At 44.6% G+C, this 576,716-nt stretch overlaps 1 protein-coding gene across 1 annotated transcript; it reads left to right on the top strand.

Moving 5' to 3' along the window:
• The first annotated feature begins 276,461 nt into the window (after positions 1 to 276,461).
• On the top strand, positions 276,462 to 576,163 carry VIPR2 (vasoactive intestinal peptide receptor 2). The gene is made up of 13 exons (XM_029588516.1): positions 276,462 to 276,810; positions 281,911 to 282,010; positions 353,321 to 353,428; positions 375,091 to 375,191; positions 444,491 to 444,588; positions 455,907 to 456,036; positions 474,320 to 474,470; positions 503,807 to 503,867; positions 525,178 to 525,247; positions 558,958 to 559,049; positions 568,309 to 568,438; positions 568,530 to 568,571; positions 575,522 to 576,163. The coding sequence occupies exons 1-13, from the start codon at positions 276,757 to 276,759 to the stop codon at positions 575,693 to 575,695; spliced, it is 1,311 nt and encodes a 436-aa protein (XP_029444376.1). The 5' UTR covers positions 276,462 to 276,756; the 3' UTR covers positions 575,696 to 576,163.
• The last annotated feature ends 553 nt before the right edge of the window (positions 576,164 to 576,716 follow it).

Genomic DNA, 576,716 nt, shown 5'->3' with positions numbered 1-576,716 from the left:
TAATATAATAATCCATTATGGTAAAAAATGTAACAAGGGGATATTGAAGTTGTAATTATTGTATTGGAAAAACTGTACTAAACCCCTGAGGAAGCTCAGAGAGAGCGAAACGATTGGGGTCCTATATTGTTGGGCATGTATTTTAATGTGGTATGAATGGTGAAAGTGAATGTGGGGGATCTGGGAGTTTTAATAATTTGGTGGTGCATCATTTCACACATGAAAGTTTTTTGTATAAGACAAGTATGAATAAAAGATTGAAATAATGCAAAAATAGTTTCCTTTATGTTTAAGAATAAATAGTACAGCATTATCAGGAACAGCATCACAGAACAATGAATGACTGCATTAGAAAAATGCTTAGCTCTGATAGGTTGGCAAAGAGATGAGAATGCAACCTATCTGACCCACTCTGTGACAGGGCTGTGAGGTCACTTATGACTCACAGGAAAGGACTGGTTTTTGCTATGGATACTCCCACATGGCCTTCTCCTATTTCAAACGGTCACTAAGAAATCACTGCGAACCAAAAGAATGAAACTAATATGATATATTTTATTCATGGGGATCACCATGCGTTTCACGAACCCATGAATCAAACGAACAGGGACTAATGCGTTGCGGATTGCACATTCATTGAAAACAAATGTACATCCCTACTAGATCCCTCTGGGTCTTCATCCTGTATGCTTCCCAGTTGATCCAAACCCCTCACCCTGTAATGTAAGCCCTAAAATGTGATTTCTGCTCATCAAGAGCAGCAATAAATATACTCATCTAACAAGCCACTGTGTACTATCTATTGGCCTCTAAGTGGAACACATTTTAGCACATTTGGGTTAAAACTGCAGCCTTGGCCAGAGGTGGAATGGATAGGTGACCACCATTAGCTATGTGATGGAAGCTGCACATTGGTAGACAACAGTGAAACTCCTAGATATGAGTTAGGTGTACTTACCTCTGGCCCTCTCCTGACTCATGTGTATCTGCTCCAGTCACTACCCTCTAATCAGCACAGCTACCAGACCTTCATCTTGAGGTCTTCTGCCTGTTGATTAAGGAAGCTATGATGATATAGCATTAGATTACATATCTCACTTAAGGGTCATCCACTATTGCTCACTGGTTGATCTCCAGAGGTGAGTGGGGAAGAGAAAGATATGGAAGAGGCAGCCAGGGGACCCATTTCTGGCAGGTGGATGACTTCCCCCCTCCTGAACCCTCTGTAAACACTCAGGCAGGGCAAACTATTTTAGTGCACAGTCACGTTTAATGGCAAAAAGGGTTTCAGGCCTTAGGGGGTTTCTCTTGGTATTGAAAAAAGTGGAATTGGATCAGACAGCAATCAACATGGACCCCAACCTTTACAATCTGGGGTACTGATATGCAGACAAAAGGGAAAAAGCATAGGATGCTTCCATGGCCAAGTCAAAAAGCAAAGCAATTCAAGCAGCATTGTTTGAATTTTCAAGAAGGCTCCTCACCAACTAAAAATGTTGCTAGCAGTAATTTTTTATATATGTAAGGAACTGCGTATGTGTGAGCCCCTCTTGCCGTGATGCAGCCTAGTAGGTAGAATCCTGAAAGCCATGGCTGCAGCAGGTGAGTGAGTCTTGGCATGGGCCAGACTATGACTGAGTCCAAAAGCCTATACAAAGATCAGGCTGTGGCTGAAGCCAGGCAAGGACAAAACTGATGGCTTGAGACAAGGTTGATGGCTTGAAACAAGGTTTATGGTTTGAGACAAGGCTGAGGCTGAAGTGGAGCTAAAGAGTGCAGCAGAGCCACTGGCAAAGACTGAAGCAAAGCTGAAAAGATGGAAAGAGGCTGGAGGGCTTGAGCAAGACAGAAGGCTGGAACCAGGAAGAGCAGGAACTAGGAGACCTTCTTACTGAGGAAATGAATCCCAGACCAGGCAGGCTAAGTAGTATTGAGTGTGTGACATCATGATTGTGATGGCTACCTGCCTCTCCTGCTAACGTGTGCTGAATTGTATGCACCGATGCGCACTCACTCCCTAAGCGTCTCTTTGCCGGTTCCTAGTATTAACGGCGGCTCCCTGCCACAAGGCGAACGTCCACTGCCGAGGAGTCTGAGATTGCAGCTGGATTCTAACAATAGGTTTGTCAGTTGCTTAGTTTTTGATTGTAAATATTACTACCCTAATCATAAGACTTCCCTTAAGAGAAACTTGGGGGTAACCTGCATGGAGCAGCAGATATCACCATAAGAAGCTTGCTGGACAGACTGGGTGGACCATTTGGTCCATTTCTGCCGTCATTACTATGTTACTATGTTTATAAAAAATAGCTCACCAGATAGAAAGCCTGAAAGTGAATTCACTGTAACAATATTAAATGAATAAATAAGAAAATAAGGATACTTCAGCAGAATTTAAACAGTTTTATTTTAAAATAAGCTGGTAGAATTCTTCTTTTCTCTCTTTAAATCACTATGAATGAATTATAGTTAGCATATATTTATTTTTTATTTGTGTTTATTTATTTATATTCCACTTTTCAGCACTTCAGAGGATTACATTCAGGTACTGTGGTTATTTCTCTGTCCACAGAGGGCTCACAGTCTAAGGCCTGGATTTATCAAAATGCACTAAATATCACATGCAATAGGAAAAGGGGCATCTTTTATGGTAATAGGCTGTTTATCACAAAGGGGCGTAGTTGTGCACTCTCGGGTAGATTTTCAAACAGCGCAATTTGGCGTACTTTTGTTGGCGCATCAGGCGCAAACAAAAGTACGCTGGATTTTAGTAGATACGCGCGTATCCGCTAAAATCCTGGATCGGCGCGCGCAAGGCTACCGATTCCGTATAGCCGGCGCGCGCCGAGCCGCGCAGCCTACCTCCGTTCCCTCCGAGGCCGCTCCGAAATCGGAGCGGCCTCGGAGGGAACTTTCTTTTGCCCTCCCCTCACCTTCCCCTCCCTTCCCCTACCTAACCCACCCCCCCCGGCCCTGTCTAAACCCCCCCTTACCTTTGTCGGGGGATTTACGCCTCCCAGAGGGAGGCGTAAATCACCGCGCGCCAGCGGGCCGCTAGCGTGCCGGGACACGACCTGGGGGCGGGTCCGGAGGGCGCGGCCACGCCCCCGGACCGCCCCGGGCCGTAACCACGCCCCCGGACCCGCCCCCGAAACGCTACATCCCGCCCCGAAAACGCCGCGCGGATCGGGCCCGCCCCGACACGCCCCCCTCAGAAAACCCCGGGACTTACGCGAGTCCCGGGGCTCTGCGTGTGCCGGTAGGCCTATGTAAAATAGGCGCACCGGCTCGCAGGGCCCTGCTCGCGTAAATCCGGGCGGATTTACGCGAGCAGGGCTCTTAAAATCCGCCCCTCTGCGCACAAATGTACGTGAATAACAAAGGGGTGTGTCAGGGGCATATCGGGGCGGTTACCTGACTTACACATGTAAGACGTATTTTATACTCGATACGCACAGATCCACCGGCGCGCGCAGCCAAAATCACGCGCATATATTTACTACTGCTTGCCTGTGTGCACAAGCGACAAGTGAAGTGTCCACGGCTGCTGGCTCTCATCGCTCAGGGACCCTACATTCTGGAGAAGGGCAGAAGGTGGAAGGAAGAGATTGTGGGGGACTAACTGGTGGTAACTGGGAAACTACAAACGATTTCCCTAGGCACTATTGTTGTGTGTATAACGATAGCAGACTGCCTCAGGAGCTTATAAACTCAGCAGCTATTCCTTGGTTATTCCTTTTCTACACATGTTTATAATAGTGATATGGGTCCTGTGATCTATACGGCTCAGAAGAGAAAGAGAGAGGAGGAGGAGGAGGAGGAGAAGAATGCTGAGACAGAGGCGGTACTCTTTACATAGAGTTTACAGGACAATTTCTGGATCTGTCTGAGGAGGACGTAATGCAACGTTTCAGATTTAATAAGGAGACCATACTGTACCTCTGCCAAATATTAGAGGCTGACGTGCAACCTCTCAGCCAAAGGGGCTATGCCTTGCCTATACACATCAAGGTGACTACAGGCCTGGCTTTTTTGGCTACTGGCACCTTCCAAACGCCGCTTGCCGTGACTTTTGGAATCACTCAGTCTGCCACATCAAGGTGTCTGGAGCAGGTCCTGGCTGCCTTGCTTCGACACACATACCACTTTATCTCCTTCCCCTTCAGAAGAGAGGAACAGCAAGAAACCATGAGAGACTTTTACCAAATAGCATGCTTCCCCTTAGTCTTGGAGCTATTGATTGCACTCACGTGGCCCTAAGGGCACCAGGAGGAGATGAGGCCATCTTTCACAACCGCAAGGGTTTCCACTCACTAAACATGCAAGTGGTATGCAATGCCAAGGGCCTCATCACCAATGTGGTGCACCGCTTTCCTGGATCCACTCACGACGCCTACATTCTCTCTCAATCCAGAATCTATCAACACTTCCAGCTGCGACACATCACTGGGGGATGGCTCCTAGGTAGTACGCTAATCAACTGCTCACATGAGCCCCCACCTATATTAGTAGAACCCTTATATTTAGGGTGCCACAGTAGGCATCCTGTTTGTAAGCCCTGTGAGCTGTACCCCAATGAAGCACAGAAGGAATGTAATCTTGATGTTCTCTCTTATGCAACAGGTGACTGAGGCTATCCACTGAAAACCTGGCTCATGATTCCCATGGCCACCCCCAACACTGCAGCTGAGACTCGCTACAACAGGGCACACCGTAAGACCAGGGCTGTCATAGAGAGTATGGAGGCCCATAAGGTGGAGGGTTATGCATCCAGGGTCCCATGAAAGTCCATGGAGCCACTGGTGGCTGTGGCTGCACAGGAGGCAACCGCTGCAGCATCTTCCTCCACACCTCAGTTTGTTCCTCAGTAGCCTGGCAAAGGTCTCGGAAGCACGCCTGAATCCCCTGAGACTCCTCCCTGATGGTATCACGGAGGGCTTGTGAGTCCTCCCTGATGGTATCACGGAGGGAACTCACTTCCTGCTGCACCACATCATGCAGGCCAGAGATAGCGTCCAAGAAGCTGGTGCTCTGCTGTAACAAAAGTCTCTCAGCCTGACTGGCATCCAGGTCAGGTTTGGGCTGGTCCGACACACTGCTGTCCTGCCGCTGCTCAAATAGCAGTTCAGGCAGTGGGTCCTCCGGCTCCTCTCCCTGCCACTGCTGCTCCTCCTCCGCAGGCTGTTCTATGTGTTCACGGGCTCCCACTTCCTCCTCTTCTGATGAATCAGAGATCACCCACAGTCGCTGGTAGAGCCTTTGGGGTCATCTAGGTGCAGGTCCAGGTTGCTCATCATCTGGCTCCCCTAAAAAATATCATATAGACATTAGCCCACTGACAATAGGGGTGCTATCTAGTTTATTTATTTATTTATTTATTTAGAGTTTTTATATACCGGCAATCATGAAAACATATCTTGCTGGTTTACATCGAACAGGAGTGCATTATAAACAAAAAAAAACTAGAACTGTGGTGTCCGAAAGTACAGTTACATTAACAAGGGTAGCCGAACTTGGAGAAGGAAGAAGAGAGGAGAGAAAAGAGATGGTTAAACAATATACAATTTAAATATAGTATACAGAATAAATGTTATATACAAGAGGAGTGGAGTTTTAGGAGTCATTGGAATGTGTCATTGGGTTGTGTCCGGAAATGCTTGTTTGAATAACCAAGTCTTAAGTTTTTTCCTAAAAGTTGGGAGGCAGGGCTCCTGTCTGAGGTCTGTAGGAATGGAATTCCACAAAAGAGGGCCAACTGTGGAGGTTCCATAGTTGGCTCCATATGTGATACATGGTACAGTAGCTGTCCAGACTACTAATCCAGTGGTAGTTATTTTATGTATTTAAGGTTTTTCTATACCGATATTCGTTGTTGGACATCATATCGGTTTACAGTCAACATGGAGTCAGCAACATAGCTTTACAGTGTAACCCATATAACAGCTTTTTACAGAGTAACTATAATAACAGTTTAACGGTTTAACAAAAACAGCTAAGCAGAATATATTAGCTTCGTGCAGCAGTAACAGATTTATAATTTGACCAATGGGGCTTGCTAAATAATATAATAATAATAATGTACTTATATATCTAAAGTGACTGGTATAGATAATGTCATAATATCATTGGGAGTGTGGACTGGACAGTTTTCAGTAGGAATAAGCTAGGGTAAGGTGGACTTTAGTATTGTCCATGAGGAGAGCTACTGTGTGGTGAGGTGTTAAGGTATGTGAAGGGGACGAAGGTTATTGAGAGGGCAGGGAGTGGGGTGTTATAGGATGCAGGGTAGTGTAATAGGCTGCAGTGTGGTGTTCTTGAGATCATGAGTATGCTTGTGTGAAGAGCCAAGATTTTAGTTTTTGTTTAAATTTGTTCAGGCAGTGTTCTTGGCATAGGGTAGTGACATAGGACTCTGCATTCTAAGTAGGCCCACATCCTGCTTTACACTCCTGGGGGTATCATGTGTGGCATAGTGAAGCCTTCATCCACTAGGGATGTGAATCGTTTTTCAACGATTAAAATTATCGTCCGATAATGTTTATATCGTCTTAAATCATTATAGAACACGATACAATAGAAATTCTAACGATTTATCGTTAAAAATCGTTAAATCGTGTTAGTGCGCACTAACTCGAGTTAGTGCGCACTAACTCCCCGTTAGTGCGCACTAACTCGATTTAGTGCGCACTAACTGAAAATGATACAAATAAACACTTTCCAGGTCACTGAAGGTCAGTTAGGAATGAATATGTGTTCCTATTGGCTGGCTGCCCTCTTATCTATTGATGTTACCAAGGTTACCACTGAGGTGATGGTTGGGGGGATGGGAAATGGAACTGGAAACTAACGAACACCAACAGAAAATGAAACAAAGTGTTCACACTTCCCAGGTCAGTAAAGGTCACTTAGGAATGAATATGTATGTATGTATTCCTATTGGCTGGCTGTGCTCTTATCTATTGATGTTACCAATATGGTTGGGGGGATGTGAAATGGAAACAGTTGGAAGCTTGACAAAAAAAGTAATGTAATGATCAGCACTCACGTGACTAGAACTTGTTTGTTTATTATTTTTGTTAGCAGGCACCTGAAATGCTAGTGCATGTTGAATTTGCCAATCACTGTGCATTTTAGAAAGGTGGTCCTGGCTGGAACTGTACACAGTTCAAATATATGTAATTGATTGTTGGTAAGTGTATTTTTTAAGTAGCCACACTGTGAATGGTGTGTGGGTGAGGGGGGGGGGGGGGAGGATGGTGAAGTCTGAGACAGCTCCCTCCCTGCATTACTAGTGAGAGGCTGGCTTCACAGACAGGGGGGAGCTGCCTGACCCTCACTCCTGACTTCCCCCATGTCCCAGCTAGTGAATGGTGTGTGGGTGAGGGGGGGGGGGGGGGAGGATGGTGAAGTCTGAGACAGCTCCCTCCCTGCATTACTAGTGAGAGGCTGGCTTCACAGACAGGGGGGAGCTGCCTGACCCTCACTCCTGACTTCCCCCATGTCCCAGCTAGTGAATGGTGTGTGGGTGAGGGGGGGGAGGATGGTGAAGTCTGAGACAGCTCCCTCCCTGCATTACTAGTGAGAGGCTGGCTTCACAGACAGGGGGGAGCTGCCTGTCCCTCACTCCTGACTTCCCCCATGTCCCAGCTAGTGAATGGTGTGTGGGTGAGGGGGGGGGGGGGTGGTGGATGGTGAAGTCTGAGACAGCTCCCTCCCTGCATTACTAGTGAGAGGCTGGCTTCACAGACAGGGGGGAGCTGCCTGACCCTCACTCCTGACTTCCCCCATGTCCCAGCTAGTGAATGGTGTGTGGGTAAGGGGGGGGGGGGGAGGATGGTGAAGTCTGAGACAGCTCCCTCCCTGCATTACTAGTGAGAGGCTGGCTTCACAGACAGGGGGGAGCTGCCTGACCCTCACTCCTCCGGGGTATTGTGATCTTCCTGCACACAGTGCCCTATCCCTGATACCAGGGGTGTTGTGATCTTCCTGCATGCAGTGCCCTATCCCTATTAATACCAGGAGTGTTGTGATCTTCCTGCATGCAGTGCCCTATCCCTATTAATACCAGGAGTGTTGTGATCTTCCTGCATGCAGTGCCCTATCCCTGATATCGGGATGTGTGCAAGAAGATCACAACACCCCCGGTATCAGGAATAGGGCACTGTGTGCAGGAAGATCACAACACCCCCAGTATCAGGAATAGGGCACTGTGTGCAGGAAGATCACAACACCCCTGGTATTAGGGATAGGGCACTGTGTGCAGGAAGATCACAACACTCCTGGTATTAATAGGGATAGGGCACTGTGTGCAGGAAGATCACAATACCCCTGGTATCAGGATTAGGGCACAAGTTCTAGTCACATTGACTGATCACATTACTTGTTTTGTCAAGCTACCAACTGTTTCCATTTCCCATCCCCCATATACTGTCAGTAGGAAACTTGGTAACATGAATAAATAAGAGGGCAGCCAATAGGAATACATATTCATTCCTAAACTGACCTTAACTGACCTGAAAAGTGTCAAATTGTATCATTTTCAGTTAGTGCGCACTAACTCCCAGTTAGTGCGCACTAACTCCCGTTAGTGCGCACTAACTCGAGTTAGTGCGCACTAATCGGAAAAAACGATTTTTAACGATTTTTTAACTAAAAAATCGTGCCTAAGACGATTTTCTTGCCCTGCCACACGATTTCTATCGTTAAGACGATATGGAAAACGATTCACATCCCTATCATCCACACTATCCAGCACTTGCCCAACAACACCTTCTGGACACATAGAGGGTTGTCAGTGTGCTGCATGGAATTTGGTCAGTTACCAGGCCGAGTTAGGACTGAAAGCCCTGTCGTAGGAACAGCACCTTAACCAAAAACCTTATCAAGCCCCAATGTTGTCTGCATTGCAGGGACACATGACCAGTGCAACATGCTATGGACCCAGTGAATTGGGCATTCCTGCTGAAGGAAGGAGGACGGGAACTCATAGGGGAAGGGGAGGAAGGGGTTGAAGGGGAACATAGGGAATGGGGGAAGGGGGGAAGGGGGGAAGGGGGAAGGGGGGAGAGCAAGCACTCCTTAGCAAGGTGGAACATCCAATAATGAGCAGGTGACACTACCAACTGTAAGGGACAAACTGTTCTTATTCCTCTCATCGGTTCCCTTACAAAAACTGACACTGTCATTGCAGACAGTGTGGAAAGCTAGCATTATGTCACTGCTGTCCCATGTGGACCAGCAGATACTCAGATAGCCTACCTTGCCCCTAAGAAATAACATCCCCAGAGTCAAGATGGCCGCCATGCTGTGAGGTAGCGTAGGCAGCAGTTCCCGGTGCGACGAGATCCTTGGAAGGTTTTATTTCTTATGCGATATTATCTGAAATAGATGCCTCACACGAAAAGGAAGGCGCATGTGAGAGAGTCCCTGATGTCATCGGGACTGGATCCGCGGCAGCCGGGGATAGAAGCTGCCTTCGTAAAAACACCAACAACATTGCCTGGAGGTGGGGATGCTGGGGACGGTAAAGAGCAGTTACCGAGCCCCTTAGCCCATGAGATATCATTAAGCCTGGGTGCCCCAACGATTCCTGACCCTCCAATGGCAGTAGAAGTAGGAAGCCCTTCTTCTTTTCGAAGGGCCAAAACAGATACCAGCCTGAAGAACCCTGACTCTCAGAGAGGAGCGGAAGGATTAACCGCGGCCTCGGAGAACCTGGCGAGTTCAGGTTCCAGGAGCCAGGGCCAAGAGCCACAACAGCGCCAGGAACACCTAGGAGAAGGCCTTGACGAGGTAGGAACTGAAAATGAAGATTTCTCTGTTATCTGCTCCACTCCCATTGCTACACCATCTTTACAAGAAATAAAAAATATTCTGACTTCCATGCAATTGTCTATCAATAATTTGACTAAGACCGTTCAAGAGGCATTAACAAAGACAAAGAAAACTGAAGAAAAAGTGGAGAATGTGGAAAAACAGTTAAATATAATGGAAGGGAAAATGAAGGGCTTTGAGAAGGTTCAAACAAACTTGATAAAGTCAGAGGGAATACATGAAAACAAACTTGAGTTATTTGAAAACCAGATGAAGAGGGCGAACCTCAGAGTTTTGAATTTCCCAAAAATAAAAATGCTATCAGTATATGATATGTTTAAGAACTACCTGATAAATATTTTGAAGTATCCGGAGAATGCTATTCCAGCTATTTCCAAAACTTATTATATACCCCAGCAAATCTCCTCAGAACAGAATCCACCAGCACAAGAAGAACAAATGGATATTAATTTGAATTTGACAGACTTTTTAGAGAAATCCCAAGATATGGATATCAGTGTAAGATCCATTCTTTTAGTTCAGTTTGTATTTGTTTCAGAAAGAGATGTAGTTTTAAGATCCTACTTTAAGCATCAAAAGGCGAAGTACTATGGCTATCCTGTACAAATATTCCCTGACATTGCTAGGATTACTCAGATAAAGAGAAAAAAATTAATAGCAATGAGGGAGGAGGTAATTGCAAGAGGGGCGAAATTCATATTACGTTATCCCTGTAAGTGTATGCTTTTTCATAATGATTCTCGATATGTATTTAACGACCCTGAACAATTACGTCAATATTTAGATACGCATTCTCAGTCCTAATAGATCCTTGACAAGGAGTTGGATAAGAAAAGTCAGAATCCAGCATGGCTAGAGACTTTTATTTGTTCATTACTTTTGATACTGCTTTGAATTTGATTGGCTCCTCAGTTTACTTAAATAATTAGTCAATGTGGTATAGATTAGAATTATAACTATTTCCTATAGATTATAAAGGATTATATATATATATATATATAGAATATGATCTTGTAACCATCGTTATCTGATTGTTTCTTCCTGTATAAACCACATTGTATGATTGCTCTTTATTTTGTCAAAATATAATAAAAATACAATTAAAAAAAAAAAGAAATAACATCCCCAAGAGATTGTAAGACAGTCCCTATACTATAATGCCTTATTTGGCCTGCAGTATGACCACATATATAAAGCCTTGCCTTACACACACCTACAAGAGCAGTCTATTACCTAAGCTGGAGCAGTGCAACCCTCTATGCTGGCTTGGTACATACATCTGTATAGCAGCCCTGCCTGGAAACCTGGATACTGACTGTTCTACATACAATGGCCACTGTGTTGGTTATACAGGTTAACAGTAATCTGAACTTACATATAGTCAGAGAAGTAAGTTATGTTAGGTCTCAAACAGTACATCAGCACAGGTAGTAGAGATATATGAAGACATAAGCTGATATAATATGAGGAGCTACATGGATAGGATTACAGGGGGGTAGAAAAAGTTGTAGTTCTGTTTACCTTCCTGCCCTACACGGGGCATGGTGTCAAGCTGGCCAACTCCACCCACAGCTGCTTCAAAGATGCTACCGAGTATCAGCTGCTCAGAGGGAGAGAAGGTGATATGGCTCCAATCTCCTTCTGCAAGGCGCCTGGCCTGCTTGCGCTTCACGAGTCTCCTTAAGTCCCTCCACTTGTGCATGAGTTCAGCAATACTCCGATTGTGGTGGAACACAGAGTTGACAGCGTGCCTGATTAGTCTCCAGATCTGCTCCTTCCTGTATGCACCCACCGTACGAGACTGTGGACCATACAGCATATCTTGGTGCCGCATGACATGCTCCACAAGCATATCAACCTCCGCTGGCAAGAAGTTCGGCTTCCGAATCAGAACTGCATGTGCCTGAGACATGGTGAAGGTGGCCATTGAGTGGAGGCGCCCTCCCTTTATAGGCAGCCTAATTTATGCGTGCCCACCCCACCACCGCGTAATTTGGGTGCACAGCTGGCTCCCATTTACGTGATTACCAATTACGCGTGCCACCCCGGAAAATTGATGCGTAATTTGCTCGCACAAGAGGACATGCGCACGCCACCTACTGATTTCAATGGAGTTGTTCGCGCCACTCCTCGTCTATTTTTGGAGATGCGCGAGTGGCACCTAGTACTGTCAATTTAGATGTGCCTGCTTACTGCAATTAGGTTTGATCGCCCACATGTGTATCCTGTTGCACTTCCACCCGGGTAATTAGGACAATTCACCTAGAGTTAATCAGTTAGCCCTGCAGTTTAACGCCATGGGGAGGGTTTGATTTGGCTGCTGGGTGTGGGAAGGGGGTTGATTAGCACCTGGCCTGGATTGAGCTGTGTGACCCTGCAATCAAGCTCCTGCTGTGTTCAGACCTATGTCCACATACTGGTGTGTTGAATGCTGCTGATAGAGGAAATTAATTGAACTATGTAGGTAAGAATGGAGAGTCACCTATGGGCCGATACAGTAAAGCGCGGCCCGGCTTGCGCGCTTTTGAACACGAATTAGACGCGCGTTTAGACACGTAAGATGGACACGCGATTCAGTATATGTTCTAATGCATCCTTAGCGAGTGCTGAAAATGACGTGTTGCAATTAGTGCCCGCCGCATGTAGATGGTATGTTAATGGTGTTTAATGACCGGATTAGCTATTCCCCTCGATACAGTAACACGCGCCCAAAATAGCGCATCTTTAACCAGCACATTTTCTGTGTCTTTACCCTCTATTTTTACCGCCTACCCTGACCCTGGCATTAGTGTGGTGCTGTGCTCTTTATAGTCGTGTATATCCAACGGACAGCATTGGACAGCGTCATGGATTACATGTATATATTGGCTATGGCGATCTTTTTTCTACGGGTGAAAGCGAGATTAAGAAATGCTCTGCGAGTGAATTCTAGATGGCCTATTGGAGACAACAGCCAACAGCAGAACCTGGCACAAAGACCGGAGGAGGTATGTATATGTGTAGTTTTTGAATATCCAACGGTAGCATTTTTCTGACTGGACGACTGCGGCTCTGCAGGTCCAGCGGAGACATGGACGCCTATACGGATGCCGGGAGAAGGATGCTGCATCCGACCTTCTTCCGGCGTCTCAAATTAGGCATGCCTGCGGCTCTGAGGGTCCAGCAGAGACACGGACGCCTGTACAAACGCTGCATCCGACCTTCCTCCGGCATCTCGAATTAGGCTTCCCTGAGGCTCCACTTCTATTGTTTATGTATATTTGTTAAATGAATAATTGTTTATATATATTTGTTAAATGAATAATCAAGATGTATTAGGTTATGCTGATTTTCTTGTGTTGTTTTTCACACAGGCACAGCGGGACAGAGTCATCCGTGCACAGTACAGGGACATCAGAAGACCAGGATAGGCCATCGGCAGATCTGGACATATCATTCGTCCACAAACAACTATCTTTGGCATGTCGGAGCGAGATGTAGTCCGAACCTACCAGCTGAGCTCACGGGCAATCCTGTTCCTCTATGAAGATATGCGCTGCGACCTTGATCCCCTGGCCAGTCGCCACCATGCTGTGCCAGGGTTGACGAAACTTCTTGATGCCTTAAATGTTTTTGGTACCAGAAGTTTTCAAACCCCCATGAGTGTCATTGCGGGTATGACACAGCCCTCCTTCTCACGGCATCTGGCACAGGTCTTGAAGGCCATAATGAAGCAGATGAGGAAGTACATCATGTATCCTATCGATCCAGTGGAGCTGCAACAGTGAAGTTTCCTGGGAGCTGCCATGATGCCTACATTCTGGTACATTCATCTATGGGGACACATTTCCCAGAGGGGAAGTACAGTGAAGGCTGGCTACTTGGTAAGTGACATCAGCTACGGCCTGGGATTCTATATCTGGGATGTTCGGTAGACAATATGTGTGCATTTATATATGTGATGTGTTTAAGATGTGTTTAAGATGCTAAGTGCTGTAAAGTTGTTTTTGATGCATTCCTGATTATTCCCCCTATAGGTGATGGCAACCACGGCTGTAAGCCCTGGTTGCTAACTCCACTCCAGTCTCCACGCACTACGGCAGAAAAACGCTACAATGAGGCTCATGGCAGCACCAGAAACGTTATCGAGCGCACTTTTGGAGTTCTGAAAGGATGATTCAGATGACTGGATCACTCTGGGGGAGCCCTGCAGTACAGTGCAGAAAAGGTGGCGAACATCATTGTTGCCTGCTGTATGCTACACATTTGTCAGCGATTCGGTGTGCATGCAGAGGCAGCAGAAAACTTGCCGCCAGATCCACCTGTGGAACCGGCAGCTGAGGCGGACAACACCACAAGGGGGAGTGATGTCCAACGAAAGATCATCAAATCTTATTTCTCGTGTAAGTTCTTAACTGTTATACACTCATTTCTCCATACTGATGTGGTGCTTTTATTGTAGTATATAGTAGAGATGTGAATCGTGTCCTCAATTGTCTTAACGATCGATTTCGGCTGGGAGGGGGAGGGAATCGTATTGTTGCCGTTTGGGTGTTTGAAGTATCGTGAAAATCGTGAAAATCGTGAGCCGGCACACTAAAACCCCCTAAAACCCACCCCCGACCCTTTAAATTAAATCCCCCACCCTCCCGAACCCCCCCCCCAAATGCCTTAAATTACCTGGGGGTCCAGCGGCGGTCCGGAACGGCAGCGGTCCAGAACGGCCTCCTGCAATTGAATTGTGTTGTCTTCAGCCGGCGCCATTTTTCAAAATGGCAGCGCAAAATGGCGGCGGCCATAGACCAACACGATTCGACTGCAGGAGGTCGTTCCGGACCCCCGCTGGACTTTTGGCAAGTCTTGTGGGGGTCAGGAGGCCCCCCCAAGCTGGCCAAAAGTCCCTGGGGGTCCAGCGGGGGTCCGGAAAACGATCTCCTGCCGCGAATCGTTTTCCGTACGGAAAATGGCGCCGGCAGGAGATCGACTGCAGGAGGTCGTTCAGCGGCGGCAAGCAGAAAAGTTGATTTAAAATAATAGTGAAAAAAATAAAATTTAGTTGGAATTTTCCCTTGTCTTCTCTGTGTTTTCCATTGCATTATTTATAGTTCCTGAAGTATTAAATCAATAAATTGTGTTCCCATTTAAGCCTCAATAAATTGCTTCCTTGCCTTTTATTATTGCTTCTTACGTTATGTTATTTCAGCGTACATGGTGCTCCGGGAACCAGCAGAGACATGGATGTTGGGAGAAGGACGCTGAGCCAGGCTTTCTTCCGGCGTCTACAATTAGGCGTCCCTGCGGCTCCATCGCAGACATGGATGCCTGTATGGACACTGGGTGAAGGATGCCATGCCTGGCCTTCTTCCGGCGTCTACAATTAGGCGTCCCTGTGGCTCTGCGGGTCCATCGCAGACATGGACACCTGTATGGATGCCGGGTGAAGGATGCTGCGCCCAGCCTTCTTCCAGCGTCCACAATTAGGCATCCCTGCGGTTCCGGGCAGGACGCTTGCACATGGAACGGCATGCCCAGATGGACATTTTGTTAATGCTTTACAGCAAGGGCAAGATTACAACATGCTGCTTGGGAGGCTTCCCAACTTTATCAAGGGGGATTTCCTGCTCCTGGCCACCCTGATGGTCGGTGATGAAAGCCATCTAAACTTCCGTCCTGGGTGCCCGCGGGACCAGGACCGGGCCGACGAGGCCTGGAAGGTGCTCAGGGCGCAATACAATGCCCAGTCTTCATACCTGAGGGAGGTAAGTTCATAGGCCTATGTTGTGGTTGGCAAAGGTCTGGTCTATGTTGCTTGTAAGAATGACACAGCTTATACTTCTAGCTAGCAGGAAAAAAATCCAAGTTAAATTACATTTAGTATTTTGGGGTTGTTTTGTATTGCTGTGGGTGAGAAAAGAAAAACTGACACTTGACTTGTTTGGTCTGAATTGTTTTTGTACCTCAAAAGCAAAGTAAAAGTTTAATATCAACAGTGTGTTTCCTATTTCTGTTTTATTCTCGCTAGGTTGAGGCATTGAAAAAAAGGGCAAGGTGCATCAGGCGGGAGGAGCCCGACTACTTGTGGGTCCTGTGGAACCACCAAAGAACAGAGGAAGGTATGTGCTGTTAGCAATTGAAATGTCATGTTTACCATGCAAGCGGCAAGGTGTTCTTTAATAATGGCTATAAGAAATTTAACATTTGTACCATTCTGGATCTTTGCATGCGCAGCTGTGACACTTTTGCTATTTCTGTTTTCAGAGAGCACCACCGAGGGGTCCTCCAGCTCGGAATCAGGTCCTCCAGTAGAACAGCAAGGTGAGCCTCTTATAGCATCAGCCTTGTAAAAGTATATGGGTGTTTTATGCCATGTGGCATGCCGCTCACATTTGCATTTTTAAATGTCATGCTTATGGTAATGCTAGAGGTTAGGGTCCTGTTTAAAATGGCTATAAACAAGTTCTCCTTCCTACCCTTCAGGATGTTTGCGTGCGTGGCTGCAGTAACGCTTTCACTTTTTCTCTTTTCAGACACATCGGCAGAGGAGGAGGAGGAGGATATGCGGCAACCCCACCTAATTGAGCCACTCCCCCTTATTGAGCCCCCCTTATTGACCCCTCCTGTTATTGAGCCCCCCCATGTTTTTTTGCCACCCCCTTCTCTCCTGCCCCACCTGCCATGGGAGACAAGGAGGACATCATCATTAATATTGTCAACCCTGTCTCTCCTGGGCTTCCAGGGGCGGGTCGATGGCCAGAGGCCAGCGCAGCAGCCGGGGAAGGACCCTCAGCCCTTGAGGGGCACCTGGATGCTGTGCTGGCTCTCCTGGCACAGTTGATCCGCAGCCTGGAGGTCCAAGAGGGAATGGCAGTGCAGGCAGTGACCATCCTGCATGACCTGCACCATGGCCAGTGGGAGATCATTGAGCTCCTGCGCGCAATCCCTGCTCGTCATGGCGCGGGCTCCTGCTGGACGGGCACCATCTGATCAACGTCAATGACGATGATCCTCCTCTTCCCCCATAGTATGGTCCCTCCCCTTTCCTTCCTTCCTTGTTTTTGTTAAATTAATGTACATAGTTCAAATATTTTTTGGGATTTAAAATTTGTACGAGTTTCATTTCACTATTTATTTAGAATACTTATTGAATGAAACTATTGTGTGTTGTGAGGAGTGGCATGCCACATAAAAAAGAAACAGCAGTTTATGTACAAAAAAAATGTTTATTTAAAAATTATTGGTAAATGGAACGAAAAGCTGAGGCGACATCTCTAATGGCACCGATCAATTCTGTCATCATTGCCTTCAGCAAAATCATGTGAGAAGCCAGCCTACCATTGATATTGGCTCGGATCAACCTCATTTTCTGGAGAATCAAGTCATTGTGTTGATCCTGTCGAGAGGCGATTCCATTCATAAACTGCTCGCTTAGGCCGTCTATTCCGAATAATGCCTGTTCCAGGTCCTATGATATTTCCTGTGCCAGTGGAGCAGCAGCCTGTAGCGGAGATGGTTCTGATGCTAGAAATGGTTCCATGGCGACAGATGCCTCAGGTTGTGTTATAGATGGGTCCAGGGCTGCAGATGCCTCAGGTTGTTGGCTCTCAGGAGTCACATTGAACAGATTAAGTATGACCACTTCCTCTGTGGAGACGTGTTGGCTGGGGGAGTCCGCGTTCGACATGGGGAATACAAAATCGTCAGGCGTGGGAATGATTCGTCGCTAGTAATGTCACCATCGTTCATGCGATCTGTGGAGAAAGATGGAGAAAGAGGTTGCAGTTAGAGTTGACAGTTTACCCCTCAGCAACACAAAAGTCAACATCCAATGCAAACAAGATATATGTTTATGCCTACCTCGACTTGCCCCTGTGTCAGCGCCAAAGTGTGTGTGCATGCCGACGACGACCTCTGGCCTCACAGTACTGTGAACCAGCTCCTCCACAGGTGTCATCACTATATGACAAGGTGGCCCTCCATGGTCCTCTTTGCTGCTGCGTCAATTTTGGCAGCTTTTGCTTTTACCTCTTTTCTAGTGTCGCGCCACCGGTGCTGTACCTGTTTTATGTCCCTGGGTTTGACAGAAAGGGAGCTCACATCCTGGTCGATCTTCTCCCAAATCCGTTTCTTCATGGAGCAAGAAACCTTGGACTGGAAGAGAACTTTATATTTGTCACACAGTAACTCCTTTTCTTCATCCGTGAAGCGAGCGTTGCGGATTCACTTTTTGGATGGCTGGCTAGAACTTGTGCCTTCCTGCTCTTGATGTTCACCGTACTCTGCCTCAACCTGCGCAATAGTACGTTTTCCAGCCATGATAATGCCTGAATGGGAAAAAAAAAAGAAGAATTTGGATTAATGAATGGAGAGACAGCATGACGGAAATTGACAGAAGCAGAATTAATGAAAAAAATATTGAACCAGAAACAAGAGAGGCCCATGGACAGCATCAAGCAACAGCCTGAACTAGTGCCTTCCAGCGGTTGCCGATATCTGGACTCTGCCTCTTCCCGTGCAATGGAATGTTTTCCTGGCATGATTGCTTAAATAGGAGAAAAAAAACAGAGGAAAGGGATCAATGAATGGAGCGATAATAAAGAACAGAATGACCCTGAAAGAAGAGGAGCACATGCAGAGCATACAATAAAGAGTGAAAATCAACAAAAGAGAAGAGGAGCACATGCATAGCAAACAGTAAACAGTCAAAAATCAACAAAACAGAATAGGAGCACAGTAAACAGTCAAAATCAACAAAACAGAAGAGGAGCATATGCAGAGCATACAATAAAGATTGAAAATCGACAAAAGAGAAGAGGAGCACATGCATAGCATACAATAAAGAGTGAAAATCAACAAAAGAGAAGAGGAGCACATGCATAGGAAACAGTAAACAGTCAAAATCAACAAAACAGAATAGGAGCACAGTAAACAATCCAAATCTACAAAACAGAAGAGGAGCACATACATAGCATACAATAAAGAGTGAAAATCAACAAAACAGAAGAGGAGCACATGCAGAGCACCCGGACTTCCATCATCGGAGGCCCGCTACATTCCACGTCTGGGCTTTCAAGGCGCTCAAGGCAGCGGCCATGGACGGAAGGCAGTTCTTTCCGGACATCCATGATCGGAGGCCCCGCTGCCTTCCAACATCAATGGCTGCTGCCTTGAGCGCTGGGACGTGGCAAGTAGGGGCCTCCGATCATGGACGTTCCAGCCTCTTGCTGGACATCCATGATTGGAGGCCCCACTTCCTTCCAACGTCCATGGCCGGTGCCTTGAGCCCCTTGAGTGTCTTGAGCACCCGGACATGGAATGTAGCGGGGCCTCCGATCATGGATGTTTGGGTGCTCAGGGCAGCAGTCCCGGTGTCCATTCGGTGTCCATGCGGGATCTGTTGGAAAGAACCATCCAATAGTATGCCCTTACCTGCTGAAAGCGTTGCCGATCTTCTGAAAGATATCCAAAGGTACCGCTGTGACTGCTCTGTCCTGGCCCGAACCAAATACAAAGGGACTTTTTTACTTGGCGATGTGACTTATATACACGTCCAAGGTAGGATTATGACGCGGAGATGATGTCACAAAGGGGGAACAACGGGATAAGTTTCCAGATTGATGAAAAGTTTAGAATGAAACATTTCGTTACATTTTCAAAATGACATTTCCCGCTCCATAGAAATGACATGTATGGAAGCAGCACACCCTGGATACTGTATAGGTGCTGTATAACGTCCTATACAGTAAAATCGATTGCAAACGCCTACTGCTTGATAGGCACGCTTTTGGTGCTCTTTTGGCACCGCTTGGATTTGCGTCTAATTTGAATACTGAATCGAGCGGACTGTGAACCAAAATGTGAGTGCGTCAAATGAGCGGGCGCTAGACACTGCCGCACTTTTTTTTACGCATCGGTACTGTATCGGCATGCTACTGAAAGGTGGCATGTTTTAGTTTTGGGCTGGAGAGCGTGTGTGAAAAATAGGTTCCTCTGTGTAGCTGGTGCGTGTCTTTCAAGGGCCTACCTGCAATCCTTGAATTTTCCTGCATTTATCCTCTGCTTTTCACCTGCCTATGAAAGTGTGGACATCAAGGGTTGGTAGTAGTACATTTCTTTGTATTGGTAGTGTCTGGCCTCTGCAGATCATCACCCATCCAGAAGGCAGCTTAATTTGTGGTATGTGGTAAGCTCTTCACATCTGTACCTAACCTTTATGACCAAAATACCTATTTTTCCCTTGTTATACAAACTTGGGAGGCAGTGCTGCATCATTGCTACCATCAGTGCCTCCCTGCTGCCCCCAGCTGTTCAGAAATGAGTAGACAGTGTGTGGTTCTGCTATTCTGCTGCCTTTCTATATTTGTTGTATGTGCGTATAGCTGTACACGGGGTGAGTCTTCCTCCATGATGGTGACTGTGCCCGAGGTCCTTCTCTCACACCAGTTTTATTGCTCCTTCAACGTTGGGCATTCATTTGCCTTGCCCATACGGCCATATACCGTCCTCTCCCTCACCCCCTCCCTCCCTTCCCTCTCACCCCCTCATACCCTCCCTACCTTCCCCCTTCCCCCTCACCCCCTCCCTCCCTTCCCTCTCACCCCCTCACCCCCTCTCTCTCTTCCCCCTTCCCCCTCACCCCCTCCCTCCCCACAGCATGCCCTCACTTAGAATGAACACACCAGGTTGTTAGGGAAATAAGTTTGTATTTGCAATTATAAATCCTATGTACAGATATTGTAAAAAAAAAATTGAGGGAATGAGAACTGCTAGGGTCTAAACATATTTACTAAAATAAAAACCCCGGAAAGTTAGGGAAGCAGGGACAGGAGAGGATGGTCACGCATGATGGACCAGATTCACCAGGATCGATACAGCTGTGCCCAGCAGCTGTATCGCCCTGAGGATCTGGTCCGTCCGGCACTCCAACCTCTCCAGGTGGGCCGTGATGGCCACTAGGGCCCCACGTGCCCCCCTCACATAGGCCCAGAACTCCCTCTACGACAGAGGCTCATCATCGGGAGACCGTGCTCCCGATGATGAGCCTCTGCCCGGCCCATGTGTGGGGGGTCGTAGAGGCACCAGAGGGCCACCACGGCCTACCGGGGCCATGAAAGGCTGGCCCCTGGGTGCCCCCGTGTTCCTAACTCCCCGGGCAAAACGGGGAGGAGACACTACAGGGGGGGTTGGGAAGGCCCGGGCTGCACCTTGCCCTCAGGAGGTGGCAGGCTCCTGCAATGTCATCTGGTGCCGGGGGGGCGGGGAGAATGCTGCTCCCCCCCCCTGGAGTGGCTGCTGCTGGTTGGGGTGCTGGAGCTGGTCCCGTCTCCTCTTCCTCATGTGATGGAAAAGAAACAAACTGTTCAGACTAAGTAGTACATGTAACTCCAAGCACATGTCTTTAGGGCATGATCTTCTATGGGTGCTACATGGCCCACCTCTTCTACACACGCTGTGTAGCGGCGGTGTTGGAATGGACTGGGCACAGGGTGCTTTAGGATGCGGAGACAGCTCAATGGCTCCTACCATGCCACCCAGTTGGTACTGTGGTGAAATGGTTTGCTTGCTGGGAGCCTGCATCCACAACTGGTGGTAACTATAGTTGCTGACAAGTTTAGGTCTGGGGGTGCCATGGAGTTAGGGGAAGGTGGTTTGGAGGGGAAGAGATGTTACCTCAGAGGCTACTCATATATGGGAGCTGTTCCATACCCCAGCATTTCATAACAGGCACATGCATTGTCCCTGTCTGTGCCGGGTAGGTCACCCATCGTACAGTATAAGGGATGTCTACTTACCACCAGCCCCAGCACCCACCACATGCAGTCGCTCCAGCCACCTCCTCTTCTTGAGGCACAGCCAACGGGCCTTCTTCTTCAGATCCTCTATCTATGACAACAAATGGAGAGAATACCATGATCTGACTGTGCAGGTCCAGCACTCATGAATGTGACAATGACTGTTAGATAAACATTTCAGACCACAGAAGAGTATTGAATGAGATAGAGGTCCTACACAATGGCCCATCAGATTTTTTGTCAGTTTGTTCCTTCCTCCCAGTTCCAAAGTGCTGTAGTACAGTGGGTAACACTCCACGTGGGTGGGAGGCCCTGCCATTATATATGGCTTGGAGTCTCCTCCATGCCCTCCGCAGCACTGGGAAGTTTGTCAATTGCCTCCTCTGGGGGAACAGGCGCCGTTCCAGAGCAAGCACCAGGGACCCCAACAGCTCGATGTCCCTGGTGGTGAAGTTCGGCCTGCTCCCCCTGGCTGCCATGTTATCGAGTGTTTCGCATGTGGTGGCATGCCCACGCAGTCACGTACACACAGGGGGGCATGCCCATTGCACAGGGCGCGCAAGTGTATTTGCGCGCGAACATCTTTGGGCCGAAACTTGCTCAGATTTTGCATCGCGCGCCCTATGCAAAATTCAAGTACCCACCCATCTTAAAATCTACCCCAAAGTGTGCTATCTTAGTGCTTTGTAGAGGTATTAACATAAACTAGGGATGTGAATCGGGCTTTGGACGATTGAAAATATCGTCGGTATTTTCAAAATCGTCAGAAATCGGGGACTCCCCCAAAACGATAGGAAAACCCCACAATATTGTTCATGGGGGTTCTCTTATCATTTTGGGGGAGGGCGGGAAAAACGGCACACAAAAATAACCCCTAAACCCACCCCGACCCTTTAGAACTAATCCGTTAGCTTCCCCCACCCTCCCGACCCCCCAAAAACTTTTTACAGGTACCTGGTGGTCCAGTGGGGGTCCCGGGAGCGATCTCCCGCTCCTGGGCCGTCGGCTGCCACTAATCAAAATGGTGCCGATGGCTGGCCCCTGTCACATCGTAGGAGCACTGGATGGCCCACGCCATTTTTAAAGATGGTGCCGGCCATCCAGTGCTCCCTCCATGTGACAGGGGCCGGCCAATGGCACGGATACCCTGTCACATGGTAAGGGCAAAGGCCATCGGCGCCATTTTTATAAGTGGCAGCCGACGGCCTGAGAGCGGGAGATCGCTCTCTGGACCACCACTAGACCACCAGGTAATTTACAACGTTTTGGGGGGGTTGGAAGGGTGGGGGAAGCTAAGGGAGCTGTTTTGAAGTGTCAGGGTGGGTTTAGGGATTGTTTTTTGTGTGCCATTTTTCCTGCCCTCCCCCAAAACGATAAGAGAACCCCACGAACAATTTTGTGGGCTTTTCCTATCGGTTTCGGGGAGCCCCCGATTTCTGACGACTTTGAAAATATCGTACGATATTTTTAATCATCAGAAATATGATTCACATCCCTAGTGCACACACTTAATTGTGACTCCCCTAATGCAGTGGCTAGAGATCAGAGCCAGCTATTGCCAATTGAGAGCATAAGTCCAGACCTTCCAGGGAAGATGAGAAGCTTTGGTTGCTAGATAGTAGGTATGTGAATCGGGCTTCGGACGATTGAAAATATCGTCTATATTTTCAAAATCGTCAGAAATCGGGGGCTCCCCCAAAACGATAGGAAAACCCCACGATATTGATCGTGGGGGTTCCCTTATCGTTTTGGGGGAGGGCGGGAAAAACGGCACACAAAAATAACCCCTAAACCCACCTCGACCCTGTTGTAGTTCACGGGCTGTGGTAGTCAGATAGTGGACCCTTGGTCCGGGCTTCCAGGGGTGACAGTATGGCAGACCGGGAGGCGGAGTCAGATGCCTGGTAGGGCTTCACCCGGGACCCAGAATCCCCCGGGAGGAGCCCGTAGGGACCCAGGCCCTTGGGGCTTAGGCTGTGCAGGGGAAGTCCAGAGGCCGATCAGAGGGAGTCAGCCAGGTAGCCAGAAGAGAGCAGGTCCCGGGTCGGGTCAAGGCGGAGAAAGAGCAACAGAAGCGATCCGAGGCTGGGCCAACGCTCCGTGGACCAAGGTCAGGGCAGGCCGCCGAATGGAGAGAGTTCTGTAGCAAGGCGGGAACGGGGCCGGCAGCAGGCAGGCAGGCGAAGTGCTGAAGCAAACCGGGATCGAGGCAGGCAGCGAACAAGCAGGCAGAGTACTGAGGCAGACCGGTTTCGAGGCAGGCGGCAGACAGGCAGAGTACTAAAGCAGACCGGGGTCGAGGCAGGCGGCAGACGGGCAGGCAGTGTACGGAAGCAAACCGGGGTCGAGGCAGGCGGCAGTCAGGCAGACAGTGTACTGAAGCAAACCGGGGTCAAGGCAGGCGGCAGTCAGGCAGGCAGTGTACTGAAGCAAGCCGGGGTCGAGAATCAGGAAGTCAAACGAGAACGTCACTGAAGCAGGTACAGGAACGGAAGGTAACTAGTATTCAGAGAACCTCGTTGCAAGGCGTTTAGTAGGAGACTGGACGCCGGTTAAATGCGGTCCGGGGCGTGACGTCAGCAGAAGGGGCCGTCCCGAACTTCCGGGTGCTGGGTGCACATAAGGGCCTTCCTCGCGCGCGAGGCCAAACAGAGGGGCGGAGCTTCTGGTGGCCTGGATGGCGTTCTCCACGTGGCGAGACAGCGGCCTGGCGGCCTACTGGACCGGAGGCTCGGCGCGGTCCTCCGCGGACCAAGATGAAGGTAAGCGGACCCGACCCCGAACATGGGGGAGGTGGTCGGGACCACAACAGACCCTTTAAAAGTAACCCCTTAGCTTCCCCCACCCTCCCGACCCCCCAAAAACCTTTTTACAGGTACCTGGTGATCCAATGGGGGTCCTGGGAGCGATCTCCCACGATCTCCCGCTCTGGGCCGTCCTCCAGCTCCCGGGCCGTCGGCTGCCACTAATCAAAATGGTGCCGATGGCCCTTTGCCCTTACCATGTGACAGGGTATCCGTGCCATTGGCACCAGGCTTGCTAAGGTACTTCCCGGTGGTTCAAACTCATTTGGGAGCCTTTTTACTGGCTTCCCACCTGAATCCAACTATTTCTTAATTTTTTACTTTAATAGTTTTCTTTTTATTTAAATTTTAAAATTGAGTTTGGGCAGTATCACAGTGATGTCAGTGAGACTTAGGCCTGTCTCAGCAATGCACCAGGGACTTGCCTAAGGCCCCCAGAGCCTCTCAGTGTCACAAGATGCAGCGGCAGCATTCCCAGTGCTGCTGCTGCTGTCTCTGGCCAACCCTCGGTGGCACCAAAACAAAAAACCATCTCCGCAACCTCAACACTGAACGGGAGAGTTGGAGCAGCAGCGGCAGCCTCACCAGCCGCTTTCTCCAGCTTCTGCCTGTCACTGTCTCCTTTCTGCACTGCCGCCAGGAGTTCTTCAGGCATCTGTGGCCCCATTGACATCGCAGCTGACTGCTGCTTCATCTTCCCACGTGGCGCAGTGCCACCAGTAGAAGCAAGATGCCGCTCCCCTTCACGGCCCCCAAAAACAAAAAAATCAATTCAGATTCACCAAGTCCCAGTACACCATCAGGTCACCACTGCTCAGCAGCAGGATAGGGCAGATAAATATATATAGGTGAATTTTCAAAAGGTTACTCACGCAAAACTGCACACAAACGTGCATTTGTGGCCAGACGCGAGTAACCCAAATTTTAAAAAGCCACAAAGTATGAGTCTAACTGTATATACCCTTGTGTGCATAAAACATAAGAGGGCAGAAAGGGGTTGAGGGCCTAAATTTACGCGTAACTCTGTATTTTAAATTGGATGATCGTGGCTCACATCAGCTTGTTATTCGCATTAATTTACTGATACTCCTGATGAGGAGGAAGTCTGTAGATCTCGAGTTTTAGGGCTTTTAGGATAGGGTGAGGGGTCCAGGTCATTTAGTGGACTTGCAGGATGAAGAACCAGAGGAATCTGGAAGACCTCGATAGTAACTGGGCAAACTGGTGGACTAATTGGAAAACTGGGAATGTGCCTTGCGTGAGCATGTTTTAAAATCTGCTTACATACACACATGAAAGCCAGCGAAGTGTTATGGAAGATACATGAAGTAGGTTGGGTCGAGCGAGTGCTTAAAATTAGGAGCATACTTGCGCACGGTAGATGTATTTCAAATAGTATGTGCGCAACGGTGCGCACGATATAAAATTCTAGCGAAGATGTGCTCATGCACACATACAGGTGCATACGCGTGCACATGTACTCCTCATATTTTTTACTTTATTTACACCTTCAATCAGTCTGGGGAGGACCCACCCATCTCCCAAACTGCCTATGGATGCCTGACTTTTAAATTCAGCCCTGGGTACCACTTTGATGGAGTTCTGTCCAGCAGTTGAGAAAATGCTGTTACTGCTTGGACATTCCCAGTCAGGCTGAGCTCTAACAGACTGCTGCTGTTTCCTCCATGTGCTTTGATTTATACAGTGCCTGAAAGCAACACAGATATTGCCTCCCTCTTATCCCAATTATCACTGGCAGATCTAAACATCTCTACTTTGAACTGTTTTGATCCAGCTGTTCAAAGAATGCTGTGAGCCCTGACACCCATGGGGACAGATGCATCCCAGAAAGCTCCTGTCTAAGGAAGATACTCACATGGCAAATATCATACTTGCAAAGTTGTGCTGGACAAGATCAAGTTAAGACACACTGAGCAAAAGATTAAAGTATTCTGGTGTAGCCCTGGGAGAGGTACAGTACAGTTCTCAATTAACTTTCTTTAAAATAAGTTGGAAATGCATTCAGCATGAGGTGTGTCTGCTTAACTAAAAAAGAAAACAAGAAATATATGTCAGCCAAATGTGAAAGAAAGTTAAATAAGGGCTGTTTTGTAGGACTGCAGTGTTTCTGAAGGAAAGGAAAGTACTTCTCAGGATAATATTAGATTTTAATAAACTATATTCATATTTACAGTATACTATGGGGCTGTTGCAATATAGTGCGCTCAGCCGAGCGCACTGTATAACTCACAGTCGGATGCGGGATAAATAGGCACTAATCCAAATTCTGCAAGTACCTCTTGACCCTGCTTGACCCTGCTTCAGAACACCCCAAAACTACTCCTTTTTCGCGCCGGTAAATGTGAGCACAAAATAACAATGTATGCTTTCTTTTGATGTTTATAAAATAGCATGTACAGGAATACAGGCTACTTATGTGCAAGTATGCTAATTTTCCATATGTAACCATTTTGAAAAGTTATTCAGTAGGATATATCTGTAGTAACATAGGGGCTGATGCAATTATATGCGCTGAAAGCAGGTGCTGACTTTTCAGCGCCCACTTTTTTAACACATTTTGCATTACCTAACACCTATTGCATTAGGGGGTGGATTAGTGCCTATTTAACGCACGTCCGACGCAGAGTGATTGAGATAGCGCTCATCACATGCAAATGCATGTGAATGAGCCTATTACTCATTCACTCCGAATGCAAAAAGATAAACGTGCGTCTCAGGCGCACATTTATCGCTCAGATATTAACGCCTGTCTGGAGCAGGCGTTAACAGCCGAACACATTGAAAAGAAGTACAGAAAAGCAGAAAAAAATGCTTTTCTGTACTTCTTTTTTAAAGTAAAAAAAAAATTACTCGGCAGACCGCCGAGTTATGAAGACCGACGCCAGTAAACTTGGCGTCGGTTTTCATAAACTTCCATCTGCCAGTAATGAAAATGGCTGCCGATAAACGCCGTTTTCATTACTGGCAGACAGGCCGGTTATGAAAACCGAGGCCGAGTTTGCCGAGTTTACCCCCTTGTGGGCGCAAGGTGTGTGTTAAAAAAGTGGGCGCTGAAAAGTCAGCGCCAGCTTTTAGCGCATATAATTGCATCAGCCCCTATGTTAATACAGATATATCCTACTGAATAACTTTTCAAAATGGTTACGTATGGGAAATTAGCATACTTGCACATAAGTAGCCTGTATTCCTGTACATGCTATTTTATAAACATCAAAAGAAAGCATACATTGTTATTTTGTGCTCACATTTACCGGCGCAAAAAAGGAGTAGTTTTGGGGTGTTCTGAAGCAGGGTCAAGAGGTACTTGCAGAATTTGCTATTTAATAAGAGTTATTCGTGTATAAATTATCTAACTTATTTGTGCAGTTTTACACCTGCTAATTGACTAATGCAATTGCTATTCGACTTGTCTGTTGTCTGCAATTTTTGGAGGGCTAAGTGAACTGGTTGGGATTCAGCATGAAGTCCTAGACAGACTGGGTGAATTTGTTACGGTCCAGGGCCGTGCCCCGGTCCCTCCACCTACATCGGGGCTGGCCTGGGCTGCTGGAACCTCTCCCCAGCCGGCAAGGCCGGACCTGGCTCCTGCCACGGTGCTCCCTCCTCGAGGGAGACGCCGCCGATCCTCTGTGCCTGGCCCCACCCCCTAGGCACACACGCGCACAGGGGCTCAGTATTTAAAGGGGCCAGCGCAGGAAGACGGAGGACAGCCCAGAGATGACGTCACATGCTGCAGGGGTATTTAAACCCTGCATCTAGCCCTATGCCTTGCCTTGCAACAAGGTTCTCTCTTGTTTAAGAGTTGCTAGTTGCTGTTCTGACCTCGGCTTTCGTCCACTGGCTTCTGACCTCGGCTTTCGTCCACAGACTTCTGACTTCAGCTTTCATCCACTAGTTCCTGACTTCAGCTCTCGTCCAGGAGGTCTCGCCTAAGTCCAAATGGCTCAGGTCCTCATGAGCTCCTCTCGGGGGGACCACGGGCTTCCAGTGGTGAAGTTCCAGTTGGCCTCCTGGCTCCAGCTCTATTCTTTGGAAACCGACGCGCCGGAGACCGCTCGTAAGTCCAAGCGGTCCGGGTCCTCACGTGCTCCTCCCGGGCTCCTCCCGGGGGGACCTCGGGTCTCCAGTGGTGAAGATCTTCCTAGTCTCCTGCCTGTGCTGCCTCCCAGCTTCGACACCCACTGTGTACCTTCCACAGTGTGTCATCATCTGTCCTAGTCGGCTCAAGGGTCCACAAACTCAACAGTTTGCAAGGCCATGGACCTGGCATACGTGGCAGGCTTAAAGGCCATCCCTGGAATTGCCCAGCATCTGCAGCAACAGCAAGTCTGTCTTGATGCTCTGATGGTGACCGTAGAGAGACTGGCCAATCGGATTGATGGAACACCTGCACTTGTACCTCCTGCACCAGTTGCCATGGCCGATCCCGGACCGGCAACGCCCACACAGCTCCTGACATCTTCATGGTACTCGGGGGAAGGGAAGTACTGCCGCGGATTCCTCAATCAGTGCTACATCCGATTCAATCTGCTGCCTTCCCAGTTCTCTACGGATCAGATTAAAACCAGTTATATTATCTCTTTGCTAGATGGGAAACCCCTGGCCTGGGCCTCTCTGCTATGGGAGCGTAAAGACCCCCTTCTTGGGAATCTGGAACAGTTTGTCTCGGCCTTTCGACATATCTTCGACGAGCCTTCTCGTAGACACACCACCACCACTGAGCTACTCCAGCTATGCCAAGGCAATCAGTCTCTTGCTGAGTATGCGGTGGAATTACGTACCCTGGCAGCCAAGCTAGACTGGAGGGATGACAGCCTCCACGGCATATCTTGGAAGGTATCTCTTCAAGACTCCAAGACGAGCTAGCGGCAAGGGACCTTCTGGATGACCTGAATAGCCTGATTGATCTGGCTGGATGGGTGGACTGCCGAATCCAACGCCGTTTTCTGGAAGGGAGGTCCTGTCGTAAACCCAGTAACTCGGGGTCTACATTTCCCCAACCGGTTCCCTCCTCCTCTGCCTCTCCTGGAGACCAAGGCGTTAAGCCTATGCAATTGGGTCAAGGTCTGATCTCACAAGACGAGAGAAGACGGCGCCGCACTCAAGGCCTGTGCCTATATTGCGGCGGCAAGGGGCACTTCCTAGCCCGATGTGGTGAGTGGCCAGGAAATGCCAGAATCTAGGGATCATTGAGGAGCTGACCCTAGGTAATACAAGTTCCGCCTCTTCATGCACTGTACCGGTTACCCTCGTCTACCCCGGGGGTACTTTTGATACGCTGGCTTTGATAGACTCTGGAGCGGGAGGGAATTTCATCCTCGCAGACCTCGTCCAGCAGTTGCAGATTGGGGTCTAACCCCAAATTCCCCCATCTGGGTATCCTCGATTCATGGTACTCTCCTCCCGGGGAGTATTTCTACCTGCACCAAGCCCCTGATTCTTTGCACTGGTCTCCTACACATGGAAGAAATCTCTTTTCGTATACTGGAGAGGTCCATACTGGAGAGGTCTTATACTGGAGAGGTCCATGTTTCTGCCCTGGCTGCAGAAACATTCCCCATTTATACACTGGGATACTCTTCAGATCGCATCCTGGGGCCCGTCTTGTTTTGACTCCTGCCTGACAGGTATCCCTTGTCCCAGTGTGCCTCTCTTGACCAAGCCCATGGCACTCCCGCCACAGTAACAAGATTATGAAGACATCTTCTCTAAGGAGAAAGCTAAACTCCTCCCGGAACACCGGCCCTTTGACTGTGCCATAAACCTCATCCAGGGCACTACGCCTCCTAGGGACGGGTTTACCCCTTGTCGCTCCCGGAGACTCGAACCATGTCTGCATACATTCAGGAGAATTTGGAGAGAGGCTTCATTCGGCCCTCTAATTCCCCCGCCAGGGCCGGGTTCTTCTTTGTGGCCAAGAAGGATGGGTCACTACAACCCTGCATCGACTACCGCGGCCTCAACACTATCACACGGCGGGACAGGTACCCTTTGCCTCTGATTCCTGAGTTCCTAGACCGGCTTCAAGGGGCTAAGGTCTTTACCAAGCAGGACCTCTGGGGTGCATATAATTTGGTACGAATACGACCCGGTGAAGAATAGAAGACCGCATTCAATACTAGAGATGGGCACTATGAATATTTGGTCATGCCCTTTGGCTTATGCAATGCCCCTGCAGTCTTTCAGAACCTTATCAATGAAGTCTTGAGGGATATGTTGCATATCTCTGTCATAGTATACCTCGACGATGTATTGGTGTATTCGAAAGACTTGTACACGTACAAGTGCGGCAAGTGCTACAGAAACTTTGGGACAATCGTCTCTTTGCCAAGTTAGAGAAGTGTCAGTTCGAGCAGGAATCCTTGTCTTTCCTTGGATACATAGTCTCGTCCATGGACTTCCACATGGACCCTGATAAGGTGGCAGCCATTCGAGATTGGCCACAGCCAGTAGGGATCAAGGACCTACAACGCTTCCTGGGCTTTGCTAATTTCTATCGCCAATTTATACCCCATTACTCCCGGATGGTGGCACCGCTTACGGCCCTTACCAGGAAGGGTACTGATGCTAAGAACTGGTCCCCGATGGCAATAAGTGCCTTCCAGAAGCTGAAGGAAGCCTTTCTTCTGGATGTCTGTCTCCACCATCCAGATCCACAGCATCAGTTTATCGTAGAGGTAGATGCATATGATCCTGCGGTAGGGGCTGTCCTGAGCCAGTTATCTACTAAGGTCAAACCCCTACCATGTTCCTATTTTTCTTGAAAATTCTCTCCGGCGGAGAGAAATTACAGTATTGGTGATAAGGAGCTCCTGGCCATCAAGCTCGCGCTGGAGGGGGCCCAATACCCCGTGATCGTCTATACGGACTACAAGAACCCGGAATCCTTGTGCCGAGCCCAACGCCTCAATTCTCGACAAGCCCGATGGTCGCTTTTCTTTAGCTGGTTCAATTTCCTCCTCCGGTACAGGCCAGCCTCCAAGAATATTAGAGCAGATGCCCTCTCTCGCACGGTAGAAATGGAGGATAACCCTAATCCGCTTCGTTATATCCTCAATCTAGCTAAGGTCCTTCTTGCAGCTTCAGAGGTGGTCCCTATGGGTAAGACGGTCGTACCGGCTCACCTGCGCAAGAAGGTGTTGTCATGGGCTCATGACTCAATGACCGCAGTGCATGTGGGGGTCGCTCGGACCTTGGATATGCTGACCGAATATTACTGGTGGCCTCAGGTCAGGAGAGATGTTCATCTCTATGTCAGCTCCTGCTCGACCTGCGTTCAACAAAAGACACTGACTGGTCGCCCGTGGGGGCTCCTTCAACCATTGCCTATCCCCACCGAACCATGGACCCATTTGTTGACCAACTTCATCATGGACTTACCACCTTCGGAAGAGAAAACAGTGATATGGGTCATGATCGATAGGTTTTCGAAGATGGCCCACTTCGTCCCCCTCACTAAATTACCAACAGCACCCGAGCTCGCTAGTCTTTTCGCCCAGCACATCTTTCACCTACACGGACTTCCTCTCCATATAGCCTCCTACCGGGGCTCGCAGTTCACGGCTCAATGTTGGAGAGTACTCTGCAAGAGGTTTGGGGTCCAATTGGACTTCATGACCGCCTTTCACCCCCAAGGCAATGGCCAAGCAGAGTGCACAAACCGGACCTTGAAAACCTTCCTCCAAGCTTTTGTGGGAGACCTACAAGATGATTGGGTGGCCTTACTCCCGTGGGCAGATTTCTCCTACAACCACCACAGGCATTCGGCCACCGGTAGACCTCCCTTCCAGGTAGTCTATGGGAGATGTCTCCGACCTCCTTTGCCTTTGCCATTGGCAGTCCTATCTCCAGCCGTGCAACTCACAGGCCAACAGCTACACAGTCTCTGGGGCTCTACTCGGGAGAAACTTCAAAGTGTGGCAATCACGGCGAAGAGGTACGCGGACCGTCTGCGACGTCCAGCTCCAGAATTCCTTCCCAGGGACAAGGTATGGCTAAGTACCAAACACCTTCGCCTGTGGGTTCCTTCTATAAGCTTGGCTCCGAGGTACATTGGCCCGTTCCCAGTCATGAAACGGGTGGGTGCTGTCTCCTACCAGCTCTGCCTTCCCTCTATGCTCAGGGTTCATAACGTTTTTCATGTCTTGTTGCTCAAGCCGTTGGTCTTGTCCATCTTCCACAACAAGATCCCTGAACCTTCCCCTCCCGCAGCCCAGGAGAACACAGTCTACCAAGTAAAGGACATATTGGACGTATGGTTCCACCATCATAGATGGGAGTACCTCCTTTCATGGGAGGGCTATGGTCCCAAGGAGAATACGTGGGAACTGGCCTCTAACATCCTGGACAAGGGCCTTCTCCGCCAGTTCCACTTGGATCATCCTGCAAAGCCCAAGCCCCCGGGAAGGGGGCATAGGAGGGGGAGGTACTGTTACGGTCCCGGGCCGTACCCCGATCCCTCCACCTACCTCGGGGCCAGCCCGGGCCGTTGGAACCTCTCCCCGGCCGGCAAGGCCTGACCTGGCTCCTGCCACGGCGCTTCCTCCTCGAGGGAGACACCGCCGATCCTCTGTGCCTGGCCCCGCCACCTAGGCACACACGCAGGGGCTCAGTATTTAAAGGGGCCAGCGCGGGAAGATGGAGGACAGCCCAGAGATGATGTCACATGCTGCAGGGGTATTTAAACCCTGCATCTAGCCCTATGCCTTGCCTTGCAACAAGGTTCTCTCTTGTTTAAGAGTTGCTAGTTGCTATTCTGACCTCGGCTTTCATCCACTGCCTTCTGACCTCGGCTTTCGTCCACTGGCTTCTGACTGTGGCTTTTGTCCAGTGACTTCTGACTCCGGCTTTCGTCCAGTGTCTTCTGACTTCAGCTTTCGCCCACTAGTTCCTGACTTCGGCTCTCGTCCAGGAGGTCTCGCCTAAGTCCAAGCGGCTCGGGTCCTCACGAGCTCCTCTTGGGGGGACCGCGGGCTTCCAGTGGTGAAGTTCCAGTTGGCCTCCTGGCTCCCGCTCTACTTCTCTATTCTCTGGACTGACCCGCCGGAGACCGCTCGTAAGTCCAAGCAGCCCGGGTCCTCACTGGCTCCTCCCGGGGGGACCTCGGGTCTCCAGTGGTGAAGATCCTCCTAGTCTCCTGCCTGTGCCGCCTCTTGGCTTCGACACCCAATGTGTACCTTCCACAGTGCGTCATCATCTGTCCTAATTGGCTCAAGGGTCCACGAACTCAACAGAATTGGTAGAGGTATCGGCAAATTGGTGATTTCAAGTACTTTCTTATACTTTAAAATATATTTGCTTCCATATATAAAATAGGGTTTTATGCATACATGTTAGATTTTGTTTTATATATAAAATATATACCCGTATGTTTATAAAGTAAAGCATTTTCATTGCATTGTAATTATTCGCATGTAATTATTCGCATGTACTGAAACATACGTGTGTACTTTCAGAGGAGAACAGTTTGTAAAATGTTAGGATAAATCTCCATGAAGTCCATATTCAAATGCATTTAGCTGGATAACTATGAAGTCATCCAGCTAAATTTACATTTTGCCATTTATCTGGCTAATTTCTAGCTGGATAACTATTTGTCCAACTAGAATTTGGCCAAATATGTGAGGGGTGGTCCAGTAGGCATTTGCAGAGGGAAAAGGTATGTTGCTATTTGGTATTCGTTGTGCCGGGACCCAAATCCGTTGCATCCATTTTCATAGGGGGAAACCCGATTCATCCATTAGTTACATTCGGTATTCGTTTTCCATTAAAGTTGGAAAAAAAAAAACCATCCCAACCCTTTAAATTTAATTAACTATAACCCCCACCCTCCTGCACCCCCCCCCCCCCCAAAGACTTGCCAAATGTCCCTGGTGGTCCAGCGGAGGTCCTGGAGTGATCTCCTGCACTCGGGCCGTCGACTGACATAGTAAGGGCAAAAGCTATCCCTGCAAATGTGTAATTCAATTTTGTAATGAATGTTTTGTGTTCTTCCTGCGGAACAACTTAAATCTTTTATCAACTCCTTTCCTCCTGGGAGTTAGCAGGCCTGTATTTATCCTATAGATTTATCACTGCCATTACACGTTAATCTAGTTTACTATATATTTTTCTTTTCCTTTTCTCTCCTAATTATTTCTGCCCTTTCTTTTTTATTGCTTTTTCCTGTAAAGATGATTTATTATTGGATGTATTTCCTGTTTGCTATTATTGTTTTCCTTTATTTGAGATGTAATAACTAATCATTTCAATTTCTGAAAGTAAGGTGAATTCTTGCTTTAACTGATGAAATTAATAATAATAAAACAAAAAAAAAAAGTTTGCTTTGACCCTCCCAGAGGCCAAACTACAGTTTTGAAAAGTTTTTAAGTATTGGATTAAATTGTGGACTGAAGTCTATGTAAGTGACACAAAATAAATGTATCCAATGCACACTGTATTGTATAGTTGCAGGGAATGATCAGATGTTAAGCTATGGCTGAAGGCCTAAAATTCCTCTTTTTAGTTTTTTCTAAACAGTAACCCAAAAGTCTATACAGTACAGAAAAAAAATAGGACAATTAGCAACCCTAGACTCTCCTCTGGTGCAGAAACTGGAATCTCTTGGACTGGACTCTCAACTGGTGAGGAACCTGGAACTTCTGGGAACAGACTCTCTGGAGCAAAATCTGGAACTGCTGGGAGTGGGCTCACCTCTGGTGTGGCAGTCGGAGACTCTGAGATCAGACTCTCCTCTAGTGTGGATCCTGGAATTTCTAGTGCTGGAGCTGACTCAAAGCTAGGCTGAAGGCACGATGTAGGATCTTCTCCTGGCATTCTGATGGCTGCCAGGTGTAGATTCTGAAAGTTTGTCAGGGCCTCCACAGGATCTACTCTATCTATGATAACTTGAACCAAATTCACAGGAGCAGGAACCGTAGTTGTAGGGACAGCTGGCACTAGAATAGCTGGAGCCAGGGTTGTGAAGACTGCTAGTGCTAGATTAGCTGGAGCTGTGAAGACATCTGGCACTGGATTAGCTGGAGCGGGTACTTCAGAAATAGCTGGTGCTGGATTCTTCAGATTTGAGAATGGAGCTGAAGTAGCCAGGAACAGAGTTAAAATTGCTGAACTATCCAAGGCTGGAATGGTCTGGATCTAAGTTACTGGTGTTACAGAAGCCAAAGTTATCTGTGCAAAAACTGGATTCTTGTGTAAAGGAATTGTATTTTCTTGAACTGGAGTAGCTAGGAACATAGTTGGATTTGCTAGAGCAGCAGGGGCTGGAGTGCTCCGAAGCAGAGCTGCAGAAACTACTGGCACTGTAATCTGCAGAAACTACTGGCACTGTAATCTGTGATGCGAGGCATGGATCTGGAGTGTAACGAGCAATGCATGATCGGTATCAGAGTGTTACCCTTGGGTCATTTAAATCATTTCCTTGCATGCTACAAACTGGAGCACCCTAAGGGTCCACTCTTTTCGCTGTGTTATTTAACGTATATTTTTCCAATCTGTCAGGTCTTGTCCAACTTTGGTGTCAATTACAAAATATTTGCTGATGATATTTAGTTTTATTTTCCTGTCACTTCATCTATTCAAGTAATTTTGTCTAAAATCACTGACTGCCTCAAGACTATTAATGGCTAGTTAGTCACCAACAAACCAGCACTCAACTTGAACAAGACTGAGACTGTATTCCTAATTCATTTCCCTAATGTAAGGCAATTGCATATAATAACTTGTATAACTGCTCCTTTTTAACCTATCCGAATTATCAGAAAATAATTCTGCATTGTTTGTCTTAAATAGTGGATATTTTATTATTTATTTATTTATTTTATTTATTTAACATTTTTCTATACCGAACTTCATGACAAGCTTCATATCAGGCCGGTTTACATCAAACTTAGGGGTTAACTTAACAAAACCATATAACAAGAAGGCCGAGGCGCAGTTACAAAAAACAGGGAGAATGAACTTGGGGGCTAGGGTAGCCAGGAAGTAAAGGACAGAAAAAACTGGAGAATGAACACGAATGAATATACAATGGCTGGGTCGGGCATTTAGTCTGTTGAGCTAAATGAAGGAATTGTTGCAATGTTAGGCTTAAGGGAAGGCTTGGACGAAAAGCCAAGTCTTGAGTTTTTTTCGGAAGGTAGTCAGGAATTTCTTTAGAGCTAACACAGCAATTTTACTCTATAAACGTATTACTTGTCAGATGTTACAAGGATCACAGATTCAGACAGTATTACCAATAAAAAATATTTTGTTGTTATAAAATCAGTGAGGCCATTGATTTAGAGGATCCAAGATGGCCGCAGCAGCATAAGTCATATGAGATCCTGCTCACTTACCTTCATTTTCATCATGCCTCATAATGCCCGTAAGTAGAAAGCTAAGGAGAGAGCTAGTTCCGATGATTGCTAGTCCCATGGATGCTCACGTTACCCAGGGAGGGCTACAATCTGGAGCCACAGGGGATAGAGCCTGGGGAATCTAAACAGGTTTCTTCCCCCGGTTCAACCATCTCTCTTACCCCGATAGCTTTGCTCCAGCCAATCCTGCGGTCTCTCGGGTCACAGAGGCACTGCTGGCGCCGGCACATGTTGACGATGTCGCTGCTGTCTAGAGCCATACAGAGAGCACGCCTCCGTGGACAGAGGAGGCTGAAAGCAGGGCGATCTCTTCTGAGAACTGGCTACTCACCACTGGAGGATATTTGGCAATTGGAGATGCTGTTCTATTTCTTCTACATCTGCCATGGGTACTTCGGCTATTGCCAAGCAACTTTTTCCAGTAAGGCCACCTTATATATTTTAGGATGCTTTACAGCAGTGGTTCTCAACCTTTTTCCCATTGTGACACACCTGACAGACCACGCTCACATCTGTGATACACTGCTCATTACAATTCATGGCAGAAATAAAAAATAAAGGCCTAGTATTATTTTTATTGTTAAGACTGACACAAGGGAAAGATAAGTACTCTGTCTGAACAGAAATTGCATAAACATCCCTTACCAAAACAGCGCCAATTTCCAGCACTCAAACTTACAAGGCAAAACTGAAAATATTACACCAGGCCATAAAACTCCAATACTCCTCCTATTAGGAAAACGGACCAAGCCAGGCTGCTATAGAGTCCTACACAGAAACTACACGCCAGCAGGATACCTCACCTCAGTCACATGTTCAGATCCTCACCTAACAAAGAATAAAGAGACCATAAAGCATAAATAGAAACATGCCAATGAAAACTGAACTGCAAACCGCAACAAGCCAGAGATTCTGTATGCAGTGTAACAAAGGAAAAGGAGAAACATCACCAGTGTCATAAAACAAATCAAGAAATATAAAATCAATAGCAGTAAAACCAGCTGATGAAGGAAATATCCAATAATTAAAAACTCATACCAAAAATTTCTAGAGACCAATAAAATATTTCCAAATCACAGGCACAAAGACCCAATACTGGAAAATAATAATGATAAAAAAATGCTTTGCTCTGTATACTTGGGAACGTTTGATATCCAGGTGCCCTGAGATTGTTTTGAGTTAGCAGGAGGAGGGATGGTTTGCCTGCAACTTTCTCCTCTCTCTTAGTCACACACAACCTCTCTCTCTCACACTGGCTCTCAATCACACACATATACACATGCTTTTTCTCTCTCACTTATATACGCTCTTAATCACACATTTACACACATGCAGTCTTTTCACACATACACACACAGGCTTTCAATCACACACTTACATACATGCTGTGTCTTTCACTCACACAGATGGACTCTCATTCACACACTTATAAACATGCTCTCTCTTTCTCTCACTTACCCACAGGCTCTCGATCACATACTCTCTCAACTACACAGGCTCTCAGTCACATACAGACACACATGCTCTTAACTATACATATACATGATCTCTCTCACTTACACATACAGGTTCTCAGTCATACACTTACATTCATGCTATCTCTCTCACACACAAAGGATCTCAATCACACACACATACTCTCTTTTACACAAACAGGTTTTCAATCACACACTTACACATATAGGCTCTCAGTCACTCACTTACATACATGCTGTCTCTCTCTCTCACACACACACACACACGATCTCAAACACATATGCTTGCTCACTATCTCTCTCTCTCTCTCCCCCCACCTAACTAGTGGCACCAGCGGGGGTCCGGGAGCGATCTCCTGCCGCGAATCGTTTTCCGTACGGAAAATGGCGCCGGCCATACGCGTATGGCGGCGCCATTGTCCATACGGAAAATGGCGCCGGCAGGAGATCGACTGCAGGAGGTCGTTCAGCGAGGGTTCCGGACCCCCGCTGAACGACCTCCTGCAGTCGATCTCCTGCCGGCGCCATTTTCGGTACGGAAAACGATTCGCGGCAGGAAATCGCTCCCAGACCCCCGCTGGACCCCCAGGAACTTTCGGCCAGCTTGGGGGGCCTCCTGACCCCCACAAGACTTGCCAAAAGTCCAGCGGGGGTCCGGAACGACCTCCTGCGTCGAATCATTTTGGTCTATGGCCGCCGCCATTTTGCGGTGGCCATTTTGCAAAATGGCGCCGGCTGAAGACTACACGATTTAGCTACGGACCGCCGCTACGGAGGTAATTTAAGGCTACGGAGGTAATTTAAGCTACGGACCGCCGCTACGGACCCCCAGGTAATTTAAGGCATTTGGGGGGGGGGTTCGGGAGGGGGGGGGATTTAATTTAAAGGGTCGGGGTGGGTTTTAGGGGGTTTTAGTGTGCCGTGTTTTAGTGTGCCGCTGGACCCCCAGGTAATTTAAGGCATTTGGGGGGGGGGTTCGGGAGGGTGGGGGATTTCATTTAAAGGGTCGGGGGTGGGTTTTAGGGGGTTTTAGTGTGCCGGCTCACGATTTTAACGATTTTCACGATACTTTACACACCCAAACGGCAACAATACGATTCCCTCCCCCTCCCAGCCGAAATTGATCGTTAAGACGAACGAGGACACAATTCACATCTCTAGTCGATATAAAAGCCAAAGAACACTTAATTTTCTGTTCACTGTTACTTTCAATTTGCCATGTGTAAATCTGTTAGTATACATCCTAATAAATGTTCTGATTTCCAATGCCTATTGCTGGTCTTGTTTGTTACATCAGCAGATGAGGATGAAGCCATTGCTCTCATGACAGCATGCAGATGTTTCAAGAGTATTTTATTAGACTTCAATAAACAATTCCACTGGCTTGGAAGAAGTGATTTGGTTATTTAGGGATTGCATAAATTATATTTTACTGTAATATAAACCCAATAAAATAAGTGTTTACTTGTTTTATTATACAGCTCAAAGGAAACATAAGCAAGAGATAAAAAAAGCAATGTTCTGAAAGATTTCTAATAAAATGAAGCATAACATGTCACCAGTAACATCAATAGTAAATGAAATGATCCATCTATGTCAGGTGGAATGGAAAATAAAATCTAACCAAAATCTTTAAAATAGAAAATAACCATAATTTGATTGCATTTTTGTTGTAATTTCTTTAAACAACTCCATTTAACTAGACATCAGTTAAGAAAAATTGAAAGAAAGTGGTGTAAGGAGCAATGGGCCATTAATCTAGCAAATTTTAGAACAGCATTCAGTTATCAGAACTTAATAAATGATGCTAAGAAAAGTTATTACTCTTCTCTGATTCAGAAAGCTGGGAGCAATCCTAAGATTCAGTTCAATATTGTTAAAACTCTGACTACGAACGTCTTTGTCCACCGTCCATGTGACGATATATCCAGTCATATGAGTGGAGAGGGTTCGGTAATTATCGCTGAGCCCTGGACAATGAACCCCACTTCCTCCATGTCAAGTATTGACTGTACCATCTTTAATACCTGATACTAAAAAAAAAGTTTCACATCTCACCAAGTGGAGATTCCCCCAGGAAGGATATTCTCCTTGTGCCAGTTCTTGTTCTATTACCACAGGTATGACACAAATTGAAAGCTGGTGACATTTCGGATGACCCAGTCTAACATTTAATTACGAGATATTTAGCAGGTGGTTTGCAGAACCGAGAGCACCTTGGTGCGGACTGTGACCCAACTGTGTGACTTTTTCTCAGGAGTTTCATCTAAATTAAATTAATTTGAGAGCTGTATAGAGAGGGCTCCAGCAGCAAATTGGCAGCATCAAAGATCAGGCTGCGATGTTACATGCAACACAGGCATCTAGCATGAAAAACCAATTGCTTTTGCCTAATAAGCTGGAATCTTCAGAGAATGTAATATGATTAAAACATTTATGTCTCTTAAATTTCCCTAAAGCCAGGTTTTTTTCTCCTTCAGAATTGTTTAATAAGTATGTGTGTGAAGTTTACAGGTTGCTAAAGATAAAATAATTTCTCTTTCAAAATGTTATAACCTTCCTGATTTCAAGCAAGTAGCTAATGTGGAAGGGGAAACAGAATTACTTGTTTCTTTTAATAGCAATGATCTGTCTGGATTTCTACAGTGTTCCAGCGATAACATCTCAAATAGAGCTACTTTGCTTGTATCTTTTCTGCTTGAATCTGACAAAGATTTGGTTATTCGTCAATATTTTAAATACAAACAAGAACTGTTCTGTGACCAATTGGTGCAAATGTTTCTTCACGTTTCTAAGGCAACCCAATCAAGAAGGAAATCTTTTTTGTCTATGAGGCAACGTGTTATAGATATTGAGGGCAGAAAAGGATTTAGGATTTTGTCGCCCCTAGGCACTGTTGGTGCTGTCACTCTCTCCCCTCACTTCCCCTACCAGATAAGGGACAATAGAGCAGAAGGTCTAAAGCACAGCTTTCTTCACTGGGCTCTATCTGTTCAAGACTCACCTCCTCTCCCCCCCCCCCCTCCCCCTCCCCATATCCCTGAATGACAATAGCAAAAGGGCTGGATTTCTTTGCTCCCTGCTATGTGTTCTGCCCTCACCTCGCTCCTCCTGTTCCTGGTGGTGAACAGGAGGGGAGGAGCTGGAATAGGGAGTAGAGTATTTTTTCTTTGTTCTGTCCCTTTCAGCCTCACTCCTCCCCTCCTGTTCTTTGCACTGATAGGGGCTGGAGCAGGAAGCAAAATCTACTAAAACCACTACAGTCACTTCAAAATGCATCAGCAAAACTCCTTCTAGGGACAAAGAAATTCAAACACATCACATCCTCGCTGATAGTCCTGCACTGAAACATAGAAACATAGAAACATAGAAATGACGGCAGAAGAAGACCAAACGGCCCATCCAGTCTGCCCAGCAAGCCACGCAGTTCATCCATTTATTTATTTATTTATTTCCCCACCCTTTTTCTCCCTCCCACCCATCACTATTGGCTTCCAGCACCCTCCGGCCCCAACTCCCTTCCACCCCTCCACCATGCAGAGAGCAGCGCCGTATCCGCATCCCAGTGAACATCCAGCTCAATCAGGGGTAGCAACCGCCGCAACAAACAGGCCACAACAAGCAGGCCACACCCTTGCCCCATACTCTTACCCACCCCTGCTTTGTTTGTTTGTTTCTTGTTTTTGTTTTTTTTTGGAGATGGCAGCCCTCCGTGAAGGCGGAACACCAACCACTGGCCACTGGCATCCCGCTCCATGAATGCCTCTGTGGCTACTGCCGCTCCGTGCAGTGTTTTGCTGCCTGAAGGTGGAACCCCAACTACTGGCCACTGACTTCCTGTACAATCCAGAATTCATTATAAAGTGTTATCCCTAATTTTCAACATCATCAACAATATCGACCCATGCTTATTAGGAGTGACACTACAACACTATACACCACAGAGAGACCTAAGATCACAAAACAAAGGTCTCCTAATGGTGCCCTCCACTTAGAACACACACCTAACGCAAATAAGAGACTGAATGTTTGCAATAGCAGGCCCCAAGCTGTGGAATTCACTTCCAGAGTCATTACGTCAGATCGCAGAAAGAAAGAACGTCAAGCGTGAACTGAAATCATGGCTCTTCAGAAAAGCATATGATTTAGCGTAAACTACTATAATGCTGATATTTGCATTGACAGTACCTGAGATAATGCTAGTCAAACAAACAATATATAAAGAATGATATAAAGGCATTACTAGTAGGATTAGAATTTGTTTTCACTGTTATGTAGACCTAAAATGAATTAATATGAACTAAATTAGATAGGAACTACTATGATATCCTTGAAGATGTATAACTACAAACTAGAATATGTATTCACTGTGGTGTTGAATTAGAAGGGTGAACGTTAACACAAAGCATATGATCGCTGACCATGAATATGAATGCTAATACTATAAACCGTTGTGATCTTCTTTTGGAACAACGGTATATAAAAAGCCTAAATAAATATTCTTTGCTGATTGAGATTCAGCACAGTTGGATGGCAGCAAATTTTCAGCTGGTCTGCTGCCCCCCAGATTTTTGCCACTCTAGGCCCAGGTCTAGTGTGCCTATTGGCAAATCCAGGCCTGATTGGGGTTACATTTTACTTAAAGTTTCCATGTAAGTGCTTACTTTTCAAGGTATCAAATTTGTTTTCACTTGGGATGTTTTCTTTTGGATAAAACTCCCTTTCAGATGTAGTTGGGATTAAAAGGAAAGTGGAGTTTAATTTAAAAGCAATATGATTACACATCTGCAAGCATCTTACCTGCCTCCCTAAATATGGACTTGGAATGAGATTACAGATATTTTATTTCCTGAAGTGTTTTGAATATTTTGATCTGATTGCAATTGTTTTCTCTTAATGCTTGGACCTATGTTATATTAAAAAGCGTAATAATTATATTAAAAAGAACCCTCTTGATAATGTCCTCTAATGGACTTGTATCGATTAATGGTAATGCCTTTTTTGCAATTTGCTGCCTTAAAACTTGCTAAAATTTCTGCACCTTTTGATGTGATTTTTCAACCAAACCGCACTATTAATAATAGCATTGAAGCAAGATGAGAGATTTTTGAACCAGCATCTCCAGTATAATTCCTGGGATGAATAGTTCTAGCTATCTGCTGGATGCAAAGTACCTACCTTAAAATTGGAAAAAAAAGCGTAAAAAGTAGGCATCTTGTTGATGCCTACTTTTTACGCTTATGGTACTTTTTAAGCCTATGGTTAACCTGTCTTTACAAGAAGGCCATGTGCAGATTTGCTTAAGTGAGCTGTAGTCTGTCCTCTTCTAAAAAAAACCTTTGGCTTGACCAATCTGACCTTAGTAACTACAGGCTTATATCATCTTTACTGATCATGGCAAAGGTTTTGGACTCTCTTGTACTAAAATGTTTGGTAGATTTTGTCAGATCCTGCATCAATTTCAAAGTCTAGTTATATGAGTAAATATCCAGTTTCTGGTAGGGGGTGTTATTTTGACACAATGAAGCATCCAGGTCATCTGGCAGTCTAAATCTATTTTAGGTTAATAGTCCGAGTCCAGTACTTTATTCCACTTCTCACGTATGGTGGACCCAGCGATGATATCTGGTCTTCACAATTAAGTTTTGCCTTAATTGTGAATACAGAGAAACACACACAACACAAACATAGCAAAACGGTTTTAATTGATTAACCAAGAGTCCAGTCCTTAAAAGGTAGGCTGAAGCTTCAATAAGCTAGGTAATATTCAGGATGGGATTTCTTCACAGTGGTCCCATCTGGCAAAATCTTATCCTCATGGGCATACCTGCAAGCTCCACTGGGAAGTTCATATATTATTATACATTATGTAATGTTTATGAATATTATGGCCAGTATTCATATCTTTCACTCACATCTCATCTATTTTCTGGAACATAAGATGGTTCTGGGTATAATTGGCATATACTCTATCTTTGAGAAGCTGTTCTCCAATCTGTTCTCTTAGCCTTTGATCTCGCCAATGTTCCACAAAGTCCATGATGTTAAGTGAAACATAGGTTTATTGGGCTCCAAACAATTCACAAACCTTGTCTACTACTAACTGGTACATTTAAGACAGGTGGGTATGTTTGTGATTAGTGGGTGGATTGCTTGGGCTCACTCAGTGACCAGTCCTCCAGGCATCTGTTAGAGGTGTGGTAGAAAATTCAACCTTAGCAAGCAAGGACAGTTCACGTGACTCAGCCATGGATTCCCTTATCCGAGGACTGGATTGACCTCTTCCCCTGAAGGATGACAAACCTCAACAAGAGCATTGCTTTCCATTCCAGCTCTCTTCACTGATTTCAGGAGAGTAAGTATAGCTAAATCCAAATAATTCTGCACAATCTGAGGCAGTAGTGTTAATTGCGATGGATCTTTCCGGAGTGTTGGACTATCATCACTAGCTGGTGTCAATGAAGGCTCCAATTGATCCCAATTTTCTAAAGCCTCGCTCCATTGCTGAATTACTCCTGATAAAATGGCAGGTAGAGAAGTTTGAAGTTGTTTCAGCTCACATTCTACATTTGTCAAAGATAACTGTGACCCCTCCCTAGAGATCGAGATAAAGAGAATGGTGAACGGGATCAGCGCACTCTAGCTGCACCTGATAATTCTATTGTTGTAGGTCCAAAACCTGGTTCAGATAATGACTTCACCCCTTTATGGTTTAATGCTAACACCTGCCACAGCTGTGGTAACCTCTTCAAGTTTGGGTGATGCTGTACTTTCTGTATCCCCAGCCAAGGAGGCAGACACTTCAAAAGTACTTCCAAAGTAGCTGCAATATTCATAAAATCATGTGGGCTAATGAGTTCAGCCTGAATCCGTGGAGACTACTGGCCCCAAAGAATCTAGATGTATGAACTGACAAACCAACAGGCATAGCAATGGCTCCCTTGTAGATGGCAATGGCCCTCCTCCCTTTCAGTTACCCAATCTCCCTCCTGTACCTCCTCCTGACCCTTAAAAAGGAGCAGATGCATCCTTGCACCCGGCCCAGTTGGCGTCATTTTCCAAAATGGAACCAACCTTACCTTGCCCCAGCCCTGGGAAGGAAAAAGAGGCCCAGGGGAGGGGGTGAGTATGGGAAGAGGAGGCCAGATTTTATTTTGGATGGAGGGTTGTGGGCTGGGGCCAGAATTTGGTTATTTTGTGAACTTATTGGGGGGGGGGGGGGAGCCGTGGCCAGGACTTGGTTGTTTCATGAACTTTCAGGGGGGCATCACCGTGTGGGTTCTTTTTTTCATTTTTACACCTTGCGGGGAGTCAGAGCCACCTGAAGTGGGGCCCCTGGGTTAAGCTAGGAGTCAACCCTGACCTCCACTCAATCTTCCTTCTTTGCTGGGTTTTTTTTTTTTGGTTTGCCGCCACTTTAAATGTGAGGTGGGATATGGATCCCAGACCTCCCGCCTCACATTTACCACTTTTTCAAGAGGTGTAGGTATTTTATCGCAGCTGACCACATTCGCAGTCGGCCACCATAAAATATTTGTATAGGATTGCGTCTGCATGACCTTTATTGTATGTATTTGCTTTATTCATGCATGCAAATCTCATGTAAAAAGGTCATTGTAATAGGGGAGGGAACTTGGGCGGGAAGATGCAAAATATTGCATATATCGCATGATATATGCAATATAAAGCATGTTAGAGCATCACCACAGCTTGATGCATCTCCCTATAAGTCAGCAAAAATAAGTAATAGGAGATATAAACCTCCTGCACTTGAAAAGTTAATTTAAAATCTACACCCTAACATAGTGGCAGTGGTTTAAATACTGCTAGAGCACACCATCTGCAGCACCCACTTAGGGGAATCAAACCCAAACCTTTCTTCACTAAATCTCTTTGAACTTCCCTAGCTAGTGACTACATTCCTTCTGGTAAGGAAACCAGAGATTTTTTAACATACCAACACATGCAAGGTTGTAAAACAACTTTATTTGTATAATATAATATAAAAGATGGAAATGCTTGCCAATATGCTTCAGATGTCACAGCATTTACCCCTGAGCTGCCTCAGGAAACTATATGGCTGTAGCTTAGATCTTCTGCTCCATTTTAATCAATCGGGGGAGGGGAGGGGGGGGGGAGTGACAGCAACAACAGTGCCTAGGGGAGGCAAAAATGTTAATCTGTCACTGATTACAGGCCATTCAGTAGGATTTTACTGGGGAAGTCTGCAGCCAGAAAGAGTTTGTGTAAAGAAGGAATTTTTCTGTTTTTTTTCCACCAGGACACGAAAAGGGGAAATGGACTGGGGAGTCTGAAAGGAAAAATCTTCTACTTGGATTGTGCTCAAGTAACATGAGAAGAAACTGAGTGCTAATTTTTAGATGTACAACTTCTGGGAATTTTATGAACTGTTGCTGCAATTTTCTGTCTTTGCTAAAGTTCAGCTTTGGACTTTAAGTAAACTATTTTCTTGTTTTGGTACACAGTACTTCATGTGGACTTGTTTTTATTTTACTGGCCTTACAGGCAAATCCTGCTCCCCACAGGACAAATGCATGCAGATTCCAGATGATGCAGTAAGCGGGTTAGTCCTCCATAGTCTCCGAAAGTGACTCCCCTATGTAAGGGAGAGTTACATAAATGTAGCTCCCGTCTCGATCATGGCATAGGCACAGGGCTTACTGGGAGACTCACAGACCAGAGCAAGCCCCATGATCTCCTGGAGGTTCCCTCTCAGAGGGAATTTTTTTTCTTTACAAGGCCTTGAGGGATTCTTCTTATTGGGACTTTTCCACTCATCAGTCCAGTCAAAGCCAAATGAAATTATCACACTGACTCCAAGATTTGGAGTTCAGCAAATAAAAGTTCTGTTACTGGCACTGAAGATGGCCAACATAAAGTAACATAGGATATGATTGCAGTGGTCAATCCAGGCTGCCCAGCAAGTTGTTTAAGATAGTAACTGCAGTTCCATGCAGGTTATCCCCATGCAGAAATGTTACACCAAAAGTTACCGCTTTTCTTCATTTCCATTCTATAGTCATTAGGGATCTTCTGTTTATCCCATGCCCTTTTGAATTCCATTTCCATTCTTCTCTTCACCACCCCTTCCAGGAGTGCATTCCATGCATCTACCAGTCTTTCCATGAACAAATATTTCCTGACATTGTTCTTGAGTCAATCCCCTTGGAGTTTCAGATGATGACTCTTATAGCTTTCTTTCCATTGAAAAGGTTTGATTCTTGGGTATCATTATAAGAACATAAGAACATAAGAAATTGCCATGCTGGGTCAGACCAAGGGTTCATCAAGCCCAGCATCCTGTTTCCAACAGAGGCCAAACCAGGCCACAAGAACCTGGCAATTACCCAAATACTAAGAAGATCCCATGCTACTGATGCAATTAAGAGCAGTGGCTATTCCCTAAGTAAACTTGATTAATAGTCATTAATGGACTTCTCCTCCAAGAACTTATCCAAATCTTTTTTGAAACCAGATACACTAACTGCACTAACCACATCCTCTGGCAACAAATTCCAGAGCTTTATTGTGCGTTGAGTGAAAAATAATTTTCTCCGATTAGTCTTAAATGTGCTACTTGTAACTTCATGGAATGCCCCCTAGTCCTTCTGTTATTTGAAAGTTTAAATAACCGATTCACATCTACTCGTCCAAGACCTCTCATGATCTTAAACTTTATAGCTTTCTTTCCATCGAAAAAGGTTTGTTTCTTGGATATCATTTATAAATTTAAAGTAAATAAAAGTCTGTATCATATCTCTTCTTACTCTCCTCTCCTCCAGGATACATATATTTAGGTCCTCCAGTCTCACTTCATAAGTCTTTCAGTACAGACCCCACACCATTTTGGTTGCCTTTCTCTGGGCTTTTTTCATCCTATCTCTGTCCTTTCTGAGATACAATCTCTAGAACTGAATACAATACTTCAGGTGGGGCCTCATCAAAGATCTATACAGAGGCATTACTACCTCTTTATCCTGCTGGTTATGTCTCTCTTAATGCAGCCCAGTATCCTTCTGAATGTATCCACTGTCTTGTCACATTGCTTTGCTGCCTTCAGATTATCAGTCAAAATGACAGTGAGGTCTTTTCTCCCATTATATGCACATCAGTCTTTCATCCTATCACTTTCTGCTCCTTTGGATTATTGCATCCCAAATGAATGACTCTGTCCATGTTGGCATTAAATCCTAGCTGCAAAACCTTCAACCACTCTTTGTTTTCTTTTATAGTTTTTTATTCTATCTGCTTCTCATGGGGTGTCCACTCTGTTTCAGATCTTAGTGTTAGCTGCAAAAAATGATACACCTTACCTTCTAATCCTTCCGCAATGTCATTCACAAAGATGTTGAACAGAACAGATCCCAGAACTGACCCTTGAGGCCCACCACTTATTATCATTCTCTCTTCAGGTTAGGTTCCTTGTACCATTACTTGCTGTCATCTGCCAACCAATTTATAATCCATTAATTTTCCCACCACTGAGGTAAATCTAATTGGCCTATAGTTTCCAGCCTCCTCTCTGCTACCACTTTTATAAAGCAGGATAATAACCAACCTTCTCCAGTCTTGCAGCTCCACAGCCATCTCCAAGGATCTATTGAACAGGTCCTTCAGCAGACCTGCCAGCACCTCTCTGAACTCCCTAAGTATCCTGGGATGTAATTCATCCGGCCCCATGGCCGTGCCCTCTTTCAGTTTTGCTAGTACCACCCAAACATTCTTTTCTGTAAATGTGTTCCATTTACCCCACTCTCATTTGTACCCTTGCCAGCCAGTAATGGTCCTACTCCAAGGTCTTTTTTAATGAACTCCAAACTGATGTCCATGAGGATGGTGAAGAAATTTGGAGGGACTAAATATAGTCCTCATCCAGTTTTCTGTGCTGGAGGATTTAGTTATGTGAGGAACAACGTTTTTTATATCAGTTCATGCTTAGACTTTGCTATCTTTTCGGTCCATCTCTCTGTTTTATAATAGTGTTTGATGTATTTTCTCCGGATGTTTTTGAAAGTATCCCAGTTATTTCTGGGAAGGGGAGGAATGCGAGCCTGTCTGCACAAACTGCTGACCCAGCAAATATATGTTTGATCCCAATACCCATATTCGATCCAGATGTAGTTCCTTTAATAATGAAAGATAATCTCATGTTGATAAACTCCAGATCAATTTGTAAGAAATTTGTGCTTACTGTATGATTGACATTTTGAAAGACAGTGGCCCTGACATTCTTGGTGCAACTGAAATATAGTTGTTAGATACTGACATGGTCTGACTGAATCAGCTTTGCCATCCTCCCTCCTCCTGCCTATTCGGTGATATCTAAACCATGAGGAATAAAATGTGTAGGTAGAATGGTGATCATCTTTATGAAGATTCTTTCCCTATTGCCAGTTGATATTTTGTCCTTCAACCTTTCAAATTATTGATTCTACCCTCTAAGGCTATCAGAATTTAATTATGCTATTGAATACCTGGGCTACCTATGTTTAATAATTCCCCATTCCCCAAGGCACTGACTACCAGTAAGAATGATCTAAATTACCTCATTATAGGTGGTGACTTTAACCTCCATGTAGATGAATGCCTGCTTAATCCCAACTGGGCAAGCTTTTTAAATATCTCTGCTATGGATCTTGAACAAATGGTTCATGAATCAACTCACAAGTGTGGTCATAATCTTAACTTCTTTTTTATGGGTCAGACCTATTATAGTTCTTTGTCCTGAAGTCAAAAGAATGTGTTGATCCGATCACTTCTGTATAACATCTGAGGTCATGCTTGCGGATGGTCAGGTGGACAATTCCATGCCCTAAGTCTGCAATGAAGTGAGGAGAGGTTTTATTGATCCCAATAAGCAGTGCTCCTTTTGATCACTTTCGGCAAGTAATGGTACCTTAGATCATCTAGTTGATTCATGGCTGGATTCTCTAACTTTAGCCTTGATAAGGTGGCCCCTTTAAAAAAGATTTGAAGTTGCTGCCTGAAGGTTGCCCTATGGTTTTCTTGTGAGCTGTGGGTATTTAAACAGAAACTGCATAGACAGTAATGACTCTAGCACAAATTTCAATTGCCAGCTGATCATATCTATAATCAGCATTCTAGAGAAATATAGAATAGTAATAAATAGTGCCAAACACTAAACCTGCAGGCCAAAGCCAAGGGGGAAGTGGCTGGTTAGGTGGAAGATCCTGCCCTGCTTTGGCAGAGAACTACTTACGACTCCTGTAAGGGGATTCTCTTTATCTAGCCACCGGATCGTGACATTATTTCGGTTGATGTTAATTCGATAATATCTTCACTGAATGTGTCCAGAATACTGTTGAATGCATGTCCAACTGTAGTACTGAAGGCCTGAGGACATCAGTGACTCTATTGCTGAGATCATTAATATGTCTTTTTCTTCAGGCTGTTTACCCACTCAACTTAAATAGGCTGAGGTACATATTCAAAAGATAGTCGGCTATGGACGTTATCCAGGTAAACATAGCCAGCTAACTCAGCATGGATTTTCAGTGGTGCGACCTCACTGCTTAATATACCTGATTAACTTTTAGTTAGCCGGAGATGTTTATCTAGCTAACTTTAGACTTGCTCAATGGCTGGTCTAATTTATCTGGATAAGTCTAAGTATTGGTACTTATCTGACTAAGTACCTGATTCACTAAGAGTTTTTCCCATAGACACAAAATGGGAGAAAAACCTTAATGAATCTGGCCCTATGTTAACTAGAAAAGTAGCTCCTCCCAGTTATGCCTCCATATAATACTGTGGGGACCAGCCTAGGCTTAAGTAGGGTGCCAGATGACAGACCACTCTAGACTGCAGCCTTGCTTCACAGAATCCTTTTATTATTTACAAAAACACAAAAGCAGAAAAAAACCTGCTTACCTCGGCAGGGTTTAAACAATGAACAGTAGGAGGCAGACATAGGTAGACTTGGTATACTCTCTCCTACATCCAGCACCTCAGGGCCTCTTTATTCCCTCCTGGGCCTTCCCTCTTATCCCCCTGCAATGGGAAAAGCCCTGGGCCCAGGATTCCCTCCAAGGTTGTGCCTTAAAGTGGACCAGGCTAAATGCCTGGTTCTGGTCATAAAAACATAAGAACACAGGAACATAAGAATTGCCATAATAGGTCAGACCGAAGGTCCAGTAAATCCAGTACCTTGTTCCTAACAGTCACCAATCCAGGTCGCAAGTACCTAGCAAGATCCCAAACAGTAAATAATAGATCCTATGCTGCTATCATTTAATGATAAGTATTGGCTTTTAGGGATGGGTATTCAAGAGAGATGAAATAGGAAATTAGATTAAATTTCCTATTTCATTTCATTTCATTATCAAAGCAAAATGATTGAAAATCCAACAAAGTTTTGTTGGGTTTAAGATTTTGTTTTGAGAACAAAATGTATCTGTTGGTCCTAGGCCCAAGCCCGAAGCCAGGGCCTCACCTAAGGAATAGGCTGAGACCCAAAGTAAGGTCCTCAGCCTAATTCTGAGCATGATGCTTGAGCCTGGGCCTAGGCCTAGGCCTGAGGACGGAGCCTTGCCTAGGCATAGGCCATGGCCTAACACAGGAACCTCAGCCTGGGCCCGAGCGTAACTCCCAGATCTCAGCCCAAGCCCAAGCCTAACACTGGGGCCTTGACCGAGACCCCAAAAATGTTAAAAACTGGTCAGGGGATCCAGTGCCACATTCCAGGCCCAGGCCCAGCCCCAGGCCCAGTGCCCGCACCTTGGCCTGGGCCCAGGCATGACACCGCAACCTAGTCCAGAGTCTGGATCCTAGGCCTCAGCATTGGATTCCCCCCAGACCGGGTAAGTGGGAGCCAGGGAGGAACATGACCCCCAGCATTTTTTCTGGTAGGAGGCCTCCAGATGCTCCATTTCTTATTTTTATTCTGAAAATGAAATGAAAAAATGAAGCAAAAATTTTTCTTCTTTCCACCCCTAATGGCTATTCTCTAAAAGGTGAATTTTAAAAATTGCTTGCATTAAAAAGCTCATATATTTCAAGTATATGGGCCATGCATGAGCAACTCTTATTTTAAAACTGGAAAAATACGCGTGCATATACTACTCTTAAAAGGAACGTGGGGGTAATCTGCACAGAGCGGCAGTTACTACCCTTAAAAGGAACATGGGGGTAATCTGTACGGAGTGGCAGTTACTACTCTTAAAAGGAACATGGGGGTAATCTGCATGGAGCGGCAGTTACTACCCTTAAAAGTAATATGGGGGTAATCTGTACAGAGTGGCAGTTACTACTCTTAAAAGAAACATGGGGGTAATCTGTACGGAGTGGCAGTTACTACTCTTAAAAGGAACATGGGGGTAATCTGCATGGAGCGGCAGTTACTACCCTTAAAAGTAATATGGGGGTAATCTGTACAGAGTGGCAGTTACTACTCTTAAAAGGAACATGGGGGTAATCTGCATGGAGTGGCAGTTACTACCTTGGGAAGCTTGCTGGGCAGACTGGATGGACCATTTTGGTCTTTTTCTGCCATCGTTACTATGTTACTATATGTGCGCGAGCGCACAACAGAACTTGTGGAAAAAAAGGGGCTTACTTGGGGAGTATTGGGGTGTTTCATAGTGGGGCCAAAATTTACGTGCCTAAAACCCGATTTTAAAACCGGCAAACACAGTGCGCATTGGGCTGTTATCTGCACATATTTATTTCAGCATTTTATCAGGTGTAAGTCAGAATAAAACTTGTTATAGCAAAAACTGATTGGATGAGGGGGGTCTGGTTAAAGTGGGGTGTGCAGGCTGATGAACCAGAGGAGTTTGATGACCTAGAAATAGACTGGGCAAACTGGTAGACTAAGTGCCCAAACTGGTTATTTCCTTTACGCACGCATGTTTTAAAATGTGCTCACTTGCTCCTGTAAAAGCCGCCAAGTCCTAAGGAAAGATACGCAAATAACATTTCCTTATGTAACCATTTAAAATTGGCACCACACATATGTGTGCTAGGTGTACTTTATATTATACCTGCTCACTTCCGTGGATTTTAAAATTCCAGCCTATGAGTGCTTGCACCAATGCACCCACTTACACGTTTATATGGGCGCACTTGTGCTCATTTTAATGCCATTGTCCCTGATTACTTGGTTAATAACAGTTTATGGACTTCTCTTCCAATAACTTGTCAAAACCTTTTTTTTTAACCCAATTATGCTAACTGGATAAGTCAGAACTTGCCCGGCTATGTGGCACTGAATATTTTACCTTGTCTTGAAAAAGACATCACTAGTTCTTCTGCAGCTAGCTAACTTTAGACCTATATCTTAAGAACATAAGAAACTGCCATACCAGGTCAGATCAAGGGTCCATCAAGGCCAGCATCCTGTTTCCAACAGTGGCCAATCCAGGCTACAAGTACCTGGCAAGTATCCAAACACTAAGAAGATCCCATGCTATTGATGCCAGTAATAGCAGTGGCTATACCTGTAAGTCAGCTTGATTAATAGCAATTAATGGAATTCTCCTCTAAGAACTTATCCAAACCTTTTTTAAACCCAGCTACACTAACTGCACTAACCACATCCTCTGGCAACAAATTCCAAAGCTTAATTGTGCAGACCAGATGATTTGCTATTCTTTAGTTTGTCAATCTGGCCTACTACATCTTCCACTGCAAAGGGTGTGGGGCCTCCAAAAGCTGGGGCTTGGAAGTTCAAAACCTGGATCGCTCACTTTGACTTCTGGAGTCCTCTCCTGGGGGATGCTGGGAACAGTATGCAAATTAGCCTTCCGGTCCTCTTCTAATAAAAAGAGTGTGACGCCTCCAGAAAATGGGGCTTGGGAGTTTGAAGCCTAGATCACTCGCTGGGACCTCTGGTGTGTTCTCCTGGGAGATGCTGAGAACAGTATGCAGATGAGCCTTCCAGTCCTCGTCTACTGCAAAGGGTGCGGGGCCTACAGAAGCTGGAGCTTGGGTGTTTGAAACCTGGATCACTCACTGTGACCTCTGGCGTCCTCTCCTGGGGGATACTGGGAAAGTATTCAGATGAGCCTTCTGGTCCTCTTCTACTGCAAAGGGTACAGGGTCTCCGGAAGCTGGAGCTTGGGAGTTCGAAGCCTAGATCACTTGCTATGATCTCTGGAGTCCTCTCCTGGAAGAAGAGTCCTGTCTCTTATTTGACAAAAACCACTGAGGCAGTTTTAAAACAACTTGCTGATTATCTGGAAGACCACGTTCAGCTCAACCAGTATCAGTTTGGTGTCCATAAATTTCATAGTACAGAAATCCTTCATATTTCAAACCTTTATTCATTCAAATAGACTCTTATTTAATTCTTTTCTATACCGACATTCATGACGCCTGTCATATCACATCGGTTCACATCGAACAAGGGTAAATAAACATTAACTTAATCGTAGCTAGGAAGCTACTAATAGAGTTAAGAGAAGAGGTGAGTTACAATGAACGAGGGTTACTGAAACTTGGAGGATGGAAGAGAGTAAGGAGAGAGGAGAGATTTAACCAGCTGCACGCACAGATGAATTCACCAACCACCACAGGTAAAGAAGTCACACCACAGGTAAAGAGTCACACAGACTCTGCCCAAGATGTAGAGTATTTACTGGTTTTATTGGAAATATTGTCAGCATTTGATACTCTGAATCATCAGATTCTGTTGGCTTATTGGTAGGGATTGGGATAACAGAAACAGTTCTTTACTGGTTTTTCTCATATCTTGATAATAGAGCATACAGCAAATGAGGTATGGGCAAGAGGTATCTTCATGGTTTAATATTGCAATGGGTGTACCTCGAAGATCTGCCTTTCAGTGATGTTATTTAACATTTGTCTTGCCAATTTGTAAATTGTTAGCCATATGTGGTGTTATGTATCAAGTTTATGCAGACAACATTCAGGTCTTTGTTCCCAATATCAGTGCATAGCCTGATACACAAAATAAAGTGTCCATGCATGGGACAGTGGATGTATGGAAACTGGTTAGCTATTAACATAAAAACCCCAGAAGCTATAGTATTACTATTAAACAGATTCCCGAAGTCCGATAGACCTAAAGAAATTCACCATAATGGGCATCTGATTCCAGTTAGCACTCAAACCAGGAATCTTGGAGGCTTATTTGACTCTGATTTATCTTTCTGGGCCCATGCCAGTAATCTTAAATCTTCTTTTTATAAATGCATTTATTGCACAGACTCAAGCCATTATTTAATCCATCAGACTTTCGTAAGGTATTTCAATCACGTGTGTTTTCAGGTATTGACTACTCTAGTTCTGTTTCTCTTGGGCTTCCAGCAGGTACAATCAGGGCCCCACAGATTGTTAAGATCACTCATGTTCTCACAGGTGTTTCTCTTAGGGACCATATAACACGCGTCCTACAGACATTACCTTGGCTACCAATTGCTTTGCATATAAAATTTAAGATTACAACTATTGTTCATAGACCTTTGCATAATGAAGTCCCTTTATGTATAGGTTCCACAGTGAGGATTTATCATCTATTTCGTTTCCAATGCTTACGTGGTCAGGGCTTCTTGGAAGTCTCTTCCTCCAAGTTAGTGCACCTGACTGAGGCATGAGAGTGAGCATTCTTAGTTGCTGGGCCGGTGCTCTGAAACTCACTTTTAGCTTTGATGGGTAACATGGTATGTCATATGCAGTTTAAAAAATATCTCAAAGCTTATTTTTTAAACAAAAATTTGAATGCAAAATTGATTTATGCTTTTTAATACCTTTGTTGCAATCATTGTAACTAGAGTATTGCAGGTCTGCCAGTTTACTTTATTGTTTATATATTGGTATGCTGTTGATTAAATTTTGGATATTTTTATGTACCCCACCACAAATGGTAGAGTGTGCGGGTTATAAATGTTTTAATCTTAAATTTTAATCTTTCTCCACACATTGTTCCTTGTCTCTTTTCAATCTTATAATACCACCAATGGCCTTCCTTTTTTCTCTGCTATATCTGAAAAATATTTTCTCACCTCACTTTGTCTTTTCAGTAATCCTTTCTTCCCCTTGAGATTTTTCTCTTGATTTTTTTCCTCATCTCTTTTAGCTTTCTCCGATTTTCTTCCCTCTGTTCCTTTTTTTGAGTTCCTTAGTATTTTTGAATGCTGTTCTTTTTGTCTTCATTTTTTCAGCCACTTCTTTGGTGAACCATATTGATTTCCTTTTCTGTTTATTTACTTCTTGAATAAAGATGTGTTGCCTTTATTATAGCTCTTTTGAATTTGACACAATATTGTTCCACTTCACTCATTTTCTCCCACTGCTGTTCCACTTCACTCATTTTCTCTTAGTGTTCTAGCTCCTCCTCAAGGTATGTCTCAATTTTAACAAAATCCATATTTTGGAAATCCAGGACTCTGGTCTCTGTGTGTCTTCTTTTTTTCTTGGCTGCTATATAAAACCATACTTTGTGATAATCATTGGAGCTCAGGTGGGCACCTACCCAGATATTAAAGGTACTATCATTATTTGTAAGTACTGGGTCCTGAATCGCTCCTCCCCTCATGGATTCCATTATAATTTGTCTGAGCAGAGACCCTTGAAGGGCCTCCACAATCTCTCAACTTCTTACAAATTCTGCAGCAGGGATAAAATTTCTGACAAGCAACACATCTCTCTCTCTTTTGCCATCTTTCAAATGTCTTCAGCCAGATCTCTATCCAGTTCTTCTGTCTGAGTCAAAGGCCTGTAGACAACAGCAGTTTAAATGCAATTGCATCATCTTTTTAAAGACACCCACATTATTTTCTCCCCTGAATCTTTCCACAGTACTTGTCCAGAAACAGGTACATTTTCAAAGGGAGTTACACATGTAAATGTAACATACTATTCTAGCAATTTTCAAAAGCCATTTACCCTCATTAACTGCACTTAACATGGGTAAAACCTGTTGACAATTCAATGGCATATATTGTCTCAATTTTAAAAAGCCTATTTTTACAGGTAAAGTGCATTTACACATGTTAAACATAGTTTTAAATGAGTAAATGCTTTCAAAGATAGCTGTCCACTTTTCTCTCACTAGCTTCTGACACTTTGATGAGCCTCTCTGCCTGTACTCATATTTCACACAAGAACTTCATAGAATCTCTTTTGTGGTGTGTATTCTCTGTCTTTCAAAACCTCCCACTGAAGACAAAATTCTCCTAGGCACACACTGTTGGGAGATGGATGGGCATGAGTGTGAGCTCCTGTGCTGCGATGCAACCAACACAACCCCAGGGCTAGCTGTGGTCCACACTGCTGATGGGTGAACGCATCCAGGTATGGGCTAGGCTGAAGCTGAAGACTGGAGACTTGGGAGCAACTGAAGGCTCAAGTGGAGCTGAAGACTTGGAACAGGAACATTGTAGACTTGGAACAGGAACACTCGGAGACTCGGAAGAAGAACAAATGAACCAGAAGCAAGGACATCTAAGATGAGAACTAGCAACCCATTCTGGTCTCTGGGGTAGCCCTCAGGCCATTTTATGTCCTTTCAGACAATACTTTGAAGTGATTTGTGCATGAGGATAGTTGGAGGCTGAGAATTCTGAAGATGATTCTGGAGAAGTGGACAAGACTCTGAAGATGTAGATGAAACAAAGGCTGAAGGCTCTGTAGACTCTTGACAAGATGAAGGCTCAGGACTTGGAATAGATTGAAGACAAGGAATCCAGGCAAGATGAGAGACCAGGTGAAGACTGAAGACAATGATTCCTCCAACTGGAACAAGCTCTCAGAAGATCAGGAACAGGAATGCTGGAACTCGGAACAAGACTCAGGAACTAAGAAAGAGACTCCGAAGACAAACCAGCGGAAAAGACTTGGACAGGACTCTGAAGACTCAAACAGGACTTGGAACAGGCTGCAGACAAGGAGCACTGGAGCAGGAACAGAAGACCAGAACACAGAAACCAGGCAAGGACCAAGAACAGTATGACTATCGATGATCACACAAGGCAGGAAACCAGGAACATGACAATTCAAGAAAGACCTTGAAGATCACAGGAGACTGAAGACCTTGCGAAGGCAAAGGTTGAGCAGACTGAGGAGCTCTTTTATAGGGCTGGCAGGAAGGACATCATCAGGTGGGCCATGAGGCTTTGCCCACCACTGTCCCTTTAAATTGTGAAGTGAGGAGTGTGCCTAGGGAGAGATTGGCATGCACTGGAGTTGGCATTAATCAGGCCGTAAAGAACATGGCACCGTTGGTGGCATTCCTACACCACATGGAAGCATCGGCAGTTATTCCCACAGCTACATGGAAGTGTCGAAGGCAGCTACATGAAAGGTGTTGGCACTTGAATGCCAATGAACAGTGCCAGTGGCACTCCAGGCAACAGAGAACAAGTGTAGCAGCAGTATCTCTTCCTCCGTGGGATACGGCAGCAAGTCAGAGGTGGCAACGGCCGCAACTCAAGGCTGTGAAGACCAACAGCATCTCACTGCTGCATGGCTCATAGGTGGTAGCGACATTCAAGCATCATCAGGTGAGTGAGGCCACTCACAGGGCCCTCCCATGAGCAGTATTGCAACACATACTACACCAAAAATCTCATCAAGCCTAGATGACATATCCTTCTTCACCTCTCCTCTTGAAGTTTCTTCTGATCTGCACATACTACTTTCACCAGGAAGAAAATATTTCTGTTTCTCCTTATTTTTGGAATCTTCCCAGTGGAGAGATGGATCCCTGGACTCTAACTTCTGGATTCTTACTCTCCAGACTTCTCCAGCCCTTGGGTGACTAAGGCTGACTCTCAAGAACTTCCCAGACTCCTCCTGCATCACATGGGTGCAATAATTTTATTCAGACTCAAAAACCTTCCCATTGGAGAGTTGCACACCTCCTTAACACATCTACTTACCGTAATCTCACACAGGGACAGGGTCTGCTGAGACCACTGATTAACTTACTGGCACACTAGGTCTGTTGAGACCACTGCAGCTATTAAAGTTAAGGACAAAATCTACTAGTAAGGAGCAGAACCTGGATATTCCTTAAATAAAGAAGATGTATAAAGAGGGATAGATTTTAAAAAAGCGCGCCTTCGCGTACTTTTGTTGGCGCATCAGGCGCAAACAAAAGTACGCGAAGGCGCGCTTTTTTAAAATCTAAAATCCTGGATCGGCGCGCGCAAGGCGCCGATCCAGGCACCTTCGCGCCTTCGCGTACTTTTGTTGGCGCATCAGGCGCAAACAAAAGTACGCGAAGGCGCGCTTTTTTAAAATCTAAAATCCTGGATCGGCGCGCGCAAGGCTGCTGATTTCGTGTAGCCGGCGCGTGCCGAGCCGCGCAGCCTGCCGCCGTTCCCTCCGAGGCCGCTCCGAAATCGGAGCGGCCTCGGAGGGAACTCGCTTTCGCCCTCCCCTCACCTTCCCCTCCCTTCCTCTATCTAACCCACCCCCCCGGCCCTATCTAGACCCCCCCTACCTTTGTCGGGGGATTTACGCCTCCCGGAGGGAGAAGTAAATCCCCGCGCGCCAGCGGGCCGCTAGCGCGCCGAGATGCGACCTGGGGGCGGTTCCGGAGGGCACAGCCACGCCCCCGGACCGTCCCGGGCCAAAACCACGCCCCCGGGCCCGCCCCCGAAACGCCGCATCCCGCCCCCAAAACACCGCGCCGATCCAACACGCCCCCCGACACGCCCCCTCGAAAAACCCCGGGACTTACGCGAGTCCCGGGGCTCTGCGCGCGCCGGTAGGCCTATGGAACATAGGCGCACTGGCGCGCAAGGCCCTGCTCGCGTAAATCCGGGCGGATTTACGCGAGCAGGGCTCTTAAAATCCGCCCCAGAGCTTCTAAGCTCATATTCCTCTTTGCACTAAAGTGCATTAACTTTCTCATGACCATGTAGATGTGGGAAAATGAATGACAATGGGGTGGGGCAGTGGTGAAGGAAAGGGTAATGTCCCAGCTCTACATCAGTGTCACTATGCTAAGCTCTTTGGCAACCCATCCTATGCAAATAAAAAAGGCATTCTAGATGCTGATTGTTCCTCTCCTTTTATGACAAAATAACAAGCCTGCACAGACCCCCTAGTACAACAACAAAACTAGAAGTCTTCCTAAGCCCTCCAAGGTATCCCTGATCCCACCATATCCCTCTGCAGGCAGAAGGAGCGAGGTTTACCTCCTGCTGTCTTGCACAGTACTACCCAAATCACATGAACTCCCCACCACGTCATCCTTTGTCTACAAGTGAGAAGCAGAGATGAGCTTGCACAATTTTGACAATGATGGGCAAATCAGCGGAAGGTAAGCACCCCTCTCAGCAGCCAGCTGACCCTCACCCCCTCCCTCCCTCCCCCAAGAAAGAGAAATAGAAATCTGATATTAAATGATTGTAATAATTTGCATTGTGTTTTACCAGGTACCCGACTCTACCAGTTTTCTTGCCTGGCATGCCAACATCTTACAATTCAGTTTAATTTATAAATGTATAACCCACTTTCACTGCAAAGTTCAGTGTCTAAGAGAATGTGGCATAATACAAAATTAGTTAACTTATAGATCTATTCTTGGACAATTAAATCCTCAGATGACTATAAATGAACTTTTAGGATTGTTGTCAGCAAGTAATGGAACAATATGTATGGTGAAATCTGCCTTTTTAGAGTCTTGAACCTCTCCTGAATTTGATTAGTGCTAAGAGACACTATGCCTCCTTGAATTTTCATGTCATAAACCTGTCACAATAACAAAACATCATATATGGAAACTTGATAGTTTTAAATATTTTATAAAATGAGCGGGAATCTCATAAATTAATGAATATAATAACGATAGCTATTTAAAGCTTTGAGCAGTCTGCTACGTTGAGACTGTACCATTCAATTTTTTAATCATTGATTCCCGTTCATTATGTTGAGTGTGGGATACATTGGCGCTTAGATTTTTAAAGAGGATTTCCTTTCCCCTAATTTTTTGGAACGAGAGCAATCGCTCTTTCATACAAACACCACCGCTCTTAAAGATGATCGGAGCTGCCGCTCTATTTAGGAGCCGTCGCTCCACTTTACCCGAGCTGCCGCTCTACTTGAGAGTCACCGCTTCACTGTGCCCGAGCTGCTACTCTGCTAAGGAGTCACTGTTCCACTCTGCCCAACACGGCTCGTGTTTCGTAAAGATACTTCCTCGGGGGCCTGTGATAGATAACGTGATTGTCTGAAATAAACAAAGTACAACAGTGTCTCTCGTATGGCGATCATTATTTATCTAAGAAATGAAAGATAATAGATGTTCCTTTCGGTTACATACGGCCCTTGCGATACAGGGTTTTGTGTCCTCTTCTCCGGTACAGCGTTTCTCTCAAGGATCCACCATTTTCTCCATTTACCTGTTTGTTTTATAGGTTTAGCCTCACTTCAGTTACTACCAATCACAGACGTCCTAATGTGAACCAATGAGATACAAGTTGCGCTTCAAATGAGAGACAGCAATTCCACACAGTCATTCATGCCATAAGGTGTATAGGCAGATAATTTAAATATCCACCACTGTTCTCTATAATTAAAGTGGCGTTGAAGGTCTCCCCCTCGGTCATGACACTGCACTTGTTCTGAAATAGGCCATTGTAATTGGTCAAATGAATGATTGTGCTGAATGCAATGTTTAACAATAGGGGCCTCATATTTTTCAGTTTTCATAGCAATAAACCTGTCACAAGCAGATCTTTACTCGCTTTCCTTTGTTCCTTGGCACTTAACTCCATATGTTTTAAATGTAAAATGATTATTCATGCTCTTTCTCAATTTTTATCTTAAACTATTCATTAAGTGAAAACCCAGATTGTTATCCAAGATGTAATCATATCTATTTAAAGTCAGAGGCCAATCTGAAATGTTTGTCCAAAGTTTAGCTTTCTGACAGACATTTAATTGTTTGGTGTTTGAAAGGTCTGTGTATAACTGTTTCTTGGGAGATGCAGCTTCAGTCTGTTATGTGTTCTTTTTAAATTGAGCCTGTGGGCCTGATATTCAGCGCTACTTATATGACTAAGTTCGGATGTAGCCAGCTAAATGGTGCCGTTTGAATACTCGGTTATAGTCAATAGCTGCCACTTAGTTGGCTAAAAAGTTAGCTGGCTAAGTATAGGCAGAGCGGGGACGTTCCTGGGCAGAGACACTTGTCCAGTTGTCTTAAGCAGTTCAATGCCAATATTCACCATTATTCAGTTATGGCCTGATTTACAACGGTTTTTCTCTCATTCTGTGCCTAAGGGAAAAATGCTTAGTAAATGACGCCCTTAGTTAGCTAGATAAGTGTGGTACTGCTATTTGTTGTCTTAAATTTAGCAGGATAAACCTATCTAGAAAATAAGATAGTTAAGTATATTCATCGGCTCAGCCGTGCTGCTCAATATCTTGGCCAGGTTAGCTGGATAAGTTTAGCTGGCTAACTTGGGCCTAGATTCATAAAAAGCTATAAACAGAGCAAAAATAGCACCCAAGATAAAAAAGGGGCGTGGTTAGGCTAATTTTCCTGCTCCCACAACATACAGGTAATTTCTGCAAGCTGCAATAAATATTATTGCACCAGTGCTGATTAATCCATCGCAGGCAAATTACCAAAACGTGTTTTATTGCAAATGCCATGAGAGAGAGAGAGAGAGAAAGAGAGACCAATATGCAACTTTGCTAGTTATACCCAGGGCCGGTGCACAAGTATTAGGTTTCCTAGGCACCTGGCCCCCCCAATCGCTCCGCCCTCCTACCGGCTCGAATCAAACTAGTTTTACTCCAGCTAGTAGTCGAGTAGTAGTAGACGAGACAGCCTCTGCCACAGCGGTGATAGTGGCAGCTCAGCAGCTGCTGGCAGCGGCTGTCTCTTTTCTCTTGCTGCTGCGGCTGCTGGCCCTGGGACCCTGGCACCCTAGACCCCCACCTAGTGTTACGCGTGCCATCCATGGCAGACCCACGGCACGGCCCCCTCACCTTTTTACAGTGACTCCAGCCTCTGGTTCCTCCTCGCTTGCGGCGGTGGGCCATCAGCTCTGTCCTCGGGCCTCCTCCGGTGCCTCCAGCCCTGCCACAGTCCCTGGCATTCACGGTCCTGCTACCACTTCTTGTCGGGCCTCTCTGCATGGCCCGTGGAGAGACGCTGCTACTCACGCTGCGCCCCTCCCTAGGCGCGCGCGCATCATTGATCCTTAAGTAGGGACCGTGGTGGGAATCTAGCCGCGGCCCCGGATGATGATGTCAACTCAGCTACAGTATTTAATCTCAGGCTCCACTCCCTAGCATTGCCTTCACAACAGGTCTCCTCACTGGTCGAATACTCATTGCCTCCTAGAGATTCGTCTCATCTCTGCGTTCATGTTCCTTGTTGTTCCTGGTTCCTGTCTCCTTGTTCCTACCTTGCTTCATAATTCAGATTGACTACACGGATTTTGACTTTGCTTTGCCTGACCTTGCCAGTGAGTCTCTCCAAGCCTGGACCTCCGCTTCACCTGACCATGCCATTAACTCTCTCCAAGCCCAGACCTCTGCTTTGCCTGACCATGCCATTGACTCTCTCCAAGCCCGGACCTCTACTTTGTCTAACCACGCCATTGCCTACCTCCAGACCCAGACCTCTGCCTCGCCTGACTATGCTTTTGACTATCTCTGTGATCAGACCTCAGCCTTGCTTGCCACTGCCTTCGAATTGCCGCCAGCCCTGACTCAAGCCTGCTCTTTGATGCCTCTCCACCTTACTCCCTGTATGTGGTTCTTTCAGGCTTTGGCCTGCTCTTGCTCGAGTGCCCCCTGTCTGCCTCCGGTCTATTGGCGCCCGAGTTTCCAGGACATTATCCAATCCAAAGTAAGACTGTACCCTCTCTCATCTGCTGTCTCTGGGCTGAACCAACTCCTACTTCGACTACACCCAGAGGCCCATCTAAGTCCTGCCAGCCCCGGCACCCAAAGGCTCAACCTGCTGGGAATGAGGGTATAGGTGAAGCTCCAGCAGCTTCTGTCTATCAGCCCACTACACCTACCGACAGAGGGGACCCATAGGTCCTTACCTATGGGCTGCGTCACCCCCACCTCGGCCCAAGGGTCCACCTCCGGCGCACACCTTTTTTGCCTGGTGCTTCTGCCAGCCCTGTTTATCCTATTGTAAGAGGAAGCACTTTTAACTCGTGGTGGGTTTTGGGGCTGGGGTAGGTTTTGGGGGCAGTTTTTCATACACAGTCAGAGGTACAAGCAGCAAAGTTGACATCACTGAAGATTTTCTGTCATTTGGAGCGATGAAAGGTAAAAGAGGAGTTGATTTGTACAATGTACTCTCTACCTAGCTTGATGCACAGCTGCAATCAAGCTAGGTAGAGAGTACATTGTACAAATCAACTCCTCTTTTACCTTTCATCGCTCCAAATGACAGAAAATCTTCAGTGATGTCAACTTTGCTGCTTGTACCTCTGACTGTGTATGTAAAACTGCCCCCACCCAACCTACCCCACCCCAAGTTAAAAGTGCCCCCTCTAACAGTGGTATAAATAGCAAAGTTACATATTGGTCTCTCTCCCTCTCTCTTTCTCTCTCTCTTTCTGCGATAAAAAACTTTTCAGTTGGTAATGCACAGCTAAAGTGGGCAAAACGAACAGAAAAAAGGTGTAGTTATTTCCGGCGTTAAAACCCACCTTACTCTACCACATTTGCATATTAGCATTGCACTAATTTAATGCTAGCATTGAGGCCCTGATGCAAAATGATAAATGACCCTTATTAGGAAGCCGGATAGTGGCTGAATATTGGGCCCATGGTTTATTAATAGTTAGCTGGTAAAACTGGTTGTCTAAAAAAGCAAAGAATATTAGGAATGTGCACTTGTTTGTAAACATCAGGGAAGAAGCTATGAAAAGACAACAGTATAATCTTTTATAGCATATTGTTGCGATTTTATAATTACTGATTTTCTCCTTTTACTTGCTGTAGCTGGATGGGGATGAGAGAGAAGTTCAAGAAAAATACATTAACATCTAGAACAGGTTTATTGAGGCCTTCTGCAAGTATGTTGCTCCAGTCCAGGATTCCACAACTGGGATTCATTTGTTTTTTTTTTCGTATACACATTTAACAGAAAGCACAAATACATTCTAGCTTATCCTTGCAGGTTTAGGTATTAATTACAGAACTCTTCTCCTCATGATCAACAAGGGGATTTGGGTTCAATAGCAGCTTAAGTAGATTGAAAAGGCAAACTCACAGTTCAATCTGACCCAGGTTAGTTTGCACAATTAACACAGTAAATTCATTACTGTGCCTTATAGGCACGGATACATTTTTTAATAACATTATTTTTTTCTGTCTAAATTTAAATTTAATTAGTTGCCTAATTTCAAGCAGACTCATAGCAACATACAATACATAATAAAATCAGGCATTAATTCAGTCTAAGAACAAATACATTAAAAACTAAAAGCTAAATAAAATAAGATCATAAAGGAAATCCAAATACTCTAAAATCATAAAAAGAAAAAATACAGCTTGAATTTATCATCCCTCGTAAAAGCAATAGGAAAAAAACAAGTTTTGCATTTTGATTTGAAGCAGAGATAATCATCAATCATCATTTTCTTAGCCAGGGAATTCCAAAGGAGAAGTGCCAAACAGAAAAAAAGTCAAGTTTTATGTGCAGACAAGCTTAGTCTAAGAAAAAGTAGGCAGAGTCAACAAAATGTTGATTTGTGAATAACAGAACCCTGGTAGATTTGTATATAAAAGAAATAGCTTTCTGCTATGTAGCTGCTAAGCCAAAAATCATCCTATGGACCATAATTAGAATCTTAAATGAGATTCTAAAACCTAAAGGAAGCCAATGAAGTTTTTTTCAGTGCTGGTGTGACATATTGGGCATATATTTTTGACTGAACACAATCCAAGCTGAAGTGTTTTGCTAATAATGCACCTTGATAAATTGTTTTAAATCCATACCAGCATAAAAATTGTTACAATAGACTAGCCTCCAAAAATCAATTCCTGCACAATGTTGCCATATGTTTTTCTGATAAACAAGGGCATACATTCTGAATCAATCATAATTACCTTAAAGAAACTAAAAAGCTTGTTAATATGGGAGTACAATGAAAATCCTGCAGTCTTTGTAACATCCAAGGCATTTATGAGGCCTCTCCATGTCCTCACAACTCGGCCCTCAATCCTAAAATTGCTTGGAATGCCTTTCTGATGTCACAGCTTCCTTTAGAAGCCTGTAGACCAATCAGATCTAGTCTTGGAGCTGCAAACAATACACATGTGCAACAAATTCATTCTGTCTTTTTTCTTAAACTTTTAATTTGTATACTTTGAGGGCCAATGCAAGGGTATTAGGCACCCTAAGGGCCTCATTTACCAATATTGCATTGGTAACGCATTAAGGGGCATGTCCCATGCAAATGATGCTTTTTTGTGCAGTGGGGAAACATTGCGTGCGAAACCAACCAAAGAATCATCACACAGCATGAAAGTGTCCAGACAGCCTATATCCTGGAAAGGCATATGAGAGAGAGAGAGAGAGAGAGAGAGGAGAGAGAGAGAGAGAGAGAGAGAGAGAGAGAGAGAGAGAGAGAGAGAGAGAGAGAGAGAGAGAGAGAGAGAGAGAGACTTGCTATAGATCCTACTCCCTAGACAGGTATTTGTATCCCCATGGTAGGCCCACCTAGTAACTCGAGGTGGGGATTAGGTATGAGCGTAGGGGGTTGGGGGCCACTTTCACATTCAACATGAGACGTACGAACAGAACAGTGGTCTCTTGTGAAGATTTGATGACCTTCGGAGTGAGGAAACTCACTCCAAGAAGCGATTTGGGCAACATTCTCTCAACCTAGCTTGATGGACACTCTACCTGGGCAACAACAAGCTAGGTTGAGAGAACGTTGCCCAAATCTCTTCTTGGTGTGAGTTTCCTCACTCCGAAGGTCATCAAATCTTCACAAGAGACCACTGTTCTGTTCGTACGTCTCATGTTGAATGTGAAAGTGGCCCCCAACCCCCTACGCTCATACCTAATCCCCACCTCGAGTTACTAGGTGGGCCTACCATGGGGATACAAATACCTGTCTAGGGAGTAGGATCTATAGCAAGTCTCTCTCTCTCTCTCTCTCTCTCTCTCTCTCTCTCTCTCTCTCTCTCTCTCTCTCTCTCTCTCTCTCTCTCTCTCTCTCTCTCTCTCTCAAACATTGCAAGGGGTGACACAGCTTAACATAAAGCCATGTGATAGGGCTTTGCAAAAATGGTAAGCTCCTCCACCTTAGTGCATTTTGGTAAATTACAATACAATAAACCTCCCATTCCAAGCCAGCACTCAATAGTTACAACCCTTATTACAGCAGGCCCTAAAGCACTATCATAATGGCATGTGTGGTTATTTATGCCCTTCAGCTTCAGTCCCTGCAATGGTCAGAATGGGATGTATGACAGCCTAGCATCAGCTCCAATATATGAGGGAGACTTGGTACCCCACTATCCAATAAGGTCTGGGTACTCACACCTGTCCTTTGGATATGGATAGTGGGTTTGGGTTCCACAAGCCTCTCTGGTGCAGGGCTCCCCACCCAATGAGATGGATTCAGGGTGACTGGGAGGTATCGACATATAGGGCTCCAGGTTACTCTCTCCACTGAATCTTATATAGCTTCTCTGATTTCGGGAGTCCATGCCCCTCTCTGTGCAGCTGGGAGAGATCTACATTCTCTCTTGTGGTACCCTGGCTTCCCACACCTGTAAAACACACCACATTTCTTAATGCATCTTCCAGATGTGGGCACATTGTTCTGGATTGTTCATGTGGCTCCTCCCCCCCCCCCACTCTGTTTTCAGGGGAACAACTCTTGTTGGGGACCACTCTCCTTGTGGGGGCGCAGCTCTCATTGGGGAGTCAAGTCTTGTCTGCAGTGCCTCTAGCCTTGACTCCAAATCATGGATCCTAGCCTGGTATTCCCTTTCTGGAATCAAGGTGGATCCATGGTTCCCACCCATGCCCAATTCTTCCCAGGCAGCCTGGACCATAGCAAGGGATATTTGATGTTCCTGGAGAGTCTTAACCTCTGGTAATACTCTTGCCTCTAACTTGAGGTGGGGTCCCTCTCTGCTGAGGAGACCTAGAGAGCTCCTCCTAGAACCTCAGTCCTCCTATTCTCTGATCCTCCTCATCAGAACAGCAAAGGGGTGGGGATCCCTCCTCCTCTGCTAACCAAATTTTGATCACAGTCACATCTGAATATAAGTCCCCCTTGACAATCTGTTCAATTCGAGCCCTATCCATGACCTGAGCTGTGATTGCCATTCCTTACAGCTTTCATAGGACATGCTCTAGGCAGGCTGCATATTGAGAGAGCTTCTCTCCAGACCTCTGCATGATGGTTTGAAATGATAGAGGAGAGTTATTTGTCATCTATTCTATTCTACCATACATGTCTTCTAAAATACCAAAACAATCCTGGGCAGTACATCCACAGGCTTGCAAAGGGTCAGAGTCATTAATGCATCAAGTTCAGGGGTATGCAAACTTTCCATCACCCTCTTCATTTTCTCCTCCTCAGTGCATTGCCATTCCTTTAGTATCTGAAGGGCCAAGACCATCCAGCGGTCATATTTCTCCTCTCCAGGTGGGGTGGGCTCAACTGAGAATATCCTCAAACTCTTGTATGGGCTGGTATTATAGTGAGTCTATAGGCATTTTCAAGTACTATTCTCAAGGTACCAATCAGCATGTCAGGAAAATAGGCTGGCTGCCCCTTCTGGGTAGGATTCCCATGCCATTCTGTAGAGTTTTCCCTTCACTTATTAACAAAGTCTGTAGTTTGTCCAGCCAATTAACAGAAGGCTGGGATGGGATATCTACTAAGGATATGCATTCGTTTGCGACGAAATAGGAAATAGAGATGATATTTCCTATTTCGTTGAGGTTCAGGAGGGCGACGAAACGATAAGAAAACCCATGAATTTCGTGTGGTTTTCTTATCATATTGTTTTGGGGGGAGGGAGAAAGGGCACATTAAAAAAAACCCCGAAACCCACCCCGACCCTTCAAATTTAATTAATTGCAACTCCCCACCCGACCAACCCCCCCAAGACTTACTGAAAGTCCCTGGTGGTCCAGCGGGGGTCCTGGGAGTGATCTCCCTCTCTTGGCCCATCGGCTGCCAGTAATCAAAATGGCACCGATGGCCGTTTGTCCTTACCGTGTGACAGAGGCTAGGATGAGCTTCACCACTGGAAGCCTGCGGACCCTTCAGGTGGAGCCTCAGGCAGAGGTCAGTCCGGTTCCAGAGGTCAGATGAGGTCACAAGGCAGGCAGAGGTCAGGAGGCAGGCAGCAGACAGAGAGGTCATGGAACAGGGCAAGGTCAGTACCAGAGAGACAGTCCGAGGGTTCTACCTGGGAGACAGATGGACAGACGCAGGAACAGAAGGACGCTGGAACATTAGGATGCAGGAACAAGGCAGGAACAGTAGGATCCTGGAACAAGGCTGGAGGAAGACTGGAACAAGACTGGAAAAGGCTTAGTACGCAGTGACAATCTAGTTCACAATACAATGCTGACCCAATTGCCAAGGCAAGGAAGTGCAGGCAGCAAATTCCTTAAGTAGTTCCTTCAATTAGGATGCGCCGTGGAGCTAGGACCCACCCCTGGCCCTACATGCGGCCGGGCGGTCTGCACGCATGCACCTAGGGGCATGGCCAACACCACGGAAGATGCCGAACTCTGGCGTGAGGCCTGGTGCACAGTGGAAGGCCCGGAAACTGCCGCCACGGGATGCCAAGGCCTGGAGGAGCTCGTGGCTGCCACTGGGGAGGCCAACCCGGGATCTGCAGAGGAGCCAGAGAGGTGAGCAGGCCCATGCGCGGGCTGGATGCGGATGGGGCATGCAACAAATAAAGCCCCTGATGCAGCTCTGTCACATGAGCGAAACTCGGCCAGAGTCAGGTTTTACCGGTTACCACACATTGTATTAATAAAGAATCTCCTTTTACTGATCAACTACTTTTGATTGCTATTTCGCTACATTGCATCAGCTTCCGTTTTGTTACCATTGATATCTGGACCAGCCAAAATGCTAAACTTGCATATCTTTCATTGATGGCACATTTGTGACAGTGGGCAGATGAGGGGGTAGGCAGCAGATCTAGTTGGGAGGGGGAGTGGAGATCAGCAGGGTACAGGTGGTCTGTGCTGCACACCTAGGTAATAGGGATGTGAATCGTTTTTTGACGATTTAAAAAAATCGTCAGATATTTTTTAAATCGTCAAAAATCGTTAGAGTCATGATACAATAGAAATTCCCCAGATTTATCATGAAAAATCGTAAATCAGGGGAGGGCGGGAAAACCGGCACACCAAAACAACCCCTAAACCCACCCCAACCCTTTAAAACAAATCCCCCACCCTCCTGAACCCCTCCAAAATGTTTTAAATTACCTGTTGGTCCAGTGGGGGGGACCCGGCGCGATCTCCTGCTCTCGGGCCATTGGCGCCATTTTGGCTGCCACTAAAAAAATGGCGCCGATGGCCCGATAAAAAAAAAACCCACCCGACCCTTTAAATTGACCCCCTTAGCCTCCCCCACCCTACCGATCTCCCCCCCCCCCAAACCTTTTAAAATTACCTTGTGGTCCAGTGGGGGCACGGGGAGCAATCTCCCACTCTCGGGCCATCGGCTGCCACAAATAAAAATGGCGCCGATGGCCCTTTGCCCTTACCATGTGACAGGGAATCCGTGCCATTGGCCAGCCCCTGTCACATGGTAGGAGCACTGGATGGCCGGTGCCATCTTTGGCGCCGGCCAGCCAGTGCTCCTACCATGTGACAGGGGCCGGCCAATGGCACGGATACCCTGTCACATGGAAGGGCAAAGGGCCATCGGCGCCATCTTTATGATTGGCAGCCGATGGCCCGAGAACGGGAGATCGCTCCCGGGACCACCACTAGAGCACCAGGTAATTTAAAAATGTTTTGGGGGGATCAGGAGGGTGGGAGAAGCTAAGGGGTCAACTTTAAAGGGTCGGGTGGGGTTTTTTTAATCGGGCCATTGGCGCCATTTTTGAGTGGCAGTTAAAATGGCACCGATGGCCCGAGAATGGGAGATCGGTCCCCGCGCCCCCACTGGATCACCAGGTACTTGTAAAAAGTTTTGGGGGGGTTCGGGGGGTGGGGTGGGGGAAGGTAAGGGGTCAATTTTAAAGGGTCGGGCCTCACTAAAAAAAAATTAATGATGTGAATCGGAACCGATTCCAATTCACATCTTGAGCGATCAGATTTTTTTCTCCCTCCAGCCGAACCCGATCGTTAAGACGATCGGGCACACGATTCACATCTCTAGTGTTCACTACACCAGAACACAGCCCAAGCGTAACAGTATGCAGAAGCCATCCACATTTGGAGAGAGAGAAAGGACTCTGTATGCAGTCGGTGAGTCTCCACGGTTTTTTACCTGCACCTACTGTCAAACTCTAAATTATCGATCTTACCAGAACTGTTTAGCTTGTCAGCTTTCTGACCAGGAACACTGGGCTTGCAGCAGCTGCCTCAAAAAGGAATGTCTCAGTCTACCAGCAATGCTTAAATTGTTCTGCTCCTAGACCAGGATGGTGGACCTGCTCTTGTATTCTGTGCTTTTTGCCTCCAGGCAAACCCTGCCCCCGCTGCACAGCTAACGGACCATCTGTTTCTCTAGATACCTCAGCCAGCTCTTTTACACTATGTCCTGCTTCTGGCCCAACTAAGAATGTTTTCACCGTTGGCAGTTTGCAAACAGAGATTTCCAGCACATTATTTCATAAAACTTATAACCAAAAAGCAAGTCATATTTCAGAAAACCCTAAAACTCACCTGATAAAAAAGGCTTCTTTGACTTCCACGCCAGAGTCTCAGAAGCAGAGGGAACTAATTAAACGTAATAGAACTCTGCTTCCCACAGCTGCTCATCAGTCACGACTAACAAGCACCTTCCCAAGACGTTCTAAAACTGCCTGTGTCTTTACTAACCTGCAAGTCCACACTAGAGAACCAGGACACCATGATTTGGAGTTTAAGAATCAGTCCTCATTTACCATGTCCTCTACTGCTCAGTCTTCACCCTCCTTTCACACCAACATAACTACACCCATGACTGGTGAACAACGTACTACTGACTTCATTACTCTGCCATCTCTGAATGTCATACCTACTCCAAGAGGAGCCTGCTGCCTTATTGCCCTGGGAGGGTCTGAGTCTGCCTTGCTGCACCGAGAGGGGTCTGAGCCTGCCTTGCTGCCCCGGGAGCGGCTTGAGTCTGCCGTGTCACCCCGGGAGGGGTTGGAGACTGCCCTGCCACCCCAGGAGGAACTTGGACTTACTGCTGTGCCCCCGGAGGGGCTTGAGCCTGCCCTGCCGCCCCCGGAGGGGCTTGGACTTACCGCTTTGCCCCTGGAGGGGCTTGACCCTGCCTTGCCGCCCCCGGAGGGGCTTGAGCCTGTCCTCCCACCCCGAGAGGGGCTTGGACTTACCACTGTGCCCCGGGAGGGGCTTGAGTCTGCCGTACCACCCCGGGAGGAGTTGGAACCTGTCGTGCCACCCCAGGAGGGGTTTGGACTTACCGCTGTGCCCTTGGAAGGGCTTGAGACTGTTTTTCTACCCCAGGAGAAGTTTGACCCTGCCCTCCCACCCCAAGAAGGGTTTGAGCCTGCCGTGCCACCCTGGGAGGGGCTTGAATCTGCTGTGCCCCCCCCGGGAGGGGCTTGAGTCTGCCGTGTCACCCTGGGAGGGTTTGGAGCCTGCCCTGCCACCCCAGGAGGAACTTGGACTTACCGCTGTGCCCCCGGAGGGGCTTGAGCCTGTCCTCCCACCCTGAGAGGGGCTTGGACTTACCACTGTGCCCCGGGAGGGGCCTGAGCCTGCCGTGCCACACCAGGAGGGGTTGGAGCCTGCCGTGTCGCCCTGGGAGGGGTTGGAACCTGTTGTGCCACCCCAGGAGGGGTTGGGACTTACCGCTGCGCCCTTGGAAGGGCTTGAGACTGTTTTTCTACCCCAGGAGAAGTTTGACCCTGCCCTCCCGCCCCAAGAGGGGTTTGAGCCTGCCGTGTTGCCTCGGGAGGGGTTTGAGTCTGCACAGCTGCCACAGGAAGGGCATGGACTGGTTGCACTATCTCCGGAGGGGTCTGAGCCGGCCATACTGCCCCAGGAGGGGTCTGAGACTGTCTTTTTGCCCCAGGGGCGGTTTCACCCTGCCCACCCGCCCCTGAATGGATTTAGCATTGCTCTGCCATCCCAGGAAGGGGTTATATTCGCCACACCATCTCAGAAGCTCTTTGGATTTGCCATTATGCAGTGTTCCCTGCAGGGTTGGGATCCAGGAGGAGGAGGAGGCCTTAAAGGGGGGGTAGTGTTACGACCATGGCTGCTATGCAGCCGCCTCACCACCAGAGGTCCCCCACGAGCTTGCTCTCCTGACTGGTTCCCCCTGACTTCTCTATGTTCCACACTTTCCTTTATAACCCTGCTTAGCATTTCCATCGATGCTTCTGCATCGAGCTCTCTTGGGCTCCCTGCTCTAACCTTCCTTGCCTTGCTGTGCGTGTGGCCTTCGGGCCTTCTGCTCTGCCTGCCTTACTGTGTGTGTGGCCTTCGGGCCTTCTGCTCTACCTGCCTTGCCTTGCTGTGCGTGTGGCCTTCGGGCCTTCTGCTCTGCCTGCCTTACTGTGCATGTGGCCTTTGGCCCTTCTGCTCTGCCTGCCTTGCTTTACTGTGCGTGCGGCCTTCGGGCCCTCTGCCCTGCCGTGTGTGTGTGGCCTTCGGGCTCGCTGCCCTGCCGTGTGTGTGTGTGTGTGGCCTTTGGGCCTCAGCCCTGCCATGAGTGTGCGGCCTTCGGGCCCTCAGCCCTGCCGTATGTGTGTGGCCTTCGGGCCCTCTACCCTGCCGGTGTGTGTGGCCTTTGGCCCTCTGCCCTGCCGTGTGTGTGTGGCCTTCAGGCCCTCTACCCTGCCGTGTGTGTGTGGCCTTCGGGCTCGCTGCCCTACCGTGTGTGTGTGTGGCCTTCGGGCCCTCAGCCCTACCGTGTGTGTTTGTGGCTTTCGGGCCCTCAGCCCCGCCGTATGTGTGTGGCCTTCGGGCCCTCTACCCTGCTGCGTGTGTGTGGCCTTCGGGCCCTCTACCCTGCTGCGTGTGTGTGGCCTTCGGGCTCTCTACCCTGCCGTGTGTGTGTGGCCTTCAGGCCCTCAGCCCTGCCGTGTGTGTGTGGCCTTCAGGCCCTCAGCCCTGCCATGTGTGTGTGGCCTTCGGGTCCTCTGCCCTGCCGTGTGTGTGTAGCCTTCAGGCCCTCTGTCCTGCCATGTGTGTGTGGCCTTTTGGGCTCCCTGCTTGTCTGCCGCCTGCCCTGACCCAGTATGGAATTTGACACTCCTTCAGGCTTACTCTACTCCACTATCACCATCATCAGAGACTTTCCAGCCATCCCTATCTCTCTCCACCTGGAGTCTCTCCAGAAGGTGGTGTTCACTACACCAGAACACAGCCCAAGCGTAACACTCAGTTTTTCTCTCACCAACCTCGCTCATCAGCCTCTAACTCACTGAAGAACTAGGCATGCTCCAAAAGCCTATCCCCCCAAAAGGTGGGGTTATAGTAGGAGGAATAAAAAATATCAAAACCCCTCCTACTATCCTTTAGATAAAAAAGTCAGATAGAGATAATGTTAATGACTGACATAGCCCAGTCACAGATATCTTTAGAAAAAGGCTAATAAGACAAAATATAAATATTAATCATTCAACAAAAAGGATTGTTGGTTTTTTTCTATATCTTTTTTACTATTTGCACCCAAAATTAAAAAATGTGTTTAGGTGACGTATCTTTTTAGAGATGAAAGAAAAGTGTAGCACTTAGCAACACTGGCCTGGGACAACCTTTCCTCATTAGATTTCAGAAGCTAACAGGCACCAGGCCTCATTAGTACTTGGATGGTGTTGCACTGCATTGGAAGGGAGCGCTAGGGGGTGCTCCCCAGTGCAGGTGAGGAGTGTGTGCCCTTGCGGCGAGATGGTCCTCATCTGGGAAGGAGTGGTGACCAAGCCCCTGCCGACCTGCGCAGCCTCAATGAGACCAACCTCACAAGGTTGGCCTCTGAGTAGTCCTCAAACCACTCCAAGCCCTTTTGGACCTGCCGCAGGGAGCAGCAAAGGCGGCAGGCCAGACAGGAGGCAAGGGTGGCCTGAAACCAAAGTTGAAGACTCAGATGAAGATCAGATGAAGATCAGACTCAGACGAAGATCAGAAGAGTTAAAATCAAGATAAAACTCAGGACGAAGAAGACTCTGGATAAGGCGCTAACACCCACAACAAGGGAGGAGGCTGCAGTGGCCAGAATGGCCCTCAGGCTATCCACTGGAGCACTGCCCACCGGAGGCTAGGCGTAGCCAGAATCCAGAGCTTCAGATGAGAGATTAGATGAGCCTCCAAGGTGAGGATCCAGGATATCCGGGACGGACTCTCCATGAAGAGCAGCCAGGATGCATGAAGCGGATGTCTAGAAGACTCCAGACCTAGGAGGTGACAGACAAGAACATGGAGATCCTTGGCTCCGACAATGGAGAAGATCCACCAGTGCCTGGGGTGGTCGCGGACCACACTAGGAAGGATCAAGCAAAGCCTTGGACATCTGCACAGAACGGACTTCAAGACAACAGACTGGACAAAGGAACATCAGGAGTCAGGATGAAGGAGACATCAGGAACCGACAGACATCAGCAAGGACCAGAACAGACAATGAAGAAGGATCCAACAAAGAACACAGGAATGCCATGCAGGAGTGAGGAGTGCAAAGAAGTCCTAGAGAAGACCAGCTCCTGGAGGACAGTTCCGGAAGGAAATTGCTCCTTGTGAAGGCAATGGCTGAATGCTGGAGAAGCCCTTTTGTAGGGCTGGAGAAGACAACGCCCAGGGAGCAGCTTGCAGTTGGGGCCAGAGGGACCCCCACCCTACTGGCACTTTAAGTGGCTGAAGGAGGCATGGCCCCATGCCTAAAGAAGGCAGGAAGGGGAACCAGAAGGGCCAAGGACAGTGGCCCTGCTGAGAGAGGAGGAGCCGGAGCTGTGCTGTGCAGGCCCCAACATTGGAGGCGGCATCCTGCCACTGAAGAGGAAGTCCGGAGGTGGCTCCAGCCGCAAGAAGACCCTGGAGACTGCGGCCTCTGGGCCACGTCGAAGAGGATGACAACAGCAGCCTCCGGGCTGCAAGACAGGTCGAAGTCCGCGGCTCCCTGCCACGATGAAGAACTCCGGCATGACTCCTGCCGTGCCAGCAAGATGGCGGCGTTTGGCCGTGGAGGAAGACTGGTCAGGGGGCGGCTCCTGCCACATGGAGGATCCAGGGGTGGCTCCAGGCCACATGTGAGAACTCTAACGCAGGTCCTGCAGTGCTGGCATGCTGGCAGCATGGGCCGCAAAGGTAAGAGCCTGCAGGATGGGAAACCAATAGGGAAAGCTGAGTGATATAGATGTTTGATATTTGATTAGTTTAATGTTTAATTCAGTTGAGTTTGTTTGCAAAACCAAAATAAACATTAAGGGGGTAATTTTCAAAGGAGTTATGCATGTAAATGTGACATACTATCATAGCAATTGTCAAAAGCTATTTACTCGAGTAAAGTGCACTTACTTGAGTAAATCCTATGGACAATTCAATGGCATATATTGTAGCAATTTTGAAAAGCCCACTTACTTGAGTAAAGTGTATTTACTCGAGCAAAAACCAGTTTTGCTCGAGTAAATGCTTTTTAAAATCAGGCCCTAAGAGGTCAATCAATATTCAAACTGGTCGATTTTAAAAGCCCTATGCGCGTCAAAGCCAGGAGATATGCATGCGATTTTAAAACCAGCGTGGGTACGTGCAAATCTGGTACACGCAAAAACATGTTTCTCACCAAAAGGGGAGGGGCATGGGCGTAGTCTGGACTGAGCCTGGGTGGGACATGGATGGACCAGGTCTGTAGCATGAATCCAGCATGTAAGTATTTACATGCACAAGCGCACACCAGGGTCCCCTTCTGCGTAACTTTACTTCTGCTATGGACAGGTATAATTCATGTAACAAAATGAAATACACTAGTTAGTAGGGTTTTAAATGTCGGAGGTAATAGGGTGAAAGGGAGGCAAGTTAGCTAGGGGGTTTAATAGGTCATCTCCTTTATTGGGCGAACTGGGAGTGAACTGGGAAAAAGGCCTATTGCATTCTCATGTGTACCTACTACAATTCCCCCCACTTACATGCTCGAGACAGCTTTCATGCGCACATGCACATCAATATAAAATCATGCGCACATGCACATGTGGATAGCCGATCTTATAAAATGCACACATATATGCGAAAATGTTATAAAATCAGCACGTGCCGGCAACCTTCTGCACATGTGCATGGGTCTTAAATTTTATTTCAAAGACATTTAGGCCTGGATTCTCTAAGGTCGCAGACCTTAGAGAATCTGGAGGTAACGGGTGGCGGGGAGGCGAAGTGGGGGGGCAGTCCTGGGATAGCCGGCAGCGATCGCACCTCCGCGGTGCGATCGCTGCCGGCTTTTGTGCTGAGTAACTACACCATAAAAGGTGTAGTTATTCAGCGTGAAACTGGCGACGATAAGGAATCTTACCGTTTGCCGCCAGCGATGTGTCCGCAGCGTCGGCCCCGGTGCCGCCCCGACTCCGCCCTGAGCTAGCTATCGCACGCGAAAAGGGACTTTTCGCGTGCGATAGCGTTAGAGAATGACCCCCTTAGCTGGATAACTGGTAAATTATCCAGCTAAATGCCGACTTTGAATATCCCTAGCAGTAATAAGGATAAATTTTAGCTGAATAATTCATCTGGCTAAAATTTAGCTAAGATAAATAAAAGACACTCCATTCCAGAGGAAGCAAAGTTATCTGGCTATCTTAGCCAATATTCTAGGACTGCCTAAGAGCAATTCTAAGAAAAATTGAAAAGAATATTGCCACAGGCAAAAGAAAAAAAGAAAAACAGAATGGAGCTGGCTGCCTGATCACCCACTTCCACCCAAGTGAGGTCAAGCTTGGACCTTGAGGCCTTATCTCTCCAAGCCCCAACAAAGAAAATTTCAATGGTTAAAGTCTGCCGACTATTCTGCACCCCTTCCTCCTGCTCACAGCCTTCTGCCTTACCCCCTGCTCCTCCACCTGCCTTCCACTCCCCATCCTGTTCAGCCTACCTCTCCCATCCCAGCTGCCCCCCCCCCCTCCCCAAACTCCTAAACCCCTAAGTGTGACTGGGAGCTGGGAATTAGTGTCAGGCTCCCAGTGCATCCAGTGCTTCCCTGACACTACGTCTGAGCTTCCAGTCATGTTTTGGGGGGGGGGGGGGGGCGCCTGGGGTGGGAGGTGTAGCTTAGGCTTGACATGGGGATAGGGAGGAGGGGCAGAAGGAGGGGCCAGATGTATGTACATTTTAACAAGCTGGGGATGGGGGGGGGGGGGGCAATGGGTAGGAGGAGCAGCCCTGGATTTGGCAGTGGGCACCCATTATGCCTGTGTCTAGGGTGGCAAACATTTAGGAGCTGCAGGCTGGTTAAGATTTCTTGTCTTTCTGCTCTGCTGGACATTATTCAACTGAGTTCTTGGCTATCTTTACAAGGGGGTGGGGGTGGCACCAAAAATGCCTAGAGGCAGCAAAATCCTAAAAACCATCCCAGAGGAGGAGGGGATGCAGATCAGCCAGCAGGCCTTTCTCTTTGAAACTTTCTTTGGGATGGTTTGGGGAAGAGGGGGATCAGGCCACCAGGTGTCATATTAGGCTAAAAGGGCATAAAATTCATTACCTTTAGATGAGATAATGTTTTAATGAGAGTGATAATATTATAGGACATTTTGCAAATGGAGACATTAAATAACATTAAATAACTTCAAAATAAAACAGAACACATTGGGTAAGTATAATGTAGCTTGAGTCTAGTAAAAATAGTAATTCAGGAACTTTAAGTGATCATTAGATTTGGGGTGAGAACTGATTTTTTTAAACTGGGCTATAGAATGGAAGACGTATGCACTGTATTTTTTTGACATCTGAATTATTGCACATTGTATTTGAAAAGGCCCGTTAGATGCATAGGAAGATGCAGAGAGGCAGGCAAAGGAAAGAAAAAGAAAGGGGAATGAAAATATCCTAAGAAAAACTTTCATAGTGAAATGTGAGGCCTTGAAAAAATTACCCTAGCGGGTGCCACCAAAGCTATTGCTACACGTTCCCAAGAATGTGAACAGCTTTTGGTAAAAAGAATCAAAAAGAAGAGTAACTGCCAACAAGAGAGTAGGCCAGTTTACTATGTGTTGCCCCTGGCAAACATCAGTCCAGAGATGACTCGGGTTAATGCAAACCTAAGTTTTCTTTTCATGGCCTTGTAACATGCATTTCCTTTTCACATTTTATGGATTTACAACTGCTACATATCAAACTGCCAATGTCATTGATCTTTATCCATCTCATCTCTCAAGCTGTTGGATAGAGTGCATTTCTTAAAAAAAAAAGTAAGAATAAGGAATTGATGCAATTACAATTCTTACTACATTGGATGCATCGCATATGACACACACATAAATGCATAAAACATTTTCCCCCTTGCTAAATCTGAGGGAAATTTTCAAATGGATTTCAGAGTGTCAAATAGTGTTTTATGGCAACAGGTGGACTTTATTTATTTAAATATATATAGGCTGCATTATCCACAATTCTGTTATGCCTGTCGGTCGCAGACAGCTGCGACCGCGAGTACTCACTGCTTGCACCACGCTCCTGCCCTCCCCAGGTCTGCTCGCTGCGCGGGCCTTCCTACACCGCTGCATTCCTTGGGCCTCCTCATGGCGGCATGGACGCCGCTACTTCCTACTTCGATGTCGGGCCTTCCTAGGCGCACACCCGTGTCACAGGCTTTGGCGGGAACCTCCAGGGCACCCCTGATTGATAATGTCATCAGACTCCTGTACTTAAGCTCCACCTTTGCCCCCAGCAAGCCAACTTGGCAATAAGTTCAGTACAAGTCCTCTACACCTGCCTCGTGTTCCTGAGACACCGATACCTGCCTAGCACTTGGACCCTGTCTGGCACCCGCTCCTCGGGGGTCAGTGTGCGCTCCAACGGGGACCTGCTCCCCTGGCCTCCCCCATTCCTCGGGCTGGCTCCGTGCCTCTTGGGTCCTATCCAGCTACCAGCTTCTACCACTCTGGTCTCCCTTGGAACTACTGTGGCAACTACTGAACCTCTTGGCTGGCCTTCCCCGCTCCTCGGGGTTGCGCCTGTGTTCATCAGGACTGTTCACGCTCATCACTCTAGAGACTGCCTTGAGCTCCCCCGTTTCACGGGATCTGCTTCGGGGTATACAACTATTACCAGCTGTCCCACTCCTTGGGTCTGCTTCTCTACTGCTCAGCTGGCTCTCCTCCGACCTCCGGGTACCTGTCTCCGTGAGCTGTTGAGACCGGGCTCGGGCTGGCCTGCCATTGTGGATTGGCCTGCGCTCTCCTGTCTACGCCCACTATGCTGCAGCTCTGCCCCAGTGCTGTCTTCATGGAGGACCTTCTGCATGGCTATTCCTGCGCCCACCACTCTGCGGTCTGCCTGGTGCCTCTCTCTCTCCAGACCCTTACTCCAAGTAATATTTACAGTCTATCACCCTGCGGGGGTCACCTCCTGGTCTCTGGGGATCTTCCCACTATTGTGCTCAGAGCTTCCCGCTATTCATTTACCTCACCTCCTGACGGTGCAGACCTGTGGGGCTCCTCTCCACGGGCTGTATCAACTTGTACCTCGGGCCAAGGGTCCACACATACATACAAATCATAACAAATTCCAATCAGCATTCCTGGGCTGAGCAGAGACATTACTGGGGTAAGGGTTGGACTTATCTGAATACGATTTGTATTTTCAAAAGTATGCACATAAACTTTCCAGGAAAATGTCTGTGCACAGTTTAGCAGGTGTGAATGTGCATGGGAATTTTGGTGGAATAATTTTCCAAAGGGAAATTACTCACATACTTTTTCTTTGAAAATCGGTGTAACTTATGTTTGCATTTGCTAACTCACTTAGGCGGACTATTATAAAATTGCCTCCTACATGAACAATGTCATCCAGTTGGTGAAGTACAACATATGTACAATAGCATCAACCATATTTGGAAAGATATTATTGGAATAAAGATTTTGATCTCTATAAAAAAAAAGTCTCACCAAATTGCTTATATATCTTTGTAGTGAATTTTCAAAAGTTTTACACACATAAAATCAGAACATAAGACTTGCCATAGTGGTCAGACCAAGGGTCTATCAAGCCCAGCATCCTGTTTACAACAGTGACCAAGCCAGGTCACAAGTACCTGGCAGAATCCCAAGGGGTAGATAAATTGCAAGCTGCTTATCCCAAGAATAAGCAATGGATTTTTGTACACATGTAGATAGTATTTTGCAAAGGCCCGAAGTCTGCATGTACCAGCATTATCATGTGTAAAAGTAAAAAGAAAAAAATGGGGCAGTTTAAGAGCAGTCAGAGGAGGTGTTCGGATTTGCACACAAGTTGGAATTTATAAGCTGTATACATTTATATATTACCAAATCTGTTTATTGCCTTGGCCCGCTCTGCTGAAAGCAGAGAGAAGGTACTGTGTCTGGGCAGGGATGTACATCAGAGAGGCTGAGCACACTGGAGCAGATGTTCTTCTGCCTAAAGCAGCTGTCGTTCCCCATGTTTGGGCATTTGCGTGCAGGCAGCTGTCAGGACTTACCTGGCAGAGGCAGGAACCTGGTCTGCGGCACAACCCAGGAGTGTAGCTGAGGGCCAGAAGCAGAGCAGGAACCAGGAACATGCAGGAAAAGGCTAGGCAAACATGGAGCAAGCTCTGAGGACAGTTGAACCAGCAAAGGGGTGTCAGGCTAGGGGGATCCTCATTTTGGGACACACCTAATGCTGGTTTTTCTTGATAAGCCAAACTCCCTATGGTTTCACTGCAGGATCCCTTAGCTTTGAACATCCAGGGCTTCAGGTCCGGCTGCCCTGATAATCATGCACGTTTTCACCTGCTAACAGAGTCATGCAATGGAAATCACCCTTCTCTCTTGTCTGTGGTTTTTGGGTGGAAGAGCTGGGAGAAATAGTGGGGTGCAGGGTGAAGTGCTAGAGCAGGGGTCAGGAACCTTTTTGGCTGAGAGAGCCATAAACGCCACATATTTTAAAATGTAATTCCATGAGAGCCATACAATATATTTAAAACTAAATACAAGTAAATGTGTGCATTTTATTTAAGATCACACTTTTAAAGTACAATAAGTCTCTGAAAATATTACACCAGGCCTTAAGACACCAGTACATCTCCTATTAGGAAAACGGACCAAGTCAGGCTGCTATAGAGTCCTACACAGAAACTACACGCCCAGCAGAAAACCTCACCTGAATCACGTGCTGTCCCTCACCTAACATAGAATAAAGAGACCAAAACGCATAACAAGAAGCATGCAGAAAAAACTGAATTGGAAACTGCAACAAGCCAGAGTCTCTGTATGCAGTGTAACAAAGGAAAAAAGAAACATCACCCATCGTTATAAAACAAATCAAGAAATATAAAATCATCAGCAGTAAAACTGTACTAACAAAAAGAACATATTTCAAAACAGCTGATGAGTCGAATATCCAATAATTAAAAACTCATATAAAACATTTCCAGATACCAACAAAATATTTCAAAATAGCAGACACAAAGACCCAGTAATGAAAAATAATAAGGATACAAAAATGTTTTTGCTCTGCATACCTGGGAACTGATATCCAGGTGTCCTGAGATTGTTCTGAATTAGCAGGAGGTGGGGTGGTTTGCTTGGAACTTTCTCCTCTCTCAGTCACATACCAGCGCTCTCTCTCACACTGGCTCTCAATGACACACCTATACACACATGCTCTCAGTACTCACATATACACATGTTTTTTCTCTCTCACTTATATAGGCTCTTAATTACACATTTACACACATGCTGTCTATCTTTTCACACTTACACACACACAGGCTTTCAATCACATAAATACATGCTGTCTTTTTCTCTCACACACAGACTCTCATTCACATGCTTACAAACATGTCCTCTCTTTCTCTCATTTACACACAGGCTCTCAATCACATACTCACATGCTCCCTCACCTAAATCAGCTCTCAATCACACACAGACACACATGGTCTCTCTCTTACTTATACACACAGGCTCTTAATCATACATACACATGATTTCTCTCACACACAAAGGATCTCAATCATACACACATACTCTTTCACACAAACAGGTTTTCAATCACAAACTTACACATACAGGTTCCCAATGGTAAACTTACATTCATGCTCTCTCTCTCTCTCTCACAGGCAGGCTCTCATTCACAGCCATACTCTCTTTCACATATACAGGCTCTCAATCATTCACATACATGCAATCTCTCACTCACACACACACACACACACACACACACACACACAGGCCCCCAGGCTCTCAATCATTCACATACATGCAATCTCACACACACACAGGCCCCCAGGCTCTCAATCATTCACATACATGCAATCTCACACACACACAAAGGCCCCCGCGGCCCGGAAGAGGAAGTGGATATCGGGTGCCTGCGCGGCAAGAAGAGGCCACGCTAGTGCGCTCGGCATCGGCCCGAAGAAAAGAAGACTGCAGCACGGCTCGGAGGAAATGAAGAGGTTCAACCGCGGCCGATGGGACTCCGCCTCCGCGAGGGCTGAAAATGAAGAGGTTAGCGTTGGGAGGAGGCTGCTGCTGCCGCGAGTTCCCGGGGTGGAGGTGAGAGAGAGTGAATGAGCGAGCAAGCATGTGTGTTTGCTCGCTCATTCACTCTCTCTCTCCCCCACCCCGGGAACTCGCGGCAGGCAGCAGCCTCCTCCCAACGCTAACCTCTTCATTTCAGCCCTCGCGGAGGCGGAGTCCCATCGGCCTGCGGTTGAACCTCTTCATTTTCCTCCGAGCTGCGCTGCAGTCTTCTTTTCTTCGGGCCGATGCCGGAGCGCACTAGCGTGGCCTCTTCTTGCCGCGCACGCACCCGATACTCTCCACTTCCTCTTCCGGGCCGCGGGGGCGGGAAGGGAAGAAGAGAGCACGCCGGTGCCCGCTGACTCCAGCTGTCCTGCCACGTTCCGCCCGGGCTGACAGCATTTAAGCCCGGGTGGAGGAGGACCGGGGAGCAGCTGGGTCAGCGGGAAAGTGTGGGCGACACTTGTCTGCGAGCCAGATGCAGCCCTCAAAAGAGCCATATCTGGCTCGCGAGCCATGGGTTCCCGACCCCTGTGCTAGAGCATGCATGGTAAACTGGTGAAGGTGTAGGAAAAGGGTTGGAGGTATTGGCAAACCATTGACTCAAAGTATGCATACAGTTATTTTCATAAGAAGAGTACATGCATAGGGGCAAATCTTAAAACTTACACGAGGGCGCAGATTTGTTCGTGCAACCCGGCGCGAACAAATCTACGCTGATTTTATAACATGTGTGCGCTGCCGCTCACATGTTATGAAATCCAGGGTCGGCGCGCGCAGGGGGATGCACAATTGTGCAACCTGCGCACGCCGAGCCAAGCAGCGTGCCTCCATTCCCTCCAAGGCCCCTCCGATTTCGGAGGGGGCCTTGGAGGGAACTTGTTTTTTGTCTCCCCCCCCCACCTTTCCCTCCCTTCCCCTATCTAACCCACCCCCCAGCCCTAACTAAATCCCCCCCACCTTATTTTGTGGCGTTACGCCTGCCTCTGGCAGGTGTAACTTGTGCACGCCAATGGCTCCCTGCCCCGGCACAGGCCTCTGTGCCGGAAGCACTCAGCCCCACCCCCGGATCGCCTTCATGCCTCCAGCCCCACCCATGGACTGCTGCCATGCCCCCGGACATGCCCCCGCCACGCCCCTTATTCGAAGCCCCGGGACATACACACATCCCGGTGCTTGCGAGCACCACCGAGCCTATGCAAATGTTGAGCTTTGCTTCCCCAGAGGGGAGGAGCTGCTAGGAATTAGCAATCTATTATAGTTACTCCCCCAGAGGGGAGGGGCTAGCAATGTACTCAGCTCTTGAAGTGTGAGAGCTAAGCATTCTAATGTGAAATGGTGAATCCTTGGGCCGATGGCAGATGACAGCACCCTCAAGAGGATATCATGAGAGGGACCACCAACTAGGCTGGAGTATGGAGACAGACACAGATAGTTCTTTATTAGACAGGTAGTAGAACCACCAGAGGTGGCAATAGTGAGCTGATGTGCCCAGCAGGGCTGAAGTCCTTCAGATCCTGGAACTGCTATCTCCGGGTTTGCTGAGCTGTAAGAGAGACTCATAGATAGTGAGTAGACAGGGTATGCTGGATCCATAACCAGAAGTAGATGATACACTCACAAAGATTAATAAGAAGGCTCTGTAGCTGGAGAGAGTTAGGCCCTCGAGGAGCGACTACCTGGTTCCAGGGACAGCTCTGAGAGAATGATGGTAACTCACAGTTATCTAGGCAATAGAGGTTTCTAGGCAATAGAGAATAGTTAGTATATTCAGGAACAGGAGCCTCTGGGTGAGTACTGGTTCCTAAATGCAAACTGAAATAAGAACTCACAATATCTGTATATGAAATAACTTCTGAAATAGAAGAGAGTCTTCGGAGGGTTTTAGGAACATGTGCCCTCGAGGAGCGAGTACCGGTTCCTATCTGCAAGCTGTAATAACTCACGATCTCTGTAACTGCGATAGCATCTTAGACAGAAGAGAATCTTCAGAGTTCTAGGAACATGGGCCCTTGAGGAGCAAGTACCAGTTCCTATATGCAACTGGAATAGAAATTCACAATGTTCACGTCTGCGATTGCATCCAGGCAATAGGGAGTCTTCTGAGCGTTCAGGGACATAGGCCCTCATCGAGTGAGTACCGGATCCTGTCTTAACAATCTGAAAACAAGAGGAGAGAGCGGGGCCACCGAGGAGCGGGTATCCCTGGTAAGTTTGAGGAGGCAGAGCAGCGGAGAATGAAGTGGGTCAAGATGATCCCCGCAATCAATCCCTTTCTAACTTGATTCGTAAGCGTAAGCAAAGACCTTTTATGTTGTAATCGGATGACGTCACTACGGGGGGATGCCTCCAAGGTTCGCGCCCTTGCTGGTACAAACTCCGGAGCACGCGCGCGCGTGTCCTACATCATCAGGAACATGGTGGATCCGCAGCATCAGGCCAACCTGGGGACTCCGGGAAGAAACGGCGAGGAGAAGCCGCGGCAGCAACTATCCATCAGACCCGAAGGGAGTCGCCTCAGAGGTAGAGAGAGTGGAGCGAGGTCAATAGCAGGCACAAACGCAACAGTACCCGAGCCCTAGGGGAGCCCCGATGGCTTTCCCTGTTCCCTCCAAGGCCGCTCCGAAATCAGAACAGCCTCGGAGGGAACGTTTCTTCAGCCCCCTCCACCTTTCCCTCCCTTCCCCTACCTAACCTGCCCCCCAGCCCTATCTAAACCCCCCCTAACCTTTATTTTATAAGTTGTGCCTGCCTCTGGGCAGGCGTAGGTTGCGCGCACCGGTTGAGTGCCGGCGCGCGATCCCCCGGCCCAGCGGCCATATGGAGATCTCTGGCCATGCCCCTTCCCTGCGACTACCTCACCCCACCCCGCCCCACCTATTTTTTCAAGCCCTGGGACTTACACAAGTCCCAGGGCTTTACGCGTGCCACCGGATTTACGTGCGTAGGCTTTTAAAATCTGCCCCTTTGCTCCTCTTATTTGTCTGGGCAGCAAACTGGGACAAAACAATGCGTATATATTTGAAAATGCAAATGCATGTGTGTTGGCTACTCCCCCAACCTGAGCATAGCCCCAGGAATGTTGCGGAAGCTTGGGCATACTTTTTTTAGGACTGAGGGCAATTTCCAGACAGGCCAATCTACATGGGCAATTAGCTGTGAAAATTGTTCTCTGATTGTATACCATCTTCGTTTCATATACATGTAAACCAGTACGATAAGACCTGGTCTTGAGCATCGGTATATTAAAAGAATTTAAATAAAATAAATAAATGTTACAATGATGATGCAGTGCAAAAACCAATGCAAACCTATCACTACGTAGAGGAAAAATCACATTGCAAAATAGGTTTGTATCACTTGGTACATACTTCTCTTCAGTTTACATCAGCCTAAAGCTTGATACACTGACATGAGAGTGTTCATTTATTTGAATATTTTTTAAAGGGTTTGACCCAACACCAGACTGTGGAGGAGGATGAGGACAGCAGGATAGCTGGCATTTTACACTCATTAGAGGATCTTCTAAAAACACTAAACAGCACCTTCTTTCTCATTAGTCACTGTAGCAGCATTCTTTGGCATAACCATCTCAAGGACACACAGACTTAGAGCCAGAAAAGGAAGAAGGACCCAGCAAATCCATGACCTTGTAAAAACTGATCATACCTTTTAATATAAATCTGATGAGGTCACAACAGGAATAAGCAAACATCCTAAGAGATGATTTGTTCCACATTAGTCACAATGCATTAATGCTGGTGATTATAAAAACATGTGAGTAGCCTGAAAGGATGAATAACTTGGTCACATTTATTTATGCACATGAAAATTAAATAAGGGTATGGTGGGAATAAGAAATACAACATCCTAGCTAGCTAAGGCTGATTAAAAATAATGAATTTCCGTGTGCTCTCAGATAGCCTACTAATGAGCCATCGTTAGCATCTCCCTCATTACTAAGCATGAGCAGAACAAACCTCCAGCTAGCAAAAGAGAGGAGGTGTTCCTCCAAAGGACGATATGGGACTTATGCAGTCCACATTTCATCTGATTTGTGGCAAATCATTTAAGAAATTATTATTGTAATTATATCTTAATATATGGCAATTAATTTGAAGAAGCCAAGCTGTTAAAAATGAGTTGTTTTTAAAGGGAGGAAGCTATGTTAGTTCCTATGATTACTTTGGTGTACTGTTCATTTCTATGTTATCTATCTATTTATGTTAGGAATATATATACCCTAGTCTATATTTTCTAATAAGTTTACCTTTATTCAAACACATTTATTTTGAACACTGAATTGTATCTAAACATATTTATTATAAAGCCTAAATACCAATATCATACTCCTTAATTAAAAAAAAAAAAAAAAAACTACTCACATTCATGGAACCACTCAATCATGGTGTCCTTCACACGACCCATATACTTATCACATGCCAGCACTGAAGGCTGTTATCACAGTACTTATTCAAAAAAATGTCACACAGTCGATCTGTGTGTGTTGGCAATAGATGCTATCTAGCAAGAACAGTGCAAAATATTAAGAGAACGGCCGGAAGCAACTGATTTTTCGTAATAATGCAATTTCGAGAAAACAATTTCTGACAGCACAACTCTTCCAGCCTCAGAAAGAGTTAATTTCTCCTGAAGAAGCACCAAACACCTGGTGAAAGAAAGGCCTTTGTTGGGCGGAAGTAAAGAATTGCTAATTGGGCTGAGTAAAGATTTGGCAATAGAAGACTTGTTGGTTTATAAGTGTTTAGGGCTAATTGAAAAATTGCTGTTTCACAAAAAAGCATTTCTGCTTTTTCGGAGGATTTAAAAGGAATGAAAGCAAACCTTTGATAATGGCACTTTTGCTCTACAGGAGGACCGAAGGAAAGAGTTGCTGATTGGGCTGAGCAAAGATTTGAGGCCTCTGTACAAAGACACTTTCTCTGCTCTTTTTGAGGATATAAAATAGAAGTTAGCAAGCGTTTGTAAACGGGTGCTTGTATAGCATTATGGAGCCTTGAAAGAGTTTCTGAAGAGAGAAAAAAAAAAAGATAGCAAGTGCTTGAACATTTCTTTATTAGCACAATCATACTGGAGAAAATGCTTTGGAAACGTTCTCCAGTCTCGATGGAGATTTAAGTGGCCTCCATTTTTTTGAAAATAATAGGAAAAAAACATTGGAGCTTGGAGTTTAGAGATAACAATTTGAGCTAATATTAGCAATTGCTTTAAGTGTCTAAGCATATATATATTTTTTGTATATGTACTGTGATTACAGCTTTTTATTATGGGATGTGTGATAGGTATAGATAGGTGACGTGTGAGGGGCACCATGATTGAGAAGTGGGATGAATGTGAATGGATTTTTTTTTTTATTATTTTATGAACTTTTTTCATTACATAGACAATATATAAAATTATCAATGAACCAGACAGATCAGAAAAATTTTCCTATTACACAAATATGTTCCTAACACATATGACAAACATAATATTCTCCATTTAAGTTTACATCTGAAATCATATTTATGAAGATAAGAAAAATATATATCCTGTCTGACTTGTAAAAGGAAATATGGTACCTCACCGGGTTCTATTTGAGCACATTGTATATTAATAAAAATCAGGTAATAAGTGAACAATCATTTTAATTCTCCAGTTTTTGAGTGGGAACCCACATCCGTGGGAATCCTTGCATTGATAAAGGATCTCAATTGAATTGGTTCAAAAAATATAAACCTGTTATTATTCAATTTAACAACACATTTGCTAGGATACCTTATACAAAATCTGCACCAAAATCTCTTACTTCTTGGTACATTGCAAGAAATTTTTTCCTGCGCATCTGTGTTTCCCTGGCTATATCAGGGTATACCCATATTTTCCCACCTAAGAATGTTTTAGATCTATTGCGAAAGAAATGTTTGAGAAATGAATCTCTATCTGAGGGAAATAGAAAAGTAACCAGTAATGTTCCTCTAAATTCTATTTGAGTCTCCGAGGACTGTTCTAAAAAATCAGTTAAATTCCCATTCTCTGTTTTGTTAAAAGAGGGGCGAACCCTGTGTCTAATTACAGAATAAATACCAGCTTCAGACGGTAATAAAGAGAGAGGTTTATTAATACAGGTAATTATATAGAGGAAGGCGGATAATTCCTCTAGGAGCAGAAAAATACAGAAAGAATTTAGTACAAGCAAAGGTGTACAAGGTCTGTTTAAAATCTGCTCAGTGTTCTTCACATGTGCATCAGCTTATAAAGGGCCTGGGGTCTGCTGTTATCAGTCATCTGCATAATCCACACCCTTTACCTTTAATAGCCAATCGATATATATGTTAACATGTGTACAGCAGCTTGCTCTTACTATAGGCCACAGGCCTCTTCTTATCAGTTAGAATAACAAACTTAGTTCCATCCTTCCAGGAATGATGTCATCTGTGCTGGATGATTCTCTGGCAAGTTCAGTGATCAGTGCTTCATAGTGCTATAACTACATATGTGCAGGATATATGCAGTGCACTATTCTACAGTTTGAATTTGATTACTATTATCCTGTGATGTTGGTGTATGTTTCTTCCCCAAATTCACAAAATATATTTTTGCTACTGGTGGTATTGCTTCATTAGGAAACATTAAAATCTCTGTAGTATATTTCTTAAAAATATCTAAGGGAAGATGCAACTTCACACATGGGAAATTTACAATCCTTAAATTCTTATATCTGACCTCATTCTCAAGAATTTCAATTTTTCTATTATTTGATATTTCCCCCTGCATTATTTTTTCTTGAGTATCATGCAACTGTACTACTTGTTTTTCTATCACATTTATTTTTTCTACATTATCTTTTACAATTGGTTCTATTTGAGATATATGGTTTTTGTTCCAAGCATAGTATTCGCTAACATGGTAATAGAAGCTTCCAAAGATAACAATGCCTTCCATACCAGTTCCAGGGTAATTTCTTTTTTCTCCACCAATTGCAGGCCCAGGGATTGGAACCCAACCTCAACTCCCTGATCATGACCTCCCATGATCAGTTCCCCTCTGTCCTTAGTTGTTGGTACCTCCCTAGTCGAATCCGGATTTCCTCCACCCATTGTTCCAGCTGTCTGTGGCAACGGGATAGGCTTCTTTCCGGATTCTTCAATGGGTACATTAGGGGATCCTTTCCCATCTGACCCTTCTCCGATGGATATACTTCCAGCCACCAACTTTGGGAGGGCGGTTGTGTCAGGGACAAGATGTCGGTTTCCACTACGATTCGAGGGGACCACTGGAGCTCCGGGGCTCAATGATGTACAAATATCCAACATTGAGGACGTGTGCTCTAAGTCCACCAATGTAACGGATTGCCTGCTCGGAGTAGACGTGTTCACAGGAGAGAAGAAACCCGTTATATTAGATTGCAGGGACAGTGTTGGCGTAGTCGGAGTCTCCACACGAACTCTGCCCTTTCGCTTCGTATGAGGCATCAAATTGAATTGGAAAAAATACTAATAATACAACAAATTCCTCTACTCTAATTTACTCACGGTTTGGTACCTCTGGAGGAGAACATTTGGATCTTAATGAGGCATGGTTTCATCCCAATCTTAAGTCCCGTTCATGCAAAGCCCAGCTTAGACGAAGCCGAGCAGACAAAGCCGCGCACCTTTGTCACGTGCGGCTTCGTCAGCACGCCGGCGTCGACTGCGCGCCGCAGGAAGGTATTTTAAATACCTTTGTAGTTGGAGGAAGTGACGTCAACAACGTTTAAGGCAATGCAGGTTACAGTTCCAATTTTGAAATGGAAAAAATGCCGTCGAGGCTAGCTACCGCTAGACCCCCGGTAAGGTAAGGAAACTTCTCCCTGTTCTCCTCGGTAGATGAAAACGGAAGGCACTTTAAATACCTTCGTAGTTGGAGGAAGTGACGTCAACAGCGTTTAAGGAAATGCAGGTTACAGTTCCAATTTTGAAAAGGAAAAAATGCCATCGAGGCCAGCTACCGCTAGACCCCCAGTAAGGTAAGGAAACTTCTCCTTGGTAGATGAAAATGGAAGGCACTTTAAATACCTTCGTAGTTGGAGGAAGTGACGTCAACAGCATTTAAGGCAATGCAGGTTACAGTTCCAATTTTGAAAAGGAAAAATGCCGTCGAGGCCAGCTACCGCTAGACCCCCGGTAAGGTAAGGAAACTTCTCCCTGTTCTCCTCGATGGATTTTTATTAAGGATTGCGATGTTGGTATTTAGGGTTTATAATAAAAATGTTTAGATACAATTCAGTGTTCAACATAAATGTGTTTTGAGTAATGATAATATTATTAGAGAATATAGAGTTGGGTTCTGTCTAACTTCTTTTGTCCCCTACTTGTACATTTTGATAAGTGCCAGCAATAATATACTGTATACCCTAAAGAACATTTATGTTGCTATGTGATCATGTTTATGCTAGAATATATGTTATAGTTATATTATTGATATAGTTTTGTATTTTTAATTATGCTTAAAAATAATTTAACATATGACAGTAACACCCAGCACATGGTAGTTCTGATTTAAAGACAGTGGGTCAGATTTTAGTACCTACGTGCGGGCGTAGATTTGTGTGTGCAACCCTGCACGCAGAAATCTACGCCAGATTTTATAACGTGCACGCGCAGCCGCGCGCATGTTATAAAATCCGGGGTCGGCGCACGCAAGGGGGTGCACACTTATGCACCTTGGCACGCCGAGACCTAGGGGAACCCCGATGGCTTTCCCTGTTCCCTCCACCCCCTAGCCCTACCTAAAACCCCCCTGACCTTTATTTTGGAAGTTGCAACTGACTCTGGGCAGGCATAGGTTGCGTACACCGGTCGAGTGCCAGCATGTGATCCCCCAGCCTAGTGGCCCTACGAAGGCCTCTGGCCATACCCCGCCCCTTTTTTCAAGCCCCGGGACATACGCGCGTTGCCGGGCCTATGCAAAATAGGCTCAGCACAGCGTAAATCCAGCTGGATTTACGCGCCTAGGGCTTTTAAAATCTGCTCCACTGTGACATTGGCCTTGTGTATCTGTTTTTCTGACTGCTCTCTGTTGTGTAATAGACGGAACGGCCTCTGAAGGCCTTGCATTCTGTTGTGTAAGCGGCCTCGGAAGGCCTTGCATTCTGTTACCTAACGGGTGTTTTAGTGTGCCCTTGGGCCTCAGCCTGACCCCAGACGGATCCAGGACCGAACCGAGGGTAGGCGACGTGTCCCAGGATGGCAGAGACACTGTCTTACCCTCTGTCGGGCCTGCAAGCTCCCAGCACCAACAACACGATGATGTTGGTAGGAGAACGGTCCTCCGACCGTTCTGAGCCCTTTTGGACCTGCCGCTTGGATCGGCATGGAGCAGCAGGCCGGCCTGAGGATGAGGGCAGACGGAGGCCTTGAAACGATGACATGACACCAAGGTTGATGCAACGGCATCACATACGAGGGTTGAAGCGAAGACATGACACCAGGGCTGAAGACCTGACACCAGGGCTATTGAAGACATGACACCAAGGCTGATGCAATGGCATCAGAGACGAGACGAGGAACTTGACAACGTCCAGATGAGAAGCTGGGCAGGTAGACATTGGCACTGTCTCTCAGGGCACCCTACTCAGCCCATCTTCACGGGCAGACCCAATGGGATGGTCACAGACCACCCTGTCCCACTACGCACCCTAGACAGCCCAAGGAAGCTGGTCATGGACCACGAGGAGAGCAGGACAAGTGCAGGGAAGAATCCAGCCGAGACAGAACTTCGACGGAGCCAGATATCATCCGAAGCACCACAAAGGCTAGCAGGACAAGACGGCTCAGGAGCACAGGACACCAGTCCACTGCCAGCATCTCCCATGACGAAGCTGCGTCACCTGGAGATCCACGGCCAGCAGAACAGAAGGCTCTGGAGCAAGAACAAACACCAAGGAGGGCTAGAACACCAGGAAGCGATACACCAGGAGATGAGACACCAGGACACCTGGACGGGGACCTCAGGCAATGAAGACATGGCATGACGAGACGACTAGACGAGACGAGGAGCTCCACAAAGAAGACAGAAGACCTGACGGAGCTCTGGCAGGCAGGAGCCTCCAGGACTGAAGACACTCCGATGCAAGGCAACAAGGAAATGTAGGAACAGCCCTTTTATAGGGCTGTGGCAGGAAATAGTCACTAGGTGGGGCCCAGGGCATATCCGGCCATGGGCCCTTTAAATATAGAAGAGAGGCGCGGCCGCGTGCCTAGGAGAAGCAGGAACCAAGCTGTGCAGGACCATGGACAGCAGCCCTGCACCCATGTCAGCGTAAGAGAGGCAGGGCCGAGCTGGAAAGCAGGCCTCGATGTCGGCAGTGGCTCCTGCCACTGCAGGAGGCCCCGGGGGCGGCTCCAGCCACCAATCCAGACCCGGGCTTATGGCCTCCGGCCTCGAAGAGGACGGCAACGTTGGCGGCGGCTCCGTGCTGCGAAGACGGTAGGAAGACCGCGGCTCCTGCCGCGGTGAAGACAGCACAGGATGGGCGGCCTCTGGGCCGCAAAGGAGGGAAAGTCCGCAGCTCCGGCTGCACGGGAAGGCCTGATATCGGCGGCGTCTGGCCGCGTCAGGCACAATAGCATGGGGGGGAAAAGGTGAGTGCCTGCTCGCGGGGAGACCCGCGGGCAGTGTTCATAACACTCTCCAGATCAGGAAGACAGGTTAGTTCATGCAGGAAGTGGTTTGTCCCCTCAGCAGATATTCCTTTTGGCAATGCTGCATTATACAGAATGCAAAAAAGATACAATGATCTAATGAGGTTTAGTAGCTAGCGTCTGCATCAAAACTGTTACATTACCCTACAATCATGGTAAGGGTGTGCACAGAAAGATCTTTCAGTTTATTTATTTATTTTTATTCATTTTAGAGGAGAATTTCATTTTTTTTCCATTCCATTGTTTGTTTTATTTTGATTATTTAAATGAAATAAGCAAACAAAATGTAGGAACAAAAATCCAAACCCATTCCCCTGCCTGCCCAACATGTATTTTAAATTCCCTCAGCTTCTCCCCACCTCATATTCCCTGGACCTCCCCCTGTACTCCTTATCTTAGCCCATGTTCCCTTGGTCCCTGGTCGCTCCTGCCCCATCGGTGCCAGACTTCAAAATGGCGCAGGTTGATGGTGGCACTATGCTGAAGCACGACACCAGCAGAGCAGCAGCAGCAGCAGCTGAGGGTCACTCCTGCTCCATTTGGATTCTACATCCATGGACTAAGGTGGGCGGGGGAATGCTGGGGGAGGCTTTTGAAGTTTGAGATTGGGAAAGAGGAGGTAAGTAGAGCTGGTTGCTACTAAATGAAACAAAAGGAAAAACAAACAAAATTTCATTCAGTTTTTCTTTTGTTTCATTTCCACAACAAAACAAGCAAAACAGGAAATGTCCTTGACTTTTCCTATCTTATTTATTTATTTTATTTATTTAAGGTTTTTCTATACCTGCATTCATGAAAGCATTCACATCATGCCGGTTTACATGAAACAGGGGTGTGAAGAAACAACCAAGAACATAAATAAACGTGAAGAAGAGATGCAGTTACAATTAACAGGGGCTGATAACTGGGAGGTGAAAATAGAAAGAGAAAGAGGAGGTTAATTATATACAATAGTACAGTATATATACACAATCCGAAATATTTCAAATGAAATATTTCAAATGAAAGCATATCCTTAGTTAATGGTCTGTTATAACATGGCTTATTAAATCCTAATACTACTGGTCCTGTCCACACTGCTAAAAAATACATCCCCACTTCCAGCCACAGAGTGTAACTGGTTATAAGATACCTGTTCTTATTCAGGAACAGCCTGCTCTTTGTTTCATGTTTACAGTTAAATTCACTTATATGGTAGGACTTCTCAGTTCCTGACACAGATTCACTATGCTCTAAACCTCATGTGCTAAACATTTAGGAGGAAGATTAGGAGGAAGTTTTCAAATAGGTCTAATTGTTATTTTGTACCCACATAACTTGTAGATAATTTTTGAAGATATTTCTCTTTATTATTTATCATAGAACATCAAAATGATTTCCAAACTGAGGTTCCTGCAGCAAGCTCCAAACCTAGTCGTAGAATGATAGAGATGAGCTCGTTCAAAATAGCATTGCTGCAGGAGGCCACCGAGGTCTGTGGTTCCCAAAGCTGTCCTCAGGGTTCCCCAGTCAAAGGGATTTTTGGGATATCCAAGATGAAGATGCATGAAATATATTTCCATCCAATGAAGGTGGTGCTGGGATTGCTTGAGCTACCCCCGTCTAAACTGGGTTGCCCATGCTCAAAATGTGGTTGGAGGATGGTTGGATGTAGATTTCTTTTGAGAGGAGTGTATTGCTGGAGGATCCCGGTGAAGCCCCACAGCCTGCACAATTGGAAATTCAAGCGCAGGAACTCTGCTAAAGCCTTCACCGACCCGGGGGGCTCTGTCTTGACGAAGAAAAGAGAGGAAAAGCGATGGGTTTTTTGACTTTTAAGTGGGTTCGGTTTTGACCTGCTCCTCTTCTGGGAGGATTTTTTCCCTTGCCAGAGGAGAATGGGATTTTGGCTCCTGTGCTCTACGTCTAGTTACAGCAGAGTCATCAGCGGTCAGGGTTACTGCACTGCCCTTTGCCCAGGACAAGTGGAGTGTGGTGTCTCGGGAAATGTATTGGCCCGACAGTGGGGCTCGGCTATCCACACTCTGCATGTATCTACTTATTGATATAGCTAGAAAAGGGCAGGCATATGTGACTATACATGCTCTAAGAAAGGAGCTTCTACATGTTTAGGAACTGTTGCTTGTGTCTCTTGTTGCTGTGAGGTGCTGAGGCAGAGCCCAGATGCTGGTCTGGATCTGAAAATCAGGCAGTGGTGACTTTTCCATGGCACACCTGATCAGGTCTGGTTGGGAAATACTGATCTAACATGCATAAAGATTTAGCCAAAATACCAAGAAAATCCTGGTCACAGATTTCATTCATCCAGCAGAAAATCCCAACATCTGCTTTCTCCAGGAACAGTAAAATAAAATTGCTTCTATCATTCAAAAACCATTCTAAACACCCAGGATTTCAGAACTGTACAGAAAGTTTTAGTATGATTTAGCCATGCTGTGCTCTTTTAAACATCCTTGTGGTAAAGTGCAATGTAATAGTATCTCGGTTTCTGAGTGAAATTGACTTTGAACTTCTTCCAAATCAGCGTCAAGAATTCAAATAAGTGACAGGGATGACAAAAACAGAAACAGGCAATATCTATAGTGGTACATGCCATTTATTTCAAGTGACATACACCATACTGCAAATGGGCCATGATGGAGGATAAGCATCACTTCAGCTTCCTTGTTCTCCAGCTATCATTATCACTATCAAACCTGAGATCAACTATGGTCTAGGACATTACAGCAGTAAGCAATTTGGGCAGTCTGCATGAGCTACAGTATGGTCCTTATCTGATATTATGTTCTATGTTTCTGTCCTCATTATCATCAACAGGAAAGGATGAATAGGAAGGATCCCAACTATTATATAACTTTATCCTTTTATTTTTATTACATATTTAATTCCAGGATGCATGCTTTTTTTTTTTTTCATTTAGTTATTCCTGTCTGTTGCTGATTATTATATTGTTTAGCCTGCTTCCCAAAGGGAAGGATAATGAGATTCTTCTGTGGGAGAATCACCACATCACATTTTCAGGACATGTCAGAGGTCCAAGAGGATTCTGACAGGAGTATTTTTTTTTTGAGGGGTAGGGGCAGGATCAACAAATACTTAATGTGTGGATGCACATGCACAGGCAATTCTGGAAATAGGCTCTATTAGTTCTGTGTGGAAATTCTTGTTAATATTTTTAAGACAATTAAGTGATTGATTTCACATATTCTACATATCATTATTCAAACTAAAACCAAAACCAATTATGTTTGAGCAAAATCACAACCATAAACACAAGATGAACATTTTCATGACAAAAGTAATACTCTACCCATGTGGGCTCCACCCATCTTTGTAATTCATGCACAGGAAATGTCATCTTTTTCAATTTGCTTGACTGATTCTGATTTTTTATTATGTAAATCCTTTTTGTTTCTATGCACTGGCAAAGTTGTAACTGGACTAAGTTATTTTATGATTAAAAAACAAAAGACTATATCCTTGCACTGAATGAAATGAGCTACATATGGTATGAATGGAATGATGCCGGCATAAACAGAGCGAAAGAGAGAGAGAGAGAGAGAGTATGATAATGTGTGGGGTTATAAAACATGATATAATTAAATGTTCATCAAACTCCATTTACCATCTGTGCAAATCATAATTAGGATGATAAAGAGCTATTCAATATTTATCCTGAAAGGAATATAATTTAAAATGTTCTGTAAATCATTGCCTACACTACAATAAACAGGCAAGTGGTTGGAGCACTTACTGTATAAAATATAATGAAGGAAACTAAAACAATGTTTTTCAGCTCTTTGTTTTTTCACGCATACATGGAAAGCAGCACAGAGAGACGTGCAGTGTATGTGCAGGAGGTGTGTTTAAACCAGGGGATCTCAGCTTCAGTCATCAAGGGCTGTTGTAACTGGGTGGAAGCATGTTACACTGGGTTACAGCCATTACTGGTAATCCAAGTCAGATTTTCCTCTGAGTAGTCAGGCGTTTTACAAAGTTGTAGTGAAAAGTCCTAACACAGGCTGAATGACAGCATTATGCAAACCACTTGGAAGGATCCCCTGATTATGCAGAAGCCGAAGGTTGGTGCTGCAGACCTGTGTGTGTTGCAGGGCCAGCAGGAGGCTGCTCTCTCCTCATCAGCACACATGGGAGTTGGTTTGATGTCTTCTTTAATGGGCCTGACAGGAGGCTACTCTCGCTCCCTTCTCCTCTTTCTGGCCCAGCAGGAGGCTGTTTCCTCTTTTAACCCAGATCAGAGGAAGGTATTGCCAACGCCTGCTCTTCTGGGCCCAATGGGATGTGACCTTTATTTTCCCCTGCTGGGTCTTCAAGTAATGCTACTAATGCTCTCTTCACCCTGTGAAGGGTAAAGGAAAGGACGTTGGAGATGTTGGGCAGGAAGAGATGGAAGAGAGAGGGAGGGAGTGTGGGGGATGCTGAGCAGAAAGAGGTGGGAAACAGGGGGTCAGGGGTAGCTGGACAGAGGGGGAGAGGGATAGAAGGAGGCAGGGGAGAGAGGATGCACAGGGAAGAGGATACATAGGGAGAGATCAGGAAATCTGAGTAGGGATATGAGTGTGAGGGGATGATTGAAAGGGAGTAATTGGGAGAACTGAGGGATGATGGGGGCATGGAGGGGGAGCGATGGGGTTCATGAATCATAATATGTCAGTTTTGGGAATGTGCATTCCTTCTACTTTTGGTCTTTGCTTAGTGTAAGAGGAAATGTATTTCTGTTTATTCTTCTCCAGTTTTGCACTGCATACAGAGTGGCTTTTTGGGGATTCCAGTCCAGTTTATGACTCCACATATTTAATTGTGATCTTTTAGTCTGTATTTGGTGAAGGTTAGTTGTGTGTGTGTGACTGAAGTGAGGTAGTTTACTAGAATGTAAGAATTTATATCAGTTTTATTTGTTGTGTTTTCTTAATAGGACATGCATTGGGGTGCACTGCTGCCTTTTCATAGATAGGGCTATTGCTGATTGAGCCCTTGGAGTTAGTGCTGCTATAGTATGGCAGGTTTGCTACACATGTGCTGAGTGGCTTTTTTTTTTCATGGTTTGTATTGTACAATGTGCCTGGAGGTATAGGGAGTCTGTGTTGCCATTACTGAGATGACACCAGAATCAGAATATCTTTTCTGTACGGGGAGTTGTACAGGGAAATATCCTAGTTCTGTTCTGCAAACATTGTTGGGGATCAGATGGTTCCTATGCATGCAGAGTATATATTTATATTTATCCTCATGATAGTCCTGTGTTCATTGCATCACGCATGCGAAAATCACATGTCAAGAGTGTCCCAGCAGAAAAAAAGTTGAGAATCACAATCTAAGCAATACAATTCCTCATCTACAAACCATCACAGAGAAGGGTTTCAATGAGCCCTATCGCATTAATCTTTTTTGGAATGACAGAGCTGGCAGAAAAGGAGGCAAAGCAGCTCTGTATTTAAGAGCTACTATCAAAGCAACTGAATTGCAGGTAGCTTCGGGAAAGTGGGAAGCATTCTGGGCTATATTTGAAAAGGGCGATGGCATTTCTATTTACACCGGAGTGACCTATGATGTGTGGAGTGAGATGAAAAAACAAAAATCAGAAATGCTAAATGAATACTTTTCAGCTTCCATTGAAGATGGAGTTGCCCAGGTACACATCTGAGCAAGATAGATCTGATGCTATTTATAGAAAAGAGTGTTTGTCTGCAGCTAGCAAATCCAACTGTACAAAGCCACGGAGTAAGGTGGGATGCACCTTAGAATGCTAAAGGAGCTCAGAGAGATTCTGGCGGCTCCACCAAAGGACCCGTTCAACAATAGATCTATAAAATGGGCAAGATCCCACAAGACTGGAAAAAGTCAGATGTGGTCCCTCTTCATAAAAGTGGTGTCAGGGAGGAGGTTGGAAACTACAGGATGCTTAGTCTTACCTCAGTGGTGAGAAAATTGATGGAGACTCTACTGAAGCAAAGAATGGTGGATTATGTACCATCCAGTGCATTACTGGATCCAAGGCAGCATGGTTTTACCACAGGCAGATTGTGTCCATTTAATTTCATAGCTTTTTTTTTTTTTCTTTCAGTTGGGTGACTAGAGGATTCGATCAAGGAAATGTGCTGGATGTAGTTTATATGAATTTCAGCAAAGCTTTTAAAACTGTCCTGCATAGAAGATTCATTAACAAACTGGACAGCCAAGGGATGGGTCCCAAGGTGGTGGACTAGATTAGAAACTGGTTGAATGATAGATGACAGAGGGTAATGGCAAATGGAATTCGCTCAGAGGACAGAAAAGTGATTAGTCGAGAGCCTCAGGCACTGAAGCTGTTCAAAATCATTGTGAAGAGTTAGAAAGAAAAATGTACCTTTTTGTGGATGTTCCTGCTGCAGGGCACATCCATTTAGCACTTACTCGTGAAAGGGCCTTTTCTAGCACCAGTAGGGATGTGAATCGTTTTTCTAACGAATTGAAATATCGTACGATATTTCTAAATTCATTATATATCGGATAAAAAAAGAAACGATCACTTTTCCCCCGAATTTTCGTAAAAAATATTTTTTTGTTATTTTTTTGTTACTGCGCGCTAACATGAGTTAGGGGCGGATTTTAAGAGCCCTGCTCGCCGGTGAGCCTATTTTACATAGGCTCACCGGCGCGCGCAGAGCCCCGGGACTTGCGTAAGTCCTGGGGTTTTCTGAGGGGGGGCGTGTCGGGGGCGTGTCGGGGGCGGGCCCGAAGCGTGCTGCGTTTTCGGGGCGTGTCGGGAGCGTTCCGGGGGCGGGTCCGGGGGCGTGGTTACGGCCCGGGGCGGTCCGGGGGCGTGGCCGCGCCCTCCGGACCCGCCCCCAGGTTGCGTCCCGGCGCGCTAGCGGCCCACTGGCGCGCGGGGATTTACGTCTCCCTCCGGGAGGCGTAAATCCCCCGACAAAGGTAAGGGGGGGTTTAGACAGGGCCGGGCGGGTGGGTTAGGTAGGGGAAGGGAGGGGAAGGTGAGGGGAGGGAACGGGGGTAGGCTGCGCGGCTCGGCGCGCGCCGGCTATACAGAACTGATAGCCTTGCGCGCGCCGATCCAGGATTTTAGCGGATACGCGCGGCTACGCGCGTATCTACTAAAATCCCGCGTACTTTTGCTTGCACCTGATGCGCCAGCAAAAGTACGCCAAATCGCGAGGTTTGAAAATCTACCCCTTAGCGCGCAGTAACCCGAAAACCGATTTTTCACTAAAAAAAAAAACGGGGATCCGAGGGAAAATGAGATTTTCCCACGGCCAGACGAACCTGAAAGCAGGAACGATTGGGCACCTGATTCACATCCCTAATCACCAGTCCTAACATCTGGAATTCTCTGTCTCTCTGGCAATTCAGTCTATCACAGTTCCGAAGGAATTTAAAAAGGCCATAAAATCCCACCTATTCTTAGAGGCCCTTAGCTCCTAGAACTTCCCATTTCACGTATTCTGAATGGCAACTATTACTTATAACCTCCTATGATACCTTATTGTATTTTTTGCATTTTGTTATGTTCATTTTTTTATGTTCAAATATTTGCAATACATATTTTTGGACACTAGGAATTTGCAACCACATATTTTTGTTGTTGTTTCATTTGTATTCAGTCTGTTTTTTGCTTGAATTTCATTTTGTGGTATTGTTATCATTATTTTTTAGGTTTTTCATTTTCAGAAAATAGTTCAAGGTATTTGTAAACAGCATGCACTATTTTCTGTAATGAAAAACCTGAAAATATAAGGGTTTTCCCCGAGGATTGGGCATTCATTTTAGGGTAAAATGGCTGTCCTGGTTCAGATTACCATTTGTTTTTAAATGAATGCCCATCCCTAGTGTGCATTCCTGAGGAAGTAGATAGGAAGATTCGTGATCTAAGCAAGCTCGAGGAGTGGTTTTCAATTCCAAAAACATGCAGAGTCATTCATTTACAGTGCAGAAATCAAATGGAGAGAGATGCAATAGGTAGTGAAGAGCTGCTGTACCCTGACCAGCAGAGAGACCTTAGGGTGATAGTAACTAATGATTTCAGTATAGCCCTGGTCTAACCTTGAAGACTGTATGTATACTGTTAACTGTCCATTACCCATTAGCCAGATTGGGTAAATTGTTCTGCAGTATGGAATAACCATCTCTTTGACTATTCCTTTTACTAAGTGGGTGGAAAAATTACCTCTAGAGGGAGGAAATCTCTGGTTTATATTGTATAAATCTGAGTTCTGAGTAGGAGGGAGTAATTCTAGGAGTTCCTGAGATAGATTTCAGGAAGGAGCAGGACCCTTCCTGGTTCTGGGCATATCCCTTAAGGCCTACTAGTTCTGCCAATCCAGCAGGGCCTGTCTTTCACTAAGGATCCTGGTGTGCCAAAGAGTTGCTCCGAGGTGCTGAAACTAATCTCTTATCAATAGCCCTGTGGGAATACGCACATAGCAAGCTGCCAGAATAGTTTCCTCCCAGGAGAAAGTTGGAACTAATGAACTCAGAGCTACTAGTGAATAATACCTGGTTTTACCATAAGGTCATACTGAAGTTTTTCTTTTTTCATGTGTGTGGATTACTGGACTTGTTGAAATTCTAATAGCTGTGCTACTAAAGAGATGTGGGGCCTCTTTTCCCAAGGCTGTCTGTTTAAGATTTCTGCAGTTTGGATCCTGGGACTCACCTCCATTGTTTTCTGATTACTGCTACATTTTACTACTTGCAACCCCCAGAAGATACAATTTGATAAGTTGGAACCAAAAAGCTTTTCTGTGAGTCTCTTTATGAATCTAGGGCATAGGAGGATTGTCAGAGAAGAGGCATTCTTAAAAAAATGGCTGAAAGGAGTTTTGAAATTCTGAAGCCCTTAGGGGACCATCCTCCTGGAGAAGAGACTGAATAGAAAAGAAATGGGTGAATGGACCACTCCTAATAAATCCAGACAGTGATCTTCAGACTGAGAAGTAGAAGACTGAAAATGAAAAATGTGCAGGATAAAATAGGGAGAATAATTTTATAACAAGTTGAGAAACTTATGCATTTGCAAAGTGCATAAGTTACACCAAATTTCAAAGTATAATTTCACTTTGAAAATTAATAAATTCTTCCTAAGTAGGCACTCAAACTAACCGGCATACCTCTCCTTGCAGAACATAACTTGTGCAGGTTAATTTAATTTTAAATTAGATGTATACATATAAATCTCATCTCCACCCTCTCAGAATGCCTATTCTTTGTGTGCATAAAAATATGCATGAGGAGAGGGAGCAAGATGGCAACCGCACTTCTGCTGCCTTTTTCCTTTCTATTTTGTTTCTCTTTGTGATGATTATGCCTTCTAAGCTGAAAGGGAAAGTAAGGTCTTATCCTTCAGAGCTCTCTATTATTCCTGGGCAGCATTCTGTCTCGGAGTTTGTGGCTCCTGTGGTGATGGAGGGAAAGCAAAGTCCCGGTGTTGAGTCTAATGGAGGAGAGTTGGCCTCAGCAGGGTAGGAGATGTCTCTCAGCCCTCTAGATGCCCGTTTACCTCCAGCACAGCGCAATGTCTTCCAGTGTGGGGCAGAGGCATCTCTGCCTCCTGACATCACAAACAGCACCACTGAGAAGGGATCTCTTAGGAATAATAGTTGACACTCAAGCCAATGCAATACCATGCGTTGTGGCCAGGGCCGGTGCAAGGGGATTGGGCGCCTTAGGCCATTGGTGCCATTGGTTGGCCTCTGTCACATGGTAGAGGCTAAAGGCCACTGGCACCATTTTGCTTAGTGGCAGCCGAGGCCCTGGGAGTGGCAGATCACCCCCGGGCCTTCCGCTGGACCACAAGGGGGGCGTCGGGAGGGTGGCACCATGAGGCGGGGGCTGGCAGAATTTTGAAAGGGCACTTTTTGCCCTTTCAATATTCTGCCGCCTGCCGCTGTTCCCCCTAAATTGCGGCACCCTAGGCACAGGCCTAGCTCGCCTAGTGGTTCCTCCGGCCCTGGTTGCGGCATGTTAACATGCAATGGATGCTCGTTTTGAATACATGTCCATAATGTAATACGGGGATTAGCACATCCAAAATGCATGTCCAATTGAGAGCATAGTTAATAGTGCTCAGCATGATCCAAAAAATTTCCTGTGCGGCCAATGCGCCCATTGCAATGCGGCAAATTTTACAGCAGTTGTGCTCAAGGGCTCACTGTAAAAAGAACAATTCCTGCTTTCTGTGATTCCTTCTTTTAATTTTGTGGCAATACTCAGTAGGAGAAACCACAGAAAACAGATTGAGTAAATAAAAAAAATTCTTGAAAAAAAAAAATGTAGGCACCCAATACAGACACACAAGATAGATGGTCCAGGTATCTTGTGCCGGTGGTGGGGAAGAATGGACATGCATATTAAGCATCCATTTTCCCAGCTCACACTGACAGCCACCTCTCCTGTGCACCCAATGCCAAGGAGGTGCTAGGGAGTCAGGGACACAAAAAGGTTTCCCTAGCGCCTCCTTTTTAGCGTGACCCCTCATTTAAATAATGCATTGTATGCCAAGGAGGAGTGGCTGGGTACGTGTTAGGAGAGTGAGCGCTCGTGATTGAGTGTCTGTTTTACGCAAGCTGATATTGCATCGGCCTGACTGTGTTTTCCAACATGTGGAGACTTGCTAGAGTGGCATCTGGGAGTGGCGCAGAGTTGATTGATTGGTGGTGAGCGCTTGTTCCCTGCTCATCTCCTTACAAAACATTTTATTCCCCCAAAACCATTGGTGGTAACTTGACTCACTTTGGGACCTTGTGGCTAATTTCAGGATTGCTTTTTCTACCTGTTTGGCCAAAGTGGACTCTATTTTTAATAGACTGGATTAATTTCCGATTATGAAATTAAATAAAGTGAAGTATATGGTAAGATATCTTCATCGAAACAAGATGTTCCATCTTTGAAATCTGTTCAAGCATTCTTTTATCAAGGATCAGGAGGGTGGAATTTTATCAAGAATAGAGTGCTAGAGATGTGAATCAGAACCGGTATCGGTTGGGATTCTGGTTCCGATTCACATCGTGAAATTTTTATCTTGCAGTCCGATCGGGTTTTTTTTTTATCGGCTGCACCCGAGCCGATAACTAAAAAATACAGCCAATTCTTTAAAATGAGTTTGTTAGTATCCCCCTACCCTCCGGACCCCCCCCCCAAATTTTTTTTAAAATACCTGGTGGTCCAGAGGGGGTCCTGGGAGCATTCTCCCGCGCTCGGGCCGTCAGCTGCCAGTAAACAAAATGGCACCGATGGCCCTTTGCCCTTAGCATGTGACAGGGTATCCATGCCATTGGCCAGTCCCTGTCACATGGAAGTTGCAATGGACGGCCGGCGCCATCTTTCAAAATGACGTGGGCCATCCAGTGCACCTACCATGTGACAGGGGCCGACCAATGGCACCGATAGCCCCTGTCACATGGTAAGAGCAAAGGGCCATCGGCACCATTTTGATTAGTGGCAGCTGACAGCCCGAGCACAGAAGAATGCTCCCGGGACCCCCGCTGGACCACCAGGTATTTAAAAAATTTTTGGGGGGGGGGTCCGGAAGGTGAGGGGATACTAACAAACTAATTTTAAAGGATCAGGTTGTGTCCTTTCTTCCTGCCCCCCCCCCCCCCATAACGATAAGAAAACCCACTAAATTAATCGTGGGGTTTCCTATCGCTATCGGGGGGACCCCGATATCTGACGATATTGAAAATATCGGATGATATTTTCAATCGTCAGATAAACGATTCACATCCCTAGAATAGACTGCACCATTGAAATCTCAGCTTTCTTAACTTTCCCAGGGTGGTAGGTGAACCACCACGAGTTACTTTAAGAAGATATCTTCTTGAGACTTTGCAGATTCCATTGGATGCAATTCCCTCTTGTAATAAGATCAACTTTTTGCCTTCAGGTTCTAGACGACCCCTGAGAGAAATCTTAAATCTTTCACCTTGCTTGGAAACATCTACTTTTGAAATTTCAGAAAGAGCAACATTACTAGTATCTTCTTTCTCTCTGAATACGATCTTAGTTTTATTATGAAGAGTTACTTTAGAAATATTAATGTGCAGTTTATGGGTTTGTGTGTTAGGATTTTTCCTGACTTGTCTAGAGCTACTCAGGAAAGAAGAAAGGGTTTCTGACCTTGTGCCAAAAAGCCTGGCTTTAGATGCTACTTTTTTGCTGCAAGTTAATGAAAATGAAAGTTTCCCTTTTTCCTACCTGAACAATTGCAAACTGTTATCAATTCTAGGAAAGCCATTTTGTGCACGTGTCCAGATTGTGTCTCCCTGTCAGGAATCAGAATGAATATACCCTGGGCTTTTCATGCTCTTGCAGTTTCCAATGTTATGTTGTGTTCCTTCTTTTTTTCCTCCACTTATTTCTCCTTCCCCTTTATTGCGTGTAGACTAATGAGACGTGTACTTTTTTCTATTTTAAATGTTTCTCTTTTTGCAATTTAAAGTCATCGTGTTTCTGTGCAAAGTCGGTTCTTTATAAAATAATTCTAAACTCAATAAATATAAAATTTAAAAAGTATGCATGAATTTGAGTTTCATGCATACTTTATACTAGAGGTGTGAATCGTGGGCCAGATCGTCTTAACGATCAGATTCAGCTGAGGGGGGGGGGGGGGGGGAGGCCGAATCTGATCGTTAAGATATGTGACTTGGAATCGTTTCCGATTCCAATTCACATTGCTAATTTTTTTTTTATTGAAGCCCGCGCCACTAAAAAAAAACCCACCCGACCCTTTAAATCGACCCTCCCCTCCCGACCCCCCCCAAAACCTTTTAAAGTTACCTGGAGATCCAGGGGGGCCTCGGGGAGAGGAGAGATCCAGGGGGCCTCGGGGAAAGATTTCCCGTTCCCAGGCATCAGCTGTTCTAAAAAAAAAAAATGGCGCCGATGCCCCTTTGCCCCTACCATGTGACAGGGTATCCGTGCCATTGGCCGGCCCCTGTCACATGGTAGGAGCACTGGATGGCCGGCGCCATTTCCCCGAGGCCCCCCTGGATCTCTCCTCTCCCCGAGGCCCCCCTGGATCTCTCCCCGAGGCCCCCCTGGACCACCAGGTAACCACCAGGTCGGGAGGGGGGGGGTCGATTTAAAGGGTCGGGTGGTTTTTTTTTTTTTTTAGCGGCGCGGGCCTCCCTAAAAAAAAAATTAGCGATGGGTCGGGAGGGTGGGGGAGGCTAAGGGGGGGTCGATTTAAAGAGTCGAGTGGGTTGTTTTTTTTATCGGGCCATTGGTGCCATTTTAATTAGTGGCAACCAAAATGGCGCCGATGGCCCGAGAGTGGGAGATCGCACCGGGACCCCCCCCCCCCCCCACTGGACCACCAGGTAACTTAACATTTTGGGGGGGTTCGGGAGGATGGGGGAGGGTAAGGAATTGGTTTTAAAGGGTCGGGTGGGTTTAGGGGTTGTTTTGGTGTGCCGGTTTTCCCGCCCTCCCCCAAATAATTCCCGTGCCCTATTTAACGATACAATACAAATGCCCCTGACGATAAATCGGGGGCATTTGTATTGTATCGTGCACTCTAACAATTTAGGATGATTTTAAAATTATCTGACGATAATTTTAATCGTTCAAAAACGATTCACATCCCTACTTTATACACACAATTTTAGAACAAGCCTTTTATGTGTATAAACCCACATTTTGTACACACAAATAGCATTGAAAATTACGATTCCTAGGAATTTGAACACCTTATATGATCCTAATGTCCATGCTGTTTTGGACAAAATACAGAAACAATTGGACAATTGGGGCCCTTTACTGCTATCGCTGTTTGGGCGCTGTGCGTTAGTCAAAATGGTGATAGCCCCCAAAGTACTTTACGTTTTGCATATGATTCCTTGTTGGTTAAAGGCGGCGGACCTTAAGAGCTTTTATGCCGCTATTCAAACGTTTCTGTGGAAAGGGAGGGGGGCGCGCCTCAAGTATGCGACACTTGCGAGCTCCAGGGAGTGGGGGGGGGGGGGGTATGGGATGCCGGACGTCTGGCTATACAATGCTGCATGCCAGCTACGCTTCGTGGGAGAGTGGCTTACCGACACTTATCAATATTGTGAACCAGGCCTTTTGAAATGAATGGCTGCTCCCTGGTCCCCACTGAGTATTGTTCAAACAAGCGAGAGCACAAGCCGAGCGCCAACTTATCCCAGCTACTGCTCAACCCTTGTATGCGCACCTGGCAATGGCTATGCTTGCAGGGGGATAGGCCGGGGCTAGTCTCAATACTGATGCCATTGTTGGGAAATGCGAGTTTTATACCAGGACGGGACTGCAGTGCCTTGCATCAATTGTGGGCTCGCAAAGGTGTTGTCTATGCTTGTCATTTTTATGACCATGATGCTCATGTAATGTTACTTTATGTGCTACTTATCAGTTACCTAACAAACATTTTTTTGCATATTTGCAAACAAGGCACTACTTATTATCTCTGCAATGGACATTGGAGACATGGGCAGCGGAGTCCGTATTTGCTACTAAAGTGTTCGACACGGCTCTCCTGAAGAACACTATATCAGGATGGGTCACCTTCAGCCGGGCTTTGCAGGTGGATGATCGGTTGGACCATTTGGCAGCCAAATGGTCTAATGAGCTTGCCTTGCCACTTACCCCACAGTATATGCAGCAGTGTTTTAAAGCATTACATCGACAACTCACAGACGTTGGGCTACGTGAATTCCAGTTCAAGATCCTGCATCGCATTTACTGTACCAATCGTTTCCACATGGGCTGTACGGATTCCCCGCTTTGCATAAAATGCAGGACAGAAGAGGGCACACTTCTGCACCGGCTTTTTCATTGCTCTAAGCTGACTACTTTTTGGGGATCAGTGTCTGAGGTCATCCTAAAATGCACAGCTGGATCGGTGCCTGCATCTGAACAATTTTTGTTGTCTAGTCCACAGGCCTGTTCTGCTGAGGTCAGTCACTCGAAAGATAAATTTAGTAGAGTGGCTGGCTTATTGGCCTGTTGCACTATACTCTCAGATTGGGCGGCTCCGGACTTGTCTCCTTCCATCTCAGCCTGATTCCAAAGAATGGCTTCTACTCTTCAGCTTGAGCATTTGGACTATGTGATAGGCAAACGTAAACCTGATAAAGTGTACCAAGCTTGTTGGCAGGCCTGTGCTCGCCTATTGTCTGTGGCCCTGCAAGACGGATTACGGATTTGTGACTATGATTCGAGATGGATGTAATCTCTAGTCGCTGAGGATGGGGTGTCAGAGGGGAGAGGGAGGGAAGGGGGGATAATGGGGGTAATGTGAATGGTGTGTGATTGGGTTGAGGATGAATGGTTTGAGGTGTTGGAGCAATTTGGTGGGATGGGATGGGGGGACGAAAATTTAAATGTGTTGGGAATGAGCCACAGCTGATGGTTTACTGTTATTGAATACTTTATGATATGTCTTTGGCGTGATGGACATGGTTTTTGTCTGCTGAGATGTGGGCTATACTGGCTGTCACTGTTTGTTCCCAATAAAGAAAAATTATTTTGAAAAAAAAAAAAAAAAGGTTGAGTCTATAAAGATTTAAATTTTGTTTCCCACAGTCACAGAATGGAGAAAAGTCCTTTCTGAATAAGCTCTATATCACTCAAATGGACATTGGAATCAGAGTCATTATGTGCTCCATCCCTTATGATCCCCAACTGCAGTCCTGTTTTTAAATTTATTTTTTATTGCAAACATGTAATTGTACATTTTACACATTTAAATTAAACTCTTCCTTCTGACCCTCGTCCTGTCTCCTTTGGCAGTGGTTCATAAGAAGGTCCCTGGAAAGGATAGCGAATCTACAACCTGACCTTCTCGGCTGTTTCCTTTAAGAATGATTCCATCCCAATTTGGGATTTCTTAGTACAATATGCTTTTGCGCTCATCAGGAAGTATGGTTGGGACACCTTGAGGGCTAAAGTGGATACTACATCTGCATTTTCACTGTTGCCTGTGCATTCAGACAGCTTTTTCTTGCTAGGTTTTTTTCACTTTGAGGGTGCCTTCTATTAAGACAAGCACATGACTATGGGCTGTTCTAGCTCATGCACCTATTTCAAGATTTTTAATTCATTTGAACTCTAGGCAACCAAAGAGGAGGCCAACTCAAAGTCCGTTATCCATGAACTCGATAATATTTTTTTTCATTGGAAAAAGTGATACAGCAGATTGCGAATGTTTGTACCAATCCTTCTGTATGTTGTGTCACCAGTTTGGTAATCCTTTGGCCGATGTCAAATCACAAAGTCCTATGACTACCATTGCTTTCTTGGGAATTGAGCTGGACTCCTTGCTCATGGTGTCTAGGCTTCCCCTGGACAAGTTATCCAAATTATTCAATTTGGTGGCCGCAACTGTAGCAAGTAAGAAAGTAATGCTGAAACTCATGCAATTATTAATTGGAAACCTGAGTCATACCTATGGGAACAGTGTTTCTACACTGTCTGATCATGATAATGACAGGTCATAACCATAACTATCACCACCTGTGGGATTAACAAGGTCCTATGGGAGGATCTAACTAATTGGCAGTCTTTTCTATCAAGTTTAAATGGCATTTCTGCATGGCTATCTTCCCCATCAGGAGTGACAATTTTCAGTTCTACTCCAATGTATCAGGGGTATCAGTTTCAGAATTAACTTCAGGGGAATTTGCTGTGCAGGCCAGTGCCAGCAGAATGGGTCCAGCAGGAGGTTACAAGGATCATTATGTTCCTCAAACATTTTCCCATCATTGTCACCATGAATGCGTAGGGCTCTTCCCTCTGCTGCAAGCAAGTGGTGCTTTGGTGCAGCAATGAGACAGTGGTTCACGTAATTAAACAGCTACTCTGCCACTCTTGTGTCCAAATGGATACAACTGGATAACCAATACCTACACACCTGTGGTCCTTTGCAACCAAGCAGCATGTGAACTGTTGTGTTGATCCCTTGCTTTTTCAACTTGGAGTGCCTATGTGAGGGGATACAACAGAATAGCTCTTGGAGGAGATGGGAGTACCTACTGCATGCTAAATGGTAGGAGCATGGTACTATCACACCTGGCAGCACTGGAGGGTTTTTGTTTTTTTTCTTTTTACTAAGGTTCAGCTTGGGCTTGATAGTGTCCATTCTTTTATGGCTAACCAAAACGTTATTCATGCCCAAGCTACTCCAGCTCTGACAAGTCCTCCCAGAATTGCCTCTACAGAGTTTATTCCTGCGCTGCTTTCTCCCTGGCATTCTTTGGTGCCTTGCATGTCAGCCTCATGCAGGTCTCCAGAATCAACGGGATTAATCTACTCTGAAATCACAATACACAATGATAGAATGCTGATGTGCTTGTGGCAGCCAAAGATTAATCAGATGGCCCAGGCTTAAGTCATCACCTTGTAGCAGTAACGAGTTTGGTAACCTGCTCAGTCCAGATTATTCTTGTCTAAATGTCTGTTCAGCCACATAATGGTGGGTTATTTTTTGTTTACCTTAACTCTTCTCTTTTATGCTGATTTTAGTTTTCTGTTGTATTCAAACAGGCCTTAGCAGCCATTAGCCTACAGATGGGGTTCTACGGGCTCACTCCTTTTGCATCAGTACAGTTATTGCCGGGTTATCCAGGGTCACCATTTAGCCTATAGGCCAGTGATATTCCGCAACATATACATCTTATATTAGACATGACAAATGACTCTCCAACACCAGCCTGGTAATACAATATATTGGGACACATAACCTTGCTTATGTCTTGTTTATTTCTTTCATGCAGATGCCATCCAGTGATAACGAGTATTCTGGATTGTCAGCCATTTATTCATAACTCATGCATAGGAGTAGGTCATTCATAGCAGCTTCGGCCATGACCTTGGTAGATTGAGAAATCGGGTTTGTGTTGGAGTTATCTCCTACCCCATCTATGGAGCAGAGATCAAGTTGAAACCCATCCTGACTTGATTTCCATCTATCTGAGAGGTAATGATCTCGGAAAAATGCAGGGGCCTTACATTCTTAAATACCATCAGGGATGACCTGAAATCACTATCCATCGAATGGCATGACATTTGCATTGGGTGATCTTATATTATCTCTTGTCACTGAATGGCTGGAAGTCCTTGATGGGGAAGATACCACTCGAAGGGCAATATGCAGGTTGCTAAAACCATGTGCCTTTGGGGAGGTCTCCATCTTTGCTATGACATGCATTGTCTGGACCTTTTTGGCCTAGATGGGGTACACCTGTCAGACATGGGCAATAACCTGTTCCTGTAGGTGCATAGGAGACTAGTCTACTCCTTTGAGGGGTAGGTCACAGCCTTATATAAGGAAGAGCCTCCCTGCATGCCCACATCCTACAGGGCACTAGGATGCGCATGGAGTCCTCCCTATGGTGGGGTTGTCAAGCACAGTATTGGTGGATGGAGAGTTAACCTAGGGGATCAGTCAGAGAGTGCAAACTAAGTCATGGATAGGGTCAAGTTCTTGAGACAAGGAACAATTACCCTGGGTGCAACAGATGATAGGCCCAGGGATTTGGGCCACAGAGACACTCAGCGAGTCAGTCTATTCACAACAGGAAGGGAGGCGGTAGGCTTACTGTGTGGTGGCCTGCCTGCTTAGGCCCTCCTCTGGGACGGTGCGCTACAACAAGTCGCCACAAAACAGATACAGGGCCTTGAGCGACCATCAGGCGTGATTGCAAAAAGATCCAACGCACCTCCTGGCAGATAGGATAGGTTAGTCAGGGCTCAAATACCCTAATTTGATTTTCTTTTTATGTATCTAATAAATGGTTGTGACTATTAAAATCCATAATGCAATCTTGGTTCATCTGTATGTTATGTATTATTAATGGGAGGATGGCTAAACAGTGTCATGCCTGCCCAGTTATTAGACAAAATAGAAAATAAAATAAAAATAATTGTGGATTTGCTCTGCAGAGTATATTACTTTTGCTGTGAACTATACAAAGCCCCAGAGAGAAAACATCTTGAAACTGACATTTATCTGTCAAAGGTGGTACTTAGCTGGATAAGCCCTAGGGTTTTAAATTTCCCACTATTCTGCATGCCCACAAGAAATTCAGCTAAATGATTAGCCAGATAAAATGTATCTGGATAGCTTAGCAATGTTCCGAGATGGGCCAGACATCTGAAAAGGTCATCTGGATAATGCCAATATTCAGTATTATCTGGCTAAATTATTAGGTGATGTTTAGGACTACCTCAGATAAGTCCTAAAGTTATTTGGGTAACTTTACTCGGCTAACTTGAAGCTCAACTTGAACCTTACCTATTAAGTACAAATTGTAATAATAAAAAAACCAGCTAGTAGAAAGATCCCCCAAATAAGTTCAATAATGTCAGGCTAGCACCCTCTCCCAACCTCCCAATTTAATTAAAAACATGGACTGGGCAATAGCAGCATAAGGCCCTCTCCACCTGAGGTATTTAAATATCATAGTAACATAGTAATGACAGCAGATAAAAATCAAATGATCCATCTAGTCTGCCCAGCAATTTGCTTATAGTAATAACTTCCACTACATGCAGGTTACCCCATGTGTTCTGTTAAAAGTTAGTAACTGCTGTTCTGTTCAGGTTACCCTCATGTATTCTGCCGCTCTGAACAGGTTACCCTCATGAAGAAATGTTACACCATCCCTTTCTTCAAGCCTTTAGGGATCCACAATGTTTGTCCCATGCCCTTTTCAATTCATTAAATATTCTTGTCTTGTCTTCACCACCTCTTCTGGGAGGGCATTCCAGGCATCCACTACTCTCTCCATGAAGAACTATTTCCTGATATTGGTTCTGAGTTGTCCCCCCTGGTGTTTCATATTGTGACCCCTATTTCTACTGTTTCCTGTCCAATGGAAATGGTTTGAAGTTTGTGCATTGTTAATACCTGTCAGGTATCTGAAGGTTTGTATCATATCTCCCTTGCACCTCCTTTCCTCCAGAATACATATTTAGTTTCTTCAGCCTCTCCTCATAGGTCTTCTGAAACAGACCACACACCATTTTGACCACCTTCCTCTGGACCATTTCCATCCTATCCCTATTCTTTTTTAGATACGGTTTCTGCTGCAGATCTTAGCATCATCTATTTATTTATTTATCTGTAAAATTTATGAAGCGCTTTCCAGATCTTACAATAAGTTCTTCCAAAGCGATATAAGCAAAAATAAAAACAATAGAATCATAACAAAAATAACATTATAATAAAATAACTTAAAACAACAAACTATCAATGTTACTGCTGGTCTTAAAAAGTAGTCATAAATTATAAACTCTGAAGCTATCAACCAGTCATAATTCAAAGCTCAGAGATCATCAACCAGTTCTTCAATTTATAGTGAAAATGCATTAAGCAAGTTTCTTCCCTTGTTGGCAGTGGAAGATCATTCCACAACTTGAGAATTGTCATGGAAAATGACCTATTTTGTAATTTCACATTAAAAAATTTCTCAGAGCTGGAATTTGACAGTTTTGGGAGCACATATTTCTGGTTGATGATTTCCAGTGAAGCCTTAACATATGAGGAGGGCCTACCCCATCCAAGATCTTAAATGTGAGAATAAGTAATTTAAACTTGCATCGTAACCTCTCCAGAAGCCAATGCACTTTTGCTTGGAGAGGAACCGCTGATTCACATCTGGAGTGGCCCATCACAATTCTGGTGGCCATATTCTGTACTACCTGGAGCTTTCTAATCAAAGTGCCAGAAAGATCCCAGTATATGGCATTGCAATAATGCAACACAGTAATTATTAAAGCATACACCACAGATTTTAACGCCATGAAAGACAAAAATGATTTTAGTTTTCTCATTAACCGAGAGTGCCCATAAGCTATTTGAAGAACTGAATTAATGTGATTTTCCATTGACCAACAAGAGTCTAGTCTGACTCCTAAAGACTTCACTTCATCAACAGGACTCAAAATATTACCCACGATAGAAATCAAAATTTTCTCCAGTGTACTTCCTATCTGAGTATCTCAGTTTTCATGGAATTCAAAACCAAAATATTTTCTCTTAACCAAGTATTAACATGAGCATAATATTTTCTAAGTGGGAAATAGAGGTAGCTGCGTCCTGGACTAAGGGAAGAATAATTTGTACATTATTGGCATAAATAAAAGGTAAAAATCCAAACAAATGAATAATACCCCCCAAAGGTGACAGATAAATATTAAACAATGTTATGTGGTCAGGGCCTTCAAGGGACTCAGTGAATCCCTGGCCCTCACCTTTTTTTTTTTTTTTCCAGCTGTTTTGCTTTTTTTTATTCAGCTGTGGAGCTGGAGACAAACAGCAGTCTCTGGCTGCTGACAGGATGCATCCTGTCTTCTATAGCAGTGATTCTCAATCGGAGTGTCGTGACACATCACTGAGTTGCAAAACACAAGCTGGTGTGTCTTAATCTTTGTGGGCAGAATACAACACTTTCTGCTCCCCCGCTGATGTGGCTAATCTTCCTTCACCCTCCTCTGCTCCTGCAGAACACAGTGATCTTCCTCTCCAGCTGTGCTGTCAGCATTTTCAAGCCCCGGCGGAATGTGGACAGTAGAGCAAATAGCGGCAATGACCTCACCTACAGAACACCGTGAGGGGAGGGGCAGTGGAATGGATTCCCCTTATCAGTGCAGCCTGGAAGAGGAAGTTGAGTGGGCCCATATGGGAAAGAGAGGCCATGTGACTAAGTCAGAGAAAGAGGAGCAGCATGGGCTCTGGGCCTGCATCAGGACCGATTGAAGAGGAGAAGCAGTGTGGGCTGGAATTTTAAAGAGGATCAGCATCAGCCCCAGTGGCCCAAAGAAAAATTAAGCATCCTGTCAGCAGCAGGGACTGGGGGAGGACAGGCTGAGGCTGTTTCTACCCGCTGGTGCTTATGGGAAGAGAGAAACAACCTGTGTGTGTGTGTCTGTTTGAGTGAGACTGAGCATATGAGAGTGAGAGACAGCCTAAATGTGTGTGTCTGTCTGCCGTGTATGTATCTGAATGAGGCCAAACATGTGAAAATGAGAGACAGCCTGTGTGTGTGTGTATGGGTGAGACTGAGCATGAGAGACAGCCTGCATCTGTTTGTCTGAATGAGACTGAGCACATGAGTGTGACAGCTTGCATGAGTGGGTATCTGTAAGAAACTGAGCATGTGAGTGAGACAGCCTAACTGTTCCTGTATGAACATGTGAGAGCGACAGCCTGTATGTGTGTGTGAGTGTGATTGAGCATGAAGAGTGAGGGAGAGTGTCTGTGGATATATGAGAGAGAAAGGAGAAAATGTGTGTGCAACAACCTCCTTTCTTCTCTGCCTGTTAACCTCAACAATCTCAGGGCACCTGGAAATCAAAAGTTCCCAGGTAGGGAGAGCAGTTTTTGGGTTGTTTTTTGTAATCCTTATTATTTTTAATCATTGGATGTTTGTGTCTTGTGTCTGTTGTTTTGAAATATTTTATTAGTGTTTGGAACATTTTTGTGAGTTTTTAATTGTTGATGTTATATTATTCAGATTTTATGAAATATGTATTTTTGAAATTTGTATGATTTTATTACTATTGCTTTTATATTTCTTGATTTTATTGTTTGATATTTTCTGAATAATGGTGATTCTATTTTTCCATTGTTGTACTGCATACAGAGTCTGGCTTGTGGTTTCCATTTCAGTTTTTGTCTGCAAATTTGTATTTATACTTATGCTCTTTTTATTTTATATTTGATGAGGGTCCATCTGTATTCTGCATGAATGACCGAGGAAGGTATTCTGCCAGCATGTAGTTTCTATGTAGGGATCTATATCAGCCTGACTTGTTCTGTTTTACTAATAAGAGGTGTATTGGTGATTTAAAGTCTGGTGTAATATTTGCAGTGTTGCTTTTTCATAGGTAGGTTCAAGTGCAGGCAATTAGTGTTGTTTCGGTGTGGGAGGTTTACTATATTATAATTTTAATTCAGTTTACTCATGGCTTTCTGAGGTCTAAACCCACATACAACATGTGTTACAATAGGCCTAATACCATATTGGTTCTAAGTATCTTCTTTACTTTTTTTTGCAAGATTTTCTAGTTGACACCGCAGCAGTGCATGTAATTATAATATACACGTTGTTGTAAGTGATACCTCAGAAGGTAGAACTGTGAATATTGTTTTTCATGTAAAATCTGTTATTAGAAAAGGACCTAGGAGGAGCTGGGGGAAGAAGAGGACCTAGGATGATGTTGGAAAGAAGGGATGAAAGGATGTAGAGTTTTTTGGGTGGGATTAAAGAATTACAATATAAATTAAATTAAAGAAGGCTAATTATCATTTTGTGTTGCTTCTTTAATATGCAAAGTAATATAATACTAAATCTTTCCAGATTTATATGACAGACACACACCATCAGAAAAATCTCACTGGCCTCAGTCTCCCTTCTTGGGATATTAAATATCACTCTTTGGGATTAAGGGGCAGGGATGGTGGTGCTGGGGTCAAGGAAAATTAAGCAATTAAGTATGGAATTGGGGGAAGAAGGAGAGGGAAAAGAAAATGATTTTGCCAGGGGGAAGGGGAAGGAGGGAAGGGCATGTTGTGCATTTACTGAATTCCCTGCTTACAATGTCATCGCACGCCAATGATATTACAAATTTTCATTCTACAAACCTTTCCTTCTAACCGCTCACAATGTCGCTCATGAAGATATTGAACAGAACTGGTCCCAAAATTGATCCTTGAGGCACTCCACTTAACACTGTTCTCTCATCAAAGCAGGTTCCATTTACAATTACACATTGTTTCCTCTCAGTCAACCAGTTAGTAATCCAATCCACCACCTTGGTGCCCACACAGAAGCATCTCACTTTATTCATGAGCCTCCTATGCGGGACCATTTCAAAAGCTTAGTTGAAATTCAAGTAAATCACATTGAGTGTTCTTCCTTGATTCAGTTCTTTAGTCACCCAATCAAAACAGTCAATCAGATTTGTCTGGCAGGTCTTTCCCTTGGTGAATCCATGTTGCCTTGGGTCCAGCAACCCACTGGATTGTAAATAGTTCACTATCCTTTCCTTCAGCAAAATATCCATTAATTTTCCCACCACCGAGGTGTGGCTAACCAGCCTGTAATTTCCAGACTCCTCTCTGCTATCGCTCTTATGAAGCGGGACCACAGCAGCTCTTCTCCAATTACATGGTGCCACTCCTGTTTCCAATGATCCATTGAACAGGTCTTTCAGCGGACCTGCCAGCACATCTCTGAGCTCCCTTAGTATCCTAGGATGTTCCTCATTCTGTCCTATGGCCTTATCCACTTTCAGGTTTTCTATTCTCTTCTGTAAACAGGGTTGCATCTATGCCATTCACATCCATGGTCTTGTCAATCAACAATGGTCTTTCTCCAGGGTATTCTTTGGTGAACACCGAACTGAAATATGTAATATTTCTGTTATTTCTTTGACTTTCTCAATACATTTTATTATAGCACCTCTTCTAGTTCTTCCTCCAGGTACGACCCCATTTTGACAAAGTCCATATTTTTGAAATTTAACATGTGGATTCTCATGTGATCTCTCTGTATCCTATTTGTGATATCAAACCACACAGTCTGATGATCACTGGTGCCCAGGTGGCCATCTACCCAGTCATTGGAGACACTTTTCTCATTTATGAGCACTAGGTTGAGTATCACACTCTCCCTTGGGAATTCCATTACCAGTTTTTTGAGTAGAGCCCCTTGAAGGGCATCCACTATCTCTCTACTTCTTTCAGATTCAGCATTAGGGATACTCCAATCCACATCCAGATTAAAATCTACAACAAACAGAATGTCTCCCTTCTTTCCCACCTTCCCTACTTTCTTCTATAATTGCATTGACTATCTGATTTGAATGTCTGCCAGCTGAGGAATCTAGAAGGCATTTAACTGATGTGTCCCCATCAAAATGAGTTCCAAAATTGATTCCACTGATGACCAAGTCTTCCAGGAGAAGAAGCTTTCCTTTATGACATTTGATCTTGTTAAAGGGTTTCTGGGTGCATTGGGTGACTACTTCCAATTCTATTGCTGGGGCTTCATTTTCCAATATAAAAAAGGCATAATGTAATGTAACCATAGGAAGAGACCTAGGTTCTGCCAGACCCACTGTAATCCATTTATTCCTGGGTTTCTGAATCCTGGATGTCTGACTTCTCTATGGGAGTGGGGACAGATATACAGGATGCTGCATAGTTAGGGAAATTGGATGTCTCAGAGTAACGGGTTTCTACCAGAGTCTGCTGTAAATTATTTATTCTTGGGTTTCTTAATTTTCTGTGGGAATTGAGGAGATATTATGGATACTCCAAAGAGGGGGAGTTTCTGTGAAACCTGGACAATTCTCCTTTCAAATGTGTGGGTTCCTTTTTCACTGCAGACATCTTGTTGTGCTCAGGGGTGGACCCTTGGCCTGAGGCAGTGGAGAATAGGGATGTGAATCGTTTTTTGACGATTTAAAATATCGTCCGATATATTTTAAATCGTCAAAAATCGTTAGGGCCACGATACAATACCAATTCCCCCGATTTATCGTCAAAAAATCGTAAATCGGGGGAAGGGGGAGGGCAGGAAAACCGGCACACTAAAACCCCCTAAAACCCACCCCCGACCCTTTAAATTAAATCCCCCACCCTCCCGAACTCCCCCCAAATGCCTTAAATTACCTGGGGGTCCAGCGGCGGTCCGGAATGGCCTCCTGCAATTGAATCGTGTTGTCTTCAGCCGGCGCCATTCTGCGCCGCCATTTTGCAAAATGGCGGCGCAAAATGGCGGCGGCCATAGACCAACACGATTCGACTGCAGGAGGTCGTTCCGGACACCCGCTGGACTTTTGGCAAGTCTTGTGGGGGTCAGGAGGCCCCCCCAAGCTGGCCAAAAGTCCCTGGGGGTCCAGCAGGGGTCCGGGAGCGATTTCCTGCCACGAATCGTTTTCCGTACGGAAAATGGCACCGGCAGGAGATCGCTCCCGGACCCCTGCTGGACCCCCAGGGACTTTTGGCCAGCTTGGGGGGGCCTCCTGACCCCCACAAGACTTGCCAAAAGTCCAGCGGGGGTCCGGAACGACCTCCTGCAGTCCAATCGTGTTGGTCTATGGCCGCCGCCATTTTGCGCCGCCATTTTGCAAAATGGCAGCGCAGAATGGCGCCGGCTAAAGACAACACGATTCAATTGCAGGAGGCCGTTCCGGACCGCCGCTGGACCCCCAGGTAATTTAAGGCATTTGGGGGGGAGGGTTCGGGAGGGTGGGGGATTTAATTTAAAGGGTCGGGGGTGGGTTTTAGGGTGTTTTAGTGTGCCGGTTTTCCTGCCCTCCCCCTTCCCCCGATTTAGCTACGGACCGCCGCTGGACCCCCAGGTAATTTAAGGCATTTGGGGGGGGTTCGGGAGGGTGGGGGATTTAATTTAAAGGGTCGGGGGTGGGTTTTAGGGTGTTTTAGTTTGCCGGTTTTCCTGCCCTCCCCCTTCCCCCGATTTAGCTACGGACCGCCGCTGGACCCCCAGGTAATTTAAGGCATTTGGGGGGGGGGTTCGGGAGGGTGGGGGATTTAATTTAAAGGGTCGGGGGTGGGTTTTAGGGTGTTTTAGTTTGCCGGTTTTCCTGCCCTCCCCCTTCCCCCGATTTAGCTACGGACCGCCGCTGGACCCCCAGGTAATTTAAGGCATTTGGGGGGGGGGGGTTCGGGAGGGTGGGGGATTTAATTTAAAGGGTCGGGGGTGGGTTTTAGGGGGTTTTAGTGTGCCGGTTCACGATTTTAACGATTTTCACGATACTCTAAACACCCAAACGGCGACGATACGATTCCCTCCCCCTCCCAGCCGAAATCGATCGTTAAGACGATCGAGGACACGATTCACATCTCTAGTGGAGAACGGCCTCCTGGTAGGGACCAGGAAGCAACTGCCCCCAGGGGGCGAAGCACTGGAGGAGACAGAGGCTAGGATGAGCTTCACCACTGGAAGCCCGAGATCCCCCCCCGGGAGGAGCCCGTAGGGAACCAGGCTTGGACTTAGGTGGGCCTCTAGGGTCTCCTGGGAGAGTGGAAGTCCGGCGTGCCCACAGGCAGAAGGGGAGGGCAATCAAGTTTGAGACTGGAGGTCAGATGTAACAAGGAGGACCAGAAGAGCATAGGCGATGACAAGGCTAGGGACAGAGCCAGAACCTAGAGACGTGGTCCAACAGGCAAAGGTCAAAGTCTGAGAGTCAGTCCGAGGAGTAGTCAGCAAAGCAGAGGTCAGGTTCCGGAGGTCAGATGAGGTCACAGGCAGGCTGAGGTCAGAAGGCAGGCAAGCAGGTCGAGAAACAGACTGGAGTCAGAAGGCAGGCAGCAGACAGGCAAGTCGAGGAACAGACTGGAGTCAGAAGGCAGGCAGCAGACAGGCAGGTCAAGGAGAAGCCAAGTAAGACAGTCCGGAGGTACTACCTGGGTAGACGAACAGATGAACAGGAACAGATGGACGCTGGGATACTAGGAAGCAGGAACAAGGCAAGAACAGGACTGGAACAGAAGGATCCTGGAAAGAGACCTGGAACAAACTGGAGCAAGAACAAATGCAGTGACAATCTAGCACAAGCCGACCCAATTGCCAAGGTAAGGAAGTGCAAGCAATGACTTTCTTATAACAGGGAATCAATCAGGGTGCACCGCAGAGCTAGGACCTGCCCTTGGCCCTACAAGAGGCCAAGTGGTCAGTGCGCTTAGGGGCGTGGCCAACACAGCCAAGGACGCTGAGCTCCAGCGAGAGGCCTGGTGTGCAGTGGAAGGCCTGGCGATCGCCACCATGGGACGCCGGGGCCTGGAAGCACTAGCAGCTGCCGCTAGGCAGGCCGACCCGTGACCTGCCGTGGAACCATGAAGGTGAGCAGGCCCGTGCGCAGGGCGGGCGCTGACGGGATGCGTAACATATCTGAAAGCAAATTGGACAACCTTGAATTCTCCAAATGTAGACCTTAGGTCATAAGCACCAAAGATATTACTTTGAATAACAGGCATTCTGCTAATAATGACTAATATACAAGTTGTGAGATTGTACTTAGGTCTTACAGTATATTATTCACCTAACCTAAGTGGAAACACCCTAGGATGGGGGTGGTGTTGGTGGTACAGAATAAATAACTCTTGAAGATATCAACCCTTTTTTTTCCTTTAACAAACATGGTAGATTAAAACAAAACTAGCAAGGAGTCTTAAAATTCAATATTACTAGCAAAAATATAAAGACAGATTTCCAACCATGCAGAAAAAAAAAATGTCAGCAATAAAAGCACTTTGCACTATGGCTAACTTTAAATAAAATTCAAAGACTTATCTGAACAGCAAGGTGTGTGTCTGTGTCTCAGTAGAGTCACCTATGCACCTTATTTTGCTCTGATTAAGTTATTTTTGGTTGATAACCTCCTGCAATGAACAGAGTCACCAGTCCCAGAAGATACTAGCCTCCTCCTATTTTTTTTTTTTTTTAACAATACTAGCAAGGGTTCTTAAGATTCACTATTACTAGCAAAAATGTTCTACCAAACAGACTCTGGGGCCCTTCCTCCCCCATCCCCCCTCCTCCTGACCAACTAGCACCCCCCAACCACCTCGCTCCTAATTCCCCCTAGCCGCCAAGGCTAACTTGAGTGGTAAAGTGGTGAATGTATGAGTGTCAATGAAAGGAAAAATGGCAGGTGGGGGTATGTGTTTGGGGGCAGAGGGAGAAATATAAAATAAAAAAGGAAGAAATTCTCAGATCTGAATTTTCAGAGGAGAAAAATATTTATTTATTTAGAATGTCTTGTATTCCACCACTTCTACGATGTATGCAGGGCAGATCACCCTTAAACATTCACAAATTATCATCCATCACAAAATGCATCCTCAAACAAAACTGTTCTAAGCATTTTTCTAAATCTCTTAATGTCCACTTCCCCATAAATCTTAGCTGGTAAGCTATCCATAAGACTGGCCCGGCATAGGAAAAATGCCCTGGACTGACACTTACGGGTAGATTTTTAAAAATGCTGCGTGTGTAAATCCCAGGGGTTACATGCGTGGCCGGGCCTTGTGTGCACCGTGCACATTTTCAAAGGGGCCTGGCCACGTGCGTAGCCCCGTTATGCACCGAAGTGCTGGGCCCAGAGAAGGGGGCGGTCGGGTGAGCGGGGAGGGGAGGGCTGGAGACGGCTTGTCCCGTCTCCAGCCACCGCCGGCAGTCGGCCGGCACGCACGTTGCTTCTGCTTCAACGGAGCAGTAAACAACAAAACAAAAATAACGAAAGGTAGGAGAAAGGGTTTAGGGAGTGGTGAGGAGAGAGAGGAGAAGAGGCAGGATGGGTAGGGGGGTAGGGAAGTCCCTCCGCTCCTTAATTTGGAGCGGACTGGGAGGGAACTCGGGAGGCCCGATTGCATTGCCATGCGTAATCTTATACAATAGGGCCCCCCTGCGCTCGCCGCCCTGCTATGTGTGCATGGATTATAAAATCCCACACGCGCGTTGGGCCACGTGCCATGGGATTTTATGACATGCATGCGCGTTATAAAATCGGCATGTCCAAGTGTGCAAGCCATTGTAAAAATACAACTTTTTCCACTTGGAGGCTAACAACCACACAAAATAAAAATAAAAATCACGTCTACATCATCTATCTAGAGCCCAGCTTCGGACTTTGGATAATAACTGTCCCACATTTCTAGAAAGATCTTCCACATTTGAAGGATGAGCGGCTCGCTAATTTTCCAACTGCAAAGAGAATGAAATTGATTTTGGTAAAAGGAAAAGGAGTATGGTTCTGAATCTCTCCATACACTTAAGATAGCCTTTTTTCCCCTAAAAATAAAGCTTTCCTAATTAACAAATGCACACCCTTTCCCCTACAGTGTAAAGCAGAAACATCATCATTAACACGAGCTCAAATACACAGGGTTATCCCAGTCCTAATTAAGTTTCCAGGAAAGCTGGTGATCTTTTTCCAAAATTGTTATGTTAAGTAACAAGATCAAAAAGCATGTGAGAAGGAACCCAAGGAAATTTGACATTCCAGAAACTGATTTGAGGCTGCCATATAAGCTTTATATGCCCTCACAGGAGTAATATATGCATGCCACAAAAATTTAAAGGACATTTCCCACAAATATGCATTACTAGAGATAGTTCTAATCCTCTTGAAACAAGCCACAAGTTGATCTTGTGAGGGAGAAGAGGGAAAAATCCCTGCACTACAGATCAGCTGAAGATATACAGGAGTTTGTCTTATCTAGTTCCTGGAATGATTTATGAATTCTAGAAATTAATAGTTTTTCAACCTCTTCTATCTTGAAAAAGTTTCCAATTTCACTTGCATTGCTGGTGTAAGGAAGTTTCCATTTAATGAATGAACATAATGTCTCAGTTTGTAAATAAGGACAAATTTCATTCGGTATTCTATACAAATCTTCCAATTTCAGAAAAGATAATATTCCACCCTCAGATGTAATTACATGCTGATATGAGAATTTCCAACACAGCCCATTGAAAAAAGGTTCTTACCTGATCACATGTGGAAAAATCCTTGAATAGGCAATCGGAAGGATCCTTCAGAGTGACAAACTCAACATCTTAGAGATCCGTTTTCCATGACTGACGGATAGGAGCTATTAAACGTTGTTTGTCATATCTCTAGAAAGTTTACTGGTCTTGGCATGAAGTATGGCATGATAAAAGAAAGGGAGTGAGATTTCAGATTCCATAACTATATTAGAATAAGTGGAAGTTCCAAATAACCAGTCTTTTAGTATTCTAATCAGGGATACTTCATTATACATGTTAAGATCTGGAAGTGCTAAGCCTCCATGCTCCCAGTCCTTTTTTAAAAGCTGTATTGGAACTCTAGGCTCATACCCCTTACATAAAAATTTTTACTAATATATCCAGACATTTTGAATCCCTCCTAACAATCAGAGTGGAAGGTTTTGAAACACATACAACTACCTTAAACAGATGAATTGACTTAACAAAGAGAGGAATACCTTGCTACTGTTGAACTTTGAGTTTGGTATAATCCAATAATGGTATAGTATTTCTTTGTATAATAATTCCAAATCCTGGGGGATTACTGCTCCTAAATACCAAAGAGATTCTTGAGACCATTCAAAGGGGAATCATTATCCCAACCAATCTGTGATAGAAGAGGGAAATCCTATGGCCACTGATTTGGACGCATTTAATTTAAAGACCAAGATTACCAATCACTTCCATCAAGCCTCAAAGATTGGTAAGAAATAGCAGAAGATCATCTGCAAAAGCTGCTGCTTTTTTTTTTAAATTATAATTTATAGTTTATTAATACAACCATGTAAAACAATATATTAAATACAGTAGGTATAATTAGAACAGTCTAGTAGGTTGGTCTGTTGTGTTCGTAGCAGGATTTACATCACTTACAGGAGATCCATATTTTAAACCACCCCAGCCCCATTTTCATTTCCCCCAATATAATCCGCATCTTCAATTGTTTGTAGAAGGGATTCTATAGATAAGAACAATAAGGGGGAGAGAGGGGTATCCATAGAAACATAGAAATGGACGGCAGAAGAAGACCAAACGGTCCATCCAGTCTGCCCAGCAAGCTTCACACATTTTTTCTCTCATACTTATCTGTTTCTCTTAGCTCTTGGTTCTATTTCCCTTCCACCCCACCATAATGTAGAGAGCAGTGATGGAGCTGCATCCAAGTGTAATATCTAGCTTGATTTAGTTAGGGGTAGTAGGGTAGTAAGCGCCACAATAAGCAAGCTACACCTGCTTATTTGTTTTACCCAGACTATGTTATACAGCCCTTATTGGGTTGTTTTTCTTCTCCCCTGCCGTTGAAGCAGAGAGCTATGCTGGATATGCATGAAGTATCAGTTTTTCTTCTCTCCTGCCGTTGAAGCAGAGAGCCATGCTGGATATGCATCGAAAGTGAAGTATCAGGCACATTTGGTTTGGGGTAGTAACCGCCGTAAGAAGCCAGCTACTCCCCGCTTTGTGAGTGCGAATCCTTTTTTCTTCTCCCCTGCTGTTGAAGCTATGCTGGATATGCGTGAAGCATCAGTTTTTCTTTTCCCTGCTGTTAAAGCAGAGAGCTATGCTGGATATGCATCGAAAGTGAAGTATCAGGCACATTTGGTTTGGGGTAGTAACCACCGTAACAATCCAGCTACTCCCCGCTTTGTGAGTGTGAACCCTTTTTTCTTCTCCCCTGCCGTTGAAGCAGAGAACTATGCTGTATATGCATTGAAAGTGAAGTATCAGGCTTATTTGTTTGGGGTAGTAACCGCCGATAACAAGCCAGCTACTCCCCTCTTTGTGAGTGCAAATCCTTTTTTTTCCACATTTCCTCTTGCTGTGAAGCTTAGAGCGATGTTGGAGTCACAGTAAGCATGTGTATGTTTATTGAATAAGGGTATTGTCTCCAGGCAGTAGCCATCATTATGGCGAGTCACCCACTCTTCATTGGCGGCCTCTTGACTTTATGGATCCACAGTGTTTATCCCACGCCCCCTTTGAAGTCCTTCACAGTTCTGGTCTTCACCACTTCCTCCGGAAGGGCATTCCAGGCATCCACCACCCTCTCCGTGAAGAAATACTTCCTAACATTGGTTCTGAATCTTCCTCCCTGGAGCTTCAATCGTGACCCTGGTTCTTGCTGATTTTTTTCCTACGGAAAAGGTTTGTTGTTGTCTTTGGATCATTAAAACCTTTCAAGTATCTGAAAGTCTGTATCATATCACCTCTGCTCCTCTTCCTTTCCCTCCAGGGTGTACATATTTAGATTCTTCAATCTCTCTCGTAACGTCATCCGATGAACATCCTCCACCTTCCTGGTCAGCCCTTCTCTGTAACTCTTCCATCTTGTCTTTGTCTTTTTGTAGATACGATCCCTGACATATAGCTCTCGACAGAGTAAATTCCTTCAGCTTTTCCCCATTTGACTGAATCATTGCCTTAAGTCAGCATATAACAGTTGAATTACTTTGAAGCCTCCTATTTTTAATATAGATGTGATGTTCGGGAGGCCTCTGGAGCATCTTGTTCCCTTTCTCTGCACCAGGCATCTTCCTTCTGTGGGGGACCCCTGATTGTGCCTTGTTCTCATCTGGTAGTACAAAACATTTTGGGTCAAGGAGACTACAGGATTTTCATTGTTTGAAATGTTTATAGAACAATGAGGAATGTTTGTGAATCTGCAGTATTAAAATGCATTGGTAAGTTTGCCCCCCTTTTGGTGTGTTACTGGGACAGTTTAATGGGGGAAAAGTTGACAAATGGAGAAAAGGGCTGTTTTGTACTTGCTGACTATGTTCCCTGATGTGCGCATATATTGGCCTATGTTCATTTCAAGCTTTTCTTGTATCATGTACTATATATGTATCTTGGGAGGTCTTTTGAACTTGGTCTGTTAAATATTTTGTTTGGCTGGTTGGAAACTCTAGCAAATCTCTGTATATGTCTGTATATGTTATGTTATGTCTGGGGCCTTCGGGGACTCAGTCATGGTGTTTGTTACAATTAGGCCTCTCTTTCTCTTCAATAAATAATATTCTGAAAAAAAAAAAAAAGCAATAGGGAGACATGATTTGATGGGACGTATCCTGGGAAGGTATACATTCTGGATCAAATTGGCAGAATTGCCCTTTTAAGGTGAAGATTGGGAAGAGAGAAAGTTCCAGGATGGTGGGCTGGTGGGAACTAGGGACCTCTCCCACACTGAATGGATTCCTACAGAGGCTTTCTCCCTCCAAGGGAAAGGCCCGAGGCTGAGGTGAGGATGGGGAAAATAGCCTGGATAAGGAAGCAAAGGGGTGTCCCACAAGGAGGAGGAGGATGGACCGTGGAGGAAACTGGAGAAGAGCCCTCATACTGCTGAAAGGAGAGGCACAGGCCACAGTGCCCGGGGACTCGGGACCACTCTCCCGGCCCGCCCCCGAACCGTCACCACGCCCCCGGACCTGCCCCGGACCACCCCCTGACCCCGGACATGCCCCCTCCCACCCCTTTATGAAGCCCGGGACTTACACACATCCCGGGGCTTTGCGCGAGCCGGCAGCCTATGCAAATAGGCACACTGGCGCGCGAGTGCCCTGAGCGTAAATACGGAAGGATTTACGCGCGCAGGGCTTTTAAAATCTAGCCAATTGAATCACATTGGAATATTGAGCACAAACCTTGACAGTCTCCTGACACAGATCATGTTTCGGGAAGCCGCATTGGGGAGGGAGAAAATCTGATTGTGAGGGTTTAGAATGACAAATGAACCGTGTAACGTACATATTTATACGTAAGAATAAATATAAATAGCATAAATACGACTGGAAAATTTAAGCTTAATGAATGTGAATCCCTTGCATATTTTCTATTCCATTATTGATTTGGCTATCCACCTCTGTTGTTCGGGTCTCAGGACTGGCCCAAGGATACAGTTGGATAGAGCTGGGTCCCTGCCTCTTTCCAGCTGTGCCCAGACTCCCTTCTTTTTCTCTCAGCTTTACTTTTGCTCTCTTGTCTTTTGTCATTGAGCTGTGTTTGCAGCTTTATCACTTCTTTGTGGCCCTCATTCAGGTGCAGCCTGTATATTCCAATATTTTTATTTGTTAAAAGACAAAGTCACCAAATATCCTGAATGAGGGTAAATCTAATCCTTAAGTGCTCAGGAAGGGTAGGTTCCAGAATGGTCCACCTTTTTCATTTACAATGTTATTACTTTCCCCTCTTTTTTCTTGCTATAAAACTTAGACAAAAACTTTATAAAGATTAAAGGAATAGCAAAACATTTTCTTAGTACAGAAGTTAGAAACTCAACACAAATAATACAGATGTCAATTACCTCTTTTGATCGATAGTAAACTGAAAGAATGTGAATAAACATTGATTTTTATCCTTTTTTTGTCTGGTAAAAATTTATCACAGAAATGCTGTCATTTATATTTCTTTAGAATTGTAGTACTTTTCTGCAATATTATTGAATACATTCACTTTGACACTGCTTCCCTTTGTCACTTTTGCTATTGATATTGCTTTGATATGTGGACATTATAGAAGGAGAAAGTTTGTTGGCTTTCTTCTGATGCTTTTAGCTTTAGGAACATCATTTGTGCATCTACCGCAATATTTCTCCTGTCTTAACTGTTTGTCATTTTTGGAAACAGAGAAACAAAGAATATAATGGCAGATAAGACTACAGGGCCCATCTTGTATAATCATTTCTCTGTATGCTATTTAATACCACCTATTCTACTTGGTCTTTGTCGTCACACTGGTTTTCTGATTTCTAAGTACCCCCTGTACTTGTCCAATGTTTTTTTAAAGTCCACTATTAGTTTTTGCTGCCAACCCCTCCACTGGGAGGTTGTTGTCAATTATCCACCATCCTTTCTGTAAAGACTTGCTTTCCTTATGTTATTTGTTTGACTACCTCCTTAAGGCATCATATCATGATCCTTGCTCTATGAACCCCCTTTACATTTTAAGGGGGTCAGTTTTCAGAAAGGTATGTGGGGTTTATGCATCTAAACTGGAGCGTGAACTTGCATAAAATAGGCAATGCACACACAGTAGGGAAGTGCAGTTGTTTGAAACAAAAATGGAAAATGGGATGAATAAGGCCCATTTCGTTCTGTATCAAACAAAATTAATTTGACCACCAAACAAAAATTTTTTGCTCTCATTCATTTTCAGTAACAATTGCAATAGTGCCATGCTTATTTGCAATACTTTTCCTCAAAACAATGAGAATGAGAAAAAGCAAAAGTATTAAAACATCCAAAAACATAAATCATATAGAAATAACATGAGAAATGAAAATGAAAACATAAACAAAGTTTTGGCTGTGCGCATTGCTAATGAACAGCTAATAATGGGCCTGAATTTTTAAAAGGATTTACACAAATAAAGCCTGGTTTTATGCACATAGATCAGCCTTTGATAATTGTTTGTGGTTGCCTCGCATATCACTCAATTAGCATCAAATTTTTTTGTCAATACAACAGAATGGGACAACTTTTGCCTTTAAATATCCTAATACTGTTGTGTTTTTTGTAAGGATTCTCATTATATTTTTAGGTACCCTAATTATGAGACTTTCTTGCTAAATTTGCTAAACTTGAAGATTTACCATGCTGGGTCAGATGAAAGGTCCATCAAGCCCATTATCCTGTTTCCAACAGTGGCCAATCTAAGTCGCAAGTATTTGGCAGGATCTCAAAAGCTCAATAGATTCCATGCTACTTATCCCAGAGATAAGCAGTAGATTCTGACTTTTGCCTTTAAATTCCTAATACTGTTGTGTTATTTGTAAGGATTCTCATGTATTATCCTAATACTGTTGTGTATTTGAAAGGATTGCCTTTAAATATCCTAATACTGTTGTGTTATTTGTAAGGATTCTCCTACAAACATAGAAATGAAGACAGAAAAGGACCAATGGTCCATCCAGTCTGCCCAGCAAGTTTCCCATGGTAGTATCTGCTGCGCCTTGCAGGTTACCCCCTGTATTAGTCAGTTTTGCTGACATGGTTTATTGTGGACTTGGCTGTAGAAGCAGTCCTGTGTTTTTTCTTAATGTCCGTGCATCAGGGCCCCTTCTGTTAAGAGTAGTAACTGCTGCTCTGTGCAGGTTACCCCAACACTTATCAGTTACCCAGACAAAAAAGTAATTGAATGAATGCTGTCTAAATTCAATTCCCCTTTCTCCTGCCATTGATGCAGAGAGCAATGTTGGAGTTGCCATCAAAAGTTTCACGGCTTAGTGGTTAAGGGTAGTAACCGCCGCATCAGCAAGTTTCCCCTATGGATGCTTTCTTTGTTTTCTTAGGACTTGGCCATAGAAATAAAAAGCGGGAGTAGCTGGCTTGTTACGGCGGTTACTACACCAAACCAAATGTACCTGATACTTCACTCTCGACGCATATCCAGCATAGCTCTCTGCTTCAACGGCAGGGGAAAAGAAAAAACTGATACTTCACGGCATATCCAGCATAACTTCAACGGCAGGGGAGAAGGAAAAGGATTCACACTCACAAAGCGGGGAGTAGCTGGCTTGTTACGGCGGTTACTACCCCAAACCAAATGTTGCCTGATACTTCACGTTCGATGCATTATCCAGCATAGCTCCCTGCTTCAACGGCAGGGGAAGAAGATAAACAACCAATAAGGGCTGTATAACATAATCTGGGTAAAAACAAATGGGCATGGGTGTAGCTTGCTTATTGCGGCGGTTACTGCCCCTACTACCTCTAACTAATCAAGCTAGATATTCAATTGGATGCAGCTCCATCACCGCTCTCTGCATTAATGGTGGGGGTGCAAGGGAAATAGAACCAAGAGCTAAGAGAAACAGATAAGTATGAGAGAAAAAAATGTGTGAAGCTTGCTGGGCAGACTGGATGGGCCATTTGGTCTTCTTCTGCCGTCATTTCTATGTTTCTATAGAAATAGCCTAGCCTTGTGCCTTTTCCTTTATGTCTGCATAACAGTATCCTAGACAATGGAAGTCCAAGCCCTCGGTCTGTTGTCTGAATCCAATTCCCCTTTTCCTCCTGCCGTTCTAAGTAGGGAGCAATGTTTGCAATTTGCATTAAAATATAAACACAATATCACCTCTAATAAATCCTCTATTGATTTTTCTAAACACATTTCAAAAGGAGAAAATCCCTCAACATTGAAAAACAATCTGCAAAGTCCAAATTTTCATCCAGAAAATTTTTTAAGGGAGAAGAGGAAGGTTTCATACAATTTTATCATCACATCCAGCAATGTATGGAATACTTTTTCTATTTTTTAACGTGATTTAAATTTTTTAAAGTGAATTGTGAATTAAAACTCTTGAAATTTGTATCTACCCACAATGAGTTTTTTCAACTTCTTCAAACTTCTTCACAAAGCACCGAACAGTTCCAAAAACGCCGACACACAATTTTCTCATATACAGTCTTTCTGCAGGGAACTTCCCTATCACTTATCTGTACATGTTTTCAATCTCAAATCCATATCCATGTCCCAACAGGGCCTTGTTTCGAATCGTTGATTCTTCATCAGGGGACAGTTGTTCTAATCCGGGATTTGGAAATGTTCGGCGTTTTCACTCTCCTTAAACCGCCATGAAGTGATAGGGAATTCTCTAGTCACCCAATCAAAAAAATGAATCAGATTTGACTAACAGGACCCTTCCCCTGGTGAAACCATGCTGCCTTGGATCCAGCAACCCATCAGGTTGTAGTTAGTTCATTATCCTTTTCTTCAGCAGAATCTCCATTAATTTTCCCATCACCGATGTGAGGCTAAATGGCCTGTAGATTCCAGCCTCCTCTCTGCTACCACTCTTGAAAAGTGGGATCACAGCAGCTCTCTCCAATCTCATGGCATCACTCTCATTTCAAGGGATCTTATTGAAAAGGTAATTTTAGCGGAACCACCAGCAATCTCTGAGCTCCTTCAGTATCCTGGGATGTACCTCATCCAGTCCCTTAGCTTGTCCACTTTCAGTTTGCCTAGCTCTTTCAATACATTCTATTCCATAAACAGAGTTTGTCTACCCCCATCTACGATCTTATCTACCAGCAATGGTCCTTTTCCAAGGTCTTCTTTAGTAAACACTGATGTATTTGTTTAATATTTCTGCCAATCATTCATCTCTCTCCACACATTGTTCCTCGTCAACTTTCAATTTCAGTATACTACTTCAGACCTTCCTTCTTTCTCTGATATATCTGAAACATGTTTTCTCACCTCACTTAACTTCCTTTGGCAATCCTTTCTTCAACTTGACCCTTTGCTTCCTGATTTCTTTCTTCATCTCCCTGTTTCACCAGCATACACTATCTCTCTACTTCTAGTAGATTCTGCAAATGGGATATTCTAATCCACATCCAGCAGATTAAAATGCCCAACTAGCAACACTCCTCCCTTCTTTCCCATTTTTTGGATGTCTTTGACCAAATCTCTGTCAGTTCTTCTGTTTGAATGTAGACCACGCTGATGTAAATAGAAGCACCTTCTTTTTTTTTTTTTTAGGACAGCCCATAATGCTTCTTTCCTATCTCATGTCCCTTGCATTTCAATTGATTGGATATTGTTTCTGACATAAAGAGCTACTGCTCCTCCAGTTATAGCCAGGGATGGCTGATTCCCAGTCATGAGACACAGTGAACCACGTATCTGTAACAGTATTGATGTCCAAAACTGCTTCCATCAGTAGAACATGCAGGTCTGAGATTTTAATGCCCAGACTATGGGCATTTGTGCTCATAGCTTTCCAGATTCTCTCCTGGACATCTTTTCTGCCCTATTCAGCTAATTTTTGTTAATGTCTTCACCCACTCTTGGAGATATTGGGTGGGGTAACATTTCAATTTCCTTTCACCATCCCCTGTCCTCTAGTTTAAATGCCTTATGAATTGTGATTTGAATTTTTCACTTACGATCCTTTTACCTGCCACAGACAGATGTAAGTCATCTTTGACATATAGCTTCTTACTGTTCCATACTCGGCCCCAGTCCCCAATATAGCAAAACTTTCTTCCTTACCTCAGGTTTTGAGCCATGCATTGGAATCATTTATATGGCTTAGCCTCTTCTTTTCCTTTCTATGAACAGGTAACATTTCTGAAAAGGCAATAGTCTTCACCTTGTGCCTAATTTGCTTTCCCAGAGTCTGGAAATCTCTTTGTATGGCTTGGATGTTGTTTCTAGCAAGGTCATTGCTTCCAGGATGGATGATAAGGTCAACTTCAAAGTCCTTTGTTCATTGATTGCATTGATTATCTGATTAGCATTTCTACCAGCTGAGGATCCTGGAAAGCATTTAACTATAGTGTTCCCTTAAAAAGAGTTCCCCAAATTAATGCCTCTGATGACTGAGTCTCCCCACACAATGAGCTTCTTCAAATGATTTTTGGTTGTGTTATGGAATTTCTACATTGGGTTTCTACTTTCCTTTCTGATCCCACATCAATCTCCATTGCTAGAACTTCTTCATTTTCAATACAGAGAAGGCATTTTGTACTTATGTCACTTGAGAGAGTGGGTTGTTTCTGCATCACAGGTCTTATCCTACCAGAACCCACTGTAATCCGTTTATTCTTGGGTTTCTGGATGCTCTTTGAAGTGGAAGAAGGCATCTGAGCTGCACTATTGTGAAGAACGGTGTCTTTGAGCCAACTTTAAACCCTTTGTTTCTGGGTTTCTGAATCTTTGAAGCTGAGGGCTTTCTTGGAGGTTGCTAATCTTTTTTTTTATGGTAGATAATTCAGCTTTAAGGTGAGCTAATTCCATTTTAATTGTGGAAAGTTGTGAACAAATAGGGTGAGCACTAAGCTTCCAGATGGTTTGCTTCAACATAAGGCTCCCACAGTTGTTACATTGAATAATAGTCATCTTGTTCATTTGATTTGATAGAGAACTCCTTTTAATCTGATAAAAAAAAATAGCAAATTATTTTGTTACCAATTATGTACCCCAACAAAACTATATTAGAAGAGCAACATCTGTGTGGGTGTGTAGAGGGGTAGGGAAGGGTAGGGAGGGAGGGAGGGAGGGCTGTTAGCAGTTGAGAATATCAGTGACCAAAATATTCCTTGACATCGACTGAAAGTTAGTTTTTTTTTTAGATTTTGTTTTTTTTTCTCAAACCCAGAAAAACAGTCTAGATTCCACACTTTTTGGTATCAGTTAAATCTGCCCCCTCCAAAAACCAAGGCACACAATCATGCAATTATACACAACTTCTATACTTGGCTCTAATATCTTTTAAATAGTAAAAGTTCACTTAGCAATTCTGGAAGCCTTGTGAATCTAGGAATACCTGCAGACAGAAGACTCAGTTCTTCCTCAACACAGTAATCTTATGGCCAGGCAATTCAATTAGCCCAGCCCCCAACAGGTACAAAGACAAAAGTAAAGGGTTTATTTTTTTTCTCAAACCCAAAAAAGCAGTCTTGATTCCACATTTTCTGGATTCAATTAAATCTGTCCCCTACAAAAACCAAAGCACACAATTATGCAATTATATATACACAACTTCTATACTGGACTCTAATATTTTTTAAACAGTAAAAGTTCACTTAGCGCTTCTGGAAGCCTTGTGAATCCAGGAATGCTTCAAAACTTTTTAAAATACAAGCTATGCTAAAAGCTTTTGCCACATCCTCTGGCAACAAATTCCAGAGCTTAATATGCATTCAATAAAAAAAAATGTTCTCTTATTTGTTTTCAATGTATTACATGGTAACCTCATTGCATGCCTCCTAGTCTTTGTACTTTTTGAAAGAGAAAACAACCAATTCATGTTACCCATACCACTTCACTCATTATTATGTAGATCTCGGCGGATGAACCCTGCATTCTCAGTAGCTTATGTGCATTTTGTTTGTGAAGAAAGAGGTTTGGAATATAGAAAAAGTGTCCTGGGAACTGTGTGACCCTCTTCTTTCCATGCACCCACTGAGGGGGGGGGGGGGGGAAGAGATATTTATTTATTTATTTATTTGCAGCTTTTTTTATATATATATAATGCCTACAGCAGGCCTACAGCAGGCAAACTCTCTAAGCAGTTTTCAACAAAACTAAATACAGGCAATTTTAAAAACTGTACAAAGCATAATCGGGACACATCACACATTGAACATCATAACATCAAACTTTGGGAGAAAGCCAGCTGAAAGTAGTGTGTTTTCGATAGTTTCCTAATGATCTTACAGTCAGTGATATTTCCAACTGTCATGGGTAGTGCTCCACATGCTGGGGCCCAGTGATGGAGAAGGTTCTTGTTGCAGTTGGACACTGCTGGAGAGATAGTGGACCCTTGGGCCGGCCTACCCTAGGGAGACAGGGTAGGCCGGGGGGCGGAGCCCACAGCAGGAGGTGTTCACCCCAGGAACCAGGGACCCCCCGGGAGGAGCCCGTAGTGCACCGGGCCCCCGGGACTTGGAATTGAGACAGAAAGTCCAGGGACTGAGATAGGCTTAGACCGGGACCAGAGCAAGCAAGAAGGATAGGAAGTCCAAGGTACCCGGGAGGCAGGGGACCGGCTGTACAGGGCCGAGGGCCGGCTGAAGGCAGGGCAGCGGGCGGCTGCGGAGTCTGTAGCAAACCGGATGCTGAAGCAGGCTGTAGGCTGACGCGGAGTCGGAAGCAAACCGGAGTCGGGGCAGGCAGCAGGCTGAAGCGGAGTCAGAGGCAAACCGGAGTCGGAGGCAGGCAGCAGGGCAGAAGCGGAGTCAGAGGCAAACCGGAGTCGGGACAGGCAGCAGGCTGAAGCGGGAAGTCAGAAGCAAACCGGAGTCGGAGGCAGGCAGCAGGCAGAAGCAGAGTCAGAAGCAAACCGGAGTCTGAAGCAGGCAACGTGGAGACCAACAGGAACGCAACTAAGAACAACTATGGAGTTGTGAACCTCGTTGCAAGGCGATGAGAGAGAGTTTGAGCGCCAGTTATATCGGGACTTGGGCGTGACGTCAGCGGCACGGGCGGGGCCAGGCTTCCGGGAGCTGAGCGCTCAAGACGGACGTCCTTGTGTGCGTGCGAGACTGAAGGGAAGCAGGTACGTAATGGCGGCCGCCACGTGGAGTGAGCGAAGCCCCCGGGGGTCCGGAGCGGGCAGAATGCCGGTGATCCTGAAGCGGAGGTAGGCGGGTTTGGGCCTTAACCGGAGGGAAGCGGTAGAGACCGCAACAGTTCTAGCATGAATGGTTTGCAAGTGAGAACTTTTCACAGTGGGTCAACTGATCTGAGGGAATGCCGAGGAACATACTTGGTTAACTTACTGCTGAGGTAAGCTGGATCATATAAGTGAATAACTTTATAAACTAAGGTCATCAGTCAACTTAATCTGGGTTCTATATTTCACTGGGAGACAATGAAGCTGCTGAAGCACAGAAGAAATATGATCTCTGAGCGAAAGAGATTAAGCGTGTGGCAGCATTTTGAAAGCAGTTGAAGAGACCTCAACATATACTGTGCCAAGCCAGTGTATAGGGCATTGCAGTAGTCTCAGGTAGACATGATGAAAACCTGTGCTACAATTCTGAAGTTGGTTGCAGGCAGAATAAATTTCAGAGGACCAAACATCCGTAACTTGAAAAATGCTGACCTGACCTGACTACCACTCTGAATTGAGGTTTGAGAGACGAGGGCAGGATCTAAAAGAACACCCAGGTCCCAAATATTAGTAGCAAAAGTAAGAGTAAGGCCATCAACCGTGATGTTAGGAAAAAAATGCAAGGAGAGGGCTGTCTGCTTAACCACAGAAGCTCAGTCTTAGCTAGATTGAGAGTTAGGTCCTTGTTTCTTAAGCCAGCAATTTTACAGCATAAATATAGATGCTATACTCTCATATACAGTAGCTAGAAAATTGATAATAGGAAATATAGCTGAATATCATCAGTGATACGTGTTGTACCGTGCAGGTAATGGTGCTGGTTTTAGGTTGACAGTGGCCATTTTGAAAAGTTGGAGCTGTGGGGCAAGAGAAACTGGAAATTGTTCCAAACCTGGAAACCCACAACCCACTGGATGGGGGTGAGAACTGGATGGGGAGTTTGGAGGGGTCCTGGAGGACAGGAGTTTGGTGGTCAGGCGGAGGAGGAATTTTCATGTGGTTTTGTTTTTCCTGAGGTTTTTCTTTTTCTTTTATTCATTTTGTTGTGGGTGTATAAAATAAAATGAAATAAGAAACAAAATGAAAAAACTTCAAACAAAAATATTTCAAGTGCAGGTCCCTAATAATTGATGGTTCTGTGATGAAATGCCTTTAAAAGGCTTGAAAAAACATGCAAAAACTTTGGGTTTTTCATTGTCATATCTTATGGCTCAATCTGACCTTATGAAACATTGTAATGAAGTTCAGTTGTTGCTGACTAACAATGACTCCAGTGCTGAAATATTTAAAAAGTTAGAATTTTTTTGCCAAGTTATTTCTGATAATCCTGCCACCACCACCCTGATCTATTTAGTTGAGAACAACTGTATGGTATCTATCCCAACACATGCTATTTGCATTGTTTTAACCATCCTAGTAATTGCTGCAGCTGCAGAATGTAGCTTTTCCTGATTATCATCAATGAAGATATACCAGTCTTTTTCTGCCGTAATGTACTATTTTACTATGTTAAGGCAGACTTAGTGCACTGGTTGTTCTCCTCATTAAACAAGACACAATACTATATCTTCATTTTAAGAACTTATTTAGTAACAGAATGAGTAAGAGGGTGAACATTTAGATTGGCAAATCATATTTACTGGGAAAACTTTCTATATGCTAATGAAATGTTAATTCTTTTTAGACAGGTACTTTATGTACATTATATTCACCATTTGATCACTGATTCAACTGAGCACTAATTATCTGTCATTTATATCTGGAATAGTTTATTTCTTTCATGTTATGCGCCCAGCACCACGGTCGTCCCGCGCACGAGGCCTGCTCACCTTCTTGGTTCCACAGCAGGTCCCGGGATGACCTCCCTCGTGGTAGTTGCCAACACTGCCAGGCCCCGGCGTCCCACGGCGGCGGTCGCCGGGTCTTCCACTGCGTGCCAGGCCTCGCACCGAGGCTCAGCGTCTTCAGCCATGTTAGCATTGCCCCTACGCACACGCGCGGACCGCCCGGACTCATGTAGGGCGACGGGCAGTCTTAGCTCCGCGGTTGCGCCCTGATTGATCCCTCGATATAAGAAGTTCCTGTCCTTGCTTCCTTGTCTTGGCAATTGGGTCAGTTTACTCTATGCCTCTGCGTTTGTTCCTGTTCCGTCTTGTTCCTAGTCTTGTTCCAGGATCCTTCTGTTCCAGTTCTGTTCCTGACTTGTTCCTGCATCCTAGTTCCTGCGTCCTGCTTGTTCCTGTGTTCGTCTGTCCATCTACCCAGGTAGTACCCTCGGACTGTCCTTACTGGTACTGACCTCAGCTTGTTCCTGACCTGCCTGCCGCCTGCCTCAAGACCTCAGCCTGCCTTTGACCTATTCTGACCTCCGGTACCTGATCCCTGCTTTGCTGTCTAGGGAGTAGGATCTATAGCAAGGCTCTCTCTCACTCTCTCTCTCTCTCCTGAAATAAGCCTGCTTCCCGCTTTACATATGCTCGCCCCCTGAATTACAAATTTGCATTCGCAAATCCTGTTAGCGCGATTTGCGAATTTATCTCCCGCGGTAACTCCTTGGAAATGACCCCCCTTATTTTGTTAAAAATCTAACCGAAAGGTCTTACATTTTTAGGGGCAATACCATCACAAAGCTTCGACCGGCAAAAAATGCATTGCCAGGCCCCATAATATATAATCATCGGACCAGTATTTATGAACTACTCACTTTTTATACACATTTTTTTATGCATGTAAAAATTAGTTATTTATCTTGTGAAGCATGCAAACTTCCAATTCAAGGAATCAGGAAACTTTTCAAATTACACAGTCTTTCCAGTAAATCAACATTGCTACCACGCTGCCCCTCTTCCCAACATGGACCAGATTTCAAAGGACAAGCCTTCTTCTTCAGGGGATCATTCACACAGCAGCGTTCTTCAGCAAAACATACATTCCACAGCATCTGACATCACTTGAATGGCAACATAAATCTCCTGGAATAGCAGTCTCCAAATTGAATAGCAGTGTGAACTTTCCAGATTTTTATAGTTATCATCAGGCCTATATTCTGCAACAGGGCTATAATTGGATGTATGATTCCTTCCACTTAAAAATCAGGGGTAACACAGAGCAATGGTTACTTGACCCTTTTCCTTTCAAAGATCTCTCAGGGATGTCTCTCCCTCAATCCTTCAAGAAGAATCTCATTTTGAGTTCTACCTACAGAGGGTTTTCTGAGCTTGACCAACTACTGAAATCCTTTTCTAATAAATGTAATTATTCTAAATTCGCCTCCCTGTGGTGCCATTCTCTTATTAAAATAGATGGTAGGTAACTGTTTAAAGTGGATCAGGTGGTAAGTGTATGGAATTTGGGTTTTTTTCCTCTCTCTTAACAGACTATAAACTGATATCCTTTTTAGATTTGATAACTAATAATTCTCTACCCAAGTCTCAGTTCTATTCTTGGCTGCAACTCCAGGCTTGTCTGAATTCTGATGTTGTCTCCAAATTTTGTCTGCTTATCCCAGGCTATATATTCTATATTGAGATTTTAGACCTCTGGGACATATGGCCTCTAGACTACCAAGCTATTAAAGAGATGACATTTCCTACTTTGGTGAGTCTACAGAATTTGTGGCTCATTGATTCTGATTGTTCAGATGATGATGTTGAATGGCCAAATTTCTGAAATTCTTCACTGTATGTCTCACCATCTTCCAATTTGACACAATCCTCTTTTTTCGTTATACATAGAGCAATCTTGATAAGTCTTATATAGGGCTGGATTACTTTCTTCTATTTGCTGTTGGTCCTGTCAGTCTCCCAATGCTCCATTATCTCAGATTTTGTTTTGATGCCCTATAATCCAATAATTTTGGCAATATTTGGAAAATAATTTCTCAGATTTTACAATTACAGTGTCCACTCTCTTACCGTATAGTTATAATACGAGCAGAGGCCTTTCATTCTCATATTTCTGGTCCGCATAGCTAGTTATTGGATTTTTTTTCCCTAATAGTTACCATCAAGCTTATTTTCTCATTCTGGAAGAGTAATGATTTATTCAATGGGCATTATTGGTGAAAGACCATCTATAAGTATTGTAAATACGAAAAGGCAGTTGCTATTACGTTTCATTGTTTGACCTACTAGGCGGCAGTGTGGAAACCTTTAGATGATTATTTTCAGTCTTTTTCTCTACCTTAGTATCACAGCAACTAATGTATTTTTTCACAGATCACATACTACATTGAATCACCCTTTTGGATTTGAGCTACTGTATTTTTCCCACATTTTTGTAATGCTTCCCTTTTGTTGATGGTTTTCTTTTTTTCTTTTTGTATTTTTTATTGTTTCATTTATTTTTTTGTTATACTGAAAATAATAAAGAGATTTGAAAAAAAAAAAAAGAAATGCACATGTCAAATTGAGTTGACTTAGAAAATAGCCACTGCTATTACTAGCATTTAACATGGAATAGACTTAGTTTTTGGGTACTTGCCAGGTTCTTATGGCCTGAATTGGCCACTGTTGGAAACAGGATGCTGGGCTTGATGGACCCTTGGTCTGACCCAGTATGGCATGTTCTTAATGTAGAGGGCTTAGACATGAAATCCTGCTCAAAGATTTCAAACTGGTATTAAACCAGCAGCTAACTCCAAGTTAGCACTTAGCACTTAGCACTTAGCACTGATAACAAAGCACTGATAACAAAGTTCCAGCTCCTCTAAACACTGTTCTTCTGTGGCATTTTAACCCATATAAGAGGCAACATTTAAAGTTGGGGTATGGAGACTTTCAAATAATTTTCTTTGTTTAGCACCTTGCCTAATCTGAATACACCAGGTTTCACAGTCTTTATTACTAGGTTTAGGGACATTCCCAGAGAAAACCTTAATTTTATGATAAGTATTATTCAATTCTGCCGATTCCTTGGGAGTTTTTATCACATACTCCACTATAATCTTTGAAACATCTGCAGGAATGGAAATTGAGGAAGTAGAATATTGAGAAGAACTGGCTGGCACAGAATGTTGAATTAGTATCCTGGGAATTTTCTGCTGGCCTTTAGCTGAAATCTGCAGCACACCCTGAGGTGACCGATTCACATCAATTACTCCTTCCACTTGTGACCCCAAACCTTCAGTCATAAGAACAGATGCTCTCTTTCTCAGATCTTTAATATCAATTTTATGGCTGTCAGCTATATGAACTAACTCATCTTGAAAACGATCTGTTATGTCTGGGAGTTTGTCACTCACTAGTGAGTCAGTGCATGCCTTAGCGGCCTTAGGCTCAGTATTCTGTTCTGATAGTGTCTCACTCAGAACAGGTTTAACAGTCCACTGTCTGTCCAATTCCCCACCAATGCACAGCCCTTCTAAAATGAGTACAGAAAGGGGTTCTTCAAACTCACACAAAACCTGATCAGATGACTCAGCCCTTAAACATTGTCATTTTGTAACTGTACCTGCTGAGCTTAAAACATTTTTGACACTTGCCATAGATATTGCAAGGCCTACAGAACCCAAAATGACAGCTCTAGCAGGAATGCATTCATAATATGAATAATAATACTCTATTTTCACTATTGCATAAAAAAATAATTCTGTAATCACTTCACTAATGATGCTGAGTTACTCAGTCACAGGTCAAAAAGGGCTACAGCCCCACGTTGAAGCACCAATTTTATTTGTAACCTTGCAATATATATGTGACACGGGGTTCTTGTTGTAGGTTATAACTCCAGGGTTAATCATCTTCAGACTATGCGAGGTTAAGGCTGTAGAGACCTGCAGTTCAACTGACAGATCAGCACCAATAACGAAACTACACAACTCATTAGCATGTAACAGCATTAAAATTTGCTGAATGATTAGCAAACTTGATCAATCTGCTCACTCCACAAATACATGAATACTGTAGAGGCTTAGACATGAAATCCTGCTCAAAGATTTCAAACTGGTATTAAATTAGCAGCTAACTCCAATCTTCACACACACTGCTAACAAAGTCCCAGCTTGTGTCCTACTATGGAGCTGTTTGAATTTCGCAGGGCGGGAGATGCCATCAGCGTTTCTTCTGCTGCTAATAGCAGAACCCTCCTTACAACAGCCTCCAGCCAAAGGAGGCCTCCGTCTCCGGCAAATCAAATGACTCTAAGTCCTTCACAATATGGATCCTTAATAACATGTGGATAGAATACTTGCTCGACTTGTCCTCCTTCCCCCAGAAATACACAACACATGAACTGGCCGCAGTTTATTAACGCAAAACTAACCCGAGCCCTTACAAATCAACATGAACACAACCAACCTCAACTCCCCCCCACCCCTCCATTTTCCTCCCCTTTTGCTCCACCACCTTGTCCCCAATGGCGAAGAGTAACAGCAAACCCACCCCTACCCTGCCTACCCTACCCTGCCTCGTACCAGCGAGAGTAAGCTCCTACCGAGAACCAGACCCCATGGTTCATCGGTCCTCCCGTGTAGCGGTCCCCCCCCCCCCCCAGCTACACGAGGCCTGCACCACCGGCCCCCACCACCATAAACCCCTCCGCCTTACAAATTTCTCTTGGGCTCGGGTTTACCGCCACAGACAAGTTGATGTAATCAACTTGTTCCCCCAAACTGCGGCTTATTACCATTTCCTAATCTCGCTTTCCAGCCCTTCCTGTATGGAGTTGTTAAACAGGTCCATACCCACTTTCGACAAATGGACCCCATCCCCCGAAACAACCCAACCTCCATTGCCCAGGACCATGGGTGTCTAATCCAGAACCCCCCTTCCCACCCCATCCATTTCCCTAACTGTCGGTTCAACTTTTTCACTCCTGACTGCCAAATTGCCTCATCCTTATTACGCAAACGTAGGATTACATCCGACCATCCTATGCGCATTCTGGCCATCTAATCATTATCTGTGAAATGTCTTTCTTCATGCAGGTAACTCCCTCCATGATTTGGACCCAATATTGTTCCCCCCTAGATGTATGAGAAGAATATTTGGCGCCCCCCACATTTCTATCCTCTCATACAGGAAAGGCAGGAGTTCATCCCAACCCATACCCCTCTTACTAAACCATGCTAAATACCAACCCCTTTTTTCCAACTCCAGGCTCTCCCCGTAAGGATGCTTCAGTGCTCTTTTTTGTGCCCGATGTATGTATGAATGGCCCATGATCCAGGCACATCCTTCAAAGCGCCTCACCCCCTTTCGCTCTGCCTCATAAAACACAAGACGCTAGAGCTCCCCTCTCCTTCCCATGACCCCTGTGCATCTTTAAGGTCTGATGTATGATCGGAAAGCATTCAACTTCCAACAACCTAGCCCTTTAATTCCGTAATCGGAAAAACTTGCCTCCGCTGCAGTAGTGGCTGCACCTATACGAAATGAATGTGTACTGTACAAACGCTTGTCACCTCCACATTTGACTATGGTCGCACTCAACACCCTGCCAAATTGATACCGAGTCAACGGACTTCTGTCCTCGTGTAACAAGAATGACTCTCCCTGTCGCGGCCGCATTTCCTAGTACAACCATGCCAGCAACACTGGACACACTCTCTTGTCCTCATCCGGTACTAAACTAATAAATGCACCTTTGCCCTCCTGATCCATTTTGGATTTAGGAATAAACAATCTGACCTTGTCCGCATATACCTGCATGCACTGAACTGATAAGCCTATGTCTCTTTTACTACGCCTAGATAACGCTACCAATTCGCTTACCCTCATAGCTCCGAAGAATGCCCATGAAAACACGACCCTGAACAGTGTCACCCCATATCGGGACCAGCATATGTCCGTCAACCGTGCTGATAAGAGTGCCAAATCATCATACCGAATGGGCCATCTGCTGTCTCCCAACCTGCCTAAGCTGTGCTGCCAACCTCCTAACACCTTCCTCACCCTAAAGCTAGAGGGTTACCCCAACCACTCATTTTTTGAAAGAAAGAAAAAACCTGCCAATTGTGAACGAACTGTAGCTACGGAATACCCGAGCTTCTTAACTGAAATTATGAACTCCACTACCTCTTGCTCTGTCACTACGCCCTCACGCCACTCCCTAACTTCCAGAAAGCCCCTCACTGTTCTTGCTCCTTGAGTATACACTTCTATGTCGCCGGGGCTACTGAGCACCTTATCATCTCCCACTCCTCTTCATCACCCTGCCAGCTGCTAAGTCTCTGCTGTCCATCTCCAGGTTGCTGACACCCGTAACGTTCTGCAGGGACATTAGGAACATCGCATGCCTGAGTCCTCTTGCAAACTTTATTGATGTCGTCTATGAAAAAGTTCTGCCTGACCTCATTCTGTTATTGGATCTCCCTCCTTCTCTTTTCTGTTTTTATTTATTTATTTATTTATGTTATTTATTTATTTGTTTATTTATTTTTTGCACCCTAACCTGCTGCCTTTTCCTACCCTCTACCCTCCCCCCCTTTTTGACCGCCCCCCCCCCCCCCTTTCACCATATTACTGCGGACACTTTACTTGCTTCAATGCCTTATTGGCGGTAGGCTGCTATACCATCATGCATTTGAACACTGGGTGTGCACCATTACAGGACGAGCATGCATGCTGAAATTTGCATTCCGGGAACAAGCATGTGGCCCTGTTGAATCTCCAACGTACATTGGTAGTGGACGATAGAGATGTGAATCGGAACAGGAATCGGTTCGGATTCTGGTTCTGATTCACATGTGGGTTTTTTTTGCATCGGTCCCGATCACGGTTTTGTTTATCGGCTGCGCCCGAGCCGATAAACAAAAAACCCACCCCGACCCTTTAAAATGAACCCCTTAGCTTCCCCCATCCTCCTGACCCCCCCAAAAAACTTTTTACAGGTACCTGGTGGTCCAGTGGGGGTCCCAGGAGCGATCTCCCGCTCTAGGCCGTCCTCCCACTCCCAGGCCGTCGGCTGCCACTAATCAAAATGGCGCCAATGGCCCTTTTCCCTTACCATGTGACAGGGTATCCGTGCCATTGGCCGGACCCTGTCACATGGTAGGAGCACTGGATGGCCGGCGCCATCTTGTGCTCCTACCATGTGACAGGGGCTGACCAATGGCACCGGTAGCCCCTGTGACATAGTAAGGGCAAAGGCTATCGGCGCCATTTTGAATACTGGCAGCCGATGGTCTGAGTGCAGGAGGTCACTCCTGGACCCCTGCTGGACTTTTTGCAAGTCTTGTGGGGGTCAGGAGGGTCCCCCAAGACTTACCAAAAGCCCTTGGTGGTCCAGCGGGGGTCTGGGAGCAATCTCCTGCACTCGGGCCATCGGCTGCCAGTAATCAAAATGGCGCCGATAGCCTTTGCCCTTACTATGTCACAGGGGCTACCAAGGCTAATGGCACGAATACCCTGTCACATGATAAGGGCAAAGGGCCATCGGCGTCATTTTGATTAATGGCAGCTAACGGCCCGGGAGCGGGAGGACGGCCCGGAGTGGGAGACCGCTCCCGGGACCCCCACTGGACCACCAGGTACCTGTAAAAAGTTTTGGGGGCATCAGGAGGGTGGGGGAAGCTAAGGGGTTAGTTATAAAGGGTCGGGGTGGGTTTAGGGGTTATTTTTGTCTGCCATTTTTCCCGCCCTCCCCCAAAATGATAAGGGAACCCCACAATCAATATCGTGGGGTTTTCCTATCGTTTTGGGGGAGCCCCCGATTTCTGATGATTTTGAAAATATTGACGATATTTTCAATTGTCCGAAGCCCGATTCACATCCCTAGTGGACAACGTTATCCTGGGATCCGCTCTTTTAATCGTATTCCCCGCAACTTTCCCTGGATAAGCCCCTGCAACCCCTGTACTCCCTCCCTCATTCACACCATGTTAACTCCCTGCGTCAACCTCCCTGACCCTGCACTTTTGTTGGTCATTTGGGTTAGCCATAAATTGATATCCTGCATACCCCACGACATGAACTTATTCCCCGCCATTTTTTCCCTGAAGAGCTCATCATAGTTGAGCCATGCCCAACCCTCGTAATCCTTAAAGGCTCCCAGGATGCTGTCTCCATAAGACAGCAATGCCCCATATTGTTCGGGCTGGTAGTGACCCACCATGCTAGCCAATCTAAGGAAACCCCGTACCCAATTGACTATGTTTTTGGGAACCCTTATATCCTCCTTACTACTCGCCTTCTTTTTCTTCCCTTTCTTGTGCTGCCACTTCTCGCCCCTCCTGCCTTCTAGCAAGTGAAAAATATTGACATATCTCCTTCTTTTTATACGGCTGCGTAACTTCCGAGGGATCCCTTCCCGCAATTCCATTAAGGAAGTTAAAGCCGGATATCCCATGTCTTGGCATGGGCCCACCCCCGCTATTAGTCTGATCTTTGCCGAGTCACTACTGGCTGACGTGGAGGAGGTAGAGGAATCCGAGCTGGAGCGAGAGCTGACATCATAATTCCTTCTCCTCTTCCGTGCTAATTTCCTTGCTTTTTGTTTTGTAAAACCACCATCACCTTCATTACCTGCATCAGAGCCTTGCAGGCTGCCTCCAGACGACTCGGTAGCCCCGCTTCTAGCAAACTCCACTCGTTGCCTGCTGGGAAAGACCTCTCTTCCCTGTGTCTGCCCGTCCTTTGCTAGTGGAAAGATGTACTTGGTCCCTGCTCTTCAACTGCACCTGAAACAACAGACAGACCAGCGGCAGTCTCTGTCCTCCAGCTGGCTGGCTGTTGCATATCCCCTGAACCAGCATGGAAGCCCAAACCGAACCTCGCGCCCACGTTTCTCTCCATCCCGTCACCACTGCCCTGCATTAATGCAGATTGCCAACCCAGATCCCCCCCCCCCCCCAGAGGCCTGACCAACCCGTTCCTTTCCCCCCTCCCTCGAATACCTCCCTATGCTCCTGTACGCTATTCCCCGACCCACTCTTGCTCTCCTGTTCGCTATTATGGACTTTTTAATTGCAGCCCTGCTGTGCCGACACTCACCACAGACATGATGTCCAGGCTCCCCGCTCCTCTCTGACCATTCACCTGCTTGAAAGATGACCCGATGAGACCCTCTGCTGCGACCTCGCACCCTCGAACCGGATCTGACCCCGTCGTCCCCCTGTTGCTCACCGCGCTGACCGCTCATGCCTCTGGGCTGTGATCGCGTCGTTTCCCGCCCTGCGCCAGCCATAATGCCTTTCCTTCAATCTGGATGAAATAAAGAATAGATGCCTGTAGTCTAAAATCAATCCTTTATTGAAGTGGAGACACAAGGGTAGCCCGACTCTGGCCGAGTTTCGCCGTTTCAAACGGCTGCCTCAGGGGCTTACAACAATCTTCTTGAATTCATTAGTTATATATGAACTAAGAATGTAGGGTGATCATATAGAGAGCTGTGTGATCTCTTATACTGCTCCGTCTTGAAGCGTTCGCAAAAACGGATCTCCACTTGTAAAGACTTTACAAGTGGAGATCCGTTTTTGCGAACGCTTCAAGACGGAGCAGTATAAGAGATCACACAGCTCTCTATATGATCACCCTACATTCTTAGTTCATATATAACTAATGAATTCAAGAAGATTGTTGTAAGCCCCTGAGGCAGCCGTTTGAAACGGCGAAACTCGGCCAGAGTCGGGCTACCCTTGTGTCTCCACTTCAATAAAGGATTGATTTTAGACTACAGGCATCTATTCTTTATTTCATCCTGACGGCTATTATAGATCGCCTTCCTTTGTGCTTTCTGGGTCCTTTCCTTCAATCTGACCATTCCCGCAGGGATGTCTGCTTTGTGGATGCCGGACGCAGACAAGAACTCGCTTGCTCTTTCCGGTGCTCCTGTGACCCCACTTATGTAAGGCCCCGGCTGGGCCGAGGAGAATGGGGGCGAATGCGGCAGGCCCCTCTCCGCGCAGGGGGGGGGGGGGGGAGGGAGTCACTTTCCGAGACACTGAGGGAAATGTCCAGGCCTCTGTAGTCAGCCTCGGTAGGGTCTTCGCCCACCACCAACACTTCGTCATCAGATGCTGGCTTCGGGCCGCTTTCTCCTGAGCTGGCCACCTGGCTGGGAGGCGGCGGAGGATGGGGGGGGGGGGGGGTACCGAAGATGCCCGCCCTGGCGATTGCCCCGTGATGCTAGGGCGACCTGTAAGGCCCTTGCGTCCCCGCCTGGATGTCACTAATGCGGCCGGCTCGGGCCTACCAGCCCTCTCTTTGCCGCGCGGCATATCCCGTACCTCCGTTACCACAGTGGCCCTGCTCAAACTTAATTCAGCTACTAATTCTGCACCTGTTTTTCTTTTTTTAATTATCAGCAATCCGGCCCCCTGCCACAACAAGTCTTGCTGCCTACCTTCCCTCTCAGGCTGATAACCGTTACTCTGAGCGTCATCCTATTTTACAAAACCCTGTCACCTCATTGGGTAACTCTTGACCCTGCCTTGAACCATATCTTATTGGTCCATTTTCCCGCAGTCCCTGATATCTCCCACCCCCACCTAACTATCCTACCTCTCGCAGATTCTCCCCATGTTATCATCGCTGTGCAAGACAAGCTTGCCAAGCTCCCCTTTTATACACAGACAATTTCTTTACTTTCAGGGCAGAGCAGGGAACTTCCTCTGTCTTGCTGGGGAAACAGTGATCTGCCTGCAAAATGCCCCTTTCATATGCACATCTCTTTGATATCACATAATCAACATTTAAAGGTAATATTTTTTTCAAGGGCAAATACATTGCTTGTAGTAATTCAACTAATAACAATAGTTTGCACATTTTTAAATCCTAACACCTTAGGATTTAGGTAATATTATACAAGCAAAATAATGATGACATTCCAATACAAGGCTCCTGAATAATCATAGCTAACTTCAGCACAATTCACATGAATGCAGATATGAATGGTTTCTCACCTTAATTATAAACAGACAATTTCTTTAGTTTCAGGGCAGAGCAGGGAACTTCCTCTGTCTTGCTGAGGAAACCGTGATCTGCCTGCACCTGCCCTGAACTGACTATAGCTCTGCAGTGTGTTTACAGTCCTTAAAGAGACAGCACCCATTGGCAGTCCTTCAGTGTCACAAGTGATAATTTTTGATAGTGTCATTGTCTTCTTACTAAAGGTGGGTTTCATAGTCACTTGTGAAAAATTTGCAAAAGTCAAGAAAAGATAGTCTATTCTAAAATGAATGTCATATGCCCTAGAGATATGCGTGAAATCCATGTCCCCAGGATACAAACATCTCCAAACATCCACCAAATTTAGGGAGTCACATACATAAGAAATGCTTTTAGTTTGTGAGATAGTTGCCCCTAAATTGGGAGGAATTTTATCCATAGCTGGATCAGAAATAAAATTGAAATCTCCTCCTAATACAACAGGTAAATGAGAGTATTGCATAAGGAGATTAATCGAGTGGGAGGGGTAGGTCGGGTGAGGCCCATACCCCCAACCCTTTTCCCCATCCTCCTTCCCAACCTTCATCCTATGAAAACTCCCACTAAGTGAGAACATGGGGTAAATCAGTGTGATTCGGTGCCACCTTCCCCCTTAAGCACATGATAATTCAACCTCTGATCGATACCCTCATCTTATTAATCAACATATCAATGTGAATATCAAACCTTAAAAGTTCACATCGTAGTGAGCAGTATCACAGAAGGAATGTAAGTTATGTTGCCAGTTGCTGAAAGCTCCTTCAGGAGAGCTGACAAACATCCTGAAATAAAGCATTCAAAACCCCCTGAACTTATATCACGTCCAGCTCCATTTGTTCCAACAAAATTCTGCAGTAAACATATGCCTCTGGGCTGATAATCTAGCAACAATGTCCATCCTTCCCAGCTTGTGTCAATAGCCATGACTGTTCCAGGTAGCCATAACTACTGTCCCAAGAGAATAGAAGAAACACAGTAAACTGCAACATGTCTCCTAAGAAAATATACACAAGAAATAAATGGTGCATGAGGAAAAACATTGGCAAATAATATCTTTGTTTCCCAGAACACGGGGTACAGTTTGTAGAAATTTCCTTGCAGCATCTGCGAATTCAAAAACCCGTGCCAAATGCAAAGTCGGGCAGGGAATTGTAGAGTGAAGCATATTTGTTTTTGAATAAGAGCCGAGCGAATAGCATTGTATTCTTTTCGCTATTGGGATACTTTCCACAAGTAGTCTTGAAAAATGTGAATATATTGTGATTGATATGATTCTAATTTCTTCTGATAAGCCTGCATGATGGTTTGTTTATGTGCAAAGTTTAAAAGTTTTGCTATCACCGCTTGAGGTCATGATATATTAGCATTCCGTAGCCCCAAATGATGAGCTCTCTAAATAACTAAAGTTCCCTGCAGCTGGGATAGGTCCAAGGCCTTCAGAAGCCACATGGCCAAGATGTCTGCCAAATTACGTTCCTCTACAGACTCAAAAAAAACCACCCAAAACACAAGTTATTTCTCCTTGCATGATTTTCTAGATCATCCATCTTATCATCTTGTACCTCCAGCAGTTTTTCCATCTTTTTAATTTTGGTTTTCAAATGCCAAGGAGATCTTCCGCAGTATCTAAGTGGGGAGTTTTTTCGATCTGTTATCTGATCAGAAATTGCAGTTAGCTTCTCATTTAAAGCAGAAAACACCCCTGCTATTACCTCAGTCACCATCGATTCCTCCATCACAGATATGAGCAGCAGTGTCGCTTCCATCATGGCTGCCATTTTGGATGTTCCAGAACAAGGAGTTTCTTTTTCTTTTCTGCTGGTTTCAGTGGCACAGCCCCAGGAGATTGCTGCATATATCAATCTATCAACATATATGCTGTATAAATCTATATCTTGTGCATTCCTAGCACGTTCATGGCATCGGGTATCCAGGAGAAGTGGCTGTGTGCCAGTTAGGAAAATGGATGCTCAATTAATGTGATTCCTTTTCTCTAACCTGACTGCCGGCAATATGCTTTTTCCTGTGGTTCTTCCTTCTTAGTATAGGGACAATACTAAGTAGAGGGAACCACTGAAAAGCCATATTTTGGGCTTTTTTGTGGCTTTGTGTGTGGGATATTTTGGATGGCTCGGAGCGCATAAGACCCAATACCATTAAGTTTTCCATGTGATTTTTTGCATTGGGGGTAATGGCTAATAGCCTCATCTACATGCATTTACATGTGATGAGCGCTATTAGCTATGCGCTGGTTTGGATGCATGTTCTGGACGCGCTAATCCACTTATTACATCGGGTGTTAGCCTAGCGCGTCCAAAACACGCAACCAAGAGCTCGTTAGCCTGTGCGCTAGGCTCAGTGCATGATATAGAATCGACCTGTCAATGCAGTGCACTGCTCCTCAACATAGCAATTTACATCTGTAGTGATTACATGAATTGTCTTTCCCATGGACCTCGACTCCTTCAGTTGGTGATTCATAGCCAGGAAGCTGTTTTTCTACCAGTTATTGTTGTTTATGCTATATCATTATAATCAAAATTTAATATTATTATAGGCTGGTTTACTTCATTCTGCTTCACAAATCTATAACTTTTTTAAAGCAGCAGTTCAATGTAGCAAACTCAAATATTTATTTGCTTCCCTTCCCCTTTCTCCTCCCCCCTTGTTTGATGGTCATAATTCTTCTATTTTAGAGAGCTATATACTGCTAGACGATAGAAACACATTTATTCAAACATTTAACAAAGTATTTGCCTCTGTAGTTTGGTGTCGTATATGCCAAAAGTCAATGTCCTCCATGACAGCACATAAAAATAGAGCACAAGTGGTTACTGTATTTATCTATTTATTTAAAATATTTATAGCCCACTACTCCATAGTTTGAAGTAGGTTACAGAAATATAAATGATAAAACAAACATTACATAGTTAAAATAAACTTACATTGTACATTTTTCAGTTAAAATATGTTGAATCCTGCCACTAGGCCAGAAAAATAATCTGATTAGATGCAATATGGACCAGCACTAAAACATAGAAACTGTGCTTGTTATTGTCCTGTCTCCTGTAACTTTATTATACTACTGTTATCACGTAATTTTTCACAAATATTCTTTTAATTTTAAACACATTTTGTGTTTTACTTTGACAACATATGTACAAATTGTCATGCCAGTCAGCCTTCCTGAATCATAATCTCTCTCAAATCTCAACCCCTCTCCCCAGGAGTCTCTCCCTCAATGCCCCTCCTCCATTCATGATGTGCATGAGAGAGCACCTAGTGGAGAGGACAAGGGTTGAGATTTGAGAGACTGCTGAGGTGGGGAAGGGCATGAGGGGATGAGAGTTTCATCCACTATACCCCCTGCCACCCCTGACACAAACAGCCTCATTCTCACCACCCATTCAGACCCACTCCCAGCCCCAGCAGCTTCACACTCATCTCCCTCACTGTGGAGGTGGGACTCCCAGCCCCAGCAGCTTCACACTCATCCCCCTCACTGTGGAGGTGGGACTCCCAGCCCCAGCAGCTTCACACTCATCCCCCTCACTGTGGAGGTGGGACTCCCAGCCTCAGCAGCTTCACACTCATCCCCCTCACTGTGGAGGTGGGACTCCCAGCCCCAGCAGCTTCACACTCATCCCCCTCACTGTGGAGGTGGGACTCCCAGCCCCAGCAGCTTCACACTCATCCCCCTCACTGTGGAGGTGGGACTCCCAGCCCCAGCAGCTTCACACTCATCCCCCTCACTGTGGAGGTGGGACTCCCAGCCTCAGCAGCTTCACACTCATCCCCCTCACTGTGGAGGTGGGACTCCCAGCCCCAGCAGCTTCACACTCATCCCCCTCACTGTGGAGGTGGGACTCCCAGCCCCAGCAGCTTCACACTCATCCCCCTCACTGTGGAGGTGGGACTCCCAGCCCCAGCAGCTTCACACTCATCTCCCTCACTGTGGAGGTGGGACTCCCAGCCCCAGCAGCTTCACACTCATCCCCCACCTGACCCTCATCCCCATCAGCCTCACGCTCAGCCACCACCTGACCTGCATCTCTAGCATCCTCATACTGACCCCTGCACCACTAGCAGTCTCTTACTCCCTAGCAGTCTCTTTCTCCCAGGACACCCACCTACCTCATACTCACCCCCAAGACCTCCACCCCCAACAGCCTCATTTTTTCACTCCCTCCCCCCGCCCCACATCCAACTCCTCCCCAGCAGCCTCACACTCACCAGTAGTTACTGAGCAGAGAGAGAATCAGTGCCTTAGCTCTCAATGTAGAATTTGGTCCTGCCTGCTCTGGGTTCCAGGGTGTCTACAGGTCTGGGCCAGCTGCTGTCTTATCTTCTTCCTGGTACCCAGCTAAATGCTTCTGCTTTGACCACAGACTTTGTCAACTCCTCCTGCCTGTGGAGCTCAGCTGCTGCAGCCTTGCTCGGTTTTCTTCTCACCACCACTGAGCTTCCCATCTCTGCACAGTCGCAGACGCGTCCTCTTCCTGTTCCCCACTGATTCTTCCTTCTGGAGAAGAGATGGCTGAGGGGAGATATGATAGAGGTGTTTAAAATCATGAGAGGTCTAGAACGGGTAGATGTGAATCGGTTATTTACTCTTTCGTATAATAGAAAGACTAGGGGGCACTCCATGAAGTTAGCATGTGGCACATTTAAAACTAATCGGAGAAAGTTCTTTTTCACTCAACGCACAATTAAACTCTGGAATTTGTTGCCAGAGGATGTGGTTAGTGCAGTAAGTGTAGATGGGTTTTAAAAAAGGATTGGATAAGTTCTTGGAGGAGAAGTCCATTACCTGCTATTAATTAAATTGACTTAGAAAATTGCCACTGCTATTCCTCGCAACAGTAACATGGAATAGGCTTAGTTTTTGGGTACTTGCCAGGTTCTTATGGCCTGGATTGGCCACTATTGGAAACAGGATGCTGGGCTTGATGGACCTTTGGTCTGACCAAGTATGGTATGTACTTATGTTCTTATGCTGCTGAGCATCCCGCCTCAATGCAGTCACAGACTTGACCTCTAGCTGTTCCCAGCTAATTCTTTCTGCAGACGTGCTTATCCAGTCTTCTGCTACTGCTGAAGAAGCCTGTCATGGACTGGACCTGATTTTGCAAGATGGTGGTACCTGTGCACCACTATACACAGTGGGGCGGATTTTCAAAGGGTTATGTGTGTAACCCCGAAAACCCACTCCTGCATGCGCCAAGCCTATTTTGCATAGGCCTGGCAACACGCGCAAGCCCCGGGACGCGCGTATGTCCCAGGGCTTGAAAAAATGGGCGGGGAGTGAGCGGGCTGGGGACGGGACCGAGGCCTCTAGCACAGCGGTTGTGCCGGGGGCTCGCGTGCCGGTACTCAGCTGGCGCGCGCAACCTACGCCTGCAGGGAGGCAGGCGCACTTCGCCAACAAAGGTCAGAGGGGTTTTTAGATAGGGCTGGGGGGCGGGTTAGGTAGAGGAAGGGAGGAGAAGGTGGGGGGTGGAAGGATAGCTCCCTCCGAAGCCGCTCCGATTTCGGAGCGGCCTCAGAGGGAACAGGGAAAGCCAGCAGGGCTTCCCTAGGGCTCAGCGCGCATAAGGTGCATAAGTGTTCACCCCCTTGCGCGCACCAACCCTGGATTTTATAACATGCGCGCGTGGCTACGCGCGCATGTTATAAAATCGGGCGTAGATTTGTATGTGCTGGGTTGTTCGCACAAATCTACGCCTGCGCGTAGGTTTAAAAATCTGGCGCAATATGACAATGCCCCTGAAACTACAGAGCCTATAGACATAGAAATTTCTGTCTCCAGAGCCTGGATCCACCACTGGGAGTATATATTTGCTTCTTTGTTTCCATATGATTTAAAGCTGAAGTGAAACTGTTTTTGCTTTGTTGGCTACTTTATGTAGCTGCTTTGTGTTGCTACCTGAAAGATGCTCAAATTAAATCGCTTTCTGTAAACTTTTAACTACCCTGGCTGAGTCATCCTGTATTCTCACCCATCTCAGTCTCCTACACATATTTTCCAGTGCAAAGGAAATCTTAGAATAAATGGTCCTGAAATGAGGCTTGTAGGGTAGATTCATTAGTCACGTGTTAATGGATGCATGGAAAAATCCTAATGGAGATGGTAGGAAAAAAATAGAATCAGAATTTTAAAAGGTCATGAGAGAAGCACAGGGCTTCCTGAGCAGTGAAGAGATAAGGATTAAGCTTGAGATCAAGTAGAGTCTGCAATCCTTAGGGAAATGGGCAGAATAGATGGATCATGCTGTTTTGCTGTCATAGCGCATGTTTCTGTATTTTTTTCAGTTCTCTGCTGAAGCCAGTCATCAAGGTGCACATTCCTAATATTGTTCATAGAAAGGTCTAATAGGGAAGCACCCCTGAGTCCTCACCCACATTAGTCCCAAAACAGAGAACTAAATATGTTTTCTTTTAAGATTATGGAGGCAGCTGTGATGAAATAGATTTATACCTATCCATAGGCATACATGTCAACAAGGTTGACTTCACCTTAGATATGCTGAAATAGTGCGTTACATTAAAAATAATCCATTCAGCTCGTTTGAAAACAATTTTTTTTAAAAAAAGTTCATAAAAATGTTTTCTGGTTTTTATAAAGTTGGTGTTATGTACTTTCGGAAGATTAAAATCCTTTAAAACTTCCAAAGTTCCACAAAATAATTTTGACTGACTAGTTATGCAAAGCTAGCTGACATAACAGCTTTCTGAAAAGCTGTTAGAACATGAGCAAAAATACCCATTCTCTTAATATAATGGAGCAAGAATTATCCTAGAAAATATAATAGAAGAGTAAAATACTGCAGATAGATAATAGGTCCATCAACAGCACTTCTTTAGTCTTTAGCATTTATATGAACATCGGGGATGCTTTTTGCATGTAGTGTTATTTTGCTGCATTTGTAATTTACTTGCTGTTCGTGATAAATAGTTATCACCGGTGCCACTACATTACATAGAAAGAACAGACAAAAAAGAATTAATTTCATAATGGTCAGCAATTATGGGGTTATTACTGCATATTGAGCACCAATCTTCCTTATTTCCATTCTTCCATTAATACTTAGTTTAAGCAACATGAGGTGGAGAAAGACCATTATACTGAGAAATTTCGTTACTTTAGTATTGTCCTCATTCTACATTTCTTTACATTCATTTCATATATCATTCATTTGAGTTTCAGCCATATTTGAGTAGATATATTTTAGTTTTAATCCTCATTTAATTTGTCCTTGGATGACTTTGAAGATAATTCCTTGTGAGGCATTTGAGGTAGATTAATCACTCTAATAGCTATACATAGATGTAGATATAGTTTGTTTTTCCCTGAAACACCCCTGGCATGCACCTTTCTTACACATGCAAAGTTACTCATGGACCCTAAATTATACTAAGTTGAAGTTTTGATAGTAGCAAGTATTCATGTATGTGCTATTTTGTGCACACAAGTGCTAATTTTTCTGCATGCATTATTTGAAAATTCACCTGTAAGTATTCTGAGTCGCAATACATTTTTGTTGAACACCTCACCAGAGTGTCCATTCAGTGTCAGAGATGCCCCAAAGCAAGGACATCTGAAGCTGAGCAAACTCTCAAAGAGACACTGAGAGATTGTGCATTGATACCCAGTGCCGTGAGCCTGGACCGTGGATGTGTATCCTCCTTCCTGCCAGAACAAACCCTGGCACCCTGGGGCCAGTGAAATGTGTTTTGGTGTGAGAAAAAGGAGATTGGAAGTAAGAATAACCCTAGGGACAATTGTTTGCCCCTGAATTCCGGGAGGTCCTCAAAGAGGGGGGGATTACTTGTGATTTTATATCGGTTTGTATTGTATTTTTATGATTTTAGCTCTTGTGCATAAGTTAGTTTTATGTAGTTGTCAAATGTCATTGTTTTATGTTTTTGTTTAATTTGGAATCCACTTATAATAATTGTGCCATATAAGCATAATAAAAGAAATTATAAATACAAAATAAATACATCATATAAGGTCCACTAGTCAGTGAACAGTAAGATTCTTTCAATACTTCCTCCAGTGATGATTTTCTGCCAGGTCATGACAGGAAGCTGACTTAGAACCTTTTGTCACCAACCTGGAACCTTTTGGAACATTCTTCCTTTTTCCCATTGCAGTTGGAATGAAATATAGAAGCTCCTGCTGACTCCAACATGGTATCTTTTTTCCTAGAAAGGTACTACTGACTTCCTTTCATGTGAATAATGCACAACCCAAGAAACAGAGTATGTGGTTTCCAAATTAAAGTATATTTACTTCAGGAAAAATAGAAAATGAAAATATTTATGTGACAGGGCTTTGTCAGTCACTAACATTTGCTCCCAAATGATATTTTACAGCAATGGTCAGTGGGAGGGGCTTTTGATATTTAGGACTTCTCCCCTTGCCATAATCCCACCTTTTGGGGGGAAAGACTCAGAGGGATATAAAATCCCCTGGAGCATGCTCAGTGATTCAATGGGAAGGAGATACTAAGAAGTGAAAGGCGAAGGTAAGATGCTAAAGATCATCCCTGGATTTCAAGCATGATATTATGGCTGAGGGCTGGTGAACCCCCACAGGGGCAGTCCGGACTTCAGGACAGATGCAGACAGAGCTGGAAGATCTTTGGTCTACACCAGCTACCTCCCCCACAGATTGGGCCCTTGGGTTCTGGCAGCCGGCAGAACTTAGACTGTGTCTGAAGTTAAAGTACAGGCATGGTCTTGGAGTCTGAGGCAAGGCAAGGCGAGGCTGGAGTCTAAGACAGTGCAGGACTGGAGTTTGGAACAGGATGCAGGTAAGATTGGAACACTGGAACAGAGGGCGGGTAAGACTGGAACACACAGAACGGGACAAGGCAAGACAAGGACAGGACTAAACAGAAAAGAACAAGGAACACAAAAGCCCGAAGGTAACAGGCTAGAAAGCAGGCCTGAGAAGGCCACAAGGCCTAAAAGGCTACAGGGCAAGGCAAGAACAGAAGGCCAGAAAAAGGTCACTGGACAAGGCAAGAGCAGTAGGCCAGAAAAAGCCACAAGGCAAAGCAAAGCAAGACTGGAAGGCCCAAAGGCCAGAAAGTAGTCCAAGGCAAGACAGGGCCAAGGAGATTCAATGACAAAGGTCCTGAGCATAGCCAGAGGCAGGGTTAAATAGGCTGAGCCCTGCTGAATCATGGGATCACAGAGACTATGAATGGAGTGAGAGTAGGAGCAACTCCATGGGGACCTCTGGTGGATGGGAGGCTGTATAACAGGCAGGATCACAACACATGAGAGTGGTGGAGTAGGAGTTAGACTGTTGGATCTTTTCCTCATCCCTGCAGGTCTTGATCAATGGTTGAAGGTACTTGGATTTGAGAAGAGAGATATTTTTGGAAGAAGACTGATTCAGTCTGGAGGGAAAGGTATTCCCCCAGGATCCTGAAAGGCTGGAATCAATAATATTTTTGCCTGAGTGAACAGAGGAAGCAAGGGTGAGAAGAAGTTTCGACTCTTGGTTAAGGAACTCAAGAGACCAGAAGATTTAAGAGTTGGATTACAGTTTAAGAGTTTTTTAATCAGTTGGCTATTGTTAATATTTTTTGAGCTTGGGGTCTTTTTCCAGTGTCTGCCCAGTGCTTGCTGGAACCACACTCCAGTTACCCTACTCTTTAAGGGGAGGGGTTCTTCAATATGGATGGAAGTACAAGAGACAGGAGGATTGTATGAAAATCTGGAATGTACAAGAAGACAAAGGTTTTCATTACTTTAATATTTTCTATGCTCTTCTTGATTTTTTCAGTTTTGGCCTGGATCCTCATTTTAAAGTTAAAGTAAACTGTGATTTTGAAAACCACTCAGGATTCTTTTATTTTTTATATTTCCCTTTGCTGTATAGATGGACACTGGATTGACTGCTACTTAACCATTTTATTAATGTTTGCTTCCTTGCTCCTATTCTGGACCCTGGCACACTTGGTGGGCATCATCATCTAGCCATACTGTGAGTTGGTATATGTAAATATTGGTGACTATGTCAAGGGCCCAGAAAGATAGCTTCCCTCCCAGTGGACATGAACCCTGGAAACCATAGGACCGCTGGATGAGGTCTGCAGCCCAAACTGGAGACTGGCTATATTTGTGTAAGGGTACCCACAGTTTTCTTACCATGTGACAAAGATTACAGGAAGAATGTTGTGTAACACAGCCAGAATCCAATGGGTGGCAGTGTAGGGACTGGGGGGGGGGGGGTGAGGAAGGAAAAGAAGGCAACTGCCCCGGCTATCATGCCACAAGAAGCAATACTGTTGGGGCCCTGAGAGGTCACTTTCTGGTGGCAAGGTGGCTTGCACCATTGCTGCTCTGTGTCTCTCTACCTCAGGATTTAGCACAGCCATAGATGCATTGGATTGGGAAGGACCTCAGGGGCCATGGGCACCTCCCAAAAAATTTGGGCCATGCAACGATTCCTTCAACCTCCTACTCAGTGCTCTCCTCCTCCTATGTAAGCTAGGTCAACAACTCCTCCTCCTTCCTCCTCCCCTGCCCACTCCCCTCCCCTCCCCTCTTTCTACCTGAGTTACAGCTTGCTTGTGGCAGATGTTACATCTTAAATACAGTAGATAATTTCCACCACAAGCAAGCTTAAAAAGGGCCTAGAACATATGTAGGTCCTTTTTGATTGCTTGAGGATGTGGATCAACTTGAACCCACAGCACATGATTTGCTGGCCTCCTGACCATGTGCTACGTCTGGGAGTTGAAGCTGCCACTACTGCTTGGGTTGGAGCTCCCTTTGTCAGAAAATATGTTATTAAATATGAAAATGTGTTTATTTGTAATCAAGCATATTCAGTGTAGTCAGTAATATTAAGTCAGTATTGAGACATGATAATTGCTTTTCCTAGGTCCAGCATTAGAAAGAGGCCTCTTTAGGGGGAGGATGCTTTCCAAGTACAGACAGCTTTCCAATTAGACACCTGTGTCCTTGGAAAGCTCATAAAAAAAAAAATTGAAGAACTTTCATTTCTTATGTCTGCTCTGGTTTAGAAGGAAATGAGAGCTCTTCCTGACTAGCCCCGTCGGAAGGGGGGTAAGGAAGGCAACTTTAATGAGCTGGAAAGCCTTCTGGCTCCAGACCCCTCTGTTTCAGGAAGGGGGGCAAATTTGTTAACTTTTTGAAAGAGAAGGAGCAGACTAGCCCCTACCTGTTTTTTTTCTTTTTATTTAAACCACTGCTAACAAAGAGAAAGGGCAATGCAGGCGGAACTTTGACTGACTGCATGCATAAGAGAGACAGACAATAGCGGGCTAATATCTTCATGAGATCTGGTGAGAAATTTTACTTTTTCTGCATATGAGAACCCTTTCTAATTAAGTACTATTTTCTAGCAAGTATTAGCAAGATATGTATTAGAAATGCATTTATTTTTACTAGAGAAATGTCTTTAGTAGATGTTCATCTAATATCTATTGTGGCAGTCACTATTGTTGCATTTTTCACACTTCTAGCTTTGCACTGTGTGATTCAAATGAGATTTAAGCACTGTAATCCCTCATAAAATTATTCATATGCTTTATCACTTTTTTATCTGAAATAAAAGAAATTATTTTCATATACTCATTAGGGATGTGAATCATTTTTGAACGATTTTTGAATGATTAAAATTATCGTCAGGGTCGCTCGTATGACATAGTGAGGGCAAAGGTAGCACCGGCGCCATTTTAAAGATTGGCAATACGGCCCGCGTGCAGGAGGTCGCTCCCGGACCCCCGCTGGACTTTTGGCAAGTCTTGTGGGGGTCAGGAGGCCCCCCCAAGCTGGCCAAAAGTCCCTGGGGGTCCAGCGGGGGTCCAGGGGTGATCTCCCGCACGTGTGACGTCGGGAGCCAGGAAACAAAATGGCGCCGGCACTACCTTTGCCCTGTCACATGATAAGGACAAAGGGCCACCGGCACCATTTCTCAATGCAGCGGTGGCCAGAGAGCGGGAGGAGATCGCGTCGGGACCCCCCCACTGGACCTCAGGTAATTTAAAACATTTGGGGGGGGGGGGTTCGGGAGGGTGGGGGATTTGTTTTAAAGGTTCGGGTGGGTTTTAGGGTTTTTTTGGTGTGCCAGTTTTCCCGCCCTCCCCCGATTTATGATTTTTAACGATTTTTAGAAAAAAAACAACTCGATCAGATTTCCCTCCCCCCCAGCCAAAATTGATCGTTAAGACGATCGATTACACGATTCACACCTCTAATACTCATACTGGTTCATTTCTCTAAAGTTAGAATCTACATCTCTGTATAAACAATAAACTTCTTCCTATGGGCAGAAGAGTCATGTGAATCAGATAGGATTGGAGCAGAGTATATACCCTGTCACATTCAATGATACCTTCAACCATCCCAGCCTCCACAATGTTGCATTTGGCAGTCTGCGGGCTCTTCCCGTGGATCGCCACACTGACCCCCAGACTGGGTCATTCTTCTCCTCTAGTCATTGCCAGCCTGCCTCTTCCTCAATCAGTTGTTAGTTTGGATAGGTGTTTGCTCTGGTATTGTGACGATTCGTTTGTGATATATCTTTAATTTTTTTTAGAGGTTGGAATTAAAAGCTGAAAAAAATGATATTGAACTTTGAATGGAATTTGGTAATCTTATTGAGAGAATAAGACAGGTAAGGTTAGTAGATATATGGTGTTTTGGTTCCGTAGTGGAGTGGTTGTAATTGGTTTTGGAAGTATAGCTATACATATCTTTTATTGTTTTGATATAGGTGAAATACCTGTAGTTGTTAATAATGAGTCCCTGATGAAGGCCAGGTGAGGGTGAAACAAGGATCCTTTGTTGGATGGAGTATATGTGGACAGAGTGTTGGAGGGCAGTCTGCCCCGGATGCAAGCTATTCAGATATTTTGTGTATTGATGTAAAAAGTTTGTGGGTGCAGCATGCAAAGAATTAGCATGTAGCACATGTATCAGAAGATGTTTGGTCCCTGTGAAGGGAGAGGAAGCGGATAATTTATTTAAATTTCCCTTTGAAGAAAGAATTTGGACAACATTGGAAAGCTTGGGAAGAAAATCATCATTTAAATTACCTTGTATCATAAACAATTGATATGTATTGATTTTGCACTTTAATATGATGTATTGTAAGAGGAGTTACATTGTGTCATTATGTTTTTAGATTTTAATGATTGAATGCTTTGTGTGAATGAGATTAGTTAGTTTTAACTGTGTATATGTTTTACACCTTTGTGGAGGTTAATAAAAATTTCTGTATAATAGTGTATTTGAATTTAAAGAAGATTCTCTTAGTGTATGTTCTTGTCTTTCTCAAACACAGCAGGATGCTGTGGCGAGGAGAGGCAGAATGCTACTGAAGACCATTGCAGCGAGATGCCGCCAACACCCCTGGTCTCTGGTGTCCCTTTGGTGCAGACTTAAAGACCCAGCAGCGGGAAAGCCCGACAGGCACCTTCAGATGACATCAGGCTCTCTGGCCTATATAAGACCATGGCTGACATTCCTCCCTACTGTCTAGTAGCATGTCTTCAATTCCAGTGTCTTCATTTCCAGACGCATCTTCAGGTCCTATGTCTTCTGTCCAGTGTCTTTGTTCTTATGTTCTCGAGGTCAGTTTTCAGTTCCTTAGTTCTTCAGTGTGCCTTGCCTCCTGTCTTGCTCCTCATCTTCCTGCCCTGCCTATCCATCCCACCTTGCCCTTCAGACGGATACCTGGTACTGACCATTGCCTGTTTCTCGGGCTTGCCTGAATGCCACCTGCTACTGACCATTGCCTCCTTCTTGGACCTTCAGCACATCAACAGAGGCGCCCACCTAATACCTGCCAGCCATGGTACTCAAAGGTTCAACTCAACAGGAATGCAGGCTGATAAAGGCGAAGCTCCAGCTGGGCCTCTACATCATCCACCTGCCAATGTTGGGGACATGCAGGCTGTGCCAGCTCCATCTCAGCCCAAGGTCCACATCTCCAACATGCAGCACAGGTGTTCCGTGGCTGTTGTGTGTGATCGAGATCTTTGTTACTGCATAGGCCTTTGTTGAGTGCTGCCTGCCCCTTGGCCCCAATCTGCCTTCTGTGGTGTAGGAGGGAGGAAGCTGGATTGCCTCTGCTCGGTGCCACCCCTGCAGCTCACCTTCCAGATAAAGTAAGTGCCTGACCGGGAGAGCTGGGGAGAAAGAAATGGGGGTTAGCAAGAAGGGGGTGGGATAGGACTCAGGAGCAGAGAGCAGGGTTTTGTTTGGAAGGAGAGGTGGAGGCCTTAGGGAGAGGAGAAGGCTGGAAGCAAGACAGAGGATGGGGCTGAGGGGATAAAAGAGATGTTTGGTTATCGCTTTTGTGGGGAGGGAATTACATTGGGCCTGCCCCCTCTTTCTTTTTTTCAGCCCTCTCATCTCTTTCTGCCACCTGACTCTCCTGCTCCCCAGCCATTGGCATTGCCACTCTAGTTTCAAACATCAGATAGGGCAAGGGTTTGGGTTGTACCTGCCTGATCTGATGTGGTACAAAGCAGTCGCTCATAGTCATGGTAGGAGTTTGGGGGGGGGGGGTGCATTGCCTCCCCACTTCAATACAAGAAGACAAAGAATCTGGACCTGCTAGCACATTGCATCCCACTGGTGGCAGAATAATAGGCCTAGGAGGGCTGCTGGCATATACTTTCTCACTGGTAGCCAAGAGATAGGCCCAGTGCCTTTTTAGAACCCAGTTAGCATCTGCAAGCAGCGGTCCTGTTGTCATAATCTCCAGTAGTGCAATGGAGAAGTGTTTTTGGACTAGCACTCCGGTGGTGCAGTTGAGTGCCCTAGGAGACAGCAGTGTGAATCTGCCTTTGGAAGTCCAGTTGTGGACAAAGAGATGGAGCCTTACAATATACAATACAAATATGTTTCAGAAATCATATCAGGGTGTCTAATGAATGTATTATCTATGATTTCTAGGTGTAGATTGCAAAAACATTTAAGAAACACATAAATTCATATATTTAAATAAATCTATATCACAGTACCTGAAAGTAATCTCTGAAACGGCTAGTTGGTCTGAGCTAAGATGTTTTCCGTCACTACTCACCATTCAAAAATGTGGATTCTGTTTTCGCCTCAGTAACAGTAGCACAAACTCTCTCTCCATCACCAAACACTTTATGAAATAACACAAAACCCTTCAACCAAAACTCTCAGACGCTATAGCAAATCTGCCATACCAAAACAGTGCTAACTCTCAGAACTCAATCCACAAAACCCTATCTTTGAAAAGGCAACACTGCAGATATTACTCCATTCTCTGGAACAACAATACCCTTCCTATTGAGAAAACAGAACAAGCCTGACTGCTACTTATCCCTACACATAAACTATACTCAGAGACTGTAACTTTTAAACCGGTGAGTGGGCAGATCTGTGTGCGCGTTTGTTGGCCCGCACCCAGAGATGCAGCCATTTTAAAACATGCATGTGTATATGAGTACATGTTTTAAAACAACCTGATCATGCGCACACATGTGTGAAATTGTAAGTAGATGCTTGCCTCCGTTTGCAAATGCCGCTTCTACCTTGTAAGGGGGGGGGGGGGATTTTAAAAGATATGCTTGCTAAGGTCATTCCCAATTTTCCCAGTTTGATCCCAGTTCACCCAGGTAAGGGATAGAACTTACAAACCCCCCTTAGTTCAATAGCCTCCCTTCTCTCCTGTTACACCTGAATTTTTTAAAATCCAGTTGATTTGTCTGGAACGTTTTGTTTTACAACTTGCATGCCATCCATAGCAGAAGTAAACTTACTCGGCAAGGGACCCAGGTGTGCGTCAATGCGCATAAGTATTTACAAGCAAATTTCAAGCTTGAATCCAGGAACGCCCATGCCCCACTCCTTTTTTTTTAAACTTCATGCATGCAGCGGCAAGTACATGCGTATCCGGCTGGCTTTGAAAATCTGCTCAGTGCGCGCCAGCCCAACATATTCGTGCATCCCCTAAATTTGATGCACGTCGAGCTTTTAACATTCATCATATAGAACACCTCACCTGAGTCACAGAAACAGAACACAGACACTCAGCAAATAAGGAATAAGTGACTACTTATTAGAAACAGAAATATGGAGACAAAACTTGAATACTTGCACTGCTGTCCACTCTAGCCTTAGTGCCTCCCCTTATGTTCCCTACAGACAGGAGGAGAAGGGGGGTAACTGCAGGAGAGGTCCTGGATTAGACAGCAGTGTATTTCTTCTTTGTTGTGCTCTGTCCACCCCAGCTTCAACTCCTCCCTTCCTGTTCCTGCACTCTGCTTGGGAAGGGAGAGGCTGAAGCACTAAGCAGAACAGGTGTTGTCTGCTGCTAAGATAATAAAGTTGCCTTTCCTGCCACTTCTAAATTGCAGTGCACTAGACAATTGCCTAATTTGCTTAACGAAAAATTAGGCCCTGTTTTTGTCATGGTTGCATACAAACGCTATTCTCATATAGAAGTTTCAGTTTTATGGATAAGTGTGCACATGATGGTGTTCCTGCACTATTATTGAGGCTGTTTTCTTTAGCACCTTGGTCCCTTAAATTTTGTATATCACCAACCTTTGCAGAATTGAAGCCAAGCAATAAACAGAATATATGGGGTCTATGTACTGTATCTGACATTCATGTCACATAAATTTGAATATTAATTGCTTATCATACTCCTAAACAAACTCAGCCAATTCAGTTTGGATCCAGCAGGCTAAAGGTAATCATAAATTACTATACTTTATTGCTAGTTTGTCTCAATTTTATAGCCTCTAATGGCATCACAAACATAATTTGTTTACTCAGGTGGGAGGCAATAAACTCTGAGACTCTGTAAGCAGTCTTAACAAGATAATGTCTCTTGGCAACATAAACAAATTTCACCTTTTCTAAACAGGGTATACATTACTGGTGGCTTGCCCCTTATTGCTAGGTTCAGTTCTCCAGCTGGAACACTTTACTATTCCACTTCTGTCACTGAAAAACATATGGAAGGTGGTAGTCAAAACACTACATTTTGTATAAAATTTCTCTGCTATCATAATAAGGGGCTGGCAGGCCTGGCATGTCCTGGAGTATGTCTGGTGGGGCTAAAAGAGCATGGGCCGGAGGAATTGCTGCTCTGTTCGGGCTATGGGGCCTGATCTAAAATGGGCCGGTTGGAGGCCTGAAGTTGGCCCGGCATGATCCAAAGTAGGATGTTTGCTGCAGAAAGGGCCCAAGATGTGCCAGCAGCTATGTGAGAGTGAGGGAGACAATCTGTGCTGACGTGTAAACAAAGGCCCCTGAGGCAGCCACTAATTGTGGCGAAACTCGGCTGAGTCGGGCAATTTTACACAATATCACACGTCTCCTTTATTAAAGAATTGGAAAAGACTTCTCTGTGGCATCCACTTCTTTGTTGTTTCCTCACGGCTTTACTGGATCGCCTACCTTGTTGCTTTTTGGGGGTGGGCCGGGCCAAGTTTGGTGCAGCTGCTAGCCTCATATTGAGAGGAGGGACACAACAGTGATTAAATTATGTGCCACTGCGGGAGGGAGTACCCTGGGAAAAGAACCAAGGCATCGGGAGTCTTGCGAAAGCCCTCTGCACTTTGAATAAGTAAAGGCCGCATCCCGCTGATGTCACTGATGATGTTATTGGTCATCAAAGTCTCGGCCTGAAGTTGATATTTAAAGTATAAAAAAGCTGAATTAAATAAATTAAAAATTAAATAACATCCAATTTGAGGTAGGGAGGTCAAGAAGAGGCTCCTCATGAAGTTTTAACCCCAGGAAGTACTATGGTGATCCTGGCACCAAGTTATAAAACATCTTAAAAATATAAAATTAAAATTAAATAAGCTTGGGACAGATAAAAAGAGGTTGGAGACCAGTGTTAAGCCTCTGTATTATTTTAAAAATGAATTTTAAAGGAGAATTTCAACTTTTTTTTTTCCCCACAATATAGTTTTGAAGTAAAGATTACATAAAACACCTCAGGAATAATTGGAAAAAGGGAAGAAACATCAGATTAGGAACTAAAAAACCTTATTTGATTATTTTAGCTAAAAATATTGTAATTTTACAATTTATGTATTGATATTTCTAATTGATTTTTAATTGATTTTTATAGGTGTATATAGGGTTTTAAGTGATGTTCAACAACGTTTTCTGATATTTGATTGATGAAGAACAAATTTTAAATGGTTTTACGTTTAAAACTGAAGTTTTAAGTTATTTTAGACTCCATTCCATTTTGAGGTTTCTCGTGCTAAACCTGATAAAAGAAGATCCGTCAGTTCAGCATATCTTAAAAAACTCCAACATTCTGAAGCCTTTACTATAGAGACACTATAGCAGCAGAATGTTTACCAAGAGACAACATGTTAAGAGGCCAGTATATTTATTCATTATTAGGTCAAAGTACAGCAATTTTTAATTAAATAAATTTGAGGGTCATTTATTACCATAAAACACACCCCTTTTCCTATCACATGCAATATTTTTCCCATTTTGATAAATCCAGGCCTTTGTTAGAAGAAAATTCAAAAGTTAGTAAAAATTTCCTTACATCATAAATACCTGTAACAGTGGTTTTTTGAAGTGGGTTAAAGGGTGTTATATTTGTTATTTGGATAGGGCAGGAACTACTTTCATGATGATGACATCACTAAAGTAAGGATATTTACTGATAGTAAAGGGTTAGTGATAGTTACAGAACACTGAGGAGCTGCACTGGACATTGATCAGAGAGGGAATGTTTTAATCTTGTTCTTCTCTGAGGCCTAGTTGAAGTCATGAAACAGTGAGGGAACATATGATTATGAATGTGTGAATCAGTAGGTGTTCTTTTTGGAAAGGAATCCTGAAAATGTAAGAGAAAATTAGTCACTTAAAAATTAATACAGGTGATATGCAGTATCTTTAAATCAGCTTTTGTAGTTGGCTGATATGAAGGAGACCTGAGTGAAAGGAATAAAAATAAATTAACGGACGTGTTAACACTCAAGAAAATTTCCAAATTTGAAACTAGTGCCTGATGGAAATGTAAGCCTTATGTCAATAGGTTTGTCCTTAGAAATGGCCTAATTTTTCCATGAATGTAGCTTATTACCTCCCACAACAGAAGAGAGCACTAAAGTAATAAGAGAATAATTGTGGCCATATAAAATTAGCCAGTGTGATATTGAACTGCTTTAAATGTCATTTATCTCTCAGTTCCTTTATTTTAAATAGTTAGTTGCTACAGTATAAGAAGGCATGACATACACTGAGGGTGACACAGTAATTGCTGGAAAATAATTTGGTTTGAGAGTTTCTATTTTACTTATTAGAGACAGGATAGTAGGTGGAGTCTGGAATCCTGTGAAAACAATATGGTCATGATTAAATAAGTTCCTGTCTTTGATATTGTTGCGTCGTGCCTGTTCTCGCCCTCGCTCCACCCTCTCTACCTTTGTGGCGACTCCCTTCGGGTCTGACAGACAGATGCTGCCACAGCTTCTCCTCACCGCTTCTCCCTGGAATCCCCGGGCTGCCCTGACGCTACGGATCCGCCATGTTCCTGATGACGTATAGGCGCACGCGCGCGCTCCAGAGTTTGTACCGGCAAGGGCGTGAACCTCGGGGGGGTCCCCCCGTAGTGACATCATCTGCTTCCAACTTAAAAGGTCTTTGCTTGCAACTACGAATTGAGTTAGCAAGGACTTGAATCATACTCTTCTCAGATACGATTCTCCCAAGCTACTCTGCCTTCTTGTACTTACCAGAGGTACCCGCTCCTCGGGGGCCTTGCTCTCTCTTCTTGATTTCAGATTGCTAAGACAGGATCAGGTACTCAATCCTCGAGGGCCTACGTCCCTGAATGCTCAGAAGACTCCTTACTGCCTGGAAGCGATCGCAGACATGAACACTGTGAGTTCTATTGCAGAGAGGAACCGGTACTCGCTCCTCGAGGGCCTATGTTCCTATCTCTGAAAACTCTCTTCTGTCTAAGACGTTATTGCAGGTACGGAGATTGTGAGTTCTTATTCCAGACTGCATATAGGAACCAGTACTCGCCTACGGCTCTTGTTCCTGAATATACTGAAGGTTCTCTGTTGTATAGAAGCCATTACAGAGATCTACTATTGTGAGTGTATCATCTGCTACTGGTTATGTATCCTGCATACCCTGTCTACTCACTGCCTACAGTCTCTCTCTACAGCTCAGCAACCCAGAGACTGTAATTCCAGTATCTGAAGGACTTCAGCCCTGCCGGGCACATCAGCTCACTACTGCCACTTCTGGTGGTTCTACTTCCTGTCTAATAAAGAACTATCTGTGTTTGTCTCCATACTCCAGCCTAGCCGGTGGTCCTTCTCAGGATATCCTCCTGGGGGCGCTGTCATCTGCCATCGGCCTAGGGATTCACCAATTTACATTAAGTATTTATTCCTTACACTGCTGAGCAGTATCATACAACTGCCATTCTGTGGGAGCCAACCCACAACAGATCATTAACTCCGCCTATGGAGTATTACAAATTGCTAGCTCCTCCCCTTGGGGGAGCAGCATCGAACAGATTGCTAACTCCCATCCTTGGCGGGGTGATCCATAACAGACTGCTAACTCCCTAGCGGACTTATAACAGATTGCTACGCCTTCCTTTTGGCGGGGTGATTTATTACAGATTGCTAACTCCACCCCTCTGGGGAGCAGATCTGAACAGATAACAAGCCACAAAATCAAGCTTCAATTTCAAGACACTAAAACATCTCATCCTCGGGTACATAGAATCATTATACCCAGTACTCGCCAGCCACGCCCACAGCTGTGATTAGACAATAAAGTTCACTAGAGAAAAGAAAAGAGATCAGAACATAAGAACATAAGAACATGCCATGCTGGGTCAGACCAAGGGCCCATCAAGCCCAGCATCCTGTTTCCAACAGAGGCCAAACCAGGCCACAAGAATCTGGCAAGTACCCAAACACCAAGAAGAACCCATGCTACTGATGCAATTAATAGCAGTGGCTATTCCCTAAGTAAACTTGATTAATAGCAGTTAATGGACTTCTCCTCCAAGAACTTATCCAAACCTTTTTTGAACCCAAATACAGTAACTGCACTAACCACATCTTCTGGCAACAAATTCCAGAACTTAATTGTGTGTTGAGTGAAAAAGAATTTTCTCTGATTAGTCTTAAATGTGCTATTTGCTAACTTCATGGAATGCCCCCTAGTCCTTCTATTATCCGAAAGTGTAAATAACCAATTCACATCTACTCGTTCAAGACCTCTCATGATCTTAAAGACCTCTATCATATTAAGAACATAAGATAGGATAGAGAGACTGGGAAGTATACACATAATGGAAAGATGCACAAGAAATTATAGTAAAAAAAAATCACAGTAATACCTGCCTTTAGAAAAAGTCAGTCTCATTCTCTCTGGATATCTCTCTGAAGTAACTGAAATACAAGAAAGCACAAAGAATGAGTTCTTGAGTTTTAGAGTAAAATAATACAGAGTTGCGATAGTATTAAAAAAAATTCTGGAAAATGTAAATATCTGATATTAGTCAGTATTTTACCAAAGGAACCAGTTCCATAGTAATAACAGATCTGAAAAACAAAATTCACAGTTTGACATAAAGTGCTAATGTTTATTGAAAGTTTTTATGCGAATGCTATTGTTTGTTATATTGCATTGCTGAAATATTTAACCTGCAAGGTGATATAAGCTCATTGCTATTCATTTATTGATACTAAGAACACTGTCTTTATAAAATTGCCTGCCTTTTTGTCAGCTTGATTTCACTGGTATACACATTTTTAGAAGTCGTCTGCTTCAGCGATAAAATGTGCCATTTATTATTGATGTTGATGTGCTGAATTCAAATATGACAATTAAATCAACTAATTGTCTACTGTTTCCATGATATTTAAGTTTTTACATGTGTTTCCATATATTTTATGGTTGCATAATATTTCACCAGTCCTGTTTATGTTTAAAAATTAAATCAGCAAAAGGATTATAGAAAAAACATTTAGTATGAAACAAAAGGCCCAAAATTATTGAGGCCAATATTCATTAGGCAGTTTAGTAGACAATGTATCATTAAAATAAACTTGCCTTCTGAACAATCTGATTTCACTAATTAATTGTATGTCTTTCAGCAAAGCATTCCATAATGTAGTAGCTATGTATGAGAAAGCTGTATCACGAGTGGACTGTAACATATAATTTTTTAAAGGAGGTACTTTCAACAGGTTTGTGAATGCAATGTTCTGCCAGGAACATAGCTTTGAAAAAATCAACTAGATTACAGCAGTTAGAATTATACAGCAACTTGAATGCTATTAGCACCACTTCAAACTGCACTCTCTTAGATATCGGGAGCCAATGCAACCTTGTCAGCACAGGAATAATGTGCTTCATCCATCTTATCCCAGTTAAAATATGAGCCCCAGCAAGCTGCACCAATTGTAAAGCTTTTAGATGCTTCTTTGGGAGCCCAATGTATAAGCTATTACAATAATCCAGGTGGCAAAACATTAATAACTGCAAAACAGATCAAAATAGCTCTACAGTTAACATTGGTCTCAAAGGCATAACAATTTTTAGTTCATAAAAGGTTTTCTTTACTACTTGTTTGATATAAGATACCATAGACAATTTTGAGTTTATGACGACTCCAAGATTACGCGCCTGAGTGATAACCTCCAACGAATTCCCAGCATAAGAAAGCAATAATTGTACATCTGATAAGGGCTGTTTGCAGTGGCGTAGCGAGGGGGGGAGCCACTGAGCCAGGGGGACCGAGGCTCCCAGGCGCCAGGCTGTAAGGGGTACCAAGAGGACAGGAGTTCCTATTCTGTCCAAAGAAGAAAAGGTACTAAGGCCACTGGGGCCGCCTATCCTGCCCGCCAGCAGAAGAGGAGGAGGAGGCCCATGGCAGCCAGGAAAGCCCATTCCGCCTGGCAGCAAAGAAGGCCCCCACCGAAGCAAGGCAACCATGAGATCCCATCCCCATGGCAACAAAGTAGGCCCGCTGAAGAAAGACCACCACAAAGTAAGGCCACCACGCGACCCCATTCCCATAGTTGCAGAAGAAGGGGTTTGTCTTGGCGGTGAGGCCCGGTGCATGCATGTGAGAATGAAAGCCTGAATGTGGGTGCTTGTGCATGAGAATAGGAGCCTGGGTATTTTGTGTGTGTGTGTTTAAGAATGGGAGCCTGGGTATTTGTATGTCAGAATGGGAGCTTGGGGGGGGGGGGGGGTGTCAGAATGGGAGCCTGGGTATTTGTATGTCAGAATGGGAGCTTGGGGGGGGGGGTGTCAGAATGGGAGCCTGGGTATTTGTATGTCAGAATGGGAGCTTGGGGGGGGGGGTGTCAGAATGGGAGCCTGGGTATTTGTATGTCAGAATGGGAGCTTGGGGGGGGGTGTCAGAATGGGAGCCTGGGTATTTGTATGTCAGAATGGGAGCTTGGGGGGGGGGGGGGGTGTCAGAATGGGAGCCTGGGTATTTGTATGTCAGAATGGGAGCTTGGGGGGGGGGGGGTGTCAGAATGGGAGCCTGGGTATTTGTATGTCAGAATGGGAGCTTGGGGGGGGGGTGTCAGAATGGGAGCCTGGGTATTTGTATGTCAGAATGGGAGCTTGGGGGGGGTGTCAGAATGGGAGCCTGGGTATTTGTATGTCAGAATGGGAGCTTGGGGGGGGGGGGGTGTCAGAATGGGAGCCTGGGTATTTGTATGTCAGAATGGGAGCTTGGGGGGGGGGGGGTGTCAGAATGGGAGCCTGGGTATTTGTATGTCAGAATGGGGAGCTTGGGGGGGGGGGGGTGTCAGAATGGGAGCCTGGGTGTTTCTATGTGAGACTGGGAGCCTGGCTGTTTTGTGTTTGTGAGTGTGTGTGTGAGTGAGAGCTTGTATATGTAAGGGAGTTTGTGAGAGAAAGCACGAGCCTTTGTATGTGTGTGAGCAAGAGGAAGGGAAGAAGATAGGAGAGAGAAGAAACAGAAAGAGAAGAGTAACCCTGGAGAAAGAATTAGGAAAAGACTGACAAGGGGAAAGTGGAAAAAAAGAGACTGGGACCAACTGATTAGAAAAATTTAAAGATCAGACAGCAAAGTTAAAAATAAAAATTATTTTGAGATGTTAGCAATTGGAATATGCCATCTTTGGGTATGTGCATTTCTTATAATTTTGTGTTTTGCTCTTTTGCGTTCCACTGTTCAGAGTCTGATTTCTCATGCTTTCTATTTCGGTTTTGTTTGCATGTTTCTATTTCTAAATTGTAGTCCCTTATTTCTGTATTAGTTAAGGGTCGGTCTGTGTTCTTCCTGTGTGTGACTGAGGTGTAGTATTGTTGCTAGCGTGTAGTTTATTTAAAGGGCTTTGTAGTGTTTTGGCTTGTTCTGTTATCCCAGTTGGTGGTGTATTAATGTTCTAGGGCCTGGTATAATATTTGCATTGCTTCTTTGACTGATAATAGTAGGGTTTCTCTGCCATGCTTTTTCCTAAAGCTGTATGGCTGTGTATCCAAAATCTTATATGCATCTAAGTAGTCTTCAAACTGAAAGAACACAATTTTCCACTACTTTCTGTATGGTAGAAACATTTAACAGTAGATGATAATTGGTAATTACATCAAAGTCCAGCACTATAACTTTTTGCCTTTTATTTATTTATTTATTTCGCAGGGATTTGTGTTACTTCACAAAATGTTTAGTAGTGGAGGGAGTCTTTCTGTTTTTGTTTGGGTTTTTTTTTTTTTTTTTTTTGCTGAGGTGACTCCAGAATTTAAATATAGTTGTTTTTTCATGTTGGGTTGTAATATGAACTGTCGTAATTTTGCTCTGCACCCATTGTTATGATTATTGCTATTTTATTGTAGTTATGGTGATCTGAGGACCTTCGGAGTGAGGAAACTCACCCAAAGATGAGATTTGTGCAATGTTATCTTAACCTAGCTTGATGTTACCCAGGTAGAGAGTCCATCAAGCTAGGTTGAAAGAACATTGCCCAAATCTCATCTTTGAGTGAGTTTCCTCACTCCGAAGGTCATCAAATCTTCACAAGAGAGCACTATCCTGTTCGTATGTCTCACTTTGAATGTCAAAGTGGCCCCTAAACCCCTACACTAATACCTAAACCTCACCTCAAGTTACTAGGTGAGCCTCCCATAGAGATATAAATACCTATCTGGTGTGAGGACATTATGGCTTCTCTCTCTCCCTCCTACTAAAACACACATTTGAGAACAAAATGCAATTACAATTTAACACTACTGAAAAAGGTATAGCTAACACTGTGTGATAGGGCTTCACAAAACAGTAAGCCTCACTCCTCTTTTTCTGATTTACATCACACCATGCGTATGGTGCTATTGCATGCATTAAAGGCATTTTCGCATGTAATAAGCCCTTAACACAATCGAAAACGCCTTATAGCATTTTGATAAATGACCCTTTTGTTTTTTAAAGTAGGTTTAACAATGGCTTGCTTAATCATCATGGGAACTTTTCCTTGTGATAATGATTGGTTTACAATTTTTGTTATAATTGGTGTTATTAAGGTATTAACCTTTTTGAGGGTAGTAGCGGGAATTGGATCAAGAGGGTGAGTTGCTGGTTTCATCTTGATGATTAGTTGGTTTACTTCAAGTTTGGATACAGGTGTCAAAGGATATCTGTAATGTTTGAGTAATTTTATTTTCAAGATTATTAACTTGGTTATTGGTTTGGGATTTAGATTTTAGAATATTTATTTTTTGTAATAAGAAGTTTGCATTTTCATTACAAGATACTTTTGTAAAGTCGATAGGAGTTAGATGAAGTTGAAGATGGGTCTTTGATTAAGTTTCGTACTATTTCAAAGAGTAATTTAGAATTGAAGATAACATCATGTATTTGGTTTGTGTAGTATTGTTTTTTTGTATTGTTTATAAGTTCACAGTATTTCGATGAGTTTTTTGTAGTTTCTTAAATGTTCTGTAGAAGGAATTTTTCTCCATTTTTTCTCATATTTTCTGAGAAATTGTTTATTTCATTGTAGCTTCTCGTTATACCATGGTTTATTTGTTTTTGAATTAAGTTTTTTTTTTAATATGGATCTTGTTTTTTGTTCAGGTCAAAGATCATTGGCTATTTCATTCATGATTTTATGCCAAAGGTCTAATAGGGAAGAAGAGTTGTCTATATCCAATTCAGATTATTTGTTTTTGATGTGTTCTTCAATAATTTCAGGATCAATTTTTTTTTCAGTATTTGAGGGTTAAGTAATTATTTGTTGTGAGGTTTGAAGAATATTATCAGCTTTAATCAGTTGGTGGTCTGACCATGGAATGATTTTGTGAGATAAAGAAATTTGGCATTTCTTTTGATTTGTAAATATTAAGTCGAGAATGTGGCCAGCTTTGTGTATTTGGTTTATTTACAATTTGATTCCAGCCAATAGCTACCATTGTATCTAAGATTTCACATGCACTGGATTTTTGTGAGTTATCAACATGTAGGTTGAAGTCACCAGCAATTGTTGGTTCAGGGTTTGGAATGATTTAGTAAAGAGTTTGATTAATGATGAGCAGTCTTTTTGTAGAGTTCCAGGTGGACTGTATATCAGACCGATGTTATTTTTTGTGATTTAAGTATAACCACTTCATTAGGAGGGTTTATTTCTACTTTATAAGGTTTAAGTTCTTTTCTGCAAATTATTAGTAAACCTCCTCCTTTTCTTTTGAGCCTGGAAAAAGGAAAAATCTCATATTTTGGATTGTTAATTTGGTTTAGGTGAACATTGTCATATTCTTTCAGCCATGTTTCTGTGATGCAAAATATAGAGGGGTTTAGTTCTTCTAAGAGGTCGTTTATGAGAGGGATTTTTTTGTTAAGGATTTAACATTAAGTAAAAGTAGTGTTAGTATGAGACTTGGATAGAATTCATTAAGGGTTTTTAAAATTATATTTTATAGATTAGATTAATTTCATTTCTTCTGGAGATATTTTGTTTGTTTTTTTTAGGTCTGTGGTTTATTTTTATATGAATGTTTTCAATTGTTGAAGACATGTTAAATTAGAGGTTTTGAGTCTTAAGAATCTGTAAAAGTGGTGTTTCTGTAGTGTTAATAGAGGAAATAATTGTAAAAGTCTGAATTTAGAGATTTATTTTTTATTTATCTTTTTGTAACAGTATTTATTGTTCAGGCTTCACTTCAGGTGCACATGCCAAGGGCGTGCGCCAGCCGGTGCAAACACCTCTGGCACTTGTCAGCCATTTAAATGGCTGGTTCTTGTGGTGGGAGGGCATCAGGAGGTGGCAGGATAATTGGGGGAGGGAGGGATCTTCCTTTGCCTTCTCCCCAATGGTGTTTCTTCAAGAGAGGAGGAAGTTTTCTCACCTCACTGTTCTTTCAATGTGTTCTTTTTCTTATTTCTTTTTCTTGGGTGTTACTAGTGGTGAGTCTCAGTGATCAGTCCTTAGAGCAGTTCTTTTCAACATTTCTATGAGCGACATAGCAGAAGGATTGTCAGGAAAGGTTTGTCTTTTTTTGCCAATAACTTCAAAATATGCAATAGGGTGGAAAGCCAGGAAAGTATGGAAATATGATGAGGGATATAGTAGAGCTCAAGTAATGGTCTAGGGTCTGGCAGCTAAGATTTAAAGCTAAAAAATGCAGATTAATGCATTTAGGATGCAGAAACCAAAGAAGAGCTACAGTATTGAAGGTGAAATTCTTCTAAACATGAAAGAAGAGCAGAATCTGGGGATGATTCTATCTAATGATTTTACAGTGGCCAAACAGGTGGATAAAGCAATGGCAAAAGCCAGAAAGATGCTTGGTCGCATAGAGAGAGGAATGGTCAGCAGAAAAAGGGAAGTGATATTGCCCCTATATAGGTGAGATCTTATTTGGAATACTGTGTACAGTTCTGGGGATCATGCCTTCAAAAGGATATAAACAGGATGGAGTTGGTCCAAAGAGTGGCTACTAAAATGGTCAGTGGTCTTCATTCTAAAGCATATGGGGATAGACTTAAAGATCTAAACATGTACACCCTAGAGGAAAGGTGAGATAGGGGAGATAAGATAGAGACACTTAAATATCTAAAAGGTTTCCATTTACAGGAGGTGAGCCTCTTTCAACAGAAAGGAGGCTCTAGAAGAAGGGGTCATGGGATAAGAGTAAAAGGGGGTAGATTCAGGAGTAATCTTAGAAAATATTTATTTATAGAGAGGGTAGTGATGCATGGAATGGCCTCGCAGTGGATGTGATGGAGACAAAAATAGTATCTGAATTAAGAAAGCAAGGGATAAATACAGGAGATCTTTAAGGGAGTGACAGAAATTATAAAGCTATATTAATTGGGCAGATGAGAAGACTAGATTGGCCTTTCGGTCTTCTTCTGCCACCATGATTCTATGTTTCTATGACCTGTAGAAGGAATGGGTGAGCCGGTGGAGATATCGGCAAACTGGTGATTTTAAATACATGCACATGTTTTAAAATAAACAGACTTCTGCATATAAATCAAGATTTTATATAAGTTCTATTTATTTCATGTGTAAAATATATGCTCATATGTTAATAAAATAGGAAATGTACATGCTTTCTACGAGGGTAACTTTAAAACCTACTCAAAAAACAAGACACGTAAGTCTACTCAACAACAAGTTCACATATCAAAAAAATATGTGGCTAATATGTGGCTAAGGGGTGACAAATATCTGGCTAAGTAGCACTGCAGCAACTTATCTGGCTAAGTAGAGCTGTTTAAGACTTATCCAGCTATGTAAGATAGCTGGATAAGTAAAAGAAAAGCATTACATAGGCAGATAAGTTAGATAGATGGATAACTAGTGTTTGAAGATTTATCTGCATAAATAAGATAGCTGGATATATAGCACTTTTTAAGATGATTCTGGCAAATTCGTGATTTTGCTGCCACTTAGCAGGATATGTAAAAAATGATCTAGAGAAGTGGTGGACTTCTGCTATTCATGCATATTTGTATTCCTAAACTTAAACATTTACATGAGGAAATGTAACTTGTGTATTTTCCTTAGCAATTGTCTGCTTTTATATATGTAAATTATCAAATTTTATTACAGGTGCTCAAGTAGGAAATTACTAATTTTACCAATTAGTGCACCAGTTTGCCCAAGGTATTGCTAGTTCATCAAGATCCCCTGGACCTTCAGACTGTACTCCCTCTAGTTTTAACCAGACCCCTCAATCAGTCAATACTTGGCTATAAAGAATTTTATTCTGACTTACACCTGATAATTAGCAGGTGTAAATATGCACAGGTAACAGTCATATGCATGTCATGTTCACAGGTTTTAAAATAGCAATTTATACATGTAAATGTTGGCCACACCCCAGAATGTCCCTGGCTGCCCCTTCAGTGGTCGAGGGAATCAGGAGCCCCTGGACCATTGCAAATGAGACTCAGGCAGGGGTGTCCAACCTGGCTTCCACTGAAGGATGGCCCACGAAGGTGCCTAACACCTCAGGGAGCAATACCACTAGCCCTAACTATTTTTTTTTAAACTAACTGACTGCAGGATTGCACCTCTACCATCTGCTGGAGTCAGAGAAATACTGAGGGACTGCAGATGGCACTCTCGAGTATGTAGCAGTGCCCAAAGCTTTTGTTCTTGGACTCTATCTGCTGGTAGGGTTGCATAACCCACTGGTCTGGACTGATCTGGCTATTTTCAGGAAACAGTTATTAGCCAAGTAGACTTGGGAAAGCCAGTATTTATCCCTGGGAGTGAGATACAAGAAATAGTTCAACTATTTAGGAATCTGATGGATATTCGTGACATTGACTGGCTTTTGTCAGAGACAAAATGCTGGGATTGACACTTGTCCTGAACAGCATGACACTTATTATGCTCTTATTCCCTTTTCAATTCAAAAGTTTTCCTCACTTTTCCTCTCCCTGTGGTTGCCTACTCCAAGAGGCCCCTCTCCTGACAAATCTTACTTGTACCTGCCTGCCTACCAGAAGGAAAGACCAGTAAGGAGCAAATCCTTTTAAAAGGCTTTCTCCTATAAACAAACTCCTGGTCTTTCCTTATTAAATAGCTGCTAAACAAATTGTATCTTATTGGGATCCTGTAGGAAAGCATAAAAAAATAATGAAAAACTGTTTTTTTTTCACTCTTCTCGAAGTGAAAGGTTGGAAATTTATTCGGGGGGGGGGGGGGGGAGAGAGAGGAAAGGGGGTCACAGGACGAGGGTGCTAGGGGAGTAGACTCAGGAGTAAACTAAAGAAGAATTTCTCTACAGAAGAGGTGATGGATGCATGGAGCAGCCTCCCAGTAGAGTTGGTGGAGATGGGGACATTGAGTGCAGAAAGGCATGGGACAAGCACGGGGGATCTCTGAGAGAGTGGGAGGTATTGTAGAGCTGAGCAGTAGGTATGGATAGGGCAGACTGGATGGGCCATGTGGTCTTTTTCTGCCATCATGTTTCTATGATGCTATGATTTTATTCCTCTCATTCAAGAATACCTATAAAATACTAAACCATAGCACAAAGAGCATTTATAAATTGAAAAATGCTGCTCTCATTTCAACTTTAATAATATATTTTCTCCCCAAACAACCTCCATAAAAATCATTCACATCCAAAGGACATTAAGCAGGGAGGAAGGAAGAATTCAGATGAGTCAGTTCCACTTCAGGCTAAAAGATTTTATTTTGCAAAAGTGTAATAGTGAAAGGCTAGAACTGGAGACAATAACTGCAGATATAACTGAGGCAAAATTCTTTGCATATAAGCTTATGGAAACAGAACTGCATTTATGGACTTATAAAATACATTTAAATGTATTTATAGGTCTGTACCTCTCCTAATTTGGTCAGGTACAGTATTTGGCCTATTTCAATAAATTGCAGAGCTGAATTCCACTAGTCACATCAGTCTTAGACAAAACTATTTATTAGATCAATATAGGACTTATGTACATGGGCTTTCAAGAACACATCTTCAAATATGGCAGTAACTAGGACAGTCGTAACCTTCCTCCTCTCTCCCCTTGGAATACAGTTTTTCTCCTTTTGGGTGAAAATATCGACACTGACACTGCAGTTCAGATTTGAATAAATGGCTTCAGCTTTATTGGCAGACTGACAAGGAATCTAATGTAAGTATTCAGGTGCTGAGCCTCTGACCCTCATCCACCTCACTCATTACCTTTTCTCTAAAAGAGTTATCCATTGAGGTCAACATACACTCGATAAGTATTAACCCTAGGGCCATTAGTAGTGATGTTCTCAGTCAATGTTACCCAAGCAACCTTCTCCAGGTCCCAACCCAAAGGGAATGTCCTGTTCCTGCCTTAAGGCAGCATTCCCAGCAGCTTGCTATTCTGGGCCACTACTCAAGCAGCAGCTGGCTGCCACAAAGGGAGATTAAAAGGAGAGGCATTCATTCCCCCTCTCATTTTCACTCCTGTTTCCTTGTAAGCCATTTGTGATCCCTACTTGCCCTCTTTCAGTTACCTATTTCTTTTCTTTTTTTTTTAATTTGAGTATCCTATATATATATAGCTCCACCATCTGGAAGCCTAGAATAGTGTGTTCTTAGAGTATATAATCCCCTGCCACCATTTTAAGGTGTGGAATTTTGAGTTGACCCTTCCAGGAGCAGCAGGTCCATGGCTGTTTCCTGTGCTTTTTTTTTTTTTTTTTTAACAAGGAAAGCTTCTGGGATCTTTGGATTGAGATCTGGATTCATAAAAAGTGACAGAGAGCTTTCAACCTTTTGAATGATTGTATCTGAAACCGTGCAGACCATTTCTGGAAATCATGTCTGGAATTTTTTAGTTTATGGAGGTAGAAGTTTTTTCACTCTCCTCATCAAATATTTTGGTTTCCCTTTTTAACATTTTGTTCTTCTAACATGCCTGAGTATTCACTCAGAGCCTCAGTATATATAAACTAAAGGTGTTTTGTTTCTCAGCCAGAAATTATGGGTAGAAAAATATTTTTTTGTGATGTTTCCTGTTCTTGGTCAGAATAAGGGATGCTCTGGTTTTTCACGGAGATCCAAGATGGCGACGGTACGGAAGCACTAAACACCATGGAGATATTACCTCAGAGGATGTTCCTCAAATTAATCATTGAAAATGCCCCATTCAGCTAGGAAAAGGCGAGCGAGAAAGCTCACCCTGGGGCTGCTACGGAGACACCTTTGACTGGCCCAATGGATGCCCACGTCTTTCGAGGGGTCTTGACATTGGGAGTGGAGTCGCAAGGGCAGGGAACCATGGAAGAGGAGCGGAGTTCCCTGCCAGACTTCCCTGCCAGACTCAGACTGTCCCCGATGGTGAGAGAGGTGCCGGTAAACCCTGCCATGCTCAGAGTCCCGAATGTGAACCTAGTGGAGCCACCTGCCAAAGTTTCAGATGGACGGAGGCACCAGGCAGGGAGTTCATCCCTGGGAGGAGAGCGCATGGATGTGTGCCATTGAAGCACGATGAGTTGACCGGCAGCCCTGGCATGGGAGAGTTCAGTCTGAAAACATTTGGCTGTTCTTCAACACCTTCAAAGTTAAGTCTAAGTTTTTCCCTTGCAAGACTGACTCAAGTAACGCTTGAATTGCTTTAGGAGGCAATTGAGGGTCTGGGAAATATGATCATTAACCAACTTAAGCCTTTAACAGAGAGGCTGGAGGATCACGATAGCCGAATAAAAGTTTTGGAAAATACAGTTAAAGTATCCAGTCAGCAAATAACTGAGATCAAGACTGCTGTGAGCTCCAGTAAAATTATGTAGGACTCTTATGTTAAAGGTAATGCGATTTTGTTGAGAAAAATGGAAAATATTGAAGACACCCTGAAAGGAAGGAATCTCCGTTTTGTGAACTTTCCAAGAATAATACATATATCACCTAAAGATATGTTTAATAAATATTTAACGGAGATACTGAAAGTAAGGGAAGAAATTATAGCACCATTAGTACAGGTGTTTTATATACCTGTTGGAAAAACGTCACAAAGAGAATATCTTGACGGGGTAGAAAAGACAAAAGAGTAATATTCCAGAACCTCCAGAAGATCGAGGGGGAGAAATGGCTACACCCGGTTTGAATATTACCGAATTCCTAGAAACTTTACATGCAGCGCAAGCAACACCAGCAACTATGATAGTGACTTTTGCACTGGAACCGGATAAAGAATGGGGGTTAAACCTTTTTGTTAAACATCGGTTAGAATCCTTTATGAATATGCAGGTTAGGATTTTTCCTGACATATCTAAGATAACACAAAAGAAAAGGAAGCAATTCCTGTTGCTTAGACCCCAGGTTTTACAAACTGGGGCTTACTTTTTGTTAAAATTTCCTTGCAAATGTTATATTAAATATAAAGAGAAGTCCTACCTTTTCTATTCTCCTTCTCAATTGACGCAATTGTTGTGTGATAAAAGTAAAAGTTAAGAGAAGTATCGCTTAGTGTAATCTTTCTGAATTTCCAAATATGTATGGGATTGTTCTCTCTTTTATGCTATGACCCTATAGGTTGCTACCAACTAATTTCCTATTCTTTTTTATTCTTTACTTGTGTTGGTAATTGCCAACTTGGATCCTCTTTATTTTGGACTTAAAATGTAGAAGTGTATTTAATTATTTTGCATGATTTTCTTTTTTGTAAGAGGCTTGTACCTTTCTATATCACTTTATACAATATTCTGTATTCAAGATGGCTCTTGATATGTAAATTCAAAATGAATAAATAAAAAAATTAAATAATAAAAAAAAGAATAAGGGATGTTCTCTGTCCAAATGTTGTTTATTTACAGATTTCTGTAGGTGAATTCATGGGAAGATCCTTAACATCTGGAGAGAATACATTTTACACGTCTTACGTCTGAAATATATATGGAGTATCATCTAACTGGATTTTATTCTAGGAGCTGTGAAAGAGTTCCACCTCATCAGCTGTGAGAGCTTTTTCATAATGTAGCACTGTAAGTAGGCAGAATGTTACAGATGAATATATTCTGGAACACTCCACCTATGGGGCAGAGAGGCAAGAGTAAAATTACCCCATTTGGAAAGTGGACAACATGAATAAGGAGATTTTGAGGTTTGTACATGGCCCCAGGTTGATGCAGGCCATTAATGGTAAACCCTCAATGAACTGCTGATCGGAGGTTTATCCAAATGTCAATTCTCAACTGAAATGGAGTTTGAAGGTTCCATATTATTTCAAATGATTCCTTTAAGATGGAGTATGGACCGACAACAGTTAGTATCTATACCAGGTATAGAGACTGTTGCAATTTGTACACAGTTACAATAGAAATGGATTTTCACTTTACATTCCTTATGCGTTATGAATTGTTTATATTGTGATTTTTGTAACTATTGTGACTTTAATCCCAAATTTAAAAACCTGGGGAAGAGTATAGAGCTCTTGCTAAATCTCTACCAGAGACCTTAAGGTATATTCCATTGTTATAGGGGGAAGTAGAGAATACTTAATGTGGTTCTATGGCTCCCCCATATATATAATCCCTGCAACCGTTTTAGGGTTTGGAAAGTTGAGTTGACCCTTACAGGAGAAGAATGTCAGGATACAGCTTGCTGTGCAGCCTCCCTGCCACCAGATATCCCCATGGAGCTACTCCTGCTTTTACTCCAGTCATAGTCTCCATGGACTCATGACTCTGCAGGGCTTGGCTTATTTAGCCCTTTCTCTTGCAATACCCAATGCCTTGTCATAGAGTTTACGCAGCTCCCTACTTGGCCCTGTTGTACCTTGTCTAGTCCTGTGGCCTCTAGGCCTTCCAGCTGTCTTGCCTAGTATTGCTGATAGCATGTAGTTTATTGTAGGGCTTTGTAGGTGGTGTATTAATGTTCTAGGGCCTGATGTGATATTTGTATCATTTCCTTTTCATAAAGTTGCTGTTATTTGAGTCCTGAGAGTCAGTGCTGTTATGATATAGTAGGCACCTTTTTTTCCATTTTTGCAGGGGTTTGTGTTACTTCACAAAGGGCAGGATTTTAAAAGGGTTACGTGCATAAGGTACACATGTAACCCTTTAGAAACCCCCCTGCGCGCGCAGAGCCTATATTGCATAGGCTTCCGGCACACGCAAAGCCCCGGGACGTGCGTAAGTCCCGGGGCTTTCTTGGGGTGGGCGTGTTGGGAGGCGTGACTCGGATGGCGCATCATCAGGGGGCGTGTTGGGGGGGCGTGACGCGGGCAGGGCGTCATCCAGGGGTGGTGCCGTGGGCGTGGTTTCGGCCCGTGGATGATCCAGGGGCATAGCCACAGCCTCCAGACCGGAACATGGCGCGCAGCAGCCGGCCCGGCACACGCAAAGTTACGCCTGTTTCGAGCAGGAGTAACTTTTGCGACAGAGGTAGGGGGGTTTAGATAGGGCCGGGGGGGTGGGTTAGGTAGGGGAAGGGAGGGGAAGGTTGGGGAGGCAGAAGGAAAGTTCCCTCCGAGGCCGCTCCGATTTTGGAGCGGCTTTGGAGGGAACGGGCAGCGCACGCAGGGCTCGGCGCACAAGTTGCACGAATGTGCACCCCCTTGCGCGTGCCGACCCCGGATTTTATAAGATACGTGCGGTTACGCGCGTATCTTATAAAATCTACCCCAGTAGGTTTATCAGTAGAGGGAGAGGTTTTGCTTTTTTTTTTGCTGAAGTGTCTCCAGAATTTAGATATAGTTTGCTTTTCATGTTAGGTTGTAATGTGAACTGTTGTAGTTTTACTCTGCACCCATTCTTATGATTATTGCTATTTTATTGTAGTAATGATGATCTCTGTCTTTCTGGAAAGAGGATTCATGAAAGAAATCACTGATATTTGTTTTATGACATGATTGATTGGCTCTGATGTTTATATGTATATATATGTATATATATACCTGATATTCCTGTGTATTTATAAATTACAATAAATATAAAATAAATTCATGCAGATTAATAAGGAATTTTTAATGTTGGTAAGTGCTTGAAATAATAGGGTTAAAATATTTTAAAGTTTCACTCATGCTGCATAAGGGCTATTGTAGGCTACTAATGCTAAGGCATTATTTATTAATAAGTGTACAAGTAGTAGGGTTCAGACCTATATGCTTACAGCCCACCCTTGTTAAACTTGGACCCACCCAAAACAATCAGTTCTGGCTACGCCACTGGGAGGAGGCCTGCGGCTGCCAGGGGATCCCATCCAATCCGTCATCAGAAGAAGATGAGGCAATTAGCAGCTAGGGTAGCCCAGCCCACCCAGCAGCAGAGGTTGAGGAGGCCTGCGGCTCAACTGAAGGAGAGGGACTGGAGCCAGAGCCCACCTATGTGTGTGTGTGTGTGGGTGTGTGTGTGTGTGTGTGTGTTGTGTAGGAAAAGGAAAAGAGTCAGTGTGTGTGTGAGCCTGAGCGAGGAGCCAGCCAGCTTGTGTGTGTATGAGCATGAGAATGAACGTGTGTATATGCAAGAGGAGAAAGTATGTGCATTTAATCTGAAGAAGGATTTATTTTTATTCCTCTTTTTGCACTTTTTTCAGCACTTCAAAGTGGATTACATTCAGGTACTGTAGGTATTTCCCTATCCCCAGAGGGCTCACAATCGAACAGGCCAATACAGAACGGTGCACCCAGCTGAGCGCACCGTTCTGTATCAGCCTGCCCATTTGGCTGCGCATTTTTGACTCGCTATTATTACCCCTTACACCCCTTATACTGTAAGGGGTAATAGCGTGTGGCAAACGCCCCCCCCCCCCCGAAACTAATAGCGCCCGCAACACGCAAATGCAAGTTGATGAGCCTATTAGTTAGTACCCCGCAATACAGAAAGTAAAATGTGCAGCCAAGCTGAACATTTTACTCTCAGAAATTAACGCCTGACAAAGGCAGGCGTTAATTTCAGACGGCAGTGGGCAAGTGGACAGAAAAGCAGAAAAAACTGCTTTTCTGTACACCCTCCGACTTAATATCATGGCGATATTAAGTCAGAGGCCACAAAAATTAAAAAAAAAAAAAATCTGCCTGCGGGTTGGAAAACGGTCGCTCAACTTTGCCGACATCCATTTTCCGAACCCGTGGCTGTCAGCGGGTTCGACAACCGATGCCGGTAAAATTAAGCGTCGGCTGTTAGACCCGCTGACAGCTGCCGCCTCCTTATTAGCGTGGGCCCTAACTTAAAGAATCGCGCGCCCAGGAGAGGTGCCTGGGCGTGCATCGGGAGAGCGGGCCCTCGCCTCGGAGCGCCGGCTCTCCCGCAGACTTTATTGAATGGGCCTGTAAGTTTGTACCTGAGGTAAAAGAGGGTAAAGTGACTTGCCCATCACAAGGAGCAACAGTGAGACTCAAACCCTGGCTGCTCTAACCACTGGGAAACTCCCCCTGCCAGTACTCCATGGCATTCAGGTTGACTGGAAGTCAAAACTTCCCAGGTATGTAGAGGTATGTAGAGGGTAGGGGAAGCTAAGGGATTAGTTTTAAAGGGTCGGGGTGGGTTTAGGGGTTATTTTTGTGTGCTGTTTTTCCCGCCCTCCCCCAAAACGATAAGAGAACCCCACGAACAATTTCGTGGGGTTTTCCTATCGGTTTCGGGGAGCCCCCGATTTCTGATGATTTTGAAAATATCGTACGATATTTTCAATCGTCAGAAATACGATTCACATCCCTATCACTTAAGGTTGACAAAGCCACAAATAAATAAATTCTATGCTTCAGTCTTTCCTGAGGAAGATGTAAGAGTTACCCATGTCAGAAAAGATATTCAAAGGTGATTTGGAGGAATTGAAGCAAATCTCAGCAAACCTGGAAGATGTACAAGGGCAAATTGGCAAACTAAAGAGTAGCAAATCACCTGGACCAGATAGTATTGTTGCGTCTGTCGGTGCTCGACGCCCTCATTCCGCCCTCTCTACCTCTGTGGCGACTCCCTCCAGGTCTGATGGACGGCTACAGCCGCGGCATCTCCATGCCATCTCCATCCGGCGTCCCCAGACTGGCTCAACACTGTGGATCTGCCATGTTGCCTGATGACATAGGGCGTGCGAGCACTCCGACTAATGTATCAGCAAGGGCGCGAACCTCAGGGGTGTCCCCCTGAACTGATGTCATCCGCTTCCAATATAAAAGGTCTCAACTTTTGCTAACAGATCGAGTTAGCAAGGACAAGAATACGGACTCGGTTACCAATGGTCCAAAGCTACCCTGCCTCCTCGGACTTACCAGGGGTACCCGCTCCTCAGGGGCCTCACTCTCTTTTCTCTATTTCAGATTGCAGATAGGAACCGGTTCTCGCTCCTCGAGGGCCCATGTTCCTGAACACTCTGAAGATTCTCTACTGCCTGGAAGCTATCGCAGATACAGACATTTGTGAGTTACCAGCGCTCTCTCAGAGCTTTCCCTGGAACCAGGTACTCGCTCCTCGAGGGCCTAACCCTTTTCAGCTACTGAGCCTCTAAGACCTTATGTGAGATTGGTTATCTAGTTCTGGCTATGAACATAGCATCACCTGTCTACTCACTATCTATAGTCTCTCTACAGCTCAGCTACCCTGGGATCATTGTTCCAGTACCTGAGGGACTTCAGCCCTACCGGGCATATCAGCTCACTTCTGCCACCTCTGGTGGTTCTACTATCCTGTCTAATAAAAGAACTATCTGTGTCTGTCTCCATAACCCAGCCTAACCGGTGGTCCCTCTCAGGATATCCTCCTGGGGGCGCTGTCATCTGCCATCGGCTCAAGGATTCGCCTATCTACCTTCCTCTACAGCTGAGTGCCCTCTCCAAGCACTCCCTTGGTACAGATTGCTACTCCTTCCATCAGGGGCCTTCAGCAACAGTTCATAACAGATTGTCATCTACTTCCTTTACAGGAACTGAGCATATCAGATTGCTATCTCCTCTTTCCACAGGAGTAGATTCTACAAGATTGCTATTTCCGCAGTCTATACCGAATCATAACAGATTGCTAACTCCTCCCTTCTTGAGGAGTAGTTCCTAACAGATTGCTAACTCCTCCCACTATGGGAGCCGAACCCTAACAGATTGCTAACTCCTCCCACATCAGGAGTCTTCAGCAACAGATCCATAACAGATTGCTAACTCCTTCCTCTCCTGAAGGAGAGCATAACAAGTATACATCCCAGAGTACTGAAAGAACTGAAAAATAAAATTGTGTACCCGCTATTAGTAATTTGTAAATTCTCATTAAAATTATCTATGGTTCCTGAAGACTGGAGGGTTGCCAAAGTAATGCCAATTTTTAAAAGGGATCAAAGGGTGAGCCTGGAAACTATAAACCAGTGAGTCTGATGTCTGTGCCATGCAAAATGGTAGCAATTATCAAGAACAAAATTGCTCAACATATAGATAGGCATAGTTTAAGGGGAGAAAGCTAACATAGATTTAGCCAAGGGAAGTCTTTCCTCACCAGTTTGCTAATTTTTTTAAGGGCATAAATAAACATAAGCCAGTTGATATAGTATATCTGGATTTCCAGAAACCATTTGACAAAGTCAATCATGACAGACTTCTTAGGAAATTAAAAAGTCATGGGATAGGGGGCAGTGTCCTATTGTGAATTGTGAACTGGTTAAAGATAGAAAACAGAGTAGGGCTAAATGGTAAATTTTCCCAATGGAGAAAGGTGAACAGTGGAGTGCCCCAGGGATCTGTTCTGGGACCATTGTTTTTTTAATATATTTATAAACAACCTGGAAAAAGGAGCATGTGAGGAGATCAAATGACACAAAATTAGTCAAAGTTGTTAAATCGCAAAAGGATTGTGAGAAATTGCAAGATGACCTTGCAAAACAGGGAGACTGGGCTTGCAAATGAAGTTAGATGTGGATAAGTGCACAGTGATGCACTTAGGGAAGAGTAACTGTGATAGATATGTTAGGACCTTGGTTAGTCCCTGCACAGAAAAAAACATATAGCATGGTTAGACAGGAGCTATTGGGGGAGAGGTAAGGGGAAGCAGGCTGAAAAAAGCTAAGATAGCTGCCAGTGGGGGACTATATTTCCCAAAATTCCAGAGAATTTGCAGCTGCCAGAACAGCAAGTACCAGAAGTATGATCAATCAGCACTTTGGCTGCTATAGGCTATTAGCCACTATAAGGGAGGGGGTGAAGGAAGCCTCTGTTGATGGTGAAGCTGATTTATGGACTTTGCTAGCATCCAAGATAAGTCTATTAATAGAGAGTTTATTCTAATACTCAATCAGGGATGTTTTGCAATGCATATCAGACAGAGAAATGGATTCAAGAGTAGATCAACAAAGTAAAAGTGCAGTGTGAGAGACTGAGCAGTGTTTCCATGGCTGGAGACAGAAAGCCACACAGACTCATAAGAACATAAGAAATTGCCATGCTGGGTCAGACCAAGTGTCCATCAAGCCCAGCATCCTGTTTCCAACAGAGGCCAAACCAGGCCACAAGAACCTGGCAATTACCCAAACACTAAGAAGATCCCATGCTACTGATGCAATTATAGCAGTGGCTGTTCCCTAAGTAAACTTGATTAATAGCCGTTAATAGACTTCTCCTCCAAGAACTTATCCAAACCTTTTTTTAACCCAGCTACACTAACTACACTAACCACATCCTCTGGCAACAAATTCCAGAGTTTTATTGTGTGTTGAGTGAAAAAGAATTTTCTCCAATTACTCTTAAATGTGATACTTGCTAACTTCATAAAATGCCCCTAGTCCTTCTATTATTTGAAAGTGTAAATAACTGAGTCACATCTACTCATTCAAGACCTCTCATTATCTTAAAGACCTCTATCATATTCCTCCTCAGCCATCTCTTCTCCAAGCTGAACAGCCCTAACCTCTTCAGCCTTTCCTCATAGGGGAGCTGTTCCATCCCCTTTATAATTTTGGTTGCCCTTCTCTGTACCTTCTCCATCGCAACTACATCTTTTTTGAGATGCAGCCACCAGAATTGTACACAAGGTGCGGTCTCACCATGCAGCGATATAGAGGCATTATTACATTTTTCGTTTTATTAACCATTCCCTTCCTAATAATTCCTAATATTCTGTTTGCTTTTTTGACTGCTGCAGCACACTGAGCCGACAATTTTAAAGTATTATCCACTATGATGCCTAGATCTTTTTCCTGGGTGGTAGCTCCTAATATGGAACCTAACATCATGTAACTACAGCAAGGGTTATTTTTCCCTATATGCAACACCTTGCACTTGTCCACATTAAATTTCATCTGCCATTTGGATGCCCAATCTTCCAGTCTTGCAAGGTCCTCCTGTAATGTATCACAGTCCGCTTGTGATTTAACTACTCTGAATAATTTTGTATCATCTGCAAATTTAATAACCTCGCTCGTCGTATTCCTTTCCAAATCATTTATATATATATTGAAAAACACCGGTCCAAGTACAGATCCCTGAGGCACTCCACTGTTTACCCTTTTCCACTGAGAAAATCGACCATTTAATCCTATTCTCTGTTTCCTGTCTTTTAACGAGTTTGTAATCCACGAAAGGACATTGCCTCCTATCCCATGACTTTTTAGTTTTCCTAGAAGCCTCTCATGAGGGACTTTGTCAAACGCCTTCTGAAAATCCAAATACACTACATCTACCAGTTTACCTTTATCCACATGTTTATTAACCCCTTCAAAAAAATGAAGCAGATTTGTTAGGCAAGACTTCCCTTGGGTAAATCCATGTTGACTGTGTTCCATTAAACCATGTCTTTCTATATGCTCTACAATTTTGATCTAGAGAATAGTTTCCACTATTTTTCCTGGCACTGAAGTCAGGCTCACTGGTCTATAGTTACCTGGATCGCCCCTGGAGCCTTTTTTATATATTGGGGTTACATTGGCCACCCTCCAGTCTTCAGGTACAATGGATGATTTTAATGAAAGATTACAAATTGTAACTAATAGATCAGAAATTTCATTTTTGAGTTCCTTCAGTACCCTAGGATGCATACCATCCAGTCCAGGTGATTTGTTACTCTTTAGTTTGTCAATCTGGCCTACTACATCTTCCCGGTTCACAGTGATTTCGTTCAGTTCGTCTGAATCATCACCCCTGAAAACTATCTCCGGAACTGGTATCTCCCCAACATCCTCATTAGTAAACATGGAAGCAAAGAATTCATTTAGTCTTTCTGCAATGGCCTTATCTTCCCTAAGAGCCCCTTTAACCCCTTGGTCATCTAATGGTCCAACCAACTCCCTCACAGGTTTCTTGCTTTGGATATATTTTAAAAAGTTTTTATTATGAGTTTTTGCCTCTATGACCAACTTCATTTCAAATTCTCTCTTCGCCTGTCTTATCAATGTTTTACACTTAACTTGACAATGCTTATGTTTTATCATATTTTCTTCAGATGGATCCTTCTTTCAGTTTTTGAAGGATGTTTTTTTTTACTAAAATAGCCTCTTTCACCTCACCTTTTAACCATGATGGTAATCGTTTTGCCTTCTTTCCACCTTTCTTTATGTGTGGAATACATATAGACTGCGCCTCTAGGATTGTATTTTTAAACAATGTCCAAGCCTGTTGAACACTTTTAACCTTTGCAGCTGCACCTTTCAGTTTTTTCTAACTATTTTTCTCATTTTATCAAAGTTTCCCTTTTGAAAGTTTAGTGTTAGAGCTGCAGATTTGCTTATTGTCCCCCTTCCAGTTATTAGTTTAAATTTGATCATGCTATGAACACTGTTTCCAAGTGGCCCCACCACCGTTACCTCTTTCACCAAATCCTGCGTTCCACTAAGAATTAAATCTAAAATAGCTCCATCTCTTGTTGGTTCCTGAACCAATTGCTCCATGAAGCAGTCATTTATTACATCCAGGAACTTTATGTCTCTAGCAAGTCTTGATGTTACATTTACCCAGTCAATACTGGGGTAATTGAAATCTCCCATTATTATTGCACTGCCAAATTGGTTTGCTTCCCTGATTTCTCTTAGCATTTCATCATCTGCCTGACCATTTTGTCCAGGTGGACAGTAGTATACTCCTATCACTATACTCTTACCCAACACACATGGGATTTCTACCCATATAGATTCTACTGAGCATTTAGTCTCTTGTATGATCTTTATCCTGTTGGACTCCATACCCTCCCGGACATAAAGTGCCACACCCCCACCAATTTGATCCTCCCTATCATTGTGATATACTTTGTATCCTGATATAGCACTGTCCCATTGGTTATCCCCCTTCCACCAAGTCTCTGTGATGCTGTTAAACGGAAAAAAAAATGCCGATCCGCAGGAATACAAGATTTTCCCGCGGCCACACGAACCCAAAAACGGAAACGATCAGGCACCTGATGCACATCTCTAACCTTGCGTACTGTGTACAATTCTGGTTGCCGCATCTCAAAAAAGGTATAGTTGTTCTGGAGAAAGTACAGAGAACGGTGACCACAATGATAAAGAGGATGGATCAGCTCCCTCATGAGGAAAGGCTGAAGAGGTTAGGACTGTTCAACTTGGAGAAGAGACGGCTGAGGGGGGATATGATAAAGGTCTTTAAAATAGTGAGAGGTCTAGAACAGGTAAATGTACACTGATTATTTATTCTTTTGGATAATAGAAGGACCAGGGGACACTCCATGAAGTTAGCAAATAGCACATTTAAAACTAATCAAAAATTATTTTTTACTCAATGCATAATTAAGCTCTGGAATTTGTTGCCAGAGAATGTGGTTAGTGCAGTTAGTGTAGCTGGGTTTAAAAACGGTTTGGATAAATTCTTGGAGGAAAAGTCCATTAACTGCTATTATTCAAGCTGACTTAGGAAATAGCCACTGCTATTACTGACTCCAGCCTTTCTGTTGCAGATAAAACATTAGTAAGCAAATACAATACTTCATAATGGACTTCCTACCTTAGCAGCAGTCACTTACACACACAGAGGCTGTAGACTGTGTTACTTCTGGTCAGTGGTTTGGACAGAGTGCTTTATAGGAGCTTCCTTTCTCCTGGAGGTATAGAGGCCTCCTGAACACCGCTGGGCTTGCACTCTTATCCCAGCTCCAGCTTGGTCCGGCCCAAAAAGCTCTCTCCCTCTGTGGGATTTAAGGTGGACCAGGTATCTAGCCTGGTCTAGCATACACAAAAAGAGGGAAAACAGGATCACTCTGTTACTTGCAGTTTAAACTGTACTGGGCAATACTGTGGATTTTAAAAGGCTAGAAAACTTGTGCTGTGTTTTAATGCTACCTTATTGTGTTATAAAGACCTGAGAGTTATCTTAGATAATGGGGGGTGTTAGCACAGTTAAGGAAAATTCCTGCTATTAGATGATAGGAATAGGAAAAGCTGAATACCTAAGAACATAACCTTCTCTTACAGTAAGAAAAGGGAAGTGATTATCCCCTTGAACAGATCCTTGGTGAGGCCTCACCTGGAGTACTGTTTTCAGTTCTGGAGACCATATCTACAAAGAGACAAGGACAAGATGGAAGCGGTACAGAGAAGGGCGACCAGGAAGGTGGAGGGTCTTCATAGGATGACATACGAGGAGAGATTGAAGAATCTAAACATGTACTCCCCGGAGGAAAGGAGGAGCAGGGGTGATATGATTCAGACTTTCAGATACTTGAAAAACTTTAATGATCCAAAGACATCGACAAACCTTTTCCGTCAGAAAAAAATCAGCAGAACCAGAGGTCACGAGCTGAGGCTCCAGGGAGGAAGACTAAGAACCAATGTCAGGATGTATTTCTTCACGGAAAGGGTGGTGGATGCCTGGAATGCCCATCCGGAGGAAGTGGTGAAGTCTAAAACTGTGAACGACTTCAAAGGGGCGTGGGATAAACACTGTGGATCCATCAAGTCTAGAGGGCGTGAATAAAGTGGAGGCATTCAAACACTGCATGGAGCGGCAGTAGCCACAGAGGCATTCAAACACTGCACAGAGCGGCAGTAGCCACAGAGGCATTCAAACACTGCACGGAGCGGCAGTAGCCACAGAGGCATTCACGGAGCGGGATGCCAGTGGCCAGTAGTTGGTGTTCCACCTTCACGGAGCGGAAGGATGGAGGGCTGCTATTTCCAAAAAAAATAAATAAATAAAACAAAAAAATAAAAACAGGGGTGGGTAAGAGTATGGGGCAAGGGGGTGGCCTGCTTGTTACAGCGGTTGCTACCCCCTATTGAGCTGGATGTCACTTGGATGCAGATTCAAAGCTGCTCTCTAAATTGGGTGGAGGGGAATTAGGGCTGGAGGGTACTGGAAGCCAATAGTAACAGGTGGGAGAGAGAAAAAGGGGAAAAAAAATGGATAAAGTGCGTAGCTTGCTGGGCAGACTGGATGGGCCATTTGGTCTTCTGCCGTCATTTCTATGTTTCTACATGTTTCTATGTTACAGGGAAACCACAGAGAACTAGCACCATTGCTAGCAATTTAGCAATTGCTAGTGAATGCTTTCTGTTTGTAATGTTTAAAAGACAAAATGTGTATATTGTTTGGGCAAACCCAGGGCCTGTATGAAATGTTGAAACTGTTTTGTTTAATAAATCCTTTGTTAATGATAAGAATAGTGTGTGTTATATCAAGTACTTTAAAGGATTAAATAAGGAAATAAAACAAAGGTGGTTTTAAGGGATTTTTCTTTCTTCAAGAGGAAGCTGAGACAAATGTAGTAGGAGTGGCAATTGAAGGTACATCCCTATAGAAGACAGGGCATCCAGATTAAGGGAACTTCCCTGCAAGGCTAGAAGAGGGGCTTTAACCATAGGTGTAATTATAGTGAACCTGTGCCATTAGAGGGGTACTGATAAGGGAATATTACACCCTCAGGGTGTAATACCCTGAAAGTTGAAGTTGTTAAAGAAAGGGGGGATGGTAAACCCCATTCCTTAGAGTCCTGAATGCCCTGACCATATGTTTATACTGGCGTAGGGTCCTTTCCCAGGCAAGCCAAAACCACAGAAGTAAGCCCTATATAGGCCAGACAACACCCTATCACCTCTTGTCGTCATAATAACCCAAGTTATAGCTATACAATGAAGGTTCCACATTAGGAGTCACTAGTCAGGAAAAGGATCTAGGTGTCATTGTTGAAAATAAGTTGAAATCATCTGCTCAGTGTGCAGCAGCAGCAGCCAAGAAAGCAAATGGAATGCTAGGGATTATTCAGAAAGGAATGGAGAATAAAACAGAGAATATCATAATGCCTCTGTATTGCTGCATGGGGCGACCTCATCTTGAGTATTGTGTGCAGCTCTGGTCACCATATCTTAAAAAAGATATAGCAGAATTAGCAAAGGTACAGAGAAGGGCAACCAAAATGATAAAGGGGATGGAACGATTCCCCAATGAGGAAAGGCTAGAAGCTAGCTAGGACTCTTCAGCTTGGAGAAGAGACATCTGAGGGGAGATATGATAGCAATAGCAACAAGAAAATTTAAATTGGTTGTTTATTCTTTGAAAAAGTACAAACACTAGGGGGCACATAATGAAGTTACTAGGTGATACACTTAAAACTAATAAGAGAAAACATTTTTTTACTCAATACATAATTAAGCTCTGTAATTTGGTGCTGGGGATATTGTGAAAGCTATTTGTGTAGTGCATTTAGAAAAGATTTGGACAAGTTCCAGGAGGAAAAATCCATAAACCATTATTAAGATGGAGTTGCAGAAATCCACTGCTTATCCCTGGGTAAAAATTAAAGCTTGGAATTTATCCACCCCTTGGGATCCTGCCAGGTACTTGTGACCTGGATTGGCCACTGTTGGAAACAGGATACTGGGCTTGATGGACTTTTGGTCTGACACAGTATGGCAAGTCTTATGTTCTTTCCTGGCACTGATGTCAGATTCAATGGACTGTAGCTACTTGAATCACCCCTGGACCTTCTGCCTCTGATGCTCCCATTCCCATACTCTAGTCACCAAAGCAGAGGAGGGACTGAGGTGGAAGGCACTTCATCACCTGAGGAACATCTTCTGAAGAAGAGTCAAAGGTCACTTGTTTACAAGGCAGTCGAGAAGACATTCATTGATAAATAAATCATCTAGCTTAGTCTTGGGTGTCCCAGTAGAACATCTTATACTTTGCAGCTTTTAATTCTGTGCAACATTTATCTGTGTGTCAACAAACTTCAGCTAATTGGGCATCAAAGATATCAGCAGCTGCCTGGGCTTTAAGAAGATTCAAATGAGAGGAAATCTGTTCTTGCAAAGTCGTAACTGCTTGCCTGACGGTCTTGACAATCAATACCATCTGTTCTCCCAGATTGCTCCCCCTTGATACAGCATCTTGAGAAACATAGTTCATGTTATGGATTTGGCATTCTATGATGAGCGACTCGAAGTTTATTATAAACCTAAATAATCTGAATTTGTGATTATTAAGTTACACCATTTGTCATGATGTTTTTTTTGTGGATAGTTTATTTTACCTTCCCTCTATGGCATTCTTTGTTTATTGGACTGATACTTTTTTTCCACTTTTATATTACTGTTCCCTGAAAACTGACCATGTTCTTTTTTGTATATAACTGTCATTTAGCCCTTTTGTGTAGGTTAATCCTGTGCTCTGTTAAAAGATTTGCATTTTCAGTTTACCCTTACATCCACATAAATGAGCCATCTGAAAATTGCACTACTTAAACACATCTAAAATCACACGCAGTATTCCACGACATGCGTACTTTTAACCATGTCATGAGGCGGCATTCCCAGAGGCATTTTTAGGTTGGGGGGAGAAAAATATCATGCCCACATTGCATTTTCAAATCTATTCATGTCATTTTCCAGCAGAGAATTTGTTCTGGGGCAAGGAATGAAGATTTTTCAGAGGTGGGGACTGCGGTGTTGGGGACAGCTTTGTGATAGCACTAGCATGTTGCAGTTTGTAGTGCTGCAGTCCTTCTTTCATATTCCTCAATTGGAATATTTTGGGAATTACAAGCGAGGCATTTTTAGAACATAATATTGGAGGTCAGCAAATTTTAAAAAGGAGAGGTCTGCTTTTGCAACCCTACTGCGTAAAAGGGGGACTATCTGGAGATTCATTACTTTAGTTTATATTATCTGGCTTATGGCGCTTTTTCATGTTAAGAGGTGCAAAGACCCCAGAAACTAAAGCTGGCTCAAGCAACAGCTCAGATCTAAGAGGAATCAATTGAGACGTTATGAAAGGCAATAGCAGTTGAACAGATCTGCAGACAACCTAATTGTATTTAGTAGTTTTATGAAACACTAACCGCAACAAACCGAGGAAGCAAAAAAGCATTGGGGCAGATTTTAAAACATATGCGCGGGCATAGATTTGCTTGCGCAACCCGGCGCGAACAAATCTATGCCCGATTTTATAACATGCGTGCGCTGCCACGCACATGTTATAAAATTCAGGGTCGGCGCACCATGGGGGTGCACAATTGTGCAACCTGCACGTGCCGAGCCGAGCAGCCTGCCTCTGTTCCCTCCGAGGCCGCTCCGAAATCGGAGCGGCCTCGGAGGGAACTTTTTTCTGGTCCCCCCCTGGAATGTACTTGGTTTTTGAGTACTTGCCAGGTTCTTGTGGCCTGGATTGGCCTCTGTTGGAGACAGGATGGAGACAGGATGCTGGGCTTGATGAACCCCCCCCCTCCCCCGTGAAAGGTTCTATGTGTGCACCTGGTGCAAAGAACTCCTGTCTTTCAGAGAATGAATCTGATCTCTGGAGGCTAGAGTAGCAGACCTGGAGGAGCTGAGGCAGAGCTGGAGGAGCTGAGGCAGGTCAGAGAGCATCAACCTGTTGCAGCAGGAAAATGATCATTTAGCAAGGATCTGCTCTCCAGGTGATGCATGGTCCACTAGGAGTGGACCATCACCAAAGATGTGACTCCCAGGGCTACTGCCCAGAAGGGAAGGGTTAGGTTGGCCATCATAGTTGGTGATTTGATTATTAGGAATGTACACAGCTGGGTGGCTGGTGGGTGTGAGGATCCTCTGGTAAAATGCCTACCTGGTGCTAAGGTGGAAGATCTCACACATCACCTAGATAGGATTTTAGACAGCATTGGGGAAGAGCCAGATGCAGCTGTGGTGCCCACATGGTCCGACCATAAACTAATAACTGGAGGGATTAATGTTCAATGCCCAAAACTATTAACCCCAGCTGCCAAAACTAAAATAGAGTACAGGAAACCCTGTCAATAAGACACTCTTATAGAACATCTTACTAGTGCACTGAAGGATTTAGATTTATCAAATAGTAACAATGCAATTAATTCTTGGATCTCAATAACAAAAAATGTAGCTGATAACTGCTGACCACTTACCAAAAAAGAAATTTCTATTACAAAAAAACAACATTCCCCATGGTACACTACTGAGTTGAGATCAATAAAAAGAACCTTGAGAAAGGCTGAAAGAGTATGGAGAGCGTCTCCTACATCTGACTCATTATCAAACTATAGAGCAATCTTACACAAATACAATGAATCCACCAATAAAACAAAGAAAGAATTTTATTCTAACAAAATAAATAATTTTTAATATAACCCAAGAGCACTGTTTTCCTATATAAAAGATTTGACCAATCCCATTGAAATTCCCACATCCAATGATTCTATTAATTGTAATATTATTGCCCAATATTTCAAAGATAAAGCTTTAAACATTATAAAAACATCTCCCCAAATGATGCAAATCAAATTGTACTGCCAAGCAACCCTAAAGATCATATGACTTCCTTTAAAACAATTTCATCTGTTGAAATTGAAAGTATTATCAAAAAAATGAATCCAGCTACTCACCCGATTGACTATTTATCAATAAAGCTATTAAAAACAGTCACCAACATAGTCTCCAAACTGATTGCAGATATAATTAATTTATTTATTACAGAGGGAACAGTGCAGAAATACTAAAAAAGGCAATTGTTAAACCAATCATTAAAAATCTCCAATCCAGTTCACATGATTTGTCAAATTTAAGACCGATTTCTAATTTACCTTGTATGTCAAAAATTTTAGAGAAAGTAATTAACAAACAACTATCAGATTACCTGGAAACACATAGCACCCTATACCCGGCACAACATGGATTCAGAAAATATTTTAGCACCGAGACACTATTAGCCTCTTTACAAGATATTATCCTTAGAGGAACAGACAACAGCCAAACTTATTTTCTGATTATGCTAGATATATCATCAGCGTTTGACACAGTCAACCATAAAATTCTCATTGATAGATTAAACGAAATAGGTATTAAGGACTCTGCACTCAAATGGTTTGACTCTTACTTAAGGAATAGATCTTTTAAAGTTAAATTTCATGATAAGGAATCTCAACCAATTGATCTTCAACATGGTGTTCCCCAAGGATCTTCATTGTCCGTGACCCTTTTTAATATTTACATGCTTCCTTTATGCAGAATTTTATCTGGTTTCAATCTTTTGCACTTTATATACACAGACGATGTACAGATTTTAATTCCAATTGAAAAATCAATTGAGCGAACACTTAAACTTTGGGACATCTATCAATCTGCCATTGATAAAGTATTAACCAAACTTAACCTTTCTGAATGCAAAAAAGACAGAAATTTTATATATGTGCCCTAAGTTAAGCCAAGCAAAAGAACTTGAAATTCATGAAGCTGCTAAAAATTATCCCATCTCCCTGGAGCTCCGAGATCTAGGAATTTTCCTTGACTGTGAATTCGCACTGAAAGTGTGCGTTAAAAAAATCATTCATGATGGATATTTTAAATTGAATGTTCTTAAAAGATTGAAACCCCTTCTATTTCCTAAAGATTTTAGAACAGTTCTGCAAGCTCTTGTTTTGTCTAAACTAGATTATTGTAACTCAATATCTTTAGGCCTTCCAGCAAATGTTACTAGACCGTTGCAATTATTGCAGAACTCAGCAGCTAGACTTTTAACAGGTACTAGAAGATCGGATCATATAACACCAATATTAAAAGACCTTCATTGGTTGCCTGTTAAATATAGGGCACAGCATAAAGTTCTATCATTAATTCATAAAACACTCTACAAGAAAAAGATAGAATGATTACATTTCCATATTCCCATCAAGAATAACAAAATCGGCAGGCACAGGGTTATTGTCCATATCTTCACCTAAAATTGCTCATCTAAATAATATAAGGGAAAGGGCTATTTCCATTGCCAGTCCCCAACTGTGGAACTCTCCACCACAGGAACTAAGGATGGAATCAGACATTAAAATATTTAAAAAGGGTATTAAAACATGGCTATTCAAACAAGCCTTTCAAGAATGTTAACCAAATGATTATGTACGCCAATAATATATATTCAGATTTTATGTTTTATCTCTGCTCTTACTTTCCTTAAATTTTAACTGCTTAAATTTTATGATTAATTATTTTTACTATTTTATTTGTACTTACATTATTATGAAACATTGTAATTTCTTAATACTTGTTAACTAATGTAAACTGAGGTGATATGTTCTCATGAAACATCGTTATATAAAATAAATAAATAAAAATTAAAAACACATAGGTTAATATGGGAGGGAAGTTCTGGAAGCCAAATGTAGTCTTTTAGGTAGAAAATTGAAATCCAGAATCTCCAGGCTAGCATTTTCTGAAATGCTTCTTGTTCAATGCGTGGATCCCCAGAGGCAGGCAGAGTTCTGGAGTCTTAATGCATAGATGAGATGATGGTGCAAGGAATAGGGATTCAGTTTTGTAAGGAACTGGGGAACCTTTTAGAGAAGGGGGAGTCTCTTCCGAAGGGATGGGCTCCACCTTAACCAGAGTGGAACCAGACTGCTGGCGCTAACCTTTAATAAGGAGATAGAGAAGCTTTTCAATTAAATCAAAGGGGAAAGCTGATAATTGCTCAGCAGCACATGGTTTGGAAGGAGGTATCTTCAAAGGATACTAATGAATCATTAGAGTTAGGGTATCCAAACAGAGAGGTTCCAATAATAAGAAAAGTAGTCCATGTGCCTATAATTAAAGACTCACCTGAGCTAATATATTCCAATTTATCCCTGTCAACTGAAAAGCAGAATGTTAATATAAACAAAAAACACACTTTGAAATGTTTTATGTTAATGCCAGAAGTCTAAGAAATAAGCTGGGAGAGTTAGAGCGTATAACAGTGAATAATGATGTTGCGGGAGTGCTAGGGAGCGGTCCTACATAAGAACATAAGAACATGCTATACTGGGTCAGACCATGGGTCCATCAAGCCCAGCATCCTGTTTCCAAAAGTGGCCAATCCAGGCCATAAGAACCTGGCAAGTACTCAAACACTATGTCTATTCCATGCTACTGTTGCTAGTAATAGCAGTGGCTATTTTCTAAGTCATCTTAATTAATAGCAGGTAATGGACTTCTCCTCCAAGAACTTATCCAATCCTTTTTTAAACACAGCTACACCAACTTCACTAATCACATCCTCTAGCAACAAATTCCAGAGTTTAATTGTGCATTGGGTGAAAAAGAACTTTCTCCGATTAGTTTTGAATGTGCCACATGCTAACTTCATGGAGTGCCCCCTAGTCTTTATATTATCTGAAAGAGTAAATAACTGTTTCACAATAACCCGTTCTAGAGCTCTCATGATTTTAAACACCTCTTTCATATCTCCCCTCAGCCATCTCTTCTCCAAGCTGAAAAGTTCTAACCTCTTTAGTCTTTCCTCATAGGGGAGCTGTTCCATTCCCTTTATCATTTTGGTCACCCTTCTCTTTACCTTCTCCATCCTGATCTAGAAGAGAGAGTGTGTCCTTGGGCCAGGGCATGACACCAGAGTGGACTCCAGAGAAGGACTCAGGCAGGCGAGACGTATCCGAGCACAGGCGGTAGGAAACCTGGAAGCAGGACGAAGAGCCGGAGACTAGGACATCAGGATCAGGACTGGAATGCGGATCATCAGGATCATCAGGAACATCTGGAGACAGGACGAACGAGGATGCAGGATCCGTCGAGAGACCAGGATCCATGGATGAAGACAAAGGAGCTCCTACAAAGAACAAAGGACCTTGAAGAATGAAGATGGACCTTGGAGCCTCCTGGACAAATTGCTGGAACAGACAAGGAATCCAGGAGTGGACTGGCTCCTTGAAAAGGCAACGAGGGACTGACAAGGAGTCCTTTTATAAGGCTGAAGATGCGATGCTGGGAAACATCATCAGGCAGGGCTGCGGGGCTTTTCCTGCCATGGGCTCTTTAAATGTTGAAGAGAGGCGTGGCCGCGTGCCTAGAGTGTGCTGGGGTCAGGGACAGTGGTGACGGTGACCTGCCGCAAAGGACAAGGCTGGTGGCAGCACTCCTGCTGCGGGACAGGGGAGCAAGATGGCGGCTCAATGCTGCAAGGAGGAGCAGGTCAGCAGCGGCCCCGCCTGCTGCAGAGCAAGGGATAGTTGTGGCGCTCGGGCTGCATGGAGGCAGCAGCATCAGCAGCCTCTGGGCCACAAGGAACACGGTTGGGACAAAGGTGGCTCCACACCACAAGAAAAGGCAAAGTTTGCGGTGGCTCCACCTATGGCAGAGAGGGGACAGCAGCGGCACTGGGCCGTGTAATGCAATGGCATCTGCGGCCTCTGGGCCACGAGAGAGGTGAGAGGCTAGGCCCATGAGCAGCATCGTAACAGATGACATAGACTTAATTGGCATCTCAGAGACTTGATGGAAAGAGGATAATCAATGGGATAGTGCTATACCAAGGTACAAATTAATTTATATCGCAATGATAGAAAGGAGCAACTTGGTGGCGGGGTGGCGCTTTATGTCCAGGATGGCATAGAGTCCAACAGGATAAAGATCCTACAAGAGACTAAATGCACAATCGAATCTTTATGGGTAGATATCTCTTGTGTGTTGAGGAAGAGTATAGCGATAGGAGTATTCTACCATCCACCTGGCCAAAATGATGGGATGGACAGTGAAATGCTAGGAGAAATTAGGTAAGCTAATCAAATTGGTAGTGCAGTAATAATGGGAGAGATCAATTTCCCCAATATTGACTCGGTAAGTGTAATATCAGGACATACTGGAGAGATAAAGCTAGTGGATGAAATAAATGACAGTTTTATGAAGCAATTAGTTCAGGACCTGCAAAAGAGGGAGCAATTTTAGATCTAATTCTCAGTGGAGCACAGGATTTGGCAATGGTAATCATAATATGATCAAAGTTGAATTAATGACTGGAAGGGGGGATAGTAAGTAAATCCACAGCTTTAGCACTAAATTTTCAAAAGGGAAACTTTGATAAAATGAGAAACATAGTTTAAAAAAACAGGCATGGACATTGTTAAAAATACCATCTTAGAAGTACAGTCCAAATATATTCCATGCATTAAAAAAGGTGGAAGGAAGATCAAACAGTTGCCAGCATGGCTAAAAAGTGAAGTGAGACTATTATAGTCAAAAGATTTCATTCAAAAATTGGAAGAAGAATCCATCAGAAGAAAATAGGATAAAGCATAAGCATTGGCAAGTTAAATGCAAGACATTGATAAGACAAGCTAAGAGAGAATTTGAAAAGAAGTTGGCTATAAAAGAAAAACGCATAAGAAAAACTTTAAAAAATATATCTGAAGCAAAAAGCCTTTGAGGGAGTCAGTTAGATCTTTAGATGATCAAGGGGTTAATGGGGCACTTAGGGAAGATAAGGCGATCAAGAAAAGACTAAACAAATTCTTTGCTTTGTGTAACATATCATTAAAATTATCTATTGTACCTGAAGACTGGAAGGTGGCCAATGTAACCCTGATATTTAAAAAGTGCTCCAGGGGGACTGGGGAAACTATAGACCAGTGATCCTAACTTCAGTGCTGGGAAAAATCATGGAAACTATTATAAAGAATAGAATCACAAAACATTTAGATAGACATGGTTTAATGGGACACAACCAGAATGGATTTACCCAAGGAAAGTATTACCTTACAAATCTCCTACATTTTTTTGAAGGGGTGAAAGTACAAGTGGACAAAGGTATAGATGTGGTATATTTGGATTTTCAGAAGGTGTTCGACAATGTCCCTCAGGAGAGGCTTCTAAGAAAACTAAAAATGTCATAAAATAGGAGGTGATGTCCTTTTGGGGATTGCAAACTGGTTAAAAGACAGGAAACAGAGAATAGGATTAAATAGTCTGTTTTCACTGTGGAAAAACATAAACAGTGGAGTGCCTCAGAGATCTATACTTGGACTAGTGCTTTTCAATATATTTATAAATGATCTGAAAAGGGGTAGGATGAGTGAAGTGATCAAATTTGCGGATGAGATAAAATTATGCAGATTAGTTAAATCTCAATCAGATTGTGATAAATTACAGGAGGACCTTGTAAGACAGGAAAATAAGGGTTCCAAATGCAGATGAAATTTAATGTAGATAAGTGCAAAGTGATGCATTTAAGGAAAAATAACCCTTGCTGTAATTACACAATGGAGCAGATTTTAAAACCTACGCGCAAGGCCTACATTTGTGCGCGCTACCTGGCGCGCACAAATGTACGCCTGATTTTATAACATATGCACGCAGCCGCACACATGTTATAAAATCAGGGGTCAGCGCATCCTAGCAGGTGCACACTAGTGCAATTTGTGCGCCAAGTCCTTGGGAAGACCAGCTGGCTTTCCCTGTTCCCTCCTACCTTCCCCTCCCTTCCACTATCTGACCCAACCCCAGCCCTAAAGAAACCGCCCCCCCCCATACCTTTGTTGTAGAAGTTAGACCTGCCAGAGGCAGGCGTAACTTGTGCACGCCGGCTGAGTGCTGGCGCGCGATCCCCCAGCCCAGCGGCCATACAGAGGCCTCTGGCCATGCCCCTGCCCCGCCCTCGGACCACCCTGGACTACCCATGCCCTGCCCCTTTTTTCAAGCCCCGGGACATATGCGCGTCCCGGGGTTTTATGCGCGCCGCCGGTCCTTTTGAAAATAGGCCTGGCGCACATAACCCCCTATGCGCGTAAATCCTCCTGGATTACGCTCGTAGTGTTAGGGAATGTCAGTTTAGTGGACCCTTGGGCCGACCTGCAGGAGACTGGGAAAGGTATTCAAAAGTCTCTAATATACCACAGGCCGGAAAGCAGATGTTCAGGCTGGACGTAGAGGTGGTCTTCACCCTGGAAGCTGGTGCTCCCCTGGGAAGAGCCCGTTGGAGCCCAACCACTGGGACTTAGGTGGCTTCACCCTTGGAAGCCGAAGCCCCCCCCCCCCCCCCCCGGGAGGAGCCCATAGGGGCCCGGCCGCTGGGATTTAGGTGGTAGTGGATCAGGACTGGAAACTGGAACCAGACTAGAACAGTAGGTCAGTACTGTAACGGGGCTCGGGTTCTGGAACCAGGCAGGAACTATAGCAAGACTCGGGTACTGGAACCAGGCAGGAACTGTAGCAGGACTCAGGTACTGGAACCAGGCAGGTACTGTAGCAGGACTCGGGTACAGGAACCAGGCAGGAACTGTAGCAGGTAAACAGGAACCAAGCAGGCACTGTAGCTGGTAAGCAGGAACCAAGCAGGTACTGCGGCTGGCAAGCAGGAACCAAGCAGGTACTGTAGCAGGCAAGCAGGAGCGGAGCGAATAGCAAAGCAGGACGCTCCGGGGGACAGCGCAACAGGGATCCGGTAGGTAAGCCCGTTGCAAGGCAAAGACTGGGTGGCCGCGTCCGGCTTATCAAGGTCGCGGCGTCTGATGTCAGGAACTGGGTGGAGTCACCACTGGCGGGAAACGGCCTAGAAAAGCGCCCAAGTGGTGCGCACGCGCGCCTAGAGAAAGGGCGTCCATGGAAGGCCTCCCGGCGGCATGGCCCCTGCCAGGACGCCACTGAGCAGGACAGGAACCAGGCCAGTGAAAGCGGGAACAGGTCCAGAAACACGGAGGTAAGGGTCTGGTCGTGGCGCTCACGGCCAGAACCGCAACACGTAGGGCTTTTAAAATCTGCCCCAATGTTAGGTTCTATCTTAGGAGTTACCATCCAGGAAAGAGATTTAGGCGTCATAGTGGATAATACATTGAAATTATCAGTTCAGTGTGCTGTGGCAGCCAAAAAAGCAAACAGAATGTTAGGAATTATCAGGAAGGGAATGGCAAATAAAACGGTGGATGTCATAATGCCTCTGTATCACTCCATGGTGAGACCACACTTTGAATACTGTGTGCAATTCTGGTCTCCATATCTCAAAAAAGATATAGTTGGGCATGGAACGGCTCCCCTATGAGGAAAGGATAAAGAGGATAGTGTTAGAGAAACCAAAATCAAAAGATAAGTAATTTCATACAAAATAAAAATAGTTTTGATAGGTGTTAAGAATATATTTGAATAATAAAAAGTGAGATTTGGTAGGGTTGGGAAGAAGTAAATGACGTGAGTACAGTGCTCTCAGATGATGCTGGTTATAGCCCATTGCGGGCAAGAGCCTGTAGATTATACTAACAAGAACACATTTACTCTGATACCGATTCCCATTTTTTAAGTGTTAATTTCCTCATGGTCGCGTGGGTGCGCTTTTTTTGTGATTGATTACATGAGGTGTATTTGCCAGTTTTAATGTTTGATTACTTTCTGCATGACACTGAAAATGTAATAAGTTGCCCTGAAGCTGCTGCGGGTTTGTGTGCACGTGTTCACGCATTTGTATGCGTGTTTTCCAGTGCAAAACCCAATACGGGGATGTAATAAGGGTTTTGTGGACGGGAAAAACACATACCCGCGATTTTTCCTGGGCGAATGCATTCTAATGGCATGCAAACGAGGCAATTAGCTAATCATAGGCAATGCAGGGAGTTTTGCTAATGCTAGTATGGTTTTTTAATGCGTTTTTTTACTGCCATGGTCAGGGCACAAGTTAAGGGGCAGATTTTAAAAATTATGCTCGGGTGTAGAATTGTTCACGCAACCCAGCGCAAACAAATCTACGCCCGATTTTATAACATGTGTGCGCTGCCGCGCGCATGTTATAAAATCCGGGCTCGGCGTGCACAAGGGGGTGCACACCTTGAGCGCGCTGAGCCTGAGGGGAGCCCTGATGGCTGTCCCTGTTCCCTCCAAGGCCGCTCAGAAATCGGAGCGGCCTTGGAGAGAACTTTTTTTCTGCCCCCACCTTCCCCTCCCTTCCCCTATCTAACCCACCCCCAAGTCCTACCTTAATCCCACCTTAATTTATTTCTTATGCCTGCCTCCGGCAGGCATATCTTGCGAACCCCAGACACGGCTGGAATGGCGGAGGGCTCGGGACACGCCCCTGGATCCTTCCCTGACCCCGGACACAGCCAGGAAATGCCCCCGGACCGCCGTCACGCCCCCGGACCGCCCACTTTTGAAAGTCCTGGGACTTGCGCGTGTCCCGGGGCTTGCGCGCGCCGCCGAGCCTATGCAAAATAGGCTCGGTGCGCACAGGGGCATATTTTCTCAGGTTAGGCACTTAAGTTACGCTCGTAGCCTTTGAAAATCTGCCCCTAAGTGTCAGCGCCGACTCGAGGGACCTATGTCAGCATCTGAGCATCCTGAAACCACCCAGCTGATCGTCTATCTCAGTATCCGAATGGCCAGTTTAGCTAGGTGCTTTTCTGGGCGTCGGAATAGCCAATTTAGGTAGGTGCTTCCCTAAGCACCTTTCTGGGCACCCGACGGCATACATTCGCGACCAAGTAAAGTGTCTAACCTTACTGTTGCCTCTCTGGCATTGAGCTAGGTGCTTACTTGGTCGCGAATGTATGCCGTCGGGTGCCCAGAAAGATGCCTAGCTATTGTTGCCACTTGGATGCAACCAAGTAAGTGCCTAGCTTAGCACCTGAGCGGCAACAGTAGCTAGGCGCTTTTCTGGGCACCCGATCATGCAGATATACGAGCAGCTAAACACCTAGCTGAGCGCCCAAATGGCAACAGTAGCTAGGCGCCTTTCAGGGCACGAGCACCCTGATAAGTGCCTGGCTGAGCTCCTATCTCTGCTTCAGAGTGGCCAGCTTTTCACGGCGTCCGAGATAGGTGCTTCCCTGAGTGGACAAATACACGGCCAGAAGAATGGCAAGATTGTAGTGAATTAGTATCCATGAAAATATTTGCCCTGTTTTCTGCAGCACAGTTATTGGAAATATTAAAAAATACTTTCTAGGGTCATACTTTCACTTAATAGGGAGACCCGATCTCTCGCTTGCTTTTATCGGCGCGGGTTTTGAGCGCAGATGTGGCCATAGGTTCTGTACCACTCTTAGGTACCCACATTTTTCTGTAGGTGTGCGGATTTCTGCACGCAAGTCATTTGCATAATTTATGTTTTTTACATCCCGCGGAAGCGACAGCTTCAGTTGCACACAGTGATCAAAACCCACGCACATAACGAGTGCCTGTTTTGCCACGGGTCTTATTACATCGGCCCATATTGTTATCGAGTGCCAGAGGTATTACATGCTTTAAAGCAAGGCTGGCCAATTCCACTCCTCAAGATCCACAAAAGGTTTTCAGGATATCCAAAATGAATAATCATGAGGTATATTTGCATGCACTGTCTCCATTTTTTGCAAATCTTTCTCATGCATATTATAAATATCCTGAAAATCAGGCCTGCTTGTGGCTCATGAGGTCTGGAGTTGGCCACCCCTGCCTTAAAGCATAATTGCATACAAATGATTGTGAAGTTGTATTTCTACTACTACTATCAATCATCTCTTTAGTGCTACTAGATGCATGCAGTGCTGTACAAATACACACAGGAAACAGCCCATACTCTGTAGTGCTTACAATTAGAGCAGTTTTCAGCATCTACAGCCAGATTTCATCTTGAAGAACCCTGACAAATTCTAGGAGCTTGCTGTTCCTCCTTTTTTCTCTCTCCGGTAAATCTAACTGTGGAGGGAGAGGGTGTTACATTGGCTTTTACAATGAGGGGAAACGGGCAATCCTAGCCACATCAAAAGATACAAAATCACTGGGACTGTGAACAGCATTTGTCAGGACACCCACTGTAAAATGAAAAGATCAATAAACCTCCATTTGCTGACCTGCAATCAATTTTTCTTTGCCTTTCTATGTTCATCTTTTTTTGGCCTCTGGACGATGAATTAAGGAACTGTCAAATATCAGCTGTTCTAAAAGCAGATACATGATTGTAAATCCCCCCATCCCAACAATATTCAGTACAACCTGTACAAAGATAAGACATGAAAGAGGAGGATCCACACAGACTATTCATTAACACCCTTCATGCTGCCCATAAGGACAGATTTTCGCAAATATTTATTTAATACATTTTTATATACTGTCATTCAGATAAGCCATCACAACGGTTTACAAGCCTAAGATACAATAAAAGTTACAATTTAAATTCATAGAAAACAAATCTAAAAGCATTTTATAAAATGAGAACAAAATTAAAATAGTAAAATAGAATAAATTGAGCACAATAAAACAAATTAAATTAAACAAATAAAATATTTAGCTATACCTTTCATTTACCTTCTGGGCCCCTCAGACCCAAATACTGTGAGTACTGTCTTAGGCAGTGCAAACACTAGGTTGAGGGCTGCCAATGGTCAGCAGCCTCCATTAATGTAAATAGGAATTCTTTTAATATGTTCAAAATTTTTCCTGAATTTTGGAAAAAATAGGAAAGCTTCCTCTATAAATCTTCTTCTTTATCCAAAAAATAAAAAAAAAATAAAATCCCACAACTGCTCTTACATTTAAATATTTCCAAGTTTCTTCTGCAAAAATGTTTTTTTAATGCAAGTTCAGTGCCATTTGTCCTTTCCTAATTAAAATTACAGCAAGGCAGACAAGAAATACAATGCAATAAATAAATACATAATTAACATATACATAACAAATTTATTTATTTTATTTACATCATCTTTTATTCAGCAATTTCCAATTAATTGTTCAATGTGGATTACACAATAAAATTTACAAATCATAAAATAGTTAAAGACATACAAAATCACATCGACCTATTACATTACACCATATATAAAACAAAAAGCAGCTAATATCACAATAAAATTTGTTTATTTTCTGAATTATTTATACAACTGCATAAAAAGCAAGGCCTTTAAATCAAATAGTTATCCTCCTCTCTGCTAGCATCATACAAAAAGCATTCCTACTCAATGTCCCTACAACAAAGAGAACTGAACACGTTTCCTTCAGCTTAAAATCACAAACAGGCTGATACAGTACAGTGTGCTCCGGCGGAGCGCACTGTTAACCCGCGTTTGGATGCGCATTTTAGACGCGCTATTACCCCTTACTGAATAAGGGGTAAAGCTAGCATGTTGAAAACGTGCGTCCAACCCCTCCGAAACTAATAGCGCCCGCAACATGCAAATGCATGTTGATGGCCCTATTAGTTATTCCCGCGTGATTCAGTAAGTAAAATGTGCAGCTAAGCCACACATTTTACTTTCAGAAATTAGCACCTTCCCAAAGGTAGGCATTAATTTCTGCTGGCACCGAGAAAGTGCACAGAAAAGCAGTAAAAAAATCTTCTTGTTATTCCTGCTCTTTCAGGCCAATACAGTAAAAGTCGCGAGAGAGGGGGCAACTTTTACTGTATCGGCCTTTTCTGTATCGGTGCTTTTCTGTACACCCTCTTACTTAATATCATGGCGATATTAAGTCGGAGGTCCCAAAAGTTAAAAATAATTAAAAATTAAAAAAAAAAATTAAAATCGGCCCGCGGCTCGCATGTTGAAAACCGTACGCTCAATTTTGCCGGCGTCCATTTTCCGAACCTGTGGCTGTCAGCAGGTTTGAGAACCGACGCCGGCAAAATTGAGCGTTGGCTGTCAAACCCTCTGACAGCCGCCGCTCCTGTCAAAAAAGAGGCGCTAGGGATGCGCTAGTGTTCCTAGCGCCTCTTTTTACCATGGGCCCTCATTTGAATACTAAATCGCGCGTACAGGAGAGTGGCCTGTGCATGCGCCGGGAGAGCGGGCGCTCGCCTGCTCTCTCGCGACTTTTACTGTATCGGCCTGAAAGAGCAGGAATAACAAGAAGATTTTGTCCCAAGGAACATAGCCATGGAGAGATGTGTAAGACTAATATCTATTAGGGATGTGCAGAAGGGACGGATTCGTCCGATTCTGTATTTGCATTTGTCAGGATCCAAATATGTTGCATTTGTTCAATGGCAGCCCTGATCCGTTGATAAGTTTTATTCGTTTTCTGATTCCCATTAAAGTCAATGGGGAAAGGATTTGCAGCCTATTTTTGGCTGCAGAATTGGGGTTTTATTATCAATTTTGATGAAACTTCTGGGGAGCAATCATCAGAACAAGAAAAGAGCTCCAAGGTACTTAGACTGTGGCAAAGTGGCACCAAAATGGCATGAATAATAGCCTAAGGTACTTTAAAGGGGCAAAGGGGTACCAGGAGTGGCAAGAGTACTTTAATAGAGGTGCAAAGCAGCAGCGAGATTGTCAAAAACACACCATAGCTTCAAAAGAGAGCACCAATAACAGATTCATGAACCCTCAAAGGCAGCACAACAGGCAAAGCGGCAAGACAAGTGGCATCAACATCCTACAGCACAAAGAAGGGGGAACATAGCAAGCAGAAAGACTAGTACCAACACACTGAGCAACCATGATAGTGGCAAGAACACCACAAGGAGTTGAGTGAGTCATCTGGTTTATGGCAGCAAGGCAGAGTGGCAGAGGGTAGATACAGGCTGGCTACACCCGGGGAGAGTTCCCTTTCCTTTGCACAGGAAAGGGCTCCCCGGAATGGGTTGGCCCCTAGAGTGGAGCATGAGCGTTCAAAGCATGGTGACGTGGAGCAGGGTGCCATGTAAATAGCGATTCAACATGGGTCAACTGGTGCTAAGAGATAGGGTGCTACACCTGGAAAAAGTTCCCTTTCCTTTATTTATTTTTATTTTTATTTAAAATCTTTTCTATACCGTCGTTAAGTTATATACCATCGCAACGGTTTACATGTAGGCACATATTTAATGTAGGTAAAAGTGTTCTATATAGTACATTCTAACAGGTGCCGTCAAAGGTTCGGTTACAATATATCATTAGACAAAATAATTTTTAGAGAAGTGGGTCATGACCGAGTGTACTGAAAGTACTTTTACGGGTAAATTTATTATACATAGTGTTATCAATATGCTAGTTGTGATGTGGGGTTCATAGACTACTCTACTGTATTGTCATAAGTACTGTGTGTCGGTGTTTATCTGCTTATTCCTGAATAATTTCTATTCTCCCGTCTCCTTGTAAAATGCCTGTTTAAAAAGCCATGTTTTTAAACTTTTCTTAAATGCCTTGAGATCACTTTGTAATCTGATCTCTGGAGGCATTGTGTTCCAAATTGTGGGTCCTGCTAATAATAAGGCCCTTTCCCTCAATTGGGTTAGTCTTGCTGTTTTAACTGAAGGGATGGTTAGGAGTGCTTTATTTGCTGATCGAAGATTTCTGTGTGGGACGTGTACCCGTAATGCTGTGTTTAGCCAGTCTGATTTCTCATCATGAATTAGTTTATGGATGGTACATAGGGTTTTGTATTTAATTCTGTGTTCAATCGGTAACCAATGTAGTTCCGCTAGGGTTTCGGTTATGTGGTCCCTCCTCCTTTTTCCGGTTAGTATTCTAGCTGCTGTGTTCTGAAGTATTTGAAGCGGTCTTAACGTAGTATTTGGTAGTCCTAGCAGCAGGGCATTACAGTAATCCGTGCTGGAGAAAATTAGTGCCTGTAAGTGCCTATAAGTGCCTGAGCAGGAAAGGGCTTCCTTGGAATGGGTTGGCTCCTAGAGTGGAGCACGAGCTTTCAAGGCGTTGCGACGTGGACCAGGGTGCCATGTAAACAGCGGTTCAACATGGGTCAACAGGTACGAAGAGATAGGCTGCTGCATACGGGGAGAGTTCCCTTTCCTTCCTTGGATTGGGTTGGCCCCTAGAGTGGAGCATGAGCCTTCAAAGTGTGGCGACGTGGAGCATGGTCTCACTGTGTTTGCCACAGTCTAAGTACCTTGTAGCTCTTTTCTCGTTTTGAACATGGGTCAACAGGTGCTAAGAGATAGGCTGCTACACCCGGGGAGAGTCCCCATTCCTTTGAGCAGGAAAGGGCTCCCTGGAATGAGTTGGCCTCTAGAGTGTATGATGGTACAAATTGTTAGGATTTAAGCATTTGCAAACAGATCATGACTTCATGAGCAAGACGGAGGAAGTTCTCTTCTCTGCCGTGAAACTAAAGAAAATTGTTTGTTTTATTTAAGGATCCATGCTGTGAAGGATTAGTAGTTTGAATTGCCAGAAACTGAGGGTTCCCTTTGCAACAAGGGTTCAGCCCTTAGGACCAAAAGAAGCGCTGAAGTCATCTCCCACCCAAATCTACAATATCAACCTATGTTGACTTTGTACCCTACAGTGCCTGTGTAAACTATGGGAACACAGAGGATGAACTAGAGTGCCACTACCACCAGTTTTCAATAGTACTAGAAGAAACATTAATGTTGACACCTAGGAAAGATTTAGGGAACATGGCCCATATTACGAAGGTCATGAAAACTATTGAGCATATGAAATACGCAAGCTCCAAACATCTTAAGTCAGCTTTTTATGTTCGTACACTCCAAATGTGGACGGACAGGCACAGTGTTTGAGGTCAAGCCCTCATATGGACATAAGGCCTGGACGAACAGGCACAGCATTCGAGGACAGAGGTCAAGCCCACATAGGGACATAAAGCCTAGTCGGACAGGCACAGCATTCGAGGATAGAGGTCAGGCCCTCGTAGGGGCGTAAAGCCTGGACGTACAGGCACAGCATTCGAGGACAGAGGTCAAGCCCATGTAGGGACATAAGGCCTGGATGGACAGGCACAGCATTTGAGGTCAGAGGTCAAGCCCATGTAGGGACATGAGGCCTGGACGAATAGGCACAGCATTCGAAGACAGAGGTCAAGCCCACATAGGGACATAAGGCCTAGACGAACAGGCACAGCATTCAATGATAGAGGTCAAGCCCATGTAGGGACATAAGGCCTGGACAAACAGGCACAGCATTCAAGACAGAGGTCAAGCCCACGTAGGGACATAAGGCCTGGATGGACAGGCACAGCATTTGAGGATTTCCTTTGTGCAGGTATGTTGTGGTTTGATCTGTCACTTCTTCTTGAACTGGTTCACTGCCAGAATAAAATGGCATCTTTTTCATTTCTGAAAGGTAATTCAACAGAGGATGCTTTTACAGCAATTGAGACTGCCATTTGTGAAGCAAGAACTGAGCTGGAGATTATTTGTGAATACCCAGAAGCTATTAACTGTACTTATGCACTTCAGCATTGAAATTAGAAATACCAGAACAAAATTCAGACAGTTTGAAGTCAGGCCCTTTTAGGGACGTACGGCCTGGAAAGTGGATGGACAGGCACAGCGTTTTATTCATCTTGCCATTCACAGGGAAAATTTGGAAAACCAAGCAAAGGCAGGTTTATTTTCAAAAACACTAGCATTTCCATCAACTCTGGTGCCAGTCTTGAGCAGTGAGGGCTCATGATATCCCCTGTCATTGAAAATACACATTCACTGGGCACTCTGGTTGGTGGACATTACAGATATCACTGAGCCACTTTGGCTAGATGTGGCCAGACAGTGGACTTGTGTGCCCAATATGCCAGTGGATCTGTCTGCATGTCCTCTGTGGGCTCTGAGAGATACTGTGTCAATGACAGTTGTGCTGGTATCTCCTTTGCTTGGGGAGCCTCAGAGTCACTCATTCCAGCTGCTGTCTCTCTAGCCCATAGTACAAAAGATGAATCTTTATGGGCAACATGCCTTTGGCGTTCTGAAGTGGAGGAGGAGGAGGTTCTAGCTGTCGCTGACAGAGTGCTGCTCATGCTTGGGATATCACAACTCTCTGAAGTGCACGCTGTTTTCTCCTCTGCTTCACGCCTAATCTGTCTCTGCCTATGGCGCTCCTGTTCACAGACTTTTGCTAACAGCAAGTCCTTCACCAATAGGAGACAATCGTACTGTAGGGCGAGTTTCCCTTTCACACGGGGATCACAGACTGTGGCGAGCATGTATCTGTGCTCTTCTGTTAAAGGCCTTCATCTCTCTTGCACCTGCTGCTGCAAAATGTCCAGACAATGCAGCATCTCAGCTGTCATTCCCTCTTCCAGTTTAAAGGCCTCCAAATTTTCATCCAGAAAATTAACAATAGGGATGATGTCAGCCAAGGTGGCACTTCTGGAACTCAGCTCTGCCGTGGCATCCTTGAAGGGCTGCAGGATTTTTACCAGCTGACTCATGACTAACCAATCATGATGCCCTAGGGGATTTTGCACACCTATGTCCATTAACCAGGAAGTTCATGAAGGGGTGTCTGCAGCTCCACTAACCTCTGCAGCATCATATAGGTGGAATTCCACCGGGTGGCAATGTCTTGAATGAGACGCTTGTGAGGCATCTCGAAATTAGTCTGCTTTTGTCAGAGAACCTGCCCCGCCTTCACCCTTCTGTGGAAGTGCGCTGCTATGTTCCTGCACTTGTGATTTAAGTCCTGCAGGTATCCATTCTCTTAGTGCTTGGACTCCAACCCCAGAGCTGACTTCACTACCAGGTGCAGAGTGTGTGCAAAACATCGGATGTTCTTAAAGCGCCCCTCGGTTATTGCCTTAACCATGTTTGCACCATTGTCTGTGACAAAGAACCCTGCCTGAGGATTCCTGTCTCACTGGTGTAGTTGCCAGCCCTCCAGCATCTGTCTGATGCATGCTAGAATATTGGCTGCGGTATGGGCCTGGTCTGTCAAGTGGGTGTGCAGTAAAGCCCACCTCCACCCTGATACTTGTTCACTAATAGAGCTGCTGCCTGCCCCTGCCTCAGCCAGATCCCACCAGTGTGCTGTCAGGGAGAGATTAGAGTGTGCAGTATTCATGGAGGTCCAGATATCGCAGGTGAAATGCATACTCCCCTCTGCCTTAGCTAGCAGCACTTAGATGCGACTGCAACACTGCTTGTACAGTCTGGGGATGACATTTTTGTTAAATGTGGTTCTGGAGGAGACTTTGTAATTTGGAACTATGACCTTCAGAAAATGCTTGAAACCCACATTCTCCACTATCTGCAAGGGCTGGTCATCAAGGGCAATCATTTCCCCAATGATCCTGGTTACAACTTTTGAGGCTGCCTGCCTCCTACCCCAGGATAGCGTTACTGCACTCCACCCCTTTCCTCCATGGTAGGTTGTTGCTTCTGCCACATGTCAGGGGGTTGCTGGTCTGCCACCTGACTGCTAGAAGGGGCTGAGGGCGTGGGGTGACTCTGCTCCTTTTCAACCACTTTACGCTGCTTGGAAGGGGTCCCCTGACTTGTATTGCCACCATCCCCAGATGGCAGTACTGCTGTTGGGTGTTGCCTCTTCATATGATGCATCATGCCAAAATTAGATTTCCCATTTGCTTGCCTCTTCTAATAGCCCTTCCACAGTAATTACACCGAGCAAAACGTGGGTCCTCCGTCACTTTAAAGTGGCTCCAGATCGCAGATGTCTTTCGTGATCCTCCCTTCTGTATTGCCTTGCACTGGCACTGGAGCTGAAGTAGTGGGTGCACCCTCAGAAGCAATGCCAGGGGCATCAGTCACATTCTGTGCCTGCACTGACTGCTCTTCCTCCTCCTCATCATCAGTTTCATCTCTCCCCTGCTGCACTGAAGTGGAGGCAAAGACAGGACTAACGAATCCTCCTAAAACTTTGTCAGCTATTACTGCTTCCGTTTCTGATGAGAATCCCAAACAAGATGATTCTTCATCTGAATCAGAAGTAAACAGTGTCTGCGCTACATTGTCAATGCTAACTCGAGACTGCTGTCCCACTGCTGCTTTTGGGTGTCGACATTTTGTCTGGCATGACTCAGCCTCCCCTTCCCTCGCTTCTAAAACTAAAGGGTCAGAAACAGGTGGTGGCAATGCATCATGTTTAGATTTCATTTTTTTCCGGATGAAACTGCCTGCCCCTCCAAAGAGTTTAGATTGCAACAGGTCCCTTTTTAACTTTAATGGGGGACTGGCACTAGTGCCTTTTGAAGTGCCTCCTCTGCCAGTCCCAATCACTCGACCACATCTAGCTTTCCCTGACATTATGGATTTAATCACACAATAAATGCCCAAAAACACTTTTACTCCAGAACCTCCAAAATTGTAAAGCACACATCAAAATATACAAAGGTAACTGGTCTTTCTTTTATCAACAATCTCAATGCAGAACCACATGAGCAAATAACCATTTGTGTTATGTATACACACGTAGACCTCTGGACTACGTGAGATTGTTAAGCATACAGACTCATTTTGTAGTATACAGGTCCAAATTGCTTTATTAATTTATTAATCAAACTGTCTGATAACTGCTCACCAGGGTTTCATATGAAGGGGGACAATCGCTGTCCACTATAGCAGGCCTCCGAACAGCTTACAGAACCGTCACATAGACTGTAGCGGCGAGATGCACGCCACCTCGCCTTCAGTAAAGTGTATGGGCGAGGCGGCCATCTCCAGTAGTCTATGGGCCCTGCGCACATGTCCGCTAGAGTCTATGGGCTATGCGCACATGTCCGCTAGAGTCTATGGGCATGCGCACATGTCCACTAGAGTCTATGGGCCCTGCGCACATGTCCGCTAGAGTCCATGGGCCTGCGCACATGTCCGCTAGAGTCTATGGGCCCTATGCACATGTCCGCTAGAGTCTATATTGTAACTCCAGTGGATCCGGCTTAATTATGGGATCTTGTTAACTCCATGGATCCGGCGCATCTCTCTGCATTGCAGGCTATACCGGGCCTGGCACAACGTATCACAACTTTGGAGAAACTTACTGCAGCATTTCAACAGCTACACACACAGAAGATACAGGGCACAGCTTCTAACCAAAAGGTCAGTTACAGGAGGTAACTTTAAAAAATCCAGTCCCACTTTAGCAGAACATCAAAACGCCTGGCGAGCCAGCCCATAGACTCTAGCGGACATGTGCGCATGCCCATAGACTCTAGCCGACATGTGCGCAGGGCCCATAGACTCTAGCGGACATGTGCGCATGCCCATAGACTGTACTGAAGATGGCCGCCTCGCCCATACACTTCACTGAAGCCGATGTGGCACGCACATATCCTATACAATGTATCAGATGGTTCTCCAAGATGTTCGGTGGGCTGCTCTGCTGGGACTTCAACGTTGCCTCAGTCATACACTCTTCCTTCCCTCCCTCCCTCCCTCCCTCTCCCACCTTTCCCTCCCTCCTTCCCCCTCCCTCACCTTTCCCTCCCTCTCCCTCCGTCTCCCACCTTCCCTCCCTCTCTCCCTCCCCCACCTTCCCTCCCTCTCACCCTCCCCCACCTCCCTCCCACCTTCCCTCCCTCCCTCCCTCTCCCACCTTCCCTCTCCCACCTTCCCTCTCTCCCTCACACCTTCCCTCCCTCCCTCTACCACCTTCCCTCTCTCCCTCTCCCACCTTCCCTCCCTCCCTCTCTCCCTCACACCTTCCCTCCCTCCCTCCCAGCTTCCCTCTCTCCCTCTCCCACCTTTCCTCCCACCTTCCCTCCCACCCTCTCCCACCTTCCCCCTCTCCCTCTCCCACCTTCCCTCCCTCCCCCTCCCACCTTCCCTCTCTCCCTCTCCCACCTTCCTCCCACCTTCCCTCCCACCTTCCACCTTCCCTCCCACCTTCCCTCTCTCCCTCTCCCACCTTCCCTCCCTCTCTCCCTCTCCCACCTTCCCTCTCTCCCTCTCTCCCTCTCCCATCTTCCCTCACTCTCTCCCTCTCCCACCTTCCCTCCCACCTTCCCTCCCTCCCCCTCCCTCCCCCATCCTTCCTTCCCTCCCTCCAACACTCTGACATTACATGGGCACCTCCCACCTGTCCCTGAAAATACCACATCGTTTAGCGTTTGAAAAATTGTATTTTACATTCAACTTATGTACAAATTTTACAAAAATAAAGTGGATGGGGAGGGGCAGTCTAGGGAGCAAAACTATTTACAGAAAATAAAACTCCCGTGAGGTTAGAGAGGCAGGGACCGGAGAGGATGATCAGCGACGACGGATCATCTTCCCCAGGAGCCGTACTGCTGCAGCAAGCAGCAGTAGACCCCTGGTGTTACGATCCGTCGCCCGGATCATCCTCTCCATGAAGGCATTCATTGCCCTCATGCCCTCTTGGACCCCCCTCGCGAAGGCCAGGAACTGGCCATATGTAAGAGGCTCATCCTCGGGGGAGTGTGCCCCCGGGGATGGGCCTCTTCGCTGGCCCCGTGAGGGGGGCCGATGAGGCACAAGAGGGCCCTGAATGCCTCCGTGAGCCAGCAAAGGCCCCAGTGTCCCTAACCCCACGGGCAAAACGGGGAGGTTGCCCTACGGGGGGGGGGGGGGGCTAGGGGAAAGCCTGGGGCACCTTTGTGCCCAGGGAGGTCTCCGATGGTCAGGTCTCCTCCTCGGGAGGGGGGGGGGAGAGAATCCGCCTCCCCCCCTGGAGTGGCTGCAGCTCCTTCTGCAGCTGGGCCTGGCATGACCTCATCAGCATCTGTGAAACCAAAGGAGACGTATGAATACACTGTACTGGGTGAGGGAGGGAGGGAAGGTGGGAGAGGGGGGAAGGAGGGAGGGAAGGTGGGAGAGGAAGGGAAGGTGGGAGAGGGGGGAAGGAGGGAGGGAAGGTGGGAGAGGGGGAAGGAGGGAGGGAAGGTGGGAGAGGAAGGGAAAATGGGAGAGGGAGGGAGGGAAGGTGGTTCAGATGTGGGATACCATATTCCAGTAGCTTGGAGGGGTCACTTACCGCCAGGCCCAGCCCGCTGTGCCCGCAGCCACTCCAGCCACCTTGGGCGATGAAGGCGAAGCCACCGGGCTTTCTTCTTCAGGTCCTCGATCTATTAGAAAGAAAGGAGGGAGAACCATTAGTGTACTCTGATAGTCAGAATAGTAACAGCATACTTGGATGTAGGTGTGACAACATTAATGACTGACGACCATGATATTCTTCAGTAATCATAAACCTTTTTATCAGCATTGACAATTGAGGCAAAACACAACACAATCCAAACCAGTGTTAAGCACCAGCAGGAAATAACACACTTTCTACAGTGCAGATAAATATAAGACTACAATAATCTGGGTCCTCCGGTGAGGCCTAACCTGACATTGACACTCCCACATTCACCACATCAACTTTTTTACAGTCTACTTACTCCACGGGGGTGTGAGGCTTGAGCATTGAATTGGCTTTGCAGCCTCCTCCATGCCCTCCTGAGGTGCCGGAAGTCTGTTCGCTGTCCCTGTACAGGGAACAGCCACCTTTCTCGTCTCACCACCAGGGACACCAGCAGTTCGACGTCCCTGGTGGTGAAGTTGGGCTGCCTCCCACGGCCGGCCATTTTGTGCAGTGTGCGGAACGGGAGGTCACGCCCTTGCATTCGCATGCGCACGGGCATGCGTGCGCGTTTTCTCCACACGCACAAATATTGGCGCGCACAAGTATACATTCGCGCGCAGGTAATTGACATACGCGCATATATTCTCCTCCATATATGCGCGTATTTTGAGTGGCGCGTGCAGATGTGCGCACGCTACGCAAAATTATTTACTTCCGCTGTATGCGCAGAAACGCATGCTGCTCTACCACCGCGCGTGCTCCTTTTAAAATCTACCCCTTATTGTACTACTGTAGATAGATGGTAATTATGCAGGAAGGAATGGCACTGAAGTCCAGCAAGGTGCCAATTCACTCAGACAGTCTCAGATGTAGAAGTCTCACCCAGATGTACAAGGTTGGTAGTGTTCTGCAGAGAGGGATAAGCCGAACCTGGTGGGTGGAAATGAAGAGCTGGATCATAAAGGTACTCAATGAGAGTAGTGCAGGAATCCTCCTGGTTGATGTGGAAGGCAGACCCGAGCTCCGTAGTGCAGGAACTCTGAGCTGGGTAGGCCCTCAAGGAGCGAGTACTTGGGAGTGCAGAAATCCTGAAAGAGGAGCAGTTGTCTAGTTAGTAGAAACCCCGAAGGGTAGTTGGAAGCGAGAGGCCCCCGAGGAGCAGGTGCCCAGAGCTGCTTCAGGAGGCGAGATACCCCGAAGGGTAGCGAGGAGTCTAAGCGTGCAGCTTAGAAGCAGTCAGAGTATCTAAACCAAAGTCCTTGCTAACTCATTTGTTGGAAGCGGAGTGGAGGCTTAAATACCTGGAGGTATTGACGTCATGCGGTGGGGACGTCCCCGATGTTCCCGCCATGATGTGTAGATAAGCATAGGCAGCGTGTGCGCGCGTACCCTAGGAGGCCACGGGAAGGAGCATGGCGGACAGGGACGCCCATGCTGAGTTGGAGATGCCGAGGTTTTCGGCACTCGGCACCGGAGGCAGCCATCTTACCCATGGAGGAGGAGAAAGGCAAAAAAGAGGTGAGGCAGAGCGATTGCAGCCATCTGTGACCGATGGACGCAACAGTACCCCCGTTCAAAGGGCCCCCTCCAGGACCTCTTCCTGGTGGTCTGGATTTTCGTGGGTGTGCAAGATGGAATTGATGTACCATGTCCTTATCCGTAATGTTGGCCAGAGGCTCCCATGAGTTTTCATCTGGTCCATATCCTTCCCAGGAGATGAGGTACTTCCCTGTCTTGCCTCTCTTGTGGACATTCAAGATGTCATCCATGGCATATTTGATATCTTCCTCGCTGTCCAGATTAGTTGGTTCTGGGGTCTTTTTAGAGAACTTGGAAAGCATCAAGGTTTTTAACAGAGAGACATGGAAGGCGTTGTGTATTTTCATTGATGGATGTAGTTTCAAACTGTAAGTCAGATTTCCAAATGCCAAAAGATAGCAAAGGGTCCTACATAGCGAGGTGCAAAATGTGCTGAAGGTAGTTTAAGACAGAGAATCTTGGTACTCAACCAGACTTTGTCCCCAGGCTGAAACTGTGGTGCCTCTCGATGGTGAGCATCATAGATCTTTATTGCTTTCTGTCCTGCTCTAAGAAGTAGTTCCTTCATTTGCTTCCAAAGTTGAGATAACCCTGCTGCAGTAACCTGTGCGGCAGGAGAAGCCACTGATAATGGAATTGACAGAGGAGGAAGCGGTTGTCGTACATAGATGAGATGGAAGGGAGAGGACCCCGAGAAAGTAGCAAGATGCGAGTTGATAGCAAATTCTGCCCAAGGCAGTAGTTCAGCCCAATCTCTCTGCCTTGAATTGACATAGGATCACAGAAATTGTTTCAGCGTTCTGTTCATTCTTTCAGTCTGTCCATTAAACTGAGAGTGGTAAGCGGAAATTAAGTCCAAGGCAATGTCAAATTTTTGACATAAAGCTCTCCAAAATTTAGCAGTGAATTGTACTCCTCTGTCAGATAGTATATGCTTAGGCATCCCATGAAAGCGGAAGATGTGTCTAATAAAGAGTTTTGCTAACTCCACAGTGGAGGGTAATCCTGGTAACACTAGAAAATGTGCCATTTTGGAGAAGCGGTAAACTGTGACCCAAAAAGTGTTGCTATATGTGTCCAGGGTTCATCTGGCACTGGTAGAGGTTGTAACAAACCCCAAGGACATCCAGCTGGCAGCTTTTGCTTGGTGCAAACAGCACAGGAACCCACATATGCTTGTACATCCTTTTTCATGGTTGGCCACCAGTAGTGCTGCTGTAACATTGCCAAAGTACAACTCTGTCCCAGATGGCAGGCCAGACGGGAATCATGCGCCCACTTCAACAGCTTCTTCCTTTGATTTCTGGCCACAACCATCTTCCCAGTGGGTACCACATGAGTGGCTGCAAGAACCACTCTCCCTGGGTCAATGATGTGATGGGTTCATCAGGCACATCCTGAGAGGAGAAGGAAATGTGACAAGGCATCAGCCCATGTGTTCTTCTCTCCCAGACAATACTTCAAACAGAAGTCAAAGTTAAAGAACAGGGACCATCTTGCTTCACAGTGATAGAGTCGTTGAGCATGTCTGAGGTACTCCAAATTCTTGTGATCGGTGTACACTACTATTTGGTGTTGTGCACCTTCTAGCCAAGGACGCCACTCCTCAAAGGCCAGCTCGATTGCGAGTAACACTTTGACTCTGATTCCATAATTTCTTTCGGCAGGCGAGAACCGCCTTGAGAAGAAGGAACAAGGATGGAGCACATTAGATTCGCTATGCTGGTTTAAGACTGTACCCATGCCAACGTCTGATGCGTCGACCTTGACGATGAATGGGCGATGTGGGTCAGGATGGCAGAGGCATGGCTTCTTTTGAAAAGCCTCTTTAAGTGTCAGAAAGGCTGATATGGCTTCTGGAGACCAGTTGGCGGGATTGACTCCCTTTCTGGTCATAGCCTTCAGGCCTGTGGGTTGGGGCCAATCCTGGATACTTTCTAATTTCTTGGGGTCCATATAAAACCCGTTCTTAGAAACCATATAACCCAGAAAGGTTACAGACTCCTTGTGGAATTCGCACTTTTCAAGCTTTGCATATAGGTGGTACTCACACAGGTGTCTTAAAACTTTCTTGACATCCTCTTGATGAGTTTGCAGATCTTGAGAGAAGATCAGTATATCATCGAGATATACTACTATGCATTGATATAGTAAGTCCCGTAAAATGTCGTTCATCATATTTTGAAAGACTGCAGGTGCATTACTCAAATCGAAGGGCAAGACGAGATATTCGGTGTCCATCGCGGGTGTTAAAAGCAGTTTTCCATTCATCTCCTTCACGAATATGCACCAAGTTGTAAGCTCCTTTAAGGTCCAATTGGAGAATATCTTGGCTCTTTGGAGCCTGCCAAACAGTTCAGAAATTAAGGGCAGGGGATACTGGTCCTTGATGGTAATCTCATTCAGACCCCTGTAGTCGATGCAGGGGTGTAAGGTGCCATCTTTCTTCCCTACAAAAAAGAAGCCTGCACCAGCAGGAGATTTGGAGGGTCTGATGAATCCCTTTTGGTTCTCTTATATGTAGGTGGACATGGCCTTAGTCTCAGCTGCTGAAAGAGGGTAAACTCTTCCCTTGGGAGGTTCCGAATTGGGTTTCAGGTTTATAGCACAGTCAAAAACTCTGTACGGTGGAAGTACATCTGTTGCTTGTTTCAAGAAAAAATCCTGGAAAGATGCGTATTGTGGAGGTAAGCCAGGTAACGATGATGTAGTGGGCATGCAAATGAGCAGTGAAACTTCCATGAAGTACCGATCATGACAGTCAGGCCCCCACTGGGACAATTCCAATGTGGCCCAATTAAATTGTGGCATATGATCTTGTAGCCAAGGCAGTCCAAGTACCACCGGGTGCATGGCCTTTTCAATAAGAGAAATGAGATGGATTCAGAATGTAAAGCTCCGGTGCGCAGGCCAACGGCCTGGGTACTTAATGAAACTTCTCCAGGAAGTGGTTCTCCATGGATGGAAGACAATAGCAATGGCTTAGCTATTGGTATGGTAGGAATCCGTAGATGTTCTACTAAGCATTTCAAGATAAAATTACCACCAACTCCGGAGTCAATGAGGGTGAGAGTCTGGAATTCTAGACCTCTGCAGAGCAGAGAGACTGGTAAAGATAATGGAGGAGTAGGAGAGGTGAGGCCTAGGAGAAGTCCTCCTGCAGATCCTAGGCCTGTCAGTTTGCCGGACAGATGGGACAGGTTTGGATGGCATGGCCTGATTGGCCACAGTACATGCATAACCCCATGCATTTACAAAAATGTCTCTCCTTGGAAGTTAAATGGCTTCAGCCTAGTTGCATAGGCTCTTCCTCTTCTAAGGGAGCAGACAGTAGGCTTGAAGCAATAGGCACAGGTTTAGGACTGTTAGCCCCCGCAGTGGACTTTCTTGGGCTCTTAGCCTCCTGGGTTCGGTCTCAAATACAGCGGTCAATTCTCCCAGTCAGTTCCATCAGAGGCTCAAGGGTATCAGACAAATCACAAGCCACTAATTTATCCTTTAAGCGAGACCCTCCATGAAGATAGCAAGTAGACATCCAGTATCCCAATGTAGTTCGGATGCTAAAATCTTGAATTCGATCACATAGTCTGTAGGCGGCTTATTACCTTCCTCGAGATTAAGCAAAGCAGATCCAGCGATGGTCTGGCGAGCCCGGTCATCAAAAACAGACTTGAAAAGTTTTAGAAATCCTGGTAGGTCGATCAGGATAGGAACTTCACGTTCCCATAGCAGTGAAGCCTAAGCCAAGGCTCGTCCTTCTAGAAAAGATAGGATCTAAGTGGTCTTGGATGCTTCTGTGGGAAAGAAGGTAGGCTGTAAGGAAAAATGCATGCTGCATTGATTAACAAACCCTCTGCACATCTTTGCTTCACCCATGAAGCGGGTAGGTGTGGATAGAGGTGCAGTGGTCTTGATGGTCACCACTGGAGGCAGTGATTCTTTCACTGGAGTTGCTGAAGTATTCAGTTGAGCATGCAACTGACTGAAGGCAGTAGCTAGGCTTTCCAGAGACTTAAGTTGTTCCGTGATCTGCTGGGCTAGGCCAGGAATGGCCTGCAAGGCCGTGAGCTGAGCCAAGTCCATGGAGTTAGCAATCTGTTGGGTTTGTATTAGTCGCAGTGGCAATGACTCCTCCCATGGGGAGGGGCCCCATGGGAAACCACAGCGATAGGCTAAACTCAGAGAGCAGACACTGGAGATGGAAAGCTTTATTGTACAACTGTAGATAGATGGTAATTATGCAGGAAGGAATGGCACTGAAGTCCAGGAAGGTGCCAATACACTCAGACAGTGTCAGATGTAGAAGTCTCACCCAGATGTACAAGGTTGGTAGTGTTCCGCAGAGTGGGATAAGCCGAACCTGGTGGGTGGAAAAGGAGAGCTGGATCATAAACGTACTCACTGAGAGTAGTGCAGGAATCCTCCTGGTTGATGGTGAAGGCGGACCCGAGGTCCGTAGTGCAGGAACTCTGAGCTGGGTAGGCCCTAGAGGAGTGAGTACCTGGGAGCACAGAAATCCTGAAAGAGAAGAAAGACCCCCCAAGGAGCGGTTGTCTAGTTAGTAGAAACCCCAAAGGGTAGTTGGAAGCGAGAGGCCCCAGAGGAGCGGGTGCCCAGAGCTTCTTCAGGAGCGAGATACCCCGGAGGCTAGCGAGGAGTCTAAGCATGCAGTCAGAGTAGCTAAACCAAAGTCCTTGCTAACTCATTTGTTGGAAGTGGAGCGGAGGCTTAAATACCCGGAGGTATTGACGTCATGCGGTGGGGACGCTCCCGAGGTTCCCGCCATGACATGTAGATAATCGTAGTCAGCATGCCATGGGAAGGAGCATGGCATACGGTGTCACCTATGCTGAGTTGGAGACGCCAAGGGTTTCGGCACTCGGCACCGGAGGCAGCCATCTTACCCATGGAGGAGGAGGAGAAAGGCAAAAAAGAGGTGAGGCAGAGCGGTCACAGCCGTCTGCGACCGACGGACACAACAGCCATGGCCAGCATGTGTAACAATTCCAATCCCTGCTCTTACAGCCTCCTCCCGCCCTATTTAAATTGTGTGTGATGATTTGTGCCCATTAAAATATTTGTGAAAGTGATATTAAAAACATCAGTATCTCAAAAAGACAAAGTCCAAATTCCAAGCAAACTATTCCTTATCTTATTTTTTCTGCTTTTCTGTTTCAAAGTCCAATCCCTAAATATGTAAAGGAGACCTGAACACGTTTCGCCATCAGCTGCTTCTGGGCTTTTTTTCCCTCTTATATCATTTTTTTTATTCACTGGACCCTATAAACAACAAATAATATTTTATTAGAAAAAATGTCTTTATTCCAAACTATCCCTTGAAAACTTAGGGGCGGATTTTAAAACCCCTGCGCCGGCGGCCTATCTTGCATAGGCCGCCGGCGCGCGTAAAGCCCCGGGATGCGCGTAAGTCCCGGGGCTTTCGAAACGGGGAGGGAGGGGGCATGTCCGGGGTGTTCCCGAAACGACGCGGTGTTTCGGGGGCGTGCCGCGGCGTTTCGGGGGCGTGGCGCCAGCCCGGGGGCATGGTCGAGGCCTCCGGACCACGCCCCCGGGACCGGAGGACGGAGCGGGGCTGCCGGCAACACGCACAAAGTTACGCCTGCTGAAAGCAGGCGTAACTTTGCCAACAAAGGTAAGGGGGGGGGTTTAGATAGGGCCGGGGGGTGGGTTAGGTAGGGGAAGGGATGGGAAGGTGGGGGGAGGGCGAAGAAAAGTTCCCTCCAAGGCCGCTCCAAAATCGGAGCATCCTCGGAGGGAACAGGCAGGCCGCGCTGGGCTTGGCGCGCGCAGGTCGCACAAATGTGCACCCCCTTGCGGGCTCCGACCACGGATTTTATAAGATACGCGCGTAACTTATAAAATCTGGTGTACTTTTGTTCGCACCGATGGCGCGAACAAAAGTACCCGCGCACATAGGGGCGGATTTTCAGAGCCCTGCTTGCGTAAATCCGCCCAAAACCGGGCGGATTTACGCGAGCAGGGCCCTGCGCGCCGGTGAGCCTATTTTACATAGGCTCACCGGCGCGCGCAGAACCCCGGGACTCGCGTAAGTCCCGGGGTTTTCGGAGTGGGGCGTGTCGGGAGGCGTGTCGGGGGGCGGGGCCGGAGCGCGCGGCGTTGCGGGGGCGTGTCGGCAGCGTTATGGGGGCGGGTACGGGGGCGTGGCTACGGCCCGGGGGCGTGGCCGCGCCCTCCGTACCCGCCCCCAGGTCGCGGCCCGGCACGCAGGAGGCCCGCTGGCGCGCGGGGATTTACGCCTCCCTCTGGGAGGCGTAAATCCCCCGACAAAGGTAGGATGGGGGTTTAGACAGGGCCGGGCGGGTGGGTTAGGTAGGGGAAGGGAGGGGAAGGTGAGGGGAGGGCAAAGGAAAGTTCCCTCCTAGGCCGCTCCGATTTCGGAGAGGCCTAGGAGGGAACGGGGGTAGGCTGCGCGGCTCGGCGCGCGCAGGCTATACGAAATCGATAGCCTTGCGCGCGCCGATCCAGGATTTTAGCCGATACGCGCGACTACGCGCGTATCTACTAAAATCCAGCGTACTTTTGTTTGCGCCTGGAGCGCAAACAAAAGTAGGCTGTTCGCGCTCGTCTGAAAATCTACCCCATAGTGTTTGAAAATCCGCCCCTTACTGTTTATTCAGTTTTTCTTTTTTAACTCCAGCAGTGAGTGTCTTTTACCATCCATCTTTGAAAAATGGTGCAGAAACGTAGAACAGAGTCTCAATTTATTTGGCAACTTTTATAGCCACATGATCTACTAACTGAGATTCAAAATCTTAAGGCAATTCATTTATGTCCAATTCTCCATAAAGTTTATTGCTTATTTGTTTATTATCATGAATACTGATTATTTAATCCTTGAATTAAAAGGGTCCTTGATAGTTCTATAGTGCTACATAGGGGTAATTCTGAAGATATAAACCAGTGATGTTAAGCCCATATGTTTAAGGCCATCAAATTTAACATTCTGTCTTTACCATCATCCACATCAAGATATAATTACAATTTTACCCTCTCTAATTTATTCTATTACATATCAATGATCCCAATGTATGATGATATTATAAACATTAACACATTTCCTTCAATGCTCAGCAGATTTTCTCAACTTGAAAATAATTTTATGGCTAAAAAATACTTTAAAACGTTTTCCCCTTTATACTTATCAATTTGATATTCAAATGTTTATATATCATATTATAAAAACATGTTCCAATGCCGCAAATGATTCCAAGCTGTTTAAATTTAGAAATCCACATCTGCTTTTTTTTATATCACAATTCCCCTTCTTCTGATATGAAAATACATTATCAGTCTCTACATATGAGTAGGACATGAACTCATGATTATTTTAGACAATGTGGAGCTGACATTACAAAAAACATGAAAAGCCATAGACAACTGTGGTGCTCTACTCAACAGGTGTTTTAAGATTTTACCCACATGCATCTTTAAGTATAGATGAATGAATATATCAAATGTGAAGTGGCCAAAATCACATCATCTCTTAGTAAAATAAATTCCAATCAATGACACTCTTAATGCTTCCAAGCAGTTTCATCTAAAAATTCATCTCTTCTCTTTTTTTTGTGTCAAAATTAAATCTCTATTTTCCCTCCTTCAATGTAAAGGTAGATGATCAGTCACAATCCATCTGAGCTACTGAAACTAATGAATAAAATCGGTAAGTTTTGAAGGGAAGGATAGTTTGAAATAAAGATGTATTTTCTAATAAAATATCTTTGGTTGTTCATAGGGTCCAGTGAATAAAAAAAAAATGATATAAAGACAGAAAAAAAGCCCAAAAGCAGCTGATAGCGAAAAGTGTTCAGGTCTCCTTTACATATTGGACTTTGAAACAGAAAAGCAGAAAATGTACTATAAGTAATAATTTGTTTGGAATTTGGACTTTGTATTTTTGAGATATTGATGTTTTTAATATCACTTTCACAAATAATTTTATGAGCAGAAATCATCACACACAAAATGAATGTAGGGAGGGAGGAGGCTGTAAGAGCAGTGATTCGAATAGTGCAGGTACTGGTGATAATACTTGCCAAGTCTCTGAGGTATTTCTTCCTCCTTTATAAAATTTAACAAGTTAATAATAAATAAAAGAAAGAAGAGAATAAGGTATGAAGATTATAGTGTATAAAAGCGGCAAATTGATATCTCCTCCTTTATATTTAAAAAAATCAGTGAGGATTTTCTATTTTTTTCCATTTGGATTCAGTCCTCACTACCCGGTGTGATTTTTGTATTCTAAGATACAGAATCCATTCACATGGTGAGGCACAAAACAAATCCACCATAAAATTGAAGTTGTACTTATTTCAGAGCTTTGTTAGCACTCTTGCAATTGCTAATATTTATTATACAATACAAACATACTCGAGCAGCATTTAGAGCAAAAAGTATTTGATGAATGGACCAAAGAATTTGCAAAACATATTGTAGCTATCTGAATACTGCATATGGGTGATACTTTTAAAATTTCTCTCAGTGAGTTGGAACTTATGTTATCACAAGACAAATAATAAAATGTGATAACTTCCCTGTGCATAGACACTAGCCAAGGCTTTATGTAAACAAACTAATGGAACTAATCTAATTATGTTTAATGTGGTCTTGCTACAATCTGTTTTCTTTCACAAGCAGAATTTCACTAAGCCACTTCTGTTTGAAAGAGGCCCTAAATTTTCCAATTGGTACATTTAAAAGGCCAGTGACACATTTCCTTGCTGATTTCATGGTTTTCACTTTATTAAAAAGCCCCTATCTCAGAAATCTGAGGAAATCACAAAAGATTCCAAAAACCACAACAATATTCCCCAGTATAATATAAAATACTTTATTTTCAAGGCCCTGAGAATTAAGACAATCTTTGAAAACAGCAGTAATAATCATGCTGGAAGCTGATTGTGCTTTCCAACTTAATTTTACTGACAATTGATGGTGGAATAGTGAAAATGACTATTTACAACATCTCATATATTCCAATCCATTTATATGTTTGGCTCTTCAATAAATCTATGACTTTATAACACTTAGGTAGAAAGCTGAAATCCAGAACCTCCAGGGTGGCATTCTCTGAAATGCTCCCTGTTCCACGCGCAGGTCCCCAGAAGCAGGTAGAGCTCCGGAGTCTCAATGCATGGATGAGACGATGTGGCAGGGAAGAGAGATTCAGTTTTGTAAGGAACTGGGGAACCTTTTGGGGAAGGGGGAGTCTTTTCCGAAGAGATGGGCTCCAGCTTAACCAGGGTGGAAGCAGGCTGCTGGCGCTAACCTTTAAAAAGGAGATAGAGCAGCTTTTAAACTAGAACAAAGGGGAAAACCAACAGTCACTCAGCAGCCCATGGTTCGGAGGGAGGTATCTTCAAAGGATACTAATGAAGGGCATCCCAACAGAGAGTTTCCAATAATAAGAAAAGTAGTCCAAGTGCCTATAATTAAAAATTCACCTGAGTTAAAAGATTCCAATTTATCCCTGTCAAATGAAAAGCAGAATGTAAATACAAACAAAAAACTCACTTTGAAATGTTTGTATGCTAATGCCAGAAGTCTAAGAAGTAAGATAGGAAAATTAGAGTGTATAGCAGTGAATGATGTCATAGACTTAACTGGCATCTCAGAGACATGGTGGAAAGAGGATAACCAATGGGATAGTGCTACACCGAGATACAAACTATATCACAATGACAAAGAGGAGCATCTTGGTGGTGGGGTGACGCTTTACGTCTGGGATGGCATAGAGTACAACAGGATGAAGATCCTGCATGAAACGAAATGTACAATCGAATCTTTATGGGTAGAAATCCCTTCTTTGTTGGGGAAGAGAATAGTGAAATGAGTATACTACCGTCCACCTGGCCAAAATGGTGAGATGACAGTGAAATGCTAAGAGAAATGTTGGAACCATGGCGTGGTCTATGGACCCCTAGCCTGAGTTGGGGTTCACGCTACCTGAGAGGGAAAACCCCCTCAGGTCCCCAACATCAGGATGCAAGCCCTGAGGAAGACAGGGGACCACTGGAACTTCGCCAATACCAGCGCACGTTCCCCGCAGGTTGAGCCCTTGGGTGCGGGGCTGGCTGGACTTAGGTAGGTTAGTGCTGGGTCTGAAGATGGAGCAGGAACGAGATAGGAGACAGGTGGTTGGCTGGCAAGGCAAGACAGGCTGAGTTCAGGTGCCAGCAGCAGGGAGAGGAGGCGTACACCTGCCTAGAGTCTGAAGGCAGATGGCAGGCAGGCCAGAGATAGCCTAGAGCAGGGGTGGGCAAGTCCTGTCCTCGAGGGCTGCAAACCAGTCGGGTTTTCAGGATACCCCTAATGAATATGCATGAAATAGATTTGCATACAACTGAGGCAGTGTGTATGCAAGTCTCTCTCATGCATATTCATTAAGGATATCCTGAAAACCCGACTGGTTTGCAGCCCTCGAGGACCGGAATTGCCCACCCCTGGCCTAGAGCCACAATCCCGCAGAAAGGTTGACAGGCGAAGTGAAGTCCAATCCAATGTCCAGAGGCAGGCAGCAGATGAGCAGCATGAGGTCCAGTCTAAGGTTCAGAGGCTGGCGGCAGATGAGCAGAGTGAAGCCCAGTGCAAGGTCCAGAGGCAGGCAGCAGATGAGCAGAGTGAAGTCCAGTCCAAGGTCCAGAGGCAGGTGGCAGATGAGCAGAGTGAAGTCCAGTCCAAGGTTCAGTGGCAGGTGGCAGATGAGCAGAGTGAAGTCCAGTCGGAGGTTCAAAGGTAGGCGGCAGACGAGCAGAGTGAAGCCCAGTGCAAGGTCCAGAGGCAGGCGGCAGATGAGCAGAGTGAAGTCCAGTCCAAGGTTCAGTGGCAGGTGGCAGATGAGCAGAGTGAAGCCCAGTGCAAGGTCCAGAGGCAGGCGGCAGATGAGCAGAGTGAAGTCCAGTCCTAGGTTCAGAGGCAGGCGGCAGACGAGAAGAGTGAAGTCCAGTCCAAGGTTCAGAGCCAGGAGATCCATCCGAAAGAGCTTCCAGGAAGAAAGGAACAAGGTCAGGTCCTGGAGCGGGAGTCAGGTACTGGAACAGAAGTGCAGGATTCCGAGAGAAGCAACGCAGGAGACTCGTTACCAAGCCATCTAAGTACAGCTCGAGGGAGCCTTATAAAACCAACGGTGATGACATCATCCTCCGGGGTGGTCCCAGGTTTCCCGCCGAAGGTCCTTTAAATAGCTGCCGGTGCCGTGCGTGTGCACCTAGGGGCATCTCATGTGCTGGTGAGGCCAAGGAGGCCCCGGCGTCGGCGGGTATAAGTGGAGTGGAACCAGAGAGGCAGGCCATGGCAGCCGACGTCCCAGACAGGGTCCGAAGGCATTGTCGGGTAGATGGATGGTGAGTGCAACAAGAAATTAGGGAAGCTAACGAAACTGGTAGTGCAGAAATAATGGGAGATTTCAATTACCACAGTATTGACTGGGTAAGTGAAACATCAGGGCACGCTAGAGAGATAAAGTTCCTGGATGGAATAAAAGACAGTTTTATGGAGCAACTGGTTCAAGAGCTGACGAGAGAGGGAGCAATTTTAGATATAATTCTCAGTGGAGGGCTGGATTTGGTAAGAGAGGAAACGTGGTGGGGCCGCTTGGCAATAGTGATCATAATATGACTGGAAGAGGGACAGTAAGCAAATCCATGGCTCTAACACTAAACTTTCAAAATGGAAACTTTGACAAAATGAGAAAAATAGTTAGAAAAAAACTGAAAGGTGCAGCTACAAAGGTAAAAAGTGTGCAACAGGCATGGACATTATTAAAAAATACCATCTTAGAAACAGAGACCAAATGTATTCCATGCATTAAGAATGGTGGAAAGAAGGCAAAACAATTACCGGCATGGTTAAAATGTGAGGTGAAAGAGGCTATTTTAGCCAAAAGATCTTCATTCAAAACCTGGAAGAAGGATCCAACAGAAGAAAATAGAATAAAATGTATTTATTTATTTATTTATTTATTTAGGGCTTTTTTTTATACCGACACTCATGATACCAATCATATCGTATCGGTTTACAATAAACATCTGTGCAATAACATTAACATCAACTTGAACAACAGGCGAATAGATAAAAAGTGAATGAAAGATACAATAAAACAGGGGCACTTGAACTGGGAGGAGGAAAAGCCAGAGTGATGGCTAACATAGAAATAAATAATATCTAGTCTCAGAAATAAATAATATCTAATCATATACTTAGGACTATAATAATCACTTGTACTCAGGACTGAGTATTATCAAATGTGTATTTAGTCTCCTATACTTAGGGCTGTAGACTATCAAATGTTCCTCATTAAAATAGTATTAGTTCATAAAACTCAGGACTGATTAATATAACGTCAGAAACCATGTCAGGGATGGGGAGCGTCGACTGGCGGACCAAGGCGAGTTGTATCAGTTGGGGAGGTCATAGATCAGGGAAGGCTTGTAGAAATAGCCAAGTCTTGAGTTTCTTTCTGAATGTCTGCGTGCAAGGTTCTTGTCTAAGGTCTGGGGGCATGTTGTTCCAGATGGTTGGCGCCGCTGTCGAGAAGGCTCGATCTTTGGTGGATGAGAGGTGTGTGAATTTGGCTGGGGGGGTGTGTAGCGTACCTTTGTATGCTTCTCTGAATGGGTCTGGAAGAGAAGTGTAGCGTAAGTGGATAGTGTAAATCGATGGGTGTTCTGTTGTAGATAGCTTTATGGATGATGGTGAGACACTTGTGTAGAATTCTGAAGTTTACTGGGAGCCAATGTAGGTTTTTCAAGATAGGTGAGATGTGGTCTCTTCTATTGGAGTTTGTTAAAATTCTGGCGGCTGAATTTTGTAGCATCTGAAGCGGTTTGGCAAGTTAAATGTAATGATATCAATCACACAACAAAACCGACACACACCAACTGGTGTACTCTAGTACACACCAATGTCAACAACCAAAAAATGAACAGTGTACCAGTTAGAAAATTACTATAACACCCCAAAACGCCAAACAAATTTGTAAGACCCTCTATTCACGAGTAGACATATCATGTGTACAACTCGTTTCTCATAGGGGTCACTATTACTTTAATCATTTAAATACTCAATTTTTGTTATATTTTTCAAAGTTTTTCTCCAAAAAATTTTTCAAAAAAATTTTTTTGGCACTTGCCAAGCAGCGGGCTGAAATGCAGCCTGTTTGGAAGAAATTGACCGGCACGAAGTAAAGACGCCGCAAGAAGAAGTTTTCTACAAGTACCTGAATTGGTTTCCTTCCTTTTCCCCTGAAGCAGGACAGCAGTCCGAAACATGGCCATGTTGGGTTACCTGGGATCTTTTCAGTGCGGATAAGTATCCGTTTTATCTTGCTTGGCAAGTGCCAAAAAATTTTTTTTGAGGGGGGCGCTATTGAGCAGCGTTGGAAAATGGCTGCTTGAGACGTCTGCTCCGCTCCCATTCACAGCATTTAGGCAAATAGCTGGAAACAGGTTGCGAGTGTGCAAGCTTGACTAGGCTCTCTAAACAGGGGAACATCCCGGGATGGCAACCCGCAAACGACCAACTGATTTAAAACAGTTTTCATTTAGTAGGGTGGCGTCGGAGATTATGCAGGCCGAGGAGGACCAGGCCGAGGATAACCACGAGGCGGAAACTGGCGCGGTCAGCTCGGCGAGCACTGCTGTGGCTGCTGCGATGCCGACCACGGGAACGGCCCCTGATTTTCCGACCCGAGCGGAGATGCGCACATGGTTCATCGAACTCCGGGCAGACCTTAAAGCTAACAAGGCGGAGTTGCTAGCCACCATGGCGGAGTTGCGGGAGGACCTTAACTCTATGGGACATCGTGTAGACGACCTAGAAATTAGGGCGGAGACTCAAAATGCAGCGCTTGAAGTTTTGGCGGTTCAAAATAAAGAAATGTCCGTAGAGCTGGATGAAGTGCATAACAAGCTTGAAGACTTAGAGAATCGCTCACGGAGAGCGAATCTCCGCTTGCGGGGGGTGCCCGAAACTGAACAGTACACGGACTGTATGCAAACTGCGGTGGCCATTTGCAAATTTATACTGGCTCAGGGACCCTCTACATCCCCAGACAGCGGAAAAGATATAGATCTCGAGTGGGCACACCGAGCGCTGGGCCAGCGCAAAGACAACCAGCCGAGAGACATTGTAATTAAGTTTCATCATTATAAGGTAAAGGAAGAGGTCCTTAAATGTGCGCGATCACAGCAGCAATGGTCATGGCAAAATAACACCATTTCTATTTACAATGACCTGGCCCCATCCATGCTACAAAAGCGATACTCGCTACGGGAAGTGGCTTCAGCGCTCTGTAATGAAGAAATTCGATATCGCTGGGGATTCCCTTTTGCTCTCATTTTCCAGCGAAAGGGAGTGACATACCGTGTCCGTTCCCTGGAAGAAGCGGTGGAGTGCTTTAAAAAAGCGGGCCTGGAGGCCCCATTTACTCCTCCAGTACAACCTCGAGCTGTACGGCCTGTAGATTCCACCCCGAGATGGCAGCGGCAGGGTCCGGGTCGGGGCCGCTTATGACGGCAACAGTCGTGGAAGGGACATCCTCAGGGCGAGAAGGGCTGATGGGTTCCTTGTACTTTAAAGTTTATTACAGTTTAAAATGTGTCAACCTATCGATGATATTGCTGTCATGATTGTGTTCATGTTTCAAAGTTTTGTGCTACTATCACGTGTTCTACTGCACTTGTTTTCATTGTTTGCTTTCACATATTTTAATGTTCCTATTGCCTATTGTTCGTTTTAAGGCACATCTGCGGGAGCGGCGGTCTGTAGGGGCTGCCGGTGTTGTTCTTTGGGTTCCCCCGCCATGATTTGCGTGGGGAGGGCGAATCATATCAGTGTGGGTAAGGGGTTTGAGTACCAGGGGATTTGGAACTCTGCATATGGGCTGACATGTTCTGTGCACTGCTTGGACATCACTGGCGTGGGAGGATGGGCCTATTTCCTGCCTGCGACGCCCTACGGGGCGAGCGCTCACGGGCCTTTTTGTGGGATTTTGCGCCCTATCATTTTTCACTATGGTTGTTGTAGTGTCCTTGAATGTTAAAGGTTTAAATACCTTTAGAAAACGCTACTTGCTCAGGAAGGAGCTCAACTCTCTTAGAACCGATATAGCGCTCGTCCAAGAAACCCACTTGAAAAGGAGGTATGACCATTTGCTGGCATTTAAAGAATATCCCCATGCTTTTCTAGCGGCGAGTGGCCCCCAAGCCAAATATGCGGGGACTGGTATATTGATCTCCGCTCAAATGCTGTTTGAATATATCCTCCATATACCTGATCCCAAGGGGAGGTATGTACTCCTGAAAATCCGGGTGGGAGCGAAGGTTTACACTTTATTATCAGTGTACGCCCCTAATGGGGACCAGATAGGGTTTTGGAAGGGGATTCAGACTCTGTTACTAACACACGCTGAAGGCTCTATAATCATAGGGGGGGACTTCAATGTCACCCTATGCCGGGAATTGGATAATTCGAGGGCGTCTGTCGCTACCTCTCATATGAACAGAAATGCTTTGAGGGACCTTATGGAGGAGTGGCATTTATTGGATATCTGGCGGAATCGTAACCCAAGAGCTCGTGTATATACGTATTACTCGGCGCCCCACACTAGCTATTCTCGACTTGATTTTTTCCTTGTGGACGGAGTAAGTAGAGTAAGTAACGAGTAATCAGGTGCACACAGTGGATATTGACCCCATTACCTGGTCAGACCATGCCCTGATTAGAATGAGTGTAGCCCTAGACAGCAGTGACACGGGGGATAGGTTCTGGAAATTGAACGAATCACTTCTGAGTGATGAGCGTTTTACCAAGGAACTGAATGAGCACCTCCAGGAGTATTTCCAACTTAATCAGAATCCTGAGATTACTCCGGCTATTATTTGGGAATGTTCTAAGGCTGTGGCCCGGGGTAAGTTGATCTCTAGAGCGACATGGTGCAAACGCAACAGGGAAAAGGACAGGCTTGCCCTGCATGTTCAATTAGCTGCCGTAATCAGGGAACATATGCGAACGCAATCTTCTCGATGCTACCAGAAGATACTGGCATTGAAAGATTCCCTCGCTTCTCTAGATAATCACCGGGTGCTACACGCCCTTGATCTCACCAAGCAGGCTTATTATGAAGGGGGGGATAAAGCTGGACGTCTGTTAGCTCGTCAGTTACGAGTTAAGATGACTCAAAATAATATCTCTAAAATAAAAAGTGATACAGGCCTAATTCATACTTCCACGTCAGATATCCGTACGTCCTTTTCTGACTTTTATACTAAACTTTACAGCGCTCAGACGTCTATTCTAGACTCTGATATTGCAAAATACCTGGACACGGTAGCCCTCCCCTCCTTAACAACCGAACAGCAGCAGATGTTGGATGCTCCCATTACACCTGGGGAAGTAGGGTTTGCAATTAAGTCTCTTAAGATGGGGAAGTCTCCAGGCCTTGACGGCTTTTCCGGAGCCTATTATAAAAAATGTTCTACCACAGTGGTGGAACCCCTGACTGACTATTTTAATGGTCTTCGGGAAGGCGGCTCTATACCTTCCCACGCTAATACGGCGGGGGTCACGGTGCTAGCCAAGCCGGGTAGAGATCCCACATTATGCAGCTCTTACAGGCCTATATCCCTCATTAATGTCGATTTAAAAATTCTGGCCCGCTTATTAGCTATGAGACTTAATTAATTTCTACCAGGACTGGTACATAACGACCAGGTCAGCTTTGTTCCCCAGCGCATGGCGGCAGACAATATCCGCAAGGTCATAGATCTTATTTGGTGGGTACGCAAGAAGAGGGTACCGGCGGTGTTACTATCGTTGGATGCCGAAAAGGCATTTGACTTAGTGCATTGGCCGTTCCTTTTTCAGTTGCTGAATAAGCTGGCTTTTGGACCCTACTTTATCAACTGGATAGCTAAGCTGTATGACCATCCTCAAGCCAGGGTCAAAGTAAACAATGGCTATGGGCCGGCTTTTCCGATAGGCAGAGGGACCCGGCAAGGCTGCCCGCTTTCCCCACTGTTGTTCGCTCTTTATATGGAACCCCTAACTACCCGGATTCGGGCCTCTTCTGAGATTCAGGGGGTAAAGCTAGGGAACTCTCAATACACTCTTTCTCTGTTCGCTGATGACGTGCTCCTAATGCTGACAGATCCGGAGAGATCATTGCGGGGGGTGATGCATGAGCTCAATGCATTCAGCAGCGTAGCGGGCCTAAAGGTGAACGTAGAGAAATCGGAACTCCTTAATGTTAATTTAGATCAGGGAGTTGTACGTCATCTACAAACCCAATTTCCGTTTAAGTGGGCTAAATCTCAGGTCAAGTACCTGGGTGTTCGTATATCCCCCAATTTAACTGACCTATTCTCCTTGAATTATCTCCCACTTATTAGCAACATTACGTTGGATTTGAGCCGCTGGAACAAGAGAGGTTTCTCTTGGCTAGGGAGGGTGGCTATAATTAAAATGACAATACTGCCTAAATTACTATACCTTTTTGCCTCTTTGCCGGTATATATTTCTCCCACCATTGTGCGTAGATGGCAGAAAAATGTTTTTGATTTTATTTGGCGACGAAGACCTCCGAGGGTGGCCAGACAGGTGCTCTGCTTGCCTAAGATACAGGGGGGATTGGGGGTACCCAACCTTCAGTATTATTATATAGCTTCTCAACTACGGGCAGTTATAGATGCTCACCGTATAGCTGCACCGAAACAATGGGTACTGGTGGAGCAAGCTATCGTGGGCCCCATGGCGTGGTCTGCTATGCCTTGGCAGCCCCGATCAACCTGGCGGCCGGTAGACGACATACCATGCTCATTAGAGGTTACCCTTAAAGTGTGGGCCCATAGTCGGAGACGCCTGGTTGGGAATTATACATTTTTCTATCAGTCCTCTCTATTGAATAATACCTGTTTCCCCAGTGGGTATCAATCTAGCAGATTCCGGTACTGGAGAGAGAGGGGGCTCACTTTGGTTGGTCACCTTTTCTCTCAGGGGTCCTTTATTCCTCGGGACCAGTTTTTTGAGAAATATCAATTAGACCACCGAGACTATCTAGCCTATGCTCAGGTAACACATTATATTCACGGTCTCCTGAGAGATGGCTCCTTACGCCCGGGGAGAACTCTTATGGAAACTTACTGTCAGAATAGTGGTAGGATCAAGGGCCTAATTTCCAAGGTCTATCAGCTGTTCTTCCCTTCGCAAGCGGTGGTGGGCAAATTTATTACCCATTGGGAAACTGACTTGGGCAGGTCCTTGGGGCAGCGAACATGGGAAGCGGTTTTCTACAATGCACGGAAATGTTCTATTTCAGCGCGCATGCAAGAAAATTGCTATAAGATTATTTACCGGTGGTATTATACGCCGGACAGGTTACATCACTTTTCTCCCTCGCTGTCGCCCTCCTGCTGGCGCGAATGTGGGCAGCCTGGCACTTTTATGCATATATGGTGGGACTGTTCTGTTGTAGTTCCCTTATGGACGGAAGTTTTTGCCTGGTTAACCAATGTGTTGGGTGTACAGATTCTTTATGGCGCTGAATTAGCGTTGCTCCATATTTTCCCTGACACTGTTAATAAGTTTCATCAATGTTTCTGTATGCAAATGTTTATTGCGACCCGTACCTTGATTGCTAAAAATTGGAAGACCACGATGGTTCCCGGACTTACGGAAATTGTCACCCTATTACAACAGTATCGGAGTTTATCTTACCTAACGGCAACTAAACATCATAGATTGTCATCCTACTTCAAGACTTGGCGGCCTTTCTTGGACTACATCGCCCAATCTGGCTCCCTGTGATGGTTTTCTTGGCTCAGTGTGGATCTCGACTGTGGAGCTGGACTTTCTTGTTTCGGCTCATCTGTCCTTGCGCAGTGAACGGACTCTTAATCCCGTCCCTTGCTTGGTGTCCAACAGACAATTTTGCTTTGAATTCCTGTCAATCTCTTTTTATGATTCATCTGCATTGGTACCTTAATACCCGGGGGGGGGGGGGGGGGGAAGGGAGAGGGGAAGGGGATGGGAGGGAGGGTTTACTTCTTGTTTCAATGTTTGTCTATCCAAATTTATGCTGCCTTTTTGGATCTTCCAATGGCTTACTGGCTTCTGAGCACTGTATATGATGATTTTGTATCTTTTATTGCGGATGGATAATAAAAATCGTAAATTTCAAAAAAAAAATTTTTTTTTGAAAAAATGTTTGGAGAAAAACTTTGAAAAATATAACAAAAATTGAGTATTTAAATGATTAAAGTAATAGTGACCCCTCTGAGAAACGAGTTGTACACAAGTTAAATGTAAGACATTGATAAGACAGGCTATGAGAACATTTGAAAAGAAGTTGGCCATAGAGGCAAAAACTCACAATAAAAACGTTTTAAAATATGTCTGAAGCAGAAAGCCTGCAAGGGAGTTAGTTGGACCGTTGGATGATCAAGGGGTTAAGATAGAGAAGATAAGGCTATCGCAGAAAGATTAAATTATTTCTTTGCTTCGGTGTTTACTGAAGAGGTTATTGGAGAGATCCCCATTCCAGAGAAAGTTTTCTTGGTTGATGATTCAGATCAACTGAACCAAATCACAGTGAACTTGAAAGATATGGTAGGCCTGATTGACAAACTGAAGAGTATTAAATCACCTGGACCAGATGGTATACACCCCAGGGTTCTGAAAAAACTAAAAAATGAAATTTCAGACCTATTAGTAAAAATTTGTAACTTATCATTAAAATCATCCAATGTACCTGAAGATTGGAAGATGGCCAATATAACCCCGATATTTAAAAAGGGATCAAGGGGTGATCCAAGAAACTATAGACTGGTGAGCCTGACTTCAGTGCCGAGAAAAATCATGGAAACTGTTATAAAAAATAGATCACAAAACATTTAGATAGATATGGTTTGACTGGCACAGCCAGCATGGATTTACCGAAGGGAAGTCTTGCCTCATAAATCTCCTACATTTTTTTGAAAGGGTAAATAAGCATATGGACAAAGGTGAACTGGTTAATGTGGTATATTTGGATTTTCAGAAGGTGTTCAACAAAGTTCCACATGAGAGGCTTCTAAGAAAACTAAAAAGTCATGGGAGAGAATGTGATATCCTTTCGTGGATTGCAAGCTGGTTAAAAGACACTATAGAGAGTAGGATTAAATGGTCTGTTTTTATAGTGGAAAAAGGTAAACATGGAGTGCCTCAGGAATTGTACTTGGACCGGTGCTTTTTTTTAAAAATTTTTAATTTATTGATATTATTACATTTAACAATCAATATAGTCTTGACTGAACAGGAAAAGTATTAGTTATATCAGAAGTATCATTATTATAATAAAGCAAAATATATATTCTAACATAAATATTGGCTAGAATCATAGTCCTCAACATGAAGAGATCCAATACTCATGAGTGTTGTAGTGACGGGTGTTTAGTGTGCCCTTGGGCCTCAGCCCGACCCCAGATGGATCCAGGGCCGAACCAAGGGTTGGCGACGTGTCCCAGGATGGCAGAATACGGTCTTACCCTCTGCCAGGCCTGCAAACTCCCAGCGCCAACAACATTATGATGTTGGTAGGTAAACGGTCCTCCGACCATTCCGAGCCCTTTCGGACCTGTCGCTTGGATCGGCATGGAGCAGCAGGCTGGCGTGAGGATGAGGGCAGACGGAGGCCTTGACACGAAGACATGACATCAAGGTTGATGTGACGGCATCACAGATGAGGGTTGAAGCAAAGACATGACACCAGGACTGTTGAAGACATAACTCCAGGGCTGTTGAAGACATGACACCAAGGCTGATGCAACGGCATCAGAGACGAGACAAGGAACTTGACAACGTCCAAACGAGATGAGAAGCTGGGCAGGTAGACATTGGCACTGTCTCTCAGGGCACCCTACTCAGCCCACCTTCACGGGCGGACCCAATGGGCTGGTCGCGGACCACCCTGTCCCACTACACGCCCTACACAGCCCAAGGAGGCTGGTCACGGACCACAAGGAGAGCAGGACAAGCGCAGGGAAGAATCCAGCTGAGGCAGAACTTCGACGACGGAGCCAGATGTCATCCGAAGCACCACAAAGGCTGGCAGGACAAGACGGCTCAAGAGCACAGGACACCAGTCCACTGCCGGCATCTCCCATGACGAAGCTGCGTCACCCGGAAATCCATGGCCGGCAGAACAGAAGGCTCCGGAGCAAGAACAAACACCAAGGAGGGCTAGAACACCAGGAAGCGAAATATCAGGAGATGAGACACTAGGACACCTGGATGGGGACCTCAGGCAATGAAGACATGGCATGACGAGATGACAAGACGAGACAAGGAGCTCCACAAAGAAGACAGAAGACCTGATGGAGCTCTGGCAAGCAGGAGCCTCCAGGACTGAAGACACTCCGATGCAAGGCCACGAGGAAGAGCAGGAACAGCCTTTTATAGGGCTACAACAGGAAACAGTCACTAGGTGGGGCCCAGGGCATATCCGGCCATGGACCCTTTAAATGTTGAAGAGAGGCGCGGCCATGCGCCTAGAGGCAGGAAGAAAGCTGTGCAGGACCGTGGACAGCAGTCCTGCACCGATGTCAGCACCGAGGAAGCAGGGCTGGGCCTGGAGACAGGCCCCGATGATGGCAGCGGCTCCAGCCGCTGCAGGAACCCCCAGGGACGTCTCCAGCCACCAATCCAGGCCGGGGTTTGCGGCCTCCAGCTCCGGGGATCACCAGGACGTCGGCGGCAGCTCCGTGCCACGAAGATGGCAGGCGGAAGTCCGTGGCTCCGGCCGCGGTGAAGATCAAAGCAGAATGGGTGGCCTCCGGTCCGCGAAGGCAATTGAGTCTGCGGCTCCAGCCGCGTAGGCAGACCCGACCTCGGCGGCGTCCGGCCGCATCGGGAATAGAAGCATGGGGGGAAAAAGGTGAGTGCCTGCTCGTGGGGAGACCCGCAGGCAGTGTTCATAACAATGAGAGCTTTAAGTCATACTATAACATTGTTAAAGAAAATAGTAGTTAGACTTACAACTTAAATAAATAGAACTATTCAGTTTACTGAGGTGAAGGTACATCAGGGCCAATTATTTCTGTACTGGGAGTCACTCTATCTGATATAAATTTTAACAGTTGAGATGGAGTGTAAAATATATAGTTAACTTCCTGGTACCTTATATAACACTTACATGGGAATTTTAACTTACATTTTGCTCCCATATTTAATACCTGAGGTCTCATTAACATAAATTGCTTCCTTCTTTCCTGTGTTTTCTTCGCAACATCAGGAAAAAGTTGCACTTTCAACTGAAGAAATATTTCTTTCATATTTCTGAAATACATTTTCATCACTAGATCCCTATCTGAATCCAACAGGAAGGAAACGATTAATGTTGCAGGTTGAGCCATATTTGTATCTGATGTTTCAAGTAACTCAGATATGTTTAGAGGAGAAAGTACTTGGAATTCCTGGCCTTCAGCAGGTTTTGCTTTCATGGGTGACACATAATGAATTTTTGTTAATGGAGGCATTATCTGGTCTGAAAACGTCAATATTTCTTGTGCATATTTCACCCACATATCTCTTGCTGAGACCAGGGGGACTCTGGGAAAATTAATCAATCTCAAAGTTTTCCCTCGTGCTTGATTTTCCATGTTCTCAAGCCTTTTTTCCAACAGTTGATTTTCTTTAATCACATTTAAATACAAATCTTTTAAATTCCCTATGTTCTGTTGTACCAAATCCATTACATGTTGTTTTGGTTTTTTTCCGATGGAACGACAAACCTTTTCCATCGGAAAAAAAATCAGCAGAACCAGGGGTCACGATTTGAAGCTTCAGGGAGGAAGACTTAGAACCAATGTCAGGAAGTATTTCTTCACGGAGAGGGTGGTGGATGCCTGGAATGCCCTTCCGGAGGAAGTGGTGAAGACCAAAAGTGTGAAAGACTTCAAAGGGGCGTGGGATAAACACTGTGGATCCATAAAGTCTACAGGACGTAAATGAATGTGGGAAAAAAAAAGATTTGCATTCACAAAAAAGCAGGGAGTAGCTTGCTTTTTATGGCAGTTACTACCCCAAACCAAATAAGCCTGATACTTCACTTTCAATGCATATCCAGCATAGCTCTCTGCTTCAATGGCAGGGGAGAAAGTCTGACACTTCAAGCATATCCAGCATAGCTCTCTGCTTCAACAGCAGGGGAGAAAGTCTGACACTTCAAGCATATCAGCATAGCTCTCTGCTTCAACAGCAGGGGAGAAAGTCTGACACTTCAAGCATACCCAGCATAGCTCGCTGCTTCAACGGCAGGGGAGAAAGTCTGACAATTCAAGCATATCCAGCAAAGCTCTCTGCTTCAACGTCAGGGGAGAAAGTCTGATACTTCAAGCATACCCAGCATAGCTCTCTGCTTCAACGGCAGGGGAGAAAGTCTGATACTTCAAGCATATCCAGCATAGCTCTCTGCTTCAACGGCAGGAGAGAAAGTCTGATACTTCAAGCATACCCAGCATAGCTCTCTGCTTCAACGGCAGGGGAGATAGTTTGACACTTCAAGCATATCCAGCATAGCTCTCTGCTTCAACGGCAGGGGAGAAAGTCTGACACTTCAAGCATATCAGCATAGCTCTCTGCTTCAACGGCAGGGGAGAAAGTCTGACACTTCAAGCATATCCAGCATAGCTCGCTGCTTCAACGGCAGGGGAGAAAGTCTGACACTTCAAGCATATCCAGCAAAGCTCTCTGCTTCAACGTCAGGGGAGAAAGTCTGATACTTCACGCATATCCAGCATAGCTCTCTGCTTCAATGGCAGGGGGAATGAAGAAAAGTGGATCTATATACAGACAACCAACAAGGATTGAATTACATAGTCTGGGTAAGCAAATAAGCATGGGTGTAGCTTGCTTATTGCGGCGGTTACTACCCCTAACTAATTAAGCTAGATATTTCACTTAGATGCAGCTCCAACACTGCTCTCTACATTAATGGTGGGGGTGGAAGGGTAATAGAACCAAAAGGTTACTACGAGCCAAGAGAAGCAGATAAGTATGAAAAAAAAAAAGTGCGGAACTTGCTGGGCAGACTGGATGGGCCGTTTGGTCTTCTTCAGCCGTCATTTCTATGTTTCATATGTTTCTATGTTTAACCTTTTCTTCTTGTAAGACTTTACCTTGTTTGTCCAAATCCTCCAATTTAGATACAACAGGATTTAATTGGAGAAAGATATTTTCATTTAAAACTACTAAAGTCTCCCAGATAGTTCCCAAAGTTATATCAGAGGGTCTCACCAGTGGTATAAGATTTCTTCGCAATTCCATTTCTGGCTTCTCCACGTTAATACTCCTCGATGTTAACTTCTCTCCTCCCGCTGAATTCCGCCAAGATCCTCTGATAACTTGGGCTCCACCGCGGCATCTGCTGTTAGCTCTCCCCCTGCACATCCGGGGTTGGTGACATCATCGGGTCGTGTCGGAGTCAACTCCCGATGAGCCTCCCTGACCTCCGCAGGGTTTTCTGGTGGCGTTCTGATTACTGGGGACATCGATGTCTAAGTCCTGGAGTGGTTCCGCTGCTCCAGAGCTCTCCTGAACCAACTCCTGTGGATGTCCTCCCGGTTTGGTAAGTCCAAACACCACATGGGTGTCCATCAGTCCAGCTTTCAGGGTTCCCAGAGGGTTCTTTGTTGATTCCCTCTCTTTAGCCCTTCTTTTCCAGACCGAATGCGGCATTTTTCAAAGAAGAAAAAGGTTTTCAGACCACAAGTAAGTAGTGGCGCTTCTGTGGTGCAGCTACATCGCCATCTTGGATCTCGGACCAGTGCTTTTTAATATATTTATAAATTATCTGGAAAAGGGTACAAAGAATGAGGTGATCAAATTTGTGGATGATACAAAATTATGTAGAGTAGTTAAATCTCAAGCGGATTGTGATAAATTGAAGGAGGACCTTGCGAAACTTGGCTTCCAAATGCAGATGAGATTTAACTAGGACAAGTGCAAAGTGATGCATATAGGGAAAAATAACCCTTGCTGTACTTACACAATCAGGTTCTATCTTAGGAGTTACCACCCAGGAAAGTGTTATGAATCTGCTCGCGGGGCCTAGCCACAAGCAGTCTCTCACCTTTCTGCCGTGGACCCCACTCCTTCTCCCTGCAACCTGACGTGTTCCCATCTTGCATGGCTGGAGCCGCTACCAGGGCCTTCTTATGGCTAGGAGCCGCCAGAGGCATGGTCCTCCTCTGAGGCATGGAGCCACCGGCATGCCGTCACTCCTCTTGGCCCAGAGGCCACCGTCACCGCTGCACTCCCCATGGTCTGGAGGCCCCTGTTATCTCTCGCTTTCGCAGCCTGTGTGTCACCAACATTCCCCCTAGTGACAAGGTGGGGGTGTCGCCGCCAGTCTTGCCTTGCGACCCGGATGCCGCCACTGTTCCTCCTGCATCAGCCTCTCCATAGGCGCTCGGCCGTGCCTCTCTTTGAATTTTAAAGGGCCCACAGTGGGAAAAGCCCCACGGCCCCGATAAATGACATGTCCCTTGTCGCCTCTTCAGCCCTATAAAAGGGCTCTTCACTAGTTCCTCTTTGCCTTTAAGAACATAAGAAAATGCCATACTGGTTCAGACCAAGGGTCCATCAAGCCCAGCATCCTGTTTCCAACAGTGGCCAATCCAGGCCATAAGAACCTGGCAAGCAACCAAAAACCAAGTCCATTCCATGTTACTATTGCTAATGGCAGTGGCTATTCTCTAAGTGAACTTAATAGCAGGTAATGGACTTCTCCTCCAAGAACTTATCCAATCCTTTTTTAAACACAGCTATACTAACTGCACTAACCACATCCTCTGGCAACAAATTCCAGAGTTTAATTGTGCGTTGAGTAAAAAAGAGCTTTCTCCGATTAGTTTTAAATTTGCCCCCCTGCTAACTTCATGGAGTCCTTTGAAAGGAGCTGGACTGAAGCATCCAGGAGCTCTTCCATCCAGGAGGCTCCGAGGTCCATCTTCACTCTTTCAAGGTCTTCTGTTCTTTGTGGGAGCTCCCTTGTCTTCGTTTTGTATTCCTAGTCTCTCAATGGATCCTGCATCTTTGTCTGTCCTGTCTCCAGATATCCCAGACTCTTTGGTTCCTGTCTCCAGATGTTCCAATCTTTTCGGTTCCTGTCTTCATATGTTCCAGTCTCTTTGGTTCCTGTCTTCAGATGTTCTAGATTCTCTAGTCCCTGGCTCCAGGAGTTTCAAACTTGCCTCTTCCTGCTGGATCCAGTCTGCAGATGACCATCCTGTGAGTAGATCCGTGTCTGATCCGGTGCCCTGGTTCCTGGTCTTTGGAGCCCTGTTCTGGTTGTATCCTTCTTCAAGCACTGCCCGGATTCCCCTTTCTTCCTGAGCTTCAGTCCTGTGCTCGTTCCACTCCCCACTTGATTCGTGACCAGCCTCTTCAGGTTGTGTAGGGTACGCAGAAGGACAGCATGGTCCACGACCAGCCCTTAAGGGGCTATGTAGGGTGCACTGAGGGGCAATGCCTGCCTAAATCTCCAAGTGCTTTCATTTCGTCCAAGTCTCCAAACACCTTCATCTCATCCAAGTCTCCAATCGTCTTCGTCTCATCCAAGTCTCCAAGTGCCTTTGTCTTGTCCTTGTTCCAGAGTCATCATCCGTCTTGACCTCTGTCCATCCTCTTGCACCTGCCATCCCCAGGCGGCAGGTCTGAAAGGACTATCAAGTGGCCGGAGGGCTACCCCAGAGACCAGCATTGCATTGCTGGTTCTCTCCTAGTGTGTTCAGGTTCGGCAGAGGTCAGAGTGCTCCGAGTCTTCAGCCTGTCTGCCCATGCTCGGATTCACCTTGCCTGCCATGGTGCATGCCCTGGGTTCTCCTCTGGGCTCATGCTGTGGTCCAAGAGCACACTCTCAGTTTGAGCATGTGATCGCCCTCCCGCGCTTGCAACTGAAAGAGATTTAGGTGTCATAGTGGATAATACATTGAAATTGTTGACTCAGTGTGCTGTGGCAATCAAAAAAGCAAACAGAATGTTAGAAATTATTAAGAAGGAAATGGCAAATAAAACGATGGATGTCATAATGCTTCTGTATCACTCCATAGTGAGACTGCATCTTGAATACTGCACTCAATTCTGGGTGCTGCATCTCAAAGAAGATATAGTTGCACTGGAGAAAGTGCAGAGAAAGGTGACCAAAATGATAAGTGGCATGGAATGGCTGCCTTGTGGGGTAAGGTTAAGGAAGTTAAGGCTGTTCAGTTTGGAGAAGAGAAAACTGAGGGGGGATATGATAGAGGTCTACAAAATCATGAAAGGACTTGAACAAGTTAAGGTAAATCGGTTATTTACTCTACCAGATAATAGAAGGACTAGGGGGCACTCCTTGAATTTAGCAAATATCTCATTTAAAACAAATCATAGAAAACTCTTTTTTACTCAGCACATAGTTAAGTTCTGGAATTCATTGTCAGGGGATGTGGTTACAGCTGGGTTTACATAGGTTTGGATAAGTTCCTACAGGAAAAATCCATAAACTGCTATTAAGTAGTATTAAGCAATAGTAGCTTAAGATTTATTTAATGTTTGGGTACTTGCCAAGTACTTGTGACTTGGATTGGCCACTTTTGGAAACAGGATACTGGGCTTGCTGGACCCTCGCTCTGACCCAGAATGGCAATTATTATGTTCTTAAGTTCTTATAGATTGCTCCTTGCCTTCCCCAGGTCAGCACTCTAGGAAAATGGTAGGGATATCTTATCTCTACAAAACTTTAAATCTTGTGGATGCATGGAGGGTATTATACCCACTAGATAGGGAGTACACCCACATATCTAGAGCACACAATAAACAGACCCACATTGATTACATCCAGGTGAGGAGGTCTTTTCTAAGGTTGTTGATATCTAAATTGACCCCCTTGCTATATCTGACCATGCACTAGTGTGGCTTGACCAAAGCAGTTACCGACCAGAGGATGACTGATCCTGGAAATTTCCTAAGTATCTTTATAAAGGGATTTAGTAAGTTTTTAAAGAAAAGATGGATTGAATACCTGGCCAGTAATGTTGTCCATCAAGATTCCCCTATATTGTTCTTGTTGCGAGCATGGAGGCGCGGTCGCTTCTGACAGGAGATGTGAGCCCTTGAATCGCCACGCCACTCAGGGAGGAGCCCCGACAGCACAGCAAGAGGTGAGCTAATGCAAGCACAGGCAAACAAGGAACAGAAGAAGGCTGAAGCGAAGATGAGTAGATGAAGGTCTAACCCTCTACCGGACCAGCACGCCCAAAGAAGACCAGCAACGCAATGTTGGTCAATGAACATTCCTCCGACCATTCCAAGCCCTTTCGAACCTGCCACTGTATAACGGCAATAAGCGGCAGGCCGGACAGAGGACGAGGGCAGACGGAGGCCTTGGAACATGAAAGACTCTTGGATGAAGACATAGGCAAAGATTCAGTCAAAGACTTTTGGACGAAGGTTCAGGAGCAAGGTACTGCAGACGAGGGTTCAGGAGCAAAGTACAGCAGACAAGGGTTCAGGAGCAAGGTACAGCAGATGAGGGTATATAGGAGCAAGATCAAGTACTGGGTTGAGGCTGCGACGCAGCGCTCCCTACACAACCCACCCTTGGGGCTGATTGTGGACCACGTTGGGCTCGAAACAGGCTCTAGACGAGGTGTGGAGTAGATGAGACTGAAACATGGTGAAGATCCCAAAGAGGCCTGCACCGGGGCGCACCCTACACAGCCGCCTGAGGCTGGTCGCAGACCATGCTGAAATGGAGCAGGTTCAAACAGAGTCTTAGACATGGACAGCCACAAATGCAAGGGACTCCAAAGACAGGGACAAGATACAAGCTCAGGATTCAAGATACAGGATACTCAACTAACTCGGGGTTCAAGACTTTGGATACAAGCAGAAATCTTCTGGAGGCTAGCACTATGGAGATGAAGATGGCAATGTTCCATGAGGCCCCCTACACAGCCCGCCCGTGGGCTGGTCACGGACCACGACAATGGCACGCCAGGAAATTGGACATCAAGGAGCCAAGGACTGGAGGCAGACTTGGAGACAAGGGCATCAGGAAGGAACATCGGTCATCAGGAGGTAAAGACGAAGGACATCAGGAACACAGAGACATCTGGAGACACGGACAAAGGACATCAGGAACATGAAGACGAAGCCATCAAAGCAGGAGAAGACCATGGAGGACCTGGACCGAAGAGAAGGACACAGACGACTGTGAAACCCGATCCTAAGACCCTGAATGAAGGCAGGCAGGGCCCTTTATAGGGCTGAAGCAGGAAACTGGGTGGAGCTAGCTTCTAGTGGTCCGTGACCAGCCTGGTTGGGCTGAGAAGGCGGTAGAGAGGGCATTGCCCACCTGGAGGTTCCAGATTTTTAACCATAGGGTTTTAACCTTGCCTTCTCTCTCCATGCCTTTCCTCAAAGCCTGAGTCTTCATCTTCCTCAAAGCCTGAGTCTTCGTCTACCTCACCACGCCTCGAGTCTTCTTCTTGTGCCATGTCTCCATCCGGCCATGACCTCTGTCCGGCTTGCCACTTTGAGCCACTACCCAGTGGCTAATCCAAAAGGGCTTGGAATGGTTGAAGGACCATTCAGAGACCACCATTGCATTGGTGATCTCACGGAAGCATGCAGGTCCAGTAGAGGATCAGGACCTCCAGTCTTCCCAGCTGGGATGTCTCACACCGTGTCCTGGCAGGCCTGAAGTCTATTCTAGTCTCACAATGGGGAGCGCCCCCTAGCGCTCCCTCCATCATGACCATTACACAGAGTGGACTCCATTGACCAATATCCTGTTTTCTGTCACTCATTTCGTTCTCTTTTTTAAGTATTGAGTTTCAAATAACATCACAAGTAATCTTGTTACAGAAAAACAATCAACAAACAATCCATATAGTAATATAATACAAGAAAATAAAAATAATGATTAATATAAATACTGATTTGGTAATATATCCTGGGAAGGGAAGCTTTTCTTGTTCCAAGGTATACTTCTCTAACTTGGCGTAAAGGTTGCGCTCACAGAGTCTCTGAAGGACCTATTTCTCTAAGTCTGCCAATGACTTAGAGAAGATTAGGGTACCATCCAGATAAACTACTACATGGGAGAAGAGAAGGTCCCAGAAGATCTCATTGAACATCAATTCAAAAACTGCAAGGATGTTGCACAACCCAAAGGGCATCACTAGTTATTCATAGTGTCCATCACAGGTGTTAATGGAAGTCTTCCATTCATCACTTTCATGGATTCTGATCAGAATATATGCCCCCCACAGGTCCAGCTTGATAAATATCTGTGCACCCTGAAGAGTCAAAGAGTTTGGAGATCAAGGGAAGAGGGTAGTGGTTCTTCTTAATAATGGATTTAAGACCACAATAGTCAGTACAGGGACATAATGGCCCATCCTTCTTCCTTATGAAGAAGAATACAAAGGTGACAAAGAGAGACAAATGAAGCATCTGTCAAAACTCTAATATATTTGGATAGCCTCTGTTTTGGGAGCAGAGATTGGGTATAATCTGCCTCTGGGTGGAACCTTACTGGGGACCGCTGTACAAGCACTTAAGTGGCAGGACTTTCACCTGTTGTTTGCTGAACACATCTGCAAACTCTAACTACTGTGGTGACAGATCAGGAACCTCAGAGGTAACTGCCTGAGCTATGGGCATTATAGGCAAGACCTTGGTAAGGCATTGTTTATGACAACTAGCGCTCCACTTAGATATCTGTAATGTGGTCCAATTGATGTGAGGCTGATGAAGTATGAACAATGATAGGCCTAAGATGACTGTATTGACTGCCTTAGGCAAGACGTAAAGACTGATTTGTTTTTCATGCAGCATCCCTGCTTGCATAGTGAGGGGTACAGGCAAAGGTTCTTCATATACAGAGGAAATTGAGAACAGAATGTCCAATGGGACAGACGGTATCTGGTAATGATGGACCGAAGCTTCATGGATAAAGCTGTCCCTGCACCAGTATCTCAAAAGGCAAGAGCATCTACAAAGATGTCTCCATGAGAGAGATGTAGAGAGGTGCAGGGATGACCTAAGGTAAATGTCTATATAGGGGTAGTATAGGACAAAATCTGCTTGGACCCTCTGGAAAACTAGCCTCTCCACCTGGGAGGCTCAGTAATTCCTTTGGATTTGGGCAGGTATTTGGAACCACCCGACTGATCCTTTATGTCAGGCTGAAGGACTTGATTAAATAATTTGTTGGGCATTAGTTGGGACAAAGCCACTGATGACTCATTGGTGGCCGGTAACCTGATAAAAGGTGATCCCGACAGTCCAGATCCTGGTGAACTGCTACCTGCCTGAAAGTTCCATACAGATGAGACCCTCGAGCTGGATAACATCTGCACTCCTTTAAGGCCTGGGTGCAGTAGCACATCAGGGGGTACAATGCTGAACTGTTCTCTTGCCACTCTGGAACTGGTGGCCATGTTCCACTGGGTCAACTCCTTGGCCTCACCTGATCTTCAAAGTGAGGTTCTCCTGGATGAACAGGAAATAGTTGATCCCATTTCTGAAGAGTGGCCTCTTTCACAGTTTACTTCTCCTAGATGCAATGCTAGTACACATCACCCCATCCCTTGAGGCCATGCCTGGGTATACGCAGTCTTCAAGGGAAGGCCTGCCACTATCTGAAATCTATTCCACCTCTGACTTGGTCATCGTGAGGTTTTCTTCCACTAGGTCTCCCCAACTGGATCAGCTCAATCTCGACAGCGGTCTTTCTAACTCAGCCACCAGTGGGGCACCAAGGCCGCTGGTGTAGTAGGCCTTGGCCAACTCCTCCAACGGCAATGCTCTCCCTGTGCTTGCCAGAATTGCTGGACAGGCTGTCACTCCCATCGGTACTGGTGTCCGATGGGACTTAGTTTTTGGGTACTTAGTTTTTGGGTACTTGCCAGGTTCTTATGGCCTGGATTGGCCACTGTTGGAAACAGGATGCTGGGCTTGATGGACCCTTGGTCTGACCCAGTATGGCATTTTCTTATGTTCTTATGTTCTTATGTTGCTTAGTCCCCGCTGCCATCCAGTCATGATAACTCCCTCCAGGACAGTTACTAACTAGGTACCGTTTATACTGGGGGCAGGCCTGGTGCTCATTAACCTGACTTCTTTAAACATCAGGCCCAGGTAGCTGCAGCACTGTAGCTAGATTGGCTGCATCAGCTGAAGGGCATATTATCGCTGACACTCCTATGCCCCTATTGCTTGGGCTCCTTTCAAGGTAACTTTTACCCTGCCATGAAGGATGATAAGAACAAGAACATAAGAGATGCCATACTGGGTCAGACCAAGGGTCCTTCAAGCCCAGCATCCTGTTTCCAACAGTGGCCAATCCAAGTCAAAAGTACCTGGCAAGTACCCAAACATTAAATAGATCTCAAGCAACTAATGCTTATTAATTATTAGCAGTTTATGGATTTTTTCTCTAGGAGCTTATCCAAACCCAGTTTCACTATGATGATATATGTTGCTATCTTGGCACTCGGTGAATCATCTCCTGATGTGGTTTTCAGTGTGGGGGTGTCACAGTCCGGGGATCTGTCACTGCTCCAGGCTCCTTGGTGATCTCCAGAATCCTCATCGAGCTGCGTGGAATGTTGGCTGCTGCTCATGCCAGAGTGTGCTGAGCTGGCCATCATTGATCGAGATTTGAGTGCTGCATCACATGTTTCGTTGATTGTTGCACTCGAATCAGCTGTGATGATGGCTATGTGCTCTGCACAGACCATGCCTCATAATGAGAAGCCGACAGCATAATGACATAGAGCTGATGTCCTGGCATTGGCCTGGCTGATGATATCATACATTGGCCAACATACCCCCTCTTTTAGCACGCTTTTGCTTGATACTTGTAACTTCGATGGGAACGGCAGCCATTTTGGGGATTTTTGTGGTTCTTGCTTAAAACAAGTGACCATTTGATATACAGTGATTCCCAACTCAATTTCATCCGTGTTTACACCCCAAGGTCTAAGCACATTGGGCACCATTTTATGTAACCCCCATCCCGGGAGGCAGGTTGCACGTCAATGGAGCCAAAAACGTATTTGTAGTTCTTTGGGTCAGGGGCAACTGACTAGCTTCTCTCACAGACTCCTTTCCTAGGGTATGGATCCATTTTTATGTGGGGAAAGAATTAACTTTAGGGGTCTAAGTAGTGGAGTGACTTTTCTCCTTTGTTTTGTCCCTGGGAGAGGGGTATGTTTCCTCACAGTCTGCTGAGTGCCCAATAACCACAATGGAGTCCACTTGGATAGTGTCAAAAATGAAAACCTTACTGAGTTGAATAGTCAGATGAAACAGCTCAATTAAATAAATCCCAGCACCAGTGCACTTCTCTCATTGTTTACAGTCTATACCATTATCTGTGCAGGAGTCTTGTGTACGCTGGCAAATTATCCACCCTCCTGGATTTAGTGAAATGGAAGTCTCCATGGGCAGGGTAACCCCTTCCTAAGATAGCCAAATCCTATCTTTACATAGAGAGTCCAAACTTCTCTCCCCCCAGGTTGAAGATGCCAGATGGGAGTCTTCAGTGAGATAATTAGGCTCTTATGCACAGTAAACAGATCTTCAGGATCTTTGCTCTTGACCCTTCCCTTGTTCTTTTTCTTGTGGGGATCCAGATGGGTGGGATCTTGTGTCCAAACAGCAGCTTGGGCTGGTTTTTTTTTTCACTCTAGGCAGGAAGGAGGACAAAAATCTTTCTCCTCGGCAATTAACCGAAAGTCCCTCTGGTCACCAAAAAAAACCTACAAACATTGGAGTTGTTCCTTGCAGCGATTCACAACCTCTGATAGACAGATCTTCCCTATCCGTAGGCATCCCAAACACAGGGTTCCCTGTGGACTGAAACCAGGAAAGGCCCAGGTGTGTCACAAAGCTCCTACCAAGCAAAAGTCCCAAATTCCCCAAATTAGTCCCAGGACAACCACTCTGCAGCTATGGAGGGGGTTACAGCAGTGGTGTCCTTGACCAAGTCCAAAGGGTCCCAGGCAAAAGAGACCAAACTCCAGGCACACCAAAATTATAATTCAGGGAAAATCTGTCCAAATTTCCTTCAAAACAGCAAACTATATTGCCCCCCCTCCCCCCCCGAGCTCTCTGTAGAAAGCTGCTATATATCCTCACGGGAGGGGAATGTCCATCTCAGCACCTTCAACCGAAAAGGCTGCATTGCATGGATCCTCCCCTAATTATCTTTCTTACTAACTGCACTGACTGACATACCCCAGGGCTTACTGGTAACCAGACTGTCGGTTACACCTTTTTGGCCTTTATCTGACATCATAAAGATGTTGCTATTCTAGGCAGGTGAGCTGGCTTGTGAAGGAATCCTTCTCTCTGGGATCTTCCTTGGTACTGTTCTGATGCAACTCTCCATTCTCTGTCATTCTCTCTCTTCAGATTTTACAGCAGATGGGCCTCTAGTTGTTTCCCCCTTAAGTCAGCAACTCTCCAGGCCCTTCCTCAGCTGGGAAGTTTGCTTTCTGAACTCCCACCAAGAATAATCCTCTTTCTTCTTCAAAATTCTCCAGGTACTTTCTCTGTACAGATGAGAAATATACACTTAAGCTTCTCTTCCTCGAGACTACTTAACTTCAGCAAACTCTCAGGAAGTTCATTTTCTTGAACCCCAAGAATCTTTCCCACTTCTGGAGACCTGGGCACCCCAACCTCAAGCCCCTGGCACTTCCCTAGGGCAGGAACACTACTTCTTTAAGCACCCCTCTGCTGACTGAGTCCTTTTTCTGTGGAAAGAAAGACACCCCCCCCCCCCCCCACACATCAGACACAGTGTTGAGAGAGACAGCACCTTCCTATTGGAAAGGCACCTTGAACTCCCCCAGCACTCCTGTGAGTGCAGGAGTTTCCTTAAACCTATGACGCCTCTCACCGAGGAGTGTCGGCCCTCCCTAAATACTCCTACTTACACTGACATCGCTCACAGGGCAGGGTCTGTTGAGGCTACTGATCCTACACTAGTAAGGGACAAATTTGGGGGGTCTACTTTACATGCCTTCTAAAATAAGAATATTGGAAAAAGTTCTACAAAATTTAAAAGGAAGATGGTTTGTTACAGCTGGATTTCCTATTTTTAGGAAACAAACATTAAAAAAGTTATTAGAATGTTTTAATTGCTCCCAGAGGAAATAATGAAAGTTGCTTGAATGAGACAGCTCTCATGCCCAGAATTATTCCTTCCTTGAGCAGGAATAACTACCAGTACATTATATTCAAGGCTGGGGGCTCTTGAATACAAATTAAAGGCAGACATATATTTAGGTCAATCTGTCTTTGTGGCATGTCTGTGATCAGAGTGGAAGGTATTAAAGGAGTATGTATGACGACCTCGCTTCTAGTACAGATGAAATGACTTTATTCAGGTCATTTTGAACGTGGGGGAGTTGTTGGGTTTTGTTTTGGTTTTTTTTAGCAAATCATCTTGTTTCAGTAGCCACCCTCAAGAACAAAAAAGAGCTTTATCTTGTTGGCATGCTGATTGCCAAATTTTGCTCCACAGTTGTCTCCACCAGTAAATGTGTGTTTATAGATTATGTTTCACTATATTTATTGTACCTCCTAAGAATAAATAGGGTTAGAACATGAAATGCAGGGATTAGCAAGTATAAAACAAACAGAGAATTTAATAAAGATTAATGGAAGAATAAAATAGATAAATCAGTGTAACAACTAACCAACCTGACACTGTCATTCGGTTCAGCCTTCTCCCTCCGAAGTCTTATCTTTACTAGCTATTAATCCTGGTCCATTTCCAGCATGTCTACGTATAACTGGCTGCTGTGTGAATGTAATGTTAGTGCTTCCATTTGTGTTTAAAGCCTGTGAAGTAGTCTGGTTGTCAGGCTAGTAAACTTAGGGGGTTATTTTCTAACCCTGTCGCACGCAAAAAAGGGACTTTTCGCATGCGATAGCTAGATCGGGGCGGAGTCGGGGCGGCATCGGCACCGGAAGAGGAGGAGTTGGGGCGGTGTCGGGGCAGACGCTGCGGAAACTTCGCCGGTGGCAATAAGGTAAGACCCCTGATTGTTGCCAGTAGCGCGCTCAATAGCGCCACCTTTTTCGATGGCGCTATTGGGTGCGAAAGCTGGCAGCAATAGCACGGCGGTGGTGCGGTCACTGCCGGCTTTCGCAGGCCTGCCCCCCCTGTTACCGCCGAATTCAGAGAGCTGCGCTAGGTTAGAAAATCCAGGCTTTAGACACATAAAATTAAAGGTCAACAAAAAAGTTATAGGTGAAACTTTTTTATTATGCTTCTTTGCTACATTTCTGACCCGCTTTTGAGTGCTATGCTTCATTCTCATTCAAGCTAGTCAGAAGTGCAATAAGTTAGAACAAACTAAAGTTATCACCTACACATTTTTTGTTAACCTTTCTTTTTGTGTCAGCCTGTAGGGGGCAATTTCCAAAACTGCCCACCCAGTACCAAATCTAGGGGAATCTTGCACCCACTAACTTTTCAAAGGGAAAGGCTGCACGTATTCTTCCTGTGGACTTTTCATCTGCTTTTCGTGCAGGTTAAATTTGGCTAAGAAATGGCATTTGCACATGTGACAATGCAATAGATGCACAATATTTCCTAATCATGCCCATAAAAGGGCCCTGGGAATGCCACAGAATGTACCCACACTGTGGAACCCCATGCATATTTTTAACCGGACACCAATTTTCACACTTTTTTTTTTTACTCACTTAAATCAGCATTTGCCCAGTTAAATCACTTTTGAAAATTGTCCTCCCAAAGTAAGTAAAAGCAATGCAACAGAAGGCATAGCAATAAGCTTCCAGCCAGGTATTCTCCAGAGGAGACGTGTTTTAGCATACACCCCGGCCTCACACTTTCCTGCAAGCGACCCTTTCCAGAATCATGCATGCAAATGCTCAAAATCTTGTCAACAACAATATCACTGATCTGGAGTCCACCATGGCAAAGGTAGACTTCGATGTTGTCACAATCATCAGGTCCTGTAACAACAGAAATAAAGCCTGAGATATACTACATCAGGGCTTCCTCAATTTGTGACCCCCACAGCTGGTCAGGTTTTCAGAACATCTACAATAAATATGCATGAGACAAATTTGTATATATTAGAGACCAGCACATGCAAGTTTATGTTTTGCATAGTAATTATGGATATTCTAACAACCCATCTGGTTGTGGGGATCACCAGGACAGTTTTAGGAAGACCTAGTATGTATATTTTAACAAGACGTTTTTATCCAGAACTAAAGGAGCCTTCTTTTGGGGACATATGTTCATATGCAGGTCACACGCACACATGCATGGATCCAAAACAACCCACTGCTGTCAGAATCTTCATGTATCCTATGACAGATCCGGTAAATTTGGTGTGTAGAGGGCACCAAACAAAAATGTTATTAGGAGGACCTGCACACACACACATAGCAATCTCATCTTTTCCTTCAGAAAGTAGGTAGAAGTGATAAAATAGGGGAACAAGGAAGGAGGAAAGTTCTTTACTAGTTTCCATTAAAATAGGGATTCTTGTTATGGTTATGAGATGTTGGAGTGGATTATGAGTACTGCGGTGATGGCCACTCCCACAGGGAGGAGCCCCGTGAGGAACCACAGCACTAGGCTAGACTCTATACACGCAGGCACAGAGAAGTATTTATTGTACAGCTCGATTGTACTGCCTGGGGAGCGGGCAGCAGTGAAGGTAACCCAGTGAAGTAGTCCAAGGGTCCTCAGCAGAGGAGACTCACACTCGAGTAGGTGATAGGCACTGCAGCATAGCAGGGACAGGTCCCAGATGTAGACACAGAGCGCTGAAGCTGAAGGTGAGACAGACTGAAAGGCTTAGTACTCACTGAAGAAGAAAGCTGTATTGTTGAAGGTCCTGGCAGGCAGAAGTTGTTCAGTGGCAGGCACCAGATTAGGGAGAGCAGGCCCTCGAGGAGCGAGTACCAGGTATCCCAAGATAGGTACCTGAAATAGAGCAGAAGGGCCTCTGAGGAGCAGGTACCCAGGTTACTGAAGAAATATCCAGAAGGGCAGAGAGAGCTTCCTGCGGCAGCAGGGAAGCGGCAGAGCAGCTTAGGCCGGAGGCAATCCAATCCTTGCTAACTCAGTTTGTTAGCAAACGAAGGGCAGGCTAAATACTAGGATGTGATGATGTCACTCGGAGGGGACGCCCCCGAGGTTCCCGCCATGACGTGGATAAAGATGTGGGTGGCGTGCGCACGCACACCCTAGGAGGCCCTCAGGAAAATTATGGCAAACACCGTTGCCGTTGCCGATCCGGGGACACCGGAGAGAGTGGCATGAAGACGCGGCAGCAGCCATCTTCCCAAGGCTTGAGGAGAGAGAAGGAAGAAAGGGAGACACAGAAGTCAAAGCCGTCTGAGACCGACGGATGCAACAGTTCTCAATCCAGTTCTCAGGACAGACCTAGCCAGTCAGCGTTTCAGGATATTCACAATGAATATGCATGAGGTAGAGTTTCATGCACTACCTCCATTGTAGTCTCTCTCATGCATATTTATTATGGATATCCTGAAAACCTAACTGCCTAGGTGTGTCCGAGGCCTGGTTGAAAACCCCTGCAATAAAATATGGGGAAAGGGCAGGGTGAAACTAAGGTACTACATAAAGTAGAGAATATAAGGGTTGGTACAAATTCTAGATGTATAGAGGCCATCTTTTTCTGTTTTTATTGTTTTTCCTAGGAATTTCAATGCTATAACAAAAAAAAAAATCAGTAGGAAATCAGAAGGAAAGAAATAAGTGGAAAAGTCACTATACCACTGATTATCTTTTTTATACGACTGAAATTTCCAAGAAAAATAAAATAAAAACTGAAAATGAAGGTCCCTATAGATCTATTAAGGAGCCTGTTGAAAATCTAGCCGTTCTATTCACTGGAGAGAAAAGGAGACTTTAACAATGGTCTTTGTATGGAAAACCTTAGTGAATGCAAAAGAAAAGGGTTTGGTCTGGGCAGCTTTGCTATTCCTCTACAAAAAAACAAAACTCAAAATGTCTTTCATTGAAAACAAAGAACTGCGAGACTGTGGTTATGGTAATTGAGGATGCATGCCACTTAATGTTGAAGTCAATAAAAGTTACATATTTATAGGGCAAATAATTGCTTGTGGGCCGATCCATTTGGGTGGAGTCAAGGATTCTATGCAAGGGCCCCTTCAGCTGCACACTCCAAATTTAGAGCCATTCCATATTCTACCTGCTTTTATGACACTATTTGGTAACACCTGACTAGTTCCTGTTAATTACACTGCAGAAGTCATAATAATCATGGGTTAATTAACCCTGAGTGAATATGTCTAAATGATTGGACAAGGAGTTACTATGAATTCTGAATGGAAGAGCTCCCCTTTGACTTGTCTCTATATAGTTTTCTTCAAAATATGTGTAAATTATAGGTTTCCCTGTATTTAAATGTGTTGATCTATTTCTCTATTTTGTGTGAGAATGGCCTTGGCTCCTGTACATACATGCACAGGGAAGAATGCCACATTTTATTATTTGTTTTTTGATAAATCCTACCTGCGCTTACCTTGTAGAGCGAGCTGAGGATATTATAATCCTAAAATGTAATTCCTGGCACTCTACAGTTGACACATGGCATGAGTTACTTGTCTCCTATCAGATAATATTACTCCCCTTCAGCTGCCACCTTCTGATTATATATACTTAACCTTAGTAACATAAACAATTAAAATACTAAATACATAATTGAAATACTAAAAATGTTTTATTACTACAGTTGATTTTTGTGATCTGTCTCTCTCACTCTCTCTTTCCCTGTTGCGTCCGTTGGTCTCAGACGGCTTCGACCCTTGTGCCTCACCTTTTTCTCTGCTCTCCCCGCTCTCCCCGCTATCCTTGGGAAGATGGCTACCGCTGCGTCTACACACCGCATTCTCCAGCGTCCCTGGAACGGCTATGGCAAAGCCTCACGCCATATTTCTCCTAACGGCCTCCTAGGATGTGCGCGCGCACGCCACCCACGTCTTTATTAGAGATGTGCAATTGTTTATCACGAATTAGGCAATTGCAATGAAATTGCCTAATTCGTCGTGGTTCGGGGGCCCCGAAACCCGAAAAGGATTTTCCCCGAACTTCGGGGAAATTTCGTTTTTCGGGTTTGAGTGGGGAGAGGGGCACATTTTTTTTTTTTAAATTAAAAACCACCCCAAACATTAAGATTAAGTATAATACAACCACCCTTCCCCCATCCCGATCCCTCCCCAAGACTTACTAACATCCCTGGGGGTCCAGCGGGGTCCCGGGTTCCATTTGTCCCTCCATGCCCGGTGTGCTACTGCAAGCCGTGCTCCTCAAAATGGTGCCGAATAGCCTCTCAACTACTATGTCACAGGGGCTACCGGCACCATTGGTCAGTCCCTGTCACATGGCCATCGGCGCCATCTTGTGCTCATACCATGTGACAGGGGCTGACCAATGGCACCGGTAGCCCCTGTGACATAGTATGGGCAAAGGCTATCGGTGCCATTTTGATTCCTGGCATCCGACGGCACGAGTGCAGGAGATCGCTCCTGGACCCCCGCTGGACCCCCAGGGACTTTTGGCCAGCTTGGGGAGGCCCCCCCAAGGCTTGCCAATAATCCCTGGGGGTCCAGTGGGGGTCCGGGAGCGATTTCGTTGTCGGCTGCCAGGAATCAAAATGGCGCTGATAGCCTTTGCCCATACTATGTCACAGGGGCTACCGGCGCTATTGGTCAGCCCCTGTCACATGGTATGAGCACAAATGGCGCCGATGGCCATGTGACAGGGGCTGACCAATGGCGCCGGTAGCCCCTGTGACATAGTAGTTCAGAGGCTATTCAGCACCATTTTGAGGAGCATGGCTTGCAGTAGCACACCGGGCATGGAGGGACAAATGGAACCCGGGACCCCGCTGGTCCCCCAGGGATGTTAGTAAGTCTTGGGGAGGGATCGGGATGGTGGGGGGGGTTGTATATAATGTATTAAAATGAATTTAAATGCTTGGGGTGGGGTTTTTTTTAGCTTCGTGGTGGAATCATCAACCTTACAGCTACCATCTAGTGAGTAATCTAATTCTCATTCTGTCTCATCTACAGCTCTGCCGTGCTGTGAAACCTATACCATCTTGGTGAGATGGGTTCCCTCTGCGTAGGGTCCCTGGACTGCTACCTCTGGATCAACTCACTACTGCCACCTCTGGTGGTATACATCAGCTGTACTATAAAAGACAAAACTCTGTGTTTGTGTGTCCTGAGTCTAGCCCAGTACTGTAGCTCCCCACGGGGCTCCTCCCCATGGGCGTGGTCATCTGCCACAGTACCCAAGAATCCTCAAACACCTTGAAACCATATCAGATTGCTAACTCCATGGATTGACTCAGCTCACCGCATTGCAGGCCATTCCAGGCCCGGCCCAGCGAATCTCCGAACAGCAGAATGCACTGGAGAATTTGACTGCCACATTTAATCAACTGCACGTACAGATGAAGTCAACCTGCCACATTTAATCAACTGCACGCACAAATGAAGTCAACCCACCAGAAGTGACGGTCAAGACCATTGTACCTCTATTTGCTCCAACACGCTTCTCAGGGGAAGTTTGGAAATGTAGGGGATTTGTCAACCAATGCTGCATGCACTTTTCCCTGCAACGTAATCATTTTCTACAGCCTATGCCAAGACCACATACATTTTGTCTTATCTGGACGGAAGAGCATTGGCTTGGGTCTCTTCGCTGTGGGAGCGCGATGACTCTATCCTACATGATCTTGCCGGGTTCCTTGAACTGTTCACATCAGTTTTTGATGACCCTGCCCAGCATATTGCAGGATCTTCGTTGGTTCACCTGAAGCAAGATAGTAAACCTTTATCAGACCTCGCCATAGAATTCAAGACACTGGCATCTGAATTACATTGGGACCCTAAATACCTGAGGACCCTCTTCTTTGAGGGATTGAACTGGTGAAGTTGGCAACAAGGATTGATCACCGATTTCGTGACAAGGTTCAAGAGACCAAGACTCCCAGAAGACCCCTTCTGGGTGAAACTCGAGTTAAGACTACACCCAGGCCTGTTTCCTCGGGTCCAGTTGCTGGTGAAGAAGAACCAATGCAATTAGGCTGCAGTCACCTGACATCAAAAGAGAGAAGAACGCGGAAGAGGTTGGGCCTATGTATGTATTGTGGACAAGTTGGCCATGCTGTACAAACATGCCCCATATGTCCGGGAAACTGGCAGACCTAAGTCCTGCGGGAGGACTCTTCTTAGGTCTTACTGCACCCTCTCCTCCACTCTCTCTTCCTGTATCCTTGATCTGCAGACCCTTAGAATACCAGACTCTTGCCCTAGTGGACTCAGGGGCAGGAGGCAACTTTATTTTGAAATGATTAGTGGAGCACTTGCGGATCTCCACCACCGCTATGACGACTCCACTACTCCTATCTTCAATTCACGGGGAGCCCTTACCGGGCGAAGTAACCCAGCTCACTGAACCCGTGAGTTTATGGACCGGTGCTCACCATTCAGAGACTATCTCCTTCTTTGTATTAGAGAAGGCCATGCACCCTATAGTACTGGAGTTACCGTGGCTGCAGCAGCATATACCTCAATTCAATTGGGCCAATCTGGAACTTTCACACTGGGGTCCAGATTTCCATGGTAAATGTCTGATGGAGGTCTCTCCTATACCCTGCATGCCAACTACCCCATTGATGCCTGGGTTGCTGCCTCAGTATGCATCTTTTCAAGATGTATTTTCCAAAGAAGCTGCAGACATACTCTCTCCACACAGATCCTACGACTGCACCATCAATTTGAAGCCTAACACTGAACCACCCAAAGGCAGGGTTTACCCTCTCTCTATGGTAGAAAATAAAGCTATGTCTGAATACATACAGGAGAACCTTCAGAAAGGCTTCATAAGACCCTCCAAGTCTCCTACTGGTGCAGGTTTTTTCTTTGTGGGGAAGAAGGATGGGACGATGTGTCCATGCATTGACTACAGGGGTCTAAATGAGATCACTGTGAAAGACAGCTATCCCTTACCACTCATCTCAGAGCTATTTGATAGACTACAGGGAGCCAAAATTTTCTCCAAGCTTGATTTCAAGGGAGCCTACAATCTAGTCCGCATTCGCTCTGGCGATGAATGGAAGACAGCCTTGAATACCTGGGATGGGCACTTTGAATATCTAGTGATGCCCTTTGGCCTGTGCAACGCCCAAGCTGTCTTCCAAACCATGATGAACAACATTCTGCGTGATCTACTCTACAAATGTGTCGTCATGTATTTGGATGACATCTTGATATTTTCCCAGGGCATGAACACTCATCTAGAAGATGTCAAAAGAGTGCTGCAAAGACTCCGCGAGAACCATCTCTACGCCAAGTTGTCAAAATGTGAGTTCCACAAGGAATCAGTGCCTTTCTTAGGGTACATTGTTTCCAACCAAGGTTTCAAGATGGACACATAGAAGCTGGAGAGCATTCAGAAATGGACACAACCCACAGGTCTAAAGGCTCTTAGACGATTTCTGGGATTTACCAACTACTACAGAACTTTCATTAAGAACTACTCCTCACTAACTGTTCCGCTTACAGCAATGACCAAGAAAGGTGCCAACGTCGCCAATTGGTCTATGGAGGCAGTAACAGCATTCCAGAAACTAAAAGACGCCTTCTTGAGCAAGCCATGCCTCCGACATCCAGATCCGACCAGACCCTTCATAGTAGAGGTCGATGCCTCAGACATAGGCGTAGGGGCCGTGCTAAGCCAGGCCGATGACTCAAAGACCTTACACCCATGTTCATTTTTCTCCCGTCGCTTCTTGCCAGCGGAGAAGAACTACGGCATAGGGGATAAAGAACTCCTGGCAATAAAGATGGCATTCGAGGAGTGGTGCCCCTGGCTTGAAGGTGCACAACATCAGATCGCAGTTTTTAAGGATCACAAAAATCTGGAGTACCTTCGCAACGCTCAGCGCCTAAACCATAGGCAGGTGGGATGGTCCCTGTTCTTCAACAGATTTGACTTTGTGCTGAAATACTGCCCTGGAGATAAGAACGTCAGAGCAGATGCCCTATCTCGCTCATTCCTCTCGGAGGACGTGCCTGATGAATCCCAACATATCATCGACGTGAAAAGAGTCATCTTGGCAGCTTCTCACCCAGTACCTGCAGGTAAGACTGTTGTACCCAAGAACCTGAAAAAGCTGTTAGCATGGGCTCATGATTCTAAACTGGTTGGACACCCTGGTCAATGCAGAACTCTGACTAAACTTCAGAAGTATTACTGGTGGCCCACCATGAAGGAAGACACATTCTCCTACGTTGCTTCTTATTCCAACTATGCCAGACAGAAACCACCGCCCGGTCATCCTTGGGGCCTTCTGAAACCATTGCCAGTGCCAGATGAGCCCTGGAATCACATTGCTACAGACTTTGTGGTAGACTTACCATTCTCAGGATGTAACAACATGATCAGGGTAACAGTGGATCGTTTCTTGAAGATGACTCACTTTGTGGCTCTCCATGGCTTGCCCTCAGCCATGGAGCTTGCAAAGCTTTTCATCACGCACATCTTTCGCCTGCACGGCATGCCAAAGCACATCGTCTCTGACAGAGGAACCCAATTCACAGCTAAGTTCTGGAGAGCATTGTGCAAGAAGTTTGATATTTCTCTCGACTTCACCTCTACATACCATCTTCAGTCTAATGGGCAAATGGAGAGAATGAATAGGACACTCAAGCAGTTCCTTCGTGCCTATGTAGGTACTTGTCAAAATGACTGGGCTGAACTGTTGCCCTGGGCTGAATTCGCCATTAACTCTCATCCAGCAACATCAACTGGATCAACACTATTTTAAATGGTCTATGGACGACTACCATTACCACTTCCACTTTCAGTGTCATCCCTGGCAGCTCAATCTACTGCCAAAGATATCCAACAACTGTGGACTAAAACCAAAGAGATGCTCTGTAGAGCAGGACAACAAGCAAAGAAAGGCTACCATGCTCATCACTGCAAGGCTCCAGAATTCCATCCTGGTGACAAAGTCTGGCTATCCACAAAACATCTAAGACTCAAGCTACCATCAGCTTGTTTTGCTCCATGCTTCGTCAGAACCTTTCCCATTCTCTGATGACTAGGTACTCTTACGGACAGTCTGAAACTGCCACCAGATTGAAGATTCATAATGCGTTCCATGTTCACTACTGAAGCCGCTAGTCCTTAGCGAGTTCTCAAGTAAGACACCTGAACCTACACCTATTGATGCAGAAGACGAAGACATCGAATACAAAGTAGACGTTATCTGTGGGGGTTGGGTGTTTGGCTTCCCTGACAGATGGCACGCCACCTCAGAAGGTCAACATCTGTCCCATGTCTAAAACCTACTCGTAGCGTAAAGAAACTGTTTTTGCTCCGACCGCAGCAAGTTTTAGCAAGCAAACATACTTCCTGTCTATAGCTAACAGGAAGTCTGCAAGGAATATATCTAGGGCAAAAGCTTTGCAGCAGAAGCTTTGCAGCACCAGCTTAGTTTATGACCTACTTGCATTTCTGTGGGTTTTCACACCTAGGTAGCTCAGTACCATTGCCTCATGACCAGCTAATGACCTCCCCCCTCCCTGCCTGAAGATTGACCGTTTGCACCTCTCTGCACCCACGTAGTAAAAGGTCAGCATAAACATTTATGTGGAAATATTGTAGCAGTAACTATGTGACGTATGTATCCGATGCAATGCTATGTAATGATTTTACAATAAAAGGGGGCTGCCCAAAATGCTGAGAGCACGCTTCACCCTGAAGACCGTCTGAGGTGTTTTCATTGCGACATGTGGTGACCCCGACGTGATGTAAGTCTTGATCCAAGGAGTGACCCGAGACGTGACAACTCCCTGCTCATTCGGCTGGACAGAAAGCCTAGATGCGCATCGTAAAACAGCAAAACTCGCTCCTACAAACGTAAGTATTTTTTTCTCAGCGAGTTTGCTCCCTACAACAGACCCGTCGTAAGTATTTATTCAGCGAGTTTGTTCCCAAACATTCGTGAGTATGGGAGATAGCATTTCAATTCAGCATAGAAGTCATGCGGAAGAATTGAAAATATTAGTGAAGAATCATTATTTAGTCACCAAGGGAGAAAGGGTACATATCAAATTGGGGGATATGGAAAAATTGATGAAAGAAATAGTTTGTCGTTGTCCCTGGTACCCCGAATCAGGAACTCTAAATGTAGAAGATTGGATCCAGATAGGTAATAGTCTGCATACATATCCACGAGCTCCTTTAAAGCAGTTATTGCTCTGGAAAAAATGTACAGAGACTTTAGAACACATCAGGACTAAAAATCTCAAGCCACCACTTTTAGTTCATGCGTCCTTAGACACAGACAGTAAAGAAACAGACAGACTGTCCGTCAGCACAGCTAGTACACACACTCATCCCTTACCAGATTTGCAAAAACCCTCAGGAACAGCAACTTCGCTGTATCCTCAGCTTCCCATGCCAGAACCCATGACGCAGTCCATTCAGACTTCCCAGTTTGATTCAGAAAAACAGCTCCTAGGCACAATTGAACCACAACCTGGCCAGTGTGGTCCAATTTGCAAAGAAAATCTTACAGGAGAAGAATTATTAGAAGGACTTCAAGTCTTTCTCAGTAGAGAAAGGACCAATGTACTAGGGAGGACAGAATATGAATCCATAGAACATCTGGGAACACACACTCACAAGGCACAGTCCCCAACCACGGCTCCCGTGGTTTCCTCTGCGTTCATCTCAGAGAAAAAACCTCAGGAAGCTAAAGACACTGAAATCAGAGAAGCTAGTCTCTCTCCGCCTTACCCTAAAGCTCTTTCACCACCCATAAATTCCCTGTATCCTGAATCCATGCCTATTTTCCTTGAGAATAATGAGGAAGGCACGGACAGTAGTGAGGAAGTTGAAAAAGTCATTGTACCTTCGCCTGTCGCTGGTCTTCCAGCAGCACAAGTTGCCAAATTAGAACGTTCATTTTTTTATGTCACCATTTGGGTTGATTTATTTCACGGATGGACGCTTGCCTTAAGCCCACAAAAAAGAGTCTGTCCTCTGGAAGGATCTCTGACAACAATTGAATTGAACACCGCCCGGAGTGCCGTACGCAGTAAAAATGCTCCCAGGTCTTCCAAGAAATTAGCCAGGTACTTGGGCCAGGTACTCCTAATATCGCAGCAGCGATATAAGCAAGAACGGTTCCAACGTGAGAGAAATGATTTAATAAGACAGTACAATGCTCTATTGGAAACCAGAATAAACAAAACATACGTATTTAAAGCACATTTCCCTACAGGAAATGATAGGGGCCCCTCGCACATCAAAAAAGATTCAATGTATGTTACAACTGTGTTGAAATTTGGCCAAGACACTGTAAATTTCATGTGAAATATTCTCCTTTTCACAAAGTTATTTGACCAAATTTAAAATGACCTCGTGATTCTGAACCTTATATTTCATAGCTATTGATTACATTAATAGTGCACAGAATTAGTTTTGTTTAGGATAAAGTAGATTAGGATAAAATCTGACTATTGATTCATTGAATGGAGTTCTCTTTCCTCTGTTTATTTTTCTCTTGAGAAACACACTGTCTTTCTGTTGTTAACTCGTGTGGGGGAGGGAGAACTTTTGAAAATAAAAAAACTGAACTTAGTACTGCAGTTTATCTCTCTAATTTTGTATTTGTATATATCTGATACATTTCTTTAACTGTGCGCTGAAGCTCAGATCTTCTGCTGATCCAAATCTATTTTCCCTCAAGCTTCAAAACTAAAACTTTTTAATGCTTTCAAACTGTGTTAATACTGAATTGAGGTTACTGACAAAGACATTTCCTAGTGTTAAAATTTACGATCAGTGCTGAACGGAAGTAAGTTTTGTGGTGACAGGCACAGCACTGCTTATAGAAGTATTCTTGTCAGTGACTTGTGCGGCGAACGGAAATAAGGCACATTATACTTCAGCTCAGAATCTTATTGCTTAAATTTATTCTAGGTTAACATCTATAAAGTGATGATAGTGCATCCACTAGGAGGCACTGTGTTATTCTACCAAATGTTACTACCAGATGTACCGTATTGTTTTTGTTATCTTCATAATTCTTTGAATACTAGTTTTATTTCAGGAAACTTCAGTTTTATTTTATTTTTCTAAATTTTATTCAGAATTCTGAACTTTTATTTTTACTCATAGAGGGTGCTACATCTAAAGCAATCCCTCCCAAGTCTTTTCTTGCAAATCCAAATTGATTTTATTAAATGGTATAATAGAATTAATTCTCCAAGGTTAAAAATGTAACAATTTCACTTTAATCATTACCTTAATAATTTTTTGCTGTGTGCCAGAATTTAATATTTTCCAGATTGACAGTCTTCCTGTCATGAGACATGTGAAGATTAACGCTTTACTTTGCAGCTTCTTTTAACAATTTTTTCAAACATTTCTTACACATCCTTTTGATTTTTGATCTTTGATCTAATTTATTTCTGTTACATCTTGCTATGACACTTAAGCTGATGCTTCATTGTTTTTACTCATAAAGTGGAAAAACATTATATAAGATTAGTAATAGTAGAATTATAGCCATAATGAAATGTCATTAATTAATCTGAATTTCAGTTTTTTCCCTATATTAGGTACCCGACGCTACAAGAAACACATATCACAATTTAAGCCTTGATGAATGAAAAATTGATACACCTTGCTGTAAGATTGACTATGACATCATTAAATTTTATTAATCTTGCTGCAGCAGTCAGCGCAAAAAGCAGAACTAGCTGCAGTCATTCTACCCTTGCAATTTTTATCACTGCTAATTTAAACATTATTTCTGATAGCCAGTATGTTTGTAATGTTGCTTCTTCTCTTCCTGGAGCATACACACAAACAAACTGAAAGCGGGAAATGCCATGCCATTGGACTTTGCCATTGGTCTTCCCCCTAAAACACTTTAAATCATCTAAATATATCAAATTCCAATCAGACCACAGTCGCGGATAATCATTATGGGACTAAAGTTAGTCACCCACAACCGTCAGTTTTGTATTGCCTAATACTGTCTGGCATGGTCCCGTTCCTGGGCATGCTACTGTGCTTTCTCCCACAGGTCCAATTTGGGTGCCAATCCATTGTATGAAGCCGTGGAAAGATGGAAAGGTGTCCGGATCCACAAAACCCGATCCCAAACTTCTCCCTGAGCCTCCACAATCCACAGACGGTCAGAGACCGGACTCCCCGCAAACAGCAGCCCTGATGACCTGGAGATAGATCAAAGCCCTATCCCACCAATCTGCACAACTCCTGGAACACCAAGGCCTTGAGAAAACTCCAGAGAACTTCTTATTAGCTGCCTTTTCTTGCCTGAATGCCAACTCATTAACAATTGTGTTCTGTATACTCATATTTAGCTTCATCTCTCCTGCCATTGCGATGTCTGAACAAGAACTATTGACAATCCAATATGTACATTACCGATGCACAGACTTTATCACAACTATTGAACAAACAGATTGCTGGGTTTGCATACACATGCCAGCCCATTCCAGAGAAGGACTATTGATGCATGCAGTTCTTTTTAACCTATCAGGATGGACTAATTACCCATGGACTTACCAATGGGTCCTTTATAAATTCACCAGTCAATTACACAGTAATGTATTTGAATAGTAGGGTACAAATTAATGCTGTTTTTGTTGGAATATAATAATTACAGTATCACAGGGCTCAGGGTAAGGGAAATACTCATATTGCAATCAAACCTTCATTCTGCACCACATCATATCTAGAAAATACTCCTTCCCTAATGCAACCATCACTGACCACATGCACAATTTCACAAACATCTCCTGGCTCCAAGTCTCAGAAAGACTATTCTCATTGCTGTATATATATACATATCAGATTATAAAGCAAATCTCACACATACCATAGAGCAGATGGAGACCATGATTGCTGAGGCACCGCTCTCAAAGGAGACCACACTGATATCCTCCTGGGACTGGCTATGGTCCTGGTTTCCTAATATCGGTGGTATCACACGACTTATTCCTGTTGTATTCTTGATAATAGGTTTCCTTCTTTGTTTGGCTTGCTGCCTTCGGTGCATACCCCATCTCATATCCATTCTAAAACCCCAATCTCGGCCTGGATACAGGGATGTACTTCATGCTACTTAAAATTAAAAACAAAAAAAAAGAAAGACCAGATGTGGGGGTTGGGTGTTTGGCTTCCCTGACAGATGGCACGCCACCTCAGAAGGTCAACATCTGTCCCATGTCTAAAACCTACTCGTAGCGTAAAGAAACTGTTTTTGCTCCGACCGCAGCAAGTTTTAGCAAGCAAACATACTTCCTGTCTATAGCTAACAGGAAGTCTGCAAGGAATATATCTAGGGCAAAAGCTTTGCAGCAGAAGCTTTGCAGCACCAGCTTAGTTTATGACCTACTTGCATTTCTGTGGGTTTTCACACCTAGGTAGCTCAGTACCATTGCCTCATGACCAGCTAATGACCTCCCCCCTCCCTGCCTGAAGATTGACCGTTTGCACCTCTCTGCACCCACGTAGTAAAAGGTCAGCATAAACATTTATGTGGAAATATTGTAGCAGTAACTATGTGACGTATGTATCCGATGCAATGCTATGTAATGATTTTACAATAAAAGGGGGCTGCCCAAAATGCTGAGAGCACGCTTCACCCTGAAGACCGTCTGAGGTGTTTTCATTGCGACAGTTATCCTTGATGTGAGAAAGAGAGACAGAGTATGGGAATACCTCCTGACATGGGAGGGTTATGGACCTGAAGAAAACTCTTGGAAACCTTTGGCAAATACCATGGATAAAGAGATGCTTCAGCAATACCACAGAATGCATCCTCAGAAACCAAGACCAGGCAGGAGGTCTGGAGGGACCCTTTTGAAGGGAGGTACTGTTGCATCTGTGGATTTCAGATGGCTTTGACCCTTGTGCCTCACCTTTTTCTCTGCTCTCCCCACTAGCATTGGGAAGATGGCTACAGCCTCGTCTGCAAGCCGCATTCTCCGGCATCCCTGGAACGGCTAAGGCAAAGCCTCACTGCATGTTTCTCCTAAGGGCCTCCTAGGGTGCGTGCGTGCAAACCACCCATGTCTTTATCCACGTCATGGCGGGAACCTAGGGGGCGTACCCCTAAAGTGATGTCACGCCATCCGGGTATTTAGCCTACGGAGCGCACTTTTAGCCTGCTCTTGGACGCTCGTTTTCCCTTACCCCTTATTCAGTAAGGGGAGGAAAACGCGCATCCAACCCGCGGCACCTAATAGCGCCCTCAACATGCAAATGCATGTTGATGGCCCTATTAGGTATGCGCGCGCGATTCAGAAAGAAAAATGTGCGGCCAAGCCGCACATTTTACTTTCAGAAATTAGCGCCGACCGAAAGGTCAGCGCTAATTTCTTCCGGCACTGGGAAAGTGCACAGAAAAGCAGTAAAAACTGCTTTTCTGTGCACCCTCCGACTTAATATCATAGCGATATTAAGTTGGAGGTCCCGAAGAGTAAAAAAAGTAAAAAAAAAAAAATTTTGAATTCAGCCCACGGCTGTCGGGCCAAAAACCGGATGCTCAATTTTGCCGGCGTCCAGTTTCCGAGCCCGTGGCTGTCAGTGGGCTCGAGAACCGACACCAGCAAAATTGAGCGTCGGCTGTCAAACCCGCTGACAGCCGCCTAGTGTCCCAAGCGCCTCTTTGTACCGCCAGGCCTAATTTAAATAAATTAACTTACTGTATCACGCGCACAGGAGAGTGTCCTGTGCACGTGCCGGGAGAGCAGGCGCTCGCGCCCCGGGAGAGCCGGCGCTCGCCCGCTCTCCCGCGTTTTTTACTGTATCGTCCCGTGAGTTAGCAAGGATTGGACTCGTCCAGTCTAAGCTACTCTGTTGCTTCCTTGCTGTCGCTGGAAGCCCTCTCTGCCCTTCGGGGTATTCTCTAACCTGGGTACCCACTCCTCAGGGGCCCTCTGCTTTCTTTCAGGTGCCTTACTGGGATCAGGTACTCGCTCCTCGAGGGCCTGCTCTCCCTGCCTCAGTGCCTGTTACCATCTACTTCTGCCTGGTGGAATCATCAACCTTACAGCTACCATCTAGTGAGCAATCTAATTCTCAATCTGTTTCATCTACAGCTCTGCTGTGCTGGGAAACCTACACCTGGATATCCCTATACCATCTTGGTGAGACGTGTTCCCTCTGCAGAGGGTCTCTGGACTGCTTCCTCTGGATCAACTCACTACTGCCACTTCTGGTGGTATACATCAGCTGTACAATAAAAGACAAAACTCTGTGTTTGTGCATCCTGAGTCTAGCCCAGTACTGTGGCTCCCCATGGGGCTCCTCCCCATGAGGAGGAGCTCCTTGGGCAAGGTCATCTGCCACAGTACCTAAGAATCCTCTCAAACACCTCGAATCCATAACATTCCCTCTCTCTAAATATAAATATATATATATATACAGTATATAGGTAGATAGATAGATACATATCTATGTATACGCTAGGCTAGCTGGCACCCTTTGAAAATTCAATGAAAGAAACAGGCCAGCCCCAGCATCTCCCCAATGCTCACATATCCACAGCCCAAACCTAGCACTCTCTTCCCTCTCCCCAGTTTAACCCACACACTGTATTCTCCTCCTCTTCCCTGTAGGACCTTGTCATGCTCCTTGATCTTGATTCCTATGTTGGCTGTTGCATGCCTCCACTGGGAAGCACCAGCATCATCATCTGTTTTCTACAGCCAGCAAGACAATGCTTGCCCCTGCTGTTGTGCCTCCACCCTCATCTGACCACGCTGGTGGAAGACCAGAGCCTGTGTTAAGTCAAGCCTCCATGGCCACAAGATACTTTGCATGAATCCCGGTATATAAAAATGTTAAATAAATAAATAAATAAATGTACAGTAGCTGGAAGGGCCCAACAGATAGAGGCACCAATCCTAAGCATATTGTACTGTATATAAAGATATACACACACGCATTACTACATATATATATATATATATATATATATATACTGTATAAAAATTGCTTACATGCTCTCTCTGTTGCGTCCTTCCAGCCACTGCACATGCGTGCTCAGGGAGACATGCAAGAGGTATCTTGTGGTTGCAGGACTAGACTCAGAGCAGACAGAGATCTCCCACCAATATGATCCCACGAGGGTTGAGGGAGTGAGAGCAAGGGCTAAGCACTGAACTCCTGTATATCTATGCACATTTATATAAAATTCTCATGTACTGTACATGGAATTTAAACCAACTTTATGCATCTGTTCTGAAATCAGCATAAAGTATGTTATTTGGATTTTTTTTTTTTCTTAGTCTCACTATCAAACTTGCTTCTACAGCTTGTCTGTTGTGACTCATAATGATACTTCTAGGGCAACTGTGAGCATACAATTTAATGTTTAGTTTCTAAAATTTGGAAAATATATCTTTACTCTGCAAAAACAAATCCAAACTGCGAGCCTGTTTACAAACACAGTATGCGGCTGAAAAGGGAACCTAGGGGGCCTGGAAAGCTTGTAAAAACATCATCTTTGAATAATTCTTAATGCTGGTCCTACGACAGGCAGCACAACCTGAACAATTTCCGTTCGCTCTAGGACCAATAACTACTGGTAGAGCCCAGCACTGTAGAGATGCAGCACAATACTATACTCTTACATACTTTCTTCATGCGCATCTCTGCCTGTTGGTTGGAAATTCCACACACTATCTCCCCCTCATGGATCGCCAGTTTATTACCGGCAAAAATCTTTAATCAAATGTGTTCCTACTGTATGATTTTTTTTTTCCCCCTTTTTTTTTTTTTTTTTTTTACTGATGAAATCCGTGTTTCTGTGATTAGTTAGGAAAGGACAGCAGGACTCAGACCTGTGAGTTTCTCAGCTGCAGCTAACAAGGGCAGCCTCTGAATTCAGGGAACAGGAAAATCACTGCTTCATGCCTTTAACTCTTAGAGACACTGAAAGCTGAGCCACAGTATAACCAGCTCCTCCTGTGTTTCATCTCCGTCTGAAAAGTTTGGATCCTTTGGCAAACACAGGAAGTTTAATCTGCTCCTGATCGTTTGGCGACGAGTGGATCTTATGTCCCCAGATCGAATGGTTTTGGAGCACAAGCAGACCTGAAGTTTCTGACTGTGGATCCAGTCATGATGAGGAATGCTCTGCTTGTTCTTTTTAAAACGTCTTGGATCCTGGTACTCGTAAGTATTGCTCTTCATTTGTTAAGCAAAACGCTTTGTAGGTGTTGCCTCATATGGAAGGTGCAAAAGAAATTTTTGCAAAGAGAAAGCAAGGGTTTGAGCAGCTCTACTGCTGTATTTGAATTTAAACGGTACTTTAAAAGGCAAAGGAGAACGAGGTGAACTGATGATTTTAGAAGTGCACATTTCAAGATATTGATTGGAGGAGGGGTTTGACTTAACATCTGGAGTTGTTTGTTATGCCAATTAGGAGCTCAGTTTGGACCAATCAAACACAAGATTTCCAATCCTTTTGACCTCCGAGCTATAATAGAGATAAAAATATAGACTATTATAGCTGTGCATATAAACTTAGACACGTTTATGGATACACTCAGATACTATAAACTGGATATTTGAAATATTAGTGCATTACCTGTACTTTTTGCTTTAATTTTAAAAGGTTCTCTAACATACATAAGAAGTCTATATTAACTATTATTGAAATATTTCAATTAGCTGAAAGCTTCAATTAGCTAATTAGGTTCAGAAATATCCTCATTTATTATACGTTCAATGCCTCTTCTAAAGACCAATGTTTGTCTAAAGTGAGCTACCAACAGGTGGAAGCATATCTGTGAATGGTTTCAGCAGCCCTTTAGTTAAATCTTCAAGAATCCTTTTACCTTCTGTTGAATTTTCAGCTGTGCTTGTTAGTTGCAGCTTGCAGTCTCCCAGATTTGAATTGTGTTGCTTTTTCCTAACAGATCATAATGACAAATACTTTTTTCAAGTAATGTAAAAATCAAACTTCCACTATAATATGGGAGTTGGGAGACACCTGGCAATGGAGAACCGATGAAAGGTATTGTAGAAAGACTCCTGAATCTTGGGGCTGTCTGCAGTATTTTTAAGAGTAATTTTGTCAAAGTGCTCAAAAGTAGGCCAGCAAATATGCGCATAAGTTGCACCAATTTTCAAAACAGTCTGTTTTGAAAATTATCCTGACAAAAGTCATCATTCTACAATTGCACCTGTTATTTGGTGCACTTTGTTTTGCTGAGAGAATTTACATGTGCATGTTTTAAAATTATAAATTATGTGTGAGTTCCAATCCTTCTTAGACTCCACCCCCCAGAACACCTCTCCTCTATGTGCATAAAAGTACACACAGACAATGCGTAACACATGTACTTTTATGTGCATATCAGTCATGCAGTTTTCTAGAGTTCCATTTCTACAGGTAAAGAACTATTTTACTGGCAGACGCCTCTTTGAAAATTATCCCCCACTTTTTCGCAACTTTTACATTTTGTGAAGTTTTTTTGTAGTGCAGATGCTTTGCATATGTTTTTTTTAAAAGAACAAGAATTTACACACAGAACTAATGGAATCTATTTTCCAGAATGCAAATGCACATTTGCATATCTGTCAATGCATATACTAGGATTAGAAAAAGCAAGACCCTTCTATGGTGATGCCTTTATACTCCTTGACATGTCCTGAAAATCTGGAGTCAGTGGAACATTTAACACAAAGATATTCATAGAATTTATCCAGGTAACTTATTGAGTTACCTAAACAAAATCCAAAATGTAAATATTCCCCAGCCTCCTTCCCCTCGAATCTAACTATATTTTATGTGGGTAATTCTTTACACACACAAAATTTAGCCGAATTAAAAGAGGTGATGATGGAAGAATTCCATTGATAAGGTTACATTTTAGCTGGTGAATGCTGATATTATTCATTGCTCCCTGGCTAAAGTTTGCTTAGGTAATCCTGGTCAGAAAAATACCGGCCCTAAAGTTATTAGAATAATTTTATGAGATTATATTCAGTAGAGCACTTAACCAGCAAAGTTCTGTTGAATTTCCAGTTGTAGCTATCCAGGTGACTTTATCCATATAACTTTCTCACTCACTGGTTCAATGCATATTGACCTTTTAAATTATTGGGGGAGAGGGAATACACAGACACATGGACACACAGACATGCAGCTCTCAGAAGCTTTCTTACCTTCAGAAAGAAGATAAAAAATGTACTGTAACTGCTTTCCAGAGTTAAAACCTATAAGAAAAGATAAATTTGCAGCTCAGAATTCAAGCAGGAACTATTTTTCTTGATATCCTTTCTTCAAATATTGCAGCGATATGTAATGATAATGTTTGAAAGATGCAGTTTATACATTAGGAAAAGTAGAAAGAAAATGCTTCTTTTCAGATTCTTGAGAATTAAACACTTTTAAATGTAACACTCACTATTCTGGCTTTCATTCATCTGTAGTTTTAACATAGCTGAACATTGTTTTGGAAATCTAGTTAAAAAAATAAGGTAAAACTATTTCTAAAGGTAGAAAATCTTATTAAACAGTGAATAACTTTATCCTAAACATCTGGGGGAGAGGAAGAGGAGGATAATATCCCAGTCATTAATACAATTTTAAGCGTAAGAGTTTTGGAGTTTTACATTAGGCATTGTATTTAAAATGACTTCTACTCAATTACTGACATATATGGCAAGCACCATAATTAATATCTATGCTTAGAGTATAATAGTACAGGAATAGGTCAAGGAATAAAGTGTATTTGCTCTTAATCTGTTGGGTGCTACTGTACACAACAATATCTAAGCTGATCTTACAGTATTTTGCTCCGTTAGAATATGAAAGTAATTCATACTATATTAACTTTTAAATTATGCCTAAGAAAGCAAATGTTTTGCCACAAAAACAGCTAGCCATTGCTGCTTTTTGAGAGCCAGTATTATCAGGATTTGACCTGCTGTTACTGTATATACAGTAGCATGGTAGCCATAATGAGGCTCATACCGATGGTGCTTGGAAAGATTTATTTGTTGTTGCTCTGGAAAATGATACTATATGTCTCAAACCCAGCAATGCATGGTTGTGGAGAGTAGGCAGTTGGTCCTACAGACTGGGAGTTTCTGGTCTTTATTCTGCTGATCCAGACAGCAGCCGGAGTGCACTGAGGGACCTGGCAATATCCAGGCAGTCCACACTTCGCCCTTGCCTTAGTTTTGCACTCTTGAACTGCTCTCAGACTTACACCTCCTTTTCTGTTTGTATTCTGTTCATTTTGTTTATTTTAAGGTAAACAAATTAGTGCTACATTTTCATGCTTACAAATCATTCATTTACACAAATAGATCACACAGCTGAATTGCCTGTCACATTGTGAATGTTTCCTTTTCTTTTTTCATAGCTCTTATTCCCATTTAACTATTACAATTAAACCAAATTGAGCTTCCAACTTTGGGTCCTAGAGAGTGTTTTCTAAAGAACGCATTTGGTATTCTTGAAATGTAGTCTATTCATAGCACAGTGCAGGTCATTGTGTCATTGTTTATTCAATGTCTGACATTATATAAACTATCCCTTGGTAGTGAGTGGGGAAGAAAGACAAAGTTCCTGAACACTGAGGAAACACAGCTGTATTGAGGTGACTCATAAGCAAACAAGAAGAGTTAGAAAGCATCACATACCATGCAAAGACAATGAAGAACAAGTCACTTCAATCAGAAGACATTGTCAAAAGATTGCTCAAGTCATTGGTTACTGTGTACCCTGTTGACAGGCTTCAAATTGCACTTGGTGTACTTTGACGTACTGTTGATTTCCATGCCTTTTTATGTAGTTGAAATGTTAGAAAAGCTAACATTAACCATGCCTTTTATTTTATTTACTGAGATGTATGTAAATATTGACCTGCTGTAATTGTTGGAAAAGTGTAAAATAAATAAATGATGATGATGATGATAATGCCTAAAGGAATTATCTTATGTCATAGTTATTAAATAATGAAAAAAAGGTTACATATAATTTCCCTCTAAAAGGTCAGTGAAAGATTTCTTTATATTCATCTTCAATTAACACATTAGAAAAAATAATAAATAAAAATATAGAAAATATAAAAATAACTTTAATGGTGGGTATTGCTTATCCTTTAAGACCACCAAATACCTCTTCAGCAACCAGGGAAATCATTTTCTCAGTTCCTTTTTACCGCAACACTGCATGCAATACCAATTTGTTTCCTATTGTTAACTTTCATAAGGCATAAAAAAAATAATTTTCCCCTAAAAGCTCTGGAATGAGAAAGTAAATAAATATCAGTCTGAGCCAGCTCTATGCTGGTAGAGCATCATATTCAGTCAGCTATGATCTTGTGGATTGCACTCTTTAGCTGATTGCAGTTATCTATTCCTAAAGCTAACAATTTCCATTGCCATTACAATCAGATTGCCTTTCTACAAAACATAGTGTTTTCTGGAATCTGCTGGTTACAAAATCATGTGGAAGAGAAGTCAACAGTGGTCCTGTTTTCAATGATGAGAACAGCTTATTCTACTTTTGTGCCATATCAGTAATAAAATGAAATGCAACACATATCTTACTGGTAACTGGAACAAAACCCGATTTATGGCACCACAAAACATAGTATTATATGTGATAGCCCATTGCTTTAAAAATTTAGAAAAATGTAGCATATTAGCTGGCATACAGTGGCACAGTTTCTGCTAAAAAGAACAATAATGAAACATAAGAGTATGCTTTGAAATAAAAATGTCTACAATCACCTGCATTTTTTACTAAATGGGCATCAAATATGATTGATATTTGATAGATCATTTTTAACTAATCTTGAACTATTCATTCCTCTAAAAAAATATTTTAATGACATATTTTAGATATACTGTGTAAACTAATATCTATACATGTTAGTAGTAGTACAAAATGCATCAAGTAATAAATGCAAAATAAAGCACAAGTACATGATTTAACTGAATTTTGTGAGAATGTCACTTATTATATTAGTCCTAACGACTGAGGGACTCAAAATTACGTGGTACCAAAAGTATCTGGCTACATATGCTGCTTATGCTATATAACAGTATTTCTTACTTGAAAACCTGTATAAATAAGTAACCTTCATAAGTAGTCAGCAGTGTAAAGAGGTTTCTTCCATGTTGATTTTTAGGGAATTTACAATTGATTGAAAAGGAAGGTGAATAGTTTTGGTTGATACTATATCTTTATTATTGACTACCCTATGAATTATACAATTTTTAAGACAAGACCAATGTGTTAAATTTAAACAGGTGAATGGCTTTCCAGAATGCATATTTGAAATGGAGATCTATCAGGAAAAGACAAAGTGTTTGAATTTGATACGCAATGAACAATCTGCAGATAAAACAGGTAAGGATTAGAAAACACTTTGTTTCTTGCCTAATATATATAGATAGATAGGTAGGTAGACTGCTAGATAATTTATTATGGAAAAGTTAAAACTTAGGCCTCAATTCTGCAAAATTCCTTGGCCATATACATGAGCAAAAATCTGAAAGTTTTCAGCATGCAGCATTTTTCTCATGCTGTGAAAAAAAAAAAAAAGAATCAAGTCCATTCAGCGGATGTTTTGCTTTTTTCATGATTTACTCTGCTCTTCTATATCAGTTTTTGCTCACCTCAAAATTTTGCAGAATAAAGGCCAAAATGTTCATATTCAGAAGTAAAAACTAAGTGGCATGTATTGTTAGAATTACAATGGAAAATAATTAAATTCATATAAATAAATTTGTAGACTGGATAAGCATTTTTATTTATTTATGCATGCTTTGATTACAATTGAAATCATCAGATCATATACAATATTAAAATTAACGTCTAATGCTTAATCCTCCCTCTGTCCTTCATCTTCCGATTACTAAGTATGACTTTATAATAGTGAAGACTGAGGGTAAAAATGAGCATAGGCATTGCAAAGCACATGATAGCAAATCCAAAACAAAAATGTCTCACTGCTTATACTCATTGTACTACTTATGCAGCTGCAGTCAGCCACAACTGAGATATATGAAAAGAAGTGTATGCAAATCAAATAAGGCAAAGATTACAGGAAAAGCTGAAAATTGAAGAAAAATATCCCAATGAATTATGAAGATGCCAATCAATAGTTTGTAAATCACAAATTCATGGAACTTTGAAGAAACTCATTACACATTTTGAAGTCCATGTATTAAGCCATGAGTGAATTAACAAGCATGTTTGCACGGGTTAAAATGGCAAATAGTGCATGTGTAATTGCATATTTGAATTTTAATAGGGACTATTTGCTGTTTTAATGCACAGAATTTTGCATTTGTGAAGCCATTTACATAAATGTTAGGCTGCTAATGAGCTGAAAAGTCATGCAAATATGCTCAACAGTGATTCAGTATTAGCAAAATTACAAGCGAAGAAATTTGTAAAACTGATATTTTTCGGAAACCTTTGTAATAATCATATCAAATTATGTTAGACCCAGATCTTTATTAAAGAAAGAAAATAATGCATTTAGGACTGGCTCAAGACTAATTGGTGCCCTGTGCAAAAGCTGAAATTGCAAGCTAGCTGCTGGCTCCCTCATAGAACCCTTACAAATTCCTTCTTCACAGGAGTTCTATTGTATCTTTGCCTAGGAGTAATTAACTTTTTCTATACTGGGTTTCTGAAAAAGTCAGGCCCATCAAGTGAGAATCTCCATCCTTTCTGGGATTTTATCTGTTATGTGCTACCAGTCAGCCCATGAAAGCAAGAACTCTGAAACTGTTGAAATAGCCTTTGAAATGCTAGTGATCCTATAATTAACTATTTTAACTTATTCAGAAAGAAAAAAGGTCTACTATCAGTGGCTTGGATGGCAGCAAAACAAAGCAAGATCCCCAAGATATAGTGTCAGGAGCATGGCAGCTAGGCACAGTGGTAACAAGACCTCCAAGGTGCTTTCAGTCATCTTGCTATTCAAATCAAAGTTCAGGAAATCCAAGCAAAGGCAGTTTGATTTTCAAAAAGACCAACTTTTCCATCAACTCTGATGCATGCCTTGAATGATAAGGGCTCATGATATTACCTGCCACTGAGAGGAAACATTTGTTAGGCACACTGGTTAGTGGACAGGAAAGATAATGCTGAGCCACCTTGACAAGGTCTGGCCACATCATGGACTTGTGTGCCCAATATACCAGTGCATCTACATTATTCTCAATGGGCTTTCTGTAGCGCAGAAGTTTCTTCAAGGGTTTCCTTTGCTGGGGTGGCACTGCTTTAGCTTTGGCTTATGTAAGATAGTTCTATGGGGACAATATGGCTTTGGCATATTGAGGTGGAGGAGGAAGTCGTAGCTTCCAGGGTACTGCTTATGTTCACACTGCTCTCTGGAATAGCCACTCTTTCCTGTGCTACATCTCAACTGTGCCTCTGCCTCTGCTGTTCAACACTGTAGCTGCCAGTATCTCCTTCATGTAAGTGAGATGCTGGAACTGGAAGGCAAGACTCCCTTTCACCCATGGATCACAAAGTGTAGTAATTATGTAAGTTTTGGTTTCCTGTCAGAGATTTCAGTCTTTCTTGCAACTATTCTTGCAAGGAGTCCAAAAACTAAAATATCTCTCCTTCCATTCCCTCTTGATCATGGAAACCCTCTAACTTTTCCTCCATAATATTTTCAATCGGGATGACCCTGCCCATGGTGGTGCTTCTGGTACTCAGATCCTCTGTGGCATCCTTGAAGGGATTCAGGATTTATATCTGCTTCCTCATCACTACCCAAACATGATGGCCTATGGGCAATCCACACCTATCTGTGTTTCCAGAGACAGATCATGAAGGGGTGTCTACTGCTACACTAACCTCTGATGCATCAGATACTTGAATTCCAGGGGGTGCCATCATCTTGAATCAGATGCTTATGAGGCATCCCAAATTCTTTCTGCTTCTCATGCAAAAGATGCCCATCTTTCATGCTATGACGAAAATGCCCTGCTATATTTCTGCACCTTTCTAACAAGTCCTTCAGAACTGGAACATCATAGGCCCCTGTCACAGACATCTGTCAAAGTCAGCTGAAGCAAGTATACAAAGTAATGGATCCCCTGATAACCCCCAACTTCTGCTGCACTTATCAAATTATTCCTTCTTTCTGTTACAAAAAAGCTTGCATGAAGACTCTTGCCTCTCTGATCTAGCTGCCAGCCTTCCAGCATCTTTCTTATGGCTTAGGATGGGAGCAATCTATTTCTTGGGTGTGTCGCACAGCCCACAAGCAGTCTAATGCTTGGTCCTCACTAGAGCTGCTACCTGCCCTTGCCTCAGGCAGTTCCTACCAATGTGCCACCAGGGAGAGGTAGGCATGTGTAGCGTTCATGCTGGTCCAGTTGTCACTTGTGAAATGCACATTACACCCCTCTGCCTTGGCCAGCTGAGCCTGCATAGAACTATAGCACAAATTGTACAGGGTGGGAATAACTTGCCTACTAAATGTAGGACACTTTGTAAGTGGGTACTAAGAGATGCAGCAGATGCTCAAACCCAAATTCTCCAATATCTGCAGGGGCTGGTCATTCAGGCTGTTAGGTGTAAAATTTAATGTGGTCAAGTGCAAGGTGTTGCATATAGGGAAAAATAACCCTTGCTATAGTTACACGATGTTAGGTTCCATATTAGCAGCTACCACCCAGGAAAAAGATCTAGGCATCATAGTGGATAATACTGTAAAATTGTCAGCTCAGTGTGCTGCAGCAGTCAAAAAAGCAAACAGAATGTTAGGAATTATTAGGAAGGGAATAGTTAATAAAATGGAAAATGTCATAAAGCCTCTGTATCGCTCCATGGTGAGACCGCACCTTGAATACTGTGTACAATTCTGGTCACCGCATCTCAAAAAAGATATAGTTGCGATGGAGAAGGTACAGAGAAGGGCAACCAAAATGATAAAGGAGATGGAACAGCTCCCCTTTGAGGAAAGGCTGAAGAGGTTAGGGCTGTTCAGCTTGGAAAAAAGACAGCTGAGGGGAGATATAATAGAGGTCTTTAAGATCATGAGAGGTCTTGAATGAGTAGAAGGGAATCAGTTATTTACACTTTCAGATAATAGAAGGAATAGGGGGCATTCCATGAAGTTAGCAAGCAGCACATTTAAGACAAATCAGAGAAAATTATTTTTCACTCAATGCACAATTAAGCTCTGGAATTTGTTGCCATAGGACATGGTTAGTGCAGTTAAGAACATAAGAACATAAGAACATGCCATACTGGGTCAGAGCAAGGGTCCATCAAGCCCAGCATCCTGTTTCCAACAGTGGCCAATCCAGGCCATAAGAACCTGGCAAAACTAAGTCTATTCCATGTTACCGTTGCTAATGGCAGTGGCTATTCTCTAAGTGAACTTATTAGCAGGAAATGGACTTCTCCTCCAAGAACTTATCCAATCCTTTTTTAAACACAGCTATACACTGCACTAAACATATCCTCTGGCAACAAATTCCAGAGTTTAATTGTGCGTTGAGTAAAAAAGAACTTTCTCCGATTAGTTTTAAATGTGCCACATGCTAACTTCATGGAGTGCCCCCTAGTCTTTCTATTATCCGAAAGAGTAAATAACCAATTCACATCTACCTATTCTAGACCTTTCATGATTTTAAACATCTCTATCATAGCTGGGTTCAAAAAAGGTTTGGATAAGTTCTTGGAGGAGAAGTCCTTTAACTGCTATTAATCAAGTTTACTTAGGGAATAGCCACTGCTATTAATTGCATCAGTAACATGGGATCTTCTTGGCATTTGGGTATTTGCCAGGTTCTTGTGGCCTGGTTTGGCCTCAGTTTGAAACAGGATGCTGGGCTTGATGGACCTTTGGTCTGATCCAGTATGGCAATTTCTTATGTTCTTATGTTCTTATCCTGGAGCTCTTGGGCTGTTAGTTGGGCTGCAGGTGAAGGCACAGTAAAAGGTATAGGTAAGGGCTGTCTTCCATAGATAATCTGGAAGGGTGAAATTCCTGTGGCAGTGCTAGTATGGGAGTTATGTGAAAATTCAGCCCATGGTAGAAGGGTAGCCCAGTCATCTTGATGTTCGATGGTGTAGGCCCGGAGGAAGGTTTTTAATGTCTGATTACTCCTCTCAATTTCCCTGAGCATGATAGGCCGTGGTGAAATCTAGTGATCTTGAACTTTTGACAAAAGGAGCACCAATACTTGGCATTGAACTCTGACTCACGATCCGAGACAATGTGGCTAGATAAAACGTGTAAATGAAAGATGTGGTAACAAACAGACAGGCCAGCTTCAATGCGGAAGGACGTCCAGGCAGAGAAATGAAGTGTGCCATCTTAGAAAAATGGTGTTATTGTTTGGGATAGTTGTGGGTGGATCCTTGGTCTGGTGGCAGATGACCACGCCCTCAGGGAAAGATCCCGAGAGGGACCACCTGTCAGGCTCAGAGTTTGGAGACAGACACACACTAGTTCTTTTATTAAACAATATATTGAACCACCAGAGGTGGCAGTAGTGAGATGGAAGCACCCGGCTGGGCTGTAGTCCCTCAGATACTGGAACAGCGATCCCAGGATGGCAGAGCTGTAGAGGGTAGGCAAGGTATGCAGAGTTCAGGAATAGAACCTTGATGGTAACACTCACACAATAGTCTCTTGAAGCAGCCCAGGAGATGGAATGGATTAGGCCCTCGAGGAGTGAGTACCTGGTTCCAGGGAAGGATCTGAGAGAAAGATGGTAACTCACTGGTGTTGTAGGCAGCGATGACTTCCTGGCAGAAGTGGTATTCAGAAGCAGGTCCGAGAATGTGGGCCCTCGAGGAGCAAGTACCGGTTCCAGACTGCGACCTGAAAGGCAAAAGAGATAGCGAGGCCCCCGAGGAGCGGGTATTCCTGGTAAAGTCTGAGGAGGCAGAGAAGCAAAGTATGCAGAGAGCGAATCCCATCCGCAACGATACCTGGAAGAAGTGAACCCTTGCTAACTCGATTAGTTAGCGATTTCAGAGACCTTTAAATATCCGGTGATGATGACATCATCTCAGGAGGATGTCCCTGAGGTTTGCGCCACTGCTGGTACTTTAGTCGGGGACGCACCACGCGCACGCTCTTAGGCTTCTGGGAAACATGGCGGAGTGCAGAGTCTAGCCGGTCCAGAGACACCGGAGGAGGTCGGCAAGATGATGCTGCGGTAGCCAAACATCCAACAAGCGAAGAGGGAGTCACCAAAGAGGTAAGATGGGAGGAGTGGAGACGTCAGGCAGCGACTGTCTCAACAGTACCCCCCTTCAAAGGACGATCTCCTCTTTGGGTACCAGACTTGGGTTTTGAAGGATGCGCTATGTGGAACTGACGAAGCATCTCTTTGTCCAGGATATTGGTCTGAGGCTCCAAGAGTTTTCTTTGGGGTCGAAACCTTCCCATTTTAGAAGGTATTCAAAAGTATTGCTTCTTTTACGAACATCCAGAATCTTTTCGACTTTGAATTCTAAGTCGTCCTCTGCATTGATGACAGGTGGGTCTTGAGATTTGGAAGCAAATTCACTGAGTATGAGCGGTTTCAGAAGTGAAACGTGGAAAGCATTATGAATATCAGCAGCAGTGGATTGAGCTGCTGGGGACATCACTGAGAACTTCAGTGGAAGTGGCGGTGTCGGGAAACGTCGAAAACCCACTTCAGATGGTGACTCAGTAGTGGATCTTTCAATTTGATGAGGGGGACTCCTCAAGTCTTCCACTAAACGTCTGAGAATGAAGTTGCCTCCTGCCCCTGAGTCCACTAGGGCAGGAGTCTGAACCGTGACCGGTCCGTAGGTCAAGGAGACTGGGACAGAGAGTGGAGGAGAGGGCGTAGTATGGCCTAAGAACAGTCCTCCTGCAGGAATTAGGCCCATCCGTTTTCTGGACGAATGGAGTATATAGAGACATCATGGCCAGGCTGACCACAGTACATGCAAAGGCCGCGCTTCTTCCGAAGTCTTCTCTCTTTGGAAGTTAAACGTCCATGACCAAGTTGCATCGGTTCATCTTTATCAGCAGCAGGGATTACTGGAACCATCCGAGGTGCAGGTATAGCACTAGCCTGTTTCAACCCAGGTAACACCTTAGGCTGGAGTTCCTTCACCTTGTCCTGGAGCCAGTGATCAATCCGAGTGGCCAAGGCTACTAATTCGTGCAGCGAGTCAGGAGTTTCATGAGCAGCCAGCTCATCCTTTAAACAGTTATCCAGGCCTCTGAAAAAGAGAGTCTTGAGACATTTGGGTCCCAGCAGAGTTCCGCCGCAAGAGTTTTAAACTCTATGGCAAATTCAGCCAATGATCTGTTGCCTTGCTTCAATTCAACCAAAGCAGAACCGGTGACAGAAGTTCGAGCAGGGTCATCGAAAACGGATTTAAATAAGTCCATAAATCCTTCTATGTCCTGCAAAATGGGGTCCTTGCATTCCTACAAGTTAGATGCCCAAGACAAGGCCCTACCATCCAAATATGAAAGGATGTAAGTAGTCTTGGAGAAAGCAGTAGGAAATAAAGATGGCTGTATGGCAAAATGCATGCAGCACTGGTTTAAAAAACCCCAGGTCTTCTGGATTTCTCCAGAAAAACGAATTGGAGCCACCAGTGGTACAACAGTCTTTAAAGTTACCTCCTGTAACTGACCTTCATGTCTGGAAGCGGTGCCCTGAACCTTCTGTATGTGTAGCCGACAAAACGCTGAAGTAAGTTCCTCCAAGGCGTCTTGCTGCTCCTCAATGCGCTGGGTCAGGCCCGGTATGGCCTGCAAGGCATTGAGTTGTGCCGGATCCATGGAGTTAGCAATCTGTTATTGTTTGGGATAGTTGTGGGTGGATCCTTGGGCTGGTGGCAGATGACCACGCCCTCGGGGAAAGATCCCGAGAGGGACCACCGGTCAGGCTCAGAGTTTGGAGACAGACACACACTAGTTCTTTTATTAAACAATATATTGAACCACCAGAGGTGGCAGTAGTGAGCTGGAAGAGCCCGGCTGGGCTGTAGTCCCTCAGGCACTGGAACAGCGATCCCAGAAAAGCTGAGCTGTAGAGAAACTAAGTATAGTGAGTAGGCAGGGCATGCAGAGTTCAGGAACAGAACCTTGATGGTAACACTCACACAATAGTCTCTTGAAGCAGCCCAGGAGCTGGAATGGATTAGGCCCTCGGGGAGCGAGTACCTGGTTCAGGGAAGGCTCTGAGAGAAAGAAGGTAACTCACTGGTGTTGTAGGCAGCGATTACTTCCTGGCAGAAGTGGTATTCAGAAGCAGGTCCGAGAACGTGGGCCCTCGAGGAGCGAATACCGGTTCCAGACTGTGACATGAAAGGCAAAAGAGATAGTGAGGCCCCCGAGGAGCGGGTACCCCTGGTAAAGTCCGAGGAGGCAGAGTAGCAAGGTATGCAGAGAGCGAATCCCATCCACAACAATACCTGGAGGAAGCGAACCCTTGCTAACTCGATTAGTTAGCAATTTCAGAGACCTTTAAATATCCGGTGATGATGATGTCATCTCAGGGGGATGCCCCTGAGGTTCGCGCCACTGCTGGTACTTGAGTCGTGGCCGCAGCGCATGCGCGCCCTTAGGCTTCTGGGAAACATGGCGGAGTGCAGCATCTAGCCGGTCTGGGGACGCCGGAGGTGGTCAGCAAGATGATGCCACCGTAGCCAAACATCCAACAAGTGAAGAGGGAGTCGCCAAAGAGGTAAGATGGGTGGAGTGGAGACGTCGGGCAACGACAGTCGCAACAAACGGTTGATGACAATCCAGATAATTGTGTTGCCGTCGGGATGTGGGAGTTCTACCACAAAGTTGGTAGATACGTGTGTCCAAGGTTTCTTCAAGGCCAGTAATGGTTGTAGTAGCCCTCACAGTCACCCTACCAGAGGCTTCTAATGGGCACAGGTAGGACATGATTCCACATATGCTTTCACATCTCGCTGCATACAGGGCCACCAATAGTATCGTTGAAGCAAAGTAGTTTTGGGTCTCCCCTGGATGTCTGGCAATCTGGGAATCATAAGCCTATTTAAGCTTCTTAAGGTGAAGATGACAAGGGACTACCATCTTCCCAGGGGGAATGGTCAAGGAAAATGCTACAAGAATCCTGGCTGGGTCAGTGATGGGTAATGGAGAATCAGGAGCGCCCTTCAAAAGATCGGAATAGTGCATTGGAACATAGATTCTTAGAGGCTGTTCGATATCGGATCTCAAAATCGAAATGTGTAAAAAACAAGGACCACTGAGCTTGCCGGGCGTTTAAATGTTGTGCTTGTTGTAAAGGTTCCAAGTTTTTATGGTCCGTATATATCATGATCTGGTGTTGAGCTCCCTCTAACCACTGCCATCATTCTTCTAATCCCAATTTTATGGCCAGGAGTTCCTTGTCTCCAATACTATAATTGTGTTCGGCGGGAGTGAAGTTTTGAGAATAGAAAGAGCAGGGGTGAAGAATCCCAGTATGAATGTTGACTCAGGACGGCCCCGAAGCCAGTGTAAGAGTCATCGACCTTGAGGATAAAGGGGCAAGATGGATCAGGGTGATGTAAGAAAGATTTCTGAAGAAAGGCGTTCTTCAGGTCAAGAAATGTCTTACCTGTTTCTGGCGGCCAAACCCTGGTGTTGGCTCGCTTCCTAGTAAGAGCCATGAGAGGTGCTGCAATCCTGGAATAGTGTGGTATAAAATGTCGGTAGTAGTTCGCAAATCCTAAGAATCTCTGTAGGGTTTGAAGTCCTGTGGATTGAAGTCATTCTTGGATACTGTGGACCTTTTTGGGGTCCATGTGAAAACCACTGCTGGAGATAATATTTCCAAGGCATGGCAAACTCTCAGCTTTGAACTGGCATTTTTCCAATTTAGCGTATAATTTATTCTCTTGCAGGTGCTGAGGAACAAAGTGGACATGGGAACGATGGGAATGGAGATCTCAAGAGAAGACAAGGATATTGTCGAGGTAGATGACCATACAACAGAATAGGAGATCTTGAAACACATCATTCATTAGATTCTGGAATACCGTAGGGGCATTACAAAGACCAAACAGAATTACTAGGTAAAAGAAGTGGCCATCCCATGTATTAAAGGCCATTTTCCACTCATCTCCAGATTTTATGCGGATTAGATTGTAGGCCCTCCGGAGATCCAGCTTAATGATCACTCTAGCTCCTTGTAAACGATTGAAAATTTCAGTAATGAGAGGTAAAGGATAATGATCTTTTTTAGTTATTGCATTCAGGACCTGGTAGTCAAAGCACGGCCGGAGTGATCCATCCTTTTTTGTAACAAAGAAGAATCCTGCCCCTGCTGGAGACTTACAAAGGTCTGATAAAACCCTGCTCCAGATTCTCTTTGATGTATTGATTCATGGCCGCAGTCTCTGGAATAGATAAAGGATAGATCCTCCCAAGTGGAGGAGTTGTACCAGGTAGTAGGTTGATAGTGCAGTTGTAAGGTCGATGGGAATATGTCTGAAAAATCTGCATACTGAGGCTGTAGTCCCAGAAGAGTGGCGGCCAATGTTAATCCGGGAAGAGGCTGGACCTGAACGAGGCATGAATCATGGCACTGGGGTCCCCACTTGGATAACTGTAGTAACTCCCAGTCGAATTGAGGAAAATGACATTGTAACCAAGGGAGTCCTAGGACGAATTGATGAACAGCCTCTTCGATCACCAAGAAGGTTATGCTTTCCGTATGGAGAATTCCAGTGCGAAGGTGGATGGGAGCCTTGCTGGTGGTGATACAGCCTGGAAGCAGATTCCCACGAATAGAAGAAATAACCAATGGAACAACCGGGAGTTCTAAGTGTTGACGAGAGCTTCCAAGATAAAGTTCCCTCCTCCTCCAAAATCAACAAGGGCCATCATTGGGAACTTGGCATGGCGTAGCACGGTGAGGCTTTGCGGTGGTTGGCCGCATCTTCGAGAGAGGTTAGGGCAGCCAGCTGTGGGACGGGAATGCGGCTGGCTGGACAGAACATGGGTAGAGTTTCTGTAGGTAATGCTGCATACCACTATTTTTCAGAAGCCCCCGTACCTTCCCTTGACTAATGGCCTTATAGCAGTGAATACATTTAGCAAAATGTAGTTTGTCTCAAACTTTAAAGTGTTCCACACCAAGGATGTCTTGCATGATGTCCTCTCTGCATCCTTGGGAGCTACTTCTGGCACTGGAGTTGAGGTTGAGGGTTGACTGTGATGTAAAAGGCCAGGAATATTGCTCACACTCTGTACCTGCACTACCTTCTCTTCCTGGGGATTGTTCTCAACACCATCTACCTCCCCAGCCTCCTTACTGGAAGCTAAGACTCTACTGACTAGCTCCCAAATTCTCTATGCCTACTAGCTTCTTCAATATCTTCATCAAAATCAGTTCTTGAAAATACTGTCTTCATTACCTCAGAAGCAGAGGTGCTGCTGGTTTTAGATATTGCAGTTCTCTGCCCTTGTCCATAGCCCTGCCTTGCTAATGCCAGCCCCAGATGGTTCTTCTGCCTTTTGCTCCTGCTCCAAAACAAGAGGGGAGAGCAACAGGGAGTGGTGACACATGCTGTCCAAACTTCAGTTTATATTGGCTTCAGCAGGTTTCCACTCCTGGCTTTCTGTGGTTAAAAAAGTCTCTTTTAAGTTTAAGGGCAGGACTGCTTTTGTCCTCACTGCTACGAGTACTGCTTATATTTCTCACAGGCTGGGCTGGCTCTGCAGCAACACTCAATCTTCTGACTGCAGCAGTGAAGATTTGAAAAAGCCCTTTGCTAATACCAATGCCTTCCTTTTAAAAGCTTAAAGGTGAACTTTAACAGCCATGCATGTGCATCAATTAGGGGATGCGTGAACAAGTCAGGCTTGTGCGTGCCCAACTATATTTAGGGATGGTAGTTTTCAAACCAGTGTGCAGGCTTACATTGGGTTATAAGGGTCAGTGTGTACCCAAGGATGTGTCCATTTAATAACTTGCATGCATATAAGTGTGCATGTTCTAAAATATCCTTGCCATGGGCACATGTGTGCCTAATTTTAAGTGGTCACACAAATCCTGCTTCTACCATGTAAGTCAGGGTTTTGTAGAAGTGACGTGCACCCATGCCATTGCCTGTTTCAGATTTCTTCCACCAGTTCACCCAATTAAGAGCTAGGTCCTCCAAACCCCCTAGTTTAATAGCCTTCACTTCCCCCAGTTAGCCCAGACCCTTAAAAACCCTCAGAAGTAAACTTACATGGCACTAGACCTGGGCACATGCCTAGGCATGTAAGTATTTGTGCACACATCTCTTGGTCCTTCCCTAGAACACCCATGCCCAGCCCAGACTCCACCCAGACCACACCCCTTTTGAATCAGAGTGAAATGTATACACTGCAGGAGTTATGTGCATATCTGGCTTTTAAAATATAGTTGGTGAGTAAAAGTCCAACTTGTATGGCCAGCCCCTAATTAATGTGCATGGTGGGCTTTTAAAATTCACCTTTAAAAGCCATCCAGATACGTGCCTCTCCATAGTAGCACCTCCTCCATAACAGCAGTAAAGTTATGCAGCACTAGACCTGGGCGTGCTCCCAGGCACTTAATTAATTGCATGTTCATCTTTTGGCCACATCCTGGAATGCCCATGCCCGACCAAACTCCTTTTTGAATCTACATGAGATGTGCATGCATTGGGAAATGCATGCACATGTAGGTGCTTTTTAAAATTGGGTAGACATGTGCATGTCCTACATGTGGGTTATATATCCTGATTTTGGCATGCACGTCCCTTTTAAAATCCACCTTTTAGTTTTTCTTCCACTCTAAGAGAACCTCTGAACACACACCCTGTCTCTGCAAAAGCCAGCAGAGCAAATGGAGTTTTTTTTGCACATGCTCATGTCACCTGATCCAGATGGCATCCTGAAACAACATGGAAAAGAATTATGGACAAGCTGTTAGCTATCGTTGGTAGTGAATAAAGTGAAAATATATGCTAGCAAAACAGTATACATTGGGTTACTTGAATTAAATAAAGGGAATGTTGTAAGGTCAGAGGGCGTACATGTGAACAAAGTGCAAAGAACTTCTTGTATATTGCCTTTTATTTATTTATTTAAAGTTTTTTATATACCGATATTCGTTAAGAAAACATCACATCGGTTTCCATACAACGTGAAATCAGCCAACAGGACTTTACAGTGTAACTGATAATAGAACTGGGGGGAGGGGAGGGAAAGGAGGGGGGAAGGGGTAGGGTAAACAGGGACTTTGCTATACATTCAGTAAGCGCGAAACAAACTTAGATACATATATACAAGTTATATACAATCAAAGTACAAGGAGGAGTGGAGGGGGGAGGGGGGTGTGATGAGGCTGAGGATGGAAGAGTGAGAGGGAGGGGTGGGAGGGAGGGGTGAAGGAAGGGGCAAGGGGAGGGGAACTAGCAGGGGAGGGAAGTGGTGCATTGCATAAAGCTCTGAGGGGAGAGGACCTAGAGAGTAGAGGGGGATGGGAGAGGAGGGGGAGTGTGTAGGACGGGGATGTAGGCAGAGAAGGGGTCATGCGTAGGCATGTATGAACAGCCAAGTCTTAAGTTTCTGTCTGAATTTCTTAGGGCAGGTCTCGAGGCGTAGCTGGGTAGGCATTGAGTTCCATAGAGAAGGTCCAGCTAGAGATAGTGCGCGTTGTTTGGTGGCTGTTATTTGAAAGAGTTTGGGAGTTGGCATGTGTATAGTTGCTATATATGGCGTTCTGGTAGATCTGGAGATGGAACGAATGTGTAGCGTGTCTGTGAACCAGAGCATGTCTGGATTGTGGATGGCTTTGTGTATGAGGTTAAGGGTCTTAAATTGAATTCTAGAGGTAATAGGGAGCCAGTGGAGTTGTTTGAGAATGGGTGTAATGTGTTCTTTTCTGCGTGTACCTGTTAATATTCGTGCAGCTGCAATGGGGCTGTAGTGTTCTTAGGTAGACCTAGGAGTAGTGCATTTGAGTAGTCTATCTTAGATAAGATGAGGGCTTGGAGGACTGTTCTAAAGTCGCTAGCATGCAGGATAGGCTTGAGTTTTTTGAGGGTATGTAGTTTATGGTAACCTTCCTTGATGGTGGAGGAGATACATTTCTGGAGGCTGAATTGGGAGTCAAGGGTTAAACCTAGGTCTTTTACGTTTTGCGAAAAGTCTGGGAGGGGGCCTGGGGAGAGTTGGTTTTGTTAGCGTTTAGAGCTAAGTTAAGTTGGGTGAGTAGGCTGTTGATGGAGGAGAGGGCACTTTCCCATTTTTTTAAGGCGCTGGAAATGGAGTCAGTGATAGGTATGAGAATTTGCACGTCATCGGCGTAGATAAAGTGTGGGAGACCAAGATTTGAGAGTAGGTGGCAGAGGGGAAGGAGGTATATGTTAAAGAATGTGGAGGATAGGGAGGAGCCTTGGGGTACTCCCCTTGTAATGTTGATGGGGTTGGATTCATGGTTTTCAATTTTTACCTTGAAGTGTCTGTCACTGATGTATGATATGAACCAGCGGAGGGGGGTCCCGGAGATGCCAATGTCAGATAGCCTATCGAGCAGTATAGAGTATCGAGCAGTATAGAGTGTTGAAGGCTGCAGAGATGTCTAATAGTGCTAGAATGTAGGTGTGACCTTTGTCTAGGCCTCTGATGACATAGTCAGTGAGGGAGATCAAGAGTGTTTCGGTACTGAAATGTTTTCGAAAACCGTGTTGTGATGGATAAAGGATCGTGCTGATCTAGGTAGTTTGATAGTTGTATGTTAACAGTTTTTTCAAGAACTTTAGCAAGGAAGGGTAGGTTGGAGATGGGGCGGTAGTTGGATAAGTCAGCTGGGTCAAGTTTTGGTTTCTTTAGGATGGGTTTTACTATAGCTAATTTGAGTTGGTTGGGAACAACTCCAGTAGACATGGAAGTGTTGATAATGTCCCTAGGGGTTGGGAGATGCTGTCTGGAATAGTTAGGAGAACTTTGGTGGGGATCATGTCTGAGGGGTGGGTGGCTGGTCGCATTTTCTTAAGTATTGAAGAAATTTCAGAGGCAGATGTGAAATCAAAATTGTCCATTTTAGTGTCTGAGCTTTTTGGGATAAATTTGGTTGGTGTAGGTATGGTGGGAAAGCGGGAGGAAAGTAGGGTTATTTTATTCTGGAAAAATTGGGCGAGCTCATCACATTTGGTTTAGGCGTCTTCGCAGTGTGTAGTCTTGGGAGAAGTGCTGGTTAGGTTAGAGATGAGCAAGAAAATGGCTCTCGGATTGAATTGAAAATTGTGAATTCTGGTAGCATAGTGGTCTCGTTTTGTTTTGAGAGTGCAGGATCTGTAGGCGTGCAGTAGGGTTTTGTATTTGGCGAGTTGCGTGGCTGAGGGATCTTTGTGCCATAGTTTTTCTTGACTTCTGAGTTTGTATTTGAGGAGTTTTAGTTCGGGTGTGTACCAAGGTTGTTTTGTTTTAGTGGGATTCTGAATCTCTTTTGTTATCAGTGGGCAAAGTTTGTTGACTGCATCTTTAGTGATGTGGTTCCATTAGGTGATGGTGGTTTGCGAGTCTGAGAGGTCAAGTTTTTTGAGGTTGTCAGTAAGGGTGTCTATGAGGCATCCCTGGGACAAGATTTCCTGAATTGTATCGTGATTTTCGTGTTAGATTGTTTAGGAATGTCCTTTATTGTACAGGATGTCTTAATAAGAAAGTGGTCGGACCAGGGTACGGGGGTGTAGGTGGTTGGGTTTGGGAGGAGGAGGGAGTTCATAAAAATAAGGTTGAGGGAGTGGCCTGCTTTGTGAGTGGTGTTGGTTATGATTTGATGGAGGTCCATCGCATTGAGAGAAGAAAGGAGCGACTCGCAGCTGTGAGGGGAAGTGAGTCGATGTGAAGGTTGAAATCACCAAGAACGATGGTGGGTATGTCTCTGGAAATGTTTGCTGCAATGCATTCTATGATAGGGGAAATGTCAGAGTCTAAGATACCAGGGGGGATATATTTGGAGGAGTGGGGATTTGAAGAGACCTACTTCATATTTGGGTGGGAGATTGACTGGAATTTGTTTTAGCCTAAGATTTTTTTTGCAGCTAGAAGGAGTCCCCTAGGGATGTGCAGAGCAAAAGTTTAAGTTCATATGTCCATATGTCCAAAGGGGGTCTCATTTGCGGTCAATATGGACATAAACAGAATTCAATGAGTTGAGTATATGTCCATATGTGCAAATAAAAATTTAAACCCCTCACCCTCCTTAATCCCCCCCCCCCCCCAAGACTTACCACAACTCCCTGGTGGTCCAGCGGGGTCAGGACGCCATTTCTGACCAACTTTGCAAGGAGCACATGACGTCGGCGTCACGTCGGAGTGACGCGGCGTCACGTGATTCCCCGCGGGTTCGCGCCGGAACGCTCGTTCGGCCCAAAAGGAACTTTTGGCCAGCTTGGGGGGGCCTCCTGACACCCCCAAGCTTTTATTTTGGATCAACAATCGCGATTTCCAACTTATTCAACATAGCTATGTTGAATAAGTTGGAAATCCGATCATTTATGTCTTATCACTTTTTTAAGTTAAAAAAAAAAAAAGTAGCGTTTTACATTTATGTTCAATACGAATGCACACCCCTAGAGTCCCCCACCTCTTTTTTTAGGTCTAGGGATAGAGTGGATGTCATATTCTTTGTTGGGAAGTTGATTGAGAAGGACAGTGTCGGTGTCCTTTAACCATGTCTCTGTTATGGTGCAGATATCAGGTTTTTCATCAAGGAGCAGGTCATTTAGAATGATGGTTTTTTTGGTTAGGGATTGTGAGTTAATCAGGAATATGGCAAGGGTTGAGATGCCTAGGAATTGCGTGAATGGGGTGAGCATGATTGGAAGGAGTGAGCTGTGTTGACGGTGTGAGTGCTGGTGGCAAGATGCTGTGTGTCTGTGGTAGTTGTATCTAAGTATGCGGATCGGAAAGGTAGCCATTTTGGAAGGGTTGGGAGGGAGCAATTTGCTTACTTTGGGAGAGTAATGGCATGTGGAGGAGGTGTGCGGTGCAGGGGGGGAAGTGGTGAAAGAGAGGGGTAGAAGCTTTAGGAGAATTGTTCTAAGTGGGTAAAGGATTTCTATTGTGCTCGGACTGGGATGGAGTGGGAGGGGGTATAGCGGCAAAGCACAAATGGGACACAAAGGGGCACACTAAGGGGCCTGCCCCTTAGTCACGCTCTTTTGGCGCGTGACGCCAGGGGCCGGCACGTTCTTTTATTGTATCTTGCCTAGCCGGAAGTGATGCGTCGTTCGAGGGTGGTCGTAGGTCACGGTGTGGTCTGTCGCGGCCCTCTCCGGTCCTGGGTGAGTCGGGAGTGGAAACGGGCCTCCGATGCCGGGACCCCGATGAAGCTCAGGTGAGTTGGGCTTGTGGGGGGGCTGGGGGCCGTTCTCTTCCAGTCGCGGCCTCCTCCGGCTATGGGTGCATCGGGAGAAAGGTGTCGGGCCACGGAGTCTGTATTTTGGAGTCTGTATTAGCATTTTTGATATTTTGTACACATATGCTGCTTGTTAAAAGTTATTTTATGGGGGATGGGTATGTGTATGTGGAGTGCATGGGGGATAAGTATGTAGTTTTGGGTATTTAAATTATTTTGTATTTCTGTAGTATGGTATTAGACTCTCATTCATGTTGGTGTGTTCAGGGTAGATATTTAAAAACCATTTAGACGAATAACTCACAAGTTATTTATCTAAATGATTTAAACAGCATATTGAGCCTCTTATCCAGCTACATTATAGCCAGATATGTTGTTATCCGGCTATAATTTAGTCAGATATAAAAGGGGCATTTTGAGGGCATTCCATGGAGGGGTCCTATTATCTGGCTAACTTAGCCAAATATTGGGTATATGCAGTTAAGTTAACCGCATAACTTTAGACCTGCTGGAAACCAATATGCTACTTACGCACATATATGCTATCTTTACACACGAAACCCCTTTGAAATTTTACTCCTGAGTCCTTTTTTTTCTCTCTCTGTCTGCCTTTTGACTTTCTATCTCCTCTGTATCCTTTTGCCTATCACTAACTACGCTTTTAACCCCATAAATATTTTCCTGTTACAGGGACTGTGTTGCAGCAAATCTGCTGACAGGATCTGTTTTGCCTTGGAATATTTTACCAGCAAGTCTGAGGAAATCCAAAGTTTCAATTAGATTTTTAAAAGCATTTTGATTTTCTCTGTGTAAATTTGACAGAAAGTCTGCAGATTTCAGACAAACTATGATCTTTTTTTTTTTTTTTTTTATAAATAGCTGTTGAATAATAACAAGAGTTGGATATGCTTTGTAATGTCCCTCTGGCTCATTTCCAGACGTGTTTGATGACATTAGAGTCAATCACATATTCAGCAAGTTGAAAAGGCTTTACATTTAGAGAGTGTACAGATGAAAGTGGCGTTCTTTCCCCTGTGTTAGCTATGACATATCTGGCAGAGTGGAGGCTCCGGAGTTCTGTATGCCAGTAGTCATGTTCTCCTGCCACTGCACCCTCTTACGACTGCTCTCCTGAGCTATTTATTAATTTATTATCTCTATTTATTTAAAATATTTGTAGCCCACTTATAGCAAATTAATCATACTATGCAGATAGCAATAAAAACATTAATATTCCTAAATTTAAACACAAAAACTACAAAAATAAACAGTAAAATAAAATAAATAAAACATACAATTATAATAAAACATGAAAATATAAAATTAGCTGTCTGTAAAAGTATTCATTAGGTGGCCATCTACAAAATTCAGCCATAGGTCTTCTGAAAAAGTAGAGCTTTTAGACACTTAAGGAAGCTTTTAATATCTACAATTGTCTGATGCGCCTTAGACAAAGCTTTCATAGAAACATAGAAATGGCAGCAGAAGAAGACCAATGGGCCCATCCAGTCTGCCCAGCAAGCCTTCACACTTATTTTTTCATGCTTATCTGTTACTCTGACCGCTGAGTTCAGGGCCCTTATTGGTAACTTTTTTTTATTCTAATTTCCTTCCACCCCCGCCATTGATGCAGAGAGAAGTGTTGGAGCTGCATCAAAGTGAAGTATAAGGCTTAATGTTTGAGGGTAGTAACCATCATATCGAGAAAGTTACCCCGATGTTTGTATACTCATACTGCTCAGATCAATGCGTTGTTTGATGTGGTCTGAATGTAAATCCTATTTCTTCATTCCCCCCTGCCATTGAAGAAGTGAGCTGCACTGGATATGCATTCAAAGTGAAGTATCAGGCTTAATTTGTTTTGGGTAGTAACCGCCGCAATAAACAAGCTACTTCCACACTTATTTGTTTACCCAGACAGTGCAATTCAGTCCTTGTTGATTGTTGTCTGAATATAAATCCTCTTATCTTCATTCCCCCTTGCGTTGAAGCAGTGAGCTGCGCTGGATATGCATTCAAAGTAAAGTAACAGGCTTAATTGGTTCGGGGTAGTAAGCACCGCAACAAGCAAGCTACTCCCACGCATATTTGTTTACCCAGACTGTGCAATTCAGTCCTTGTTGGTTGTTGTCTGCATGTAAATCCTCTTATCTTCATTCCCCCTGCCATTGAAGCAGAGATCTACACTGGATATGCATTGAAAGTGAAATATCAGGCTACTCCCAAGCTTATTTGTTTACCCAGACTGTGCTACCTTATTGGTTATTGCCTAAATGCAAATCCTCTTTTCCACATTTCCTCTTGCCATTGAAGCATAGAGCGATGTTGGAGTCGCATTAACCGTATGAACGTTTATTTAATAAGGGTATTAATCACCAGGTAGTAGCCGTCATTCCCGCAAACCACCCCCATACCTCATCTCTTCATTCCCATCCTCCAGGCTTTAAGGATCCACAGTGTTTTTCCCATGCCCCTTTGAAATCCTTCACAGTTTTGGTCTTCACCACTTTCTCAGGAAGGGGATTCCAGGCATCCACCACCTTCTCCGTGAAGAAATACTTCCTGACATTGGTTCTGAGTCTTCCTCCCTGGAGTTTTAAATTGTGACCCCTGGTTCTGCTGATTTTTTTCCAATGGAAAAGGTTTGTCGTTGACTTTGGTTCATTAAAACCTTTCAAGTATCTGAACATCTGTATCATAACACCCTTGCTCCTCCTTTCCTCCAGGGTATACATATTTAGATTCTTCAATCTCTCCTCATAAGTCGTTCGATGAAGACCATCCACCTTTTTGGTCGCCCTTCTCTGGACTGCCTCCATCCTGTCTCTGTCCCTTCAGAGATATGGTCTCCAGAATTGAGCACAGTACTCCAGTGAGGCCTCACCAAGGACCTGTACAAGGGGATAATTACTTCCCTTTTCTTACTCGATATTCCACTCTCTATGCAGCCCAGCATTCTTCTGGCTTTAGCTATTGCCTTGTCACATTGTTTCGCCGACTTCAGATCGTTAGACACTATCACCCCAAGGTCTCTCTTCTGCTCTGTGCACATCAGCCCTTTACCCCCTTTACCCCCAATCAAATACATTTCTTTCAGATTTCAACACCCCATATGCATGACTCCGCACTTCTTGGCATTGAATCTCAGCTGCCATAATTTCGACCAGTCTTCCAGCTTCCTTAAATCCTGTCTCATTCTCTCCACTCTTTCCGGCATGTCCACTCTGTTGCAGATCTTAGTATCATCTTCAAATAGTCATAAAACGGAAAATGTCATAATGCCTCTGTATCGCTCCATGGTGAGACCGCACCTTGAATACTGTGTACAATTCTGGTCGCCGCATCTCAAAAAAGATATAATTGCGATGGAGAAGGTACAGAGAAGGGCTACCAAAATGATAAGGGGAATGGAACAGCTCCCCTATGAGGAAAGACTAAAGAGGTTAGGACTTTTCAGCTTGGAGAAGAGACGACTGAGGGGGGATATGATAGAGGTGTTTAAAATCATGAGAGGTCTAGAACGGGTAGATGTGAATCGGTTATTTACTCTTTCGGATAGTAGAAGGACTAGGGGACACTCCATGAAGTTAGCATGGGGCACATTTAAAACTAATCGGAGAAAGTTCTTTTTTACTCAACGCACAATTAAACTCTGGAATTTGTTGCCAGAGAATGTGGTTCGTGCAGTTAGTATAGCTGTGTTTAAAAAAGGATTGGATAAGTTCTTGGAGGAGAAGTCCATTACCTGCTATTAAGTTCACTTAGAGAATAGCCACTGCCATTAGCAATGGTTACATGGAATAGACTTAGTTTTTGGGTACTTGCCAGGTTCTTATGGCCTGGATTGGCCACTGTTGGAAACAGGATGCTGGGCTTGATGGACCCTTGGTCTGACCCAGTATGGCATTTTCTTATGTTCTTATGTTCTTAACCTTACTTTCTATCCCATCCACGATGTAGCTCACAAAGATATTGAACAGGACCGGTCCCAACACTGACCCTTGCAGCACATCACTGCTCTCTCTTTAAAGTAAGTTCCATTTACCATCACACATTGTCTTCTGTCCTTCAACCAGTTTGCTATCCAGGCCACCACCTTGGCACTCACACTCAAGCTTCTCGTTTTATTCACAAGCCTCCTGTGCATGACCGTATCAAAACCTTTGCTGAAATCCAAGTAGATGACATCGAGCGCTCTTCCTCGATCCAATTCCTTAGTCACCTAATCAAAAAAGTCGATCAGATTTGTCTGACAGGACCTTCCCTTGGTGAAACCATGCTGCCTCTGGTCCATCAATTCTGCTGCTTGTAGATAGTTAACTATTCTTTCCTTCAGCAGCGACTCCAATACTTTTCCCACCACCGAGGTGAAGCTAACTGGCCTGTAGTTTCTGCTCCCACTCTTGTGAAGCGGGACCACTGTTGCTCTTCTTAATCACTCGGCACCACTCCTGTTTCCAGGGATCTATTGAATAGGTCACACAGCAGAGCCGCCAGCACATCTCTGAGCTCCCTCAGTATCCTGGGATGAACCTCATCAGGCCCCATGGCTTTGTCCACCTTCAGTTTTCCTAGCTCTTCCCATACATTCTCTTCCATAAACGGAGTTTCATCCATTCCATTCCCCTCCAGTTTCTTGTTAACTAGCGACGGTCCTTCTCCGGGGTCTTCATTAGTGAACACCAAACTGAAGTATTCGTTTAATATTTCTGCCATTTCTTCATCTGTCTCCACCCATTGATCCTTTTCACCTTTCAGTTTCAGTATACCACTTTGAACTTTTCTCCTTTCACTGATGTATCTGAAAAATGTTTTGTCAGTTCACTTTACCTCTTTGGCAATCCTTTCTTCCGCTTGACTTTTCGCTTTCTTGATTACTTTCTTCATCTCCCTCAGTTCCACCAGATATTCTTCCTTGTGATCCCTTAGGGATCCTTTATATTTCTTAAACGCTGTTCTTTTATCTTTTATTTTATCAGCCACCTCCTTTGTGAACCACATAGGTTTCATTCTTTTCTTGCTTTTCTTTACTTTTCTAGCATATATATTAGTCACTTCGGTACTTGCTCCTTTTAGTTTGGCTCACTGTTGTTCCACATCTCTCATTTTCTCCAAGCCTTCTAGTTCTTCCTCCAGGTACTTTCCCATTTCAACAAAGTCCGTGTTTTTTAAACACAAACCCTGGGTCTTTGTGCGACTTCTCTGTATCCTATTAGTGATATGAAACCATACCATTTGATGATCACTGGTGCTGAGGTGGGCGCCCACCTGGACGTTAGAGACATTATCTCCATTAGTGAGCACTAAATTGAGTATAGCTCCCTCCCTCGTGGGTTCCATTACCATTTGTTCGAACAGAGCCCCTTGCACGGTATCCACTATCTGTCTACTACTGTTAGATTCCGCAGAAGGGATTCTCCAGTCTACATCCGGCAGGTTAAAATCTCCAACAATCACCACTTCTCCCTTCTTCCCCATCTTTTGGATGTCTTCAATAAGATCTCTGTCTAGTACTTCCATTTGATTTGGAGGACTGTGAACCACTGCAATAAAAACGGATGCCCCATCATCCTTTTTTAGGATGGCTCATAAAGCTTCTTTGCCCCATCTTCCTTGCAGCTCGGATGCTTGGATATTGTTTTTAGAATTATTTATGAAAAAACTCTAAACCTTTTGAATCCCAAACAAGGGTAAAAAGTTTAAAAATCCTTCTAAATGTGTGCAAAAATGTATACAAGAAAAAATATTAAAGACAAAAGGAGGAACGTTTCATATATTATTTGTCATAAATCCCCTCCAGGGGTAATGTGACTGAATAATAATCATAAACGGACCCCCTCCGTCCAATGTTTTTTTATATATATATGTGATAAACACCAAGTTCTGGATTTTTAAAGTGTGTATTTTTAAAAAATATTTTTCGCTGTTGCTAATGGTGAAAAATTTTCCTCCACAGACTATAAAGTAGCAATTGTGAATGTCCCGGCAAAATTATAATCCCGAAAACGGGTATTAATCGATGGTATTAATAATTGTGATCAACCCCATAGGCATAAAAGGTTTTCAATAAGGCTTAAATAATAAGCTCTTTCAACATCCCGACTTATCTGATGTCTGTAGTAGGTCACCGACGCAGCCGCATTTCAGGTCCGTCCAGGGACCTTTCATCAGGGGTTTAAACCTCCTTCCACGCTCAGTCAGTGGGTGTTGAATTGTTGCCCGTTCAGGTCTCGCACATAGATGTCAATGTGACACACCCGGAGAGAGTCCATTGAGACTGAGCGTGGAAGGAGGTTTAAACCCCTGATGAAAGGTCCCTGGACGGACCTGAAACGCGGCTGCGTCGGTGACCTACTACAGACATCAGATAAGTCGGGATGTTGAAAGAGCTTATTATTTAAGCCTTATTGAAAACCTTTTATGCCTATGGGGTTGATCACAATTATTAATACCATCGATTAATACCAGTTTTCGGGATTATAATTTTGCCGGGACATTCACAATTGCTACTTTATAGTCTGTGGAGGAAAATTTTTCACCATTAGCAATAGCGAAAAATATTTTTTAAAAATACACACTTTAAAAATCCAGCACTTGGTGTTTATCACATATATATATAAAAAAAACATTGGACGGAGGGGGTCCATTTATGATTATAATTCATAGTCACATTACCCCTGGAGGGGATTTATGACAAATAATATATGAAACGTTCCTCCTTTTGTCTTTAATATTTTTTCTTGTATACATTTTTGCACACATTTAGAAGGATTTTTAAACTTTTTACCCTTGTTTGGGATTCAAAAGGTTTAGAGTTTTTTCATAAATAATTCTTCTATTAGCAAATTATGACAGAGGATTCGTATGGTGGTTACTCAATATATCTTTAGGAATCCCTCTAAAGCATTTTGGTGCTCACTGTGAATTTTGGATATTGTTTTTGACATAAAGAGCCACTCCCCCCCTTTTCTGTCCTCTCTGTCCTTCCTTAATAAGTTATATCCCAGTATGGCCGTATCCCAATCATGTGAATCCGTGAACCATGTCTCCGTGACAGCAACAATGTCCAAGTCCACCTCCACCATTAGGGCTTGCAGATCTGGGATTTTATTGCCCAAACTATGAGCATTTGTGCTCATAGCTTTCCAGCTATTCTGGTACAGGTTACTGCTGTTCTTGGACTCCCTTTGTAGCTTATTTAGCTGACTTTTGTTATCTCAATTGCCCTTTTTCATTGCATTTGTATTTGTATTTGGGGGGTGACATATTAATGTCCTACTGTCACCCCCGTCCTCTAGTTTAAATGCCTTATGACAGGATTTGAATTTATCTCTTAGGATCATTTTTCCCTCCACAGACAGATGTAAGCCATCTTTGACAAAGAGCTTTTTTCTGTTCCATATACGGCCCCAGCCCCCAATATGTCCAAAACATTGTTATGCTCAGGCTTGTGAACCCTTGGGAAGACGGGAGGATGGAATACCTTAGGAGGAAGATCCGTAGGTTCTCCTGTCGGGTGGCGAGGCAGGAACAGAAGACGTGACCAGCTGACCCTCGGCACTGGAGACAGAGGTAACTGGGGAGGCAGACGAAGAGTCGTGACGTCGAAGGAAGGAAGTGTATCTTCACCATTGGAAGTCTGGGGTCCCCCCAGGAGGAGCCCGTAGGGACTCGGGCCGCTGGGACTTAGGTGGACCTTTGAGATGTCAAGAAGTTCGGTGCAAAGGCTGACTGGAGCTTCACCCCTGGAAGCCCATGGTCCCCCCGGGAGGAGCCCGTAGGGACCCGGTCTGCTGGGACATAGGCGGGCCCTTGGAGACGACGGTCAAGAAGAAGTCCAAAGTCAAGTGCCAGAGGGTTGTCGCTTACCAGTCTGAGGTCACACACCGAGGGATCACCACTTGCCAGTCCGAAGTCGCACACCAGAGAATCACCACTTGCCAATCCGAAGTCAATACCAGGAATCATCGCTAGCTGATCCGAACTCAGGAACCAGGAACACCAAGACGAAACAGGAACAAGGATCCAAAGCACAAGAACTCACCAAAGCAAGCAGACCTGACTAACCACGGAAGTTTGCCAAGTCAAGGAATGAGCAGAGGAAGCCTTCTTATATACTTCCTCTGCTCTGGATCATTGAAGGCAGCTGAGTGTAATTAAAGGGCTTAGGTCCCTTTAATTCTGGTGAGGAGGCGCGGCCTCGCGCCTAAGATGGCGATGGCCATCTTGGATTCCGGCTGTGGGGGAGAAGCTGTAGCTGCCGCGCTGAGGAAGCAGGAACGGCTCCCAGCCGTATGGGAACCCCAGGGGCCCGCGCCAACGCACGGGAACCGCAGCACTGGACTGGGGCTTCTCACCCGGTGTTTGCTGCAGTGGGTCGCCGCCGCAGTCAGGTAGGGGGATGCGCCCGCAGACATCTGCGGGCACGGAACACAAACAAACATTTTTCTTTACACCAGGATTTGAGCCATACATTGAAGTTATCAATAAGGTTTAGTCTCTTCTTCTCCTTCCCCTTTCCATGAACAGGTAACACTTCTGAAAAGGTAATGGTTGTCGCCATGTGACTAATCTGCTTCATTAGAGCCTGGAAATCTCTCTGTACCACTTGGATGCTGTTACTAGCAAGGTCATTGGTTCCCAGATGGATGATAATATCAGCTTTAGAGTCTTTGCTTTCTTCTTGGATCGTTTTGACTATCTGAATATCATTTCTGCCGGCCGATGATCCTGAAAGATATTTAACTGTAGTGTTTCCCTCTAGAAGAGTTCCAAATTAGTGCCTCTGATGACAGAGTCACACAGCACAATGAGCTTTTTTCTTTGGTTATTGATTGTATTTTGGAATTTCTGTATGCATTGGGGTTCTTCTTTCTTTTCAGATCCCACATCAATCTCTTTCACCAGAGCTTTATACTTATGTGATACAGATAAGGCATTTTGTACTTGTGTCACTTGAGAGAGTGTGTGTTTCCACATCACCGGTCTTACTCTACCAGAGCCCACATATTTCCACATATTGGAGCCAATGACTGAAAATATTTGAGGGTGTGTTTCCTGAAGAAGTATTTGCTTGATACCTACCTGGCACTGCTAATAACAACTCCTCTGCAGAATGAAGTTGGTGAGTTGCTACACATGGCAATATCAAATCTGACAAATAACTAAGATCCTCTTTCCTGATGCTTTAAAAATCAGTGCAAGAATCTTAAACTCAATTCTTTGTGCAACTGGAAGCCAATGCAGTAGTTTAAGCTTAGGAGTAATATGCTCTCTCAGCTTTGCTCCATTTACTAACCAGGCAGCTGTATTTTGAAGCATCTGAACAGCACGAATCCAATAAGCAGGTAGCTGTACAAACATGGCATTACAATAGTCAACTGACGTAAGGATAAACACTTTCACTATAGTAGTTCTAAAATCCTTTTCTTGCAGTATACATTTCAGATGCCTTAGGGAACATAGGGCCTGGTTATTAAGAATTTTCTCCTATTCTTTGTCTAAAGGGAAGCAGCTTAGTAAATTGGTCCCAAACTTTGTAATAAACAGACCGTAAAACACTCTGTATATGTGTTGTGCTTGAAAAAGCAGAATCCAATTGAAACCCTAAGTCATGCCTCCCGACAGCTTCGAGGCTTACCTTCAGTATCATCACAGCACCCTCTGCTGGGTCTTTCGGAAGTCTGTGTACATTGAGGAGCTCCAAGGCCCTGGCCTGCCTTTCCTTTCTTTGCCCGGTAGAGTGCCCTCATGTGTCATGGCACAGAGCGCTGCACCTAAGGGGCTCACTGACAGACAGTTGGACGGACACGGCTAGAACATAAGGTGTTTTCCTTTGGGGCTTGAAAAAAGGGGCGTAGGCGGTCCGGGGCGGGGCGGGGGCATGGCCAGAGGCCTCCGTAGGGCCTCTAGGCCAGGGGATCGCGCGCCAGCACTAGGCCGGCATGCGCAACTTATGCCTGCCCGGAGGTAGGCACAACTTGAAAAATAAAGGTCGGGAGGGGTTTAGGTAGGGCTGGGGGGCAGGTTAGGTAGGGGAAGGGGGGGGAAGGGGGGGGAAGAAAAGTTACCTCCGAGGCCGCTCCAATTTCGGAGAGGCCTTGGAGGGAACAGGAAAAGCCATCGGGGCTCCCCTAGGGCTCGGCGCGTGCAAGGTGCACAAGTGTGCACCCCCTTGCGCGTGCCAGCCCCAGATTATATAACATGCGCGCAGCTGCGCGCGCATGTTATAAAATCGGGCGTAGATTTGTGCACACCGGGTTGCACGCACAAATCTACGCCCACGCGTAGGTACTAAAATCTGGCCCAATAAGCTCAGGTCACCACTGCCTGAAGGCACAATGGATCTACTGTACTAAAGAATGAGGTGGAAAATTACACAGTGCAGTAAATTGCTGTATACACAGTGATTAGTATTTGACAAAAGGAAATACCACGTAGGAATGAGAAATAACTGAAGACAAACATTGCATCAGGTAAATATGCTGATTAAATAACTCTGTCAAAGGAAAGCAACTTTTAAAAAAATAATTTTATCTTTAGTTAAACAGTGTCAAAATAAAAAGAACACACAGGTATTATCAAAAATCCATCTTCACTGGGGTTGCCAACTCAACCCAGGTCGACAGAACAGGCTGACCCACTCCTGGTTTTTCCATGATTGCAAGCATGGAGTTGTGTAGTTTTGACTATGTAAGGGACCGGATAAACATGGTGAGGGGCTACCAAAGGCAGTGACTGACAAAGGGAAATCAATGGGGCAATCAGAACTATAACTCCATTCGTGCACCAGGACAAAACCAGGACTGGATCAGTCTGTTGAGTCGATCCAGAGTGAGCTGGCAACTCTAATTATAACCATTGCAAAAAGAAAGGGAGAAACAAGGGTCAACAAATAAGTTGCAAGTGATATCTTTTTATTGCACTAACTCAATACCTCTGTGACCAGCTTTGAATAGCTTTGCTCCCTTCATCAGATGAGTGAGGAAACAGTGCAGTTACACAGGGTTTAAATAGTACAGAGTCAGCCAGGTATTTCGACAACTACAAGAAAGGGTGAGAAAGAGAGGAAAGGAGAGAGGCTCACAGAAGGGTCAAAGTTTGTAGTGTCATCTAAAGATTTTGCAAATATTCTTTCTTAGAAAATATTTACTGTTTGAATACTTTTCGGAATCTTTTCTTTTTCTTTTCCTTTTGCAAGCTTTACAAATTATTTAGCTAAACGCCTGTGCCTCCATCCAGCTCTGTTTACCATCAGAAGCTGTAATTGCCTGGTCTCTCAATACACCTAACTGTTCCTGTCTGCCTGCTTGACTGCCTTCCACATTGCGTGCAGCTGCATGGGCTCTCCCGCACCGCCCCTCCTCTGACATCCTGTAAAGGCGACAACATAAATGAACCGAAGCACCGCCGGAGGGACTAAGCGCCAGAGCATCGTGCACCAAAGAGGCACGACAAAGAGGCACACCCCTTTGTGCACCTGTTTGTGTGCTTATCAGCGTATCAGCGCAGTACTCTGACCCAATTAAAGCTTATCTATGTTTCTTTCTTCCTAACTTTTTGAAAATACATCTTTTTCACTCTAATTAAATCATATTCTAGCAAATATGGAAATTCTTATGTAGATGGACAAGGTAGATATGGTCACCTCAGTACCCTATTCCACAAACTGAAATCCTCTGACCACAGCTCCTTAATTGGTATTGTACCTTCTATTATTACCTCCCTGGCTGTATTTTCCTCTATTACGCTACTAACTTGAAATGCTCAATCGCTTAGAAAAAATCCCGCTGTTATAAATGATATCCTAATAACACAAAACCCTAACTGCTTTCTAATAACTGAAACTTGGTTAGCTGACTCTGATTCTGTCATAATCAACTCATTATGTCCTCCTGAATATATTCCCTTTTCCGAACCTAGGCCTCACCGCCGTGGTGGAGAGCTCTTAGTGATAGTCAAATCCTCTCTCCAACCTTACAAAAAGTCACTACCTCAGATTTACCCATATGAACTCCTGCTCATTACTACAGCTATTGCCAACTTTGTAATTATATATTGCCCCCCCAGGTCTTCTACACTCTGACCCATCTCCCTTACTTGAAGCTATCTCTTCTTTACCAGTTGATTTCTCAAAAACTATTACCAGTGATTTCAATCTTCACCTAGACCTCTCCCAACCTCATCCATCTGCTTTGTCTTTTCTAGATGCCATGGAAGGCCTCAGTTGGTAACAACTAATTGTTGTTCCTAGTCACAAACTAGGCCGCATTCTAGGTCTTGTGTTTTGCAATCCTTGCTTTATCTCCCTCCCCCCAACTTTATTCTTTGTACACCCTGTACCCTGGTCTGATCACTCACTCGTTCACCTTTCTATGAAATGCCAAAGGTAGCTCCATTCCTCCCAATCTTACTAAGGAAAATAAAGATTTACCTCAAAAAATCAATTCAGAAAGTTTTGTGGAAACCTTTTTACCAACCATGCCCCTAACGACAAGCCCTGATATTAACAGCATGGAACTCTGCAATCGATACCTCTCTCAATGCTATAGCTCCTTTAATTCTATATACCATTAAACCTAAACCTTCTGCCCTCTGGTTCTCTGCATCTCTGCAAACATTGAAATCCACTCTTAGACGCCACAAACGCAATTGGCATAAACGTCTTCGTACTATTTCTTCTAAAAATTCACTTTCTGTTGTTTGTGAAAATATAAAAAAGAAATAGACATGGCCAAAAAAACCTTTTACTCTCAGAAAATAATGGCAGTTAATGGAAACCCGTCCACTCTCTTCAACACTGTAAACAGTTTATCAAATATCACTCAAACCTCTGATTCTAATATTGATAATGCCCTTTGTGTTGTGCATCCTGGCCGCATGGGTGCCGCGACCGGGCCTGCTCACCTGCCATTACCGTCTACTAGCACAGGCTTGCCCGCTGCCGCGAACCCCGGCATCTCCGTCGCTCACTGCGGCCTCCCTTTGGTGTCTCCATCCCTGCAAGCTTCACAGCGGAGCTCCCATTGGGGCTCCGAGTCTTTGGCCGGCTCGGCCCCACCCCTAAGCGTGCATGCGGCCGACCTCGTCACTCTTAAAGGGAGTAGCACGGGAAAACACCGGGAGGCGCACGCCGATGACATCACTGTGGCTCCATAGTTAAGGCAGGGCTCAACCCCTGATCCCTGCCTTGGCAATTGGGTCAACACCGTTGGTATAGTGAGCTTGCCTTCATGTTCCAGTGTCTCCTTTTCCAGTGTCTCCTGCTCCTGTGCACTTCCCAGGTAGTACCTATGCGGACTGATTTCTTGGTACTGACCTCTGCTTGCCTAACCATTCTTCTGCCTGCCACCTGGAACCGACTTTTGCCTGCCTGACCATTTTTCTGCTTGCCGCCTCGAACTCACCACTGCCTGCCTGATCACTCTACTGTTTGCCGCCTGGAACCGACCCTCGCTTGCCACGACTATGCACGGACTGACTCTGGCATTGACCCCTGCTTTGGCTGACCTCTCTTGGACTAATACTCTGGCTTTGATCCTTGGTCTTCACTCGGACACTCTCTTCTGACCCCCGGTGACCATCGGCCTATGCACTGGGACAACAACCATGGCTTCCACATGGCTAGACCTGCAGGCTCTGCCTGTCTCATTCGGAGGACCTCTTTGAACTGTTGCCTTCCCAAGGTCTCCGGAGCTTCCGGTTCCGGTCTAGTCCATCCACTCTGCATCAGCCGCGCACCCTTGCTTGTGGTGGGCACACCTCTATGGTACCTCTCTAGGAGACCACCGAAGGCCCACCTAAGTCCAGGCGGTCCGGGTACCCAAGAGCTCAACCTGCGGAAACCCCGGACTGTTATTGGTGAAGCTCTAGCTAGCCTCTGTCTCCTTGTGTGCTCCGCCTCCTGGTGGCAGGTGCTCTCTGGGTCCGACCAGAGGGCCATACCAATCCTGCACCAGGCCAAGGGTCCACCTCCAGCACAACAGGTTGCCAAGGCCATGGACTCGGCGTAGTCTCATGCCTTGCAGGCCATTCCTGGTCTGGCTAATCGTGTCAGAACAACAACGGATCTTAGAAGCCTTAACCTCTTCTGTAGAGAAGATGAGTACACAATTGGAGGAATCTGTCGTGGCCAACTCAGGGGGCCTTGCTCAGCCCTTACCCTCATGGGCACCACTGGCCCTCCCAACTCCTCTCCATTTTAATGGGGATCCGTGCCTTTGTTGAGGCTTCATAAACCAATGCTATATGCAGTTTTCATTGCAACCCTCGCTGTTTCCTGATGAAGCAACTAAGATCACATTTATTCTTTCACGCCTTGAAAGAAGGCGTGAAAGGCATGGGCTTCCCCGCTATGGGAGTGCTCTGACGCCATCCTTTGTCAACTCCCCCAATTCATCTCCGTCTTCTGACAGACCTTCGAGGACCCAGGCCAACAAGTGGTCACTGGCCACTACCTATTTCACCTTTGTCAAGGCTCACACCTACTTGCTGAGCATACAGTAGAATTCAGAACACTCGCTACTGAACTAGGTTGGCAGGAGGACTGCTTAAGGGCACTCTACCTTGAGGGACTGTCTCCGGCTCTTAAGGACGAACTTGCCACTCATGAGATTCCCATGTCTCTGGAAGAATTAATCTCCCTAGTCAGTAGAATTGACCACCATCTCCGACAACGTCATCAAGAGGTGAGGGCTCTCCGAGCTCCTACCCCACGACCAAGTACAGCAAGCCCTCCACTGAAAGTCTTACCAGCTCTTCAACCACCCGAGGAGCCCATGTAAATCAATTGTGGTCATTTAACCCCAGAGGAACGTCTCCGACGCAGAAAGGCAGGTCTCTGCTTATATTGCGGCAGTTCTGGACACCTTCTTCAAATCTGTCCCATGCAGCCAGGAAACTCCAAAGTCTGAGCCCGGCAGGGGTCCTGAGCTTGGGCGCTACTATTTCTGGCCCTCAACTATTGCTCCCTATCTCCCTCCTAAGGGAGACATGATCCTTTGCTACCACCACCCTTATAGACACTGGGGCAAGTGGAAACTTCATCATGGAAGCTATCATCAAAATTCTTCAGATACAGACCCAACCACTAGCAGTACCTCTCTGTATCGCCTTGATCCAGGGGGAACACCTCCCTGGTCATATTACTCACCCTACCTTGACTATTCGCCTCACCATTGGAACCCTTCTTGACGAAGAGATCTCCCTTCTGGTCCTAAGACGGTCCACGCACCTGGTAGTCCTTGAACTTCCTTGGCTTCAGTTACACACACTCCACTTTGACTGGCAGTCCCTACAACTAACCCAGTGGGGCCCCCAATGTCAGAACTGCTGTTTACTCCAAATGTCTACATCTGTGACTGTGCTCAACACTACAATCCTACCTGGACTACCTGTCCCATACTCAGACTTCAAGGATGTCTTCTCCAAGACTAATGCTGATATCTTGCCACCACTTTGAGAATTTAATTGTCCTATAGACTTACTACCCAGAACCATGCCTCCTAAAGGCAGAACTTATCCTCTTTCACTCCCTGAAATTCAAGCCATGTCTGAATATATCAAAGAGAACTTAAAGGTTTCATCAGACCCTCTAATTCCCTGGCAGGAGCCGGATTCTTCTTCGTAAAGAAGAAGGATGGCAGCTTGAGACCCTGCAAAGACTACAGAGGTTTGAATGCAGTGACTCGTAAGGATCGCTACCCACTACCACTTATCAGCGAATTATTTGATCACCTGCAGGGTGCACAAATCTTTGGATAAGTTCTTGGAGGAGAAGTCCATTAATGGCTATTAATCAATTTTACTTAGGGAATAGCCACTGCTATTAATTGCATCAGTAGCATGGGTTCTTCTTAGTGTTTGGGTAATTGCAGGTTCTTGTGGCCTGGTTTTAGCCTCTGTTGGAAACAGGATGCTGAGCTTGATGGACCCTTGGTCTGAGCCAGCATGGCAATTTCTTATGTTCTTATGAAATTGGACCTCTGAGGGGCATACATCCTTGTACAAATCCAACCAGAAGACATATGGAAGACCGCCTTCAATACGAGGGATGGCCACTACGAGTACATAGTAATGCCTTTTGGGCTTTGCAGCTGCCCTGCAGTGTTCCAACTTTTAATGAATGAGATCTTCCAGGAGCTTTTGTACTCCTTTGTCGTAGTATATGTGGGAACGATGGGAATTTAGGTCTTTGGATGATATACTAATATTCTCCAAAGACCTAAAGTCCCATCGTTCCCACATCTAAACAGTTCTCCAACATCTCAGAGATCATCACCTCTATGTGAAATTAGGGAAGTTTATTTTCGAACAACCCAGTCTTCCCTTCTTAGGATATATCATTTCCAACCGTGGCGTCACCATAGAAACATAGAAACATAGAAATGACAGCAGAAGAAGACCAAACAGCCCATCCAGTCTGCCCAGCAAGTTCCACACTTTTTTTTTTCTCATACTTATCTGTTACTCTTGGCTCTTAGCAACCTTTTGGTTCTATTTCCCTTCCACTCCCACCATTAATGCAGAGAGCAGTGTTGGAGCTCTATCTAAGTGAAATATCTAGCTTAATTAGTTAGGGATAGTAACCACTGCAATAAGCAAGCTACACCCATGCTTATTTGTTTACCCAGACTATGTAATTCAGTCCTTGTTGATTATCTGTATATAGATCCACTTATCTTCATTCCCCTTGCCGTTCAAGCAGAGAGTTATGCTGGATATGCATTGAAAGTGAAGTATCAGACTTTCTCCCCTGCCGTTGAAGCAGAGAGCTATGCTGGATATGCGTGAAGTATCAGCCTTTCTCCCCTGCCGTTGAAGCAGAGAGCTATGCTGGATATGCGTGAAGTATCAGTCTTTCTCCCCTGCCGTTGAAGCAGAGAGCTATGCTGGATATGCGTGAAGTATCAGTCTTTCTCCCCTGCCGTTGAAGCAGAGAGCTATGCTGGATATGCGTGAAGTATCAGTCTTTCTCCCCTGCCATTGAAGCAGACAGCTATGCTGGATATGCAAGAAGTATCAGTCTTTCTCCCCTGCCGTTGAAGCAGAGAGCTATGCTGGATATGCATTGAAAGTGAAGTATCAGGCTTATTTGGTTTGGGGTAGTAACTGCCATAAAAAGCAAGCTACTCCCCGCTTTTTTGTGAATGCAAATCTTTTTTTCCACATTCATTCACGTCCTCTAGACTTTATAGATCCACAGTGTTTATCCCACGCCCCTTTGAAGTCTTTCACACTTCTGGTCTTCACCACTTCCTCCGGAAGGGCATTCCAGGCATCCACCACCCTCTCCGTGAAGAAATACTTCCTGACATTGGTTCTGAGTCTTCCTTCCTGGAGCTTCAAATCGTGACCCCTGGTTCTGCTGATTTTTTTCTGACGGAAAAGGTTTGTCGTTGTCTTTGGATCATTAAAACCTTTCAAGTATCTGAAAGTCTGTATCATATCACCTCTGTTCCTCCTTTCCTCCAGGGTGTACATATTTAGATTCTTCAATCTCTCCTCATAAGTCATTCGATGAAGGCCTTCCACCTTTTTGGTTGCCCTTCTCTGGACCGCCTCCATCTTGTCTCTGTCTCTTTGGAGATACGGTCTCCAGAACTGAACACAGTATTCCAGGTGAGGCCTCACCAAGGACCTCTACAAGGGGATAATCACTTTCCTTTTCTTACTCGATATTCCTCTATCTATGCAGCCCAGCATTCTTCCTGCTTTAGCTATCGCCTTGCCACATTGTTTCGCCAACTTCAGATCATTAGACACTATCACCCCAAGGTCTCTTTCCTGCTCCGTGCACATCAGCCCTTCTCCCTCCATTGAATACAGTTCATTCGGATTTCCACTCCCCATATGCATGACTCTGCACTTCTTGGCATTGAATCTCAGCTGCCATATCTTCGACCACTCTTCCAGCTTACTTAAATCCCGTCTCATTCTCTCCACTCCTTCCGGCGTGTCCACTCTGTTGCAGATCTTAGCGTCATCCGCAAAAAGACAAACCTTACCTTCTATCCCGTCCGCAATGTCGCTCACAAAGATATTGAACAGGACCAGTCCCAACACCGATCCTTGAGGTACACTGCTTAAAACTGCTCTCTCTTCAGAGAGAGTTCCATTTACCATCACACATTGTCTTCTGTTCGTCAACCAGCTTGCAATCCAGGCCACCATCTCGGCACTCAGTCCTAAGCTTCTCATTTTATTCACCAGTCTCCTGTGCGGAACCGTATCAAAAGCTTTCCTGAAATCCAAGTAGATGACATCGAGTGCTCTTCCTTGATCCAATTCCTTGGTTACCCAGTCAAAAAAGTCAATCAGATTTGTCTGACAGGATCTTCCCCTGGTGAATCCATGCTGCCTCTGGTCCATCAATTCTCCTGACTGTAGATAGTTCACTATTCTCTCAACAGTGACTCCATTACTTTTCCCACCACCGAAGTGAGGCTAACCGGTCTGTAGTTACCAGCCTCTTCTCTGTTCCCACTCTTGTGAAGCGGGACCACCACCGCTCTTCTCCAATCACTCGGCACCACTCCCGTTTCTAGGGATCTATTGAACAGGTCACACAGCGGACTGGCCAGCACATCTCTGAGCTCCCTCAATATCCTGGGATGAACCTCATCAGGCCCCATGGCTTTGTCCACTTTCAGTTTCTCCAGCTCCTCCCATACATTTTCTACTGTAAATGGAGTTACATCTACTCTACTCCCCTCCAGTTTCTTGTTAACTAGGGACGGTCCTTCTCCAGGGTCCTCCTTAGTGAACACAGAACAGATGTATTCATTTAATATTTCTGCCATTTCTTCGTCTCTCTCCACACATTGGTCCTTTCCACCTTTCAATTTCATTATACCACTTTGAACTTTTCTCTTTTTACTGCTGTATCTGAAAACTCTTTACCTCTTTGGCAATCCTCTCTTCCGCTTGACTTTTTTCCGTCTTAATTAATTTCTTCGTCTCCCTCAGTTCTACCAGATATTCTTCTTTGTGCTCCTCCCTTTGGGATCTTTTATATTTCTTGAACGCTGTTCTTTTAGTCTTTATTTTGTCAGCCACCTCCTTTGAGAACCAGATAGGTTTCATTTTTCTTTTGCTTTTCTTTACTTTTCTAACATATAGATTAGTTGCCTTGGTAATTGCTCCTTTTAGATTGGTCCACTGTTGATATACATCTCTCTTGTTCTCCCAGCATTTTAGTTCTTCCTCCAGGTACTTCCTCATTTCATCAAAGTCCGTGTTTTTGAACTGCAAAACTCGGGTCTTTGTGCTTCTTTTCCGTATCCTTTTTGTGATATTAAACCATACCATTTGATGATCACTGGTGCTGAGGTGGGCACCCACCTGGACATCAGAGACATTATCTCCATTAGTGAGCACTAAGTCGAGTATAGCTCCTTCTCTCGTGGGTTCCATAACCATTTGTTTGAACAAAGTAGAGATGTGAATCGTGTCATCGATCATCTTAACGATCGATTTTGGCTGGGGGGGGGGGAAAGGGAATCGGATCGTCGCGGTTTTAGGTTTGTAAATATCGTTTAAATCGTGTTTTAGTGTGCCGGTGCCATTTTGTGCAAAATGGCGCCGGCCTTACGGCAACACGATTCGACTTCAGGAGGTTGTTCTGGACCCCCGCTGGACTTTTGGCAAGTCTTGTGGGGGCCAGGAGGCCCCCCCAAGCTGGCCAAAAGTCCCTGGGGGTCCAGCGGGGGTCCGGGAGCGATCTCCTATGCTCCTGACGTCGGGGGACAAAAAACAAAATGGCGCCAGCGCTACCTTTGCCCTGTCATATGACAGGGCAAAGGCAGCGCCGGCGCCATTTCTACAACGCACCGGAGGCCCGAGAGTAAAAAATAACACCGGGACCCCCCCCCCCCCTGGACCCCAGGTAATTTAAGGCATTTTGGGGGGGTTCGAGAGGGTGGGGGATTTATTTTAAAGGGTCAGGGTGGGTTTTAGGGTTGTTTTAGTGTGCCGGTTTTTCCGCCCTAGGGGGCAATCCATGAAGTTTGCAAGTAGCACATTTAAAACAAATTGGAGAAAATTATTTTTTACTCAATGCACAATTAAGTTCTGGAATTGAACGCAGGAAGAACAACTGTGCCAGCATTCAGCGAGACCACCAATAGCTAACCCTGGCTTCCAGAGCAACCCTTCCTAAGGTGGACCTCTGCCTCTTGAAGTCCTTCCTTGGATAGGACTCATGGCATGGCTGACTACGTCCATGCGGTGACTTCACTATGATTACTATTTACTCCCCCAACCCCGAATGCTTACTGGGAGGGTAACTTTTAAACAGCTGTGCGGGCATACATGTACATGCATATGCCAATGTGGCCATTTTATAACATGTGCGCCCAATTTTATATGGATGTGTGCAAGTGCGTGTAAATGCCAGCTCTACCGCATAAGTGAGGGGAATTTTTAAAACAATGTGCACCAACGCAATAGCCCTTTTTTCCAGTTCATTCCCAGTTTGCCCCGATAACGTATCAGACTTCCTAACCCCCCTGTTATTTAGCCTTCCTTTTACCCTTTTAACTCTGACTTTTAAAACCCTGCTAACTCGCCTTCTTTTTTATTTTAATACTTACATGCCATCCATAGCAGAAGTAAAGTTATGTGGTAGAGGACCCCGTGCGCTACTCTGCCCAGAGCACGCCCACACTCCACTCCTTTTTTAAATGTTTTGATTTGTTCGCATACCGGGAGATACATGCGTACTCATGCGCTTTTTAAAATCAACGCAGCACGTGCTGGCCCAAGACACATGCGTATCTTCTGGCTTTGGCGTGCATAGGGCTTTTAAAATCCACCTGTAAGATAGCAACTTTAACACAACAATAACATCTTCAATTAAGACTCGGGTTACTCGCCATAACAAGGAGATCCAATGGATTATCCTCGCGTCCCCACCCCAAACTGTGGCTTAATTAACCATATGAGAAAATCTCTTCCAGCACTTCCTGCAAGGTTTTACTGAAAAAGTCAATTCCGATGTCAGATAAGTGTATGCTATCAGGCCAATAAAGTCCCAGGCAGCGATTAGCCGCTCATTCATGCTGAATCCAGAACCCATACTGATAAACCAACCATTTATCAGTTTGGGCATTGACCTTTCCAATTGCCTTCTTCCAAATTTGCTGGTCTATCAATTTTAATCTGCAGATTATTTATTTATTTATTTATTTGTTTGTATGTTTTTATATACCGAAGTTTAGCACTGGCCTTCACTCCGGTTTACAGGTATAACAAGAGTTTACATGAAAAATCAAACAGTTTACATTAATAACTGTGGGAGGCAGGGCAGGCCTTCACTCCGAGATACAAGAAAAACAGTGGTTTACATGAACAGTCAAATGGATTACATTAATAACTGTGGGAGGGGAATAACAGGAGTTTATATGAACAGTCATACTATGTACATTAATACCGAAGGGGGTATGGCTTGGTAATTATATCAGCTAGTTTTAGGGGTTTCACAGCAAGGTGATGCCTCATATTGAGTATATTTCACAAGTGAGGAAAAGCAATTGGATGTAATAGGTTCAACCGGTTAAGATGCTAGGTATAGGAAGAGTTAGCAGGTAATAAAGTGATTAGCGGTGATTACTTTTCTTGGGTTCAACCATACCAAACTTTTCTTGGGTTCAACCATACCAATCTCATATGAGGCATTATTTTCATCAAGAAAGAAAAATCTTTCCTGGCTGACATAATGAACTAGCTGCAAGATCGACATCTCAAGTCATTTCCTCCTAAATGGATCACCAGGACTTCCAGGGCCTCAGTGTCCTGCAGTTCCTCCAGCACTATCAACAGCAGTTGATTCTATCTTATACTGTGGATCCCCAGCCAACAGACCTTTCAGTTGCAGACTTCCAACCCAAGGTGTTCTCCCTATGGATGAGTCAGCACCCACTTGTATGCCCAATAGACAAAAGAATGACTCACCACTCAGACACACCCTTTCTGAACCATCCAGTCCTGCAAATCTGAAATGAAAACACAAACAAATCATCACATGCCTCACCTACTAATCTCCTGTCACCCCTCTCTCCGAGTGAATGTAAGTCAAAATGGCTCTCGACTTCTACCTGCCAATGCACTGAATGACAGCCCCAGAAAAACTTGCTTGGGCAGTGGGTTTCAGAATCCTTGGGATTCCATCCCGCAAGTAGAATTACCTTCCTCAACACTGACACAAACTGATAATGCATCAAGGGAAATCCATTCTCATGCATCAGAAAATGCTTATGACTAGATGAGTGGAATCCCATATACTGCTGCACGCTTTCCACCGGATAGGCAGCATTCCTTCTAATTCCATATAAAGTGATCATCTGTCCCTTGCCCATCTGATCAATTTTAGAGCGATGAATATATAAAAGCATGCTATTCCCCATGACCTGAATGTTATTGGCCAACAATCCTGAAAGTACCAAAAAAATGCTAGTATGAAAGCCATCCTAAACAATAAAACCTCAAAATAGGACCAACAAACGGGAGACAAAGTGTGAACCAATACTGTTAAATATTTAAAGAGAAATGGCTTCCTTTTGTCTACCGTCCTACCAATCATCCTTTCCCAACCATCCAACATGTGACATATAGGAAAAAGCTTGGATGGATTCCCAAAACCCAAAACCTTCTGCACAAAAGAAAAATCACAGTTGCCACTGAATATTCCATACTCTTGGCATTAAAACATATTGCATAACATCTGCATCAGACACAATACTCCCATTCCAGCCCCTCCATCACAAGAGAAGAGCCACCAATCTGTATCCTTTCATATAAAAGACCAGGTCACAGAAAGAAACTGAAGCATGAATCTTCTCCCAGACTCTGGCAGTCCATATCACCACAGGTAGTCTGGCACTGGTGTTCACAGTAGATCAGCATGTGGAGGCAAGCTTTGGAAAACTTCCCACTTGGAACAAGAAAGAGCATCAGCAATTGAGTTCTCTACACCAGGAACATGCTTCACTTTTGCTGTAACATTCCAACACAAACACAGCAAAACAACTCTCTCAAAAGGGCAGACACCCACAAACACTTAGCAGATTGACAAATAATGACCTCAATCACACCTTTATTATCATACCAAAAAAACAACTTGTCTGGCCTTCAACTGGTCACCCCAAACTGCTAATGCCACCACCAAAAGGAAAAGCTCCAAAAAGGTGATGTTACGAATGATGCCCAACTCCTCCCACACTACTGATCACTTCCCAGGGCACCAAGAATGCCTACAAATTGCCCCAAAACCAAAGGTTCCTACCACATCCAAATAAATTCCAGCTCTCTGTTAGACATCAACACTTCCTAAATCACATGTATACCACTGAAAGACTCAAAAAATGTCTCCCAAACTAATAGCTCTTCCTTAAACCATTTTGTCACTCTCAGATAATGGTGACCTCGCTTGACTTCTGCTGAAACAACTGAAAGTCTCCTGATGAATGCCTGATCCCTAGGAATAACCCAACAAGCAAAATTCAAAGAACCACTGAGGTTCTGCATCTGTTTCAAAGTAACCTTTTTCATAGTCCTGATCTGCCATACCAACCATTCCAAAGCTCTAACTTTCACATCTGGCAATCTAGCCACCATGTCCACTGCATCCAGTTCAATCCCCTGGAGTGTCAGTTTAGGGACCAAACCCTCAGTCTTGTCCTGACCAAGAAAGAGCTCAATCTCCAGAAAACCCCCAAACAACCTAGCATATACCTCCTGAAGTTCCGGACCCACAAAAGAAAATTGTCCAGGTAATGCACCATACTATCAACACCCATCTCCTGTATATTCACCTAAAGTAGGAAGGAGCTAAATCTCTCAAACAAAGCACAAGAGACCAAACAGCCCATGGGAAGACACCAATCAATGAAAAATTGACCACTGAAGGAAAAACCCATCAATGAAAAACTATCTGAAAGGCTGACTCAATATCTGCCTTTGCCATTAGGGCACCAGGGCCTGCACTTCACACTAAGGGCACAGCCTTGTCAAAAGAAGAGTAACGTACAGAACAGAATATCACTGGAACAAAATCATTCACAAAAAATCTGGAAGGATGAGATTATTTAAGAATCAACTACACTTACCTGGTTCCTTCTTTAGGGTCACCACCAAAGAAGAGAGATGCATTTTTATGAAAGAAGGAGCAGCAAAAGTTCCCAGAAACCTCCCCTTGTCCAGCTCAGATGCCAACTTATAATACACTATACTCTCCAGCCATGACATTGATCCAGAGTTCCTTACCTTCCCCCCAAACCCTGGTCCTGCATATGGTTTACAAAACCCTTCAGCAAAACCTTCTCATAAAATCCCTGCAGACGCCGTATCAGGGAAAACCCAACCCAGGGAAGCAAGTCATCCAAATGTACTGGAGTGTGGGTCAACTCATCTAAAACCTCAGCATTTATCTTCCCAACCAGCACCTGCCGGAGGACGCTTCGCACATTTGACAGCTGGGTGCCCTCCTCCATACAAGGAAAAAGCATACCTGAACTTTCAGTCAAGAAACAAGAAGAGGAATTGTTGAAATGCAAACACACATTTTGATCCACTCCCTGCGCCTTAGGTTGTCCTCCAATCCTACCTGCTGCCCCAGCATCCTGAAATGCCTGAAAAGAATTCCCAGCGAGACCAGGCACAGCGCCTTTACCCCCAGACAATTGACCTTTATTCGTCATCAATGTCAACCACAAAATGATGTCTTGCACACCCCATGACATGAAGTGATTTTCTTCCATTTTATTTCGAAATCTCTCATCATAATTAAACCACATCCATCCTTCATAATTCTTTTAATCCCCTACAATGCTGTTTCCATACTCTAACAATGAACTGTATTGCAACGGCTCCTAATGTCCGACCACACTTGTCAATCGCAAGAAATACCTAATCCAATTAAATACATTTCTCGGTGCCAGCCTCTTTGTACCCCTTCTTCTTCTTCTTGCCACTCTTTTTTGCCTGCTCTCCTCCCTTCCAGTAATGTAAAAATATCAATATAAACTCTGTTTTATTTTCTTCTTCAGCCCTTTTGGAACCCCCTCCCATAATTCAGTAAAAGCCACCAAAGCAGGATGACTCATATCCTGCTGCAGACCTAGAGATATGCTGCATTTGCTGCATTAAATTCTTAGTAAATGAGGCCTTAGTTCTTTGTTTCACGAATTCTGGCCTTATAAAATGTTGAAATCATTTATGTTAGTTGTTGGGGTACTGGAGAGTCTGCCATGAGTACTTTTATCATTTGAGACTATATTTCACTTGTTTTATTGAAAACAGATGTAGGGTTGCCTACTTTCAACTGTCAAATTTCCCAACACTTGGAGATGCAGTTTAATATATTCTTTGATGCGTTTTACACACGTGACGTTTAATGCTACACCTCATCATTAGAAAAACACAGAAACATAGAATATAATAGCAGATAAAGACCTATCTAGCGTTCCCTCTTTACTTCCTGCTACAATGCCGTACAATGCCGGTGGGCCGATCGCTCCAGTCACGTGGTCTGCTGTGCGAGGCCGTGACAGAGCCGTAGCGAATACCCGGGCCGGGCTGACATCGTGAGTCCGCCGCTGATGCCGTAGACCCATTCTGACTTTTCCCTCACTTCTTTGCAATTAATGATACTCTGTACTTCTTCCATGCTTTCTTGCTTTTGTTTTTGCCCCTTGTTTCTTCCATAAGAGAATGTTCCGTGTATCCATCACCTTTCTGTGAAGAAATATTTTCTGTTACTCCTGAGTCTACCTCAGTTCTTCATTATTCTGAAAAAAGTTTGCTTTTACCAGCCTAGGGACCAAACTACTTTTTATAAACATTTTTAGGCCTCTCAGCAAATTGTGGACTGGTCTATGTAAATGCCACAAAATAAATGTATCCAATCCACAGAGTAGCTGCTAAAAAGCATACTGTATTGCATAATTGTAAGGGAAAATTGGATGCTAATCTACAGACAGAGGGCTAAAATCAGGACATTTTAAAACATTTTAGCTCTCCCTCTTTTTTTCAGTACAGTAGCCCAAAAATCTGTAGAGTCCAAATTGTTCACAACCCTAGTTTACATGTATGTGGATACTTGCCAGGTTCTTATGGCCTGGATTGGCCACTGTTGGAAACAGGATGCTGGGTTTGATGGACCCTTGGTCTGACCCAGTATGGCATTTTCTTATGTTCTTATTTGTAATCATTTGTTCATGTACAGTATTTCTGCACAACAGTATATTATCATTTTATCTTATTTTAGTATTTTAAATATTTTAAAGAAAAATCAGTATTTTCTAAGAGGGGAAGGAGTGCAATATGTTAGGAGATAGGTTGGGCTCAAGGGTGCTATCCCATCTTGCCAGAAATAGAGACAGCAGGCTTTGGAATACAGAGAGTCAGTGCCAGATAAAGACATGCTGAGACCGTAATCTCTATCAGGTTTAAAAAAACCAAATAGCATTGTCAAAAAAGAAATGTAAAACTTGAAAATTAGTAATTTTTTTGTATTTAGAGGCCTCGTAAAATGCGAGGACCTAAACTGTAATTTTTAGGTAGTTTGGACCCAATAGTGAAAGATATCTGGCTATTTATAGCTTGCTATAACTTATCTGGCTAACTTAAAAGAGATATTCAGTGGCATGCCTATGCTGCTAAATATACTTAGATAAATTCTGGTCAGCCAGCTAACTGTATATCCAGCTAACTTTAGACCTACTATTGATCAGGTTTAACTTATTTGCTTAACTTAACTGGATAAATACAAATATTGGCACTTATGTAGTTAAGCTAACCAGATAAGTGCCTCACCCCAATTTGCCCATTGCCTGCCCATAAAATAGCTGGCTGTTGCATCCGTCGGTCCTTGACGGCTTCGCCCCGTTTGCCTCACCTTATTCACGGCTCCTCTCGCTGGAAAAGATGGCTACCGCCTTGTCTACAAGCCGACCTCTCTGGCGTCCCCGGAACGGCTATGGTGCAGCCTTCCGCCATTGCTCCTTCCAGGTTCCTACTAGGGTGCGCGCACGCAACCCATGTCTTTGTACCACCATTGGCGCGAATCTCGAGGGCATTCCCTCATGCTGATGTCACGCCACCCGGGTATATTACCTTCAATGATTTGCTAGCTCCCCGAGTTAGCAAGGACTCAAATCTGTTCTTGTCTATGCTACTCTGCCGCTTCCGTGCTGCCGCAGGAAGCTCTCTCTCTGCCCTTCGGGGTATTCGCTAACCTAGGTACCCACTCCTCGGGGGCCTTCTACTTTATTTCAAGTGCCTTACAGGGAACAGGTACTCATTCCTCGAGGGCCTGCTCTCCCTGCCTCGGTGCCTATACCATCTATAACATACCTGGTGGAATCGCATATCTACAGCAAACACCTAGTGAGTACTCTAACTCTCAGTCTATCTCATCCACAGTATCTCCTCGCTGGGAGACCTGCTGCGGAACCTCCTGACGTCATCTAAGAGAGAAGGACTCCCTCTGCCGAGGTCCCTGAGACTGCAAATACGAACTGCCTCACTGCTGCCACCTGGTGGCTTTCATCAAGCTGTCTAATAAAGAACCATTTGTGTTTTGTGTGATAGAGTCTAGCCCAGTGCTGAGGCTTCTCACGGGGCTCCTCCCCATGGGTGTGGTCACCTCCACAGCTCCCAAGGATCCACCAAAACACACGAAATCATAACAGATTGCTAACTCCATGGATACGGCTCAGCTCACTGCATTGCAGGCCATTCCAGACCTGGCCCAGTGGATCTCCGAACAGCAGACTACGCTGGAAGGACTGACCACTGCGTTTAATCTACTGCACACACAGATGAATTCGCCTTCCACCTCAGGTAAAGAAGCTAAACCATCTGAGGTGACGGTCAAGACTACTGTGCCTCTTGCCACTCCTACCCGCTTCTCAGGAGAAGTTTGGAGATGCAGAGACTTTATTAACCAGTGCTGCATGCACTTTGCATTACAACCTGGTCACTTTCCCACAGCCTATGCCAAGACCTATATCCTGTCGTATCTAGATGGACGAGCATTGTTTTGGGGGTGGGAGCGCGAGGATCCCATTCTTCAAGACCTTGAAGGATTTCTCGAGCTATTTAAGTCAGTTTTTGATGATCCTGCCCGGTATACCATTGCAAGATCTTCTTTGGTTCACCTGAAGCAAGGGAACAAACCACTAGCTGACTTTGCTATCGAATTCAAGACACTGGCGTCTGAATTATTCTGGGACCCGAGCTGCCTGAAGACCCACTTCTTTGGACTGAATTCACGTCTGAAAGACGAACTCGCCACTCGTGAGATGTCGGAGACCTTGACTGAACTAGTGAAATTGGCAACAAGGATCGATCACCGACTTCGCAACAAGGTTCAAGAGACTAAGGCTCCCAAGAGACCCTTTCTGAGTGAAGTTCGAATCAGGCCTGTTTCTCCAATCCCAGCAGTCGGCGAAGAAGAACCTATGCAGTTAGGCCGCAGCCATCTGACATCAAAAGAGAGAAGAACACGGAAGAAATTGGGGCTGTGTATGTACTGTAGACAAGTTGGTCATGCTGTCCAATCTTGCCCTATATGTCCGGGAAACTGGCAGACCTAAGTCCTGCGGGAAGACTCTTCTCAGGTCTTATCACTCCTTCTCAGCTCTCTCTCCCTGTATCTTTGATCTGCAGACCCTTAGAGTATCAGACTCTTGCTATAGTGGATTCCAGGGCAGGAGGCAATTTCATTCTACAACAATTAGTGGAGCACCTACGGATCCCCACTTCCACTATGAAGTCTCCACTACTGCTTTTGTCCATCCATGGAGAGCCCTTACCGGGTGAAGTAACACTGCTCACTGAACCAGTGTGTCTACAGACTGTTGCTCTCCATTCTGAGACCATCTCCTTCTTTGTTTTAGAGAAGGCCATGCACCCTATAGTACTGGGATTACCTTGGCTGCAGCAGCATATGCCTCAATTCAATTGGGCTACATTGGAACTGTCAAGCTGGGGGTCCAGACTGTCATAATAAATGCCTGAGAGAGGTAGCTCCGTTACCCTGTATGCCTACCACTCCAGTAATGCCGGGGTTGCCGCCTCAATATGCATCTTTCCAAGATGTCTTTTCAAAAGAAGCTGCAGATGTACTTCTGCCTCACAGACCCTATGACTGCGCTATTAATCTGAAGTCTGATATGGAGCCACTCAAGGGTAGGGTGTACCCCCTGTCCATGGCAGAAAATAAAGCCATGTCCAAATATATTCAGGAAAACCTCCAAAAGGGCTTCATAAGATCAACCAAGTCCCCTGCTGGTGCAGGCTTTTTCTTTGTGGGCAAAAAGGATGGAACATTACGTCCATGTATAGATTACAGAGGCCTCAACGAAATAACAATAAAGGATCATTACCCACTGCCTCTGATTTCAGAGCTATTCGACAGACTACAAGGAGCTCAAATATTTTCCAAACTGGATCTGAAAGGAACCTACAATTTACTCCGCATTCGAGCTGGCGATGAGTGGAAGACGGCCTTCAACACTCGGGATGGTCACTTTGAATATCTAGTGATGCCCTTCGGGCTGTGCAATGCCCCAGCTTTCTTTCAAAATTTAATGAACGACATTTTCCGGGATCTCCTCTATAAGTGTGTTGTTATTTACTTGGACGACATCTTTATATTCTCTCAAGACATGACCACTCATCAGGAGGATGTTAAGAGAGTACTACAGAGGCTCCGTGAGAACCATCTCTACGCCAAGCTATCCAAATGTGAATTTCACAAGGAGTCAGTGCCTTTCCTAGGCTACATTGTTTCCAATCAAGGCTTTCAAATGGACCCACAGAAGCTGGAGAGTATCAAGAAATGGGTGCAACCCACCGGGTTAAAAGCTCTCAGATGCTTCTTAGGTTTCACCAACTATTACAGGACCTTCATCAAGAATTACTCTTCAATCACAGTTCCGCTTACAGCTATGACGAAGAAAGGTGCTAATGTTGCTAATATAGCTGCATTCCAGAAACTAAAAGATGCCATTTCAAGCAAGCCTTGTCTTCCACACCCAGACTCCTCCAAGCCTTTCATCGTGGAGGTCGATGCCTCAGACGTTGGCATAGGGGCCGTATTGAGCCAGGCTGGTGATTCGAAGGTTCCACAACCATGCTTATTCTTATCCTGTCGCTTCTCTCCTACAGAGAAAAATTACGGAATAGGAGATAAGGAGCTTCTGACTATAAAGATGGCATTCGAAGAATGGCGCCTTTGGCTCGAAGGAGTGCAACATCAAGTAACGGTCTTCACAGACCATAAGAATCTGCAGTGCCTCTGCCACGCACAGCACCTGAACCATAGACAAGCGAGATGGTCTCTGTTTTTCAACAGATTCAACTTTGTGCTCAAGTACCGCCTGGAGATAAGAATATCAGAGCTGATGCTCTATCTCGCTCATTCCTCTCTGAAGACATTCTAGAAGAACCGCAACACATCATTGACCCCGAGAAGGTCATATTGGCAGCTACCCACTCTGTACCTGCAGGAAAGACTATCATACCCAAGAACCTCAGAAAAAAGTTATTGGCTTGGGCTCACGACTCTAAACTTTCAGGACATCCTGGACAACATAGAGCCCTGTCTAAACTTCAAACATTTTACTGGTGGCCCACCATGAAGGAAGACACATTCGCCTATTTCACTTCCTGCACAAACTGCACTAAACAGAAGACACCGCCGGGTCATCCATGGGGTCTACTCCAACCCTTGCCAGTTCCAGAAGAACCATGGACACATATTGCCAAAGACTTCATGGTAGACTTACCATCTTCAGGAGGAAACAACACCATTTGGGTAACCGTAGATCAGTTCTCAAAGATGGCGCATTTTGTGGCTCTCCCAGGCTTAGCCACCGCCATGGAGCTCACCATACCAAGCTATTCATTACGCACATCTTCCACCTGCATGACTTGCCTAAGCACATAGTCTCCAATCATGGAACACAATTCATAGCTAACTTCTGGAAGGCACTATGTAAAAAGTTCGATATATCCCTCAACTTCTCCTCGGCATATCATCCTCAATCCAACGGGCAGACAGAGAGGATGAATAGGACACTCAAGCAGTTCATTTGTGCCTACGTGAACACTCGCAGAATGATTGGAGTGAACTGTTGCCCTGAACAGAATTTGCCATAAATTCCCATCCAGTAACATCCACTGGATCAACACCATTCGAAGTGGTTTACAGATGACTACCACTGTCACCACTGCCACATCCATTATCAGTGTCGTCCCCGGCAGCTCAAAATACTGCCAAAGAAATCCAACAACTTTGGACTCAGACTAAAGAAATGCTTGTTAAAGCAGGACTTCGAGCAAAGAAAGGATACGATGCTCATCACTGCAAGGCTCCAGACTTCAAGCCTGGTGATAAAGTCTGGCTTTCCACGAAGCACTTACGACTTAAACTTCCTTCAGCTCGCTCCTCGTTTTGTTGGACCATTTCCTATTTTCCGATGACTGGGCAATCTCAGACCTACAGTCTGAAACTACCATCTACCTAGAAGAACCACATTGCATTCCACATCTCACTATTGAAGCCATTGATCTTTAGTGAGTTCTCCAAAAGATACCTGATGATACACCTATAGATGTTGAAGATGACATTGAATATAAAGTAGATGCAGTTCTCGATGTGAGAAGACGAGGCAGAGTATGGGAATACCTCCTGTCATGGGAGGCGTATGGCCCTGAAGAAAACTCTTGGACACCAATGTCTAATATCCTGGATAAAGAGATGCCACAGGACTTTCATCATTTGCATCCTCAAAAACCAAGACCTGGTAGGAAACAGCGTGGATGCCCTTTGAAGGGGGGCACTGTTGCGTCCATCGGTCCTCGCTGGGAGACCTGCTGCGGAACCTCCTGACGTCATCTAGGAGAGAAGGGTTCCCTCTGCCGAGGTCCCTGAGACTGCAACTATGAACTGCCTCACTACTGCCACCTGGTGGCTTTCATCAAGCTGTCTAATAAAGAACCATTTGTGTTTTGTGTGATAGAGTCTAGCCCAGTGCTGTGGCTCCTCACAGGGCTCCTCCCCGTGGGCATGGTCACCTCCACAGCACCCAAGGATTCACCAAAACACACAAAATCATAACACTGGCAATCTACTTAGCCAGATAAATACTTATCTAGCTAAGTGGCAGCCACTGAACATAGCCGGATATTTAGTGGTCACCACTTAGCCGGATAAATAGGGATTTATCCAGCTAAGTAGTGCTAAATATTGGTCTCTTTTACCTAAATCTGGCACTGTAAATAGTCTCTACTTCACTATGTGGCTCCAGTGCTACTCTTGACCAAAGGTGTCCTGCCCATTTTTTAAACTCCCTTTCCATCTAACTGATTATAAATCTGAGGGGTCTTCTCAAATACACATCATTTTCCCCACCAGCAAATTTGGCACAAGGTAGGTATAAAACAAATGTCAAAATGTTTTAACTATTTTGAACAATACCAAACACAGAAAGTCCAAACATAAGTTGAATAACTGCCAAAGTAAACCCTCTGTATACGTTAAATATTTGTTCAAACCAGACAACTTAAAGACTATATTAGACTTTTGACCAATGATTGCAATAAAAACATAATTATACACTGATGCTTGCTTTATGATGGTCCTTCATGGAATTTTATTTTTCTTCCAATGGATACAAATTAAAAATAAATACATATATATAATTGTATTTCAAATAAAGACTTAAAGATGTCTGGTTTGAACAAATATTTTAAGTATAGATAAGGCTGACTTTGCCGGTTACTTGACTATTTTGAAGACTGAAGATTTATTTGGTTGTTTTCCACACATGCTGTTTCATTTCCTTAGACTTTTGCAATAGGACAATTACTGGAAATATTACTTCAGTATGAAATTGCATGGAGTTCTTAACCAATCACAATTTATCTCATGAGTACAGCATACAATGGTTTGCATTATTTATATGAATAACACTTAAACAATTCAATATTTACAATACAGGTGAGTCAAGTTCCTGTATATGAATAGCTGTTAAGGGAACTGACTTGATAAGTTAATATTTATTCTGTACTCTACTTAGAAACATTAAATACAAAGATTTGAGTTTGTAGACCTTTTTTCTTTTTTTAAAAAAGAAAAAACTGTTTAAAGGAATAATGAATGTAGATAGCCTGGACATAATTTACAAAATGGGTATATCACTGTGGAACATTCCATTATAATTATCAGTTACATACTAGGAAAGATCAGATCAAAGAAAATTATAAAAAGATGAAAAGAGATTCATTTCTTCAAAACTTGTAAAAACAATAAAAAAAAAAAATAGATGGTATCTATGTGGGCTTTTTCCTATTCTGTATCTATTTAAAAAAAAAAAAAAGCTTAGGAGATAATTTTGAAAAGGATTTTCACGCATTAAAACTGGGTTTTACACACGTAAATGGGCTTTTGAAATTTGCTATGATATATGCTAATTTTATGTGGGTAACTCCTTTGAAAATTCACCCCTACATGAATAAGTCTTTTATAGACACAGAATGCAGTGCTCATTTAACTTTATAGAATAAACAAGGTAGCCAAAAGTATGCACATGGATGAATTTTATAGCACTTTTCAACATTACCCTATTATAGATGATTTCATCCTCATCAGGTTCAGATCATTTTCAACAGGACAAATTCCAGGACCATAACTGACCCTCACATCACATTTCAACCAGATCAGTTCAACAAATGTTATCTAGCCTCTGGATAAATAGAAACATAGAAATGACGGCAGAAGAAGACCAAATGGCCAATCCAGTCTGCCCAGCAAGCTTTCGCACTTTTTCTTTTCTCTCACATACTTATCTGTTTCTCTTGGCTCTTAGTAACCTTTTTTATTCTATTTCCCTTCCACCCCCGCCATTAATGTAGAGAGCAGTGTAGGAACTGCATCTAAGTGAAATAGCTTAATTAGTTAGGGGTATTAACCACCGCAATAAGAAAGCTACACCCATGCCCATCTGTCTATCCAGACTATGCAATTCAGTCCTTGTTGGTTGTTGCCCGAATATATACGGATTGAATTATTGTATATGCATAAGTGTTTTTAAGATGCTTATTCTATTGGCTCTAAAAAGGCAGCACATAAGTAGAAACAAGTTAAAAACTCTTTAATATGACTGGTCTAACTGGCAAGTCAGCAGAATACTGGAGACCACCTCAGAAACCAAAAACCTCTGACGCACATTTCAGTCAACACTTGCTGTGAGGGCATTGTGGTTCCGTGTCACAACATCCATCTTTGAATATATTTTTCCTGTTTGGAGCATAGCAGGCAGTTTGCATTTTCTCTTCTAGCTTTATCACAAATTTATTACAGAACAGTTTTAAATGCATTTACCAACAGTTCATTTTTTAGTTTAAAATAAGTTTGAAACTGGCTTCCAAGCTTAGGGGCAGATTTTTAAAAAATACGCGAGCGCGTACTTTTGTTCATGCACCAGGCGCGAACAAAAGTACGCTGGATTTTATAAGATACGCGCGGCGCGCGTATCTTATAAAATCCGGGGTCGGCGCACGCAAGGGGGTGCACATTTGTGCAACCTGCGCGCGCCGAGCCCAGCACGAGCTGCATGTTCCCTCCAAGGCCGCTCCGATTTTGGAGCGCCTCGGAGGGAACTTTTCTTCGCCCTCCCCCCACCTTCCCCTCCCTTCCCCTACCTAACCCACCCCCCCGGCCCTATCTAAACCCCCCCCTTACCTTTGTCGGCAAAGTTACGCCTGCTGAAAGCAGGCGTAAGTTTACGCGCGTCACCGGCAGCCCCGCTCTGTCCTCCGGTCCCAGGGGCTGGTCCGGAGGCCTCGACCATGCCCCCGGGCCGGCACCATGCCCCCGGGCCCGCCCCCGAAACGCCGGGGCACGCCCCCGGACACGCCCCCTCCCTTCCCTTTTTGAAAGCCCCGGGACTTACATGCGTCCCGGGGCTTTACGCGCGCCGGCGGCCTATGCAAAATAGGTGCGCAGGCGCGCGAGGGCCCTGCGCGCGTAAATCCAGAAGGATTTACATGCGTGGCCCTTTTAAAATCCGCCCCTTATTGTGTAAAAAAGTTAAATCAGAACTTCATCATGAATATTTACTTGAAGGAAAGGCATAATTAATTCATAAACAACCCTTTGCCATGCAGGTGTACCCATGAGGGAAACCATTGAAAGGCTGGAATTGGATTCCACCCCTTGAACAGGCCCTGGGGTACAGACTGACCAAATCTACTGAAAGCCCAGATAAAATGTACTACACAAGTTTTAAAAGGTATAATATGACTAAATAACTGCCAGCATAGCTGAATGGTGCTGTGCACATGTGCACCCAATTTTAAGTGGGCATGTGCCTAGGTGCGTTAATCCCAATTCTACCATGAAAATCAGAGTATTTTATAATGGGTGTGTGTGAGGGTGGCCCTTATTTTTCAACTTTTGAAATTCTTTGCTCCCAACCCCTAATCTTGCTCCAATATATGAAAAAGTGCTCCTTGCCAAATTTCAGCTCAATTGAACTATTTTAAGGTGACCCCCAAAGGCCTTAAATTTTCAAATTTAACCGAAAATTAGTATTTCTTATTTAAAACTTTATATTCATTTCAAATGTTGTTTGGGAAAATAATAGTCAAGCATAATTGAAAGACAATTTTATTATAACTATTTTCTTCATACAGTTATTTACAAGAAATAAAAATTAGCCAATATATTGAGCAAAAACTGAAACCAAAAGAAAAATACTTACTTCACAAAATAATGTCTAAAATGTAAATAATAACAATGAAGATGTAATAAGATACCAGATTTTACTGCTTCATTAGGCCTTTTTTATTAGCATCTGGGTACTTTTTTCTCTGTTTACTAACAATCTGCACAATCTATTGCTTTTCTTTTTCGTTCTTGGTCAGAATGTTCTGATATTCCTGAATTAGCTTCACTCCTCTCTCAGTCACATATTTAACTATTACCATGCTTTAGGGATGTGCATTCTTTTTCAACGAATGTGCAATCCGCAACACATAAGTCCCTGTTCATTTGATTCATGGGTTCGTGAAACATATGGCGATCCCCCACAAATAAAACATATCATATTCGTTTCATTCTTTTGGTTCACAGTGATTTCTTAGCGGCCGTTTGAAATAGGAGAAGGCCATGTGGGAGAATCCATAGCAAAAACCAGCCCTTCCCTGTGAGTCATAAGTGACCTCACAGCCTTGTCATAGAGTGGGTCAGATAGGTTGACAAGGAGATGAGAATGCAACCTATCAGAGCAAGCATTTTTCTAATGCAGTCAATCTCCGCTCTCACTCAGTGCTCTGTGACACTGTTCCTGATGATACTGTACTATTTATACCTTAAGCACGCGCTGTCGCATGCACTTTTTTTTAGGGTTTTGCCTGAAAAGATTGTAGCTTTTGAGCTCTCTCCGATTGTCTCAAATCTGTATTCAATTCCTAGCTACTTTGATAGAATTTTCCATTGAAAAATATATTTGTTTGTTTTTGCTGCTGTGCCAGCCAGGCTTTTTTTGACTGCACTTTTTTTTATTGAACTCAGACTGTCTCTCAGTCACTAAGACAAGCTGCCAGCAGTGGCATTTTGCTGCTGATCTTACCCCCCTGGGGTAAGTTGGTGCAGGCACAGGCACGGTTTGGGTAGTGTGGGTGGGAAATAGTGTGAGTTGGTATTTTCAAACAAGAAGCAGCACCACTAGGAATTGTGCTTGCTCAGGCTTTTCCTCTGCAGTTTCATTTTTTTGTGCACATAGAGGCAGATTTTAAAAAAGTATGCGCATGTACTTTTATTCACGCAACCGGCGCAAACAAAAGTACGCCAGATTTTAAAAGATACGCACGTAGCCTCGCTTATCTTTTAAAATCTGGGGTCGGCGCGTGCAAGGCTGCACAAAATCAGCAGCCTGTGCGCACCGAGCCGCGCAGCCTGCCTCCGTTCCCTCCGAGGCTCCCTCGGAACGGTTCGGAGGGAAATTTTTTTTGTCCCCCCCCCCACCTTTCCCTCCCTTCCCCTATCTAACCCACCACCCAGCCGTAACTAAATCCCCCTCCCCTACCTTATTTCATTGAGTTACACCTGCCTCTGGCAGGTGTAACTTGTGCGCATCGCTGGCTCCCTGCCCGGGCACAGGCTGCTGTGCCAGAGCACTTGGCCCCGCCCCTGGATCGCCATCACACCTCTGGGCCCTCCCACGGACAGCCGCCACGCCCCCTCAGACAGGCCCCAAACACCATGCCGCCCCCGACACGCCCCCCAAGCAAAGCCCCAGGACCTATGCGCGTCCCGGGGGTTTGCGCGCGCCGGTAGCCTATGCAAAATAGGCGCGCCGGCGTGCAAGTGCCCTGCGCACCTAAATCCAGCAGGATTTACACGCGCAGGGTTTTTAAAATCTACCCCATAAAGCAGTCTCAGTTATAGTGTGCATCAAGGCACTGCACTGCGTCTGTGTGTAGTTTTCCAGACTCACATATAAAGGTAAGAACTTAAGAACATAAGAACATGCCATACTGGGTCAGACCAAGGGTCCATCAAGCCCAGTATCCTGTTCCAACAGTGGCCAATCCAGGCCATAAGAACCTGGCAAGTACCCAAAAACTAAGTCTATTCCATGTTACCATTGCTAGTAATAGCGGTGCTTATTATCTAAGTCAACTTAATTAATAGCAGGTAATGGACTTCTCGTCCAAGAACTTATACAATCCTTTTTTAAACACAACTATACTAACTGCACTAACCACATCCTCTGGCAACAAATTCCATAGTTTAATTGTGTGTTGAGTGAAAAAGAACTTTCTCCAATTAGTTTTAAATGTGCCACATGCTAACTTCATGGAGTGCTCCCTAGTCTTTCTATTATCCGAAAGAGTAAAAAAACAATGTACATCTACCCGTTCTAGACCTCTCATGATTTTAAACACCTCTATCATATCCCCCCTCAGCCGTCTCTTCTCCAAGCTGAAAAGTCCTAACCTCTTTAGTCGAAAGACTATATATTTTCAATATATTTATAAATGGTCTGGAAAGAAATATGACGAGTGAGGTAATCAAATTTGCAGATGATACAAAATTGTTCAGAGTAGTTAAATCACAAGCAGACTGTGATAAATTGCAGGAAGACCTTGTGAGGCTGGAAAATTGGGCATCTAAATGGCAGATGAAATTTAATGTGGACAAGTGCAAGGTGATGCATATAGGGAAAAATAACCCATGCTGTAGTTATGCAATGTTAGGTTCCATATTAGGTGCTACTACCCAAGAAAGAGATCTAGGCATCATAGTGGATAACACATTGAAATCGTCGGTTCAGTGTGCTGCGGCAGTCAAAAAAGCAAACAGAATGTTGGGAATTATTAGAAAGGGAATGGTGAATAAAACAGAAAATGTCATAATGCCTCTGTATCGCTCCATGGTGAGACCACACCTTGAATATTGTGTACAATTCTGGTCGCCGCATCTCAAAAAAGATATAATTGCCTTTCTATGTACCTTCTCCATCGCAATTATATCTTTTTTGAGATGCGGCGACCAGAATTGTACACAATATTCAAGGTGTGGTCTCGCCATGGAGCGATACAGAGGATTTATGACATTTTCTGTTTTATTCACCATTCCCTTTCTAATAATTCCCAACATTCTGTTTGCTTTTTTGACTGCCGCAGCACACTGAACTGACGATTTCAATGTGTTATCCACTATGATGCCTAGATCTCTTTCTTGGGTAGTAGCACCTAATATGGAACCTAACATTGCGTAACTACAGCATGGGTTATTTTTCCCTATATGCATCACCTTGCACTTGTCCACATTAAATTTCATCTGCCATTTAGATGCCCGATTTTCCAGCCTCACAAGGTCTTCCTGCAATTTATCACAGTCTGCTTGTGATTTAACTACTCTGAACAATTTTGTATCATCTGCAAATTTGATTACCTCACTCGTCATATTTCTTTCCAGACCATTTATAAATATATTGAAAATTAAGGGTCCCAGTATACATCCTTGAGGCACTCCACTGCCCACTCCCTTCCACTGAGAAAATTGTCCATTTAATCCTGCTCTCTGTTTCCTGTCTTTTAGCCAGTTTGTAGTCCATGAAAGGACATCACCACCTATCCCATGACTTTTTACTTTTCCTAGAAGCCTCTTATGAGGAACTTTGACAAATGCCTTCTGAAAATCCAAGTACACTACATCTACCGGTTCACAGCAGTATTGTTTTAATCCAAATCCCCAGTAGGCATCTTCTGGAGTTAAAATTTTGTTGTGTGCACACAGAGCAGTCTCAATTGTAGTGTACATCAAGACACAGCACTATGCATCTGTGGGTAGTTTTCCAGTCTCACTTATATTAGTACAACAGTGTTGTTCTAATCCAAATCCCCAGTAGGCATCTTCTGGAGTTAAAAGTTTGTTGTGTGCACACAGAGCAGTCTCAATTGTAGTGTACATTAAGGCACTGCACTGTGCATCTGTGGGTAGTTTTCCAGACTCACATATAATGGTATAGCAGTGTTGTTTTAATTCAAATCACCAGTAGGCATCTTCTGGAGTTAAAAGTTTGTTATGTGCACACAGAGCAGTCTCAGTTGTATACTACATCAAGGCACTGCACTGTGAGTCTGTGGGTAGTTTTCCAGACTCACATATATTGGTACAGAGGTGTTCATTCACCAATAAAGAAATAATTCTTTTAATTGAAATCCCTAGTAGTGACATTAAATCCATGATGTCAGGGAAAGGTACACTTGGTCGCATGATTGGGACTGGCAGAGGAGACTCTTCAAAAGGCAGTGCCAGTCCCCCATTAAAGTTAAGAAGGGAGCTGTTCCAATCTAAAATCTCTGGAGAGCAGGCAGGTCCATCTGGAAAAAACTAAAATTTAAAGATGATGCACCACCACCACCTGTTTCTGACCCTGTTGTTTTGGAGGTGAGGGAAGGGGAGGCTGAGTCATGCAAGACAAAAGGGCGAGACCCAAAAGCAGCAGTGTGACAGCAGACTCTAGTTAGCGCTGAAAATGTAGTACAGACACTGTTTGCTTCTGATTCTGATGAAGAATCATCTTGTGTGGGATTCTCATCAACAGAAATGGAATAAGTAATAGCTGAAGAATGTTTAGGAGGATTAGTTAATTCTGTCTTAGTCTCCACTTCAGTACTGCAGGGGAGAGATGAAACTGATGATGATGAGGAGGAAGAGCAGTCAGCGCAGGCACAGTGTGTGACTGATGCCCCTGGCATTGCTTCTCAGGGTGCACCCACTACTTCAACTCCAGTGCCAGCATCCACCCTAAAGGCTATAGAGAAGGGATCATGAAAGAAATCTGTGATCTGGAGCCACTTTAAAGTGACAGAGTTTGCGTCCGTCGCTGCTTGACACCCTCACTCTGCCCTCTTTACCTCTGTGGCGACTCCCTCCGGGTCTGATGGATGGCTGGCTGCCGCGGCGTCTCCATGCCTTCTCCCTCTGGCGTCCCCAGGCCGGCTCAACGTTGCAGTTCCACCATGTTGCCTGATGACCTAGGGCACACGCGAACGCGCTCTGATTGAAGTACCAGCAAGAGCGCGAACCTCAAGGGCGTCCCCCTGAGATGACGTCATCCACTTCCAATATTTAAAGGTCTCTAATTCACTATCTAACTGAGTTAGCAAGGGGATTGCGTCAGCTTTACTCCCAAGCTACTCTGCCTCTTCGGACTTACTAGAAGTACCCGCTCCTCGGGGGCCTCGCTCTCTTCTTTACTTTCAGATTACAGATAGGAACCGGTACTCACTCCTCGAGGGCCAATGTTCCTGGACACTCTGAAGATTCTCTACTGCCTGGAAGATATCACTGCTACAAACAACTGTGAGTTACCATCGCTCTTTCTGAGCTTTCCCTGGAACCACGTACTCGCTCCTCGAGGGCCTAAACCTTTCCAGCTCCTGAGCTTCCTTGAGACCTTATGTGAGTTTTGTCATCTAGTTCTGTTCATGAACTTTGTCTACCCTGCCTACTAACTTTCTACAGTTTCTCAACAGCTCAGCCATCCTGGATCGCGGTTCCAGTGCCTGAGGGACTACAGCCCTGCTGGGCATATCAGCTCACTACTGCCACCTCTGGTGGTTTTCCAAAACCTGTTTAATAAAAGATCTAATGTATGCCTGTCTCCATACTCAAGCCTAGCCAGTGGTCCCTCTTGGGATATGCTCCCGGGGGCGTGGTCATCTGCCACCGGCCCAGGGATTCACCACTACTATCTCAGATTCATAAAAGATTGCTAACACTTCACGGAGAACCCTAACAGATTGCTAACTCCAAGCATAGCGGAATATAACAGAATCTGAGACACTACAAGATAGCTGACTCCTCCTTCTTAGGAGCCATTCATTCAGATTGCTCCTCCCATCTAACGCCCAGCTTTCTTAACAGATTTACATCAGATTGCTAACTCCCTAGCAGATTCACAACAGATTCACATCAGATTGCTAACTCCAGTGGATCTGGCTTAAACTTTGGATGTTGTTAACTCCATGGATCCGGCACATCTCTCTGCATTGCAGGCTATACCGGGCCTGTCCCAATGCATCTCAGAGCAGCAAGAAACTTTGGAGAAACTTACTGCAGCATTTCATCAGCTACACACACAGAAGATACAAGGCACAGCTTCTAACCAAGAAGGTCAGATACAGGAGGTAACTTTGGAGACTGCTGTACCACTGGCGGCTCCTATCCGCTTTTCCGGAGAAATCCAGAAGACACAGTTCTTTGTGCACCAGCGCTGCATGCACTTCACCTTATAGCCAACTTTATTTCCCATGGCTCTTTCGAAGACCACCTACACCCTGTCATACTTGGATGGGAGAGTGCTGTCATGGACATCTACCTTGTGGGAATGCAAGGACCCTATTTTGCAGGACATAGAAGGATTTATGGACTTGTTTAAATCCTTCTTTGATGACCCTGCTCATAATTATGTTGCCAGGTTTGCTTTGGTGGACTTGAAGCAAGGCAACATATCATTGACTGAATTCCCCATGGAATTCAAGACTCTTGCAGCGGAACTTCGCTGGGACCCCAGCTGTCTCAAGACTCTCTTCTGCAGAGGCCTGGATACCCGCTTAAAGGACGAGCTGGCCACTCGCCAGACACCTGACTCGCTGGACGAATTAATAGCCTTGGCCACTCAGATTGATCACCGGCTCCGAGACAAGGTGAAGGAACTCCAGCCTAAGGTGTTACTTGGGTCGAAACAGGCTAGTACTACCACTGTACCTCGGATGTTCCAGTAACATCTGCTATTGATAGAGACGAACCGATGCAACTTGGTTGTGGACACTTAACTTCCAAGGAGAGAAGATTTCAGAAGAAACACGGCTTGTGCATGTACTGTGGTCAGCCCGGCCATGATGTCTCTACATGCCCCATTTTGTCCAGGAAACGGACGGACTTAAGTCCTGCAGGAGGACTATTCTTAGGCCTCACTGCGCCTTCTCGTACACTCTCTCTCCCAGTCTCCTTGACCTACAGACCGGTCACAGTTCAGACTCCTGCCCTGCTGGATTCGGGGGCAGGAGGCAACTTCATTTTCAGACGACTAGTGGAATATTTGAGGATCCCCCTCATCAAGTTGAAAGATCCACTACGGTTATCCTCCATTCATGGAGAGCCCTTACCAGGAAACGTGACTTGCCAAACCGAATCAGTTACTCTCCGCACAGGAGTTCTCCATACGGAGTCACTCTCCTTCTTTGTACTGGAAAAGGCTCTGCACCCTATCGTCCTGGGGTTACCTTGGTTGCAAGTACACCAATCCCAATTCGACTGGGCATCTCTGGATCTCTCCCACTGGGGCCCAGAATGTCATTGGAGATGCCTTAAGGAGAGATTGCCTGTTATAGGTACGCCTGTGACCCCAGCAGTACCGGGGTTGCCGCTCAAGTACACCCCCTTCGGGGATATAATTTCCAAAGAAGTAGTTGATGTTCTTCCTCCACTGGAGCCCTATGACTGTGCCATAAGACTGAAGCCCAACACTGAGCCACCGAAGGGTAGGAAATACCCTCTCTCAGCTTTTGAGAATAAAGCAATGTCGGAAAACATGGAAGAAAATCTCCAGAAGGGCTTTTCCCTACCATCAGGGTCGTCAGCTGGTGCAGACTTTTGCTTTGGGGGAAGAGAAGATGATATTATACTCAGTGAATGTTCTTCAATATCTCGAGACGAAGACGATACAACACCTAGCGAATGTTCGTCAATATCTCTAGATGAAGATGATACTATACCCAGTGAATGTTCTTCAATATCTCAAGAACCGTACTCACGGATCATCAACCCTAGAGTATCTCTGTCATGCTCATTTCACTCGGAAGAAGTGTCTGATGAACCACAGCACATAATAGATCTGAAGAAGATATCTCTAGTTACCAGACAGTCTGTTTCTGTCTGTTTCTGCCGCGAGTTCCCTCACCCCGGGAACTCGCGGCAGCAGCAGCCTCCTCCCAACGCTAACCTCCTTCATTTTCAGCCCTCGCGGAGGCGGAGTCCCATCGGCCGCGGCTGAACCTCTTCATTTTCCTCCGAGCCGAGCTGCAGTCTTCTTTTCTTCGGGCCGATGCCGAGCGCAGTAGCGTGGCCTCTTCTTGCCGCGCAGGCACCCGATACTCTTCACTTCCTCTTCCGGGCCGTGAGGGGGGGGGGCGAAGAGTGCACGCCGGTGCCGCTGACTCCAGCTGTCCTGCCGCGTTCCGCCCGGGCTGACAGCATTTTAAGCCCGGGCGGAGGAGGACCGGGGAGCAGCTGGGTCAGCGGGAAAGTGTAGCGACTGTCTGCGAGCCAGATGCAGCCCTCAAAAGAGCCATATCTGGCTCGCGAGCCATGGATTCCCGACCCCTGCCCTAGGGCATCATGATTGGTTAGTCAAGAGTCAGCTGGTAAAAATCCTGCAGCCCTTCAAGGATGCCATGGAGGAGCTGAGTTACAGAAGTGCCACTTTGGCTCACATCATCCCTTTAGTTAATTTTCTGGAGGAAAATTTGGAGGGCTTTAAACAGGAAGAGGAAATAACAGTAGAGATGTGAATTGGTTCCATAATCATTTCTGGTATCGGGTTCATAGAACCACGGGAAATCTTCGTTTCCCGTGGTTCAGAACGCTTTTTTTTTCGGCTGTCCCGAGCCAAAAAAAAACAACACCCCGACCCTTTAAATCGAATTATTTAGAATCCACCACCCTCCCGACCCCCCAAAAACGTTTCTAAAGTACCTGGTGGTCCAGCAGGGGATATCATGAGCCCTCATCGCTCAAGGCTGGCACCAGAGTTGGTGGAAATGCTAGTGTTTTTGAAAATAAACATGCCTTTAGTTGGGTTTCCAAATTTTCCCTGTGAACGGCAAGATGAATAGAAGCAATTGAAAGCCTTGCAGCAGCTCCAACTGCCTCGTATGCTCCAGATAATATCAGCACATGTACCTGACCTCAACCACTGAGCCTGTCTGTCCACTGTCCAGCCCTTATGTCACTACAAGGGCCTGACCTCAAATGCTGTGCCTGGCTATCCAGCCCTTATGTCACTACTAGGGCCTGACCTCAAATACTGTGCCTGTCTGTCCAGCCCTTACATCACTACAAGGGCCTGACCTCAAACGCTGTGCTTGCCCATCCAGCCCTTATGTCACTACAAGGGCCTGACCTCAAACACTGTACTTGTCTATCCAACCCTTACATCCCTACAAGGGCTTGACCTCTAACACTGTGCCTGTCCGTCCACATTTGCAATGTAAGAACATAAGAAGCTGACTTAAGATGTTTATTTATTTATTATTTTTGTTATACCGAGTTTCATGACTAGAATCACATCAACCCGGTTTACAATTAACAATGTGTGTAAGGTAGAGAGTAACATAGTAAACAATATTCCCAATTCAAACTTCAAATACAGAAAACAATATTATGGATGTGAGAAAGTTACAATAAAACAGGGAAAATTAACTAGGATCTGGAAAGGGGGGAGAAATTGAACAAAAAATGTTTGTTTGGAGCTTGTATGTTTCATATGCACAATAGTTTTCATGACCTTCATAATATGGGCCATTTTCCCTAAATCTTTCTTAGGTGCCAACATTAACGTTTCTAGTATTATAGAAAGCTGGTGGTAGTTGCATTCTAGTTCATCCTCTGTGTTCCCATAGTTTACAGAGGCACTGTGTAGATTACAAAATCAACATAGGCTGATATTGTAGATTTGGGCGGGAGATGACATCAGCGCTTCTTATTGTTTTAACAGCTGAACCCTCATAGCAAAGGGAACACAGTCTCTGGCAATTCAAACTACTAATCCTTCACAGCATGGATCCTTAATTAAAACAAACAATTTGCTTTTAGTTTCAGGGCAGAGCAGAGAACTTCCTTCGTCTTGCTCAGGAAGTCATGATCTGTTTGCACATGCTTAAATCCTAACAATTTGTACCATTATACAGGCAAAATAATAATGAAACTCCATTACAAGGCTCCTAAATAATCATAGCTAACTATGTAATATTTAGGATTATTTCTTGAGGCAGCCCAGGAGATGGTATACATTAGACCCTCGAGGAGCGAGTACCTGGACCCAGGGAAAGCTCTGAGAGAAAGATGGAAACTCACTAATGTTGTAAGCAGCGATGACTTCTTAGCAGAAGAGGTATTCAGGAGCAAGTCCGGGACGTGGGCCCTCGAGGAGCGAGTACCAGTTCCGGACTTCTACCTGAAAAGAAAAAGAGAGAGTGAGGCCCCCGAGGAGCGCGTACCTCTAGTGAAGTCCGAGGAGGCAGAGTAGCTGGGTTTGTGGAGAGCGAATCCCATCTGCAGCGACCAGGAGGAAGCGAACCCTTGCTAACTAGTCTTGTTAGCAAAAACTGAGCCCTTAAATATCTGGAGCTGGTGATGTCATCTCAGGGGGACGCCCCTGAGGTTCGCGCCAATGCTGGTACATCAGTCAGGCCGCGCGTACGAGGCCTTAGGCATCTGGTCAACATGGCGGCTTGCAGCGTCAAGCCGTTCCGAGAACGTTGGAGGAGGATGGAGCCTTCCATCAACCCCGAAGGGAGTCGCCAATGAGGTAAGGTGGGCGGAGCAGAGACGTCGGACAGCGACGGACACAACATTTACCTTAATTAAAACAAATTTTGGCCTCCTCCACATCGACTCGCCACACTTTGAAGGCTCGTGCTCCACTCTAGGGCCCAACCCATTCCTGGGAGCCCTTTCCTACCCAAAGGAAAGGGAACTCTCCCCGAGTGTAGCCAGCCTATCTCTTAGTACCCGCCGACCCATGTTGAACCAGAGCCGGTTCACATGGAAACCTCCTCCACGTTGCCACACTTGCCCAGTCTCATGACCCACTCTAGGGGCCAACCCATTCTAGGGAGCCCATTCCTGCTCAAAGGAAAGGGAACTCTCCCCGGTTGTCGCCTATCTCTTAACCCCCGCTGACCCATGTTTAACCTCTGTTCACATGGAAACCTCCTCCGCCTCTGCCTTTGCCTTCAAAATTCTCGTTTGTATATCTGTTATATCCACCAGATTTTAAAAGACCAGCGAGAGTTCACTAGATGCCAACGGAACCACCCCACTCTAGGGGCGAACCCATTCTAGGGAGCCCTTTCCTGTACAAAGGAGAGGGAACTCGCCCCGGGACCATCCTGTCTTGCTCCTATCAAAACCACAGAGACCTGACTACTTCATCTCTGCCAGCCTGTCTTGCCCCTATCAAACCACAGCGACCTGACTACCTCAGCTCTGCCAGCTTGTCTTGCCCCTATCAAAACCACAGGGACCTGACTACCTCAGCTCTGCCAGCCTGTCTTGCCCCTATCAAAACCACAGGGACCAGACTACCTCCACTCTGCCAGCCTGTCTTGCCCCTATCAACTTTCTGCCAGTCTGCCTTGCTGACATACACCAGATGACTCACTCTACTCCTTGTGGTGTTCTTGCCACTATCATGGTTCCTCAGTGTGTTGGTGCTAGTCTTTCTGCTGCTTTGTCCCTTTATCAGCGCCTTGTGGTTTTTTCTGACACTCTTTCTGCTTGCTATGTTCCCCCTTCATTGTGCTGTAGGATGTTTTTGCCACTTGTCTTGCCACTTTGCCTGTTGTGCTGCCTTTGAGGGTTCATGCAACTGTTATCGGTGCTCTCTTTTGAAGCTGTGGTGTGTTTTTGACACTCTTGCTGCTGTTTTGCACCTCTGTTAAAGCACTCTTGCCACTCCTGGTACCCCTTTGCCCCTTTACAGTGCCTTAGGCTATTCATGCCGCTTTGGTGCCATTTTGCCAGTTTAAGTATCTTGGAGCTCTTTTCTCGTTCTGATGATTGCTCCCCAGAAGTTTGATCAGAATTGATAAGAAAACCCCAATTCTGCAGCCAAAAATAGGCTGCAAATACTTCCCCCATTGAGTTTAATGGCAAACGGAAAGCAAATAAAACTAATCGGCAAATTGGTTTTTCCCCCTATGAAACTAATACAACGAATTTGGGTCCCAGCGAAACAAAAAACAATTTTTTCCTTCTGCACATCCCTACCATGTTTTTCAATGTTTCCAAACCACATTGAAGTTGACATCATCTTTCCAAGTGGATGGGCAATTTTTTTAGAAAATTTGTGTTTATTGAAAATCTTGAGAAGCACATCTTCGATTCTGCAGAAATAAAATCATAGAAGTGTTTTTCTATTAAACGGTTGAGATCTTCACTATTAACAATGTATCATTTTATTTGCTTTTCTTCATTGCTGGATTCTGTAGTCATCATTATAGTAGCCATTTTTTGCTTAATGTCTAGTGGAACTTCATCATCTCAGAATGCGAATGTTGCAGTTTCTGGTTATAGATACCATAAATGGTTTGCAAATTTTTTCACCGCAGCAGGACTAATTTTTGGATCTATGTCCTTATACTCGACTAATTTCAGTAAAGAATTATAATCTAGATACAGGCTCACACACAACCAGCCTCCTCTTCTCTTTGGGCCATGGCAGAATGGGTTCCGTCACGGCTCTGTCAGCCTCCTCTGCACTTCAGATTGTGGCAGTATGAGCTGCGCCATGGTCCCACTGGCCTCCTCTTCTCTTTGGGCCATGGCAGGATGGGCACTGCTTTTTCTACCTATTTAAAAAAACATGACGGTAACTTTTAAACAGCCGCTTGAGTGCACATGTACACGAGTGTGCCAGCTAGCGCCAAAGGACATGACCATTTTATAACATCTGTGCATATATGCACGCATGGTATAAATAGGCTTTACATGTGCACATGTACACACAATTTTATATGGAAGCACGTATGTTCGCGCAAATGCTGCCTCTACCGTGTAAATGGGGGAATTTTAGTAGACACGCAGGTTAATGCAATTACAAGTTTCACCAGTTCATTCCCAGTTTGCCCAGGTAAAAGACTAGAGTTCCTAACCCCACTAATTATTTAGCCTCCCTTTTACCCTCTTAGCCCCTACCCTTGAAACCTCCCTGACTAGTCTAGATCTTTTTGTTTAAGGACTTACATGCCATCCATAGCAGAAGTAAAGTTATACGGTAGGGGACCCTGGTGCCCACTTCTGCATGTAAGCATATGTTGCGCTCCTGCTCGCGGGCCTAGCCATGAACAGGCGCTTACATTTGCAGCAGGAGGCCGCCGACACTCCACCATGTGGCTGGTGCCGCTCCATAGCGTTGCCTTTGCAATAGGTCTCCTTGCTGGTCAAGTACTCGTTGCTACTAGAGATTCGTCTCTTCCTTGCGTTCCCGATTCCTTGTTGTTCCTAGTTCCTGTTTCCTTGTTCCTGCTCAACTTATGCTTTGGATTGACTACACGGACTTTGACTTTGCTTCGCCTGACTACTTTCCAGCCTATCTCCAGACCTGGACCTTTGCTTCGTCTGACTACGTTCCAGCCTATCTCCAGAACCAGACCTCCACATCGTCTGATTACTCTACAGCCTATCTCCAGCCCAGACCTTCACTTCGTCTGACTACGCTATTGACTATCTCCATGATCAGACCTCAGCTTTGCTTGACTACACTATTGACTGTCTCCGTGATCAGACCTCAGCTTCACTTGACTACGCTATTGACCATCTCCATGATCAAACCTCAGCCTTGCTTGCCATTGCCTTTGGATTGCCGCCAGGCCTGACTCAACCCTGCCATTGGACGCTTCTTCTGTCTACTTCCTGGACGTGGATTCATCAGGCTTCAGCCTACCTTTGATCGAGTGCCCTCTGCCTGCCTTCATTCCATTGGTGCCTGAGTTTCCAGGACATTATCCTGTCCAAGTAGAACTGTACCTTTCCTCGCCTGCTGTCTCTGGGCTAAATCCTCGTTTCCTACGACTATACACAGAGGCCCACCTAAGTCCTACCGGCACCGACACCCAAAGGCTCAACCCGTGGGGAATGAGGGTTGGTATAGGTGAAGCTCCAGCAGCCGATGCCTTCAGCCCACTCTACCTACCGATGGTGGGGACCCGTAGGTCCTTACCTACAGGTTGCGTCAACCCCACCTCAGCTCAAGGGTCCTCCTCCGACGCAACACAAACTCTGCTTCTCAGTCAGGGAATGAACATGAGTAAATGATCCATGCATGTTTATACTGTGTCAGGTACCACTACTAGGCAGCATATTTCCAGAATTTAAAGGAACTATGTCTTTGATGCATAGATAAAGTTACCCAACACCGTGAGCCCTTTGGTGATTGTAAACAGAAGGTTTTAGAGAAGGAGAAAGAAGAGTGATGCTGATTGTCACTTTTTAGCTTTCAGACGTTCAGTTTTTTGTAATTGGTATGGTTACTTCCATGAGTACTGAAATGCATCCCTACGAAGGTTTGTCATTGGGCTAATCAGTGTCCTGAGCAGTCCATGGAGGTCCTTTTCAATGACACAACCAGCTGGATGGGGTCCCTCTTTTATGATGTAACCACACACTAGAGCAGTGGTTCTCAACCGGTGTGTCGCCAAGCACACGCAGGTGTGTCCCCACACTTCCCGGTCCCCTGCTGACCCAGCTGCTCTCCCTACCCGAGCAAGACAGGTCCTACACCCGGGCTTAAAACGCTGAAAGCCCGGGTGAAATGCGGCAGGAAAGCAGGAGTCAGCGGCACCGGCATGCTCTCTTCTTCCTCTCCCCCCGTGGCTCGGAAGAGGAAGTGGTGATCAGTGGGTGCAGCGCGGGAAGAAGAGACCTTGCTAGTGTGCTCAGCATCGGCCCAAAGAAAAGAAGAATGGCGCGATCTGAAGAATGAGCAGCGCGGCTCAGAGAAAAACGAAGAATGTCATCAACCCCCGCAGCTGATGGGACTCCTTGCTTTGCGAGGGCTGAAAATGAAGTAGGTTGCTGCTACCTTTAGGGTTAGAAGTGGAGGAGGCTGCTGCTGCTGCTAGTTTGGGGGAGGGGGGGAGAGTGAGTGAATGAGCAAGCATGTGTGTTTGAGATCCTGTGTGTGTGTGTGTGTGTGTGTGTGTGTGAGTGAGATAGCATGTATGTGAATGATTGAGAGCCTGTATATATGAAAGAGAGTATGTGTGTTATTGAGAGCTGATTTAGGTGAGGGAGCATGTGAGTATGTGATTGACAGCATGTGTGAAAGTGAGAGAACGAGAGAGAGAAAGCATGTGAATGAGAGTCTGCGTGTGAGAGAAAAGGACAGCATGTATGTGTGTGATTGAAAGCCTGTGTGTGTAAGCCTGAAAAGATAGCATGTGTGTAAATGTGTAATTAAGAGCCTAAATAAGTGAGAGAGAAAAAGCATGTGCATATGTGAGTGACTGAGAGTCAGTGTGAGAGAGAGAAAGAGGAGAAAGTTCCAAGCAAACCATCCCTCCTCCTGCTAATTCAAAACAATCTCAGGGCACCTGGATATCAAACGTTCCCAGGTATGCAGAGCAAAACATTTTTTGTATCCTTATTATTTTTCATTACTGGGTCTTTGTGTCTGCTATTTTAAAATATTTTATTGGTATCTAGAAATTTTTGATATGAGTTTTTAATTATTGGATATTCCATTCATCCGCTGTTTTGAAATAATCTGTTCTTTTTTTTAGTATGGTTTTACTGCTACTGATTTTATATTTCTTGATTTGTTTTATAAGGATGGGTGATGTTTCTTTGTTTCCTTTGTTGCACTGCATACAGAGACTCTGGCTTGTTGTGGTTTCCAATTCAGTTTTTTGTCTGCATGCTTCTAGCTATGCATTTTGGTCTCTTTATTCTTTGTTAGGGAGGGTCAGCACATGTGATTCAGGTGAGGTTCTCTGCTGGGGTGTAGTTTCTGCGTAGGGATTTATAGCAGCCTGACTTGGTCCGTTTTCCTAATAGGAGATGTGTTGTCTTAAGGCCTGGTGTAATATTTTCAGTGTTGCCTTTTCTTAGGTAAGGTGGTTACAGTTAAGTGCTGGAAATTGGTGCTGTTTTGGTGTGGGATGTTTACCGTTTATGCATTTCTGTTCAGATACAATATGTATCTTTTCTTTGTGTCATTCTTAACAATAAAAATAATTCTGGACCTTTATTTTTTATGTCCGCCATAAATTGTAATGAGCAGTGTGTCACACATGTGAACGTGGTCTGTCAGGTGTGTCACGATGGGAAAAAGGTTGAGAACCACTGCACTAGAGGATGCATAAGAACTTGAAGGAGCTCCTATCATTGGTGTAGTGGTGGTATGAAGTACTGATAACCTACCAATGACAAGGTGCATCATTAACCCCCACCCCTAGGCGCCTGCCACACACATCCAGCACACCAACCTAATCTATATCAATTAATATGTATGATGACTTTGCTATAGAAGATAGCAACGGCTTTGTAAAAGTGGGTTGCAGGAAGTCAGCATCTCTCTACTATGGTATAATTGCCTGGGGTACAGAGTAAGCAATGCAGTGATGGAACCCACCTGTTACAAAGAAAAACAGTTGTGCACTATTTCTGTTGCACGTGGGTACTGCTGTGGAATAGTGGACCCTTGGGCCGACCTACCACGAGAGGCGGGGTAGGCCGGGAGGCGGAGCCAAGGCTCAAGTGTTCACCAGGTGATTGCCCGGAAACCAGGGACCCCCCAGGAGGAGCCCGTAGGGTCCTGGCTCCTTGGGACTTAGGTACCAGAGAGAGAGTCCAGTAACAGAGAACTAGGAAGTCCAATGGTAATTGAGTCTAGCACAAGATCTTCACCCGGGTACCCAGAACCCCCCAGGAGGGGCCCGTAGGGCTCTGGCACCTTGGGACTTGGGTACTAGAGAGAGTCCAGCAATAGAGACCCAGGAAGTCCAAAGATAATAGGGTCTCTAAGAGAGCAGACGTGAGTAGGAGCAAGTAGAAACCTGGAGCGGGGTCCGCAGCCAGCAGGCGAAGGCAAGGCTGAAGCAGGATCAGAGACGAGCCGGGATCAAAGGCAGGCGGCAACAGAGCGTGGTCAAGGATGAACCGGGGTCGAGGCAGGCAGCAGGCAGAGCGTAGTCAGGGACGAACCGGGGTCGAGGCAGGCAGCAGGCAGAGCGTAGTCAGGGACGAACCGGGGTCGAGGCAGGCAGCAGGCAGAGCGTAGTCAAGAACGAACCGGGGTCGAGGCAGGCAGCAGGCAGAGCGTAGTCAGGAACTCCAAGGTCAGCGGCAGGAACTCAGCAAGACGAAGCGCAACTCAGAACTACAAGACTGTAGTGAACCTCGTTGCAAGGCGATGATGGAACGTCCGGACGCCGGTTATATCTGTCTCGGAGCATGACGTCATCAGCGCAGGCGGGGCTTGACTTCCGGGTTCTGGGCGCTCAAAGTGGCCATACTCGCACACGCACGAGGCCGTGGTGAGAGAGACAGGCAAATGGCGGATGCCACATGGAACTGAGCGCGTCCTTGGGTCCTGGAGACCGCGGAGTGCGGCGTCCCCAGACGCGGAGGTAGGCGCTGGGCATGGGGAAGAGAGGGGAAGCGGTGCAGACCGCAACAATTTCAGTAGTTTCTTACTGTAAGTAAAACAGAATTCTTTTGAATTTTATCACATTCTGGGATTTTTTTTTTTTTTTTATATCTTGCATCTTCTTCTAATGTTGTAATCTCATCTGTTTGGTGCTTTCATCCTGTCAGGAAAGCATCAAATAATCAATTACCCTCTGTCTGTTGTTAAAGCAGTATACACAAGTATGTAAGAGAAGTTACAAAACTTTATTAACAATATTGTATCCAAATCACATAAAATGTGTCATGTTACTACTGTATGAGTAGTGTGTAACATGACACATTTTATGTGATTTGGATACGGTATTGTTAATAAAGATTTGTAACCTCTCTTACATACTTGTGTATACTACGATATTGTTGAGAGGGTGGATAAATATCACCCAACATGTGTTGTTGAAACAGAACATCAAGCAGTTGTGAAAAGTATCTTCTTGATTAAAGCTTGGCATACTAAGGTGCTAACTCCTACAGAGTGACCACAGATTCTATGAAAAAACCAGCAAAAAGTTACAAAAAGAGGCAAGCCAGTACTGAAATAATATAATTAAATGATGCATTTTAACCATTCATTCCAATGACATCTCTTTCCAATTATACCATCTCTGATGGCACCCCTTTAATTACATGTCTTTTCCTTGGGATGCATAGGTAAGTGCTAGAAATTTATCAGGCAATAGAACATAAACATGTTTGGTTATAGGAAGAGAGGAGGAGGAGTCACCTAGTTAGAGCAGTGGGCTATGAACCAGGAGGCCAGCATTCAAGTCCCACTGTTGCTCCTTGTGACCTTGGACAAGTCACTTTACCCTCCCTTGCCTCATCTATAAATGTAGATTATAAGCCTCCTGGGGACGGGGAAACACCTGAATGTAATCCACTAGAAAAGCAGAATGGAGCAATCTAAATAAATAAGTAAAATATCTTATGTTTTTAACAAAAATTAACCTCAAATTCAGCAGGGGTTAGCAGCCAGTGCATAGTTATTTAAAATGGTCAGATAGTAATCCATGTGAGTCACAGACTTATGGCAAGAGTTCATAAGAGAAGGTTTGTATGCTGTAGAGTTATATGTGCTGGTGACATGCTGCTCATGATGCATCAAGGGCTTTGAGGTGATATATTATGTGCCACATTATAAGGACAAAGTGGGCCCTTGACATAAATGTATTAATAGCAATGTAAAGGAAAAATCACTGGCTCCACCAAATAATTTGTCGTTAGGACACAGTCCAGAAGATGTTTATATTGCAGTAAATATTATTGTGGACCTTTCGTAGCATGGTTTGTTGTTAATTTTATGAGCTGTTTGAAATCTCATGCCATTACTTTTGCTTTCAGGATGTGCTGGAATTTGGGATAACATTACTTGCTGGCTCCCTGCTAAAATTGGAGAGACGGTTACTGTCTCCTGCCCAAAAGTATTTGGCGGTCATGCAAGAAAATCAGGTAAACTATTTTTAGCTCTTCTGCAAACGCTTAAATTAAACAATACTTATGAAGGGGGGAGGGGGCTAAACCAAATATGGGATTATTTTAATGAATTAGATCAACACTGGTGCATTGTGTCATGTTTGTAATTTAAAAGCAACAAGTTACCTTTTGTTCCCTTATACTGTTGCGTCCGTCAGTCAGACGGCTTCGACCTCTGTGCCTCACCTTTCTTCCTTCTCTCTCCTCAAGCCTTGGGAAGATGGCTGCTGCTGCGTTTTCATGCCGCTCTCTCTGGCGTCCCCGGATTGGCAACGGCGACAGTGTTCGCCATGATTTCCTGAGGGCCTAGTAGGGTGTGCACGTGCACGCCACCCACGTCTTTATTCATGTCATGGCGGGAACCTTGGGGGCGTCCCCTCCGAGTGACGTCATAACATCCTGGTATTTAGCTAGCCCGCTTTTGCTAACAAACCAAGGCCTGGATTTATCAAAATGCGGTAAGTATCGCATGCGATAGCAAAAGGGCATCGTTTATGCAAATATTCATTTTATTGCAATTTGCTCTAATTACCTATGCAAAGAGCTAAGTTAGTGCAAATTGTGATAACATTATCAGACTTTGCGATAGAGCCAGACCTGTTGTATTTCCCGCATATAACCACTGGGGGACCATGTTTAGTAGTTTTGAGAGAGAGAGAGAGCCTGGCCAAGATGGCATCTCCCTAGAAAGGTATTTGTATCCCTATGGTAGGCCCACCTAGTAACTTGAGGTGAGGGTTAGGTATCAGTGTAGGGGGTTAGGGGCCCCTTTGACATTCAATGTTAGATGTACGAACAGAACAGTGGTCTCTTGTGAACATTTGATGACCCTCGGAGTGAGGAAACTCACTCCAAGATGAGATTTGGGCAATGTTATCTACAAGGCTGACCAATCCATCAGTCTTGCAATTCAGTACATTTTCTGCTGATCCTGTAGTTACTCGAATGACAGCTGGAATGGCGAGATCTTGAAATGTGAGATGCTCCAGAAAAGTCCATGCTGTGGTAATAATATGATGCCACCATATGTGAACATTTTTGTGTACATAAGAACTGATATGATTTCTTATCAAGTACATTTACAGAAGCACCATTGTCAATAAGGAAGGACACTTCTGAACACAGAGTTGTAATGTTGCTGTAGCTGATGATGTCTGATTTACATGCTCAACAAGTTAAATATTATGGGGAGGTCATCTGAACTTGTCTCAGGGGGGCCTGAGATAATGTGGAGCATAGCTGGGACCACCCGGCAATCAGACCTTTGTTTACACATCCACCTAGTTCTTATTTTAAGAGAATCATAACATCATGCTGTCAGTTGGAGGAGAGGGAGGAAGGTGGGTTGAGGAAGGGTGGTGGGAGTGAATTTATTGTGGTCTTCATGCAGTTTCAGACCCCATAGCAATTTTGTTTGGATGCTAAACTAGAGATGCACTGAACTAAGGGATAGGTGGGCTGTTCTTCATCCCAAGTGTTTTTATCTCCCACCTCTTTTCTGTTGGAGTTCATTGCATGTTCTGTGTTTTTGTTTCAAGATATGTTGCTGCTTATGTCACAGTGAGCTATCTGAGTTGGTGCATGAGGAACATTGGAATTCTGGTGTTCTGCCTGATGGAAGCTGAATTGCATTGTGGGGCATGGGTTAGGCCTCAGCAGTTGTGGGCTCCTTGCTAGCTGTGGCAGGCACCTGATCTTTATTATTGCTTACAGGTCGAGCAGCCTGGGGGTAGGGTATCTTGACTGATAAACTACCAGGGAAGACTGAGTGGAAGGGGGGAATATTTATGTGAACAGTTGTCAGTGGTACCTCAGGTACTTTGTTGAATTTATCTGTGCCCTTTGATCACCAACTGTTGTTTGTATTTTATTGTGTTACACTTGCTTATAAGACAGGATAGGCAGCTGGGGAGGAATGTGTCAAGGGTGCCCATATTATTAGCTCCATCTAAAACTTTTTTTTTTTTTTTTTTTTTGCTCTGGGATCATTTGCTGTGTACATTCAGATGAATAATGTGATGGCTGATGTGACACCCCATCTTGCATCTCTGAAGCCACCTCTTAAACATTTTGTGGAATATTCTGGAACAAAAACATTTGATTTGCATTCATAGTATTTATGGGTTAACATTGTAGTAATTTTTCTGGAGACCCATGGTTAGAAAAAGGTTATCCACAGGTTTTAATATGCTGTTGCATGTTGCTGTTAGAACCCTGATTGCAATTATAGCTTGAGACTTGCTCAGGATGCCTCTGTGAATGTAATGACAATTGTGATGCAGTAATGCCAGCTTGCTATTGCTGCCTGCTGATCCATGGTTACTTGGATTCAAGGAATACAGTCTACACTGGTTGAGATGATAACCACTTTATTATGAGACCTCAGGATTCATTTGCAATACAAAACAATAGAGAAGGGGCAATGAGAAAAGCTCTTTTAAGCCACTTTTAAATCTTATGCCTGATTGCCTGCTTTTAGTCTTGTTAACTTTCTTTTCTTTTAAACCATTGTCTTGCTTTATGAAATACCCCAAGTCTCTTGTCCTGTGTGTTTGTCTTATTAGACTGTAAGCTCTATTATGCAGGGACTGTCTTTTTGTATGGTTGTACAGCGCTGCGTATCTCGTGTAGCGCTACAGAAATGCATAGTAGTAGTAGTAGCTCAGAAGGCTCTGTGTATTTTCCTAGAGACTGAGCTCCATGTGTTTATTTATTTAACATTTTTATAGACAACATCCATTGGGAACATCACATCGGTTTCCAGATAACAAATAATGCAGTGTAACGGAGCTTTACAAGGAACATAGTTTCAACTGGGGGAAGGGGCAGTGTACATTGCATTTTGATTTTTTATTTCTTTTAAAATAACAAATTGAACCAACATGCAACATAAAACAAGCTATGAGAGGCGGTGACAAACATTGCTCTTGCAGATCAGATTTATTTTGTATGAAAATTCCAAATGGCAAACATATTCATATTCAAATTACTCCTAAAACCAAGCTAGCAACACAAAATTAGTGAGCTAAAATAGAAGCTTGGCTGGCTGGAATTACTTATTGTGTGCACATACGGCTGGATGGGGCAGGCATCATGGAGGTGCAGTTGGTGGTGCTGGCAAGGAGGGGATACATCAGGAGGCTTCCATTCCTTGGGAGTCTTGGGTGAGTATGGACTCCTTCAAGACTGAGTCTGGTCCTGGGTCTGGAGAGGCTCTGGTGGCCCCTACAGGCATGGCACCATCTGTTGCTGCAGGTCGTGTTGTTTTTGGTCCTGCTGTTTTTGAATGGGATCATGGTGGGTCCTTTGGATGAGCCTTCCTGTGTTAGGGGGCATAGATGTGGTTGTGGTATGAGTCAAGACCATCAATGCAGGATGAAAATGTCATGGGGGACATCATTAGTGCAGCGCAGTTCTGATTCTGGACCTTCCTGTGTGTCTGTGATTGATGCTGTTTCAAGGGTTGTTGTTGCTCCTCCAAATGGACTATCTCAATGGGAGGGGGAGTTCAGTGCATTTGGTATCTTTGCCAGCTTCTTTGACACATAGTTGCAGGTAGAACAAGGTTGATTCCTAATGTCCTTTGTCAATCCCTTGTGACCATAGGAGCTACAGGGGGCAAATGTTAATTGTATATTTTCTTCTCAGGAGCTAAGGGGGTGAGTGGAAATTATGCATTTTTTTGGGTCCAATGTGGTAAGCAAAATGGCTTCCAGCGAGGGGAGATGCCAATGATTGCAGAGTTCTGTGGTTTCCGGGATAGGTTTGGTTGTGGGCTCTGGTAGAGTCAACAGACAGGGGTAAAGATGTGACAAGGGACCTGTTCTATGAGGGCTACATTGGGTGCTTCTTTCTGCCAGATTGGTTGTTTTTCATCAGGTCAGCAGGCCTGGCTGCCTGGCTGGGGGTCTGGTTCCAGAAGGCAGACAGGAGGCCAGGAGTGCTTTTAGGGCTATCAGATGGAATGCTGAGGGGATTGTGAACGTTCTCTTCTCAGGTGACCGGTAGTGTGTAAAAGGATCCAGAGCTGGAGGAGAGTCTGAGAAAATACATGATCTGGAAATGGGTACGATGAGTGAGGTGATCAAATTTGTGGATGACACAAAATTATGCAGAGTAGTTAAATCTCAAGTGGATTGTGATGAATTGCAGGAGGACCTTGTAAGACTGGAAGATTGGGCTTCCAAATGGCAGATGAAATTTAACATGGACAAGTGCAAAATGATGTATATAGGGGAAAATAACCCTTGCTGTAGTTACATGATGTTAGGTTCTATCTTAGGAGTTACCACCCAGGAAAGAGATCAAGGCGTCATAGTGGATAATACATTGAAGTCGTCAGCCCAGTGTTCTGTGGCGATAATAAAAAGAAACAAAATGTTATGAATTATTAGGAAGGGAATGGCAAATAAAATGGAGAGTGTCATAATACCTCTGTATTGCTCCATGGTGAGATCACACCTTGAATACTGTGTGCAATTCTGGTCACTGCATCTCAAAAAGGATACAGCTGCACTGGAGAAAGTGCAGAGAAGAGCGACCAAAACGATAAGGAGCATGGAACGGCTGCTCAAGGAGGAAAGGCTAAAGATGGTAGGGGTGTTCAGTTTGGAGAAGAGACGAGTGAGGGAGGGGATATGATAGAGGTCCACAAAATTATGAAAAGTCTTGAACAAGTTAATGTAAATTGGTTATTTACTCTCTCAATTAGGGACACTCCATGAGGTTAGCAAGTAGCTCATTTAAAACAAATTGAAGAAAATTCTTTTTCACTCAGCTCATAGTTAAGCTCTGGAATTCATTGCCAGAGGATGTGGTTAAAGCAGTTAGTGTAACTGGGTTTAAAAAAAGTTTGGATAAGCTCCTAAAGGAAAAATCCATAAACTGCTATTAATTAATAGGGATGTGAATCGTTTTCCATATCGTCTTAACGATAGAAATCGTGTGGCAGGGCAAGAAAATCGTCTTAGGCACGATTTTTTAGTTAAAAAATCGTTAAAAATCGTTTTTTCCGATTAGTGCGCACTAACTCGAGTTAGTGCGCACTAACGGGAGTTAGTGCGCACTAACTGAAAATGATACAATTTGACACTTTTCAGGTCAGTTAAGGTCAGTTTAGGAATGAATATGTATTCCTATTGGCTGCCCTCTTATTTATTCATGTTACCAAGTTTCCTACTGACAGTATATGGGGGATGGGAAATGGAAACAGTTGGTAGCTTGACAAAACAAGTAATGTGATCAGTCAATGTGACTAGAACTTATGCCCTAACCCTGATACCAGGGGTATTGTGATCTTCCTGCACACAGTGCCCTTTCCCTATTAATACCAGGAGTGTTGTGATCTTCCTGCACACAGTGCCCTATCCCTAATACCAGGGGTGTTGTGATCTTCCTGCACACAGTGCCCTATTCCTGATACTGGGGGTGTTGTGATCTTCCTGCACACAGTGCCCTATTCCTGATACCGGGGGTGTTGTGATCCTCTTGCACACATCCCGGTATCAGGGATAGGGCACTGCATGCAGGAAGATCACAACACTCCTGGTATTAATAGGGATAGGGCACTGCATGCAGGAAGATCACAACACTCCTGGTATTAATAGGGATAGGGCACTGCATGCAGGAAGATCACAACACCCCTGGTATCAGGGATAGGGCACTGTGTGCAGGAAGATCACAATACCCCGGAGGAGTGAGGGTCAGGCAGCTCCCCCCTGTCTGTGAAGCCAGCCTCTCACTAGTAATGCAGGGAGGGAGCTGTCTCAGACTTCACCATCCTCCCCCCCCCCCCCTCACCCACACACCATTCACTAGCTGGGACATGGGGGAAGTCAGGAGTGAGGGTCAGGCAGCTCCCCCCTGTCTGTGAAGCCAGCCTCTCACTAGTAATGCAGGGAGGGAGCTGTCTCAGACTTCACCATCCTCCCCCCCCCCCTCACCCACACACCATTCACTAGCTGGGACATGGGGGAAGTCAGGAGTGAGGGTCAGGCAGCTCCCCCCTGTCTGTGAAGCCAGCCTCTCACTAGTAATGCAGGGAGGGAGCTGTCTCAGACTTCACCATCCTCCCCCCCCCCCTCCCCCACACACCATTCACTAGCTGGGACATGGGGGAAGTCAGGAGTGAGGGTCAGGCAGCTCCCCCCTGTCTGTGAAGCCAGCCTCTCACTAGTAATGCAGGGAGGGAGCTGTCTCAGACTGGTATCAGGGTTAGGTTAGGGCACTGTGTGCAGGAAGATCACAACACTCCTGGTATTAATAGGGATAGGGCACTGTAAGAGATGACTGTAGTAGATTGAATAAAGATCTGATGTTTCTGCTCTCCTCACACCAAACAAAAACAACACACAAGCAGAGAAGCCCTTCTTACAAAGCTGAGCTAGTGAGTTAAGTAGGAGGAAAAGTAAACATACTTGTGCCAGTGTGGCTACTTAAAAAATACACTTACCAACAATCAATTACATATATTTGAACTGTGTACAGTTCCAGCCAGGACCACCTTTCTAAAATGCACAGTGATTGGCAAATTCAACATGCACTAGCATTTCAGGTGCCTGCTAACAAAAATAATAAACAAACAAGTTCTAGTCACGTGAGTGCTGATCATTACATTACTTTTTTTTGTCAAGCTTCCAACTGTTTCCATTTCACATCCCCCCAACCATTACCTCAGTATTAGCCTTGGTAACATCAATAGATAAGAGCACAGCCAGCCAATAGGAATACATACATACATATTCATTCCTAAGTGACCTTTACTGACCTGGGAAGTGTGAACACTTTGTTTCATTTTCTGTTGGTGTTCGTTAGTTTCCAGTTCCATTTCCCATCCCCCCAACCATCATCTCAGTGGTAACCTTGGTAACATCAATAGATAAGAGGGCAGCCAGCCAATAGGAACACATATTCATTCCTAACTGACCTTCAGTGACCTGGAAAGTGTTTATTTGTATCATTTTCAGTTAGTGCGCACTAAATCGAGTTAGTGCGCACTAACGGGGAGTTAGTGCGCACTAACTCGAGTTAGTGCGCACTAACACGATTTAACGATTTTTAACGATAAATCGTTAGAATTTCTATTGTATCGTGTTCTATAACGATTTAAGACGATATAAACATTATCGGACGATAATTTTAATCGTTGAAAAACGATTCACATCCCTATTAATTAATAAGCAATAGTAGCTTGAGATTTATTTAATGTTTGGGTAATTGCCAGGTACTTATGACTTGGATTGGCCATTGTTGGAAACAGGTTACTGGGCTTGATGGACCCTTGGTCTGACCCAGTATGGAATATCTTATGTTCTTATAAATTGGAGGAATCAACATGATGCAGCAAAGCAGCAATTGTAAATCAGTCTGTCCAGCTGGCTTTAAGAGAAAAACCCATTCGCTTCTCTCATCATTAAGTTACCAAAATTAGCATACATAAGGCAACGAGCTCCTGCCTCCAGGAAATCTAACTAAAGGTCCTACAATCTAAAATGGTGTCTAGTGATGAAAAAGGCTTGGGGGGTAATTTTCAAAAGCAGTTACATGCGTAAATGTAGCTACTATTGTAGCAATTTTCAAAAGCCATTTACTCAAGTAAAGTGCACTTATGTGAGTAAATCCTATAGACAAGTCAATGGCATATATTGTAGCAATTTTCAAAAACCCACTTACTCAAGTAAAGTGATTTTACTCCAATAAACCTGGTTTTTACTTGAGTAAATGCTTTTTAAAATCAGGCCCTAAGGCTACACCATCGCAATCTCCCATATGGGGTAGTAAAATCCACTGTTTACTAAATCTCTCTGAACCTTATTTATTTATTTATTTATTTATTTATTTATTTATTTATTTAAAAACTTTTATATACCGGTATTAGTATGCATACATCATACCGGTTTACAATGTAACTTTAAAGGTAGAAATTACAATGAACAGGGAGGGCGAACAAGGAGGAGTATACAAAGAGCAGGAGGTGGAGGAATTAAAGCAATAAATAAAAACTGCAACGGACTATTTACAGGAATATACAAGGCGTAGGCAAGATACTTGCAGAAGTCGGTGTACTTAATCAGGGTAGGCTTGTCGGAAGAGCCATGTTTTAAGTTTTTTTCTGAACTTGGCGTAACATGGCTCTAGCCTGAGAGTGGTAGGGAGGGCGTTCCATTGTTTAGGGCCTGCAATGGATAGTGCACGGTCCCTAGTAGAGGAGAGGTGGGCTTTTTTCAAAGGGGGAATGGAGAGGGTGCCTTTGTTGACAGTGCGAGTGGGTCGTTCAGTGCGTATAGGACGAAAGGGTTCATCCAACCAATTGGAATTGTGCGAGTGGATGGACTTGTGCACTATGGTTAGAATTTTGAAGAGAATTCGGGATGCGATGGGGAGCCAGTGGAGTTCTTTGAGTATTGGGGTAATGTGATCAGCTTTCCTTGAGTTGGTGATGACCCTGGCGATGGCATTCTGGAGCATTTGTAAGGGCTTGGTGGTGGAGGAGGGTAGGCCAAGGAAGAGGGCATTACAGTAGTCCAGCTTTGAGGAAAGGGTGGCTTGGACGACGGTGCGGAAGTCATGATAGTGGAGGAGGGGTCTGAGTTTCTTCAGGATGTGAAGCTTGAAGAAACCTTCTTTGAGGATGGAGTTGATCTGTTTTTTGAGATTGAGTTGTTGATCTATGATAACCCCAAGGTCTCTTACTGTGGGTTGGGGTGTTATGACATTGAAAGCTGGATCGTTGGAGATCGGTGGTTTGGGAGGGAGGTGAGGAGAGATAAGGAGCAGCTCTGTTTTGGAGGAGTTTAGAGCGAGGTGGATGTTGGTGAGGAAGTCATTGATGTTGGCAAGACATGTGTTCCAGAAGGCAAGGGCATCTGAGAGAGAGTTGTGAATGGGAATGACGATTTGAACGTCATCTGCATAGAGGTAGAATTTGAGGCCGAGGTCTGTGAGGAGCTGACATAGAGGTGTGAGATAAATGTTGAAAAGGGTGGAGGAGAGGGAGGAGCCTTGTGGGACACCTTGAGACAAGGGATAGAGTGTGGAGTTGGCGTTTCCTATCTTGACTTAGAACTTTCTGTTAGATAAGTAGGATTTAAACCATAGTAGGGCTAGGCCTGAGATGCCTATTTCGGATAGCCCAGCAAGTTAGTACATTCCTTATATATCCTTTTGAAGGTGCAGTCTCCAGAATTGTGCACAATATTCCAAATGAGGTCTCACCAGGGACCTATATACATCAGCAATATCTGCTGACCATTCTTCTCCGTATGCAGCCAAGCATCTTTGTAGCTTTTGCCATCAATTTATCTACCTGTTTAGCTATCTTAATGTAAAGGGGGTACCTATATGAATACATAAAAATAAAAATTACCTGAGTCCTGACTGATGCAGATCCCTGTGGCCATAGGAGGGACAGTAAAGAGAGGCAGAGTGAGTGAGGCAGCATAGCACTGTCTGGTAGCCGTACACCTCCCTCCCCAGTGCCTTCCCAGGCTAATACAGGCTGCAGGAGAGGAAATAACATCAGCAACTGTTACCCGTGAATAAAGTGGGAGCCAAAACAGCTGATGGTGGCAAGAGACTGTCGGGGCCTGTGCAGAAGCAGGGCCACGATGAAGCCAGGAGCCGCATGAAAGAGAGCCATGAATGAGAGAAGGGAGGTCTCAAGCAACATTGCTGTATTGAAATTAGAGCAGGATCGCTACTGAGAGTCAGGACGAGGGTCAGTGCCCTGAAGCGCTGCTGTGATTTATGTATTATTTATTTATTTAGTGTTTTTATGTACTGATAATCATTTGGAACATCTAATCGGTTTACAGCGAACAGCAATTCAGCAACAGGCTTTACATATAAAGCCTGTTTTAAAAAATATATAATTGTGTGTAGTTGGTATCGGGGCCTTGGGGGAGCCCCAACGCAGTGAACACAGTTAGGCCACAACCGCCGATGTCATGGATAATGTCAGCAGGACCTGTGGCGCCCAGGTGAGGGGGGACTCCAAAAAATTAAAAATTAAGCCTATTTTAAAGAAAATAAAGGTAATAGATAAGGGGAACCTGACACCTAACCAATCCCACCTCCTGACCTCCAGGGTGAATTTAAAAAGTGAAATTGCCCCCTGAAAGCCATGTCACATTTAGGGATTAAAAACCTCTAAAACCCCCTGAAACCTGAGAAATGTTGATGACAGCCACCAGAGGGGACCCTGAGGATGCCTGTCCAGCCAGATGCCAATAAAGGGAAATTGCAGTTTTTGAGGCAATGAAGAACACCTAAAACAGCTCCAGAAGCAATCTTAAAAATGCCAATGACTTGAGCACATGTAATTAAATATGAGTAATATTTCTGTCGCAAAAAAAAAAAAAAGTTTCAAGGGCAGATTTAAAGTGCACCATTTAAATAATTAGCACAGTGGTAGTGTCTGTCCACCCTTAGTGATCAGTCCTGAAGCCACCCAGGTAAAATTAGTACCGCTACGGCAACCAGCTTGAAGACCAAAGCTGTAACCATGGTGGTATAGCAACGGCTTCCCCGACAACAAGAGAAGAGGCAGGGGTAGAGTCACGAAGTCAGATTAAAGCACAAGAAAAAATGAGAGGATTGAAAAAGAACCAACAAAAAATAAGGTTAACAAAAATTAAGTAATATTAATACCTGAAAGTCCAAATAAAAAGTAGAAGCATTAGACAAGACAATAAACAAACCAGCTAGTGACATGGACTACTCAACAAGATGACATCAGCTACTGCAATAATATCTAAGGAAAAAAAATCTATGATAGTTTAGATCTGGGAGCAAAAGCCTTGGGAGATTTGGTTAAAGCAGAGGCATGTTGCTGTAACTCACCACCCAGGCCTATAAAGTGCATAAAATACTAAAACAAGGGCAAGGTCAGTGAGAAAATTAGTGTAAGTGCATGTACGAGAGAAAATTGATAATCAAAAATTCATTCAGTCAAGGTAAGCAAAGATGAGGTAATAGTTAAAAATACAGTTGACCCGTGGATATTAGCAGCATTGGCTTAGATAAGGGACTGAGTGTATGAGCGGTCTAAAGGTATATTAAGTTGCACATTTGGCAGAGAAGAGCAGGAAGGAAACATCTAATGACAGAGTGTTTGTTAAAGAGTATCCCTGGTATATGTCATTGATAAAGGAGACTGCTGGAGGAATAGTTCTTTGGAATCAATTCAGAGTAACAAGCAGGATACTTGTCTTACAATTCATACACATATATCACCAGAGTGGACTCATTTCAGTTAAAGAAACAAGAATGAAAATTAAAAGTGTCATATAATATATTAGCACTCCTCTGCTGCAACAGAGAGAAATTGCCAAATCGTCTCAACAGTCTGAGAGTGTGATGGTATGAAATGTAATAGGGATCTACCCTTGTGATTAGTTAGAAAAACTACAATTATTCATTGTTTTCTTATTTAGTTAGTTTCAGTTTCTCATAAGATGTCATGGACATATCACTTTAGGGAATATGCATACATTAGCTTGCGGAAGACAGGCTAGTGTGAGGGAGATAGCCTCTCTTTTTGAGTTTGTTTTAGTATAGAGTAATAGAAAATGAAGATAAAAACACATCAAGCATTTGATGAGCACCCATTCAAGGAGAAAAGGAAAGAAGTAATTGACAGATAAGCGTGTGCACTCACCACTGCACCGGCATGACACGTAATAGTATAACGCGCAGTAAGACAAAAAAGAAACAAAAAATAATAATAAAGACATACAAACATAGAGAAACAGAGCAAACAATAAGAATCATATAGAAGGTAGGGAAAAAGTTAAAGATAGGAAGAAGGAAGGACAGAAAAGATAAAGAAAACTTATAGTTACCTGAAGATCTATTCAGTTACTTAAGAGGAAGAAACTTTTGCTGACCTGAAAGACATAAAGTCGGTAACTTTCAAACCGGTACGCAGGAGCGCGTGTTTGTCAGCCTGCACCCAGGGATGCGGCTATTTTATAACCTACACCTGTATATGCGTGCATGTTGTAAAATAGCCTGCAGCACACACAAGTGCAAAAGCCACTTCTACCATGTAAGTGGGTGGATTTTAAAAGGAATGCACACTGACGCATTTGACAGTTTTACCAGTTCATTCCCAGTTCACCCAGTCAACAGATAGGTCCTCCAACCCCACCTGGTTTGATAGCCTATACACCCCTTAGTACCCCAGACCATTTAAACCCCTCCAAAAAGGCTTGTTATTTATTTTTTTTATTTACCCACCATCCATAGCAGAAGTAAAGTTTTGTGCGCACCGGATAGCGTAAGTATTTACATGCACATTTCTGTTTAAAATTCTGAAACGCCCATGTGCCACCCATGTCCTATGCAGACCACACTCACACCCCACCCCTTTTTGAGAAGTTCCTATATGTGTGTGCAGCGGTATTTACATACATATCTGTGCGGCTTTTAAAATCCGCTCAATGTGCGCAAGCCCAACATATTCATGCAACTTCTAATTTCGGCACACATCGGGCTTTTAAAATTCACCTTAAAGAATGCACAAAGAATCAATTTATTTATTTTATTTATTTAAAGACTTTTATATACCGAAGATCATGTACTAGTACATATCGCTTCGGTTTACAGATAACCAGCATTAGAATTACCATATACATGGTGTACATAGAACAATAAACAATCAACAGTGAACATTAATAAATAAGGAATACATTAAACATGGAGTATTACGCATTAAAAACGTTAAAATTGAAACGGTGAACAATTAATGAATAAGTTATACATTGAACAAGGCGTATTATGCAAGTAAAAACATTAATATGTAAGGTGCAGTATAGGTAGTGTAGTGCTTTATTGGTAGCATGGGAATTTAAGTGAAGGCTTCAGTAAAGAGCCAGGTCTTCAGTTTCTTCTTGAATGTCCGCTGGCATGGTTCTAAGTGCAGGTCCAAAGGCAGATTGTTCCAGTGAATAGGGCCAGCTATTGAGAAGGCACGTTTCTTCATTGACGACTTGGCCGGGGGTACATAAAGGGTGCCTAGATACAGTGTTCTAATGGGTCTGGAGGCTGATTGAGATCTAAGAGGGCAATTTGATTCGAGTGTGGTTTGTGAGTGGATGGGTTTGTGTATTATGGTTAGCACTTTGTATATAATTCTGAACTTAATGGGGAGCCAGTGTAGGCTCTTAAGTATAGGAGTGATGTGTTCACCTCTGCCGGTATTGGTTAGGATCCTGGCTGTGGAGTTCTGTAGCATTTGTAATGGCTTTGTCGTGACTGCAGGAAGGCTGATTAGAATGGAATTGCAGTAGTCGATTTTTGAAAATAGGATAGATTGGAGGACTGTACGGAAGTCTTGGAAATGGAGGAGAGGTTTCAAGTTTTTTAATATATGTAGTTTGTGAAAACATTCTTTTGTAGTATTATTGACGAATTTTTTTAAGTTCAGCCCGGTTGTCTAGTGTTACTCCTAGGTCTCTTACATGAGGTGTCGAGGTCAGTTGAGTTGAATTAGGGTTTTCATCCTGGGTGATGAGCAGTAGTTCGGTTTTTGAGGTGTTAAGTACTAAATTAAGGCTGGTGAGGAGTGTGTTTATGGATTGTAGGCAGTTGTTCCAAAAATTGAGTGTTTTAGCTATTGATTCTGAGATTGGTATCAGTATTTGGACGTCGTCAGCGTAAATGTAATACGTAACCTTTAAGTTTGTGAGGAGATGGCAGAGGGGTAGAAGATAGATGTTAAATAAAGTTGGGGATAAAGAGGATCCTTGAGGGACTCCAAGAGTGGCTTTGACTGGGTGTGAATCTATATTATTTACTCTAACCTTGAATATTCTATTGTCGAGGAAAGACTTGAACCAGTCTAGGACTGTTCCTGATATACCAATGTCTGATAGACGTTTGATGAGGATGGAGTGCTTCACCGTGTCAAAGGCTGCAGATAAGTCGAGAAGAGCCAGCAAATAGGGGGTCTTTTTTTCAAAGCCTGTGTAGATTCTATCCGTCAATGAAATGAGAAGGGATTCCGTGTTGAGTGATTTACGGAAACCATATTGTGCTGGAGCAAGAATCTTATTTTCCTCAAGGTATTCTGAAAGTTGTCTGTTCACTACTTTCTCCATGAGTTTGGCTACAAATGGCAGGTTAGCAATGGGGCGAAAATTTGCCGGGTCTATTGGGTTTAAGTTGGGTTTCTTGAGAAGTGGCTTAAGGGTGGATAGTTTCAGTGTGTCCGGTACAGATCCTTGAGTTAGTGAACAGTTGATAATCTCTGCTAGAGGCTTGGAGATAATTTCGGGAATGGTGAGCAATAAATTAGAGGGAATAGAGTCAATGGGGTGGGTGGATGGTTTCATCTTTTTGAACATGGATTCTATTTCGAGTGAGGTAGTGGGTTCGAAAGAATTTAGTTGTGGATTCTGCTCTGGGCTAGGAGTGAAGAGTGAAGGTGTTCCTGTGTTTGAAGATGCCAGTGGGGCTATAAGTTTAAGGATTTTATTTTCAAAGAATTGTGCAAGTTCTGTGCACCTCGAGAGGGCTTGGTCGCCTGGGATGATAGGAGAGTTGGGTTTTGTGAGCTCGGTGACGTAGGAGAAGAACAGTGCTTTGGCGTCATAGAGGAAATTGTGAATTTTGCTGGCATAATAGTCTCTTTTTGTACGGAGGATATTATTTCTGTAGATGTGCTTGAGGGTTTATATATTTCATTTCTTAAATGAAATATATTAATAGTAGTATAAGAGAACACATTTAATTGTTAAAGAAACAAAAAAAAAATTAATACTTATCAGATACTATTTCAGCTGGGGTTATTCAGGAACCGGTTCTGTAATTGAAAGTGTTAAAAATTGTTGAATCATGATGTGATGGAAGAGTGAGATGTGTTCTTGCTGAGCTCTGGGCTCCTACCCTCCAGATAAGATCATTTTTGTGATTTTTATATTGTTTTTTTGTTTGAAAGTGGACTTGCTGTAACACGGAGTCTAACACGGTGCAATCGTTTAAAGGGAACTGTGAAAACCTGGTTCACATAGTTGCAAAACTGCAGCAAGGAGGCTTGGAGAAAAACAAGACAGCAGACACTAAAATGCCTGTGATGCAGAATGCTCTGCCATCCCCAGAGGCCCAGGACCCAAAAGAAACAGCTGTCCTAGCGGCAGCTGTAGCCGCTCTCAATGTGAAATTCGAAAAACTGTATGAAAAATTTGAAGAAATGAATCAGCTGATAGCTGATTCAACAAAGCACCTGCAGGAGGCAGAAGAGCAGATTTCAGGATTAGAGGATCATGAGAGTAGGCTAGAAACACAGCTGGCCAAGTTGAAATCAGAATCAGACAAGCAAAAAATGTAGATAGAGAATCGATCGTGACATGGAAACTTACGATTTATTGGATTTTCGGAGAGTATCCGTGAAGTGGATCTGACAGATATCTTGGAAAGCTAGCTGCCACGTGTATTTGATCTAACAGGCAAACATGGTGATCTCAGAATTGAGCTTATACATAGTTTGGGATAGAGGGCGGCAACGAGGAGTAAACCACGTCCAGTCATCACAAAATTTCTCAACTCGGCTCACAAAATGGATATTCTTTAGAGATGTGAATCGTGTGCCCGATCGTCTTAACAATCGGGTTCGGCTAGAGGGGGGAAAAAAATCTGATCGTGGGTGATGTGGGTGATGTGAATCGGAATTGGTTCCGATTCACATCGTTATTTTTTTTTTTAGTGAGCCCCGACCCTTTAAAATTAACCCTTTACCTTCCCCCACCCTCCTGAACCCCCCCCCCCCCAAGCTTTTTACGAGTACCTGGTGGTCCAGTGGGGGCGCGGGGACCGATCTCCCGCTCTCGGTCCATCGGCGCCATTTTGGCTGCCACTGAAAAATGGCGCCGATGGCCCGATAAAAAAAAACCCACCCGATCCTTTAAAAATGACCCCTTAGCTTCCCCCACCCTCCCGAGCCCCCCAAAATATTTTAAATTTACCTGGTGGTCTAGTGGTGGTCCCGGGAGCGATCTTCCGTTCTCGGGCCGTCGGCTGCCACTCATAAAGATGGCGCCGATGGCCCTTTGCCCTTACCATGTGACAGGGTATCCGTGCCATTGGCCGGCTCCTGTCACATGGTAGGAGCACTGGATGGCCGGCGCCATCTTTAAATACGACGGCGGCCATCTTTACGATGGCGGCGGCCATCTTTAAATACGACGGTGGCCATCTTTAAAGATGGTGGCAGCCATCTTTAAAGATGGCGCCAGCCAGCCAGTGCTCCTGGAACCCCCGCTGAATGACCTCCTGCAGTCGATCTCCTGCCGGCGCCATTTTCCGTACGGAAAATGATTCGCGGCAAGAAATCGCTTCCTGAACCCCGCTGGACTCCCAGAAACTTTTGGCCAGCTTGGGGGGGCCTCCTGACCCCCACAAGACTTGCCAAAAGGCCAGCGGGGGTCCAGAACGACCTCCTGCATCGAATCGTTTTTGTCTATGGCCGCCGCCATTTTGCGGCGGCCATTTTGCAAAATGGCGCCGGCTGAAGACAACAGGATTCAATTGAGGGGGCCGTTCCGGACCGCCGCCTTTCTGGACCACCGCTGGATCCCCAGGTAATTTAAAGCATTTGGGGGGGTTCGGGAGGGTGGGGGATTTAATTTAAAGGGTCGGGGTGGGTTTTAGGGGGTTTTAGTGTGTCGGCTCACGATTTTAACGATTTTCACGATAGTTTACACACCCAAACGGCAACAATACGATTCCCTCCCCCTCCCAGCCGAAATCGATCGTTAAGACGATCGAGGACACGATTCACATCTCTAGTAATAACTGACCATTAAGGTTCTATATTTACGAGGAGCTGGTGATCTATTCTATCTACGCACGAGACCAGTTGGTGGAGCTATGTATTTGGGCATGTCCAATATGTCTGTAATTCCCTAGATGAACTGCCCCCCAAAATTGTCAAATCCCAGAGCAATACCACCACACTGCCTCTTTTTATCTGGCTAAATTTCAACTGGTGAATGGGGAAAATTTTTAAATGCCACGTTTTGTCTGGCTAACTCCAAATGTTAGTCAGACATTCAAGTTGAATATTGACTTTAATATGATGAAATGTCATTAAAAAAACGTAATTAAATATTCATGTGCTTCATTTATTCAGAAAATAGTTTACAAGGAAGAATCAAAAGCTCAGATCAGTCATTGAGCAATTTTATCATGGATATGTAGTGTTTGTAGCTTGTGCAGTTATATGCCAAATGTTTTGTTAATTAGCTCTTAACTCCTACAGAGTTAAACAGACATAATATTTTCCAGCTGATAATGATGTTTAGTCATAGCACTGTATTAGAAATGCACTTATCACAAGCAAGTAATATCTCCCAAATTTTCTAATGCTTTTTCTCCATTATTAAGCATCATTTTAATTCTTGAAGAGCAGTTTGTAATAAATTTTGTAGATGACAATGGATGGGACTGAATTTACCAAACAATACTGCTTCTCTTCCTTACTCATGCCTTGATGTTTTTTCCCAGTCTTTTACTCTGTAATCAAGACATCTCCTCCACACTCTGCTGTCCTGGATTTTTGAATAAAATCAGGAGGAAACTGCCTTCTATCCTGACATTGCTTATCTACCTATGACACTCTCCGTTGAGCTTTTAGGGAATTTGGAGAACTATAGAAAATACAGATGCCTTGTTTTTAGCATGTTTAAGGTTGGAGTTGAAATGTATAAATTATTTTTATTATTTATTTAATATTCTCATTTCAGGCACTTTAAAGCGGATTATATTCAGGTACTGTAGGTATTTCTCCATCCCCAGAGGGCTAACAATCTAACTGGGTCTTTTATCAATTTGCATTAGCGCCTTAACGCACATGATAAATAATGCAACGCAAACGCGTATGCAAATTCCTAATTGAGTATGCCACTGGAAGGAGTCTGGGGTGGAGTTAATGTAATGAGGGTTGGTAGTGCCCAATGTGATACAGCAACACAGGATTTAGCAATGGAAATAATTACACCTATTTTTCAGTATGTTGTGCTTGCGATAGGCTCGTATTACGGAGCAAATATTTTTTGCACAGAGGCGAGAGAGGGAGAAAGGACTTTATCAACTCCTCTAGTTATACTTTTCATCCATTATAATGACTACAAATCTTTAGTGATGTCAGTTTTACTATAAATACCTCAAAAGGTTTCTGTAACATCAACCCCCTAAACCGCCCCCCCACCTTCCGAAACCCACCCCAATTCAAAGTACCCCTCTACAGTAGTACATATATTTAGAGTGTCAGACTGACTCTATACAGAGGTGCTCTCACTCTCTCTCTTTCTCCAAAAAATACCTCAAGCATGTAATTAGCCTAATCATGCCCTTTTTTTTTTATTGATGGTGCTATTTCTGCTATATTTATAGCATTTTGATAAATCTAGGCCTAAGACGGTAACTTTCATACAGCTGTGTGGGCACACATGAGTACATTGGTCGGCCCGTACCCAGTTGTAGCTATTTTATAACATAAGCGCATATATGACCGAATGTTATAAAATAGCCTGGCCACACACACAGTGCACTGAATTTTAAGTGAACATGCACATGTGCACACAAATCCTGCTTCTACCACGCAAGTGAAGGATTATTAAAAAGGATGTGCGCTGACACAATTGCCAGTTTCCCAGTTTGTCCATTAAGGAATTTGTCTTCCAGACCCATTTGGTTTAATAGCCTTCTTCTCCCTTGCTGATCTTCCTAGACTTTTTTATTTTATCACTTATAATTCATTCATACCAGAAGTAAAGTACATGGAGGGGACACTCCGTGCAAATTTCAGGTTAAAATTCCGGAATGCCCATGCTCTGGCCAGACCACACCCACGGCCCCACCTCTTTTTTTTAGAAGTTCAGAGATATGCGCTGTTATGGGAGTGCTGGGAGCGGTCCCATTTCTGTGGAGATTGTGTACCCTTAGGCCACGACACGACCGCAAAGGAGCTCAGGGAAGCACTGAGGATGGTGAGGAGTGTCCAAGCACAGGCTTAAGATGCAGCACCTTGGCCTCTGCTAAATTTGATTGCATCGAAGAGACCCAGCAACGCACTGTTGGTCTCTGGGGTAGTCCTCCGGCCACTCGATAGCCCTTTCAGACCTGTCGTACGGGAATGGCAGATGCGACAGGACAGACAGAGACTGAGGGCTGGAACAGACATATTCAGACAAAGACTCAGGATACTTGAAGGGTTGAGACGAGACTCAGGTTGGTTGAAGGATGAGACGAGACTCAGGTTGGTGGAAGGACTCCAACAGAGTCACAAGATCAAGAATTCTGAATAGGTACTGCCACACCACGTACCCAACACAGCCAATCAAGGCAGGTCATGGACCACGCTGGTGGTTCCCGACTCAGGTTGGTTGGAGGTTTCAAGATAAAGACTCCGGTGAGGCCTGCACCGAAGCACGCCGTCCACAGTCAGTCAAGGCAAGGAACGAACCACGCTGAAACAGAACAGGTTATAGCAGAGTTCTTAGTCAAAGATGGAGGTAGATGCAAGGGACTCCGAAGACCCAGATAGGATTCAGAGTAGGAGCTTGGAGATGGGACTCGGAGCAAAGAACACCGAGATGGGACTCGGTGCAAAGAACACTGAGATGGGACACAGTGCAAGGAGCATTGAAAGCCGGAATCATCTGGAGGCTTGTGCTGCCGAGAAAAATGGACATCTGGATTAAAGAAGTCATCTAGGACATCAGGAGGTTTCGAAGATTCGGAGAGAAGGACGACAGGAATATCCGGACGTCTGGAACCGACGAGACAGAGACACAGAGTCAGACAAGAGACCATGACGAAGATGAAGACGAAAACAAGGAATTCCCACATGGAACAGAGTGCCTAGGAGAAGTGGAATGCAGAGAAGTCCTAAGGAGGACTGGCTCCTTGCGAAGGCAACAAAGCAATGAAGACAGGCCCTTTTTATAGAGCTGAGAAGAAACACCCACAATGAGGTCATCAGAAGGACCACTCCCACGCTGGCTCTTTAAGAGGTGAAGAGAGGCGGGGCCCAGTACCTAAGGAGGAAGGGGCAGGACCTTGGATAGATACGTCCTGCCATTTCAAGGCAAGAGCAGAGCTAGGCTGCAAACTCTGGCCTAGTGATGTTGGAGGCAGCTCCTTGCCGCAGAGGATGGACCAAACGGCAGCCCCCTGCCGCCGGACAGTGGCAGGAATGTCGGCGGCCTCTGGGCCGCGTGGAGACGCCATCCGCAGCCTCCTGGCTGCAAGGACCACACCGGGGCGGCACCCTGCTGCCAGACAGCAGGAAGGAATGTTGGCGGACTCCGGGCCGCGTGGGAATGCTGTTGGTGGCCTCCTGTCCACAAAGGCTGCACTGGGGTGGCTCCAGCCACGCAAAGGGAGATTCGGCGGCCTTGGGCCACAGAAGAAGCCGAAAAAAAAGGTGAGACGCTGCCCGTGGTCCCACCACGGGCAGAATCATAACATGCACGCAGTGGCATTTATGTTCATATCCGGGTATCTTTTAAAATCCACTCAGCACTTGCTGGTTCGACATATTAAGAACATAAGAAAATGCCATACTGGGTCAGACCAAGGGTCCATCAAGCCCAGCATCCTGTTTCCAACAGTGGCCAATCCAGGCCATAAGAACCTGGCAAGTACCCAAAAACTAAGTCTATTCCATGTAACCATTGCTAATGGCAGTGGTTATTCTCTAAGTGAACTTAATAGCAGGTAATGGACTTCTCCTCCAAGAACTTATCCAATCCTTTTTTAAACACAGCTATACTAACTGCACGAACCACATTCTCTGGCAACAAATTCCAGAGTTTAATTGTGCGTTGAGTAAAAAAGAACTTTCTCCGATTAGTTTTAAATGTGCCCCATGCTAACTTCATGGAGTGCCCCCTAGTCTTTCTACTATCCGAAAGAGTAAATAACCGATTCACATCTACCCGTTCTAGACCTCTCATGATTTTAAACACCTCTATCATATCCCCCCTCAGTCGTCTCTTCTCCAAGCTGAAAAGTCCTAACCTCTTTAGTCTTTCCTCATAGGGGAATTGTTTCATTCCCCTTATCATTTTGGTAGCCCTTCTCTGTACCTTCTCCATCGCAATAATAACTCGTGCATCCTCTGATCGATGCACGAGTTGGGCTTTTAAAATTCACCTTTAAGCTTGTACCTGAGGCAAATTATGGTAAAGTGATTTGCCCAAGGTCACAAGGAGTAGTAGTGGGATTTAAACCCAGGTTTGTAGCCCACTGCTCTAATCACTAGGCTACTCCTCCACTCCTTATCTTGCTTGCTTCCAACTGAAGCAACATGGTTCCTTCAACATTTCATAAAGAATGTTGACATTGATATTAAAAACATTTTCAGTGAGCATTAAAGAACAACAGGAGGTGGATATGGGCATGAGTTTTTGAGAACCCTTCTTGTATTAAACATCATGAGATGTAACCAAGGGAAGTTCAAGGACGGGAACTGTATACAATCACTAACCACCCCCCTCTATCCCCAATCTTAACAAACGTGTTCATATATAAGATTTGTGTATGTGCTGTATGAAAGAAAGCACAACTAACTGAAAGACTTTTTTATAAAGATGTATTTATGAATCAGAATTAAATGCCTGACATTTTTTTTTCAGGGTCTATTAGCAAAAATTGTACACGTAATGGTTGGTCAGATGTATTTCCACATTTCTTCAGTGCTTGTGGACCTTTTAATGAAACAATATATGACGATGAGGTAAGAAAAATATATTTTCTACTCACCCAAGCATGTGCAGAAAATTACAGCTCCATTCGATCTTGCAGAATTTCAGATGATTTCAGTTGCTTCATTCTTTTGTAAACATTACTATCTGTTGATCCATAGATACTGCTCCAGTACCACTGGGGCTCCTGAATCTTTTATTACTAGTTTGTGCAATTTGCTTTTGCTTGAGAAATGTAAATGTCCAGTTTGCATTGTCACAACTACTGCTCTGAGCCAGTGGGGTGGGAAAATAAAAAAATATGATATAAATTATTTTTTATTTATATTGCATAAAGCTATACAACAGTAAAAGGTGAAATAGTGGATGATTGTCAGGCGGTCTATGTGATACCAAATAATGCAGAAAAAGAAAAACTTAAGCAAGCTCAAAAAGAGGGAGAATCTCTACGTAAATCCAAAACAAAGAGAAATTGCCCCTGCCATTCCTAAAAGACAAATGTCTCATTCCACTTAGATAACTATTGCAGCGCACGAGGGAAGAGGTCTGCCAAATGATGAATGACTGCAATGATGGTTTTGAATAATGACAACTCTAAGATTGATTAAGTAAAAGTGCATCCTGCTCCCAAATCTTGGATGGCTGCATAGTGCATAACTCAAGGGAGATACATTTTGCAAAGAGTGCTTTGGATGCAAAAATGGCAAATAATTAGGGTCCTTCTTTTTCAGTTTAAACCCATTTTTATCCATAAATTCCCAGATTTTCCCAAAAGCGACAATTAGTTTAAACCGATGTTCACCCTCATTTTAGGATGCTTAAAAAAAACTGCTCCAGAGCTGAATATGCAGCATGTCAAGGACTTCAGCCACTACTACTGGAGGCCAGTATTGTTCAAAGTGCATGTTGTGTTTTAAGTGCTAACTCGTCCTCACCCACTAAGCAGCCAACGTGTCTGCTGCCTGGTGCCACAGATGCATTTGAAGCAGGCCTTGTCCACCAGAAGTACTTCCCAGCAGGCTCCCCGACCCTGCATAAAATCAGATATGCAGTGCTCCAGAGCACGGGAGCATCAGTAAGGATGCTGCTTAAGGAGCGGGGAGAAGCCTGGATCCACCTCCAGTAAGGATAAAAGCTGTTGCAGTGCAGGGAGTGGGGCAGGGGGAAGAGGGAAGAGGGAGATTCTTGGCAGGTGAGCGGGGGGAGAGAGAGGGACATGCTAGGCAGGGAATGGGGATAGAGATGCTACTGATGGGGTGAGTGGGAGAATTTGATTAAAAATGTTTTATTGTTGTGACTTCTGTCAACAAAAATAAATTCCAATATTTATCCGGAAAAATAATGAGTCAATTCTTTGCAACTGATTTTTTTTTCTGTTTTTGTTCTTGGCACAATAAATGCTGATAACTTCCCAGGAAGAATGAAGAACAATAAAAACTGAAAATGAAGGTCCCTAGAAATAATGCATACTAATTACCATTTTAGTGCGTGAAGCAGACTTTGCAAAATTTGACTCCTATGAGAATAGTAACATTTTGCAAGTAGTTTTACACTTGCAAATTTTGTTAAAATGAATAGTTAACAAGTGACTGCAATTTCAAAATTCTGCAAAGCAGCTCACAATACAGTCTCAGGTACTTCCAGCTATAGAATAGCAAAGCAGGTAGTGTCTTGGTAAGAGCTAAATCCACTGACCATGAGATCCCAGTTTTGTAGGTGTGACACTGGCTCCCACTTAAGAGCAGGATTATATGTAAAACTCTTTGTTTTGTCTTCAAATGCTTGAATCAACTGGCCCCTGATATCTTTCCCACCTGCTGTTCACCTACACTCCCTAAGGGGAACTTTGATCCTCCCAAGAGGTTCTTCTATCCACTAACTTTAGTTAGACTAATATGCACAAGGCTTCATACATCCCACCTCTTTCCACCCAAAATATAGAACACTTCTAGTGCTATGTCTGAAAACTTATCTTATCCTTTGCAAAAAAAAAACAAAACCCCACAAGGTTTGGCCAGGCTATTCCTTAGGCTGCACAGCAGAGATCTTCTCTCTACCACCTGCCTACACAAAATCTTTGTGACCATCAGTTGCTCAAGGTTTACCCGCTACTGACTGAGCTGTTTCTACCCAAATGGTTATTAATATATCTTCTGGGTGTTTAACTTACTTCAAATCTATATATATATGCATTATTTATACCCAATGTACCTCATTTGCAATCTATATCATATCTGTAAGTTATATCTGTATCTATGCATCCCCAATGTATCTCACTCAGAAGACATCTCATATATGTATGTATGTATATATTACTTATGTGCTCAATGTTTTTTCTCTTTCTATATAATCTGACTGCCTACCCTTAGGAAAAAGGCAGAATATCAAAATGTTTAATAAAAATAAAATTGATTATTTGTATATAATAAAATTATGCTGTTATGTTCTGGTATGGTTGTGAACCCTGGATCGTAGTGAGAGCTGACTCCACCCGCATGGAGGAGCCGTCTGGGGATGCACCACGATAGGCATGGTCTCAGCAGAAAAGGACACTGGTAATAATGAGACTTTATTATACTGGAACGGAGGTGAAGTACCCACTGAGTGGGAAGTAAGACACAGTCCAGAGAAGCAAAGTTACCTAGTGATCCTCAGGCCTACCCCGCTCTGCGGGGTAGGCCGAGGAGTTCCTCCTCAGGATGACACACCTTGCAAGGTAAATCCTGTAGTGGCCCGTAGGATGGGGTACGCTGAGAATCTGCTCTGTCAATGTAGAAGAGGTGCAGGAGGTCAGTAGAGCTGGGTAGGTGATGGAGCTCACTCTGAAGACTAGACGAGGGATTGCTGAGGTGAGCACGGTAGTGGCCCGAGGCACAGGGTACACCAGAGGATCTGTCAGCATAGATGGTAGCAAAGGAGAAGCTTACTCACAAGGCAGAGTTCCAGGCGTGAGTAGATGGATTCTCCAGGCAGGAAGGCCCTCTGAGGAACGGATAGCCAGAACACAACAAGGCCCCCGAGGAGCAGGTACCTATAGCGTCCAAGTCCCGGAGAAACAGGAACACAATTCAGTGTAGTGAATAGCGAAGCGTCTCCAAAGTAGAGTGGAATTCAGCTTGAAGGAAGTCCTTGCTAACTAGTAGGAAGAACAGGCCGAATGGCTTAAATACACTGGCGGGTAACATCATGCTGAGGGGATGCCCCCGAGGTGCCCGCCATGACATGTGTAAGAGAGGGCCTGGCGTGCGTGCGTGCCCGGGTAATCCCCAATTCAAGATGGCAGACGGGGTCACCCACGCCGTCCTGGGGATGCCGGGGTAGGTGGCATTTGCAGGCAGAGGCTGCCACCCTTCCAAGAATCGCTGGTGCAGGGAAAAAAGAGTTGAGCATCAGAGGTCACAGCCTTCTGCGACCGACAGGCGCAACAGTACCCCCCTTCTTAGGGCCTCCCCCCAAGGGGTTTTGGCTTCCTTGGATGAGTTAGATGAAATTGTTGAATTAAGTCCTTGACAAGGATGTTTTTAGCAGGCTCCCAACTATTTTCTTCCTGCCCATATCCTTCTCAGGATCCTTCCCAGTTCTTACATACGTCGAGAATGTCATCCACTTGGTACGTGATGTCCTCTTCAGCAGTAAGAGATTGTGGGACCGGAGTCTTCCTAGAAAACTCAGAGAGGATGAATGACTTCAAGAGAGATATGTGAAAAGCATTGTGTATTTTCATGGAAGTAGGTAGTTGCAGACTGTAAGAACTGGTCCCAGGCGGCGGAGTATGGAAAAAGGCTCAATGTAGCGAGGACCGAATCAAACAGATGGCAGCTTGAGATGGATAAACTTGGTACTGAGCCATACCTTGTCTCCCGGTTGGAATTGGGGTGCTGCTCTGTGATGAGCATCATAACACTTCTTGGCCTGTTGTCCTGCCTTTTGTAAAAGGCCTTTGGTTTGTTCCCATAAGAACATGCCATACTGGGTCAGACCAAGGGTCCATCAAGCCCAGCATTCTGTTTCCAACAGTGGCCAATCCAGGCCATAAGAACCTGGCAAGTACCCAAAAACTAAGTCTATTTCATGTTACCGTTGCTAGTAATAGCAGTGGCTATTTTCTAAGTCAACTTAATTAATAGCAGGTAATAGACATCTCCTCCAAGAACTTATCCAATTCTTTTTTAAACACAGCTATACTAATTGAACTAATCACGTCCTCTGGCAACAAATTCCAGAGTTTAGTTGTGCGTTGAGTGAAGAAGAACTTTCTCCAATTAGTTTTAAATGTGCCACATGCTAACTTCATGGAGTGCCCCCTAGTCTTTCTATTATCCGAAAGACTAAATAACCAATTCACATCTAGCTGTTCTAGACCTCTCATGATTTTAAACACTTCTATCATATCCCCCCTCAGCCGTCTCTTCTCCAAGCTGAAAATTCCTAACCTCTTTAGTCTTTCCTCATAGGGGAGCTGTTCCATTCCCCTTATCATTTTGGTCGCCCTTCTCTGTACCTTCTCCATCACAATTATATCTTTCTTGAGATGCGGCAACCAAAATTGTACACAGTATTCAAGGTGGGGTCTCACCATGGAGTGATACAGAGGCATTATGACATTTTCCGTTTTATTCATCATTCCCTTCCTAATAATTCCCAACATTCTGTTTGCTTTTTTGACTGCCGCAGCACACTGAACCGACAATTTCAATGTGTTATCCACTATGACGCCTAGATCTCTTTCTTGGGTGGTAGCAGCTGATGGAGTTCTTGGGTGGTAGCAGCTGGTGGAGTTCTTCTGCCGAAGCCTGGGCTGCAGGAGATGAAACCGCCAAGGGTATTGGCAATGGAGGTAATGGCTGATGGCCATACATTATTTGAAAAGGTATTGATCCAGTAGCAGCTGATGGGTGTGAATTCAGGGCGAACTCGGCCCAGGGGAGCACTTCTGCCCAATCGCTTTGTCTGGAGTTGATGTAGGAGCAGAGGAACTGTTTAAGTGTAGGGTTTGATATTTCAGTTTGACCATTTATTTGTGGATGGTATGCTGACATTAAGTCCAATGAAATATCAAATTTCTTACAAAGAGCTCTCCAGAACTTAGCCGTGAGCTGTACACTTCTATCCAAGAGGATATGCTTCGGCATGCTGTGCAGGCGAAATATATTCCATATAAACAGCTTTTCAAATTCTGGGGCAGATGGTAGCCCGGGTAATGCCAGAAAGTGTGCCATTTTCGAGAAGCGGTCCACTGTGACCCATATGGTGTTGTTTCCACTGGACACTGGCAAGTCAACGACAAAATCCATCGTGATGTCTGTCCAGGGTTTATTTAGAGCTGGTAAAGGCTGGAAAAGACCCCAAGGGTGACCGGCTGGAGGCTTCTGTCTTGCGCATGTGGCGCAAGATTCAACATACGCTTATACGTCTTCCTTCATTGAAGACTACCAATAATATCTCTGCAAGGTAGATAACGTACGAGATTTCCCAGGGTAACCGGCTAATAGGGAATCAATGGCCCATTTAAGAGGCTTCTTTCTCAGGGTCCAAGGAACCACCGTCTTCCCAGCTGGAACGGAATGGGTAGTGGCCAGAATCACCTTTGCAGGATTGATGATATGGCAAGGTGCATCCAGCACATCCTCTGAAGTGAAAGAGCGTGAGAGAGCGTCTGCATGGTTGTTTTTGTCAGCAGGTCGGTACTTGAGCAGGAAGTGAAACCGATTAAAAAACAAGGACCAGAGGGCTTGTCTTTGATTCAGTCGCTGCGCATGATGCAGATATTCCAAATTTTTGTGGCCAGTGTATACAGTTATCCTATGTTGTGCCCCCTCAAGCCATGGGAGCCTCTCCTCAAAAGCCAGCTTGATGGCCAACAGCTCTGTCTCCTATACCACAATTTTGCTCGGCTGGAGAAAAGTGCTGAGAAAAAAAAGAGCAAGGGTGCAGTGTCTAGGTATCACTGTTCTGGCTAAAAACGGCTCCAACTCCGACATCAGAGACATCAACCTCGACTATAAATGATCGTTGAGGGTCTGGGTGGCGAAGGCAAGGTTTTTTGAGAAAAGCCTCCTTGAGGGTTTGAAAAGCAGTAACAGCTTCTGGTGACCACTGTGAAGGGCTGGCTCCATTCTTCGCCATGGCGGTAAGTAGTGCAGTCAAGGTAGAGTAGTGGTGGATGAATGTGCGACAATAATTGGTGAAGCCGAGAAATCGGCAGAGTGCCTTGAGACCAGTGGGTTGGGGCCAGTCCTGTATGCTTTTGGCCTTTTGTGGATCCATTTGGAAGACCTGCTGGACACCACGTGTCCCAAAAAGAGAACAGACTCCTGATGGAAGGCACACTTTTCTAGTTTAGCATAGAGACGATTATCCCGAAGTCTCTGCAGGACACTGGCAACATCTACCTGATGGCTTTGTAGATCTTGGGAGAAAATTAGTATGTTGTCTAAATACACAACCACACATTGGTGCAGCATGTCTTGCAGGATCTCATTAATCATATTTTGGAATACGGCTGGAGCGTTACATAGGTCAAAGAACATGACCAAGTATTCAAAATGGCCATCGTGGGTATTAAAGGCCATTTTCCACTCGTCCCTTTGATGGATACGGACCAGACTGTATGCCCTTTTTAGGTCCAATTTTGTGAAAATCGTGGCTCCCTGGAGTCTGTCGAATAATTCTGAAATCAGAGGTAAAGGGTATCGGTCCTTTATGGTGATTTCGATAAGTTCTCGGTAGTCTCTACATGGGCAAAGGGATCCATCCTTTTTGCCAATGAAAATGAATCCGGCTCCGACAGGTGACTTGGAAGGCTGGATAAATCCTTTTTGCAAATTTTCTTGAATGTAGGCCGACATGGCCTCAGTCTCTGATAGAGAAAGTGGGTAAACCCTTCCTCTAGGGGGCTCAAAATCAGGCTTTAAATTAATTGCACAGTCGAAGGACCGGTGAGGTAGTAACACGTCAGCTGCCTTCTTTGAAAACACATCTTGAAAGGATGAGTACTGTGGCGGCAGGCCTGGAAGAGAAGAGTGGTAGACGTGCAAGGCATAGGTGTTACTTTCGTCAAGCATCTGTCATGACAGGCTGTTCCCCATTGTGATAGTTCCAGAGTGCCGAGTCAAACTGGGGTGTATGGTCTTGCAGCCATGGTAAGCCAAGTACTACTGGATGAATGGCTTTGTCAAGGACCAGAAATGAGATGATCTCGTATGAAGAGAGCCAGTGCACAGGCATATCGGTTGTGTGGTGTATGAAACCTCTCCTGGTAGTGGCTCACTATGCATAGAGGAGAGAAGCAGCGGAGTAAGTGTCGGAATGATAGGAATCCGTAGGTGCTCCACAATTCTTTTAAGAATAAAGTTTCCACCTGCTCCGGAATCTGAGTGCAAGTGTTTGAAATTCAAGAGTCCTGGAGATAATTGAGACTGGGAGAGTCAGTGGAGGAGAGGGGGTGGTCAGACCTAGGAAGAGTTCTCCAGCAGATCCTAGGTCTGCATGTTTCCCAGACAGATAGGACAGAAGTGAACCGCATGGCCAGGTTGTCCGCAGCACATACAGAGACCTAGTCTCTTACGGTAGCGCCTCTCCTTGGCGGTTAAGTGACTGCGGCCTAATAGCATGGGTTTATCTTCTTCAATGGTGGGTGAAGGCATGGTTTGCATTGCAGGCATTGGACGTGAGCACATACTCCCTGATGGATGTTTCTTAGGACTCTTTACCTCCTGTGAACGTTCATGCATGCAGCGATCAATTCTCCCTTCGATGTCAATGAGTGAGTCCAAGGTGTCAGGCAATTCATGTGCCACTAATTCATCCTTAATGTGGGAGTTAAGGCCTTCTAGGAAAATTGCCCATAGGCAACCCAGGTCCCTGTGGAGTTCTGGAGATAGAGTCTTAAACTCAATAACATACCATGTTTCCCCGAAAATAAGACATCCCCCGAAAATAAGACCTCGTAGAGGTTTTGCCAAATTGCTAAATATAAGACCTCCCCCGAAAGTAAGACCTAGTACATAATTCATGTAAACGATCGAATTAGCTACGGTATTCCCTCCCATACAGTAACGCGCGCCCCTGCCGTTTTGCCGCGTGTTTAACCTGCTAACTTACCGTCTACCCTTACCCCCGCGTTAGAGGCAGGGGTAAGGGTAGGCGGCAAACTTTCCCCCAGCCCCCACTCACCTGCCCTGGCTGCGTCCATGGGTGCTGGTCTCCGGGGCAGCCCCAGTCCTCTCCCCTCCTCCCGAAGCAACGAAAACGCAAAAAAAGCGAAAAAGCAAAAAAAAAAAAAAAGCGAAAAAAAGTTGCAAGAGAGAGGGGGGAGCGAGGACGGGCAATCCTACGCTCGGGATTGCCAGTCCTCTCCCCTCCTCCCGAAGCAAGGCGCGAAAAGCAGCCTTGCTCCGGGAGGAGGGGAGAGGACTGGCAGTGTACGGTAAAGCAACGAAGTGACTTACTTTTTTCACAGCCCTCCTCCGAAGACGGATCGCGGCTCCCCTGCTTCCCGGCGAAGATGGATGCCTGCACGGGCAAAAGCGGCCCCTGTGCGTGCGATTGGGCTGCTCAATGCGTGACGTCACATGCCGTGACGCCAAACGTCGTGACGTCATGCATTGAGCGGCCCAATCGCACGCACAGGGGCCGCTTTCGCCAGTGCAGGCATCTATCTTCGCCGGGAGGCAGGGGAGCCGCGATCCGTCTCCGGAGGAGGGCTGTGAAAAAAGTAAGTCACTTCGTTGCTTTACCGTACACTGCCAGTCCTCTCCCCTCCTCCCGAAGCAAGGCACGAAACACGGTAGCAGATGGTATGTTGCCTCTTCCTGCTGCAGTTCAATTCAATGGCAGCAGCCTCTATCTTCCTCTCGGGGGGCGGGAGAGGTTCATACACATTTTATTTTTTGTACTATATTGCTTTAGTGATGTGTTGCTTTAAAATTGTGTCGAATTGGTTGCATCAAGAAAATGTGGTTTATAAATTGTTAAATTCAAAGCCAGTGAAGAAAGGAAAGTGCAGAGTTGGAATGAGATCTAGGTGTGTCTAATTCCATCCAGCACAAGTTAACTGCTGCCGTGGGTAGAAGAGCTGTTCTGTGTGTGTGAAAAGTATGTCACTGACTACTGAATAACTATTTTAAAAAGACTTTTATTCAATCTGACATGGCCAGTTAAATCCTTTTATTTGTAGCAGGTGCAATAGTCGCTTTTAAGGATGGATGCGCCCTGCAGGCCCTCGAGGAGCGAGTTCATTTTTTTGTTCAACAATATACCGGTACCGGTATGTGAATTCTTCTTCACGGAAAAATAAGACATCCCCTGAAAATAAGGCCTAGTGCATCTTTGGTAGCAAAAATTAATATAAGACACTGTCTTATTTTCAGGGAAACAGGGTAGTCTGGGAGTGGTTTAACTCCTTGTTGGAAGTGTAAAAGAGTAGATCTGGTGACTGTCTTGCAAGCTGGGACGTCAAACACTGACTTAAAGAGAGCAAGAAAACCAGGCAAGTCATTGAGGATTGGATCATTGTGTTCCCAGAGTGGTGAAGCCCAGGCCAGGGCTTTCCCATCTAAAAGAGACAGGATATATGTAGTCTTGGCTCCTGCATTAGAAAAGTAAGTTGGTTGTAGCGAGAAGTGCACACAACACTGGTTTAGAAAACCCCTACACAACAGAGAATCTCCTGAGAAGCAAGTGGGGGCTGGTAAAGGCACTGCAGTTCATTCAGACACCACTTGAGGCAAAGCATCTTTATCAGGCGTTGCAGAAAAACGTTCAGTCGGGAATTCAGCTGATTAAAGGCATTAGCCAATGTCTCTAAGGTCCTCTGTTGTTCAGCAATATGTTGGGCCAGGCCAGGGATGGCCTGAAGGGCTGAGACTTGAGCCGGGTTCATGGAGTTAGCAATCTGTTATGTTCTGGTATGGTTGTGAACCCTGGATCGTAGTGAGAGCTGACTCCACCCGCAGGGAGGAGCCCTGTGGGGATGCACCACGATAGGCATGGTCTCAGCAGAGAAGGGCACTGGTAATAATGAGACTTTATTATATTGGAACGGAGGTGAAATACCCACCGAGTGGGAAATAAGACACAGTCCAGAGAAGCGAAGTTACCCAGGATATCCTTGGTAGTGGCCTGTGGACAGGGTATGCCGAGAAGGTAGATCCGGTAGAGGCCCATAGGACAGGGTACACCAAGAATCTGCGCTGTCGATGTAGAAGAGGTGCAGGAGATCAGTAGAGCTGGGTAGGTGACGGAGCTCACTGAAGAGTAGACGAAGGATTGCTGAGGCGAGCACAGTAGTGGCTCGAGGCACGGGGTACACCAGAAGTTCCGTCAGCATAGATGGTAGCAAAGGAGAAGCGTACTCACAAGGCAGAGACCCTGGTGTGAGTACATGATTTCTCCAAACAGGAAGGCCCTCCGAGGAGCTGATAGCCAGAACGCAACAAGGCCCCAGAGGAGCGGGTACCTATAGCGTCCAAGTCCCGGAGAAACAGGAACACAATTCAGTGTAGCGAATAGCGAAGCATCTCCAAAGTACAGTGTAATTCAGCAGGAAGGAAGTCCTTGCTAACTTGTAGGAAGAAACAGGCCGAATGGCTTAAATTCACTGACGGGTGATGTCATGTGGAGGGGACGCCCCCGAGATTCCCGCCATTACCTGTATAAGAGAGGGCTGGCATGCGTGCCCATGCCCTAAGTAATCCCTGATTCAAAATGGCGGACGGGGTCACCCACGCTGTCCTGGGGATGCCAGGAAAGGCGGCGTTTGCAGGTGGAGGCCGCCACTCTTCCAAGAATCGCTGGTGCAGGGAAAAAAGAGGTGAACATCAGAGGTCGCAGCCGTCTGAGACTGACGGGCGCAACATATGCATTAAGAAGTAGATTTTAAAAGCCTTGCACATGCAAAAATGGCCACATAAGTGCAGGAGCTACATGAATTTTTAATAGCCGGGAAGGGCATCCATACATTAATATATGTGCGCCCAGAAAAAGTAGGTGGAAAAATCTTGTGCACCGACACCATTATCCCAGTTTGTTCCCAGTTCACCAAAGTAAGGAATAGGACTTCCAAACCCCCTTAGTTTAATAGCCTCCCTTCTCCCATGTTAGCCCCGAGCCTTAAAACCCCGCCGATTTGACTATTTATCTTTATTTTATAACTTGCATGTCATCCAGAGCAGAAGTAAAGTTATGCAGCAGGGGATCCCAGCGCGCACCTGTGTGCACTTCTTTCAAGGTGAAATCCAGGAACGTCCATGCTCCACCCATACCACACCCATGCCCAGCCCCTTTTTTGGAGCTTTTCATTTGTACACGTAGCAGGAGATTCGCACGTACACAAGTGGCTTGTAAAATCCGCTTGGTGTGCGTTGGCCCAACTTGTGCTCTATTCTCCTAGTTTTGGCATGTGCTGGGCTTTTAAAATTCACCGTATAGTGTTTTCCTCCTTTGTTTGTGTTTGATAATTCTGGGATACACTTGGCTCATCTTTGGTTTGGGGATATAGGTAAACCATGCTATGATCTGTTCTGAAGGACAGGATAGGAAGAAATGGAGAAGGAGTGGTTTTATATCTAAAAACACTACTAAAACTCTAAGAACCTCCTTGACTCACAGAAACAGGAGATAAGCTATGGCAGATTCCTCCGATAGATGCCTTGTAGTTTAGTTTTTTATGTGCAAAAAACATTCTCTAAAAAAATAGGAGGGCTGGTGACCTATGATTACAATCAAGACACCAAATAAGACAGGACGGATCCTTTAGCTTGCACCAAGAGACACATAGGAAAAAGATATGATGGACCTTTTCTGCACACAGTCTCTCAGTTCTCCACAGATAGCAATTTCACTCTGAGTTCCAGGGCTCCCTGTGGAGGGATGCTCAACCTCAAGACCCTTTTTGCAATAGGTACTGCACCAGCTCATTTCCCTTCCTGTGCACTGCATTATCTCCCCAACTATAGCAGCAAAAATCTCACTTACAGTAAATGGTTTCAAACTTCTTTTACCGATAGTTGATCTTGATGACTGAAGAATATTTAGAGCTTCATTTCAGAGTTAAATAAAGTCATTACATAATAGGTCAGCAGAAAGATTAATAAGCTTGAGACCTCCCACTCTTAACAAAGTCTCTTAATTCCTTTGGAAGCCCACTTCTTAAACTTTAAATCTCTTACTCTTCCCAGTTACTCAGATTTCTCAGATTACTCAGACTGAAGATAGTTCAATCCTTTTTTCAATTCCTAATTTATCATTTCGGTTGCCTCCCCACTATGGAGTGGGGCTCGAATCTACAGTAACAATGCATCCAAATACCTTCAAGTTTTTCCGTCTCTTTTTATTGGCATGGATCCTTTCCTCACAGATTAATTTCTCCACACTTCAGTTTCTTTCAGAATGAAAGACCCCTCTCTCCCAATGGATTGGTAACTGAGTTCTAACAGTCTTTTACCAAATAAAGGGAAAAACTAGCCAGAGACAGGAAGAGTGGGAGGAACTTCCTTGTCTCCAAAATGAGGAGATAGTGACTTGAGACAGATAATTTATAGTTGAAACTCCTCTGCATAGGGTCTCTGTCAGGCCTCCACCCTGAACGAGCATGCCGCAGGTCTTCCTTAACTTTGATTTAACCGAAAAACAGGATCACCCCAATCCACTGTGCACAATTCACACAAGGGTCTCACAGGGGAATATCTCAAAACCTGAGTCAAAACAAATAAACACAGCTTCAAATAAATCTGTCTGTCCAGCTGACTTCAAAGGAAAACACCAACTAACTTCACTCTTCGGTAAGTTACAAAAATTAATCAACAGGGGGCAGAGAACTCCTGCCTCCCCCCCCCCCCAAAAAAAAAGAAAAGAAAAAAATCCAAACTAAAATCCATGACCTGTCTGAACAGAAGTTGAACTAAAAATCCACAAGGATTGATGGTGCTTGAGGATGATAAACAGCTAGAACACACCATCTCCCACATGGGGGGGAAAAAACTCCACCCCTCTTTACTAATTCCTGATCTGGACCTCCCCAGCCAGTTAGTACACTCCTGTAAGTAAGAGAAAACAAAGGTTCCCTACAGACACAAGACACAGTAAACTCTTTGTGCGGTCAGCATCTCTTTTATGATGGTCACCAAGATGAATGTTATGTTATAACTTTTGGAATAGGATTTTTTGGGATTGTGCTATGTATAAAAAAAACATTATTTTCCAGACATACCCTGACAGTATGTTTGGAGGGAATGGTGGGGGAGGAAATGACACAGGAGGGGAAAACAGTTTGTTGTTATTTAAACTTGAGGGGGTGCAGAACAAAACCATCCTCGGGTATTTTGTATTCTATTGATTCTGTGAATGTTTAATAAAAAAGATTTAAAAATAAAAATAAAAAACTAAAACATTAAAGCAATAGAACTGCAGGGCTTGCTTATGAGATAAGGAGGAAAAACAGGAACAGAACATACCTTTATATTTGTGAGATATACAGACCTCCTTTACAGGCAGAAGAAATGGAGAGAGATTTAAGTGAAGATATTCACAAATTTGCTGTGAAAGGGAAGATGCAATTGCTGGCAGATTTCAATCTGCTGAATGTTGACTGAGACATCCCCACTGGGGTATCAGAAGCAAGAAGCTCCTGAATTGTCTGCAGGAAACTCTGAATGGAACCAACATGTGAGGAGGCGAGAGCAGACCTGGTGCTTACAAATGTGGAGGTTATGTCTGATGTCACCTGGGATGCAGTGATCACAGGATGGTGGGCTTCAGTATTAGATCAGAGGCAATGGTGGGTCATTCAAAGTTGAGGATCCAGGACTTCAGGAAACTTAACTTTGCTAAGATGGGGGAGAACCTCAAGGAGTCATTAATTGGATGGAATTAAGCTCGGGAAAGCAGAAGAGGAATGGGCAGAACTGAAAGTAGATATTGCAAGAGTAACAACTATTTTTGTTAGGAAACTAAATAAAGGAAAGAGGAAAAGAGGCTACTGTGGTTTTCGAAAGAAATGTCAGAAAAGGAAAAATAAAAAAGGTTTATCATTCATAAACTACAAGAGATTACAGAAAAAAGGAAGACAAGTGACAGTATCTGAAAAAGTTAAATAAAAGCTGAAAAAGTTGTCAGGAGAACAAAAGACGCAAATGGAAGAGAAAATAGTTAATGCCATTAAAGAGGAGCAAGAGGCCAGTTTTTAGATTTGTTAGTAACAGGAGGAAGTGCAGAAATCGGATTGTAAGACTCAAAGGTGAAAGGGAAGAATATGTAGAAGCTGACAAATGTAGTGGGGATAAGAACCCAGCAAAAATATTTTTTCCGGTGGTCATCTTGGGATTTTTCATTTTTTTATTTTTTTATTTATTTTTTTGCTGGAGGCTTTGCATATCCTGCACCTCCTCTGTTTTTGGGCCGTCCTCTTTTTTGGATGGATCTCAGGGGTATAAATGGTCACAAACCAGAGAATCAGAGGGTTGATGGCACAGAATTAGTGAAGTAGGTTTAACAGTGAAGTGAAGCGATTTAAAAAAAACAAAAAACTTTCATTCCGCGACTTCCAACATAACAGTGTTCGGCGCGATCAACCTTGGATCTCCCAGTACAGAGGAGTTTATTGAAAGGGAGAGTTTTTGAGTTGGTTCTCAAGGCCTATTCATCCGGAGATGTTTTTGAGATTAAGAGATTTGAGAAAATTGTAGAAGTGATTTTTTGCTATTTTGGATCAGCTCCTGACTGAGAGGGAGGAGCCCTTGGATGGAAGGGCTGGATCCCTGTTTTTGCACTTTGCACTCAGTTAACAGCAGAGTGAGAGACAGATTGGGATTTCTGAGAGTTCTGAGAAGTACTTTGGAGATTATATCTATTTTTTAATCTAGTAGAAAGTTTTTTCCATCATTCCTGGTCTATGCTGGAACTGGAGGAGATTTTACCTACCCTTACTAGGGAAGGCATTTTAGACCTGGGCACAATAGAGAGAAGGAAGGTTATAAAAAGAAGCACTATGGCAAAGAAACCCACTTCTTTTTTATTTGTATTTTTCTCATCTTATTTCTGATTTTTTGGAATCATAGCCTGGATATTATTTTTCAAGCTTAAATAAACCTTTTTATGATCTGAACACTACCCTTGGACTCTTATTCAAGTGTACCCCTCTTACTTTTGGAGAAACTGACCCCCCCCCCCCCCCCCCTTACTGTGAGTATTGATAAAAGATTGAGAGTGACTGTGCAGTCTGGTTCTCCACCTTAACAGTTAGGGCCTTGGAGGCTCAGGCCTTCTCCCTACCAGAGATCCCCAACTCCCAGGGCTGAAGTTTGGTGCAATTGGGCCGGATTTTAAGAGGTACACGTGAGCGTAGATTTGTGCATGCAACCCGGTGCACACAAATCTACACCCAATTTTATAACATGCGCGCACAGCCGCTCGCATGTTATAAATGATCCAGGATAAAATGATCCAGGATATCAACAGAGTAGACATCCTGGATGGTGTGAAAAACATGAGAAGTGATCTAGTTAAGCATGAGGAATGGTCTAGAGGCTGGCAGCTAGGATTTAATGCTAAAAATGTAGGATCATGCATTTGGGTAGCAAAATCACAAAGGATCATTATAGTGTAAAGGATGAATTTTTTTCTGTGCAAAAAAACAAGAACAGGATCTAGGGGTGATCATATCTTATGATCTTAAGGTGGCCAAACAGGTAGATGGGGCGACAGCAAGAGCAAAAAGGATGTTTGCATGCAAAGGGAGAGGACTAACCAGCAAGAAAAATGTATGCAAAATACACAGGAAGCAAACATGTCAATGGAAGGGAAGTGGCAGAGCAAGAGGAATTAATAGGAGGCTCAAAGGGGGTAAACTCCGGAGTAACATCGGAAATTATTTCCTCACAGATTGTTGGATGCATGCAAAGGTCTCTTTACTCAGTTACTGTTTTTGAAATATTGATAAATACATGACAGCATTGCCTACAGTTTGTTTCTCTAACTGAACCTTTGTTCAGTGCTTTTCCATCCCTCCCAACTCCTTTCTTAAAATTTGGAAATAAAGTAACAGAATTCAAGAGTTCCTGGGATAAGCACAGAGACTCCTTAGTTGTGAAGGAATGCCAGAGATTGACTTGGTCCTATTGTGCTGCACCAGACTGGATGGGCTTTACACTTTATCTGCTGTCATATGTCTCTGTGTTAGTGGAACATCTATGATGGCTCTGGTATGGTATCTGTGTGCACCAAATATCTATTAATAACCTAAAATAAACCTTTTTATGACAATTGATATTTGGCAAAACATGTTATTTGATCACCATTCGCCAAGTAAAGGCCCAAAACTATAGGGTGAATCTAGCCCTAAAGCCTTTTGAGCATGGTTTTTTTTATATTATTATTTGAGAAGATCCTGGGAACAATCTGAAACAGTATTTAAACTACAGAGTTGTAGCACAGAAGGTGCTCGCTGGTGCTCTGTCTAGTTACTTGAAGGAGTTGCTTCATATCTAGGCTCTCTGCTAATTACTGACAAGCTCCAATTATATTTATTTTATTTTATTTAGCATTTTTTATATACCGTGGTATAGCAGGGTTGCCTTCACTCCGGTTTACATACAAAACAACTTGTTACATTGAACGATATTTGAAATTTTAAAAATTAACAATAATGAGAGATGGCATAACTAGGAGAATGAAAGAACAAGATAAACACAGGGTATATGGCTTGAAGCTCAGATAGGGTCATGTTCCCTTTAGAATGACAGCATAACAAATTCTTTCTAAAGAGGTTCAGTTCTCAGTTGTTTGATTAATTCTAGAAGGAAAAATGTACAAGTACACTGTTGTATGCATAGGAAGTAATTAACTGGGTTTGCTATTCAAACATGAACATTTAATCTGTAATGTCATATTTTTTCCTGCAAATGATAGGTCATGAATTTGGAAGAAATTTTTGCATGCCTGTATGGGATGAGTCAAGATACACTAAACTGAAAATCAGGTACTCTCAATCATCCAAGAGTAATAAGCTTCCAAAATTTACTGCTTGGATATTTATTGTCAATAAGAAATAACTAGTGCACAGAAGTAATTTAATTGCAATTCTCTACTCCAAGGGTCCTGTAATTTTCTGGCATGAGGGCCATATTGAACATTTTTAAATTTCTTAAAGGGCCAAGGATTGATGAAACCTCATAAGTTGTTCTTCCGTGTCGTCCCAAATGAAAAAAATGTCATCAATCCAAATGACTAAACCAGCAGGATCCGAATTTGAGATTCGCTATCACGTATGATCAATTTCAATTATCTTGTTTGGATATTTTTATTTCTAAATCTGGTATATCTATACACACCATATTGTTTCACAAAAAAACTCATAGAAATAGCATTTTACATTTTGAAAGTTTTCATCCGCGGCCCTTCAAGTGTGGCTTATCCGTTGGAGAATTTTTTCACCTACGATGTCTCTGTTCAGAGAATGAAGAGTTTAAGAAACAATCAGCAGAATTAATGTCCTGATTTTGTGCTCGGGGTTATCCCAACAAGGCCTTGAAAAGAGCTTTTACCCAAGCACGCTTTTCAGATAGACAACAGTTACTTGAATACAAAGTAAAACCAGCATTTGAACAAAAGGTATATGTGTTTTTAAAATATTCCAACATGACAGTCAAAATTAGAAAAATCATTAATAAACTTTGGCATCAGGATTTTGACAACCCCCATTATTTTCATATACGAGAGGTACAAACATCAAATAACATTTGATTAGAGCTCATTCAATTTTTCCACAGACTTCTGATGAAGTACTCTCTGGACACATACCGTGTAATAACTGTGATTTCTGTGCCTCCACCATCACAGGCATACAATGTAATGTAACGAACACTGGGGTGGTAGTCAAAAGCCGTTACAACACCAATTGTTTATCACGTAATGTGATTTATGCCTTACAATGTCCCTGTCGAAAATTATATGTAGGTAGGACAACATGCCCTGTGAGAGTTCACTTAATTAAATACAGAAGCCGGATTTCCACTGGGGACGAAGTGCTCCTACTGTATCGCACTGTATTCAATCTAATCATGCTTTTCAGGATTTTTCATAAATTGTATTGTAATTCATACCACCTCCTGTATGAGGAGGAGATCTTAGATTACAGTTCAATCATCAGGAAAACTTTTGGATATTCAAACTCAACACTCATCAGCAAACTAGGGGCAAAACGTTTTTAGGATGGGGCCCACCACCATACAGAACAGCCCAGTCACAAGGAAGACCCTACAACTGGCACCACCAAGGGGACACTCAATGGCAACTTAGGGTATTAGAGATATTCATTGTCCCAGTACGACATTTGCAAAGACTGCACAAGAAAATTGAGATTTTATTTACAAAATATAAAAGCTTTTTTCAAAAAAAAGAACTTTAAGAAACCATGCAAAAACAGTGACAATAGACTTTAAAGAGTAGACCATGTACACTTTGTTCTTGAAATGACTGATGATTAAAACTTTAGCATGAAGACAGGCACTACAATAGCCCTGTATGATGTGCTTCTAGCTGTGTTATATGATGGTCATTCTATTCTAAGACAAAATAAAGGTATTTCACCGCCAATTTAGTTAAGCACAATAATACTTCCAATTTATCCATGCAGTTTTAGATTTTGAAGGGCTTATTTAGATTTTATATTCCACTTTTTACAAGTACTTCAAAGTGGATTACATTCAGGTATTTTTCTATCCTATAAGCAACCGAAGGTAAAATGAGTTGCCCAAGGTCATAAGGAGCAACAGTGGGACTTGAATCCTGGTCTCATGGTTCCTAGCCCACAGCTCTAACCACTAGACTACACCTCCACTCCACTCCACTACTAAGTATTTGTGACTTACTACCTAAAACTGTATGTGGCAGAGCCTGTTGATTTGGGCAAAGTGACAAAATATTTGCAGGAATTTGTGTTATCACAAATAAATTAAATGGATCTGGGAAAACTAAACGCCCCAATAAGACTTCAGACGTTTTAGGTGCCATCAGCTCTCTCCTTTCCTACACGTCTCCAGACCCTGTTGGGCTGATGGCTCCTTTTATAAATCTCTGGGAGGATTGGTGTTGAATCTGTTACAAGCAGTTTATGAGACTATGGGTTGCGAAGGAAATAGTCCAACTTCACAAAGGGAAGCGGCAATTGTAGTTCTTTTAAAATCAGTATGGGATTCCTTTTCACAGACCAATTTCATTATTAAATCTAGACATTAAACTAAAGCTATATGCAACAATTCTGGCAAATAGATTAAAGAATATCTTGCCAAAATTGATTGCTATAGATCAACCCGGATTTGTGCATGGATGCCATTTCTCAGTGAATTTTCGCAAAGTATATGTGGCCTTGATGCAATGTCACAAGGGTGTGGTCACTGATTCTTTAATTGTGAGTTGAGACACGGAAAATGTGTTTGGTGGAGTCTCATTGTTACGGTCGTGGACCCTTGGGCCGGCCAAGATGGTAGATGTTATACTGTGGGAACAGTATAAAATCTACCGGGAGGCAGTGCTGAAGTGACTCTGGAGGAGACTTCACCACTGGAAGCTCAAGGTCCCCCCGAGGAGGAGCCCGTAGAGACCCGGGCCTCTTGGACTTAGGCTGGACCCTATGAGACCAAGGATCTGGGCAGCGGCTGAAGAGGTGGATGGTGAGGAAGGCTGGACCCAGGAGGCTGGAAGAGTCTTCACCCTCGGAAGCCCTCGGCTCCCCCGGGAGGAGCCCGTGAGAGCCCGAGCCGCTGGAACTTAGGAGAATCCTCTGGGCCAGCAAGTACTGAATACCTGAGGTAGAAGAAGAGGCCGAAGTCGGAATCCAGGAACAAAGCCGGATCGGAAGCCAGTAGTCAGAGATCCAAACCAGAACCAGGGGCGGAAGCTGAAGACGGAGTCGTGGGACTGAGCCGGGTCGGAAGCCAGAAGTCAGAAGTCCAAACCAAAACCAGGAGCGGGAGCTGAAGAGGAGTCAGGAGACAAAGCCGGGTCGGAAGCCAGAAGACACAAGAGAAGATCCAGGATCTAAAGCAGCAACTAGAAACTCAGCAAGTGAGAGAACCTCGTTGCAAGGCAAGGTACAGCTGTAGCTGCTGGGTTTAAATAACCCGGCAGCGTCTGACGTCACCAGGAGGGCTGTCCTAAGTCTCCCGCGCTGGCCCCTTTAAATCTGAAGCCCTGGCACGCGCGCGCCTAGGGGGCGGGGCCAGCCGTGGATCGGCGACGGCGTCTCCCTTGTAGGGAGGACACCGCGGAGGACTGCGACTCGGGCCTGGGAGGCCAAAGGGAAGGCGTTCCCGGGACCGTAACACTCATGGTCATATCTTTTTGGTTTCACAGGGAAAATATTGGAATTTATTAAACCGATTTATACTAACCCCTGCACCGGAAGGTATATAAACACAGCCCGACCCTTTAAAATTAGTTCTTTAGTATCCCCCCCCCCCCAAAATTTTTTTTTAAGTATCTGGTGGTCCAGTGGAGGGTCTCAGCAGCGTTCTCCCACTCTCGGGCCATCGGCTGCCAGTAAACAAAATGGCGCCGATGGCCCTTTTCCCTTAGGATGTGACCTTTCGCCTGCCTGACATCGTCTCCAGATTCTGGCTCTGTTCCTCGCCTTGTCATCACCAACTCTGTTCTGGTTCTCCCTGCTCCAGCTCGAACCCGACTGCACTCCTTCTGTGTCTGTGGGCACGCTGGACTTCCATACTCCCAGGAGACCCTGCGAGGCCCACCTAAGTCCAAGTGGCCCGGGTCCCTATGGGCTCCTCCCGGAGCATGTGAAATATTCCTAGATGCAATGGAAGCAATGGAAGCAATGGGCTGGTAAATTCATAACCAACCCCACTCATAAAGCAGGACACATCCTTGACCTATTATTCGCAAACAACAATAATTGCATAATCAATGCATCTCACTACATACTACCATGGACTGATCACCAATTAATAAAAGCAGAAATAACTCTCCTCAACACACAGCAAGCAGAATCACATATTAATTAATCATTCACATACAGGAAAAAGTTAGAACCTAAAATATTTGAAGAGGACATTAAAAATAAGATAACAGATTTTAAAAATGATGATGCCACCTCAGCATTTGATTCCTAGGATAAAATCATCAATGAAATAGCTGATAAACTATGCCCAGTACAGGAAAAAAACATTCCAGAAAGAGTGCAATACCTCTAATCAAAAGAAACCCTGGGATTGTGAAGAACTAAGACACACTAAGCAAACCCTGAGAAAATCTGAAAAGCAATAGTAGAAATGCCAATCCACAAAATCACTAGAAATATGCAAATCCCTTTTAACAAAATAGACTGAAGAGTGGTCAACGAGGCAAGGGTCAGATACCAAAGGTCAGACAAAGTCAGAGACAAACAGAGGTCTTGAGGCAGGCGAGCAGGTCAGGAGCATGCTGAGGTCTTGAGGCAGGTGGCAAACAGACAGGTAGGTCAGGAACCAGCAAAGGTCGTAAGCAGGCAGCAGGCAGGCAGGTAGGTCAGGAGCAAGCCGAGGTCAGTACCAGAAAGTCAGTCCGAGGGTTCTACCTGGGTAGACAGACAGACGAACACAGGAACAGGCAGGACTCAGGAACGAGGATGCAGGAACAAGTCAGGAACGGAACTGGAACATAAGGATCCTGGAACGAGACTAGGAACAAGCAGGAACAAGCGCAGAGACAATCTATCATACAAGCCGACCCGCTTGCCAAGGCAAGGAAGTGGAGGCAGGAACTTCCTCAAATTGTTAGATCAATCAGGGCGCGCTGCAGAACCAAGACCCGCCCTCGGCTGTACAAGAGTCCGGGCGGTCCCTGTGCGCGTGCGTAGTGGCGTGGCCAGCATGGCAGGAGAAGCCGAACCTTGGTGTGAGGCCTGGCGTGCAGAGGAAGACCCGGCGACCGCTGCCGCGGGATGCCGGGGCCTAGCTGGGCTAGCAACTACTGTGAGGGAGGTCATCCCGGGACCCGCTGAGGAACTATGCAGGTGAGCAGTCCCGTGCGCGGGATGGCCGCAAGCGGGACGCGTAACATTTCTGAAGTTTTAAAAAATAAAACATGCTCTACCACAATGGAAAAAAAATTATTTAGACAGTACACGATATTGTAAATTAATGATGGAAAAAAAAAGGGTGAAAATGTTGCACAATGCAAGTAGACTAAACATATACAAACTGAGATCACTTGGCACCAACCACCAACATTTTTCCTAAATGAATATTTTACAGTCAAAAAAGAATTTAAAAAGAATAAACACATTTTAAAATATGATGTTGCAGAATATGTTTCCAGTCATAGATTTATTGTGCATTTATAATGTGCCCAGCACACAGAGAATGATTCAAATGGTGGTACAATCAGGAGAGAATTATATTATTGTTAAATATGTTAATTACTGTATTTCATTCTATAAAAGTTACAGCGTCAGAATATGACAAATCTATTTAAAAAAAAAAAAAAAAGCATTTGACTCACAAAAAGACAAAAAAATACAGATAGAAAGTTACTTGATTCTGCAATGACGACAGATGAGAGAGGTGCAGTGATGTACTGGAGGGCACACCCAGGAGTCACGTTATTAGAGTATTTTATGAAAATAAATAGCATCTTATCAAGCATAGACTGGAAAAATGCTGCTGGGTAAGAAATTGTGAAGGGATATGCTGCTATACATGAGAAACAGAGAGTGACAGGCCTGGATTTTCTAAGGTCGCAGACCATAGAAAATCCAGTAGTAACGGCGGGCGGGGTGGCGAAGCGGGGGGCAGGCCTGCGAAAGCCGGCAGCTATCGCACCTCCACGGTGTGATTGCTGCCAGCTTTCGCACTCAATAGCGCCATCAGCAGTGTGCTGTGGCTGCATGCTACTGTAGCCACACCTAAGTACTCAGGCCAGCGCTGGTGGATGACATCACAATGGTGGTGGTGGGGGGGGGGGGGCCCAGAGCAGAACACCAACTCCAGCCAGCAAGTGTCCAAGGTCTAGCAACTTCGGGTGAATATATCAGCGCTTTCTCCTCTCTCCTCTCACTTCCAGCTCTCCACTGGCTCTCTTGCTGCTGCAGCCATGCCTAAGTACTCAGGCCAGCAGCAGCAGATGATGTCATGACAGGGCAAGGTAGGAAGGTCTGGGGCAGAACACTAACTCCAACTGGCAGATGTCCAAAGTCTCACAACTCCAGGTGAATATCTCAGCGCTCACTCCGCTCTCTCTTCTCACTTCCAGCTCTCCCCCAACTCTCTTGCCACTGAAACTGTGTCTAAGGCACTGGCAGATGATGTCACAATGGAGGGGAGGGGGTCCAGAGCAGAATGCTAACTCCAACCAGTAGGCTTCCAAAGTTCAACAACTCCAGATGAATATCTCAGCGCTCACTCCTCTCTCTCTTCTCACTTCTAGCTCTTCCCCACTTTAACAGAGGACTTAAAGTACAGGTTTCCTGGTACAATGAAATAGTGTAATGTAAATCCTTAGATCAATATAATGTTTGGAGAAAATCATGCGGGAGTTTATCTCCATCCTGATTGTTTTTGAAAAAGGAAAAAAGAGGGAAATGGGATACCAGGTAGGGCATGCTGAGTAAAAGGAGCTATGAGTTCTATAGATCAGGTAGTTTGTGTAACAGATCAGTAGGAGGAAGCACCAGGGAGCACTCCCAATTCCAGGGAGAAATGTGCCCTTGGACCTCGGTGATCCAGGAGAGGAGCTCCAAGGAAGCGCTGAGGCAGGTGAGATGGAGTCCCATCTGGGCTAGGAATGGAAGCCCAGGCCCTCACTGACCTGCACAGCCTCGGTGAGGCCAACCATGCAAGGTTGGTCTATGAGTAGTCCTTTGACCACTCCAAGCCCTTTCGGACCTGCCACTGGGTAACAGCAGAGGTGGCAGGCCGGACAGGAGGTAGGTGAATGATGACATCTGGCAAGCGTGGACCCTGGAGACGAAAGTGCTGATGAAGACTCAGGAATGGAGGACAAGACATGCTAAAATCAAGTAAGTAAAAGTCCAGGACATCCAGGGTGCGCAGGACCTCCCGCTGCTCACGGACACTCAATGAAGAGCAGCGTAAAAGCGCAGGATGGACGATGGCCCCACAGGGAATCCAGGGACAGGAAGATGGACATCTGGACATCAGAGATGAAGGACGTCAGGACAGATAGATAGACATCTGGACATTAGAGATGGAGGACATCAGGACAGACAAATGAAGGTATCTGGCCTGAACCCATAGCTGCGACGTCTTGGACTGAGCTTCAGGAGCCTGGCATGATTGACACACCTGACAGGTCATTCGATGGAAGACAAAACCTCTGATCAGGCGTGGAAGATGCAACGGAAGGCCATCCTGAAGTTAGACTGAGAACGGGCCACTAGGAGGAATCCGGAACTAGGAACCTAAACATAGTCTTGATGAGGGACAAGGAGACTCCTCGGCGATGACTGATGGAACTGTCCCACCAAGCACCCTACACACCCCAGCCAGGCTGGTCGTGGACCAAGCAGGGATGGAACAAGCGAAGCCTCAGAGACTTGGAACATCAGGACTAGATCACGAAACATCAGAACTGGATCACATAACATCAGGACAGACGAGACATCAGAGACCAGGAACATGGATGATGAGGGATCCCATGAATCCAAGGAAGCCAAGCAGGAGCAGAAGGAGAAGCAGAGAAGTCCTCAGGAGAACTATCCCCTTGCAAAGGCAAGGAAGGAATGACTGCAGGCCCCTTATATAGGGCTGAAGAGGAGGTTCCAGCTATGAGGTCATCAGGTGGGGCCAGGGGGACACTCCCTTGCTGGCCCTTTAAATGGCTGAAGGAGGCACGGCCCTGCACCTAAGGAACAGGAAACAGGAAGAGGTGCAGGACCTGGACAGCAACGGCCTCACTGCTGAGAAGAGGAGGAGCCGGAGCAGGCCACAACCAGGCCCAACGTCGGAACGGCGGCATCCGAGCTGTAAGGAAGAGCTGGGAGCGGCTCCTGCCACGGAGGTGGGGCTTCAGAGCGGCCTCCAGGCCGCATGGGACTGGCGACAGCAGCAGGCCCACCGCGGACCATGGCAGTGGCTCCAAGCAGCAAGGAAGGCTCGAGTCTGTGGCTTCCTGCCTCAATGAGGGGACAGACTGCAGCTTCTTGCCAGCCGCGGGAGCAGCGAAGATGGCGGCCTCCAGACTACGAGGTAAGCGCCTGCTCATGGCTAGGCCCGCAAGCAGGAGCGCAACAGCTTGCCCTTCCTGTGCCCACTACTGAAGCTATAAAGGACGATATAACTATAAAGAAAGATACAACTATTATATTTTATCAAGCAATTAAATTTACATTTTCTTATTTATGAATTTGTTCTTTTTTGGATGCAGAATTGCTTCTGACAAACTAATGTGTATGATAGTCTAACCACAGCTATATGTTTTTCACCACCAGGTTTGTGATGTGCTGCACCCTTCCTTCAAATATTTGTTCAGCATGAAATAGCAATTTGAGATGACAAAGTGCAATCATAACCTCTACCCTTCTATTATAATATAAATCTGTTAATTATGTTTAAAATTTGCAGTATGCCCCACTTTTGAGTTGAGAATTGTTGTATTTCTTCTAAGGAGCTATGACTTCATAAATGTATCCCTCACTAAAAAAATGTATTAAAAACAAATTAAAGGTGAATTTTCAAAGGGGTTCCATGTATAAAAATAGCATATATGCTCAAGAATAATATATGCACCTATCTAAGCTATTTTATAAACATCGACAGTATGTGTATATTTTTTTATTTGTGTGCACATTTTACGGCAGGGGGGAAGGGTGGTCCAAGGAGGTTCTGCAGCGGAGTTCAGATGTACACACAGTAGTTGCTCTTTTGTAAGAGATGTACACATTTACATTGCCAATCTTAGTTCTATACTTTTACACCTGTTAATTAATTCATGCAAGTGAAATCAGACTGGTCTCTTGGCTGCACTTTTTTGGAAGGAGTTCTGGATAAACTGGTAGCGGTTCAGGGTGTACTGGTGATAGAGCTTCTAGGTGTACTGGAGAAGGACTGGGTGAACTGGTGAAGGTATTAATGAACTAGTGATTCCAAATACGCACACAATTATTTTCAAATGGTATGCACGTATCCTTTATAAAAATGCATGCCTTTGCTTTGTTAGGATTAGTTAGTGTGGGCCCTGGGCCGAAGTGAAAGGTGATACCGCCCACAGGGAGGAGCCTATGAGCCTCACTGTCGGGAGGCAGAGTCTCAGCTGACGTCAGACACAGTATCAGTCTAGAGTCTTTATTAAAGAGATAGAGTGACACTACCCACGGAGCAGGGGGTGCCAGAGGAGGTCTCACAGACCCAGAAACACAGGGTCGGTGGAAAGGGGGATACCCAGAGGGGATACCTCCACAGAATTGTTGATGGTCTGCAGAGCGGGATACCCCGATGAGGTTTTCAGTAGAGGTGGTAGTGGTCCGTGGAGCAGAGTACACAAGAGGTCTTCGGTAGAGATGGTAATGGCCCATGGGTTGGGGTATACCGCAAGAGGTCCTCAGTAGAGATGGTAGTGGTCCACAGAGCAGGGTATGCCGATGAGGTCCTAGTAGAGATGGTAATGGTCCATGGAGTGGAGTACACTGGAGAGGGTCCTCAGTAGAGATGATAGCAGTCCGCAGTGCAGGGTACGCTGATGAGGTCCAAGTTGAGATGGTAATGGCCCGCAGAGCAGGATAGGCCCGAGGGAGTCCTCAGTAGAGATGGTAATGGTCCGCAGAGCGGGTTACACCAGAGAGGTCCTCGATAGAAGTGAAAGTGGTTCGCAGAGCGGGCTACTCACAAGAAGAGTAGCGATGTTACCACAGAAGTCTCAAGGAACGGGGCAGGCAGAAGTTCCAAGCATTAGGCCCTCTGAGGAGCGGATAGCCAAGACGAGGAAAGGGCCCCCGAGGAGTGGGTACCTGAGATGTCTTACACCAGGAAGCAGGAACTGGAACGCAGGGTCCTCTGAGAGTGAGGCGGATTTGGCAAGGATGAGTCTCTTTGCCAAGTCGTCGGTAGGCAGGGCCAGCGGGTTTAAATATCCTGAAGAGATGATGTCATCCGGAGGGGACGCCCCCGAGGTTCCTGCCATGACGTGCTTAAGACTGGCCCATGCACATGCGCGCACGCCTAAGGGATTCAGATGACGGTCGGTGGCATCTGTGCCACCCCAGGAGGACTGGGAGCGGTAGGCAGGCCATCGGCAGCTGGCAGAGGCTGCCAGTCTACCCCACGGAGTCAGGGAAGTGAAGAAAGAGGTGAGCAGCGGCGGTCGCAGCCATCTGAGACCGACGAGTGTAACATGCATATAAATCATAGCTATTATACATACGTTATATATTTGTTGCGCCTAAAATATACTCATGTATGTTTATAAAATGGGAAGAGAAAATATGTGCTTTCTTACATTGGAAATATTTTTGCATATTAAAACATATGGGTGTACTTTTGGAGCAGAAATTTGCAGTATTTTATAAACTGTGTAGCTTCCGCCACACAGTTTATAAATTACTAGCATTAATTTCTGTGTATCCACTTATGCGTGCAATTGCTATGTCGAGGATAGGTTTGAAGCTTGAGCTCTTTACGTGCATCCCTTTTCTGAACAGTCCTCTCAGCATTCTGTAAATGACCATCGTCAGGTCCTACAGCCTCCTGCAAAGTCTGCTGCAGCCCTGGGGGGAAAAGTTTCTTTCCATAGGGAGGGTACTTGCTCCTAAGCCAAACAGGATCAGGCACACAGTTTTTCAAATACGTCTCTGCACAAAAAGTGTTATTCCAGATAACCAAACAGTTACTTAAGAGGAAAAAGAAAAATTACCAGGAACTTTTAAATAAATACAAACTTATCCAGAGTTTCCAGTTGCCACTATCAGAAATTCCAAAACTTGTCTGTTACAGTTTCAAACATGCTTTTAGATACCATAAGTAATTGCATTTCCTAGGGATAGTCCTCTAATCCTGTGAATTAGGATGGTCTTCCCTTGAACATATGACGACAATATTTTTCAGAAACTTCAATACTCCAAACTACTTGCTGATTCCTAAAAACAAGAAGTGTGATCCTTAATGCCTCCTCTCCTGTTCATAAGAGAATAAGAACATGAAATGCACCAGGCTGGATCAGACCAAAGATTCATCAAGTCCAGGATCTTGTTTATGGTAGTGGTCAATCAAGATCTCTAGAAAGTAACTGGCAGATCCCAAAGACTAGATCCATTTCTTATTGCCCCCTCCCAAGGATAAGCAGTGGCTTTCCTTAAGTCTACCTGGCTAATAATTGTTTATGGATTTTTCTTCCAGGAACTTATCCAAACCTCTTTTAAATTCAGCTATCATCAATGGAAGAGAGTCCATAAGGGCTGTCTCCTCATCCTCAACTCCAACCTGCAAAATAGAGCACCTTCCTTAGGTGCTCTCAAAGGTAGACACTCTCTACTTGCACACTCCTTTCACACTCCTACTCCCTGCCCTCCTTGTTCACTAGGGTTGTGCTTGTTCTCTGAACTTACTGAGCATAGTAACAGAATAAACAATGACAGATAAAGACCAAAATGGCCCAGAAAGGTATTTATAGTTTAACTGCCTTGCATTCTGTTTTGGATTGTAACTGCCACTCTGTGCAGGTTACCTCTATTCATCGTGTTTAGGGTTATAACAGCCACCATCTCTGGCTCGCAATTATTCCAGTACTTTTCATAAATACCTATGAGGCCTTACAAAAACATGAGTTTAAAGACATGATTATTGCCGTCGGAAAATTTCAGGAAAAACTAACTCAAATAAAGAAATTCGCCTGTTATTGCATCACCAGTAATATCTATTTAGATCCAGCTGTGATGACAGAATCGAACTTGCAGGTGAGTTTATGAGGCAGGCTGCATGTACAGAAATAACTAGAGACCTAGCAGAAGCGCAGGTATGCACATCGCCAGGTCTGTCAAGCAACCTACACAGGGGACTTAGGAAACCAGATGTTCGGACAACAATCATGCTAATATTGCAGCTATTTAGATCATTAAAAAGGGGAAAGGTGGGGTGCAGGAGGGAACTAAGAGGGAATCTTGTATGCTCATCTAAACAAGATGGTGAACCACAAAGGAGGAAGACAGAAAAAAAAGTCTGTCCTGAATAAAGAGAAATAGTACCTTGCAGCTGGTCACCCTAGCAGCTCGATATATCCTCAGCAGTGCAGACAGAATAACTAGGCAGATTGGGGGGGATGATTGGTCTTTTTCTGTCATCCTCTGCTATGCTCATGCTTGTGTCTGCTTTTTTGTATTTAGAAAAAAGTATATGACGTTCAAAATCATATGAAAAATATAGACTTGTATGGATAAGAAATTATAACCTAGAAAAGACATTATGATATAATGTGGAGTGGGTGAGTTGGCACGAGTTGATAGTAGCAAAACTCACACATAGGTAAGGTCATTTCCACTTGCCATGGGGTTTACTTTAGAAGGTGACTGACACAACTGATCAGGTCTCTGTACCTTTAAAAACGTCTGTGTACTGCTATGGTTAGAGCACAAAAGGTCTCAAGCAAGCAAAACAGTTCCTGGGCCACAGTCCTTGAGATAATCTTTTAATCTCCACTAAAAGAAAGTCAAACCAAAATATTAGTTCAGGGTGGTTGGAGTGAAGAATGCAAATAAAGCTTTTCTGGGCTTTTGGTAAGCAGAAAGTCCCTGATCCCTATTCTACAATTGTTTCTGCAGACTGTCTTGTCCAAACATGGAACTTCTTTTTCTGGGTGTAGGGCACCTCTGGAATCTTCATGATATCTTTTAAATAGTCTGTACCAGCTGCTTCCTGCTGCTTGCAATTTAGCCCTTTTTGTAACAAAGATATCTGGGAACTGTCTGGATTTGACTCAGAGACTCCAAGTTTAGAGACGAGTTTGGGGGTCTCTGGGAAAGCATCTATGCTCTCTGGGTCTTAAACATCATCCCTTTCTTCCCAGCATGGCTGTCTGTTTTTTGCAAGTATATGATGACAAGAAGGCAGACGAGGCAGACGGGAAGCCTCTCAGCCTGCAGCTACTTCCCTGCCTTTAGCTTCTGATTGGCTTATTTATTCTGCTAAACGGAGTCAATAGGCAGCAAGAGGAGGGGGAACAACAGCTGAACTCTGTTAGCAAGTGCTTTCTCTTGCTGTTCCATCTAACTGTTTCAATGACAAAACTGATCAGTGCATAAAGGAGGTGGGAGAGACTGAGAATGAGAGAGTAACTGGGAGCAGTAAGAGGAGAGAGCAAAAGAAGAGGGAGGAAGAGAGAGAGTGTGTGTGTGTGAGAGAGAGGGGGTAGGGGAGATCAAGAATTTTAGGGGGAGAGCAAGGATGGGAAGAGAGTGAACAAGAGTATGTGGAGAGAGGAGAGCAAGATGCAAGATGGGGACAGCAAGGTTAAGAAAAAGCGAAAGGGAGAAAGTGATGAGAGCAAAGGAGAGGAGGGAGAGAAGGAGGATAAAAGGTTAGAGAAAATCAAAGATGGCAGGAGATGGAGCTAGAGAGGACCCTGGATCAGGGTGGATCCAGGCTCTGCTGAGCAGGGACTGTCTCATATGTTTTTGTACATCACTGCATACATCAAGTAGAGCTATACAAGCATTCCCAGAGAGCTAAGAGCAGGAAGAACGACAATCTCAAATCAGTCACTGTCCCCCACTGCCCCCCACCCCTGCATACAAGTTCCTGAAGAAATCATTTACTGAAATTTAACTTATCATATATATTCTGTTCACTGGAGTTGCACGAACGCCCCCTTTGCGCCTTCATGCTGTTGTTCTGTTTACAGCAATAATGTAATTACTAATTGTTTTATTTTGTTTTAATTTGTTTTCTAATGGTTTTAATTGTTCTATATGTTCCATGTAAACCGCCATCCAGGCGATAGTTAATCATTTCCTTGTAAACCGGAGTGATATGTATATTATACAGGAACTTCTGGTATATAAAAGCCAAAAATAAATAAATAAATAAATAAGTAGTAATACGTAATAATGGAGGAGGAAGGGGAAAAGAAATGGAGGAGAGAGTTCAGGAGAAAGAGGAAAAAGAGAGAAAAGGCAGAAGATAGAAAAAAGGAAGTGAAAATATTAAAATATCTGCTGCTGAAGCATGGCAAAGAAGGAAAAAAGAAATGAAAGAGCAAAGAAAAGGAGGGAGGACAACAGAGAGAAGGGAGCATGTTATACCAGTACTTCAGTCATTGCATTTACTTCCGATGCAATGGTGGGTCAAATACAAGATCGTGTCCTTGATCCACAAATTATTGAATAACAAAATGTCCCTCTTCTTTGCTGAGATTTTACAACTCCACCCCACCCCACTCCACCTCCCCCTTCAGATCTTGAGATCAATATATCGTAGGCTGCTTGAGGTTCCATCACTTCGATCTGCTCATTTATTAGAGACCTGAGAGAGGGCTTTCTCAGTCACAGGGCTCAGGAACTCATTAGGGATGTGAATCGTGTGCCCGATCATTCCCGCTTTCGTGTTCATCTGGCCGCGGGAAAATCTCGTTTCCCCACGGATCCCTGTTTTTTTTTCTGGAAAAGTCTGTTTTACGGTTAGTGCGCGCTAATGGGAGTTAGCACGCACTAACAAAAAATAGCAAAAAGTAACAAAAAATAACAAAAATAAATGCACACTAACCCGAAAAATGATTTTTACGAAAATTCGGGGGGGAAAAGTGATCATTTCTTTTATTGCCCAATATATAACGAATTTAGAAATCATAAAATATTTCAATTCGTTAGAAAAATGATTCACATCCCTAGAACTCATTGCCAGACAATCTGAGAATAATTGCTTCGGCTCAGTCATTTATGCGTCACCTAAAGGCACATGATCTTTTAGGCAAGCCTTTGAATTCCAAGTCTAGGACATCTTGCCCTTGGTTGGCTGTGTTGTTATTTTGTTTTCATTGGTGGTATGCAGACTGTGTATGTTGATGATGTTTGAACTGTGGTTTTATGTTTTCAGATTATGATCCCTGCTTTGAACACTGGATAAAGGAGGAATAAAATCCTTTAAAATAAATAAGTATGAGAAACCCAAAAAAGAAAAAAGGAATAGAAACAAGGGAAGAAAGAGATATTTATTTATTTATTCATTTTTATATACCGTCATTCGGTTTAGCCATCACACCGGTTTACAGAATCAAAACAACAATCAGATAAATTATACATAGTTGCAAAAGAAGAAAACAATAACAATAGTGAAATGATAGGTAGAGAGGGATGGTGGGGTGAAAGAGGGGGAGAAGGGAAAGATGTAAAAAAGGAAAGTAATAAAAATAGTATTAATTCATCTTAAAGGAGGGCTTCATATTAAATTTCTGAAATTGTAATACTTAAGGTTGATGCCAGTTGTAGTTACTGTTTTTTCTTGTTTGGGTTTGAATGGTTGAATTGATTGTAGAAGGATTGCTGTTAAAGATGATCATTGATGTAGACTATATGGAAGAGGAAAGTTTTTAGGTCCTTCTTGAACTTTTTGATGTTAGATTGAGTTCTTAAATAAGGCGGTAGAGAGTTCTATTTTTTGGGGGAAGCAATGGAGAATGCTCTGTTTCTAGTAGTTGATAGTCGAGCATCATTAATGGGAGGAATTTTTAGACAAGAAGTGTTGTTAGATCGAAGATTTGTTCTGGTAATTTGTGGAGTGATTTTTAAACCAGTGTGTTTATGATGATCGGCATGTATTAATTTGTGAGTGATGATCAGGATCTTATAATCTACTCGAGATTTAATAGGAAGCCAATGGAGCGACATTAGTATTGGGGTGATGTGAACATATTTTTTTGTTTCTGTTAAAATTCTAGCTGCTGAATTCTGAAGAATCTGCAGAGGTTTAATGCTTGTTGATGGGAGGCCAATCAGAAGAGAATTACAATAGTCTATTGTTGAGAAAATTATAAGTTGCAAGATGGTTCTGAAGTCTGTTGAATTTGAAAAAGGTATTGATTGAGAAAATCAAGCCAGAGAGACTGAATGTTGGAAAATATTTATCTGACAGAGAATATGAAAAAGAAAGTTGTTCCCTGTTGAGGGGTAGGGAGGAAGAGAAAGTGCTGAACTCAGGTGGAACAGAACTGAAAAGTTCCCAGGTATGGTAGGAATTGCACAATAGATATTTTCATCAAAAAAGATTTACATTTTGAATTTTAAGTATTATATGGTGATGGCCTTATCTCTAATTTATGCAGAGTACTGTTAATTAATTCTAGTAATATGTATATTATATTGAAAACCTTCTTACTAAAGAAACTATCTTTCACCCAAATGCGCTACCTCAGGCTGATAACCATTCTCCGCAACACTCTTCAACAATACCTGATAACTTCAAAAATTCCTCGTTTGTAAGAGATTTAGGCACTTTCTTGGATAACCAATTCAATTTTAAAAAATTTGTCAACAATACGACTAAAGATTGCTTTTTCAAATTACAAGTCCTTAAAAAACTTAAACCTCTTCTACACTTCTTTGATTTCCGTCTGGTCCTTCAAGCAATCTTACTTACAAAAATTGATTACTGTAACTCTTTGTTGTTCGGTCTCCCTGCTGTAACTATAAAACCATTACAAATGTTAATGAATTCAGCTGCCAGGGTTCTGTCAAACTCATCGAGGAGGAATCACATCACTCCAATACTTTACAACCTCCACTGGCTCCCCATCAAATATAGAATCATCTATAAAGTACTTACCATCACACATAAAAACCTACTCAATCTTGCCCCTCTAGATCTTACTTTCCAAATTCGTCATAATCATTCCACTAGACCCTTGAGAAAAGCATACCTAGGGACCCTCTTCATCCCTCAAGCTAAAACAACCCTAAGAAAAAGGGCCTTTTCTATTGCAGGTCCTTCTAACTGGAACTCTCTCCCTCCAGAACTCCGACAAGAGACTTGCCCTATCTCGTTTAAGAAGAAACTTAAAACGTGGTTATTCAAGCTTGCTTTTCCAGAACCTTCTTGTTAGCTCATAGCATTACCTCCTTCTTTAGCTACACCTCTCTGCTTATTTCTCACTTTTTTGGTTTGCTTTGTTTTTAGTCTCCTTCTTTTTTTCAGGTTCCCTGGAAGAATCCTTCAGTTACTCTCAACCTATTTAAGTTCAACACAAGGACATCAAATGTTCACTTTGATTACCATTTAATTCAATTTTGTATAATTAGTTGACTCTCTTGACAATGTTATTTAATGTTGCATAATTGTTCATTGTTTTATGTAATGCCTTTTAGCAAGTTTCTTCTTGTTCTATGTAAACCGGTTTGATTTGCATCTAATGTAGGAAGATCGGTATATAAAAACCAAAAATAAATAAATAAATAAATATTTTATTATGTAACCACTGAACTGAAATCCCATGATAGGGCCCCAGGAACCACATCTCAAACAAAGTCTTGGATGTTAAAGTCCGTTGAGTATGATATCATTTCCTTGAGTGTCTAAGGAGGAAGATTACTCTTCTAGGCCCTATGCGTTGCATAGATCTTGATTAAGCAGGAAAGATCATTGTAAACAGCACTAATATGTTGGAAGCTGATGTGGTTTCCAACTTAAGCTTTTACTGATTAAAGATGAAACTGATAGAAATGTTCTTTACAATTCTTATTATTTACAAAGTCCTCCTTACATTTTAAATCTTCAATAAATTTGTGCCCTTAGCCTTCCAGTAAATTTATTCAGATGGTAAAGGAAATTTAAACCATAATTTGGTTCCTTATCCAATCCATTCATTGGCTTCTTCCCAAAAGCTAGAGGATAGGAATGTAATCCTTTTCAAGTATGCTAGTGTCAAAATTGTTCAGAGTAGTTAAATCACAAGCAGATTGTGATAAATTGCAGGAAGACCTTGTGAGACTGGAAAATTGGGCATCCAAATGGCAGATGAAATTTAATGTGGATAAGTGCAAGGTGATGCATATAGGGAAAAATAACCCATGCTACAATTACACAATCTTGGGTTCCATGTTAGGTGCTACAACCCAAGAAAGAGATCTAGGCGTCATAGTGGATAACACATTGAAATCGTCGGTTCAGTGTGCTGTGGCAGTCAAAAAAGCAAACAGAATGTTGGGAATTATTAGAAAGGGAATGGTGAATAAAACGGAAAATGTCATAATGCCTCTATAGCACTCCATGCTGAGACCGCACCTTGAATTCTGTGTACAATTCTGGTTGCCGCATCTCAAAAAAGATATAATTGCGATGGAGAAGGTACAGAGAAGAGCTACCAAAATGATAAGGGGAATGGAACAGCTCCCCTATGAGGAAAGACTAAAGAGGTTAGGACTTTTCAGCTTGGAGAAGAGACGGTTGAGGGGGGATATGATAGAGATGTTTAAAATTATGAGAGGTCTAGAACGGGTAGATGTGAATCGGTTATTTACTCTTTTGGATAGTAGAAAGACTAGGGGGCACTCCATGAAGTTAGCATGGGGCACATTTAAAACTAATCGGAGAAAGTTCTTTTTTACTCAACGCACAATTAAACTCTGGAATTTGTTGCCAGAGGATGTGGTTAGTGCAGTTAGTATAGCTGTGTTTAAAAAAGGATTGGATAAGTTCTTGGAGGAGAAGTCCATTACCTGCTATTAAGTTCACTTAGGGGTAGATTTTCTAAATTTGCGCGATCGCGTACTTTTGTTCGCGCACCAGGTGTGAACAAAAGTACGCTGGATTTTAAAAGATACGCGCGTAGCCGCGCGTATCTTATAAAATCTGGGGTTGGCAGCACGCGCGGGGGAGCCCCGCGCGCGCTGCCTGTTCCCTCCGAGGCCGCTCCGATTTCGAAGCAGCCTCGGAGGGAACTTTCCTTCGCCCTCCCCCCACATTCCCCTCCCTTCCCCTACCTAACCCACCCCCCTGGCCCTATCTAAACCCCCCCCCCCCGCCTTACCTTTGTTTCATGATTTACGCCTGCTAAAAGCAGACGTAAATCTACGTGTGCCAGCGGGCTGCTGGCGCGCTATCACCCGACCCAGGGGCTGGTCCGGAGGCCTCGACCACGCCCCCGGGCCGGCACCACGCCCCCGGGCCCCCCCCCCCCCCCCGCAACGCTGAATCACTCCCCCGAAATGCCGCGTCATTTTAGACACGCCCCCAACACGCCCCTTTTAGAAATCCCCGGGACTTACGCATGTCCCGGGGGTTCTGCTTGGCCGGATTTACGCGTGCATGGCATTTAAAATCCGCCCCTTAAGGGTTGATTTTAAAAATTTGCGCGATCGCGTACTTTTGTTCGCACACCAGGCGCAAACAAAAGTACGCTGGATTTTATAAGATACGCGCGTATCTTATAAAATCCGGGGTCGGCGTGCACAAGGGGGTGCACAATTGTGCAACCTGCGCATGCCGAGCCCAGCGCGCGCTGCCTGTTCCCTGCGAGAACGCTCCAATTTCGGAGCGGACTCGGAGGGAACTTTCCTTCGCCCTCCCCCCACCTTCCCCTCCCTTCCCCTCCCTAACCCCCCCCCCCCCCCCCCCGGCCCTATCTAACCCCCCCCCCTTACCTTTGTTGGCAGATTTATGCCTGCTAAAAGCAGATGTAAATCTGCGCGCGCCAGCGGGCTGCTGGCGTGCCATCACCCGACCCGGGGGCTGGTCCAGAGGCCTCAACCATGCCCCCTGGGCCAGCGCCACGCCCCCGGGCCCACCCCCGAAACGCCGCGTCATTTCGGGAACGCCCCCGACACGCCCCCTCCCCACCCCTTTTACGAAGCCCCGGGACTTACGCGCATCCTGGAGCTCTGCGCGCGCCAGCGGCCTATGCAAAATAGGCGCGCCGGCACGCGAGGGCCCTGCGCATGTAAATCCAGCCGGATTTACGCGCACAGGGCATTTAAAATCCGCCCCTTAGAGAATAGCCACTGCCCATTAGCAATGGTAACATGGAATAGACTTATTTTTGGGGTACTTGCCAGGTTCTTATGGCCTGGATTGGTCACTGTTGGAAACAGGATGCTGGGCTTGATGGACCCTTGGTCTGACGCAGTATGGCATTTTCTTATGTTCTTATGTCAATCATTTCCTATAGTTTCTCCATATTCTCCTCATTTCTCTCTCTATAAAAGACAGCACTTCCTCAAGATGTTGAAGAATCTGAGTCTCTGGATGCTAGTGTACTCAGTTAAAACAAAAGGAAAGGTCTTGAAGAAAATAGGGAAACCTATCTACTTCTCACAACTGCTGGTCATGTCGTGTTGCTAAAATCACACTCTCACAAAAGCGTTTTGATTGCCTCTTTGATAAAGATATTTGGACTGAAGTTTGGGGAAATATCTCAGCAATCTTAGTTCTCCAGATTAGAATTTCCTATCGCAATGCAATTCTGAAATCAAATGGCTTTGACTCTCTCTTGACAGTACCACATAAAAAACTATTAGACTTTCTTTTAACAAACGGGTGATTGTTACGTAAGGGGCGGTTTAGTGTGCCCTTGGGCCTCAGCCCGGGCCCAGACCTTCAGGGCCGGGCCGAGGGTGGATGGCTTGCTCCTGCATGGCTGATGGGCTGACCCTCTGCCAGGCCTGCAAGCCCCCAGCGCCAACAACATGATGTTGGTGGGAATGGTCCTCCGACTGTTCCGAGCCCTTTCAGACCTGCCGCTTGATCGGCATTGGAGCAGCAGGCCTGGCCTGTGGTTGAGGGCAGACGGAGGCCTTGACACGTAGACAGGACTATGTTCGATGCGGCGGCATTGCAGACAAGACACTTGGTTGATGCAACAGCATCCTGACGAAGACATTTGACAACAGCTGGGTTGATGCAATGGCATCTGGGAGGAGCTTGGCAACAGCAGGGTTGATGCATCGGCATCACGGGCATGATGAGGAACTTGACATCCAAACAGGCAACACACAAGGCGTGGACATTGGCACTGTCTCTCAGGGTGCCCTACTCAGGCCACCCACGGGACTGAGTCGCGGGCTACCCTGTCCCACTACGCGCCCTACACAGCCCTTGCAGGCTGGTCACGGACCACGAGGAGAATGGGACAACGCAGGAAAGGTCCAGGGAAAGAGGGACTCCAATGACGAAGCTGGTGTCACCTGAAGCTCCCCCTAAGGCTGGCAGGAACGCAGGCTCCGGAGCACAGGGACACTTCCCACCTGCAAGCCACCTCATTCTCGGGCATACACCATCCGAGAGCACCGGCTTACAGGAACAAAAGGCTCAGGAGCACCAGACGAAGACGCAGGGAAGAACATCATGGCAGGCAGACACATCAGGATAAGGAAGATCATGGCGGAACATCAGGACATGGTCAGGGACCTCAGGCAAGACATCAAGACACAAAGACGCAGTATAAAAGCAGACGAGACGAGGAGCTCCACGAAGAACAGAAGACCTTACAAGGCTCTGGCAGGCAGGAGCCTCCAGAGGGAAGTCACGACGATGCAAGGCAAAGACAGACTGAAGTTGAAGTCCTTTTATAGGGCTGCAGACCGGCGACTCCCTGGGAGGAGTTTGGCAGGCCCACACCTAGCTGGCCCTATAACTACGGAGAAGTGCTGCGGGCCGGCCCCTAGGGAAGGGCGTGGCTCAAACCAGGAAGTCCATGCAAACACAAGCAGCCTCAGGGAGGCCCCAAGGACATCGAGGCCTCCCAGGCCCTGGAGCAAATCCTGGACAGTTCGCAGATGAGACCCTGGCTTGGAGCGGCTTCCAGGAAGAGGTAAGGCGCCTCCCATAGCCCCGCTACAGGAGGGTTCATAACAGTGATGTTAATATTAGCAAATTGGAAAAATAGCTTTCTCTTAAACTTTTCTTTCTGGTGGAATATTATCTGTTTGTAATATAGACATGAAAAAGTAGCGTCTATTAAATATAATTGCATTGCTCTTTGGATTGCTATGTGGGGACTTCAGAATCTCATCTCGATTTTGTATAAATCATTGTATGTATATAGCTGTAGAGCTCTGATATATTTTCTGGTATCTTCTATTCTCTTTCTGTACTCATTGTGTTGGAGCCATTTGTATATTACTTTTCATTGTTTTTATTATCCTTTAATCCTTTTTCAATAATAAAAAAAAAAGATTCAACTTGAAGAAAATAGGGAAACTAAGACTAGGGGCAGGACAAGTGAAAAAATGTCCTCCTCACAAAGAAAGATTTCTAAAACTCATGGTAAAAATAGATAAAGTTAATTTGTCTTCTTTACTTAACCCAAGTTGAGGATCCTTGAGCCTCAACTTCTGAGACTCAAGGATCCTTCCCTAGATAAATAAACCAAAAAAGAGCAGCAAAGGGGCATACTACCTCTAGAAAGCCCAAATAAAAACTCCACAACCTAAGATGGTGGCAGAGGTTTATATATGCTGGGAGCTCACCATTGTTAACTACCACATGGATCGCTAACACCCTCACTAATACTATTTCTATTTGCCCTTCCCCCCACAGAGTTGGATTATTCCTCTTAGTAGAAATCCTTCAGGCTCCCTACAGTTATAAAAGCTAATATCACTTTTCTTAAAGTTTTCAATGTGTCTCCAAAGTGCTTTTAAATGCAAAGAGAATACCATAAAGACCAATGCACTAGCCTGCAGAATTTCCCGAAGGCCAGAGGCCTTTTTGTGCAAACGTTTGCTTCACTGAACATTTCCTCCTGGGGCAGCCATTAAAAAAACATTAGTTTTGGGGAGTTTTATCGCAAAAACTAGAAGGCAAACACATTTTCACGTACTGATTTTCTTCTAATTCATAAATAATGAGCTGCTTTGCAGATTTTTGCATTGCAGAGGCACACTATTTATGGAGTTAAACTCTTGTGCGTATTGGACTACATGTGAGGCAGAGAACTTGCACATTTTTTTGCATTTGGGGATTTGCCTGAAAATATATGCAAAATTGCTGAAACTTTGGCATGTTTGTGCATTTTGGGGGCATTTCAGCATGTTTCCCATGCAAAGCCACACTTGCAAAATAATTTTGCAAGATAATACAGCAGCCCCATAGTTTGAATCTGTTCATTGTATTCCCTCAGACTCTAATCCAGATGTGCATCGTATTATCTCAGGGAGCACGTATAGAACAGGAATAATGTGGAGGAGGAAAGACTGACATGAGGCTGACTCCTAGTAGAGTCCTTCCTAAAACCTATTAAAAAAAAGGTTTAGAGATAAATACCACTTTGTATCTATATATAAGGCTCAGTGTAAATGTAATCCCACTACATAAAAGTGGTATAGAAGAGAAAGGGAAATACAGGCCACTTATTCTGAACTCATTGTTGGAAATTTAATGGAAACTATACTTAAGTTAGTTATCTTGAATTTGGTGGGTTACAAGATGCAAGGCAGCATGGATTTACCAGAGGAAGATAATGTCAAGACAAATCTGTTCACTTCTTTTGACTGGGTGATCCAAGAATTAGACCACTAATGTAGTATACCTGGATTTCACCAAAGCTTTAATAATGTTCAGTATAAGAAACATAATTAAACTGAGAAACGTGTGCCCCATTGTAGTCAACTGGATTAGAAACTGGTTAAATGATAGACAACAGAGAGTAATAGTAAATAGTTCACTCCGAGCAAAGAAGGGTAATTAGTGGACTGCCTCAGAGACCTATCCTGGAGCCAGTTGTGTTCAATATTTTCATGAGCAATATTGAGGAGCAGTGGGCAGAAAAAGTTTGTATTTGTGCAGACTCAGGGACAGCAATTTTCAATAGTGTACATGACTTGCACATATATGCATAAGTTGGTGTTACTAAAGTTATGCCTGCATGTTATAAACTGTTTAGCAGGAGCCACACAGTTTATAAAATATTGCATATCTCTGCAACAAGGTAACATAGTAATGATGGCAGATAAAGACCAAATGATCCATCCAATCTGCCCAGCAATGTGCTTATGGTGGTAACTGCCACTCTGAACAGGTTACCCCCATGCGTTCCATTAAGGGTAGTAACTGCCACTCTGTGCAGGTTACCCCCATGGTTCCATTAAGGTTAGTAACTGCCACTCTGTACAGGTTACCCCCATGGTTCCATTAAGGGTAGTAACTGCCACTCTGTACAGGTTACCCCCATGGTTCCATTAAGGGTAGTAACTGCCACTCTGTACAGGTTACCCCCATGGTTCCATTAAGGGTAGTAACTGCCACTCTGTACAGGTTACCCCCATGGTTCCATTAAGGGTAGTAACTGCCACTCTGCAGGTTACCCCCATGGTTCCATTAAGGGTAGTAACTGCCACTCTGCAGGTTACCCTCATGGTTCCATTAAGGGTAGTAACTGCCACTCTGTACAGGTTACCCCCATGGTTCCATTAAGGGTAGTAACTGCCACTCTGCAGGTTACCCTCATGGTTCCATTAAGGGTAGTAACTGCCACTCTGTACAGGTTACCCCCATGGTTCCATTAAGGGTAGTAACTGCCACTCTATGCAGGTTATCCCCATGCGTTCCATTAAGGGTAGTAACTGCCACTCTGCAGGTTACCCTCATGCTGTTATTTTCATGGGCCCGTGTGTCGGCTGAGACTTCAGATGTTATACTGTGGGAACCCACAGGAAGCATCCCAGCCGGGAGGTGGCGCTGAAGAGATTCCGGAGAAGATTTCACCACTGGACGTCAGAGGTCCCCCCAGGAGGAGCCCGTAGGAACCCGGACCTCTTGGACTTAGGTGGGACCCTATGCAACCAAGGATCCAGGCAGGGGCCAAAGAGATGGGCGATGAGGACTGCAGGGCCCAGGAGGTTGGAAGAATCTTCACCCTCGGAAGCCCGCGGCTCCCCCAGGAGGAGCCCGTGAGAGCCCGAGCCGCTGGGACTTAGGAGAATTCTCTGGGCCAGCAAGTACCAGATACCTGAGGTGGTGGAAGAAGCTGAAGTCGGAGTCCAAGAACGAAGCCGGGTCAGAAGCCAGAAGTCAGAAGTCCGAAGCCAGAGCCAGGGGTGGAAGCTGGAAACAGAGTCGTGGGACGGAGCCGGGTCAGAAGCCAGAAGTCAGAAGTCCAAACCAAAACCAGGAGCAGAAGCTGATAGGACACTGCCCCGGTACGCTCTGCCACTGTAAAAGTACTGATGTAGCGGGGAGCCAGCTGCATGGAGGGAATCCGTAACTGAATTTTTTTGGTACTTAACCATACCTTCTCTCCCGGGTGGAAGACCGGAACAGGGCGTCGTGACCTGTCCGCGTATTGTTATCTGTCATCACTTGCTATGTTTCTATATTTCTATTGTTCAAACACTTGATTTTGTTTCAATCAAGCCCTTTCCTACCCTAAAAGATTTTAAAGCAATCTGTTTATAGTCACCATTTAGAGAATTATGCCTGATTACAAAGATTATTGCAAACCATTTGAATATTAACATGGAGGCAGTTAGTTGTTTGTGCCTTTGGAGCTGATGAACCTCTCTCCCTTGTAAGAATAACCATTTTCCTTTTGTTTGAAAGGAACAGTCTGCACTAAAGTCATGTCTAATCCTTCCTGAAAATATTGGTTGGCTCTAAGCATATGGGATAGGTGATCACCTTAGCAACAGGAGTATATCAAATAAAACTGAGTGGTTTAGTGCTGTAAGCATAAATGTTATTTTTCTCAGTGTAAATTATTTTTGTTACTATTGCCTGACAGTGTCAACTGCACTGTACTCTCAAACGTAGAGAACGGAAGTACTGAATGCAGCTGGTGTTTATAGATTTTATTTTTTTAAGAGAAATAAGTTACTTTTTCTCTTTTTATCATGTTTTAATTGCACATTTCAGTTTGGGACAAATTGCATCATGATATCAGTAGACATTTTTTGTTCATCATTTTCAATATGTTACACCTTCCATTAAGATGTTATAAAGATTAATTTTTATATGACTTTATTGCTGGATTTTCTTTACCCATTCTCCTTGTCCTTTCGCTATTTACTGTTCTCTTTTACATTGTAATGATATTGACCGATAAGGATCATTTGACCCATCCAGTCTACCCTATGCCTCTGAGAAGTATTACTCTAAGGATATCTCCCAGCTGTCACTCATAAAAGCTTGACTACCTGCAGGAGATTGCGGCTTATCTTTTTTTTTTTTTTCCTTTAACCGATGAGTGGAACCATGTCAGCCTGCGTTTATGCAGACTTTGGTCTTGGTTTACTAAGGTTGTTTTTCCCTTAGACACAGGCTGGAAGAAAAATTTATAAATCGGCCCTTTACTTTCAATAAAAGAATTATTTTGATACTGCACCATTTTCAGTCACTTATTTTATCCCTTCACTCAATTATCAATGCAAAAGTGGCATTGTAACAATTTAACCCCCTCTTTTATCAAAATGAGTTAAGGCGTTTTCACATGCGTTAAGAGTTTATCGCATGCGAAAAACCCCTTAACGCATGCGATAGCACCATATCGTATGGTGCAATGCAAATCTGAAAAAGAGGAGGAGTGGGCTGTGTTTACTGTTTTGTGAAGCCCTATTGCATGGCTTTTAGCTACAACGTTTTCAGGAATGTTAAGCTGTGCAATAAGAACATAAGAACATAAGAACATGCCATACTGGGTCAGACCAAGGGTCCATCAAGCCCAGCATCCTGTTTCCAACAGTGGCCAATCCAGGCCATAAGAACCTGGCAAGTACCCAATGTTCTCTCAACCTAGCTTGATGTTACCCAGGTAGAGAGTCCATCAAGCTAGGTTGAGAGAACATTGCACAAATCTCATCTTTGAGTGAGCTTCCTCACTCCGAAGGTCATCATTTCTTCACAAGAGAGCACTGTTCTGTACGTACGTCTCACTTTGAATGTCAAAGTGGCCCCTAACCCACTACACTAATACCTAAACTTCACCTCAAGTTACTAGGTGAGCCTCCCATTGAGATATAAATAGAAATACCTATCTAGGACAAGGGCACTATGGCTAGGTGCTCTCTCTGTCTGTCTGTCTGTCTCTCTCTCTCTCTCTCTCTCTTTAAGAACATAAGAACATAAGAAAATGCCATACTGGGTCAGACCAAGGGTCCATCAAGCCCAGCATCCTGTTTCCAACAGTGGCCAATCCAGGCCATAAGAACCTGGCAAGTACCCAAAAACTAAGTCTATTCCATGTTACCATTGCTAATGGCAGTGGCTATTCTCTACTTGAACTTAATAGCAGGTAATGGACTTCTCCTCCAAGAACTTATCCAATCCTTTTTTAAACACAGCTATACTAACTGCACTAACCACATCCTCTGGCAACAAATTCCAGAGTTTAATTGTGCGTTGATTAAAAAAGAACTTTCTCCGATTAGTTTTAAATGTGCCCCATGCTAACTTCATGGAGTGCCCCCTAGTCTTTCTACTCTCCGAAAGAGTAAATAACTGATTCACATCTACCCGTTCTAGACCTCTCATGATTTTAAACATCTCTATCATATCCCCCCTCAGTCTTCTCTTCTCCAAGCTGAAAAGTCCTAACCTCTTTAGTTTTTCCTCATAGGGGAGCTGTTCCATTCTCCTTATCATTTTGGTAGCCCTTCTCTGTACCTTCTCCATCGCAATTATATCTTTTTTGAGATGTGGCAACCAGAATTGTACACAGTATTCAAGGTGCGGTCTCACCATGGAGTGATACAGAGGCATTATGATATTTTCCGTTTTATTCACCATTCCCTTTCTAATAATTCCCAACATTCTGTTTGCTTTTTTGACTGCTGCAACTCACTGAACCGACGATTTCAATGTGTTATCCACTATGACACCTAGATCTCTTTCTTGGGTTGTAGCACCTAATATGGAACCAAACATTGTGTAATTATAGCATGGGTTATTTTTCCCTATATGCATCACCTTGCACTTATCCACATTAAATTTCATCTGCCATTTGGATGCCCTACTGATTCTCTCCTACTGATAGGAAAACATGGTCCCCCCAGTGGTTGAATGTAGGAAATGGCACTTATCTGAAAGTGCGAAAAAGTTATCGCAATTTGCAGTAACTTAGCTCTTCGCATAGGTATTATTGCAATAAACTGCCTAATAGCATAAAACATGCCCATTTTCCTATCGCATGTGAAAATTATAGCATTTTGATAAATCCAGGCCTAAGCAAGGCAGACAGAGTAGGCCAAATGATCCTTATTTTCCAAAATCTTCTACATTATTATTTGAGTGTTTTTGAAAGCATTTACATTAGGAAAATATTTACTTTCATTAGCCATAATATCTTAAAATGATATACAGTTTTGCATCCACCTCAGCCAGTACCATGGTATAGAATTAGTGATACGGCCATGTATACTATACAGTTACCACAGACTAAGAGTTTTTGCTAAAGTATTGAATTTATTTCTCTAAATGAAATTTCCTTCAAAGGTTAAACTGAAAATAAATAATAGTAAATATGCCAAATAAGATACACAGTTCATATACCATAGAAAGCTTGTTTAATTACTTGAAACAATATATAGGCATTAGGGATAATTATGTTTACTGCTGGCTATAAGCATAACTTGTGTTGCTGGCAAAGAGATTGGCAACAGTGTAGATTATGTGAAGAAATGGCTCATTTTTTCCACTGGTTTTTCTTTCTCTTTTTTTTTTTTTTTTATATTTGATGGTTAATGCCAATATTGAGTAAGAATAACAAAGGGGCCTGATATTCAGCCAGTGGCTGAATGTCCAAGATAAATGGCAATGTTTTCGCTGGTTATGTTAGGATTAGTTTCAGCCACAACCTAGCCAGCTAGATTGCAGCTAAAATTTGGCTTAACTGTAATCAGTCCACATCCAGCTAGCTTGGTTTAAGCCTGGAGTGTCATAGTGCTTGGGGCTAAGTTCTTCCTGCCACCCTTGGATCACCCTCAGTTTGAATGACAAAAATCTAGCCACATAGTGAAATTTTAGCCACTCAATGGGGGGAGAGAGATCCCAATCTATCCAACTAACAGGGTCATGTATCAAATTGCGTTATGGCGTTTTTGCATGCATTAAAGCGTTTTTGCATGCTAATAACACCTTAACGCACGCAATAAGCACCATAACGCATGGTGCGATGCAAATGTTTTAAAGGGGAGGAGTCGGGGGTGGGATTTCAGAAAAAATGGGCTGGCTTTGTGAATTCATAATGCATGATATCGCACAGTTTTAATTCCGAAAATAACTACACCTTTTTCAGTTGTGTTAAGCTGTGTGATATCATGTGTTATGCACATAATGCAATTTGCAATTTTTTTGCAAATTCTGTTTTGGGCATTTTTAGGCTGGGGAAGAGCCTGAGATGTGGGAGGAGAGTGGGGGAAGGGCCTAAGAGAAGAGAGAAAGAGTTTCTGGGGATGGCACCATAGTAAGCAACTATTTACACTACTATAGAAGGCCCACCTAGTAACTCAAGGTGAGGTTTAGGTAGTGTAGAGTTTAGGGGCCATTTTGATATGCAGAATGAGACGTATGTACAGAACAGTACACTCTTGTGAAGATTTGATGACCTTCGGAGTGAGGAAGCTCACACAACAATGACATTTGTACAATGTTCTCTCAACCTAGCTTGATGTTACCCAGGTAGAGAGTCCATCAAGCTAGACTGAGAGAACATTCTACAAATCTCATCTTTGTGTGAGTTTCCTCACTCCGAAGGACATCAAATCTTCACAAGAGTGTACTGTTCTGTTTGTACGTCTCATTCTGCATATCAAAGTGGCCCCTAACCCCTACACTACTACCTAAACCTCACCTTGAATTACTAGGTTGGCCTCCTATAGAGATATAAATAGCTAACTACTACACAGGCCTTATAGTTAGTCAGTCTCTCCCTCTCCTTTGCCTATAAAACTTTGTGCAGAGTTCTGTTATGTTTTGAAGAACATTTAAGGAAACATAGAATAAGATAGCAATGGGCTTTCTAGCCTGTTCATTTTCTTTTCCTGTTGCAATAATGCAGATCCTACTTGTTCACTACCTTTACCTTTACTTACTCACAACTAAGGAGCCTCTGTGCTTACCCATACCTTATTGAACTTTAAAAATTTATTTGCTTCTATCACTGCAACCGGAAGACAGACCCTCGACAATTGGATATAATACCATAGATGTCGTCTCACCAATGATTTGTACAGATGCATTTTCACTGTCATCTTCTACTGTTAATGTGACTCCCTAGCATTTCTTTAGCTCCTTGAGCTGCCTGTCACACTGTTTTGCAATCTTGAAATAATCAGATATGATCACCTCATAACCTCTCTCGTATTTAATGCTCATCAATCCCTCAACCCCCCCCCCCCTATCATGTACTGATCTCTTGCATTTCTGTATCCCAAATACATGACTTTACACTTTTTTGTATTGTCTAAGCTACCAAGCCTTTAACCATGTTTCATGCAAGGTCCATATTCAAAAGCATTTAGCTGGCTAACTTAGAAGTTAGGGCCACACCAAGAACCACAAAGCCCAATACGTCCTCTATTAAACTAATCAAAACTTGACAAACAGAGGACACTCTGCTTTTATTTATGTACACTGATGTCTGGTATGTTTCATATGGCTGGACTATATATTGGTAACAGACTTACTGCTAAATTTACCATTTTTAATTTTTTATTCCATAATTCATAATATTTTCAATGTTTCTTATTGCCATCCATTAGTGATGTCCCTCAACCATTAGCGTTTTTTATAATGTGCTTATACTCATAAAATTAGCTCTCTTAGAAGTTAGCCATCTAAATAAATATTTGGGCACATATCCATCTAAATTCTAGCCACCTAATGTTATGGTTTTGAGGTGTTGGAGTGGATTCTTGGGTTCTGCTGCGATGGCCACTCCCACGGGGAGGAGCCCCATGAGCAACCGCAGTACTAGGCTAGACTCTATACACGCAGACACAGAGGATTTGTATTTATTATACAGCTTGGAGATACTGGCCAGGGGATGGCAATAGTGAGAAGCAGTCCAGGGGTCCTCAGCAGAGACCAGTCCCTCACTTGAATAGATGGTAGGCAGTGCAAGGTAGTAGAGGAAGTCCGGAATGCAGACTCCCAGCGCTGAACTGTAGCTGAGACAGACTGACAAGGTTAGATTACTCACTAAAGTAGGTAGCTGTATTGATGGAGATCCTGGCAGGCAGAAGTAGTTGGATTGCAGGCACCAAGGCAGGGAGAGCAGGCCCTCGAGGAGTGAGTACCCGGTATCCCAGATAGGCACCTGAAAGAAAGCATAAGGGACCCTGAGGAGCAGGTATCCAGGTTAGAGATGAAAGACCCTGAAGGGCAGAGAGAGCTTCCAGTGGCAGCAAGGAAGTGGCAGAGCAGCTTAGACCGGAGGCATTCCAGTCCATTCACGATCCTTGCTAACTCAGTAACGGGTCGATACAGTAAGGCCGCGGTAAAAACAGTGCGGCAGTGTCAGGCGCACCCTTCCTCCCCGCACGCACAGTTCTCTAGACCTAGCGCCTGATACTGTCTTCTAATCGCATGCAAATGCATGCCGAGGCTGTGAAGCGTTAGGGAAGGGTTATGCCCGCGCAACCCATTTTACTGTATAGGCGCTGTAACAGCGCCTATACAGTAACCTGGGTGCGCTGGTACCTGTCATTTCAAATGACATTTGAATTGACAGGCACCAGGAAGTGTAAAAAGTGTAAAAAAAACAAAAAACCAAAAACCTGTGTGTTATATAAAAAATAAAAAAAAATTTTAAATACCTGTCGGAGGGCCGTGGGTCCAGGCGGCCGGTGGGCGGGCGGGCAGGCGGCGGCGAGAAGCAAAAAAAGCGGCATCCGGGATCCGGGGGCAGCAGCGGCAGCGGGGGGGCAGCGGGATCCGGGGCGGCAGCAGGATCCGGGAGTGGCGGGTAGGTAGCAGCGGCAGCAGGGGGGGAGCGGCAGCGGGATCCGGGGGGTCCAGCAGCGGCAGCAGGATCCAGGGGCGGCAGCAGCGAGAAGCAAAAAAAGCGGCATCCGGGATCCGGGGGCAGCAGCGGCAGCGGGGGGGCAGCGGGATCCGGGGGCAGCAGCGGCAGCGGGGGGGCAGCGGGATCTGGGGGTGGCAGCGAGATCCGGCGTGTTCGATCGGGCGGGCGGGCGGGTAGGTGGCAAGAAAAGATGGCCGCCTGCACGGGGAAAGCGTGCAATTGGCCGCTGAAGACGTGATGTCACGACGTTTGGCGGCCAATTGCACGCTTCCCCCCGTGCAGGCGGCCATCTTTTTTTGCCACCTACCCGCCCGCCCGATCGAACACGCCGCCTCCTACTCGCCCCCCGGATCTCGCTGCCGCCCCAGATCCCGCTGCCCCCCCGCTGCCGCTGCTGCCCCCGGATCCCGGATGCCGCTTTTTTTGCTTCTTTGCTGCCCCCCCCCCCGCTGCCGCCCCCAGATCCCGCTGCCCCCCCGCTGCCGCTGCTGCCCCCAGATCCCGGATGCCGCTTTTTTTGCTTCTTTGCTGCCCCCCCCCCCCCCCGCTGCTGCCCCCGGATCCCGCTGCCCACCCCCCGCTGCCGCTGCTGCCCCCGGATCCCGGATGCCGCTTTTTTTTGCTTCTTTGCTGCCCCCCCCCCCCCGCTGCCGCTGCTGCCCCCGGATCCCCCCGCCCCCCCCCCCCCCCGCTGCCGCTTACCCGCGAAATCGGGAGGAAGGGAGAAGGGACTACCGTAGCAGGCCCGAGCCTTGCTACTTTTTCGTTTTTTGTTGGTTTTTTTTGCTTCGGGAGGAGGGGACCGGACGGGGCTGCAGGAGACCGGACGGGACCAGGGCAGGTAAGCAATGTTTTTTACACTACACTACACTACTCTAACTCCTACTAGGGGGAGGCGGTAAACTAGCAGGTTAAGGCCGCGGCAGAACAGCGCATTCCTAAGGAGATAATATCAGCGCCCGTTACAGTATCGGAGGGGAATAGCTAATTCCTTCATTATACAGCTTTTTCGTTCATTTACATGCTGGGTGCGGAAAGGGTTATGTGTCTATTTTAGGAAGCGCCAAGGACGCGTGAAACTGGAGACTGTATGGCTGGATGGCCTTACTCGTCTGTATTGTGTGCTCCCAGCACGTTACAGACGGGGAATCTTTAACTGAACGTTACTGTATCGACCTGTTGTTAGCAAATGAAGGGCAGGCTAAATACCCGGATGGCATGACGTCACTCGGAGGGGACGCCCCCGAGGTTCCCGCCATAATGTGGATAAAGACGTGGGTGGTGTGCACGTGCAGACCCTAGGAGGCCCTCAGGAGAAACATGGCGAACACCGTCGCCATTGCCATTCCGGGGACACCGGAGAGAGCGGCATGAAGACGCGGCAGCAGCCATCTTCCCAAGGCTTGAGGAGAGAGAAGGAAGAAAGGTGAGGCACAGAGCTCGAAGCCGTCTGAGACCGACAGACGCAACACCTAATAAATTAGGTGGCTAGAATTTAGCTCCCTAAGTTAGGGGAATTCCAGGGCGTAACTGGGAGGAGTTGAGTTAGTCAGATATGTTAATTGGCTAACTCCAATATTTAAAATTAGCTGGATGACTTAGCCAGCTAAATATGGTCAGACCAAAGAGCTGTCCTAAAGTTATGCGGCTATAGTTAGGCTATAGTGTGGTTTCACTATTGAATATACTCCAAAGTTTGTCAGATAAATTTATCCAGCTAATTTTGCTAGGCAGACTGTGTCTGAATATGAACCATTTTTGTTTACTCCACCTGGAATGTCTACCCTAGTATTAATTGCAAAAAAGATAAATCTTTCCTTCTAACTTCACTATTATAAAGCCTATGAAAAAAAATGAATAGAACTCCACCTAGTACTCACTGCTGCTTTCCATACTACTTGAAAAAGATTATTTAAAATCCAGAAAGGCCATCAAGACAAACTTCTTTCTCAAACCTTTTCCACCTAGAAAATGTATCTAATTTTAGCAATTCTATCAAAGCTTTGTCCATCTAGTTAATTCATTTCAATTTAGCAATTTTATTTCTCCTCTTATGCTGCAATTTATTTATAAGAGCATAAAAACATAAGGTATGCCATACTGGGTCAAACCAAGGATCCATTAAGACCAGCATCCTGTTTCCAACAGTGGCCAATCCAAGTCGCAAGTAACCTGGCAAGTACCCAAACATTAAATAGATCTCAAGCTACTATTCCTTATCACTTAATAGCAGTTTATGGATTCTTCCTCTAGGAACTTATCCAAACCTTTTTTAAACCCAATTACACTAACTGCTGTAACCACATCCTCTGGCAATGAATTCCAGAGCTTAACTAACTTCATAGAGTGCCCCCTAGTACTTCTATTATCTGAGAGAGTAAATAACCAATTTATATTAACCTGTTCAAGTCCTTTCATGATTTTGTAGACTTCTACCATCATATCCCCCCCCCTCAATCGTCTCTTCTCCAAACTGAACAGCTCTAATCTCTTTAGCGTTTCCTCAGAGGGGAGCCATTCCATGCCCCTTATCATTTTAGTTACCCTTCTCTGCACTTTCTCCAGTGCAAGTATATCTTTTTTGAAATGCGGCAACCAGAACTGGACACACTATTCACAGTGCGGTCTCACCATAGAGAGATACAGAGGCATTATGACATCCACCGTTTATTTACCATTCCTTTCCTAATAATTCCTAACATTCTATTTGCTTTTTGACTGCCACAGCACACTGAGCTAATGATTTCAATGTATTATCCACTATGATACCTAGATCTCTTTCCTGGGTAGTAACTCCAAAGATAGAACCTAATATTGAGTAACCACAGCAAGGGTTATTTGTCTCTATATGAATCAACTTGCACTTGTCCACATTAAATTTTATCTGCCATTTGGAAGTCCAATCTTCCAGTCTTACAAGTCCCTCCTGCAATTTATCACAATCTGTTTGAGATTTTACTACTCTGGATAATTTTTGTCATCTGCAAATCTGATCACCTCACTGCTAATACTCTTTTCCAGATCATTTAAAAATATATTACAAAGCACTAGTCCAAGTACAGATCCTGAGGCACTCCACTGTTTACCTTTTTCCACTGTGAAAACAGACCATTTAATCTTACTCTGCATTTCCTGTCTTTTAACCAGCTTGCAATCCACAAAAGGACATTTCTTATCCCGTGACTATTTAGTTTTCTTAGAAACCTCTTATACAGGACTTTGTCAAACGCCTTCTGGAAATCCAAATACACCACATTTACTGGTTCACCTTTGTCCACATGTTTATTCACCCCTTCCAAAAAATGTAGGAGATTTGTGAGGAAAGACTTCCCTTGGGTAAATACATGCTGGCTGTGTCCCATTAAACCATGTCTATCTAAATGTTTTGTGATTTTATTCTTTATAACAGTTTCCATGATTTTTCTCAGCACTGAAGTCAGGCTCACCAGTCTATAGCTTTCCAAATCACCTCTAGAGCCCTTTTTTAAATATCGGGGTTATATTAGCTACCTTCCAGTCTTTAGGTACAATGGATGATTTTAATAAGTTACAAACTAATTGTAATAAATTCTGAAATGTCATTTTTGAGTTCTTTCAGATCCCTGGGGTGTATACCGTCCGATCCAGAATACAATCCCTTCTGTAGAAACTGCTTCTACTCCAACTCTGAAAAGTATCAAAATCCAAACAACTCAAAAAATCCACTCTCTGGGTCAATTCCACTTCCAAGCAGAGAAACCTCTCTCCTCCTGTACAGTCTTCCTGGAGGATGGCAAAAGACCCAAATCACATGATAGGGGAGATTTTTATAGTCCCTTTAAGCCTTCCCCCAAAAAGATTGAGATAAGTGCAAAGGAGGATCCCAAAATATTGACCACCCCTACTATGCTAAAAAAAAATAGAGCAATAGCTTAGTGACAGACAAAGCCAGGTCACATGGGGAAAAAGGTAAAATTAAAGGTATCTTTTATTTTTAAATTAATTATCTGATTATGTGGCTGGGAAGTTTGTAATAATTTTTTCAGCTATAATGTCCAACATCTGACATGGTCAGTGGTTTATCTTTTTAGCTTTATGTCCTATCATTTGGATGAATGCTGTTACATACACTAACTTTTGTTTCTCTCTTGTCCTTCTCCCTATCTCCCTGAAATCTATACTCCAACCGTGGGATATATGTAGAGGAGAATTTGAAAAGGAGAGGGAGAGAAGGGCCTGGGTGAGAGTTGGAGAAACATGCTGGATGTGCATATCTGTATGAGAGAGAAAGCTGTGTGTTTGTATTTGTATGAAAAAGGAAATTGTGAGTATGGGAGTGTGTGTACATATGCGTATCAGAAAGGAGGGTGTGTGTTGGGGAGTGTGTGTATGACAACTAAATATCAGATATATCAGATATAAATATATATCAGATTTTAGTTGTGATAGAAAGCACACCTGCATGAGAGAGGCTGTGGTCTATGTGTTTGAGGGTGCTTGAAATAATCAACCATAGAGGTAGGAATATGGAACCCAAGTGATGAGTGGACTGTAGTGGACAACTGACAGCTGCCCGCTCCCAGTTCCTCAGACTAAGAAGTTATCACCCTCAGGTCCTCAAGCTGGAGCGTCCAGTAATGGTACATGGAAAAGTTGGCCACCTCAGGAAGATGTAGGGAGAAAAAGAAATGGAGGACAGGGAGAGGAAGAGGAATGAATCAGGGTGATGAAGGGCTGGGAAGTGTGAGAAAAGGGTCAGGAAGAGGGAGATGGGGGAACATGAGATCAGAGAGGTAGGGATGAGATCCAGCAAAGAAGAGATGGAGGGCTCAGAGGGATCAATAAGGGAAGAGACAAGAAAGTGGGAAGGTAAGAAATGAAGGGTGATTTCCAGTTTCCAAAGTTTCAGAAACATTCATGGCTACCTCTGGTTGTGCTCTCCCCTCTTGATTTCTTAAAGATGTTTTTTGAAGCAAATAATACACTTTCCCAATAGCAGGAATGGACTGCTCTGGAATTTTCAAAATAAACTGTAAATATTCTTTAAACATTTCCCTAGCTGATATTAATTTGAGAAAGTGAAAGTTCAAAATCCTTAAATTGGAATATTTTAAGGTATTCTCTATATATTCCAATTTCTTTGAATTGGATAATTCGGTCTTAAGATTTTTCTGGACATTCTCAACTTTCTACATTCTTTCATCATTAATTCCCCATTTATTATTACTCTGAGTTACAAAATTTTCCAAATCAAGTACTCTTTGTTGGGAGTTTAAGTTGGTTTTAGTCAAATCTATAATTGCCCTTTCTAAAGATAAGGTATCCATGGTTATCTCTGCTCCCTTATTTGTTACAATTATCTCTAATTCAGGCCTTTCCACCCCCACTCCCCCCACAGCTTGGTCTCCTCCCCACTGCCCATGTCCAAAAGTTGAATTTAACTCTCCAGAACCCTCTTCAATCGATAGAGGGTCCTTAAGTTTATTGGAAAAAATAGATGGTGGGGAAGGCGTGTTAGGAGCTCTGGGGCTCAATGAGATAACATCGGCCTCTGGTGTAGTTTCTCGCTCTGAAACTTCATTCAAAGTGGCCTTGTCCTCCGGTGTCTTGTCGGCTGAAGCCATAAAGAAAGAGGATATCTGAGGCTGAGTTGACGAAGGCAGGGGAGATGATGATATTGCCTCCCTTACCCGAGCCTTTCTTTTAGTATGTGCCATAGTATTAAAGGGAAATGGTAATAAGTAAACAGATCACTCCTTCTTCATGTGTATCTCTGTCCAAATAAATTAGTCTGGTTTCTCCTGGAGTTGGGGGTAGTCAGAGGAGTTAAGAAATTATTTTTACTTACTAAAAATCCAGATGGATCATTCCAGGCATTTATTTTGCACGAAGAGGAAGTTAGTGAGTGCAGGCTAGTAAGTCAAAGAAAGCCATGCGCCCCTTTGGCGCACACAGCTTTGGCGTCGCGCGCCGGCGGCAGCTGTGCGCCGCAAGAGGGGCCGGTTTTAAGGCTTTTCCGGACCCTCCTAGATGACATCAAAGGCACGCCTGCTCTGTTGGGATGGGATTCCTCCTCACCCTCGTTCAGGGCAGCGACGGTACAGCAGGTAATTTTAACAGGAAACGCAGGTATCTGGAATCATGTGCACTCACAGCTTGTGCACGCTCCTCTGTTCTCCCCTGAAAGATCGTCATTATTTGTTTCATTTTTATTTCCATCTGAACGAGATACTGTTTTATGTCTATTTTTGAGACATCGATTAGAGAAGTTTTATGGGCAATTGATATGGATATACCCAGATTTGGCAAGGGCAACACAGATTAGAAGGAAGGAATTTCTAAGGTTAAAACCAGAGGCCCTTGCTAAAGGTGCTATATTCATGTTGAGATTCCCATGTAGATGCGAATTATGATATATGGAACATAAATATGTGTTTTATGAAATATCTTCTCTACAGGCTTTCCTAGAATCCCATCCCCCAAACGCAGAATTGGGTTAAGAGAAAATAGAGTGTGCTGATATCTCTGATTGCTATAGAGGGTGGGGTGGTGTAATCTATCTCCCCTATTAATGGTTAGTTTACATTGTTATTATCGCTCATGTTTAATCTGTATCTCCTGGAATAACCTTAAAGAAAAAACGGATATACTTGTTATATGATATGATATGATTTTATCATATTGTGAATTAACAATATTTCTTATCTTGTATACAATTATAAAATTCTGTTTTGTTATAATTTGTATAATGCATAAATAAAAAATAAAAAAAAAAAGAAATGAAGGGTGAGAAGTGGGAGGGAGGTAAAACAGAGAGAGAAAGTTATAGAAGAAAGATGGAGAGAAATTAAATTAAAAAATGATCTGAGAGACAGAGATGGATAAAAAAAAAGGATACAAGTATAGAAGGACAATGAAAACAGAAAGGATAACTAGGCAACCAAATTAGAAGACAGACAAGATAAAACAGAGAACAGAACAAGGGTAAAAATTCTTACAATCAAGGTACAGAAAAAACAAAAGTAAGCATAATTGTAATTTTTTGTGAACTAGGAGGTACATGAGACATCTCAAACATTTAAAAGGGTTACAGTAGTCATAAAGGTTTGAGAATCACCCAGACTCAGGCTCCAACTCTGATTGCATTTCTCTACAGTTTCACTTTGAACTGCCGGTACATAATTACATGCAGTTCTATTTTAAACTACTGTAATGGAATATCATACTCAAAATAGTTTCTCTGAATTTGAGCGTTTGTATTATTAGACATGTCTCATGGTAAACTTACTTTGTGCATTCTAGGTAAATCTAAGCACTCTGGTTTAAATCTCACAGGATTAAACCTATCAAGCATTACTATTACCAGAATTAAATATATTATTCTAATTATCATTATGAACTAGACCTTGCTTTTTTACATTTGAGTATAAATAATGTTCAAACTGTGACTCCATAGTGATATCAAGATTTGCCACTGGGATCATGGTACATTATAACCATTCCTGTGGTTGCTGTCAGAGTAGTATTCTGTCAGAGTAGCTTATCTTCCAGTGTTTGATCAATGCTGAATGCTGCAGGGAGCAATCATAATGCACCATGATCCCTGTAACAGAGGTTTTAAAAGTACTGAGTAGGTGGAAGGGTTAGGATTGGGGTGGGGCATTGCAATGACATTTTTGGATCCATGGAAGGGCAGGGGAGGCGGGAGGCCTTGACTGGACCAAGATATTTAAATATTGTTTTAAAAAGAAGTGATTGGGGGAGGGGGTTTAGCCTGGCCAGGTCCCTTTCTTCTATACTGGATGGGGTTGGGGAACTAAATTGCGAGGCCCATACTATATATATTTTTTTGTTTTTACATCTCTGTGCCACTTAACCAGCTATATTCTTTTGAATATAGCCACTTAAGTCTAATGTTATCCAGCCACATGCAGCTGGATATCTTTAGGATTCCTCTGAGGCAAACCTAAAGTTTTCCAGTTAACTTAGCTGAAGATAGTTGAAAAGCAGCAAAGTTAGCATTCCCAAGAACATCCCTATGTTATCCAGCTCAAATATAGCCAGATAAGTTGTCTAAATATTAAAAAGTCAGCAATTTAGCCAGATAACTTACCAGATATCTGGCTAAATGCCTTTGAATATGAACCCCAAGTTTTTTATCCATCTTTCTGCACTTCATAGGACCTAGATACCTATAGAATGAAATGAGAAAGGAAATCTATCAAATCACTTACTTTTTCCTCAGCTGACCTGTAAGTAAAATAAGTTGACTTCCTTTCTAAGAAATCTGGCACCAACACACTGATTGCCTTTGTGTAGCCCTGTTTGCTTGCTCATGTGTAATTATGAGGTATGGAGTAATGTATCTTATCTTTTAGTTTATAAAATGTGTTTTTATGTATCTATCTGGCATGTAGTCTATAAAAGAAATCCTGTTGTCTTGGGTAAAAAAAAAATCTGACTAACTATAAATAATTACCTGAAGGATCTACTATATTATTACTAATGAAACTCCCCCTGAAGTTTACTTAAGTATACTGAGGTCCATATTCAGCTGCTTTGTGGCTTGGCTAGATAGCTGGAGAAGAATATAACAAAAGAACTTGCCAAACTGGGTCAGACCAGGGTCCATCTATCCCAGCATCCTGTTTCCAGCAATGGCCAATCCAGGATACAAGTACCTAGCAAGTACCCAAACATTAAATAAATCTCTCTCACACACACACACCCTCACTCCGTTTCACAGGCTCTCCCTCTCTCTTTCACACACACACACACACTCACCCTCACTCACTCCCACAAGCTCCTTCTCTCTCTCACTTGCACACACACCTCAGGTTCCTCCTCTCACTCAGACATTAACCCTCAATCCCTCAGACAGTATTCCGCTCTCACTTACAAATACCCTAACTCTCTCTCATACACACACATACCCTCACTCACAAATGCTCCCTCTCTCTCTCATTCATACATAGGGTTCTTCTCTTACTCATAAAATCTCGCTCTCTCACACACTCCCATAGGCTCCCTCTCTATAACGCACACACCCTCACTGCTCACAGGTACCCTCTCTCTCTCTCTCACTTATATACCCTCACAGCTCACAGGTGACTTCTCTCTCTCCCTCACACATATACCCTCCCTCTCTCTTATACACAATATAATAATTCTCTATCAGTCACATACACATGCACAGTTTCTCTTGGTCTCTCATTCTAGGCTTTTCTCCTCTGTGTCTTCATTGGGATGGCACCCCCATAGCTCTCTTGGGTCTCTTCTCTCCTTCTTCAGCCGTGAGCAAGATGAGCTCAGCTCACTGCTCTTTTGGGCCTCTCTTCCCTGCCTCCAGCCGCGGCCACGATGGTTTTTGCCCAAGTCTCTCCCGGGCCTCTCTTCCCTGCCTCTTCAGCTGCAGCTGTGATAGCTTCCCCCACAGCTGCGGCCGGGATAGGTTCCGCCCATGGCTCTATCCCCTACTTCTTCATCCATGGTGGGGATGGCTGTGATAGCTTCCCCCACAGCTGCGGCCGGGATAGATTCCGCCCATGGCTCTATCCCCTACTTCTTCATCCATGGTGGGGATGGCTGTGATAGCTTCCCCCACAGCTGCGGCCGGGATAGATTCCGCCCATGGCTCTATCCCCTACTTCTTCATCCATGGTGGGGATGGCTGTGATAGCTTCCCCCACAGCTGTGGCCGGGATAGGTTCTGCCCATGGCTCTATCCCTTACTTCTTCAGCCATGGCTGGGATGGCTGTGATAGCTTCCCCCACAGCTGCGGCCGGGATAGGTTCCACCCATGGCTCTATCCCTTACTTCTTCAGCCATGGCTGGGATGGCTGTGATAGCTTCCCCCACAGCTGTGGCCGGGATAGGTTCTGCCCATGGCTCTATCCCTTACTTCTTCAGCCATGGCTGTGATGGCTGGGATAGCTTCCCCCACAGCTGTGGCCGGGATAGGTTCTGCCCATGGCTCTATCCCTTACTTCTTCAGCCATGGCTGGGATAGCTTTCCCCACAGCTGCGGCCGGGATGGGTTCCGCCCATGGCTCTATCCCCTACTTCTTCAGCCATGGCTGGGATGGCTGTGATAGCTTCCCCCACAGCTGTGGCCGGGATAGGTTCCGCCCATGGCTCTATCCCCTACTTCTTCAGCCATGGCTGGGATGGCTGGGATAGCTTCCCCCACAGCTGTGGCCGGGATAGGTTCCGCCCATGGCTCTATCCCTTACTACTTCAGCCATGGCTGGGATGGCCTCTGCCCGCTTCTTCAGCCGTGACCAGGATTGGCTCCGTCAGTGGCTCATGACCCTTTCTTTTCTGCTTCTTCTGTTGCGGGAGGAATGGGCTCCACCTGCAGCCTCACTGCCTGGACTTTTCTCCCCCTGCTTCTCAACTGTGGCTCTGCTGGGCCTTTCTTTCCTGGGTTTTCGGCCACCGGGACAGGAGCTTGTACTGGTGATTTTTAGCACCCCGTAAGGATTGGGGCCCTAAGCAACTGCCTAGTTTGCCTAATGGATGTGCCGGCCCTGCCCTTGCACCAGCCCTAAGAGATTGTGCCACACACAGGGACTCCCATCATTCACTGACCTCGCACATCCCTGGGGGAAGATGCTGGGTAAGTCTGGGAGACAGACAATAGGGAGTGGAGGAGTAGCCTAGTAGTTAGAGCAGTGGGCTGTGAACCAGGGAAGCCAGGGCTCAGATCCCACTGCTGGTCCTTGTGACCTTGGGCAAATCACTTTTCCCTCCATTGCCTCAGGAACAGATTGTGAACCTGCTGGGAAAAGGGATATATCTACAGTACCTGAATGTAATCCACTTTGAAATGGCTGAAAGGCAGAAAATAAATCAAATGAATCAAATTGTGTTCTCAAGGGTGTGGCAGGGTTGCCAGCTTCTTAGATTGTCAGTGATATCTGCCACTCCTTTGGGACCCCTGACTCCTGTCTCCCTTCCTCAGCATTACAAATCACCAAAAGGGCCAGACTCCAAAGGGAACCCCCAACCCTTTTGCTGATTCCACCTTCGTCGTACCATGGGGGAGGGGGGGCATCATTGCATCCCTCGCCTTAGGCAGCAGATTGCCTTGAGGTACCCCTGAGATAGCCAGGTATATTTAGTGGTATACCTGTGCTGCTGAATTATCACACATAATATTTAAAATTTAAATTAACACACTCATACATAGTCAACTCGTACATAGTCAAATCACGTTTAGACCATACATACCAATACACAACATCCAGCCCCCAATTCTTGAAGCCTAATCACAATAAGAGACTTCAAAGTTCTTATGTTCTTCCTCCACTCTCAAAGTATGTCTCAGATGGCTTCAATTCAAAAGAACAATTTTTATATCAAGACGGTATCCATACAATTCTTCCAACTTCAGTCTGCCAGCATGGATTTCCCGAACTCATTCACTTTTTTTCATTATAGATTTTCATCCTCCTGATATTATCCCAACTAGGACCTAGGTTTTCCACTTAACCAAGGCTGCTGCAGGGGTACGTCTAGATAAGGGAAAGATTGTTACACTGTCAAGATTTCAGCAAAATAACACAAAAATACCTGCCATTCAGTTAGGGGTAGATTTTTAAAAAGTGCGCCTTCGCGTACTTTTGTTGGCGCACCAGGCGCAAACAAAAGTACGCTGGATTTTAGTAGATATGCGCGTAGCCGCGCGTATCTGCTAAAATCCAGGATCGGCGCGCGCAAGGCTGCCGATTTTGTGCAGCCGGCGCGCGCCGAGCCGCGCAGCCTGCCTCCATTCCCTCCGAGGCCGCTCCGAAATCGGAGCGGCCTCGGAGGGAACTCGCTTTTGCCCTCCCCCTCCCTTCCTCTATCTAACCCATCCCCCGGCCCTATCTAAACCCCCCCTACCTTTGTCGGGGGATTTACGCCTCCCGGAGGGAGAAGTAAATCCCCGCGCGCCAGCGGCCCGCTAGCGCGCCGAGACGCGACCTGGGGGCGATTCCGGAGGGCGCGGCCACGCCCCCGGACCGCCCCAGGCCGAAACCACGCCCCCAGGCCCGCCCCCGAAACGCCACATCCTGCCCCCAAAATGCCGCGCCGATCGGCCCCGCCCCCGACACGCCCCCCTCGAAAAACCCCGGGACTTGCGCGAGTCCTGGGGCTCTGCGCGCGCCGGCAGGCCTATAGAAAATAGGCGCGCAGGGCTTTTAAAATCCACCCCTTAACTTCTGGTATTCAAAGTGATGCTGTTGCCATCACATCAATTCTAGCTTGTGACACTTGCTCCTATTTCTTTTGTGTTGTATCACTGTTATGGGGAAGTGATTTTTTTTTAAGTGGCCAAAATTGTATTTGTGATTACTGTATATACTTGTGTATAAGTCGATTTTATGTATAAGTCGAGGGTAGTTTTTGGACCTCAAAATTAAGAATTATCTGTGACCCATGGATAAGATGAGGGCAAAACCTAGGGGGCTTATAAAATGGTAAAATCATACTAAGAAACAAATCTGTAACTTGAGAAAATCGCTTTTATTTATTTTTTAAAAGCAGAATGAAGTGTCTCATAAAAAAACATTTAACAACTTAAGAAAATTTCTTTTATTTAGTTATTAAACAAAGAATTAAGTGCTTCATTCAAATCCATCCATTGTTGGAATGTCCAAATCATGGAACTGTTCTTTGTTGATGTCATCAGCATAAACATTGTTTTCACTGTCTTCATCTGTTGAATCATCATTCGATACTGATTCATCTTTGTCTTCATAGATGGCGTTGTCTTCTGATCCATCCATAGCATTGCTAATGCCATTTTTCAGGAATGACTTCTTGACCATTTCTGGTGGAATTGACTCCCAGGCATCCTTTACCCATTTCGCTACCAAATCAGTTTCTGGTCTCATCAGGTTCGCTACTTTCGTTAACTTTGCTTGACCAGAACACATCCATTATTGCCACATATGCCGCAATTGGTCCTTGAAAAATTTGCTGACAGACACCTAATGGCTGGAGCATTGATGTCAAACCTCCTGGAATCACTGCTTACGTGGTCACCATTTTCTTTGCATCGTCCTTCACATCCTCTATTATATGTGTGTGGAACATATCCCAATCCAATAGTGAGAGTCATTTTCTAATCCCTTCACCTGGTCGCCTGCCCTATACATCACACAGCCACCATTTTGTTCCCTTTTCATCCATCCAGCCTTCAGGATAAACCCGAATAGTTCCATCTGCTGGAATTTTTAAGTTCTTGGGCATCATTTTTCTCTTGAATATTACCACTGGACACAGTTTTGTGCCATCTGCCAGGCAATACAGGACCACCGTGAAATGGATCTTTTCATGACCAGTTGTTTTTATAAGTATGGTCTTCTCACCAACGCCAGCTACAGTGTGATTTCCAGGCATATCAAATCTCATCAGCATTTTGTCCATATTACCAATGTTATTCATATCAAAATTATTCTTTATTCTCTGCTAAAAAATGACTTTATGAAATGAACAGATCTTTTCATCAAGCTCTTTAGGAAGTTTCTGTGAAATCTTTGTGTGCTGCCAAAAGCACAATCCATATCAGTTCATTGATCGTGAAATCAACTAGACGATGCTGTGAATTCTTTCAGAACTTTGGATGATGAATATTTTTCTTCCTTTGCCATTTGAAGGGCATGAATCCTAATGCTTGAATGAGTCACAATGTAACTATTCTGTCTGCATTCCATTACCCAGTCATTCAAATCCCTTTCCATTCCATAAAAAGGCGCAATTTTGAAATGTAAGGCTTTCTTTGACTTTGGCATTTCTAGCAACTTTTCCTCATTTTTCACTAATGTCAAATTGTCTTGCAGCTACACAATTATTGGCCTCCCTTGTACATTCAGTAACCTTCAGTTTCAGTGATGTGGTGTAAGATGTTCTCTTTTTCTTCTCAGAGCTCATTTTCCTGAGGGTAAGAAGTCATAATTCTAATGGCTATCCCTCCTGTTTGGATCCTTCCCTCCCTCCCCCATGGCTGTCTCTGCTGTATGAATCTTTCCCTCACTCGCCCATGGCTGTCCCACCTGTATGAATCCATCCCTCCCTACCCATGGCTGCCCCTCCTGTTTGAACCCTTCCGTCCCTCCCCCATGTCTGTTCCTGCTATCTGAATCATTTGCTTGCTTCCCCTCCTGATCCCTTAAATCGCCCACTGTGATCTGGATGACAACAGCACTTGCAGTTCCTCAGGAACATCCCCCTTCCTCCCCCATGATGTCCTGGTGTGCAAGTAGGAGAGCTTCTCCTCCACAACACATCCAGATTCCTTAACTCAACCGCATGCTGCTGCTATGAAGATTCAAAAATAATTAAACCATGTGGTATGTGAAAAAAGTCATATATTTATACGAATAAATATTTTTGCCTAAGACAACCCTCATATGTGAGCCAACATGCATGTATTTAAAACGTGTTTCACGTAGCGTTCACTGTTAAGAATCAGTTTTTCCAAAAACAAGTGAACGGCTCACATATAATCATAGTGTTTGTCTTGTTGTTCTTACTGGGAACTCAATTCATATAAACTTTTTTGTGTTCCTTTTTCAAGTTTTCAATTTTTCAAAACCAACACTTTACAGACATGGAAGAAAGCCACTTATCTTAATTATGCAGCATTTGTAGGCAGCGATGGATTAAACGTCCTGTCTGCGATTTCTGGTAAGCAGTAGCAATTTTAAAGATCCTGCCCAGTACATCCAACACAGCGTGTGTTTCGTTATAACAACTTCATCAGGGGCTAGCTGCAATGCTGAACAAATAAAAAACAATTATTTCAATTCTTAATAATAAATGCAAATAAAATGCATTTGAAAATAACATACGTGTCTGTCTGTAAATTTGAGCTCCTTTCAGCGAGTCCTTCACTCACAGCGTTTTTTCACAAAATGGAGCCACCCTTCCTAGAAAGGCAGGAGTTTTTAAACTTGAGATTGACTTAAGATGACAATTAATCGGAGTGAAGCAAAACAAAAAAAAAGACTTTCACAGAATGTCATTAAATCAAAGACATCCATTCAATCTTATCATTCATACCTGATGGATATTCAGTTGCTAGTTTGAATATCCATCGTTCTTTATAATTCAATTTTGTATGAAGATGGGGGGTACCCCCTGTTTTCCATATGGGCAGCCTGCAAAAGAGCACTGTATTCATCAAGAGAGTCATTATTACAATACCAGTCAAGAAAAACTACATCACGTACTGTTTGTGTTTCACAACATTCTGATCAATCAGCAGCCATTATTAAAAGCATTCATCGACATTGGCATGTTCTCCAACTACATACTATCTTTTCAGAACCCCTTTAATATCATTTCAAAGGGGTTCTAATATTGAAAATCATGTCGTCCGGGCCATGCCAATAAGTCCAAAACAGCCACCACAGAGGGTGGGTCATCGGGTATGTGGTCATTGTGACATGTGCACCAGCACTATTGAAGGAGAAGTATGGCAACATCCTGTGACAAAAGAAAAATTTTTCAAAAACTTTTTCTCAGACTGCAATTCGAACAATGTCATATATATCAGTGATCCCCAACTCTGTCATGGAGGCCCACCAGCCATTCGGGTTTTCAGGATATCCTCAATGAATATGCATGAGAGAAAATGTTCATGTTGTGGAGGCAGCGCATGCAAATTGTCTCTCATGCATATTCATTGCGGATGTCCTGAAAACCCGACTGTCTAGTGGGCCCCCAGGACAGGGTTGGCAACCACTGATATACATCAGTCAATGCAGCTGTCCCTTATTATACATTGGACATACATCGCAATCCATCAAAATCTGGCTAAGGGAACATCGCAGTAGGTTAAACACCAAAAATATGGAGGCTCCTATGGTACAGAACTGTCTCTCGGCACAACATGATTTTTCTAGTTTACATTGGACCATATTGGATTGTATTACATCATCACAAAGAGGGGGCAATCGTCATACAAAATTGAATTATAAAGAACAATGATGGATATTCAAACTAGCAACTGAATATCCATCAGGTATGAATGATAAGATTGAATGGATGTCTTTGATTTAATGACATTCTGTGAAAGTCTTTTTTTTTGTTTTTGTTTTGCTTCGCTCCGATTAGTTGTCATCTTAAGTCAATCTCAAGTTTAAAAACTCCTGCCTTTCTAGGAAGGGTGGCTCCATTTTGTGAAAAAACGCCGTGAGTGAAGGACTCACTGAAAGGAGCTCAAATTTACAGACAGACACGTATGTTATTTTGAAATGCATTTTATTTGCATTTATTATTAAGAGTTGAAATAATTGTTTTTTATTTGTTCAGCATTGCAGCTAGCCCCTGATGAAGTTGTTATAACGAAACACACGCTGTGTTGGATGTACTGGGCAGGATCTTTAAAATTGCTACTGCTTACCAGAAATTGCAGGCAGGGCATTTAATCCATCGCTGCCTACAAATGCTGCATAATTAAGATAAGTGGCTTTCTTCCATGTCTGTAAAGTGTTGGTTTTGAAAATTTGAAAAAGCAGCACAAAAAGGTTTATATGAATTGAGTTCCCAGTAAGAACTCTAACAAGACAAACTCTATGATTATATGTAAGTGAGCCGTTCACTTGTTTTTGGAAAAACTGATTCTTAAAAGTGAACGCTACGCAAAACACGTTTTAAATACATGCATATTGGCTCACATATGAGGGTTGTCTTAGGCAAAAATATTTATTTGTATAAATATATGATTTTTTTCACATACCACGTGGTTTAATTATTTTTGAACTGTTATTGAGGTACCACTGATTTACCCAGTTTTCATATTGAAGCCGCTATGAAGATGGCAACAAACTTGTGGTCACTCAGGCACATCCTCCCTCCTTCCCTGTGGGGTCCCAGTGGTGCGCTTTGAATCACAAGGTTCTAAGTGAGCCAATCAGACCCTGGCTTGGGCAGAGGGAGGACGTACCTGCGCAACCTCAAGTTCCATCATTATTCTGATAGCAGCGAGCGGGTGAGTAAAGGAATAGGGAGTGGGTGCAGAGGAGAAGCCATCCAAATGCCTCAATGGGACAGCATGGGGCAGGAGGAAGGATGTGCCTTAGCAACTGCAAGTGCCTTCGATGTTCTCATAACTGTGGGTGAGTTAAGGGATCGGGAGGAGGAGCATGCAAATGATTCAATCATGCATCTTGAATTACCAGCTCTAATGTGGATTGACCCGTAGATAAGATGGCTGCAATTTTAAGGATTGATTTTTGTGATAAAAGTTTTTAACTTATACACGTGTATATATGGTAATCAATCAGCCACATTCCATTTTTAACTTTTCTGCTTATTTGAAAAAAAAGAGAAGCATTCCAAAGTATTTGCCAAACTAGGAAACCAATCACTGAACAGAATTTGCATAGTGGCGAGTGCAGAATTAGAAATCTCTCATTGACTATAATGGTAGCCTCTAAAAACATAGGTCAGTGGGTTGACTTTGTGCCCTTGGACCTGCAAGCTCATTTTCAAAGGGAAACTCCCCATGGAGTTTCCCTTTGAAAATCCACTTGACACAAACACCTCAGGTGCAAAGTAATCACATACTTTATGACTGCATTGAGCAGGTACAAAGCACATGCCAAAAAATCTACCCAGTGATTCAAATAAAATCATCATGTGTCTTCAAGATCCCAGAAAGGGACTGCTCAGCAGACAATGCACTCCTCCTTCACTATTTCTCCTTATCCCATATTCATCATGTCCATATAATTAACCTTATTTAACCACATCTCCTTCAAACAACCTTATACCTACCTTAATCCAGGCCAAATCAGTTCAGCTTTCTTCTGACAATATACTTCTGTCCAAATTCAGCAGTTACCCCGCAAAAGATTGAGAAAATCTGCAGAGGATTAGCAATATCCTTCATCCTCACCAATCTGGGTTTAGAAAGGCCATGGAATAGAATCCATCATACTAACCATTACTAACAGTATCCACAAGAATGCTGACTGGAGAGGGTGACTCCCTCCTAGTCCTACTAGATCTTTCCACCACCTTGACTGTCAACCACCAGCTCCTGTTACAACACTTAAGTGATATTGGCATTGAAGGTACCATCCTTAAATGGATTGAATCTTTCCTGGGTAACAGGACCCAGTCCATATCATGGACCAATAAATCATCCTCACCTGTGGAGTACTTCAGAGTTCAATGCTATATTTGATCCTCTTCAACATCTACGTTCAGTTGATCAGTAACCTCATGTGGTCCTTCAGCATTGAATGACTCCTTTTTGTTGATGACATCCAACTCTGCATTAAATTAGGTTCAGATCAAACCTCATCCATTACAAATCTCAATTTGTAGTAGCCCAATAACTTTACATCCACATCTACAAATTCAAACTCAACCCCTCTAAATCAGAACTCCTCTGGCTAAGCCATGGATACCTTGTACTATCTCTGCCCTTCCTGTCAGGTACTCCCTTACTAAAAGAAGCTTTCCTTTAACCCACACATGAGAAGCAAAGCGGAGCCTCAAGTAAGTTGATGCCATTTTGAATTTTAAGACTGGTAAGATAGAAGAAATTGGGATTGCTCCTGCCATGGATCTAAGGCTTTCTTCAGATAACAGGAGTGCAGGAAACCAGGGGAGGGTTCTTTGGATGTCAGTTGTGGGAAGATGTTTCTATGTAGCAAAGTAGGAGGAAAGCCAAATCACCAGTATAATGGAAATGGCAAATAATGACTTGGCAAAAAGTTCAAGTCCACAAACTTTATAAGCTATTCAAACTGTATACTTTAATGGCTTCATTAAAGAGACAATTCAGGTATTAACAAATGGTGTTCATGGTCCCCTGACATGGACCGTGTTTCATAAACTATATCGGGAGGGATCAAGTCTCTATGAACAGCAGAATGAGGTTTATTAATGTTTTCCCTGCATTACCCTAAATCTCATTGTTGTACAATAACATATGATGTACTTGCATTACAAACCGAGTTTGGAATTTAATGTGCATTGCCTTGTTAATGCCACTTATTAAATTATCTTCTTAGCTAAAATGTATTTGGCTAGGCTGGATTCCCAAGGTTTTCAAAATAAACTCCTCTGAGAAATTAGAGAAGATCTACACACCTAGGGAGCACCAGTTGGTAGGTGGGAGGCGATGTTAGATGAGAGCCAGTGCCAGGTGTAGGCATAGCTGATTAGATTTAGGTCAGCTATCTCTGCATTTAACTTTAGGCAATTAGGAGTGTGCATGGAGAAAACATTCAATTTGTGCTTTGTTTTCTATTTAGTTGAGGTTTTCGGTGCATTTCATTTCCATCTTTTAGCATGCACTAAATGCTTTTTTAGTCCATGCTAAAACCATTTTGTAGATGCTAAAAGATAGAAACAAAAAAAAGTCAAAAACTGTTGTTGGGTAATTCTCTGAAACTTTGAAATTATAGCACATCACTATTGGCAATGCATCATCAGTGCAACTTGTAGGAATTATATATTAGTAATGTTCTAAAAAAAACAAACAAACAAACCCAATTACCAGGTTTGGCTCAGTGGTGATCTTTTCCTTCTACTCTAGCTGCAAAGGAGAAAAGTAAGCAAGTTCAAAAAGTTACAGGTCAATAACCTGCAGAAAATCACCCCCGGAGTTACCTCATCATTTCAAGAAATGAATATCAGTTGCTATTCTGACATCATTCATGGTGCTGTAATTGCTCTTTTCTGCGTGAAGAAATTCTGGTATTATACAACTTAAAGGGCTAATATGCACCAATTTGTTAATTCATGCAGGCACACAAGCTCATAAGTCAAAATATGGTATTCAGAGGTCATGCAACATGCCTTCAGTTTTTGTAACTGAACACCGTGAATTACTGATAACAACCTAAAATATTATTGATCTGCATTTTATTAATCATAGATAAATATTTCATTGGTAATTTGCAATTAAAGTAAACATACACATGTTGCTTCCTGCCTGGGCTTGCATTATTGGGCTGCATCAAAGAAATGTGATCACATTGTAAGTTCTCCGGACTTTCCTGCAGACTTCCTTAAGCTCCTGTTTTCTGAGTTATTCACTTAGTGCTGAAAAGGTTTGTCTCTCAGGTGACTTTCTATCTTACTGCACTAGAAAGAAGGAATATGCATCTCTCTGGGATACTCTGAACACCCAAAAATAGAAAATTTAAGAGGCAGGACAGCCTTGATTTATATTTTTTATTTATTTTATTTATTCTTTTTTTATATAACGCATTCGATCTGAGATATCACATCGGTTTACATTCAGGTACTGTAAGTATTTCCCTATCCCCAGAGGGCTTACAATCTAAGTTTTGTACCTGTACCTATTATCGATTACTGCATATTTACTGCATGCTTGCTTTATATATTGAGTTTTAATCTACGCTATCTGGACAGTGCTGAGTGATTTTGCCAGAAAAGAATATAAATATAATCAATTGAAACTGGAACTACTGAAGATTTACCTACATTTTCTTCTCCTCACAGGCAATTTTCTATGTCATAGTAAAGGTAGTTTATACACTTGGACACAGCACATCTCTGATTGCCCTTACAGCAAGCAGTACCATTCTCTGTCTGTTCAGGTAAGCAAATGAGGCCACCCACTGAAATAATGATTATGTTCTATTTCAAATGCTACTGCCACCTGAATGTTAGGAGCCTTTATGTTCATCAAGAGGTATTGTAATATTTATTTATTTTTTATTCATTCATATTTAGCTCTAGGAATGTGCAGAAGGAAAAAATTCATTTCGATTCAGTTTTCGTTTTTCTGGGACCGAAATTCATTCCATTTGTTTCATGGTGGGGGGAACCAATTCGTTGATTAGTTTTATTCGTTTTCTGATTTCCCATTAAAGTCAATGGGGGGAGTATTTGCATTTTATTTTTGGCTGCAGAATTAGAATTTTCTTATCAATTCTGATGAAATTTCTGGGGAGCAATCATCAGAATGAGAAGAGAGCTCCAAGGTACTTAGACTGTGGCAAAGTGACATCAAAGTGGCATGAATAGCCTAAGGAACTTTAAAGGGGCAAATGGGTACCAGGAGTGGCAAGAGTGCTTTAACAGAGGTGCAAAGAAGCAACAAAATACACCACAGCTTCAAAAGAGAGCACCGATAACAGATGCATGAGCCCTCGAAGGTAGCATGACAGGCAAAGTGGCAAGACAAGTGGCGTCAACATCCTACAGCACAATGAAGGGGGAACATAGCAAGCAGAAACACACTGAGAAACCATGATAGTGGCAAAAACACCACAAGGAGTTAAGTGAGTCATCTGGTGTATGGCAGCAAGGCAGAGTGGCAGAAAGCTGATAGGGTCAAGACAGGCTGGCAGAGCTGAGGTAGTCAGGTCCCTGTGGTTTTGATAGGGACAAGACAGGCTGTCCCCAGGGAGAGTTCCCTTTCCTTTGTGCAGGAAAGGGCTCCCTAGAATTGGTTCGCCCCTAGAGTGGGGTGTTTCCAGTGGCATCTAGTGAGCTCTCGCTGGTCTTTTAAAATCTGGTGGAGTTAGCAGATATACAAACGAGAATTTTCAAGACCGAGGCAGAGGAGGTTTCCATGTGAACAGCAGTTCAACATGGGTCAATAGGTACTAAGAGATAGGCCAGCTACACCGGGGAGAGTTCCCTTTCCTTTGTGAAGGAAAGGTCTCCCTGGAATGGGTTGGCCCCTAGAGTGGAGCACGAGCCTTCGGAGCGTGGCAATGTGGAGGAGGGTGCCATATGAACAGCGGTTCAACATGGGTCAATAGGTACTAAGAGATAGGCTGGCTACACCGGGGAGAGTTCCCTTTCCTTTGAGCAGGAAAGGGCTCCCCGGAATGGGTTGGCCCCTAGAGTATATAATGGTACAAATTGTTAGGATTTAAGCATGGGCAAACAGATCATGACTTCCTGAGCTAGATGGAGGACGTTCTCTGCTCTGCCCTGAAACTAAAAGAAAATTGTTTGTTTTAATTAAGGATCCATGCTGTGAAGGATTAGTATTTTGAATTGCCAGAGACTGAGGGTTCCCTTTGCAATGAGGGTTCAGCCGTTAGGACCAAAAAAAGCACTGACGTCTTCTCCTGCCCAAATCTACAATATCAACCTATGTTGACTTTGTAGTTTACACAGTACCTCTGTAAACTATGGGAAGACAGAGGATGAACTAGAGTGCAACTATCACCAGTTTTCTATAGCACTAGAAACATTACTGTTGGCATCTAAGAAAGATTTCGGGAAAATGGCCCATATTATGAAGGTCATGAAAACTATTGAGCATATGAAATATGCAAGCTCCAAACATCTGAAGTCAGCTTTTTATGTTCTTACATTCCAAATGTGGATGGACAGGCACGGCATTAGAGGTCAAGCCCTTGTATGGATGTAAAGCCTGGATGGACAGGCACAGCATTTGAGGATAGAGGTCAAACACTTGTAGGGACATAAGGCCTGGAAGGACCGGCACAGCATTAGAGGTCAAGCCCTTATAGGGACATAAATCCTGGATGGACAGGCACAGCATTAGAGTCAAGCCCTTGTAGGGACATAAATCCTGAACAGACAGGCATAGCATTTGAGGATAGAGATCAAGTCATTGTAGGGACATAAGGCTTAGACGGACAGGCACAGCATTAGAGGTCAAGCCTTGTAGAGACATTAACCTGGACAGATAGGCACAGCATTAGAGGTCAAGCCCTCATAGGGACTTAAAGCCTGGATGGACAGGCAGGCACAGCATTAGAGAATAGAGGCCAAGCCCTTGTAGGAACATAAGGCCTGGATGGACAGACACAGCATTAGAGGTCATGCCCTTGTAGGGACATAAAGCCTGGACAAACAGGCAGGCACAGCATTAGATTATAGAGATCAAGCCCTTGTAGGAACATAAGGCTTGGATGGACAGGGATAGCATTAGATGTCAAGCCCTTTTAGGGCCATAAGGCCTGGATGGACAGGCACAGCATTAGAGGTCAAGCCCTTGTAGGGACGTAAGGCCTGGACAGACAGGCACAGCATTAGAGATCCAACCCTTGTATGACGTAAGGGCTGGACAGTGGACACTGCAGACAGGCACAGCATTTGAGGTCAGGCCCTTGTAAATACCCAGAAGCTATTAACTGTACTTAATACTTATGCACTTCAGCTGATGACAAAGTGACTTGAAGAGCTCTCAGAAGTAAGAAAATTGCTACTCAAGTCCATGTTGACTTTGTAATTTACACAGTACCTCTGTAAACTATGGGAACACAGAGGACGAACTAGAGTGCAACTACCCCCAGTTTTCTATAGAACTAGAAACATTAATGTTGGCACCTAAGAAAATGGCCCATATTAAAAAGATCATGAAAACTATTGAGCATATGAAATATGCAAGCTCCAAACATCTTAAGTCAGCTTTTTATGTTCTTACATTCCAAATGTTGCAAAACAGGAAAAAGAATATTCTGGAAAGAAGTGATGCACAAATACATGAAACTGAAATTAGAAATACTAGACCTAAACTCAGACAGGCACAGTGTTTGAGGTCAGGCCCTTGTAGGGACATACGGCCTGGACAGTGGACGGACTGGCACAGCGTTTGAGGTCAGGTACATGTGCTGATATTATCTGGAATATAGGAGGCATTTGGAGCTGCTGCAAGGCTTTAAATTGCTTTTATTCATCTTGCCATTCACAGGGAAAATTTGGATACCCAAGCAAAGGCATGTTTATTTTCAAAAAAACTAGCATTTTCATCAACTCTGGTGCCTGCTTTGAGCGGTGAGGGTTCATGATATCCCCTGTCATTGAAAATACATGTTCACTGGGCACACTGGTTGGTGGACATGACAGATATCGCTGAGCCACTTTGGCTAGGTGTGGCCAGACATGTGCCCATTATGCCAGCGGATCTATCTGCATGTCCTCTGTGGGCTCTCAGATATACCATGTCACTGACAATTGTGCTGGTGTCTCCTTAGCTTACGTGGGCTGAGAGTCACTAATGCCAGCTGCTTTCTCTCTAGCCCATAGCAGAACAGATGAATCTTTATGGGCAACATGCCTTTCGTGTACTGAAGTGGAGGAGGAGGAGGTACTAGCTGTCACTGACAGAGTGCTGCTCCTGCTTGGGCTAGCACAAAAATGCCCGCTGTTTCCTCCTCTGCTTCATGCCTAATCTGTCTCTGCCTATGGCGCTCCTGTTCACGGACTTTTCCTAACAGCAGGTCCTTCAAGTTTCCCTTTCACATGAGGATCATAGACTGTGGGGAGCATGTATGTCTGGTCTTCTGTTAAAGGCCTTAATCTCTCTTGCACCTGCTTCTGCAAAAAGGCCAGACAATGCAGCACTTCAGCTGTCATTCCCTCTTCCTGTTTAAAGCCCTCCAAATTTTCCTCCAGAAAATTAACTATAGGGATGATGAACCAAAGTGGTACTTCTGGAACTCAGCTCCTCCATGACATCCTTGAAGGGCTGCAGGAATTTTACCAGCTGACTCATGACTAACCAATCATGATACCCTAGGGGATTATGCACACCTATGTCCATTGAACCAGAAAGTTCATGAAGGGGTCTCTGCAGCTCCACTAACCTCTGCAGCATCATAAAGGTGGAATTCCACTGGGTGGCAATGTCTTGAATGAGACGCATGTGAGGCATCTCCAAATCAGTCTGCTTTTGTCGGAGAACCTGCCCCGCCTTCACACTTCTGTGGAAGTGCCTGCTATGTTCCTATACTTGTGTATTAATGTATGCAGGTATTCATTCTCTTGGTGATTGGACTCCAACCCCAGAGCTGACTTCACTACCAGGTGCAGAGTATGTGCAAAACATCAGATGTTCTGAAAGCACCCGTCATATATTGCCTTTACCATGTTTGCACCATTATCTGTGACAAAGAACCCTGCCTGAGGATTCCTGTCTCACTGGCATAGTTGCCAGCCCACCAGCATCTGTCTGATGTACGCTAGAATATTGACTGAGATATGGGCCTCGTCCGTCAGGTGGGTGTGCAGTAAAGCCCACCTCCACCCTGATACTTGTTCACTAATAGAGTTGCTGCCTGCCCCTGCCTCAGCCAGGTCCCATAAGTGACTGTCAGGGAGAGGTAAGAGTGTGCAGCATTCATGGCAGTCCAGATATCGCAGGTGAAATGCACACTCCCCTGTGCCTTAGCTAGCAGTGCTTGGATGCGATTGCGACACTGGTTGTACAGGCTGGAGATGACCTTTCTGCTAAATGCAGTTCTGGAGGGACTTTGTTATTTGGAACTAAGACCTTCAGCAAATGCTTGAAATACACATTCTCCACTATCTGCAAGGGCTGGTCATCAAGGGCAATCATTTCCCCAATGCTCCTGGTTATAACTTTTGAGGCTGCCTGCCTCCTTCCCTGGGATAGCATTACCGAACACCACCCCATTTCCTCCATGGTGGGTTGCCGCTTCTGCCTCATGGCAGGGGGCTGCTGGCCTGCCACCTAACTGCTAGAAGGGGCTGAGGGCATGGGGTGACTCTGCTCCTTTTCAACCACTTTACGCTGCCTGGAAAAATGGATCCCCTGACTGGTACTGCCACAATCCCCAGATGGCAGTACTGTTGTTGGGTGTTGCCTCTTCATATGATGCATCATGCCAAAATTAGTTAGATGTCCCATTTGCTTGCCTCTGCTAATAGCCCTTGCACAGTAATTGCACTGAGCAAAACACTGGTCCTCCGTCATGTTAAAGTGGCTCCAGATCACATATTTCTTTCGTGATCCCTTCTCTATAGCCTTCGGGGTGGATGCTGGCACTGGAGCTGAAATAGTGGGTGCACCCTGAGAAGCAATGCCAGGGGCATTAGTCACACTCTGTGCCTGCGCTGACTGCTCTTCCTCCTCCTCATCATCAGTTTCATCTCTCCCCTGCAGCACTGAAGTGGAGGCTAAGACAGGACTAACTAATCCTCCTAAACCTTCTTCAGCTATTACTACTTCCATTTCTGATGATGAGAATCCCACACAAGATGATTCTTCATCAGAATCAGAAACAAACTATGCCTTTGCTACATTGTCAACACTAAGTCGAGTCTGCTGTCGCACTGCTGCTTTTGGGTGTTGCCCTATAGTCTTGTATGGCTCAGCCTCCCCTTCCCTCACCTCCAAACCTGCAGGGTCAGAAACAGGTGGTGGCGATGCATCATCTTTAAATTTAATTTTTTCCCAATGGAACTGCCTGCCCCTCCAGAGATGTTAGATTGGAACAGGTCCCTTTTTAACTTTAATGGGGGACTGGCACTGCCTTTTGAAGTGCCTCCTCTGCCAGTCCCAATCACTCAACTACGTCCAGCTTTCCATGACATTATGGATTTAATGTAACTGCCTATTAGGGATTTCAATTAAAAGAATTATTTCCAAAAGAGGCCCACTGGGGATTTGGCTTCAGAGAGTACCACTGTCCCAATATAGGTGAGTCTGCAAACTGCTTCCAGGCCCACGAGGCAGTGCCTGGATGTACACTTCTACTGGGACTGCTATATGTGCACACACCAAGCTTGTAACTATAAAAGAGGCCCACTGGGGATTTGGCTTTAGAGAGCACTGCTGTCCCAATATGAGTGAGTTGGCTAACCGCCCCCAGGCCCACGAGGCTGTGCCTGGATGTACACCAAAACTGGAACCTCTGTATGTGCACACACCAAGCTTGTAACTACAAAAGAGGCCCAATGGGGATTTGGCTTCAGCGAGCATCGTTGTCCCAATATACATGAGTCTGCTAACTGCCCCCAGGCCCACGAGGTTGTGCCTGGATGTACACTAAAACTGGGACTACTCTATGGGGTAGATTTTCAGAGCCCTGCTCGCCTAAATCCGCCCAAAACCGGGCGGATTTAGGCGAGCAGGGCCCTGCGCGCCGGGAAGCCTATTTTACATAGGCCTCCCGGCGCGCGCAGAGCCCCGGGACTCGCATAAGTCCCGGGGTTCTCGGAGGGGGGCGTGTCGGGGGCATGTCGGGGGCGGGCCCGGTCGTCGCGGCGTTCCGGGGGCGTGTCGGCAGCGTTTTGGGGGCGGGTACGGGGCGTGGCTACGGCCCGGGGGCGTGGCCGCGCCCTCCGTACCCGCCCCCAGGTCGCGGCCCGGCGCGCAGCAGGCCCGCTGGCGCGCGGGGATTTACGTCTCCCTCCGGGAGGCGTAAATCCCCCGACAAAGGTAAGGGGGGGGTGTAGACAGGGCCGGGCGGGTGGGTTAGGTAGGGGAAGGGAGGGGAAGGTGAGGGGAGGGCAAAGGAAAGTTCCCTCCAAGGCCGCTCCGATTTCGGAGCGGCCTTGGAGGGAACGGGGGGAGGCAGCGCGGCTCGGCGCGCGCAGGCTATACAAAATCGATAGCCTTGCGCGCGCCGATCCAGGATTTTAGTGGATACGCGCGGATACGCGCGTATCTACTAAAATCCAGCGTACTTTTGCTTGAGTCTGATGCGCAAGCAAAAGTAGGCTGATCGCGCTTCTTTTAAAATCTACCCCTATGTGCACACACCAAGCTTGTAACTATAAAAGAGGTCCACTGGGGATTTGGCTTCAGAGAGCACCGCTGTCCCAATATACGCGAGTCTCCTAACCGCCCCCAGGCCCACGAGAATGTGCCTGGATGTACACTAAAACTGGGACTGCTGTATGTGCACACACCAAGCTTGTAACTACAAAAGAGGCCCACTGGGGATTTGGCTTCAGAGAGCACCACTGTCCCAATATACGTGAGTCTGCTAACCTCCCCCAGGCCCACGAGGCTGTGCCTGGACATATACTAAAACTTGGACCGCTGTATGTGCACACACCAAGTTGTAACTACAAAAGAGGCCCATTGGGGATTTGGCTTCAGAGAGCACCACTGACCCAATATATGTGAGTCTGCAAAAGTGCCCACAGGCCCATGAGGTTGTGCCTGGATGTACACTAAAACTGGGACCGCTGTATGTGCACACACCAAGCTTGTAACTACAAAAGAGGCCCACTGGGGATTTGGCTTTAGAGAGAACTACTATCCCAATATATGTGAGTCTGCTAACCTCCCCCAGGCCCATGAGGCTGAGCCTGGATGTACACTAAAACTTTGACCACTATATGTGCATACACCAAGCTTGTAACTACAAAAGAGGCCCACTGGAGATTTGGCTTCAGAGAGCACTGCTGTCCCAATATATGTGAGTCTGCAAAACTGCCCAGTGCCCACTGATGCCCAGTGAGTGCACTGTCTTCTTGGCTTAAAAGAGCACAAAAGGACAGCCTGAGTTAAAAAAAAAAGAAACTGCAGTTAAATAAAAAGGATGGCTTGCTTGGCACAGCAGCAAAAACGAATAAATATCTTTTTCAATGGAAAATTCTATCAAAGTAGCTAGCAAGTGAATATATCTCCCACCCACAACACCCAAATCCTGCTTGCAACCTACCCTAGGGGGTAAAATAAGCAGAAAAATGCCAATACTAACAGCTTCTCTCAGTGGCACAGACAGAGAGACCATCTCAGATCAATAAAAAAAAAGTGCGGTCAAGAAAAACATGGCTAGCTGGCACTGCAGCCAAATCGAACAAATATCTTTTTAAATGGAAAATTCTATCAAAGTAGCTAGCAATTGAATACAGATCTGAGACACTCAGACTGTTATGATCAGGCTTGTGAACCCTTGGACCGACGGGAGGATGGTGTTACCTTAGGAGGTGGGTCCTTAGGTTCCCCCATCGGATAGCGAAGCAGAACAAAAGATGGGACTGGCGGACCCTCGGCACTGAAGACTGAGACGGCCGTAGAGAAAGCGAAGAGTCGTGACGTCGGAGAAGCCAACTGGGTCTTCGCCACTGGAAGTCCGCAGTCCCCCCAGGAGGAGCCCTTAGGGACCCGGGCTGCTGGGACTTAGGTGGACCTTTGAGAGGTCGAGGAGTCGTGACGTCGGTGCAAGGGCCAACTGGATCTTCACAACTGGAAGCCCGCGGTCCCCCTGGGCCACTGGGACTTAGGTGGTCCCTTGGAGACGATGGTCCTGAAGAAGTCCGAGGTCGAGTACCAGAGGGTCGTTGCTTACCAGTCCGAGGTCACACGCCGAGGGATCGCCACTTTCCAGTCCAAAGTCACACACTGAGGTACCACCGCTTCCCAGTCCGAAGTCACACACCGAGGAATCACCGAGAAGAAGCAGGAACCAGGAATCAAGAATTCGAAGTACCAGAAGACTCACCGAAGCAAGCAGACTCGAACAACGAAGTTGCCAAGTTGACGAGTGAGTGGAGGAAGTCTCCCGTTATACTTCCCCTGTGCCTAGCCCATTAGGAGCAGGTGCAGTCAATTTAGGGAACGAGGTCCCTTTAAATTCTGTAAGGGGGCGCGGCCTCGCGCCTAAGAACATGGCGGCCATCTTGGATTTCCGGCCGCGGAGCAAAGCAGCCCGACGCTGCAAGGCACGAGAAGGAATGCCTCTCAACCCGGCAGTCCCTGCGGAGGTCCATGCTGGTGTGCGGGGGTGACTGGGGCCGGACTCCCGCGGCTTCCCCAATGCTGCCGCTGCAGTCCCGCAGTCGCGGGTCAGGTAGGGGATCGTGGCCACCATCCCCGGACCAGCTCCCCAGACCACCCCCGCAAAGAAAGTGCGTGGCACGCTGTGTGCTTAATGTATAAATAGGGCTGTGTCATCAGGAATAGCGTCACAGAGCACTGAGTGAGAGCGGCGATCGGCTGCATTAGAAAAATGATTAGCTCTGATAGGTTGCATTCTGGTCTCCTTGCCAACCTGTCTGACCCACTCTATGAGAGGGCTGTGAGGTTACTTATGACTAACAGAAAAAGGCTGGTTTTTGCTATCTCCTATTTCAAACGGCCGCTAAGAAATCATTGCAAGCCAAAAGAATGGCACTAATATGATATGTTGTATTCGTGGGGGATCGCGATGCATTTCACGAATCCACGAATACAACGAATAGGGACTTATACGTTGTGGATTGCCAATGCGTTGAAAACGAATGCACATCCCTATTTAGCTCACACCTTTTCATTGCTAGCTCAAGGTGAGCTATATTCAGGTACTGGAGGTATTGGCTCCAGAGTAGTCTGGAGTCCTACATTATTCAAGAAGCCTACTTTTCCTAACTAAATTCAAAACATATTTGTAACATCATAATAGAAGATGACAGATGGCATATTATTGTATTTTATTGTATATGTTATTATATATATATATATATATATATATATATATGTTCTGTTTGTACATCACTTTGGGCAATTGTATCTGGAAAGTGATTCATAAAGTGAAATGAAATGAAATGGTGAAGGAGTAGCCTAGTGATCAGAGTTGTGAGCTAAGAAACAGGCAAGCCAGGGTTCAAATCTTACTTCTCTCACTGATGCTTCTTGTGACTAGTCAAGACACTTTTCCCATCATTGCCTCAGGTACAAATTTAAGATTATAAGCATTATGAGGCAGAGAAATATCTACTATACCTGAATTAGTAATGCACTTTGAGCTCAGGTTTGGAAAGGCAAGTCATTAAATAAAAAATACAGATCCAATTGGCTCATCCATCAAATCTGCACAGTTATTCTATTTTGAACTGCTAAGGATACCAGCAATAGAAGTTTGACTGCTTGTAGTTTCAGGGCCATCAAAAGATGCGGCAAGGTGGGTGGCTATCCAGGGCATGGTGGTGTCAACACTCCATGCCATCAGGGTGGAAGCATATTTCTGTGCTTCTGATCCTGCATATGGCCACATTCAGAGGAGACTACCGAGTGGCCACAACATCCTTGGAGGACCCACGTGTCATTGGAGGGGAAGCCCCAGCCACTCCCCCTACCATCCAAGGTGCTGTGTAACCAAGCAATAATTACTGTGTAAGATTTCCGTCCTTATCCAAGTCAGTTTTTGTTGTCTTCCCATCCTAAGTAGATGAGCATGCAGCTGCCATACTTAATCCAACAATCAGATCCTCAAATTTTCCATGTAATAATCTAAACAGCCACAAAACTAATGTGGGTATGGCCTGAAACTAGTGAGCCTGTTCCCCAAACATCCAGTCGCTTATATCTTCTGAGCCTTTCTGGATGCTACTTGGCCACCACCAACATCAGGCACAAAAGCTACTGCGAGTGTGGCCTGAAACTAGCAAACCTGTTACTCACACATCCAATCATTTATATCCCCCTAGCCTTTCTGAATGCTACTTGGCCAGCATCAGCCCAGTTGTTATAGCCTACTGGTTGCCATCTGACTGCTATAGTGGGTATTCAAATTCCCAAAGGGAGCTAGGTAAGGTAATTTTACTTATATTATAAAGGAAGATAATATGCTTTACCCTTTAAGATGAGATGCTTACTCTGTGAATGGAAAGTGTAATCATTGCTCCTCTCTAAACTAGTGCAAGGTTTCCCAACTCTACTCCTTGTGGTCTCCAATTAGATCTGGTTTTCAGGGTTACCAAGCTATGCAAATTAATCTTATGGATACAAATATTTCTGATGAATATTCATTGTAGACATCTGCAAACTAAATCTTTGGCTGAGAACTCCTGAGCTAGTGGTGGACTCTGAGATTGCACAATTGCTTTCTATTCTGTAAATTGCACATTGGATACTACAAGTTGGGAAAATGAGTTTTTGAACAATTGGAAGAATCTGAAAAACATAACTGATGTATGTAATGAGATTCCTACCTGGTAAAAAAAATTAAACATTATTTTCAAGTGGAAAAACGTCTGTATCAATCCTACCAGACATTATTTAATCATGAAAGGCCTGACGAGAAATTTCATTTCTTAAGTGAAACTTGTTCTTATTTCTTCTTATTTTCATTAGAACTACAAGATAATTTCATGCAAACAATTAAAAGCCTGTCTAATTAGTATGTTCAAATATTATTTTTATCTCTGTAGCTAAATTATGTTATATCTTTTTGTCTCCTTCTAAATTTAGAAAAGTTCACTGCACTCGGAACTATATCCATCTGAATTTGTTCCTGTCATTCATTTTTAAAGCAATCGCTGTTTTAGTGAAGGATGGCATTCTTTATTCATTTTACTGTCCAGTTGAAGAGCATCCCTGGGTAATTAAACTTTTCTGACATCTACAATATAGGAGAACTTTGTAACAGCCTGCATAAATTTTACATCAAATACATATGGGGGGATAATTTTCATAGGAGTTACACATATACATGTAATGTACTATCATAGCAGTTTTCAGAAACTTGTTTACAGGCTAATTTTAAAATGAGCACGTGGGCGTCCATAAAGGCACATATGAGCATGTGAACAAACATGCACTACAATTTTAAATCATGTGCACATTTATGTGTGAGGGATTTAAAATACGCCTACCATGCCTAAATATGCTCCTAATTTTAAGAGGTTACTTGAGCATACCTACTTCGCATAGGACTTTGCTGGCTTTTACGTGCATATGTAAGCAGATTATAAAACATGCTCGCACAGGGGACATTTCCAGTTTTTCCGATTAGTCCACCAGGTTGCCCAGTCTACCTCAAGGTCATCCGGACCCCTCTGGCAATTCATCCTGCACTCCCCCAGGCACCTCACTCTGTAGTGTATGTCCAAAAACGCAAGATTTGCAGACTTGTTCCTTATCAGGAGCAACTGTAAATTTACACAGATAACAAGCTGGCATATGCTGAGGCCTCTGGTTTTAAAATATGGAGTTATGCACTTTACTCTTGGCCTGTCCTGGAACGCACATGCCCCACCCCAAGCTCCGCCCAATTTCTGCCCATTGTTTTTTTTTTACTCGCATACATGCATATACGCACATAATTTCTGGCTCCTAAAGTATGCATCACTCAGGCATGGTCTAGATACTCACAAATATGGGCTTTTTAGCGCGAACAATACTTTTAAAATTTGGTTCTTAGTGCATTTACACGTATAAAACCTGTTGACAATTCTATGGTATATAATATAGCGATTTTCTAAAGCCCATTTATACACGTAAAGTGCATTTACACATGTAAAACCCAGTTTTAAGCATGTAAATCTTTTTGTAAATTACCCTTATTTATGTGTTTTATTACACTGATTTATATTATGCAATTTGCAGAGCATCAATTGCGGATTACAACCAAAATACACAGTAAAACATACAGAATAAGAAAATATGCAATAAAATACATACTCAGATAAAACAAAGAAAAACAAACATCAATTAAAAGCTCCAAATGGATTTTCAGTGCCTTTTGAAACATCATATAATCATTAATAACACTAATCTTCAAAGTGAACTTAACGTATACAAGTTTGCTTTGAAATTACCCTCACCAAAACTACACACACACAATTACATCTATTAGAAATTTTTCATGGAAACATTCTGTGCATATTTTTTTCAAAGTAAGCATGTGCACATTAGTACAAACCCCTCCCAAACTCTGTCCCTAGGAATGCCTCTGCTCAGACCAGGCAAATTTTGGCGCATACAGGACATAACTTTAATCGTATATTATGCAGGCTATTTTATAACAGGCCATTTGAACAGGTCAAGCACTGTTTTGTTCATGAAAATGCCTTTGAAAATTATCCTCCTTATTGGTATAACATACAACACTGTAAATGGAAAATCTTGAGCAGCAGGGGTTTGTAATATGATATTATAATCAATTATCTTCCCATTACTAAGAGGAAACCGGAGTTTCAGAGGAAGTTCATAGAAAGTAAGGGAAATCTGTGGACATTTATTTAGACCCAGTTTTGTCATTCCAATGCTTTTGGCCTCAGTCACAGAATAGACAGTATCCAGGTTCTCACAGAGACTTTTATCCTTTAGAATTGTTTGGATTTCTGTGTCATGAAGGCTCATCCATTTCCACATCTAAAGATTGTTTCATCTGTAGACATGACTTAGAAAATCCTGGCAGTAAAATATTTTCAGACTTTTGTGAATAAAAAGAATTCAATGTTGGGTCAACCTTATGGCTCACACTGCAGTACTCTGTGTTGTAAATAACAATTTCTTATAGAAAATTAATATAGTGGACAAGTAAAAGTCAATATACGTGGCCTAGTGACCATCATAAAGCACCGGGTTGAGTTAGTATCCCTTATTCTGCAACCCAAACTATTGTTTCTTTGTGCTTAAAAAATTCTAAAAAAACAGTCACTAGGAAAACATGACTTTTGACTGCATTCCAATTATTTTTATGAGAATATGTCTTCCTTATATTGAATCTTTTAATCTTTTTATATCTTTTTTGTTATTCTTTTTTATATCTTTTTAATTCGTTTTGTTTTTCTAAAAATTGCTAGTTACCACTAGATCTTGCAATAGTAGCAGTCCAAGCTTACTGCGCTTATTCCAACAGGTTGTACTTAAGGAACGCATGTTTTGAAAATAAACCCCGACCCTGCAGCGTTTAGGAGGCTTGCTCCTTCCTCAGGGGTTGCAACAGCTCCTTAATTTGCTGGACAGTGTGCCTTCTACACCAGAACATTGTATGTATGGGTGGGTGAGAAAGCATTGTGTGTGTTAGAATGGTGAGAGCACTGTGTGTATGGGTGGGTGAGAGCTTTGTAAACATGGGTAAGTGAGAGAGTATGTGTTCTATGGGTGGGTGACATAGAGCATATATGTATGAGTAGGTGAGAGCATTGTGTGTGTAGGTGAGAGCATTATGTGTGTGTGGGTGAGAGCATGTGTGTATGTGGGTATGGGTGAGACAGAGCATTGTATGTGTGGATGAGAGAGTATTGTGTGTGGATGAGAGAGCATGTGTGTATGTGGCTGAGAGAGAAAGCATGTGTGTGTGTATGTGTGGGTGAGGGAGCTTTGTGTGTGAGTGAGTGAGAGAGAGATTGTGTGTGAGGGTGAGTGAGAGAGAGATTGTGTGTGGGGGTGAGAGAAAGAGAGCATGTGTGTGTGTGCGTGTGTATGTGTGTGTGTGTGTGTGTGTGTGTGCAACAACCCCCTTCCTCTCTGCCTGCTAATCCATGATAATCTGAGAGCATCTGAAAATAAAAGGTTCCGAGGTATGGAGAGCAGGGAATTTTTTAAAATCCTTACTAATTTGAATTATTGGGTAGTATTTGATGTGTCTGTTTTGAAATATTTTATGGGTATTTTTGACATTTTTATATGTTTTAACTATTTAGTTATTCTACTCGCTAAATGATTTGAATTATTATTTTTATTGGTATGGTTGCTGACTGGGTGATGTACTCACCACTTTAACTCCCCCACCCACTCACAGAGCCTCTGGTTCTGGTGAGCACCAGTAATGTGGCCCTGTTTTTAAAAAATGTTTGCCCACACCTGTTTTAGAGCACAATGCAATACTTGCATTTCCATCTTTTCATATGCCAGGTTGTATTTGTTTGAGTTCCTGGTGTTAAGTGCTGGATTAGTAGGACAGGTTTGCTACATAGATGCTTACTCTGTTTTTTCCAGGGTTTTGTGTTACTTCACAGAGAGCCTGCTAATGGAGGGTAATTTGTGCCACTGTTACTGAGATGATACAGAATTTGAATATTCTTTTTTGCATGGTGAATAGTAGGAGAAGTGTCCTAATTCTACTGTGCACTCATTATTAGAGGTGTTTCTGTGGACACAGAGTATCTCTATGTTCCACTTTCCAGTGAAGTAGGCTTTTTGCCAGTTTTCAGGGCACTGCATTGTGCTGTACTCTACTCCATAGTGCACTGCAACAGGCTGTGCTCCATTCCCCTATGCAGGAGGGATGTGCAGAAGAAAAAATGTTTCTTTAGTTTCAAAACAAAAAGAACAAATTCATTTTTATGTTCTATTCATTGTTTTGTTTGCCATTAATGTCAGAGGGGGGAGCACTGCAGCCTATTTGGTGTTTCCTCATCAGTTGTCATGAAATTCATAGGAAGAAATCATCAGAAGGGGAAAGAACTCCAAGGTACCTGGACTGTGGCAAAGTGGAGCCAAAAGTATGGCATGAATAGCCTAAGGCTCTGTAAATGGGCGGCAGGGGTACCAGCATTGCCAGGAATTATCCAAGACATCATAAGAGGATCAAAGAAGAAAGGTAGTGTGAGGAGAAGAAGATCCCAAGGCTCTAAAAGTGGACACCAACAACAGTGGCATGAACCCTTCATGGAAGCACCAGAGGCAAAGTGGTACCTAAAGTGGCATCAGCATCCTTAGGTATCATAAAGGAGGAACAAAGCAGAAAAGGTGGCAGGAAAAACCCCCAAGGCACTGCTAAAGGGACCAAGCGGCACAAAGAGTGGTATCAAAATGAGAGCTGCAAAGCAGCCCCCCAGAGTGGCAGGGACGCCTCATGCTGTAAGATCTAGGTTATTGTTAGCAGCAAGGCGCAGTGGTAGAAACTAGAAAGAACTGCAAGATGTGAAGTCTGGGAACGGCAGCAAGGCTGAGTGGCATGGGAGATGCCAGTCATTCTGTTGAAGAATTTGCCAATTATCAGATTCAGTAAATGAACTGAGATGAGTATTGGTTTGTTTTTTTTTTTTTTTTAAATAAGCTTTGATTACATTCCCTGCTTGAACATTGTTCTGAGAGGAGAATCTCAGGGACCTGTACTTGAGCCAGTGCTTTTTAATAAGAACATAAGAACATGCCATACTGGGTCAGACCAAGGGTCCATCAAGCCCAGCATCCTCTTTCCAACAGTGGCCAATCCAGGCCATAAGAACCTGGCAAGTACCCAAAAACTAAGTCTATTCCATGTAACCATTGCTAATGGTAGTGGCTATTCTCTAAGTGAACTTAATAGCAGGTAATGGACTTCTCCTCCAAGAACTTATCCAATCCTTTTTTAAACACAGCTATACTAACTGCACTAACCACATCCTCTGGCAACAAATTCCAGAGTTTAATTGTGCGTTGAGTAAAAAAGAGCTTTCTCCGATTAGTTTTAAATGTGCCCCATGCTAACTTCAGATCATATTTATAAATGATCTGGAAAGGGTACAATGAGTGGGTGACACAAAATTATGCAGAGTAGTTAAATCTCAAGCGGATTGTGATGAATTGCAGGAGGACCTTGTGAGACTGGAAGATTGGGCTTCCAAATGGCAGATGAAATTTGACATGGACAAGTGCAAAGTGATGCATATAGGGAAAAATAACCCTTGCTGTAGTTACACAATTTAGGTTCTATCTTATGAGTTACCACCCAGGAAAGAGATCTAGGCATCATAGTGGATAATACATTGAAATCGTCGGCCCAGTGCGCTGTGGCGATCAAAAAAGCAAACAGAATGTTAGGAATTATTAGGAAGGGAATGGAAAATAAAATGGAGGATGTCATAATTCCTCTGTATCGCTCCATGGTGAGACCGCATCTTGAATACTGTGTACACTTCTGGTCACTGGAGAAAGTGCAGAAAAGGGTGACCAAAATGATAAGGGGCATGGAACAGCTCCCCTGTGAGGAAAGGCTAAAGAGGTTAGAGCTGTTCAGTTTGGAGAAGAGACGACTAAGGGGGATATGATAGATGTCTACAAAATCATGAAAGGACTTGAACAAGTTAATGTAAATCGGTTATTTACTCTCTCAGAAGGACCAGGGGGCACTCCATGAAGTTAGCAAGTAGCTCATTTAAAACAAATTGAAGAAAATTCTTTTTCACTCAGCACATAGTTAAACTCTGGAATTCATTGCCAGAGGATATGGTTACAGCAGTTAGTGTAACTGGGTTTAAAAAAGGTTTAGATAAGTTCCTAGAGGAAAAATCCATAAACTGCTATAACATTAATTAATAAGCAGTAGTAGCTTGTGATCTTGGGTAATTGCCAGGTATTTGTGACTTGGATTGGTCACTGTTAGAAACAGGATACTGGGCATGATGGACCATTGGTCTGACCCAGAATGGCATACTTATGTTCTTATGTTATGTTCTAACTTAATCTAGTTGCTGGGTGGAATTTTGATTTTCTTGTGAAATGGGTTTGCATTCAGAATATGAAAATGGTATCTCTCCAGTGAGGCTTTCCTAGTATTTTATTTATTTATTTATTTATTTATTTAACAGTTTTTCTATACTGTCATTAAGTTATTTACCATCATAACGGTTTACAATAGGGCACATATAGCAAAGAAAAGATTGTACTTTACAAGGAGGGTGCCAATAGTATCCGGTAATAAATAAACATTAAATACTATTTGGTTTATGAAATGGAATTTCATTAATGAAATTCACATGGGATAGTACATGTGGTTGATTTTCATCATTTCGGATTATTGACTACGATTATCTGTGGGATAAAAATAATTTCCAGGTAGGTATTTGGAGATTATGTGCTGGGTGCTCTATGCCTGCTCTTCCTTATTTATTTGCTTGCGCCGTTCTCTTTGTAAAGACTTGTTTGAAAAGCCAGGTTTTGAGGCTTGTTTTGAAAAGTTTATAATTTCTCTGGAGTCTTAGATCGAGGGGCATAGTGTTCCATAATATGGGACCAGCCAGAGATAGTGCACATTCCCTAACCTGGGTTAGTCTTGCTGTTTTTACAGATGGAATAGTTAAGAAAGCTTTGCTTGCTGATCTTAAATTTCTATATGGTATGTGTACTCAAAGTGCTGTGTTCAGCCATTCTGCTTTTTCGTCGTGAATCAATTTGTGAATTGTGCAAAGTGCTTTGAACTGAACTCTTTGTTCGATGGGTAGCCAATGCAGTTTGGCTAGTGTATCTGTGATGTGATCTTTTCTGCTTTTTCCAGTAAGAATTCTCGCTGCGGAGTTTTGTAATATTTGCAGTGGTCTTATCGTAGTGTAAGGTAAACCAAGCAGTAGTGCATTACAGTAGTCAGTGCTTGCAAATATTAGTGATTGAAGCACAGTGCGAAAGTTTGGCAGAGACAGTAATGGTTTTAGCTTTCTAAGTACCATAAGTTTAGCATACCCTTCTTTATCCTTTAGTGATATGTGCTGTTTGAGGTTTAGCTCTGTATCAATTATGATGCTGAGGTTGCATACCTTCTTGGCTAAATTGATTTTTTTGGTTGCTGTCGAGTATTATTGGAGTTTGTGTAATGTTTATATTCTTTCTTTCTAGGTGTAAGAATTCAGTTTTATCAATGTTAATTACCAGTTCCATTTGGTTTAGTAGTTGTTTTATTATGTCAAGATACATAATGGCTAAACTTATTGTTTTTTCAATGGTGTCCTCTATTGGTAGGGTTAATTGAATGTCATCGGCGTAAATGTAATGTGTGATTCCTAGCCCTGCGAGGAGATGGCATAGTGGAAGTAGATATATGTTAAAGAGTGTCGCTGAAAGTGCCGATCCCTGTGGAACTCCTGTTTTTAGGGTTATTTTTTCAGATAGAGTGTTATTAATTTGTACTTGAAATATTCTGTTGGTTAGATATGACCTGAACCATGTGATTGTGATACCGTGTAGTCCTATTTCTTCAAGTCTTTTGATTAGTTTTTCATGACTCACTGTGTCAAATGCTGCTGATAAATCCAGTAATACCAGAATGTAATGTTTTCCACTGTCGAATCCTCTTAGTATATTATCTGTTAGTGCAAATAAAAGAGTTTCAGTGCTCTAGTGCTTACGGAAGCCATGTTGTGATACGTATAGGATATTGTTATTTTCTAAGTGCTCAGATAGTTGTTTTTGAACTGTTTTTTCAATTAATTTTGCAATTAGTGGTAGGTTGGAGACTGGCCTATAGTTCGCTAGTGTTAGGGGGTCTATGATTTTTTCTTTAATATTGGTTTGATAATTGCTCCTTTTAGTATATTGGGCATGTAACCTTCTTCTAGGGAAGAGTTTATAATATTCACAAGAGTAGGGGCAGTGATGTCAGGAAACTTTTTTAGTTCCGATATGGGTAGTGCATCTATTTTATGTGGGGCGGGGTTTAGTTGTCTAAGCATGTTCTCGACCTCAATTTTTGATATCGCATCAAATTTGGACCATTGTGTCAAATCTCTTTTACACATTTTAATCTCTTGTTTGGGTGTCCTTGGTATTTTGGTTCGTAGATTCTCGATTTTGTCACTAAAAAATCGAGCTATTTCATTGCTTCTATTTTCAGGTAAGTTATCTGGGGAGTTCATAGAATCTTTGGTTGGATTATGGACTATTTTGAATAGGGTTCTTGAGTTATTCATGTATTTTTCTATCTTTGTGCTAAAGTAACTCTTTTTAGCTTCGAGAATTGATTTTTTGTAGTATGCTAATTGTTTTCGGTATTGAGTCAGGTATTTAGCTGTTTTATTGTTTTTCCAATCTTTTTCTTTTTTTCCTAAGTTTTTGTTTCATTTCCTTTATGTTCGGTGTACCAGGGTTTTTTTTGTTTCGATTCCTTTGTTCATATGGTTTTTTGGGGGTTTATGTTATCCGCTAATTTATTTGTCAGGTTGATCCAGGCTGTTGTTGCTGTATTGCTGTCAGGGTAATTAAATGATTTAAGTTCATCTTGTATCTTGTTTTTCAGTTTTTTGGTATTAAATGGGGGGGTGGTATGTAATAACCATAGGTTCCTTTTTTAGTATTTCTGTTGTTTTTTAGAGTATTAATGTAGATTGAATAAGGAAGTGATCTGACCATGGGATTTGTATACAGCTTGTGTTTGTATCTTGAAGGAAGCTGATGTTTATGAATGTTAGATTAAGAGAGTGTCCGGCTCTGTGTATGGGTTTATCTGTTATTAGTTTAAATCCATTCAATGTACCATGTCATTATAAGGCTTGCCTTAGACATCATGTTATATGTAAACCGATGTGATATGCCAAATCAAATGTCAGTATAGACAAATAAATAAATAAATAAATACAATCCTAGTGCATTCATAATGACTAATAGTGTTTGGCAGGTATTGGCTAAGGGCACTGAGTCCATGTGAAGATTGATATCCCCTAGTACGATGGTGGGTTTTGATGTATTTAGGTGAGCTGAAAGAAATTCTATTAATGGGGAGATGTTTAATTCTAATAAGCTGGGTGGGCAGTATAAGAGGCAGATTTGAATATTACTAGTTTCAAAAATGGCGATTTCGTGATTTGCCAAAGGTGTGATGGATTGCATTTTACATTTGAGTGTTTTTACTACACTCAGTAGTAATCCACCACCTCTTCTGTTTATTCTGGGAATTGAAAATATATCGTAATTTTTGTTTGCTATTTGGTTTTTTATGACTGTATCAGATTTTTTTAGCCAGGACTCTGTAATTGCCATGAAGTTTGGTTTAATATCAAATAACAAGTCTGTGATTATAGGGAATTTTTTTGAGACTGACTAATAAGAAAGTTAGCATCATGAATTTGTTCACATTAGTACAGCTGTTCGTTTTGATTTGGATGAAATTATTTGAGTTGATAATTTTATTTTCTTTTGAGTTGTTCCAATTGTTTGTCTTATTTAAGTATCTGTGTCCATACTTACCTTTGTTGCAGCAGACCTGAATTGGATATCTTTCTTGTCCGTCGGTAGCCATGTTTGCCTTGTATGAGATGGATTTTGCTGTTTGGTCTATACCTTCTCAAGTCGTACAAAGGGGCACTCCTTTGGCACGTGACGCCGGCGAGTAGCACCTCTGGTCAGGCTGGAGCTCTTTTAAACCCCCCAGCATGCTTTTGTGATGTCAAAAGCGTCAACCGTGGGGGCGGAGCGCAGGCCCTCTTCGGTGGCTCGACAGCATCTGGAAAAAAACACAGGGAAAAAAAGAAGAGTGAGAGGAGAGCAGGGCGCAGGCAAGTATGGCAGGGGCCTCAGGTGACCTTTGAGGCAGCAGCTGGTGGTTTTCCTTATTAAGAAAGATTTTATTACATACTTTATTTGAACTTGATGTAAATACTGGTGGAATTTTGATGTTTGTGTGAAATGGGTTGTCTGAATGAAATTATTATTACATTCAGAATATGTAAATGGTTTCTCCTGTCTGTTTTCTGTTCTGCCTGTATTTTTTCCATCAGTCTGAGGGTTATTGTGGACAATCCACCCCAGTATAATCAACAAACAGGGTGTGAGAACCAGGCTGGGAAGGTGGATTTGAATAATAAATAATAACAGTTGTTCTGTAATTGTATGTACACTTCTGACAAAGTGACAATGCAAGTGTGCGCACCTGAGACTTCGTCCTGCTGCTACTGTTTGCTTGCTACAATGGTCTGCTCAAACTGCTGCTCTCCTCTCTGGATTGGACTGGTACAGCCGTGCCCAGTACCCACCCAAAGAAAAAATATCACTCTGTACCAGCACTGTTCATTGCTACTCTCCTTCCTGTACACAGATCCTGCTATACCCTGATCTAGAGGAAAAAAAAATCAGCAAAGTGCCTGACTGGCAGTCTTGCACTACTTTAGGGTGCAGCACTACTAAAGCAGCAGACAGTAAAACAGAGTTTGGCTAAAATTGAATAAGTGAATTATGAGAAAAGTGCATAATATGCAATCTCCTCTCAGAACAAGGTCTCAGAAGAAATGGTGGAGCACTGCCTACCCCGCACATGCCCAGTCTGCAGGATTAGCATCACTTGATCCAGAAAGTAATGATATGCTGGAATTGAAAAAAATCTTCATTCTGATATGTAGCCCATGAGGTCTCTTTCCCAAGTCTGGCCCAGTACCCACCAGTCCATCATAAGCCTGTGATATCACATATGTTGCTATTCCAGCAGGAATGGACTGGCTGGCTGGCTGCTGGTTACAGTTAGTATAGTGAAGAAGTGTATCTGTTACCATCCCATTCATTCCTATGAGCCAATAGACCCATAGAAATGAATAGGGACTAAAACAAATAAAACTAATGGGATATGTTTCATTTGTGGGATGTCCCCGTTGATTTTGTGAACCCCACTCATTCATTTTGGTTGTGCATTCATTTTAAAACAAATGCACATCTCTACTGTCAATGCAGTGCAGAACAGCAATATCAACTGCTTTTCCTGATGCAGTGTCCTTCACTTCCCAGATTCCCAATGAGTGCAGTAGATTCTGCTCCAGGTCCTGATACACTGCAGCAAGCTCCCCAACATGACAAACTCAACTCCCCAATCCAGTATGGTGAGCTCGGCTAAACTTTCCAGTGCAGTGTGATAAACTTAGCTCCATGGTGGTTAAGTTTTCTCCTTCTGAATTAACAAATTGATAACAGCTCCACCCCAAATGCAGTGTGGAGCTGTAGGATTTCAATTTAGGTTCTGTTCTATTCTGTATAGTTTGGGGCTAATGATAGACCCTACTGAATCTGCTGGTAGTTTTTGTGATATCTCTAAAAGCTGCTGGAATATTCTGGCCCAGACTGGATTGACTGTGAGCATTGTGAACCTGCTACTACACAATTACGTTCAAGTGAATGAAGGTAAAGAGAACCTGATACCTTTTATGTTATGAACAAATCCTGCACTAAATGAGAAGATATATCTGATTCATGTCCTGTGGCTAGCCAGCTGACAAGAATCCAGGAAGGTCCAACACAGGACAATAGGGAGAAAATGAGGTGCTAGCCGCTGAAGCATCTGGAATATGGCTAAAGAAGATTCTGAACTACTCCTCTCTCGCCCTTCACAACACAATTGCCCTCCTAACTGGCAGAAGGAAAGCAACTGAAGTACTTCTCATTTGTGACTGCCTGGTTCCTATTCTGCTGGCTTTACTATAGAATCTGAGTCACGCAGAGCTCTCTGTGGTCCTGTACAGCCGTATTTCATAGTACAGCCCCCTGCCAGTGGAAGGAAGGGTCTTGTGGACTGTATGATACAAGGAGAGCAGAAATAAAGGGAGAAGGAGGAATGGGAAAAAGAAAATGGGGAGAGAACATGCAAATTGAGGTCAGGGAAGCAAATAATGAGTTGGGAAGAGTGGGCAAAGGTGCTGGGGATAAGAGCAAGGGGAGCAGAGGGATAAGAGTGAGGGGTCTTCAGAGGGCAAGAGAGTGAGTAAGGGGGATAGGTGGTGAGAGCAGGAGGGGTGAGATAGCAAGTTAGGAGGGATGGAGGAGTGAGAGAGGGAGCATGTGAAGCTGGAATGAAAGCAAGAGGAGTTTGAGGGGGTGAGAGTGAGAAAGGCAGCAGGGAGTATGAGATAGCTAATGAGAGGGAATGAATGGATGAGAGTGAGCAAAGGGAGGCTGGGGTGGAGAGTCAGCATTTAAGAAGAAAGGGAGAAAGTGACAGAAGAACAAACCTGATTGGGGGGCACTTCATCATTTGATCCAGAGTGGAAGACCAAGAACAGGCAGGCCCACCTACCCATTACACTAAATATAAGTGGAACAATCTGATCTTTTTAAACTCCAATTTAATTACATTTTGGGATTTTTAGCCAGCCTTTCCAAATAATGTTCAAGGCAGTTTACAGTCTTTTTTTGGTTTCAGAATCCAGGTGCAATAAGTCCTTTTCTCAAAGCGTTTACAATTTAAGTGGGTATCTGAGGCACAAAGACATAAAAGTGACTTGCCCAAAGTCACAAAAAGTGCCACTGGGGTAAGTGGAAGTCAGACTCTGGGCTTTCCTGATTTTTAGCCCATTGCTCGAACCCCTAGACCACTCTTTTAAATGGTTTACATGGTATACGAATGTTGAGGTTTAGGAGAGGAGATTGTGTTTTTCAATGTATTTATTTTATTTATTTATTTAACAGCTTTTTCTGTACCGATATTAGATTGCACATCATATCGGTTTACACCTGAACAAAAGGTGGAAAATACAATGAACAGGGAGAGGGGAGGGAGAACAACAAGAGTAACAAGTTGCAGCAAAAGGTGTTGCAGCTAGGAGGAGGCTCTGTAAGTGAGCCTGAAAAGTAGAACTAGAGGGTTAACATCTTAACATGGAACTTAGAACGGTGTAAGGTTATCTGTAAGGAGAGGGGGGTGACAGTGGCAGTGGTGGTGGCAGTGGTTACAAGGGCTAGTCAGGGAATGCCTGGTGGAAAAGCCTTTAGCATTTTCTTGAATTTAAAGGGGCAGGGCTCTAGGCGGAGATTTGTAGGTAGGGCATTCCAGTGAGTGGGGCCAGCAATTGATAGGGCGCGGTCCCTTGTTGAGGGGTGGGATGTGTAGGGTACCTTTACGGTTTGTTCTGGTTGGGCGGGAGGAGTGTGTGAAGCGGAAGGGTTTTCGGAGCCAGGAGGAGTTGCTTTTGTGGATGGATTTGTGCATGATGGTGAGGGTCTTGAATAGGATGCGTGATGAGATAGGGAGCCAGTGGAGGTCTTTTAGGATGGGGGATATGTGGTCCAATTTGCGTGCGTTCATGATAATTCTGGCGGTGGCGTTCTGTAACATTTGGAGAGGTTTGATAGTGGAGTAGGGGAGAGAAGAGGATGGGGAAGGGGAGAAAGGACCTGTGGGCCTGTACCCCTGACCTTTTAAGTATTTAGTAACGCCTCTGATTCGTACTCTGACTATTGCATACAGTACACAGATCTCTGACTGATTTTTTTTCTGCTTTTTTCAGTGTTACATAGTTAATCTGTATGGCCACTGCCAAATGACTGAAATATTTTTCACTCACATTATATCAGAAAACGCCACAGCAGAGCCAATTTCATCTCTCAGTTCTTCTAGTCCCTGCTCAGTCTCTTTTCTCATTTTTTTCAGCTCTTGAATCCACAACCACTCTGTATCCCTACCCAGAGTCAAATGAGCTCAAAATGGAGCCTGAAAGATACTTCTTTCACATAAACAGGCTGATGCAATAACGTGCACCCAGCTTAGCACGTGGATTTACTTGTGGTTGGACATGCATTATAAGCGCGCAAGACTAGCACCCAATGCTGTGAGGATATTAGCACGTCCAAAACATGCACCCTAACAAATGAGTACCTGATAACACGCATCACATATAAATTCTTTGTAGATGAGGATATTAGCTATTAGAGATGTTCATTTGTTTTAAACAAAATAGACAATGCAACAATATCATATATATCTTTTTGTTTGAGGAACATTATGAAACGAAAGAAAAAATGACTTAAATTTCATACGTTAAAAAGTGTCAATTTTGGGAACAGTTTGTTAGCTAGAGGCATGGTTCTGCATTCCCATTGGCTGCCTCCTTAGTTAGTTGTTTGTGTTGTCAAGGTTTTGGGGGATGGCCAGTACCTGGTAATAAATATAAACAAACAAGTGATATAATAACATCAAGTTCTAGTCAGCAAAAGTAAGTAATCCAAATCCATATTTTGGATTTGCCAATCTCTTTGTATTTTAGGAAAGGGGCCATGACATTTTGGGATATGTATAATTTTAATTCCCCTGCTGGATATGGGGTTGACTGGCGAGAAAAGGGGTGACTAGGTGACTGTATGGGGTGATAGGTAGGAGAAAGACTGGTTGAAGTGGTGACTACTGAGAGAGAGGCAGCCTGGTATGTGGAGGGTGACTTGTGAGAGGGAGACTCACTGGGATGACTTTATGGGCTGACAGGTGGGGGACAGAGAATGGTTGAGGTGGTGACTGGTAAGAGAAAGGCAGCCTAATATGTGGGGGTGACTGGTGAGAGGGAAAGTGACTGAGGTGACATGTAGGAGAGAGACTGGTTGGGGTGATAATTGGTGAGAGAGAGACAAAGTCTGGTGTGTGGGGGTGACTGGTGAGAGGGGGAGTGATTGGGCTGACTGTATGATATGTCAGGTGAGAGACTGGTTGGGGTGGAGACTGCTGTGAGAGACACAGCCTGTTTTGTGTGTGCATGTGTGTGTGGGGGGGGGGGGGGAAATGACTGGTGAGAAATGAACTGACCGAGGTGACTGAATGGGGTGACATGTCTTGTGGGGAGGTGACTAGGGTAATTGTATGGTGTGACAAGTCACCCCCTCCCCCAACACACACCAGGCTTGCAATCTTGGCAGCACAAACAAGTAACTAAGGAGACAGCCAATGGGAAAGCAGAACCATATCTCTAGCTAATGAACTGCTCCCCAATTGACACTTTTTAAATTCTCAGTAACATTTTCAGTTAGTACATACTGTCCGTTTAGTGTGCATTAACTCCAAAATTAAGGAAACCCAAAATAAAAACCCCCAATAATGACCCAAAACAAATAACAACAGGAAAAAAAATTAATCCACACCACTATTAGCTATTACCATCCAATACAGGAAAGTGCACCCAATACACACTTTCTAACACAGGGAATTTAAAACTTGCAGTCAATGGCTCACAAGAAACATTTAAAATTATGATTTTCTGAGTTGCAATATATGTGTCCTCCTCATATAAACCTTTGTGTATATGTAAAAATTTATTTTTATGTTTCCTTTGTTAACTAAGCTATTTCATTGTATTCGACTAAGGAATTTTTTCCTGCTTTTTCTGTTTCACTGTAAACCGGCATGATTTGCATTTAATGCAAGAATATCGGTATATAAAAGTTAAAAATAAATAAATAAATAAATTATCATCCTGACTCTTAAATTTACTGCTAACAGTGGAGAAAAATACATGTTTATTTATTCGATCAAAAATAAGAGCACTTTTCTTTTGGCCACATAATTTAAAAACCCATATCAATGGGCGTCTGATATAATAAACTGTTGTGCCTCAGCAAAATGATCAAAAAGAATCCCTATCAAAACGGACGCATGTATTGAGCGCCCATTGCTGAATTGAGCACTTGACCACTCCTGTGGGGCCGATGCAATATTTTTGCGCAGAAAACGGGTGCTGAACAGTCAGTGCTCATTTTCTTAACACGTCCCCAGGTGCCCCTCCTGGGGATGCCATGCAATATTTAAATTAGGAGTCGTGTTAGCAAGGAGGTGCTAGGGTTGCTTCTGCGCCCCTAGCGGCTCCTTGCTAACGAGAGCCCGATCGGCATCGGCCATCTGCCGATTAGGAAAAACATCGCCAAGTTTATCGCCGTCAGTTTCCCTAAACGCCACACAGTCAGGGGTTCAGGAAACAAATGCTTGTCAATTGAGCATCTATCTCCTGCACCTGACTGCCGGCGTTTTCTTTTTTAAACTTTTTTTTTTGTTAATTTAGTTTTGATTTTCCTCCTACTTAATATCGCAATGATATTGCATAAGGGGATAAGTTAGGACCTCTACAACCCACATCCAACTGCGGGTTATACAGTGCATTCATCTGAGTACACTGTATTGCATAGGCCCCTTTGAGTGCTACAAATCATAATTTCCCCTTAGCGCCCTTTTTTAAGAACATAACAAATTTCCATTCTGAGTCAGACCAAGGGTCCATCAAGTCCAGCATCCAGTTTCCAATAGTGGTCAGTCCATACTACAAGTACCTGGCAAGTACCCAAAAACTAAGTAGATCCCATGCTACTGATGCCAGTAAAAGCAGTGGTCATTCTCAAATACAACGTGATTAATAGCAGTTTATGGACTTCTCCTCCATGACCTTATCTAAACTTTTTTTTAAACCTAGCTACACTAACTGCACTAACCACATCCACTGACAACAAATTCCAGAGCTTAATTGTGCATTGAGTGAAAAAGAACTTTCTCCAATTAGTTTTAAATGTGCTACTTGTTAACTTCATTGAGTGCCCCCTAGTCCTTCTATTATCCGAAAGAGTAAATAACCGATTCACATTTACCCGTTCTAGACCTCTCCTGATCTTAAAGATCTCTAATATATCCCCCCTCAACCATCTCTTCTCCAAGCTGAACAGCCCTAACCTCTTTCACCTTTCCTCATAGGGGAGCTGTTCCTTTCCCTTTATCATTTTGGTTGCCCTTCTCTGTACCTTCTCCATCGCAACTATATATTTTTTGAGATGCATCAACCAGAATTGTATACTGTACTCAAGGTGTGGTCTTACCATGGAGTGATACAGAGGCATTATGTTATCCTCCATTTTATTCACCATTCCCTTCCTAATAATTCCTAACATTCTGTTTGCTTTTTTGACTGCTGCAGCACACTGAGCTGATGATTTCAGTGTATTATCCACTATGACGGCTAGATCTTTTTCCTGGGTGGTATCTCCTAATATGGAACCTAACACCATGTAACTACAGCAAGAGCTGTGTTTTTTCCCTATATGTATCACCTTGCACTTTTACACATTACATTTCATCTAGCATTTGGGTGCCAAATCTTCCATTCTCGCAAGATCCTCCTGCAATTTATCACAATCCACTTGTGATTTAACTACTCTGAATAATTTTGTAATTTTATGCTGCCCCAATTTCCCCTTTATTTAAATACAGGGGATGTGGCTGTGTGTGTGTTAGGACAATGGGTGCTCAATATGAACCCCCGTTTTGAACATGCATCTTACTGCATCGTCCCCTAAGCTTGGAAAAAAAAAAGAGAAAGTCACAGTCAATCTATTCAGATACTAGCTAGGATAGGCTGGTTAAAAAATATTTTACCTTGATTGGCCCTGCTTGCTGCCCTAGCTCTGGTTAGTCCAGAGTCAAGTTTGACATCAATGGTTGCTAGATACTGTCGGGAGAGAAAAAACCTCTGCAGTTTTGCTTGTTCCATAGACTTTAATGGTAAACTAAAATGAATATAAATGAACATTTTCATTGATTTGAGGGGTGGGGGGGGCATTAACCATTTGTATTCATTTTTTATGAATCAAAATGAACCTACATGACTCAGTTCAAATTTGTTGTTCATTTTAAATGAATGCATATCCTTATCACTGATAGAGCACATTCAGCCCTGATTGAAAAGCGTTAAAAAAGATCAACCTGTTTGCTTGCACAGTTTTGATATAGTATATCTTTTTGCACAAGGATTTCATTTCCTGCAACTTCAGGAACATTTTTTTGACCCATGTTTTTATGTATAGTTGGGATAGCTTAGGTTTTTATGGAATTTTGGGGGGTTGGAAGGTTTGGAAGGTTACTGATTTTAATGACTTGCATGCTATGTTATTTATTTTTGCATTTATTGCTTTTATGAGCTATGCTTTTATATTCCTTTTTATATTACGTAATTATGATTATTGTAAATCACGACAGACAGTCATGAGTTGAAAGGAAGCATAAAAGTTTGAATTAAATTAAATGATATTAAATTTAAAATCCACAGAAAAAATTGGTGCAAGCTAAAATCCAGCACAAAGTTTTGTGGAACTTTTGCCCTTAAGGGCAACATTTTTTTTTTACCTGGACAAAAGTTCCATGCGCTTTCTACACGATATCTACATTAAAATCCACAAAATGCTTGTACATTTTGTAACCAAATCATCTTTAATAAAGAATTGTGACCTTCACAGCTCGTTAAATTCTGCTCATACATACTCGTAACTCTGCATTTCCTTGTTTACTTTAAGGGACTCTACAATGTTAATAGTCTTTATGTGCCAGGTGACTAATGTAAACAAACACTGAAAGGAGCATACTATAATTTATGCAGTCTAGCTTGTATGTGTGCAAATCTATTTGTAGCTGAAATGTTAACAAAGCAGTTTATTCCCAAAAAGCTTAACCTCTGTTTGTATTATTCTAGGTTGGCTGCAAGGCTATTTTGGTATTTTTACAGTACTTTGTTATGGCAAATTTTTACTGGCTCCTAGTTGAAGGACTATACCTGCATACACTCCTTGTGGTTATATTCTCATATAAAAGACACTTCACAATATATTTCGCAATTGGATGGGGTAAGATCTTCAGTACCTATTTGAGGTTTATAATTTCTGGAAGTTTGCTTTTTTAATTTGCTGCCTCTAGTATTCTATCTCTTTTTGGCAGGGTAGGAATACCATTCTAATTTATACTGTGAGAGTGTGTCAACACTTTTTACAGCATGATCATCCTATCCAGATAATTATGCCTGAATTGTAAGCTTTCAAGACAAGTCCATTTTTAGTTTTCTGTGACACACAGGGCTTCTAGAAATCATTAGCTGTGTGAAATTATGTAAGTCTGCATGCCATATTGTAAACACAGGAAGACAGACAATATGTCATTTTAAAATGGATAAAAATATAATTTTTGATTCTACTGTACCAAAACAATCTTTGAGTCTTGAATAGAAAAAGGGGTTTCCCAAAGGGAGGGGCTGTTGTATTTTCTTTGCTTTATACAAAATCATTATGTGCCCATAGAGATGCAAAGTACTTTTCCCCACAGACTTTGCATCGTTTCTCAATGGGAAAGTATGAAAAAAACCTTTCCTTTTGAAAATTGTCCTGGGAAAAAGTACCCATAGAAATCTGTGCCTTTTTTATCTGCAGGTACTTTTTCTCTTGAACATAATTGCCTATAGATTTGAAAATGAAATATATAGGCTCACTATTTCCCTCCCCTGACATAAGCACATCCCCAGGCCCATCTGCTTCTTATCCAGCTAAAAATATGCACATTATTGTTCCCACATGCACTTTTAACTGAATAAAGGCTGGACAATTTTGAAATAGCCAATTTCCCTGGGCAAAGAGCCATTTACCCTGGTAAATGTCTTCTGAAAATTGCCCTCCCCAAGTTACAAACCTTTAGTGGAGCATTAAGAAGATTGGGGGGGAGGGGATAAAGCCAGCTTTAGGATCCTGGTTATTCTGATAAGACTAGAATACTATGGCTAAAGCTGAAGGAACAAGACAGAAGGAAGAGGAAAATATACCACTGAATAAATAATAGGAATAGGCTGAATTGCCAAAAGGCAGGTTGGGAACTTTTTTCATCCTATAAGGTGGCATTATCATAATCTTATCATAATATAGGGATGTATATTCAGATGATCTAAATGAGAAATTGATTAATGTTCGGTTTGGTTTCTGTCATCTGAATCAAATGGGTGCAGTCCTCCAAAAATTTTGAATCTCTTGTGGTTCTTTTGGTTTAGGCCCATTAAAGTCTACAGGGAAAGCAAAGCCAGACAGAAGAGAACATTTGGCAGCTGCATGGATTGACTTCATCATTTTTTTAGATGAAAGTGAAACTAAGAGCAATTTGAACATCCAATAACTATTTTGTTCTCAGTAATTTTTCTGTTTGATCTCGGGGAAAGGAAGCAAAGTCTTTATTAATAATTATAGTAATAACAATAATATTTTCTATTTCAGATTGCCTTTCCAATTTTAGTCCAATGTGGTTTACAACATGTTTTGAGGCCTAAAAGGGCTAGAGAATACATTGGGCTAGAGAATACATTGGGGTAGATTTTCAAACCTGGGCGCGGGCGTACATGTGCGCGCGCTACCTGGCGCGCACATATGTATGCCCGATTTTATAACATGCGTGCACAGGTGCGCGCATGTTATAAAATCAGGGGTCGGCGCGCGCAATAGGGTGCATAATTGTGCACGTTGCTTGCGCTGAGCCTGCACCGAGCCGCACTGCCTTCCCCCATTCCCTGCCAGGCCGCTCCAAAATCAGAGCGGCCTCGGAGGGAACTTCCCTACCCCCTACACCACCTTCCCTTCCCCTACTTTCCCTTCCCTTCCCCCCTACCTTTTTCTTTGATTTTCTTTTATTTCCAAACTTACTTCAGCCCTGGGGCTGAAGTAAGTTGTGCACGATCCCCGGCACAGTGGCCGTGCAGAGGCCTCTGGCCACGTCCCATGCCCCACCCTGGAACACCCCTTTTTGCAAGTCCCAGGATTACACGTGTCCCGGGGCTTTACGTGTGTCGCCAAGCCTTTTAAAAAGTGTATAGATCATGCCATTCTACTTCTTGCCATACCCCTCACTTAGTCTTCATGTTACTTTGCTTGCTGCCATATTGTGTCATATTCTGATTATTATACAATTCATTATAACTTGCCTTGTCATTTATAAAAGGGTAAAATATCAAATTCCAATAAATAATACCACTCACTCTATCTGTTGGGGTGTTGATGCCACTGTTGGTGCCGTTTTCCCTTCTTTTGATGGCTTGGGGTGTTCATGCCACTGTTTATGTTTTTTTGCCTTTCTGTCAGTGCTTTGGGGATGTACATGCCACCATGTATGCTACTTTGCCCCTCTTAGTGGTGGCTTGGGCTATTCATGTCATATTACCCCTCTTTTGGTGTTGTGGGTTATGCATGACAGTATCTTGGGCTTCTGTTGCTGCTGATACTGATAGCTTGCCAGAAAGTTTCATAAAACTTGGCTGGAAAACCCCAAAGTTAGAGTCAGAAATAGGATGCATTGCTTATTCCTTTGACTTTAATGGAAACAAATGAAATAAATGAGCTTCTGAGCTGAACCAAATAAAACAAGAAACTGAACTAAAAATCCTAACTAAACCAAACTTTTTTTGATGCAAATCCCATCATTATAATATTTTCTTTTTTTAACTTTATATTTAACATTTCAAATACAACTTTACATCACAAGATTATACTTGCTTTCAGAAAACATGATATCTTAAAAAATATAATAGTATAGTAGGCAAAACGAACAAAGAGGAAAAACTCAATAATCCATCATTACAAGACCACATCATGGGGAGAGATATAAAAGAAGAAAAAGAAAACAAATACAGTAATTCACAAAATACTTTATTAGACCCTCCTAACTAGCAGGCTAGATATTTCCCACACTGGAGGTTACAGATTTATTTTCTAAAAAGGTTTCCACCTGCACTATATCTATAAATAAATATCTAACCCCTAAGTGCTTAATAATACACTTGCAGGGGAACCTTAATACAAATGAAGCACCGAGAGCCAAGACTCTCAGCTTTTGTAGAAGAAAAACTCTCCTTCTGGATTGTATCCCCTTCACCACATCGGGAAATATAGAAATAGAAATTCCCATAAAGGAAACATTTTTTAAAAGAAAAAAACAATCATAATATTATAATAACAAATGAAGGGTCCGCTAGATAATCTATATCATGATGGTAGATTTCATAGGAATTTTTTTTATTTTCATTCAGGCCGATACAGTAAGGACGCGGTAGAAAGAGTGAGGTAGTGCCGGGCGCACCCTCGTTTGCCGCGCGCCCAGTTCGGATCACATACCGCTCGATACAGTATTTAAATGGCATGCAAATGCAATCCACGTCCAAAGTGCGTCCATGAAGCGCAATCCATTTTACTGTATAGAGCGCTATACAGCGCCTATACAGTATCCTGGCTGAGCTGGTACCTGTCATTTCAAATGACATTTGAAATGACAGGTACCAGGATGTGGATGGTTCTCCTACGCTCGGGCATCGGGGATTGCCAGTCCTCTCTCCCCCCTCCCGAAGCAAGGCGCAGGGCGAAAATCGACTCGACATGTTATTAAGAAAATAGAAATTGTAACTAAAGTAAACTTACTGCATGCTTCCAGCAGCCCCAGTCCTCTCTCCCCTCCCGAGGCGCCCACCGCGGCTCCCCTGCCTCCTGGGGACAGCCGGCGGCGAAAGCGGCTTCCAGTAGACCCGCCGGCGAAGATGCGCCTAATTTGGGCGCTCAAGGCACCTTCGCTGGCTTGAGCGCCCAAATGGGACGTACAGGCAGTGCGAGCTCATCATGCCAAAAAAATTGCACTGGCAGGCAACTGGAAGATTGCCAGAGTGGCGGAGCCTGGGCCGGGCGGCTTCCCTACCTTTCCTGCATGCGGGGCAGCTCCGGCTCACCTGCCTGCCTGCCTCCCTCCGTTCCGCCGCTCACTGCCTCCCCAGCGCCATCTTGCAGCTTGTGATGTCCCCCCTGACCCTTCAGTGCCCAAACGCCGGCGAAGGTGCATCAACGCACGTCCAATTTGGGCGCTCAAGCAGCGAAGGCGCATGAGCGAACGCCATGACCTCAGTGGTCCATCTGGGTGCTCAGGTCACGGTGTGCGCTCATGCGCCTTCACTGCTTGAGTGCCCAAATTGGACGTGTGTTCATGCACCTTTGCCGGCGTTTGGGCACTGAAGGGTCAGGGGGGACATCACAAGCTGCAAGATGGCGCTGGGGAGGCAGTGAGCGGCGGAACGGAGGGAGGCAGGCAGGCAGGTGAGCCGGAGCTGCCCCGCATGCAGGAAAGGTAGGGAAGCCGCCCTGCCCCCTCCCACGCACACCCCCCCCCCCCCCCCAGCCCTGGCTCCGCCGCACTGGCAATCTTCCAGTTGCCTGCCAGTGCAATTTTTTTGGCATGATGAGCTCGCACCGCCTGTACGTCCCATTTGGGCGCTTAAGCCAGCGAAGGTGCCTTGAGCGCCCAAATTGGAAGTACAGGCGTGCGTTCATGCATCTTCGCTGGCGGGGGCTGCTGCTTACATCTCATATACATGCCGCGGGCGGAAAGGGTTACCCATTGATTTAAAGAAGCGGTAAGGATGGGTTAAAAGGGATAGTGAAAAAATATAAAATCAGTGTCCGTATGTTGTCATATAGAAGGCCGAACACAGAGCAGTCCTGTATGGAAGCCACGGCAGTGGCAGTTTTGTAAATGGTTTTGTTTGTGATGTATTTGCTTTACCTATTGGACCAATAAAATACTTTGGAAAAAAAAAAAAAAGGGATAGTGAATCGCGGGTTGGACTTACGCGGCCAAATTGCGGGTACAAAGCGGGTTAGAAACGGGGTAATCGTGGCCGCGCTTTACTGTATCGGCCTGATTGTCATGTGTTATTTATTACTGGATTCTTTGCATATTGTAATACATTTTCTTGGGCCAACATAAAGAGTTATCCTAAGATGTTGTTTCACAGGAACTTTCAAAGCCATCTGACATCTAAAGAAGAGGCCCATGTAGTTTTAATTTTATGTGTAAAAATGTATTTGGATAATTCTTATTTTAGTCCAAGAAAAATATTACAACCCACAATGAAGCAAGTTTTCCCAATGATCAATACAGATAATAGAACCTTGTATTATATGAGTCATTACAAAATTTTGGTTTTGTAAACAAATATAACAATGTTGTCTGGAATGTATGTATAAATATGTATTGAAAAATGTGTTTCATCTGCAAATCCATGTCTAGAAACAGACAAAAGTGAATATTTTCATCCTATATGCAGACTATTTTTGACTGATAAATAATTTTCATTATGTATTTACCTATTTGTTTTATCTTGCATTTATTTATCACCTACCCATAAGACAGCTCAGGGCAGTGTACAAATCAGAAAAATATATAATCATAAAATAGAATTAATATACTAACAGACATTTCTTCAAAACATATATCAACAAATAAAATTAATTCATACATCAAGTTAAAAAATGAAAAACAAATAGAAAAATCCATGAACTAAATCTTAAAAATTAAATTAAGAGCATCCATAAGTAATCCTGAAATATACAGGAAAATTTGAAACAGGGTGTTAGATTCGTGGACCCTTGGACCGATCGGAACCAGATGGTGAGCTGTTGAGTGAGAAGACAACGGAGGGTCCGATCGGCAGGCGGCAAGGTCAGAGCTGAGAGTGGCTGAAGGAAGACCCGGGAAAGCCCTATGCGACCAAGGGCCGTGGCAAGGAAGGATGACACAGTGGAGCTGGTACAATGGTGAGGAGATCTTCGCCCTGGAAGCCGAGCCTCCCCCGAGAGGAGCTCGTAGGAGTTCGGCCGCTGGGACTTAGGAGATTCACCCTGGAAGCCGGTGTCCCCCCAGGAGGAGCCCGTAGGGACCTGGCCGCTGGGACTTAGGAGAGCCCGCGGGGGCGGAGTCGGACGGAATCCAAGGTTGTCACTCCTCAGTCCAGGGTCGTGTACCAGAGAATCGTTGCTTGCCAGTCCGGGATCAGAAGCCAAGGATTGCCGTAAGCCAAACCGGGGTCCGAGAGCCGGGGGTCGTCGTAAGCCAGTCCGAGGTCCAGAGCCAGAGGGATCACCGTAAGCCGTACCAGGGTCAGAGCCAGGAATCGTCGTAAGCCAGTCCGGGGTCAGAAGCCAAGAATCACCGTAAGCCAGTCCGGGTTCAGAAAGCACAGGAAACCAAGAGGGAACAGGAACGCAGCAACTGGAGACAGGGTAAACCTGGGAACCTCGTTGCAAGGCAGAGAAGAGGAGCAACTGCAGGGCTTAAATAGCCCTGCAGCGTCTGACGTCATCGGAGGCCGTCCCCAGCTTCTCCCGCGCTGGCCCCTTTAAGAAGGGAGCTCAGCCGCACGCGCGCGTCTAGGGGGCGGAGCCAGCCGTGGAGAGACGCCGGCTGCTCCGCCGAAGTGAGGACGCGACGGCAGGGGAGCCTGCAGGCCCGGGCGAGATGGAAGCACGCCAGGCCTGCGGCGGCAGAGGCCCCCGGAGGCGCGGGGAAGGCGGCCAGGAACCGGGGCTGCCACGAGGTGAGCGGCGATTCCGGAGCCGACCCGGAATCGCAACACAGGGTCTATGTCAATTAAATTAGTGATTCTAAACAAGCCCAAATACCATATCAATAGGCCATGCCTTATATCACTGTTAGGAAACTCCACTCCTGGAGTGCCTCAGACAGATCTGGTTTTTGGGACATCCACAATGAATAAGCATGTGGTATATCTGTAGCACTGCCCTCATTGTATGCAAATATATCTCATGCATATTCTTTGCGAATGTTCTGTAAATCAGACTTGTTTGTGACATTCCAGGTATGGAGCTGCCTGCCCCTGCCTTACAGTGTTTTTTTAAAACAATGTACTTAATTTGTAATCTTGAATCTTTAGGAAAAGAAATCCACAATGTGGAGCCTATGTTATGTTGTTAGTATCCTTTAGCGTAATCATTTTGGGGGAGGTACACAGAGGAAAGAATCCTGAGAGGAGCATATTGTTCTCTTAAGAACATAATACTGAAGGTGCTCCCTAAAAGGTGAATTTTAAAAGCCTGGTATGCTCCAAACTTGGGAGATGTGCAAACAAGTCAGGCTCACAAGTGCCCAATGAATTTTAAAAGCCACTTATATTTTTGTGCATATCTCCCACTGCGCGCACATTTCACTTAACTTCATAAAGGGGCGTGGTCTGGGCGAGTCATGGACATTTCAGGGCGTGTCCAAGAGTCATGTGCTTAAATACTTAAGTACCCCAGCACACACCCAGATACACTGTGGTATAAGTTTACTTCTGCTATGGAGGTGGTGTAAGTTGTAAAAAAAAAAAAAAAAGAAACTGCCATTTTGGAGGGGTTTAAAGGGTGGGGGTAGTGCAGGCTATTAAACAAGGGGGGATTTGGAGGATCTAGCTCAACATTGGGTGAACTGATGGACAAACTGGTGAAACTGGTCATGGCATGGGCGCGCACTGGTTTTAAAATACCCTGACATATGTGGTATAAACAGGATTTGCACACCCATTTAAAATTAGGTGCACATGCACCATGCTCAGGCTATTTTATAAGATGCGTGCATATTTGCGTTCATGTTATAAAATCGATATAACCCTGGGCACACGTTGGCGCACAAGCCAATGTGCGCCCATGCGCAGCTTTGAAAGTTACCATCTAACACATATAAGGCTTGTTTTTGCCAACATTCTAAATATTAGCAAAAGGATTTTGAAGTTAACCCTGTAAGAGAACAGAAGCCATTGAATATGCGATATGGTATCTCATTTTCATCCCTAATAACAACTGGGTAGTAGTATTTTCAATAAACTACAATCTATATAGTTGTCTTCTTTTTCAATCTAATGTACAATCAAATTACAGTAATATTTTTGTGTCATTAGTAGCACATAAAGCACCAAGGCAAAGTCATCTCGTGACAAAAAAGAACACAAATAGCGAATAATTCAGAACAGAAATATGCATATGCATTGTTAGGGGTGTGTAGAAGTAAAAATTTTCTTTTGTTTTTCATTTCTTTTTGGGGGTTCCCATTAATTCCATTTCATTAACACCTGGATTTTAAAAGCCCTGCGCACGTAAAATCCGGGCTTTATGCGTGTGGCTGGGCCTTGTGCATGCTGAAAGAATTATTGAGGGGGACCAGCCATGCACGTAAAGCCTGGTACGCACACAAGTGCCGGGCTTCCTCGAAAGAGTTGGCTGGGGGCGGTCCGGGGAACTGCCATTGAACGCTGTCCCAAGGACTCATGCCCCGGCAGCCAGCCAGCACATGCACTTACTTCATGTCGGGCCCTAAAATAAGTTGTAAAACAAAGAAAAAAAACAAAAAAAGGAAGGGTTTAGGGGGTGGGGAGGAGAGGAGAGGAGAAGAGGGAGGGAGTATAGGTAAAGGGGTAGGGAACTGGGGAAGGCTGGAATACGTCGCCGCACAGAAATTGCTAAAGTCCCCCCCCCCCCTTGCACACGCTGCCCGCACATACGCACGCGGTTTATAAAACCCGACACGCATGTGCGTGCGGCCCATGGATTTTATAACATGTGCACACCAGCGCGAGCATGTTATAAAATTGGCACGTCCATTGTTGCGCAATGGGAAGCATGCACACATTGATGCACGTGTGCACATTGTAAAATCTACCCCTTTGATGAAATGGGGAAGTATCTGGAGGAAGAACTAAAAGGCTGGGAGAACGAGAGAGATGTGGATCAACAGTGGACCAATCTAAAAGGAGCAATTACCAAGGCAACTGCTCTATATGTTAGAAAAGTAAAGAAAAGCAAAAGAAAAATGAAACCTATCTGTTTCTCAAAAGAGGTGGCTGACAAAATAAAGGCTAAAAGAACAGCGTTCAAGAAATATAAAAGATCCCAAAGGGAGGAGCACAAAGAAGAATATATGGTAGAACTGAGGGAGACGAAGAAATTAATCAAGACATCAAAACGTCAAGCGGAAGAGAGGATTGCCAAGGAGGTAAAGAGAGGTGACAAAACATTTTTCAGATATATCAGTGAAAAGAGAAAAGTTCAAAGTGGTATAGTGAAATTGAAAGGTGGAAAGGATCAATGTGTGGAGAGAGATGAAGAAATGGCAGAAATATTAAATGAATACTTCAGTTCTGTGTTCACTAAAGAGGATCCTGGAGAAGGACCATCGCTAGATAACAAGAAACTGGAGGGGAGTGGAGTAGATGTAACTCCATTTACAATAGAAAATGTATGGGAAGAGCTGGAGAAACTGAAAGTGGCAAAGCCATGGGGCCTGATGAAGTTCATCCCAGGATACTGAGGGAGCTCAGAGATGTGCTGCCGCTGTGTGACCTGTTCACTAGATCCCTAGAAACGGGAGTGGTGCCGAGTGATTGGAGAAGAGCGGTGGTGGTCCCGCTTCACAAGAGTGGGAACAGAGAAGAGGCTGGTAACTACAGACCAGTTAGCTTCACTTCGGTGGTGGGAAAAGTAATGGAGTCACTGTGAAAGAGAGAATTGCTGGACCAGAAGCAGCATGGATTCATCAGGGGAAGATCCTGTCAGACAAATCTGATTGACTTTTTTGACTGGGTAACCAAGGAATTGGATCAAGGAAGAGCACTCGATGTCATCTACTTGGATTTCAACAAAGCTTTTGATACGGTCCCGCGCAGGAGACTGGTGAATAAAATGAGAAGCTTAGGAGTGAGTGCCGAGGTGGTGGCCTGGATTGCAAACTGGTTGATGGACAGAAGACAATGTGTGATGATAAATGGAATTCTCTCTGAAGAGAGAGCGGTTTTAAGCGGTGTACCGCAAGGATCGGTGTTGGGACCAGTCCTGTTCAATATCTTTGTGAGCGACATTGCGGACGGGATAGAAGGTAAGGTTTGTCTTTTTGTGGATGACACTAAGATCTGCAACAGAGTGGACACGCCGGAAGGAGTGGAGAGAATGAGACGGGATTTAAGGAAGCTGGAAGAGTGGTCGAAGATATGGCAGCTGAAATTCAATGCCAAGAAGTGCATAGTCAGGCATATGGGGAGTGGAAATCCGAATGAACTGTATTCGATGGGGGGAGAAAGGCTGATGTGCACGAAGCAGGAGAAAGACCTTGGGGTGATAGTGTCTAATGATCTGAAGTCGGCAAAACAATTTGACAAGGCGATAGCTAAAGCCAGAAGAATGCTGGGCTGCATAGAGAGAGGAATATCGAGTAAGAAAAGGGAAGTAATTATCCCCTTGTACAGGTCCTTGGTGAGGCCTCACCTGGAGTACTGTGTTCAGTTCTGGAGACTGTATCTCCAAAGAGTCAGAGACAAGATGGAGGCGGTCCAGAGAAGGGCGACCAGAAATGACTTATGAGGAGAGATTGAAGAATCTAAATATGTACACCCTGGAGGACAGGAGGAGCAGAGGTGATATGATACAGATACCTGAAAGGTTTTAATGATCCAAAGACAACGAAAACCTTTTCCATCAGAAAAAAATCAGCAGAGCAAGGGGTCACGATATGAAGCTCCAGGGAGGAAGACTCAGAACCAATGTTAGGAAGTATTTCTTCACAGAGAGGGTGGTGGATGCCTGGAATGCCCTTCCGGAGGAAGTGGTGAAGACCAGAACTGTGAAGGACCTCAAAGGGGCATGGGATAAACACTGTGGATCCATAAAGTCTAGAGGACGTGAATGAAGAGTGGGTGGCTCGCGGGAATGATGGCTACTACCTGGAGATAATACCCTTATTCAATAAACATACACACGGTTAATGCGACTCCACCATTGCTCTAAGACTCCAACATTGCTCTAAGCTTCAACGGCAAGAGAAAATGTGGAAAAAAGGATTTGCATTCACAAAAAAGCAGGGAGTAGCTTGCTTGTTACGGCGGTTACCCAAACCAAATAAGCCTGATACTTCACTTTCAATGCATATCCAGCATAGCTCTCTGCTTCAACGGCAGGGGAGAAAGTCTGATACTTCACTTTCAATGCATATTCAGCATAGCTCTCTGCTTCAAAGGCAGGGGAGAAAGTCTGATACTTCACTTTCAATGCATATCCAGCATAACTCTCTGCTTCAACAGCAGGGGGAATGAAGAAAAGTGGATCTATATACAGACAACAACCAACAAGGTCTGAATTACATAGTCTGGGTAAACAAATAAGCATGGGTGTAGCTTGCTTATTGCGGTGGTTACTACCCCTAACTAATTAAGCTAGATATTTCTCTTAGATGCAGTTCCTAGGGGTGTGCATCCGTTTTCCACGTATTTGTAATCCGCAACTTATTTTTTGCAATCTGAAAAATACGTGGGGAGGCGAAACGCATCGCGACTCCCCACATATTCAACAGATATCCGTTGTATTCGGCCTCCTAAATAAACATTTAAACCCCACACCCTCCTGACCCCCCCAAGACTTACCAAAATTCCATGGTGGTCCAGCAGGGAGTCAGGAAGCCATCCCTGCACTCGTTTGTGGTTTCCTCACAGCACCGATAGCCTGTGTCACAGGGGCTGCCGGTGCCATTGGTCAGCCCCTGTCACATGGTCACCGGCGCCATCTTGTGCTCCTACCATGTGACAGGTAACGTGGCAGGAGGTCGCTCTGGGACCCTTGTTGGACCCAACCGGAACTTTTGGCCAGCTTGGGGGGGCCTCCTGACCCCCACAAGACTTGCCAAAAGTCCAGCGGGGGTCCGGGAGCGACCTCCTTTCACGCCGTCCGTCCGATCCCAATACTCAAAATGGCAACGATCGCCGCCAGCGGGACGGCGATTTTGAGTCTCAAAATGACGGCGATCGTCGCCATTTTGAGTATTGGGATCGGACGGACGGCGTGAAAGGAGGTCGCTCCCGGACCCCGCTGGACTTTTGGCAAGTCTTGTGGGGGTCAGGAAGCCCCCCTAAGCTGGCCAAAAGTTGCGGTTGGGTCCAACGAGGGTCCCGGAGCGACCTCCTGCCACATGACCTACCTGTCACGTGGTAGGAGCACAAGATGGCGCCGGTGAGCATGTGACAGGGGCTGACCAATGGCACCGGCAGCCCCTGTGACACAGGCTATCGGCGCCGTGAGGAAACTGCAAACGAGTGCAGGGATGGCTTCCTGACTCCCCGCTGGACCACCAGGGAGTTTTGGTAAGTCTAGGGGGGGGGTCAGGAGGGTGGGGGGTTGTAGTTAATTTAGTAGTAACATATTTACAGATCGACAACTTATTGAATTCGCCATACGTTTGCATAGAACGGAATTGACCCCCCACGAATACGTATCGCGTACACAACGAAAACTTTTTGCCTGCACATCTCTAGCAGTTCCAACACTGCTCTCTACATTAATGGGGGGGTGGAAGGGAAATAGAACCAAAAGGTTACTAAGAGCCAAGAGTAACAGATAAGTATGAGAGAAAAAAAAATTGCGAAACTTGCTGGGCAGACTGGATGGGCCATTTGGTCTTCTTCTGCCATCATTTCTATGTTTCTATGTTTCTATGTTAATTTATTTAGTTTAAAACAAAAACAAATCTGGAAAAAAAATAATAAATGGGCCTCCTGAGGCCTTCCATCCCCACCACACATCCCTCCCACCCAAAAAAATCCCAGTCCCCATTTACCCAGCCTAGGCACAAACCGAAGTCTCAGCCAAGAGTAATCCTAGGCCATGATAGGTCGCTGCATCCTTAGCCTAGGCCCTACGCAAGACCCAAGCTTTGAAGCCTGTTCCCGAAGCTGGGGCTGAGGTTGAGGTCGAAGCCCAGGCCTGACACTGGGCCCTGACCAGAGGCCAGGTCCTGATTCCTGGGCCTCAGCCTAGGCCAAGGCAAGGCGCCAGGCTTGGCACTAGGGCCCAGTCTGGAGAAATGTCCCAGTGTCTGGTCTTCGGCCTGGACTCAGGTCTGATGCTGGGGCCCAACCCAGATACCAGGTCCTGACATCTTTTTTCTTCTATCTTTATCTTGAAATGATGCCATCCACTGGGGATGCCCCAGAGTAAATTAACTCTGGAACATCTTCCCCAGTGGAGGGCGCCATTTTGATGTATAGCAGGTGTCGGGCCTGAGTCTGGTCCCTGGCCTAGGCCAACACCCAGTTGTCAGGACCCGGCCTTTGGATCAGGTAAATGTAAACATTTTTTAGGCTGGGCCTTTGCTTGTGTCTTGGCCAAGGCCCTGGCATCAGGCGAGCACCTAGGCTGAGACCCCGACATCATGCTCAGGTATAGGCCACAGCCCTTTCCTTGTGCCATGGACTATTCCTTACTGATGCCCCAGCCTTGGGCCTAGACCTAAGGCAAGGTGCTGAAGACGTGCACAGGCCTAGAATGGAGCCCCTACTTTGGGTCTCAGCCTATTCCTTAAGTCTAGCCCAATGGGTGACTTATTTTTCCCCCAGTTTTCAAAATGGAACAAAATCCTGAGGAAAGCCTGGATTGCTCACAGTGACCTCTTGAGTCCTCTTCCGGGGGCAGCTGGGAATGATATGCAGATGAGCCTTACAGTCCTCTTCTGCTGCAAGGGTAGCAGAAGAGGATGGGAAGATAAGACTTGCTATACTGGATCAAATCAAAGGCCATCAAGCCCAATATCCTGTTTCCAACAGTGGCCAATCCAGGTCACAAGTATCTGACAGTATCCCAAGGGATAGATAGATTCCAAGCTGCTTTTGGCAAGGATAAGCAGTGTGTTAGAATTCAGCTGCCTTCTCAGATTCCTTGGCTTTGGACACTCATTGCATGGTAGGGAGCCATCATTGCATACTCTGATGTGTGTTTTACTAGGACCCAGTGAAGAGACACATAGTTTGTGCGAGCTCATCTGTACACTCGATTCTGCACACTCTGGAGGAAGAGTTGGGCAGTCGCCCTGATAATGATGTCACATTCTTAAGACTACTTAGCCTGACTGGAGATGGACACCTTGTCTTGCTAATAGGTTCCTTGGCCTGATCCGGATTCCTGCCTTGATTGCTGTGTGCCTGGCTCTGTCTGTTGTTCCTGCCTGGTTGCTGCCCTTCTTGACCTTGGACTGTTCTAGATTCTGCCCTCTTGCTGCCCGTTCTAGATTCTGCCCTCTTGCTGCCCGTCTTGACCTTGGACTGTTCTGAATACTGTTCGCTGCTGTCTGCCTTGATGCCGAACCAGTTACTGGATTCTGCTTGCCCACTGCTTACCTTGACCCTGGATTTATTACTGGATTCTGTTTGCAAACTGCCTGCCTTAACCCCGGACCAGTTACTAGATTCTGCTTGCCCTTTGCCTGCCTCAATACCAGACCAGTTACTGGATTCTGCTTGTCCTCTGTCAGCTTTGACCCTGGACCGGCCACTGGATTCTGCTTGTCTGCTGCCTGCCTCGACCCTGGACTGCTTCCTGGCTTCAGCCTGTACCTGCTTGTGCCTTTGGAACTGCCTAAGTCCTGCCAGCTATCTGTACTGAGGGCTTAACCTGAGGGAAAGATGGTTGATGTAGGTGAAGCCTCCCCAGGTCCCTCTTTTGCACTTTCGCTTGTGATCAGGATCATTGGTGGTGCTTCTTGCTGCCTCACCAAACAAGGGTCCACATCACCACCTGTAATGTGAAAAGGGTGGCCAGACAGTTGCCTCACTAACAGTTTGCAAAGGCCATGGACCCATCAGAACTTGCCGTGCACCATGCCATTCCCGGTATGGCACAACGTATACAATAATAACAAAATGTTTTGGATCAGATGACAGGGGTCCTGGAAAGACTTGCAGTGTAAATGGATGTACTCTTCACATAGGCAGCACCCGTCAAAGTGACTTCACCTCCAGCTCCAACTTCTGTGGCCATGCTACTGCCACATCTCCCTCCACCTCCTAGATACAGTGGCTACCCCATGAGTGTCAGAGCTTTATTAATGTGCCAAATGCACTTCACTCTGCAGGTGGCTTTATGTCCAACAGACAGATATAAGGTCATATTTATTCTGTATCTACTGGAGTGAACAGCTCTAGCTTGGGCTTCCCCATTATGGAAGCATGAGGATCTGATCTTGCAGAACTTCCTTCATGACTTCTGGCTCATATTTGATGAGCCCAGACAAGTGTCTTTGGCTGCATCTGAGTTGTTACAGATTCGCCAGGGTTCTTGGACTGTTGGTGAATAAGTGGTCCAATTCCGGACTCTGGCCTCTGAACTACAGTGGTGGGATGATAGTCTGTTGGCCATCTTTTGACAGAGCCTATCTGAACCCTTGAAGGATGAGCTGGCTGGACAGGACCTGCCAGAGGATCTAGAAGAGTTCATTAGGCTAACTATTCGCCTTGACCTCTGCCTTGGGAAAGTGCTAGAGAATGGAGTCAAGTCTAACCACCCATCCAGTTAGCTCTCCAGTTTCAGTGGCCACTGATTCTTCCCAGGGCCCCTTCATCAGCCAAAACACCGAAGGAACCTATGTAAGTGGATCAGCTTTGATTGTCTCCAGAGGAACACCTATGCAGAAAGTGCCTCAACCTCTGTCTTTTTTGCACCGGTTCAGGTCACTACACTGGCCAATGCCCCATTAAAGCGGGAAACTCTTGGGCCAAGGGATGGGAGGAGAGGCCACCCTAGGTCGACAAGATACCTCTCCCCAATTCCTATTTCCAGTGAGCATTGTCCTGGGGAAATCTGAGATCCCATTCCAGGCATTCTTGGATACCGAAGCAGCTGAGAGCTTCATCAATGAATTGGTCATCCAGTGTTACCAGATTCCCATCAAACCCCTCGTTTTCACCCTCTCTGTGTTATCAGTTTCTGGGGAGCCTTTGTCTGACTGAATAGTTTGCACCATGATTCCACTCTGTATGTGAATGGGCCTCCTCCTCCAAGAGACCATTAGGTTCTATGTGCTCTCCAAGTTGGTAAATGAGATAATACTTGGTCTTCCCTGGTTAGTTATTCATCAATCTCGCATTGACTGGGCCTCCATGCAGTTGGCAAACTGGGGTCCTACCTGCCACCAGAAATGTTTAACCCCCATCCGGCATCCTGTCTTGTACCTGGATCGCGTGTGTCTTTCGATGCCCAGGTTGCCGCCACAATATATGGAATTCTCAAATGTTTTCTGCCCAAATAATATAGATGTGCTACTCTCTTATAGAACTTACGATTGTCCGATTGAACTTCAGCTGGGGAAAATCCCCCCCCTCCCCCCCAGGGGAGAGTATACCCACTTTCCAAACAAGAGACCATGGCCATGACACAGTACATTCAGGATAATCTGGCTAAGGGATTCATCTGACCATAATCATCCCCCATTGGCGCCATATTCTTCTTCATAGGAAAAAAGGACAGGTCTCTTCGACCATGTATTGACTATCGGGGCCTAAACAAGATTACCAAAAAGAACAGGTACCCCTTACCACTCATCTCTGAATTGTTCAATAGGCTGAGAGAAGCCCAAGTCTTTACTAAATTAGACCTGTGAGATGCGAACAATTTGATTCACATTCAAGAAGGAGATGAATGGAAGACTGCCTTCAACACCCAAGACAGCTCTTATGAATATTTGGTTATGCATTTTCAGCCTATGTAATGCACCTGCAGTCTTCTAGATGGTGGTAAATGACATCTTTCATGATCTGCTCCATTCTCATGTCATCGTTGATTTAGATGACATCCTCATCCACTCGAAGACCTTGGAACACTTCCATGCTCACGTTAGGCAAGTGATACAATGACTTAGATAGCTAAACTGGAAAAATGTTCATTTGAACAAAAGGAAATTTCCTTTCTGGGCTACATTATCTCCTCTACAGGCTTCTGTATGGATCCAGAGATGTTAGCTGCTATTCTTCACTGGCACCGCCCAACAGGTCTTAAGGCTCTCTAGTGCTTCTTAGGATTTTCTAACTACCTTTGACAGTTTGTCCTAGACAACTCTTCCCTAGTGACACCTCTCACTGCCCTTACTGGGAAGGAATAAGACTCCCAGGTTTGGAATAAGGAAGTCATTTAAGCTTTCCACTGTGTGAAATAGGAATTTACCTATGATCTATACCTTCGCACCCTGATGCCTCCAAGCTTGGGTTAGGAGCCATACTGCTTCAACATGACCCTCATGATGTTCTTGTACCTGTGCTTTTTTCTCAAGGAAGTTCTCCCTGGTGGAGAGGAATTACACCATCAGTGACCGGGAACTGTTAGCAGTTAACTTGGCTCTCAAAGAATGGCGCCATTTGTTGGAGGACTCCTGATTCCCAATAATGATCTACACTGACCACAAAAATCTTGAATATTTGGCTGAAGCCCAGCAGTTGAATCCTCGCCAAGCCCGCTGGTCTCTATTCTTTAACCAATTTGAATTTGAGTTATGGTATCACCCAGCAGGAAAGAATCAATGCCCTGACACCCTATCCCGTTCTTTCCAAGATGACAGTCTTCTAGAACCCTTGAAATCTATTATTGATCCCACAGAAATCTGCCTGGCCACCACCTTGACTGTATCCCCAGGGAACATGATGGTGTCACGACGTCTCAGTGAACAGGAACTGAAATGGGCCCATGTTTCTCAGATAACCGGACATCTCAGTCTTACTAGGACTTTTGAACTATTTTCCTGCTTTTATTGGTGACCTCATCTGCAACAAGATCTTAAACACTATGTGGAATCTTGTCCATGTGCCACAAATAAGATGCCCAGAGCCCAACCCTGGGGTCTACTACAACCGTTGCCTACCCCCAAGGGATCATGCACCCAACTTGCCACATATTTCATCACCGATCTCCCACCTTCAGACAGCAACACTACCATCTAGGTGACTGTGCACCGGTTTTTGAAAATGGCTCACTTCATCCCCTTTCATCTGCTCCTGAACTAGCTTATCTGTTAATTCAGCACATTTTTCGGTTACAAGTTCTACCTATCCATATCTCCTGATCGTGGAGTACAGTTCACTGCTCTTTATTTTATTGGTAGGCCCTATGCAGCAAATGTGGGATCATCTTGACATTTTCTTCTGCGTATCACCCACAGACAAATGGATAAACTGAACGGACTAATCAATCTCTCAAAGCCTTTTTATGGTCCTTCATCTACCAAAGACAGGATAACTGGTCCTTCCTCCTTCTCTGGGTGGAGGCCTGCCATAATAACCACATCAATAACTCTACCAGCTCATCCCCCTTCTTCTTAGTATATGGACGCCACCCCTGGATTCCAGTACCACTGACTACCACCATGGAATACCCAGCTGCTGAAATCAAGAGGCAGGAATTACTAGACCTCTGTCGCGCAACCCATCAGCTCCTAAAACAGGCCGCAATCCATTCCAAAATATAGGTGGATAAGAAACACGAGCTGGCCCCTCACTTTCAACCTGGAGACTTAGTCTGGCTGAGCATTTGCAACTTGAGGCTTCACATGCCATGTCTCAAGTTTGCTCCTTGCTTCATTGGATCCTTCCCAGTGACATAAGAGCATAAGAACAAAAGAACATAAGAAATTGACATGCTGGGTCAGACCAAGGGTCCATCAAGCCCAGCATTCTTTTTCCAACAGAGGCCAAACCAGGCCACAAGAACCTGGCAAGTACCCAAACACCAAGAAGATCCCATGCTACTGATGCCAGTAATAGCAGAGGCCATTCCCTAAGTCAACTTAATTAATAGCAATTTATGGACTTCTCCTCCAAGAACTTATCCAAACCTTTTTTAAACCCAGCTACACTAACTGCACTAACTACATCCTCTGGCAACAAATTCCAGAGCTTAATTATGCATTGAGTGAAAAAGAATTTTCTCCAATTAGTGCTACGTGCTAACTTCATGGAGTGCCCCCTAGTCCTTATATTATCCGAAAGTGTAAATAACCAATTAATATCTACTCGTTCAAGACCTCTCATGATTTTAAAGACCTCTATCATATCAACCCTCAGCTGTCTCTTCTCCAAGCTGAATAGCCCTAACCTCTTCAGCCTTTCCTCATAGGGGAGTTGATCCATCCCCTTTATCATTTTGGTTGCCCTTCTCTGTACCTTCTCCATCGCAACTATATCTGTTTTGAGATGCGGCAACCAGAATTGTTCACAGTATTCAAGATGCGGTCTCACCATGGAGAAATACAGAGGCATTATGACATTTTCAGTTTTATTAACCATTCCCTTCCTAATAATTCCTAACATTCTGTTTGCTTTTTTGACTACTGTAGCACACTGAGCCAAAAATTTCAAAGTATTATCCACTATGATGCCTAGAACTTTTTCCTGGGTAGTAGCTCCTAATATGGAACCTAACATTGTGTAACTACAGCAAGGGTTATTTTTCTCTATATGCAACACCTTGCACTTGTCCATATTAAATTTCACCTGCCATGTGGATGCCCAGTTTTCCAGTCTCACAAGGTCCTCCTGTAATGTATCACAATCTGCTTGTGATTTAACTACTCTGAATAATTTTGTATCATCCGCAAATTTAATCACCTCACTCATCATATTCTTTTCCAGATCATTTATAAATATATTGAAAAGCACCGGTCCAAGTACAGATCCCTGAGGCACTCCACTGTTTACCCTTTTCCACTTAGAAAATTGACCATTTAATCCTACTCTCTGGTTCCTGTCTTTTAACCAGTTTGTAATCCACAAAAGGACATCGCCTCCTATCCCATGACCCTTCCTATAGGCCAGGTAGTCTATAAGCTTAAATTACCACCTTCGCTACATATTCACAATGTGTTTCACGTATCTCTGCTGAAACCTGCAGTTCATTTGTGGCCTTCCAGACCGCTACCCCAGCCGCAGGAGATTCCAATAGAAGAAGAGACAAAGTACAAACTTGCGGAGATCTTGGACTCAAGAAGGATTACGGTCCTGAGGAAAATTCATCAGATCTGGCTTCTAATCTACAGGCCCAATTGTCTGCAAATTTCAGACCTAATACTCAATGAAACCCAGACCCAGGAAATTGGGGAGGAGAATTTGGAGAGGGGATACTATTAGAATTCAGATGCCTTCCCAGACTCTTCAGCTTCGGACACTCACTGTGCATCAGGGAGCCACCATTGCACGCTGTGATATGTGTTACTAGGACCTGATGAAGAAATGCATATGGCTTCCATGCACATCTGTTCGCACGATTCTACACATTCTGGAGAGAGAGTCAGGTAGTTGCCCCGATGATGATGTCTCACACTGAAGACTACTTAGCCTGCCTGGAGCTGGCCTCCTTGCCTGGGCAACAGAATCCTTGGCCTGTTCCTGGTTCCTGCCTTGCTTGCTATGTGCCTGGTGCTGGATGCTGTTCCTGCCTTGCTTGCTGCTTGATTTGACCTTGGACTGATCTGGATTCTGCCTGCTTGCTGCTTGTCTTGACCTTGGACAGTTCTGGATTCTGCTTGCCACTGCCTGCCTTGACCCTGGACTGAATACTGGATTTTACTGGATTTTGTTTCCCACTGCCTGCCTTGACTCTGGACTGGCCACTAGATTCTGCTTGCCTGCTACTTGACTCGACCCTGGATTTTCATCTGGCTTCTGTTTGCACCTGATTGTGGCTTTGGATCTGTCTAAGTCCTGCTGGCTGTCCACATTGAGGGCTCAAAATGAGGGAATGACAGTTTGTATAGGTAAAGCCTCCCGAAGTCCCTTTTTGGCACTGCCATCTGTGGTAAGGCTCATTGGTGGTGCTTCTTTCTGCCGCACCACACAGGAGTCCACATCATTGCTTGTAGAATGAAATGACGGACCGACAGGCGGCTGCGGGGAGGGACCCCCTAACATGGTGCTTGCCGGCCCAGCGGCCCCCCCCCCCTCCTCCTTGCTTCAATTTCCCTTGTCCTGCCCCGGGATCGACTTACCGTGGGTGATCCCGGGGCAAAGCGTCCGGGCGGCGGCGACGGGAGGGCCCCGGCCCGGAGGGCGCTTCGGTTAGGCTGGGGCATGATGTCGGGGCGCGATGACGTCGCCGCGCAGGCGGGCGGCGACGTCATCGGCCGGAGCGCAACGACGCAATGATCTCGGCCCGAGGTCTCGCGAGACCTCGGGCCTTAAAAGACGGAATGAGCGCCGGGCCAGGCCTTTTCAGCTGGCCGGCGCTCGCATTTCCACCCACCCACCCACCCAACAAGGGGACAGAACGGGGGAGGGATACAAGGCACAGGAAGTGGAATGATAGTGACAGGTAGTCAGGAATCAATGTTAGCAAGAAAGTTGCCAGTTTACAAATTTGTCGCAGCAATCGGGGGGCGGGGGTACCCGAGTCAGGGGGCCCGGAGGGTCCTGGAGGACACGGTGGACAAACCGGGGTCCTAGAGGAAGGAGAAGTGCGTAGAGGTGGGCGTGGGCTGCCCGGGGGTGGCCCCTCGGCTTGGACATGGCGAGGGGCCGGACAGATCGTGTGGCGGACTGGCTAAAATGGCGGACGCCGGTACGAAGCCTGGTTTAGTTATATTTGACGCACGCACTAATACTCGGGTATCAAAATTGTTTGGTTTATGTTAATTATTAATAAAAGCTGCGGCCTGTTTTTCACCAATAACGGTAAATGTGTGATTATTGCTGGTTATCTGATGGGGAGAAGGGTGGGGGAGGGACACGGGAGTGCAAGCTGCCAATGTTAGGGCTTCTGTAGTAGCCAGAGGGCTACCCACTAACACAATGGATTTCTGAAACTCCATCTAATAATGGTTTGTGGACTTTTCCTCCAGGAACTTGTCTAAATCTTTTTTAAACACAGTTACACTAATAGCTTTCACCACATCCTCTAACAAAAAATTCCAGAGTTTAATTATGAGCTGAGTAAAAAAAATATTTTCTCTTATTAGTTTTAAATATATAATCTAGTAATTTCATTGTGTGTCTCCTAGTCTTTGTACTTTTTGAAAGAGTAAACAACCAATTAACATTTATTTGTTTCACTCCACTTATTATTTTATTGACCTCTATCATACCTCCCCTCAGCTGTCTCCAAACTGAAGACTCTTAACATCTTTAGCCTTTCCTCATAGTGGAATCTTTCTACCCCCTGTATCATTTTGGTTGCCCTACTCTGTACTTTTTCTAATTCTGCTAAATCGTTTTTTAGATCTGGTGACCAGAACTCCCACAAAACTCAAGATGAGGTTGCACTATGGAGTGATATAGAGGCATTATGATATTCTCTGTTTTATTCTCTATTCCTTTCCTAATAATTCCTAGCATTTTATTTACTTTCTTGGATGCTGCTGCACATTAAGCAGAAGATTTCAACGTATTATCAATGTAATTTCAGACCCTTTTTCCTGAATGGTGACTCCTAATGCAGAACCTTGCATTGCGTAGCTATAATTTGAGTTACTCTTCCCTAAGTGCATCACCTTGCACTTGTCAACATTAAATTTTGTTTGCCATTTGCATGTCCAGTCTTCCAGTTTTGTAAGATCCTCTTGCAACTTCTCATAACCTTCTTGTGATTTAACAACTTTGAATAATTTTGTGTCATTGGCAAATTTCATCACCTCACTCATTGTTTCCATTCTCAGGTCATTTATAAATATATTAAAAAGGCACTGATCCCAGAACAGATCTCTGGGGCATTCCACTATTCATCTTTCTTCATTAGGAAAATGTATCTTTTAGCCCTACACTGTGTTTTTTATATTTTAATCAGTCTGCAATTCACAGGACATTTCCCCCCTTTCCCATGACTTTTTAATTTCCTAAGAAGTCTCTCTTAAGGTATTTTGTCAAATGCTTTCTGAAAATCCAGATACAGTATATCTTCTGGCTCCCCTTTATTCACATTTATTTACAAACTAAAAAAATGCAGCACATTGGTGAGGCAAAACTTCCTGTCACAGATATGTTCTCATGTAGATGTGAGGCATTGGGCTGTGACATGGTTGATGCAACCTAAAGGGCAAACTTACTAGGCTTACACTGTCAATAGGTGGACTTGCTCTTATTAGAAATGAGTTTAGGGCTTCACCTATACCAGTCCCATTCTGCCCAAGTTGAGCACTTGGGCTCCAGAAATCAGCAGGGTTTAGGAGAGTGTCCTGTAAGGAGTGGTCAGAACGGTGTCCAGGTCCAAGCCAAGGTCAGGGGAAGGCAGTGAGCAAATGGTGTCCAGGTCCAGACCAAAGTCGGGGGCAGGCATCAAGCAAACTGTGTCTGGGTGCAGGCCAAGGTCAGGGGCAGGCAGCGGGCAAGCGAGTCAAGGTCCAAACTGAGGTCAGGGCAGGCAGCAGTCTGGAAGAGTGGTCAGGTCTGTAGCAAGGATCAGAACTAGGAGTCAAGTAAAGACAGACAGACAGACAGACAAGAAAAGGCAAGGCACTGGGGACCAAGACATAAACAGGGCAAGGCAAGGTAACAACAAGGCAAGCAAAGCAAAGTGATGCACAGAGACAGCAAGCAACATGCACTGCAAGGCAGGAGGACCTGTTGCTGTGGCAAGACTTTGAAGCATGGCTTGAGTTTAAATATCCAGCTGCGTGAGATTATCGCCGAGTGCTGGCGGTTCCATTTCCCACTGTGCGCATGGGCCTTGAGAGACCTGGGGGCATGGCGGCATCCCGGCCACATTGGCGGCATTCGGGGATAAGTGTGGCCACTTGTGGAACCTCCCACATTTCCCTTGGCTAAATCCATGTAGCTTTGTCCTATAAATTATGTCTATCTATAAGTTTAGCAGTTTTATTCTTTATGTAAGCCGAACACCTAGTCAGGTGACTAGTAAGTCCTGGGTAATTCATGTTCAGAGAGTCAGTGCAAGATAGTAATTAGGAGGAGACACCATTTCTATACAGCCTCTCCCTTTGAGGGGTCTGGAATGACCATCCTCTTCCCGAGGTTTTATAGCAGTTCTTCGCAGAGTGCTCAGGGGGCAATATGATTTGCAGTTTTGGAGGAAGTGTGTAGATTTTTCTTCAGTGGTAATTTTGGCCCACATGGAGAACTACGCACCCTCCTGCCTGGGATCTCGAATTCAGGGCACAGGGAACCTTGTATCCGGGACATCCAGGGATAGGGAATCCCTGCCCTTGAGGTGGTGTCCCACTGCAGGGATAAAACTCCCCTGTTTGTGTCATTTTTGGGAAATACCTTTTGTTTGATGACCTGGGAGGAAGGTTTGACTGCGCTTCTTTCTTCCCATCTGAGGATGAATGAAGCTGTTGTTCTGGCTTGGATTCCACCCATTTGGGATCCATAAAGAAATCTAAAAACCCAGAAGACTATCTAACTAAGAAATGAGAAATGTAAGATCATTGAGGGGTGTTGTGATCTTCCTGCACGCAGTGCCCTATCCCTGATACCGGGATGTGTGCAAGAAGATCACAACACCCCCAGTAACCGGGATAGGGCACTGCATGCAGGAAGATCACAACACCCCCGGTATCAGGAATAGGGCACTGTGTGCAGGAAGATCACAACACCCCTGGTATTAGGGATAGGGCACTGTGTGCAGGAAGATCACAACACTCCTGGTATTAATAGGGATAGGGCACTGCATGCAGGAAGATCACAACACCCCTGGTATCAGGGATAGGGCACTGTGTGCAGGAAGATCACAACACCCCGGAGGAGTGAGGGTCAGGCAGCTCCCCCCTATCTGTGAAGCCAGCCTCTCACTAGTAATGCAGGGAGGGAGCTGTCTCACCCTTCACCATCCTCCTCCCCCCCCCCCTCACCCACACACCATTCACTTGCTGGGACTTGGGGGAAGGGAGGAGTGAGGGTCAGGCAGCTCCCCCCTGTCTGTTAAGCCAGCCTCTCACTAGTAATGCAGGGAGGGAGCTGTCTCACCCTTCACCATCCTCCTCACCCCCCTCACCCACACACCATTCACTTGCTGGGACTTGGGGGAAGGGAGGAGTGAGGGTCAGGCAGCTCCCCCTGTCTGTGAAGCCAGCCTCTCACTAGTAATGCAGGGAGGGAGCTGTCTCACCCTTCACCATCCTCCTCCCCCACCCCCCTCACCCACACACCATTCACTTGCTGGGACATGGGGGAAGGGAGGAGTGAGAGTCAGGCAGCTCCCCCCTGTCTGTGAAGCCAGCCTCTCACTAGTAATGCAGGGAGGGAGCTGTCTCAGCCTTCACCATCCTCCCCCCCCCCCTCACCACACACCATTCACTGGCTGGGACATGGGGGAGGGGAGGAGTGAGGGTCAGGAAGCTCCCTCCTGTCTGTGAAGCCAGCCTCTCACTAGTAATGCAGGGAGGGAGCTGTCTCACCCTTCACCATCCTCCTCCCCCCCCCCCCCCACCCACACACCATTCACTTGCTGGGACTTGGGGGAAGGGAGGAGTGAGGGTCAGGCAGCTCCCCCCTGTCTGTGAAGCCAGCCTCTCACTAGTAATGCAGGGAGGGAGCTGTCTCAGCCTTCACCATCCTCCCCCCCCCCTCATCCACACACCATTCACTGGCTGGGACATGGGGGAAGGGAGGAGTGAGGGTCAGGCAGCTCCCTCCTGTCTGTTAAGCCAGCCTATCACTAGTAATGCAGGGAGGGAGCTGTCTCACCCTTCACCATCCTCCTCCCCCCCCCCCTCACCCACACACCATTCACTTGCTGGGACTTGGGGGAAGGGAGGAGTGAGGGTCAGGCAGCTCCCCCCTGTCTGTGAAGCCAGCCTCTCACTAGTAATGCAGGGAGGGAGCTGTCTCAGCCTTCACCATCCTCCCCCCCCTCACTCACACGCCATTCACTGGCTGGGACATGGGGGAAAGGAGGAGTGAGGGTCAGGCAGCTCCCTCCTGTCTGTGAAGCCAGCCTCTCACTAGTAATGCAGGCGGGATAGGGCACTGCATGCAGGAAGATCACAACACCCCTGGTGTCAGGGTTAGGGCACTGTGTGCAGGAAGATCACAACACTCCTGGTATTAATAGCGATAGGGCACTGTGTACAGGAAGATCACAACACTCTTGGTATTAATAGGGATAGGGCACTGTGTGCAGGAAGATCACAACACCCCTGGTATCAGGGTTAGGGCACTGTGTGCAGGAAGATCACAACACTCCTGGTATTAATAGGGATAGGGCACTGTGTACTGGAAGATCACAACACCCCTGGTGTCAGGGTTAGGGCACTGTGTGCAGGAAGATCACAACACCCCTGTTATCAGGGTTAGGGCACAAGTTCTAGTCACATTGACTGATCACATTACTTTTTTTGTCAAGCTACCAACTGTTTCCATTTCCCATCCCCCATATTTTGTCAGTGGGAACCTTGGTAACATGAATAAATAAGAGGGCAGCCAATAGGAATACATATTCATTCCTAAACTGACCTTAACCGACCTGAAAAGTGTCAAATTGTATCATTTTCTGTTAGTGCGCACTAACGGGAGTTAGTGCGCACTAACTCCCGTTGGTGCACACTAATCAGAAAAAACGATTTTTTAACTAAAAAACACGATTTTCTTCTCCTGCCAGATGATTTCAATCGTTAAGACGATAGGGCACACGATTCACATCCCTAGTATTCAGTGGTGCGGCTGCACTGCTGAATAATATCCCGGTTAAGATAGCCAGATATGTGTATCCAGCTGACTTAACCAGCTGCTCAGCAGCTGAACATTTACCCCCTGGTCTAGGCTTCCAAGATGGTATTTTTAAACAATGTCCATACCTGATATAAACTCTTAACCTTTGCAGTTGCTCCTTTCATTTTTTTTTCCCTAACCATTTTCCTCATTTTATCATAATCATCCTTTTGAAAGTTAAATGTTGTTGCAACAGTTTTCATTAGTGTTCTTCCTCCAGTTATTTGATCATGTTCTGATTACTATTGCCAAGTGGCTCCAAAACTGTTACCTCTCGCATCAAATCCTATGTTCCAGTATGGACTAGGTCTAAAATAGCTTCCCCCTTTTTGTTGGTTCTTTTACCGGTTGTTCCATGAAGCAGTCATTTATTTCATCTAGGAACTTTACCTCTCTAGCATGTCCCGATGTGACATTCACCCAGTCAATACTGGAGTATTTGAAATCACCCATTATTACTGTGCTGCTGGTTTTGTTAGCTTCCCTAATTTCTTTTAGCATTTCATTGTCTGTTTGTTCATCCTGGCCAGGTGGATGGTAATATACTCTCATGGCTATTTTATTCCCCTATTTACCTGGAATTTATATTTATAAAGATTCAACATTGCATTTTGTTTCCTACAGAACTTGTATCCTGTTTGACTCAATGCTCTCTTTAATATATAGTGCCTCTCCTCCACCAATTTAATCCATCCTATCTTTTTTTATATAATTTGTACCCAGTTATCACAATGTCCCATTGGTTATTCTCCTTCCATCAGATCTCTGAGTTGCCAATTATATCTACTGCTTCATTTAGTGCTATACACTCTAGCTCTCCCATCTTATTTTTTAGACTTCTAGCATTTTTATACAGACATTTCAAAGTATGTTTTTTCTTTATAGTAACAACCTACTTGTCAGTTGACAGTTCAGAATCTTTCTGCTCTGTCTGCCTTTACTTAAAGGTACCCGGTCCACTTTAGTACTTATTGCAGCCTCTCTACTGGGATGTCCTAATTTCCCTGTTCTCTTAATATCCTTCATAGCTACATCATTCTGAACCATGCGCTTCTGAAATGTCATCTTTCTCCCATCATCTAGTTTAACAACTGTGCTACCCCCTTTTTAAAGTTTAGTGCCAAGATTCTGGTTCCACTCTGATTAAAGAAGTTGAAGCTTAGATCCTGGTGCCTAGGTCGCTCACAGTGACCTCTGGAGCCATCTCCCAGGAGCTGCTGGGTAAGGTATGCAGATGAGCCTTCTGGTCCTCTTCTGTTGCAAGACGTGCAGAACCTCTGGAAGATGGAGCTGTGGAACCTGAAGACTGGATCACTCACAATGACTTCTGAGTGTCTGCATGATGGATCAGAAGTTACTATACTTTCTTTGTTAATGTATTACTAAAATTGATTCCACTTGAGCTATACTAATTTGCACAGGACAAAGAGCTCCATACAAAGCATTAGCATAGCATCTTCCCTTCCCTTTCCCTTATTCTGATCATTATAAAATAAGTGTAAATCTAAAATATTAAATTGAGAATCAACAAAAGTACTTAAACTTAAGAGTACTCTTTTCCTAAGCTCAATCTAGTCTCACCCTTGGACATGTTTAAGGAATATTTATCATGTATATTGAAATGGCCTGAGAAATCAATGCCCACTATATCCAAAATATACTATGTGGATATTAAGAGTAATATAGCTGAGGGAAAGAAAGAGGAGAGATTGCCATTAAATTTATCAGAAGTGTTAGAAATGACGTTAGAATCAAAAATTGAGGCTAGAACTACCTTACATGTTAGTTTTGTTTTTGCAAAAGATAGGGATGCTATATTCAGATTGTTTATGAAGAAGAGAACAGAACTTTTCCACGGTGGAAAGATCTGGGTTTACCCAGATGTTTCCAGAACAACTCAATTAAGGAGAAAAAAATTCCTAGAATTAAGAACAGACGTGGAAAGTAAAGGTGGGAAAATGATTGTAAAATATCCATGTAGGTGTGAAGTTTGGAGAAATGGTCAAAAATATGTTTATTTTGAGATAACACAGTTAAAAAAGTTTCTTGAATCTTCCCCCCCGTGAAAATTAGCAACAGGAACGAAGCAGTAAAATATATATATCTAGGTTTGTCTTTTTTTTTTTCAATTGTAAAAGGTATTCCTGTTTTCCTTAAACCGCTCAAATTTCTTTCTCAATCCTGGAGCACTACCTCTTACATTTCTTATTGCAGATTAGAGATATATACCTAAGTTATTATTGATATAATAATATGGAAAATCTGTAACCATTTGTTTATTTTCTTCTATGTAAGATTGTCAAAATCAGCATAAATAAAAAATTTAAACAAAACAAAAAAAAAATTGTAGCACCTCATCCCAGTCTCCTTCAAAATGGAAAAACTGCTGTATATTGAAGGAATGGCCTAGTGATTAGAGCAGCAGGCAGAGAACGAGCGAAGTCAGGGATTCAAATCTTGTTTTCCCCAGGAATACTTCTTGTGACTTTGAGCAATTTACTTAATCTATTGCCTCAGAAAACACCTTAGACTGTAAGGCCCTTTGGGGCTGAGATCTACCCTACTGTATCTTAATTCTAATTCATTTTGACATGGGTTTGGAAATGTAATTAAATCCAAAATCATATTGATGGAATTCCTGTGTTGCTTTCTGAAAAACACTACAGGAAAACTGACTTTGATGTAATCATCAGTTCAGCAGGTTATTTTGTTAATTTTAAGAGAGTATAATTACTGAACAAATTTTCCAAGGAGATATAATCTCTTTCTCCTAGAAAAAAAAAGAATGCTATATCACTACAGCAATGGCATGACTTTTAACTGTCTTTGAATAATGGAAGCACACTTACTTTGAAAGAGTTGCTTACAAACTTTTCATAACATAATTTTCTTTAACAGGAATACCAATGATATTCATCATTTGTTGGATATTATCAAGAGTCTATTTGGAAAACACAGGGTAAGTAGTTCAGTTCATAAATGTTCTTTAGGATGTTGGTCTAGCTTACTTGAGTAATGTATGAGAAAAATTGCAAAGAGTCATTCAATACATGTGCAGTTCCTTCTGCAGTCTATTTCAACATGAATGCAGAAGAATCATGGTTATAATATTTGAAAGGTCAATATTCAGCCAGCAAGCAATCCAGATAAACATATCTGGATAATTTTAGCTGAATATTTAGCAGCACTCTCTACTTAGCTTGATGCACTCTCTACCTAGCATGTTTGAAGCTAGGTAGGGAGTGCAATGAACAAGTCAACTCCTCTTGTACCTTTCATCGATTCAAACAGCAGAAAATGTTCAGTGATGTCAACTTTGCTGTTCGTACCTCCTACTGTGTATGTAAAACTGCCCCTCCAAACCTACCCCCCACCCCCACCCCCAAATCTCCACACCGAGTTAAAAGTGCTCCCTCTTACAGTGGTATAAATAGTAAAATAACATATGGGTCTCTACAGAGGCACTCTCACAATAAAAGGCTTTTTGCTGTAACGCCTCCCTGGTGGATTAATCAGAGAGTGAAGTGAAAATTAGCACAGCTGAGATAAATGTATCTTACCTTGTGGGAATTACCTATGTGATGCAGGAGCAGGGAAATTAGCCTAGACATGCCCTTTTTTTTTTTTTTTATCACGGGCGCTATTTCTGCTATAAATATGACAGTTTGATAAATCTAGGAGTAAGTTTGGTAAAGTTCATATGTATATCAATTACAAAATAGCAATTACTGAGTTTAATTCTGAACCCCACTCCAGAACTCTTCCCTTTTTTCCATCAGTAAAATGTACAAGTAAAATGGAAAAATACACACATACTCGCAACTATTATAAAATAGCATATATGTGAGTACATTTTACTTAAGCGCATATTTGCTGTTTTTGCACATGAAACCCCTTTGAAAATTGACTCCTAAGTGTTGGTACAATTGTCAGCTGAACTGGCATTTAGAAGTTTATTCATTTCACTCAGGTGAATAGATCAACAATTGATCCCTCTGAGTGAACTTTGATTTATTGAAAGACTCCTGTTTCATGGGAACATGTTTCTATTTCGCATTTTGCCCCAATTTTTCAAGTATTTTGCATACTGTCAACTTAATCTGTAGTGTCAAAATTTGTGTTCCAAATTTCTGCTATATTGAATTCGATTTAATATAAAATAATTTTATTTCTCCTCACTGTTCTTCTACACAACGGCATATGTAAACAGAGCTGAGAAAGTAGTTTAGAACTGGAAAAGAAAGGATTGTTCCTATAATGTATCATGCTGTGCAATGTAAAGGAAACCGCAACACAGCACAATCTTGCGCTCATCATAGCTAATACTGATTTTATGTGCTGGTACCTTGTGAGCTGTGGGATTTCATGTTTCTAACATCACGAGCCTTGACATGCCCATCTAGAGTCAGATTTACATGAGTATAACAAAAGGAAATGTATTCTGTTATCCAATTAGGAATGGTTTATTTTTTAGAACAATTCCAGGTGCTCAGATCAAAGAAAACAAAAAGGTAGGTGGATCTTTCAAAGATTTTGGTCTACTCCATACAGAAGACAACAGTTCTCTGGCAATCTATTGTGTAGGGCTTATTTACCTCTATTAGCATGTGACCTGGGGATAAATGTTGGAAAGGTGATAAACTGGTTAAGGTAGAAATGCAGGAACTTTATATGAATATGCAGCACCACCCTATTATGATTAAATGTAGTATAAGATGGATAAGTCACTGGGGCCTGGAGCTCATAAATTCTATGAACTGAAGTGACTGCCACCAAAAATATAACCTTCAAGGTCAGGTACTTTAGGCCACAAGAGTCTAACATAAGAACATAAAACATAAGAAGTGCTATGTTGGATCAGACTTAGGTCCATCAAGCCCAGTATTTGTCTCCAACAGTGGCCAGTCGGGTCACAAGAACCTGTTAGATTTCCAATAGTTGATCTATTTCTCATATTTCACTCCCAGGATAAGCGCCGGCTTTCCCATGCCTACCTGATTAATAACTGTTTATGGACTTTTCCTTCAGGAACTTGTCCAACCCTCTTTTGAACCTCACTATATTACTTGCCTTGACCAGGTCCTCCAGCTGTAGAAGCCATAGCCTGATTGTGCACTGAGTGAAAAAACATTTCCTATGATTTGTTTTAAATTTGCCAGTTACGAGTTTCATAGAGTGTCCCCTAGTCCTAGTGTTGTTTCATAGGGTAAATAACCATTTTCTACTTACCTATTCCACCTCACCCATTATTTTACACATTTCAGTAATATCCCACTCAGTCATCTTTTTTCCAAGCGAAAATGCCCTAATCTGTTTACCCTTTCTCCATAGGGGATTTTTTCCATCCCCTTTATCATTTTTGTTGCCCTTCTCTGTACCTCTCCATGTCCACTATGTCTTTTTTGAGATGCACACAGTACTCAACGTACGGTCGCACCATGGATCTATTCAAGGGCATTATGATATTCTCAGTTTTGTTCCTTTCCAAATAATTTCTAACATTCTATTGGCCTTTTCGATCACCACTGTACACTGAGCTGAAGATCTGAAAGTATTATCTCTACAGGGCCAGGGCTCTTGCCTGTACCAGGGGCTAGATTCCATCCCTCACCCTGGTGAAAAAAGGAATGGGGAATTCCCCCAAAAGAAAAATATAGCAGGTGGGTTGGAGTGCTGCTGGAGAGTTAGAGGTGAGGGGGAACTGGTAGCTGGATTATGGTTGGCTGTCTGGGAGGTAGCTAGATGATTGGGATATGGGGTGGAGGCAGCTGGAGATCAGCAAGGAGTGGATCAAGGATCTGTGAGAAGAGATGGCACGCTGGCTCATGAATAGCTGCCTGGAGGGTTGGAGCAGCTTGAGACTAGCTGTTCAACTTCTTTCTTTCCAATATTCAGGGTGCCCCTTTAGTGTGATGCCTATGTGTCAGTCTGGCTCTGTGCGGGGGCGCACGCTCTCTCTCTCTCTCTCTGTCTCTGGTGCCTCATGAGAAGCAGTTGCAAAGTTACACAGGCAACATACGCACACGTTGCCTGTGAAAAATGTGTGGTTACATGCGTCAGTCTTGGACTCGACCCTGGAACATCCATGACCTGCCCCTTTTTCACCTCCTTATTTTGGGCGTGTGTAATTGCATGTACGTGCACCCTTCCTGGCTTCCTAAAATTTGCATTGCTCATGCGCAGCCACATACATGCGTATGTGGCCATTTTTGCGCGAGCAATGCTTTTAAAATCTACCTCATAATGTTTGGGTACTTGCCAGGTACTTGTGACCTGGATTGGCCACTGTCAGAAACAGAATACTCTTGATGGACCCTTGGCCTGACCTGTATGGCATATCTTATGTTCTTATATTGTCTGGAAAAAAAACAAAGGCAATCAGAAAAAAAAAAAAAGAGTGACCATTCTATCCGTTGTCTATAACAGAGCTGCTTCGGATGCAGCTGCAGTGCAAAATGGGGATCTGCTATCAGAGCTGAGAAAAGAAAGAGGCTTGGTGGGGGACAGAGGAACTGATAAAGAGGCAGCTCAGCATAGTGCCAATGATAAAATAGGCAGTCTTTCTTTGCCTCTAAATTAAACCAAGTCTTTTTCTAGCCACAGTAGCAGGAGTTAAAGGTAGCTCAAATCAAACAAAAATTTAAATTTGGAGAACATATGCCACCGCCACCAGTTCCTCACCCTCTTGTTTTGGAGCAGAGAAAAAAGGTGGGCGAGTCATTCAAAATTGTCAATAGCAGAGCAGGGGCATGGACAGAGACAGGAAAAGTGCAACAGCCAAAGCCAGCAGAATGTTCCTCTATGGTTCATGTTTGCAAGGCAATGAAGGCACTATTTTTACCAACTGATTCCAAGAAGTTTGTCTGGCATTCTCAGAATAAGAAGATATTGAAGAACTAGTAGCCAAGGTGAATCTGGAAAGTTTTGTTGGGATTCCCGGCCACGGCAACCTGTGGCTGGTCTCCCCTACCGGCTCCGATGCTCAGCAGGCTCTCCTCTCTTCGGCACGGCGCGCCCTGGCCCTGAGCTGGCTGCCGGCAGGGCCTCCACGTGGCTCTAGATGCCGCCGACCTTCCTTTCGTTTGCTCTTCCCTAGGCACACGCATGCGAGTCAACCCGACTCTTAAAGGGGCCACGGCAGGAAATGACGGCCCGGCCCCTGAAGATGACGGCAGGACTGAAGAGTATTTAAACCCTGGCTCAGTCCTCAGTTTCTTGCCTTGGCAACAGGTCCTTCTCCTTTGGAGTGCTACTTGCTGTCCTGATCCTGTGTTACCTGCTGTTCCTGATCCAGTGTTCCTGATTGTTCCTGCTGTTCCTGATCCAGTATTCCTGTTGCTCCTAACTCCATGCCTTTCCTCGTCTCTAGTTCCTGCTTCCTCTCTTCGGCTTGATCACCTGGTTCTGACTCCAGCTTGCTTCCTCGTCTTTGCTTGTCTGCTGCCCGACTTGACCCTTGGCCTGGGTACCTCATCTCCGCTCGTCTGCTGCCTGCCCCGATCTTCAGTTTTGTTCTCCGGTTTGCAACTTCCCTGCCAGCCTCGATCTGGATTCCTGACGCCGCCTCTGCCTGCCACTGGATCCATCTTCTCCAAGGAGACCCGCACCTAAGACCTGCCGGACCCGGTACCCAAGGGCGGAACCTTAGGGGAATGAGGGCTCATAAAGGTGAAGCCCCAGCTGGGTCGTCCTCACCTGCACCACCTTCCGGCAACAAGGACCATTGGGTGCCATCCCTCGGTGGTAGCACCAACTCTCCTCCCGGTCCAAGGGTCCACAGCGCTAACAGTTTGCCAAGGCCATGCATCCGGCGGAACTGTCCGGCCTCCAGGCCATTCCAGGCCTGGCTCAACGTCTTTAGTAGCAGCAGCAGTGTCTGGACGTTTTGGCGGCCACGATCGAACATTTGGCCAACCGTCAGGACTCTTCCTCCTTGCCAGGGGTCTCTCCTCCACCTTCTGCAGCCTCACCACAGCCGTCCATACCGCTGCATCTCCCAGCGTCTCCCCACTACTTTGGGGAGCCAAAGCAGTGTCGTGGGCTTCTGAACCACTGCTTCATGAGGTTCTCTCTTCAACCTACTCAGTTCCCCAGTGATCAAGTCAAGACAATGTTCATCCTGTCGTTTTGGACGGCAAGGCCCTGGCCTGGGCCTCCTCACTGTGGGAGCATGGGGACTCCTTACTCAGAGACCTTCCACATTTCATCCGAACTTTTAGCAGGTTTTTGATGAACCCGGGTGGGTGACAATCTACTGCGGCTTCGGAGCACCTTCACCTCTGCCAGGGTCCCGTTTCTGGTCGAGTACGCAGTTGAATTCCGCACCTTAGCCTCAGAATTGGGCTGGCAAGAGGACAGCTTACAGAGCATATTTCTCGAGGGCCAGGCTTCCAGAATAAAAGATGAATTAGCCGCCTGAGAATTACCAGAGGATCTGGAAGTGCTCATTGATCTGACAGGCCAAATTGATCAACATCTACAAAAGCAGATGAGGGAGCTGAAGCCTGGGCGCCAGGCAGTTTCCTTTGGCATCCTCCTTCTCTAGATCTCTGGTCTCCCCAGTATCCACTGAGCCTGCTACTGCTCGCAGCGATGAGCCCATGCAACTTGGTTATAGTCACCTTTCGCCTGAAGAGGAGCAGCGTCATAAGTCTCTCGGTCTCTGCTTGTACTGTGCCAGCAAGGGGCACCTGCTGGCTCAATGTCCCGAGCGACTGGGAAACTCTCGAGCCTAGGTGTTATGGGGGAGCTGACCCTAGGCTGCATGAATCATGCTCCCCAATGCACTGTTCCCTTGACACTCCAGTACTCCAGTGGATCCTTTTCAACTTTAGCCTTTATCGACTCCAGAGCTGGAGGGAATTTATCTTAGCAGAACTAGTGAGACCGCTTCAGCTTCCGGTGGTGACTCGTACTCTGCTGCTAATTTCATCCATCTAGGGAGATCCTCTGCCAGGCTGAGTTAACTCTTATACTGCTCCTCTGGTCCTGCACACTGGGGTGCTTCACAAGGAGGAAATTACCTTCTTTATACTTGAAAAGACTATCCAGGGGATCCAAATGTAAAAGGTATATATATACTGAGATACATAGTGGAGCTCCTGTTTTCCTAAGAGACTTTTATAAGGAAAAACTATGCCTCATAGTATCAGGAAACGCAGGGCAAAAGAGAAGGCTAGCCCTGGAGCATCCTTTACCCCTGAGGTTTCAGATCCTATGGATGCTTATATTGTACGAGGACGAACAGAATCAGGAGTGCAGTCACAGAGGCAGTGAGCTTGTTGATATAACTCAGGATGCGATGCCCGACTCTGATATCACACTTTCCCCGATTACGAGAGACGCGCCGGCAAACCCTGCTACACTTAGAAACCTGGAGGTGGAACTGTTCCTACTGCATGCCAAAGATGCTGGCAGTTTGGATCAGGCAGGGAATCCTAATCTGGGTGATGAAAGTGAAGACGTCGGGAAAGTATATCCTAACGAGTTTGCCAGCAGTCCAGCTAGGGGTGAACAAGGATTGTTATTGGGCATAACTCTTCGACTCCTGGTATTACAAGTTTAAAATAATCACTACAGAGGCCGGTTGAAATAACTTTGGAATCTTTATGGTTAGCAATAGAAGGTCTGGGGAATCTGATAGCAAATAAAATTCTTCCTATAAATGATGTGAGTAAAGATCATGAAGTGCGAATACAAGCAATGGAGAACACTGTTAAAAGTGTTTTGTTACAGAATACAGAAATGAAATCTTCTGTTAATGCTAATAGGATATCTCAAGAATCCTTGATGAAAGATAACATAAAGTTATTAAATAAATTGGAGAATATGAAAAATACGTTAAAGGTAAGAAACCTCAGATTTGTTAATTTTCCTAAACTTTCACAAATCTCTCCAAAAAAGATGTTTAGAAAGTATTTGATTGAGATCTTAAAAGTGCCTGAAGAAAATATTCCCCCGGTGGTGAGAATGTTTTATTTACCACAAAGAAAAAAGGATATAGAAGAGATAGGAGGAGGTCTCAAACTGAAAGAGTAATATCCGATTTAAACATAACAGAGATGTTAGAGTTGTCAGATTCTAGTATAGCTGAGAAAAGTACTTTAATTGTTATGTTTGCTTTAGAGATGGATAGAGAATGGATATTTAAATTGTATTTTAAATATCATTTAAACAGTTTTCTGAATCTACAGGTGAGGATATTTCCTGATGTGTCTAGAATGACACAAAAAAAGAGAAAACAATGTTTGCTATTGAGATCACAGGTTCTACGAGTAGTGGCCAGTTTTCTACTGAAGTTCCCTTGCAAATGTCAACTGAAGTACAAAGGGTCAACTTATCTCTTTTTTTTACCATCACAATTAAGCCAATTTCTTTCTGATAAGGATATAATACAGGTAGTTGAAAGAGTAATGCCCAGAACCATCCGGGCCCCCAATTGGCTGTGACTATCTCTCATCAGGAAATATTCCTCCTTTCAGTTATATATGGCATGATTTTCCTTAAAGTGTTAATGTAAGAAAGGGTGATTTAAGTGTATTGGATCTTCCTTTATTTATTTATTTATTTTATTATTTTTATATACCGACATTCGATCTGAGATATCACATCGGTTTACATTCAGGTACTGTAGATAGTATAGAGGATCCCACTTTTTATGAAGTATGATAATGGTTAAAAAGTTTGATCTTAATGATGTAAACTCCTCTATTTTCTTAGTCGAAACTTCAAATGTTCTAATATCAGGAATATTATCTTGGTATGTAAAATTAAAAAGCACAATAAAAACAAAATTAAAAAAAAAAAGGCTATCCATCCAGTAGTACTGGGACTTCCCTGGCTCCAGAAGCATACTCCTCATATTAACTGGGAGACCCTGCAAGAAGCTTCCTGGGGTACTAACTGTTTCTCCTCTTGCCTTCTGGGCTTACCTCGACCACAACTTCTGCTAGCCACCACCACTTCGTCTTTGCCCGCCCAGTATGCAGACTATGCTGATGTTTTTTCTAAAGAAAAAGCCGAAACTCTCCCAGAACACTGCCCCTTTGATTGTGCGATTGACCTCCTAACTGACACTATGCCTCCACGTGCCCGGGTATATCCGTTGTCTCTGCCTGAAACCCAAGCGATGTCACAATACATCTGTGAGAACTTGGAGAGAGGGTTCATCCGTCCTTCCACTTCCCTGGCAGGGACGGGGTTCTTTTTTGTATTGACTACCGTAGACTTAATGCAATCACTCTCTGGGACAGGTACCCGCTCCCACTTATCCCGGAACTACTGGACTGCCTCTAAGGGGCCAAGATCTTCACAAAGCTGGATCTCCATGGGGGCCTACAATTTGGTCCGCATTAAGCCCAGGGACAAATGGATGACCGCCTTCAATACGCATGATGGCCATTATGAATACCTAGTAATGCCATTTGGCCTATGTAATGCACTGGTTGTCTTCCAAAATCTTATGAATGAGGTTTTCCGGGACATGCTTCATACCAATGTAATTGTCTATCTGGATGATGTTTTGATTTACTCAAGAGATCTGGCTTCACATCGCTCAGAGGTTCACTGAGTTCTTCAGCATTTAAGGGACCATCACCTTTATGGCAAATTAGAGAAATGCCTATTTAAGCAGGAGTCCTTTCCCTTCCTGGGATTCACTGTCTCCACCTCAGGATTCTGGATGGACCCTGAAAAGCTGGCCAGCATTTGGGACTGGCCTCTACTCGTAGGACTCCGCTCACTGCAACATTTTTTTGGCTTCGCTAACTTCTACAGGAACTTCATCCCACGGTATTCCCACATTGTGGCACCTCTTACCACACTCATGAAGAAGGGATCAGATGCCAGACAATGGTCTCCAGAGGCCATCCATACCTTCAAGGGGTTAAAACAGGCCTTCCTGTGTGAACTCTGCCTCCGTCATCCTGACCCTTCATGACCATTTAATGGAGGTTGACGCCTCAGACATCGCAGTGGGTACAGTCCTTAGCCAGTATTCCAGTCAAGAAGCTCTCTTACCATGTTCCTACGTCTCCCTCATATTCACCTCTACAGAGCAGAACTACGGAATCGGAGATAAAGAACTCCTGGCCATTAAGATGGCGTTTGAAGAGTGGAGGCAATGGCTGGAGGAGGCGCAACACCCCATCACAATGTACACCGATCACAAAAACTTAGAATACCTTAGTAAGGCACAATTTTTGAACCCCCACCAGGCCTGCTGGTCACTCTTCTTTAGTCGTTTCAATTTCTTATTATGTTACCAACCAGCATCAAAGAATGTGAGGGCAGGCACCCTTTCCATACTTCATGAGACGGAAGGATGTATCTGATTTACCTCAATACATCCTAGACCCTGCCAGAGTTCTCCTTGCTGCCACCAGCAATGTACCTCTGGGAAAAACTGTAGTCCCTCTCCGCCTTCAGCAAAAGGTTTTATCCTGGGTCCATGATTCACTCACCGCTGGACACCCGGGCAGAGCCCATACACTGGAACTCCTTTCTCACTACTATTGGTGGCCTCAGATGTCCCAGGATGTCCGGGCATATGTTAACTCTTGCCCAACCTGTGCCCAGCAGAAGCTGCTGCCTGGTAGGCCGTGGGGTCTCTTGCAACTAGCCCCAGTGCCTCAAGATCCTTGGACACATATCTTCACAGACTTTGTGGTGGACTTGCCTCCGTCCAATGGGAACCAGGTGATTTGGGTTGTAGTCGATAGGTTCTCCAAGATGGCACACTTAACTCCTCTGCCTAAATTGCCTTCAGCACTTGAATTGGCCCAGATTTTTACCTGGCACGTCTTCCCTCTCCACTGTCTTCCACAACATATCACATCTGACTGTGGCCCCAAGTTCATGGCAAAGTACTGGTGTTCCCTATGCAGGAAATTCAGAGTGCAACTGGATTTTACATCTACTTTCCACCCTCAGGAAAATGGCCAGGCCGAGTGGATCAATTGGGGTCTAAAGACCTTTATCCGCTCGTTCGTTGGGAGCCGTCAGGATGATTGGGCGTCTCTGTTACCTTGGGCAGAATTCTCGCACAACATGCATGTCCACTCTTCCACAGGGAGCTCCCCATTCCAGGTAGTCTTCGGTAAGCAGCCAAGACCTCCGCTACCTCTACCCTTGTCTGTGCCTTCCCCAGCGGCCCAACTCACAGCTCAACAACTCCACAACCAGAGTCCAGCCCCTTTTTTCAAATCTGGGACCGGGTGTGGTTCAGCATGTGCCATCTATGCCTTCGAGTGCCCTCTATAAGACTAGCTCCTAAATATATTGAACCGTTTTCTGTCAGCAAGCGACTGGGGCCAGTCTCCTATCATCTACGCCTCCCTGCTAGCTTAAGGATACACAACTCCTTTCATGTATCCTTGTTAAAGCCGTTGGTGCTCTCTATGTTCCACTCTATACCTCCAGAGACACCGGATGTCTCCTCTTAAGAGGACCCAGTCTATCAAGTTTGAGGGGTACTGGACGTAAGAAGTAATCACAGGTGTTGGAAGTATCTGATATCCTGGGAAGGATTTGGTCCAGAGGAAAACTCCTGGGAGCCGGCCTCAAACATCTTGGACAAATCCCTGCTTCAACATTTTAATCAAGCACACCCCAACAAGCCTGGGCCTTCTGTGAGGGGGCATGAAGGGGAGTACTGTTGGGATTCCCAGTCACAGCAACCCATAGCCGATGCCCCCTACCGGCTCCAACGCTTGGCAGGCTCCCCTCTCTTCGGTGCGGCATGCCCCAGCCCTGAGCCAGCCACTGGCATGGCCTCCATGTAGCTCTAGACACCACTAACCTTCCTTTCATGTGCGCTCCCCTAGGCGTGCACAAGTCAGCCCAACTCTTAAAGGGGCAGTGGTGGGAAATGACGGCCCGGCCTCTGAAGATGGCATCAGGACTGAGGGGTATTTAAACCCTGCTTGTTCCTGCTGTTCCTGATCGAGTGTGCCTGTTGCTCCTAACTCCATGCCTTTCCTCGTCCCTGGTTCTTGCTTCCTCTCTTCTCTTGATCTCCTGGTTCTGACTCCGGCTTGCTTCCTTGTCTCTGCTTGTCTGCTGTCCGTCTTGACACTTGGCCTAGTACCTCGTCTCCGCTTGTCTGCTGCCTGCCCCTGATCTTCAGTTTGGTTCTCCGTTTTGCACCTTCGCTGACAGCCTCGGTCCGGATTCCTGATGCCACCTCTGCCTGCCACTTGATCTGTCTTCACCGAGGAGACCCGCACCTAAGACCTGTTGGCCCCAGTACCCAAGAGCTCAATGTGAGGGGAACAAGGAATGATAGGTGAAGCCCCAGCTCGCTCATCCTCACCTGCACTGCCTTCCAGCGACGAGGACCATTGGGGGACTTTCCTCAGTGGTAGCATCAACTCTCGTCCTGGTCCAAGGGTCCACAGTGCTAACAGGTTTAGTCAATAGCATCTTGACCTCCAGTGAGTTGATGAGGGAGATGATACTAACAATGTTGAGATCAACACCTAGGAAGAGCAGGCAGTGCAGGTAGAGACCGTGAGTGATGCCCCTGGCATTTTTCCTCAGGATCCACCCTCATCCACAACTCCAGTATCAGCATCAGCCTCCAATGATATAGAGAAGGGATCACGAAAGACAGACCTGATCTGGAGGCACTTCAATGTGAGGGATGACCCACATTTTGCTGAGTATATTCACTGCTTGTTTCTTAGTTATACTAAGGTTTTTTGCCCAAGAAAAAATGTAAAACAAAAAACAAGATTTCTCCTCCCATCCCACTTCTTTTATGCTTTTCCATCTTGCTGTCAAGGCTTGTCTAGGCCTTTGAGCTATTTTCAGTTTCCCAGACTGTATGCCTTGGTGATTCAGACACCTTTATGCTGTTTGCGATGGACCATATGCTATGCCTTAGTGATTTAGACACCTATGTGTGGTTACCATTAATTGCACTCCATGCTTTGATGGTTTAGACACCTTTGTGCTGTTTGTGATGGACCACACTCCACACCTTGGTAGTTTAGACACCTTTATGCTGTTTGCAATGGACATTACACCATAACTTGGGAGATTATATACCTTTATGCTGTTTGCGATTCATTACACTGCATGCCTTGGGGGTTCATACACCTTTCTGCTGTTTGCAATTCACTGCACTGTATGCCTTGGGAGGGTTGAAACCTTTATGCTGTTTGTGATTCCCCACACTGTATACCTTGAGAGCTTTGATGCCTTTATGCTGTTTGCGATTCTCTGCACTATACTCCTTTGGATGCTTTAATATTTTTATGCTAGCTGCAATTCCACACAATGTATACCTTTGGAGCTGTGACACATTTGTGCTGTCTGCAATTCCTTATACTGTATGCCTTGGGAGCTTTGACACCTTTATCCTGTTTGTGAATCCTCTAACTGTATACCTTGGGTGATTTGATGCTTTTGGACTGCTTGCAGTTTCCTACACTATGTTTTAGGGATTGGCGCTTGTTAGTGTCTATTAGTTTTAAAATCACCACAGTTATACAAATAACAGATGGGACTATAACTGATTTAATGAGCCATTTACAATTTCACTCTACTGGCTGTAAGTACATAACACATGCATGGATCAATCTTTACAGTTTGACAGAAGCATATGCTAGTCCACTGTTAGGATCAACTACATTCCTCATACTGAGACAGGCATCCCCCCACTCTAGCTGTCTTCAAGCTTCAGTCCAAATCCCCATCCTTTATTTTATTTGCTGACTCTTGCACTGGCCATCCATCGTTTTGTATGCTGACTGCACCACTCCTCGGTATTTTGTTACCATTCTTCCTTCTCCTACCATAGCCCTCAATTTTCACCTTATAGATTTTACAGATACTCTTCTTGCTGTATTACTTTGCTCTTGCTGTTTCAGTTTTTAATAATTGCCAGCATCACTACTACTGCCACTGTTCCAAGCTTTCTCTGCTGCTTCAACTGTCTATGGGGTTCCTTCCAAATCCTCTTCGCCTACAGTACTTGCTGACTCTTTGTCTTACTCTGGCCATCCATTGCTTTACACACCTGCTGTACCACTCTTTGGGCCCTTCATGCCACTCCAGTTACCACTCAATATTTACAGTTTAACAGAAGCATATGCTACAGGAAAGATCAATCATATTCCTCCTACTGAGACAGGCATCCCTCATTGTGGCTGTCTTCATGCTTCAGTCCAAATCCCTTTCCTTCATGGTAATTGCAGACCTTTGCTCTTGCCTTGATCATCCATTACTTTGTATGCCTGCTGCACCATTCCTTGGCACTTTGATATCATTCTTCCTTTGTTTCATCCCTCAAGGGGGTTTTATGGCTACTCATATTACTGCATTGCTCTGCTCCTACCATTTCAGTTTTAAATAATTGCCAGTGCCACTGCTGCTGCTGCCACTCTAAGCCAGTCTTGATAACTTAGGATGTTTCCTCTACTGCTCTGGCTGTCCCGCCAAATCCCCTTTCTTTATGTTATTTACCAATTCTTACTCATGACCAAGCCATCCATTGCTTTGCAAGATCACTGCACCACTCTTCAGGCTTTTAATACCATTCTTCCTCCTGCCTCAGTTCTCAAGGTACATCTTAGAGGGGGTTTGACTACTATTATTGCTGAATTGCTCTGCTCCTACAATTTCAGTTTCTAATAATCACCAATGTCACTACTGCCACCATCACTCCAAGCCAGTCTTGGTACCATAAGATGCTTCCTCTACTGCTCCAACTGTCTACATTTTGCTCTCCAAATCCTTTTTTCCATATGGTACTTACCAATTCTTGCCCTGGCTATCCAATGCTTTACACAGGTATTACCCACTCAGTTATCTTTAATGTTTTCATGGACATTTCCTTCAAATTCCATTCCTTTATGGTTCTTGTGATTATTGGTCTCATCTGGCATTTAGTCTTCAATGGATTATACCAGATTTAAGACAAGGGCTGCAAAAAAGCAGCAGCCATAACCATGACCATGCTCTTCCATGATTACTGCTTCTGAGGCAAATGAGGCAGTATTTGCAAAAATTGATTTAGAAGCAGAATCATGTTTTGGATTCCCTGAATCACAGGACATTAAACAACTAGTGGTAAAAAGAATTTGGTACCTCTAGTCAGTAACATCTTAACCTTCAATGAAGATCAAATCCAAACCTGAACAATCAACGCCTTCATCTAATGATGCCATATGGAAATGGCATCAGACCTCCTCCATGGATTGCTTATGGCTTCTTCCTGACTATGGCTTTCTACCAATTTTCTTGGTGAACTTTTCCCCTCATTTGGAACCATGGAGTGTTCTTACCACTTTGGGTGGCTGCTTTGAGATGTTTGGGTTTATCATGCCACTCTTTCAGTTGCTTTCACCCTATATTACTGTCTTGTGGGGGTTTCTGACTCTTTTGATGCTGTGTTCCCCATCCATGGTGCCTTGAGCTATTTATATCATAATTGGTGCCACTTTCCCACTCTCTTATAGCCTTGGGAGGTTCAAGCCACTGTTGTTGGTGCTCTTTGTCTCACTTCTGCTGCCTCAGGGTAAGCTGGTCAGTCTTACTGCTGTTTTACTCCTCTGATGGTGCCTTGAAGAAGTCCTATCACTGCTGGTACCGTATTGCTCCATTGTGGGTCCTTGGGCTGTTCATGTCACTTTTGGTGCCATGTTGACATAGTCTTGATTTATTGGCATGCCTTTATCCTTCTGATTATGTTTACCCATGTTTCATTAGAAATGATTTTAAAATCCCAATTTGGAAACCCAAAATTGGCTCCATTGCTACCCCTATTGACTATAATGGCAAATGAATGAATGAATAAAATTAACAATACAATTTTCTTTTTCATTTGGAACTAATGAAATAAATAGAGATGCCCTACAAAACAAATGAATGAACCAAAATGAAATTTTTTCCTCTGCCCATCCCTAATTTCCAATAAGCATAGGAGTGAATTTTCAAAGGAGTTACACACATAAAAGTAGCAATTTTCAAAAGCCCATTTATGTAAAACCCAGTTTAACATATGTAAATCTTTTTGAAAATTACCTCCTTAATGTGTAACCCACTTGTATAATCTGGTGGACTCGGTTGTTTGAAATCATTTGGGGTAAATGTTTTGTGGAAAACATAGTGAAAATTGTGTAATGTTTTGTGAAAAACTCTCCTCACAGATATGTTAAATGGAACAGAGACTGGCATACTGGCTATGCCCTCAATTTCCAGTCAAAATGCCATCCCTGGTTTTGACAGGGTTGCTATGTGAGGTTTAGAGCTTTTGTAATTGATGGGTAAGGCCTTGAGCTCTATTACTGATGAGGGGAAGCAGACAGAAGGAAGTTTCTTTGCAGAGGAAAAACCTATTGCTTCTCTGGTCTGCTCTGGTACTTCCTTGAATTGGACATTGTATCACAGATGACAATGAGTATCTGAAGTTTTGGACTTCCACTACTTCCTTGACTTTATCCAGGAGGAGATTCTCTTCACTCCTGGGTCATAGTCATGAGCCTATCTCACATGTTACCTGAAGCCTAAGGCTCCAAACCATGAAAACTCATGAGAGCTAATAGATATGGCAAAGGCTTTTGATGCTATCTCAAAAGAATCTTAGGTTGAATGGACAAAATGCTTTCCATGCTCTTCACCAGTGTCCAACAGATGAATAATATCCTTCTGTTTCTCTAGAGAGAGTGTGTCTTGCAGATTGGAATTCAGGTATTCAACTATAAAAATCTGATAGAATGCTATGCAGGAATTAAGCGTGCAATTCTGACAGAATTGCTCTCATAAGCAACCAAGGTCTGTGTTTTATGCCTGGGGAGTACCGAATATAAATAAATATATATTTAAAAAGCTTTTTTTTTTTTTAGTTAATAAATTCCAATTGAGTTTTAAATGCATTTAGTCAAATTAGGGCTGGATTTTCCATTCTCGCAGAGAATACTGAATCCAGCGGTAACAGGGGTTGGGGGGGGGGCAAAGTGGGGGCAGGCCTGCGAAAGCCGGCAGCGATCGCACTACTGTGGTGTTATTGCTGCCGGCTTTCGCACCCAATAGCGCCACCATGAAAGGTGGCGCTACTGGCGACGATAACGGTCCTTACCTTATCGCTGCCAGCAAAGATAATGCCATGTCTGCCTCCTCGCTGCCCCGACTCCTCCCCTTGCCGCCCCAACTCTGCCCCAACTCCGCCCCCAGCAAGCTATCGCATGCGAAAAATCCCTTTTTTGCGTGCGATAGGCTTAGAAAATGACCCCCTTAGTTTGAAAGTTAGAGGTTTCTTTTACGGTACATTAAGAGCATGGTTTATTATTATACTTTGTCGCGCCGAAGGAGCGCGACAAAGGGGCCTGCCCCTTTGTGCGCCCCTTCATGCAGCCCTGCAGTGCAGCCCCTTACAATTTGGGCTGATCTGGAATCTATTTGGAAACAAGCCTACAAGCCTAAATGCACCTGTAACTCATCTCTCAGCACAGCTCATAAAATCATCCCAACACATTATGATACCTGGTCTTACACCTATGCTTTTACCATTCATTCAGCATGTAAATTAACAAGCAACCACCACCTATCACGCAATCAGCAACAGACATCATTGTCCCTGCTCTCTGCAGTTACCAGCATTCCAGCCTTTCAACTTTCAAATCCGTTCTCATACAACACACAACATTCTTCTCACAGAACCTCAAAACATCTCTTCCAGAATCCCTCCCTCACCTCATGCATACCTACAAGCTGCATCCAACACTCATCATACACTCCAAGCTGCATCCGGCACGCATCATCCGGTTCAACACAGCAACTAAAACCTCATCCAGCACTCCTCATCCAGACTTCAGTCATCCTCAACCAGCTCCCAGCACTCCTCATCCAGACTTTAGTCATCCTCAACCAGCTCCCAGCACTCCTCATCCAGACTTCAGTCATCCTCAACCAGCACTCCTCAGCCTGACCTTCAATCAATCTCAACCAGCACTCCTCATCCAGACTTCAGTCATCCTCAACCAGCTCCCAGCACTCCTCATCCAGACTTCAGTCATCCTCAACCAGCACCCAGCACTCCTCAGCCTGACCTTCAATCAATCTCAACCAGCATCCAGCACTCCTCATCCAGACTTCAGTCATCCTCAACCAGCTCCCAGCACTCCTCATCCAGACTTCAGTCATCCTCAACCAGCTCCCAGCACTCCTCATCCAGACTTCAGTCATCCTCAACCAGCACCCAGCACTCCTCAGCCTGACCTTCAATCAATCTCAACCAGCATCCAGCACTCCTCATCCAGACTTCAGTCATCCTCAACCAGCTCCCAGCATCCTCATCCAGACTTCAGTCATCCTCAACCAGCATCCAGCACTCCTCATCCAGACTTCAGTCAACCTTATTCAGCTTCCAGCATTCAACACCGAGTTCGCTAAACATCTAGCACAAGCACTCGGAAGATGGAGAAACCACCTAACCCTTATCACCACAATAGTCACAATAGTCACAAACACCTTATAAACATCCCACTACGAAAAATAACCAAAAACTACTTTGCCTCACCTTTCTTCTCATTAATGCTCAATCATTAACCAAAAAATGCATGTTAATATCAGACATATTACAAGAAGAAAAACCCTGACTTCATCGCCCATTACAGAATCCTGGTTCAAAAACACAGATCAAGTCATTCTGAACCAACTTGACAACAATGCCTATGACACTTTCTCAATCCCTCGTAATTACCAAAGAGGAGGCGGTCCTCCTCCTACTTATCAAAAAACATTTTTCATTGAAAATGATCCCACATAATCTCCCAAAACAATTCGAAGTTGCACTCTTCGACTCACCAAATTTACAAATCTGCCTTGTCTACTGCCCTCCTAAGCTTCTCGATAGCAACATCTGTCCGCTACTCGAATTCCTTTCTACCTATATTAATTTGAAAAAACCTACAATCATCCTTGGTGACTTCAACCTTCATATAGATGTCAACCCAAGATCTCTAAATTGCCAAACCCTTATTGACATGCTTTCAAGCTTAAACTGCTTCCTTCAAGTGCATAACCCCACTCACAAAGCAGGTCATACATTAGACCTAATTTTTACCAACAACTACTTCTCTAATACCACAATTTCCCATAGTCCAGTTCCATGGTCTGACCACCATCTTCTACTATGCAAGACTCAAATAAATTTCAACAATCCAACCTACTCAAAGGATACACAAAATTTCTTCAAATACCGACCTCCATTTCAATCTGATCTTCTCCTGCAAGAACTGGGTTATCAGCTTTCTAATCTCGACCTCTAACATAAATAATGCCATCCAATCCTGGTTTCAAATTACTGAAGAAACCGCTAACAACATTAACCCAGAGAAATTCAAACGTTTAAAGAACAAAAGAGAACAACAAAACCCCTGGTTTAACACCACTCTTAAAAATATGAAAACGGCTCTCAGGAAAATCGAAAAAGAGTGGCAAAAAAACAAGCAGCCATTATTACAGCAGAAATACCGCACACATCTAGCCGCCTACAAAAAAACCATCCAGAACATGAAACGCGATTACTACAGTAAAAAAATAAATAACTCCGCCAACAAATCTAAATCACTGTTCAACATAGTAAACAACCTCATCGCCGAAAACAACAATCACAATACCACCACAACAAAAAATTTAAGCCAAGACTTAGCCATCTTCTTTAAGAACAAAATTTCAAAAATTACTGATGCCCTCAACACCCCATCAATCATAGAAAAGCATCCTTTATTAAACATAAGTCCTTGGCTTGAATTCAATCCTATCTCCAACTTGGAAACAGAGAAAATGTTGAAAAAAATAAACTTCATCAGCATGAAGTCATGACATGGACACCATCCCAACCCGAGCTCTAAAGGAAATCGTTCATCCCATAGCCCCAACAATAGCAGCAATCATCAACAAATCTCTTATTGAGGGTGAGCTTCCTACCAAACTAAAAATCGCTACAATCACGCCACTACTTAAGAAAAAAAACCTCAACCCAGAAGATTTAAAACAAACTACCCGCCCAATATCAAACCTTCCCCTCTTTGCTAAATTAACAGAAAAGGCGGTTCTGAAACAACTAAACGAACACCTTGATGACCACAAAATTCTATTTCCTACACAACACGGCTTTAGAAAAAACCTCAGTACAGAAACCCTACTACTCAATCTTTCTGACACCTTATTAAGAGGCCTCGATAACAAACTAGATCACCTTCTGATCCTCCTCGATTTGTCAGCAGCCTTTGACACAGTGGACCACAAAAGGCTTATTTTTAGTCTGGAATCCATCGGGCTCGCTGGAAAAACCCTTAACTGGTTTTCCTCTTTCCTTAAAAACAGATTTTTCAAAGTTTCCTACAACAGCTTTTCATCCGATGCCATCCCTCTGGATACTGGAGTTCCTCAAGGGTCGGCTTTATCACCCATTCTCTTTAATATCTACCTTCTTCCTTTATGCCATCTTTTAACTAGCCTTAACATCATTTTCTACATGTATGCTGATGACATACAACTTCTCATTCCCATTACTTCGTCTTTAGAAGAATCAATGTCAAAAGCAGCCTCACACCTGGAAGCAATACGAAAACTGCTAAACAACCTAAAATTATGCTTAAATATGAGCAAAACAGAATGTATACTAATTACAAGAAAAAACTCTGGTATAACATACACTCCTCCCTTCCAATTTGACAACATTCAAATCCAACTCAAAGACAGCGTTAAAGATCTGGGTTTCTGGCTAGATAATGAGCTAAATCTTAAGAAACACATCGCAAACAAAAACAAGAGAAGGCTCTTCAAAATTCAAATACTCAAACACCTAAAACCGCTGCTTCCCACCCCGGGATTTCAGAACCGTTCTTCAAACCCTCATCTTTCTCCAGTATAGACTACTGCAACTCCCTTCTAATTGGCCTTCCCAATGCAACCTTAAGGACCACTGCAGTTACTCCAAAATGCAGCTGCCAGAGTCCTGACTGGTAAAAGAAAATCCGACCATATATCCCCAGTACTCCACAACTTACATTGGCTACCTGTTAAAAAAAGAATAGAGTACAAAGTCATCACAATTCTACACAAGACAATTCACAAAGCAGACTTCACTGCCCTGGACAATATTATACATCTGCATAAATCATCACGTATAACAAGATCTACATATAAAATTCAACTGGATGTCCCTTCATTACCACAAGCCAAACTTTCCTCCACCAGAAATAGAGCCATCTCTATAATCGGTCCAAAATTATGGAACTCATTACCTCTACACCTCAATTCACAAGAAAATCTTAAATCTTTTAAAAAAGAACTTAAAGAATGGCTACTCTCACAGTCTTACAATGACTGTGCACCCATTGATAACAGAGCATAAATCCTTTTCATATCCACCTCTCGTTCCTTTTTATTCCAGCAATCCTTCTGACACTCGCCCCGACTTGCAGAAACCTTCCTTCTCATTAACGGCTTCAACCGTCAACCTCAAGCGTTGCATACATTCTTATCTAAAGTTCAATGTACTTATTAACTTTTATTAAGTTAATGTTCTATTTCAATCTCTGTTTTAATGTTATGAATTCAAATGTAACTGGTTCGTTGTAATGTAAACTGGAGTGAAGGCATTGTCAGCTGTACCTCGGTATATAAACAAATGCTAAATAAAAAAAAAAATATTCTCCCATAGGCACAGAATGAAAAATAAAAACTTAGTAATTCAGGCCCTAAAGCATGGCTCCTTTAAAAAAAAAAAAAAAACCTTCCACACTTTGTGCTAAAACCATCTTTACATGGTGATGTTTATGTTTATAAATACATTTGGGTTTTTTTATTACTGCATATTGTTGCCTATTAGATTTTGTTCTCTGGATGTTATTCATTATATGGTATTGTTCCATAGAAAATCATAAAGAATAAAGTCTAAGTGGAGTTACAATATCTAATACAGTATGCAGATCACTTTTCTTCTAAATGATCATTATTGTTCATGCTTATAATTATTTGCAATTCCATGTGGCTTTACTTTTGCCTTCCATTTTTTGCCTAGGATTCACTCAGGTTTGCCTACATATGGTATTTTCTAAAATTCATTTGAGAAATAGAATGAATCAAGGTACAGGACCATAAAAAAGAACAATTTTTGGTGCCTGTCTGTGAATTGTAAACCTAAACATTTTTCCTGTACAGATGTTCTTTCACATGGCTATTTATAGTTGGTAGTAACATAAAGTAAGCATTCTATTCACTTAATAAAAAGATTTGCCTTTTTTTTTTTTTTACAGATGCTGGGATACAAATGAACAAAGTATTCCCTGGTGGGTTATGAGGACACCAATTTTGTGTTCTATTATAGTAAGTAAACATAGCATTCATTTTAATATAAATCTATTCAATTAATCTGCTTTTATTAAAATATAATCTAATTGTGTTCTCTGCTTTTAAATAAATGTGATATAGTACAGTAACTGTTTAAGCACAGACCAATGTCATTTCATATCACTGTGAAATTCATGTCAGTAAAATGCATCTGACTCATGTCCAGAGCTGTGCGCTAATTGTGTAACCAAAAAATGGAAATGAGAAACAGAAATAGAATGGCAATCAAGCTGAACTGTAATAGATGATTTTGGATTACATTTGGAGTGAAGTTTTCAAAAGCCATTTATGCAGGTAAATGGTTATTTACCCATGTACATTGGCTATCAGAAAATTGCCAGCCCTCCTTGTGGGTAAACGTACATGCATAATTACATGCACAAAACGCATACTTTTACCTGCATTTAGCAGAGGCAATCCTGGAAGCAGGGTTCGAGTAGTGAATGCTACATAGAAACAGAGAAATATGACAGTATAAGGCCCACCTACTCAGGGCCAGATTTAAGATTATGGAGCCTATAGGCAGATGACTGGGAATAGAAGGGTTTCACCCCCAAGAAATAAAAAAAAAAGCAGCAGGATGGAGTCCAGTTTTTTTGTGCCTTCAGAATTTGGCACTCTAGGCACTTGCCTATGTTGCCTATGCCTAAATTCAGCTCTGCATACACTACAGTCCCTACCACTCCCTCAGAAATTCAAATACTCTTCTTATCTCTACCACCTCAACTGGGAGGTTGCTCCATGCATTCACCACCCTCTCTGTAAAGAATAGGGATGTGCAATCGTTTTTCCCGAATTAGGCAATGTCAACAAAATTGCCTATTTTGGAATGGTTCGGGAGAACCAAAAAACGATTGATTTTTTTTCCGAAATTTCGGAAAAAACTTCATTTTTTAGTTAGTGTGTGCTCCCGATAGTGTGCACTAACCCGAAAATCAGGGCCCCCGAAAAAAAACCCCGAACCACGGGAAAAACACAATTCCTGCGGGGGAGGGGGCACCGAAATGAAGCCCGACATTAATTTTTTACCTGAAGCACATCTCTAGTAAAGAAATATTTCCTTAGTCAACTGCTGAATCTACCTCTTTTCACCTTCATTCCATGATCTTTCATTGCAGAGTCTCCTTTCCATTAAAAGAGATCCACTTCATATTCATTGATACCTTAGAGGCATATAAATGTCTTTATTATATTTAACCTATCCCACCTTCCCTCTAAGTTATGTCTGTTTAAATCTTCAAGTTGTCCCCAGTGAAGACCACTTGTTGGATTCGTGGACCCTTGGACCGATCGGAACAGAAGGCAAGCTGCTGAGAGAGGGTAGCAACGGGAGGTCCCGATCGGAAGGCGGCAAGGAGGGGAGTTGTGGTTGGCTGGAGGAAGATCCTGGAAAGCCCTATGCGACCAAGGGCTGTGGCAAGGAAGGACGAACCGGTGAGGCTGGCACGATGGTGAGAAGATCTTCACCCTGGAAGCCGAGCCTCCCCCGAGAGGAGCTCGTAGGAGTTCGGCCGCTGGGACCTAGGAGATTCACCCTGGAAGCCGGCGTCCCCCCAGGAGGAGCCCATAGGGACCCGGCCGCTGGGACTTAGGAGAGCCCGCGGGGGCGGAGTCAGACGGAGTCCAAGGTTGTCGCTCACCAGTCCAGAGTCGTGTGCCAGGGAATCATCGCTTGCCAGTCCGGAGTCAGAAGCCAAAGGATCGCTGTAAGCCAAGCCGGGGTCAGAGAGCCGGGAATCGTCGAAAGCCAGTCCGAGGTCCAGAGCCAGAGGGATCACCGTAAGCCGCGCCGGGGTCAGAAGCCAAGAATCGTCGTAAGTCAGTCCAGAGTCAGAAGCCGAGAATCACCGTAAGCCAGTCCGGGATCAGGAAACACAGGAAACCAAGAGGGTACAGGAACGCAGCAACTGGAGACAGGGTAAACCTGGGAACCTCGTTGCAAGGCACTGGAGGAGATCAGCTGCAGGGCTTAAGTAGCCCTGCAGCGTCTGACGTCACCGGAGGCAGTCCTGAGTATTTCCCGCGCTGGCCCCTTTAAATTGGAGCCTGAGACGCACGCGCGCGTCTAGGGGGCGGGGCCAGCCGCCGAAGGACGCGGCTGCTCCGGCGGGGCGGAAAACGGAGCAGAAGAGGGCCTGAGGCCTGGGCGAAGCTGCCCGCTGTCGGGGCTGAAGCGGAGGAGGTCCCCGGAGGCCTGGGGAAGCGCGGGAAGAACACCGGGGCCCGCGACCAGGTAGTGCACGATCCCCGGGCCGCCCGGGATCGCAACAGTACCCCTCCCCCTACGCCCCCTTCCGGGGGGCCGGGGCTTGTCCGGGTGCCGGGAATGAAACTGGCGAAGAAGGTCCTTGTCCAGGATGTGGGAAGAGGGCTCCCACGAATTCTCCTCAGGACCATAACCCTCCCAAGAAAGGAGGTACTCCCAGCGATGACGGCGGACCCGAACATCTAACACCTCCTTAACCGTATATGTGGCCCCAGGGTCAGAAGCGACAGGAGTGGACTCCGGAGGCAGAGGTCGAAAGTGGGAGAGGACCACCGGCTTGAGAAGGGAGACATGGAAGACATCATGTATGCGCAGTGTAGATGGCAGACGTAGGCGGTAGGAAACCGCGCCAACCCATTCGGCTACCCGGAAGGGTCCAATATAGCGAGGAGCTAGCCTCATGGAGGGGATCCTGAGCTGGATGTTCTTGGTAGAGAGCCAAACCAAGGAACCGGGCAGAAACACTGGAGCGGGACGCCGAGATTTATCAGCGTAAGCCTTGAACCGGGCAGCGGTGCGGTGGAGCTTCTCTTGTGTGGAGCGCCAGAGCTGGTGAATCTGGCTAGCCGTCAGTTGCGCCGCAGGCGAAGAAGTAGATACTGGCAACGGTAACGGTGGCTTTTCGAACCTTTCCATAAACCAACTGGAAGGGAGATTGTGAGGTGGCGGAGTGTCGATGGCGATTGTAAGAGAACTCGGCCCAGGGGAGAAGAGACACCCAGTCGTTCTGCTGCTCCCCTACAAAGGCGCGGAGAAACGCTTTCAAAGTTCGGTTCGTGCGTTCCACTTGGCCATTGCTCTGGGGGTGGAACGCCGTGGTCAGGTCTAATTGAATCCCGAACTTCCTGCAGAGCGCCCGCCAGTACTTTGCCGTGAACTGGGGACCACGGTCTGAGGTGATATGCTGAGGCAGGCCGTGCAGGCGGAAGACATGGTGGACGAAAAATTCTGCCACTCAGGGGCCGTGGGCAGCTTGGCTAGTGGCACAAAATGAGCCATCTTTGAAAAGCTGTCAACCGTGACCCATACCACCATCTTCCCTTGTGACGGGGGCAGCTCGACGATGAAGTCTGTGGAGATGTGGGTCCACGGTTCTGCGGGGTACCGGGAGTGGCTGAAGAAGCCCCCAGGGGCGACCAGGCAGAGGCTTTTGCTGCGCACAAGTGGGACAGGACTGTACGTAGAGGCGAACATCCTCCTTCACTCGTGGCCACCAATAGAACTCCGTCAGTAATTGGAGAGTTCGGGCGACCCCGGGGTGCCCTGCCGTCACCGAATCGTGTGCCCAGGCTAGGACCCGTCTTCGAGTTCGCACTGGAACTACCACCCTCCCTGCCGGTGCTACGTCGGTGGCTGCCAGTTGGATTTTAGCTGGATCCAAAATATATTGAGGAGGATCGGAGCTGTCCTCAATCTCAGAAACGCGTGAGAGGGCGTCTGCCCTAGTATTCTTGGCTGCTGGCCGGTACCGAAGAATGAAATTAAACCTGCTGAAGAAGAGGGACCAGCGTGCTTGCCGAGGATTGTACATAATTTTGTGTACACCGGACAGGGCAAATCAGAACACTTCGATTCAGAAAAAGATTTTAAAATATAATTTATTCAGCTGTTTATAAGAAATTCCAAGACAAGTGTTCTGGGAGATGCAATATGCCCTCTATCTGTAATAACTGCATCTCAGTGAAACTCTGCCATGCCCTGACTTATATAATCAAAATACAAACTTCCCGAAGCTTCCAGAATGAATGACGTGACTACTCAAAGATTTCCTTACAAAAAATACCTTATGCTGTAGTTCTGACAATCTATCATGTATAGGAAATGCTTGTGAGGACCTCCTCCATTCAGTTGTAAAAATCATTCATTTACTAGTCTTTCCTGACCCATCCTCCCATGATAAAAGTTCCTGTATCATTCTGGCTTTGATGCACTGTATTCTTCTTTTCTTCTTTTGTTTATGTAAACAACTCGCAGTCTGGGTCTTGAATAGAGCTAGGCTTGGATTCCATTTCTTGGCACCAGGGTTTAATTAAAAACTGTCACCTCACAGGATCTCCTTTTCAACTAGTTTCTGTTAGTTGAAATATGCATCTGCAAGACAAAAGCCTGCATCCAGGACTCAGTTTCTCTGCATTGTGAAGCAAATGCTGCCATTAAAATAGGCCTCTCTCCTGTTATTGCCAGCAAATCTGTCTCAGAGATTTTCTGCAAGTCATGCTTCAGAAAAGCACTCAAAGTTCATTCACCTTACAGCAAAGGTGTCTGGGTATTCTTGGTTATCTGCTCAGCCTATTCTTCATTTCCCTCTATGGGACACCTTTAATGGACAGGTGTCACATCAACCAGTCTTCGATGCTAAGCCATGACAGAGGAACTTAAAAGTGTAGACTAACCCCTAACCTTGGTATTTATCAGGTGTAGTGCATAGGTGTATGTCCCTCTAGATTCCCAATTAATATGAAGGATGCTCCCACAAGCATTCACTAGTTAATCAAACAATATCATTCAAATTGAATTACAAGAATAATTCTCCAGTTCTATAGTTAAAATACAAATATCATACTTTCATAATAATAGTCTTACACTTAAAATTTGCATTGCATAAGAAGAAAATACTATACTTAAACTAATAGTATGAATAGAGTGAGTTGTTCCTACTAGAAATTAGTCTGCATACTACAAATCATATAATAGTGCATCATATACTAATATAACTAAGATAAAGCAAGAACTAAAAATTATTAAAAAATAAAATACCTATCATATTACATTGTTTATAAAAGATGCGTCTCTGCAAGAAGAACTGTCTCATATTGAGAACCAGGGATAGAAGTAGGTATGTGTAATAGGGAAGAACGAGAACGAATATGTGATAAAAGTGAAAAAGAACATTGGAAGCAACAACAGCCAAAAATCAGTATACAGAAAATAGCAAATACAGAAAATAGTAATTTACGTAACCAAGCAATTGAAGGAAGCCAAGAAAATATAGAATCTAACCATGAATCCGTATCAGGATTTATACCACCTTGTGTATACATAACATGCGATAGATTTTGAAGGTGTTGGAAAACATATGACATATTATGTTCATAAGCTGCTGTAGGAATATAGGTACAACACGCAGTACCAATGATAACACAAACCCCTCCTTTCGACGCAAGGACTGAATCCAAAGCTAACCTATTTTGCTGAGCAGTAATTGCAGTTGCTCTGAGCTCAGTATTGATAGCATTAAGACCTGCAGTAGTCAAATTAACAAACTGCATAAACTGATAACGAATAGTCTGAATCCACTTAGCATTTGCAGCAGCTTGAACACCAGGTGTCAGCCATGAAGCAAAAAACAATTCAGTTCTATTAAACAGTTTAAATTCATCAGGGACATCAGTTGGAGTAAGATAAGCAGAACGACGTACCCGTTTAGAAAATGCAGAGGGTGAAAATATAGAAAGAGGCGAAATAAATACAGGGGCAACTAAAGTCACCATAGCACAAGTACCACGCCATCGAAAAGGAAGAAACTGATAGACAGAAATACCACACTGCCAGAAAACATCCATAAGAAGCTGTGAACCAAATTCTAAATATATAGCATAATAGACAGTATCACAAGAAGAAATACCTAGAAAAGGTCCAGTACCATTTTGTGAAAAACAAAAAGGAAAGTGGGTAAGCGCAGTATGAAACAAAGGGCCTGAAAAAGGAGGTGGCCATGTATTAATAACAGAAGCAAAATGAGTAAAAGTACAAGTCATTGAAGGTCGTATAGGAATAGCAGAAACACATAATGTAGGAGTATTCGAAGTTCCACATATAGTCCATTTTTCTTTCTCTCTACAAGAATAAGTAAGGTAACTAAGCTGACGAAGTAAATGCTGAGGACACAAAGGGGAAGTCTCATTAATAACAGATGCATTCCACAAGGAAAGCATTGTAGAATGGGAAAAACCAAATTTAGTATATTGATTAGCATTAGCAGCAGGAGGAATAGAATAAGGAGGTCCAAAAGTCTGATTACCATAGAAACAAGAAGTAACAGAAGAAATAAGGGAAGAAACTTGTGCTTGCGTTCCAGCAACTGGACAGGCAAGAGCATGATAGTAGCAAGAGACATTTGAAAGAGACAGTGGTATTGTCAGAACAAAACCAGCCATTTTAGTGGTATGAAAATGTTGAGAACACGCAATACAAGGAGTGTTGGGGTATGATGTAATAGCATGTTTATACATCAATTGATACCACATATTAGTAGAAAAAGGTATATGTGTAGGTAAAGAGAAATTAAGCAAAAGGTCAGAGGAAAGAATAGTAGAAGAGTGAGGAAGAGAACAGAGTAAATAAAAAACACATAGATACATGACTTCTAAAATCTATCACTAATAAAGAAAACAAAAATAAGAATTAGCTAACTTAATAACCTTCTAATTGAAATACACAGCTACTAAATAATACTTCCCTTGGTCATAGATTAGTCCTTTAAAGAACAAAAACAGTCCTTAAAATACTCCTAAGAATCCTTTAAAATAAAATAAAGTCAGTTCAAGCCCATGAAGCTGCAAAAGCAGATTTAAAAATAAAGTCTCATCAAGTAGCTTCTGTGCTGGGGCACAATCTCAAATCAATTAAATGAGTAAAAGTAGTGTCAGCATCTAAACAAGCCGCTGTAGGAGTTTGAGCCTCTGTGCATGGGACAAGTATTCAAGGTTCTTGTGGTCGGTATAAACCACGACTGGATGTTGAGCCCCCTCCAGCCACTGACGCCATGCTTCAAAGGCCAGCTTAATGGCCAGTAGCTCCTTGTCCCCGATGCCGTAGTTCCTCTCGGCAGGCGAGAACTTCCGGGAGAAGTAGGAGCATGGCCAGGTTTTTCCGTCTTTGGAGACTTGGGACAGGACGGCCCCCACGGCTACGTTGGAGGCATCCACCTCCACAATGAACGGACGTAGGGGGTCTGGGTGTCGGAGGCAGGTGTCCTGGAGGAAGGCCTCTTTAAGATCCTGGAAGGCCTGTACGGCAGTAGATGGCCAACTTCGTGCATCTGCACCCTTGCACGTGAGGGCTGTTAAGGGCGCCACCAAGGAGGAGTAATGCGGGATAAAGTGGCGGTAAAAGTTGGCAAAGCCTAAAAACCGCTGGACTGCCTTTACTCCCACCGGTTGTGGCCAGTTCCGGATGGCGGCAACTTTTTCAGGGTCCATGCGGAAGCCGGTAGAGGAGATGATATATCCCAGAAAGGGCAAAGACTCCTCCTCAAACTGACATTTTTCCAGTTTCGCGTACAACCGATTCTCCCTCAGCTTTAGCAAAACCTGTCGCACATGTTGTCGATGTTCCTCAAGATTCCGGGAAAAAATCAAGACATCGTCGAGGTAAACAATGACGGACGTATACAGGAGGTCACGTAGCACCTCGTTCATTAGATTTTGGAACACCGCTGGGGCGTTGCAGAGACCGAAGGGCATGACGAGGTACTCGTAATGGCCGTCCCTGGTATTAAAGGCGGTCTTCCACTCGTCGCCCGGTCGAATTCGCACGAGGTTGTACACCCCTCTAAGATCCAACTTGGTGAAAATGCGAGCTCCCTGTAGGCGATCCAGGAGCTCCGGAATCAGAGGTAATGGATAGCGGTCTCGTCGGGTAATCTGGTTCAGGCCCCGGTAATCAATACAGGGCTGAAGAGACCCATCCTTTTTGGCCACGAAGAAGAAGCCGGCTCCAGCCGGAGAGTTAGAGGGTCTGATGAACCCTCGGTCCAGGTTCTCTTTAATGTAGGCAGACATAGCCTTGGTCTCTGGTAAGGACAGAGGGTATACTCTCCCACGAGGGGGCGTAGTGTCCGGGAGTAGGTCGATTGCACAATCGAACGGGCGATGCTCTGGGAGTAACTCTGCCTTCTCTTTAGAAAAGACATCCTGGAAAGCCTGGTACTGGGGTGGAACCGTCAGAGGAGTAGTCAGGAGTGGAAGCATCTGTAGTGGGCGAGCAGGAAGACAATGGCGGGCGCAGTCTGGACCCCACGACGTGATCTGGAGCGAGGACCAGTCGATCACTGGAGAGTGTTTTCTTAGCCAGGGCAGTCCGAGGACGAGTGGGTGAATGGACCTCTCGAGGATGAGGAAAGAGATCTCCTCCTTATGAAGAAGGCCAACCTGAAGCTGAAGTGGACTCGTACGAGTAGATATGGTCCCCGGGAGGGGAATCCCCTGGATGGATGATACTCGCAAGGGTGGTTCCTGGGGCAAGACTTTGAGTTGAAACTGCTGCACCAGGTCTCGGAGGATAAAATTCCCCCCGGACCCGGAGTCGAGGAGCGCCAGGGTATCGAAACCCCCTCCAGGAAGACAGAGTTTAGCTGGAACAGTACATGGGGAGTCCGGAGAGATACTGCCTAGAGTCAACTCCCCACTAGACTCTAGGTTCTGGCGTTTCCCGGCCGTTCTGTGCAGCGAGCTAGGAAATGCCCCTTACCACCGCAGTAGAAACATAGCCCCTGTGAGCGTCGATGCCTTCGTTCTTCGGCCGAGAGAGGACCCCGACCCAACTGCATGGGTTCTTCCGGTGGATGAGCAGCGGCCGTAGAAGGTGAAGTTCGAACCCGGGGTGGCGTGGTTCGACGCCTGGACAATCCCTGGCCGGACCTTCGCTCACGAAAACGGCGCTGGATGCGCCGGTCCACGCGTCCAGCCAGTTCTATGAGTTCCTGTAGGTCATCCGGAAGATCCCGGGCCGCGAGTTCGTCCTGGAGCCGGGGAGACAGACCCTCCAGGAAAATCCCGTGTAAGCTGTCCTCTCCCCAGGCTAGCTCAGTAGCCAGAGTCTGGAATTCCATGGCAAATTCTTCCAAGGGGCGATTGCCTTGTCTCAGCTGGAGGAGTTCTGAGGCAGCTGTGGAGGCCCGGGATGGTTCGTCAAAGATCCTCCGGAAGACTTTGACGAATTGCACGAGATTATTCAAGCGGGAGTCTTGGCGCTCCCACAGGAAGGAAGCCCAAGCCAGGGGTTTCCCGTCCAGGAGGGAAATAATGTAGGTCGTCTTAGACCGATCCGTGGTGAACTGCGCCGGCAGGAGGTCAAAGCGGATATAGCAGTGGTTGAGGAATCCCCGACACGCCTTCGGATCTCCTGAGTACCTGGGGGGTGCTGGCATCTGTACCGGGACAGAAGAACCCGGGTTAAGCTGAGCCGTGGATGCTGCGGGGCGAGCGGCGGAGGCACCCTCTACGCGATCCGCCAGGCGTTGAACAGCTGACATTAACGTGTCGAGGCAGGATTGCTGTTGCTGCAGCTTCTGGGCTATGCCTGGGATCGCCTTTAGACCGGCAAGGTCCGCCGGGTCCATGGCCTTGCAATCTGTTGGATTCGTGGACCCTTGGACCGATCGGAACCAGAAGGCGAGCTGCTGAGTGAGGTAGCAACGGAGGTCCCGATCGGAAGGCGGCAAGGAGGGAGTTGTGGTTGGCTGGAGAAAGATCCCGGAAAGCCCTATGCGACCAAGGGCTGTGGCAAGGAAGGACGAACCGGTGAGGCTGGCACGATGGTGAGAAGATCTTCGCCCTGGAAGCCGAGCCTCCCCCGAGAGGAGCTCGTAGGAGTTCGGCCGCTGGGACTTAGGAGATTCACCCTGGAAGCCGGCGTCCCCCCAGGAGGAGCCCGTAGGGACCCGACCGCTGGGACTTAGGAGAGCCCGCGGGGGCGGAGTCAGACGGAGTCCAAGGTTGTCGCTCACCAGTCCAGAGTCGTGTGCCAGGGAATCGTCGCTTGCCAGTCCGGGGTCAGAAGCCAAAGGATCGCTGTAAGCCAAGCCGGGGTCAGAGAGCCGGGAATCGTCGAAAGCCAGTCCGAGGTCCAGAGCCAGAGGGATCACCGTAAGCCGCGCCGGGGTCAGAAGCCAAGAATCGTCATAAGTCAGTCCAGAGTCAGAAGCCGAGAATCACCGTAAGCCAGTCCGGGATCAGGAAACACAGGAAACCAAGAGGGTACAGGAACGCAGCAACTGGAGACAGGGTAAACCTGGGAACCTCGTTGCAAGGCACTGGAGGAGAGCAGCTGCAGGGCTTAAGTAGCCCTGCAGCGTCTGACGTCACCGGAGGCAGTCCTGAGTATTTCCCGCGCTGGCCCCTTTAAATTGGAGCGTGAGACGCGCGCGTCTAGGGGGCGGGACCAGCCGCCGAAGGACGCCGGCTGCTCCGGCGGGGTGGAAACGGAGCAGAAGAGGGCCCTGCAGGCCCGGGCGAAGCTGCCCGATGTCGGGGCTGAAGCAGAGGAGGTCCCCGGAGGCCTGGGGAACGCGACCGGGTAGGCAACGATCCCGGGGCCGCCCCGGGATCGCAACACCACTGACTATTTTAGTAGCTATTCTCTGGACCAACTCCATCATGTTTTTATCCTTTTCAGTGTGCATTCTCCAGAACTGTATACATATTTCAAGCCAAATGAGGTCTCACCAGAGACTCATACAGGGGCAATATCACATCTCTTATTCTGCTGACCATTTATCTCTGTTGCGAACGCGGAGGTGTGGTTGCTTGCTCAGAGAGATGTGAGCCCTTGGGCCAAGGCGTGGCTCAGGAAGGAGCCCCAAGACACACACCATGGGAGGTGAGAGTGTTCAGGCACGTGCTGGAGCTGGAACAAGTCTGGACCAGGATCAAAGCGAGGAAGTTCAGGAACTGGAACAAGGCAGACTCAGCCCTCCACGGGACCTGAACTCACCAGTGAGACCCAGCAACACAATGCTGGTCTCAAGAGTAGCCCTTCGGCCACTCCGTAGCCCTTCCGGACCCACTGCTTGGGAATGACAAGCGTGTGAGGCCAGACGGAAGCTGAGGGCAGGAACAAGACGAGGCATGGAACTCAGAAACTGGGAAACTCAGACGAGGAATAGAGGAACTTGGAAGACTCAGATGAGGGTTCAGGATACTTGGAAGATTAGGACAAGGACTCAAAGAACTTGGAAGACAAAGTTTTAGGATACTTGGAAGACTCGGACAAGGTTTCAGGATACTGGAAGGCTCGGACAAGATTTCATGGAACTTGAAAGACTCAGACAAGGATCCAGGATACTTCAGGGTTCAGGCACTAGTACAGGGTGAGTACTGCACCACAGTGTGCCCTACACAGCTGCCCATGGCTGGTCACGGACCATGCTGAAGCAGAGCAAGTTCTGGCTTGAGGCTTGGGCATGATCAGAATCAGGTACAAGGTACTCCGAAAACCAGGAACAGGATTCAAGACTCAGGATTCAAGACTTCGGAACTCAGATTCAGGAACAGACCTCGGAATTAAAAACAAGGAGCCTTCCAGAAACTTGCGCTGCAGACATGAAGACAGGCCTTGTGCCACAAAGCGCCCTACACAGCTCCCCATGGACTGGTCACGGACCACGACGGTGGCATGCCAGGAAAGGTGGACAAGCAGGGAATCTTGAAGCAGGATGAAGAGAATCCAAGCAGAGCAGGAACAGGATCCAGCCGGAATGGGACTCCAATGACTGGGAACAGGAAAAGGATCAATACAGATTTACCCTCAAGATGGTCATCTGGAGGCGGAATCTGGCAGGCATGGCTAGGCAGGAATACCAGGAGCCAGGAAATGGAGAAATCAGGACATCAAGACATGGAACATCAGAAACTTCTGGACATGGAACATCAAGCTAACGAAGCTATCAAAACAGAAGAAGACTACAGAGGACCTTGACCGGAAGTAAGACCACAGACCATTGTGAAGTCTGGATTTGAAGGCCCTGAGGAAGAGGAAGAGAGCCCTTTTATAGGGCTGGATTAAGAAGCAGACTGATGTCATCATTGGGGCTGCGGGGCTTTTCCCGCCGCTGGCCCTTTAAATGTCATGGAGTGGTGTGCGCCCGTGCCTAGAGGAGCCCAGAAGCCAGGAACAGATGGCAGCATCCCTGCCACTGGGGAAACAATGGCAGTGGCTCCAGGGCCTCATGAGGAGGCATCCCAGCAGAGGCACCAGGGCCGCGAAGATGCAAGATGGCGGCGGCACTCCGCCATGACGGAGAAGAGCGGCGTCTCCTCCTGCTGCGATAGCGGCATTGGGCTGTGAAGCAGTGGCAGCGGTGGTCCAAGGCGGCATAGCCCGCATCAACAGTGGACCGGTGGCGTGCAGGGAGAGGAGGGCCTGCTCGCGGGATGGGCTCCATGAGCAGGATCGTAACAGCACCCCCTCCTAAAAGCCCCCTCCTCAGCCTCTTCTCTATGGCTGAAGCCAAGAAGGCCTATCTTTCATACCAGCTGGGGAACTTGGGGGGTCCAAACACAAGATCTCCAAAATGCTTGGAAGGAGCTGAAGCAATGAGGCGTTTGGAGCATACTGAAGACATGACACAGACACAAAAAACTCAGGAAAAGGCATGACTCAGATTGAACTGGAGGCACAGATGAGTGATAGCATCTTGAATTATTAGTCTGGTTCTTGGTTCTTGTTTAAGTAAGTCAAGACGGAGGTGAGGAACACATAAACAACATCTTCCTGCTGTTAGCAATGTTGAAGATAGAGATTAAGGCATCATTGCTGGATTCTTAGATGTGAGGGTGGTATACCAGGAGAGTGTGTAGGCAAATTTGCAGATTACCACTTGCTTTTGGGTAAGCATTGGTACAAGGAGTACCAGGTGGAACTAGGAAGTCCAACAAACATTGTTCAGAAGGTGAAAAGCTGATCTTAGAGCCATATTTTTATACCTCTTGATGATAGGCGGTATACAGACTTGGGGATGAGAGGTGGACTGAAGCTTAGGGTTACCAATCCCAGACTTTTGCAAAGCCAGTAATAGGTGAGAATAGTCCCTTTGATAAGGTCAAGGAGGGAATTGCACTTTAGGTATAATCCACATGTTAACACAGGCTCCCATACGGCAGTGAATTTGTTTCTTGAAGGAGCTTGGTAGATGTAAAATCCCTCAGGCTCGAATCACATGAGCCGCTTCAAGGTTGGTGGTAAGGTTCAAGGAGGCAAAGCTTAAAGACAGCGGAGGATTCTAACAGAGTCTATTGAACACTCTTTCCCAATCATAAATGGATTGTAAGAGCAGCTGGTGGTAGAGATCCTTGCAGGGACAGCTTTTATAAATGGTAGAAAACAACTTGAGAGACTGGCAGATTTTGGTTTTCCTTGAAGAGCAGTCCTCTTCTCCAGGAATGGATCTCCAAGGTATAAGATTGGTGGTCAGCTCCCAGAAGTACCGAAGATACGGAACTCAAGGAGAAGATGGCAGCAACGGCTCTGAATGGATCCATAGGTAGCGATGTTGAAATCCAAGTAAAGGGAAGACACAGTGTCCTCAGATTGATAGCAATAGGTCCTTCCAGGAGGACTTGCAGCAAAAGAACCATGCAGGCCCATCAACCGAGACAAAAGGTGGCAATCACAGCCCTTACCTGGCAGTAGAAACAACGCTGGGGAGCAGATGAAATGAACAAATCAGGATCTCCCAATCCTGATTCCACCAGTTCAGAAAGCTATGTGAAGGACACTGGAGGATGATGGCTGTGAGCTCTGGATTCAGGACAACTTGCCATCTTGGTATAATGAAGGAACAACAAGATGACATCTTGGAATGGAATTAGAGGCTGGAATTTCTACTTGCACAGAGCAGGAACAGGATCATAGCTGTAAACAGTCCCAAGGCAAGAGCCAGAGTTGTGTGAAGCGGGGACTGAATTGAAACTGGTGAGATGGAACCAGGTTTAGGGTGAAGGCACCTCCTGCAGGTCGTTCAAACCCAAGGACCTGGAGTTAATGTGGAATCTATAGCTTATGAGGGTGCTCAGCAGAAGAACAAGGAGACTGAAATGACTACAAGTGTTGAAACCTGGGCTCAGGCACCTCCTGCAGGTCGTATGGAACCCAGGAAGAAGTGCAGGCATCTTTGTGGATTGAATAGAGATGGTTCCTGGAACAATTGCAGGCGCCCATTGCAGGCCGAAAGAAGTTCCAGGACCGGACTGGACTTGAAGTGTATCTGGATGCAGGCACCTCCTGCAGGTCGTGAGGGAAAAAAAAATCAAGACACACCAAGATGAAAAGAAAAAAAAATTCTCGACTAGGAGTGAAGTATCAAAAATTCAGGAAACTTAGCAAAAATTCTTGACATGGAACAAGGTATCAAAAGAGTCCAGGGAAAAACTTGAGCCCATTGCAGGCACATGCTTACCGAGCTCATGGCCTTCGAATCCTGTTGCAAGCGTGGAGGCGCGTTCGCTTGTTCAGAGAGATGTGAGCCCTTGGGCCACGGTGCGGCTCAGGGAGGATCCCCAAGACACACAACATGGGAGGTGAGAGTATTCAGGCTTGGGCTAGAGCTGGAACAAGACTGGACCAGGATCAAGGCGAGGAACATCAGGAACTGGAGCAAGGCATGCTCAACCCTCCACTGGACCTGCACATACCGGTGAGACCCAGCAACACAATGCTGGTCTCAAGTAGCACTCCAGCCACTCGGTAGCCCTTCTGGACCTACCACTTGCGAATGATGAGTGCATGAGGCCAGACGGAGGCTGAGGGCAGGAACAAAACGAGTCATGGAGCTCAGGAACTGGGAAACTCAGACAAGGACTCGAGGAACTTGGAAGACTCAGAAGAGGATACGTGGAACTTAGAAGATTTAGACGAGGATTCAGGATACTTGGAAGACTAGGACAAGGATTCAAAGAACTTGGAAGACTCAGACAAAGTTTCAGGATACTTGGAAGAATTGGACAAGGTTTCAGGATACTGGAAGACTTGGACAAGGTTTCATGGAACTTGGAAGACTCGGACAAGGATCCAGGATACTTGGAAGACTCAGGTGAGGATTAAGGTTCAGGCACTAGTACAGGGTGTGTTATGGCCGCCGGCTGCGGCAGCCCGCGACCGGGGCCGACTGTCATAGCCGCCGGCCGCAGCGGTCCGCGGCCGGGACCTGGCACTCACCCGCAGCGACGGGGCTCCAAAGAGGCTCCTGCTGGGGCAGGGAGCCTCAGAAGACGTTCTCCGCAAGGCCCGGGCCGCTGTGCAGCTGGCTGCAGGCCTCTGACTCCTGCCGTGGCTCCGCCTCCTTCTCCACTCCACTAGGGCCGCGCGCGCGGCTGAAGACAGCATTTAAAGGGGCCACGACAAGAAGTGTCGTGGCTCCCTTCTGCAGCACTTCCTTTGGATTTGGTATTTAAAGGCAAGGTCTGCTCCTCAGACCTTGCCTTAGTATTGAGGTCTTGCTTTGTTCCTGTGTTCCTGGTATCCTGATTCTTCATCCCGCTTCTGCTCTGCCCTCCTCGTTGGGTTGCTTCTTTTGGACCCCGACCTCTGGACTGGCTTTGGACCGCGCTTTGGACTTCGACCCCTGGACCGGCTTCGGATCGTGCTTTGGACTCCGAACCCTGGACCGGCTTGGGACCACGCTCTGGATATCGACCCTTGGACTGGCTTTGGACCACGCTCTGGTTTCCGACCCTTGGACTGGCTGCGTACTGCTCGTTGGACTCCGAGTCTTGGACGACTTCTGGATTTTCTCCAACTTCTCTACAGAGATAACTTACGACCTGCTGGAGGTGCCAGCCATCTGGAACCCACGACCTGCAGGAGGCGCCTGCATCCAGACCATCTTCTATCTTCAGGGAGTCGCCTAAGTCCCAGCGGCCATGTCCCTACGGGCTCCTCCTGGGGGGACCACGTGCTTCCAGGGTGAAGTCGGATCTACATCTGCAACAGGCCTCGCCATCTGACGGTAGAGACCGACGAGGAGTTCACCCCTTGACGGCAGTACTGACTCTACCTCAGAACAAGGGTCCACGCTCCAGATCCTAACAGGGTGAGTGCTGCACCACAGCGCGCCCTACACAGCCGCCCATGGCTGGTCACGGACCACACCGAAAGTGAAGCAGACTCCAGACGAGAAAGTGAAGATTTGGAACTAGAAACATGTCGAAGATTCAGGAGAGGCCAAGGCACGCCCTACACAGCCATCCATGGCTGGTCACGGACCACGCTGAAGAGGAGCAGGCTCTGGCTTGAGTCTTGGGCATAGACGGAAGCAGGCACAAGGTACTCCAAAGACCAGGAACAGGATTCAAGACTCAGGATTCAAGACTTCGGAACTCTGATTCAGGAACAGACCTCAGAATTAAAAACAAGGAGCCTTACGGAGACTTGCGCTGCAGACATGAAGGCAGGCCTTGTGCCACAAAGCGCCTTACACAGCCCCCACAGACCACAACTGTGGCATGCCAGGAAAGGTGCGACAGTGGCGTCGGGCCGCAAAGCAGCAGCAGCAGCGGTCCGGGGTGGCGTAGGCCGCATCAACAGGGGACCGCGACGTGCAGGGGGAGTGAGGGCCTGCTCACAGGATGGGCTCCGCAAGCAGGATTGTAACACTCTTCCTATACCCCTAGGCATCCTTCTGGCTTTTGTAGTCAACTTATCCACCCATTTGGCCACCTTGAGATCATCAGGTATGATAAACTTCCGATCCTTCTCTTGTTTCAACAGGGAAGAATTTCACCCCTTAGACTTTACTGCTTTCTTAGGTTTTCAAAACTACACATGATATTGGAAAGGAGAAAAGTGCATTGCTGTAAAATACCTGTGGACTTTGCAAGTACCCTTGTTGTTTTGAAAATTGCACCCCGTTCCTCCCAAAGCCTAAGAGATCAGTTCATCCAGCTTGAAGGAAGCTGTGATAAATAACAATTTGGGAAGGCCAATGAATAAAAAAAACATGGAATAAAGAGTTCTGCAGGAGCTGTGTGAAACGCTGAATAGCAGAACATTTTATAAGCATGTAACAAGCCATTTGGGATTGGCTTGGCTAGAAGCAATATGTAACTATATGCATGACCTTCATTATTCCTTTTTCAACATGAAAGATTTGTTGGGTCAGGACAGTCCCTGATACAGGGAAACCAAGCTGATCATGTGCAGGCCATTATATCATCAAAAACTAAGGGCATGAGACCAAAAAAACTGCCCAGTTGTAAAGCTACCTCATGTGCATATTTTCTCAAACACCTTTTTGCCCTGGTTCCTTAGGATTCAAAGGAGAAAATCCCAGCACTCACACACAAAAAACCTGATTATTACAGTCACAAAAAAATGCAAATGGATTAGAAAACTGCAGTGCATAAGTAACTGCTGCCATGCAAACCCAACATGTAACAAACGTTTACCACCTTTTCTTGATGGTACCATTTTTAGTCTTCATCCTTCACTTACAGCTGTCCTGTCCTTGAAGCAACAACATGCACAGGATCTTAGCCACATATTTTTTCCTTAAAGTCCCCATTTAGTCCTCAAACTCTGCACTGCTGCCATGACCACTCGATTCAATTCAGCACATCAACATGCCACAGCAATAGTAGGAGCACTGAGCAGTGAAGCTTCCTTTGTTTTACATAAGGGGTCCATCATTGTACATCCTAATCTGCATTCTCCAAAAGTCGTGTTATAATAGTAGATGAAGTTCTGCCTTCATACATTCCACTCCTGCCAGCTTTGTACAACATAACCATCATACATTTTGAAAAAGTGATCGGAGGTACAGTTTACCTTACATGAAGATGTTATTTATTTATTTATTTACACACAATTTCTAGCCTGCCATATTACCAAATTTTGTTCATGGATGATAACAGTACATAAAAACAGCAAAATATATTATTAACAATTTACATCAATTAAAAGCTTCAATAAAAGCAAAATGCATCTTTAAGTTTCTTCTAAAACACTTATAATCTTCAGTCCGGCACAAAACAATTGCTACATTATACTGCACCTTTTAAATGCAGATGGAGGTGAGATGGATATACCTTTCACCTTCCCTTTTTTGACAGCTCTGTATTGGGATACTGCATGCATTAAGATACTTTGGCAAACACATCATGCACAAAGGATTAGGCACATCTGGAGCTAAAAATGACAGCTACCAATTACTCTTTAGGGTGTGATTCACAGAAACAAAATGGGAGAAAAGCAGTAATGAATCAGGTCTTTAATGCCCCTTTTATAATACTGTTCCATGTTGGAGAAATATAGGGCACAATGCATTCCTATAGTGTGACAATTGCTGTACTAGATCAGTGTTTCTCAATACCACTGGTGTGCCTTCAGACTTGATTAGGTATGCCATAGAAAAGTGACCACCGCCCAATGCTCAGAACTAGACCAGCATCTGGGCTCTGCTCTCAGTATCTTACAGCAACAAAAGAAACCAGCAGAGGCTCTTAAACATGTAGGAACACCTTTCTGAGAACATATGTAATCATACATGCCTTATTTTTACAGGTACAGTATAAGTCCCAGAGTATGGTAATTAATGGGTAGCAAGCAAGGCATGGATAGCTGCCCCCCTCTCCCCCCCCTTTGTGCATTAAGCACATTGCATACAGCATCCCCTTATTGCCACGTCTTTTGAGCCCTTTCAGCATCTGTCCTATCCCCAGGCTGAATGAGATGGGGAGAGCATGTACTAAGCATGGGATGTGACTTAGTTTAAGTGCGGGGAGCACCAGTAGTGAAAGAGCTCTGGCAGCCACATTTGGCAGTAAAGATAACAAAGCCAACTGCCGACCCCACACCGACTTCTCCTTTCTCCCACACTTGGCCCATCATGATGTGTTCATGGGAGACCTCGCCCATTCTCTCCCCTTGTTTTAAAATGTGAAAGAGAGACTGGTGGGGCTTTCAGTACTTTTCTAGGATTCCTTTTGGCCATATGAGTCCTCTCCATATTTGCACTGCTTTCTCCATGACAGTTGGTGTGCCACACAATTTCTTTGTTAATATAGGTGTGTCTTGGGCGTGTACTAGATAATCACATTTTTAAAAGGCTTAGAGGCACCACTATTGTGTGCTATAAAAAATAGGTGACATGAGCCAGTGAAGAAGGCACCAGGATAAATTGCTTGCAACTGATCTTCTCAGCCATATACTAGGACACTAGTAACATGTACACTAGAGTCTTCTTTTCCACTCACATAAGACCAAAGTCCATATGGCTAAAAATTGTGGATTGGAATATCCCTTCTGAGGAATCTACAAGAAGTTGAGAGATAGTGCATGTCCCTCAAGGGGCTCTGCTCAAACAAACAGTAATGGAACCTACAAGGGAGGGTGTGATACTCTATCTAGTGCTCACTAATGGGGATAATGTCTCTAATATCCAAGTAGGTGCCCACCTGAGCACCAGTGATCATCAGATGATATGGTCTGATATTAAGAACCAGATACAGAGAAGTCACACAAAGACCCAAGTTTTGAATTTCACAAATATGGACTTTGTCGAAATTTGGGTGTACCTGGAAGAAGAACTGGAAGACTGGGAAAAAATGGGTGAGTTGGAACATCAGTGTGCCCAATTAAAAGGAGCTATTAGAAAGGCAACAAATATATATGTTAGAAAAGTAGAGAAAAAAGAAACTGATTTGGTTCTCAAAGGAGGTGGCTGAAAACATAAAGGCAAAAAGAACATTCAAGAAGCATAAAGGATCCCAAAAAGAGGAAGAAAGGGGAGACGAAGAAAGAAATCAGGAAAGCGAAAGATCAAGCTGAAGAAAGGATTGCCAAAGAGGTAAAGTGAGGTGGCAAAACATTTTTCAGATATATCAGAGAAAGAAGGAAGGCCCAAAGTAGTATAGTGAGATTGAAAGGTGTGTGGAGAGAGATGAAGAAATGGCAGAAATATTAAACAAACACTTCAGTTCCGTGTTCACTAAAGAAGACCCTGGAGAAGGACTATTGCTGTTTGACAAGACCGTAGATAAGTATGGGGTAGATGAAACTCCATTTACAGAAGAGAATGTATGGGATGAGTTAAGTAAATTGAAAAAGGACAAGACCATGGGGCCAGATGAGGTACATCCCAGGATACTGAGGGAGTTCAGAATGTGCTGGTGAGTCCGCTAAAAGACTTGTTCAATAGAGCCCTGGAAACGTGGGTGATGCTATGAGATTGGAGAAGTGTGGTTGTGGTCCCTCTTCACAAGGGTGGTAGCAGAGAGAAGGCTGGAAACTATAGGCTGGTTAGCTTCACCTCGATGGTGGAAAAAACAATAGAAATTCTGCTAATGGAAAGGATAGTGAACTATTTACAATCAGGTGGCTTACTGGATCTGAGGCAGCATGGTCCTGTCAGACCAATTTTATTGATTTTTTTGATTGAGTTACTAGAGAATTGGATCAAGGAAGAACGCTCGATGTGATCCATTTGGATTTCAGTCCTGCATAGGAGGCTTATAAATAAAATGAGAAGCTTGGAAGTGAGCACCAAGGTGGTGGCATACATTACAAACTGGTTGACTGATAGAAGACAGCATGTAATTGTAAATGGAACCTACACTGAAGAAAGAACCGTGTTAATTGGTTTTGGGACTAGTAATGTTCAATATCTTAATGTTTATTTATGTTTATTTATGTTTTCTCAAATTAACTATGTTCAATGTAAACCGCTAAATGTTCAATGTAAACCGCTAAATGAAGCAATAGTTACGGTTCCTTAGCGATAGTTTTGGTTCCTTGTAAACCGGGGTGATATGTATACTATACAGGAACCCCGGTATATAAATTCTTTAAATAAATAAATAAATAAATCTTTGTGAGTGACATTATGGAAGGGATAGAAAGTAAAGCTTGTCTATTAACAGATGATACTAAGATCTGCAACAGAGGTGGTCTAGAGAAGGGCAACCAAAATGGTGAGGGGTCTATATTGGAAGACTTATGAGGAGAGCCTGAAGGATCTAAATATGTCTACCCTGGAAGAGAGGAGGTGCAGAGGAGATAAAATACAGACCTTCAGATACCTGAAGGGTTTTAATGATGCACAAACCTTGAATCTTTTCTATCGTAAAAGATAAAATCGGGCACACATGTGCGCGCAGGTACTGGATTTTCTAACATGCATGTGGCTTTTAAAATTTATCCTAAAGTGTTTAGCAGTGGAGGGGTTTTATTTTGCTGAGGTGACACCGAATTTTGAATTTTTATTTTTTTTAATGTTGGGTTTTAATATGAACTGTACTAGTTCTGCTCTGAACCTTTCTTTTTTTTTTTTTTTAATTTTTATTTATGCTATTTTCAATAAACAGAAATTATTACAGATACATTAGTAATAGGTCATATACTCACTAGCAATCACCTTAACATTAAGAAATAAATACTTAGTATCTACAAAATGTTAACAAGTAATCCACTAGGAATTTTTTACTGGGGAAATCAAGCGGACTAAAGAAACTTAACAATTGAAAAAATAAGGTAGCCTCTAAACCCATAGCCTAAGAATCTTGGGTTCGTGAATCCAAAAATACTCTTAATTGGGTGATGTCATAAAAAATAGACTTCTGGTTTTGATGCATAACTTCGCATTTACACGGAAACCTTACAAGCATTTTCCCTCCCATACTTTCTACCTCGTTTTTCATTTCAAGGAATTTCTTCCTTCTTATCTGTGTTTGACGAGATAAATCTGGGTAAATCCATATGGGGGCCCCATGAAATTTCTCCAACCTACTTCTCATGAACATGCGAAGTACTGCATCTCTATCAGCTGGGAATACAAAAGATACATACAATGTGGCTCTAGTTGAAATATCTGTTTCTAAGGATGACTCAATCAATTCTGAAATATTTAATTGTGGTTCTATGATCTTATTTTCATGATTTACACTTTTCTGCTTTCTTTCCACATAATATATTTTTGTTATGGGAGGGATGGCATTCTCTGGCATTTTTAATACAGCATTAAGATATTCTTTGAACATATCTCTTGGTGTAATCATGTCATGTCTTGGGAAATTGAGAACTCTCAAGTTCAAATAACGCAGTGAGTTCTCAATTGTCTCAAGCCTTTTATCATACACAATTTCTATTTTAGTAATTTTTTGAGAACTACACTGTAGTTTATTTATCCTCATATCCATTTCTTGTTGTTTACCATCAATTTTTGACATCACAGTCTCAATTTTCATGAAACGTTGATTTGTTGATTCAGTGGATTTAGTCAAATTTACAATGGCTGCTTCGAGCGATTTTAAAGCTGACCAAATAGAGCTCATTGTTATCTCTTCTGTTTCTCCTATATTCGCTTGGTTATCCTCAGAGATTATGGATCCAGTTTGGCCCTCTTTGGCCAGGTCTCCTTCTCCTTCTAATTCAAGAAAAGAATTGACTAAATCATTACCAGAAGTAAAAATCTGTGGAGGAGGAGGAGTCTTAGGGGCGCCTGGTGTTAAAGATGTTTCAGCCATGGGTTCTACCACCCGCTCCGTGGCAGAATCCCCAGCGGCCAAGTCCACCGGCTCTTTTATAGATGCTGGTGAGTAGAAAGATGATATCTGTGTTTGGATAGGCATAGGATTGGGAGATGAAGTTGTTACCTCCCTAATCCTAGCCTTCCTCTTAGTATGAGGCATAAATTTAACAGGAAATATATTCACAGTTCTCAAAACTTCCAACACTTCACCTTCCTTATTTGTTTTCTTACTCCTAGTGGTATATGGAGGTTTAGAGCAAGGGAGAAGAGGAAAACAAAGAAAATAGTTCTGACTCACAGTTCAAGTTGATCTTATTGAAATCAGTTCAAACCAATTCAATTCTTCCACTCACGATTTCAATATAGTCGCCCTTCCCATGGGTGATGTGCCGGGACGGCGACAATGCGCCGAAGGGGGCTGGCTTTTATGCAAGAGCCAGTCGCCCCTAGATGACGTCAGCATGCAGCAATTAGTGAATTCTCCGTGAGCAGGCTTCGGGATTCAGCGGGTAAAGAATTTTCAGTAAGTAGCTCACCTCGCTCTCACCGACACTTAAAGTCCAAGTAATTGGTCTCCCTCGCTCCTCCTCGAAGAATAAGCCGAAGGGGGCTGGCTTTTATGCAAGAGCCAGTCGCCCCTAGATGACGTCAGCATGCAGCAATTAGTGAATTCTCCGTGAACAGGCTTCGGGATTCAGCGGGTAAAGAATTTTCAGTAAGTAGCTCACCTCGCTCTCACCAACACTTAAAGTCCAGGTAATTGGTCTCCCTCGCTCCTCCTCGAAGAATACGCCGAAGGGGGCTGGCTTTTATGCAAGAGCCAGTCGCCCCTAGATGACGTCAGCGTGCAGCAATTAGTGAATTCTCCGTGAGCAGGCTTCGGGATTCAGCGGGTAAAGAATTTTCAGTAAGTAGCTCACCTCGCTCTCACCGACACTTAAAGTCCAGGTAATTGGTCTCCCTCGCTCCTCCTCGAAGAATACGCCGAAGGGGGCTGGCTTTTATGCAAGAGCCAGTCGCCCCTAGATGACGTCAGTGTGCAGCAATTAGTGAATTCTCCGTGAGCAGGCTTCGGGATTCAGCAGGTAAAGAATTTTCAGTAAGTAGCTCACCTCTCTCTCACCGACACTTAAAGTCCAGGTAATTGGTCTCCCTCGCTCCTCCTCGAAGAATACGCCGAAGGGGGCTGGCTTTTATGCAAGAGCCAGTCGCCCCTAGATGACGTCAGCGTGCAGCAATTAGTGAATTCTCCGTGAGCAGGCTTCGGGATTCAGCGGGTAAAGAATTTTCAGTAAGTAGCTCACCTCGCTCTCACCGACACTTAAAGTCCAGGTAATTGGTCTCCCTCGCTCCTCCTCTCTTCCTCGCTCCTCCACCTGCTCTGAACCTTTCTTACGATTATTATGATTATTGCTATTTTATTGGAGTTGTGATGATATCTACAATTCTGGAAAGAGGATTCCTAAAAGAATACATTGATATTTGTTTTAATGCATGATTGATAGGATCTGATATTTGCTATGTGCTATTTGTTTTTTATATAATATTCTTCGTGTGCATTTATAAACTGCAGTAAATATAAAATGAATTAATAAAGATTAATAAGAAATTTTTAATGTTGGTGAGTGCTTGAAATAAGTGAGTTAAAATATTTTAAGTTTCTCTCATGATGCATAACAGCTGTTGCAGAGTACTCAGAAATATATTGTAGGGTGCATGCTAAGGCATAACTCAAGCTCAGACCTGTATGCCTACTGATCACCCATGTTAACCTTTGCTTGGGCCTAACCAAAAAAATCAGTTCTGGCTGTACCACTCCAATAGAGATCTTCATTTTCATTTTTTATTTTATTTTTCCTGTGAATTTATCAGTGTTTATTATAACAAACAAAAATGGGAGAAAATCAGTGGAAACAAAAGGCTCATTTTTTACACTGATTTTTTCTGCCAGTTTTGTTTGCTATAAGAAAGATGGATATATACTCAGAGGAAAAAAAAATGAAAACAAAAGACCCTATGTTGTTTTCCACGCTCATGGAAGGCCACGAGCGCAGCCCCCTACCTTGCCCACAACAGCGACCCGTCGCGGAAACTCCAGGGAAGACCCCTGACCCGATGCCCGTCGCTTCGGCGCAGGCCCCCACTCTGGCCGCCGGGTGGGGAGCCGTCCCTGCTCCTCCCTTGCGGCTTCCTGCAGCATGGCCTCCGGAGGAAATCCAAGATGACCGCCGCCATCTTTAGGCGCGAGGCCGCGCCTCCCCATTAGATTTAAAGGGACCTGATCCCTTTAACCAGGTCCATCTGTTCCCTACGAGCCAGAGCAGAGGAAGTATAAAAGGAGGCTTCCCCTGCTCATTCCTCGATTTGGCAACTTCAGTGGTTGGTCAGGTCTACTTGCTTCGGTGAGTTCTTGTGTCTTGAATCCTTGTTCCTGTCTCGTCTTGGTGTTCCTGGTTCCTGACTCCGGATTGGCTAGCGGTGATTCCTGGTGTGTGACTTCGGACTGGCAAGTGGTGATTCTCTGGTGTGTGACTTCGGACTGGCAAGTGGTGATCCCTCGGTGTGTGACCTCGGACTGGTAAGCGACGACCCTCTGGCACTTGACCTTGGACCTCTTCTTGACCATCGTCTCCAAGGGCCGACCTAAGTCCCAGCAGCCTGGTTCCCTACGGGCTCCTCCCAGGGGGACCGTAGGCTTTCAGGGGTGAAGCTCCAGTCAGCCCTTGCACAGAATGCTCGACCTCCCAAAGGTCCACCTAAGTCCCAGCGGTCCGGGTCCCTACGGGTTCCTCCTGGGGGGACCGCGGACTTCCAGTGGCGAAAACACACTTCCTTCTTCGACATCATGACTCTTCATCTGTCTCTACAGTCACCTTTGCCTCCAGTGCCGAGGGTCAGCTGGTCATGTCTTCTGTTCCTCCCTCGCCACCCGACGGGAGAATCTATGGATCTTCCTCCTAAGGTATTCCACCCTCCCGTCGGCCCAAGGGTCCACAAGCCTGAGCATAACAGATTGCCAAGTCCATGGACCCGGTGGAGGTATCTGCCCGCCAGGCAGACGTAAAGCCTAGAACCTGGATGCCCTGGTCTCTGCTGTGGAGGGCCTGACCCAATAACTCGAGGCATTAGGGCCCATGAACCCCATGCTGCCATCCCCGCCTGTGGCTCAAGGAGACTGCCCTACTCAGCAAGGTGCCGTCCAGGCCTCCGTGGGCGATCTGGGGCAAGTAATTCCCACGCAACTCCCGGCAGCCTCTCGATATGCCGGAGACGTGAAGTTGTGTCGGGGATTCCTTAGCCAGTGCCAGGTCCATTTTTCCTTGCTGCCTGCGTTGTTTCCTAGCGACCTGGTCAAAACCAGCTACATTATGTCCCTGCTCGATGGAAAGCCCTTGATCTGGGCCTCTCATCTATGGGAGAGAAGAGACCCTGTGTTTGGAAACTTGAATCAGTTTCTGTCCGCTTGCCGGAAGATTTTTGATGAGCCTGTCCGCAAACCCACTGCTGTCTCAGAATTGCTCCAATTGCGACAGGGTACTTGGACAGTGGCTGAATATGCAACAGAATTCCGCACCCTGGCTGCAGAGCTGAATTGGAGAGAAGATTGCCTCCACGGGATCTTCTTGGAAGGGCTAGCCTCGTGCCTTCAGAATGAGCTAGCAGCGAAGGAACTCCCAGACGACCTCAATGGCATGATAGAATTGGCCAATCGAGTGGATCGTTGGATGCGGTTTCGCCTTCCAGAAATAAACACAGTGAGAAGGCCTTAGCCTTCCTCCAAGAGTGCATCAGAAGCCCTTCGAGCACCCGCCGAGGAGCCCATTGAGTTGGGTCGTGGGAGAGTCTCTCCACAAGAGCACCGGCGGCGCATGAAGGAAGGACTTTGTTTTACTGCAGAGCAGCAGGCCATCAAATAGCCACCTGCCCGACAGGGTCAGGAAACTCCCGGGCTTAGGACCTGAAGGAGGTCTCTTCTTGGGCCGTACTTCACCCTCACCTCCACTAACGTTACCTGTGGCGTTAACATCTGCTGGCGGTGAGTTCTACACCTTAGCCCTGGTGGATTCCGGCGCCGGCGGCAATTTCATTATGAAAACTTGGTGGAACACTTAAAGATCCCACAAGTTCATCTTCCAGCTCCGTTGGTTATCTCCTCAATCCAAGGGAAACCTCTCCCGGAACGCGTGACACACACCACGGTTCCCGTCTCGTTGAGAGTTGGAATCCTTCATCGGGAACAGATGCCATTTTATGTTTTGGAGTATTCCATACATCCGGTCGTCCTGGGTCTTCCCTGGCTTCAGGAACACAAGCTTCAGTTCAACTGGAAGACCTTGCAGCTATTTCTCTGGGGGCCAAATTGTCACGGCAATTGCCTCCAGCCAGTGACTCCAGTTTCCTGTTCCATTGCCTCCACCAGTCTTCAGGGCCTGCCGGCCCCCTATGCCGCATACGCAGACATTTTCTCGAAGCAAAAGGCCGAGGTACTTCCGCTTCATCGATCTTTCGATTGCGTCATCAACCTCCTCCCTGGGACTGAGCCTCCTCGGGGGCACACCTATGCCCTCTCGCCTGCAGAGACGCAGGCCATGACAGAATACATCAGAGAGAACCTGGAGAGGGGCTTCATTCGAAAGTCAAAGTCCCCAGCAGGGACTGGGTTCTTCTTCATCGGGAAGAAGGATGGCAGCCTTCACCCCTGCATCGACTACTGGGGCTTGAATGCTATAACGGTCAAGGACCGTTACCCCCTGCCCCTCATCTCTGAGCTCTTCGATCGGCTGCAAGGTGCGAGGATTTTCTCTAGGTTGGATCTCCGAGGTGCCTACAACCTGATCCGAATCAAGGAGGGTGATGAATGGAAGACGGCCTTCAATACCCGAGACGGCCACTATGAGTATCTAGTGATGCCGTTCGGTCTTTGTAATGCTCCAGTGGTGTTCCAGAACACCATGAACGAGATACTCCGTGATCTCTTGTACAAGTGCGTGGTCGTATACCTGGACGACATTTTGATTTTCTCGGACTCCCTGACTACCCATCATCAGCACGTCGTCCAGGTATTGCAACACCTCCGAGAACATCAGCTGTACGCGAAACTTGAAAAGTGCCTTTTTGAGCAGGAGTCCCTTCTCTTCCTGGGGTACATCATCTCCAGTGAAGGATTCCGGATGGACCACCAGAAGCTGAAAGCCATTCAGGAATGGCTGCAGCCATCCGGACTAAAGGCACTCCAACGGTTCTTGGGTTTCGCAAATTATTATCGATCATTCATACCACATTATGCATCCATTGTTGCCCCGATGACAGCCCTGACCCGTAAAGGCGCGGACCCCAAGAAGTGGCCTCCGGGAGCAGACCGCCTTTCGTCGTCTCAAGGAGGCGTTCCAGCAACAACCGTGCCTTCGGCATCCAGACCCGCAGCGGCCATTTGTCATCAAAGTGGATGCGTCCTCAGAGGGTGTAGGGGCCGTTCTGAGCCAGACTTCAGAGAATCACAAGCTACGCCCATGTGCCTTCCTCTCTTGTCAGTTCTCCCCGGCAGAACGGATCTACGCCATCGGTGACAAGGAGCTCCTAGCCATTAAGGTGGCCCTAGAAGAATGGTGCCCTTGGTTCGAGGGGGCACAGCACCAATTTACAGTGTACACGGACCATAAAAACCTCGAATACCAGCATCAAGCGCAGTGACTCAACCCCCGGCAGGCACGTTGGGTGTTATTTTTCACCCGTTTTAACTTTGTCCTGCGCTATCGACCTGCCAGGAAGAACCTCAAAGCTGACGCCTTGTCATGGGTCTTTGAGTCTACAGAGAATTCTGATGAACCGCAGTACATCATCGAGCTGTCACGCATCCTTCTGTCTGCTACCACGACCATCCCTCCCAGAAAAACTCTGGTCCTGCCACACTTGCAGAAACAGGTCCTGGCATGGGCTCACGATTCCCGCTGTTCCCGTCATCCAGGACAATCCTGGACCTTACAGACCCTGCGCCGGTACTACTGGTGGCCAAAGGTCAACAAGGATGTCCAGGCTTACATAGAGTCCTGCCAGGCATGTATTCGTCACAAGAGAATCCCCGGTTCGACCCCAGGCCTACTTCAGCCCTTACCAGCATCATCGGAACCATGGACTCATGTGGCAACCGACTTCGTGGTCCATCTGCAACCATCCAGTGGTAACACGGTCATATGGGTGGTCGTCGACTGGTTTAGCAAAATGGCACACTTTGTGCCCGTCCCAGAGTTGCCGTCTGTACCACAGCTGGCCCAGCTGTTCGTCCAGCATATCTTTAGGCTGCACGGCCTACCAAGGAGTATTCTCTCGGTCCGAGGTCCTTAATTCACGGCCATGTTTTGGAGGGCCTTCTGTCAGAAGTTCGACATTACATTAGACTACACGTTGGCGTACCATCCACAGGCCAATGGTCTTGCGGAGAGAACGAACCAAACCTTAAAGCAGTTCTTCCGAATTTATGTCAATGAGAAACAGAATGACTGGGCAAGTCTGCTACCTTGGGCAGAATTTGCGCTTAATTCTCATATCTCCACGGCTACCGGATCCTTGGCATTTCATTTAGTGTATGGGAAGCAGCCCCGTCCACCGCTGCCAGTTCCCATTCCTGTTACGTCCCCGGTAGCCCAACTCTCTGCGGACGACATACAGCGCCTGTGGATCTCCACACGGCGTGCGCTGAACAAAGCTAGTCAGGTGGCAAAGAGGTATGCCGATCAGCGGAGAAGACCATACCTGCCTCTCAGACCGGGCCAAAAGGTATGGCTAAGCACGCAGTTAATCCACCTGAAGCTGCCATCAGCGCGACTGGCCCCGCGATTTATTGGGCCATTTCCCATCATCCGACAGGTTGGTACCGTTTCATATCAGCTTCGTCTGCTGCCTTCCCTCAAGATACACAACACATTCCATGTTTCCCTCTTGAAGCCTCTGGTGTTATCGTGGCCTTCCAGCACACCTCCGACTCCCCAACCTGTTGCTTCCAAAGACGACCTTACCTATCAAGTCCAGGAGGTCTTGGACGTGAGAAAGCATAGGAAGAAATGGGAGTACCTGTTAGCGTGGGAGGGGTTTGGCCCCGAAGAAAACACCTGGGAGCCGTTGACCATCATCTTGGACCGGGACTTGCTTGAGCAATTCCACAGAGACCACCCGTCTAGGCCCAGGCCTCCGGGGAGGCGCCCTAAAGAGGGGGGTACTGTTGTGTTCCGCGCTTGCGGAAGGCCATGAGCGCGGCCCCCTACCTTGCCCGTGACGGCGACCCCCAACGGGAACTCCAGGGGAGACCCCTGACCCGATGCCCGTCGCTTCGGTGCGGGCCCCCGCTCTGGCCGCCGGGTGGGGAGCCGTCCCTGCTCCTCCCTCGCGGCGACCTGCAGCATGACCTCTGGAGGAAATCCAAGATGGCTGCCGCCATCTTTAGGCGCGAGGCCGCGCCTCCTCATTAGATTTAAAAGGACCTGATCCCTTTAACCAGGTCCAGCTGTTCCCTATGAGCCAGAGCAGAGGAAGTATAAAAGGAGGCTTCCTCTGCTCATTCCTCGACTTGGCAACTTCCATGGTTGGTCAGGTCTACTTGCTTCGATGAGTTCTTGTGTCTTGAATCCTTGTTCCTGTCTCGTCTTGGTGTTCCTGGTTCCTGACTTCGGATTGGCTAGCGGTGATTCCTGGTGTTTGACTTCGGACTGGCAAGCGGTGATTCTCTGGTGTGTGACCTCGGACTGGTAAGCGACGACCCTCTGGCACTTGACCTTGGACTTCTTCTTGACCATCATCTCCAAGGGCCCACCTAAGTCCCAGCGGCCCGGGTCCCTACAGGCTCCTCCTGGGGGACTGCGGGTTTCCAGGGGTGAAGCTCCAGTCAGCCCTTGCACCGAAGGCTCGACCTCCCAAAGGTCCACCTAAGTCCCAGCGGTCCGGGTCCCTATGGGTTCCTCCTGGGGGGATCGCGGACTTCCAGTCTCTGGTCACGTCTTCTGTTCCTGCCTCGCCACCCGACGGGAGAACCTACGGATCTTCCTCCTAAGGAATTCCACCCTCCCATCGGCCCAAGGGTCCACAAGCCTGAGCATAACACCCTACTTATAAACCAGAAGATCCCCATATTTCATCTCTGAGAACTGCAATCCAGTTAGGTTTTGGGGAGTTCTGCATTGAATGCGCATTAGATTTCTTTGTATACAACAGAGGCAGTGCAAGCAAATAGATGTCATGCATATTCATTGTGGAAATTCTGAAAACACGACTGGGTTGTGGCCTTCAAGTTTGGGGACACCTGTTATAGAGTAATTGAAACCCCTCCTACATGGGTTAGGATATATATTAATTATATGAGGGACCATGGGTGTCCCTACAAATCAAAACCGTTGTGTGTATTTTATACATTATATAGTATGCCTCATGATTTGTTTTAGAAATAACTGAAGATACTTATTGGTGTCTCTATTGCAGTATGTTAAATTTGATGTGTCTGTAGTGTCCATAGCATTTCACCAGCAGCAATTTGAGTAGCATCACTGATAGTGGTAAAGGCACCATGAACATGTAAGCAAGATTTTCTGTAAAAAGCATTATAAATTGTGATACTGCTTATATTACAGCAGAAAGATTTAGTGGTCTGGTACTTCTCATAGAAATGTAATTGGATGGGAAATAGTGGCATCCCTGGTTGGTGGGACAAGGATATTCTCAGAACATTAATTCATATGGATATGGTGGGGTTATCATGCTGGATGGGAGTATTCTAGCTACTAATATGCTGGAGAGCCAGGGCAGCACTTGTGATACCTTATTTACATTTGGTTTGGTTGACTAAACTCATGAGGCTCTCCTCAGCTAGTAATATGGCAAGTGGACTCCATCAGCTTGATATTTGACTTGAGCAAGCTCAGGTAATCACATATCAGTAGGTTGTGTCTATGTCAGGTAAGTTAATAAAGCTGTGATGGCTATCTTGTTCAATAATGCATGTTTTGGCTTTACTGGTGATGGGCTCATGGCTGGAGGAGGGGGAGTGGGGGAGGAGATTGATCCCAGTTACATTGGTTATATAATCTAATCTGAGCTTTATATGTTACCTTTCTGGTTCATCAAAGGGCACCCACTGTGGTTTACATCAATACAAAAATATATAATCAAATGCAAATCAATGCATTCAAGTGTGGCAGAACCTCCTGGTCTGACCACCAGATGTCACTGACCTGTCATTAAAACACGGTTTGTAAAGAGCCATCCATACCCCTCAGTCCCTCCTACCTGGAGAGTCTGGTTTAGGTGCCTGAAGACTGTTTAGCCCAGCCATGTTAATACACCAGGGAGTTCAGTTTGAGGAAGCAGCCAAGGAGTAAAGATGTATTTTTTCCACACTTAGGTGGGGACTCCCATGAGAGTCAGCGTGGGTTGGAATGGTTAGACGGAGCAGCCCTGAAGATATAAATAAGTTATGTACCCTATAGAGTGACAATCTTCTAAAAAAAGGTGTTTCACAAAAATCAATAATACATTTATTTATTTTTATTTATTTAAAAAATGTAAATACCGTTGTTCTGTGTACTATCACAAAGGAGTTTGTTTTAAAAGTGACACCTCCCAGTGCACTCCCTGCCTGAGAGTCCTTCTTACAATTTACAGAAAGATAGACTTTTAAGCTTAATACCCTTTAGGGGCAAAAGAACTCCCACCAGGGGACCAAAGACCTGTGAGCCCACTCTAAACCCTAGGTGGGCAAGCACCAGTGATGGATCCTGCTGGGAGAGACAGTGAAGGCAGAAGAGATATCCAGTCTAAACTTTACTGTATTTTTTGGCTTAAGAAGAGTGGGGAAGTTTTTGGATCCCCCCTTCTCCACTGGGATTGCACTGGGATTGCATTTATTTAAAAACTTTTATATAACGTTGTTCTGTGTACTATCACAATGGTTTACATTACAAAGGAAATAAAGATACAATAAATATAAAACAAAGAGATGGAATTATAAATACACACTAAAAATCATTAACAGTATCAAATTAATAATAGTTGGTAACATAATAAAAATTAATTTAAAATAAATTAAGATAAAAGCAAAAAAATAAATAAAGGGAATAAAAAGGCAAATGGCCTCCTTTCACAAAAAATTGTCAGGCATATCATTAGAAACTCTTTCAAATCTCGCATACTTATCAGCAACAAATTTAATGAGTGTAGAGATCGTTCATATCAATTGCAGCCTTCAAAAGCCTTTTTAAAAAGCCATGTTTTAAGATGTTTTTTAAAAGATTTAAAATCAGCCTGCAATCTCAGGACAGGTGGCAAAGAATTCCAAAGCTTCAGCCTTGCAATTGAAATAGCTCTGTCTCTTACCTCACTTCAATGAGCTGATCGAATGGAGGGGACAGCCAAAAGGCCTTTATTGGCTGATACTTAATAAGTACATAATCAGATACAAAACAATTCATTAAATAATTAATACATATTAATCAAATACAAAACAATACATTATAAAAATTACACAATATTTAATAAATAACAAAACAGAAAAACAGTGTAATCAAAACACCAAACACCAAATAAACAGTTCCACCCCACTCGCTCAGTGAAGGGCTGAACAGTAAATACCTCATCAACTACCAACCACCCAACTGATTAATTAACCCATCCTCTTATCCCCTCCCTGCATAACAACCCAGAAACAAAATTTTCTTAAAGCATTCCCTCCCCCAACTAAATAGCCACTCTTGATTGTCAGCCTATTGGAAAAGGAGTTTGAAGCTAGTCATGAGTCCCGAAAGATGCATGAAGATTGAAAGATGAGAAGTAGATGGGCTCTGTTTTCAAACATGAGCAAGACAAATACTTAAGCAATTGATTCTATGGAATTTGCATGTTCACTGTTTGCATACTATTTTTGCTTTTGTTTTTGGGAGGGTGGGAGTAGTGTTCAGTCTTTGAATTCAGAGTCAGGAAATCATAAAGACTCAGGCTTGCCAAAATACAAGTGTACAAATGTGAATAGCAGTCAATTGCTTGACTCCTTTTTAAACTAGAGCCCAACATGTTCTGGCAGAAAGAACAGGAAAAAACTGAACATCACTGCAGTGACTAACCTGCTGTGCTTTTATTTTCTACCCTGCTGTGCTCTTAGTAAGAAGACTGACCTACAGAGGATCTTTTGTTCTTTCACAGGTGAATTTTTTACTTTTCATCCACATTATAAGAATTTTGCTACAAAAGCTGTGGTCACCAGAGGTTGGAGGTAAAGATCAGTCACAATATAAGTAAGTATTTCTTGAAAAAATGTGTATTACATTCAAGGATGCCACAGCATTCAAACTAGAAATGTTTGTAGAGTAGCTCAGTGCCAGTAGAAGTCCCCTGACGATATTTTCTAAGTGCTATAATGTAAAGCAGCAGTTCTGCCTGGACAATGATCCTTTAGTCTCAGAGAAACCTGGCTGAAGTCAGTTTGCTATGATAAATACCATGCGTTTATGAATGGCAATAGTCCCCGCTTTCTTAGGATTGTACTGTGGCCTCTGTAACAAAATGCTAAACATGTGAAGGATAACTTTCAAACAAATACATGTGCCCCCATATATATGGCTTCACAGAGATCTACTACAGTATTTTATAACCTGAGCATATTAGGTATGCACATACAAGCGTATATTTTCTTATGCATGAATATCTGCAATGCATTGTCATGCATACTTTTCCTACCTAATTAAAAACATACGTGATTATATTTTATGAGCATAAAAAATTATGACTTGTTTACTTTAAACCCTGTTTACACATGGAATTCAGTTTATTTTAAAGCATGTGAGCATAATTGAAATCATCAATCTGCCGAAACCTCCACCAGTTTACACAGTCCTTCCCTAAGTCATCGAGACCCTCCTGGTTCTCCCCTCTGAACTCCCCACCAGCTCACCCAGACCTCCCACCCAACCAATAGTAAACAATAATGTCTGCTATCAATTGTGCAAGATAATTAGGATTAAATTATGTGAATAAATTCCCAAATTAATACACATAAGCCTCCTATAAAAAGTAATGTGTGTGTAACTTAAGGCCCTGCCCCAGAATGCTCCTAGATTGCCCTTTTTTTTCCCAAAGATATATACATGCATGAGGGTTGCGATCCAGCCTGCGAGGAGCGCGGGCAGGCTCTCACCTTCATGCGGCCAGTCGGGCCGCTGATGCTGCTGCCTTTGCGGCGGTCCTGCTGCGGTGTCCGGGTCCCTCCCGGGCTGCCTCCTACTCCACGCGGCGAGGCCGACCTGCCGCGGGCTCTCCCTCGCGGTCAGGCTCCTCGCTGCTGCTTCTGGGCCTCCCCGACGTCTCTCAGCCTTCCCGGGGTCCTTGGCCGAAAGGGAGGGCATCCCTGCCGGTGCCCGTGCTGCAGTCTGGGTCCTCGCCCGGCAGGGAGCTGTCCCTGCCGGTGCCTGCAGCCCTTGGTTCTCCCTGCAGTCAGCCTTACCTCACTCCTGCTTCAGTCTTCGCGGCTGGGAGCCGCTAAAGCAGCCTGCCACCTCTCCAGCTTCAGGGCAGGGCTGCTCCGCTGCCTGCCTGTCTTCCTTGGATTCTCCACGTGGCCGGGAGGACGCCACCAGCTTCCAGCCTGTCTCTCCAGCTTCCTAGGGCGCGGGCGCGCGCCTCTCTACTCCTCTTCTAGGGCCAGCCAGGTGTGGCCCCCTGCTGATTCCTCCCAGGGTGTTGTCATCATCAGCCCTACTAAAGGGCTCTGCAGTCAGTCTGTCTTTGCCTTCGCAAGGAGTTGGTCACTCCTGAGATCCTCGTTCCAGGAGCTGCCTTGAGTTCCAGCCTTCTGCAAGGTCCAGTGTTTCTCGTTCTCTGTTGGAGCTTCTCGTCTCGTTTGATGTTTACCTGCTGTTCCAGTCCCGATGTCTGCTTGATGTACCAGCCCTGATGTTTGCCTGTCCATGTTCCTGCCTTCGGCCTGTCTTCCAATCCGATCCCGTGTTCCAGTCCAGTTGATGCCTTGCCTTGCCTTTGGCTGCCGGTGTGCAGCAATCCCTGCTTCAGGCTGCCGGTGTGCAGCATACTCTGCTTCAGGCTGCCGGTGCGCAGCAATCCCTGCTTCAGGCTGCCGGTGTGCAGCAAACCCTGCCATAGACTGCCTGTACTGCAGCTACCTGCCTTACCCTGTTCCTGAATCTCCTGAAAGCTAGCACCTCGTTCCTGTTCTTCAAGATGTCCTGGTGCCTCGCGGAAAGCCATGTCGTGGTCCGTGACCAGCCCCATGGGCGGGCTGAGTAGGGCGCTTCGTGATGCAAGCCTTGCACCTTGTTCCTGAATCTGTGAGAAAGCCTTACCCTGTTCCTGAATCTCCTGAAAGCTAGCACCTCGTTCCTGTTCTTCAAGATGTCCTGGTGCCTCGCGGCAAGCCATGTCGTGGTCCGTGACCAGCCCCATGGGCGGGCTGAGTAGGGCGCTTCGTGATGCAAGCCTTGCACCTCGTTCCTGAATCTGTGAGAAACCCTTACCCTGTTCCTGAATCTCCTGAAAGCTAACACCTCGTTCCTGTTCTTCAAGATGTCCTGGTGCCTCGCGGCAAGCCATGTCGTGGTCCGTGACCAGCCCCATGGGCGGGCTGAGTAGGGCGCTTCGTGATGCAAGCCTTGCACCTCGTTCCTAAATCTGTGAGAAACCCTTACCCTATTCCTGAACTCTCTGAAAGCCTGGTATCCTGCAGCAACCTCTGTCGTGGTCCGTGACCAGCCCCACGGGTGGGCTGTGTAGGGCGCTCCATGTTGCCGGTCTCGTACCTCGCCCTAGAGTCTCCTGTATGCATTATACCTCGTTCCTGACTCCACGTCTTCACCTTCGGTACCTTGCTTCTGAGTCTACGTCAGCACGTCCAGTACCTTGTCTCTGAGTCCTCGTCTGCACTTCCAGTACCTTGCTTCTGAGTCTACGTCAGCACGTCCAGTACCTTGTCTCTGAGTCCTCATCTGCACTTCCAGTACCTTGCTTCTGAGTCTACGTCAGCACGTCCAGTACCTTGTCTCTGAGTCTTCGTCTGCACTTCCAGTACCTTGCTTCTGAGTCTATGTCAGCACGTCCAGTACCTTGTCTCTGAGTCTACGTCTGCACTTCCAGTATCTCGTTTCTGAGTCTCATCTGCATCCATGTTCCAGTCCTCGCTGCCCTGGCCTCCATCCGGCCTGCCGCTTCATGCCGTACCCTGCGGCAGGTCCGAAAGGGCTGGGAACAGTTGGAGGACTGTTCACAAGACCAACATAGCGTTGTTGGGTCTTCCGAAGCGTGCAGGCTCGGAGGAGGGCCTGTCTTCCAGTCTTCACTCCAGCTAGCTTCCGTCTAGCCCATGCTCGGGCATGCCACGCCTCCCGCGGCTCCTCTTCAGACTCTCTGGCGTCGAGCCGTGGCCCAAGGGCACACACCTCTCCCAGGAGTGGGATCGCTCTCCGAGCGCTCCGCAACACATAAGAATGAAAATATGCGCCTATTTTTGATGTTTATAAAATGGCATTTATATGAGTAAAAGCTACTTACGCGTACATATATTTTGAAAATGCACCTTATAATTTGTAGTTTTGCTTTGGGATATATTAGCTTAAGCCATTTATATGCAAAATGTACTCTTGCTTATTTGTATTGTATTCCATCAAAACCAAGAACTTGTTCTTCCTGGTACTTACCCATGTTTCTTTTCTTCCCTCTGGTTTTGTCACAATAAATTCAGTACCTATGTCTTTCTCTGATGCTGTTAATGTTCTTGGAGTGGCCATCAACCCGACTCTCTCTCTCTCTGACCTCTCCACTGCCAACTCCATAACATCCACAAGATCTGTGCTTTTCTTAATATAAAATCTTGTCATCATCTCCTACACCCCAATATGGTATTTTTCCCTCTCATCTAGTCTCTGTGTTTCTAACTTCTCAATTGGACCTCTCCAGAGCAATGTAACGCATATACTTTACCAGTGTCCTGTTTCAAGATGTGAGTCTTGAGCTGTGGTGTAGTTGATACTATCCAGCTTGCATTCACAGGCTGGGTCTATGCCAACAGCAGGCAGGTATGCTACTGGCTGGGACAGAGAAGAGGTTCACCTAAACCAGCCTCTTCCCTTGCAGCTTGAACCTTTGAGTTCTGAGGCCGGCAGGTCATAGGAGGAAGTCCACAGCCAGAGAAGTGAACAAAGGGTCAGGGAAGGCAGTGGTCAGGCAGCATCAGTATCTGGGCAAAGGTCAAGGCAGGCAGCTATCAAGGCAGAGTAGGAATCCGAGCAGAAGTCAAGGCAGGCAGTGATCAAGGCAGAATCAGAAATTGGGCAGAGGCCAAGGCACGAGAAAGCAGTCACAGGAGGCAAGGAAAACAGAAGACAAGGACAAGGGAGGACTGGAGGAAGGCAAGGGACTGGGACAAAGCAGGAATGAGGCAAGAACTGGAACAAGGCAAAGAGCAAGGCGGGTAGGTATTGAAACAAGTCAAGGATCCAAGTGGCAACAGACACTGGCAAAAGCAGGAGATCCTGTTGCTGAGGCAACTTCTTGCTGCTGTGGTCCTGTTTAAATAACCTGACAGGGCTGACATTATCAGGAGCCAGGAGGCGCTGTGAATCAGTTCCCACCACAGGGCTCTTAAAGGTGAGGAGTTCATGTGAGCTTCTAAGGAGAGGCAGCTGGGACAATGACAGCATGGCAGTGAGTCAGAGCTGGCTGTGGCGTGGCTGCCATGAACAGAAGATCTTTGCAGTACCCCCCTCTTCTAAGCCCCATCCCCAAGCTCATTGGCTTAGACTTGTGGGGGAAGAAGCGATGGAACCTCTTGGTGAGCTGTAGGGCTTGAACATTCTTGGCAAGTTCCCAAATATTTTTTTCTGTACTGTACCCCTTCCATGAGATTAGGTATTGGAGTTTTCCCCGTATCCTCTTGTCATCTGAAATCCTTGAACCTCATACTCAGTGGGTGCGCCCATGGTTACCTCTGAAGTAGTGGGAACACATCATGATTTTCATGATAGTACCAGGGGTTTCAGGAGCAAGACATGAAATGATTTATGGGTCCACATGGTAGGAAGTAACTGTAGTTGATATGTGACAGCCCCAACTAGTGAAGTATTGGTAATGGTCCAATGAAGCAAGGAGAGAATTTCATGGAAGGTGATTTTAGTCAAAGATTCCATGTGCTTAATCATATCTTACCCCAGGGCTGGAACTGGGGCACGGGACTGTGTTTCTTATCTGCCCCCTTTTTGTAGCACTCAGTCATCTTGAGGAGAAGTTGGCAAGTTCTTTGCCAGACCTCTCAGAGTTTCTGGGTGGTATGTTCTGCATAGTACAGTTAGGCGTACCAATAGGGAAATCTTTGGGTGCCTCCCATACACAATGTTAAATGGAGATGATCCTGTTAATTCCCTTGTGTGGTTATTATGGCAGAACTCCGCCCATCAGGGAGACCCAATCATCCTGCCTCTTGTTGACATAGGTCCTTAGGAAGGCTTTCAGAATTTGATTAATCCATTCTGTTTGCCCATTGAATTTAGGGTGTATACGAATGAAAAGTCAAGAGTGATGTTGAATTTCTGGAAAATGCTTTTCCAAAATTTGAATATGACTTGAACTCCTCTTTCACTGATGATGTGCTCTGGCAGGCCATATAGATAGAAAGCATGTTGGAAGAAGTGATGGGCAAGTTAAGTAGCCAAGTTCATGCCAAAAAGTAGTACAAAATGCACTTTTAAGAGGCGATCCACTGTGACCCTTTTACTGTACACTCCTTGGAGGGAGGTAGTTCTGTTATAAAATCTATTGATATGTGGGTCCATGTTTTTTCTGGGATTGGTAACAGTTGCAGGAATCCCCAAGAACATGAAAGAGAAAGCTTGATGGAGGCACAATTTGGGCAAGACACAACGTATCACTGGAGTGGACATCCTTAGTTTAGTTTATTAAAATTTCTTAATCGCTTTGTGCAAAGGCTCTAAGCGATTTACAAAATAAACATACATAATATAATTATAAAACAAAACATAACATCAAAAATCATATATACAACAAACCAACAACCTAAAAGTCAGTATAGACATAAATCAAATATACAAGTACAATTTAGGTGAATGCTTGCTTAACCAGAAAAGCTTTTAACACAGATTAAAATGATTTTAAACACTCTATCAGTCTCAAAGACATGGGGATGGAATTCCAAAGCGTGGGGGCTGCCACCAAAAAAGAACAGTCTCTCATGGTTGACAGCCTAGCTGTACGCACTTCATAGTCCCCAAGCTGATCAACAGGACTCTCAAGATACCACACTTCAGGATGGAAACCCTGCACTCAGTGATTGCCGCGGTACACCGGGGAGAGTTCCTCACGTCCTTGGACTTGACGGAGGCTTATCTTCATATCCCCATCCTGTAGGAGTATCAGCCCTTCCTCCGCTTCAAGATTTTAGGGCAGCATTTCCAATTACAGGCCCTGCCATTTGGCCTGGTGACAGCTCCTCACACCTTCACCAAAGTTATGGTGGTGGTGGCGGTGGCCCTACGGAGGGAAGGGATTATGGTCCATCCCTATTTAGATGACTGGCTCATCTGGGCGAAGTCCATGGATTTGTGCCAGCACTCAGAGGAAAGAGTATTACTTCTCCTCCAGTCGCTAGGCTGCATCATCAATTTTGCCAAGAGAAGCCTCACTCCGGCGCAGTCACTTGACTTTTTGGAAGTTCATTTCGGCACCAAAGTGGGCAAAGTTTCTCTTTGTTTGGATCGAGCCCAATCTCTCCTCTCTCAGGTTCAGTGCTTTCGGAACCTCCGACTTCCCACTGCTTGAGACTATCTCCAGGTGCTGGGCTCCATGGCCTCCACTATAGATGCAGTGCCTTGGGCGTTTCCCACATGCGTCCCTTGCAAAGAGCATTACTCTCCCGTTGGAAGTCGGTGTTTCGGGAATTTCAGACTCTTCTGCCACTATCATCTCTAGCCAAGGACAGCCTGACCTGGTGGTTCAACCTGGATCACTTGCTAAGAGTGGTGGACCTAGAGGTTCTGCAGTGGGTGATCATTACAACAGATTCCAGCCTCACCGGCTGGGGGGCTGTGTGCAGACGCCAATCGATGCAGGGGCAGTGGACACCAGTTCAGTCAGTGTGGCCCATCAACTGTCTGGAGACAAGAGCGGTTCGTCTGGTGCTGAAGCGCTTTCTGCCTCTAGTCCAAGGCCGAGCAGTTTGAATCCTCTCCAACAATGCAATGAAAGTGGCGTACATCAACTGTCAAGGAGGGACAAGAAGTCTCCATGTCACTCAGGAGATGAACAAGCTAATGCAGTGGGTGGAAATCCATTTGTCCCATCTGGTGGTGACTCACATTGCAGGTGTAGACAATTTTCAAGTGGACTTCTTATGTCGCCAACGCTTAGATCCCAGGGAGAGAGAGCTGTCCCAGGAAGCAGTGTCATTCCTCTTCATGCGATGGGGGACTCCCCATCTCGATCTATTGCCACTCAATGGAAGGCGAAGGCTCCGCGCTTCTTCAGTTGCAGAAGAAGAACAAGGCACAGAGGGCATCAATGCCTTAGTCCTCCCAAGGCCGCAGGACCTCCTGCTCTACGTCTTTCCACCTTGGCTCCTAGTGGGAAAGGAGCTCTGTAGAATAGAGTCACCAGGGGCCCATGATCCTGGTAGCTCCAGAATGGCCTTGACAGCCATGGTTGCAGACTTGGTCAACCCTAGCGTGGACGGCCTGCTTCTACTGAGACATCTGCTGAACCTTCTCCGACAGGGCCCAGTATTTTTCGACCAGCGAGATCGCTTCTGTCTAACAGCCTGGCTTTTGAGCGGTGCCGGCTGAGAAGAGGAGGGTACCCAGAGGCTGTTATCTCCAGTCTTCTCAAGGCTAGGAAGTGTTCCACCTCCAAGTCCTATGTCCGGGTCTGGAAAGTTTTTGAGTCTTGATGCCAATCCACACAACTTTCTCCACATCATGCGACAATATCCCAGATCTTATCTTTCTTGCAGCGCGGTCTAGAAATGGGATTAGCCTACAATTACCTCAGAGTACAGGTGGCAGCCCTTGGTATCCTCCATCATCAGAATGGAACTACTCTTTCATCGTACCCTGACGTAGTCCGGTCCTTAAAGAGAGTAAAGCATGTGAAGCCACCGATATGCAATTTAAGTCCTTCATGGAGCTTGAATTTGGTCCTTCAAATTCTAGGTGGTTCACATTTGAACCTCTGAAGAGAGCTACCCTCAAGGACATCACTCTCAGGACAGTATTCCTGGTGTCTGTTCTGCTTGCAGAATTTCGGAGCTTCAAGACTTGTCATGTAGAGAGCCTTATCTACGTTTCACGGATTCAGGGGTATCCTTGTGTACCATACCATCTTTTCTACCAAAGGTGGTCTCATTCTTTCATTTGAATCAGTTGGTGGAGCTGCAGTCCTTCCAGGACGAGGATTCCAGAGAGCTTAGATGCCTCGATGTCAAGTGCATCCTCCTTCAATGTCTGGAAGCTACCAATGCTTCTGTTTATTGGATCACCTCTTGTCCTCTGGAATGGTCCCCAGAAGGGAAACAAGGCTTCTAAAACCACCATTGCCCGTTGGCTAAACGAAGCAATTTCTACACGTATGTTGGTGGCTGGGCATCCACCGCCAGACGTATAAAGGCTCATTCTCTCCACCTCAAGCAGCCTCCTGGGCAGAAAGCCGAGCGGCCTCTCCGCAGGAGATTTGCAGAGCGGCTACCTGGAAGTCATTACACATATTCACACATCACTATCGCTTGAATCTTCAACCACCGATCGTGGGCTCCTTTGGGGCTCAGGTCATTCGAGCTGGGCTATCAGTGGTCCACCCTACTTAGGGAAGCTTTGGTACATCCCACGGTCTGGACTAATCCTGGTACGTATAGGGAAAAGAAAATTATTCCTTACCTGCTAATTTTCATTCCTGTAGTACCATGGATCAGTCCAGATGCCCACCCTACGGATTTTTGGGGGTTCTTTGGGATAATCTTTCAGCTCGACTGTGTAATTATTTCAGGATTGGTTTGGGACTGATTAAGAGTTCAGGTTGCAAGTTTTTTGCTTAGACTTGTTTACAGTTGATATTCAATTTGTATTGATCCATGATAGTCAATTTGTATTGATCCATCCAAGGTGTTTTTCCTTATTGCTTGGATATTCTTAATACTGAAGGTTTGCAGACGGCGCACCAGTTATGAGGGACCTCCCTCTCAGTTTTTGCTCTGACTCCATCTGCTGGGATGGGGACATAACCCACGGTCTGGACTGATCCATGGTATTACAGGAACAAAAATTAGCAGGTAAGGAATCATTTTCTTTTTTTAATTATTCCTGGTTTTCAGCTATGTTCCCACAAAAGATTCTAAACTGTGTTTTCTCTATGAACCCCGAAAATGTGTTTTCTATTCATGCCACGAATACAAAAAAATTAAAGAGATGACATTTTTGCATTAATTATCAAAAAGCCTGTCATACTGTTACTGAGCTTTTAAAATTGTTTTTTTTTTTATTTCTTATGTAGGAGACTTGCAAAATCAACCCTGCTGCTGATTCCGCTGTTTGGAATTCACTACATAGTGTTTACTGTGTTTCCCATCTCCACTTCCCCTAAATATCAATTAATTTTTGAATTATGTTTGGGGTCTTTTCAGGTAAAAGTGTAAAAAGTAATTTAAGTATCAGAGAGTTCTGCTGCATTTGTTAACTGTTCAATGTTCATTAACAATATATATCTAATTACAGGGGCTGATTGTTGCAGTTCTTTATTGCTTTTTAAACAGTGAGGTAAGTTTCTATCATTATTTTATTATCAAGTATAACTATAAATAAAAATGTAACTAGAACTAGAAATGCTTTGCAGTTTGTTGATAGTAAAAATCCAGTATTCTGTTAGAATATCAACTTTTTCAGTGACCAAAATAATTTAAACTAGTCTTTTATTCGGATTGCTTACACACAGAACCAATTCTTCTAAATTCTGCCTATCTGAAACAACTCATGAATATTCATGAAACCCCTGCAAATTCTATGAATATCAGGGAATGCCCATAGATTAGGGATGTGCATTCATTTTTAATTTTTATTAAGAAATATCCATAAAACAATATGCAGTGCGCAGTGACATTTTTAACATTTTTTCCCCAAACCATATATAGAGAGATCATTTTCACTCCCACCCTCCTGTCCCCCTCCCTATCTAGACAAATAAACACAAAAACTGAAAATGAGTATCTGGTGTGTGTAGAGTGAAAATCATAGGATGGTTAGCATACGAATAGAAGGAATTCATCAGTTCACAAAACCTGGTCTCCAAAATCAGCAATATATCAAGATAAATACAATTCAAGTCATTCAATACCGAACTACAAATATTAGCAGGTGATACCTGAAGATATGCAGTCCATACCTCCACAAAGTACTTCCTGTGCTTAATCTACTGGCCTGTAGCCATTTTTTCCAGTAACATTAAAAAGTGGAAAGCATTCCTCCAAACCCAAACATTTGGAGCTTCATCAGATTTCCACATCATAAGAATGCTCTTTTTCCCAATGAGGCAAACCTTACATACAAGAATCCTGTTATCTTTACCTTGAATTTGAAAAGAAGCGGGGTCATCAAAAAGATCCCCTTCCAGGTGGAAAACGAGATTTTGTCCAAGAATAACTTTGTTATTGCTTTACAGGTCCAAAAAACATGGCCAAGTGTTAATAAATGCAAAAAGGGCAATAAATGAGGCCATTTTTGGTTCACTCTGAATGGAATGAACCAAAAATATCCTCCTACGAAAATACCTGAAAGTGTTCAGGTATTTACATATTTGTTGCATTGTAAAACAAAAATTGGCCTCCAGCAGGACCTGGTTATGGTGCTAGGGCCTAGGCCTGAGGCTTGGTCCTGGCCCTGAGGCCTAGGGCCAATGCTAAGGCCTGGTTCCGGTGTACATCATAATGATACAGTTCATGCTGGAAAATGGTGCTACAATGACATAACTATAGCACCATCCTCCAAACAGAGACAGGGTTCTATTGTAGAGAGACTTGGTGGCACAATTTTCAATGGGAAGGGGTGTGGGGGGACATGGATGGTATTGAAGACAGAGTTGAGATGGAGGGGAGAGCCATCACCGTGTATGGCACTGTGTATGGCAGCCACGGGTTGAACCAGGGATCAGCATTGACCCCCACTCAATTTCTTCTTTTGCCAGGCCTTTTTCCTGCGGTCGGCCCTTTAAGGCAATGGTGGTCCCTTGAAGTTAGGGCCGCAATTGCGTTAAAGAGCCACTAGTTGCATTGTTTTGTCCTGTGGTGTTTGGTCGCAAGACAAAAAAGCTCGCCATACTGGCCAGGATATTTTTTTAGGGGAGGGGCCCACTATTATGGTACCACTCCCTGCAATAGCAGGAGCTCTCCCACAAAAAAAAAATTGTGGTTTAGTAACTCTAGTGGTTAATGACAAACATTTAATTAGTGCAATAAAAAAGCATGATCTTTATATTTTTTTATTTGCTAAATGGAAATAACACTAATTTATTTAAAGAAAAATTTAAAAATAGAGATTATATGGGACATATGACTAAATTATTGCTTTGGTATTACATGGATACCCCGTTCCTGTATGAATGTCCCTGAGCTATTTTGTATTGGGTGCTCTTTTTGCCTGTGACATGGGGAGTTTCACCCTGGTGATATTATGAGGTAGTTTTCAATAGAGATGTGAATCGTGTCCTCGATCTTCTTAACGATCGATTTTGGCTGGGAGGGGGAGGGAATCGTATTGTTGCCGTTTGGGTGTGTAAAGTATCGTGAAAATCGTGAGCCGGCACACTAAAACCCCCTAAAACCCACCCCCGACCCTTTAAATTAAATCCCCCACCCTCCCGAACCCCCCCCCCAAATGCTTTAAATTACCTGGGGATCCAGCGGCGGTCCGGAACGGCGGCGGTTCGAAACGGCCTCCTGCAATTGAATCATGTTGTCTTCAGCCGGCGCCATTTTCCAAAAAGGCGGCGCAAAATGGCGGCGGCCATAGACGAACACGATTCGACTGCAGGAGGTCGTTCCCGACCCCCGCTGGACTTTTGGCAAGTCTTGTGGGGGTCAGGAGGCCCCCCAAGCTGGCCAAAAGTTCCTGGGGGTCCAGCGGGGGTCCGGGAGCGATTTCCTGCCGCGAATCATTTTCCGTACGGAAAATGGCGCCGGCCATACGCGTCCGCAACCCCCGCTGAACGACCTCCTGCAGTCGATCTCCTGCCGGCGCCATTTTCCGTACGGAAAACAATTCGCGGCAGGAAATCGCTCCCGGACCCCCGCTGGACCCCCAGGAACTTTTGGCCAGCTTGGGGGGGCCTCCTGACCCCCACAAGACTTGCCAAAAGTCCAGCGGGGGTCGGGAACGACCTCCTGCAGTTGAATCGTGTTCGTCTATGGCCGCCGCCATTTTGCGCCGCCATTTTGGAAAATGGCGCCGGCTGAAGACAACATGATTCAATTGCAGGAGGCCGTTTCGGACCGCCGCCATTCCAGACCGCCGCTGGATCCCCAGGTAATTTAAAGCATTTGGGGGGGTTCGGGAGGGTGGGGGATTTAATTTAAAGGGTCGGGGTGGTTTTAGGGGGTTTTAGTGTGCCGGTTTTCCTGCCCTCCCCCTTCCCCCGATTTACGATTTTTTGACGATAAATCGGGGTAAGTGGTATTGTATTGTGGCCCTAACAATTTTTGACGATTTAAAATATATCGGACGATATTTTAAATCGTCAAAAAACGATTCACATCCCTAGTTTTCAAACAGAGCACTGGAACAAAGTTCATACATACTTGTCCATAGGTTTTGGACAAGCTCCTAGAAGAAAGGTCCATTAACCATTATTAAGGTAGAGATGAAGAAATCTACTACTTATTCTTAGGATTATCTGCTTGGAATCTATCTACCTCTTGGGATCCTGCCAGATACTTGTGACTTGGATTGTCCACTGTTGGAAACAGGATACTGGGCTTGATGAACCCTTGGTCTGACCCAGTATGGCAAGTCTTATGATATTATGTAGTTTTTTACCAATGGCGTGAGGAAACAAAAAGAGAATAGATGCCCAAGGGTCTTTTCCAAATCTTTAATTGGTGGACACGTATGTAATTAGTTAAAATAGCCCAACTAGCGAAGAGTTTCGCCACATTCCAGTGGCTGCCTCAGGGGCTTAAATAAGAGCTCACTGAATAAATCTCAATTTATTTCAAAAAACATCCGCAGTATAGACGTATCTTAATTAAACACCATTGTGCTTAAGCCTCTCCCGGTTCCATTCTCTAATGGCGCCACATACGTGTTTCTGCGGGTCAGAGTGTGCAGTCTGTACTGCGGATGTTTTTTTAAATAAATTGAGATTTATTCACTGAGCTCTTATTTAAGCCCCTGAGGCAGCCACTGGAATGTGGCGAAACCCGACGCGAGTCGGGCTATTTTAACTAATTACATACGTCTCCACCAATTAAAGATTTGGAAAAGACCCTTGGGCATCTATTCTCTTGTTGTTTCCTCAAGGCGTTGTTTGATTGCCTACCTTGCTGTTTTCTGGGCCCGTCCCTTTTTTACCAATGGGCTTTGCATCAATTTTCAGAGTGAATACACACCATACTTGCCCTTTGAAAATTGCCCTGGGGACAAAGTACTCCCAATTACTTGCTTTTTTTTCTGCGGGTTGATTTTTACTGGGAAAGCAAGTGCATATATTAGAAAATAGCATCTGCTCATATAATTTTCCTCCTCTGACCTAAGTATACCTCCAGGAATGCCTCCTCTCCATGCTCCTAAAATACTTTTTTGCAGCATTGAAGGAGGAAGGATTTCAGACAGCCAATCAATATGGATAAAATGCTTTTGGTCTGCATGAATTGCATCCATATACATAATTGTTCTTCTTATCATTATGCACCTTTATTAAGCACTGCTACCAAAAGGCTTGGGGCAATTTACTAAATAGAATGTAATCCAAATATGTTTAATATAAAACATATACAATACATAGAAAATTACATCATAAACCTAACCTATCTCTCATAGCATAGCATTGTGAAAGATAATCTGTACACGCTATCATACAAAACACAATAATCCTGGATAAAATACCCAATAAATATATCCCCCTCATCCTGCAGTAAAAATTATAATCCTATGCAATGGGCACAATAATCAAAACTGCCCATATTGGTGCAAACTCTGCTGGTAATTTTACCCATGAGGTTTGCACCAATAATCAAAGCAAAAATCCGCAATGGCTTTTGCTTTGATTATTGTCCCATGAAAATTTAACTCCATGGTTAAATTTTCCATCAAAAACTGCACGAGTAGGTTTGAATAATCAAATATGCGTGCATAGGGCTTCTCTCCGCCTGCCTCCCTCTCTCTTCCTGCACCAATTTTTCAATCTGCTGGCAAAACATAAGAAGATAAGAACATTTATTTATTTATTTATTTAACACTTTTCTATACCGACCTTCATGGTGGAGACCATATCAGGTCGGTTCACATCGAATAGGGGAACTGAACCAAGAACAGTAACCAAAAACAAAAGGTTGAACATGAAAAAGCAAAGTTACATTTAACAGGGAAATTAAACTTGGAGGCATAGACTGCTGGAAGGAAGGAAAGGCTAGAGATAGCGGAGAAATTATTAGAATAAACAGAGCAGTCAGGAGGCTCTTATTCTGGGCTTAGGGGTAAAATGGAAATCCATTCTGTCGACTATTGTGTGTCATGGGTATCTGAGAAGGCTTGGCGGAAAAGCCAGGTCTTAAGTTTTTTCTTGAATGTTGGTAGGCAGGGCTCCATTCTGAGGTCAGCTGGGATGTCGTTCCAGATAGTTGGGCCTGCTGTTGAAAAGGATCGGTCTTTAGTTGAGATGAGGCGTGTGGCTTTTGTAGGTGGGGTCTGTAGGGTTCCTTTATATATTTCTCTAGTCGGTCTGTTGGTGAGGTGGAGATTGAGGGGGAATTCAAGGTCCAGATGCAAGTGATTGTAGATGACTTTGTGGATTAAAGTGAGTGATTTGTGGAGGATTCTGTACTTCACTGGGAGCCAGTGTAGGGTCAGACCAAGGGTCCATCAAGCCCAGCACCCTGTTTCCAACAGTGGTCCAGGCCATAAGAACCTGGTAAGTACCCAAAAACCAAGTCTATCCCATGCTATTGTTGCTAGTAATAGCAGTGGCTATTTTCTAAGTCATCTTAATTAATAGCAAGTAATGGACTTCTCCTCCAAGAACTTATCCAATCCTTTTTTAAACCCAGCTACACTAACTGCACTAACCACATCCCCTGGCAACAAATTCCAGTGCCTAATTGTGCATTGAGTGAAAAAGAATTTTCTCCAATTAGTCTTAAATGTGCCACATGCTAACTTCATGGAGTGCCCCCTAGTTTTTCTATTATCCGAAAAAGTAAATAACCGATTCACATTTACCTGTTCTAGACCTCTCATGATTTTAATCACCTCTATCATATCCCTCCTCAGCTGTCTTTTCTCCAAGCTGAAAAGTCCTAACCTCTTTAGTCTTTCCTCATAGGGGAGCTGTTCCATTCCCCTTATCATTTTGATTGCCCTTCTCTGTACCTTCTCCATCGCAACTATATCTTTTTTGAGATGCGACGACCAGAATTGTACACAGTATTCAAGGTGCAGTCTCACCATGGAGCGATATAGAGGCATTATGATATTTTCCATTTTATTCACCATTCTCTTTCTAATAATTCCCAACATTCTGGTTGCTTTTTTGACTGCTGCAGCACACTGAACCAACAATTTCAATATGTTATCCACTATGATGCCTAGATCACTTTCTTGGATAGTAGCACCTAATATGGAACCTAACATTGTGTAACTATAGTATGGGTTATTTTTCCCTATATGCATTACCTGCACTTATCCACATTAAATTTCATCTGCCATTTCGATGCCCAATTTTCCAGTCTCTCAAGGTCTTCCTATAATTTATCACAATCTGCTTGTGATTTAACTACTCTGAACAACTTTGTATCATCTGCAAATTTGATTACCTCACTCGTTGTATTTCTTTCCAGATCATTTATAAATATTTTGGAAAGTACAGCTCCCAATACAGATCCCTGAGGCACTCCACTGCCCACTCCCTTCCACTGAGAAAATTGTCCATTTAATCCTATTCTCTGTTTCCTGTCTTTTAGCCAGTTTGTAATCCACGAAAGGACATTGCCACCTATCCCATGACTTTTTACTTTCCCTAGAAGCCTCTCATGAACAACACATATACTTTTAACCGCTGACAAGTTGGGCAATATTCAAAGCCCCTATTTTAATGGGTAAATTGCATTTTTACTTCCCAAAAGAGCTTTGGATTTTTCTCTGTCTGTGTGAATAAATGAAGGACTTCACAGTCCAACACTGTTAATCTGGCATTGTTTTTACAACTGCTAAAAATTTATCACAATTTAAAAACTACACATAGTGATATAGTCAGGAGCTTTAGAATAACATATTATTATGTACCACATGAAATGTCTCTTATGCTGGAATGCTGCAATCAAATGCCTTCTGGACAAATGAAAGCACAAAGCAATGCTTTCTATAAGATGCCAATGTTATGGAATACAAGAAACATTCTGATCAGGGGCATACCTTCTACCTAGTAGTCATTCACAACAAGACGGATCCTTAAAAGACACGTCGTATAATATGTTTGCCTAGTTTTTAGTTTGTTTTACTTTTAGGTGCAAGGAGAGCTGAAAAAGATGTGGCACAATATGCAGCTCAACCAGAAGAAGGACCACGATTACAGACTGCACAGCATCTCTGTTTCTCGGAACGGCTCTGAATGCACCTCACAGTTCCACCGAAACTCCAGGGCCCAGTCCCTTCTGCAAACAGAAACCTCAGTGATGTGATACCAGAAAGTATATGATGAAAACTTCAACTAGCGACTTTCTCATAGCCTAAGCAGCTAACGTGGTATTTGCCAGAAAATGTGCATGTCCTTTGCAATCAACATTTTTGAGAAGCGAAGTAAATTCAATGAATCGACAATCGAGTAACAAGCGGACATCACACTTGATGGACTCTGTGCTTTCTATCATATTACATGTATATGTGCTGTTGTTGTTTTTACCAGAAGTGACTAGGCTGAGTATATATTATTGTAAAGCTGCAGATTCCCTTATGCATTTCTTGTTTTATATTAAGTACATCAAATCTCTATTGTATGTTTAACGGTGCTTGCTTGTGTATGCTGCTTTATTGTCCAGTTGAACAGTAACTTAAAAATTGCTTCTGTATCTAGAAGATATTTATAAAATACTATCACAGGAGACAGCACAAAAAAAAATCTAAATCAGAGGTCTTTAAGTTATAAAATGGATGGACAAGGATTTACAAGAAAAAGTCTTTCAAAGATTTTACCTGTTGAGAAGACCCTTCAATAATCACTTTGAAATCTTTCATTGATTGCCACTGACCCTATAGACCTGGCTAAAAGATGGGCCTGGAAACTGCCAAGATCTGTCCCGAGGCACCAATGGCCATCAGTCCTCAGACATTGTTGCCAAGCAACTCTTGCCTGCTGATGAAAGCTCTTCCATTTATATGGCCAAGAAACTGCTTTGAAAAACACCTTGAGCCTCCAAATGCAATTTTCCTCTCTGTGTACCAGCTTGCGTTGAAGAGAAGGCGCAGTGCAGAAAGTATAAATAAAGTGAAAAATACCAGGTTGAATGAATGGCATATTCTTACTAATCCTGAAGCAATGAATATGCTATAAATGTTCAGTTTGTTAAATGGTTGTATGATCATAAAATTAGAAAAATACCTTTTCTGTTTTAATTTACAGAAATTAAAATGCTGAAAACAGCCAGTTTGAAAATTGTCTGTAACAACACATAAGAAAATACATAAAAACATAGAAATATGACA

Source organism: Rhinatrema bivittatum, chromosome 2 (assembly GCF_901001135.1).
Source record: "Rhinatrema bivittatum chromosome 2, aRhiBiv1.1, whole genome shotgun sequence".
Classification (NCBI taxonomy): Eukaryota; Metazoa; Chordata; class Amphibia; order Gymnophiona; family Rhinatrematidae; genus Rhinatrema; species Rhinatrema bivittatum.
Note: the sequence above shows the minus strand (reverse complement) of the source record. Positions and strands in the feature narration are given on the sequence as shown.

Excerpts from the sequence above, each read along its gene's own strand:
- VIPR2 (XM_029588516.1), top strand. The coding sequence starts at position 276,757 with ATGATGAGGAATGCTCTGCTTGTTCTTTTTAAAACGTCTTGGATCCTG. Across the intron at positions 444,589-455,906 it reads ACCATTCTCTGTCTGTTCAG|AAAAGTTCACTGCACTCGGA; the intron begins GTAAGCAAATGA and ends TTCTAAATTTAG. Across the intron at positions 503,868-525,177 it reads GTCTATTTGGAAAACACAGG|ATGCTGGGATACAAATGAAC; the intron begins GTAAGTAGTTCA and ends TTTTTTTTACAG.